Source organism: Pseudochaenichthys georgianus, chromosome 20, assembly GCF_902827115.2.
Source record: "Pseudochaenichthys georgianus chromosome 20, fPseGeo1.2, whole genome shotgun sequence".
NCBI lineage: Eukaryota > Metazoa > Chordata > Actinopteri > Perciformes > Channichthyidae > Pseudochaenichthys > Pseudochaenichthys georgianus.
Genome location: NC_047522.1, coordinates 7,153,754 through 7,730,469, shown reverse-complemented (window position 1 = coordinate 7,730,469; position 576,716 = coordinate 7,153,754). Strand labels below are relative to the sequence as shown.

The following is a 576,716-nucleotide window of genomic DNA, read 5'->3' as shown; positions in this document are numbered from 1 at the left end:
CTCTATCAGACGTCATCCTGTTCCACAAACACAAGCCAGAAGCAGTAACCACAGTCGCTGTAGCAAATCTGCTTCCTGGCAATCATCCAGTACCTTAACATGCACCACAAATGTTCCTGTGCTGCATTCATCTGCAGTTATTTAAGTGAAGATTGGTTTCTATGCATGCCCATTGGCTTTGAAGTGCTTTACATGCTTTAAATATGTCTGTGTTTTCCTGCAAGACAAATCCCCCTTCTAATTTCTGCGGCTGTGTGCAATTTTGGCGGACAGCCGTCAGATTTACATAGCGAAGTGGCCCACCTGCTCTGTGTTTGTCAGGCGGAGGGAGACAGATACAGAGTCTTTGTTTAAGATCGTAGATTTGATTAGAAGATTACTAATTCATCCTTACAAAGCTTGGGTTACCAGAGTGCTTTATGTTTTGGGATTTAGTAAGATCTTGAATTTCTATTCCCGCGCTGATGTAAGTAGATAGCCTTATGTAAATAAAGCTATCTGCAAAAGCTACAGTAGACTACTTGGGATAATGATTCAAGGAAGCACAAGACAAACACAGTAATAACTTTCCAATAAACATGCCTGGAGTTATGGAAAAGTCTCCATTAACTGAGGAATGTGCTCCTCCAGTGTCTGGCTCCCCAGCTTTGGAGAGCTGTTATTGTAACAAAAGTGAGGTCTTTATTCATAGTTCTTCATCTTAATTGCTGTTAGCATTTCCTGCTAAGAAAATACACCAACACCGGCTGATGTGTGTGCACGTGAAAAGCACACTCAAACAATCGCACACACTGAGCTCCTCTGGCTTTATGAAATCTTTCCCTGGAGGCTTAGTGACTGACAAAGTGTCATGTAGATCATTTTCTCATTTCTTCTTTTGAAGGAAGCTTATTTTGAGATCCGCCCCCATTCTCTCTGAACGCTGAGACTAAAATGACTGGAGTGAATGAAGACGCTCAACAGGATATCATAGCTGTCGAGGCGATATTACATTTTCTGAATTGTTTCTTGGACCATTGTTAAATTGAATTACACTGCTACCGAATGATCAACATCGTCTGCATAAAAATATGTATTCATATTATGCAGGGATTTCATATCTAAAGTTGCACCATTTCCTCGCTGGTAAAGTTTGAACGCAAATGTATACAGATGTCATTATTGATAGCGTCTACTGCCCCAACGCACTGTTTGAACTATATTCAAAGTCATAGCATTGAGATAATCATCCCAACTGTGAGCTGACCTATTCTCAATGAGGAAACCAATTCAGTCCTGCTTCTCAGATGTGTCATGTGAGTCCAGTCTGGCAGGGGATGGACAGGAATGAACGGAGCGATAAGGACGTCCAGTCCCAGACGCCCACTGCCCGTCGCAGAAAGGCAGACGTGTGACAGATCATGAAATTAACAGGCTGCTCTCTTTTTTTGACACATACAGAGAGACTGCACAAACAGACCTGCTGGCCAGAGATAGCCGGCAAGGCAATCACCACGAGAAACAGGGGGGATGGGGGTAGAGGAGATGAGGCAAGAGCAGGATGGAAAGACGAGCTACATGTCCTGCTTAGGAAGAAGTCCAGTTTCCAGACATCTTACTGAAAAAGGTGTTGTTTAAGGCCATTCCAAAATAAGTACAAAACAAATTTTGTTTTTCCAATCAAACTACAGCAGCATTGAACAACGGACCGCATGTTCAAACACAGTGTACAAGCAAATGCGTAAGAGTGCCAATTTTATTAGCACTAAACTCAAAGAACATGTCAGGATTTTTACAGGATTTTGATCGCAAAAAAAGAGAGCATAGGGTACATTTGAAATTTGACCTGATTATGGTCGTAGATTAAACATTGGGGGATCAGCAAAGTTAGTAGGATTTATCTTCTGGGGACCATGATTGTCTGTATACATTTCATAGCAGAACATATATCATTCTGGCCCAAAGTGATGACAAACCAACTGACTGCCCCCACCATGCTGGCCTGATGAATAAAAAGTGCACTTGTTAACTGTAAAGGATCTGTGAGGGATCGGAGCAGTGAAGATCGCTCGGGGTAACTGGACAGCAGCAGGGAGGTTTGTTGACATTCATCGAGGCAGCCAGAGGTGTCGTCTCCCAGATATAATTTAAAGATATCCATCAGCCACATCTACTCCACCTCTGAGCTGCTTTCCAGGCTGACCAACAGGCCTCAACCGTGGCCATCTCTGCTCCGGCTGATAACCTCTCACAAAGCAGAGCCCCATCGTCACCGCTGGCCAGAGCCGGGCAGTGTTTGGAGCACATTTTTCGCTTGGATGGATCCAATGTTTTTGCAATTCTATTGACTCTCGCTGCTGATCTGAGTAAGGAGAATAAAATGAAATGAGATGGCAGTGGGGAGATGTATAAACCTGCTTTCTGTGATGGAAGGTGAGATTGTGAGGACTTGGGAAGCAGGCAGGTTTAGGCTCCAGGGTGTACAACCTGTGTTTGTACTTTTGCCCTTACACCGCTGAAATGTCAAATGTGCTCTGTTCAAATGTTATTATTTTTATCACACAGTACAAGAGTACAAAAGGGGGATCAGAGGGTGTGTGCCAATTACAGAGGCATCACACTACTCAGCCTCCCCGGGAAAGTTTACTCCAAGGTACTCGAAAGGAGGGTCAGGCCGATTGTCGAACCTCAGATTGAGGAGGAACAATGCGGATTCCGTCCTGGTCGTGGAACGACGGATCAGCTTTTTACTCTCGCAAGGATCCTGGAGGGGGCCTGGGAGTACGCTTATCCGGTCTACATGTGTTTTGTAGACTTGGAGAAGGCGTATGACCGGGTTCCCAGGGAGTTACTGTGGGAGGTGCTGCGGGAGTATGGGGTGAGGGGGTCTCTACTCAGGGCCATCCAATCTCTGTACTCCCAAAGCGAGAGCTGTGTCCGGGTCCTCGGCAGTAAGTCGGACCCATTTCCGGTGAGGGTTGGCCTCCGCCAGGGCTGCGCTTTGTCACCAATCCTGTTTGTAATATACATGGATCGGATTTCGAGGCGTAGTCGTGGGGGGGGGGGTCTGCAGTTCGGTGGACTAAGGATTGCACCACTGCTTTTTGCAGATGATGTGGTTCTGATGGCTTCATCGGTCTGCGACCTTCAGCACTCACTGGATCGGTTCGCAACCGAGTGTGAAGCGGCTGGGATGAGGATCAGCACCTCCAAATCTGAGGCCATGGTTCTCAGCAGGAAACCGATGGACTGTCCACTCCAAGTAGGGAATGAGTCCTTACCCCAAGTGAAGGAGTTCAAGTATCTCGGGGTCTTGTTCTCGAGTGAGGGATCAATGGAGCGTGAGATGGGCCGGAGAATCGGAGCAGCGGGAGCGGTATTGCAGTCGCTTTACCGCACCGTTGTGACGAAAAGGGAGCTGAGCCGGAAGGCAAAGCTCTCTGTCTACCGGGCCATTTTCGTTCCTACCCTCACCTATGGTCATGAAGGATGGGTCATGACCGAAAGAACGAGATCGCGGATACAAGCGGCCGAGATGGGTTTCCTCCGCCGGGTGGCTGGTGTCTCCCTTAGAGATAAGGTGAGAAGTTCGGTCATCAGGGAGGGACTCGGAGTTGAGCCGCTCCTCCTTCGCGTCGAAAGAAGCCAGTTGAGGTGGTTCGGGCACCTAGTTAGGATGCCACCTGGGCGCCTCCCTAGGGAGGTGTTCCAGGCACGTCCAGCTGGGAAGAGACCAAGGGGTAGACCTAGGACCAGGTGGAGGGATTATATCTCTTCGCTGGCCTGGGAGCGCCTTGGGATCCCCCAGTCAGAGCTGGTTGATGTCGCCAGGGAAAAGAAAGTTTGGGGCTCTCTGCTGGAACTGCTACCCCCGCGACCCGACCACGGATAAGCGGGAGAAGATGGATGGATGGATGGATGGACACAGTACAAGCCCCAGTTGGTTGTCTGTCACTCACCTCCCTCAATCACATCCAATCATACCGTTTCTTATCTAGCTCCTGGCTTAAAGAATATTCCATTTTTATATACTTTAATGTCATTCTATATGCTGTAGTGCATTTGTTTCTTTTTTTGCGTTGATAGGAAATGGCGTAACAGTGAAATCTGCTTACTCTAAATACATTTTTTTATAAGTATTTTATTAGCAATGTAAGGTGCTAACTGCTTAGTGTCTGACCATACCATGATTATGTTTGTATGCCCACAGATTGTATGTGCTGCACATATTGTGTTACTGTAGCAGGTACACCAACGCATTGTCTCACAGCCCAGCATCGCTTTTGGGTATTTGACAATAGCTCTCTTAGCTATCTTTCATGCTACCTGTCTGCTTAGTTGCTAACAGGACAAATAATTTCATTAGCTTAGCACTAATAAGTGGTTTTCTACTGGTCAGCGTGTGTTAACTTGTCAAAGTTGAACTACAAGCAAAATATATGGATGGATTTACATTTAGCTCCAAACCTTTTCTTTCCGTGCAGATTTTAATGACTATGTGGCTAGAAATTGGTTTTTGAAATGACAACATTAATGTTGACATTCCAACAAAAGGTTGTTTCCAACGTCAATGCTGCAATGCCTGCATATTATTCAGAAAATATCATCTCCAAAGCACTGATTAATATGTATAACTCCTCAACCTCCCATACAGAGGGCTGCTCTCTCCACCAGAACCAGCACAGTAACAGTACCGTGAAGAGAGCCCGGTTATGAAATGCCACATTGAATTTGGGCATTATATTGAGACACTGAAGTATCCAGGCTCTGTGGGATTTAAAACGTAATGAAAAAAACAGCTCCTCTCCATGGCCTGTCTCATTTGGCCCTCATGTCCGTTTCCCATAATGCCGAGCTACAGGGAGTCAAGTGCACTGAATGGTCCTATCCCTTGGATCTAATATGTGCCCCACGCTGTTGTCAGAATGACTTAGCCATTACCTGGTGAGAGGTGCTAAGCGTCATTTAGGCTCACAACAGAAGGTGAGTGTGGTGGCTAAGCAAGCTGCTTTGCAGGGAAACGTCATGCCGAAGATGACACTTACAAAAACCGGTGCTTACTTTGTGGGTTGTGCAACAAAAAATACTTCATACATGCAGCCTTCCATCTGTGTTTCTTGTCCAAACCCTCTTCCATTTCTTGCCAGACATGCTCTCATACCCACATGCTTCGCTCTTGTTCCTGGGCCCGCTTCAGCCGTGCACCATCCTGACTGATGGCTCCCTCAGCAGCACTCTGAATGACTGTTCCCATAACCATTAGAAAATATGGAACATGAGCGCTAAGCTAGCATTGAGAAACATACACTGTCGATTAATCAGAGAGGGGGTCTTTCCCCTCTGATAGTGGCTGCTGTATTACATGGGCACAGGGGACAACTCAACACTGAGGAGGCCAATAAAACAGCACATTCTCTTGGAGAACTGGATGCTACCAAGCCATCTACCGTCGCAGGAGCCTGGTGATGTACTGTGTCATAAAAACACAGCGACACCCGATACCAGATGCCTGCAGGGGGCCACGGGTCTGGTCTCATCTCCGCTTTTCACAATCTCTCTCATTTCTAGGGAGGCTATCTATGTGCAGGGTTCAATTCTAATGAAGTCAGGAACATTTGCGTGAATATGCTGGAGATATGTAACTCTATATCCATATGGGTTTTTGTGGAACGCTGCAGCGAGCTAATTGCTTGAGGTAAAATGATATCGATTCAAATGAATTTAGAGAACCTTTTGCAGCTGTCAGCGCAACCCATCATGCATTGTGATGACCTGTTTTTGTGGGAATGGGCAGCCTTATTCACGGATAAAGTAAGCAACATGGCCCTTTGCCTAACTAGGAGTTTGGGGGGAGCAAGTAGAGTTGTGAACTAGAGTCTTGCACTGTTGAATTGATGTGTATTGCCAACAAATAGCCAGGCACAGACTATACCTTATCCTGCACATGAAAGCCTGGCCCGATTTCAAAGTTTCCAAAGAGAGCACAGTCTGAAAAACACCTGCGAGATAACACTCAGGCAGGATTAAACTGCCATTTGACTCTCTCTCTCTCTCTCTCCTTTTCTCACTCCACCTTATTCTCTCTCTCTCCTTTTTCATGTGTTGAGTCTCTTAAAGACTGCCTGTGGCATTCCTGCTAGCTCCAAAGGCCGACTCGCCGATATCATTCAGAAGAGAGCCCCTCGGATTTCTTTACTTAATCCAATATTTATGCTCTGAGTGTGTTAGCGAATGCAAAACAGTTTGTGCCTCCAACAAACAAGACACACGGTCCCCAGATAAATGCAAGAAAATACAGGAATGGTTGGAGAGGAAGAAAAAAAAAGGAAATGGGGAAAATAAGAGCATTACGGGAAATGTTTGAGGCTCACGATAAAGCAGATTGCCGGCCAACAGTGGAATAATCAAGACCAGGAAGTTAAATGTGCACAACCACCACACATCTCCACTGTTCATTTGTTCCACTGCTTGTTGACAGAGTAAAGCACAGGTCTGTTAAGAGCTTATTGAAATTGCAGTAGGAGTGTGTAAAATCACATTTAGCAAGCGTAAACTGATATGTCAACATCACATGACCAGATTTATATGTAAAAAGTAGTCCTGAAATTCCTCAAAGGAGGTTCATTATAAACATATTCATTATTATGATATAGCTGAGGATTGAGCGCAGAAACTACTCTAGCATTCAAAGGGTGATGCTGGAACCCTTTGAGGAAACTGTCCATCTGTAATATTCTGCATCCCTTTGATCTCATCAGATGTTCTCAGAGGGAGCTGTGTGTCTGATTGTCCCCGGCTCTGGCATATCCACGGCTAGCCATGATGTTCTCCCAGAGGGGGAGCATTGGGTTGTCTCCTATCTGCACCCTCCTTGTACAGATGAATTGGTCAAAGGCCTCATCTTCAGCTGATCTCCCCCCGGCCCACGCCTAGAAGACATTTACGGTCACGCTGCCTGGTTGGAAGCCTTGCGTGGCTCCAGAGAGGAAGAAGGACCCCTGCTATGGCTGTCAGTGATTCACCCCAGTATAGCTAACAAATGACTATTACCATTTGTTCCAAGCAAGAAAGCTTTTACTGGATTACTCCAGACTGTGCACAAAATATTGTTGCAACATTTCTTTAATAAAAACAACTCATCACATTTAACTAAGACAGTTTTTCTATAGATTCCACCGATGCTCCATACTGTACGTGTGAGTCTTTTCAGCAGCCATATACAGCAACAACAGATGAAGCTTGTCCTATACGGCACCACCCACTATGAACACAGATAAACACATGCACATGCACAGAAACACAGATCTGTTTGCAACATGTTGCATTGCATTTCTATTTATTGTATGCCCTGCATCACTTTAAGAAAAATATGCACGTAAATGTGAAACTTAAGGGCCTCATAAGTATAGTGTTGTGACGTTTTCTTTTAATTTGGGTTAAGCAACCCTTTACACATCCCTGCTCATTACCTTATATACATACAAAAAAGAGTCAATCCCTTAAACAGCTCTCTCACTTTTCTATGACCTCAGGCATGATGATGTGCACAATGAGGTAGAACGTCATGTAGACTTAAGCTAAATGAGTTGTGAGGGCATTATTTATCATCAAAGGGCTTTCTAATTACACTTGATAGTTTAACATCACCAAGAATATGAACTTTAGCAGTTATCGCCACTCTGTAGCGGAGGCAGAATTAAGGATTGGCCCTGCACATAATCACATGGCACAGGCAATTATCAAAATAATTAGAATATTAATTAGAATTTCTCATTAGTGCACCCTGTTGTTTCAGGAAATGAGTTGAAACCAAGGGAAAGCTTCAGGTCTTTATCCTGCCTAGCGGGGGCACAGTTTGCCCTGAGAGCAGGAGTCATGGCCTGGGGAAAGTGACAGAGCACATGGGGAATATCCTCAAGAGGAAGAAGAAAAGAGAAAATCAAACAGATGAGGTGGAGTCAATGTAGGATCAGGCAAAAAGAAGGATTAGGGAGTGGTAAGTGTGAGCTAGGGGGGGTATTTACATAGTTAATGTGTAACCTACATTTGTAAGCACGAAACTATGCCCACACCCTTTTCCCAGGCGACATAATGAAAAGACATATCATCTGGGGTCCATCTAAATCAGGGGATGATAATGCTTTTGTGAATTTCCCGCCAATAGCGACGCTTTCAGTGTCCTGCTCCAAAGCTTCTTTCTGCATGCTTTCTTTAATTTGGTTCTGGACTCTTATCTACCATATTTCATTTAGTCTGAGCCCATTCTGCATCCCTTAAGACATGGTGTTGTACATTCAGTTGGAGCTGGATCTTTCAATTAGCCTTGGCCTGTGATTGTCTATAGAATATGAATGCTACCCTCTATTCCCACCACCAGTTGCATCGTGTTGTTTTTCACCCCACAGCGTGTGGAAGCGGTAGACCCAATTCATTTGAAGGGAAGGTTAGTGAATAATCAGCAAAGGCCTTCCACTGGATTCCACTGGAGACTGGGCCAGGTGCTGCAGTTCACAAAGTTATTTATTAACCAAGATCAGCATTCAAATTGATTCTGCTGCCACAGCTGCCATTCCCACGGTCATCTCGCAGCCGCCGCATAGGCACCATGCATGTTTATCATCTCGCCGTCACTCAGTCTTTATCTCTCGTCGTCTCGCTTGTTCTCATTTGTTATTTTTCTTCCGCCTCTGACTCCCCGGTCTTCATTTGCGCAGATTGAAAGTCCCAAATAAACAAAAGTAGAGAAGTCTTGAATTCAAACAACAGTTCTGACACCGGATGACTTCACGAGACGCCATACATATTAAAAAGCTGTGTTGACAGCCACAGTCATGGGACGTGATGTCCTAGTTTTTAGGCAGCACGTCTCAATAAATAATTTGCCACCTAACCCTCAATTGTATTGTTAATTTAAAAATAAAGTCCCTGCCACACGTCTCATGATGTGCGTGCAGGCTGTCACTGCATTCGATAAGGCAAACTCCAAATACAACACCCCAGAATCCATATGGGTTATACTGCATATATTCACACTTGTCAGACTGCGCCTCTGGAACAGCTTTCTGTAACCTACATACAGTAACAAGCAGCACAATAACATGTCAGGCATCAAAGCAATCCCACTGGCTATCCAAAGAAACCCATTTCCCTTCAAATCAGCAGGCTCAAACATTTTACAAACCCTTCCATTTGACTCCCTTTGACAAATATATCATCATGTTTGACAAATAAACCCACATGGGTAAAAAAGGTGCACCCGTCCTATTGAGTGTGGTGATTGGCAATTTGCACGAGTGACTTGAGGTGTCTAAATAGTGAGGAAATAGAGCGCTGCCTATTATAGCATGCTATTGATATCGCTGCCTTGTGTGCCTCCTCTGAGTGCAAAGAAACGCCTTTCATCTTTTGTCAGGGCACACAATGCTGCGTGTATTGTGTTGTGGGGTTTTTTTTGCAGCAGGAAAGCTGAAATGATGAGATGTTCCAATGTGCCATTGTATGTGTTCCTATCAAGTTTCCATATGGTGCAGACAAATGACTGCAGAGGCCTACACAGCTGGAAGAGGCCGTTCTCTCGGCGCCGCAATTTCTCTTTTTACATATTCTAGAAACACATAATGATGCAAGAAACAATGATAATGCTCTTGCCTCGGGGCAGTGCGCTCTGCAGTATCACAGTGCACATCCCCGTCTATTCAGCAACTTCAACTGGGGAAACAAAGAGGCTGCAGCCAAAGAGAGGAGTGTCCATTTGCCTTTCACCACCTCTCCCACTAAATGACAGTTGAGATGGAACCATGGAAACCGGCAGGTACACAGTGATTATGGAGAATGGAGTCTCTGATGTGTCACGCTAACACTACCTATTTGTCTACACAGGCATTTATGCAAACTGAAGTTACTCACAGCTATGTATTCCACTTTAATTACTCTATATTGAGAGACATGGGACATTTACGCAAGGAGATATTTCATTGGAAAATAAATGTTGAATGTATAAATATTTGTAATATTACTGTTATTTTTGGCTTGTCGTTATGATGACTTTGTCACACCAGTTTACATTTTGTTATTGTCTGGCTAAACTGGAGACTGATTAAAAACCTGTATGAATTCTCATGCGTCTTGACGACCAAAACTACATTGTAGTAGAAACCAAAACGTCCCTTTTAAGACCAACAAAATTAGCACATTCCCTAAAGATTATTATGGTCAAAATCAATATCCAGGCCTCCCTTGTAGACACAGAAGTCGTCCACTTGAAAGCAACCTTTGAACCCTATTGTTTGAATAATGCACTACTTGACCGACCTCATGGTATCACATCACGCTGACCCTGTACGTCTAGGTGCTAACAGGTAAAGTGAAGGCTGTAAGCCCCCCCCCCTCCAGTCGCTCATAAACCACTTCCTCCAGTTTGTAACTGGAATTAGCTGTCTGCATGTCGACCTTGCCATGCTCCATTGATTTGGATACTCAAAGCTCAGGTTGTCTGCATTTATTAAGACAGGAAGCGGATTGGGGGGGTTGGTTAGAGTTGACGGGTCTGACACATGACACCAGGTACCTTCCCTCTGTGCTTTCAGGTCTTCTGACAAAGGTCTAATAGGCTGTGACAGGCTATCTGAATGGAAAATGTTAATGATTGAGTATGTTAGCGAGATGTTACTGGGGCTAGCTGATAGCATCAAAGGGTGTGGGGGGTGGGTGAGAAAGGAGAATGTGACTGGATAGTCAAGATCCATGATAGCTCAGGATGTGAAAAATGGAGCAGAAAAAAGGAAACACAATATGTGGGAGAAGAAAAGAGAAAGGCAAACATGTTTGTTTATTTGAAGCGGGTTTAACAATATGCAATTACCGGCTTTCAATGGGTGCATTTAGTCCATTTTAGATGGATTTTTATGTGAAGTAGCAATCAGGACATCAAATTCAGCAAAAACAGTGCAAGTTTGAAAAAGAAAAAAGGCTGATATTTCAGTTATTTTTGGTAGTAGAAAGAAATTCTTTAGCTGCATTTCTAATAGCTTTCAGGCATTCGTCATGAAGCTGCAGGTCAATTTTGCCAACAAAGAGGAGTTGCATTTAATGATTTCCTTAAAGAGCCTGTGACAGCATCCCAACAACTGTTGTGCAATGAAATATTGGGCTACTAGTAATCTCGAACCGTCAGTTTAAAAAAGAAAAAGCGATACCGTTCCGTTAAATATCAATAATTTCGAACATCGCGGGGAAATTCCTTCGACTCATTTTGAAGTTTTGGGGGAAGCCGGAAGTGACGTCAATGCGGGAACGCTTCGAGAGCCAAACACGGACAAAGTGTGTTGTCATGCGTAGAAATGGTGAATTACTGAGATTAGGCACGTTAATAACGTTTTAATGAAGTTGACTACAGTATATTCATATTTGTCAGTGCTTTCATGTCAATCCGGCGACATAAACATAGATGATTGTGGCGAAGATGATGATTACATTAGGATTAAAAATCGGGAGTGAGAGCTGCTGAATTTCCTCCCGTCGGATGTGATATAAAAACATATCGAATATTTTTGTGGTTGTAAACTCAAGTGGATGAAACTACATTTATTAGTGCTTTCATGTCAATTCGGCGAACATATGATACATTAAATGATCGTTTGTTTGAGCCGGTCTGCATTTCCTGATGAGAAAACAAACCGATGCTTTTTGTAGTTGTAGTACACCAACATGGATTAAACGTGTGTTTTTTTTACTACAATGTTGGGGAAATTAATGGATAAAATGCACGGATTATTATTATTATTCCCACTCCGATCGGGATACTAGGTCCACCGTTTCCCCGCAGCGAGGCTCCCCCCGTTGACAGTTTACGTGGGCTGGGTGCAGTGGTGGACTGGCCATCGGCGGGACGAATCCCGATGGGCCGGTACCGAAGTGGGCTGGTCGGATAAGTCACTAGCACATCCCCCATAGGCGGCGCGTGAGGCTCAGGTTTGAGAAGGCTAAATAACTTCTTTTACCTGACGCTGCCCGCCTCCGGCGTCTATAGAAAGTAGATGAACTCAGTGTGCGGAGTTTAAATCTCTCAAGTCATATTACAGGATAAAGGAAATACAGTTTAAACTGCCGTATGCAGAGAAGACGCCGACGTGTCGCACTTATCATTCATATTACATCATCAATCAGATCATCGATCATATAATATCATAATATATCATATATTTCCTTATCTGAGTCAGCTTCTCCAGCCTCATCTGGCCGTGCAACACTCACAGTGTCACAGACTGTATGCAGAAGTATTATTTAACACATTATGTTGACGAAACACTCGAGACAAATGTAATTAAAGTCAGATCCACTCGTGTCTTAGACGTGAACGCGCTCTCAGCTGGAGAGAGAAACCCTGGCTTGATTTACCGAGTTGATAACCAGCGTCGTCGGACCGCTTAGCGAGATCTCGTTTGTTAGTTTGTTGTTGTTAGTTTGTTTGTTACTCAAACATATCCAGGGTCTGTTGAACTGGCTTCGTAGTACAGGGCACAGGTGGCTAGCAGCGCTAATGTCAAAGACACAGACATTATACATTATATTTGTATTTTACCAGGATGCAGTGACACAAATATTTACATATTTACATTTACTATATACAGCACCTGCCGCCCCTGACATCCCCACTCCCCCCGTTGACAATTTACTAGCGGTACCGAAGTGGGCCGGTCGAGAGTCCCGGGATGATTTGTAGTCCCATTCCACCACTGGCTACATGACCATATGATCGCCCATATTCACGCACCTCATTCCTAAACTTCTAACAGATACAACATAAACCGATCCTTCAGCCTCATATGAGCTCTCAGACACGTTCAACATTAACCTGTCATCGCTGTCTGAGCTTGCTGCTGTGTGCGCCGTCGTGCGTTTACATCTGACTGTATATATATATATAAAGGTTTACATGCAGATGCTGGGATCCTGAACGGTGCAGCTGGAGCGCTGTGCCCGCAATGACGTCACCCATCATTTGGCGGGACTTGAAGAATCCGCGAGAAGATCCAGAGAATTGTCAACATTGAAGGCAGATTAATGGTTATCAAAGTACAAATATCCAAAATCAGTTCAGTAACGGTTTTCAAGGGGACAATATGTACTCAAATTGATGGGTTTGGATGATGGGGAAAACCGTGTCACAGGCTCTTTAAGTGACAAACCTTATTTAGAACATTCAACCTTGAAATTACAATGGTAAAAGCTCTAACTTCATAAAAACCAAAGATGTAATTAAAACATATAAAAACCAGATGACCCTTCTGTCGGCAGTCAGTTAAATGGTACAAAAAAAGTCAAGAAATTATATTTGTATACAAACACACACACACATTTTTTTTAAAAATAGCTACAAGAAAGATAAAACATATGTATATATATATATATATATATTGGAATGGCAAAACACATACTGTACAAGTGCTCAATACCCACTTACACTTACTCACACGGTTAGACTCATGAGGTGCCTCCCACCCCTCCAGCAACACACACACACACACACACACACACACACACACACACACACACACACACACACACACACACACACACACACACGCACACACACACACACACACACACACACACACACACACACACACACACACACACACACACACACACACACACACACACACACACACACACACACACACACACACACACACACACACACACACACAGCATGAGGTTTTATCCGTGCTTTCCACCTCACACTTCATTTACCCCTGTGCATAGTTTCAAGAATTTCCAAATGACCTCTGCACACAAAAAAGGGAGGCTATTACTTGAGTGTCTTTCTCATTTACAGCAGCATTATAGTCAAATTGAATTTTGTTCAAATGTGCGGTGAGGACTCTGAAATTGCCCTTGCTCTTGGCTTCTAAGAAGGTACAATGGAACATAGCAGGGACGCTGCTTTCTCCAGCCCTCAAAAGACCTTAACATATCTAACTGTAATTACTGCAACAGCATTCACAGCCATATTCAGCACATGCAGGGTGGTCATTTAAATCAATTTTCTAAAAGGCAGCTCCCCGCTGAGTAAGTAAGGTATAAGAGCTATATTTTTGTAGATGCAGGAAGGAGTCCACTTTTTCGGGCTATGAATGTTTGAAAATTAGTCTCAATTTATAAATGGTCAAAAGCTGGGGGGAAATTTGTGCAGGTGTTTTTTTTTTCTTTTACAGAAAGCCATTTTGTCAAAGCAGGTTAAGTTAGTGCTGCGATATAGATCACATATTCTGTCCCAAAATTGAAACCTGCGTCTGTTGAAGACTGTCCTCACCTGAAAACAATAGCTTTAGTTGTTAAGAACTAAGATCGAATTTCAATATTGCACTACAAATTGAATATCTTATGTAGATAGAGTCCCTTTGCCTCAAACTGCACTTTATGATTCCTACCAAGCGTCCACTTAGGATATCTTAACTTCAAATACAATCTTTAAAACGTTTATTAAGGTTTAAATTGCTAAAACTAAGAACTCACATTTACATGGGTATTTCTTTCATTGCCTTTTTGTATTTCCACACTCAAACAGAATTTTAGGTCAGTGGAAACTGAGAAAACAAACCAGTAAACTCAAGGACTTTCAGAAGGTCTCTTTTCAGTGATGACGTGTAGACATTTTTGATTTTGCGTGTGCACCCTTATACTTGAGCCATCACAGAGGAGACACCATTTCATTCCAAACGATTACCGCTTCCTAAGCCCAAAGCAGTAAATCTTAAGCAGTATCCTTTCCCATGTTCTATGCTGATGTCAGGCGAAGGCACCTGTTGAATCAGACGCTGCATGATTTGGACTTTTGAGTCACATAGGGCATGTTAACAGACAATATTGATGGTCCACAGAAACCAATTCTTTAAATCATATTCACCTAAATAAATTTTTATTAATTAAACTCTTGCATAAGAAATGATCACTATAGACTTTTAGAAGTTTGACACAGTTGCAGGGGATACAACATTAAAGGTCAAGGAAATGAACAGCTGCTGGAGTAAGAGATAGAGTAAAACACATATTTAAAACCTTTTTGAAGTAAAAACATCTTGATCAGACTGGTTCTATGCACTCTTGCTATGCTATTTCAGGAATTGTGTGTCCTTTTATCCATCTTACTCCAAATAATGAAGCCCTATTGATTTTCCCTTCAAACCTCTGTCCTATTAAAATGTTCTCATCAAATCTCTGATGGGGCCTATTTCCAAGATGAGATGGAGCAAACCATGCAACCATAACAACAGAACCCCTTTAATATAACCCTGAAAAGGTACCTACAAATGGATGGCAAAGGATGGAGGAAGTAAACGGGCCACAGGCTGAATGGAATTTACCATTACATCGAGGGTTTTTAATCATAACCAATGTTACTTCTAAATGCAATCAGTCTTATTTTTTCTAGGGGTTGTAGCAAATCAGGACGGACCCCATATTGCCACGGTAACTGATTTCAGCTGAGAGAACCAATAGAAGAGTTGGGGGGTTGATATGCAAGCAATCTTGACTACAATGGTACACCACATGCTTTATTGTAAAGACAAAGGGCCTTTTGTTGTTTTTGTTACGTCCTGTACATTATTATTGATGCGATCCAACAAGAAGTCTTACTCATTTTCGTATTTGAATCCTTTCTAAGGTTTGAGAGCAGACAATGACCAATTTCCATTTATGAAACCGTGAATATGAACCAGCCTGAATGCTAAAGCACTTTAATTATATTTTTCTAAGAAGGCATATTGGACAATAGGTTGGATAACATACTCAGAGCTAGGTAGAGTTAGGACATTAAAAAGCTCTGGTAACAATTGCCTTTTTAAACCTTTACAAACCAACGTCCTCTAAGCATTTAAAATGTATTTATTTTTTTGTGTCACCACTCTTGTACGTGCTTTACTTTAATAGTTTTAATATTTAATATGGCTCCTCTCCTTCCCTGGAAAAGAATATGAATGTGTTCATCTAAAAATAGATCATAATGTCACCAAGCTGAGGAGACAATTATCCTCGTCTTCCCGAAGGTTCTGGGAGTCAGACTGCGCAGCTCCACCTCTCACCCAGTCGTGTCCTACATGTGAACATGACTCCGCTAACTCAGCGACTGCAGGTTGAGAATGTCACCCAAAGCCATTTTGCATAAGGGAGGAAAAGACCTCACAGAGAATGAGGTCTATATCTGGGTGGTGAAAAGTGAAGGTTTTTAAGTGTTTGATTCCCTTTAAAAAGGCTATGGTAGCGCTTCTGTTAAAGTAAAGGGGATTGCTGATAAAAAGAGGAGGAGGGATGAGAGTGTGAAAGCATGAATCAAACGTGTGGGTTTGTTGGAACCTCTCAAACAGCTGTGCTGCGCCTCATAAACGCACCATAGAGACAGGTGCTCCTAACATGGAAATATAGCCACCATGCCAAAAGGAGAGGCCCCATTTCATGCAGAGCTGTGGGACGGGGTGGAGGAGATTCACGGTTCATCTCCGCTGACCCTTCTGTCCTTCAAAAAGATTAGCCAGAGCACATCAACCCGGAGCCAAAATGGAGGGTGGCCGTGGCTGTCTGGGTTCATCCCATTTCTGACGTTTGGAGGAGAACATGTAATCAGGGCTAAAAACACGGCGGAGGGAAGCAATACAAGAAGTACTGATGCGTAAAAGCGGCCTGCATGCTAAATGCTGAAGCCTTCAGCATTCTTAACAGCTCTTCAATCAAATGTATGCAATTGCCCTTTTAACAAACAGCTTGTGACAGGCCCCCGATCCCATGCCCTCCCCGCTTGCTCAAAGTGAAGTCTGATTTCAATATGAAAGTGAGGTTTGCACATAATCAAGCAGGAGGGGGTCCAGAATTGGACACAGCCGAGTGGTTTGGATGGAGAGCTTTTTTTCATCAGGATGTCCCAGATCAGTTTTTTTCTCTTGACTTCCTGTTTACCATACAGGAGCTGAGATAATGAGGTTTCAAACTAGTGTCAGCTGGACAGATACATACATGCTAATGCTGTAGCTAATGTAAATCTAGCGCGCTACAAAGGAAAACAGGTTTGGAAGTTTCACATGATTTGAACACAATTCGATATGAAGTGTAATACCAAGACGGGCATGTCTGCACTGATGGGGCTTTCTGACGCCTACACGGTGTTATAAAGCAATTTCATTTTGGCACAGCAAGAAAAAAGGGAGGAATGTTCTCTAAATATACACCACAAAACATGCTAAATCACAGCCTCTCTCCTTCTGTGTGATCTTATATTAGACGGAAGAGAGAAGATGGAGGACACACAAAGGCGGAGTCAGGCCAAGGCTTCAGAGATCTCTCAGCATCATGCTGCTGGGTTAGGGGGTTAGCAGGTTGGTACATGACATACATATTCTGCAAACTGATGCTATTCTGGTCTGGACATCTGTTTGGTGGCTGGTTGGAGTGGCAGACCCACAACACTTCAGTGCACCTGAGCTCTTCACAGGCGACAGTGGCTGGCATGCTAAAGTGGATTTTTAAAAGGGAACATTGACGCGCCCCCTGCTTGTCCCGCTATATGACTTGGAGTTCCTATTTAGAGTGTCTCAATGCTTCAGCTTTACAAAACAGACTTTTCAAAAATGATCATCTTGGTATAATTGGCAATACACAATTATGGACAGAACAGCCTTAATAGAGTATATTGGCAGGGTCTGATAGGGTTGTTGATCAATACCAATGACGTAATAAAGACTTCTGGCCTTCAAAATATACTTTTTGGCCCATGCTGCTTTTAGAGGAAAAATGTCACTGAGGCCAAAAAACAAATCACCAATCAATTCTCTCTCCAAGTGTTTGCAGCATGTAGATGTCACCCAGCACTAATAAGCTAGTGGATTCCTTCTTGTAATGAAGACAGTCACTTTCATTTGATCCTAATTACCTATTCCTTCAACGCTTCAAAAGGTCTAAATGATCAGAGTTTACTCAATACACCTTAAAAGGTGTAGAAATCAGGAATAATTGGTAACAAAAGCAACGTTTAAATGAAAAGGGATTCCTGACCTTGTTAATATGTTTGAATTACTTTCCTACTTTTGTCAGGCAAAAGACCATTGTTACACTTTGTTGTGATGAATAAAGCATGATGAAATGTCCACTTAATCTTATAGCTTTTGAACGAATGCTTACTTTTTAAATTGGAACTGATTAAGCGGCAAATTGGCTAAAAATATGTTTTTTAAATAAAGCAGTGTGAAAAATGGCATGTAATTCGGTATTAGAGTGAGGTGTGATCTCAGAAGTCATGAAAGTATTCCTGTGAAAAAACACTGTGTAATGACAACAGCCAATTGTTCATAAAAGCACTTAGAAATGTTTATACGTTTGCTCACATATACTTAAGCACAGGAAGCTCTCTCAGCTAAGCCATAGAGATGGTGCCATAAGGATGTCCTAATGGCGTCTGACTGACGTCTTCAGCATGTCACATAAACCTTCATTAGCAGTCCTGCAGTCTACATCCTGACGCTACGCTCGGCAGGTCAAAGCCATTACAACAAAGCACTGCCAAAGACAATAGCATGTGTAGAGGTAGCTTTGGCTAAAACCGCCCCTCTATTAGATTAGGAAGCCAATGAGAGGGAAAGGGGATACCTCATAATGATGTGTCGCTGCTGCCTGAAAAGGCATGGTCTGTGATGAATTGGAAGGTTTGGCCTCATAAATTATAATTATTTTGTGCCAGCACGGTTTGAGTAAGCCACTTAGCATCGCAGCATCTATCAGTCCCCCCATATGGCACAGAGATTAACGCTGGACATTCTTTACTCAGAAAAATGTCATTAGGTAGAGGAAAGAAAACAGAGTGATGTGGTTCATGGAGGAGCAAAGAGCCTGCAGTGCCCGTATAAAATCAGACCAATTGTAAAATTATCTTTGAAATGCAAGCACTTCCTTCGGACTACTGTAGACAATATTTGTACCTCCCTGCAACTACTCCACACTCCAACCCGAGACAGCCATGATTGGTGAGTCCCTTAAATAAATATGTTCCTAAACTCAGTGGCGGCTGGTGGAAATTATTTTAGGTGGGGCTATTGTAATGGTGAATAAACCGCACAGGGACAATTTTGAGAAATGACCCCTTAAATTATGACTTCTGGTGATGTTAGAGATATGAGAAGACTGATCAATACCTCCATAATCTTCAGTGTGGTTAGCTATGAATCTTCCAAAACCTCCAAATACCTTGTCCTGGACATATTTTCTACAGTAAACTGTGCAACAGTACCGTAGGCCCACACAAACTGCAGAACACCGGTTCTTTGGGAACACTCAAATGATTTAATTCCCATTTAAAATCAGGAGACTAAATACGAACATTATATGCAGATACAGACGTGGTTCAGAAACACAGAAATATTAGAAAACAGACCATTAAGGCAACAAATCTAGTTTGATGGATGCTGTCAAAACTCAACTATATACAATAATATGTGTGTGTGTGTGTGTGTGTGTGTGTGTGTGTGTGTGTGTGTGTGTGTGTGTGTGTGTGTGTGTGTGTGTGTGTGTGTGTGTGTGTGTGTGTGTGTGTGTGTGTGTGTGTGTGTGTGTGTGTGTGTGTGTGTGTGTGTGTGTGTGTGTGTTTATTTATCACAGGCACATAGTATCTGTCCTCGGCTGTTTGAAGAGCAAGCATGGGAAACAAAAGACAGCGTTTACCTGTTTGCATCCAGCTAGTCACACACAGTTACAATCACACTCCCTGTAATTTACATCATTAATAGATAGTTTACCTTCTCACCATCATTTGCTGTGGCCCACTGATGTTAACGATCGTAACTGAAAGGCTGCCTGTCAAACGTAAACATTCAGCCACGTGACTCGCAAACTCTCGCGAGAGTTTGACTCAAGACGGATCCTTTCTAGCCATAACCAGCGCGCTGGCCATAACCAACTCACAGACTGCATTGGGCGCTGAAATTGCCGCCCTTTGAGCATCAGATCTGACGACGCTGATTGGCTGAAATTATGTTTTGGCGGCATAGTTTACAGAGAGCAACCGTCAGCAATCTGTTGGATGCTGCTGGGGCTGAGTGAGGGCTCCTTTCTTAGCACCCAGATGAGAGAGGGTAATGATACATGCAGGAAACATGTGACTTATCAGTAACTTTAGACATCGTAACACAATTTTAAACAACATTTTATTTTAGATTATACATTTTACTGATACCAACTATCTAATATTTACCTTGTTCATTAAAAAAAAAAAAAAAAAAAAAAAAAAAAAAAAAAATGTTTAATATATTTTTTATTTGTATTATTAATGACAATCAAACATGTGGGAAGAGGGGGGGGCGGTACCCCTAGCCCCTATAGGCCGGCCACCACTGCCTAAACTAATGCTTGCTTTCACATATTGAAAGGGTTTAAAACCATTCCTGAGCTGCCGTAAGAAACACTGTTTTTGGCATTTCTATCCTTACAACTGTTTCTAGTTTTCCCCAACAGTAAAAATGTTATGATGTCAAAGTTTATTGAGATATTGATCTACACCGCCTAGCTTAAACAGTAGACTAAAGACAGGAAACCCTTTTCTTCTGGAAATAGCATTACACTAATCGTCAGAACTTTAGGTATTTGTGGCTCACTGAATTATTTTGTGGTTTGATTTCCAATCCACTGCCTGGCTGCTCCACATATAGAATACAAAATGGAAAACAGATACAATGCTTTGGTAATGTCTTTCGAGTAGAGTGACATGCTCAGACAGGCTTCTGGAACTTGCACTTGGTTTTGTAATTTCCAATTAGCATCCTAATTGGATTTTAACTAAACTTGTTTGCAAATCCATGCGGTAAGTCATGCTTTAGCTAAGACTTGCTTTCTAGACTTCTATGAAAAGAGTGAGTGAACGCATTACAGTTAGTTGCAATTGTTGTATAAAAACACCTTACATTTCTGCAGTAGAAAGAATAAAAGAGACACAGACAAAAGAAAAAAAGAGACGAAATCAGAAAATGACAGGACAGACCAAGAGAATAACAACAAGAAAAAAAGAAAAGAAACCTCTAAGGTCGATTTCTAACATCACAACCAAGGGAAATGCTGCTTCCTGTCTCAGTCTGGCGCCTGTCTAGCGGCTTATCCACGTCTTCCCTGATGTTTTTATGTGACCAGACAGCAGACCGTGGGGCACGAGTTGCTGTGATAGCAAGCCCTAACATCTCTTTGGTGTTTTTCTCTGACCCACCAGGCAGCCAGGCTGAGAGGGAACCTGTTGTTTGACGCGCCGTAGGAACTTTAGCCTCGGGAAAAGGTGGCTGTAGATTTGTTATCAGCAGTCAAGAGTGATTTCCAACCTTGCAATTATAGAATCAGCTTTTAATTGTGTGCATGTTTAGAATTGTGCTGGCTGCCAAATTGCTCTTGGTTGGCTGTGCATATAATAAGATCGTTTCTATATCTTGAGTACAAGTGATTTACCAACAATTATTTCAATGCACAAAAGCCCAGATGTCTACCTGCAGTGAAAAATATTTCTTTATGAATTATTAATGCCTGTACTCAGTGACACTTGTGTATAAAATCCCTGCCAGCACAGGCTAAATCATGACAATCCAAATCAGCTAATCTGGCAAGAAGTAGTAGCAGGAGAACCCATGGTTGGCACACAAGACGGCTATTCATAGTTTAGTAGCACCAATTTATGTCACTTTGAACAGAACCAGACTAAGTTGTTTCTGTTGCTTGCAATCAGTCACACATTGTGAGAAATGATCAATAACAAGTGCTGACATTTTGTTTTCAAGATATCCTTTGAAAGACAAAAACAATACGCGCTTTCACACCAAGTACTTTTCCCAGGAATTATTTCCTGGAACTATCTAGTAAGTCGCGTTCACACCGGAATAAGTCCCTGAGGGAGCCGCTGACGTCACTTCTTCTTCTTTTGCTCCCAGCAGCCTTCCGAGTAAATCGCCAGAAGCGCAGACACCTCCATCACTCCACGGCTCCCATGTTTTCTTTTGTGTTGCCATAAGTTAGACTCTCTCCATTGGTGTGCTGTGCTAATGCTAATAATGCTAATGCGAGGAAATAAAATGGCGGCTTCACAAAAACTTTTCAGAGTTTTACGGGGCGTGGTTTAAAATCCGCCCAGCCAATCAGAAATTGGAACCTTTTTCTCCCCAGGAAAGTCCCTGCTCTCTAGCAGGGACTAAAAAGGGGTGAAAAGGTTTGCAAAAAAAATTCTTGTTCCAGATCTTTTTGGCGTGAACGCAAAATCCCAGGAACTATCGGAACTATTCCTGAGAAAAGTACTCCGGGGTGAAAGTGCCTAATGTGTTAGTCAATTTTTCAGTTGGCTACATCCTGCTTCCCTACCTTATCTGACACTCAAACTCAACCCCCTTAGTTCCTACTTAGAATGTTAATATTTTCGAAAGGCTAACTGCAGTGTAGTTTCAATTCTTATAGGGGCCAAAGAGGAGCATTTATCTGGAGCTATTGTCAGCAGCAAATTTGGAACACTGGGAGGATTTGCTAGGAGCAGGAGAGTGTATGAGTAATTGACCCCCAATTGAACTACAGTCCCCACTCATGCTCAAGCACATCTCAAATTGTATAAATTGTTTGTATGTATGTGTATTAGCCTATATGTTAGTTGAACTACAAGCTATACATGAACTTTGACCTTACAAAAAAATGGAAACGCTACAAATGCTTTGCTATTCTAGTGGAAGGTAGTACATTATCTTTAAGTGCCTTACCAAATTAAAATTGCCCAAAAACATAATGATTTGCAGTCTAAAGATCGGAATCCAACTGCAACCATGTTTTTCATATCCTGGGGAAGTCCAATGACCAACCCGGCCTTTGTTTGTTTTCTCTTAGAGATCTCGGCAAACAGGGCTTTATAAGATGATGGTGCAGTACCTCTAGACATTGAAAGGTGCATTTATTGTCTGGCATAGATACGTTTGAGTTGTAGCGACTGATTAGTGATGCCCCGTAAATAGAATCCCTGGTTGAATATATCTACTGAGGCCTCTCCCTTATGAATGGGCTACTGTAAACAACTAGACAGTCTGTCCATGCATAATTGTGTCATGTGAGTATTGGTGCTAGGTAGAAGGTAAACAAGTTTTGCCCTGAAAATCCTGCAATATATAAGTGAGTTTCCTCTCTTCACGAGTGCACTTGCTGTGCGTCCTTGATGTAGAGAGGAATAATCAAACTGCTGTATCACATTCCACCGGGATATGAAATTAACATTACAAACAGTCCACATTCCATCCACAACACCTCCTCCCAACGCAGCATCTCTGCGGAGTTGGCAAGAAAAATAAGAACAGGCAACGACTAGAAACAAATGTTTCACCTTTGGGCTGTATGCTAATTTGAATGATCTAACTAGTATCTGATTTGAAAGTGCCTGCTGAAAGTGAGGAGAATGAAAGGGAGCTCTGGATCAGAGACGATGTGAGAATGACTCAGGGTGAGACAGACCTGATACGGACTCTAATTATCATAAGCCATATGCCTGCAGCCTGTGGAGTCGCTGCAAGGTAAATAAAGATGATGACAAATAACACTGCACATAGTACCAACACCGCCCCCTAACTCCTCTCCTTTCTCATCAGAACACGCAGGCTGCCAACCGAATTAGCATCAGCTGGCTGATACATTTGTAATCTATTCTGAGCATGGCAAACAATACAAATTGGATTTCTAATTTATCCCAACTCATTAATGCAAAGCAAGAGGAATGGAGTGCTGCCTTAGTAACGGCTTTGAAACTTTCATCACAGAGCTCAAAAGTACCTCTATCTTCAGTGTTCAACAGGAATTGGTATCAAAGTGAGGGCTTTTGTGAAATGAGTTTCAACATATTTAAATGTCAACAAACTCTCTGCTCCTTTTATATTGTACACACATCCACAGTCACACAGGTTTGAGTCGTGGCTGCAAATACTCACACCTTCTCTTACAAACACACAATAAAAACGACATGACTAGAAAGAGAACAAGTGATTCGGAGTCTTTGAACGCGCCTGAGGCATCACTCATTGATTGGCCAGATTAATTGCAGGATAGCTGGCAGACACTACCTTTCTGCAGCCAGGAAAATGAAAACAAAAATCTGCTCCTGAAGCAAATTCAGAACAGCAGAAAAAAAAGAAAAAGAGAACAGAAAATCGATGGCGAGGCCTCTCAATGCAAGCACAACCTGAACCCTCACTCTTTTGATTATCTAACTCCCAAAAACAACAAACCCAATTAATGATATCGCTTTCTGGCTCCACTGAACCATTTTCCCGTCCGAGATAACCTAGAGACACCAAACATGCTGATAAATGGGCCGTAAACTCCTATCCGCTAAAATAACAACACTGCCTATTGCCTAATGTGTCCACTAGAATGCTTATCACAATGTCATCATTATTGTGTTTGCACTGAGATTACGATGTTGGCCAAAGCTGTGTGTGGAGTATTATGTTCATTATTTAGCTTCGACTTGACATTGAAATCTTTTATGTGTTTTCCCTAAAGCCCCTGTCACACTGTCCCGAAATTGACACCCGATGGACACACGAATATGGAATTGTGAATTTCGCACGAAGATGGCCCCGAACCACACACGAAGGCAACATTTACATTACATTTAAGACATACAACTGCAATGAAAGTAACAAAAATAATTATGTTACAGTACTATGATACTGTACTTATATCTTCAGACTTTGTTCTTTACTTTATCCGTCTTTATATGTAGAAAATATTACGTTTTCTCCGTAATGTTGTTTCCATAGAAACAACAACTTCCTGTCAACTCTCCTTCAAAATAATATATTATATCCTTTTTAGTTTCACAGAACACAAATTGGGTTATTTACATAATATGTTTACATGATTTTGTTGTGCAATAAAACAACCCGATGGACACACGATAAAGGAAATGTTCAAATTCGGCTGTGATCGTAGCAACATCGGGCCATTCGTGAGGGCATCTTAAGCCATCGTATGATCGCTGGCGGAGTTTCTCAGGTTCCGGCAGCAACTTCGTGAGCGGAGGCAACATCTTTGGCATGCCAAAAAATAGCCGAAGGACCTTGTGAAGGTTCATTTTCATGTTGAATTCGTGTGTCAATTGTGCCCTTCGTAAGGCCATCGTTAGGGCATCTTGTTATCATCGGTGCCATCGGGCATTCGCCCCGATCAGAGTGAGGGTGAATGCACCGATGATAACACGAAGATGACACGATTTGACAAGATGCCCTCACGAGTGCCTTACGATGTTGCCGCTCACGAAGTTGATGCCGGAGCCTGAGAAACTCCACTGGCGGTCATACGATGGCTTAGATGCCCTCACGAATGGCCCGATGTTGCGACGATCACAGCCGAATTTGAACATTTCCTTTATCGTGTGTCCATCGGGTGTCAATTTCGGGACAGTGTGACAGGGGCTTAAAGCATTGTTCCAGCAGAATGAGTTCAGCAATGAATGAGGTGTAGGATCAGATTACTTTTGACAAAAATAAATCGTATCCACTCAAGTGGTGCTCCAGTGAGGCATGAGTCAAACGTCTAAATATAATGGTATATATATATATATTTTAAATCATAAAGTATAATGTATCTAGAGAGGGGAAGAAATGTGTTGGGGGTATTTTTGACAAGTTTGACTTAAATCTAAAAGTGGTAGTGTTAGAGTAGGTACTTTCAAGGTTATCAATTTGACTGTGATGTCTTTCATCATATCAAAATGGCTACACTTTAAGAGAGATGTACATGATTAGCATAAACACACAGTAATACTTGAGCAAACAATGAAAGTGTGACTTATTTGGTGTTGGGGGGGAGTTTGCTAAATGTATCAAGCTGGTTTGTATACTAAAACAGTAAGGGATTTGGAACAAAGAGTTCAGTTTGCATTCAATTGCAAGAAACTGCATAATGTTGTGCCTTAAACGTTGAATTCATCATCCCCAAAAGCTAATGAACTTTTGTGGTGTATGCTTAAGTCATGAACAGGCATTTTTCCAACGTAACCTGTAACATTACATAGAAATAAAATTAGGCAGATGACACAGCCCTTGCTCTAACTTTAGAGCAGATACACACACAGTTTAACAATAAGCTTTGTATTTTTGGCTTTAGAAAGGTAACAAAAAAACAGTACGCTTCAAACTCTTCAGATACAGAGTATTTGAATAGTATTTGAATAGTATTTGAATAGAACCGCATGTGCTTTGTTGCAAAATGTTGAGACACCCAAAGCTCAACAGGTCTGCCATGCAGAGTTACAGTTGCTAAGCTGTGATTTAAAATGCAATCCTACAAATACTTTTATTCAAACACAATGAGCCATGTGATTTCAGTGTGATACAGGTTGGAAACCTCACACGTCGGCAATGTTTACATGGAGTAAACACACGGGTTAGAGATAAAAGGCACAATAGAAGTCACCAGTCATTTTCCACTTCACCAAACATCTGAAATTGTCTAAACCTTCACCCCTGATTCAGACAAGTCAGGCAATTTACTCAGTTCCGTCTTTCCCCTTATCTCTGTCAACAAGACAAGATGAACGAAAATAAAGTGTAATTTGTGTAGCCTCTGACACTCCGCCATGATTTTTCATTAAAGCTGTGAGGCAGGGTAAATAACCGTAAAAGGAAATAAAAAGGTGAGTGTTTCCCCTGTTTGGAATTTGGGGAGATTATATTTAATTGTGAGGACATCCCATTCTCTGGGATTGAGCTGTTGTGGTGAGAAACACCGGTTGCCATGTTTCCTCCTGTACCTTCAATGTGTTATTGCTTCCACCTGTGGGACATACTGACATTGTCCTTCATGGTTCAGCGGGTTTAAGTAGATTTTTCACCCAGGCAGCTGTAAGCCCACTGTTTCCATTCAGGTTTTAGCTCGCCACAGATTGGTACTGTATGGTACAATAAACTGCACTGCCCCAGGATATCAAACACACATCATATTTTTCTCTGTACCAATTATTCATCTCCGACCCCATGAAATCATGGGGGTTTCATAACTGACAAGAACATAGCAACCTTTCTGCCAAATCCTCTTAGAGGGTTTCTTTCGGTTTCCCTCTCTGACCTGATCTCACTGAAATACAGCAAACACTCAGAATTGCATAAAGAGACTAAAAGAATTTGCCTCACGTGAAGCTTAGCAATAAAACGTTTGTGTTAGTCAAAGGCAATAGCTAAAAACTGTTTTTAAAACTTTCAAATGTGAAGTTCAATAGAGCACTTTGTAAAATAGAGCCAATATGCAACTTCCTTAATGCAGCTCTAGAAGTGAAAGTGGTTGGTTTGAAAAAGGACAAGGCTGACTACGGAAATGAAACCATAAGCCTTTGAGAAATGTGTATCAATCACATGGCAAATTCACTTCGTATAATAAAAAGGTATAAAAGACTAACCACGTTCAATCAAAAAGTTATAAACGACCTTGTTAAAGAAATAATCCTAATCCAAAAATCCTAATTTACGTAACTTTATGTGTTACTTCTTATTTTCACTTTTCCCTTTTTTTACACTGGCTTTAAGCAAACAGTTGTGTAGCTAAATGTACCTATCAATGTAATTAACTGCAAACAACGAGAGACAACCGTCAAATATCTTCCCTCCATGATAATGAAACACACCTGACTAGAGATGTCCCGATCCGATCACGTGATCGGGGATCGGAGCCGATCACGTGATTTTCAAAAGATCGGAATCGGCAGAAAAAAATCGGGGATCGGGAATTTTTTTTATTTTTTATAAAATATTTTTATTTTATTTAATGTTACAAAACAAAAATGACCATGTTCACGTCTTAAAGTCATCCTGAGGACTTAGTTTTGGTTTAAAATTACACAACATCATGTATGTGTTGCTTTCTTTGGGCTTGTTTTCAGACCTGGTTGCTTATTTCTCTGAAATCTGGCAACAGAGTGGGCAGGGCGCAGTGTCTAATAGCAGCAGTAAGCTAACGAGAGGCTACGTTCAGCTGGTGACTCGGGAGTCGGGACAGAGAAAATGTCAGGAGTTTGGAAGTATTATAAAATTGAAAGCGAAGGCAGTGTAACAGCCAGATGCAATGTTTGCAAGGCAGAGGTTCCGCGTGGTGGAAAGAACAGAGCTACGCTCAACACGACCAATCTTATACGCCACCTGAGAAACAAACACCAACAACAACACGACGAGTACACAGCGGCCACTCAGGTAACGGCACTGAAACAACCGACACTTTCAGAGACTTTTAGGAAAGAGAAACTGCCCCAGAACAGTGAAAAGGTCAAAAAACAGCCAAGATAGCTGAATTCATCGCGTTGGATGATCAGCCGTTATCTGTTACCTTTTTTTTCTCTTAATGCATTGCATAAAGATCGGATCGGGAAAAATCGGTATCGGCAGATTGTCAAAATCAAATGATCGGAATCGGATCGGGAGCAAAAAAAGGTGATCGGGACATCCCTACACCTGACTATTGGCTCATTTTCAAAGCTTCATCCTTGAAAATAGTACATGGTTTGTGTGTTTGATGACAGTTTGCCTTTACAGATATACGGTATATCAAGCACCTATTTCCGTGACCTTCTTGTGGCAAAGGTCATGGCTGACGCTCAGCGCAGTGCTTATTCATGGCATTTATCCTTTTTACTGTCAGTTAGGATCACACACACAATGCCATGATAGGTTATCCATACCATTAACGGAAGACACAGAGACGACAGGCGACAAAGACCAGGCTGTCTGAATTGTGAGATGGTAATGTGTTTACGAGGAAAAGAAGAAGAAATGGAGGGAGGGGATCATGAGATGACAGCAAGAGAATTGAAGCTCAGCCCTGGGATTTGTCTTACATTTTCCTGATCTTGTCCCCAAGCGCTCCCCATAATCACCCGATGTATTTCATTTTTATTTGGGCTCGAGCTGAATATGTATATATTCATTCGTGCCGCCACTGGTGTTTGAGAGGGGAGCCGTGAAGTGCATCACATTAACTGTATTGACATAAACAGCTCTTTGGGCGCATTGCCTCTGCCTTTGATGAGGGTTTAAGTAGGAAGCCATTGAGAGACTTATTGAGAAATGTTCCCACAGGATCAATAGATTACAGACCTTACTAATCTTAGTGAGCTAGATAGCAGAGCTCATAAGTAAAAATGACAGTCATATCAGCAACACATGGTGCAACATCACTCCTCTCTGCCCTCAAACTGTAATTATTCTTCACTTTATAGGTCATGAACGAGCAAGCACAAGCAGTAGTGTCTGTTGTCTTCCATGTGTTCAGTACTGTATTGCTTTGAGGCCCACATGTAGTAAAAGCATATGTAATGTGTCGTCATGACATCTTATTAGGTCTTTACTCAATTATTTTTGGTGCAGCTCATATAGAACAAAAAAATGGTCTGAAACTGACAAAGAAGAACAAAGCAGCAGAAATGATCTATACCAGGGGTCTCCGACACGTCGATCGGGCAGCTTTTCAGTAGCTCGCCGCTCGATTATCGATTATAGCGTAGTAACGTTGCTTCTTGATTTTTCGGCCACGGCCGGACAATAATGTGTTTTTATTTTAGAATTGTTTCTGTCACACGAATATCAAATGTGTCGGTGACGCAGAGATCAAGGAAGGAACAGACGTGACAGCGGCACAGCGACACCACACACGGAGCAGTCTGCTTTCTCCAGCAGCACCAGTCAGAACCAACGGCAGAATGACCCGCTCTGAATCAGGCCGCGTCGCTGCGGCTCAGAGACACACAGGGAGGGATTTGTGTTTTTGAAAAACACTCGTTATCGTAATTTCAAGTCTTGGATTGCAGAGTATGAATGTCCTCTTGCTATTTTCAGTTCATAAATACGTGTGTAAAGTTTGTGAAGGCAGGAAGAAAGCTTCCGCGATCACCGTCTCCTCTCCGTTCCTCCAAACCCCGCCCTGAAAATAATGAGTGACAGGCTGATAGTGACCTGATAGAAACTTTATTATTCACTTAATAACTGATTGAGATATAATGAAGCTAACTTAATCTCATACATTCATGGGATTCATGCAACAGTAAGACAGAGAATGTAAGTGTGCACCCACATGCACTATTTTTGTTTTTATAATGCTTAAATACTCCTGTTGTCTGCTGTGTTCAGACTCAAGTCATGTGTGTGATGCCTCATTCAAGACATTCAGTGTCCTTTTTTTAACAGAAGACCGTTGCTAGAAGCTGCAGCTAGACTGCAGAAGTGTTAGTTTTTTGTTTTTGAGGATGGAAAAATGTCACACAGATATAGGGAGGCTAGACCTATACAATTGATTTATTATAATTTCATGTCAACACGAAGAAGAAGAAAAGATGGCTGCACTGTTCAGTGTCAATCCTGTGGAGATGGAGGTTATAAATCTCCAAAATCATGTTCAGCTTAAGTCTCAGCAAAACTCACAACATTTCTGGAGCCTTAGACCCAGAAAACTATAAGAACATCACCAAGCAGCACTGAACATGTCTGCTTTATGTGGCTCTGTTCTACAGACCTTTGTGAAGCAGCTTTTTCTGGCATGAATGAAATCTAAATACAGAACAAGACCGACTGATGAACATTAAATGACTCCATTAGAGTGAACCTAAGTGGGTCCAGCATACATGTATGGTAGACATGCAGCGCCAGTCATCTCACTGACTGTACAAAAGAGTGAATGCACTTATTTTACACACGTGCCATAAGATGCTTGCAAGGTTATTAAGGCGATGTATTTACTATGTGGGCCATAATAAGAAGTGAAAACATTGTAATTTGCTCTTGGACATGTATGTGAATCTTCAGTGAAGTACTTACTATGTTGTCCATATTAATATGTGAGAAATTGTTGTTTTCTTGGACCTTGATGTGAAGTTAAGATTTTAGATAAGCTTTGGGTGTTGCAATTTCACACAAAAGTAGCTTAATTCAACTGATGAGTGCTATGTGAATAAATGTAAGCGATGCGATGCAAGTAGCTCTTGGCCACTTTCATTTTTTCAAAGTAGCTCTCAGGTGGAGAAAGGTTGGAGACCCCTGATCTATACATTCATAATCTTTGTCTGTAGTCTACACATTTCAAGGTTCATTTGTGAAAGGGAAGCTCCACACAATGTCTGAACCTGATTCTCTTGATAGTTGCCTGAAGTCATGGGAAAAAGAGTGTTGGATACAGGAACTACACAATAAAACATTCTAAACGACTGTCTTTCCCTGACCGAAGGTGCTTGTTACCTAAATGTTCCCAAACTCCCAACACGTTAGCACTCAGTTGTAGTGGTAAAGTTTCAGGTTTTGATAGCAGCAATTCAAAATATGTCATTTGCAGGAGAAAGGGTCGGTAGAATATGTGTCGGTTTCATTATTTCACAATATACAGTATGCACTCTGAATGGGTCCGAGCTACTGTAACCCTCTACCAGGTAGTCTAAGAATGTAATTGTGTCCCTATGTCCCTTGCCCTACCCAAGTTCTGTCCTATCTTGTCCCTCAGAGTGAAGTGAACAGTGGTTGTCAGATCAAGGTGAAGCACCCAGGACAGAGTCCCAATTAGAGCTCTCTGTGGGGGGAGAAATCCTTCACCATTCATCACACAATTTCAATTAAAGCCATCTAAGAAATGATTAAATAATCAGCTGCAGACTAATGGAGCCATATATCCTTGTTAAGGGAGGACATTGGTCATCGGCTTGGGAATGTCTGGCCAGAGCCAGATGTCATGCAGCTATGCCAAACGAGTAGGACAGATGACAGAAAGCTGGAGGAGAGTAATGAGAAACAAAGAAAAAGGACGCATGTGAGGCCGGGGATGGAATACAGATGTGAAATCATCGCAGGGCAAACTTCTCCATGGTCACATTGCTGAATGCGTCATGCCCATAAGCTCACTCTCATGTGAGCTTATGGGCGAAACGATGGGGTCAACTGTCCCCAACATGTATCAGCTGACAGCGAGGGGTGTGTCATGATTGTTTGTTTGTTCGCAGTAATGCAGAATCCTGTTCCTGTCAGTCTGCAAGCTACAGCTTCAGTGTACAGATATTCATCTGGACAGCAGGGTGGTGCTGGGAGATGGAGTCCTGGATGATGACGGACAGACTTTTTTCCCTCTCTGCACACAGGCTTTAAAATATCCATTTCAGTAGGTTTCATATTTTCCATCAGCATGGCTTTACTCATTTCTCTTTGGGCACATGATTCTCACAAGAGCCAAATATTCCACGATTAATCTTCACATGCAGACAGTTGATCGCAGAAACATTGCACACTAAACCCCAGTTAGACGGGTTGGGTTAAAAAGCCGTCTTTATCAGGCGCTTGCTGCAGAATGGAGGTGACCCTGAGCAGCGCTCCATCTTCCTGTTGTACGGCTGCACATTAATGGTTAATTAATGTCACAGGGGACTGCTGATCAAAGGCTTTCTAACCAGCCCCCTATTCAAGCATGCTCCACTGCTATTCTATTAGCAAGGCAGGCTTGTCAGACGGAGCTGGGAGCGTGGGGGGGGCGGGGTGGGTTGTTGTTCACGTCCCTCGCTTCTCTTCTCACTCATCTCCATACAAAACAGATCATCCCCCCCCTCCACACACCCCACCCTGCCCTCCTTCCTCCATGATAATTAGCCCCTGCCATATTCAGTCCATAGCACACAAATATACGCACACACACACACACACACACTGAGCTGCCACCGTATCTGGAGCTTAAAGTGCTAGTGTTCTGTCAGCCATCAGCAGAAATAGAGGCAAATCTTATTTACCTCGCTGGGTTTTGAATCTTTTCTCCCCCTTATCCCCCCACTCCATTTCCATATTTATGCAATTTTTATGATTTCTCTCCTCACTATTGTCTGTTTAACCAGATTTCCTGTCAGCAATCATGCTAATGCAGTTAGCAGTGGCCTTGTAGGTGCAATGATTGTTGTATTTGGAGTGATGGAGATTTGTCGGCAGTTCTCTGTCAATCAAAAGGGGTACAGCGAAGATGACATGTCATATTCCCGTCAGAGGAAAGAGGTGAGAACCCTGGTATTACAACCCACAATACCTCATCACTATGTAACGCTGCATTTCAGTTGCAGCCTTCATGCTAAGGCGCACTTGTGATTTTGTTTTTGAGTAGTACAATTAGTCCTATGTCAAGCTAATTATATGCGGTTGAGTTTAGAAGTTAGCTTTTTTGTGTGTGTGTTTATTTGGACATATCTCTTTGCAGCTCCATAGTCATAGTGAATAATAGGGAAGACAGGCCTAAAACTCTGCTGAAACAACTTCACCAACAAGAGGAACATCTGTGCACCTGGTACCCTGGGCAGACCGTCTCCTCCTGGACATTTCACCCAAAAAAGCAGAGCCGCTGCCACAACACGCAACACAGCGCAAGCACATGCACTAAGTAGGCTTTGTGAGGCTGTAATATTGTGAATTTGGCGGGCGGCCTGGAATAATTAGTGTTGCCCTGGGTCTGAGTTACTGTTTGCTGGGCTCGCAGAACATTCCCTCTTAGGCTCTTTGGCTGCCAATTAACTCACACACGCACAAATGATCTCGCATGAGCCCTGAGCTGTAATCTCATTACAGTCTGGAGTGTACATGCCTCATTTCTGTGCATCTTTAATGGCTCGCCTTCTGATTTCCATGATATTCCACAAACACAGATTTATCTCTGATTGTAGTGGCTGCAGGAGAAAGTGTAATGTCACACCTAAGGCAGATAATGGTGACTTTATTAAGTGAAGGGGAACCTTATAACACATCTGCACAACCATGCTTTGCCAGTGGATACAATCTACTCGCACACTTGTATTCGCTTCAACCAAACACAAAACTCCTGCAATATGTCAAGTGAATAAAAGGCACCTAATGTTTGATGCATCCGGGCCGCTGGTTTGAAGGCGTACTGCGCGCTGTGAGAGCGGGGCCAGCACAGCCAGTTATGCATCACAGAGGAAGCTGGATAAACGCATCATCCTCATCGCTCTCGCACAGCCATTTCCCAGTAGTAGGTCTACTTGATGAAGTGCCAGATCCCCTCCCTGTTATTCTCTGTGCGCCAGCCAAGTGTCCACATGCATGAGTGTATTCATCAGTCAGGTGGCACTCGCCTGGCTTTTTTTCTCTTCTCCTCTCTCTCGCTGTGCCCAGGTGTGAATGGGTATTGGGCTGATTTATCTCTTTTGTGCTGCTTATCAGTGAATTGTTGAGATATCCAAATGAACTCAGGTAATACAAAAACGTACACTCTGATTAAATATGTTGTTGGCATGCAATTATGTTCTGTATCACGTTTGCAGGGCATACAGTACTACAGAAAATAATACAGAGCATGCAATTATTTACATGATCAATGAGTCATCCAGGAAATCCTGGCCTATAATTGGTTTATGTGAAAACCAAGGGGGGGGGAAGGATAGAAAAACATTCATAGCATCAACTACAAGAGGATAAAAAATAATTGCAGTAATCAAAACAAAGCCTGGAGCCATTGGCAGATTAGCCCGACTTTTCTCCCTCTCTGACACCTGCAAAAGCCTTGCTGTTGCTTTGTGTCTTTTATTTGGGGGCCAAAATGATTAATGGCAACACAATCAGGTCTTCACATGCAGCATTCCATGATGATCATTTTGAACGCTCGGTTTTTTTATCCATACACATCTATACCTGTAATTACACACAATCCCCCAAACTGCAGAGGGGAGAAAACATGACATCCTGTCTCCACCCTCCATTAAAATACCTCACCTAACCTTACATCAACTCACAACACATTCATCTTGCCCCACTGTGAACCCAAAACACTGTCGAGTTCTCACATCACAACTCCTTTCATTCAACGGTTACTCACTAAGCCATCAAGGGTCGAAGTAATGAAAATGCCAGGATGAAGGGGCCCTCTGATGAGCAACCTTGGAGTTCTTCTCACAGCACTTCAAAGAAGAAATTAATAGAATTAGCTGGTCAATAGAGGGGGACTGACTGCAAATGGCAGATGGAGCTAATCATCTGCTAGAATAATATGTGCAGAGACAATGAGTCATTGCAAAAACTTTGGACTCAAAAGTGTTTCTCTGCCGGTGTGCCTTCACGGCCAGACGGCCTGACATCATCACTGGATGTTTTCATGATCACATGAGAATGTATTCTTTCGACAAAACACCACTTATACAGTACTGTTTGGCAATGTGCAGCATTTAACATCTAATGGTACAAAATAACAAGAACAGAATCTTACAGTATGCTAACCTGATGATTTGTGTGGCATTGAACACTTTAAGTCTACATTAACCATTACCAACTCCTATTGGATGTAAGAAAACTTGGCTCCATGAAGTATACACTGGCCCATATGTCTTATATGTTGCATTAAACCAACGTAGCTAGCCAATCACAGGCCACCCAAAAAATAAAGAGTAGTCTGGATAGAGTTAGTGTTTGACTTAATGTTCATTTTGCCCGGAGGTAGGGATGGGAATCTTGGGATTGTCACGCTATTCATATACTGTAGTTGCTGTGCTGTTATTACAGTTATGTCTCCAGCTGTTAGGGAACTCCCTCTGTGCTGCAGCAACAATACTTCCATTATTCAAGAATCAGTATGTAGTCTTACAGATGTTGGTGGGTTATTTACAGTAAAGAAAAAAAGATTCTTCCACAGGTCACCGAGTGGCACCACTCTGAAAGGCAATCAGGGTCACAGAGCAGCATTCAGACGATTCAGACCCTATAATTATTCATTCAAATTCCTACGTTGACATCAACACCAACACTGTGGATCTGCTGTTTCACTTATGTGCATTACATCTAGGGTAAGCAGTATTTTGCGTGTCATAAGACTTGAATTCCATAACATCTTTTCAGCATATTCAAGTGGTCGGAAGGGAAAACTCGACTTCTGCTTCAGAAAATCTAGAATGTGACTGCAGACTGTTGCAAATCAGAGGTCATTTTGGGCATGCACACACCATTATAAAAGGTGAAAGACTTCCAGTGTTGGCAACAAATGAAGTGAAACTCTTTGCCTGTATTTTAGCTAGAGCTTTGAATCCCAGAATGTCATTTGAAAAGGCTTTGAAGGCCCCAAGGTTGGCAACGAATAACAATTAATGAAGCAATTGCCCATGTCAGTCTGGTCGGAGTGGCTTCAGACTGAGATAGGAAAGATGTATGGATTTTAAAATGATATATTTGTTTGGCCTACCATTGAGAATTTTTTCCCAAGAAATGATTGAGCGTTACTCGTGCTACTCAAACAACAGCAGGACAAATAGATATGTTATGAGATATGGGTCAAAGTAGAAATGTTGTGTTCTTTCACACACATTGTTTGTCCAAACAAAAATGTCTCACATTTTGTTTGTTGTTAACTGGTCACCCTACATAGAAGTCATGAATATAACATCAGAGCAGGGAATGTACACTTGTAGTTAGGAGGCCATATTACCAACTCTTGTACTGTATTGTCTGCCTCTTGCAAGGCTTAATTAAATGTGATATCTTAATTTGCACACAGCTGTACCACAAAGTCATTATAGAGTATTTTCCAAAGACTAAGCAGAACATAGTGAAATCCCCCAACTGCCTGTTGACTGCTAGGGTAAAAATAGCTCATTTAAAAGCCAGTGGAAGGCTGTCTTCTTTGAGTAAGACTTCTAGTCTGGCCTCTTGGGATGAGGCTCACTGCAATTTATCACAGTCACTAATTATTCCTGTTATAAGCCACCCTCTCTTGCAGGAAGAAAAAAAAACAGTAAAATACAACAATGAAATCTCCACTTGCATGAGCGCTGACACAAGAGCAGAGCAATGAAAGCACCATATGTCTGGATTGTGTGCTGCTGGCTGATTATAAGACATGCGTCTCCTCCAGAGGGAAATGAAGACTTGTGCTATTTAAGTGGAATGTCTGCTTCCACGTCTCGTGTTGGAGAAAAGAAACGTGTGACTGTGTGATAACTGGTCCCTTTTAACCCATCATACTGTCCTTATTTGGAAATATCGGAAATTGTTTGCTTTACAAATGTTAAATCATTTCTTCAGATGACCCCAAATGTCTGACTAACAAAGAATACAATGATAAAAGAGCCAGACACAAGCAGAAAACATGATGTTATGCTCTTTTCTGTTCAACTCAGACATAAAAGAAGTTAGACCCTTAGAACGTACTTGAAATTCAGTGTCTTGGTAGTCTTTGAATGTGTTTTCGCCTTCATTATGTTGCAGCACAGTCACATTATTCTAGGTCAATGGCTCCATTGAAGATCTATCTAGCAGAGAGATCAGCACAGGAGCTAATTACACTAATAGGCTCTGGCAAAATGTTAGATACCAAACTACGAGCTACAATCTAACAGCTGATAGCAGACCACAAGCATTCATGTGTTTTATTTTGCTTTCATCTTTAACAATGGTTCCACACACTGCAGAGGCACATAGACCGGGAATCCCAAAGTCATTTTATGCAGATCTAGCACTTGGGAGGCACAGTTCTAGCTTTGAATAAAAGCTGCCTCTGATTAGGTTTACGTATCTACCTTATCAGTAAACAACAACACTGATATCTACTTGTGAGCTTATTATTGACAACCAGGCTAATACAGACAAGTGGCAACGACACGTAAACATTTCATCATGACAAAAAACTGTTGTTCCAGATCTCTCAGGTCTTCAGGGACTGGTCAGCTTTCTGTCCCCAGAGTCAGAACTAAACATGGAGAAGCAGCGTTCAGTTATTATGCTCCAAATATCTGGAACAAACTCCCAGAAACCTGCAGGTCCGCTGCAACTCTGACTACTTTTAAATCCAGGCTGAAGACTTTTCTTTTTGTCGCTGCTTTTAATTGAACTATTCATATCTTAGACTGCACTGTAACTTTTATCCATGTATTTTTTCTTTTAATGTTTTAAATTTAAACTTAATTAATTTCTCCATGACATTTATGAGAGGGACTGCTCGAAAGTAGGATATTTGGGATATCCGTCGTAGCCAGGGTTTACGATCAGTTTTTGGGTGATTTGTACTGAGGAACAAGTATCACAGCACCGACGGGTGAAAAATTGTGTTTTGGTAACACGGGGTGTTCAGGTAACACTTAAAGACTTTGTTATGGAACGCAAAGCAGAGTAGGGGGCTAGTACACCCTCCTGAGGGTCCGATTGTGGATGTCATGCGAGCATAACATGGTGAAAACAATCAACAATCGGGACGGAAATGTTCGGATTTCCAAAGGGAGGTTCTGTGAATAAATTAAAAATCAAGAACCGAAAGAATTGAACTATTCATATCTTAGACTGCACTGTAACTTTTATCTTTTAATGTTTATTTTATTAGCTTTTCTTTTTAATTACTGATTTTAAATGCCATTTTCTTAATGTCTTTCATTTTTTGTTTTTCTTTTAATGTTTCTTTTATTATCTTTTACTGTTTTTAAATGCCTTTGTCTGAATGTCTTTCATTTTTGTAAAGCACCTTGAATTGCCTGGTGCTGAAAGGTGCTATATAAATAAACTCGACTTGCCTTGTTTTTTTACACACGGCATCTATTGCACGTCTGTCCGTCCTGGGAGAGGGATCCCTCCTCTGTTGCTCTCCCTGAGGTTTCTCCCATTTTTCCCTTTAAACTGTGGGTTTTCTCCGGAAGTTTTTCCTTGTACGATGTGAGGGTCTAAGGACAGAGGGTGTCGTATTGTCATACTGATATTCTGTACAAACTGTGAATTCCACTGAGACAAATGTAACATTTGTGATATTGGGCAATATAAATAAACATTGATTGATTGATTGATTGATTGATTGATTGATTGATTGATTGATTGATTGATTGATTGATTGATTGATTGTTGAAAAAAGGTAACACTATACAACAAAAGACTGGGTGTGAGATACAGGATGATTACATTTATTTCAGAGGTGGGCTATGTGTATGGTTTGCCAGTTTGGGTGTTTGTATAAGGTATGCAAGTCAACACGGTATGACAGGGACACAGGCTGCAAAGTGGGTCAAATACATCATGTGTTCTTTTCTCAATAAAATTAATAACGTGTTTAAAAAATAATTGAACATATTAACTGGGTGTTGAGGGACTGTCATGGTTGACACGTCTCATCAACGTTGCGTGGAAGTCGGAAACGGTACCGAAGGAGTGGCAGACCGGGGTGGTGGTCCCCCTTTTCAAAATGGGGGATCAGAGGGTGTGTGCCAATTACAGAGGCATCACACTACTCAGCCTCCCCGGGAAAGTTTACTCCAAGGTACTCGAAAGGAGGGTCAGGCCGATTGTCGAACCTCAGATTGAGGAGGAACAATGCGGATTCCGTCCTGGTCGTGGAACGACGGATCAGCTTTTTACTCTCGCAAGGATCCTGGAGGGGGCCTGGGAGTACGCTTATCCGGTCTACATGTGTTTTGTAGACTTGGAGAAGGCGTATGACCGGGTTCCAAGGGAGTTACTGTGGGAGGTGCTGCGGGAGTATGGGGTGAGGGGGTGTCTACTCAGGGCCATCCAATCTCTGTACTCCCAAAGCGAGAGCTGTGTCCGGGTCCTCGGCAGTAAGTCGGACCCATTTCCGGTGAGGGTTGGCCTCCGCCAGGGCTGCGCTTTGTCACCAATCCTGTTTGTAATATACATGGATCGGATTTCGAGGCGTAGTCGTGGGGGGGGGGGTCTGCAGTTCGGTGGACTAAGGATTGCACCACTGCTTTTTGCAGATGATGTGGTTCTGATGGCTTCATCGGTCTGCGACCTTCAGCACTCACTGGATCGGTTCGCAACCGAGTGTGAAGCGGCTGGGATGAGGATCAGCACCTCCAAATCTGAGGCCATGGTTCTCAGCAGGAAACCGATGGACTGTCCACTCCAAGTAGGGAATGAGTCCTTACCCCAAGTGAAGGAGTTCAAGTATCTCGGGGTCTTGTTCTCGAGTGAGGGATCAATGGAGCGTGAGATGGGCCGGAGAATCGGAGCAGCGGGAGCGGTATTGCAGTCGCTTTACCGCACCGTTGTGACGAAAAGGGAGCTGAGCCGGAAGGCAAAGCTCTCTGTCTACCGGGCCATTTTCGTTCCTACCCTCACCTATGGTCATGAAGGATGGGTCATGACCGAAAGAACGAGATCGCGGATACAAGCGGCCGAGATGGGTTTCCTCCGCCGGGTGGCTGGTGTCTCCCTTAGAGATAAGGTGAGAAGTTCGGTCATCAGGGAGGGACTCGGAGTTGAGCCGCTCCTCCTTCGCGTCGAAAGAAGCCAGTTGAGGTGGTTCGGGCACCTAGTTAGGATGCCACCTGGGCGCCTCCCTAGGGAGGTGTTCCAGGCACGTCCAGCTGGGAAGAGACCAAGGGGTAGACCTAGGACCAGGTGGAGGGATTATATCTCTTCGCTGGCCTGGGAGCGCCTTGGGATCCCCCAGTCAGAGCTGGTTGATGTCGCCAGGGAAAAGAAAGTTTGGGGCTCTCTGCTGGAACTGCTACCCCCGCGACCCGACCACGGATAAGCGGGAGAAGATGGATGGATGGATGGATTAACTAAATACTGTACGCAAAGTCCTATTCAACAACCAGCTAAGGTATGTGGAAGTACCGTGTCCTTTTAACTAATGTAATACATATATCAAATCTTTTGATGGCAAAGCAATCCCTTCAGAAGTTGCTTTATCTTCCTTAATGTGTTGCACTAATAGGCAGCATGTTGCACTTCAGTGACGTTATGTTTCCTGAATTGTTGCGTCACTAAAATCTAAGCTGCTTTTCTAAAAACATGTAAACATGAACGTGTTGGCTTTTGATTGATATGGAGTTTGAGAATGAAATATGTGTAATGTCCAGTAGAAACAAATAAAGAATGAACATTAACAAATACAATTATGTACAAACAAAGATGGCTACTGCTCTCACCACAGAGAGAACTGGGAAGATAACAAATAAAAAATGCATTACAATGAAGACAATAGCATTACAGTGACAAAACATTGTTACGGTTTCTGCACTTAAAGTCTGGCCTACGGTGTTATCATGACCAAAAAACAATAAGCGTATTGTTTTGTTCCTGTTGAACAATATGCCTAACACTAGCTGTATTTCTTTCAGGTCATTTCAAGTGTTCAAATATTGCAGAATATGTATTATGAATGTGTATGGGATGTCCCAGGCCTCAATGTAGTTATTTCATATGCTTTGCCATTTTTGTATAGATACATTCAGTTATCTATTTAACTTTAGCATTTTTTAAGACTTGAGCAGAGCTGGAAAGGTAATCCATTTGACATGTTTTGTCACCAACCCTGTTTCAACCTAAATCTGTGTCTGGATCTATTTCAAAAGAAGGTGACATTACAGAATCATCCATTTCAGAATTATATTGAAAATTATTCCACAAGCACACAATGCCAAATTACATTAGCAGCATTCCAATAAAAGAAGAATTTGGATGGCATGCATTTTTTTCAATCAGTGTCACACTGGTTGCACATTGACAATTTTACCCCAAAAATGGGCTCCTTGAACGAAAATACAACCAGCAGGTTCGGTTTCATCAAAGCAAAATGCAATAACATTGTATTTCAAAAGAGAGTTGGGCCATACTGTAGGAACTCTTTGAACTGGGTAGTACTAGCACATGCTCTACATGCAAAATGCTATCCTTACATGTTTTCTCAACATTCTTGGAACAATATCTACACTGGGTTGGATATTGTTTTTCCACGCTACTTCCCTCGTGCCCAACAGTCAATAAATAAATGTCGCAGCACGCAGAAAAAGGCTTTATCCATCCCCTCTGTGCAGCATGCGTGGGAGTCCGTCTGTTCATTTCAATAGCAGACGTGAACGATTGCAGTGCTGGGATTATTGTGCACAGTGACATAGGAACTGCATTTCAAGCTTATCTTCCCAGTAGCCATTCATATTGCCTACTTGGCCAAGTATCCTGCTTCATACCCAAGTAAATGATTAACAAAGAGAGGCTCAATGATTACCAGCCAGCTTTAAACCCAATCTCACAGCTTGCAAACACACATCCAGTCAAATGTTGTCCACGAAGCTACTGTATACACAAGCATGGCTCCGAATTAAAATTCAGCAGTATCAACAACATTCATTCATCGAGTTTAACAATATGTCAACAATGACAATGTGGGATGATTCTGCTTGATAGGGCAGATATTCAATTATGATGGATTGAATGACGGCTTAGTGTGCATAATGCTGTCGCTCTTCCCTATTGGCTTGTATATTTTTGGCTTATTGTTTGCTGCCTGCAAGTAAATTGTTAAAGTGGTCTAATAAGCAAGTTGCTATTCTTCCCTAAGCTTAGAAAACACTCAAACGCTGTGTCTTCATACAGTTGAAATGTATCCAAGTGGGTGGATAATGGCTGAGAAACCCTTTCCTCACATATACTGTATGTTGAATCATGAACATGCAACCTAAGAAGCACATCCCTTGAGCCTTCGTGTATTGGTATGCCAAAGCAGGATTGAGAAGTAGAAAAACTGTCCATCAGGAAAGTGAGAAGGAAGTTGTTTAATGGAGGAGAGACATGAGGGAGTGGAGGGGTGAAATTGCATGCTAATGGCCTCTCTCCCCCAGCTGTGAGAGTTGCAGCTGTCTGGGGGTCCTGACTCCTGAGACAAATACAGGTGGCTCATGTGGGGACAGCACCATCCAAACAACAGCTCACATGTTTTCCTTGCACACTATTTGGCACATTTTTTTTAATTTGAGAGCGCTTGGGAAGGAACGAGATACAGCTGGGTGCTGGCTAACAAACATGTAATGTATTTTCAGTGTGCCGAAGCCTGCTCTGCTCTATCAAGGAGGTTTTGATTGAAAAAGTTGGGCGAGTTGAGTTGCTGCGGTTTAGGGATGGGAACGATTAATCGAATATTCGAATATTCGAAATGATTCAGGTATTCGAATAATTATTCATGTATTCGAATATGAGTTATGAATATATATATATATATTTTTTATTATTAATTTTTTTTTTTGGGAGTGATGCCTAAGTTGATTACATATTATCAAATTGAATAATTCAATGTATACGACAGTGCCATAGCTAAATGTGTTAGGTGACGTCTAAAGGTGTGTTTTGCTCCGCTCACCGGTCCCTCACAGCGGGCAGAGCTGCAGGTGCTGATCTCTCTCTTCACTCACGTTTATGTCCAAATCCATCAGATCTAGCTAGTTCTAACCAGAGCTATTTAATAGAAGAGTTACGACATCTCCGTTCACTCCAATGGACCACTTTTTTACAGCAATGGCGGATCGTGGAGCCTCTCAATCGTTCCCCGGAAGTTAGCGCCAAGGCTGGCAGAGCTGTGGAGTTGCAGCATAATAGACCGTTCGTGACGGACTTTTAAAGGTAAGAAGAAGTTTAAAGATTTATATTGCGGATATTATCAGTACATCTGATTCAAATGAACATGTGTATTAAAGGATGTCAGTGGATTATCCCTAAATTAGTAGATTTAGGGAACGTTTACAGATAACAGATTAAGCTAGCATACCGAAGCAAGTTAGCAACACACGTTGAACAGCCTTTTAATTGTAAGTTCCGTTCTCTTAATGTCATTTCGTCCAACATGTTGAATTAGAGAAGAGGGGCTTCTAAACGGGATTGTATGCGGGGGGGGTGGAGGGAGTTAAATATTAGATCAATATAACTTTGGTACGTGTAAGAGTGAGTGTTTTTAGCAGAGCCATATTGTGTCCTTGTGATTATGTTGATTATTACCTGTCTGTATAATGTTGCAGCTCAGCTGATTCTGGATTGGTGGCAAAGGGAGAGGGACTTAAGTGAGAGTGAAAACACAAAGTAAGTTTAATACTGTTTTATATAAGTAAACACCTTATCTCCCCAAGGCATTTCCCATCCAATAGGTGTGCTGTGTGTGTATAACCCTTTCTCCTGTCTGTTACTCCCTCTTTCAGCACAAGAACCAGAGGGGGGTTCAATGGAGCCTGAATACCTGCACTGAGACCCTCACCCTGCACCATGAGTCTCAACTCTCAGTGTTTTTCAAGCCTTTCCCTGTTTTTTTGTATTAAACAAAACATTAAGCTTTCCCAATGGTGTGGTTTTCGTTTTGTGAAAAAGTGAAAATGCAGTGTTTGTATATAATTACATCACATATTTTGTTGCTGTTGGTCGTGAAATTGCTCCTGCTGACTTGAGCCAGACATTTTTTCCTCTGCTCTGTGTCAGTGGGGAAGCCGTACATTCGTACTCCTTTTTCTGAGCGATTTGAGCATCCCCAGGCAGCACAGCAAACCATGGTGGCTACTAGGAGGCAGCACAGCAAACCAGGACAACACGGAGGAAAAGGCACCGACAAACTGCATGATATGCTATTCAATGTTTATTGAATTCCATGTATTTGCTAATGGATGTTCCTAAAACAACACATTTAACATCATCATTATCATCATATGCTGCTAGTCCTGCTGCTGCTGCTAGTCCTTTGATAGTCACCTGTCGGTCTCCTGTCCTTTCTGAAAGCCATAAAGATGACATTAGTCGTTTAGATAACTTGTGTCCTCAATTACCAGGGGATTACTGAAACTACCATGAATTTAAGAAAATGGTAGAAATGAATCTAATCTGAATTTTAAAGCATTACTTTAGATCCCCTCCCTCTAAATGTATCAATAAACATTAGAAAGTGATGCTCCTGACTACCATACAAGTTTAAGAAGATAATATTGGTTTGAAAGAATTCAAAGCTATAAATAAACAGCAACAGGCTCTTTAACAAGGCACTGTTAGTAACATGTAAACTAGTTGTTCACACTAATCCTAATATTATCACTTAATATTAGCAAATTCGATTTTATTTTTTAAAACATATTGATGTAAATACATACACATATCGATTTGTTGTATAAATATTGCAAATCAAAACCTTTATTCACTAATAATTAACAAAAATCGTAGTTCTATCTCCTGTTATCAATGCATTCACATTACCCGCCATGAACTTCCGGGGAACGATCCTCGTCTACATGAACCACGTGACGATAACCGTTTTTGGACTTCCGGTGTCGTAACTCTTCTATCTATATGGCGCTGGTTCTAACTAATGATATGGCTGCTGCTGCCCCTCCCTACACGCAGATCACGCAGACTCAAACCTCATCTTAGGCCCAAATGTGGCGCAAATGAGCTCCGCAGCCGTTGCGATGTTCCGGCGCTAACAGTTCATGAGCGTGCTCCCCCGCCCCCTATCAACACTCGCGACACATGAGACTGACCAGCCTAAACAACAATAAGCGCTGCTTGCGGCAACCGTGTGTGGCGGCAAAGTACATGGACATTTTGACTGGAGAGATTTAGTTTTGCCGGTATTCAACATATTTTACCAGTCATAGTCCGGTAATTATTTACACTCTGAGAAGAGTCCTACACAGACATGGCGTCAAAAAGGAGTAATGTGTGGAAATTAGGGCTGTCAAACGATTAACATTTTTAATCAGATTAATCACAGCTTAAAAATTAATTAATCATGATTAATCACCATTCGAACTATGTCCAAAATATGCCATTTATTTATGTATATTGTTGTAGGAATGGAAAAATAAATTAAAGAAGGCGCATATATCCATTTAACATACAGTATCTATGTTTATTATAACATTGTTCTGCGTGTCAAAATGAAAGAGAGCCCACACACCTATCAATCATCAAACCGTGGGGTCTTAATTCATTACGTGTTGATTTCTATCAACGGGGGAGTACTTCAGGAAAGTCGACAGAGGGGGGGGGGGCTAGTGGAGTACTTCGTGACCACAGAGTGTGAACGTTGTGATCAGCTGTTTTAGCGCAGTTCTCCAGTGAAAGGGGGGAGTCTCCCTCCGCAGCCGGTTGGCGTAGTGTTGGCACAGTTCCGTTGTACAGACCGACGTTAACAGCAGCCCTGTCTGTGCACACGGAGACCGACTCTGTCGTCCGGTGATCTAACCGCCTTCTGGAAAAGCTTCACAAGTACGTCGGTACGCAAATGCGCTTTGTGACACAAGTGACGGTACGCATTTAAGATTACGCACATAACCTGCGTACCAGTTATGTGCACCCCTGTACCAGAGCCATATTATTACTATTATATGGCTCTGCCCTGTACTACAGCAAAAGTATTATCCGTCGGGACTTCCTGCAACAACACCACGCCGTTATCAAAGATGTTCTATTGAGAAGACGATCACTACGTGACAAAAGTTTTCAAAACCGTGGCTACTGAAATCAATCTTACTAACTGCTGTCTGTGCAATTTACTCCGCGCGAGTTGGCAGACTTTATTTTGCTTACTTTAACATCATTTTTCATGTTGGGGCTAAGCCATTTCTTGGTATGGGTGTAGCCTACCCCAGCCATACCCTGGCGCTGCCACTGGTGGCACGTATGGGGCGGGCCATTCTGCACATGCGTTAAATGCGTTAAATATTTTAACGCAATTAATTCAAAAAAATTAATTACCGCCGTTAACGCGATAATTTTGACAGCACTAGTGGAAATATTTCGACCAGGTTAGTGAGTGCGGTGTAGAGGTCAAACTATGCCAAATTAAACTTATATACATGCTATACTTGCTATACCCGCAACCTCCAGCTGAGAGGGTCTTCTCTACAGCTGGCCTGATTGTGAATCGCCTTCACACATGAAAGCTGTAGGTTTATAGCTGTCAAACTGTGATCACCAGTTCAATACATTTGACAAATTCGACTTGGTTTCTACACTTATTTGAACATGTATGTATTTCTAAAAAATCATTGAAAAAAAAGTGGGTAAATATTCGAATATACATTTGCTTTCAAATTCCCATCCCTACGCGTTACAAGTGATTTGACGCAATGTGACCTATAAATGATGGCTGTGAGGGACAGAGGAGAGTGTGTGTGGATGATTGGGATGAAAATGATAACCAGTATCCGTGCTGGTTGAGAATCACTGCAAGATCATCAAAAGAAAAAGAAATAATCTGTAAATATCACTATCAGTAGTGTGGCCAACTCATACTTAAAGCCACAGTGCCTGGATTGAATTGAAAAAGACAGTGGAATAGGGCTCACTGGCACACAGATAAAATAATAGATGAATAGAGAGAAATCAACTTGGCAGACACTCCAGAGCCATTTCCAATTGAAGATTTACATTTAGTATCAGTGTGAAGTGGTCATGAGCCAAGTTTTGTTTTCTTTCTCACAGTAACTCTGGTCTTTCCTTAACCATAATGCGCCAAACTAACTTTGTAACTACGTCGCAACACTTCACGTCAACACCGCTAAGCTAACGGCAGATTTAGATGTGTAGTTGTTTTATGTTGTCACAACCACCTTTTTAAAAGACACGTTAAAGATTCAGACATTCACGAGTGGGGTATTTATTGATGTATTTTATGTCATGGAGCACAACGTTTAAATATCTTAAGCTTGTATTACCCAAAGACCTTGTTATAAAAATAGCATAGTTTTCAAGAACAGCAACATTCATGTGTAGCTTTTTGCTAAGGACAACAAGAGCATTACCCATTGATTAAGTAATAGAAAGGATGGGACCAAACCATGTGCTGCCAGTGGACAATGCTGTACCCTACAACTATCAACAACAAATGCAGTAAACAATAGTACAACATGGTTTCAAGCATTCTTATTGAGTATCTGCAAGAAACCTCCTTTTGCTACTAAACAATGCCACAAAAGAATAATCAACATACATGTGCAGATTCCTCCTGGATGTCACACACATGTTGTCACTTATCTGTGGTAAATCACAGCTGCTGAGTGCTGACTTCCATCTGAACTTATTCTCAGTGATGTTGTTTTCTGTTTGTTTCCTCCTGCAAAAACTATCAGTGTTTATTCACCAAAAGATAGTCTATGACCTAAATAAATGATGCTTCCTCTCATTTGGAAGCGGCGCTATATGAGCCAATAGATTATGACGGCCTTTGAACTATTCCTCCCAGACTGATGACTGGTTATTAATTCATCCATTCTTTTGAAAAGAGTGCCTCATTATCATCCCAATATCAACCCGTCCCGTGAGAAGTTGCCAAGCCAAGCCGTCAAGATTTTGCACTCCAGTTTCACAGGCTTGTCAAATTAAAAGGGTCTGCCAGTGACACTTTGAGGATGAATCTCCAAAAACAGAGGGAAAATGAATTATGTAAGATCTCTTTGAATATTGCATTGCAGAGGAGTGTGTCCCATATGCCCACCGTTTCCAGTCTCAGACAACACTTCAATGGGAATGTGCTAACACTAGCACAATACAGCGGAGGTAAACTCTTTTTCCATTCCCCGTTATCACTGTGAGCGCTGCACACTCGGCTGCTGTGGGTTTTTTAAGAGAAAGCTTTGGGAGATAAGGGGAGAGGAGACGATCACAGGGTGATTGAACGATATCTGCATTTGGAGAGTGGACTCGGATAACATCATGTTCTTGGAAGATGACCTGGGTTCTCGGAATGCTAAGAAAAATAAGACGGAGCTCCTATCTGTTTTTTTTAAACTTCTACTCCTCATCTTGAGAATAATCCAATATGTTTGATGAAAAACAAAAATGATGAATAAATCAGAGTCAGCACAGAGAAGTCTAAAGGAGAAATGGGAATTGTACAATGCGAGGATGTAAAATGCAGGGAAAACAGCAAGAAACTGCACTTTTGCATTAGGAGTGAAAAGAGATTGTTTCCAAAAGACACAAAGAAGAGAAATGCCCTAAAAACTCCCATTTCAGACGGAAACAAAGCAACTCAAATAGCTCCCTTAGTACCATATTCCACAATCTATTAGTTTTACTGCTAATCACTTTTCTCTTTCACGCTGTTGCTTTTATTGACCTTTTATCGTAGCAGCAGTCTCCTGCTATTTTACTGTGTGTTTCAAATCTATCTTCTCTGTTCATTCCCTGCAGCAAAACAAAGAGATAATTGAATTGCACCCAACAGGCCACCTGACAAGTCAATCTCATATTCAGAATTCCTGATAAAGTCTCACAGTATGGTCTGCATTCTTATGTTCTGCCCAGTAAGCCTAATTGTTATTATTATAATCACTGGAATGGTAACAATTGATTAGCAGGGGGGTATAAGAAAGGTTGTGCAGCTGTGTTTTAAACCATTTCAATAAACAGTGAGACACCTCAGTGGTGAATGGTGTCACTAATAGAGATCGTACCCCCAGACTGGAGCTGGAGAAGCAGAATTTTGGAGTTTACTTTATGAATTTGATTTCCTAATTATAGTAATTATTCCAATTTATTTTAATTATAACAATTGGGTACTGTGTGAAACTAAAGAGGTGTACACAAGTAAAGTGGAAGACCCTAACATCAAAGGAAAGCTGATGCATTGACATACATGGAAGTTAACCCTATAATTCGGATTGACTTTCTACCGTAATGTATTCAAATATATGGCGCCATAATCCTATAAGGAGTGTATAGTGGTAAAGAAGATAAAGGAAAACTGATTGCAGATCTTGAAATGCGGTGATGACAACCGCCAGCTATTTCAAATCATGCCTCTTCTTGAGTAAAGAGCTTAACTTGAGCCTTTGTTGTGGTTAAAAAAAATAAATGCTAAGTTAAATCTGAAAATAAGCTTTCTGGACGGGGAGTCGCCAAGACGGCTGTCATCCTGATTGCCTCGGAGAAGAAGACGGTCCCTCACCCTTCTCCTGCAAACCACAAGCCGGGTGTTTCAGATCTTTTCTTAATTGGGTGAGCCTCTCTAATCAACAGAGCAACTCGCTGCAGGATGAACAGTAATGGCATCCTGAGGTGAAGTGCATGCTGGGTTGCCAGGGGCAGGCACAAGTTACCAATAAATATGAAAAGCCTGGATATGCACTGAATCGTAGCGAGTTATAACCCCCTTTCTTTTAATACGTGCTGAACTCGTGACGATGAAGTCTTGAGTCATTACTCATAAAAAGGGTTTGCATGAGACTGTGAAACCAAGGGAAGAGACAGAGTTGTTGCACATGTCCACCATCTGTCGAGGATCCCTACGAGGCACGTTTAGACAGCGCCTGGCAGTTCCCGAGACACACATGGCAGTGGGCCTCTGCCGAGTGGTCATCAGCTTGTATAAAAACCCCTCTGGAAGTGCCCGCACTCTGTCGTTTGTTACATTTCTCCTGCGGTGCCAAGAGGAGGATAGAAGCTCTGAATGAGGCGGGCTGTGTGAGGCGCTGCACATGTAGGTATGCATTGTATGCCAATGACAATCATTTAGAGACGGCACAAACAAAATGAGGCCAATGCCAACACCAACTGATTTAATACTATAGTTAACAAACTGGCTATGAACTCTTAACCGTCTATGATAAATTAATGTTTAATGGACTGCATTTAAAATAGCCCTTCTAGTCTTAGCAGCCACTGAGAGTGCTTTACATCAAAGCAATCACCCATTCATACAGTGTTGGAGGAGGCTCGTTGCCATATGCTTATTACGAGCAATAAAAACACACACACGCATACATTTACACACCGATCAGAAGCAATTAAGGTTCAGTATCTTGCAAGCACAGCCACCCGATAGCCTCTTGGACGATATCGCATGTTCTTATATTTATTTAATTTTTATTTGGTGAGTACAAGCTTATCTTAACTAATGGCGAGTGGAAAAAAAAAAATAAAAATAAGAACAGAGTTATAATAAACTAGAGCTCTACTTTAACAACATTGTAGATTAAAATAACGAAGCCAGTTAAAACTATTATCTTGACTTGCATGTCATTTTCTCTGTGCCAATATTGACATACATAATTTGCATACAAGTAATCAGGTCACTGTCTTATTAGGATGATGTGCCAAACTGCCATGCTACTGCAAACAGAGCTGTGGCTGTGTTGTGTTTAATGGGGATCCAGACCTCTTTCATTTTGTTGTTCAGTAGCAATGCCCACAAGGAAATCAAGGGTGTAGCGAATCAGAGCTCACAGCATTAACACATTAAAGTAACAGTCAAAATTAAAGGTTTCAAAACAGATGGTCTCATTTTATGCAAATGTTATTATGCAAAACTAAGCCTGGAGGCTTGGCTATTTTCTCATCCCTTAATTGGCAGAGAAGAGAGAGAGGTGCCAGACGTTGCAGGTGGCAAGGTAGCCTCACTTTCTTTTGTCACATCCTCAGAGAGAATTTTCAGAGAATTTTATTTAGTGTTATTTCCACTTGGGCCTCGCCACAGCCATCTGTACGCTAAGAGGGGAGCCCATTTAGCTCTGTGTGATGCTGCAGCTTCTCAAAGCCTGGTGAACTGACAATGTAGCACGCATTTGCACGCAGCGGGGGCTGGCTCACCAAGGCAACGGCGGCTGAGAATAAACCTTCAGTTAAGAAGGTGTGCATTATCCACCATGCTCTTTTCCTTCCCCTCTTTTATGCCCCGAACACTCTCGACTGCTGATTAGCACCATGTAGTCTGGAATATGTCAGGATAATTAGGAAATATGATGTGAAGAGACCTTTGCCTGGAAAGGTCTGTTCAAGTCGCTTCCTTTTCAATTGGGTAATAAACATTTAGCTTCTGATGTTGCTGGACTCTAAAACAAAACGTTCAATTCAATTTTTATATTCCCGTAACAACTGAATTGAATGTGCCTTACAGACACGGTTTATGATAAACACACACAATAAAACACAGCATAAAAGCCCTTTGACACATGTTAGAAATTGCCACAACACATACCAGTGTAGACTGACATCAGCTGATAAAAGTTGATTAATAGGTTCAAAATACAGAGTTTTTGTACGGACAACAACACACTATATCATGTGATGTGCAAATTAAGTAATCCAATTAAATGGAGACTTGTGGGTTCTTTTATTTTTGTTTTGAAATCTGCAGAAGCAGCACACATGAGCATCCGCTCACTCCCCCAAGAGAGCCCTAGAAGACACAGGCCAAACCAATCAAGCAGCAGAATTACCTCAATCCCTCTTGATGAAATCCAGTTTTTTGGCCGCTGATCAGACATATAGGACTCTGAAATCCTTACAAAATAAAACCTAAAATATTAAGACAAATTATTTTGAAGTTGCCTGTCCTTCGCAAGATCAATCTATCTGAACATGTGCAACTCATCAGTGGAGTCTAGGATATTATGCGTTTCTTTTTCATATTCTCTAGAAAGTCTGCTGTTTGGGCATCAGTCATCTGCTCACCAGGGTCCTAGAATTACAGGAAATAGTGCGATTAACTGTTGGCGCGCACTATACTGTACACATAAAGAACATTATGTGAAACTGCTGTATCTGTAGTGGTGAACTCTTAAGAAGTGATAGCTCACCATTCAGACTTTGGCAGCATGAATATGCTTTTGGCAAATGCAGATGTAGTTTTGTTAAGTCTTGTTTCCAAACAATCAAATCCGACTCTCCAAACAAAACATTGTGAATTTGCACTTTACAAAGATGCTTGTCATTATCCAAAACTGACTTCCTAAAAAACCCACGTGCCTCATTCATTATGGGTGAGAGTGAAACAAAGCCTTCTCAGTGCTTGTAAAGGGTGACAAAGCATACATGAGGTAACACTAAATGCCATGATCCTACGGTGCCTTGACCTTTGGGGCACCGCGAACAGCTCAGCAACACCTCCGACTATAAATATGTAAAAGCCCTGGCATGTTCAGGGCCCCTGCTGAGCGCTGGGTCTCTGAATCATTCAGCCTGCCACCCCCCCCCCCCCACTCCTCCTGCCACAGTGCCCCTGCTTGGGGAAGAGTCAGAGTAAACAAGGTAAATAAGTCATGATGAGCAGGACTTGTCACACAACCTGCCTCAGTGTTGTTACATTCGGTGCAGCCCTGTGTCTAGGAGGCTGTGATCAGGTACAAGTTGTTGCTTGGCAATACAAGTGATTTGGTTTCCACTACAATTTTTGGTATTCCTTGCCAACCTCATGGCTAATTTGATAACATTGCTTAGTTTTAAAAAGAAGGAAAAAAAAGAAGAACATTCTGCAATTCATTACAATCGTTAAAGGATTTACCTCCTAATGTCTGTGAGGCATATTTGGTCAATTATAATGACTGCTGACGGGTGCTGGTGGAGCCCCGCAGATGGGGGTGCTACAGCCCACTCAGCATGCCCTCCCCCCCCCCTTCCCGCGTCCATTCGCGATGTCTCGCTGTCTCGCAGACCCCACGCAGCAAGCAGGAAATTAACCCAGCTCAAACTGTCCGCTCCTCGCAGCAGCGAGTCGTGCAACGTCCCGCCAAAGGTGTCGTACTTCTTATCTTTCTTACAGTGCATACGCTTTTCTGCTTGCTCTTGCCTCTGCTTACTTTTTATGCTGATTTTCCTATTCTTATTCTCTGAAAACTTCGAGCAGCGGCTCCTGGACATTAACTTATCACTGGGACAGTTCATCTTCGTAAATAGACGGAGGATTTCAGCCATATTTCAACATTTTAACGACGACCTCAGTCTTACAGTAGCGTGGCCTAGCAACAGCTAAAGCCTGGTAGGCTACTGCATGCTATTTAGCTTAAGCTAGTTGGTAGCAAAATGCCTCCATTCTCTACAGATGACTTCCACAAACTTCTACAGAAGATGGCTGTGTTGGAAATGAAAATGCAACGGTTGGAAGTTAACGTGGAAGTGAATGGACTATGTCGTGGGAATGACACCACTTTACCAGTGTTACAAAATAATGAAAAAGGGTATGCTATCTCACAGCTAGTTAGCAGCTCCAAGGATTCCAAGGAACAGGAGGGCTGTGTACCGGGTAATAAATCTACAAGTGGTAGTCCTCCCTGGAACTCTCTGGGTGCAAAGCCTAAGAGTAAATCATTTTCATGGGATTTGGGAGGACGGATAACAGGCAGAGCCCAGGGCTCAGAAATCTGTGATGCGATCGGCTGGCCTGCATTGTTATCACCCAGGAAGAGCGCCTCTTCAACCCCTAAACAGCCGTGGACAGCTGCTAAAGGGAGAACTACAAAAAATCCTCCTAAACCACCAAGTGTGCCAATCCAGAACAGATACGCTCCGCTGACCGAGAGCCGGAGATCTCTTTCTGATGACCTGGATAACCCGTCCTCTTCACATAGCAGGGTAAGGACCAATAGCTACTCCAAAAGTAAAAGGCTAGAGGGAAAGCTAACGACTGGGCCTGAAACTCTGATTGTGGGTGACTCTGCTGTAAGAGATGTAAAAGGTCTGTGTAATAAGAACAACACCAAAGTACTCTGTTTTCCCAAGGATGTGGTCTCTGACTTGGCTGAGAAGATCCTGCATATTGGGGCTGAACATCTGACTGTGAAGAATGTGGTACTACACATTGGAACAAATGATGTTGTGAAACAACAGTCAGAAGTGCTGAAAGAAGACTTTAAACTGTCAGTTCTCTAAATGCAGATGTGTTCATCAGTGGCCCTCTACCGCCAGTCAGAAGAGGAGTGGAGAGATTCAGCAGATTGTTTGCACTGAACACCTGGCTTTCAACTGTCTGTACTGACCATTCTGTTCATTTTATTGACAATTTTAACTTTTTCTGGGACCGCATACATCTTTTCAAGACAAATGGAGTTTGCCTGAACAAGTCAGGAGTGAAAATGTTTATCTCTAACATATTCAACAGCCTGCGTCATCAATCTGTTCCCTCTGCCAAGGACAAGCGGCAAGAGGAATCAAAACAGGAGAAAGACACAACACATCGCTCAGAAAACCCTGAAGAATTATCACTGCACCCGCCTGAGGAATGTTCTGATTATGGGAGACATATGAGACACACGGAGGAGTCTCCACCGCCCGTCACCCCCCCCCCCCTGTCAACGCCTTTGAGGATACTCCGTTCACCCTTTCACCCTCACCCACCCTCCTGGAGATCGCTGAACCCACAAAGGAGATACAGAGGGTTGGCACCGATTCCTTCCTGGAGTTCAAAGACCAAACTAAGGCGATACGCAGGGCTGGCACCATGTCCTTTACCCCCGCTCCTCAACGACGCCCACCAAAATCACTGCGGAGACGCGCACCATCTCCTCCATCTTCATCACCGCGCCTACATCAACCACCTCCCCACCCTGGCAGCATGTCCTCTACCCCCGCACCATCTCCCCCGTCTCCATCACCATGCCTACGTCAACCACCTCCCCTCCCTTCAAGAAAGCATCTGCAGTCTCCGAAGCCTGATAAGAATGTGTGTGTACAAAACACAACAAACTCTTACTGATATGTGTGGGGTCCAGGCTCAAGGGCATATGGCACTCTCATCTCTTTCCAGGACATGCCGGGGCCCTGCCTGCCAGTAGCTTTGCCGATATCTCTGTTGATAGGTAATAGATTAAGAGCGGTGAATCATCTTAGAAACAGGAAGCGCCCAAACGTTTGTGTGAGTTTATCTAATTTAGCAGTGATTCCATGTCAGCCACAGCTTGTTACAAAAACATGACTGATAGTGTGTTTAATAAACTTAAACTAGCTTTATTAAATGGCAGGTCTTTGGCAGGACAAACATTTTTAATCAATGATTTTATCACTGAGCACAATCTCGATTTTATGTTTTTAACTTGGATTGAACAAAATAACAGTGCAGCTGTTCTTATCGAATCAACCCCTCCCAACTTTAGTTTTATGAGTCAGGAAAGAATGCATAAGAAAGGGGGTGGAGTTGCTATTCTGTTCAATGATTCCCTTCAATGCAGGAAGACATCGTATGGAAACTTTGATTATTTTGAATATGTGGCCCTTCAGCTGAAATGCTCCTCTCGAGCTCTGTTCCTAAATATCTATAGACCACCCAAATACTGTGCAAGCTTTTTTGATGACTTTACTGAACTGCTGTCTATAGTGTGTATTGACTTTGACCGTCTAGTCATTGTTGGTGATTTTAACATCCATGTTGACAACCCCCAGGACAGAGGGGCTAAATAACTGTGTTGTGTTCTTGATAGCTATGGACTGACTCAGCATGTGACGGAGCCCACGCACAATAAGGGGCACACTCTGGACTTAATTATCTCAAAGGGTCTGAATATCTCTAAGGTTGTGGTGACTGATGTTGCACTGTCTGACCATTCATGTGTTTTCTTTGAGAGCTCTATTTCTGTTCACACAAATGTTCAAAAAGAGGTAACCACAAAGCGATATTTAACTGAAAATACTAGGGAAATGTTTACTCTACCACACTTGCCCCTGCTAACACCTCAGTAAATGAGCTAGTAGATCATTTTAATTCAAAAATTAAAAATGTTATAGATGCCATTGCTCCAATTAAGGTAAAGGAAGTGACTGGGAAGAAAATATCTCCATGGAGAAAGGCCATGACCGTGAAAACAGAAAAAAGAGAATGTCTAAAAGCTGAACGCAGGTGGCGAAAAACAAATCTCCAGGTTCACTTTGACATTTATAAAGAGAGACTTGGCCTTTATAATTTGGAATTGAAAAACGCACGACAATCGTTCTTCTCTGACATCATTACCAAAAACAAAAACAACGCACGTGCCTTGTTTGCTACCGTCGAAAGACTAACTAACCCCCCAGTGTCAGTAGCCTCTGAATTTCTATCCACCAGGGCGTGCAATGATTTTGCCTCCTTTTTCACTCACAAAATTCAGAAAATCAGACAAGCAGTCAGTGCCTCTGCATCAGGAACAGCAAATGTGTTGTCTCTGTGTCCACTTAACATCAATTCAGACATCATGACACAATTCCATCAGATTAATGATAAAAACCTAGAGGACATTATACAACTTCTGAAATCCTCCTCCTGCTGCCTTGATATTATTCCAACAGGATTTTTCAAAGATGTTTTGCCTTGCATGGCCTCAGAACTACTTCATATAGTAAACAAATCTCTTCACTCAGGTATTTTTCCACAGGCCCTGAAAACTGCAGTCATTAAACCGCTCTTAAAAAAGAATAATCTAGATGCTTCAGTAATGAACAATTACAGGCCGATATCAAATCTCCCATTTCTAGGTAAAATCATTGAAAAAGTTGTTTTTCAACAGTTGAGTAATTTCTTGCATTTAAATGACTGTTTTGATGTGTTCCAGTCAGGCTTTCGTCCAAACCACAGCACTGAGACTGCTCTTGTAAAGGTCTTTAATGACATCCACTTAAACACAGACAGTGGCAGAACTTCAGTGTTAGTATTATTAGATCTCAGTGCTGCGTTTGACACTGTTGACCACAGCATATTACTAGACCGACTGGAAAACTGGGTGGGACTTTCGGAAACAGTTCTAAATTGGTTTGAATCCTACTTAAAGGACAGAAACAACTTTGTTTCTATAGGTAAATACACATCTGAGTTGACAAATATGACATGTGGGGTTCCTCAAGGCTCCATCTTGGGGCCTCTTCTCTTTAACATCTACATGCTACCACTGGCTCAGATAATGAAGAACAACAAAATAAGTTACCATAGCTATGCAGATGACACACACATTTACGTAACAATTTCACCAGGAGACTTTGCTCCAATTCAAACACTGAGTAAGTGCATTGAACAAATTAATGACTGGATGTGTCAGAACTTTCTCCAATTAAACAAAGATAAAACTGAGGTAATGGTTTTTGGAGCCAAGTCAGAATGTATAAAAGTTAGCGCTGAGCTTCAGTGTGCAATGTTCAAAACAACAGATAAAGCCATAAATCTAGGTGTAGTCATGGACTCTGACCTGACTTTCAACAGTCACATTAAAACAGTTAATAAATCAGCCTACTATCGCCTAAAGAATAAATCTAGGATTAAAAGACTAATGTCACAGCAGGATTTGGAAAAACTTGTCCATGCCTTTATCTTCAGTAGACTCGACTACTGCAATGGTGTCTTCACAGGTCTCACTAAAAAATATATCAGAACGCCGCTGCTCGAGTCCTCACTAACACTAAGAAAGTGGATCACATCACTCCAGTTCTGAAGTCTTTACACTGGCTTCCTGTGTGTCAAAGAATAGATTTCAAAAATATTGCTGCTGGTTTATAAAGCAAATATATTACTGACCTCCTGCTAAATTATGAACCATCACGATCTCTCAGGTCTTCAGGGACTGGTCAGCTTTCTGTCCCCAGAGTCAGAACTAAACATGGTAAAGCAGCGTTCAGTTATTATGCTCCAAATATCTGGAACAAACTCCCAGAAACCTGCAGGTCCGCTGCAACTCTTACTACTTTTAAATCCAGGCTGAAGACTTTTCTTTTTGTCGCTGCTTTTAATTGAACTATTCATATGTTAAACTGCACTGTAACTTTTATCCATGTATTTTTCCTTTTAATGTTTATTTTATTAGCTTTTCTTTTTTAATGCTTAATGTCTTTCATTTTTTGTAAAGCACTTTGAATTGCCTTGTGTTGAAAAGTGCTATATAAATAAACTTGCCTTGCCAACACGCCACCCAGACCCCACACAACATTCTCACCCATTTGTCATTACTGGTGTCATTTCCTGGTTGCTAACGCCATTGTGACACATAATCACTGATGCTCCGCTGTAATGGTGGTGGACTCATCAGAACATAGTGGGCGAGCTGACCAATCAGAACACAGTGGGCTCACAGGGAGGGGGGGTTAGGAGCTCCAACAAGCAGTGTAGGACAGAAAGTGAATACACGTACTATACAGAGATGCTGTATGAGAAACCAATGTGAGTTTGGAAAATTGCACAATATAAATCTATTCTAGTATACCTCAATGGAATTATGATCAGTAGAAATGGCCATGACATGGGACCTTTAAGGTTGCAAGCAAGTTAGAGACAATCTGGGGCAAGCAAGCTAAAAACCATTTCCAAACACACTGGAGATGAGCAAATATCCACCAGGGTCTGTATGAAACCTGGCTGTAATTGATCAAGAATCTGATTCCTTCTTGTTGTATGCGTGTATCCATAATGTTTAATTTCCACATTTAGGCACACACGTTGACATATTTCCTCAGGGTTTGTTTATACAGTGAGGTTGGATGCTTGCCAATTATACAGCAGTCACTCAAGTGCAGCCAGATTTGAGCTTTGCTAAATAACTTGGCTTAATAAAAAGGATCTGGTGGAATAGCTTTTGCTTGATGGCAAAATACTTAAATAGGGCTGTACCCAATAGCTTGAAGCTTTGACAACTGCCAATTACATTCAATTACATCCTTCTTTGCTCAATGCTAACGTTTAAAAAAACATATTTTCCACTATTCAAACGTATGGTCTTTGATAAGGAAAACATTGTGGCACTGAGCATTGAAATTAGACATATTTTAAAGAGTATAATCGTCAAACGAGTACATAATTCTCAGGAACAATGGGCTTGTCTCGACCTCTCTTCAAAATGTGATTGGAGTAGTTGTACAGTACAATAATACATCAGTACATTGTTCTACCAACAATTGAATCTGATGATGATTTTATTATTGAATGAATGTAAATAACTAGAGCTAAAACATCCTTTAAAAAATGTTTAGGTAATGAGCATCTTTATTAGTAAATGGCTCTGTTTTTTGAATAACATTTGGCTTTTACGACTGGTTATCTTGGTTTGCTAATAAAAACACGATGTTTAATGCCAGGTCTACGAAGATGTATATAATTGGACCCAGAGCGAACATTTGACCGGACCTTGATTCCTCCCAATTTCATGCAAACCATCTTACAAATCTAATTGCATCTGTTCTTCAAAATGAAATAATTGTATCAAGGCGAATAACAGCTCTGTGCTCCAGAGAACCATTCTACTGTATGCCATGTTGCGTGTAATTGTTGATGGATTCCATGTATTCCAAGGTATTCAGAGCAGAGATTCATGTGCCATTATGAGTCAGGAAGGAAGAGAGATAGTTGAGAAGTTGTGGCAGAAGGTTTTTTTTTTTTCTGGTTGAGAAGAATGGTTTCTAAAGGAAATAAAAGCAGACATGTGAGGGAGATGATTAATAGAGAACTCCATTATTGAAAGACCTCACTCATAAGATGTTCTCATCTCCCTAGGGAGCCAGCACAGGACTGCAGGCTCGGTTCACACTGTTGTTTTTTTTCATTACTAGAAATGTCCTCATAACACCGTGGCAGAGAAAACAACACCCCCGGGAGCCTCAACGCAGGAAAACGGATGCTCTAAAACACCTATGAGGCCTGCAATTAATCCTGAGAGCATGTTACTGATTCTGTTTTTGTTCCCTTGATAAAGCGTTTCTGGCCTAAAAGCCGGGCACTGAGAATGGCGATGAAAGCTAATTGTATGGCCAAGTCGTTGCCCTGGTCATTCAGGTTTACAAAGCCGGTCAGGCACAATAACAGACTTTACGTATTGGAGTGCATCATTGTGCTGAAATTCTCTCTCTTTGTGGGTCAGTCAGCCAGTCAGACCTATTTCACCAGCAGCTAGTGCGAACATACATTTTTGTGTACAAGAAATGTATTGTTTGAGCAATACTGTTGTGCTATAATTTATCCAGATATTCTTTGCAGTAGGAATGTATTTTCCTATGTAGGTCTTTATTTGATTCTCATTCTTTGTAGCAGTTTGGTAAATGTTTGTTGTTTTTAAATGTTTTTTATAAATAGACTTGACTTAAAGTGGACCAATCATGCTATATTTGAAACACATATTGTAGGGCCATACCTATATAAAACATGTCTGTGAAGTTTTTTTTTCAAAATACTAAACAGATCATGCATTTTAGCCATGCCTCATTTCGCTCTATTTGCTCTATTCCAGCCCTGTCTTCACAAGGGCCGATTCTGCTTTTGTGGCAGACTACAGCGCCACTTACAGGCCTGGCATATGTACTACAGCGTCCCCAGCGCTTTCGAGCGGTCTCTCATTCCCCTGATAGGTGGAGAGTTACCCATATAGGCGGAGCACCCCTTTTCTGGCGTCAGAAAAATTCAAATAATAATCAGCTCCGTTGCAGCCCTGTTTTTAGAGATTTGGGTATGGAGGAAAAGAAAAGAGAGAGGGTTGTGTTTTCTGACACTTGGTGAGTACCCTGACACACCGGGGACACATATGCATGTATAAAAGACGTACATAAGGGCATTTTGCATGATAGGTCTCCCTTAACTTTTGACTGGTGTTCACTCATTCCAGTATTCATAATTTCAGCCATTTAAACCCTATCACCAAGTGAACTAGCCAACATATGTTTATTTCAATTGTTTAATCTGCATCAAAATTTAAATAGCTCTTTTTGAGAAGGACTATTGGCACTCTTATGAATAGGCTATTGGATAAGTAAAGTGCTCAAAGGACATTTGGAAAGCTTTTTGGAGCCAATAATGGACTGGGATGGATGTGGAGTGGACCTGAACATAGCTCATTTAACGCTGGCGTGAAAAGCTCTCGGCAGCCTCTCGACTGCATGGCTGAGCACTTCCAATCAGCTCCAGTGAACCACTGGCATGAAGCTCTGGTTAAAAGAGCTACTCCAGTCAAAGGTGTTTTGTTATGTTATTGTGTAGAATAACAAGTTAGCACCTGCCCCCGGGTCAGGGGAAACAGCAGTGGACATATCTAATGACAAATCACTGTCTTCACTAAGCTTAGAAAGAACCCTTTGTCTTGATCTACTCTTAGCTTAATACTGATGGACTGATTTCTTAAATTAGAGTCTCGATTATAAGTCAAGCCTATATGTAGACGTCTGAAATGTCTCCTTTAGGGCCCCAAAAGGAGACATTAGTCTTGTCTTAAAATGCCAAAATAATAATAATATAAGTACATTTGGCATTTAGCATCCATTGTAAAAACATTTATCCATAACTCATGTTCACTTCTGCTCCCGGTATTTTCTATCTGGCATAATGCGTGTGTGCAAACGCACCAAGACAAAAGACAGCTGGGTTTTATTTCAGTAACCTTTATGCCTCCCAGTTGGTCTTATTAACCACATACTTACAGGTTCCCACATGACTTGTTATCAGGGTTTGTATTAAAAATGAATTTGCAGGTTCTACTAGCTGATAATTCGTCATTAGGCTGTTGTAAGCCCTGCTTTATCACCCGTTTAATTCTTTATGCAGATTGCGGGGTCAGTGACCCTACAGGATGTGTGTGGCTGCGGTGAGCAAAAGTGACGCTCTTAGTAATTATTCTGTAAAGGGGCCAAGGTCAATTAGAGAGGAAATTCTCTGAGTGCAATTAAATTAATGTTAATATACATTCGTCGCTACCTTAATTAAGTGCCTCAGCTGTCAGATTATTCTGTTAGGGAGGTGTCAGTGTGGCTAAAGCAGGGCTCCTTCCACCTTTACAGAGTTAATGAACACTTCAGCTCAGCATCAGTCACTTAGCATTTTCTCTTGATTGCTCAAAAAGAAAACTGTTCCCTTCACAATCTGAGCTGACATTGTCTTTGTGGCTGCATTTTTAGCCTTTTAATATAAAAAAAGATCAAATTTGACCTAGATTTACTGCCAATAAGGGACAGATTCTAATGGGAAGCAGGAAATGGGCAGAAATAAAGAAGAGCATCAGTCAGCCACAGACAGATAAGTGAGGAGCAGGTAATGGGAAGGAGCCAGCGGCAGCTGGCATTGGTGGAGATATCTCTATGGAGCAGACGCGATGCTTGAGAGGATTTGGGATGCTGGCTGGCAGGAAGCGTCCTCACAGGAAGATAGATACTGTAGCTGTCTCAGCGGCTAACAAATGTCCAATGGAAGCAGTTTATAAGTGTTTGTAAATGAGACTGCTTCAGTCTTTTGAGCAATTTCATTCTATGTTGTCTTTGTCCACTTGACAATTGCCGCCTTAAGTGTTTTGAATGCAAACGATCTTACCACAATCCAATTTATAACAAATAACAATGCAGAAGATTCTAGAAAGCCAAAAAATATCACCTAGCCTTTCTTCAAGAGTGACTGCGACTGCCCTTTACCTGACAATGAGTCCCACATAAAGTGAATCCAAGCCCCAGACATAGGGAGGAAGAGCTGTCACTGGATCCCTTATCATCCGCCACAGCATTGTGGATGTCAGGACTCCTGCTCTTTTCATTTCTTCCACCCCTTTTTTCTTTTCCTCCCTCCCACCTTTTGCCGTTTCCCCCTGGTATTCAAGCAGTTTGAGCAATGCATATAATCTTCAACTACCCAGCCAGCCCTAAGCCTCAAACAGTCACCCAGATATGGACAGATGGAGGTGAGCTATCAGCTAACCTGTAACCGTGGGCCTAAGGCGATAATCATTTCAAAACTGCAGGGGGAAATGGTTTTAATAGCCCTGTAAAGGTAACGTTTGTCTGCCTTATCACACCTTGCAGATGCATCGCAGGGAGGGAAGGGGAAAAGGGAAACCGGAGAGGAGGGGGTGAAGAAAGAATCAGCTGATAACAGCCCCTCCCCAGGGAAGGATGAGTCTGGAATTAAAAAAGTGCTTCCTTCAGGAGAAAGTTTAGGGGATTAAGGTTAGTCGCTTTTCCTCCCTGTTCCACCTGCCTCACCTTACCTCATGCTTCATCTACCTGCCAGCTGTTAACCTCTGGAATGAGCTTTTATGAGCCGTGCAATATGTTTGACATACACCTTGCATTTTTTAGCCTCATGGTTACAACGTTGAACACTGTTTGTTTTCCTTATTTATTATTGTCCTCTGTGTTTTATTGACCAGTGGCATGGCGACAGTGCGTTAGTGACACTCCACTTTCCTCCATCTAAAACTCCTTTCATGTCGGAACAGTTTCCGTGAAGGCTGGCCTGAATTGAAACCATAAGGCACATTCACACCGCAGTACTTTTCCCACAAAGGTTCATGAGAACTTAGTTCATGAGAACTCTTTAGTTCATGAGAACTCTTTAGTTCATGAACTAAAGAGTTCATGAACTAAAGAGTCCCCGGAGTTGGGGACTGGCTTCAGTAGAAGCTACTGGGACTCCCAGCAGCTTCTACTGAAGCCTTCCGAGTAAATCGCCAGAACGCCGACACCTCCTCATCTCCACCGCTCCCATGTTTTATTTTGTGTTGCCATAAGTTAGTCTCTCTGCATTTCTGCGCTGGGCTAATGCTAATGCTAATAATGCTAATGCAAGGATAATAAAATGGCGGCTTCACAAAGCTTTTTGGGAGTTTTTGGTTTGCAATCCGCCCAGCCAATCAGAAATAGGAACCTTTTTCTCCCACGAAAGTCCCTGCTCTCTAGCAGGGACTGAAAAGGGGGTAAAAAGGTTCTCATGAACTAATTTTAGTACCGGCTCTTTTTGGTGTGAACGCGACAAAAGAGTTCTCATGAATTAAGTTCTCATGAACCTTTGTGGGAAAAGTACTGCGGTGTGAATGCGCCTATAGACTGTATATAAATGGATGTAGGGTCCGTGACGTCACCCATAGGATTCTGCAGAGTTGCAGAGAAGCCCATAGTAGGCGGAGTCGGCCACTAATGGCTCGACAGTGACGTCAAGGTCTAACTCCCGCCTGCTCCAGCCTGATCCAAATAAGGCCAAAGAGGCGGAGCCGAGGCGGGACCTGCTGCTGAAGCACAAGGCGGGGCTCCAAGCTCCCGAACTAGCTGGACTTACCAAGCTAGGCTAACATGCTCACTTAATAAGCCTTGTTCAACATAATTTCTTTAGCTAATACTACAGCGGGCTGCAGGCGAACCAAGTCCGCGTTTCGCTGCATTCCTTGACATACATGCCAACCTTTCCAAATCCAAAAGAGGTAGGTTTGCGCGGCAAATGTGCACGCCCAAATGAGGTAAACAGAAGAAATGGAACCCCAGTAATTACATGTATAAAACATATATTGCATACGTTTTTGTATTTTTCAGAAAAAGTGGTAGTTTGGTAAACAGTGACATCAACGACATGTCTGGTCTGTAAAATGCCGGGAAAGTTAAAGAATGGGAGATAAATATCCCAAAGTCTCCACATTTTATTATATTTGTAATGTGTTTCTGGTCCTCTTTCAGTTGAGAGTGAGACAGTGTAAATCAAGGATGTGTCAGGATGTAAAACTCTTGTGTGAACATTGGATACAGCCAGGTTCATATTCTTGTTTCATGTTGTTGACATATTAGAGTCAAAGGTTTGCACAGAGCGAAATATATTTGTGTTAGAAAGAATGACACACTTGTTAGCCTGTTCCATTCTTCTTTGTTTTCCGAAGCCGTGGCTTGGAAGTATACTTGCTTTGTTTCTGAAGGAAGTGACTTGGAAGTACGCGACTACCAAGCCAGCATCCTCGCGATTGAGAAACGGCCCCGGTCTGCACGTTGTTTCTCTTTCAGAAACACAGATGACAAACGGTGTCCGCCAAAAGTCGAGTCCAGTGTCTATATAGTGTCATTTTTATTTGTTATAGTTTGGGAAGATTGAAAATCGGTAGGGAAAGCCAGCTAAGTCGGTAGGCGGTAGAAACATGTAAAAAGCGGTAGACTACCGCCCAAATCGGTAGGGTTGGCAGGTACGCCTTGATCTCCAGTTATAACGCCGGACTCCGCCGCTGGAGCTAACAGAGCTAACGGAGCCGCAGTGGGCTAGCTAGCTCCCTGCGGCTCCGTTAGCTCCGGCCGGTGGACTCCGGCGGCCACCACTGGGATAATTGACTTTTAACATTTGCTTCCGTTTAGCATTATGGGCGTCATAGCCATAGACTATAAAAGTCTTACCCAAGGCTGAATCATAAACTAAACTATATATATATATATTCGGTAGTTGGTAGAGATGTCCCGATCCGATCACGTGATCGGGGATCGGAGCCGATCACGTGATTTTCAAAAGATCGGAATCGGGGGGGGGAAATCGGGGATCGGGAATTTTTATTTTTTTTATTTAATAATTTTTTTTAATTTATTTTATGTTACAAAATTAAAATGACCATGTTCACGTCTTAAAGTCATCCTGAGGCCTTAGTTTTGGTTTAAAATGACACAACATCATATATGTGTTGCTTCTTTTGGGCTTGTTTTCATTTGCTTATTTCTCTCAAATCTGGCAACAGAGTGGGCGCAGTGTCTAATAGTAGCAGTAAGCTAACGAGAGGCTACGTTTAGCTGGTGACTCGGGAGTTGGGACAGAGAAAATGTCAGGAGTTTGGAAGTATTATAAAATTGAAAGCGAAGGCAGTGTAACAGCCAGATGCAATGTTTGCAAGGTGGAGGTTCCGCGTGGTGGGAAGAACAGAGCTACGTTCAACACGACCAATCTAACATGCCGCCTGAGAAACAAACACCAACAACAACACGACAAGTACACAGCTGCCACTCAGGTAACGGCACTGACACAACCGACACTTTCAGAGACTTTTAAAAGGAAAGAGAAACTGCCCCAGAACAGTGAAAAGGCCAAAAAAACAACAGCCAAGATAGCTGAATTCATCGCGTTGGATGACCAGCCGTTATCTGTTACCTTTTTTTTCTCAAAAAAAATCGGTATCGGCAGATTGTCAAAATCAAATGATCGGAATCGGATCGGGAGCAAAAAAAGGTGATCGGGACATCCCTAGTAGTTAGTGTACAATTGTGGAATTCTCAACACAAGGATCTAAAGAATTGTATATGTATTTTTCAGTTAAAGAAGTTGTATAAATTAAGAAAGATGGGACTATATGAAGCAGAATGTGAATAAGTCTATGTACTCTGGTCCTTCATGTTTTTGATGTCTTTGATGTGATGTCTCCTCTGTATTTGCGGGTCCCATTGCCATTGTTATTGTTGTTATTGTTATTATTATCATCATGCGTCGCTTTCCACCTTCTTCTCAAGTAGGACTCAGATGAGGGTGTTTCACTTTTCTTTTCCTTATACATGTGATGTTTTGGTGTTGTTTTGTTTCTTTCCGTTAACCGTCAAGTGGGAAATAAGTATTTGTTTTGTGTGTTTCTCTTAGTATCCTAAGATACTGTTATGTTTGGCTGTGAAAAACAAAACAAAACAAAAAAATTATTATTATGAAGGACCTGCCCCTTTCTAAAAAAAACAAATACAAATAGATGGTCTATTTGTATTTGTTTTTTTTAGAAAGGGGCAGGTCACATAAGATTTTATTCTTCTCCCTGCTCCTTTTCGCTCAATGGTAGAATCATGTTTTGTGGCAATTATTGTACATTTGGTTTTGCATACCATGAGCGGGACAAATAAAAATGAAATGAAATGAAATATATATATATACACACACCCACACACACACACACACACACACACACACACACACACACACACACACACACACACACACACACACACACACACACACACACACACACACACACACACACACACACACACACACACACATATGTATAAAGGGTTACGTCCTTAGCTGGCTAATATGCTCAATAACAAGCTAAGCCAACAAGCACACAAACACCTGCTAACATGTATAATATTATTATTTTACTCAACGATAAAAGCTGAGAGTAGACTTCTTGGAAGTTCTGTTAGTACATTCAACCGCACAGCACAACATTTTAGTTGTCTGGTATTTGTAACAACATTCCCTAAAAAGGCACAATCACCACGAACACGGCTAAAGGGTCAAGTACAGTAACTACAACTAGCTAACGTTGTAGCCTAGCAGAGTGGACAAGTTGCTGTTACCTGTCCATCAAAGTGACCACGCCCCAATTTAAGCAACAACTTTAAGACCTAATATAAATAAAATGGTCACGTTATAAAACAATTCACTCAACAATTAATAATCATTAAGGTGGAATCTAACTATATCCCAAATAATTTTGTTTATTTCTGCTGTAAAGTTGGGCATTTTAACATGGGGGTCTATGGACATTCCTCCTTTCTGCAGTCATCGCCTATCGGCCAATAGATGAACTACAGATTGTGGCATTTCCTTATTGGCGTCCCGGCTCTGCCCCAGAGTTTTCCGCTTGATTGAAACACCAAACCTGCAGTTTCAAAGGCCCCTCGCTGCCGCTTTATACTTGACCTATCGGGTAAGTCATGGGTGATTCGGAAAGCTTCAATTGATGTTTTATGGGGAGCATGGTCCTCTGTGTTATGTTACAGCATAACTGTAATATTCCACTGTGGACAGACCTGGAATCAATCTCTGAGCTCTTGGCATTTGAAAGTATTTCTCTCGGGACTGTTTCAGTCTCTTACATCAGTGAGTGTGTGTGGTTTGGATTTATGTGCAACCTAAAATTGTTCACTTCTGCTTCAATGTTATACTTTTATGGAGTGGTTATGGAAAAGTGTATTGGTTTTGTTTATTGTTCCCAAAACAAGAGTGGAGTAGCTTTAGAGAGCACATAGTTTTGAAGGGACACGGCAAAAGTAAAGGCGAAGTTCGTTCTTAAGTGTAATCACATGTTTGTTTATTTTGATTAGGTCAATACATTTCTTCATCTAATACTTTTTGGTAAAGTAGAATGTTCAATCATAAATCAATAATCAAATTATCTCAGAATACAAAATGTATTATAGTAAACATTGTATGGCAACCATCTGCTTGATTAGTTTTTTTCATCACATCCCCTTCTTAAAAATGTAGTCTCCAATAGCCCATAGCTTACATTTGATGACGAGAAATGTGTTTATGATTTCAAATGAAGAACCAAATCAAAGTTTAAAATCCTAACCTAAGATGTGTTCCCAGAAGTGACCATAAAAACATAGGGGACCCTATAGGTGACATGAAGCCAAAAAGAGAAACTACAGGGGAGAGTACACAGGACATGCACAATGACCTCCAAACAGCGAGGTCTGTCAAAACCAGACATGACTCTCAATCATGTTGGAAGAGAACAACATGATTGGCTGATATCCAATATTCAATAAAAGACACTGCACAACAGAAACTCATATATATATAGGTCTAATCAAAAACCACATCCTTTCTTGCTATCACCTTGAGTCCAATTGGGCCAATGAGTCTCCTACCTATGATGACTGACTGTCAGCAGCCATGTACAGCTGACAGTGATTTCTCTTTAATGGCTGATTGAGCATGTCACCAGTCACAGTGTAACCTGCGGTTTGATATGCTGCAGGCCGGGCCGTTTGACAGCCATGACAGCTACTGTCACCCTCAGTCAAAGCAATAACGTCCCAGCAATCAACCGGAGATGGAGGAGCACCGGCTTCCTGTGCATCTTCACATGTAGAAAAAAAAGAAAGTATTGAAACTCTGCAACATCTGCTGGAGTTGGAACTAGAAAGAAAGAAGAGAAAGAGTGGAGGTGATCTATATCCATACTCGCATCCAGACGTAAAGTAGAGGTCGTTCCGCTGAGCGCCTCTCCCTGTACCAAATCGTACTTTTAAGTGTTTAGCTGTGTTTAACACTCCCATTGTGCTGCAGGGGAGAGATAACTTTCGACACACCGATCTCTCTTTTTCTCTTTCTTCTTCTCCATTTTCTTCTCTCAGAGGCATTGAGAGTGTTGCTATCTGCACCTTTAATGCGGTAATTAATTCTCTGACACCCTTTTCATCTCATAGTGTAAATTATCCTGCTGCGTGCCTCTAGGTATTAGCACTCTTTATTTAGTAAAGAAGTCAGGTGAAAATTAAAGCTCTTCTTAGCAAGACAAGCTTGTTTGTGTGAGGCAAGTGAGGCGTATGGAAGCTAAAGTTAGTTTCTAACCTCTGGCATTCAAATGCCTTCTAATTTGCTTGACTTTTTCTTGCAATATACATGTACAGAATATTACACTTGTTGCATGAGCAATCTCAGAAACATAACAGTAATGAGACGGGACATGCAGTAATCCAATAAAGAAAGATGAATTAGGACTACAGATGGAAAAACAATCCACTTTCTGAGGTGACCATTATAGTGATTCACAAACAAGAAGCATAGTCATGGATCATTTCCCGGATACACTTGGTTGAATTATAGAACAAGTTTGCTTTTGGCACCCAGAGGATTCAGGGCATGTGTTACATATTAAAATGAGACTAATCCTGCATGTTTGAGATGCCCTCTTTGCTGTTTCTCTTATGCCATAGGAAAGAATGGGTCAGTGTTCCGCATCGTGCTGCCCTGACACTAATACCCAGAGGTTGACAGAAATGTCTGGAAATTCAGAAAATCTCTTGTTAATTCCAAGAGGGCTGTCAGTCTGAAACTAAATTTAAAAAATTGGATTTTGTTCCCATGGCAGCATAGATTTTGAAATATTTTTTCGACAAAACATTAATTTTCTTAACAGACATCAAGAAGCTCCTGAGAGCCATATCCGAAAATGGACCCTGAATGTGAAGATACGACTATTTAAAAATTATATTATTTCTCCCTTTGCTGTGACCATGGAGATGGAGCCAAACGGATTGACAACTGAATGAGCTCAAGGTGATTTAAAAAATACATAAACAACCCGAAAGGGCCTGCCTTGAATGTACCTCCACGACACATTAATACAGAGGATATCAATAATTTCTCGAAGGAAAATTGAAATCTAAAGAAGTAAACATTACTCCTATAACTTTACTTTTTGAGAATGACATACTTTTGGGGGATTTGTGTTAAGTGAAAAGTTAAATGTGGGTCTTCTTCGTCCCACTCAAGCAGCAGCCAGGTGTTAGTGCCCAGCATCCAGTAGAAGACTGCTTACAGGCCTTGCTAAATCTCACTTGATAAGCCTTACTGCTCACTGTTTTTCCTTAATTCTCACCGTTTGGCTACCCCTCACCAGCATCCAAATCCATCTCCCTAATCCTGCCTCACTCCCCCTTACCGCCTCCCCCTCTGTCTCTCTCTCTTCTCTCCTTCTCAATGAGGCCGTCTTGTTGCTCTTCGACAGATCAAGTGTGGTGGAAGCTTTGCAGCAGCAGCTAGCCTTAAAGCCTCCACATGACTCCCAAGTCCGGATGAAATGGGGCTCAGCATCACTGGTGGAGGAGTTTTGGCTCTGGTGCCTCCCACGTTCAGCCTCACCCCGTCTGTCTCCCATGATTATAAGCATGATGGACTTTAATGTATTCTTTGCTATAATTCTGCTTTTCTGAAGAAATCGCTGAAATTGAGCATCAGTCTAGATTTTCCCTTATTTTGTAGTCCAAAAATGCGTAATTGCCATCTCAAATGTCAACAGCCACCTCGTTGGAATCATAAAAACGTGTTTTTGGTGGCTTCCTGTAGCTGCCTTTGAAATAACATCTCAATCATAACTACAGCAGGTTTTCTAGGGCCAAAATAAGTTTGCATTTCACAGATGTTGGTGCAGTTATTGACTGCCACATGCACAATCAAACTAAAGTAAAGGAGGAAATGCTTTAGAGTTTAGATAACCTGACCAGAATAAAATCAGGTGTGAAATTATTGCAAATTCTCATATTGCCTTCTATCTGTGCCACCAGCTCGATTTCTACCACTGACCTGTTTTAAAGTAAATACGGCCAACAGTATGGTGCCCAAATGAGGAGGTAAATCCTATGAGGATTGTTACTTCCTGCTGTCCAGAAAGCGAACTACCCATCCAGATGCTACCAACCAAGATGTGCTGCATGAAGCTAAAATGCTTAAACAGTTTATGTGAAGAAAAAGGAGAAGAGGATGATGCAAAGGAGAGCAGACAATGTTGCTTTTTTCTAGAAACAGGGAAAATATTTCCCCCATCAAAGACATAGGCTTAAAGAAAACTATTGTCTGGGTTTTTGCCTTGATCGAGCCAGGCTAAGGCGTGGTGGCTGCCACAGTATCATCCCATAGAGCTCCTGTTGTCAAGATATGGACTATCTAAAAATAGTGGAAAACCTACTGCCTGTCTGCACCTTAATCCCTTGCTTTTCATTCAAAACACATTGTCTACCATTAGTCATTCTTTAGACTTTTTTCTTCTAAAACAGCCCGCTAGTCAGTTCACTCACAGAATTCTCATAATTAAGCGTTTATATCATATCACATAATTTTCTAGATCTAATCTGTGACAATCAGGAATCAAGCAATTCGTTATATATCTAGAAATAACTAGAGAGTGACAGAACTTCTGAGGTCTAGTCTATTGAGACTTTGCATGTTTTCTTGGATATTTTTTCCAACATCTGCTTGACAGTGAAACTTGCCTACATGTATGTTGTGAATTATTCAGTTTTTATTCATTCCTTTTCTACCTGCATTCTCTCCGTTTTAATACTAGATGTTGTGGTCATGACAGCCTTCAGGGGTCTGCTTTTTCTGTAAGCAAGACAATTCCATCACTGAAGGCTAAGCAGTGAGAGTCTTGGTGTGAAATGAAAGCAGACAGCTGTAGCCTCCCACCAGTATCCAGACAAACCCTTTTCTTCATATGTCTTAGAAAATGTTTGTGTATACAGTATGTCTGCTTATCGGTGTACTGTCTGTCTACAGCCTGCTCTCTGATACATTCTGCTGTATAATGGGGAATAGCAGGTGGAGTGGCAGCCCACGCTTCTCGCTCTATGTTTAACCTGTGAGATTCAACACCCCCTGAGGTAGTGTGACACGTCTCTCCCAACGGGTGTCTGCTTGAGTAGAATTAAACTTTGGTTGAAACTAAACTTGTGTCAACAACTGCTGCCATCAGCGATATGACTGAAGTCAGCTTTTCTTGTTCTCTTGCTATCCTCTTGATAGTGTGGTGTGCCATTTTCCAACATTTGTGTTCCTTTTGTAACCTCTTCTTTGGCAAGTATTGTTGCTACAGCTTTATTTTGCCTTGGTTAGACAATTCAATAAAACGCTTCTTGCACATAAGTGCATCAGTATAAACAATCCATTAATGTATAAGAGCTACATTAATATTTGTGACATAATGTCGATAGGCTTAAAAAATGTTTGCATTTATTTTTTCTTGATTCTAGTGGGCTGTCCAACCCAAATTTGTTTAGAACGAGACTTTTTTTGTTGAGGTTGATATCCATCGGAGCATAACACTAATCATAATGCACTGATAGATTTGTATATCTCATTTGTTAAGGATTTAGGAGTTAATCATAGACTTAGCTCGATAACAAGGATCTTTAGCAGGGTATTTTTATGGCTCTTAAAGGGGAAAGGAAACACCAATTACAGCTATAATATTCCGGTAGTTTATTCATTTTACAATGGATATTGATCGTAATATTTATTGTATATGATATTACTCGCCAAAAGAAAATTAATTATCTGCCGGCCGGATGGGGAATTCCGGGACCAGGCCGCCGCCATTAGGGAAGTCCCAAATGGTGACGTCACTGGGTGGGTCTTCGCTCCGGGTATCCATACCGGAAGTCAACACAACGTAGCAGATATGGCAGCGATGGAGGAATTTTGCAATGAGATCGACGTTTTGAACGATGAATTTGACTATTCGTCGGGAGATGACATTGATGTGGAAGCATCTACAGTTACCAGGCATCCCATGGCCTATGCTTATGAACCGATTCGGTCGAATAGAGTGGCATACGATCCGGAATCCGCCGAAAGTACCGACGGTTCTGAACTCGCCGAGTGGATACCACCAGTTCCAGTACCGACTCGGTCTCAGAGGAAAAAGATGTTGCTCAAAACCCGGGACGAATGGACAACACAGATTGGTGTACATGTAACAATTGTGTGGTGATGCCATCGGAAAATGAAAAAATAAATAAAAATAAAAACATACTCCGTTATCCTCTTAGGCCCCACGGAACTGAAATCGCGTAATTTGCAGGAAACAACGTTTAAGGAACCTTAATATTTAATAAACTATGAATATTTTATATCCATATAACGGGGAAAAACTCATTTAACTGATCTTTTTCATTTATTTTTTCAAAAAAAACACACAATGCTAACAGTGAGCCTCTGAATTAGCCCGGAGCGAAAAATGCTAACCTATTACTGCACCGAAAATCACTCCTAGCTCCCTTATTACTTATCCTAGCTGCACATCCAACACATTGTTTATGATTGTAAAGACACAGAATCCGGTGCCCACCTCAACACTGAAAGATACAAACTCACGAGGTTATCAACAAAAACGTACATCAAAACAAGTGACGCTAGGTACTAACATGCGCTAGGCTAACGGCTTACCTTCCTCATTGTCTAGTCCAGGGGTCTGCAACCTTTTTGACCAAAAGAGCCATTTTGCTCCTTTTTCCAAAACATTTTTTTGTCTGGAGCCGCAAAACATATTTCATAGTTTTTTATTGTTATATCAGACAACAAAAACTACAGTTTTTTTGCATTTATTATGCTATTTATTACATGATATAAAACTGTTAACCTCTAATAAGAAACAAAGAACTCTTATAAGGAGAATTAAAAATAATACACAGGCCTACTTTAAAATAAATTAAACACAGCACTTGGGGAGTCCTCTGCACATTTGAAGGAAAACAAAATATTATTAAAATGGGCCCACTTTGAAATAAATAAAACATATAGCTGCACCCTAAAAAGAGTTAAAGGTAGGGTATGTAAGAATGGAGAAACCAGCTCGAGTGCGCTAGAATTTGAAAATACACAACCGGAAAAAATATGCCTCTTCCTTCAGACTTTCTTACAGAGTCCCTCCTCTAACACACACGAACGTGCACATGACCAATGAGGGCACGAGATAAATTTGTGCACAGATGGAAGGCTGACAGGCAGGTAGGCCATCCAGTTATTTTAGCCGGGCCGAGGCAGATGATTGGTCGTGCTTTTTACAGTGCTACAGCTTCCACAGATACATTTTTGTATCCTGTGTTCCTCCGGTACTTTTCTTTGATTTATCCATAGTTCGCTCATCGAGCCGGGGGTTATTCGCCTCCAAGAAAAGGCGCTCGCGCGGGACCGTAGCAGGATGTGACGCATATTTTAGTTGACCTAATTAAAACAGTTTTGTTTTTTATTTATGTGTCACAGTATCACCTCAAAATACAAGATACGAAACATTTTCAACCATGCAACAAAATATAAATAGTCCTACAAATACTTTTATTTTATTTCCTTCTTATTTTTGTCTAAGCCCAAGGGAGCCAGAGCAGAGTGCTTAAAGGGCCGCATGCGGCCCGTGGGCCGCGGGTTGCCGACCCCTGGTCTAGTCTAAACTGGTCTTCAATGGCATTACAACGATAAAAACGATGATGTAGTTAATCCATAGGTTAATATCCAATGGGGCTGTGTCCCCTTTGAAATGTTCTGATAATCTATAAGCAACACAACTGCAATTCCGTTATCTGCTGTCCGCACTGTGCTCCGTGCGCTCTGGGTCCTGCAATACCATCCATTGAACACCTAGTCCAGCAATACTAGCCTTTTTAGGGCTGTTTTCGACAGATGAGCGTGTGTATGCCAGTTTAATTAGTTGAGCTATAGAACACCCCCAATTCTCCATTGTACGTCATAATAACAGCTACCATTTAGTTTGGACGCGATTGCGTTAATTAATAAGGTCACACTGTGTCAGTAAATACATGTGTGAGCTAGTAATCTGGTAATGCTGCAATATTTACCTCTCTCTCGGCAGCTGAAGCAACTCGTTTGGTGGCTCGAACTTCACGTTTGTTGACACTGTCATTGTCTTGCACGGCCGACGTGCTGGGACGGTCGGTGTTCCCGACTGCATACGTTGAGAAATCGAATATTGTGGGAACAGATCCTGTCTTCAAATCCGATGTTTTGTATTGAACCAGGCATCCAGACTCATCAAACCTCATTTTGTGGACATAATTGTCATTTTTAAATGACGTGCGTACTGATTCAGCGGCGGATCGGACCGTTTCATGGAAATAACCCATGCTTTGAGCAGCTTCTCATCCGTTAGTGGCAGCCTATGGAAATGTACTTCTTCCTTCTTCGTATAAAATCCATTTGTGCAGCCTGGGGCAATACAATAAACTCCTGACAATGACCGTTTTCTTTTAATGTAAACTACTGGTGCATTGCACGCCATGTTGTTTGTTATTGAGCTTTGGCCCAGGAAGCCGTACCCACTCAGTGACGTCACTGGGAAAGTCCCGGAGCAATGGAAGTGCCCATGGTCATTAGGCACGTATTTCAAAAAATAAATGTGCGTATCTCGATCGTTTACATTGGAAATAGACTAGATCAGGGGTCTCCAACCTTTCTCCACCTGAGAGCTACTTTGAAAAAATTAAAGTGGCCAAAAGCTACTTGCATCGCATCGCTTACATTTATTCACATAGCACTCATCAGTTGAATTAAGCTACTTTTGTGTGAAATTGCAACACCCAAAGCTTATCTAAAATCTTAACTTCACATCAAGGTCCAAGAAAACGACAATTTCTCACATATTAATATGGACAACATAGTAAGTACTTCACTGAAGATTCACATACATGTCCAAGAGCAAATTACAATGTTTTCACTTCTTATTATGGCCCACATAGTAAATACATCGCCTTAATAACCTTGGAAGCATCTTATGGCACGTGTGTAAAATAAGTGCATTCACTCTTTTGTACAGTCAGTGAGATGACTGGTGCTGCATGGAGTCTACCATACATGTATGCTGGACCCACTTAGGTTCACTCTAATGGAGTCATTTAATGTTCATCAGTCGGTCTTGTTCTGTATTTAGATTTCATTCATGCCAGAAAAAGCTGCTTCACAAAGGTCTGTAGAACAGAGCCACATAAAGCAGACATGTTCAGTGCTGCTTGGTGATGTTCTTATAGTTTTCTGGGTCTAAGGCTCCAGAAATGTTGTGAGTTTTGCTGAGACTTAAGCTGAACATGATTTTGGAGATTTATAACCTCCATCTCCACAGGATTGACACTGAACAGTGCAGCCATCTTTTCTTCTTCTTCGTGTTGACATGAAATTATAATAAATGAATTGTATAGGTCTAGCCTCCCTATATCTGTGTGACATTTTTCCATCCTCAAAAACAAAAAACTAACACTTCTGCAGTCTAGCTGCAGCTTCTAGCAACGGTCTTCTGTTAAAAAAAGGACACTGAATGTCTTGAATGACACACATGACTTGAGTCTGAACACAGCAGACAACAGGAGTATTTAAGCATTATAAAAAAAAAGTGCATGTGGGTGCATGTGCATGCACGTGGGTGCACACTTACATTCTCTGTCTTACTGTTGCATGAATCCCATGAATGTATGAGATTAAGTTAGCTTCATTATATCTCAATCAGTGATTAAGTGAATAATAAAGTTTCTATCAGGTCACTATCAGCCTGTCACTCATTATTTTCAGGGAGGGGGCGGGGTTTGGAGGAACGGAGAGGAGACGGTGATCGCGGAAGCTTTCTTCCTGCCTTCACAAACTTTACACACGTATTTATGAACTGAAAATAGCAAGAGGACATTCATACTCTGCAATCCAAGACTTGACATGACGAAAACGAGTGTTTTTCAAAAACACAAATCCCTCCCTGTGTGTCTCTGAGCCGCAGCGACGCGGCCTGATTCAGAGCGGGTCATTCTGCCGTTGGTTCTGACTGGTGCTGCTGGAGAAAGCAGACTGCTCCGTGGGTGGTGTCGCTGTGCCGCTGTCACGTCTGTTCCTTCCTTGATCTCTGCGTCACCGACACATTTGATATTCGTGTGACAGAAACAATTCTAAAATAAAAACACTTTATTGTCCGGCCGCGGCCGAAAAATCAAGAAGCAACGTTACTACGCTATAATCGATAATCGAGCGGCGAGCTACTGAAAAGCTGCCCGCGAGCTACCGGTAGCTGGCGATCGACGTGTTGGAGACCCCTGGACTAGATAAATACATTTCCTAATGGGAATATTGTCGCATGGAAAGCAGTTTGAAAAGTGTTTCCATTTCCCTTTAATATCTTGTGACCTTGTGCATATCGACAAAGAGAGCTCATTGTTGTGTGTTTATGGTGCAGTTGTTTATGTTTAGGAAAAAGCCAATTAAGGGTTAGCGCAGTATACATAGGAAAAATGTAGCCGGGTGATCAACTTGGCAACCAGACAGAAAGAGATGACCACATTATTTATTATTTCACACAACGGCCTGGAAGGCCTGCATGAGCCATTTCCTTCCACCTCAATGGGGTTCCTTATGTCTGACTCAGTTATCTCTTTGGAATAGAGCCAAGAATGTCATCTATATTCCATTCATGAGACACTAGGGCTGTGCAATTAATCGTATTTTAATCGCGATTACGATTATGGCTTGCGACGATTATGAAAACAGCATAATTGACAAAATACGATTATTTAGCTGGGTGCGCTTTCGCCCCTTCCTAAAAGCCCACTCGGCCACGTGGGAGTGACATGTGTTGTGAGTGTTCAGCACGAGCGAAGATGTCAGAACAAGAGCAGCAACTCGTTAAAAAGAAGGGTAAAACTATTTCCACTATTTGCAAGTACTTTGCCATTACATTTCACATCGCTAAAGATATGTGCCCAGTTAGCACTGTTAGCAACCAGGGCTTTAAGCAACTTGTCAACACGTTGGACAAGCGTGACGCGATGCCGTCTCGGTATTATTTCAGCAGGCCTGCGCTGCCTGCACTATATGACAAATGCCGTGGGGAAGTTGAGAGAGATGTGGCTTCAGCTGACTACTTTGCTACCACAACAGACCTATGGTCTAGCCGAGGGGTGCCCAACCAGTCGATCGCGAGATGTGTCTAAAAATAGAACAACAATATTCTGTTTTATCGTTAATGTCCTGTAACATAATCTTCCTGTGCCAGAATAATGCACTTGAACGCATCAAAGCTTTGTGATTGGCCGGCGTCACCTCATGTGTCGGGGCGTGGCTGAGGGTCTTCAGTCCAGGTGGCAATATTGTCACCTGCCTGCGCTCATCTCTGAAACCAGACCATGTAAACAGGCTGGTGTTTCTTGCAAAAAAATGTTAAGAGATGACATGAGCAGCCCTACCAGCATTTACCATGGTGGCCTAAACATTTTTATTTGGCCTTAAATTGTAGTTCAACATAGGGCTGTGCAATTAATCGTATTTTAATCGCGATTACGATTATGGCTTGCGACGATTATGAAAACAGCATAATTGACAAAATACGATTATTTTGCTGGGTGCGCTTTCGCCCCTCCCTAAAAGCCCACTCGGCCACGTGGGAGTGACATGTGTTGTGAGTGTTCAGCGCGAGCGAAGATGTCAGAACAAGAGCAGCAACTCGTTAAAAAGAAGGGTAAAACTATTTCCACTATTTGCAAGTACTTTGCCATTACATTTCACATCGCTAAAGATATGTGCCCAGTTAGCACTGTTAGCAACCAGGGCTTTAAGCAACTTGTCAACACGTTGGACAAGCGTGACGCGATGCCGTCTCGGTATTATTTCAGCAGGCCTGCGCTGCCTGCACTATATGACAAATGCCGTGGGGAAGTTGAGAGAGATGTGGTTTCAGCTGACTACTTTGCTACCACAACAGACCTATGGTCTAGCCTAGGGGTGCCCAACCAGTCGATCGCGAGATGTGTCTAAAAATAGAACAACAATATTCTGTTTTATCGTTAATGTCCTGTAACATAATCTTCCTGTGCAATAAAGCACTTGAACGCATCAAAGCTTTGTGATTGGCCGGCGTCACCCCATGTGTCGGGGCGTGGCTGAGGGTCTTCAGTCCAGGTGGCAATATTGTCACCTGCCTGCGCTCATCTCTGACACCAGACCATGTAAACAGGCTGGTGTTTCTTGCAAAAAAATGTTAAGAGATGACATGAGCAGCCCTACCAGCATTTACCATGGTGGCCTAAACATTTTTATTTGGCCTTAAATTGTAGTTCAACATTTATTTCCTGTTACTTCTGGACCATGACGGTTGGCCAGCCTTCAACGTTTAACTGAGTGGAATATGTTGAATATGTTTTACAAAAATGTTGGCTATATGTTAAGGAGTTTTCAGTAGATTGTGACAGTGCACTGCATCATATATGATTTAATTTATTTTGGTCTAATTTATTTGTATTTATCATATTAATAATATATGTTTAGTATGGTTTTGGAAGTGCGCTCCAACATATTTGTTGATCTTGTTTATTGGTAAAATATTATTTGTTTTAAAGTTCAATAAATGGTAAATGAATAATCGTCAAAATAATCGTGATATCAATTATTGACCCAAATAATCGTGATTATGATTTTTGCCTTAATCTCACAGCCCTATGAGACACAATTCAAAACAGATTGTAGTTTATATTGTGCAGCAGCACATTCCCTCAGCATTTGGAGAAACAAGTCTGTGCATCTGTGTCCCGGTCTATGGATGCATACATGTTGTACCTAAGAAAACTTAAACGCAATCAATAAATCACATACCTCTGTCATATAACAACAAACTCACCAGACAGATCTGGTCAATACTCTCACATTCTGACAACTATAATCTCCTGGATCAAAATTCCTATGTTTATTAATTTCAATAACTCTCATGCTGAACACAAAGAATGCAATTAATCACTGAGAACTTTCGATTCTGTTCTCCAAATACTGATCTCACTTCATTTTCTGGAGTCAAATGCAACACTGTGTGGCCATGCAGCTGAGAAAACAGAGAAAAATAACGTTTTCAGACGTTTGAATTAAAGGCTGCAATCCCAACCCAGTCTCACGGCATTTCGTGTTCACCAACACGATTTTTAATCTATTGATTCGTGTTCACCAACACGATTTGCCCCTTTTTTTCGTGTTGCACAGTACGATTTTAAAAGCAATGTATTTCTACTGCCTGCAGCACGTCTTTTTCTCCGGTCGGGTCGTGGGAGACCGGAAGCTGTGTGGTTCATAAAAACATGTTCTTACTCAATATCAAGCCACAATTATTGCTTTTATTTTAAATCGTATAATTTCGGACTTTTGTTGCCGTCTGTGAGGAAAATAAATGGGGCTCAGACAATAAATGGGGCTCAGAGCCTCAGAATACGGAAATCTGTATTTTTAAATATTTTTTTCCTTCCAATTCGTTATTCTTTTCAAAATAACACACTGTTATTTACTCACCAATAACACACAATTATCCTTGCTTTTATTTATTGGTTTAATTCCATAATCTCGGGCTTTTTTGGCGTCCGTCAGGAACTGAATTTCAAAATAAAAATAACCGGAAACAGACGTAGGCCTATAAGGGACATTTCGAGCATCATTGCGATTGTCAACATTTCTGAGTTTAGGATGGCCGAAGACACTACACTACCCATAATCCCAAGCTATCGTTTAGGACTACAGTCCCCGTAAGGTTACGCAGAGCGTCAAACAGCTGTGTGAAATGGAACGAAACCACGCCAGACTATCCAAAACTGGAATCGAACGCCCCCCCAGAACTACACATGCTGGCTATTGTGTTTCGCAAAATGTTCTATGGGACGTCTCTACTGAACGTTTTCGTTTTTCCCACAATTAGAAGTTGCCAGTATTAAACACATTGGTGTTATCAAATGTAAAACATATAATTAATAAATGGGTGAAAATCGCTTGTGTCCATAATGCGCAGCATTAATATATACCCACATGACAGCTCATTGTTACTTTATAATTCTACTCCACGACAATTCAGAGGTTAACCTGGTATTTTTACTCCACTGCATTTATTTGAGTTACTTTGCAGATTCTGATTAATTATGTGAAATATAAACAACCCTTAAAGAGCCTGTGACACGAGTTTCCCCCATCATCCAAACCCATCAATTTGAGTAAATATTGTCCCCTTGAAAACCGTTACTGAACTGATTTTGGATATTTGTACTTTGATAACCATTAATCTGCCCTTCAATGTTGACCATTTTCTGGATCTTCTCTGGGATTCTTCAAGTCCCGCCAAATGATGTGTGACGTCATTGCGGGCACAGCGCTCCAGCTGCACCGTTCAGGATCCCAGCATCTGTATGTAAACCAGTCTATGATGTAAACGCACGATGGTGCACACAGCAGCAAGCTCAGACAGCAATTTTGAACGTGTCTGAGAGCTCATATGAGGCTGAATGATCGGTTTATGTTGTATCTGTTAGAAGTTTAGGAATTAGGTGCGTCAATATGGGCGATCATACGGTCATGTAGCCAGTGGTGGAATGGGACTAAAAATCATCCCGGGACTCTCGACCGGCCCACTTCGGTACCGCTAGTAAATTGTCAACGGGGGGAGTGGGGATGTCAGGGGCGGCAGGTGCTGTAGGCTAGGGAAGGCTAAGCCTTCCCAAATATTTGTGTCACTGCATCCTGGTAAAATACAAATATAATGTATAATGTCTGTGTCTTTGACATTAGCGCTGTTAGCCACCTATGCCCTGTACTATGAAGCCAGTTCAACATACCCTGGATATGTTTGAGTAGCAAACAAACTAACAACAACAAACTAACAAACGAGATCAAAGCCAGGGTTTCTCTCACCAGCTGAGAGCGCGTTCACACAAGTGTACTGACAGCGCAGCGTCATACTTCATTAATTAAAAGTAAACTAATATTAGACAAATATGAGCTTTAAACATCCATGACTAAAACATATAATCCAGGATACAAGCCACAGAGTTGCACCTGCAAGGTAAATACAGAACAACTGGTTAAAAAATAACTAAGCCTACCGAGTGTTTGAAAGCGTATAGTTTTATGATATCACTGCCCCATCTAAGACACGAGTGGATCTGACTTTAATTACATTTGACTCGTTAACATAATGTGTTGCTTAAAATAATACTTCTGCATACAGTATGTGACACTGTAAGCAGGCCCACCGTAACCTGCCATCAGGCCCTGGGGTTTTGTAGGCCCCCTATTTAAACAACAAATGAAAGTCATGTATAGCCTCGGCAGGCTCTGTGATCGCACTTCTCCACTCTGCTCTACGCGCGCCTGGTCCTCTCCTCCAGATGCGTGACGTATCGGGCCTCCCTCATGTATTTGTCCGGTTGCCGTTGGCTCCCCTCCACGTAGCAAGTCCTCGTCGTCCTCTCCATCTCCTCCAACATCCCTCCTGTCTGTTTTTCCTCTCCCGCTACTCCATCGCTATCAGAACCAGACGGCCTACTTGGCTCCGAGGCCCCGCGGCCGGCCCCGCGGCCGGCACCGCTACTGCTCGGTACAGAACTCATCTGTCCTTCCTCCTCATCCTGGCCTACAGGTTTAAAATAACCTGTAAGCTTCGGCATTTTTTGTAATAGCTGCTTGTCTCGAAACTCCTTTTCCCTCAACAATTTCCTTTCCCGAGCGCCACTCTCAAACATGTGAAACATATTCTCATTCTGATTGGCTGTTAAGTGGTGCCCAATGACTGTTTCGGAGTCATCATGTTTGAGAAAAATCTCTGGAATCCATCGATCTGATTGATTAGCAGAGCAAATTATCATAATACTACGGAGGGAAGATATTTTCGTTTGGATTACTGGTCTGGGGGAAGCTCGCGAGTGTGTGTGTTTGTGTATTTTTGCGTTTGTGTGTATTGTGTTTGTTTCCCGGGGAAAACACTCACGAGAAACACAGGCTGTTGTTATGCCTGCTGTGATGTCAAGTTACTCCGTTCTCCGCTTGTAATTATGCCGAAGCTTCAACGTTGTATTTATCATCTGAATTTGCCGAAACAATTTTAATATTCTGAAAGCCAAGACTTTGTTTATTTGAAACCAGATGAAAACAAACTGTAACGGACCCTGCCGTGTTATCTATGATTACTATACGCCTTACATTCATAATGTCAGCCGGAGGGAGGAGGAGTGAGTGGCGAGTGAGAGCTGTCATCTTCCCTTTACAAGCTTCAAAAATGCATTTATCATGTGATTTTGGAAATAAAAGTTTCATATTCTGAAAGCCAAGACTTTGTTTATTTAAATGTTTTTTAAAAACATCCGGGAAAAAAAAACCTTTTTTTTTTTAATACATTTGATACTCCTATCATACTCATGATAGGCCCCTGATCTCCGTAGGCCCCCCGGCTTCAGCCCAGGTCAGCCCGTGCATTAAGGCGGCCCTGACTGTAAGTGCTGCACGGCCAGATACGGCTGGAGAAGCTGACTCAGATAAGGAAATATATGATATATTATAATATTATATGATCGATGATCTGATTGATGATGTAATATGAATGATAAGTGCGACACGTCGGCGTCTTCTCTGCATACGGCAGTTTAAACTGTATTTCCTTTATCCTGTATTATGACTTGAGCCTCTCTGAAGAACCAGCACCTTACCGTGGTAGAGAGGTTTGTGTGCCCTGATGAACCTGGGGGCTGTGTTGTCTGGAACCTTGTGTTCCTGGTAGGGTCTCCCATGGCAAATTGGTCTCAGGCAAGGGGCCAGACTAAGATTGGTTCAAAAGACCTCATGAAAGACGACACAGGAAGTGAGGATACCCGGCCCGGAGGAAGCCCGGGGTCCCCTTCTGGAGCCAGGCCCAGAAGGAGGACTCGTCGGCGAGCGTCTGGTGGCCGGGCTTGCCACGGAGCCCGGCCGGGCCCAGCCCGAAAAGGCAACGTGGGCAACACCTCCGCTTCTCCGTCCCGCGGGCCCACCACCTACGGGAAACATCGATGGGGTCGGGTGCGCTGCCAGAAGGGTGGCAGTGAAAGCGGAGGGTCTCGACGGACCAGACCCGGGCGGCAGAAGCTGGCTTTGGGGACGTGGAACGTCACCTCTCTGGGGGGGAAGGAGCCGGAGCTTGTGCGGGAGGTGGAGCGGTACCAGTTGGATCTGGTTGGGCTCACCTCTACGCACAGCGTCGGCTCTGGAACCTTACTTCTGGATAGGGGTTGGACTCTATTCTTCTCCGGAGTTGCTCAAGGTGTGAGGCGCCGGGCGGGTGTGGGGATACTCACAAGTCCCCGGTTAGGTGCTTCGTTGTTGGAGTTTACCCCAGTGGACGAGAGGGTCGCCTCCCTACGCCTGCGGGTTATGGGGGGGAAAACTCTGACTGTTGTGTGTGCTTATGCACCCAACAGCAGTTCAGAGTATTCGGCCTTCTTGGAGACCCTGGAAAGAGTCCTGTATGGGGCTCCTGAAGGGGACTCCTTAGTCTTGCTGGGAGACTTCAACGCACATGTGGGCAATGATGGAGACACTTGGAGGGGCGTGATTGGGAGGAACGGCCCCCCTGATCTGAACCGGAGTGGTGGTTTGTTACTGGACTTCTGTGCTAGTCATGGATTGGCCATAACAAACACCATGTTCGAACATAAGGATGCTCATAAGTGTACGTGGTACCAGAGCACCCTAGGCAGAAGGTCCATGATCGATTTCGTTATCGTATCATCGGACCTGAGGCCGTATGTTTTGGACACTCGGGTAAAGAGAGGGGCGGAGTTGTCAACTGATCACCATCTGGTGGTGAGTTGGGTCGAGTGGCGGGGGAAGCCTCTGGATAGACCTGGTAAGCCCAAACGTGTAGTTCGGGTGAACTGGGAACGTCTGGAGGAGGCCCAAGTTCAGGAGGCCTTCAACTCACACCTCCGGCGGAGCTTTTCGGGCATTCCTGTGGAGGTTGGGGACATTGAACCAGAGTGGTCGGTGTTCAAAGCCTCTATTGCCGAAGCCGCGGCGGGGAGCTGTGGTCTCAAGGTCCTAGGTGCCTCAAGGGGCGGTAACCCTCGAACCTCCTGGTGGACACCGGTGGTCAGGGAAGCCGTCCGACTGAAGAAGGAGGCCTTCAGGGATTTGTTATCCCGGGGGACTCCCGAGGCAGTTGCAAGGTACCGACAGGCCCGAAGGGCAGCAGCCTCATCCGTGGCCGAGGCAAAGCAGCGGGTGTGGGAGAAATTCGGAGAAGACATGGAGAAGGACTTTCGGGCGGCACCAAAGTTGTTCTGGAAAACTGTCCGACACCTCAGGAGGGGGAAGCAGGGAACCATCCAAGCTGTGTACAGTAAGGATGGGACGTTGTTGACCTCAACTGATGGAGTGTTGGGACGTTGGAAGGAACACTTTGAGGAACTCCTGAACCCGACAACTCCGCCCTCTATGTTAGAGGCAGAGCTGGAGTATGACGGGGGATCAACGCCAATCTCCCGGGGGGAGGTCACTGAGGTCGTCAAACAACTCCACAGTGGCAAAGCCCCGGGGGTGGATGAGATCCGCCCGGAAATGCTGAAGGCTCTGGGTGTTGAGGGACTGTCATGGTTGACACGTCTCATCAACGTTGCGTGGAAGTCGGAAACAGTACCGAAGGAGTGGCAGACCGGGGTGGTGGTTCCCCTTTTCAAAAAGGGGGATCAGAGGGTGTGTGCCAATTACAGAGGCATCACACTACTCAGCCTCCCCGGGAAAGTTTACTCCAAGGTACTCGAAAGGAGGGTCAGGCCGATTGTCGAACCTCAGATTGAGGAGGAACAATGCGGATTCCGTCCTGGTCGTGGAACGGCGGATCAGCTTTTTACTCTCGCAAGGATCCTGGAGGGGGCCTGGGAGTACGCTTATCCGGTCTACATGTGTTTTGTAGACTTGGAGAAGGCGTATGACCGGGTTCCCAGGGAGTTACTGTGGGAGGTGCTGCGGGAGTATGGGGTGAGGGGGTCTCTACTCAGGGCCATCCAATCTCTGTACTCCCAAAGCGAGAGCTGTGTCCGGGTCCTCGGCAGTAAGTCGGACCCATTTCCGGTGAGGGTTGGCCTCCGCCAGGGCTGCGCTTTGTCACCAATCCTGTTTGTAATATACATGGATCGGATTTCGAGGCGTAGTCGTGGGGGGGGGGGTCTGCAGTTTGGTGGACTAAGGATTGCACCACTGCTTTTTGCAGATGATGTGGTTCTGATGGCTTCATCGGTCTGCGACCTTCAGCACTCACTGGATCGGTTCGCAACCGAGTGTGAAGCGGCTGGGATGAGGATCAGCACCTCCAAATCTGAGGCCATGGTTCTCAGCAGGAAACCGATGGACTGTCCACTCCAAGTAGGGAATGAGTCCTTACCCCAAGTGAAGGAGTTCAAGTATCTCGGGGTCCTGTTCTCGAGTGAGGGATCAATGGAGCGTGAGATGGGCCGGAGAATCGGAGCAGCGGGAGCGGTATTGCAGTCGCTTTACCGCACCATTGTGACGAAAAGGGAGCTGAGCCGGAAGGCAAAGCTCTCTGTCTACCGGGCCATTTTCGTTCCTACCCTCACCTATGGTCATGAAGGATGGGTCATGACCGAAAGAACGAGATCGCGGATACAAGCGGCCGAGATGGGTTTCCTCCGCCGGGTGGCTGGTGTCTCCCTTAGAGATAAGCTGAGAAGTTCGGTCATCAGGGAGGGACTCGGAGTTGAGCCGCTCCTCCTTCGCGTCGAAAGAAGCCAGTTGAGGTGGTTCGGGCACCTAGTTAGGATGCCACCTGGGCGCCTCCCTAGGGAGGTGTTCCAGGCACGTCCAGCTGGGAAGAGACCAAGGGGTAGACCTAGGACCAGGTGGAGGGATTATATCTCTTCGCTGGCCTGGGAGCGCCTTGGGATCCCCCAGTCAGAGCTGGTTGATGTCGCCAGGGAAAAGAAAGTTTGGGGCTCTCTGCTGGAACTGCTACCCCCGCGACCCGACCACGGATAAGCGGGAGAAGATGGATGGATGGATGACTTGAGAGATTTAGGCTGCGGCCCCACGAGGACAAAAACGGCTAAACGCATAGGATTAACGCAAACGCAATCGCAAACGGCTTCCGTCCACATGCAATAATTATCCGGATAGTGTTTGCCCACACGAGACCGCTCCGTTTAGCTCCAACCGCTGGAGAAGCTGCAGTACATATGCAGGAGCCTCTACGTGGCGCTGTAACTTCCTCCACAAAAGCAGCGAAGAAGCATGGTTGTCATGGTTGCCCTTCTGTTTATTCTCCGCGGTGGGGGCCGAGGGAACCGGGCAGAGTTTTTCGCCAGTCAGCGTGTATTAAAGTTGAAATCTTCCGGACACAATTATAAAAGTGCCGGTCAAAGGTCTTATTTGTTATTTATTGAGCTTTAAAACAAATGAATAACGACTCTATATAATATAATGATAAAATACACGGAGCCTCTCTTTTTCCTCCCTCTCTTCAGACAGCGTCAGTGTCTGTCTCATGCAGCAGCTCATCCAGTAATCAGTGACCCGGCCGACTGTAAAAATAAACATATTTATAACTAGTTTAGGGAGTTTGAGAGGTAATTAAAATAGCTAAGGGTGATGATCTGACTTGAAGTGTATGTTTTGCTGCAGCGGGAGGAGCTGCAGGTGAGCAGAGCTGCGTGTCTCCGTCCTGTCAGATTAGACTTCACTCGCGAGAGAAAGATAAATAATCTGAATTCAGGGTGCAGTTTACTTTGACGTGGGGGTGAGCAGCAGAGGTGGGGAGAGGCGGGGCTATTGCCTCATCATTATTGCTGTAGATGTTGCACAAACAACTGTAGCATGGTCAATAGCATCCGGAGCACGATAGCAACTCTGCGATCCGCCATTGTTGTTGTTGTTGGTGGCGAAACACTTCAGCACTGGCGCGGGATAAGCGGAGGTGAGCAGAAGAGGTGGGGAGAGGCGGGGATATTGCGCAATCACTATCAGTTATCTGAAAATGTCCGTATAGGGCGCACACACGGAGCCGTTTGACCCCCCAGAGAGTGGCGTATGCATTTCTATCCACCTTGGGACCCGTTGTCGTTTCCTCAGTCGTTTAGTGCCGTATTCGGTCGTCCTCGTGTGGCCGAACGGTCTATATGACACTAAACAGTAACGCAAACGACCTAATTCGTCCTCGTGGGGCCGCAGCCTGAAACTCCGCACACTGAGTTGATCTCTTTTCTATAGATGCCGGTGGCGGGCAGCGTCAGGTAATAAAAGTGATTTAGTAGTTATACTTATAGTATCTTCTTGATTTTTTATATTCTATATTTCTATCACAGACCTTCTATTTTCCCCCTATGAAAGTATGTACTCTTCCTATTTGTATTCAAATAATATTTGATGAAAAAAACATTAAGAGTACATTATTGTTTTTATGTGTTATATTATAACACATAAAAACAATAATTCAATAACGTGCTTTAACCACTCGGCGGTGCACACAAGATACACACAGCCATAATAACTTTGTATTATTAGTGTAGGACACATTTTATTCATGCTTTCACATAATTTTACAGCATATTGCTATACTATTTCAGACTCAGTATTTACATTCTTACATTCAAAGAAAATCAGTAATATCTTTAAAAACTACAGTCCTTTTATATCAGCTGTGCACCATTATGGTGTAAATATAACCTATCTGTGAATTAGATCAAATGTAAAAGTCAGCCGAATTAGTGTTGATACTGCAAGGAGACGTATTGTGTGAAGAGAAATTGAAGATGTTGTTTAATTGTTGAATATATTTATGATCCACGTCAAGTATTCAGTTTCGGCAGCATTTTCTCAGTTTTTCCAAAAGGTCTTCTCATCAGGGCTCTATAAATAAAGAACAACGGCAGATCTGTAATATACAATGCAGCCGAACCGTGTATTACAATGCCGTTATGTGATGACTTTCAAAGAGAAAAGCAAGAACACTCGGAATTAAGTATTATTTTATTCTTTTAAAATGTTTTCCGGATTTCATATCATATAAACACCAAATCCCAGCATGCATTGCGGCTAAAACATCCAATAAGCGAGCTTAAAAACATAGCTGAGGGTCTTGGGTAATCGCTCGAAATGCCTACGTCTGTTTCCGGTTATTTTTATTTTGAAATTCAGTTCCTGACGGACGCCAAAAAAGCCCGAGATTATGGAATTAAACCAAAAAATAAAAGCAAGGATAATTGAGTGTTATTGGTGAGTAAATAACAGTGTGTTATTTTGAAAAGAATAACAAATTAGAAGGAAAAAAAGATTTAAAACAATACAGATTTCAGTATCCTGAGGCTCTGAGCCCCATTTATTTTCCTCACAGACGGCAACAAAAGTCTGAAATTATACGATTTCAAATAAAAGCAATAACTGTGGCTTGATATTGAGTAAGAACATGTTTTTATGAACCACACAGCTTCCCACTTCATGGCGTATACTGCCGCCCAAAGTCCCCGGCCGGAAGTCCCCGGAGTTGGGGACTGGCTTCAGTAGAAGCTGCTGGGACTTCCAGCAGCTTCTACTGAAGCCTTCCGAGTAAATCGCCAGAACGCCGACACCTCCTCATCTCCACCGCTCCCATGTTTTATTTTGTGTTGCCATAAGTTAGTCTCTCTGCGTTTCTGCGCTGGGCTAATGCTAATAATGCTAATGCGAGGATAATAAAATGGCGGCTTCACAAAACTTTTTGGGAGTTTTACGGGGGGTGGTTTGCAATTCGCCCAGCCAATCAGGAATATAGCTCTTTTCTCAAAAAAGAGCCGCTCGAAAGTCCCTGCTTTCTAGCAGGGACTTTCGAGGGGGTAAAAAGGTTCGCATGAACTACTTTTAGTACCGGCTCTTTTTGGTGTGAACGCGATCATGAACTAAGTTCGCATGAACCTTTGTGGGAAAAGTACCGCAGTGTGAACGCGGCTAGTAGATTAAAAATCGTGTTGGTGAACACGAAATGCCGTGAGACTGGGTTGGCAATCCACATAAAATGACATGGCAGCTTCACGGAATATTGCTACTTAAAAGTAAATTATCACACGCAAGGTGGTGTTAATGTCTTAATGTTATTGGGCTATAAAACTTGTATTGGCCTCATTTATCTCAGCTTTCAGCAAGCCATTTAGAATATTACTCTGCTTTAAAATACTGTACCCAGGAAAAAAGGGAAAGACTGGCCATTAAAACAGCCCTCTTGAAAAAGATGTACCATCTGAGCCTCATTCCACAACATGCACTCATCCTCAGTGCTCCCCTTTTCACTTTCCATCTGATCTCCATTTCCTCTGGTCATTCCTAATGTTACCCTCCCTCGCTAAATGATTACAAGAGACCCGTCCTCACTTGTCAGGGCGGTCAGACCCTTCGTTGAGAGTATGACAGCCATCTTGTCCCCACACTCCTCTACTTCCATTAGTCGCCATGACTGCGGGCTCATTCCAGGGTCAGGGCCCTCTACTATGGGCTGTAATTGCAGCGGGTGGAGCACTCAGAAGCCGGTGCACCCACCTAATGAATTGTCACCCAGTTTAATATGAAATTACACCAGGGTGAATCGTAATAGATTAAAAGGGTTGAAAAGGTCACTCTCAAAAGATAATCCATTGTAAATTGCTGATTACCTGCCGAAAATTATTATAAGGAATTGGATTACAGAGCAGAGTGATACAATCTGATCACCCTCACCTATCACTGGATTACTCTGCACAAAGAGGTATGTTAATCCTTATCCTGCTTAAAAGTATTGGCCATTAGCTGGTTCTTAAAGTGGCTACAGAGGACACTAGAACTTTTTATCACGGTGATGGTAGTTTGATAATAATTCCAATCATCCAAGCCTAATAACTTAAATGTAACTCGTGTTTCATTTATGTAGTTATCTCATGCGCATCTAAAAGCTGTCTTCCCTAAGACAGTCCTAGCAGTTGGCACATTTAATAAAACCACAGCATTCGATCTCAGGCAGTAGCCACTTACAATTTTCCGTGAGATCAGGGAGCAGATATAAGATGGAAGTTTCCCTAACATGGCTTTGTATATAAAAATGTAACAGTGACTGAGCCTCCGTACAGTTAGTGAAAGCAAACCAGCCCTTGCATACAGGGTACAGTGATGGGTTAATGCTTTACAGTTTGTCACAAATCTTAGTGCACTGTGATACGCAGCATCTAACTTGACCAGGCAATTGGCAGGTGCATTAATATACATCAAATCACCATAGTCCAGCACAGGTAAAAAGGTCACAGTGACTAGCCTTTTCCTGGCCTCAAGTGAGAAACAGGACTTGTTCCTGTAGAAGAAACCTAGCCTAACCCTCAGCTTTTTAAGCAGGTTATTGACATGAAGTTTAAAAGTGAGACAATCATCAAGCCAGATACCAAGGTATTTGTAACAGGTAAGTTAACCACTTCAAGTTGTATTCCTTGCATAGTTACAATATCTAAAACAGGCTCTGGTGTCTTTTTAGCTTTAGAAAAGAGCATTACCTTAGTTTTCTCAACATTTAAAAGAAACTTTAGTTCAGAGAGCTGAGTCTGAATAATGTTAAAAACAGCCTGTAATTTAACACCAGCCTCCTTAATGGAGGGACCTGCACAGTACATCACGGTATCATCCGCATAAAAATGTAAAGTAGCTTCATCCACATTTTCACCTAAACTGTTGATGTAGATGGAGAATAAAAGTGGACCTAAAACAGAACCTTGAGGAACACCATTAGCAATGTTCAACCACTCAGAAGACAGCCCATCAAAATGAACACATTGGGACCTTTCAGAGAGGTAGTTTACAAACCACCCCACTGCATGGCCGGTAGGGGTGTTGAAAATAATCGTTTCTACGATGCATTGCGATGCGGACGTGGACGATTTGGTCTCGATGCAGTGACGGAAGATAATCGGTTATAGAGTAGTAACGTTGCTTCCTGATTTTCCGGCCGCGGCTTTACTATCACGTTTTTTTCTGTCACTTTAATATCAAACCGGTCGGTGACACAGAGATCAGGGAACAGACGTGACAGCGGCACAGCAACACGGAGCAGTCTGCTCTATCCACCAACACAAGACCACCAGTCCAGAACCAGCAGCAGAAGGACCCGCTCTGAATCACTCCGTGTCGCTGCGGCTCAGAGACCCAGACAGGGATTTATGTTTTTCAAAAAAATCGCGTTACAATCATGTCAGGTTTTTGGTGGATTTAATTAAGTCTTGGATGCAGAGTATGAATGTCCTCTAGCTATTTTCAGACGATATATACGTGTGTAAAGATTGTGAAGGCAGGAGGAAAAAAGCTTCCGCGATCACCGTCTCCTCTCCGTTCCTCCAAGCCCCGAGTGACAGGCTGATAGTGACCCGATAGAAACTTTGTTATTCACTTAATCACTGAGATATAATGAAGCTAACTTAGTCTCATACATTCATGGGATTTATGTAACAGTAAGACAGAGAATGTAAGTGAGCACCCACATGCACTATTTTAGTTTGTATATGCTGTTGTAAATACTCCTGTTGTCTGCTGTGTTCAGACTCAAGTCCTGTGTGTGATGCCACATTCAGGACATTCAGTGTCCTTTCTTTAACAGAAGGCTGTTGCTAGAAGCTGCAGCTAGACTGCAGAAGCATTATTTTTTGTTTTTGAGAATGGAACAACTTCACACACGGAGGCTAGACCTATACAATTCATTAATTTTGGTTTATAAATTAATGTCAAGACATTTATGTTATTGATTTCTGAAGCACTTTCTAAATAATAAAAAGAGAGTTCATATGTATTTACTGCATGTATGCATTGTTGAAAAATAAGCCATGTGCAGTAATATAGAAAATTGAGGATGCAACGCATTGGTATGAATCGTGATGCACCGGGATATCGAACCGAATCGAAGACAGGATAATCGTAATCGAATCGAATCGTGAGACCAGTGAAGATGCACAGCATGTTTAGACTAGGGATGCACGATAATTGTCGGCCCGATAATTATCGGTCCGATATTTGGAATTATGACGTCATCCCGATAAACCCGATACCAGTATTAATAGCCCCGATAATATACAATATATTTTTTGGGTAAAAAAAAAGAAAAAAATACTGCGGTGTGGGTGGATTTGGATGAGGGGCGCTTGTTTTTCACTCGGCTCCTCCCGTTTTGCCAGTACTGTGGTATTAGTGGTTTAGGAAGAGGGGAGTTCTTCACAAATCCAGCGCTCCCTAATACTTCGAACCTGATCAGTCACCTGAAACATCGCCATCGAAGCGTACGAAGACAATAATACAATACAAAGTGTGTGTGTGTGTGTGTGTGTGTGTGTGTGTGTGTGTGTGTGTGTGTGCGTGCGTGCGTGCGTGTGTGCGCGCGCGTGCGTTGGAGCTATGTGCAACTGAAGGCATATGCTCGAACCGGAGCTGCCTGGACGCTGCAATCATGTTGCTGAGTATGCTGACTTCTCGTACAATGTCCCACTGTCTGCTTCCTGCATAAAGTCAAGTGCTCGGCGCAGTTGTGGCGAAATGTCGCTCCTCTGTTTTCATTTAAACAGCTCCTTATATCCGTTAGCGCAGCTAGCTAGCACCAGATGCTAACAACAACAATGCACGTAAGGTCTCTCTCTCGCTCGCTCGGGCCACACACACACACACACACACACAAACACACACACACACACACACACCCTCCCGGTCCTCCAGATGGCCAGTCGGTGCCTGCCGGTGAGCGTGGAAGTGTGGTCTGCAGCAAGCGGGCGGCAGGAGCGGGGCTGTCAGCATCAGCGTGTAGATGGTATTTTAAACTCGATGCGCTCTGAAACTACGGGGCGGCCGAGGAAAGAAATGTGTTAAAATAATTAGTGGCGTACATTTTTTTAATTATCGGTTATCGGTATCGGTATCTGTCTTGAGAAGCAGGAAGTTATCGGTATCGGTTTCAAAAAACCAATATCGTGCATCCCTAGTTTAGACAGGATGTCATTTGTACATAAAAACACCTTGACCTGTTCACTCACTAAGCGTTCAAGAAACTTAGCCAGAACTGACAACTTAGAGATTGGCCTATAGTTATTTAATAAGGTGGCCTCCCCTCCTTTTAGCAAAGGCAGGACATACACTGACTTCCACAATGTTGGAATTGTGTTAGTGCTGAGGGAGAGGTTAAAAAGAGTAGTGAGAGGTGGAGCAATAAAATCTGCAGCTATCTTTAAAAAGAAAGGTTCTACGTTGTCCGGGCCAGCCGGTTACTTAGGATCTAGCTTGGTTAAAGCTTCACGAACAACATCAACAGTAAAAGGGGTAAAACTAAAAGGGTTTTCCAACACACGTTTTTCAGAGTCACATACTGTAGTGTTCACAGAAGCAGAGTTAGTGACAGAATCAAATAGAGAACCACAGGACACAAAATGCTCATTAAAGCAATTGAGCATAGTAGCCCTGTCCGATATAGTGCCAGATGCTGTGGTAATGCACGGAGGTAGCTCATTACGGATATCGCCGGTGGATAACGATTTAATGGCTTTCCAACATTTTCCAGGATTATTCATATTCTTTGTGGTTACTGACAGATAGTACTTTGATTGAGCACTTTTGATTTGCGATGTGAAGCTATTCCTTAGCTGCCTAAAACGCAGCCATTCTACCTCTGAGCCTGATTTCCTAGCCTTTGCCCAGGCCTTGTTTCTCTCATGAAGGAGACTGGACAGTTCAGCAGAAAACCAAGGATTGTCTCGTCCCTTTACTCTAAATTTACGCAGGGGTGCATGTCTATCAATGATCTCCATAAAACCAAGATAAAAATAAGACCATGCGGTTTCTACATCAGCACACAGATCGATTTTACCCCAATCAAAATCAAACAGATCATGCACAAAACCCTGCTCCACAAAATGTTTTTTGTCTCTCTTAATGATAATGCGAGGTTTAACCTTTTGGACCTTAGTGTCCCTAATTGTGGCTACAACACAGTAATCACTCAGATCATTTGCAAATACTCCCACAGATGAATATTTATGGGGAACATTAGTTAAAATGAGATCAATTAGGGAGGATTTATTAGGGGACTTCATGTTAGGGCGAGTAGGACTGTCCACAATCTGAGTAACATTTAAAGAGATACAAAGGTTTTTAAAATCCTCTGACACTGCAGTTAACCAGTCCCAGTTAAAATCTCCAAGTAGCACTATTTCCTTGTAGTCTAGCTGCGATAAAAGATTTGCTAGCGAAGACAAGGAGTCCTTGCCAGCTGAGGGGGGTCTGTAACAGCCCACCACCATGACCTGTTGACCCTTTGCCACTTCTATATTTAAGGCTAAAACATTCGAATTGCTTACTGATAGATTTGGAAACTAATGTGGTTACACTGAACTTATTCTTAACATAAATGGCAACGCCACCACCTTTATTAGGCCGGTCGGTACGATACACATTAAAACCATTTAAGGCAATGTCAGAGGCCAAAATAGATTTATTTAGCCATGTTTCTGATAAAACAATGACGTCAGCGTCAGTTGAGCTCGCCCAGATACGGACACAATCTAGTTTACCTAACAGACTGCGCACATTCAAGTGGATGAAACCCAACCCAGACCTAGCTTTAAAATCAGCAGGAGTAGCGATCTGACTACTACTACTGGGCGGACCAGGGTTAGGTTGTACATTTCCTGACAGTAATAACAACAACAAAAACAGGCATCTTTTCCTCTTAAACGACACACATACATTGTCATCTAATTTAGAAACACCGGAAAAGTCTGCGAGAGTATGATTAGAGCTTAAGAACCAGTCCTGAAGAACCATCATCGCAGGAAAACAAAAAAGACAAACATATTTTGTCGAGCAGATTGTCTGTGACAAGGCAACCGGTAATTGTTTGAGCAACACATCCGAACCTTTGCAGGGGATGCCCACTGCGGGTGGCAGAACAGACCTGAATCCAGTAGACTTCTCAGAATGACTCGAGATCTTCTCATAGTTCAAAACAGCTAACAGGCACAGCAGAATCCCGATATGGGCCATTTTCCCAGACCAGCACACAGTATCCGCGATGTTCCTGGAGCAAAAACAGCACAGCAGCAAAGGACAGGCGAAAACAGCAGCGTGGAAGCGCTCCGGTCCCTCCGTGGTATCCCCGGGGTGAAAGCAGGCCTCTGCAACAGCAGAACCACCTGCCTCAAGTTATAGCCAAATATTAGGGGTGTAACGGTTCACAAACATTTCGGTTCGGTACGTACCTCGGTTTTTAGGTCACAGTTCGGTTCGGTACGTTTTCGGTACAGCAGAAAAAATTATCACAAAACATAAAATATATATATATCTTTTTTATTATTATTATTAAACTGTGAATAATGTATTCACTCAAATAAATACAAAATATAATAAAATAACATTAAGGTGCAGCATTTCGATGAACTGAAATAATCTGTATTTGAACTTTACTGTACTAGTACTCACAAAACATAAACTATTAGTTTTGGATTTTTAATTATTATTAAACTGAATATTCACTCAAATAAATACAAAATATAATAAAATAAACATTAAGGTGCAGCATTTCGATGAACTTAAATAATCTGTATTTGAACTGTACTAGTACCTAAGCATACCTGACATAATGACTTGCTTGTCATTGTATTTTCTTGTGTTTTTAAAGAAAAAAAAAGTGCTGGATTGTGAGCTGGTACGGGGAGTTGTGTCCATCGGCGTGCGTCCCGCGTTGCCACTTGATGGGATAGATATGATTTTGGGCAACGCTGTCGCTGGTAGTGCTGTGTGGGCTGGTGTGCCACCGCCTGTGGTGGTTTCCAGGCCGGTGGCATGGGGGGGGTCAGATGAGAGTGGTTTGCAATTTCCAGGTGTGTCTCCAGTTTATAATATTGCACGTGTGCAGAGCCGTAGAATGTCCACTGACCTACCTGTTTCGGAGTCTGGAAAAAGTGGTCCAGCACGGTCCTTTGACTTTGAGATCGAGACAAAGAAGAAGGAGAAGACAGTCAAAGTGGGGAAGGAGAAGAAAGAGAGGACACCCCGCAAAGCGAAGGAGAGGAGGCCGAAGGAGAGGAGGCCGAAGAAGAGAAGGCCGAAGGAGGTCGGCGAGGCCGATGAGCGCTTACATGCTGTGGCTCAACGCCAGCCAACCCAAGGAGGAGTGGGACATAAAGGCAGTGGAGGCGAAGAAGCAGTACGAAGTCGCAGGGCTGGAGTTAAGAAGAAGGATGTTGGGTTGTCGTGGACCCCTTTGGGGCCCCGTCTTAAGGGGGGGGCTGTGATGCCCCTGTGGGTCCATCAGTAGAGAGGGTGTGGCTGTTCTGTCTGTGCTGCATTGGCTGCATTGATTGCACTGATTGCAGTAACTCAGGGCACCTGGGTCTGGTGCTCTGCAGCTATTTTAAAGCCTCTCTGCTCCTGTCTGTGCTCGGCTTCTCCCTGCAGGCACTCCGGTTTTGTTGAGTATACTATGAGTTTCTTCAGTTGCTTTACTTTGTGCACTTCAACACTCTCACACACACATGTCCATACAATCCTCACCCTGCATTTACATTACTGATACCACTGACATCCACACCTCATACTTTACTGGTTTTGACTTAATTTGATTTGTTTGTCCTAAATAAACATATTTTGTTAACCGTCAACATGGTGTGTCTCCTTTTTGTTGTGGCCTTTTGACCCGGGTCATAACAGATGTCCTTCAACATGGCGCGCTGAAATCCATTTCCGGGTCACTACCGGAGGACCGAGGAGTCGAGGAGGGGAAATTAGAGTATTGAGAAGCCTTCTATGTGTGGGAAACCCTGAGATAGCTCAAGTAAACCCTGGAGTCTAGCGTTAAGCCATCGAATCCACTTGTGTAGAAGAGTAAACCCAAGTGACCACATTCGGCATTCATGGATTTCCAAAATTGGTATCAAATGTAACCTTATGAAATTGCACCATTGTGACATAGACAACAATGCACATAGACACGACTGCAGCAGTGTCTTGCATGTTCTTAATATTCAAAAATGATATATCTGATACAGGCCACCACTGAATACTGGACTGGTCCTATCATCATGTATCAAAAACATTTCTCACACACTTTCCATACACTTGGGAGTATGTTAACGACTGTTTTTGTATTTAAAACAAAACAAAAGAATGGAGAAAGTCACACATTTAAAAGCAGACCATGTGGGTACTTCACAATTCACACAGGTCACTGGACAATCAACACATTATGCAAATAATTTAAAACCCTGCAAACTGTCCTTCTGACTGTCCATGTAGCAGAAAGGCATCACAGTAGCTTCAGTGTCCATGCAAACAACTGAGAAAGTAACGTAAATAAATATTAAAATATATAATCTCCATAACACCAACAACCACACTGCAAGCTGTTAGCAAAGAAAGACACAACGGAACATAGCCAGCAGCTAGCAAGAGACGGATCATTATAGAAGACAGATAGACAATGTATGACTTGCTTTTTTCTGATGTTGAAGCCAACCATTTACTTTCCTGCCATGGCGAAGAATTATCCATGTCATGTCCTTGTTCCACAGCAACGACGATAATGTGTTTGTGTGTCATTGATTTCCTGTAACAGTGCTAGCTTACTGCTCTAACTACATGCACGAGCTCATTAGCAACACTGAACAAACTGTAGTTAACTACGCAGTTGTTTTGTTGTTATAATTTAACATTATACTATTCGTTGTTCACAGTATTCCAGGCTTCACTATTTACCTTGTTGTCACAGGGCTCTCAAGTCTCACGCATTTGGCGTGAGACACACGCATTCCACTCCATTCACACGCTCACACGCCACACCTTGTATTTCTCACGCAGAGATTTCTTTCCAGGGTACCGCCCACCAAGTTGCGCCGCAATTTTGTAAACAAACTAGTACAGAATCACTGTAGCCACGCATCAACCAATCAAAAGAATGTAAGCTGTCGAACAGCCAATTAGAAAATAACATGGCTGTATCCGGGTAGGATTTAGACATTCTGCCCTATACTTTATAGACCGGTAAGGGTTTCAACATTTTCCAGGATTTCAATACTTTGATTGAATACATTAATCAGTTCTTTACACATGGTGCTCTTTTTAGATTTCAGGAACTACTACCTTTCCATGGGCCGGAGGAACAGGACAAGGTCAGTGTGCGAAAAAGTAGTATTTACAATATCGGACAAGTAGATCTTTCAATTGACTTGTCCGGCGGACAAGTGACGTTTTTCGACCTGATTTATTGACAAATGATTGATACATTCAGTTTACAAAAGGCAGAACTCATTCGCAAATTGTACGTGTCCGCCATTGTTCGTTTAGAAGTGTTAGGCCCAATCCCAAACCACTCCCTCGACCCTACCCCTCCGTGATGGAGTGAACTCCGTCTGTAGCCACACTCGCAGCTCAACGAGGCTCCCTCCTGTCAGATGGAGGGAGTAAATACAGCAGCAAGCTTTGGGACGGCCTCCCCTCTCTCCGGCAGAAACAGGAAATGCCATAACTATATGTAACAACGCTTTCAAAGCAGCATCTCTTAGACAAAAAGTTTAAATGAATAACTCAAATAAAACTCCAAACATCTTTCATTGTGTTTCAAAGCTCTTTTAGTTGTAAACCTGATGTTTATAAGCTTCTTAGTTTTTGCAACGGTCTGTAAATATACACAACTTTATAATAAAATGCACACATTTACCTTTTCTAGACTAAACACAGGTATGATCCTAAGTTAAAAACATATGAGGTTATCATGAGGTTGTTAACATCGCAATTTATCAGTGGATGTTTGCTGGAACTACTTGTAAACAGCGTGTTTCCTGACGGACACACACAGCGTGACTCCGGTCAGGTAGAGACCGGTCTCAAGTCTGCACCGCTGCAGACTCGCTGTTTGAGTGCTTGATAGCCCACTCCCCCTCCACACTCGTTGCTTTGGAACAGCCCTCAATATGGCGGACCCTCCGCGTGAACGCGCAAACGGAGGGGTAGGGTGTAGGGGGCGGTTTGGGAATGGGCCTTAGTTTCGGTTCTGCTTGTCGATTCCTAAGGAAATGCATCTCGCCGCTTTCTGTACAGTTAGACGGGGGCGGAGCGGGGCGGGAAGTGTAGCACAGTGGCAGGCTTGGGAAGCAACACTCGGTTCCGAGTAGGAACAAATAACAATTTTTCCGGTACCGGGATTAATAAGAGTTGTGAGGACAGGAGGCGATGCCGAGCCCCGCGGACTGCAGCTCTCTCTATGCTCTGTATCAGCTGATCGCTGCACGGTGCAGCTAGGGTGACCAGATGTCCCGCTTTGCGCGGGACTGCACAGCATTTTCACGACTTTTGGTGCGTCCCGCAAATTGAGACGATGTCCCGCATATTTCATTTTGATTGGCTAAAACGCTTTTCTTTAAAATCAGATTCATCCAATGGCTGTTGAGAAAGCAGGGAAGGCTATCATCAGGGGGCTGTGTTTGCTGTCAATCAAACTGTAACACACGGCGGGTGCTGGTCAAGTGTTAACCAATGAGAGTAACTCACTCACACACACCCCCCCACCCCGCCAAACAACAACAACGAACGCAGGCGACGCAGCAGGTTATGGAAAATGGAGGAAACTGAAACTACAGCTAAGAAGAAAAGAAGATGCACATACAACAAAGACTGGGAAGACACTTACCCGTGGGTGAAGCCAGTGCAGGGCGACTCTCAGAGAGTTTTTTGCAATCTTTGCAAGAGTAATTTTTAAATTTCACATGGCGGTGAATACGACGTCAAAAGACACAGAGAATGCGATTCTCACAAGAAACGTGTCGCTCAAAAAGAGACATCCCACTCTATGGAGACATTCCTACTCAAACAAAAAAACGATGGTCACTCAGACAAAGGTAACAGCAGCAGAAATAACCAGTGTTTACCATACAGTGCAACACTCCCATTCATACCGGTCAAATGACTGGTAACAAGCTAGCGCCGACCATGTTTCCAGACTCTGAGATAGTAAAGAAAATGTCAGGTGGTCGTACAAAAGCAGCGTCCATAATAACAGATGTGCTTGCCCCTGCCTCTGTGGAGAGTTGTTTGACAGAGTCAAAGACACCAGTGGTTCTAGGTGACAACATAGCCCACACACTGTGTGTGGGGGCCCACCTTCTGTTGCTGTGATGGACAAAACCGAAAGCTATTTTATTTTATGTATTATTATGTTTCTGTTCCCTCCTGGCCAGTGTTGGTTTTATTTTATCTATTAATGTATGTTGTGCCTACTTGTACAGGTAATACACTAGTTGAATTAAGAAGATGCATTTCTAAACACTTGAAGTGAATAATGCCTGCTGCCTTGGTTAGCCTTAGTTTACTTTTCTTTATTAAAAAACTGCATTTTGACTTCACTTTCTGCTCTGTTGTTATATATTTGTTACGTTTTTTTTTTCCGGGGGTTGAGAGGGTGTCCCACATTGTCCCACACAACCATACTCCTTGTCCCACATTTGGTTTGTTGGGATCTGGTCACCCTAGGTGCAGCTCAGCGTCTCTCTCTCTCTCTTTCTACACACAGCGGATCCGCTGCCCGTTTAACAGCCTTATCTTTGTCAAACTTTCTTATGTTCTTTCTCTAACACGTAATGAAGGTTATTAAGCGTTTTAACTCCTGTGTTGTTAATATTAACCACCTTTTCCTTTATGAAGTGAAGCAGCCTCCCTGTCTGTGTCCTCGCGCTGTACTCACATCCCCGGACCCCCAGACTCGGAGGAGCAGGATGTCAGTATTGTTTATGAAGCAGGGTATAGAAAGTACATTATGGAAATGAAAATACTATTTCTTTACTTTTACAAACAGTGAGCAGCTGCAGCATGTGTATTGCAGGACGTGTGTACGCGTGCAAGCGTCTTTGCGTTGTAGAAAAGCGCTAGGCCTATAGGCTATAAATATAATGTATTATTATTATTAGGTTATGTCCTATGTGTTGGACATGTGTGGTTGAACTCTGTCTCACAGGCCAATTGTACATTCTCAAACTGCACCACTTAGAACTAACTAAACAATGCAGAGATTATTTTTATATAATTGTATTCAATAACCGTAAGAAATTAAACAGTATGTGATTTGTAAATAGGAATACAGATTTGACTTAATGTTTTCATAAATATATTTTTCTCCCAGTTTGTCATGGGACTTATTTTTACCCTCTCAAAGAACCGGAACCGAAAATAACCGGAATCGAAAAGCAGAACCGGAATCGTTAAAATCCAAACGATACCCAACCCTATGTGTGATGCAGTAAAATCTCACTTCTCACTTACGTTAGCGGTGTCATAAAAACCGTGGGAAAATGTAATATACGATGACGAAGAAGAAGATTCCAGTGGCCCCAATTTTTGTGACAAGTGAAAAATGTATTCGGACAAGTACATTTCCAAACTCACTTGTCCATGGACAAGTAGGCCTACTCTCTAAAAACGTTTTCTCACACTGAAGGTGTGTGAGGAGTTCCTGGAATATCAGCTGATGGATATCCCCATGCCCCAAGATCCCACCACCTTTAATGTTGAGGAGTTTTGGGGGAGTATGTCCTCAATCAAGTGCAAGGTAAGAAATATTTGGCACCACATGACATACACATAATCAATTGAAATCAAAAGCAAAGCATTTGAGTAATAGAGTCTCTTGGTTCCTTTTTTTAAAGGTGACCGGTTTGAGCCAGTTTGGGAGGCTCACTAAAATAGCTCAACTTGTTCTAGTGCTCCCTCACTCTAATGCCGACGCGGAGAGGGTTGCCACCAACACCTACAACAAAACACACACACACACACATCCCTTCACTAAGAATGAAATAAATATGTTTTTATTTGTATGAATTTATGTGTCATTTATCAGATAAGACCACCGTCCCCACCCAAAGCCCCGCCGCTGCCAAAATCTCACTCTGAACTCTGTTCAAAACTTGAGAGCCCTGTTGTCAGTTCTTTTTTATTTTTGTTCTCTTGTCTTGTCTTTTCTTTCCATTCCCAGTCAATACAGTGGCATAGCATTGACGGTTTTATGACGATTTTTATAATAAAAACTGTCATAAAACCGTCAATGCTATGCCACCAGGGTTGCCAACTCTCACGCATCTGGCGTGTGACACACGCTTTCACTCTCAATCTCACGCTCTCACGCTGCCCAAACTATTCTCACGCCAAAAACAAGAATACCGAAGACTAGAAACGGTTTTGAAAACTTTTGTCACGTAGTGATCGTCTTCTCAATAGAACATCTTTGATAATGTCTTCTGACCAATCAGAATCACGATAACGACGTGGTGTTGTTGCAGGAAGTCCCGACGGAGAATACTTTTGCTGTATTACATCTCTATACATCGGTACAACATTACGTGTTGATTTCTATCAACACGTAATGAAATAAGACGCACGGTTTGATGATTGATAGCAAGCTGTGTGGGCTGTCTTTCATTTTGACACACAGAACAATGTGGGCTATCCACCCTTATCCACAATGTAAAGTAATTCACAGCCTCGCCTCTTGTCTCAGTGAGGAGCAGCAGGTTCAGCTTTCAGAACAAAGTAACAAAAAACTAAAATGGCATTCATTTTTTTAAATATGTAGTAATAGATGTATTTATTTTTCTTCTCAAGAGAGTACCAGAATGTGTATTTTATGTTAGTATTTCAAAAAATTTCCTGGGGGAGAATCTCCCCAGACCCCCCTGCAGGGCTTGGGTTTTCAGCATGTCAACTCTTTCACTTGTGGAGAAATTGCAGGATTGGCTCCAGGTCGCCCTTTTTATTTACTACATGACAAATGTGCCTTTTTATTTCATACAGTTCAATTTGGATTGAGGAAATAATCTAAACCTCACGCGTGGCGTTTCACTGTCAAGGGGAGCGTGTATGTGATTACATTGCAAATACTGATTTGAGCCCCACCGCTGTATGGGTTAGCCCTACCATAGATTACCCAACACAAATATTCCGTGGCCGCCACTGCCGCCCCGTATTGCGCATGCGCAGATTTAAGATCCAGTAGAAATGATAAAAAGTAAAAGTTTGCTGCTTATTGTTCAACTAGGCCAAAATAGAGTATATGAGAGTGAGAGTGTGTTAATTAATATATTTGGCAGTTTGGAGTAAGTCTGTAAATGTGTGTGTGTGTGTGTGTGTGTGTGCGTGCGTGCGTGCGTGTGTGTGTGTGTGTGTGTGTGTGTGTGTGTGTGTGTTTCATGTATAGGCCTCTCACGATAATTAATTTTGTTGGATACATTTTCCCGGAAATTATTGCGATAAACGATAATATTGTCGGCACCGTTGTATGACCATTTTAGACCACTGACATAATGATAATATATAATAATAATTCAAGTACATCCTTTCAAACTGCTAGTCACATCCTCATGTAAATGGCAATTTATCGAGTTCATTTTTATTTATCGTACGATAAGTCAACTAATTGCTTATCGCGACAGGCACACAATAAAACAGTGGAAACAAACATGTGTTTGACTTTCATTAGTGAATGAAACTGTGTGCCCTTTATAGTCTGTGTCCAATATTGTGTATTTGTATATATTGTATTGTATATATATGCTAAGGTCCCGCTACTGACACGATAGCAGTCATTTCGTGCTCATATGTGTAATCAAACCCATGATACCAAAATCTCACTCCAGCCAGGTACCCAAAGTTGGCAACCCTGTTATAACTTAACACATTGTAATCAGTGGACATCCAATGCACTTGTGCTACTTTGAAGACGTCATTAAGGTGCAATAGGGTGCATTACCGTGTCTGACCACAGGCATACATTGAAACCTAATTGCCTAGGTGGGGGCGCTGTATCGCTCATTTCAGGGAAAATCGATGGAAACTGGAGAAAATGGCTTGAACAATTAAACCAAATGTGTATTTTATGTGGCAAGTCTTTAAATAAAAGAATAGGCCACTCTTTTCTTGCTTCATTAAGTTTTTCTTTCACGCATTCAGTTCAGTCAAAATGTAAACAAATAAATTACATTGGTTGCTTTGCTTCCTCTTCATCATAGAGATACCACCATAAATAATTTGAAGTACGAAGGCTTATGTTTTCCCCCCTCACATCTGAATCAGCTGATGCATTTTTCATTGACCAGCAGCTCCATTAGACAAGCTGATTGATGTTTCTGACACTTGTGAAGCATATTTTCATACATCTTCACAGGGATGATTATTAACAGAGATAAGCAGGGTGAAATGACACACAATTACATTCTCTCCCCCACCCCCCTTTCTTTCTCTCCTTTCGCATCCCAGTTTTGACGGCAATCATCTAGCATTTCACACCTCAAGCCCAAGCAGACAGGCCAGCACTATCAGAAGAGCTGACCTAAAATCAGAGAAACATTTCGATATGAATAATATCAGGCGTAGTCACATTTCTGGCGACATAGCCAATCATTATTTATCCCCAGTAATTATAGGAAAAGAGCAGCAGTTTTCTTATAGTGACAGCCCCTTAGCTTGTTTATTCCTAATTTATCAAAAAAGTACAATCTTAAAGACTGTTATCTTTTGATTGATATCACGAGACGTAAGTCAAATAATTCAAAATACGTTTTAATAATTTAGTCTGTGAACAGCTAGATGTTTTTGCAGATACATCTTTTAAATGGCACCGCTATGACTGCATTTGTATCATCCCATTATGGCACCCGTTCAGTAAGTGCATGAAGAATGGACTAAGAGTTCATCATCATTACCCTCCACACATCATCACATCTTACCCCTTGCTCTTTGCCCCATGATGTTTACAAAAATGCATGAATGAACTCCACTTTAAAAGCCAATCCAAATAAATGGTTATATTGATCTGTTGTTTTGCCACATAATTATCTGAGAGGTGTAGCTCTTTGAATAGTTTTAATGGACCTTGGCCAAGCGTGCGGGCTTGTATTTACAGATGACAACATGATTGTGTAATTATTCCAGCACAATAAGTTGCAAAGCGCAGCACTCCCTGTTGCCAAGCGCAATGATCTCCACTGCAAGTGATCCTGTACATTTTTCAGCTGATGCGTTCCAATCGATTGTCTTTTCTACCTACAGCTTCATTTCTGTTATCTACAATGTAACATATTTCAGTTCACAACTCCCCTGTTATAAGCTGTATCTCCACTGCACTCAACCGGTTACATTCCACATCAGTTTTCCTGTTTATGTTCAGATCGACGCGGCGCAGACGCCAATCAAACGGTCCCTACCGGCTCTCAATCTCCCAGCCGTCCTGCCCCGGGCTCTGGAGATGGAGAAAGGCCGTCTTGGGGTCAAAATGCTCCGTGTTCTCATTCAGAGAAACCCCACTGCTGTTCTTTTTCTCATTACCCACGAGCCCCCCCCGTGTCTGTGCAAACCCCCTTCACAACAGCACGCCTCAGCCTCAGGTCAGAGGTCAGGTATTACTGAAGTTGTTTTAATTTATTTATTTCTCCACCACACTTGTATCATTGTTGCAGTAAATGTGGACATGTATAAATCCTTAACAATAACAGGAGTGGGAATTATTACATTTCTGATTTGTTTGCCCATCCTCTGAGGAAATGCATTCTGTTCTTATGACCCGTGACTGCTGGAGATAATGTATTATTTATTCAGAGAGAAAAAAACGTGTGCAGGAGGAGGGATTAATAGCAAAACCACAGAGGGGGAATGAATAGCCTTTTGTCTCCTCCTAAACCCCAGTCGACTAAAACATCTGCAGGAAAGAAGAAAAAGCTGCTGCAGCATTCTTAAATAACAAAATAGATGTTCCAAACATAAAAAAAACACGTATATTTTGTGACTATTAACTTGTTTCCACATGAAATATGAGATTGTTTTTCAAAAAGAAATTGAACAACTATAACTCATTAATCATTTCAGTAGCAGCGGTGCCAATATTAGCCAATACACGTATAGGCAGGTTTCACTATTTCCCTGAATCACTAGCAAATGGAGCCAACTGCAGTGAGTTTTATTTAGATCACACCCTGTGGGCATGACAATTGTAATCTCCAAACATGTTGAAACATGTCACCTGTCATTAGCTGCGTTACTCTCGCCAGCTACACAATATGAATACTTTGTTCAGAGGAAAACAGTCAAATCGTTACAAGCTAACTGAAAAATGATCTCACCCACACACAACCTTGATAAGTTAACTTGAACACTTTTGTTGATGATATGATAACCTAGAACAGGCTGGTTATTTGTTATAGTGTTGCTATCAGGGGAGATCAGTTTGTGCTCCTTTGCTTTCTCTTTTGTGTTAAATTAACAAACCTGATGAGGCCATGTGTTTGTGTGTGGTGATGCGCAAAGACTGAAAGCAAAGCGTGCACCGAGTTGCCAGCAACAGATACATGATTTATTTGTCGTATCAAAGCATTTGATTAATTAATCTAGGAGCTGTAGAGAATTTCAACAAATATAAAAAAACATTTGAAATAGATTAACTGACCTTGCAATTATTATTTTAATTGAAATTAAGTTTTGAAATGTTATTTAATCAGCCTGAACATTGTTAATAATTATTTCCAGAACAGCACAACAACAATGCCAAATTGCATACACCCACATTCCTAATGATAAAAGCAGTGGTAGCTTTGCAGGTCACACTAGTTAGTCTTATATTTTGGCCATAAAATGCTACATTCAATACTTTTGGCTGAAAGAGACCAGTGGGATTTAACCTAAGCCTTTAGAATAAACATTCATGTTCCTGAGGTTAAAGCTGATTTACCCTGTGTGGCAGTAAAGCCAAATACGCTCATATAGTTTTACTGTTTGATAGACAATAAAGAATATTTATTGGAGTGTATTTCATGCTAACCCTCTATTCTCCGATGAATACACAATGATTTAACAGAGGAAGTGTGAGGTGGACCAGCCTTGGGCGACGGGCCCCCCTCACAGCAGCTGTTGGTGCAGATGTAAGGTGACAGTAATCAATACTGATTATTAAAGTGGGAACACCATCTCTAGTGTGCGATTAATCTTCATTCCCCCATGTTTACAGAGCCTCTCCTGGCCTGTGCGCCTCAGAAGGGGAACGCTCCCCATTATCTATCCCCAGAGACAGGAAAAACAAAACAGCGTCACCATTAAAGATACTCACTGTCACTGTGGAGAAGGGAGGCCCACATGTGCTTTAGTATCAAAGCAAAGAGTCTGTAGCATAACGGAAGAGAAGTGTGTGATTGAAATCCAAAACATAGTTAAAGGAACAATCCGCCCTTGTGAATAAGCAGAGCGACTGCAAACAAAGTGCATGGAAAGGAAGGAATGCTAAATGAACTAGCGAAGTCAGGTAATGAAAATGTTTGACATTGTTCCGCTTCTAAACAATCCTAACTTGAGGGATATATGTGTGCGTTTATGACTCTACGTCAATAACACCAAACAGCACCTTGAGGAAATAAAGAGTAAAACGAAAAAAGTTTGAGTTCACTTTGGTGAGAAAAAACACCCATTTCCAAATTATTAGATTCTCGCCTCCTTTCTAATTTAATAAATCTTTAAATCAATCTTAATATTTCTCTGCTTGTGGCGATGTTATTAAGCTGTATTGCTGATCCACGATGCCATAGATATGCAAATATATTATCCATCAAATAACCTTGCTGTTAACTAACAACGTGTCTCCTGTACATTGTATCCAGTCGCTCTTTTCTAAAGTGAACTCCTGTAACCTTGCCGTATGGCAGCTACTGCGGAAGAAACAATTCATCATCCCTGCTCCACTGCATCCACAATCAAATTCAGATTAATGTATAAAACAAAAACAAAAGAAAAATCAAATTAGAGCCACTTATATATGGATTGTTTGGTTTGGGGGCATTTATGCTACCAGGTCAATTAAAGCAAGAATCAATAAAACAATAATGAAACAATAATGAAACTTTAACATGGAGGAGAAAATAAAACAGCCCGAGAGGATAATGCTAATCACTGAGAAACATCCAGCATGGAGCAGGTGAATCACGTGTTGTGTGTACAGTGGGACGCAGATGTGCGTTTGATATGCATCATCGGCACACCATTAACATTTTTGGACTGGGGTGAAGGCTCGCCTGTGACTGCAACAGATGGTCACCCCCTTTCTCCCAGACTCCACCCCCTCCTTGTGTACTCCCCCACAGGTGTCAGGCTCCCACCCCTCACCCCACCCGTCCTCCAACGTTAAATAATCGCCTCCCATCCCCCGGTTATCAAAAGGAACGCCTGCGCTCCTCTGTTTAATCCGCTCTTACTCCTCCTCTCCTCACTTCCCTCTCGACCCCCCCTCCCCTCCCCTCCCCTCCCAGGCTCCCATCACTCAGCACCTGTGAGGATCCCACCGAGAGCAGATAAGGCCTTCTCTCTCTGTGAGTGGGGTTGGGGGATGGGGGGGGGGGGTCAGGTAGAACAAAGAGGGAGAAAGCGCGTGGAGACATTGGGAATTCTCGACAGCTGTTTCATTCGGAAGGCAATCTCCTCTCCCCGGTGCCATATCTGAAAAAAGACGAAAGGGGAAGAAAGAAAACACAGAGTGGCTGCATTCTCAGGCAGAAAAAGGGAATAGACGATCTTTAGGAAAGTACAGAGGATTAATTTGCCACGAAGAAGAAGAAGAAGAAGAAGAAGAAGAAGAAGAAGAAGAAGAAGAAGAAGAAGAAGAAGAAGAAGAAGAAGAAGAAGAAGAAGAAGAAAAAAAATGCCTTCTTTGTCAGAGTAATTGCTCTCAGCCAGTCTAGTGTGCAAACTGGGGAGAGATTATAGGATTTATTTCCATGTAGATTTTCAACGGAGACGCTTTGCTGGAGCCATTCTGTTCCCTTCAGCAGAACGTGTGGCCCGGGATGTTCTGTATAAATCCATAAATCCATAAATACTGCCAGAGCCCCATGTCTTTTATTCTCCGGGACAGTGAGGCGGAGCAAGTGCACACGGATCAAATATGTGTTTGTCAGGGCTAACAAATGGAATGTCAACATAAATGACAGCACGGTATATATTCAGCGTACAGGAAACTGAATGGCAGCTGCAAACGGCCTGCTCATTGTTTTGCAGTTTGAAAACAAGGCGTAGTTCAGGGTCAGATGGCAGTAACTCTTTCACTGAATCATAATGGTTTCTACATTTAAAGGTGGATAAAGCTGAAGCAGAAACAGGGATGGAAGTCCTAATTATAGATGCTATCTCAGAAGTGTACAATAATTTATTTATTTGATGTGGAAAACACCAAAACCATCCCGAATTTAAGGGAAGAGATTATTATGAGATCAAAAAACCTCAGAGCATATTTGCATTTGCTGTGCTACTTTGTTTACCAGAATACTTCAAACAATGCATTACCATTTCAAAGCTGGTCAAGTACGTGTAATTCCTTGTCCACACATGAAAACAAGATGAAATTGTGTTTGTCGATTGGATTTCATTATATATTTACGTGCATGGCCGCCGATCGAGAATAAAAGTGCATTTGTAAAGCATCAGCTTATCTTAGCAGTGAACTTGGGCTGACTCTCTCATGACTTGCATAAAGTAATTGGAGTAAATAGCATTGGGTGCATGAGAAGATGCCTCATGCAGGACAGATGCCTCAAAGACATTTCTGAGGAATCAAAGGCTCCCTCTGTTAGAAAAGAGTCCTAATGTTTTATTCCACATATGTCGCTAATCAAAGGGCCCTCAGAGCACCTTCTGCTTTCAATCCGGCGCTTTGACGGGCTACTTTACATGAGCAAAGGCCCCGAATGTTGCTGGTGTGTGTTAGTGTGGCATAGAAACAGGTCCCATTACATTCAATGCAGCCCACAAGGGAATCATACACACGCACGCATGCTTCTGTTTCCAAACAAATCTCTAATGGTAGCCTCTTTATGTCGCCTTACTGCACAACAACATCATTTAATACAAACAAGAACAAACACTACTAGTTTGAACACGCCTAAATGATACCAGAGTCAAATAAACAGTTGCAAGTCTTCAGATAAAACATTTATTCTGTGTAATGAAGTTACATCATAACCAAAGCGGAACAACCAAAGAATGTTTCATGTACTTTGTTCCAGGTTCCACGGCGACCTCAAATCCCACTGGAGTGTACATAAACTGTTCAAGTAAAAAAAACTTCAAGGCCGAGCTTTCACACGGCGGTGACTCACAGCACATGTGTAGGCTTGTTATCTTGATTGTTTCTCCTCATTTGTGGGGAAGTCTTCTGCTGCCGTCGCCTTCAGGGCTGCAGCCGGTCCCAGGCGGTGTGTGACTCTCCATGGGTGGCAGGGTGGGGAAGGGCCTCGGGTTGAATTGGTTCAGGAAGAACAGGCCTGTCAGGGTCTACTGTAGCCTGGTTGGATGCTTTTGGGCCCGATGGGACCTCATTTTAAGGATTGGACTGGGGTCAGTGATATTGTGGTGTATCAGATGTTGAGCTATTACAGTATGACCTTCAATTTGATGATAACCATGTGCAACCAACCTGATCTCACCAGAATGCGTGACTCCACCACGACTCCTTAACACCGCATTGCGTGGTGGACTCACGCACTTTGTTACATTTATGTGTCTGCACCACGCAAACAACCCCAATGTACAGTGGATGAGGCTCTTTTGTCGTGGTGCACACACGCATTTCTACAACGTCCTGCAGTGAGCTTTTATTCTATAAAACGTTTTTAAAATCTACTTTATAGCTTGTAGTAACTCACGGGAGGCTTCTTTTATTTTATTTGTATTCATAATAATTTTAATATTTTGTCAGAATGTATTATGGTGCATTAGTTACGAATTTTTGTTCTCAAAAAACAGTGCATTGTGTGTAATACAACTGTGATTTTTATTACATTAGTTTGTTTTTAAGGAAGGCCAGAGCTTCAGCTGTGTCAAATAGATTGTTCCCTTTAGTTAACGTTTTTTAAAAGAACATTATATTCCGATTTGATCATGTCCCCTTTATTGTATTACGGAGAGCAATGTGAGCGTCCATTCCCATTGGATAACGGAGGATTTCACACCCGGAAGTAAGTATTCTCTTTACTGTCGATTGATTTTACAGTGATATCTGCACTACTCATCAACTCAAAAACACCAGATTATCCTTGTTTATTACACAACATTGATTGCTTTAAATTGTGTACAATGCTTTTGTAATTTTCCCCTTCGATTCGGAGAAACAAATATTTGTTCAGTTTAGGATGGCCGAAGACACTACACTACCCAGAATCCTCAGCTATCGTTTGGGACTACACCATGTGCTTTGCTTGACAAACCCCGTGGTTTGTCCTCAAGCTCTGTGATTGGATGTTGGATGTTGAAGTTTACCTGAGTGACAAACAGCATTTTGAAAGGGAATGAAACCCATCGACTGCACACTATTCAAAACAGGAATCGAACGTCTCCTACCCCCCCCCCCCCCCCCCCTCCAACAGTGCAACACAATACAACAGATAAACAGAAAAAATAGTGCAAGTCAATACAAAAATAAAAATAGTAAAATAGTAAAAAGTGAAATAGTGCAATAAGAGTCTATACAAGTGATTGGAATATATATCTTAGACAAATCATTTCTAAGTGGCAGCCAGATGAATGTTATGGATGTTATTTCAAAGTTCAGGTGTTTAATAGTCTTATGGCCTGTGGGATGAAACTGTCCCTGAGTCTGGTGGTTTTCGGATGTAAGATAAGATAAGATAAGATAAGATGGTACTTTAATGATCCCAATTTGAGACATTGTTTTTGTTGCAGCAGCATAAAAGACAAGGCATTTTACAATAAAACAAAACCACAAATAAACAAGAATAGAAAGAATAGAAAAGAAAATAGAAAATATACGTGTTGAAATAGAAAACATACATGTAGATATTATATATGCAAATACATAGTCAAAAATATATGACAATGGAATATGGAATATCAAATATTGAACAGTTTTTTGAGAACAAAAATTCGTAACTAATGCACCATAATACATTCTGACGAAAAAATAAAATTATTATGAATACAAATAAAATAAAAGAAGCCTCCCGCGAGTTACTACAAGCTATAAAGTAGATTTTAAAAACGTTTTATAGAATAAAAGCTCACTGCAGGATGTGGTAGAAATGCGTGTGTGCACCACGACAAAAGAGCCTCATTCACTGTACATTGGGGTTGTTTGCGTGGTGCAGACACGTAAATGTAACAAAGTTCGTGACTCCACCACGCATTGCGGTGTTAAGGAGTCGTGATGGAGTCACGCATTCTGGTGAGATCAGGTTGGTTTCAACACAGAAGACATTTTAAATATTCTGTAACTTGCTGGTGTTAAAATACAAATCTGACATTGGATTACATTTAAATGTAGTGCTAAGAAATCTTGGGCATAGTAGAAGAATTGATCCACAACCTGACCCTTTAATGTCACTAAAAACACACTTTAGATTTAGTCTTAAATATTGTGTATATCAATTTTTTTTTTCTTCAACCATTTATCGAAAATGAACAACATGAAAGACTAACCCATGAAATGGTTTCTTAAGAGATATAAGGGATATTATATGCAATTAAGATCTAACTTGGACAAAAACAACTTATCTAACATAAATGGTTCAGAAATGATTTATGATATATCCTGACATTCTAAAAAGGTTCTCTTTGCAATATACATTCTTTCTTCTTAGACCACTGATCCTACAGTTTGAAACCATTTGATAATAATGTCTTCTAGAACTATGTGAGATAGATAAATGACAACTTTACATCCATGTGCTCTGAATTCAAGTCCCTCATATTTATGTCAGTCTTTAAAGTCCTGTTAGCTCAGTTGTGGTAGATCCTTCAAACACCAAATCCATGAGTGCTATTAAAGTTCAACCATGGGGCCTTAATTGCCTAAAACATTTTCCTTTCTTTTTAAATAATAACTTGCTTTACAAAGTGTTTGGATTCCATCTGATCTGAGAGTGAGGGCTTCTTGGTAAACACGGTACGCTCTCTCTGTTCCTCATCTGGTAATCTTTTCAGTAAGCCAGTTCATCTCCGTTTCTCTTTCAAGCACAGAGCCATCGTCTAAAGAGTGAAAGCCCCTCCTCCCCTCCTCTACGCACACATTACAGAGAGCAGCCTCTCCTCTGACACACGCACTCACCAGATGTTTCCCAAAGCTATAGGGAAGAACCCCCAGGTATGTGCGTGTGCGCGTGTGTTCATGTCAGCTTCGCACAATTGGCTTTTCTTGCGCATCTGCCGAGATTTATGACCATCATTTTTCTTACAGTGTCTCTTCCTCTTTTGAAATCCCATTGGGACAAAGGATCAGGCATCGGAGAGGGAAGCAGGTTCTTCCACCCAAAACAGGTGACTCAGACTCACCCTGCTGAAAAGAGGGTTAAAAAAAACCTCCCTAATCCCTTGACACTCGCACGCTTTTTTATCTATAGGCGCTTCACACGAAACCCATCTGCTTCTCATATCAATGCACTTGCCAACAACTGGGGTCTCCTAGTCCGGCCTGCAGGGGTCAAGAGGACAACATGGAGTAATGAAATCAAACTGGCCGAAAGAAAAAGTCTGCTGTTGATCATTGTAGAAAAAGGGCTTTCATTATCCAGTATTATGATGGAGGGAATGCAAAAGGGGGATATTAAAGACTCAGCAGAGCTCTTTGGGTGTGAGTAATGATCGGACAGAGTGCAGCGAGAGACAGATTTACTGTTCCCCTCAGGCCTCAAAGTGTTAAGGGTGCAAGCTGATACAGCAGAGCACCCACTAGGTTACATGCTGCGTTGGATAACATGCTAGGATGAGACCTATTGTATTTTGATGGCTTTACATTACCTCCATAGATACATCTGCTGGACTTATGGCTGTAATGTCCGTTTTGTGGTGATGACATTACTGTACTGTATATGAGAATATCGCTCCTATACATATCCACAAATCACAATAGAAGTATGGCGACAGAAAGATCATTTTATTGTCTATAAAAGCTAATGTTTCTTCAGACCATATGGTCTCTGTTATCTTAAATGGTATTTCTAAACCTGCAGAGGACCATATTCTCTGTGCCCTATTACACTGGCAGCCACCCGTCCACTGTCGAAGTGAGGCTTGTACAGAAACGACCATAAATCATACTATATCCAATTATAATTCTCTTTCATGAGTTAAGTTTGAAGCTTGAGCCATATTCTTCTTACTGTATATGCTGCACAAAATGATATTGATTAGCCCATGCTATGAACAAAAGGATATCTTCTGCAAAGAATGAAATACAAGCTATTTCATACACTCAAGTCCTATAATTATGTTATTTGCAATATCAACCAAAAGGGATAAAACACAAAAGATATGTCTTGTGCAACCTCACAGGAAGAATTCTGTCTCCATATGCTTATTGCATGTTACCGAGGTGAAAGCTAAAACATTGCTGCTTCTCTACATTTGCTCTTTTGACACTCAATCAAAGGCAATATGGAAAGAAATGGACTTTTGTTCGAATAGAGTTAAACCTACTTCAGAGTCGGGGCTTTTTTTTATTCAGGGTTAAAGCTTCTCCAAATTCTTTCACAATCCGGGCTAATGTCCACATTTTCTCCTCTCCTGCCTCACCTTCATTTCACCTGTTGCGCATGTGTCACAGATGCATGTGCTTTCTAGAGACTATTTCCATTCTTACCAGACTGAGTCTTTCAAAGCCCCCCCCTTCCCCAGGATGCAGACAGAATTGGCAGGAGCTCTGTGATGCCGGGCCAAATGTAAGACCTGCCTTTCCCCTGGAGTTGAACATCATAAATTTGACTATTGTCTTTATCGCCATAGGAGTGATCACAGGATGTTATTAGAAGTTCAGCCAGCTCGAGGCAAAACATCCCGGCCAACCGTCACATTGCCCTATCAGGAATGGGAATAAAAGAGATGGAGAAACAGGGAGGAAGTGTTTTTATCAGACTTTTTCATTGCCACTTCAACAAATGTGGGAGCCACATTTTGAGTTTGCGCCAATGTACAGCTGTAGCAACTGCAGAGGTTAAACTTGTTTCCACATTCTTTCAGTTACGAGAGGAACTCAACATGTTTCTCTCTTAACTGTATTCTCTCTTTTAGCTGCTGAAAGAAGAAGGAAGAATCTGGCAACCAGATGACAAATAGAGTCCTTTTGTGTTTTATAGGTTATCTTAGATTAACTTTATACATCTGAAACTTATACACAAGATGGAATGGAAGCTTGCATTGCTTCTTACATCTCTCAAACCTTTTGTGATTGTTACAGCAGCACATTCAAGGGAAATTATTGTTACAAGAATTTGAATCTAGCCGCTATTTATTCACTGAAAAAGAATTTTATATTGTATGTACAGAGAATGGCAAAAACAGTTCTTAATGATACACCAATGTAAAAAGGAAAATTGCACTGTGTTTACATCTAAATCATTTGTTACCACCATAGTACCGTATTGTGGATAATAAAAGACAATGAAGGATGGTCATAAAAAAACACAATGAAACAATAACAATATGTTTCTAATTTCTCCCAGGATGAAAAAGAAAATCCCCCGAAACAATAGCTTTATGGGAAGAATCCATATGTCACAGAGGCGGCGCACAAACATTAATTACACAACAGAAATAATAAACGTGCATTATGGGATATTATTACATCTGCATATGAGGAGAGAAACTCATTAGATATCACAGGCACTTGAACCCCTCCCCAGTTCATAATGGAGACCTGTACAACATCAGTTATTACAGCTTGTTGGACCTCCACACACACACACACACACACACACACACACACACACACACACACACACACACACACACACACACACACACACACACACACACACACACACACACACACACACACACACACACACACACACACACACACACACACACACACACACACACACACACACACACACACACACACACACACACACACACACACACACACACACACACACACACACACACACACACACACACACACACACACACACACACACACACACACACACCATTCTGCAGTGGAAAAAGAAGCGTCTGAAACAGACGGAGAGATGAAGGAGGAGAAGAAAAGACAGCCAAAGTGAGCATGGCCTGGTGGGTAACCTCCTGTTTGTACCGCAGACTCCGAGCAATGTCTGTGATTACTCCATTGACTGAATCATCTGCGGGGTCAGGTCCTCCTATCTTCTATCCCTCCTACTCCTCTGCTCTTCTCCCACTCAGCAGCCAAGTGGTTCATACGGCTGCCAAGACATATTCATAGACATATTGGAGCATCTAGTTACTGGCAGCGTTTACAGACACTTAAACACATGTCCACCCACACACACTAGAACATTGGGAGGCCGACATGATAGTACTCTTTTCTACATCAATTGTATAATTAAGAACACTCTACTTGTGAGACCCATAGAGCCTTTAGGGCAATACCTTTAGATTCCTACCTATACTACCCATCGCATGGTTCATAGAAACCATGAACTCTTAACTTCTAGATGTACAAATTCAATGGATCTTTCAAATATGGCCTTGCATAGTTCGTAACTTCCTGTTCCTATTGTTTGTTAACATGCACTTACTTAAGAGGCCAGGTAACAGTTGTATTTTCCGGTGATTTTATGATCATAATGTAAACCAGAAACCTGTTTTTTGTAATCCGGGAAGAGGGATTACAGAAACCCGATTTACAAAACCAGATTTCTTGGCTATGTGTGCGTGTAACCAGGTTTTACATGTGAGCATTTGCATGACAAAGACTGCAGACAGAGAGAAGAGCAGGGACAGCTGTGCAGAGGGAGAGATCATTACATGTGGAAATGCATTCGTAGTCAACATGATTCTTTCCCAACTAAAACTGACACTAAGTAGCCGCTTGAAGTCGGTTTCTATGGCTAAACATTGATGGATTTGTAAAACAGAATCACATTCATCAAAAAGCATCATGTTGTATTACTAGAACAGTTAACAAAAAGTATGCTATGTTTAGGAATGATGTCAGGGGCAGGGAATACATCTGATTACTGACCTGCTGTTACCAGATTACTACAGCAACCAGGGTTTCTAAGGAAACCACATTTTACAGTTAGCTGTGTTACATGGTTTCCTAAGTGCATGTACGTGTACTGAAGAAATGAACCCAACACATATGTTAAAAAACCTAGTCAGGGTTGATCAATAATCAATTTTACATCTTATCTTAACCTTAACTAAACCTAACTGTAACTCAAAAGGAACCTTTGTTTTAGGAAACATCCTCAAAAAAAAATCAAAAAATCTCAATCTGTCAACCAAAGCTTGTTCTTACAGGGATGGAAATACGAAACACACACACCCATTCACAAACACAGTATCAAACACACTCACACACCACTAATTATTGATTGAACCACAGAAAGGCCCCAAAATGGTTTTCTACCAATGGACATAATCATGAAAAGAAAACAAAATCAGCTCCATTGTAGGGTGCAGATGGCTCTGAGGCCACCTACTGCAGTGCGCTGTGGTTCCCTCTGTAGCCACGCTGATGAAATATGCAGCGAGGAACAACTCAGACACCTAAAGGTTTCGGTTACACTGGCAAGGTCCCCGTTTCTTTATCTCGACATACATGACAACATAAACACACACAAAGGGGGGCCATTCATTTTTAATGAGGTACATTAATTAATACCCCAGACCCGACCCCACTCACACTACTGGTTTCCCTGGGTAGGAGTAAGGGGATTTAAAGCTGTTCCCTCCTCTGAGAGAACGTTTGGTGACAATGTGAAGGAGAAGAAACTGAGATAAAGAATCCAGGATTATCATATTGAATACGAGAGGGGGGTTGAAAGGAGGATACGCAGTCTGGGTAAGTCTCGCATCTGAAACCAAAGGGGACATTTCCCTGAACTGAGGTGGGGGTCATGCCCAAACCCCAAGCTCTGACTCTCACACAAGCTGCTTAACATCCACACTCTGTCACCACATGCAGACCCCAGCCAGCGCTCACACACACACACACACACACACACACACACACACACACACACACACACACACACACACACACACACACACACACACACACACACACACACACACACACACACACACACACACACACACACACACACACACACACACACACACACACACACACACACACACACACACACACACACACACACACACACACACACACACACACACACACACACACACACACACACACACACACACACTGTGTACACGCAGAAGCTATGCTCGTCGAAGTGACCTGAAAAAACCAGCCTCATTCACACAAGTGATGTATCGACTAAGACCCCCGCCAGCACGGGGAGGGGTGCAAAAACATGTCTCGTGCTCGGGGTTATTATGTTTGGGACGCACTGTTGTCACGATGGCCCAAACCAATTGCCTTCTGCCGCGGTGTCTGCTCTACTGAATCTTTCAGATGGATGGGTCAAATCTGCAGATCATGAGCCAGAGAAATGGGGCCGATGCCTGCGAAAGGGGAACAATCGACTGACGAGAAGGCACTTATGCACATAGTTAGATGACAGTAAAACATAGTAATTCATTTCTTTTTGACAGCTTAAAAGGATAATGGTTCGTATCATTAAAAACATCCTTTTTAAATATTAACATTTCCTATCAACAGTCCCATCAAAATCTTTGTTTCTCAGCATGTTCAAACACAAAGAAGACACTTTGCCCACTTTGTATATTTCCCTGTTAATGCTCTTTGGAATCAGTCCTAATCCCACCGTGTCACTGTCTCAAGAGTAGAACAGCCTCCCTTTCTCTGAGCCCTGCAGCCTGCTGAGCTTGGCGAGCTGAGAGGGCGACGGGGGTACGTCCTGTCTGTAGGGGCCCTTGGTCTGAGGAGCGGCCTGCATCGGGGCGGGGCCAGGGGCCTGAGTGTGTTCTCTGCTGTGGTCGTAGGTGATGCTGCTGGGGGTCTCCTGCATGGAGGCAGGCCTGGACTTGGCTTCCTGCTCTCTGCGCCTCTGCTCCTGCCTCAGCAGCTCCTGAGTCTCTAAGAGGGCACGAGCATTGAAGTTGGACGTCCCCAGGTATCCGTTACGTGACCCCTGGCCGGAGGGGTGGCGAGGGTTCTCCTTGGATGGCTGCAGTCCCTCTTCTGGCATGTACACCTTGTCCCACGAGTCCTGGGACTCCGTGCTGGGGGTCTTATGGGGTGGCCTAAACACACAAAGGCAGGTAAAGAGGTTAATCGCACCGTTGAGTGAGTCACCTTAAACAGAACCTGGATCTAAAGTGACCGGAGGAGGAGCTCCGAAAAAGATTGCTTTTTTTCCTGTAGCGGCCCCTGGGTCAGTGCTATTGAAGGGGAATTCAAAAGAAACTGCACTTCAGCAGACAATGTGTCCATTGTCACATTTTGTGACATTAAAAGGGGGATGTGGTGGTGTTAAAATACTAGAGGCAATATGAGTGGAGCAAAGAGGGATCTGTTATAGCCTGCTGAATGATTACACTGAATCCTGTTATTTGAAGACGGAGATATGAAAGAGACAGGAAACAAACGCGGGGAAGCCTGAAACGCCATCAGCACTATTAGTTCCACGTCGTAAACAAACACAAATGTTAAAACCACGCTGAGAAAAATGGCTGCTTTCATCCATTTAACTATTTTTTGGAGATGCAGACGGGTGCACTTACAGCACAGACAGAGTAATGGCAGGCCTTCTACTCTCCTTCAGTCTGCCTGCCGGGCTCTACACTGATACAAGGGCCCAACATGCACACATATTGTCTCTAATAGAAAAAAAGAAACTTCCAAGTATGCCTTCTGCCACACATGCTCCCTTTTCTGGAAATTGGCTATGGAAAGCTGTCAATACGACCCGCGGGGTCTTTGGACAAAGTGTTGAGTCTGCTCCTCCATTATTAGGATCCATTAGGGTAGAGACCTGTGACAGTGTCTTTTGCGTCAGAGGTGCTATGAGAAATCCCATTCACACCTCCCTGACCCGCAGTGTGCTTAAAAAGCTTTTGAGATCTCAGCACACACTGCTGCAGAGGGAGGCAGGGGCCCGGCATGCTTTTAGGCCAAAAAAGTCTGCATTTCTTATCTGACGAGGCTCATTGCAGAGAGACTGACTGGAACACAAAACAGAACAGGCTATTTTTTGGGCCAAAACACTTTCCTGACTAAATAAAGTGTGATAAAATAAAAAGATGTCACTTTTATACTGGAAGTCACACCTCACAATGGATATAATAGCGAGCAATTCTACCTTGACCTTTGGTTTCTTTTTCTCTGTGCTTCAATGTTGAATGGAAAAGAGAAAACAGTTTACAGAACCAAAAGTAAAAAAACATCCGCTCCCCAGGTTGGTTAATAGCTGAACACCAAGGATACGTTATCTACTTGTGTAGCATGTGACTTCTGACTCAACCACAGTAGTCTCCTATTCAGTAATCAGAAAAAATAAATCTAACGTTATAATAGTCAATGTAATGTCATTATAGTCTTTGACTTTAGGTACAAGCATACACGGCTGTCTCTCTGTACCACACAGTTAACTCATTTAGTGTGAATGTAATCTATTGCTGAACCAAGCTGACTATAATGACGTAGATATGTATGGCTGGACTGCCATTAAACCCCTTGGGTCAAGCCTAGATCCAGCTTAGGGATTTTAATAACAAATATTAATTCCTGTACTTTTTTCTTCTTTCTTGCCAGTTCATTCAACACTCCCTAAAACATATCTCCATGTGATTCCTCAAATCCAGTGTTACTCATGAAGACCTGTGTGGTCCACAATATCTAAGTGGAGGTGAAAAGATAAAGGACACGGCTCAAGGGTCAGTATCTGTAAGCTAAGGTCTATATGTACTATGCACCCAAAGACAATGTGCAGAGATGGCAAAAGTACACACATCCTTTACTCAAGTAGAAGTACAGATACTCGTGTTTAAAAATACTCTGGTAAAAGTACTGACTAAACTTCTTTACTCAAGTAAAAGTAAAGAAGTAACTACCAACTGTTTTAAAGAGTACCTGACCTCCCTTTATATTAATAGAACAATAATGTCATTGTTAGCTAATGAATGTTTCCATGCTGAACAACGGCAACATGACAACGATTTCATTGGTCCCTTTAGAGAAGACCAGGAAGTGATGGATACACGGATCGTGTTCAAATCAATAGGCACACAATGACTAAGTAATAATGATCACGCCACCAAACACACATTCAAACTAAAGTAACGACCCTTTTTTGAAAATGTAAGAAGTAGAAAGTACAGGAATTTGTGTTCAAAATGTAAGAAGTCAAAGTAAAAAGTCGTCAGAAAAATACGTAATGGAGTAAATTACTGATACCAGAAAAATGTACTTAAGTACAGTAACGAAATATTTGTACTCCACTACTTCCCACCTCTGCAAATGTGTATGCATTTATGTACCGTACTTTACAACACAAACACATTATCTGGTTCCGCTCCATATGTGTGTGCACGCATGTAGAGCCTGTGTAAGTATGAGGGTAATTGGCGGAGGGGCAGATGTAGGGACAGACTGCGGAGAGAGCCCCACCACATGCTTCATATCTGGGTCTTTCTGTCTGGGCGAGCCGCCATGCATTTACACCCCGTCTTGGCTTACAAAGCGGCCAGCGCCGCTCAGGAGGGAGCCGCGTATTAAGAAACCCAGGACGCCTGTTGCACGAGGCAGCAATCTGCGTTTCCAGAATGACCCTTTCGGTTTTCAAAGTCAAAAAAGGGAGATTTAGGGGGAAAGTCTTCGGTGGCGATAAGAGCAGAACAGAAATGGCATTGTTCCACAGGAATGTAATCGTGATTGATGTGTCAGGGGAGTCAGTTCTCTTATCACCTCGACTCCTTTGCCAGAATATGTCACAAAGTAGATTAGTTACATCTACAGAGGGAGGGGATGGGAAAATACATCATGCCAAAGACTGGGGTACATTTAGAATGACAGAACATAACAAACAAAGCCAGGAAGTTGGCTTGCAGGAGAATTTGTGGCCGCCGTGTGTTTCTTTAAAACAGCTGGGAAGAATCAGAGTTTATGAGAAGGAGGAGAAAGCACACACACACACATGCACAGACACACAATGATTAGGGGAAAAAACCCAAATGCGTGCAATGGGCAGTGGAACAATTGTAGCTATATTGTGCAAATAAATTGTCTACAAACCTGGAATAATGTTTTCTTTACAACGCGTTAGCGGAGGAATGCAAAGAGCTGCATAGAAAGAGGGAAGAGCTACTGGCAGTTCACACAGGCCACATTTAAGAACCTTATCTTGACCACATTCATGTGTGTGTGAGAGCGTCTCTTTCAGGCTAATCAGTTGTTTTCTCTTTCCTCCTAACTCACTCGTTCCTCTCCCGGCCCCCTCTCGCCCTCCACTGCCTGTCACCGCTAATCCTGTTCCGACAACAAGCCTTCATTAGTGCTCTTCCAATACTCACATCCCAGACAGCCAGCTAAGCCTGGCCGTCATCAGATAACCATGGTTTCTCCTGGAAGCTCTTTAGGAGGAAGGTTTTTTTTCTTTCTGCGGGAATGTCCCCTTTCGACTGAACGGCTGACTGCTCAGCTTCCTGTTTTGGAAGAGGAGGACAGGATGAAGGGGTTCCAAAGGAGAGGTGGTTGGAGTTAGAGGCAATTGTGGTTATTAATCTGGGGATGTGAGACTTTAGCTCTTTAATGAGGAGCTGTGCCGAGACACAATCTCTAGAAAGCTTTAGCCAGGGTCAAACGTCAAGCCTGAGCTCATGCGACTCTTCGCTAAAAGACGCTGTGAGATTATGAGCGGAATGCATATCAAAGGCCACCCTCGCCTGGCTCTTTGGCGGCCGGACCAACTTTCCCAAGAGAAGGAGCTCAGTGAGAGGGGAGGGCTGGAGGCAACTGTCACATCACATGAGATGCCAGCAGATAACACCTATGAAGTGAATGCACAGATCCCTCGGGATTATACAGGCCACATTGATTATGCGTCCACGTGGACCGCAAATCCATAGCCATTGACAGGAACATGTTTTAATCGACCTGCCGGTGACTGTTCAGAGACAGCACAGCTAAAAAAAATGATCTGTGCAGGGAGAGATACAATCACAAGAGAGCACAGTTACTCTGGCCAAGAAATTAAAAGACCACACACACACATACACACAATTTAAGTTCCGTCTTTGTTTAAACTGGCAAAGAAGTAGAACTCAAATAAATCACACTTCACTTTCAACATTTCAGAACATTTCACGATACAAAAAAACTCACATTGGATTGTTTTCAATGAGGGGATATTAAACAGGGAGAGGAAATGACGTGTTATTCATAACCGAACATCTCTGCGTCCCTTTATCAAAGTATAGAATGTAGGTCTTTGGTGACTTTCTTTCCAAAGATGTAGAACTTAAAATGCAGATATTCCTCAAGAAAATGGTTTGCAATTGGAATTGACTTAAGTGAGCTTCAGAGGATTGGATGAGTCACATACGGAAACGCAGGAAATGCAAATACCGATAGTAAACTCTGCCCCACCGCCTCGAGATGTAAGATATGGTAAGCTTTATTGGCATGTCTTTGAAATATATGCAAGAGTATTGAAACAGGAAGATGAAGAAGATGAAGGGCAGCGGTTGTAGCTCTGAACTCATGTTGTGTCGGCAGAGAGAGATTGCTAAGAAAATGATTCCACTAATTTCACCACTTCCACAGGGTCAACATTGACTTAATGAAAGTGGATATCAGTCAAATAACTCCAAGCGATCACATTAAATGATTTCCTTCAAAGAGTTGTGCAAAGAGTCATTCAAATGTCTGTAGGAGGCTTTGTGATTGACTTTGTAATCAAAGAAAGTGTAGAGAAAAAGGGTAAAGGCACAAAAATGAGGGAAAGAAATGGATAAAAGTCAAAAGGGCAGTAGGAATGTGATAAGCCTCAGAAAGGAGAGACAGATGGAACAAAGAAGGGAGAGGAGGTCTCACCGTGGCAGGGAGCTGAACTGTCTCTGTGCTTGTTGGAAGTCATCTTCTTGCGGCTGCTGCGAGTCAACGTTTACTGAATGGCGTCCGCTTAGTGGTTCCATCCCATTGCTCGACTGTAAAATCCACACAATGAAAAGATAGAGTTACTATAACATCTGGGCTGACATTTCTGTCTTTGGACACACATCTGGTAACAGATAACACACTCAAATACAAAAACACTTAGATGATGGAATATGTTTCCCTTAGCACAGCAGTTGGTGTGTCAGTGTGATGCCTCCTGTGTGTTAGGCAACACTCTGGGAACAGGTAGTTAGGAGGTGTGATTCCATGATGAAAATGACACTGCACAATGCACCTGTGATATTAATTACGTATCCTTGGTTGACTTACTAGAATGCCAGGCAGCACAGTTTGCACTAACATTTTTAATTCAGAAGAGACTTACAAAAGTGACAGCAGTATGACATTTAATAACAATACCGTGCAGATAATAAAGGGCTATTTTTCTTTCTGGAATGTCTACAAATGAAAGGGACTATTGTCCCATTTGTCATAACAGCAACACATACTGCGTTGTGAGAGAATGTCATGATGATTGACTTAAAAATACAGATGATTATAGCTTGTTGGTTCCAATATTCAAAAAGAGTATGTCCAGAAACAGCGGTAGGATTCTTCTTGTTAGTAGACGTATCATACAAGTCTCAGGTGTAGTCAAATAAATGTATAATTTAAAAAAAATGGCTGAAAAAACATTTACAATTTCTACATAAATAATGACTTTGGAGCTAAATACATGTTCCTTGTAGGATTTAAAATGAATGTGTTGTTACTGTACATTACACTCAAGATCAGTGCTAATGACATGATATGAAATGTAATATGATAGTGTAATATTGTGCTAAATGTGTGCAGTGTATTTCTGAAGTAGTAGTAAGCACTAGCATGCTGAAGACATTAAATATAGATGAGTTTCCCCGGTAACTGCTTCATTTCACAGATTTGCGTGTGACTTGACTACACACCACTAACCTGTACCGTGTGTGTGTTTGTTGTCTGATCGTCTGTGTGGTTGACATGGCGATATCATCTCCCTCAACACTAGCGCACTGCTAACGAGCTGGCTGATGAAAGAACACGACAAGCCAATTAAACAGAGACGAGCTGAGGAGCTGTGGCCTGACCGAGTGTCACTTTTCATAAGGCTCAGACGCTAATGTGGTAGGCAGGTGAGGGTGTGCATTCTGAGATTTAAATTGGAACAGAGCACTTACAGAATAAGTGTTTTTCTTTTGTCTGGGATGACACTTTTAGAGATTCTTAAAAGTGTTTGTGTTTGGGGGTGGTTGGAAGAAGACAGGTAGTCGTAGTGCATGACAGAACAGATTGATGGGGTAAAGGTATGTTTGCGATAGACAGAAAAAATGTCTTGGACACATCTTGTATTCTTGAAATGGCTGCTTTCCTCCTCACTTGGACAGCTGCAATAACAGCGCAATTACATTTCACTCAGCGTTAATAACAAGTCCTTTCTCAAGCCGTCCAATTCCTTAAAAATAACAGTATTCCACGTGGGTGAAGTGAATTGGACTCACGTGTTTTGGGTTTCACTGTAACAACACGTTCCGCCGGCTCAGAAGGTGCAGAGCACATAAACGAATATCAGATGAACAGTGAGGTGAAAGGATGAATTATTTAACTGCAGCCCAATGTGGTGGTGAGAAAATAATTAGTCACGCACACTAAAAGTTTTTAATGGGATTTGAAGGGGAAGTGGCGAGGAATCCGGAGGTGCTTGACACTTCGGTTTAAAACTGAAGGGTTGAGGTGCATGACGCCATGCCAAGAGAAATGTATGAGAAATAGCCAGGAGAGAAAATCAGTCAGTGTAATGGCATTATCAGGGAAGGAGAATCAGATTATTCCATGTCAGGCCCTGGAATACAATGCCATATAAAACATGACATTTGTTGAAATCGAATCAAAGAGACGTCCGTGTTCGTTTCGATCCAATATTGTGAAAAATGATGTCAATACAGCACGCTTTTATCCCTCTCCTTTTCTTGGTGGTGTGACAGACAAAGGAGGGAGGAAGGAAAAAAAGAAATCTCCACCTGTTCAAACATGAGAGCGTTCACAGACGGTGAGTCGGGGGGGACATAATTATGAAAATTATTTGCAGCTATCAAAAATCAGAGTCCAGGAAAGCAGCTGGGAAGGCGTTGAGCTTTAAGAGTTCCAAGGTGTAATATTTCTTGGTTCAGTCTTGGTCACAGACCTTTCAGATTTCAAAGCCGCTTGCTGAGATGGGTCAGCTCTAACATGTGGCTTTTCCGCCTACACTCCTCATGATGCTCTGTTTGTAGCCCTGCACATAGGGAACAGTTTTAAGAGAAGCCCTGCTGTACACAAACAGACATATGGAACACATTTAAGTTGCTAATGGGCAGAGAACAAGAAGAAAGTGAGAAAGTTGTGAAACACCACATCCTGACAAAAGCACAGTTGGATAATGATTCACTGTTAAAGTCCATGACCCAATTCTGCCAATGTATTAAGAGCAAACCAAGTCCATTTGTGGTCGCCGGGGTGTGTAGCTCCGGGGCGTAGTATCCATCTGAGGGCAAGCAGTGTGGTGCCGTCTCCCACTCGCTGGCCCAGGAGACCATGGTGAATGGAAGCGGTGGCTATCTCCAATATCACTCGACAGCATGCACAAATGGCAGAACAAAATGTTGGAGCCTTATCTTTTATTGTGAAGATATCTGTGTGTGGTAATAATACTGAAATGCATTATTATGTCGACACAAGAGAAGTGTAATCACTTTGTTCTCCTCGACTCCCTCTGTTTTTAGTCTTATCTGTGAACACACACACACACACACACACACAGTTTGATATCAAAGTATATGGAGTGCAATATAAAATGGGTGGGCCTGCATACATCTACAGTATGCACATTCACAGTGTGAGTGTGTGTGATGATCGGATGTGTTTGGAACAATGCATATTTGCCATAAATAAATTCATGTCATACCCACAGACAAGTTAAAGGACTCTAAGATTGTGAGTTGTTGTTCAAGTACGTTGGCAAGCCCTGTTGCTTATGGTTGTTGTAATCACAACATCAGTAAATCATGCTTGCTACATGCATTACATTGAACAGCAATATCCATAATTCAGCCATGCATGTTGGGTTAGCAAGCAATCTTGGAAGAAGCTCAACAAAAGATCGATCCAAATCACCATAATTGACATACAAATATACAGTCAGGTTGTCTTTGGGGATTGAAATAGTAGCGAATAGTACCATGACATAGTCCATGTGTCCACGATCAATCTTAAGGAGAGGGAGAATCGTCTCAGCACTATAAAAAGAAGCATCGCAGTTACAATCAAGAGTGGCTAAAGGATTTCCCTGCTGCTTTTTACAGTATGTTACGCTCCTCTTTTGCAAGGTCAGTGTGATCAAACTGTGAAAAACAGCATGTTGAGTCTACGGGCATTTGCTATGTAACAAAATGTGTGAGAAAGAGATTTTTTGAATCATCTACAGTAGGACCTAAACGCTCCACCATAAATGATGTGACTACTTACAGTACTACTCACACTGCTGTTGTCTTAACTCTAGCCTTTAGCCCATGTGAAGTCAACCGAACTGTGGAAACCCAATCAAACGCCCAGAAACCCAAGATTGCGCAAACACAACAGATGTTTAGAGGCGCATGTATCCTGGCAGCAGTAGATAGAAGGGTAATAAAATCAAAATCATTTCCATAAATAAGGGAGCTACAGGCTGCTGTTGGTGTGTTTGATCCAAGGTACCAGCATGGCGCTCACACTCCTCTGTGTGGTCATGCTCATTGGCGCTCCAAGCCAAACGCACAAATTGGTTTTATTGCCGCAGAGAGCGAGAGAGAAAAAGGCAACTCTTTGGAAAACACATCGCGCTTTATGATGAACATCTGGAAATCCCCTCTCACAGAGCAGCGGGGAGGGAGGGAGAGAAAACATGCCAGCTCTCATTGTGTGCGTTGGCTTGGGGGCTCCATGATGGACAGGGCTTCTCGTGCCCTGGTCATTATTCCATTAAGGAGGAGCCGGGGGTTCGAGGACTGACCCAAGCATTGTCATCACAGGCGTTCACAGCGGACATACCTGAGCGCCGTCTCAAACACCCCGGAGACAAGCCAGGGGTCAACCCAGAGAGGGAGCCTCACACCTCCCGCTGCTCCATGGGCTCCCTTGCAATCTGTTCCTCATTTTCATGATCATTATAATGTACTTTTGCTGTTTGTCCTCCAAATGTGAAAGATTTTTGAAGAGGTGATATATAACAGCTGTCTGCGCAGAGGAAGATATTTGGTAATAGTGAGTAATGACAAATAAATGAAATACCACTGAGTATCTGCAGTATTAACTTGCACTATGGCCTTTTTATGCTCACAATGTACGGATGAATGGACTGGCAAGACAACTACATCCTAACTAATGTTCACAAAAAGATAGTCTGGTTCGTTTGTTCAGCAAAGTATATTACAGCAGTATCAAAACTATAGCTTTAGCCACAACAAATTCAGATCTACATTTTCATAACATCTGGGTAAACTCTGTCTGAAGGTCTAAATGGACCTTGAGGTGAGATTGCTGTGTCTTACTTACTTTAATCATCCTTTTTGGATAAGTGAGGGAGAAAAGTGTTTGTTTTTATAGAAATATACGGCATAAATATAACAACCTGGCCATGCCTCTAGATGCTAGCAGCTGCTCCTGTTCTGGCATGCAGATCTGTGTGGAAGCCATTATGTTGTAACCTTGAGTACTCAGGGACAACTTGCTTCAAAGTGTAGCTTTGCCGACTCTGATTTGGTGCGCATTTAACTTTCTTCTTGGGCAGCTTGCCTTTTCATGGTTACATTCACTGAAGGCTTGGAGTGGAGGTCACAGAGGTTTCACTTTCATCATTGCGGACAAAATATAGCATTGACAGTGTGCAAAATCATTTAAAAAAAGAGAGATATATCAATTTCTGGACAAAAGGTAGCCTTTATAGGTCGGCACAGAACACAGTCACAAGGTTGTGTTTTTTAGAGTGGGTCAGTCTGATATATGGAAGCTGCGAGTGAAGAATGTAAGTGTATTTGACCTTCTAGCTCTACGTGTGTCTCTACATCTACATCCTTTTTCCAAAATGGCTAACATGTGTTTTTTCTTCTACAGTTCTCCTGGTTTTCATTTCACATCTTTGGCCCCTCTGCCTCAAATAAAGCATCCTGCTTTTTGGATGACACTAAGACAGGATTTCTCTCGAGTTCCACTAATCGGTGTCAACCCGTAGCATGGGCACGCCAGTATCTTCGCTAACAAGCCCTGCCTTTGTGAATCCTTGTTCACAGGACTATAATAACATGAAAGAGGACTAATAAAATCGACTTCAATACTCCAGGGCTGGCCCTATATCTTATTACCAGTGGAGTAGAGCGGGTAACTCAACAATGTCAACAATCACAAGCAATTAGGAGCTCAGAAGCTCAGAGAGACACACTGAGACTGCTTAGTGCTGAACAAACAGTTAGCATCCCACTTTGTGAGCCAGAATGGAAAGAGAGCGATTAAGAAAAAAGTGTGGAGAGATGTCGGCTTTCAGTGATTTTACACCATCAATAGGACTAACACTGACTGAAATCCAGAGCAAACAAAGTCTGCCTTTTTCTCTATAAACGTGGTGGGAAGTGTGCAGCTATGTCTACCAAACGCAGACAAAAGGAAAAACAGCTAAAGATCACTGCCACATTAGAACTCCACTCCAAACCAATTTCACTGACACACTGACATCGATAATTGGATGCCAAATATTTTAACTTTCAAGGTCTGACATTCTGACCTATCATTTAGAAAATAGCTCTGCCTGGTGTAACAATTAGCCCTCTTTCCTCTACCACCAGGTCAGAAAGGTCACAGAACAGAAAAAGCTATGTCTGTCTCAAAGCATTAAATCACAAAAAGATATACAAAATATTTGACCTCAAACTTGTTCCTGCTTTGGCTCAGTTTTGTTTGGTTATAGTTGAACATAAGGAGGACATTTGACCTTAAATAAAGTGTCAACCAATGAGTTATGTCTCTAACAAAGTTAGAAGAGGGATTTAAGTAAATATTGTTCCAGCATGTTAAGATAATCGGTGATATAATAGGGTGTGTGGAAAGATGAAAGTGTTTCTTTTTTACTTAAACTCTGGGCGCAGTTGCACAGTAGGGTGGAATCAGGTCTGAAGGAATTACCAAAGGAATGAACTTATTACATTTTTCCAATTATGAGGATTAAATCCCATTGTTGGTACAGATCAATCAGGAGAAAAAACTAACATTTTAATTTAAAACATGGTTAATTTAAAAATCCCTTAAATCAAGACTATTGGAAATGGAAATGAATAGTGTTGCTCACGGTCTTCAATTTTGTTCCCCTTACTTTGCCTTAAGTCTTAAAAATGTATTTATCATCGAACATTTCCCGTTTCCATCTTCTTCTTCCTGCCGTACTGCAAGTGTATCATATTTCCTCGACAGTGAAGTCGGATGTGAGTAATGAGCAATTAGATCTGGGTCAAAGGTCGGACCCGGGAATGAGAAATAAGTAAAATATATTTGGCAGAAGTTGGGGCTGAAGCCGAAAGTTTTAGTGACATCATTTGGCAGTGGTACAACACTGACGGTCCAAAAAGATGACAGTGTAAGATAATTGAGGCACTTCATGAAACCATTGACAGTTAATGTCGTGCCGGGGCTTCGTACTGTGAAACATCAACTTGAATTCCTTTCCCAAGTCATATTGTTATAATTTCGACATGGCATGCTGGGATTTATGACCCTACTTAATTGCAACGTGCAAATATTCAAAACAACATGTCTTCTTCAAGTATGATTGCTTGGAACAATTCATATGGATGCTCAGTGGGTTTTTGATTGGGTACATCTGTTGGAAAAAATGTAATGTAATATTTTGTATCTATTGTTTATTATTACACTTCTAATCTTTAAGAGGGACTACCAATATCGATATGTTCTGTTTGTAACATTGAATTACCTCCAAACAATGAAATGATTATGCTGTTTAACAGAGAAAGCAAACTCTTATCAAAGTAAAGTAATGTCACACGTAGATAGTCAAAGAAATACGATTCAGAATTAAACAATTTGAGTGAAATAAATCCAGCTGGTGGAGATAATCTTAGTCCAGCAGAGAGTCGGGGAGTCACTCTAAGAGCTCTGGGTTTAAGGGTGTTTTGGAGAATGTGTATCTGGGTGTGTGCAGCTCAGTGCCACACCAGTGGAGTGCAGATTCTATGGAACACTCACCCAGGACTGGTTGAAGCTGTAGGTGTGCCTGTGGTCGTCCACATCGTCCTCGTGCCTGGCATGCTGGAACTCGTTCCTCAGCCTCACTATCCGGTCGTGATTACTGGGAGCCATCTGGCTGCTGTGAGGGGGGGGAAAGAAGACGTGAGATAGTTGGACTAGATCAGGGGTGTCCAAACTTTTTTCACCGAGGGCCACATACAGAAACATATGCGAAGGGCTGGGCCACTCAGGTATATAGCCTCATACATTCAGTTATAAGTCAGCAAAATCAAATGAAGGTAAATGATGCTTGATACTTGGAAATGCCTTAAGAAAAAAACAGCCTCCATCACAGCTCCCCATAGGGTTTCATTTATTTTGTTACAAAAAGTGTTCAGCTCATCCCTTAAAACAGAAGCCTCAGATTGCTCATAATAAGGGGAAACATGGCTTTTTTCTTATCAACTTAGATTTGTTAGAAAAAATGTCCAACTTGAATTGACTGAATGTATTTGAAAAGTGGGCTTATTAACACATGAATACTACTGTGTAATATATGTGTACATATATCTTATGAAGTACAATATAAGACGAGCACAAGTTTCATTTGTGGGCCATATTCCATTATACTTTTTGAATTTGCTGAGGGCCGATTCAAAATGGTCCCCGCGCCGTAGTTTGGACACCCCCGGACTAGATGTTTCACAGCATGCTTAGCGGTTATCACCCTCACAAAGAAATATACCTGACACATTACTCTGCTTTTCTTGGTGCTTTATCATATCTGAATAATTCACTTGACCACCTTAACACCCCTGTAAATTGTCTTGAGGATCCCTTGATCTGACAGTCACGATTCCCTTTTGCATACCTATCTGACATCCCTATGTGCTTTTTCTTCCCATCCTCCCTTCTTCCAGCCTTTGCTCCTGAACATCCCTGTAACTGAAAGTATCTCTCGCGCACGATTGTGAGTGATCCATGTCCCTTTTAGACTGCAGGAGAATGTTGGCCTTTTATGGTACGTAGTCATTAAACACTGTGGAAAACCCTCATTTACATCCCCTTCATTAAAGGCCTTTGAGGGGCCTGTCAATAGGAATCAATAGCCTTCCTTCAGCTTAACCAGGCTCTCCTTTTATCTACAGCTACAGAGGCAGCACATGACAAAATGCATAATTATGGTGAGACAACTAGCTTGATAATGGGCCTGTATTGATGCATACCACAAGGATGAGAGTGACCAAAGGTTAGACATTTGTGTTGGGAGGGGATGGGAGCTCTGGGATGCAGGGAATGCGATGGATAGGTTGAATGAAGGAAAGGGAGATACAAGTAGAAGAGTGTTCTCTGGGTTGGCGCTGAGGGAAAAAGAGAAAGGTTAATCAAGAGCATGTGAGAGAAGGGGAAGAAAAGGAAGTGAGCCAAGACCTGTTACCCTGTCATTCTGCGTGTCCTCCTGAGGAGCACTTACAGGTGGCACGCCAGCCGTGGGAGTGATTGCTTATTTGGGCCCAGAGGATTCTGGGTGCAATTATGGTGATAATTGCAGATTAGAATGAGCACATCCTTCCGATGATAATGGGCACTAGGACATGCTGCCAATCAAGCTTCATTAAAAGCACAATAAATAGCAGCTCATAAAGGATGAACGGATCTTCTGTGCATGCCCCTGAGTAGCACTTGGCGAGACACGGTTATCATGTTATTCGTACTGCCTGATCAAAATCAATTGTATTAGTTATAGTCCATTTGATTCCTACAGCTTTATATGTGTTGGAGAGCAGCGAGCGTACATTAAAGCCTTTTATGTGGATGTGGCCAATTAAGTGGCTCATTGGGGTGTGAGGTGGCTTACTTGTGGGGTGATGGTGAAGCCCTTCTATTTATGTTCATTACAAAATCAATGTTGCTTTTATATTGGCATGTGGTTTCTTAAATAGCATATGTGATGTTAGAGAAATGTAATGACTTAATTGAATACTTTAAACTACAAAGCCACTTACATATATGGCACATACTAACAGAATGATAAAAGAACAAACATATTAGCTGTTTCTGTATGGCTACTATTGCAATTAACTCCATATGGACATTGAGTTCGTTAAAATTCATAACATGAATTAACACGGAATAATTCAAGGTTTCCCCAATGGCATGTGCTGAGAAAGTGTACATTGTACATACAGCATGTACTTGAGAAGAAAATGAAAAGACACATCTGCATTTCTGAATTAATGTTCATTGCATTTCTGAATTAATGTTCTTAACATATGCCTGCTAATACATTTGTTGAATTACATTACATGTCATCTTATATGCTTGAAAAAGAGTTTGACAAGACTTAATGGATGGGAAAAGACCAAACATAGATCTGGGAAGTCCAATACATGCAATTAGTTTAATCCCTGAGGCTGGTCAAAGAGAAGACTGGGCTGACTCCAAACAAACAGCATCGTAAATTGTTCTCTTTGACCCTCTAGGGAGGGTCAGTGCTAGCCTCAGCATCTCATACATGCACCACTGGGCGAGAGGAAGCAGAGGGGGCAGTGGGAACCAGCTGGGGATCCAGAAAGAGCCTTTATATTACTACATTTCTGCTCCAGTGTGTGATGGATGTAGTGACATGGGAGAAGATCAGCGAAGACAAGATCTCCGGCAAATCAAAGAACTAGCAGCAAGGCACTTTAATATATTTTTTTAAGTGCTACAAATGAAAATTGCATCGCGTAGGGACTGGGAGTGGGGGCGGGATTTAAGGAGGGCTGAATTTGTCATGGCAGTTCAAAGGAGGCCTGTGCAATATCTAGATTATCTGCAGGGGCTTCTCATCTTCGTCCTCCATCCTCCATGGGGGTACCAAGTTGATGGGTTTCTTGGAAAGCAATCCATGGCATTCTCCAGTGTAAATATATTTCAAAAAAAAAGGCTGGAAAGCTAAACAGTGGGGAAGAGCAGGAATGGAGCACGAAGAGCCACCAGTATCACTGTAACAGCTGGTAGCAGGCCTGTCATATATAAATATATATAAAGAAGATGGATTCAGCCGCCTTCCCTGAGAACTCCCTAGTGCTTGGGCACCTCAACGTGTAATTAGTCAGCATGATCGTTGCAGATGCATCAGGTTTCCCTGCTTATGTATTCCCCTGTGAATGCATCAACGACTGTAATGAACCTGCAGAAAACAATCTGTGAGAAAATGATTGTTGGGTGAGGTGGCACTTTACGGCTTAGACCACCTCAGCAATTAGGATGAATATGTCCCCCCAGCCAGCAATAGATGGGTGTTTGGGAATATGAATGAGCTGCTCATGGGTTTGCTATAAGCCACATGTTTGTGCATAAGGGGGAAAGGTCACAGGTTGTGTTTGAGTGTACTCAGGGGTACAGGCAGGCTGTCTGCATCATAATCGTATGAGTCCCAGAGCTGTTTTCGGAAAATGGGATTCCGCCCATGAAGTATTTTTAAAAAGCAGATTAAATATCCATACGCCACAGCCTTTTCACACTTAACATCTTCATTCTGTAGTGTTCACAAGCTAACATATCAGCATGAGGCCTCTCCCAAATGCATGAAAACTTAGCCCTGCAACGCATGGATGTAGAAAGAGAGGCACAAAGAAGCCGATGCACATTCTCCCTCTGCCAGTCTATCTTCTCCTCACTTCACACGCGCTTGTATTCTGTAAAGTCACACCGCTGCTGTATTTATAGCTTGGCTGATAGCATATTCTGAAGGCTTATTTCGAGAGGTGAACTTGAAATAACAGGCAGGCAGAGGGTCAAACTAAATGGATTCAGGTCCATCTGAACAACAAAACCCTCTGATCACTTCCTCCTGCTGCTAATCCTCTCCCTTATTAGGCAAGCATTAAGAAAGGGTAGGGAAATGCCAAGAAACACTTCATTCACAACACATACCAATTCATACTGGAGCAAATGTGTTAGTGCTTTTGTTTAATGAACCAATACAAGAGTCTATTTGCATGTGTGACCCACATCCCACCTGTGTTTTCCAACCTGACTTGTTGACAGGGGTCATGAGCCCTCTAGAGCTGCAGTTGGGGGTATGCGATGGCCTGTCTGTGTAATAGTCATCCTTTGATCCAGGAGGATTTGGCAGATGTCTCACACACCACAAGGCTTAGGCCAAGGATGCAAACTATGACACAGCCCCCCCCCCCCTTCTTGCTTCTGTTGGTGGATCAAAGCTGCGCGGAGTCTCGGCATGCTCTATAAACACTGCCACTGGCTAATAAAGGAGTAATCCAATCACTGAGAGTGTAACATGGGTCATGTGAGCATACCTAAGGTCAGGGGCCAGTGCCAGCCAATCAGAATGGTAGAACAGAGTGTTATAATCCTCGGGGTACAATTTCAACAGAAGTTTGACAGGAGTTCCGAGAATTGTCACAGACTTGTTCATCTCCTAGTTAAGGGAAAAAGGCTGCACCGTTGGGGCGTTGGTGTGCCTTCAAAATCAGACAGTCTGTTATTTCTTATCTGATCAATGCTGATTGAAATTCTATCAGATAATCTGGTTTCTTGCTCTGGCCCTAGTATCTCCACGCAGCAGATGATGGGGCAGGCTTCTTAACTTTGAGACCGTTGGCAATCTTATATCAAGTCAAAGGCTTAGCTCATATTTATTCCATCGCCCCATGGACTTTCATTTATTTCAAAGACAGAAAGATGAGGCATCTTGGGGAAGATGGACAGCCTTTGGGACCTACCGCGATGATAGAAGAGATTAGATCTGCATTACCGCTGGTCATCTTCAAAGGGGAAAGGGACAAAGATAAAGTTCTTCAGAGGAATCAGCATATATCGGCCAATCGTCCATGATCCACGCAATCAAAACGAAAGCATTTGAAGCATATAGCCCTATCTCGGTCTGTCTTTTCCTCTCCACTTTTCTTTCCTTCCCATCTTCATAACAATATCCTCCAGTTCTCCTCTTGCCTCATCTTTCTCCTTTCTTTATTTCCCGTATGTTTTATCTCTGAATGCCTCAATACTTCTCTTTGGTTACAGGGATAGGTCATGAATTCCCTTCTGTCCCCCTCATCCTCTCCCACTAGCCTGGTAAGTGACAGCTGCAGGCTGGACAAAGGCCTGATAATACCCTGGATTTGTCAGGCTCTGACTTCACCCATGTCCTCCTGTGACTGATGCACTGACAGTGGCGCCTTGCCAGCTAAAAACCCCATTGCTAGGTGGGGGCTGTTGCCGTTGTTCAACTGAGTGTGGATGTCTGTATGTGTATCCATGGTTTCTTTCAGACTCCAAAGCAGCCCATATGGGGTGCTTGGGGGTCCTAAGAGGCCATCATGTGGGCTGCCTGCCGAGGCCTTGGTGGTGGCGTGACTGGGAGTGTGGAGTTTGATTAGCAAGGGAAAGAGAAACGCCTGCAGAGCTCCAACAGACTGTCCAGCATGGCTTGCCCCTGGTGTACCCTTCATCTCCTGCTTCCCTAGTGTGAGACATTTACATCTCTGCCCCACAGGAAACCACAGAGGGCCCTCAACTAAGAAAACACGGTTTACAGAAAATGAAAATAAGTAGTTATTCTGCAATCTCTTTGTCCCTTTAAAAGCTAAACCGCTTTGTATTTCAAAAGCCCCATTTGCCTCAGCACACATGCAGACTGCCCGCCCTCCTGCCCCAACTTCACCCCAATTTTCTTTATTACCCCAAGGACACGCGCTACTACCACGCTTCTCTACATTTCAAACACTTCTTTATTTCTCTCCATTTCATTCTTCTGTTTAAGGGATTGCCAAAATACAGGTGCAAGTGAGGAATTGGCCTGGCAGCTGTCTACATTTCAGAGACACCGTCAATGCCTCCTGCCTAGCCTTTCCACTGGCAAGTTTTATGGCTTTAGTACCAATGAGAATTCACGGGAAATGATCAAAGGCACTTTTGTTGCTGCATGTTTTGCCGTGTGGATGTATTACTCGAAGGAAACAGGTGTGACCTTTTTCTACAAAAGAGGAACCTCAAGTGTTCTGAGTATGTTTTGAACTTCCAATACTGTATATGGTCTGTGCCCTCCATGGTAAAAGAGAAAAAGGCCAGTGAAATGGCTTGAGGCGTTGGTGTGGCAAACCCAGCTGGATGGCCAGAACATTGAAGTAAATAAAAGTTTGAAAAGCTGGGTGCTCAGGTGCAGTCCTTATAGGAATAAATGTTTCCACGGATCCTGTGCAGCTGCTCTAAGTTAGATCGAGGGATAGACAAGAGTCAAAAAGTAAGTTTTTACAAAAAAATTAACATTAGGAAGCCATGCTGTGCACTATGGTATGGGCAAAACGTGTAGATTGATGATAGACTCTCTGAGAACTTTCTTCACCCCAATTCCTGCCAACTTTTCTATAAGTTATTTTCTGTGAAGAAAGGAGCCTGGTAGCTTCTGACTGGCAGCTGCGTTCTCCGTGAAGAAAGAGATGAACTTTGAAGTTAAGGCCTGTAATCCCGATCCATTGATTCAGAGGCACTTGCTCACTCTGAGAGAGAGACTTGGAGAATGGTTGGGACTGCATAATGTATTCACACAGCCACAAACACACACTCCAATGGGCATGCGTACATCACAGTAAGTTCAGAGCAGTGGCACTTCGTAATGAGACAAAGCTGAGCTGCATGCTAATGTTTAAAGTGAATCACAACCAAAACATGCAAGCAGACAAAGATTATTCGCTGGATCATGCCCCTAGAATATACTACAGTAAATATTTTATTTCGAAATAAGCATATACACCGTATGAACACACATGTGTAACAGCCAAAGTCTCATAACAGGGTGTATAATTCCCATAAAATATGACATTTTCTTGTCTATCTCTGCACTGTGCGGCTGTTTCTGTTGAACAGATGCATGTGATGAGTCAACATTCCTCTTCAGAGTAGGAAGAGTGAAGTTTAAAGTCTTAAATAAGGTGTCAAGGCCATAGGCTGGAGTATCGATCTAAACAAGTTAGCTCAGCTTTTATGAGCCCATCAAGCCTTAAAGACAGCTTTTATGAGATATCAGCTAGCCTGACACAAAGAGGCCAGAGGAGAAGCGAGATGGCGTATAATATATGACTTTGGCTTCCAATATACTGTTTTATTGACCCTGACACCAAAATATTTAGTCTAAATATAGGTTGGCGCCGTGAAATATGAATTTGGTTGCTGTATTTTGCATTAGGTGACCTCAATTTATGTCCAGTGAGGCTGGTGTGCCGAAGCGACGAGTGACCTTTGCAGGTTTCTCTTCTAAGTAGCACTCCAAAACCCAGAGAGAGCTGGATAATTTGGTGGTAGCACAGGGTAGACGATCTTAAGCACTTAGACAAGAAGGAGCCGAGAGGATCTTGAGACGAGTTTGTCCAGCCAAGAGTGGAGGCCTCAAGTGTGTTGCGTAAAATAGATGCTACGCCTGAAGTTTCAAAAAACCTGTAAAAGTGAGTGAGGGAGAAAACTTCAAAACGTATTGGTTTCACAAATTGAAAACGATGTAGTATGAAAAAAGAAAAGGGGAAGCTGCCTTGTTCGGAGTTTTGTCAGTCTTGGTGAACTGCCACAGTCCTAGTCCAACTGAGCTCATCACAGCTGTGTGACCCTGCAGCCCCCTGCCAAACCCTCCTTCCCACTTGACTTACTTTATAACTTTGCATTCTGAAACAGTCTCATCCCTCGGCGTCTCTCATGTGCTGGAATGCCCACGGGGCAGCTTATTAGAGAGGAACACGTTTTTCAAGCACAGCGTACCACAGCCTCAGAACAGTAGCAGGAAAACAGACAGGCTGGAGGGGAACAAATCAAAGACGGGTCTTGGGGTGAGCCCCTGCTGAAAACCAGAGAATGGGATGGAATATTACTCACATGAAAAGACTTGGTGATGTAAGCTACTGTCAAACTTTATCCAGTATGCCATTCGAAATATTTCAGAATTCATGTGGCGCTAAACTGACCTTCACTGATTTGCTCATGTCTGCGACAGGGACCGCATGTACTAGATCAAAGAAATATCTTCCAAATACTGTGCTCACAGTGGAAGTCTGTCTATGGTCTGTTTTAAACAAGTTCCAGATAATTGGACTATTTTCCAGAGAATACCACAGTGATTCACATCTTCCTACCTGCATGCAAACATCTTGTATGCTGATTTTGGAACTCGCAGAAATAATTAGAAGGCAGCAGTTGACTTGTTGATGTCTGCACTTCTCACCACCCCTCGACATATCCACCCACAACATCTAAAAACTATCCTCACAAAAGTGTACTGCAACTTTGACTGAAATAGGGGGCGGCTGTGGCTCAGTGGATAGAGTGCTGGACTTCGAATCAGGGGGTAGCATGTTCGAGTCCCACTGCAGTCAGCATGTCGTTGTGTCCCTGGGCAAGACACTTCACCCCAAATTGTTCCTGTGGGGATTGTCCACAGTACTGAAGTCGCTCTGGATAAAAGCGTCTAACAAATGAGATGTAATGTAAAAAAATAAAGGCAAGAATGATGTTTACTGTGTGCTAACAGCATACTAGAGTTCACCATCTGGTCTCTGCAAGATTATTATTATCTCATTCTGTGATGAATGAAAGCCAATTTTTGCCTGGGGTTCTGGATAAAAAAACATACAAAAGAATCTATGGTATGCGTGTGAGTGTGTACAACTGTGCTAGATAGATTAAAGCACTTGTATGCACATTATTGCAAATATATGCAAACATATCCGCATGTGAATGAACAGATGCATCCACTCCAGATGCACATATTCACATCAAACTGACCCTTTCTCACCCACATGCTATTCAAACACATTGCCAGAGTGACACACACTCACTGGCTACCTATAATGAAAGGACAATATTAGATTCAAATGGGTTTAAGCAGCACTGGTGCATTGGCCATACATTACAAATGCATTTAGAAATGTATCATTTGACATCTGTGCATCATTTTCAGTGGGATTGGGATACTGCGGCTTTTTGGTGTTCACATGTTGATTATAATCCCCTGTAGCAACTAACAAGCCCAGCATCCTGTTTTATATTAGTTCACTGAGATCCCCCAGGTTCTTGGAAGGCCTGTAGAGTAAACTATTTACTCCAGTGTGGAATCAAACTGTGCTGAATGCAGACAATCGCTCCCTTTTTAAATGTCAGTGCCTGGCGCTCGGCAGGCGAGCCATGAGCCAACGGTAAATAATTTAGCCCAGCCCTCCATAGGTCTCCCTGCCGTCCCATACACAAGCAGCCCCCAAGTTTTTTTCTTCCAAGACCCCCTGTGCCGCCGCTACTTCCTCTATAAATAATTTACGAGAGAGGCGCGGTGGGACGCCCGTCAGTCAGAGCCGGCTAAAGCCAGGGCCACTTTAAACAATAACAATATTGATAGTGGGTGTAATAAAGCAGAATTAAAAAGATGGATTCCAGTGATTTTTTTGTGTTGCTCCTGGCGCAGCTGGTCTCAGCTCTAAGTGGTGAGGAGAGGAAGAGGGGTGGGGGCCAAGGGTTGGTGGTGCTTCTAGGGAATGGATGGAGGTCGGTGCAGGAAAAACAAATGGATGAGAATAGTAGGGAGAGAGGAGAAGAGCTGTGGCCCCTTCCCCCACCCCACTATCCCCTGGTGTCCTGTACTGGCTGCTCTCCTGTCTCCTCCATTACTGGATTAAGTCTCGCGCCCTCTTCTGAGAGCCAGAGAGACAGGGGAGAGAAGAGGTCAGGGGTCGTGACCTTAAGTAATGGCCACGCAGACAGACGAGCAAAAATAAAGAAAAAGATGGGGCTGGCAGTATCGTTTCAATTTAGGCTATCAATGTTGTGTAATAATCAATGTTGAGGGTCAAGGGGTTGGCAGATACTGACAGATGGGGAGACCAAAAACGTAGAATAAGGACAACAATGAGAATCAGAGCTAAAATAGACCAATCAATGTTCACATATAAACACAATGATGTGTCTCCTAACCCTAAACATGATGATAACATGGATAGTAAGCACCAACAAGTGATTATCATGACAAATAGTTAAAGCTGGAGTAGGCAATCTGTTTTTGGCATCATTGTCTAACAATGCCATATTACCCTTTCAGCGGGGGAGAGTAGCAGGATGAGGGCTGTGTTATCAAATTCTTCATTTTTTGTTTAACATTTTTCAAGAAAACAACATGCCCTGGCGTACCACTTGAAGAAGAATATGCTAAGAGGTTATTAGGAATTGTTGCCAATTGATGCCACTAATAAGTTACCTCCTCCTGGTTTAAAGTATATTTAAGGAACAGAAAATCCTGTACACTTTTTTTTCTGGTCAACAATAATTTGCAGGATGTCACTGTTGCTTTATTATTCTATCTTTTTTCTTATTTGAATGCATGTTAACAGATTTATATATAATCTTCCTTGTTCTGTGTGTTTTCCAATGTTGTAGTCCATAAAGTCACAAAGTCAAATCAGTCAGGGAGAAATTCTGCCATTACCGCTTTCTCCCATCAACCTCCAGGAGCCTTACATATGTTAATGCCCCTTCAACCTGTGACCCTCACATTCATGACATCATTATCAACCCAGCCAGACATAATGTTGGCCTGTCACCGCCATGATCAATGGCCACAGTGGCTCTCTGACTTAATGAAGCTGTAACGTTGCCTTAAACTGCTGAAGCCGCGACGGACCTCGGCGTGGCCGTCACTCGGCTTAATGTGAGTACGCATCCATCATCTCGCATCAGGCATCAATCAATCAGAAGCCCCTGTGACAGCTGGGAGCCCCCCACCCCCAATACACCGCTACGACCACCGTACCGTACACACAGTCATAAATTCATTGGCTGTGATTATGATCTCAATTATCATCATGACTGCGGGCCACCACTTCCCCAGTGACCGACATGCTAATCAGGAGCACTGGCTGTCAATAATCAAGGCATGGAAAAGGCCATCGGGGGCAGAACTGGTCAAGTATAATTATATATTTGAATGTCAATTCATTTAATTAATAGGCTTGGACTCCTGCAAGAAATTGATAAAGTTTGGAGATGAGCAAAAACAACATTCTACACTAAACAAGAACTGGCTTGAACACTTGTTCTTTTAAGAAAGTTTCTACTTATTTCAAATGTATTTTAGGACAAAGGAGATATATTAGTGTCTTTGTCTTCCCAAGAGAATTAGAGGGCCATAACTGTTGATGTTCAGCATAACAAAAAGCTATGAGTTTAGCTATGATACGCTTAGGTCTACAAGAAAGCTGCAGTGGCAGTGTTCCAAGTGCACACACATGCGTATGCACAAACAGCTCACACTCCCTCCCTTAGGAGGAGACACAGCAGCTAAAGCAAGTGTCAGTGGTCATTTATTTACGCTCCAATCAGTCCTGTCCAGTTGTTTCTTCTCAGCCTCTGGGATTTGAACCAGCGTAACTTAAGATGGGCTCTGAGCCTCAGCGAGCACACAGATATCTGATAATGTTTCGTCATGCCTTTCAACAAGCAGGCTAATAAGGATCACTCTGTCATGAGCCCAGATTGTTAGCATTTCACACAAAGAGGTTAGATGTTTTGTCTCTTTCTTTCTCTCTGCAGGTGACTGGAAGAGGCCTTCTCCAAATATGAGCTGTTATCACAAACCAGATCACAGTGTAATCTCTTCTAATCCTCAAACTAAACGGCCTCTGAGTCGGGGGAAACTGAGTCTGAGAAGAAAAGACTGGATTTGTACAGAAGCAGAGTCTGTGTCCTAAATAACAAAATAACATAATATGTATTCTTCCAATTTGAGAAAGTCCTGCCATGTAAAAGCCACAAAAGGAAACTGTAACTTCATTAAAATGAGCTTAGAGACACAGGGGCTGAGAAAAGAGAGATAGCAGTTCCCATGAAACTCCTGCTTTGTGTGCCTCTTATGTCAGAGCACAGTCCCTCCCTTTGGTTTCATAGATAATAACGATGTTAAATGAGACACAGCGAAATAACTCAGCCAATCCCCAGTAAGGGAACTATTCAGGCCTGTGTCGGTGTCCAACTAAAGTGTCTGGTTCACTTGAAGTGAAGGGAGACGTGAGGCACTGATGACAAAACACTGTCACCTTCAGGTGGTTTAGGGAATGGGTTATAGGGAGCCGCTTGTGATGGTACTCCCACAGCCCCAGACAAGCCACAGAGGATTAGCCCCCCCTGCTAATAAAAGAGACCAAGCGGTCATGGGTTCTCCCACAGATGGCCGATGGGGGGGCTGATGTGTGAATGAATGCACCAGTGAGTCGAAACCAAATTAAGACACTATGAGTGCATCTGCCTGCATACACACACAAGCTTACACACACACCCACGTACATAAAGTGCTCATTACCCCCAACCTTAAGAATGGGGGGGGGGGGGGGGCATGGGAACAAAAGCATTAAGTGGGAGTGAGCCCTTTAATTACAGGCCAGTGTTTAGAGAACTATCAACGGAGCTGAGAACAATGGAGGTCTTTGGTAAAGCTCACCCTGCTGAGTTAACACATATCCTCCAGGTAGGACAAAACACACACTCACACACAAAGCCAATGGCCAGGCCATGGAAATGAAGCAATAATTGCACCTTTGGTAACAGAGAACCAAGTGGTGAGTCCAATTAGGGTCAGGAATATTTGAAGCAGATTTAATTAGCTTTCTCTTTAGCTAATCCTATTTATTTGACCTTAATCTTTGGTCTCTAATCTAAAGCCACTATAGGTATAATACTTACATGAATATACATTAAAAAAACTAAATACATTTGATATACTATAGTGTAATAACTTAAGAAAAAGGAGACAATTGGAGACTAATTTATTATAGGTATTTGTTACCTTTAAATGTACCAGGGAGAGTTCTTGTGAATTGCTAAAGAACAAAAGCCACTTCCATTAAAACGATTATTTAATCGTTTTAATGGAAGTGGCTTTTGTTCTTTATAACACATTTTCCGAGTTATATGCTCTATAATAAGATGTAGTTAGCAGCTTAAATGGCAGGTAAGAGGTGATCCTAAATGAGTAAATTGGCCGTTATGAGCGCCCTAGTAGGGGTGAATGTGTAAAGGATGAGACCTATAAATAACTTGAGTGCTGATTGTGACCATATGACCGTATGAGAAGTGACAGCTTTCCCTGTCAGTGCATTTGACAGGCTTAAGGATAACTCCACATGCCTGGCAAATTGGATTGGAGCTCTGGTGGCTTTGCAAAGGAAAAAAAAAAACGCGACGAATCCCTCCCCACTCCTCCCCCTATCTTCTCTCCCTCTCACTTTCCCCCCACCTTTAGAATGAGTGATGAGCCGGTAGTAGGTAATAGTTTCCATTTCATGTTTTAAAGTCAGCGCAAGAGGCAGGCCAGGAGCTGATAAATCATCATTGGTGGAGATTAAAGACCATTATCACCTTTAAACAGTCATACCCCTCCCCCTATTCCATCAACGCATTGGCAAGGTGATCTTCTGAAGAAGTAGAGGAAAAGGACAAGAGAGCAGGCTTGGGAAACTTCTGACGACATGGAAGTGTGTGAAGAACACCAATGAGGTCAACTGGGGAATATATCATGAAACTTGAGACTCAAAACAAACATCTTCTGAGTGACGAGAGTTGTCTTTCACCAACAACACGTAACATCCCAAGAGACTGTCAGCTGCTTCTAAATCCAATCCATCACCATTAGTAGAGACTTAATGAGAACAAGAAGGAAATTAGCTCAACAAGTGATATCTGTGCTTTTGTTATAGTCTAATTAAAACCAAAGCGTTATCACAAATAGCTTTAACAGGCCTCAAAGACCAGTTAATATGGCAAAGCTTAACTTATGCCATACTCTGGGATCTTGTAAAGATTAATGACAGGGGAAAAGGGAGAGCAAGTAGATTGATATGTAAAAGAGAGGCAAAAACTTCAATGAGCAACAGCAGCTGGAAGCAGTAAACGGCGGTTGCCAATTGGCCCAAAATGCCAATCACCAAAAACTGGGAGTGGCAGCAATGTTACAAAAAAAAATAGATTTAGCCTTCCAAAGTCACTTTAACTTGGTTAACAGGAAGGACCGGGCTCATATAAAGTTTTGTTTTTACTTTTAAATCTGAGATTAGAACATTTTGTCTCAACTGGAATAACATGTTATATCTGCATGCAACCAAGAATGCATCGGCTTATATAAAAAGTCCAATAAATTAAAACAGCCGACTGACATTCTGCCATTAGCAGATTTGAGTTGACGAAATGTCAATGTTTATTTAGTAATCAATTGGTAGATCCAATCACATCTTTTAAAGCTAAGCCATAAAACTGTAACATGGATTTATTCCATTCCGCAGTTTTTATACGTGAATCTTTATGTGCTTTTATGTGTGTGGTCCAGCCTGAATTCTTCTTATGACAGCGAGATGAAGCAACGTTTTCAACTCTTATATGCTTGCTATGCTCATTGTAATTTCTCTTTCGGCTGTTTAAGAAGTGAATTCCAGTCCTTTCACTTCTGGCAGATTACTATAGTTCTCCTTAGCATACATCTATATTTTCACATGGCCATTACAATATTTCCCAAGCGGGTGATTTCCAAATTCATCATGCATGAATTGGCTATTGCGCCAGTAAGTCCAATATTCTCCACTGCTCGGGTTGTTTCATAAATGCCGGCTTCGCACGACAAGTTCTTATGTCTTGAAATGGCGATTTCACTATAGGCGCTTTTAGATTAACTTCCTGTGTTGAATGGGAATAGATACACGAGACAAGCCCCTTCCAGACAAGTCAGGTCCCTGTGTCTGGGATGTAAGTGGGCAAAGATTATGTGACAGCATTGGGAGTAATGAGAGCTCGCAACATGCTCTGGTCGCTGTTCCCCTTCAAGAGGAAAATCTCTGATAATGAACTCTCAAACTTTGAATTGCTCCTCAGCAGCCAAGACAAACGCAGAGAGAGAGAGAGAGAGAGAGAGAGAGAGAGAGTATAGAGTGGGTTATAAAACAACTCAAAATACATTTGTGTTACAAATATAAATATGCCACTGTTGTTGAAAGCATCTTACACCCTCCCCTCCCTATACATGTACACAGTCAGCTATGTGGGACACCATTCCAAAAATATATAATGCAGACATTATGTTTCGTAGAAAATACGTCAAATTAATATTATTTATTCTTCGTATACTTTTACATTTGATGTCTTTTTTGCTATCAAGGTTGTCTGTAACTGTGATTTTGTGTAGTTTATTCCGTTTATTCCGTAAGAAAAACCTTTTTTTTTTAAAGGGTTTTACTCAACTGAAGGGAGCGTCGAAAAAAGAATTGAATTTAGATATATGGCAATTGGCCCTTTCACACATTAAACACACAAACATAATGTGCTATCAAATACCCAGCCATCTGAAATGTATTCATCCCTACACTATAAAGATTAGATCCTTACACACCAAGTACACACTTGCCCTCAGAGGCAGACTCACAACTACCGGAGCCCAGCATCTGATTTCCCATGGCCATCTCATCGATCAAAGCTAATATACGTCTGGGATGGACAGCTGCTGTTGAGAGCCAAAGGTCCGTGCTGTTACAGAGCCATCTCATCCATTAACTTGCAGATCAATGCGACAGTTACTGAAATGGCCCTTATAGCTCTGTGCCATCCAACCCAGACGCTTTAACTGCTTTGGTTTAACACTAACTCCTCCCTCGCTCTCACCTGAGCCTGAGTCTGTCTCTCAGGGCCATCCTCTCTCACCTCAGCTGTTTGTTTGGGGGGATGAACTCTGAGACATGATAGCGATCCGCACCAATGGGTCATATTAAAGTTTTATGGCAGCGCTGGGAGTGGTTTTCGTTGGCTCAAGTTCTTCACAGTGTCGCTCTGATTAACAGGTCGCACAGAAACAAAAGGCACTTTATGAATATGTAATACATCTTCCTGGACACTGCCAAGTTCCCTTTTAATTCAATTAGGTCACTTTTAGAACATAACACAAAATGAGGGGAGAAAATGAACTCTTCATTTGAGCATGAAAAGGATGATGAATTTGGCGGAGACATCTCAAAGTCACCACACGAGTAAGGGGACACTTTGGAACTCAAACTGAAAGTAGTGCATCCAAGGGGTTCAAAAGGAGCCTTGGAGCCAACAATGCTTTTCTATAGGCCTTTTCTCAAGCCAGTGCACATGCATACAAACACACACATACAGACACCCTGAGATTCTTTTCACGATGGACTGACCACTGAAAGCCCTCCAAAGAGAAGGAATCAAATAAAGCCGTCAGTGGATGGAGATTAAAAGGAGTGCTACACAGTAAAAATCTGATTTATGAAGCTCCGGTCGAGTTGCTACGGGGTTTTTTGGTGCCATGGTAACCCAGTGAACGGTGAGGTCGAAGGGGCAGTTGAATAAGGAGCCGTAGAATGGGGAGGGAAGAAAGGAGACTTTTAACCTCTCGCTGTTCACATTTTTTTCATTAAGCCTCAAGCCTTTACCAGGCTAACATAAAGGTAGAGTTTCAATAGGGAGGTCAAAGTCCTCTTCATAAATTACAAAAACCTTTCTCATTGTCCAATTCAGGCCAGAAAATAGCTTTTTGTGTCCTGAAAGAGACACGGATTTAAAGGCAAGTCCATGCTTTTAACTTGAAATTGTACTTCTTCTGGCTTTCTTTCTGTTGCTCTCATTCCATTCCCTCCAACTCTCTCTGCCCCTTTCATTCTCCTATCTCACCACTGTCCTTTATAGTCAGTCCACCGCTGCGCAGCCCGTCATTCTGCCAGCCAGCCAGTGTGGCAGTTCTGAGACCCAGTGTGGCTTCTGCTGCAGTGTGTTGTTGTGTTTTGTCTGTGGAAGCTGTCCTGTGCCATGCTGCTGTGTCCGGGGCCAGGGCCCTTTCCTATTGTCTGCTGCCATATGGAAGCCAGCACCAACATGGAGATAAGCCTGTCCTCATGCTGTTTCCTGACCTTCTCAGGCACCCAGCTGGCACTAAATGCAGAAATAATTATTATCCCAATTACCCAGGCCAACTCCTGTCCCCTCTTTGTGTGCTGGGGGTGAAATGGGGTGGGGGGTCCTCCAAAGTGCTGGGGGAGATACTGTGGAGGGAGGTCCCACACAAAAGGGGACCACTAAGAGGTTGGTCTCATGCTGCCTCATACACTGTATATTAACTTGTCTGCCTCTGTAGAGGTAATATCTTACTGATGATTAAATACTGTGCTACTGATAAGTGTGTGTGTGGAAACCTTTGTTTGAACCTGGCACAAAAGCACAAATTATTTTAAAACATATCTCGTTAAAGTAAAAAGATGCAAAGCGATTGATGGGGTAATTATAATTAATTGTGAAGGCCACTTATTATTAAAATATTAAGATAATCCTAAAAACATTTGAATGGGAAACTCATCTATAGTATATAGATTTTTGAAAATATAATAATGTTCCACTGAGGCAAAAGTTGGGCCAGGTTCAACTTTTTGCCGAAAGACCCAGAGTTTTATCTTTTTTTACAGTCCTCTGTGTTGACGTGATGGCATTATTGAATAATTACAGGATTAATGCCTGTAGCGGCAATAACTCCCTATGAGTTAGCTGCTGAGAGGCTAAAAAATGCTCTTTGCTGTGACGCGTTCCATGTAAGAGTCCGTAGTCATTTGTAGTCCATGGTGTTTAATAAAACGAAAACAAACAATATACAACTCCAGACCTGACGCTCAACAGAAAGTATCGGAGCAAATTCACCCTCTTCATACATCTTCCAACCGGCATCCAACAGGTGACTAAATACCAATAAACCACACCCACGTGACCATTGCCGGAAGTGATAAACAATAAGAATTCAACGCGATGCAAACAGAAATACAAGATAATAATACAAATAATAAGTAAGGCAAAAACAAGCATTTTGGCTCCTACATTCCGGCCCCTAATTATTATATAACAATTTATAATAATTATTCAAAACCAATTACAATAAAGCACTGTATATTCTAATGATATGCAGATTATCATGTTTTAAATCCAGTATTCATATATCAGTATACAAGCAATCAAGTCTGCTGTGTGTATTGTGAGTGCAGGGTGCAAACATAGTCGCTGTACTGTATGCAGGGGGCAAGGAGCAAGGTGAACAATGGAAAATGATTTAGACATGGCAAAAGTTTCTCTGCCTCATGAAAAAGGCGTACTTGGCTGAGGGGTCTGTTCAGAAAGTCAATCTTTGTCTTCATCTAAATCCCAAGTACAAGTCCTTTTTTCCTTATCCTTTTCCAATCTAATGTGATTGGTCCTTCCAATAGTTTGGCAGATTTTAAGACTGGATCCCGGAACCGCTGATTTCCCATGGAAAGTCTCTGGATGTCTCTGCCACCTTCAGGATAGTGCATCTTAAATGGATGTTTCCACAGCATATCCACTTTCATTACAGATGTCCTGCTAGCACCCATCACTGACTCCGAGTTTGCAGTCCTCTTCACCGGCCCCGGTAAGGCCACTTGTATGCAAACAGGCTGGTTCTTTTCTGTACATCTTAGTTTCCTTTGTTTCTATGTCGTATTTAATTTGTCCCGCTTTCATGGTTGCAAATTTGCTTTCTACTGGATGAGGTTGTGACTCGAGTGTTATGGTAGATGTGATGATTTCAGTGTCAGCTCTGTCCATGGTTGTTATTGTTGATGTTTTTAGATTAGCTACACTGTGCTCTGGAATGATTGGTGCAGATGTATATATAACTTGTGGCTGGGGTACAAAAGGATCTGTTTTGATATGAAGGGTTTTCTTTTCCTTAAGTCCGTTTCCAAAATATGACTGCTTGCCATCAGATCCTGTAGTGCAGCTACTCGGAACACTGGATTTCTTTGATGCAGCAAGAACCTTAATTTTAGCCATGGTGGCGGCGATGTCTCCTTCTAGGTCCAGTTGTTCTCTTCTTCTCCTCAGCTCATGTTCCTGTTTTTCTAAAGCATGTTTCTTTTGAAGTAGATTTTGTAAAACCATCAGGGCGGCCACTTCCGCCTGAGCTTTTATATAAGCAGGTGCAGTTCTTGAAAGGCTTACTCTGGATCTTGAGCCATGAAAAGTAAATTTGCTAGTTCTGTTTCCAATATTTAACACACTGTCCACTCCCATCCTCATTTTTGTTGTTGTCATTCATTTTGCATGTTCCAATATGCACACAACAGTTCACTAATGTCAATCTTGTCTCTGACGTGGTGCCTGATCAGTGATCACAGCTGTGCACGTTACAAACAATTCCGGAAATCCAAACCTTCGCCGAAATCGGCATAACTAGCACGCACAGAACAGGCCAAATAACAGTCCGCAATGGACTAACGGCAGCACTTCCAAACTGTGTTCCAAAATAAAAAATACACAGAATGAACGCAATTGTGCCTACCGCCTCAACTGGCTGTGATGTGCTCCAGTCAATCAGTTTCCGCCTGCGGCCACGGTGAATTGTGGCTTTTCCTTTCCACTTCGCCGAGGGGGAAACTGTCTCAGTGTTCCAACTCCGTGATCCCGAACGTCCTGGCTTCGTCTGCTTAGGATCCGGTCCATTCCGTCGCGTCTTCGATGCGGCGATCCATTTTCTGTTGACTAACTGTAGCGGCAATAACTCCCTATGAGTTAGCTGCTGAGAGGCTAAAAAAATGCTCTTTGCTGTGACGCGTTCCATGTAAGAGTCCGTAGTCATTTGTAGTCCATGGTGTTTAATACAACGAAAACAAACAATATACAACTCCAGACCTGACGGTCAACAGAAAGTATCGGAGACAATTCACGCTTTTCCTACATCTTCCAACCGGCATCCAACAGGTGACTAAATACCAATAAACCAGACCCACGTGACCATTGCCGGAAGTGATAAACAATAAGAATTCAACGCGATGCAAACAGAAATACAAGATAATAATACAAATAATAAGTAAGGCAAAAACAAGCATTTTGGCTCCTACAATGCCAGTCTATTTCCACCTTCTTTACGTGGTGGTCTTTATCTGGTTGGACCATGTGTAATTTTCAGTGAGAGGAGAAGGGCAAGTTGTCAATGCGCAAGTTTTGAATGAGACATCCTGACCGCACATTGAGTTCCATAAATAAACATTGTTGACTTTAAATGTTTCTTTATTGATTTTTACAAAACATTTTAATTTAATTTAATTTTTAAAAACTTTTTTATCTCTTAAATGTTATCAGTGTCTTTGGTTGTGAAGCGATTCGGGATTTGTCTTGGCAGACGAGAAGCGCTATATAAATTAAATGTATTATTATTATTATGAAAGGGAAGCCCTTTAAGACCCCAAATAGACACAGGTTGAATAAAGTTGGCACCAGCCTTTAAAACCTGCTACTTTCACCTCCTCACCTTCCTCTAATCAGTTCCTGGTGCACACTGGAGTTGAGGACACTGGGGTCGAACAGGAACAGATGTTCCAGCCTCCCAACTGCTGGAGCATCTGTGTCATAAATGCTGTCGGACACGTTGAAAGATAGATGGATGGACAAGACAAGTGCAGATCTTCAAAGCCAAAGCAGGAAGAGGGGAAACGTCGGCAGATTTAGCTCTCTCACAATGGATGTGTTCACTTGATGTGGAAAAGCTCTGTGAGAAAGATGTCTTTGCTCTGAAGCCATGACTCAATCAAATCTGAGGTAGAAGGGGCGGACCCAAGACGCAAGAGAAAGTTAAGGAGCCCTCAGTGGCAAAGCAATGTATAGCATGTAGTGTGTTAAGATGTTAAAGGTAGACGTAGCGACCATAACATTCATATTTTGTTTATAGTCTTGGCCTCCAGTTTGGCATTTTGAAATAAAAGGGTGGAGCTTAGTACAAGCACATTTTAGGCGTCATAAACTGAAAACACACTGAAAGGGTCAAAGTTCTAAGACAACAATGTGGAAGACCACCAAACTGGACAATACTGCGGTAGAGACAAGTCAATCAAAAGGTAGATTGCAATAACGTACACCTTGCTTTAATGTCCATTTTACTTTGACTTTTTAACATATTACATTGCATATAAAGCTTTTCTTGCAAGCAAGCAACTATAGACATATTAAGCAGACACATTAACCCCCAGCAACAAACATGCAATATAAGTTGAATGAGATGGGAGGTGAAACATTCAACAAAAACATTGAAGGCATCATTAGTGCCAAAACTGTCTGCACCATCATCACATCTCTGCACCTTTATTGCGTTCTCTCCCTGCGGTGAAATGCTAAGGCTGCTGGGGATGTTGCTGATTCCTCCCCAAAGATTTGTATCCTGACTGAATGTCACGGGAGCTTTGGGCGATCAAATCACTTTAGAAAGCTGTATTTTATTGTGTCGCTTTGCTTCAGGGCTCATACTCCAAAGAATGAAGGGAAGGAAAAAGGAAATATCATATCCGTGCCAGAAGAAATTATCTCACTTATCTTCTGGAGATCTCGGTAACGTTTCCACTAGATAGATAAATAATGAGGTAATGCCACGACTGGAGAAAAAGTGAGGCAGGGTTATTATATAGCTCCGCCGACCAATAAACACCATCATGTCTTTATCGACTTTGGCTCTGTCAGAGCTTGTCCTTTATTTGTTACATAACAAAGTAGATCCACATCCCATACTTTAAAGCCTGAGGTGTTTTCATAGGGCGTAGCCAATTTTAGTGCTGAAACTGGTTCAAAATCATAGTTTTTTTAGATTGTGAAAATCAGATTTTTAGCATCAAAAAGAGTGACCTGAGAGTAAGAAAACAGTGCACCACCTTGGCAGAGTAATACAAGCAACGGAGGGTGGAATTAAAGAGATTAGCTTGCAAGCACTTAGATTTAAATGCCTCAATCTGGTATTTCTTCACTCCAATACATTCCAAATGTTAAGAAGCAAAGAAGGGACCAGCAGGGTTGATTAGAACATGGTTGGGATTAGACGAAGGCTCTTTGAGTTATTTACATCTGTCCTTTTGTCAAGGTACAAAGCCACGTCTGGAAGGCTGGCATCAGGATTTATTGAATAAAGTGAATAAAAAGGCCAGACATATAAAGAGGGCACTGCCCCTCCCTGCTGTTTGGCAGTGTTCATTAGCTCAGTGCTGTTCAAGTACTGGCTTCAGAACAAGTCGTGCTAGATTGGATTGTCCTGTGTTGGCAGGTGTTGTGGATGAAGCCGAGGCTACGTCCAACCGGGAGCACTGACAGAGTCCACTTTTAATTAGGGGCACCTCTGTGAGAGGTCATTTCAGTGATGAAGAGGTCGCATGGTGGAGAGGATTTGTGATACCAGTGATTTAATATCACCTTGAGAAAAGAAGAGAACACTGAGCTGCATACCATCACCACTGTTAATAAAAAACTGGCAATGGAAGCCACTATTTCAATCACATTTTCACATGAAACATTAAAGAGTCTTAAGAGTCTAGGCCTGTAGCTTCTCATGTACTCCTCCCTTAGAGACGGTACACTAGGTTTTTCTTGTGTCACTCTTGCCTTGTCAAGACTCTGATCCTTTCCCTCTGTGGTGTGTGTGTGTGTGTGTGGTGTGTGTGTGTGTGTGTGTGGTGTGTGTGTGTGTGTGTGTGTGTGTGTGTGTGTGTGTGTGTGTGTGTGTGTGTGTGTGTGGTGTGTGTGTGTTGGTGGTGTGTGGTGTGTGTGTTTGTGCCAATGAAAGACAAACTAGCATTGTCGCGAGAGACAATGGGAACACCGACCTTCCCTTTGCCATTACATCCTTCACAAAAGATGAGAATGGCTCTTGTGTTTCTGATAGTCACACTGTGTCATCAGTATATTCATGACGGATGGGGACATTCCGTCAGTGTGTGTGTGTGTGTGGTGTGTGTGTGTGTGTGTGTGTGTGTGTGGTGTGGTGTGTGTGTGTGTGTGTGTGTGTGTGTGTGTGTGTGTGTGTGTGTGTGTGTGTGTGTGTGTGTGTGTGTGAATGTACAAATGTAAGACAGAGAAAGGAGGTTACTTGGTTTCCCAGCAGGGGGACAGAGTCATCAAAGAGAATCTGAAAACCACTCAGTTCCCTCCGCTGACGAGACACTGTGCTCACACTGGCTAAAGCTCAGAAATGTGTGTGTGGATTTACTTGTGTGGGTGTGATCCTTTTCCTTCTAAAATCCATTGCATAAAATTACTTCACAGAGTGACCTCCGTCCGTCTGGAACTGCTGCTACCATATTTGTTGTTGTTCCATCTGCTTAGAATCAAAGACTGTGAGCCTGTTTAAATGGTTCGTCTTACAATAGGAAATGTGTAAGTAACGTTGTTTTGTTTGTGTGTAAGAGGGTTTGTGATTGTATGTCTAACACGGGGACAACATTCAGGACCTGATGTGACTCCCTGCACGCTGGCTGCCCCATTTTATATCCACCAAGACACACACAAACATATACACAAACACTGAAATATGCACACATCCTTTGTATCTTTGGCTGACGCACTATGAGCCCCTCACTTACCCATCAGGCAGTGCTCCAGTGTGTCTACCGTACATACAAACTCTCTAACTTGAGTGTCCAGGATGTGTATGTGAGTGTTTTGCTTCTGCCTTTGGGAGATATAGTTGAGATGTAGTATGTTGCTCTTCTGTTGTCATCCCATTTTCAAAACATCCACAAGTGCCAACAGTACTTTTGGGAAAACAGTGATCACCTCAAAGTACATGAATGACTGAGAACTTTACCAGACATTTTACGGTATCTATCAACCACATTGTTGAACAGTACACTGAATTAAATCAATGTGTACTTCTGATGTATCCAATTAAGTCGTTTTATCTTATCAATAATCATCCTGACATAAAAAGCAGCTGACCAATAATGACTTTCTAGAATTCATTGAAAAGTGTTTTGCACCCAGTGTAAATTCTGTTTCCATGGTATTTCATTTTCTACCTAGCCAATCTTCATTTCTAAAAATAAATAGATTATTTTTTCTTCTCCATAACATTTAACTTTCAAGTTGGGGGCGAAAGGAGTTTGGGTTAGACATATTAATTGTTGTTTTAGTTGCCCAACATTTTTGACCTCCTTATTGTCCGTCCAAAGCGAGGAAAGATTTAAGGGACTTTTCACATTTTAGCGTAACAGAGATGGCAGAAGCGCAAGACAGATGAGATCAAACTTAATGGCTTCTGGCAAGTGAAATGCTTTGAGTCAATTTCAAAGTCATCCGGCTTTTCTATCTGCCAAAATGTCAAATGACAAGCCCCAGCACACACATGCACACGCATCCTCTGTGTGAGGAACACTACATGACATTTTGCCCATCCTGACAGGGCCAGAGGGCAAAGAGATAAGCATGCTGGCCTCTGAGCGCAAAACAGATGATTTTCGATAGGAAGTCTACAACGAGGAAAGTTAATAATCTGTGCTGGGCGGCTTAACCAAGCAATTTTAGAACTTATTGTAGCTGTTGAAAGGTGTGCGCAGGGATGGATGTTTAGACAAAGTTTGAGTTCATAGGCTATACGCTGAAATAAGCTGCAAGGCATCTATACAAATCAGATATATAATAGTCTTTTTTATCATTGAATGTAAAGGAAATCCACAAATGTTTCTGTCTTCACCAGAACAAAAAACACCTCCAAAGATCTGTCATTCCCTATAGGTGAACAACCATGGGTCCATTGTTGTAGGTGTACAGAAGGTGTCATTAGAACTACACTAAGTGCAATTTCTTTCATTCAGCAATTACAATTGAAAGTCTTTAGCTGATTGCTTCGATTGATCGCACAGGGCGGTAAGGGAGTCGGTCACAGAACACCCACCCATTGACTCCCTGCACATGGGAGGGAAGGGGCCACATTGGTGGATATAAATCATGTGTTAAAATTATATTCTGATGTGGGGCCTTGAGTGCATATTGATTAGTAATTATTTGTACTAACAGTGGCGAGGGAGGGACAATGCCATCCATTACTGTGTGAAAATAGGCAGGGGGATCAATGCGAGTGGAACAAGGATTGTGGTGAAAAGCACGATAGCCATTCCCCTGTCAAAAGGGATCATTAGCCCCGGCAGAAGAGGAGAGCGCTTTCCGCCATGACCCACGGCTTGTCTTTACAAAGCCGACGGTGAATTACATTCCATTTACAGAGGAAACATTGACCTCACTGCTCTTGTGGTGGCACAAGCAGCTATGTAATAACAGTGTCTGTGAATCGGGGGCAATCATCCATTGCTTTCGGCTTTGTTTCCTATTTTCTCTGTCTTCTTCTGCGCCACTGATATCTTATCGCTTGAAATGTGAATTTGACACATCAAAGACAAATGTCGTGACAAACTGAGACAATAATAAGAGCAAGGAGTGAAGAAGTAGCTCCACACACGGTAGAATGAGGTGACGTCAAGATGGCCTCCATTAGGGTTGCAATGTCAAGGTAGAAATGATATAAATAAAAGGACACGCACAGAGCCAGAGACAAAAGATGTTCATGGTGGTCTGCACTATGTGATGTCAGTAGAAATATATGCAGTGTTTTGAATATGGAGATGACTCATTGTGTCAGGCTTGATGCGTGTTTTTTTCTGAAAAGACTGGATTCCTCATGATGTAGACTAAACAAAGACAGTGTGCTGCACAATGATCCACACGGGCAAAGGATGTCAAGGTAACGGAGAAGAAAATAGGTACAAATACCGAAGCAGATCCAGAAACAAAGCATCAGTTACTTTTTGAAGTTTATACTAATTTCAACAGGAAGTTCGAGAGTGAAAAACCAGCAAAACAACAAAGAAAAAATACATTTTCCACAGCAGGAAGATAGGAGAACAAATGTGAGCTATCTAAACACATTCATCCTAGCCTACAGGCCCGGGGAATATAAACCTGCTTAGCTACCCGCCATGTACACATTCTGCCACACATACACACACAAATGCACCAAGGAAAGGGAAGGCAATCTCAGCCTCCCATTATGATTTGATAGCTCAAATTGTAGCAATGATTCAAGTGTAGTCCTGTGGGTTTTGTGGATGAGCCCAGAACCTGTAATTTCACCACTGGGCACCAGGGGATGGAAAAGGATGCTATTGCAGGCAACAAAATGACCATTAAATCACAGGCTATGAAGCCACTCTGGACTGTGAAAAAGTATGCACCTCCTGTTGATGTGTCAGGAGCGTGTGTGGATATAGTGCTTTGCTATCTATGTGCATTGTTAACTACAGGACTGTGTTCAAACAAGAGGAAATTGTCCGAAAGAAAATGGTATGTACGCATGGTTGCGTTGCTAAAGTGCGCACGGTGACAGTGAAATTGCACCGAATAACCACTGAAGTGCAAATTGTGTGTATACAAAGCTGGTGAATGTGCAGCCAAAGGCTTTTTGTGTATCTCCTCCTGGAATGGTTGAGGTCATGCCCACAACACATTATCATATGACATATAGTGTGTTTACATGCTGTATAATAAGGTTGCAGATGGGTCAATGGATATGTGATGAAATGCATATGTTTACAATGTTTCTGTGGCAAGTCAATGCATAATATATGTTAGTATAGGTTATATAGTATAGGGTTAGTAATGTGTGTATACATTCGTAAGTGTGTATGACAACACCATTTTGTTTTTGTGTCACGCCTTGTAGAAGACAATTGAAGGAATCAAATGTTCTGCTGCCTGTGCAATGAGAACATAGGCACACATGTTTCTGTGTTCCTTTTTATGAAATGATTAATACTTTTGACATGCCAACAATGAAGTCTATTTTCTGACAATCATGAAAAGACGAAGGATGAGCTGTAGTCAAGGTGCATTGGATAATTACTTTTTTACCTGCGATTACAAGAATAACTTTGAGCAAAACCAGGGCATGCTGTATCTAAGATGTCCTGGAGTAGATTCATGCTCATTTCCTTGTTTGCCTCTGCCCTATTTGGTTCAGAAAACAGTCTGATTCAGTATTGAAAAGCGTGCTAATAGCAGCGTGCCTTGGCAAGTGTGTTCACAGGAATGAGCAAGATGATGCAGCTCTTTCATGATGGCCTGGTTTCTGCTGCCTGTGTACTGGGAGGTAAAAAGAAGCTCCAGCTGTGCAAAGGCCATGCCTCCCTCTGCTTCAGCCCCCGAACAGGAGCTACATGGGTTGTTTGTGGGAAGGAGGGTAGCTCTCTGGGGGATCAGACTGTGTTAGGTGAAGGTGGTTACCTTCACATTGTGCTTAGCACCCTGCTAGGAGATGACATATTGGGGTTTCAAGAGTTCCCGCCTTTGCTTGGCTGAACAGAGAAAACACAGCATTCTCCTCACACTCTATAAAACAGGAACAATGGTCTCATGTGATGTCAGTTGCTGCATTTGTGGACAAAGCTGCATTGTAGTAAAAGGGTCAAGTGTCAGGTTAAGACACCAACACATTTACAACTTATTTTAATTGTAGCAAGAGAACAAACAGATGTGAGGAGGCGAGCAAAAATACATCTTCTGAGAGCGGGAGTGGTTACAATCTACCACCTGTGACACTGATGAGCTACCAGAGGCAAAGCACTTCACACAGCAGACAAAAATACTTACATCCGCTGACAAGCCCCGAGTTCCCATAGAAACAACATGACGCAACAGCTTGCTCCAAGATATTTCTCTCTAAAAACAACTTGTGTTTTATTGCTTGTCGAAACATCTATGCGAGTGTCAAAGCATTTTATCAAACCATTCGGAGCATGTTCAGTTGCCCTGCATGATTCAGAGACTCAACTATCCACCACAGTTCTATTGAAGACATGAAGACTGCCTCAAGGTCGCTAGAGTCAAGTGACGGATATAACTGTATATTTATGAGGTGGCACAACAAAGGTTCACAATAGGACATCTTTGGATATATCAACCCCTTCCCTGCATTGGCCCAGTGCAAGGGAAAAAGGTAAGGGAGCACATGTGAGAAGGGGAAAAGAGAGGGAGAGCTTAGCCTTATCTCCTCCATGCCTGCCTACCTCCAGAGGTATCAGACTGGAAGGTTTCAAAGTGCCACAGTTTGGCCCTTGTTGCTGCATTACTGTGTTTCCAATAGACCTGCATGGGAGAGCTGAGGGAGAATGTGCGCCTGAACCTAGATGAGTCAACAGCTAAAGGGCTTCTTCAAAGTCAGTCCAATCAAAGATGTATTTTGTCTGATGGTCATAAATAAACGTATTGGGCTAAAAAAAGTTCTAAATGCAACACGTTTGAGTAAAGGAATGAAGGGACAAACAATCCCAAAAGGTAAAGTTAAGGAATAAAACAATGATCTGATAAAGACTCATAATCATCTTGCTCGGTACATACACGGCAGTTTGAGGCCCCTTGAGGTCCATATCGCAAAGGCAACAACAACGCTGCCATCACATTATTTTACACTCTTAACTTTCTTTCCCCCGGAGTCACGAGAAGACTTTTGGTTCACCTCAATCTCTTAAATCCCTGAGTGTTTACTCAGGAGAAAGAAGGCCTGTCTTTTAAAGTCCAGCTTTAAATGACATGTGTGTAAACAAGAAGACTTCTGGCTTTCCTCCAGCATGAGATGTGACGCCATAATTTCCCCTGACAAGCGGGGCTTCACTTTGGCATTTATCTTAACAGGCCGGGAAACAGCACTGCAGTGAAAGTGACACATGTTAAGACTCAGCATAACAGCGGCAGCAGAGCTGTGGGGGGGTTGACAAGTCAAAGGTCTCCCTCTGTGAGAGTTGACAGGGTAAGGATTAAAAAAGGAAAATTGCATTAGTTAAGTCATTATGTGCGGTTTGGTGTGTGACTTTTGACTTTTTGAAACGGGGGGTGAATGAGTCAGCAGCCCATATTAGGGAATGTTTATGTGTTAGCTTGTCAGGAAATAAGTACGACACAGGTGGGAGCCGTTCTGCTGGTTCAATTGTTTTGTCATTTGCTTGGATCAAATGTTACAGACATAATTTAATCTAAGTACAAGATGACAAGAAAGTCTACTTGTGGTTCGGGTTGATGAACGGAAAGAAAACAAACAATAGTTTAAGTGTACATTGTGAACAATGTAAAAGAAAAAGAATCCCCCTCAGAAAAGCAAACAAATACAGTTCACACTCTTTTGAAAAGTCAGACACTTGATTCCCCAGTAACCCTTGCTGAAACTATGCAGGAGACGTAATTCAAATGTCTGATTGTGTTCCTTTCACTGCCACCCATTCACATTTGAATTAATTCCCATAAATTAAAGCCCCTCAAGTTGGAATACATTTTCATTACAGAGATGAGAGGGAAAATAATAATCTTTGACTCACAGTTATAGCAAATGAAAGATGGTATCTCCTGGTGCCAATATTTTTCTTCACAGTTATTAAAATGAAAATGAATGCCTGTGTGTTGGAGAATACCAAACAGCTGTATTTTCTGTTGAGTGTGTGTGTGTGTGTGTGTGTGTGTGTGTGTGTGTGTGTGTGTGTGTGTGTGTGTGTGTGTGTGTGTGTGTTGTGTGTGTGTGTGTGTGTGTGTGTGTGTGTGTGTGTGTGTGTGTGTTACTACTATGATTGTCTTCAAAGGAATCCAGACAAAAACAACAATAGCCACAACAAATGGAAAGTGTATTATTCGTAATTGGGATAATCGCTTTTCTGGTAACAACAACCTTTATAAAGATGGCACATGTGATACATGATAAATTGCTAACATCATACATTAGACCAGACACTGTTTACTTATCCCTCTTTGTGCCCTTAAAGGGTTTTCTTTCTATGGAGAAACAACCACAAATCCGCCTGACCGCTCCCTAACTTGAAAGCACGTTGCTCCGCTTGCTAAGCAGTGATGAAGGGCGTGATGAATGCCCCCTTGACCAGACCTTTTTGTGCATCAGTCTGACTGTGCACATGGGGAAAGTGTGTGAATGTGTGTGCCCCTGGGTGCATGCTGCGTTCCTTTTCCCCAGGGAGTCGCCACAGCTGCATAAACCTGTCAACTCTCATGATCGGCAGGGCGTTGCATGGAGACGCACAGTGACAAGGCCCACCTAGATTCATTAGACCTCCTAAGGACCAGATCTACACTGCACTATGGTGTGTCACACACGTGCGTTTGCATCTCGCTCCTCGTCTCCAGTGGCAACAGAGAGCCTCGACACACACACACACACACACACACACACACACACACACACACACACACACACACACACACACACACACACACACACACACACACACACACACACACACACACACACACACACACACACACACACACACACACACACACACACACACACACACACACACACACACACACACACACACACACACACACACACACACACACACACACACACACACACACACACACACACACACACACACACACACACACACACACAATAATCATAGTTAAGCCAATGCTCTCGGTGGGTGAAAACATGGAAGAAGGCCTAAATCGATCGTGATACACAGCGAGACCACCAAACAGTCAATACCAGACGATTCATGTCAAGCAGCGCGACAGGTATTGTGTTTGACTTCTGGAACGTGGCTACAGTTGACATCATCAAAACTGATACAAGTTGATGTGAAAACACTAAAGCAAAATGGCCTACAATGGCTGCAGTAATGAATGTTCTGGAGGATAAAGCCAACTGCTGCAGAATGAGTATGTTAGCCCAGAGGGTAAAGAGGCATGCTGGTTAGAGACATCTGACTGCATGTGAACATTTGGTGATGAACATAGAAAGAAAACCAACACCAGGCCCATGCAAAACAACTACCTTCAAGATACCCTTCAGCTAAACACGTCAACTGTGACATTAGTAGTTATAGTACCAGTTCCAGGTATGCATGTACTATCTGACATGTATATGTTTGCTTGTAGAAATATGAAAGATTGAAAAAAACAAGCCTCCAAAATGATGTTGTGTTAAGATGGTGTGGTGGCATAAGTCTGTGTTGTGTTTATGTATGCTGGTTATCCAGGGCTGAGGCAGGAAGGGCCACAGAGCTGGCAGCCCCCCCCCCCCCCAACACCACTCTGTGTCTGCTCTGATTAGATGGGGCTTCTTACTACGGTGTGCCAGGAGCTCTGCCAGAGATAAAGACAAACTAACAGATGTTCCCCTTATCTCAGGACCAACCTCAAGCCCGTCAACCCCTTAACACACACATACGGACACACACATGCACACACATATTACGTCCAATACTGTGAGACCGGGTGCTCAAAAATACCTCTAACTTTCAATTTGGGGTACTAATTCATGTGACGGAAAGTCACACACACCCACAGCTGTACAAATGCACATCTTCAGGCCCCGGTAGCTTCATTTGACACGGAGAGGAAACATATTCAGCGGCTCCACCCCTCTGCCTTCCTCCAGCCGCATGCAGTTAGGCTAAATTGGAATGTTAAGGTGGCTTTGAAGAGGTGTCTGCTACCCGACACAACACACTTATTGTTCTCACCACGAACGGCTGATTATATTATCTCTCTCCTCCACACTCTGAGGAAGGAGAGAGTTTCAGAGATGGGGTGAGGTGTGGGTGGAGAAAAAGAGAGAAATGGAGACAGACAAAAGTAGCAAAGGGAGAAGGAAAAAAGAGTGGAGGAGGCTCTTAATCAGGAGACAGAGAGATCACGGCACAAAGACAAGAAGCAGAGCTCCGGGGCCCTCAGGGTTTTGGGGTCTATGTGTAGGCATAATGAGCGGAGCCAAACATATCTAGCCTCATTAATTTCAACTATCAAAGCCACCTTCTCCGTGCGCCACGCTTCCTGCTTCTTCTCACGTCTGCAAAAGCCCTCACTTGTCACCCAAGATCAAAACAAGCAAGACGGAGTGCTCGGTTAGTGGAAGTGGGTGCAGGAAAATACTTTTTTTTTGCATACAAGCATTGCAAAACAAAGATTTCTGATAGAACAACTTGCGATACGCAGCATAAGCAAGCAGAGTCTGGATTTAGATGCCTAAGAATATTTCCAAACACCTGGTGTGGAACGGGGAGTGTTGGCGTTGCGATGCCAGCGGTTAGACATCAATATTTATGAAGGGCATCTGCTTGTGATGGTAACAAGGAGATCCAGTTGAAGGAAACACCAAAGGCTCTCGAATGGAAAAGTGCTATCAGACTGGAAGAAATACCACCATCCTCCATGAAGTGAATAGTCAATATGCCAATTACTCTCTTTAATGAAAGCTAAAACACTTAAACGGTCCGCGCAGCAATAAACAGCTGGGAAGTAATAATCACTCAATGAATACATGAGAATCCAGTACAAAGAAAATATTAAACAGCATTTATTTGAGACAAAAATAAAACTTATTTTGAGATATGTCTCAAAAGGCCACAGCTAGTTCTCGATAACCGTGATATTTTGTAAACTACTTGGCTCTGTGTTGCTTATCTGTTCAAATGTGTGGTCTCTGTTTATGAAAACAGACTGGCACACCCCTCAGGGCATCTGCAGCTCAATTCTCTTCCCACAGTGTCCGGACAAGGTGGTCATTGTTACACTATCTGCAGCGTGTGCTGACGACAGGCCCGGGGACATCTCTAATCACACAAACCTCCAGACCTTGGCATTTCGTGGTCTCTCCTCATGTCCCCCGTTTGCGCTGAGCAAACAAAGCCTGCCTTGATTAAAAAAAAGATGGCCTCCACCGCTCTGATAATGTCGGGCGTTTCAGAATTGAAGCGCAGTCAGATGTTTCATAGCGTCAGGCACAGAGGCGGCTTTTGTGGTTTCCATTTAAACAAATAAACAGAATTTCCCAAAAGCAGAGGGAAGAATCTGAGCTGTTGTGTAGCAATCAATTACAGCACAATGGAGCCGCTGTTCATTTGATGCATAGTGTGTACCAGTAGATACGTTTCCCCATTAGAAGACTGTGCCAGAACAACATTTGTAAACACATGGAAAAGAGTCAGGGTTGTATGTCATCCAAGGACACTATCAGGGAGTCTTGCACCCCTGATCTTATCGCCAGGACTTTAAGTTCTGCGGTTGTAAAATGTCTCAGCAGATAATGTAGCGTATCTCTTCTTTCTCGTATTTCATGCTAAAAAATAAAGAACATTCACCCAGTGAGGGTGAAAAGTGGAATGGATGTCAAAGTGGCCAAGTTTGTGTCACGTCCTATATCTGGAAGGGCATTGTATCCCCCCTTAATCTGGACCCTCACCTGTGTGCCCCTTTCAAATGCCCATGTTTTTTTTCACACACAGGTAACTTATCATTTGTTTACAGTTAATGCAGTGAGGAAAGAGGAAACATTACATGACAATCTAGCCTGGACTGAGACACTGCTGATGGCAAAATCGAGTATGAATATGAAAAGCAAAAAGGCCACTTTGTTCTCTGCTTGTACAGTTTTATAAAGGTAGTGTGCTGAGTTCTTCAGAGGTTAAGTTTTTCACACCGTGGAGGCATGGAACAGGGAGTTCACAATGGGGGCTGCCAGATAGAGGAATGCCTGAGTGTGGGCGGTTAGGTAACTGAGGAAACTTGCCGTACTGAACTTTTATCTGCCCGTCATAGTTGATTCATTATAATGAATCAACTATGACGGGCTCCTATAAAGCCCCAATCACGCAACCCTGTTTTTTTGCTCAAGATTTACAAAGGGATCCAGGGTTACCTAGCAGGTCATTCATCTCTTTTGTTGAGCGGTCATTTTCAGTTAAAATGTGAGTCAGAAGGAGCTTTGAAAATTATATTTTATTGTAGTTATACGAGCTAACCACACGCCATTTTGGGAATGTGATCTTTGTTGCTCAAATGCCTTTTAAAGCCATTATATACAGCCCTGATATGATGGATGTTCCTGACAAAAGCTATACAGTTACATAAGCTTTTAACAACTGTAATTGGGTTTAATTCTATGATATAATGAACAATTTAAATATTCAGCCTTTTTGTAAAGTAACTCCTTGCTTTAAGCTAGTGATCTATCTGCATGCATATTTATTTTATTTTGAATAAGTGGGAAGGGTCACCTTGCCACAAAGAAGTGTTCAAATTGAAATGAAATGTTTCCTCACTCAAGGATATATACATTCTAATTACACTGCAGCTACAGTAATATGCATCATTTACATTTTTCTTGTATAAACATATTTGTTGAAACATTGTCTAACTTACACGCTGCACAGTGGCTGACATTTGAATTCTAGTCACTATCAAAATATTACTAAACACAAGTAAACTGCAATTTAAATGAAGCTTTTTTTTATATGGACCAACATATGTGGAGCCTTAATTTGTGCCCACATGTGAGTGTTTCTGCAGCCTTAAGGGTCATTCTAGACGCTCTCAGACACAGATCCGTCAGCAGGGCTTTAAGCCAGGGCAGGTCACCCTCAGCGCGGTCACTCATTGAGCCGTGGCCCCTCTACGCAGCCGTCACAGTGTGGCTAGTGACAGAAAGTGTCAGTGAGCCACTAATCCCTATTTAGGCCTGCAAAACAAAGACAAAGGCCTCTCCCTCACTCTCACTCACTTGTGTTATCCCTCCTGCTGCCAGTCCTTCTCCCCTGCACCCACTCAGCCAGCCGCCTCCCACTGCTTAGTAGCACACACACACACACACACACACACACACACACACACACACACACACACACCACACACCACACACACACACACACACACACACACACACACACCACACACACACACACACACACACACACACAACACACACACACACACACACACACACACACACACAACACACACACACACACACACACCACACACACACACCACACACACACACACACACACAACACCCACACAACACGGAGGAGCCTGGTTGTTTGCCATTGTCTCCCAGGTTATCTCCTCTCTCAGCACCTGGTAGGGGAGGAAGGATTAGTGCGCCTCCTAACCGCTTTAAGAATGCTCTCTACTCTTTGACTCTCTCGCGCCACACTTCCTGTTTTGTTCTCGTCCAGCCGTGGTCAAGCACCATATGTTTGTCTGAATGGGGCTTATCCGTGAGGGGCAGGCTTTACATGCGGCGCTGTTTAGCTCCACACTGGCATGTGTTGAGATGAACGGAGGAGGGGGCGAAGATGAATGGGCCTCAGGTTAAACTACTTGACATTCTCACACACGCAGAGCCAAATGGGGCACATGCACACTCGCCCTTTACATGCAAGTGTGCCAACACTGGCACACTTAGGCATGATAAGATTACACTGGGCTTGTTGACGGAGTGGCCAAAGTGATGTGACACTCATCATTGCAAGACAAACAACTAATTGTGACTTTAGAATGATGAGGTTCAATCTGACATTTTGAAAAAGTACTTAAGCAACAATTAATTTGTTTTTGAACAAGCGATTCAACTTTTTGTTTTCTTTCAACTATTACCATCTACATTTTTTAATTGGCTCTATAAGGTTACACATGAGACGCAAATCAGTAGCATCTCCTCCGCTGTGACTGTGCACCTTTGATCCTGTGAGATTTATTTAAAATAGCTGAATTCAGGGTAAAAATGAGATGTGTTTTGTGACCAAGGACGCCATCTCCTACACGCACAGAGGCCATTTATGATTCATTTGCTTTCTGATAAGAGGGACTGGTAAACAAACGCTATGGCATTTGTGTTAGTGAGGTGAAGTCAACAAGGTCTCCAGATAACCTTGTTTACTCCTCTGTATGTATGTCCCATATCATATGAAACCCTGCTGCCTTGACAACCTTGTGAGGATCAAAACAGCAAATTAAAGTTACCCTGTGTCCTTCGCCACAGGCTACTAGTCACTCCTTTTTAATCTACCCAAAAATCAGGAGCTTATTTGACAGAGTGCTATCTGTGCCGTGAATTACACAGGGGCGAAAGAAAAATCAATAATTAGTTGAATTGTGTTAGGCTAATGTGCAGGAGAGCCACGTACACGGGCAGGGAGGCAGATAACGGACAACGGCGCTGTTACACCTACGGGCTAATTATAAGCGATTCATCATGCAGATGCTGTGATGACAGTTAATTGATTTATAAATTAATATTCAGGGGTAAAATAATTCTGCCACCCAATGAGATTCTGGTGTCACGGTATGGCCAACGACGAGACACCCCACATGCTGCGGGGGTGCTTCCACGGATCACATTGATTTGCTTTATCTCATATCTGATTACTTTGCCTGGTACATAAAACATTTGGCGGCGGTTTAATGGCAAAATGTAATGCTGCTTCCACTCGAATTTTACCAATTGGCATCCCTAGAGCAGCACGATCACCCTTTTGCTAGCTGGCTGAGCTGTTTTCTGACACTTAAAGACAGGAACCGGTGGGCACCATGCAGAGTGCAATGTGGGAAAACAATTCGCTAAGGCCTCTTGTCAAGAACTCTTCTTTTCACCAGCTCCTCAGGGCGCTTGGAAGGGAAAAGAGAAAGATGAGGGAAAAAAAATGAACAAAGTGAGAGTTGGAAGCACGAGTGTATTTACAGGCAGCGGTGGGGCCATGGCCTGCAGGGAAACAGGGTTAGGCCAGTATGGTTTGTTAAAGGTTGTCCTGTTGTTACGGACAGGTATGGGGGATGGCGGCATGGGGGGCAGAAAGTTTACAAGGAGGTTAGGGGGTCATGGGGGATTGGAAATAATGAAGAGGAAAGCCTCATTCACTTCCTTGGTTTAGCCTTTGGCCTATAATGAGGGCTCCTGACACCGGGGAGCACACTGATATGACACATTTGGCAGCCTGGCAAATTGACCTGGGATCCTGACGGGTGAGTGACAGCGACTCCTCAGGGCGCCTGAGCTGACTGCATGGGAGTGTGTGTGTGTGAGACAAGGTGAAGGAGGGAGTAAGGAAAGACAGTGAGAAGAGAAAGAGGATAAGGTGAGAGGGGGCGCTGACGATGAAGTGGAAAAACACTCTAAAGCAGCCCTGGAAAGGTAATTGTGGGTAATTTAGTGCAGGACTAAATTAGGATGGTGGTTCAAACGTCAAAATGGTCTGGAGTGAAAGTGTTTACCAGACGGGGTAATTTGATATTGGGGAGGGCAGTGATGCATACTTGCTGTGTCTCAAGTTGTATTCCTCACTAGATTCTGACACCTGATAGATGTCTTTAAAAAAATCTAAAATATTAGCTACAATTCAAAGGGTTTTTATCTTTGCCAGAAACATTGATGAAGGTGGCATACAAAATAAAACATGTACCATATTTGCATTTCCACTTTGTTAACAAAGATGCTGTATTTTTTGTCGCAGTATCCTTATTTCCACTCAGTATGAAACTTTTTCCATCCAAATTTACTTTAGAAAACTTTAGATTCACGAAACATAGTTCCGATGGCTATTTCTGTAAAACAACACAATCAGAGTATTATTCTATATCATTTTGTAATCAAACAATGTTTTTTCTTTTTTTTTGTGGCAAGAGCGTTTTTTTATTGCAGGTTTTGTTATTTAAAACGTTTCAACTGATCAAAGGGAGGTACATCAAATGACCTTCTGTTTTCTGTGGAGATGTATGTAGATCTTTCCATGTGTATTGTTTTTTGATATAAACCTGAGAAAATGTGTTTCTCTTTTCAAAGTATTTCAATATTTGTATTGAATATGAATATGAAATATGAAAAAACCAAAAACATAGCTTAAACATAAAACCAGGCATTTAACATAATGTCCCTGTTTATAAATCTTCTCTTTTGCCCTAACCTCATTCTGTTCAGCATACATCAAACCTGCAGCCCATAACTCGGGTCATATCTGTGGAATGATGGGCAGTGATGTTTGACTGCTGGACAAAGATGAGCAGGAGAATGAGATCTTTATGTCTACCCTAACCGGGGGGGACATATATCACTCTGACTCAGGTGTAAAGAACAGTCGATTTATCTCAGCAGCCACAGAGACCCTGACCTCACTGCTACTCAGCTCGTAAAAGACACTCCCAAACCTGGAGGGGAGACTTGTACCTGATGTGCTGTGTTTAGATACTGTCAGGACACAGTACCCTGAATGAATCAACCATATTTCAGAGTGAAACATGACAGAGTTATTTAGAGCTTGGCGCTGTAGGCAGTCTTTAAACGGAGAAAATAAGTCCGTTTTATTCACATAACGGCACTAAAACAACGTGATTCTTTATGTGAGGTTAACTAGCTGGAAGTATCTAAGCAGAGCATGTGACAGATAGGAAAACATAAAGCTGTGATTATCTCTGTTGTTTTGCATCTCCTCATTCTAACTCTTAAACTCATCTGCACCAAGTTTACAAACACTTAAGCATGCTGCGAGGAAATGTTGGCATTTGTGGATGCTATAGGTACATCTGCCTTATTATAAGCAGCCACATTGTCTTAAAATTGTAAAAAAAAAAAGCCCTTGGTCCATAAATCTGAAGGGCCAATTAAATAAAATCAAGGCAATAACAACTCACGTTTACAATACAGTTTGTTGAGGTGATATTTCACTGTGGGTTTATCTGAAAAGAAACGTAAGTGTGGATGTTACATTGATTTTGATTGAATATATATATATTTTTTTATCATACATTTTTTATTGCAACATCTTCAATTTACAACACAGTACAGAAGACAATTCAGGTTGCACAACATTTTGGATTAATTCAATCCCATCCCTCTATCCTACATCCCCACCCACCTACCCACCCACTCCATAGCCCACCCCCCCCACCCACTCCATCGCCCCCCCCCCCACCACCAGGGCAACAATATCCCCTCAGGGATAGCATTCTTATTTGGTCAGGAGCTCCTTTAAGTTAGATATCAGATCTGTCCACATTAAAATTGTATCAGGTTTTGCATCGTTGTTTAAGTTAAAAGAGTAATTTAAGTGTTTATGTCTCTATTTACTAATTTGTGGAATTCAAACAAGACCATACAACACAGTTCATGATGTCCTCACTTGTTGTCCCTAATACGGGTCAACCAACATGAACATTCTACGTTTCCCATATCAATAGTGTCTTTTGTGGAAATGTCACAGTCAAATTAGTAAAGCAGTCTTGTGTGATGCTTCCAGCCTAATCCGTGATGACAATTATGAGGTTGTTTTTGATACTCTTTAAAGACATTAGTTAGTATGACAAGCAAAACTGATCAAGTATACCATTGGGGCTCTATTAAAAAAGTTGCCTGCTTACAAAATATGACTTACTCTCTTATACTTATAGTGATGAATTATGTTAGTAAAGGAACAATAAAGAATTGTGGCTATTCTTGGAAATGTAGTTTAAACAAACTAAATAAATGTCCCTCTGGTGCTCAGTCATGTTGACAGGCTAACTACTAAACACCAAAGTATCAAATGATAGATAATTAATATGTCAACATCAATGAGTGATGCAATGCTATGAGGGGTTGTGCAGATGACTCAGTGAACCTGCAGGGAACAAGTCGACACGTGAAGGCTCCTCCGCTGTGTACACTTGCTGTCAACACATTGCAGGCACACAGCCACATAATTAACATCTACGTCCTGTTAATGTGCCAATGTGTGTCCTTTTTAATTCTCCGTCAGATAGAGGGGAAACAAAGCAGAGTCACAACAAAGGGAAAGCGAAAGTACTTTGGCTGGAGGCATCAATCGCACTGCCATGATACCAACAAAGAATTATCAACAGAGGCTGTTGCCCAAAGCTGGCTAAAGAGAAATAAGTAAATACAAAAGAAAAGGATGGTCTCACATGAACGTGAGCAATAATGACACGGTGACAGCTGTAGTTTATATGGCTAATAACCATGTCACAGCATAATGGAGCCCGCCCGGTGAATTATAGCCCCTGTAGACTCTATTGCAGCCATTTTTCCTAAAGTCTCCCCGAGGAACAACACGATCCACATGTCTGCCACATTCTTCTCCCCCAGGCCTGCGGGGATGAGACTGGCAGATACGAGGAGAGTTACGCTGGCTGTGCTCATATCTCTTATCGATGTTTTAAAGACAGACTGATGGAAGTGAGCAGAGCGAGGCACAGAGAGGTGGTGTTTAAGGAGCGTCTCTCTGGAGAAGAGGGGCTGAGTTATGGAGTGTGGTGGAGACTGGAAACATCTTGCGCCGCTCCGCTATGTCCGGATGAATGATGGGATGGGAGGCTACAGCGGTGGCCTCGACAGGGCAGTGTGTGAGGGTGAAGAGCTCTTCACTGCAATCGCTCACGCTCTCTAAGGCGGAGGGCTGCCCACCTCCCCGTATTCTCTTCTTCTGGGTTCATCTTTTTGCCTACCTCTGTTTGGTTTCCTGCCTCTTTCTTCCATTGCTTTTTAGTTCTCTCACCTTCTGGTTGTTGTTTTTCTAACATTTCTCGCTCATTCATCAACTCTCTCTGTGTTTATATCCCTCCAGCTGTGTCTTCCCTGTGGTGTCTGCTCCTCATTTTGCATTGCTCTTGCTTTTATATGTGCAAATATAAAAGTAAAAAATACAATACCATATAAGCAGCTATAGCTTTCCAGAGCCTTTTGAACCTATTTGAAAGGATTTGCGGGTCCCCTTCCTCAACACATCAAACACATACTCACAGTACCAGTTACTCAAGTGATGGCAGTATATCTGGTGTTTGAAAGTAGTGGAATACATGTTATTAAACTAGTATTTTAAATGCATTTTGTAGGAGGTTGCTGGCAGTTCAACTCTATTCAAATTTGCATACTGACTCAAGACATTTAATAATTGTTTTGCTATTTATTTTGGGTTAACTACTGAAATTACAAACTATTTTAGATCATAACATCATTGAGTTTTTCCCATTGCTTTTCTCCTGTAATGTGACCCCTTTGATGCTGATATAACAAGTAATAAGATCAGCTGTTAATCAGAGCAGTTTCCAAGGTGGAAGTTGAAGACTGTTTACTTGGTAGGATTGTGAAAGTCAGATTTTACAAAATGTATAAAAGACAACAGACCCATCTTTTGTTAACCAGTACTCATAGTCCTAAAAGGTCCAGGTTGCAGACCACATGTGAGGATACAAGGCAACAACAAACAGGCAATTAAACATGTAGTGCCATTGGAATGCAAAAATGGCAGCCTAACTTATTCTGGAAGTAACACAATATGATAGCCCTGCTGTGGTTAAGCTGTGGTGACTATGAAACAGCCAGGCTGGTAAAGGTGGTTTAAGCTCTATGCCACAAATATGAGTTGGGTAAACTTTCAGCTTATTTACCTTCCACTTTAACATCCCGCTCGCTTTTGATGTCCATTTCCCTTCTTGTTCCTTCCTTCCTCCCTTTCTTTCATATCTCTCTCTCTCTCTCTCTCTCTCTCATTCCTCCCTCCTTGATTTCCAGCTTGTTGTGCTTTGCGGGGAAGTGATGATGACTCAGCGTGCCAGCCCGATTACAAGGTTAAAAGGCACAGACGACAGAGTCACACAAACAGTGGCAACACTAAAGTCTGCCTCTCTGAAAAAAATAAATGATGTCTGTCAGATGCTGCCCTAATCCAATTTATGATGTTTGTGCTGTCTGACTAATGCATTAGCTGGCCCAAAAGCATGCGCACACACGTCACAAACAATATGAAAGACATGCTGTCAACTATTTCAGTGAAAACATTTTGCTGTCTGTTTATATTTGCCACCTCTTGGTCAGCAGATTGAGTGATACAAGACATGGGTGGGTGTGTTTGATGGGTGGGTGGGGTACCGATCCTATCACTCTTCCCCCTAAATGATATGCTCACCCTCTGTGTGTGTGTGTGTGTGTGTGTGTGTGTGTGTGTGTGTGTGTGTGTGTGTGTGTGTGTGTGTGTGTGTGTGTGTGTGTGTGTGTGTGTGGTCTCCTTTCTCCAATGAGACACCTGCCCAATCATGAAGGAAACTTTCCCTTTTCTCTTTCCCTGCCATCCTCCTCTTTTTCCTCATCTCCATCCTTTTTAACTAAGCTGATTAAAAGGCAACCCCTCCCACCCACTCACCACCCACCCAACCCACAGCAGCACGGAACGGTGAGGGGCCCGAGTACTTTCTGCATGACTATTAAGTGCAGGATTTGTGTCCCGGGTTTGAAATTGGAAATCACAAGTTTGACTAATCAGCTTTGGAGGTTCCACATTCGGGGTTTGTGTGTGTGAGTCTCTGTGCGTTTGCATCTCGCTCCTCGTCTCCAGTGGCAACAGAGAGCCTCGACACACACACACACACACACACACACACACACACACACACACACACACACACACACACACACACACACACACACACACACACACACACACACACACACACACACACACACACACACACACACACACACACACACACACACACACACACACACACACACACACACACACACACACACACACACACACACACACACACACACACACACACACGATCCTGATTATTCCTTGCCTCAGTGGGGCCAAGTACACCCCCCTCCCACCCTCAACTCCCATTTAAAAAGGGACCCAGAAATAGCCTAAGAGGCTATTAGGAAAAATACAGCCAGAGGAGGAGGAAGCTGTAGGGGTTTACAGTCCAAAGCCATTCAAGGGTACACTCCAACGTCTCCCTCTCCCTCTCTTATTCTCCCTCCCCCTTGTCATCCATCCTTCTCCCTCTCTCTTGGCCTCTCTTTGTTCTGATGAATCATTGCTTTAGTGAACATGCTCATTATGGCTTTGATAGCTCGTTCAGTGTCTCTGGCATTGGTGGAAAATGGGGAAGAAAGACAGGAAGAAAGACGGGGATAAAGACGGAGAGAGAGATGGGAAATGGAAGGTGGGGAGTGAAAGAACGCAACAGGAAAATAGAGAAAAAGAATGAGAATGGATGTAGACTAAGCGAAAGGAGGATTAATGAAGCAGAGTAGAATAAGTGAGCTTCTATAGATTCCTCACAGCCCTAAGAAAAAGGACAGGTGAAATGAGGGGGAAAGACAAGTTGTAAAAGAACATTACAGGTTTCCACTTTATACAATTAATGTACACAATTCAGATTTTCTCCCTCTTTCTACTGACAGTCATAACCGTTTCTATATTCTGAGCACACCAACAGCATATTTGTCTTGTCCTATTTATTAAGGCATGTTATTTTCAAGAGACAAATGCATTGCAAGTGTCTTAAATCAATTTTCTAAATCACTTTTGCTCCAGGCTTGGAGCCGTTGCTATCAATTGATGGCGTTCTAGTTCTTGTGGAAAAGGTAAAGAGTTCTGTAAGAGAGGAAAATTATAGAGAACTTTCAGAGGTTTTTACTGATAATATCAATAATGGCAATTTTGTTTCATTTGGCAAATGTCATGCTGCTCAGTGAAGAACAGAATTGTCTTATTGAGTGGTTCTCCAAGTGCTGACAAACTATGATGGATTTTATGCACATTGAAAATAAGAGCTGAATGTCTTACTGACTTGATGAACAGCAATGTGCCATGGTAAAAAAGGTGCAAATTGTAAGGGTCTTAGGGCCATGACGAGATCTCTAACCTCTTCATCTCACCGTTTATGACCTCACAGGATTGGAGGAATCATTCCCATGTGATTTACGCTTTGACACTGTAGCACCTCTCTATATCCATGACTCAGGTTCTGCTGTGAAAGAGATGTCTGCTGAGATTTACGGTGATTACGTAGACACATATTGAGACATGGGCCGTGTCGAGAGTTTATACACGATCCTTGAACAAAATCATTTTCCTATGGATTCCAATGGGGCAAGATTTAGAACTGTGGTCACAGCAATAGTTGCAACAGTGTAAATTCAAATGGCTGTTTTATATTGTAAACATTTTTCATAAAACAATATAAACCTTAAGACATTTATAATAATTTATAATAATGTATACATATTTATATATATAAAAAAAGATATTTAATTCAGTAAAGCGTAGATGCTCAGATGTGTTGTCTCTTGTATAAACAGTGGATCATACAATTCCCAAAAAGCAACCCAATAGCTAGTTCTATTTTAACCTCACTGTCTACTAAATGCTCACATCTTTCACAGCCCAAGTACCTTTGAGTCTCCAAACAAAAGCCCTGAAATCACCAGGGCTATCTCCTCAGACTCCATAAAGCTCCAGAGCAACAGGAGACATCATAAAGTTGTTTGTAGCAGTAGCGCTTCTCGAAACAAGATAACTGATCGATGGAGTGCTCCTTTAAAAAGGCTTCTGAGCCGTTGCCAACTCTTAACTTTCTTGTTCTGGATCTTTGAATCCACCAATACAAAAAAAGTTTTAAAACAGTGCCTGCAACTAAATATGACAGGAACCAAACTGACATCAAAGGGATCAAATGCATGAATAGGCGAGCAAACACTTTTTAAGCATGCACAAAACATGGCTATGGTGGGAAATGTATCTCAGAAACGGTGCACTTTGGAAAGTTGGTCAGACACCAAGAATGTAAAGCAAAAGCTATTTTTATGAAGTAAAAAACGTACTTAACACTGCTTTTATCCTGTAAGTCATTGTTGTTGCTGTAGAGGTGTTGTTTTACAGCTGAACCTGACCTCCCTGTGCAGGGGTGCAACCGAAATACATTTTATTACACATAAAGCACGTTTTTCAAAAGAACATTACCTCATACACCAGGAAGTCATTCTATAGATGTAACCATACTCCCTCTGGAAGTTTTTATTTTGTTCCTGCTGCAGTCAGCTTCACCATCCGAGAACCACTCTGTTTCCAGTCAGAACTCAAAGCCCCACCATCAGACACTCTATTAAAGTCATCTGCGCCATCATTTTACAGTCAGTTGTGATACATTATTAATAAGTGACAGACACTGACACACACCGGAGAACGAATAGTAACACACGTCTGCTCTCTGACGTGGCTGTCCACTCACATACACTCACACCACAATACACTTACCAATACAATAATCCCGCCATAAACACGAAACCATAAACTGCTTTGAAATCACAATCTTTATCACCTTTTCAGACCTCACTGCCATGTAATGGATAAACCACAACTTTCTACAAAAGTCATAAAAGCAATGTGGATTTTAATTGACGTCCCTGACTACCACTAAAACATGGCCATTATCCCGAGTGAAGCTTACTGCAGGTCGGCTTGGCAGACGTGAGCCTTTAATGACGGCCATATAACTGCAGGATGGGGATTCTTCTTTATGTTTAATCACGGCAGAGAAGACAAGTGTTTCTGGGAAGACGTCTCTCATCGGGACACTTACAGACCATCAGCCTTAGAAGCTATGAAGCAAAAGTATGGTGGAGCGGAGAGTGGCTAATAGCCAACAACAACACAGATACAACACCTCCCACAGCATTGGAAAGTGTAAACAATGCCTTATTTAGTCAACTTTAATTTACGCTTGAATCTACTTTAAAATAGAAAGCAAATTGACAAAAAAATGTTAAAAGTCATTTTTTCATAGATTACTTAATATATGATATCTGATATCTGATTCTAACTGGTGCACCTCAATAGCATATATTCAAAACATTATTCTACATAAGAATTCCATGTTGGAAAAATAGACGAGGGCAAAAGAGAGGAAAATCAATTTTCCGAGACCTACAAACTAATTGGTCCAATTAGTGAATCAATTTAATTTGGCTGACTAGGTTAAAATGCCTTTGGTTATTAACTTCCCCAGTAATTTCTTCTGGCACAAACAAACCCCACCATTGACAGTCGATACCGAGGAAACTGAGAGATATTTGTCCATGTGATTCCATTGCATTTGCAATCTGCTTTTCTTTGAAAACAGGCCAGGGCCAAAGACCTTTAGTTCGATAATGATCCGTGATGACATCATGGGCCCATTACAGCAGACCGTCGCGGCCATGTGCTGCCATTACTGCAAGGGGCTAAGAAGATATGCTGATGGCATTAGAAACGTCTGCTGGACCCAACAGGGATTTATTATTTCTAACAGTGAGCTCAAACAGGTGACCTAACAAAGCACTTCCCATCATGCTACAGGGGACAGACAGCTGATTCCAGAACTCAACACTGACGATAGAAACACATAAAAAGCCCCCAGGCTACCCCATGTATTTTCTTCCTATTCAAGTCAACCCAACCTGTGTGTTATGATGGAGTAATAATATGAAGCCAGAGGTGTAACTGGAAAATATTAAAACCGATCATTTGTACACTTCACACTGAAAGGAGAATAACTCATGCTGCCACTAATGTCAAAAGTATTACTACACTAGCTAAGGTGTATTATACACAAAGCAATGTTATCAACAAGTTAAATTAGAACAAAATCTGATTATACCTGAAATAATTACGTTCCGGAATTTTGATGAAACATTACATTTTTCGTGACATGGTACTGACAATTTCTGTCCAAAACTTGAGAAGGAGGCTTAAGACAGATGGAATGTGTCGCTGGATGGTCTTGCGGATTTAGGACGTATTCACCCATTCAGCTCTCTGTAATTACAAAGGCTCTCAGATCCGATTTGCCGCTGGGAGCTTGTTCAAGGCACGGGGATTGGAACGACAATGGTGTAGTCTGACAAAGGAATATGGATACTGCTCTTAAAATAGAGAGAACTAATGCAGTTCTGTGTTGAGTGCACAGGCTTGCTGGCTTAGATGTGGCCATGGTACATTTAATTAAGTGCCATGTACACACTGGCTGACTTTCGATTAGGATGGACTAATTTCTTGATACAGTTGTACCCCAGCGGCCACTTAAAAAATAGAGTTCAGGACACAGGTGCCACTGGTCTTTTAGGACTCGATATATTCTGTTTATATTATTTAGTAGCCTGCTCAATTTTTAATAGTATGGATTTTTACTCTTTCTAACAGCAAATGTGTTTTGGTTAAACTTTAAAGTATGTAAGAATATAGTATACTGTAATATATTAGTTATTAAAGGTCTATTCGTGGATTTAGTCATATGATGTGTTTTGCTTTAGTTATCTGTTAAGCCAAATAAGTTATTAGCTTATAACCTTTTTTTTCTCTTAAAACTAATTGTGATTACTATATTTTCAAAATGAAACAGGCTCTAACTGATGTCCTGGTTATATTTCTTGCTAAAAAAAACATATATTTATATTTTATTGTGAATGTTTTCAAAGAATTTTGGTAGATGCAATTACATCGGACGTTTCTTTATCCTATTGAAATTAAGCTAATATTTGATTGGATGTTAACTTATCTTTTTTAGTAAGCGACTAACCTCCATCATCCTGACATCGGCAAAACTAGCTAATACACTACTAAAACTACAACACATATTTAATTTATACAATTACGAAATGTTTGATGTAATCCTTTTCATTTTTGTTCAATTGCTATTAAGTTGCATTTCCGTTCTTCTTTTGCCTGGATTCGTTCTCCTTCCACAAGTTATATTTACAGTCAGAGGGAAAGCCCCAAACACTCCCTAATGCCTCTATCAGCTTTCACTTCACAGTGGGCCATCCCTATCCCGGCCTCACTATTCTGGCAAACATCATCGCTCCGAAGAAAAATATGCAAGCGTCACTAGCTGACACTCTGAGCTCATTTTCCTGTGTATATGTATGTTTACACTCAGCGTAACTGAAGATGAAACCAACGTGTGGAGGATGAGAAAGCGCATCACAGTGCAAACCTATGCTCCGCAGTCACCTGCCTCTCAATCGCATTCCTCACCTGATCTATTTCTGGCGCGTCTGTGTGAGAGTGAGGCTATGTTAGTGGAGAGAATCCATGATTAGTTTATGACATTGGGTTATCTGTCATGTGAAAACCAGACTTTCTCACAAAGGAACCGCATTCACATAACAAGCCCACCACAGTGTGTGTTATTCAATCAAAATGGATTTCTCCGTGATTGAATTCAGAGAAAAGCACATCCCACATTTGCTAACAGCATGTTCTCCATGTGCTCTCTGCCAATTAGTTGCTGTGACATTTTCAAAACAAATCCTCATATTTACTTTCACTTGTATAGAAACAACTTGGTGTTTAGAGAAATGCTTGTCGATTTGGTTCATCTCTGTTCGGCGTGGCAAAGCCAGTTACGGTGTCAGGCTCCGGTGGCAGCCTTCAGGAGAGTTGAGGGGGGATTAACTGTATATTTGCAGCTGCTGATTGCCGCGGATGAGATGCCCTACGGTGCCGATCACCAAACAAGGCTTTGGCAGCCATCGGCCATATTTAAACCCCCCCCCCCCCCGATCTCCACTCCGCCATTTGTCTGCTGGGGCACGACTGCCCTAAATGGCACGCTCCCCTTCCTTTCATCTTCTTATGAGAATTCATTAGGTACTGTCGGCATGTCTTCCAGGCTTCCGATTTGAGCGATGTTGATAAAATACATATTGTACATGCAGCCCTAATCAACTTGATCCACTTGATAGAGTTGAAGGCGAGGCGGGTCTATCTATCTCTCCCTCTCTCTCTTCCTCCCTTCGCGCTCTCTCTCTCTCTCATTCTTGATCTGCTTTCAGGCTGTTTGCTTTCTTAAATGAACGTAATGGTACAAACGGAGGATAAATTGCCTTCTGTGTGCTCCATCTCATCACATGCATCCCACAGGGCCCTCTCCGGAACGGGAGGGAGAAAAAAAAATGAAAGCCGACCAAAAAATAATTAATTTGCTTTGCCTGCGAGATACACGTTTCCTATCTGTGTCGAACCCCTGCGATAAGGCTGATGTGCATTTGGTGCATTAGGCCTCCTGCACTATCGCCACAACACAGAGCAAGCTGGTAGGAAAGGGCAAAAGTCTGTGAGAGAATGTTTCTGTGTATTGGTGGGCCATCACTCTGTAACCTATATACAGGGTTTACATGGGGCTTTTCCAAAGATGTACAGGGGCTGAAGTATTCCCAAAAGGATGTCCTGCAGACCCTGATAACAACTGCTGACCCGAGAATATACCCAGGATCTCTCAACAGAAGCCAACATTACAAATGAACTCTTCTTAATACCACTGTGTCCCTTTTATATTCTTAATTAGAGCAGAAATGCACATGTTCACTGTGACACCCATTTCACAACCAACACACATAGCGAGTAATGGACAACACTGGTGGTTGTCAGAAGAAACCAAAAGGCAGCGCCAAAACATTCCCCAACAATAAAATGTAACATATTTGTTGTCAACCTAAAGTCGTGTTTAGCTTTGCAGCCTGGAGATGAAGGAACTGAATAAACACCTGAATAAACGCTCTGGAATAACAGAATTAAAGAGATTCCAATGAGTAAGTAAACTGTAATTAGTAACCACTAATGTACAAGATATTAATTTTGTTCCCTTGAGAACCATACGAAAATGCTATTAGAGACTTACGAGCCGTTATTAAAGTCTTCACGCAGATGCAGGGGTTGTAAAAGATGCTTTTGTTTACCAATGAATTATTGAGAGGTAGGATTTAATCAAAGCTACAGATGTTGCAGTCAGAAAGTGTTGTTAATCTCATTTTGATTGCATCTAAATGAAAGTATAGACTATAAAAATCACAGAGACTGATTGTTGATTGCGTAGTTAATTACAGAATCCAAATAAGAGACCGCAAACAATATAAAAAAGCGATTGCTTTGGATTGGTACAGTGATCATCTGATGATTCTGGAAGAACTCACTCTCCATCTGCATTACTTTAATCGAGCCATATAATGTTCCATTTCGAAACAAAACAGCAAAGAATAAACCGGATGATTATGCGTCCCCGTTGGAATGACACTGTAATGTTTTCTGTGATGGGGTCGATAAGAAACGCGACAAGATGAATTGTTCTCAGTGTTGATGATCCAATCGATACTAAGTATCACAACTCAATCAGACGGTGGGGGTTTAAGCAGCAGTGGACAGCGGTAAAAGACACTTCATCTGATGCGAAATGTCTCCCTTCAGATTAACATTTCCCGGGTAGATGTCCTTCGAGCCTTAGAGTGTCGAAGTGGTGAGAGCGATCCTTACAAACTTTCTCCAGAGATGAAAAGCCTGACCTTTTTATCAGCTGCGAAAAAAATGCATTAGCTACCACATAATCCAATTTGGAGACCATGCAGAGTGGAGGTTCTGACTGAATTGTAGTGTGGCGAGAGCAACAGAAAAACACCACAGTGAGTGTTTCTCTAGGTGAGAGCTCTTTGGACTCTTTTCCCCTCTCTGTTGCCTGCCTGCCAGCCTCTCTGGAGCGCCCAAGTTACAGAGGACTTCAAGGGCTTTGCACTGCTGAGCTCCATATCTTTTCCCCCTGCCTCTTCCTCTCTATGTCTCTCTGACTCTTCCTCGCCCATGCTCTAAGGAGCTTTAGAAACTCGTCTGGGTAATGGGAGCAGCAGTCAATCATATTGAGTTTTCAAAGGTGATGCTTTGTTTCACGCTCGCTTCCCACAAATCCCATCGAGCTTGGCACCTGTCAGGTTGTCGTTCTGAAGCGCGCGATCCAATGCCAGTCACCCAAAGCCCGCGGGTCCCCTGGCAGATGGAGAGGTTGACTTGTCGGTTGGATGTTGAGAAATGAGGTCATTCTATCATGCTGGGTCTAACTTTTTATTTTTAAAACAGTGGGAAAATAACACACTAGGTTAACGTCTGAATCGCTTTCATGTTAACTCCGTAATAGAGCCCAAGTCATGCGACAGGTTTTAGAGTGAAAATGATATTTACTTTGACTTTATATGAGGTTTTAACAAAACTGGACAAGAATAAATCCTGCATTTCTATTGGTGCCCTTCAGTTTTACAGAGTCTGACAGCATTGTCAAAACACCACTGGTGCTGCCAGCTCTAATAATGTTGAGGTTGGTAATAAATTGTCAAATGAGCTCTTGTTGTTCCATGATCCTGTAGAGGAACAGTAAAACCCGATATGGCTAAATGGCCAGGATCTCGACGCCCACAGCAACCAGGGGTCCTTGTATCTCCAAGCGTTTATAGGCTCAGGTCTGACTCATTCCAGCTTTACAGTCGCAGTGACCTTCCCATTAGGGCTTCATTACCGAAGGTCTATCAGAGAGAGAGGCGTATACCGGGATATTTATCCAGCTGCGGCCCCTTCATATTAACTGTAGTGGATAAACAACAGTGCAGCTTTGAAAGCATTGGCGAGCCAAAGGTGAATGTATTTATCATGGCACAAAATGCACATGTGTATAAATAGATGAAGCATAACAAGAGTATAAGATGCAAAAGCTATAAAGTAACTGGCAATTGCAAGCATTTAGACCCCACCTCACCTTAAAAGGAGCACCAACCCACATCAACCAAATGGCCCCTAAGTGTCTCTAATTAGTTGACTCGATCTAAAAAACCTTCTTCTCTATGACTGAACTGTTGTGGTGTAATGACAGCACACAGGGATGTCCAGTAAACAACATGATGAGAACTTAGACTCCAGGGTACGGCAGCATTGTCTGATGTTGTTCCAACTAAGCATATGTTTGACGAGGTGGCTTTTAGATGTAAGAAACTGATACAGTAAGTTTGAGTGTAGTCACCCTCTAACACTCACAGCATTCTGTGTATTTTTTCCAATGAAGACCCAGAAAATAAAGGAAGGCTCTCAGCTAATTTGAATTCAATTTTCTTTCACTTAGTTGGCCCCTGGAACCAATTTTACATGGTAAGATGATGTGTGCAGTTGAGCGATGCTTATAGAGGTCATATGATTATCAGGAGATGCGTCACGCCATGGTAATATCCTCATATAATATTATTATCTATGCTGTGGGAGATGTGGTGACTACCAGTGACAGGGTAATGGGTTTACCTGGTTCTCATGTTTTGTACACCAACAACAAAGAAATCAACAAATGTATATTTCCTGTATGGTATCTGGAATCTATTCTCAAAACCCCTTAAGAACTCTTGTGCCTAGTCATAAATCAGGTTTTAGGCATTAGCCTGTTCAACCCTGAGCCTGTTTTTCAGGTCTCAGGCTCGAAAATGACATTCCCAGAACAAATGACCATATCTTCCCTTCTAAAAAGGGTTAAATTAATAATCTTTGTTCTCAAAGTAATGATAAACCTGTGAGTTGGATGTAGAAAAGTCAGAATCAATAAAGATGTTTTTTTATTTTAAAGAAAATTCAGATTGAACATAGTAAAAAACTGTAAATTATAGTGTCCGTCCAAAAATTCTTTTTTACTTATAGTGACAACTACCCTTGGATGATGGGTTAGTAGACTAAAAGCTTTAGGAATCCAAAGTACAACATATAATAAATACCCTGTATCAAGATTGATGCAAAACAAGTGATATTTGACCTTTTTAGAGAGATTTAGCAAAAAAACCCCACTTCTGGGGTAATTTGGGTGGATTTTCCATATCTCTGGCTTGGTCGATTTTGACGAATGAAATCTCTTTATAACCGCTAGAGCCAATGGAATCAAGGGAAAGTTCTACACACACAAACACGTTACCAAATACGGAGTGAGAGTGACGCGTGGCCAAAACCGGAAGCTGCATACACTCTGTTGGCTACCATTAGCAGCTAACTTTTCTCCGATTTTTACATAAAAATTGAATTATGGATTATAAATACTTTTTTCAAAGCGACAGACACATTATTGACCTTTGGATTAACCAATTCAGCCGCGTCTTTTCTCGTTGTAATGCCATTGAACACGTCTTTTGATCAGATTGACAGCTACGATGAGACAATCTCTTGTAAAAGCTCCGTAAAGGTACATGTTGTCTGTGTTTGCTTCCCCTGTCGCGAGTTCGGATCGCTCAGTGATGATACTATACTTATATAATCTGTGGAGTCTCATCTTTAATTGGATATATTGTATGTGCAGTTACGATAAGTAATAAGGGTATCTTTATCTTGAGTTCTGTGCCAAAGTCAGTTTGCATTTCGCTCAGGGGTAATTTAGACGCTTCTTATGAGACTTGTGTTTTGGTAAAAATGGTTCATATCTTCAGTTAGCTGAGATTCTTCCCGTTAATCTGATGCTACACATTAATAGTTTCATAAATGTTAAGAAGCCAGTCTCGAAAAAAAAACGTTGGGGGGGGGGGCTCCAGGGCTTAACAGGTTAGGGAGTGTGACTTTATAAATTAATATAGTGCAGTTAGATTTTAGACTTGTAACAAGTTGCTGGCTGGCTGTCAGATGTGTTACTAGGAAATAAAACGTGAAATATCCCTTTAAAACAGGATCCTTAATCTGCCCCTTTGATCACAGTGTGTTTCTCCGGGGCCCACCTCAGATGCTGGTAACAGTATCCAGGTCAGGGTTAAACGCAACTCATTCTGCTCTTTCATACTAAAGACTGACTGACAGCCAGGAATGAGAAGCCTTCCTTACGCAAACCTCACTGACTTCCTTTTTCCTGATCTTCAAACAGGAAGTCATGCAGCTCGAAATATTAGGTTGCATAGCAGTGGCAGGATTAGAAAGTAAAGAAATTGTAAATCACACTGGATCTCTAAATGGCAAAACAAAAAGTTCTCTATCCAATTGTTCTGTCTTAATAGGCTACATGGTACATTCAGAAATGAATGCAAATTCTCTTTTGTTGGTGCTGTATTTGACAATGAAAGTTCCATTCATTTTAATTTAAAAATGCAAATGACTGTTTATGTTTATTATGGTAGGCAAGTGACAGGAATCTTGAATGTGAATGTGTTTCAAGCTCCTTTTCGCAAATGGTAAATAGAAAGCCTCTGAGCTAAATAAGAACCAGTGCATATTATTATTATATCTCAAAGGCAGCAAGACAAATATTACAGGCATACAGCCGGGCTGGCATACACAAGATATGCAAAGCAGTGAGAGGTGCAAAACAAAAATGCAGTGGTGAACATCGGCTTATATTTCAAATCAAATCACAACACTCGCAAAAAGCTAATCCTGTGCCTGCAAATAAAACTCCATACTGCACTATCAATTCTTAAAGCTCAGTTCTCCACTAAATATAAGCTTGTGTTTATAATTAACATGCAACACTAAGCTTTTTATGCAGAAATAGACCTGCGACGGTGAGCATTCTTTATTTCTAAGAAACTGCTGAAACAAGTAAGCAGAAAAGATAAGGACTTATTTGCTATTTGAACGCGATTTTTTTAGGGACTATCTAATGACCACTATGCGGTATCTGTTTTTCAATCTCAAAGATATTTTAAGATTCAAACACAACAGATATATAGAACAGCTGCCATATTGTAAGTGGACATCTAAATAAACCTTAGAATCCAAAACTATGTAAACAATCCTATTTAAGTTTGTGGGACGGGTGGCGCAGTGGTCTGTGCAACAGATCATCAGATCAAGAGGGAATGCTGGGGAACTCCAGTTCGAAACCCGCTCCTGCCGCCACTGCGTCAGGCCGTTGTGTCCTTGGGCAAGACACTTCACCCGGATTTGCTCCTGTGGGTATTGTCCACAGTACATGTATAATACCAATGTATACTTGTAAAAGCGATGACCTCGAGGCGTGAAGATGGACGGTGTGGCGCAGTGTGCTGTGCAATGATCATCAGATCAAGGGGTGAAACCCGCCGCTGCTGCGGTGGGTCCTTGGGCAAGACACTTCACCTGAACTTGCTCCTGTGGGTATTGTCCACAGTTTCTGACCATTGCATGTATAATATATGTGTAATATGTGTAAATATATGTAAAGCGCTTTGAGTCATTGAAAAAGCGCTATAATAAATGTAAGGAATTATTAATTATTATTAAGTGATAAGCCTCTGTTTACAATCAGACCCCTTGTGCAAAAGGTTCCTTGCCTAACATGTTTGTCTTTTAATTTCTCCATGGGAGCGATTAAGAAGATTGTTATTCATATTCCCTCCGGCAACGAAGGATAAAAAACAGACTAAGCACTCAAAGGATTTTATGTAAAGGCTTTTATACTGTATCCCTGCAAAGAGCTTATTGAGAATCAATAGCATCATGTCTATCACTGACCAACATCTTAAAGTCCTGTGATCTGAATACACAGGCTCATTTTCTACAAGTCAACCTCATTGTCTAGCTTTCAGGCTTCTTATTGAGCTCTGGTTTGGGAAGTGGGATGGTTTACAGTAGATCACTGTTATGACACAACAAGGCTATCCACAGGAAACATGTGGAGGTTACCTTCACTTTGGATATATGGATCAGTGGCCTTCACTAAACCCCGGATGTATTGGCACATGGATTGAGCTGGCTATCAGAGGGGCCAGATAACCTTTTCATATCTACTCCGATGGTCACGGGGGGGTGTTACAGGATGGAGACTCTAAATCCTCTTAAAAAAACAGACACACTGACTCACATAGAGAAGCACTGTCTTGGTAACATAATGCAACCCCGCCCCACCTGAGCCCAGCAGTGAAAGGTCACAAGCCCCCAGGTGACAGCTGTCAATCACAGGAGGTGGGTGTTATCAGATCCATTAATAACACCCTGAAAGGTTCTGGAGGACCATGGGAATAGAAATCTCATGACTCAGGAAACCTATGGCCCTCATGACAACTCTTAGTCAAATATGTGTATGATAGGATTGGATTTTCTAAATACGCATGCTTATCTTGTTATTGTTCATTTGTAAATTCAACATGTATATTTTCTACTTTCTTGTTTATATTTTGTCTTTTAATTTTTATTGTACAATGCCATGTCTTTTTATGCTGCTGCAACACAAAAATGTCCCAAATTGGGATCAATACAGTTCTATCTTATCTTATCTTAAGATATAGGAAGATTTAAGAGGAATGTGAGATTGGAGGGATTTAATTGAATCATTTAAAAATTCTGTGTTAATAAAAGTTTTGTAGAAGATATCAATGGCTATTCATCTGTTTGCTGTTTATCCCAACGTTGGATTGACATTGATTTTGTGGACTTTAGTTTGGACTTAAATACATAAATAAAAACATATGAGATAAGGCTTGAAAACATGAAAACAATAATATGAAACTAAAGCTCTGCATGGCGCTGTCATCACATCAAATACTCGTGTTGACACGGAGGTTATGAACGATACAACCTCCCAGTGGAAAAACAAGCTCCCATGCAGCGTGACTCTTTGAAAAAGGTGTGTGAGGGACCGGGGAGGATTACTTGTGATCCGAGGATAATGGAAAAAAAAGGATATTAAATTCTAGCACATGGAAAACGACTGATAGGCTCCTTCTGTTGTTTTACCTTGCCTTTGGATCCTGCCAGTTGCATGGGACAACACCTGTGGGACGAGGCAGCGATAATACCTTGTGTGAAATTCATTGTTGTTCTGTGCGGCGTGTGTCACCCATGACAAGTAAAAGTGAGCAAATACAATCACACCGCTGCTTATAAATTATGGATGAGCTGTAAATTAACTTCTTCCAAAGCACAAAAGTAGTTAGTGACGTGTGACTGAAGGAGAAAGGTAGTGAGTGATAAAGCTCACTGTTGATTCTGTAAGTGTATGGACATTTTCTTTGGGCGCTCCCTACCTGTCTGGAGCTGCAGGGCGTCCATTGCGTGGCTTGTTGACCTGGGCATACAGAGCCTCCAAGGGTGGCCCATTTTCCTGATGGCTGATGGGAAGGGGAGGACTCAGGGGACTCTGCGGGAGATGGTAGTGGTGGTTGTAAGGTTCCATGCTGCTGCTATCCATCGACGAGTCTAAAGATCCGATGCCAGCGTAGGTGGGCTCCTCATCTGAGCTGAATGTACCGCCAACAACATCTTGGATCTCAGCATATTCCCTCTCTTTCTCCTGCCTTTCACGAAGCTCCAGCTTTTTGGCCTGTATTCTGTGAGAAAAAAAATGAAGAGGATATAAATTATTTTTTATTTATGAATCATCTCACAAACCATTATGCTAGAAATGCCAACATTCAATATCATTTCCTCACTTAAAAGAAAGATTTCACACCCTCAAATTGCGAGAGTTTTTATTCTTAAGCCGTTAATTGAGTTTTTAGATGGTTTGAAATGTGTGTAAAATATTGCCAATTCATTTTATTTGCCAAACCATGTATTTGGCCAACTTATGCTAGTGCAAAAGAACCGTTTCAAATTCCTGAATTTTGAGTTTGTTTATTTTTATACTCAGGAAAGTTATATACGATTTGGTCCAGCTCTACTTATGTTGTTTTTTTGATAATTTTAAATGTTTCATAAGTTTTGAATGGGAACTCAGACAAAGATGCTTTCTTACAAATGTAAAATGTTTTTCTAATGAGGACTTAATTGACCTATATGTAGAAACGAGTGACACTTTATTGTATATGTATCATGCAACTCAATAGTTGCAAGTGCATAATAAATGAACAGGAAGGAGGCAACTCAGAGAGACTTCCAGACGTCTTCTCTTCAAACTTCTTAAGTATCATATTTTTTGTCCTGAGAAACAGAGAATGAGGACTGAAAAGAATGTCTTCCTCTGTAGCGTAAACGGATTAGGAGTATTATTTAAATGTGTGGCTTTCCAGAAAAGCCACACATTTTACCCCTCAGGTCTTTTAACAAGAGGAGGTAGGAGAGAGACATTCAGACCTCTTCTTCCTCCTTCCAGCCCCTTCCTCTCTCTCCGTGCCGTTCCTCTCACCGGGACCACTTCCACACAACAGGGCCTTTCACAGGGCCTTTCCTGTCTTAAAGAATGGTTCCATGTGAATGGCCATCTGTCCACAGCTAACAAGACTCAGTCATGGAGCTGCATGAGAGTGAGGAGTGCTGGCGTTGGAGGAGGGAGGAGGTGGACAGTGGGGAGTAAAAGAGGGGCTGAGGACAGGCAGAGGGGGAAATTGACCTCCCACTGCGGTGACCCTGGCCGCAGCCACCAGTCTGCTCAGTGGTTCCAGATGTTGTATCCCTGCTGTAGGGTAACACACACATTCACACACAACCATACAAGCACGCTACCTCCCACTGGTGCTAGACTTCCCTATTACCTCAGGTCATAACTGACCTTTGCACCCCCCCCCCACCGCTGCTGCTCACAGAAGATTGACAGGTTTGGAACAGACCTAGAATCCCCCATAGCCTAACACTCTCTCCCATGTCTGTGTATTTTAATAAAAGTAATCACATTTTAAACAATCATCCTTTTTCAATGCCAAATTCACCCAATTCCCACATCCTACCCATAGACTGCCTTGTTTATTTTTAGCCGTCCAAAATCCCATTTTCTCAGCATTATCTGCGGCGTGAGATTTTGATGGAGGCCTGATGCAATGTTGCATGATATGCAGTGATATTATGAAGTCTCTAAGCTGGTTAGATGTATTTTTCATTGTCACAGACCAGGTACATTATGGAAATGATCAACTCACAGCACGGTTGTGTTCGCTCGCTGTGCTCTCACTTTCGTTATCGGAAACAAAAAACAAGCCTCACAGGGAGCAAAACACTAATTCCCAGAAGCCCTTTCACCTGCCATCTGGCTAAAGTGATGTCAGATGTGTGCCAGGAAGCACCAGACAATGATGTTACCACAGGTTCACGGAAGTCCGCTGGGATCTCAGAACCCTGAGGCGTTTTATGGACTAATCAGATTAATAAAAACGGAAATATTGACATTTCGGAGAGATAATGGCCTTGGCTAGACTGGCGACAAGCTATAAGAGTGACTTCTCTTTGAGGCCTCGGGAGTCTGACATTGATAAAGCTAATAGGTGCATTTCAATAAAAGGATATTAACAATCACAAATACCAAATGAGATACTATGTGAGTCATGCTTTAGCCATTAACGTTATTACTGTCGGCTCCATTTTGTGTTTTAGTGTTTGACTTATTTATTCATAATTAAGCTTCTGGTTCAAATCGTCCAATCCAATATTTCAACTCAAAAACTACAATAGACCTATAACTTGGGAAGGTTAAGGAAAATATAGTATGGGTTCAAATAAGTGTGTTGGTGAAAAAAAGTTATGTAAGTAAGTAAAGCATGTTACGTGAATCAAAATAAGGTAACGTGTCGAGTTCTGTATTGAAACGGGACACACATCCACATTTGCTCTAATCAAATAAAACCATTGCAGGTTGGCATCCTCTTGTGGCGGTGATCCACCATTTTATCAGTTGATAATGGCTTTCTACACCTAAGTAGATGTAGCAGGCCCTTCCTATGCTATATTTATGAGGCTGATATCCTCTGAAAATCCCCATTCAACTGCCTGAAAACATTTGAAGCAGCTGTATTAATATATGCAAAGCTTCAGAAAAAACATCAAGCAAATTATATAAATATTGTCTAGGAAACCGGGGTTGTTCTGCTTTGTAATATGCTGATAAGCCCTAAAGCAAACATCCTCACCTGCTAACTGTTTTATTCTTGGGGAACCTGCAACTACTGCTTTCAACTCCTCCTCTCCCCACTTTCTCCTGAGACACCACCCCCGCGCTCTACCATATATACTCCATTAGCCAATTAATGGCCCAGCATGTTAACATAGAGGAAATTGCTGCCCACACTAAACACATTATTACTGAACAACCTCAATTACCAGCCCTCCTCTTGTCTTCTCCTCTTACCAGATAGTATGTTTGAAAGGAGAGGACACTGCAGCTTTTAATGCAACCAGCCCGGGGATATTTTATTTCAAAAAGGGGACCATTATCTGTAGTGCTTCATTGCAGCCCAACTGTGGATTTCCCTTTTCCCTTTTCATTTTAATTACTGATGACAGAATGGAACCAGTATTATATTACTAATTCCTCAGTTTCTTTTGTCTCTATTTAATGTCTTCACATTCTTTCTTTTTTTTTTAAATGCTGAATTTTCTTTTAAATATAATAAAATGCCTACTTGCTTGTCCTTCAAAACAGTAAAGTGGAAAGTCATTTCCTCCTGGCTAAAATAGAGTCTAGACAGACTAAATCAGAGCTTTTCAGGGCAGTTAAAGTTCAATCCCTCATCCACTGACTGACCATGTCTTAGTAAAAGTATGTACACCCAGCATCATCCTTTATTCAACCTATCCCCCTTCAAACTGTTGTTCTCCCTTTATGTTTTACTAGCCTTTCATTGTCATTACATTGAGGAAGAATTCCTTCACATCAACTGAAATGGAATTTGCAATGAAACTGTTGCAGCTTCATTTCAGAAGAAGAGTTGTGAAACGATAGCAACATGTAAGCTCACCTCAAGTTCTCCAAACTGAATACATCTCTCTGTTTATCCATCAAAGCCGGGTTTTTTTCCCAACAAATCCAACAGACTCCTTCTCCATATGTTTGTCAACGTGTAATCTACCCAAGGGAGGCGAGGGGAGACAAAGATGAAGGGGGTACGGGGGCTGTCTGTACTTTCAGACACACATTTTGAAGTCAACACTTAGAAGCTTGAAAACCTGCCTCTTTAATATGCATTGTTACCTTGGTAGATGAAACAGAATGCATTTGCTCATTCTCATTGAGCCGCCTTGAATGGATTTTTCTTTTAATACCCCATCACCAAAACATGTTCTATTGTTCTGGAGTGCAGATGGAGGACAGAATGTGTATGAATCGAATCAAAATGCATTAAATGAGCCTGCGTGCAGCTGTCTGTGCAGAATCGCAAACCACCGATAGCCCATCTTTTGTGTTGACACTTGGCCCATAACAGCATAATGTAATCACATAGATAATTGTCCAAGTTCCGTGGTGTTAATTCACAGTGTTAACAATCGCATTAACTTGCTGTAGATATCAATATAATTACAAGTATAATCACACTTCCCAATCAGTTCATTGGAGCCTTCTTTGAACTCATTATGCAAATGAAGCTCAAATAGGATACTGAAATAATGAGATGGTTTTACAAAGTGAAATGATAAAGATTGTACCACAATTACTGATTAAAAACACTGAAAAAGAAGGATCTGCCTTAGAGGATATTGCTTTATTTTATATAATAGTTAATGTAACCCGAACATGATGTAAGAGACACACTTCTCATCATCTGAATTGAAAATCAAATCTATCGAGACTAATCCAAGTTTTCTGTTCGTCAATATGAATTGTGCTGACGGACGCACTCGAGAATCACTGGTCAAGTTGTGTTTGTCCAGAGTCAGCAGGACATCAAACAACAAACAAGAGGAAGCAGGCCACTGTCGAGGATGAAAAAACAGTGATTTGCTGTGGTCTGGGAGTGGGTACAAGGAGAGCAGCAGTGGAGTGCTGGCCGCTGATTAGAAGCCAACCGGAGCCAAGCTGATAAGAGAGAATGGACATCATAATCAGCTGCCGCAGAGAAAGACAGAGTGAATGGAGTTCAGTTCAGGCGGAAAATGAAGAAGGAACATTGTCAGGTTGTTTTTGTGTACATCCCTCTTTGGCTGGGAAAATATAGTTTCAGGGCTAACGTGCAGAGATAAGTCAGAGACTGATACAAGCTCCACCAACACCACCCGCCCTGTGTTTCTTTCTTTCTCTTGTTTCCCCCATGGCTTGCATGAATAAAGGCCATAGCCACGGAAACGGCTGCGTTCCAAACTACCAAAGGTCCAATCACAGAGCTTGTTGTCTCCACAGTCCTCACAACATGAGCCAATCAGATAGGGGTAGCTTGGGTGCTGTCCACGGGCATAGAGACCAGCGGAAAGGCTGCCACCGCTGTGCTGAACAAAGATTTCGATCAGTCTAGTAACCACAGGTTCTAATGTCGCCTTGATGAGACATGAAACAGTCAATCACAGGAGCTCTGTAAAACCTTCCAAACGTTGGCAAAACAAATGCTGCTGATAACCGCTCTTCATCAAGTGGGTGCACTGCACTGTGCTCTGGCAAGGAAGTCAAACTTAATGTACTCTTCTCCATCATCTTCAATCCATAACAGGCTGACAAGATATCAATGGAGGATAACATTTTTAATCAAAATAAAGGAGGTTGTGTCTGCAAGGACCGCAAGCCAAACCATAAATTGCATGAATCATATCAAGGTCAGAGTTTTAAATATATAACCGTAGCGGCCTTATTGCAGGCTAAAAAGGGCAGGTTTTATGAATTAATCTGTCTCACCTCTGCGCTGACTCCTATTTTGAATCACTAAAAGCCCCTGTCAAAACCGTCTGCTTGAATTAATGATCGCTAATGTCAGCCACGCCGAGAGTTTGGCTCGGTCCCATCCCGGGCCGTGCTGACGATTGCCAGCGTCGGAAACCCGTTACGGTCCGATCCATAATTTCATAAAGGCAATCTGAAATGGTCCTGTCTCAGTGTCAGCATGGAAATCAATCAGAGCATGTGCCTTGAGCAGAGAACTAAGACAATCAAACGTAGCACCTTGGGAGTGCAAAACAGTAGTGATACCCAAAAAATACAAGAAGTAATGGATTTCTGAGCTGTCATCCTGCTGAACCCTAATGCTTTGAATATCGACTTGTCTTCACGGCAGGTTGGTTTATTATTACCCAGCACGATTTCCCTCAGGACACCCTTTCCATTAACTGAGGGACAATCCTGGCCTGGCTGAGTGATGGGATTTGGGAACAGGTACAAAAAGAAAGAATTAGGTTGCCCTCCTGCACCAGGAGCCAGGACCGGAGCTCACACATGCAGAACGGACACAAACAAGACAGGGAATGAGAACGTGCTGCAAGACCAAGTAGCAGACAAAGAAATTGGGTGACAGCAGGGAGAAAATAAGTTGGATTTAAATAGTGTGTGTGTGTTGGGGGGAGAGGCATGTACTCTACATATCTCATGCCCGCTGTGTGTCTGTGTTGATTCTGCTGCTCAGCTTGACAGGCGTTTGGGAGCTCCTCAAAGGGGACAGATCTGGATGGAGAGCCAGGCCCACCGGTCTCCAGGGTGCACTGAGGGAAATGTGTTGGGCCCTCAGCCAGAAGCGCTCGCACCCTCAGCACAGAGGACCATCATGGAAAGTCATAGTTGACTACCAAAAAGAAATGTGCTACAGCTTTTTGAGCAAGGCCTCCAGATGTTCCATTCAGCAAGGGAGAGGGCCTTTGTGAGCCTTTTTGTTGCGTGTGCACTTGTTTGTGTTTGTGTGCATTTGAGACAGCCATCCATCCTTCTCTCATCCATCCTTCTCTCCCTTTGTCGTAAGAGGGAGCGGTATCAAGCTCTATTGTTTCTATTCAATTAGCTGTCATTACCAATGGCAGTTTGATTACTGAGTTCATTTGGCTGCTTGAGAACAATGGAGGCAGCAAGCTGTCTTTTCATTCACCCTGCCACCAATATTGTCTTCGCTGCTGGAGAGAATTAAATGGGGCTCGTCTTTGAGGGATGAGGTGCACGCGGCAAAACCATTGCCTCGCCTTATTCTTCTGGACGTCATGATGTCGACGAACACCAGAGGACACAGAGCCAAGAGGGGCGGATTAGAAGGAAGGCGTATTCCAGAGCGATTAACAACCTGGTCGAGCTGCAGGAGAAGACAAATGCAGAGCTATATCGATTTCACTATTATAATGAGCACCACTCAATCATGCCAAATCCACAGGGGCCTACGAGCACCATTAAGAGGTCAGCGCCTCTGAATGGCACGGCCAACAACAATCCATACATGATCTATTTAATGTACTGATATAAAAGAAAGGGACATTTGACAAATTGACATCAGAGTACTTTCCCAGAACTTCCCAACCTTGCTCTGCCATTTTGCTAATTAGTTAGTTTGCTAATTTTCTGGTCAGCAGTGGGTTTTTTCTTAGTTCAGCTGGGTCCTAATTGTTTGAGCTTTAAGCGAGCCAAGACTCACCTCTCTTGTTCCAGCCTCATCCGCTGGGTCTCGTCCTCTGACGCCTGCATGTCCTCAGCTTTAGATTTACTGGAGCCCTTCCTCTCCATCTTGTCTCCTGGTCGCTGTTTTCCAAACCTGAGTTAAAGAGTCAGAGAAGATTTAATTGAGGCCCAGTTTTTAATAATTTCCAACCTAATATGGATATTTTTCTTTCCACAGCAGCATGTCTCTTCTTTGTCCGGGGAAATTCAGGTGAAATACTCGGTAGGAAATTAAAGTGTCAAACTGTCAAAATCTTCAGGTGGGGTTTACAGAGGGATGACAGCACAGGAGGAGTCTCCCCAGGCTCCCATTCGTTATTGAAAGAAAAAACATGGCCTTTTTCATATAAATGCAATCAAAATGCATCAAGCCATATCAAAAGATAACAGAATTCCCTCCCTGCCGATGCGCATGCAGGACAGCAGAACAATTCAGTGTGTCTGAAATGTAGAACATTTAAAAAAATTATTTTAAAAAGAGGATCAGCTCCACATTCCTCCCTGAGCTGTGGAGTTTACTTAGAATGATCGGAGCAGTGACAGCTCATGATTTAGTTTTCGAGGAGGGAACAAACTACCTGCAACCAGGCAGTATGTACTGTAAGTGGAGGAAACAGCCGAGCTCGCCGGCATCATTTGTAACTTTCTATGCAGTGTCGCAAACTTTTACATTTTAATGACGGGAGTGACAAACCAGTGGCAGTAAATCTGTTACAGCTTTACAGCGAGGTGAGAATTTAAGCCAATGATCGTAAATTCCTCTGGTCCACGTAGCCTGGTGCAGGGCTACCACACACACACGCGCACGCGCACACGCACACACGCACACACACACACACACACACACTTTATTACAACAACTTGACACATGTGCACAGAGTCTAGAAATAAAGGGTAAACTCTCTGATGAGACAGAACAGGAACGGCAATATCATAAAAGTATGATGTCATTTCCTGCCGCTCCACAATGTTGCCAGCTGTGCAGGAAGAGCGAAATGTCAGGATACAGAAGAAGGAAGTACTACAGACAGATATTTAGGCACATTATGGCCATGTTGCGCAGGGAGATGGAAGCCAATATGACACCATGTGCAGTATGTAGTGTTACGTATGTGCACGGTGTATATGGGGAATAACTATTGGAACACCATGTTTACAAGTATTATGATAAGCAAACAAATCCAGCATTTCTTTAGGTAACAGTTTGTCAGGTTGGCACCAACAAGGCAATGTATGAAAGTATATGTGCATGAGGGGACGAAATAAGAAAGTCAATAAATATAATCACGATAAAGGACTGGAATTGTATTGATTGTTTGTATTTCATAACGTGACTGGATGTTGTTGTATCGTACACACAGACATTGATTATGATGTTCCACGTGGGATTTCTGTGCGGCCCTTTTCAATTGTACACAGAGAAACAGGAGAAATCATTAAGCCCTGCATCAATCCTAGTTTATTTTTTACCTTCCTCATTGCAGAGCTTCATTTGACAGTTTAAAAACTTTCCCTGAAAGCTACAAATAAATACATCAGACAAGTCTGACTTTCGGCCGGAGGAAGTGAATATATTCATGAAATGGGAGAGTGTTTCCCTCATGGATGTTTATTATTCTACTTTACATTAAAAGCAGCCAGGACCTTTGTGTATATGCTTTCTCTTTGCAGTGGCTGATTTGGAATTGTAATTGTCTTGAATGTGCTGTGGCCTGGTAGGGGATCCTGCTCTGTGGTAGCACAGAGTGCCCATGAGAGGCCAAGAGAGATATGTGGGTGCTTTTGTAGCACAGATAGCATACATTACCTGATTAATTAATCAACAAATGGCTCTAGTAAGGCATACAACTCTAGGCTGGGGCTGGGAATGCTAATAATAGTAAGCCTGCTATCTATCACCAGGGCAGGTGACAGCTTCCCTTGCCACACTTCAAGGACTTTCATTAACTTCCTGAGGGAAATTCACCTTCCTCCTTTCCTCTTCCAATATTGTTCACAGTCTCTTCTTGACCGCGCCACCCGGAAAACAGAAAAGAACCTTAGGGGAGACAAACTGCTGCTCAACTTTTTTCTTCTTTTGAATCAACATCAATACGTTGAGGGGATTTGTCATAGTAAAACATATTGGCGGATTAGACTGAGCAGCATTTCCCATATGAAAGGCTATTCCCCCATCGCTGGTGGCCTTAGAAGGAGGGCCCACATCAAAGCAAAAGGCGGAGGAAAGGGACGATACTACCAGAGCTATGAGAAGGCTATCGGGACACTTGCTGATTCGAAACATGGCTCTGCCCTTCACATGAACAGCCTGAGCCCTGCCAGTGGGGACCGTGGTGGAACACAGGATTAGACACCAAACCTCCACTGTAACCCAAATGTAATATTACTACACTGAACATTTTCTCAGCGCGAACACACGGAAAGTCCCTGGCACCAGTCTGTGTGTACAAACTGCAAAGTGTATTGACTTTCATACCTGTCTCTGGAAGCTAAGTGTCTCATTTGAGAAACGAGTGGAATCCAATAAAAAAACAGTAATGAGTTTATGAGTGTCGAGGGGGGGGGGAAACTCGGCTGTTTGTGTAAAACTATTGAGCCAGTGTTGGCATCCTGGCATATATTGGCGCTGGCATCAGGATAGTTGTATCGAGTGTGAGGTTGATGAGGCTTAATAATAAGATATTGATTGGCAGCCACAACTCATGAGTAGAATGACAATGGAGTAACTACAGTACATCTTGCAATGTTGGAAAGGGAACTTGTTTGGGCCTAAAAGCTTCACCAATGTATTTGTAATATGGCTGGATTGTAGGATAATTACATTTTTAAATAGCTATAGGAGACATTGATTCTGGCCTTGAGAACAGTAAGAAGAGTCAATAGAAGGGCGAGAGTTACGTAGTGATGTCTCTATTTTACAGAAGAAAACAAAGGAGTAGAATCAAGTGTGTGAGAGAGAAACTCCCTATGGAGGGAACTTTGGGATTCTAACCTTTGAAAGAACAATAAAGGGAAACCCAAAACAACATAATAAGACCACTTTAAGCATTCACTTACTACACATTTTCTCTGCATCTTTCAATTAATATTATTCTGTGAAATAGCTCTTGATAATGACTTGTGATGGTCACTATTTGAGCTACAGCTGGACCTCAAATGTCTATTATATCCAGGTAAACAATGATATGCTATTTACATTCTCATAAAGCTCTAATCTTATTTTTCCATTTCAGTTCAACAGACCAAAGCTCTGTTTAATGATCCGTTCCTAAGCATTTATCTCACTGAGGCAAACCCCAGGTGAGGGTGATGAATACACAAATGCAGAGGGGCCTTCAAAAGGAAAATAACGATTGTGAGGAGAGATATAGATCGCACAACCACCTGGCCTGGGTGGACAGGCATTCAGTTAGGATTACAGGAGCACAAACACAAAAGCTGAGCAAGATGCAGATTTGATCGGTGGAATAGTGATTTTTAGACTAACATAATGCAGGGGATATTTATAACCTTTAGGTTGCATGATGCTCTGCGCATCCATCACAGTGTTGCCCTGATAATGTCTGAATTGGCCATCAAACCTCATTTGGGTGGTGTGTAATTTAACATGTGTCAGTCATATACAATATATGCTTTATTAATGTTATGATGGCCACTGATGCGATGAAACATTGAGAGGGAAATTGAAGTGTTCAATCAAAGTGTCATGCCTGCTGACAACATCTCATAAAAGCAAACGTTTGCAAATACCTCACATTAAGGGTATTACTAAGTAGCTGGCTTTGCTGTACTGTGTGTGTCTGTTTTCACTATAAAGGAAGTCAGTAAATAGGTGCTCCATTCATTTTGATACATCCTCATATATCACAGAAAACAGAAGGGTTTATACCACTAACAGTGGACGCCTCATACATCATCTTTATCGATTTACATGGTAATAATACTTCAAGGCTGCAGACCAACAGAGGAATAAAAAGTCAAAGACAGAATTTCCAAGGAGGGAGAAAAAGTAAATTATGCAAAGCCTCAAAGCCACTTTGATTGTTACAATCATTTAATCTGGGGAGTAGATTTGAGAGAAGTTAATCTGTTTTGACATTTCCTGAGGGGAATTTGTGGTTTGCTCTCGGGAAGTTGCTGACTTAGGGAGAGAGGACAGCAAAAACAGCTGACTATTCCTCCTCCTAAAATGTTGTGTATTTTTCAGAGCGAGTGCGGGGAAGTGATGGACCACCTGGTTTGACCTCCCACATGAAGCGGTAAATCTTTTGGCATTAGTCAAATCTGCAAATGGAACAGGTGAGCCAGAAAGAAAAAGTGACTGCATCTATCAATTTGAGTAAGCGATGAGAAGATAATTTCAAGGGCAGACAAAGAGAATCATTATGGTTTCTGCTCGGCCAACCTGAAAGTGAATCCAAATCTCCTAAGGCAAAGTCCTCCGCAGACGTCTGATGTTGAGTCGGAGCCCCTATCCCCCAAAACTGTATTGGTCGCAGTCGGGAAAAATAAATAACTATGCCTCCACCCACTGCATTTCATGGTGATATTCTTTAAAGCACCATAATATTTTTTCTTCTCTCAAAGAAGAATCAAGAGAAGTTATTATCCTTTTATTGATGGTAAAAGTACACAACAGAGAGTAAAGACTAGCACATACCCACACACAAACAAACACACCTTTCCCTGTACAATGCAAGGGCATGTCAATATTAAACATTGCATGATTCCTTCACATTGTTTCACCTCGGGCAAAACCATGACAGTTGCATGTCATTTTAATAGTGCATTGTTAGGAAGGTCAGGCTGTCATCCTTCTCTCTAGCTAAGTGCTGTTGCAGCTGTGGTGAGTAAACACTCTCTAACTGGGGTGAGACACACAGATGCCTTGTAAAAAAAGTAAATCCAATAAGACAGTCAGAGAAAGAAAAAGGGAGAGTATTTTCTTTCTTCCCTGGGAATCACATTCTGACCCAGCGATCGTTAACATGCATTAAAGGGGCATTTGTAATCATCGAGTGGCCTTAGTGGTTTCCAGGGACACCAGCCCCAGAGATGTACAGGAGGATGTTCTCCCGTCATCCACCCAGACTCCAGCTACCGGCAGCCGATTATCCCTCTCCCTGAGGAACTCATTATCCGCAACCTGTAATGTCACTGCGGCTAAACCAGACCTAAAACTACTATTTGATGCATCTTCAGAAAAGCCGTTTCCTTCAAAGTGTAAGGAACACTGGAACCAGAGATTCATCAATGAAAGTGTAGAGTAAGGTAGCACTACCTTTGGGTTTTCACCATCATGATCAAAATAACAAGCCTTAATGCAGTTTCACATTCCACTGCCTTTTACAAAGACTCTGCCACTTACAGGTCACAGCCAGATATGACATCTCTGCGCTTTCACCTCATTGGACAAGGGCTGGCGCACAGTGAACCAATCGATTTACTTTTAAAGAAAGGGGGGGGGGGGGGGGGGATTGGGCTGCTGTTGATTGGCTGCAGCTTTAGAGGGATGATAGGCCCGATTCCTCCAGCAATGGTGTGAAAACAGTGGGGAAGGGTACAGGAGGAGGGAGGATGGGAGTTGAAATGGTTCATGCCGGGTGGGAAAGCAGCGTGTCGCGCACCGCGGAGGCATGACATGCATTTATTCATGACATCAGGCCTCGGCCCAGCAGGGGGACTACAGGGAGAAATGATTCTCACCAGATACTTCTACGCATCTTAGGTCTACCAGCAGAGCAAAGGAGACGGGTTCAAGGATGTTCCGTTTCAGTGACGCTCAACATAGTCTTTGCAAAAATAATGGGAACAAAATTACATTTAAATGACAGTCTTTTTCCCAAACAATATGGCCTTTTCTCACCTGTTTACCATAAAAAGGTTATTGTATGGAAATCAAGATTTTCTGGCAGGAATATAGATGGATGGAAATTGATGCTTTTCTACCGGTCAGAATAGTTTTATTGTTAAATGTATATTTTCTGTTCCTAGCCATGTCAGTTATTATTTCCTGTTATTTCTGCAACTTTGACAGTCAGGTCTTTCATCTGCGTATTCTATTTTTCGCACGTCCTTATAAGGATTTCTCTTCATGGCTTGCTTTGTTTTTCTTTCAAGTTTTTCCACTTACCTGAGTCTATATGTGTGTCTAATGACCAGATCAACAACTGCATTCCACCGCTCGTATAGATGTTACGAGACATAAATAGCCAAACACAAACAAAGCCTCACCAACAAAACTCCAAAGGAAAGAGGAGTAAGACACAAAAGAGTGTTTAGTATTCAATCCTACATATATTTTATCGTAACATACTATGTTTGTTTATGTCATTATTTGTGAAAGTGTGTGTGAGTGGGAGGAAGGTACGACACATTTTCCAAATTCCAGCAACATACTTAATCCGCTTTTATTAAAAACGTTTTTTTTCTAGCCACAGAGAGAATTTAAACACATAGATCTGCGTCAAAGTGATTGGCTGAAGATGTTCTCTGCTTTTAAACTAACACTATAAGCATCGAAGTGATTGTTGAACTGAATAAGGGTATATGTGTGTGGGAAGAGAGTATGTCTGTCTACAACAAAAAGTGATTGCATGTGTGTGGGTGTGTGTGTTTGAAAGAAGAAAAAATAACAGCATTCATCTGTTTTCTGTGTGCCAATTATTCATATTTAAGCAATTGTAGGTAGTTCACACAAGCACCTGTGTGTGTGTGTGTGTGTGTGTGTGTGTGTGTGTGTGTGTGTGTGTGTGTGTGTGTGTGTGTGTGTGTGTGTGTGTGTGTGTGTGTGTGTGTGTGTGTGTGTGTGTGTGTGTGTGTGTGTGTGTGTGTGTGTGTGTGTGTGTGTGTGTATGTGTGTGTGTGTGTTTATTTGTGTGTGCCTGTATATCAAGGGACAACTTGGCTTTTCCATATTTCAAACAGCCTGTGCAATACAAAGGAGGAGGCCCAGCGCAACATGATTGCCTTTAATGTTTCACATAAATCACTGAGTTATGTGTGTGCATGGGTTTGTGTGTGGGAATAGGGGAGGGGTGCGTTCGCACTCGATCAGAGGAACGTTTCAAAGCCATGACACCCCTGATTAAAGCCTCTCATTACAACACAAATAAACAGTCCAAACACATTCATACAGCCATTTGTTAAAGCGTATGAGCGCAGTGAGGGGGGAGTCTCTGAAGGGCAATTTACATAGAAACACTTGAGAAGCTGCGAGGGAAGTTCAGGTGTTGGGTTTGGCATTGTGTGTGTGTGTATGCGAGTTGGTATTTATCACTTTTTGGGGACATACATCTGTTTACATAGCCACTTCATGGGGGCACATCGTGGTGGTAGTAGCACATTTTGATCAGGCATCTTGATCAGGCAAAGGCATCACCCTTCACACTTTATTTGTCTCCCTTTATGTTTAGACAAACTCATAATGAGTTGCCAAATGCCTGTGCTAGCCACAACCAATGCACGCCCAAACATAAACATGATCTCACAAGCTCATTTACATATAGCCAGTCACAGTTAGCTAATGCTTAACCAACTTAGCCCACAGACTCACAGGAATGGCAATGAGGAAACTGGGAGAGAGGGGAGGGAGGGGGCAGTGTTGTGGTTTCTCAGTGGAAGAGCTACAGTAGGTGGCTCAGGCTGTGACCTAGATTCAGTACGGCACACTGCATTCCTAATGGACCATTTTGATCAGTGCCACTCTCTGTATCCTCAGCTAGGCGGCTGCCACATGCCTCAAAGACAAAAAGTCAGCATTTTGCAAACACAGCATCTAAAGAATGCTCAGCTCTTTTAATGATGCCAACCGGAATTGTGGATGTGGAAGAACCACAGCAGGGAAACAGTGCAGGATTTTGGGATAGCTATACAAATACCACTTGTGTCAAAAAACATTCACTGATAATAGGTATGGCTATTTATTTACAGCTGATTTCCTTTTGTATAACTGAAAACCAGTAAGGTGGGAAGAAATAGTGTATTATTATTATTGTCGTCAAATATTATTCTACCTTCTCTCTTTTCTTCTAATTTGTGTTTTGATAACTCTTCGCTTCGCACACTTATTTCCCGTGTAATTTAAATACTGATAAGTTTGCAGACAGGTGTGTTTTGTGACGCCCCAAATGCCTGAATTCCAAGGTGCTCACCTAAAGAACAGGCGAGGGGGAAACGTGAGGCAGGTTTTCTGTCTGGTAAACGTCAGACTTTGAAATACAGGCATGGACACACACCGGGCCCAGCAGAGGCGCTGATCCGTGATATATATCCCTCCCAGCATTCAGAGGGAGACGAGAGAGGTCTTTCTGTCAATGCCACAATGAATCTCCAGGGCAGCTGGGAGGGAGGAGGGGTGAGGCATAGGGCGGATATATGGAAGAAGAGAGGGAGGGAGTGACAGTAATTGTGAGTAAAGTGAGGATGAGGGAGAATAGGAACCCCATGGATAGTGACTGTACATCACACAGAGGTTAAATAAATAACCCTCGACACTCCCCCTCAGTCTACTGTGGTATCAAACTGCTGGTTCTCCAAAGCAAATTCAATTATAAGCAGACCTACAGTATGTATGTCAAATTAAAAACATGCTATACAGTATGCAGCAAGTCAAGAAATCATTTATATAACCTTAGCACAATTACTGTAAACAAATGAGGCAGCGAGATCAATAAGATCATGTGCAGCCTCTACCCTTACTCCACAAGTCATTTTTGATTGCAGACACGCAGAAGGATATAGGTAATTTATAGCACGAACAAAAAGGATGGGTGTTTTGGGAAAAGATCACTTTCACACATTAAATAATCAAGTAAAGCAAGAAAGAAAACCTTATTGATCAAAGGAAAAACATCCTACTGCAGAGGGGCTTTTGGTATGAAACTCCATTCAACCATGACAAACTACCATTTTGAAGTTGATATACAACTGACACCAGACAATACAATAAGGGATCAATATTACGGACAACAGGGCCAATATTGGGACATTTTGGAAAACTCAAGATTAAATGCAGTGTATACAACATTCAATGCCAAATGTCATTGGACGCCCACTATGGACCTTAGTCCTATATAAAATATGCTGGATCTACAGTTAAAAATGTAAATGGCCAGAATTTACAAAGCACCTTTCTACCTTCACAAGACAAATTGCATTACAATTTGCCTCTCATTCACCGAAATCACTTTCATATTTTCCCATTTGGCATAGCTAAATGATCTATAGAGAATCCCTACTAGTTCCCTGGAGGAGCCGGGGATCAAATTGCCAACACTGTGATACAAAATGAGCCCAAAGGTGCCCAAGTTCAACTTATCAAGTGCTAAACCAGACTGTTGGATCTGCAGCTGGAAATATTACCTGCTATGTAATGTTGTGGACTGTTCAGTCCTTTATCACACATTCCTTCTCTCTCCCTCAGCTTTGCATTCACCTCCTTCCTGAATCACTAACTAGAGGAAGTTTACACATGTTGGTATGGCAGTGAGAGCCCAATTAAGATTCCTACATGACAAACATAGAGAGGAACGCAATCCTGATCCAGCCATGGAATAAATCTCCATTTCTCTGACACTTTCAACAAAGACAGAAAAGAAGATCAGACTGGGAACGACAGGGAGAAAGAGAGGGGAGGAAGAAATAGACAATTTCACTTTACATGCCGAACACATGTCGAGACGCTGACAGAACAAGAGGAATAAGATAAGATAAGATGGATATATATGGATAAGGAATACGGTTCCTGGCTTTAATTGGTTGCCTTTGATGGAAATCAGAAGTGTAATTCAACATCGATTGATATCACCTTTGTAATTCTAAAGCAATTTTCCATGTTTTATCTTCCTTGTCTTCACTGTGAGTGTTTCTCTCCCCATACCCATCCTCTCACTCACATGTTAAGGGGTGTGCACACATCAGCAGGTGGGAACTCCGTGGATGGGAAAGGTCATTTCAGCCAAAGGCCTCAATTTCATTACATGCTAAGCCTAGTGGATGGGTGAGCAGACTAGCAATGAGTTGTCCTGTAGCAGGCAGCCCACTTCATTTGCATAGCGCATAGGGGGAAATAAATAGGTTCTCCACTGTGTATTTCACACCTCTGTTTCTGTAATATCAAGCATGCTTTGAATCCCTAATTCAACGTATCCTTTTTCTCCCAAGAGCAAAACATACAGTTGATATGGTTTATTATTGGGGGTGTATTAGTGATTTATTTGTACTATTTAGAAAAAACTAAATGGGATTATGCCGTTGTCAGATCTTTGTCTGTGTCTTTAATGTTTTCTCATTATTTCTAAATCTGCCTGTCCTCGGAGAGTCGACTTGCATTGAAACAGTCTTTTTCTGATTGATCAAAGCGATCTGGGCCAGAGTGAAAAAATATCATCAAAGGGGAACCAAAGTATCTTAAAGTGTGAAATACAAATATCAAATGGAGAGGGAGGAAGTGAAGGCAAATCCGACAGTTTCAGTTTGGAACATCAGGGTTGATTAAAGACAATAAGGGGAGGGTAAGATGGAGACTAAAGTCAGAAAAATAGCTAAAGTGTTAAGAGAAAGGAGAACGTGTTGGAAGAAGAAATACTAGGAGCCTTGGGTTTCTATTGGTGGTTCTGGGTCCACTGGGGTTGGATCATTAGTAGTCAGTGGCCTGGAGTATGGAGGGGTGCACTGTTACACTTAATTTGAGCTCTTTAATAACACACTTTATGAATTCAGTCATATTTGCAGCCCTCTGCCTGAGACGCAGCGTGAGAGACATCGGTGTATCTCATTTCAGGCCGACAAGATTTCAGATTCAATTAATTCCATCGTGCTACAACACCGCGACACACACACACACACACACACACACACACACACACACACACACACACACACACACACACACACACACACACACACACACACACACACACACACACACACACACACACACACACACACACACACACACACACACACACACACACACACACACACACACACACACACACACACACACACCACACACACACACACACACACACACACACACACACACACACACACACACACACACACACACACACACACACACACACACACACACACACACACAGACAGAGAGAGAGTCTCCCCATGCTTCAAGGTCTATCTCGGAGCACTACATGATCATTCTAAACCTAATTACTTCAGAGCTGTCTGATGGAGGCCCAGTGCTGCCCAATCACATTTGCATCGAGTGGCCAAAAGCAGAGGAAGTGTGGCCGGACAGCCAGCCCCCCCCCCATGCATGAAACAACCATTTCTCGTGTGATGGCTGGCGTCGCAGATAATTCTCTTCTCCCCCTCCTTAATCATATCACTCGGCCTCTCCCTATATCTAAATGCTCCACCCTCCACCCTGACACCTCACACAAACCTGTACTTCTGTTAACCTGCCGTACATTAGAGTTCTGTTGTTTTAGTCTCTTTTAACATGGCGGCGCGTGCACAACGTGAGGCTCAGCGTCTCTCTAGAATTAGCAAAATAGTATTTATTTGTCTACTTTTATTAAGTTTGTTCACTCGGAACAGCCTTTCACTAACTTCATACAGCCGACAACAGCTCCTGGACATTGGACTACTATGCCACTCCAACTCTTTAACAGATGATCTCCGTATCATTCCGGAGATCGCCAGATCACCGGAGCCTGCTCAGTCTACTCTGCCGAGCGGAAGTGCCCACAGGCGGCGTAGAGACCGTAAACAAAGGCGGGGGAAGCGAAGAGGGCTAACGCCCATCTAATGGGGTGACGTAGAAGATTTTTAAACTTCGCCGAACTGCATTGTGGGGAGCATGGCATGGCTTTGCAAGCATCACGAGCATCTATCGGCATCAAAAGTTGAACAATGTTCAACTTTTGAGGCTTGATGCTTGGCATCAGTCAATCAAATCCCGCGTATGCAAATCTGACAGTACAAGCGCTAGCCAATCAAACCGCATGTATGCTGGGGGAGACTACGCAGGTAATTTCCTCATATTAAAAAAAATGGAGCGGTAGTGAATCACCCGGTGCTGTATGATCAGTCTCTGTTCACCTACCAGGATACAAACCGGAGGAGCGAGGCATGGAGGGAGGTGGCAGAGACAGTGGGTGAAACTGGTAGGTTTTCGCTGTTTGGGGAGTTTATATCCAGTTTACTTCGTTTTAACATTGCTATTGCTTTGTATGCCGGGGGCGGGCGGGAGATTCCTGATTGGTTGTTGGTCGCGAGAAATCGCCAAGCCTCAGACACGCCCAGCTTCAATATTTGTTGATGCCTGTAGTGTAGACGGACCGTAACGGTACGTCCACACAGCAGCTTTTCAAAAATCTTGAAAATCTTGGAGCTGGGCGTGTCTGACAGCTTGGGGATTTTTTGCGAGCAATGCGACCAACAACCAATCGCATGAATCTCCCGCCCCCGACATACAAAGCAAAAAACCCCAGGGATTTTATGCGAGCAATATATATATATATAAACTCCCCAAACAGGCGAAAACCTACCAGTTTCACCCACTCTCTCTGCCACCTCCCTCCATGCCTGGTTCCTCCGGTTTGTATCCCGTTAATAGTTCTGGTCGTAAAGAACCGGGTGATTTGCTACTGTAATTTCTCGTTTGGAATATGAGGAAATGAACTGCGGTCTGGTTCTCCCTGCTTACACGCAGTTTGATTGGCTAGCGCTTCTACTGTCAGATTTGCATAAACATGTTTGATTGGCTGACGCTTCCAGCTCAGCTTCAAAAGTTGAACATTGCTCAACTTTTGAATCCTGGAAATCCTGGAAATCTTCGCTTCGCTCCCCCACAATGCAGTTCGGCGAAAAGCGAGGCAAAGTGACGTCATCCACATTCAAAGTCAATGGGCAGAGAAGCGTTGGAAGCGTTGGAAGATTCGTCTAAAGCTGCTGTGTGGACGTACCGTAACGGCCCGTCTACACTACAGGCATCAAAAAATCTTGAAGCTGGGCGTGTCTGAGGCTTGGCGATTTCTCGCGCCCAAGGCGACCAACAACCAATCAGGAATCTCCCGCCCGCCCCCGGCATACAAAGCAATGTTAAAACGAAGTAAACTGGATATAAAATCCCCAAACAGGCGAAAACCTACCAGTTTCATCCACTGTCTCTGCCACCTCCTTCCATGCCTCGCTCCTCTGGTTTGTATCCCGGTAGATGAACAGAGACTGATCATACAGCACCGGGTGATTCACTACCGCTCCATTTTTTTGAATATGAGGAAATGACCTGCGTACTCTCTCCCAGCATACACGCGGTTTGATTGGCTAGCGCTTGTACTGTCAGATTTGCATACGCATGATTTGATTGGCTGATGCCAAGCATCGAGCCTCAAAAGTTGAACATTGCTCAACTTTTGATGCTCGCGATGCTTGCAAAGCCACGCTCCGCTCCCCACAATGCAGTTCGGCGAAGATTCAAAATCAACTACGTCACCCCATTCAAGTGAATGGGCCAAGCGTTGCCGCTTGGCAGTGGGCGTGTCTTGAGCTTGGGGAGTCAACGTGAGCAACACGACCAACAACCAATCACATGAATGTCCCGCCCCGGACATACAAAGCAAAGCATTCATGCTACATCCATGCTGGCTAAATATACCGTCTATGCTTGCTAGCTGTCCATTCAAACGAAGTACACTGGATATAAACTCCCCAAACAAGCAAAAACCTACCAGTTTCCCCCACTGTCTCTGCCACCTCTCCCCATGCCTGACTCCTCCGGTTTGTATCCCTGTATGTAAAGAGGGACTGGTCATAGAGTACCGGGTGATTCCCTACCGCCACGATAATTTTCTCCTCCATTTTTTGACATATGGGAAATAACTGCGGTCTGGCTCTCCCAACATACACGCGGTTTGATTGGCTAGTGCTTGTACTGTCAGATTTGCATACGAGGGATTTGATTGGCGGCAAAAGTAGAACATTGCTCTACTTTTGCAGCGAGCACCGCGAGAGAAGCTATGCTTTGCTCCCACAATGCAGTTCGGCGAATCGTGACGTCACCCCATTCAAAGTGAATGGGCAGAAGCGTTGAAGCGGCAACGCACGCCGCCGTGTGTAGGGGCCGTAAGAGCTAGACTGAAGCTAACACCGCATTGGCTCGCCCTACCCAGCATTTTCCTCGCCAATCTGCGGTCTATAATGAACAAAATGGATGAGATACGACTACGCATCGTCAACCACAAATGGATGATGGACTGCAACATCATGATCTTCACGGAAACATGGCTAAACAGCGGCTTTCCCAATAGCGCCGTTGAGCTAACTGGGTGTTACCTCTTCAGAACAGACAGATCAGCTGACGACTCCGGTAAGACCAGGGGAGGGTGACTGTGCATGTATGTAAACAAAGCATGGTGTACAGACTCTGCTATTGTCAGCAGTCACTGCTCAGCTCATCTGGAATATCTTTTTATTAAATGCAGACCCTTCTATCAACCCAGAGAGTTCACAGAAATCCTAGTAATAGCCGTATATGTAGCCCCGGATGCTAATGCTAAAATTGCAATGAAAGAACTACACACAGCCATTAGCCAACAACAAACTGCACACCTTGAGGCAGCTTTCATTGTTGCGGGTGATTTTTAATCACTCCAGTTTGAAGACTGTACTCCCCAAATTCCGACAACATGTCTCCTGCCCCACGAGAGGCAACAAAACATTAGATCATGTTTACACCAACATGGCCAATGCATACAATGCCATCCCCCTTCCCCACCTGGGTCAGTCTGACCACCTCTCACTGTTCCTTTACCCCACATACACACCACTCATCAAACGTGTGAAACCCACAGTGAGGACTGTCAAGGTATGGCCTGAGGAGGCAGACTTTATGCTACAGGACAAGTTTCAACACACAGCCTGGAGTGTGTTTGCCACCCAGGCCACCGTGGATTCCCATACAGACATTGACCACTACGCCTCCTCCGTACTGGACTACATCAGCACCACCACCAAGCAGATAACAACGTACCCAAACCAGAAGCCGTGTATGAATAAAGAAGTTCGCCAACTACTGAAAGCACGAAACATCGCCTTCAGATCAGGTGACGAACGGGCTTACAGTTTATCCAGGGCTCACCTAAAGAAGGGCATTAGGAAGGCCAAGCACTGCTACAAACTGAGGATTGAGGAGCACTTCAATAACTCCGACCCCCAAAGAATATGGCAGCGCATTCAGGCCAACACTGACTACAAACCCACTACCCCCTCTCTCCCGTCAAACGCCGTCTCCTTCCTCAACGAGTTGAATGATTTCTATGCTCGCTTCGACAGGGACAACCAGGAGACAGCCACTAAGGCTGTTCCCCCTGCAGACCATCAGCCCCTCACACTATCACCTTCTGACGTCTTCACCACACTGAGCAGGATTAATGCACGCAAGGCTGCTGGACCCGAGGGCATCCCAGGCCGTGTTCTCAGGGCCTGTGCTGGGCAACTGACTGAAGTGCTTCGAGAAGTTGGTCCTAGCACAGCTTAAATCCCGCCTATCACCGACACTGGACCCCCATCAATTTGCACGGATAGGAGCACGGAAGATGCTGTTTCCATAACACTTCACACCGTCCTCTCATATCTGGAATAAACCAACTCCTATGCAAGACTGCTGTTCATCGACTTCAGTTCAGCCTTCAACACCGTCATCCCCTCTAAACTAATCACAACACTCAATAACCTGGGCATCGACGCCCTCCTTTGTAATTGGATTTTAGATTTTCGAACCAACAGACCCCAGCATGTCAGGTTGGATAATTTCTCTTCCATGACCCTCAGCCTAAATACCAGTGTTCCACAAGGCTGCGTGCTGAGCCCCCTCCTCTACTCCATCTTCCCCCACGACTGTACCCCTGTACATGGTTCAAACACCATCATCAAGTATGCAGACGACACAACGTGATCGGCCTCATCCACAACAACGATGAGACGGCCTACAGGGAGGAGGTTCAGCATCTGACTGAGTGGTGTGCTGACAATAACCTGGGCCTTAACACAACAAAAACAAAATAACTCATTGTGGACTTCAGGAAATCGAAAGGCAACACACACACTCCCATCCACATACATGGAATGGCGGTGGAGCGTGTGTCTCGCTTCAAGTTCCTGGGAGTCCACATATCCGATGACCTCTCATGGTTCAACAATACCACCAGCATAGTAAAGAAGGCTCACCAGCGTCTCTTCTTCCTGAGGAGACTAAAGAAAGATCACCTCTCTCCTCAGATTCTGGTGAACTTTTATCGTTGCACCATTGAGAGCATCCTGACCAGCTGTATCACAGCCTGGTATGGGAACTGCACAATGCTCAATAGGAAGGCATTGGGTGACGAAAATCGCCCAACACATAATCGGTGTCCCACTCCCTGCCATCGAGATACGGATACGGTGTTTGCAGAGGGCGCACAACATCTTCAAAGACACCTCTCATCCTGCAAACTATCTGTTTGTCCTCCTACCCTCGGGTAGGAGGCCTCGTGAGCCTCCGGTTCAAGAACAGCAGGTTCAGGGTCAGTTTCTTCCCCAGGGCTGTTACCCTGCTGAACTCTGCCCGCTGATAGACTCAAGCCCATACCCACCACCCACCTGTTTATATATTTTACTGTCAATGCCGTTTACACTGTATATATTCATCTGTTTATGGCCTATTTATACTTATTCTATTTATAATAATTCCATGTATAATTATTCTCATTATGTAGACTCCTGCACTGCTTTTTTGCACTTCTGGTCAGATGCCTAAACTTACATTTCGTCACTAGTACATGTACTACGTAATGACAATAAAGTTGAAACAAAAAATGGCCACTTTAAAGTCCTTGCAATCATGCGCCAGCTTTAAGGACACAGGGGGAAAGTACTTCTGAAAAGAGGTTTCTTTCAAGGAAGTTGAAAAAGCTAACCCCCTCTCTGTAAAGTGCCCTTGGTGACATGATATTTCTTTTAACTTGGCAGTCATTTGAAGGTGATATTGAGGTATGACTTTGCACTTGCCAAATCTGCCAAAGTCCAATACTAAATTCTCTCTAAAACATGTATCTGTGACAAGGGAATTCTGTGAATCACTTTGCTTTAGCAAGCTCCATAAGAGGTCCAAGAGGTCAAGGTCAGCCTCCCAAAAGTGCCTCTGACAGGAAGTCACATTGTCACATATGAAAAAGCACTTCCATGTAGTTAATAATCTTCCACGATGAGACTTGACAAGCAACTTCTCTAATTATTGACCACCTTGCTGAGCTGAAGTTTATCCTTGCATCACCATCCAGACCATGATGTGTTATATTTCTTCTTGTTATTACCTTTTGCTGCCTGTCTCAGATTCCTCACTTAACTCCAGTCATCCACGTCAATGCTCCAGCTTGATGCTGTGCCCTGTGCCTGCATTAACAACCTCAGCTCAGACATTATGATGAGTGAGGAAGAGCAAAATAAGAACAATTATCATTTTCTCTTAGATTACACTCGGCAGATATCAGGGCCCACATGTGGAGGCAGCTAATTGCTGTCTCCAAATCCACTGTGCCATAATACTACAACCATATGTGAGCTATTCTGTGTGTGGCTGGGGAAGTTTGAGGCGGAGAGGGGTGCGTCATACAGAAAAAGAGTGTATGCTGTTACATCAGATACGCCCTTGGTTGTGTGTGTAAAGAAAAAAAAAGCCAGGCTAATGCATGTGTCATGTTGGTGTACTGATGAACGTACTCGCCATCAGCTGTTCACACCCACACGAGCAGAAATAATCATATGGTAAGAAGACACGGAGCGGAGCAGCAACACGTCAACTACCTACTCACATGCTACGCATAAGGCCATCGTGCTTTTGTGGCATGGTATTCATATTTTAGGCACACTCACACATGCATGCAACATACACATGAGTGTGCCAACCCCCCAACACTCTGGTGCTCCCAGCAGTTCCACAGTGCCCAAGAATAATAAAGATTGAAGGATAGAAAGCATCCCTCCACTCCAGCTTTCAATGCTTTCCTTTCCACTCCACACCCCTCTCTCCCGCATCTCTCCACGTAGCCTCGAGTGAGGCTGCATCTGCACGGAGGCAGACGAGGTCCCTGGGGTGATGGAGGATGGGGGGTGGGGGGGTGAGGAGAGGGGGGTGCACGGCTGTCACACTGAGCTCCAGTGTCGGCTGATGGCTCGGCGTGAGGCATGCCACTTATCAGATTGGTGGGGAGGGTAGGAGTCAGGGGGGGTGGGGGCAAGGGTAACTGTGTGCGCGGGTGAGGAATCACAGGGGAGAGAGGGTGAGGGTGATGCCAGAGCCCATTAACACATCTTTTGATCAGTACACACACAGGCAAACATGGATTGCACACACACATGCACATTTAAATGAACCTTGAACACACACACACACAGCAAAATTGCCAGAGATCCTCAATCCTCCCTACAGGCAGACGGTAGCCCAATGCCGTGACTGCCGCTGTGAAACGCCCCTTCTCCTCATTCCGTCTCTCCTTTTCATCCTCCTTTCCCACTCTCCCTTGGTGCCCCAGTTCACTCCAGTGCACACGCTCCCTCTCCCAATCGGCCCCTCCCCCCCACCTCTCTGGCCCCCATTCCCAGTCCCAACCATGCCTTCCATTTTTACGGCCTTCACTCGCTTGTCTCCTCCATGCAACTGTACTGGCAACAAGCATTTCCAGCGCTCTTGTGAAAAATACATTAACACCCTCATAAATGTATTGAGGTATATAAACATGAATGTGCACACACACAAACACACAAACTCAAGGCAAAAACGACCACCTCAGAATCAAATTAACTCAATAAAATGTAATGTTTTACTTTTTTTTGACAACTAATCACTGAACTCTATGATAAATGATGGGGAGTTTTTTTCCATGTGCCTAAACAACAGGGTCACGCACATGTAAACACATCAAGAGATGGAGATGAGGCTTTGATGGAAGAGGTCAGTCAGTCTCAGAGCAGAAAAACAACACCTCATTAGGCATGTTAAAGGGAGTCTGCAGGCCGGGCCGGGACATTGTTGTCTGCTACCATGCTAACAGAGCCCTGGGCAAAGCTTCAACATATAAACAAACCTGATAGGATCAGAAAGTAATGATCACATGTTATCCACTAGAAAGGACATGAATAATCCCATATAGCCCTGCACGCCCCTATATACCAATGGATGCAGACATGGACGCAGTGATACATGCTTGAGCATACATCCCTGAAATAACAGTGATGTCAGGATGCCCAGGGCTGGTTCTTTATCCTATGCATGCATACACATTGCTCTCCATTCATAAGATTATAAGCTATTCATTACTGGATGGTACTGCATACCAGTATTCATGCTATAGGCAGTACAGTATATTTCCTGAGAGGCAGGGGTTCTGCACTGACACGTCTTTACTTTGAGCTGTAGGCAGTCAATTTACTTTCCATCACGCACTCACACACTTTCAGTCGTTCTTGCACTCACAGTATTTATCTCACGGCCTCTCGCTCTATCTTCCCTCTCTCTCCTTATATTAGGCCATCCTCCTTTCCCCTGGCTCCGATGTTAATGCACTCCCAATCAGGCTGTCCATTAAGCAGACGTGCACTACACGTTCATCAGGCCGTCCAAAGGCCGCATGCAAATGAGCTCAAATTGCAGTGCGCTGCAAACTTCTTGAAATCTCCTTAGCGGAAGAACGTGAGTATAAGACATGCATTTGTGAGAAAATGCGGGAGAAATCGAGTGCCTGCTCGTCTATTTTATGCAAATGACAACCACGGAGACAAGTATTACAAAGGATTAACCCAACCAGGGTGTCTTTTTGATGTTTTCGATGCAATGACGAGACACTCATATGTGAAACTTGCTGATGTAAAATATATCCTTGATTCATAAGCCTGAGAGTGTTGAGTTTCTGTCAGCCAATCCCTTTCCTCATGCACAGTGAAACTTCTCCATTTTGAAACACTGTCAAAACTTTTGGTTTTTCACTAGCTTTTCCTCTCCTCCCTTTTTGACCGCTAGGCATTACACATCAGTACATTCTGTTCTTTACGAAAAAGTTTGTTATTGTATCCAGTGGGACGCATTTATTCTCACCTCAGTTCCTCGCAAACTGTAACTTTCTAAACCGGTACAGGGATAGAATAGAAAAGGGCTGTGTGGGGGCTGTTACAGATTTAAGTAGAAGAGTGTTTGATGTAAAAACAAGGAGTAGGAGAAAGAAGGAAGCGGAGAGACACTCTTGTTCAGAATGCTGCCTCTTTGCATTCAGGTGGCAAATGGCCTGGCGTTAAAGGCATGGAGCGGGGGGGTGTCAGCGAGGCCTGCCGCGTGCCAACTCCTAAGTGGCGGTGGCACTCAAAGATAATGAAGAACGATGATGAGGGCGAGGAGGGCATGCCGAGGGCTCACGTGCACATTTAAAAAAATCACCCAGCAGTCACCTATCAAGCTCCGCACACAGCCACTCAAAAAGGTTTGCCAACGGCGCTGATTGCATGTCACCGAGTGTCAAACCTGGGCTCAACTTTCCACTTTCCTTCAGTAATCCAGCCCACTTCTCTGCGTGTTCTCTGTGAACATACGTTACTCATGCCTGGTGTGAAAAAGAAGGTAAGTCATTATGCAGTCACACCACATGATGCGAAAAAATAAGGGTAACAGGAGAGTGAAAAGAATGGAAGATAAGCGAGTTCCCTGCATTCCTCCATCGTGACCTCGAAACACACTTGTCGTCTTTATTGTTCATTACCGAGCCGTGCGCCGCGATACGCTAACTAATCCCATTAAACTAATCCACATGAAAACAACTTACGGCACGATAACAGCTCGTACCGCCTCCACTGTTAATTTATGCCATATTCAAATATGCCATAAATTGAAATAATTAATGTGACTCCCCCACTAATTTTCTTGTGGCAGGGATACAGGATGGATACCCGCAGGATGTTTATTTTCATCCACATTCTTGTTGCCCACATTTCCTATTATTGTCCATGTACATGTCCAAGTCACGATCATTTTTTGCTAATAATGTTTTTGCCAATTAGTTAATTAAAGGCAGTGGAAATATATTTGTTCTCTGATTGGCATACATACAACCATTACATTTCCCCTCAGAGTTGCTTGGTTTGAAGCCACCCCTTAACACATGTTGTATGTAAGGTGTCAACATGACGTTGAAGACCTACAGCAGGTGACGTATCCCAGGATAGTCTAGCTCTAAAATCTTGTTACCGCGTGATGTGACAGCAATAACCAGCCACAGGCAACAATTCCTACCCACGATCGATTTTATTATCTTTAAAAGCTCTTTTATTCCAAGAACCAAATCACAGCTCCAACAATAGCACCCGTATGGGCCCGATACATTGCCTGCTGGTTAACAAATACTGAGTTTGTTTGGAAAGAAGAAGCGTCCACACGGTTAATGAATAAAACATGTTGCCCTTATTAAAAATAATCTGGCTCAAAAGAACCAGAGGCCCTTGAGGTCGATAACTCCCCCTCCCCTCCATCCCCTCCCTGCATCTCCCAGGGTTCAAGGAGAGAGGTCCCTGATTAGCAGTGGCAACATCCAGAGAATGCATTCAAATTCTGAATGATCAAGCGGTGAGTGTGTTGAGTGGAATTAAATAAAGCAGATAGCGTTTGGTGTTTGGGGCTACACAGGGGAGAGTTTAGTATTTTGAGATGAGCTGTCTTACCTGAACATCTCGCCCAGGCCCTTCAGCACGCCTTTCTTGGCTTTGCTCTTGTCTCTCTCCCTCTCTTTATCCCGTTCAGGTTTTTTCTTTTCCTTGCCTCCAACCTTGTCTTTTTGTCTGTCATCTTTGGAAAGGTTGCCGTTCATCCCTGGTCCCAAATTGAGGTCGCTGCTGGTGGACATCGACTCGCGACCTGATCTGGAGCTTTCCTCCATGTCCTCGTCCACTGGAGGGAACAGATAAGGGGGAAGGGAGAGGTGTTACACGTTGATATTGAGTGGAGGATAGTGCAGCACGCTCACAATAACACAGGGATAATAAGAACAAAGTATAACTTCCACTTGACTCCCTGTGGATCACAGAAACCCCATTTGAAAACAGCACATCAGAACCCCACTGTCTTTTTTATATAACAAAGACATAGTTCTTTCATCAGATAAACCGTTGGAAGAAAAACTGTGTCCCACAAGGTATGGCAGCTTTGAACAAAACGCACTGAATGCATGCGCCTCATTAGAGCAGAATATATTTACTTTGTACCCCCTTTGAGAAAAGAATTCAGTTGAACATATTTTCACAAATGTGTACATTTCACACAGCTCACAAGAGAACTTTCTTTTTTTTCCCCTTATCTGTTGAATTTCCTATAAAAATAATGTGCTGGAAAAATGGAAGCTCTAATGATAGTCATATGCATTTGGTTCTTAATTTACATCTCAACTAATTTCAACCCACACATCAAATTGAAAACCAAACTGATGCAGGGTTGATTAAACTCAAAGTTTCCATCACATCTAATCAGAACTGATGTGCAAAATGTAATTAATCTGTCAGTAATTATACATTTAAATAATCTTGAAAATGGCTCCCAGGGATCTTAATTGCAAATGTGGTGCACTTCACAGTCGTCATAGCTCCTGCCTACGCTGTGTCTCTGGATATGAGGCATGAGGTAGATGTCCTTCAGATTACAACTTATAGCAGTCTTGCCTTTAAGTTCTGCCTTTAATGGAAGAGAAATGAGTGATTATCATGAGGAAAGAAAAAGGAGGGAACCATGATGGGTTTGAGTTACACGGAATGAGACGGAGGGTGGAGCGGCTGGATTCACATTTCAAGGGACAGTTTTCTTCTCTTGTGATGTGTGGAGTTATCAGCCATTTATTTCAGCTGCCATCTTGATATGCCTTGAATGGAATCATGTGGCATCGTACAACAGGAATAGAAAGCGAAGCAGTGGTTTAAACCTGCTCAATTATGCAATTCATTGCTGTGAGGCCCCTCTCTTAGTTTTGTCCATGTCCACACATTTGGAAACAGGTTTGGTTTTAACAATCGACTCTATCTTCTGCCTGCTTATCATTCACTTAAGAGCAGCAGCAGCAAATAGCAGCTGGGAGCTGTATCTGGCTATTTAAATACCTGAGATTAGCAGGAGTCCTAATGTCGCTAATGATGCCGATAGAAGATAACATACTACCATTGTAATCTAGAATGTCCCAGAGGGAGGTGGCCATGTGTTTTTGTGACTCACAGGGAAGTATTTACATGTCCTCATAAAAAGGCCTTATTTTGAGTTACGTGGAAACCCAAATCAAATTAAATATGTAATTTAATCGCACTTTTTTCCTTTTGCATCTTTTAAATAAAGCGATATTTTCGATCACAACACAAGATGAAATACTTTAACACTGGATATCAAAACGAGAGGCCGTCAAACACAATTTTAGGAATGGAAAATGTCTTAGCTGACACAATGACAGCAGAAGCATTGATGAAAGTGTCAGGAGACAGAGACAGACAACCGCAGGAAACATTTAGTCACTTCTGTGAAACTTGCCAGCTTTAATAATCAAGGACATTTAAGCTGGCCTGTCGGTGAAGGTTATGACAGACATGTAAAATTTCCTGTCTTTTTCCAACACACAAAAGAAAGGATTTTCCTCAGCAGAGCAGATTTTTCTTTTTTCTTTTCTCAAACGTTGCAACTCAAAGTAGCACAAGAGAAAGTGCACTTTGCCTTGTAGGATATCTTGTGGGCACACATTTTTTTTAGGTGATGCCACATTCTTATTTTATGTAAATAAAAGTCTGGGAGCAGAGAAAAGCAGCGGCTTATCTCTCAACTTTGACTATTAACCTCAGTGACGAACACGGACTGGCTGCTTTTATCTAAATTGAAAAACAGAGTTATTTGTATATCATGGAGGAGAATGCAATATACCACGGCAGGGGAAATCTGTTGCTTTCCCCATTTTTCTTTGCAGAGATAAGACTGTATTTAGTGGCTTGCCGACAGAGCTTATGAGAACAAAGCGTTTCAGGAAAATAATTCCCTCTTTTTCAAATGTCCCCCAGCTCTTTTAATGTAATCTTTTAATGGGGAATGCAAATGTATATCTGGTGATTACTCTTGTGGTGTTGCAGGGTTATTACCTGTCGCAAAACGTAAAACGGCTGTCTTTCAATCCCAAACGCGTGTCTGTTTGTCATCAAACACCAAATAGGAATGGATATAATCACTCAAAGGAAAGGTGGCATGCCTTTCTTTTCTAATGCTGTCTTAATAGTTCAGATTAAAGGAATCAGGCACAGTGAAGAAAGAATGTGAGGGATCCTGGCAGTTATACAGTGGATCGTGCCAAAACTTTCTTGCACAGACTAGATAGAATAATTGTAAATGCAATTATGTTATATTAAGATATTATAACCACATATGATACAATAGGAGACTGACTTATGTGGGTAAACAGCGTAATATTTCCTAGCATGCACTCTGTTTGAAAACATGGCAATGCACTTTAAGAGTATGTAGGCTCATGGGGAAACATGCTGCCACAGTTTCTGACAATTCCACTCAACATGAATGATTTGAATATTAATGAGTGTGTAACCTAGATGCCTATTGCAGATGTGCTTTATCACACACACACACACACACACACACACACACACACACACACACACACACACACACACACACACACACACACACACACACACACACACACACACACACACACACACACACACACACACACACACACACACACACACACACACACACACACACACACACACACACACACACACACACACACACGTAGGGGAAAGCAATTTTGAGTTGGCCTATATTACACTGACTGCATTTCTTTATAATGATCTACTGATATCTTCTATTGTACTTTATAAAATGGCACATTTCTGAGTGCATTATTCTGGATCGCTACTATAAAAAAACTAACTTGGAAAAACAAAAGCACTGCATACATTACTTATATCACTCACATGTCTCCATGCTGTTTTCTTCCTCTGGTGTTGTGGTACCAGGTTTCTCGTATGATTTGTCAATGGCAGCTCTGAAGCTCTCGTTGCAGCCGCGGCCCCTGAGGATCCGTGAGCGGGGCCTGTTGACTTTGATCTCACCGTTCTGCGTCACCTCAGCAACAGCCGTCTGGAGGCTTTCCAGGGAACTTGACTTTTTCAGGCCCAGCGATGGTCCCACATCTTGTTCTTTAGAACCTATGGGAAGAAGAAATAGCTTCTTTTTTTTTGCTAGTTTTATATTGGAATGATCTCTAAGAAAGCCAAGATAAAATGTGGTTCTGGCAATTAACATGAAAAACAAATGATACCATTGCCTGGTCAATGAAGTGTGTGAAATGAGAACAGAGTATTATATCTTCCCTGAGACATTTCCCTGTTGAGAATTCTAATTCAACCTTTGTCCTTGTTAAATGACGAGACCGAGACATAATGCATATAAATTGGCCGATATCAAAGACAGCAATGTACCTTGGCACCAGAGTGATCATAGTGTTTTACTAAACTATTACAAGTTCACAAAAAGTATGAATGGAGTGTAAAAAAGAAAATGATTTCCATAGGTGGTCCTCTGATTGTTCTTTCTTTAGTAAAAGAGAAATAATGGAGAAAAGAGTCCACATATAGACAAAGCAAATCTACGTCCTTTCATTTCCAACACCATTCTCTTGTAATCAATCGAACATCTTGGCATTAAAAACACAGCACAGCTGCAATCCTTCGCTAAGGCCTCAGCAGGTGGATGGTAGATGGCAGGTAATAGCACACCATGAGGGCAGAACATTGCTCCGTTATCAGCCATATGTTGATTAGACTGGTGGGAGAAAAGCACCAAAGTTCTAATTTGCACATATGTATGAGCATGTAAATATGGTTCATGAGGAAATATGTATAACATAAACCAATGGTAGCCACTATATGTGTACACATGATATAAATGAATGACTGTGTGGCTTGAAATGTGTTCTAATTGGAGAAGCTTAGTATATCCTCAAACAGACCTACATGGTGCTAATGTGAAAGCTGCTAGAGCAGATGTGTAGGAAGGAAAGTGAATGTTGAACAGCAAACCTCTTCAACACTATTGCCACACCCTGGACAGCTGTAATGATGTTTCCAATGCTACCCTATGTTTGTTTAGGGTATGTAAGTGGAGCACAACTCAGGTATTGGTATTTCATTTTGTCAGGGAGCGTCAGTCAGTTCCCCGGAGCTCTTGCCTTACCCGCTGGATGGTAACCAAGTGGCCTGGTTGATTTACTGTCCCCTTTATTTTGCCTCGATTTAGCACAAAGCAATGTGCTGTCAAACGTAACGAGATGGATTTCTGAAAAAGTGCAAGTAAAGCCTTGTTAAATGTTAATGTTTTCGGAGGAAACTATTGGTAATAATGGATAAACTGTTGATTCAATTACTTCTGCAGCCTCACTGACTCTCTGAGGGCTAAGCATATGTCGATGGAGTCTGGACAGAGCAGCATTGTGTCTTTACGACTCCCTGTAGACCATATAGACCCTCCACATGTAGTGAGTGTGTGCTGCAGTTTCCTCTGTGGCTTCACGTGGTGTAAATAAACGTCTCCTACAGCTCTTCATGTTAGTTTTCATAGCAAATACCGCTATAAGGTCTTGTCTCTACCCCCACTGAACAGAACACACACATGCAAACACTAGGTGTATATGTTTGTATGTGTTAGGGTTAGACTCCATAATAGACACAAGAACAGAAACTCAGAGCACACACGTCTATATAAGCTATAATCAACAAGACCCTCGACATGTTTAAAGTGGCCTCAATGAGGCATGACCCACTGCTGCTGGGCGATCACAGTGGATCTTTACATGGAGGGTTGCACAGCCAAACACATAGTAGGCAAAGAAAACAAACCTCCATCATTGGAAGAAAACTATTTGTGACCGTTGTTTGGAGTACCCCCTCCAAAACACATTTGTTTTATCGTTTGAGAGATGGAGTCAGGATGAGAAGAAACATGGAGAACTGTGAATACACAAAGTTTGCAAAAGCAGGGTATGAATGAGCTTAGGAGAGAACAGGATCAACTAGCAGAGCTGTGCAGAAATGCATACAAGCTCTGCTCCTGTTATCATCATTGTACCAGTGGCAGCTTGTCTCTTTTGTTGTCTCAATCCCTTTGATATTCTCTTCTTGATCCCTTAACCAAGCAAACCTGCAGCAGCTCACTAGTGATTAGCTAGCTATCTGAGTTTAAAGGTTCAAACATGCACCATGTACAAAGCGACTTGCAGAGGACAAATGCAGGAGAGAGCTGGAGATGTATTTGTCCTATTTCCATCATCTTGACATGTTTTGAGGAAACTAAAAGTTGTCAAGCTACTTTCAAGAACCTTAAGGTCACAAGGGCATTCCTCTTTCTGCTGTGTTTGCTACCAATGCAGCCATACTGAGAGTGTGAGTGCTTCTCTGTCTTCCATGGCGTCTATAGATACGGTGTCAAAGAAGAAGTCAGATAGGCTAAAAGGTCATCTAGCCAGTGGTGTTGGGTTTCCAGACTGGTAAACGTTATGTCTTTAACACACCATTTCCTCCGCCTTTTTGTCAATGTTAATAAAAGTAGCCAATCCCCAGAGAACCTAAACTCAATCCTGAAAGCACCATTAAAAAAAAAAGGAACACCGATCCTATAATGTAGCATCGTTTTTAGTGGGAAGAGCTCATCGGTGTGTGTGCCCTCAGGCTGTATTGGAGAGTAAAATGTAACTTTACTGTGTGCTACAAATGTCCTGGGGTTAAAAGCAGAAGATTCATTTTACTGCTTTGTTCCTCCATTTCTGATTACTATGGCACATTTCAGTGCCAAGAAAGCATGGCCAGTCTTACAAGACCCAGCAAATGCAAGTAAAAATCATGTAATTCATTTTGTTGGAAAGGAGTAATGTCATCATGCAAAGGACAAGAGAGGACAATCTAAAGGACAGGAAACGAGCACAGATACAGCGCGGCAGGGAAATGCCGTCATTTGTCATACTTTGTGTATGAAACTCAATCAACCCAGTGCAAATGCCATGTAAATGTGGGTTTTCATGAAGCTTATAAGTAAAGCCTGCCAACAGAAGCCAGGGTGCATGTTCGGTGCATGTTCGACACAATGGGATTGCAAGTTAGAGCTGCGGAGGATGCAACAGTTCAAGGGAACACAAATGACATCTGCTTTCATCGGAAGCAGGGAATTATCCTCACACTCGGTATTCCGCACCACGATCCACTTGGCCATTGTTTCTAGTTAGTATAGCGAATGAGAGAAGCAGGGAGACAAAGAGAGGGGGAGCGTGAGGCAAAGAGAGGGAGTTTGCCCATAGACCCAGGCTGCCTCGAACCTGCCTTTGTTTTCATCAGAAGCAGTCGTGGCTCTCCTGGGAGAGTTTGACGGACAGCTCTCTGTATGCCAGTCTATTATGTGATTCCTATCACACAACAGAAGCCCCAGTGCTCTGCTCCTCATCTTCCTCTTATTCAGAGGGATGAAAATACATATTCCCCCATTGCATACAGACACGAGTTTGTCACTCCCCACACGTCTGGAGGACAAATGAAAATCATCAAAATGAAAAACACAAAAAGAAAAACAATCAAAGCAAATAGGGGGGAAGTGCACCTGGATTTTGTGACGGCGAAACACAAAAAAAGCCAGCGCGCTGTGTTTCTTTGCCAGATTAAGGACAAGGACAGTTAATTGGAAAAGATCCATTGCTATTAAACGTTAAAGAGGAGGTATGGCAAACTCCATGAATAAATCAGCAGTGGTTATTACAGGAACAGGAGACCATAGTATAATTAGAGCAACTAAAACTATGCTTCCCAGCCATTATTCACCATGGGCACTTGCATGTAAAGATCTGTGTACAGACAGGGGCTCCATTACACATAATTTATTCAGAGAGCCAGGGCTTTAAGCAGGGCGGTAAAAGGGTAATTATGTTAAAAATAGCCTCCAAGGTGGTCGGGCTAAGGCCGTGTCCAGGTATCCCATTGGAAGTGAGGCGTCCCTGGGTCGACCGGGCTACTATTTCTCCGAGAGTTGTGGATCATTAGCCCGACAGAGGACGTCCTCTGTACGCTGGGTCACAGAGGAATCATCATTAGCCCAACTGTTTCATATCTCAATCAAGGATGCTCAATACTGTCCTGCGGTTGTGCATTTAATCAGTCAAATGTTTGTTGAAAAGAAAAATGACAACTACTTTTTTATTGCTGCATAATTGAAATAACTTATACAGTGAGGTGAGGTGTAATATGTGATTTGCACAAGGCACTTTAATTAGTGCTCTGAAAAAGAGTCAAAAATATTCCCCTGTGTCTCAGTCATTAACTCATTATGTTTTAATTTCATAGAGGGTAAGCACTTTAAAATGCTCCAACCACAGCTCAAAACAGCCCGACTATGATGGATTAATTGCAAAGAGATGAAGAGGCCAAATGGCAATGAGTGTCTCTTTATTGCAAATGCCACTCCATCCAACCCTACACAACTCCTGAGTAATGAGTGTTTTTTCTTCACTCGTTTGCACTGCAGAACGAGCACAATGGCACAGGTTCACACGTTAGTTTCCAAGTCTCTATTCAACACCATGCGACTCCCTCTCAGCATTATGAAAACCCTCTTTTGATCATGCTGCAATTACCTCAAACAAGGCTCTCCTCCATATGGGACTAAAGGTGCCAAGATCACACGGCCAATAATGGTTGGTTATGAGTTGGTTATTGAGAAAGTGTGGGGCTGCGTTTCCAATCTCCGGTAATCACCCATGGAAACAGATGAACTATCATAGCATCCATTGTAATAACTGTGACAGTATTGGGTTGATTCAGGCATGGTTGCTTACCTTCATTTGTTCTTGTGCTGCAGTTAATCTCATCTGCTACTGTTAAAGAGCATAAACAAGTAAGATTGGTTAGTGCCATCTGTACCATGATGGCGAGAATATGCAAAGAAGAAAGAGACAGCATCAGTACGTGCAGGTTAGAAGCTGAATAGTGATGGAAGAACAGATATTAGACTCCATGGAAGGACTTGTCTATCATAAGGCTTACAAGGCAAAGTGGTTGAAATGTATTACTGCCAGCCGTGGCACCTCACATCTCTTTCTTCCCTTTTCTACCCTCACTCAATCTTGTTCCACATCTAAATGGGATTGAACAGGGGGGTGTCTGACCAGTTTAGCCTATTTCAACAATGATGGGCTTCAAAGTCATGAAATCCATCTGCTGATGTGATTTGCAAGCACCTGAAACATGATTAAAAGAAGGGGGGGGGAATCAAGTGACAGAATAAAATGAGAGTCTGTAGGGGAAAGCATTGTCGAGCATGTTAGTCCGTTCAGCTTTGAAAGCACAACAGATTTATTTAAGTGTTAATGGAAAGTAGGTATTCTTACACCTGCTCATGCACCTAACTACTTACGACAAACGGCAATGTCCAACAGTGTGCAATTGAAAAGGAATAAGGATATATTCTGGCCTCTTGATTTTCATTACATTTTCAATTATATTATACATAACCCATAGGCCATTTTTCATTGTGTGTCTTTGATGTAAAAACGTATTTAAAATATTCAACAGCAGTAGGTGCCTTTGAGATATATGGAACATTTGTGACATCGGATACAAATCATTAAATGTAGCTTTCATTTTGAACTCACACTAGAGCTTGTGTTCCATGTATTGACTGAAACATTTCTCCTCCAGGAACTCATGTCAGTTACTAGAGTTATTATATGAGCGGAACAAGTAGGTTATTTCCCTGCAACATTGGAACGCTGTGTTATTCTCTCTAATAGATTATGATTAGATATTGGCAAGGATTTCTGTCAGGAGGATATTCACATACTCAACTGGCACCTGCAGGTAGAGAAGGGGAATGTGAGTAATACGTTGGAAACACTGATCTTGAGAACTAAGACGACATCCAGTAACAGATAAATCATTTTGTAAAAAATCAATAACGTTAGTTATCCCATTGTCTTGAGTAAAACACACTGCTGTTTCTTAGAGCTAATCAAATTCACAAATACATGCTGATGCCAACTTGGAACAATTAAGTAGCTTTTTTGATTAAATGAATTGATAAAATATGCATTTGCAATGATGAGAACGCCATCATGGAGCGATCTTCGCATCCTGTACATTCTGCTCACTTACTGTCCTCAGTTATAGCCAATTATACTTGTACTCGATACTAAGAACATAATGGAAATGATTTTTATGCTGGACTAATTGCTCAGTGAAACCTTTAGGATGGCCTGCTGTTATCTTTCTTCTAAGCAGCACTTTCCACTGAAAGTTTGTGTTGTCTGGGTTCACTTTGTAGAAAAGTTTTGAGGGCGTACAAAGGGTAGTGCTAACACAGTGAAGGTGGATCCCACAGAGCTGAGTGCAGTGGCCTGAACCTGCACTGGTCTGTGGGAGAGTCAAAGATTCCTACAGTTCTCTGGGCTCCATGTGGAAAAGAGTAGACTGTTATCTGTTATGACTAGCCAATGATGCGAGAGAAAGCAGCTTCTGCTTCAGCCTCAGTGGGAGAGGCTCTGAACTCACACCATCTGCTTCTTTAGATGCAGACTGTGTGTTTGAGGGTGTGCCTGCACATGCAAGCATCTCACCGGCCTCCCCATCATTAGACAGTCACTAAAGCAGTCATTGTGTTCTTGCTTCTTGTGTTTTACCTATGCTCCACTGGACACAACACCATAGGGGATGGATGCCAAAGAGGAGAGGTGCTGGCTGGGCAGGAATACAGGACTGTGTGTATGTGTGTGTGTGTGTGTGTGTGTGTGTGTGTGTGTGTGTGTGTGTGTGTGTGTGTGTGTGTGTGTGTGTGTGTGTGTGTGTGTGTGTGTGTGTGTGTGTGTGTGTGTGTGTGTGTGTGTGTGTGTGTGTGTGTGTGTGTGTGTGTGTGTGTGTGTGTGTGTGTGTGTGTGTGTTTCTGCTTTGAAAGTGTGTTCAATCTCATAGTAATGTATCTTGCACTGACCCAGTCCTAAAGGGGAAGATACATTGAGGGCTTGAGGAGTCAAAGGTTACAGTAAGATCGATTTCATCAACACTTTGGGGTGGCCCACAGGAATGGTCAAAGAATCATACCAGCTCTTGTGAAAACACAGTTGACGTTGTCATTCAGCATAGGCTAACTTTGTAGTTAACCTCATTTATTATATTATTTATCTTTTCAAGCACACACTTTTCCCATGAATTGAGTGAATCTCAGGTGCATTTTACTTTGTTGTAGTGAAACGGCTAAGTACTTAGATCTCAAGATGAAGGCCAACAACTGAAAGTAACAACGACCTTAAAAGGAAATGTTCTGTTGGTAAATATGCTTATTCACTTTTTGATGAAAGGTAGATGAGAAGAATGAAACCACTAAAACTGCTGTGCCAAATAACTCATTATAGTACAAAGCTAGCTGTGCCCAAAGGTGAGAAAACAACACATCTATAGATCACATGTTTTATCTTATCTGTGTAATTTGTAGCATTAAAATGTACATGTTTGAACAATACTTTGCTATTCTACAGGTTGTTATCTCTCAAACTATTGTTGGGCCAGGACAAGTTGCCAGGCAACTAGCAGTGTGACTGATTAACAGTGAAGTACATAAGTAAGTGTTGATATTAAACTCTTGAACCCATACATGTGTGATTGTGCATGTGTAAAGTAGAACATATCATTTACCTAGATCCATACTCTTGGACTTGCGCGTCTTGACGATCTCCAACTCAGCAGCATTCTCAAACTGTTTGATGCGTTTTTCAGACATACTCTGGCGTCCGAAGCCCTCCCTCTGGAACGATGCGTCAGGGTTTGCGTCTGGACTGAGCGAGCTACAGTTCATGAGGAAGAATAGAAGTATGTTATCAAATATTGCAAAAGCAGGGTCATTCCAAAAGCAAACCCTTTAATCTGATGATTAATCCAATTAAATATATATTTCGTAATCATCTACATCAGTACATGCAGTATATTGCTAGGGGCCATCCTTATAATAAGACAGGGAAATACAATCTACTTATTAATATTCATACAGTGCCAATCCTGAGCCCAAACACACGCTCACCATCAGACAATGACCATCGACATGCAATACTCGCACACGCGTTAACAGTCAGTTTCAATCCTTCATTTCAATGACTATTCTAATCAAGGACACGTCCACCTCTGGCTGGGTGGTTCAGCACGTGTTACAATTGGGTAAAAGAGGCCTGGCGTAGATGTGTGATCCCCCATTGAGGTGAGGGTGTTCCGGGGTCATGGCCACTCAATAACCCCCCTCCCTCAATATGTCTGGAGCAGAGGCAGTGCCCGGCCCACCATAGTGCTCTCCCTTTGAGATCCTCTATCTCTGTCTGGATCTTAATTGAAAATCGGAGGGGAATGGGGAAAGGAGGGAGAGGGGGACACTGATATTTGCATACAGAAGAGTGCATTTACAATTAAGGTGAGACCATCCTGCCATTGGAGGAGAGAAAGAGGGGAGGAGATTCAGTGCTCATGGAGTCTAATAAATATGATATGGTTGAAAGAACACTGTCACTGTTTCCTTTGTTCTGATGATGATGATAAATGATAACCTTTCAAGGGTGTTTGTATTTAAACCTCTAGAGATCCTTTTTAGAGACTGCATCAGAAATTCCATCAGACGATCTGATCCCTGGTAAATAACAGTGGAAAGCTATTGTCCTGAAATGGGAGTTATAAACTGGTGTTTTTTGACAATTATTCCTATTGGAGCAGGTGCAACTTAAAGAACCCTTCCACTTTTGTAATATCACTTAACAGCATCTGCAGACCTGCTGGCACTTGTTTGCATGCAAACCATTCTGATTTGCATTGTCAACCCCACTTAACAAAAGAGCTGCTTCATGTGTCACAGAGGGACCGGCGTCAACGTGTCACTTTGCTGTCGACCATACCTGACAATCCCAACTAAGATCAGAGCGCCTCACAGGACCGACTCCAGCTGACACAGGAAGAGAGGGAGGTGGAGCAGGAAGAGAGGAATGACAGCACAGATGTATTATTCATCATCCCTCGCTATTCTCCTCTCATCGTTTCCGAGCCCGCCAAAAACAGTCTGCCCTCTCTTTTTCTGTCTCGACAAATGTCATCTGTCGGAGCGTGACTGAGACGGTGCGGGAGAGAAAGGACGTATTTTCAGCCTGAATTTAGATTTCATTCACTCGTGCCAGTATTGTGTTTTTGGGGCCAATTGAACACTCATACAATATGGACAAAGAAGACAATCGAGAGGGCAGCAGGTGGGATCATGCACAGCCCTGTCATTCAGGTAGAGAGAGCTGGCGAGTATATGACTGTTTGTGAGAGCAATTAGAGACACAGGCAGTTGGAATGAATCAGAATCCGGCCTGACAGAGCAACACATGGTGAGAAACCTGTGGGAAGTAACAGGGAAAGTCACTCGGTGAGCCTTAAGATGTGTTATTTCAAGCTGCTGCCGGTTTTAACACTGCCTAAATGCCTAAAGTAATGTAGACAATCATGTTGCTTGGCTCATTATTCAAGCCGGAGATACCTGCGGTCTCACGCCTAAGTTGGCAGTACACCACTTCACACCAGCAAACCCTTGTCACAGGTTGAACATCTCTTCCAATCGAAAACTTAAAAAATAAACGCAAACCAGGAAATATGTCTGGTATTAAATTAAGCATGTAAAAGTTGGAATTCATCTTCTATTCTACTTCAAGCTGACAAAGTTTCACAGCTACTACAGTCCATTAATAGAAATATGGCACCCAATTACAGATCTGGTATTCACTTTCTACTGGTTATTAATTTCCCCATAGAAATTCCTGTTGTAATGAGATACTGTTTGAAAGTGTCTTTAGCTCCAATGCAGTCTTGTGATGGAGGAAAATCCAATGAATATGTTGAGTCTATGAAGGTGAGACCCTTATTGGACTTGGATGACCAATCAATGCCGTATTTTGGTGGACATTGTATTGGATGGATGGAACAATTAAATAGCTTGTCCATGTGAACTCCCAGAGAAGTTAAATAATCTCCAAAGTGGCACCATTTCTTCTTCAGACCGTCCGTCCCTTCCATGCCTCTGGCCTATCTTTAATAGTGTGTCCAATCCATTTGGATAATACATTCCCTCATCTCTGCTTCTTTAAGCAGAGTTTAAAAGCAATTTTCACCATTCAGAGCAGATGCTGCTCCCCCCCCGCTCAAAGTCTTCCCATCATCTAAAATTAACTAGCGCTGAGGATTGCTCACAGGCAAATCCACAGCTTTAACTTGCATTTCACATCAACTTGTTCCTGTCTCCGTCTCCCTCTCAGAAAGTTAAATGTGTCAAAGCGAACATCGGCCTTGTAGCTAAGTGGTGTGTGCTAAAAGCCGTCTGTGCTCACACTTCACCCAGGTGAATTATGTATTTCTTTCTCTCAACTCCCAAACCTCCTTACCCTTATTTAAAAAACGACCCCAAAGAGGTAAATCGTAAAGAGTCCTTCTTCTTAGAAAGGTGCAGCTTGGTTTGATCGAGTAGCTGGGGGTGATGTGCATAAGTTGCTACTCCTCAGAGGGGGGCAAGAGGTGCAGAGCCCCGGTAAGGTGCTTCTGAAATGCTTCTTCTGAGGTTTGGAGGAGGCCGATTCAGCTGACCGCATGGATGCACAGCTGGGCCAGAGAGCTTGGAGCTGCCTTCAATCATTGAATACAGCCCTGCATGAGAAGTCAGTGCAGAACTCTGTCCTGCTGGCGTGTGCACCAGCAGACACTAGATCGTTCAAATCATTTATAGAAACAGTTGAACAGAAAGGGCTTCTCTCCATTTGAAACAATTGTCTCAAATATGAATGTACTGTAAAAACGATGGCTCTAATTACCACCTTTATTTTACTTGCTCAATTGCACCTATTAAACATTGGATTTAAATCTGGGTGTAAAGGCCCTTAAATATAATGTTCCCCGAGTGGAGCAACTGCGCATATGATTTGCGGTAATATCCTATTCATTATGATGAAGTTGCAGAGAGCGACAGAGAGGGAGAGAAAATGAAAGAGATCAATTAAGACCTCTTTGTCTGTTGGCTGACTCCTACGTAGACCTCATGCATTCCGTGCCTGGTATATCATGGGATCTTTACATGAACACATTTAAGTGAAAATAAATAAAGGCACGTATCACATGCTTGTAGCAATGGCGCACCATTGAGACACGGTTAATATGCATTAAGGTAGAGGAAAACATTTGCATTTAAGAAAAGAACAATGCCTGGAATTCATATGTATGTGTGTGTGTGTGTGTGTGTGTGTGTGTGTGTGTGTGTGTGTGTGTGTGTGTGTGTGTGTGTGTGTGTGTGTGTGTGTGTGTGTGTGTGTGTGTGTGTGTGTGTGTGTGTGTGTGTGTGTGTGTGTGTGTGTGTGTGTGTGTGTGTGTGTGTGTGTGTGTGTGTGTGTGTGTGTGTGTGTGTGTGTGTGTGTGTGTGTGTGTGTGTGTGTTTTGCCCAGAGTCACTTCCAACTTAAATGGACATCTGAGATTACTAAAATAGCGTGTGTACGCACTACAGGGCTGTTTGCATTTATATGTAGTTATGCTAAAAGCTTGATGGGAAAAACACATGTGCCTAATAGAGCACTTGTGATTCTTAGTTACATTACTGATGATAGAGACCATTATGGAGTCAACTGAAGTAGTCTGCCTGCAATGTTGGTTTGGAAGTTTGTTTGTTCATGTCTATGCGGACCTTTTCCACTTTATATGTTAATTTTGGAAATTGTTTACCAGCCAATGTGTATCTAAACACTCGTGAGACCGAGGGCGTCTGTGCTGTAATGTGTGTGTATGTTTGTCAGGAGTCCTTTTCCATCTCTGCTGGTTGACAGACTGTGTCAGAGCTGCCTAGGAAATTATGTTTCCACCTGTGACACAGTCTCTCTTTCTTCATCCCTGTCCCTCTCGCTGTCCATTTCTCTTCCCTCTCAACTTAATCAGAATTGACACCTCTCTTCCACTTTGTCAACTACATCCAGTTTGAGGTTTAAGACAAGGGGACAGGAGTAGTGGTGGTAAAGACAGATATGAAGAATGAAACTTAAGGGTTTTAAATAATGCATTATAGCCACACTATCAAATCAATCAACATAATGAGTGAAAGAATAGCACTGTATTACTCATATTTTGAGGGGGCTGATTTGAACTGAACATGCATTATATGTTCCTGCAGGTAATACCACTTATCTTAGGTGGTATGAAGAGCAGTGCTGATATGGACAGTAGTTGGTATGGTAGTTACAGTATCTTAGTTACTTGCTCAATGTGATGCATAACACTTCATAAACTTCAGACTAATGAGTAGGCTAGGGAAACACTCAGGCTTTTTACACACTTTAGAGCCAAATCAGAGTACTGCCCTCCTGCTCTTGCATGTGTTAGAATAATCTTTGTTCACTAGTTAAGAAGGTGCAAGTATTGTACTGTGGTTTTAAGACAAGGTGCTGAAAACAGCTCGGCCTTTGAGACTCACATTGTTAAAGCTGTCAAATGATTTCTACATTCCTACTGATAATAACAAAATACCATTTACAAAATCACAGTTCAAACATTCTTCACTTTTAATTAATTATATTGAAAAACTGCAACTTCTGTTCACACTCTAATGTTGCATTTTACTGGATTAGGTATTGTGTTATTACAAAGGCCACAACTGGTAGGCTTAATCTTTTTTTCAATGGTAAAAGTTGGACGTGAATTTTTAAATGACACCTCAGGGACGATTATATAAACCAAAGAGGGAGTATTTTAATCAAAGAAAAATGTCCCACTTATCTCATTGCAATGACATGCGTTACTCTCTAGAGACCTGAACAAGTAGGATGATGCAGCCAGCACCAAAACTGATTGAGCAACAAACATTTTTTTAAAACTATAATTTCTGAGAACAACAAGCTTATTATTTGAAACTAACTTTTCCAAATTGGAAGGATTACAATGGAACAGACAAACCCTGCAACTGCACTCCATCAACATCTGGTATGAAAACCAGGTGGAAACTATAAACACGTCTTTGCATTTCAGATGATTCTGCTTGAATTAGGAGCTGCCACGATTATACACTAAATTGTGGTTCTGACACTGCTCAACATTCCATTCCTGAGAGAAAAACCTTTTATCTTCTAATGTATCCAGATAATGCTGCAAAGTCCCGCTATCGTCCAGTGTGTGTTATCTGTTTTACTGTAAATCATTTAGACGTGGTTCTTCCTGTTTGGCTTTGGATTCAAACTAATGAAGGAGGAGGCAGACACTGCAAAGGGAATTCATGGGACAGGTCAGGACCCAATGCTCAATTGAACTTTGAGCAGATATGCAAAGTAATAACTTACAACCTTTATGTATACAGTGAAACCTGACAGAAAACACATGCTGGTTTTCACCAATTCCCTGGGTCACAACACACACACCTCAGCCTAATACATACATCTGGCTGAAAAGTAGCCAAATAATTGCAATGGATTTATTCTTAAAAGTATCTCAATAGAAGGTGTATATTTTTACTCTACTACCTCTAACAGTTTGAACCAGCAACTTCTATCCACAAACCACTTTCCACAATCTTAATACTACCACAAACCTCACTGATAAAACTGAGAAGGAGTATTAATAGCACAACTAATAAAACAGTCTGTAATAGAGCAGCAACCAATAAAAACGTGGATATGTGTACATTAGCATTTTAACAGAGATCTAAAAGCATGGAGCTGTAATATTTATAGCCCTATTAGTTTTATGATCATTTGAGGCCCGTAAAGAGGTGCTAGCATGACAGTTCATAACAACATGGCAGGTATACAGACAAGCACCTGCATTCAAGCAGTACAACTTGAGCCAACCAGAACAATATACACACAAACATGCAGCATAAACACTCATTAGGTGTTGGCTAGGGATGTCAAGAAAAAGAAGTAGGTCAATTATTGTGTCTTGTATGAGATGGGATTCTGCCTCCAAACAACCATTTATCTGAGGGGCCTACACATTAACCCACTAACACATGAGCGAGTATTCACTGGAAACCTGCTGAGGAGAGGACTGAGCAGAAAGGAAATATTGCAGAGGGAGAGATAAGTACGTACATTTACAAATGAAACTACAGAGAGGTGAGTCGATTATAAAAGAACAGGGTTGTTTTAATTGATTTTTGTTTACATTAGTCACTCTTTACTTTAGAATAACCACGAGCTTACCAGATGCTGAAAGGGCATTTTGATTACTGCTACATTAACAGAGTAAGGATTAAATTATTTTTTACAAGCCTGGCTATTCCATGTTTGAACAAAGTCACATACTGAACAGTGCTTCTGTAGACGAGAAAAAAGACATTAATAAAAGGGAAACAAGAGTAGAAAGAGAGCCTGGAAATCTGAGTTTGTTAAATTCCACCGGGTGAGAAAAAGACAGAAATACAGAGAGCCTGAATTACAATGATTTTACAATCCAACCAGCCACTTGTATTTTGTGTATGCACTGTATGTGTATAGCTGGGGCCATGAGGGAGGAAAGCTGCATAATACTGGAGGCCAGAGGTGAGACTTCCACTGCTCCCCACAATACATATTCAATACGTTCTGGGCCCTGGCTGCACTGTTGCGAGCGCTTAATTAAAAAGTAACAGTTCCAATACAGTGGAGTCTGGCTGACCCACATCCCCTGCTGGCTCAGTATGCCTGTAACACTGCGTGTGCGTGTGCGTGTGCGTGTGCGTGTGCGTGTGCGTGTGCGTGTGTGTGTGTGTGTGTGTGTGTGTGTGTGTGTGTGTGTGTGTGTGTGTGTGTGTGTGTGCGTGCGTGGGATGTTGGGAGCGCTTGAAAAGGAAAATGAGAAACAGTAAAAGTCTATTAGAAAAACGATACACACTTCACTTGTTACGTTTAAGCAGCCGTCTAGCAGCATCTAAATGGAAGAGATTGTGTGTTCATGTGTGTCTGTGTGGGTTTGTGGGTGTGTGTGTGTGTGTGTGTGTGTGTGTGTGTGTGTGTGTGTGTGTATGTGTGTGTGTGTGTGTGTGTGTGTGTGTGTGTGTGTGTGTGTGTGTGTGTGTGTGTGTGTGTGTGTGTGTGTATGTGTGTATGTGTGTATGTGTGTGTGTGTGTGTATGTGTGTATGTGTGCGTGCGTGGGATGTTGGGAGCGCTTGAAAAGGAAAATGAGAAACAGTAAAAGTCTATTAGAAAAACGATACACACTTCACTTGTTACGTTTAAGCAGCCGTCTAGCAGCATCTAAATGGAAGAGATTGTGTGTTCATGTGTGTCTTTGTGGGTTTGTGGGTGGGTGTGTGTGTGTGTGTGTGTGTGTGTGTGTGTGTGTGTGTGTGTGTGTGTGTGTGTGTGTGTGTGTATGTGTGTGTGTGTGTGTGTGTGTGTGTGTGTGTGTGTGTGTGTGTGTGTGTGTGTGTGTGTGTGTGTGTGTGTGTGTGTGTGTGTGTGTGTGTGTGAGAGTGACTTTAAGGACATGAATTATTCACAATAACCCTAGGCAGTAGTATATAGCACACTTCTGCCTAGCGTGTACACGTCACATGTGTGTGTGTAAGTCAATGTATTTGGGGAATTCTTATGCGTGTGTGTGGGAATGGTGTGTGAGAGAAGTTTGAGTGCGGTTCAGCCATATGCTGTGGACCTAATCCACTATGACAAACCTCTGACATCACATGAACAACAGGCATGCTGAGCACATCTACTCATTCATTATTAATGAGAGTGAGAGAGAGAGAAAGAGAGAGAGAGAGAGAGAGAGAGAGAGAGAGAGAGAGAGAGAGAGAGAGAGAGAGAGAGAGAGAGAGAGTAGAGTATCTGGGGGACAATAAATACAAATAATATAAAAAATAAACGGAGTGACTATTCATGGCAACCAGCATTTCATCTTGAAAAAGCACTCCTTTTCAAATATAAATATGACTCACCATAATAACTGAAAAGGTAGGAGTTTAAAACAAACTATGTTAAGAGAAAAAGCAGTCTGACTTCAAATGAAATAAAACGAGTATGAGGACATGATTTGACATAATGTCTTGTTTTTATATTTCCTGTACCTCTCCAATAAGGTCATACAGGAAATGCCATTTCTTTTCATTCAGTCATTTTTTTACACGAGTGATTCGTTTAAGGATGGACAGCTAGAACTTCCTGTGCCTAAAAGCAGCCTTTAAGTAATAACAATAAAAGAAAGACAAGCACTGAGCGGTGCTGCAGCGCTGAAATCACCGTTTGTCCCTAAAGAAACATAGTTATCTGACAAGGTTGATAAGACAGGGGGCTGAAATCCCAAGGCAGGTTGGAGTTGGGGACGTGGAGGCACTGAATGATTGTTTACCCAGTCTGATTGCTGCTGGGTCATTTCATATTTTATTTACACACAAACTCCTAAAGAGCCGCTCATGTAGGGACTTCCCATGAGTAGCACACCAACACCTTACAAATGTCCATATTTACCAAAAATGTGCAAATAATCTTGGATGGGAAATGCATCGGTGAAAAACTGTCTCATAACTTAGGATATGCTGTTCAGGCAAATAGTCTGGTTTGTGCCACTAAGGATAGTCATCAATATATGTAATAACTGTAGGCAATGATTTCAATAAAAAAGTAAGCATTTATAAAGATTCCTGTAAAATAACATATTTTCCACCAATCTATGGAGAATATTAAATAGATTCTCTGGTTTTCTAGATCCTTTCCGGTAATACAAACACCAGCAAAACAACACACACACAAAAACATCTTTTTCTGACCATCAAGTTATAAATAATTCAGCCAACTCCACGGCAATGTAAGTAAAACCCGCTGCTCACCATTCATCCTGACCGGGCAGCTCGTGGAGCCAGGTCACCGGGTTCTCTCCCACAAAGCCCATGTCATCGTGGGAACTGGAGGATGATTGGTCGGAAAGATGGGCAGGAAGCACGGGCGGCCTATCGTCTTCGATCATCACTATGTCGTCCTGCGGCATGTTCACTGTCGGAGACAGCTGGTGGTTACCTGAGAGAGAGGGATATAGATGAGTTTCTTCACACTTATTTAACACAACACTGCATCAATACTCAATATGTTTTGTTATCAGTGTCTGATAACAAGTTGACAAGTTAGACTGAGGAATTACGCGCACATGCTGAAGTAATTCATACACACACACACTCCTCCATAGCCGTGTTTGTGTAGCGCAACAATTATTTTCAGTAATTACCAAGACATACAGTACACACAGAGATAACTTTGGCCAAGATAATTGTATTATGGAGCTTTCATATCAGGACATGCCTGAAAGAAAACCTATAATAAATAATGGTGCTTATATGCTTCCATTTTGAAATGTTGCATACATACACAAATAATGTGTGACAAGACAATATCAGAACAATTGTAACACTTATACAGTTATACAAAAATAGACTACAAAGCTCTTAAAGAAAGGTAGTATAAATTGATATGTATATTATGCAAGAGTCTCGTCTCTTAATGTCACAGACACAAGTTGTAGCCCTGAGGAGTTTTATCCATTCTCTTTCACTCTTCTCCAAGGACAAATATGAGCAGGAGTAGAGCTCCCCTGATCTGTATTCTGGACTTCCGCACCCTTCCTGCTGAGGACTTCTTTGAATCGCTACTTTGCTGCTCCTCAGGAGACAAAGTCAATGGGGAATGTTCTGTCGTGGTTAGCACTCCGCACCAAGGGCAGGCGAAGGGTTGTTCAGCGGCATGGGAAGTGGCATTACAATACAGAGGAGGACGACGAGTCACTCTGCAGATTGATCTGTGCATGACTTACATATGAAAGCAGAGAAAGACAAGTGACTTTAACCACACACCTGCTAGCTGTTAGATATTGGTTTACAGAAATGCTGGACTTCCTGTGGCCCTTTGCTTTTGTTTCCATTATCGGAGAGCCATTTTGCAAATGTAATAGCTTAGGAACAATTGTGTGTAATCACTAACAGCAGACAACAACATTTACCCTGGCAGCGTACCAACATGAATCTGAGAAGCATTTCATTTCAATGGGGCCCGACGAATGATAAACGCATATTGTGGAAGGAAATCTGAGCACCAATCCACGTGGCAATGAAGTGAATAGTGTAGTCCAGTTATTTGCAGAGAGAAAAAAAAGATATATATAAAAAAAAAAGATAAAAAGCAGAACAGCTGTGCAGGCGAAGGAAACCAAGTTGGACAAATAACGTACCTCCCCCGCTTAAAAAAGCACAGGAACTATAAAATAATATATGATATTCTGTACACACTGTGAAGACCACTGAGACAAATGTAACATTTGTGATATTGGGCTATATAAATAAACATTGATTGATTGATTGATAAAATGTGTATAATCTGGGTTATTCTTCATAATGTGTCAGGAGTCTTATTATTCGCATGTGATGAAAGAGATGTATTATACCTTATGTGAATATGTTCCAACTAAAGGCTTCAAATACAGATCTCCAGGAGGCTCCTTTACAATATATTTTCTATATCTTAATATCCTTTTACTCCCTTGAAACAACATACAGGATAGGGAAAGTTGCTTTATTACAAAACTTTCAGAAAGTCTGCTTCTATCCACTACTTATCCATCTGTTCATTGATTCTTTTGGAAGGCTCATCCCTTTTGTCTATTGACTGCTCATCTAAACCAGTTAATATGTCTGCCAACACTGTACGGGTGGAATGAAGGCCATTTCTCACTCGGGCAGCTTGACAGAGGACCCTGGGTAATTGAATTCACCCTGTACTGTAAATTATCAGGACTGGATCATTGACAGTGATAAGCTTCAGGAAGTCGGCTAGACTAAGCTTGGCTATCACTTGCAAAGCAGGCAAACCCAGTAGAGAAATCCTGTTTGCAGCCTTTGATCGTTACTATGTATTTACAAATAATGTGTTAATTGTTTGAAGGATCTAAGTATATTCTAGCTATTTTGTCTTAATAACATAATGTTGTGTGGCTTATCCTTGATACAATAGCTCTGGTAAATCATCGGATTTCTCGCTCAACTCAACTAAGCCAGTTCTCAAACACTCTTCCATAGTCATCTTCTGTTTCTGTGTTACAGTCCTTTTAGCAAAAGTGCAGCAATGTCAAGAGGGAAATGCCCTGCGGCTGTGTGTTCTCCAGGTATTTCCTAAACCAAAGTTTACTCTCCCTTGGCTTTTGAGTAGAATTACCTCTTGGTTGCATCAGCAACACTGAGAATTGCACTTCAGTAGCCAGCTGGTACAGACGAATCATATAGTCGGGAAGAGCTGTTTTGTCAAAAGAAGCACGATAAAAGCGTTGGTGTGTGTTTCACATACACAACACATGAACACTTCTTGGCATTCCCAATGTGCACTCTAATCACCTTACATTCACTCATGTCAGCAGAGCACTTTGCTAACAGAGGACACAGTTTTAATTAGAAACTCGGCAGGCTCCCCTCTCCTGGCTTAATGAAATATTTCCAGTCAGGACCTCTCGACTCTGCAGATGAAGAGTTGTTAAAGTCATTCCACTTCTCCCTGGTGGACAGGTAAAGTTGGGGCCACGCTGATGACTGAACATAATTACAGCACTTGCTTTTCTGCAGGTGTCGGCATAATAAGCACAGAGGGAAATCACCCACGAACAAAATGTCAATGCAGTGCGCAACACTACTGTACATTTGATAAGACAAATACTAGTTTTGTTATGTGCGTAATGGCTGTTTGGTGACTGACAGATAATAGGCAAATGACAAGAGTGGAGAAATTAGGTGCATGCCCTCTTACTGTTTTACAACTAGTGTTTGACTTAGAACTAGGTGATGACTTGTTTATTATAAGAAGATGATTGTGAAAGCAAACAAGTGCTGATGTGTTCGTGAGTGGATTCATTCTCAAGGTCTTGCTTTTGTTTTTATGTTCTTTTGTGTCTGAGCTTATTTTGGAGTGACATTTACTTTTTCTTTCCCCTGCCTAATGGAACAATAACCACAGGCATCTAAACCTTTGAGTACTGTGAATGTAATTATTGTTTTACCCAAATCACAGAACCGCTATCTTGGCCACAATCAACACGCTGTTGTACGGTCTGTGATGACCTCGGCCAGCCTTAAAAACACTAGAGCCTTTCAGTTGATGCGTGCAATGAAAGCACAAAGAAAGAAAAAACAAACTGATATTACGATGCCATCACAAATTGACCAGCAGTCACAGACATATCTTAGAGACTTTTACATGGGGTCCAATGAGGATGAATATCATTGAAAAAATGGTTCACAGAAGTCAGCTCTTTCACAAAGGCTTGTTTGGCACTTGTTAAAGAGCTTCTTAATAATGCTAACCACTCATGCAGCTAGGGAAAGAGTTATCTGGCAACATGATTGTGCCACTGTGGTCTTTGTCACACTGTAATTAAATATAGCTTTTCACCAGTCACGCTTACAGAAGCTGACGCACACTACCCGACAGCTAAGAAACAACTCTTACATTCACCATCTATTCTGCTAAAAACAAACGCACAATGCTGGGAGGGGCTTTCATATGAGGCAGTCATATTTAATAAGGTTAAACAGGGTCAAAGTGTGATAACTGTGGCTGTTTATTTTAATGTCATTTGTTAGGCAGACATGTTGACTTGTCAGAGTAGCAAAAGGACTTATAACACTAACATGGCGTTGTTCTTTCATGTGTTCCAGTGAGAGTGACGGTTAGCCAATACTCACGATACCGGGAACCACACATTGAGGCAGCTCAAATGAATTTAGACACGATTCATTTAAATAATTACACTTGTGCTTTTCATACAGTGTCAAAATGTATTTTATGAAAAGGCTCATCGGGTCATGAAAAAACACGTTTAATTTGGTTTCAGTTTTGGTTGGTTTCAGAAGCACACGCAGCCCTCTGGCCAGCAAAGCTCGGCGTGTGGAAGCTGTCTCATGATATGGAAGCAGAGATGTTCTCCGTCCCTCTGGCAGAGAGGGGAGACAGAGACAGATGAGCTCTTTGGCTGAAGAGGCCACCTGGCTGCATCCATCCGAACGGATCAGAGCCTCTCTCTCCTCTCTCTCCTCTCTCTCTGCCCTCTGACCAAGCGTTGCCCGTTGAAACATTGAGCTGTGAGGTGAGAGGTCACACTAATAGCCCCACTCCATCTTCTTTTCTCTATGCAATTCCCTCCATTTCTGTCCATCAAACACTGTGACACTTCTTTTTCTCTCTCAAGCACCCTCCTTCAGTGACTCTATGGCCTATTGATCTGACTGGAGGAGAGATCATTAGTTGATCATCGCTGCCACTGCTATCAGGCCCATACATGTATTGCAGCAGCTCATTATACTAGCACCCAATTCGTACTGTATGCTCACCCGAGGACATTGGGGGCATTTTCATGAACTTTCATACTAAAGTTTGGTTCATTTGGGCCAGCTTTAACACCAGCCTTGAATTAACTAAATGGGCAACACACCAATAGTTTTAAAACCAACTAAAACAGTTCTAAATGTCCAATGAGTAAATGCAATTGATCAGAAAATGATGACATATTTTACTGGTATATGTGATCATTTGTAAAGCTTCAAATAATACCACTTGTTTGGCATGTTGAGGGGTTCAAACCTTTTTAAAGGTCAACCTACAGTATCAACAGTATATAAGGAAGATGTACCCTCCGCTGTTAGTTGTTAGAAACTTGCTATTCAATTAAAAGATACTTAAACATGTAATTATACAAATGGAATCTATTGTACAGTTTGTCCCTAAAGCAAAAAGGCAGTCTGGATCATTTGAAACCAAATACCTGCTGCATTGTACTGTGATCATGTGTGTGTGTTTCTTTCAAGCACAAACATGAATCTTTCTTATCACAACATTAGATCATTATATTTTAAATGTAGCCATGCTGAGCTGCACACCCACTCGGCTGTTTTTACTCTGGTTAATTACACTCCTGCTCATGTAGAGGTTGGGAGGAGCCATGCCGAAAAACATGTGAGGTCACCAAACTTCATGGAACAAGCAGAATGATGAAGGAGAAAGTTCTCTTAGCATAGCAGCTGCAAAATAAATCATGTGAAACCAATCAAGAAAATTCTGTGCACACCCACACAGTGCAGGGAAGAGGGCTAATTAGACAAGTGATAACCACTGTGTAGGTGGACCCATAAATAGTTGTCATGTTCAGAACTATACTTTACAAATGGTGCTATTATAATAGTGTTATCATTTACAGTAGACTTGAATGGTTATACAATTTGTATCATTTGTATTAGTTAGTTCTCGGTGTCCCTTACGGCATTAACTTTTTTTTGATGAAAAGCAGATTATATAAAATAAATTGTTGCTTCAGTTTCAAGCTATTGTGCTTTGCCCGACCGTGACACTCAATTATAAAAGAGTTACTACTAATGTTATGAGTCACAATTATGCATGTCATTTTATTTGGGACAATATGTTCAAATTGCTGCCTTAAGAAAGATTATAGGTGCTTTAAAAGTGTTTTGACATAATATTTTACAAAAGTGTGTGGCAAATACACCTTTTTTTTTGTTCAAACCACATCAGTGTCGGTGTCATTTTCTCCCCGGGGCACGCTTACAGCAAGCAGTCTGGACACCAAATTAAGTCCTGCACTGATGGCTGAGCATACAGAGAGGAAGAGTCTGCAGTCGGTGAAATACTGGAGTTTAGGGGACAGCAGGGTCAAGTCCGGGGAAGACGGTCCCACTTACACACCATAAGGGAAGACTCTGTGTCTGCCTGAGGACAGCCAGAGGTCAGTGTGTTCTTCTAAGTGTGTGTTTGCTCTGCCCTTTTAATAACTACATATTGTCATAATAATTGAACCAAGTGACTAACATCACGGAACTTTGCAGCCACAAACTTCTGTCAGTGATTCTTTTGGATGTGGGTCAATGTCTACAGGAATTTGCACACTGACCACCTACTTTCCTGTGTGAGAACAGCATGTGTCTGCCTGCATGGTTTTGCCACCTCCGGCCTCCCTATCCATCCCTCCCTCACTCCAGTGCCAGTCCAAGATATGCTTTCTAACTCATGCATCCGGCCAAACGTTCACAGAAAGCCTCAGTCCAAGGGCCTCAATTTTCACCCCAGCGTGTGAACCCCGCTCCCAGCTGCACTTTTCAATTAAACAGAACGGAAGGCGAAGCCGAGTGTGATGCTAATGACCTTTGCGTCAAACCTCAGCTGTCGCTGTCAAACTGTGCAGATGCATGCGAGTTCACTCCATATGTACTTCTCCTTTAATTCACCCTTTCTTTCTTTCTGTTTTTCCTCCTGTGAGAGAGAAATAATCTCTGCTGATTCACTGCTTTCACCCCAAGGGCAAAAGGTGGGTGGGAGTAGAATGAAGGCAGCACAAGAAAAGAAAAGTGTCAAGAACTCATTTTATTTGAGCGGGGAGTCAAGCAGAACGTACTGTATGTTCACCACCTGCTAGCTGTGGATTCAGCCTGTGGCCATGATGCTGTGATGCATGGTGTGTGCATGTGTGAAGTCGAAGCTGACAATATCACAGCATCGCATGGTCTACAGAGGCAAACGGGGAATAGGATTACCTCTGACTATTGATCAGCTGGATGTGTGTGCCCACGGACAAACACAAACGCACCGACACACAAACAACTTCTGAATTACAGCCTAAACACCACAGGGAAGATCAAGGCAAAGTGCCCTTACAATCAATGTAATGGTGCCATGCCAGCTTAATAGCACCTCTCTCCTTCCTGTGCCATTTGGTGCTTTTCTTTGCTGTAACCATGGTAATCATAGTTCCTATAATTCTTTGAATTGTACCTTACCCTCCATGGAGACCAAGTTATTCTTTCAGTTTTAGAAGGAAATTGTGACTGCTGGGAGTAAAACAAGCTGGTCCAGATTCTGATCAATACCTGGCTGAGTTGAGATAAGGCAGTAATAGAACTCTCCAGATGCTTTTAACAGAAAATAGAGAATGTAGCAATAACAATATTAGTTTGGCTGAACTATGTAGTTTACAATGCTGCTGTATTGACTTGCTTTCATCTGCTACAACTCACAATCAGAGTCAGATTTTATTCTTAAGCAGTACAAACCTTCCATCATAGTTACCTCTGAGCCTTTGTCAATTTAAAGCAGTACAGGCAGAATAATGGATCAATCGAGAGGAAGTGATTTAGTTAGAGAGTCCGACTCTCCGCTGTCTTTGGAGATGTAAAATGTCTCAGTTTTGTCAGTAATCAATATTTACTCTTAAGGAACAATGTATGGCTTGCATTAGTGGAAACAGGCTCTAACCGTATGGAGAAGTTGTACTTGAGAGTGCCAAGTATGTGGGTCGAGCTATATCTATATCCTCCCGTATCCCAAACCTCGCGTCTTACTTACCACTCGGTAATCCAGCAGGTCTAGATACACTCGGCATCCAGCTGCCAGTCAAGCCCTAGTGGCTGTGTGCTTCGTGACCTTGCCAAGCTGATCCCAGCATCTGTCCTCTAACCATTACTGTCACATCTCACACACCAGGCACTATGTCTGAGCACGTCTGAAATAACATATAGAAGAAGATAGAGAGTGTAAACAGCTACTGTCTATCAAGCCTGCAGAAAAGTAGTATCCACACATACAAATACATTTTAACTTATACTGAGTGAGGAGACGGCGAGATTATAATGTTACAATGTCTCCAAGTCTGATTATATATAACCTTATTTCAAACCAAAGTGGGTAGGTGTACTAGTACAAGAGAGGGAACGAATAAAAATCCACTTTTAATGAATATGAATGAGTAAGATATGCCAGGAATACTGACACGTTTAACTTTCAAAGTAAATTGTATGACATTTGATTAAGGTTAATTAAATCTCAGCTCTCTTTTGTCAATGAGATGCAAGGTCATTGCCACTCGCTTTTCTGCCAGAAAAATGGCAAAAAAAAGATCAGATACTCAGCAAAAGGCAAGAAGTGGCCAAACCCTCGGAAGCAGCATATAACTGAATCTCTTCCTCAGGTGCTGCATTGTACCTGAGTGCAGTGGTGTTGCTCTGATGAATATAAACTCAACTCCGACTGTATCGTACATTTAAATAACGGAATTGTGTCAAGACCTGTCACAGAATGTAGGCTCAGGTTAATGAAGGCACAACTCAGAGACAGCCTCTAGACAAAAAAAGGAAAGGAACTGACATTTTGTTGCCTCAAGACAAGTCAAAGATCTGAGACTCCGCTGAGCTTCAGCTGTGATAACTTACTGCTTCAGCACCCACTCCGCCCCAACCCACAAAACTTTTCCACTTGGCTCATTTGACTCCCACTCGGCAGGATGACATGAGTGTAGGGCGCCCTTGAAGTTTCAATGGTAAGAAACTTTTCCATCAGCGCGCCCACATTTGCCGCTTATGATCACAGCGACATTCTGAAAAGCCTGCGTCGGAAAATCCATTAGAATAAATAAGCCAAACTGAGGGGGAAACATTTGATATGAGACAGGATGAAAGGGTGAAGAAAAAGAAGGGGAGAGACAGACACAAAGGGGGAGAGAGTGTTAGGGGCAAGCCCTATTGATCTGGAGGCTTAATTAACCATCAGATGCCTCTGACACAGCCTCTGATCTCCTGCGATCAGCGGCAGAGTGGCACCGCTCTGGGGGAGATGGTGGGGGAAAAGGGAGAATGGATGGAAGAAGGGCAGAAAGTGTAGATCGTTGACAGATTACAAATCCACTCCATCCGAAAAGAGGAGGGTGGACAGGTGGGAGGTGAAAGAGGAGAGAGAGCGAGGGACTAGGAGATCATGAGACTGTGGAGAGAATAAAACGTGAAAGGAGGAGTTCAGAGAAAGAAACATATAGGAAATTAGGAGAAGGAGAGAAGGAGTGCACAAAGTCTACCGAGTGTTTCATGAAAATGGAATTTGTTTGACTACACTGCATCACCCTCCACAAACACACCCGCCCCCAACACCGATGCAATCATCCAGCCTCTGAGCGTATGCATATGTGAAGGGTCTGTCGATGTTGGGATGACAGCAGTGACTGACCGAGGATTGAATTGCCAATTCTAATACACCTGAAGAGAGGAGATCTTAGCACGCTGATGTCAACTTGGTGAAATGGAAATTGACCCGAGTGCGGGAGCGGAGTGAAGGCAGGGAGGATTGGGGTTGACGTTAATCCCTGATAGTGAAATAGTGCACCTCGAGATGCAGAGCAGTGAGGGGGGATGAGGGTTTGAAGGTGATGCTGGTTGGGGGTTTAGGGGAAGGAGATAGGAGAAGCACATACGGGCTGGGGTTGGATGTTAAAGTTGATCAGGAGATGTCAGTTTACAGACAGCCCCAATCCAGGGGAAATATATCCAATAAGCATGAGGTTAACAGGTCAAGTACACTCGCAATCAATGTGAATGGGGAGTGATTGGTCCAAAATGGGTAGAGTCGTTCTCTTTATTAGAGGTTGAAAGAGACAAAAGGGTGTTGAAAGGGAGGGTGACACAAGGTAGAGGACTCACCAATGCGTCCGATTGTATTAGCCTGCGGTTTGGTGTGGTTTTCCAAGCTGTCAATGCTTTCATACAGGGAGTTTGAAATCCGGCGCTCATGGTTGTCCAGTAGAGGGTTCACAGGATTCATTAAAACTGGAGGGCTTCCGGGGGCTTCCTACAGAAAACAGGAAAAAGTATAGTGTAAATGTATGTTCTTCTTAATCAAATATAAAGCAGTAATATTATATAGGGCTATTTTAATCAAAGACGTTTGAGATATAATACATTCATAACTTAATGGCTCAAGGACATCTCACATATTTGACGTCACTCTACTACTAAGACTACTACTACTAATGCTTTACTACAACTTACAGCAATAAGTAACATTTATTAACTCAAATGTAGATGTCTTGCATTATTCTGTACAGTATATTATAAACCCTGATAATTACTATTACATATGATTGATTGTGCCTTTTGAAATGAAATTTGTTTTTACTTTTTTGTATGCATGTAGTATATACACCCAAAACTTGCCAAAAGAAGGAATTGGTCTATATAAAATGTCTCCTAATGTGCTTCCATCAATACCCTAGAAACACGGAACCGGGGCCTCAGCATCCATCTCGGCTTACGTGGGTATTTTCTGGCTCAGCAGTGTGAAACGGCTCCTGAAGTAGACCGAGCTGGATAAAGCTCCATGGATTTCCCATAGGCCAATAGACAGCTGTCTCTAACAATGAACCCTAGTAAATGGACCAGTGACATTTGCCATGTGGTCGATATGCCTGCACTGCTGGATATTGAGCCCACTGTATACACTCAGTGCATGTGTCAGTCTTGGCAGGGGGGGACACAGTTAGCAGTTAGTCCTTGGGTCTGGAACCACTGGGCCCAGCTACTGTGTCCGGTCTTCATGAGCCAATAGTCTGTCAAATGTATTTTTAGGATAGAGACAATGGAGCGACTACAGTGTGAGTCAGGATGTAGAGAGGGAAACAGCCACGTGCAGAGAATTATAGAATAAAGCTTTGGTCTTGGCCTTATTTCTCATGATGCTTCATAGAAGCCTGTGGGCAGCCGGGGGAATGCACTGAAGAAGAACTCCCTGTTCAAGACCTTTTACAGATTGCCCCCTCACAGCTAGATCATTTTGCACGGTTCAACTTTGGACCTCCAGCCGGATTTAAAACCAGGAGGCGCTGGCTAATATTGATGTCTCACAACACTGCTGGCTCACGGCCAGGGGACTGAAAGATAGGACAACAACTGCAGCAGGAAGACAGGAGAGCAGGAGGAGGTGGTGGGGAGTTTTCAGTAAACAAATGAAAGGAATAACAAGGAAGAAAGAGGAGGGGTTGGAGCTGAAGCCCAAGTGCAGTGTGGGTGCTGCCAAGTGGCCTCCTCTTGGGGTAGCGTGCACTAGAAGACGCATAGCAGGGTAGAGGGACTTATCGGCTGTTTAATATAAATTAGAGGTTTAATGAGGTTGAGCTCGCCGGACTTTATCGGGACAGCGTGTTGATAAGAGCTCGGGGCGAGTAGGGAAAGTGTGTGTGTGTGTGTGTGTGTGTGTGTGTGTGTGTGTGTGTGTGTGTGTGTGTGTGTGTGTGTGTGTGTGTGTGTGTGTGTGTGTGTGTGTGTGTGTGTGTGTGTGTGTGTGTGTGTGTGTGTGTGTGTGTGTGTGTGTGTGTGTGTGTGTGTGTGTGTGTGTGTGTGTGTGTGTGTGTGTGAAAGGGGGGCTGGGTCAAACAATTACAATCAGAGCCACGGCCACAGGCAGCCTTATAATAAAAAGCATGTCCCTGGATGAATCAGAGTCAATAAAGCTCAAATTGCCGAAATAAAGATTTATTTTACTGGCCTCTCTTTAACTCAACCCCTCTCTGCTCTTTTTTTAATCTACTTCAGGTCTGTCATGAGTTGAATGGAAGTAAGATCGAGTGTTTCAGGTAAGAGGTAGGAAAATGTGTGTGGATGAGAGAGTGAGCAGCTGAAAATCAAATGATATGAAAACTATGTAGAGAATGTGTCAAGAGGAATAGATCTGACGGACCACTATGTAGCTGCCTACCTTTATCTCCGAGCGTAGAACAGACTCGTTTAAAAAGCATTACATTGCTCCTCTGGCAAATAGACTTTAGAATCAACTTCACATAGGCAAAATGGCAGCTATTTAATCTTTGTGTATCCAGTATTAATTAAGTGTGCCTCTGTGCATGCTAATGCGTTAGCACACTGTGCATGTTTACTGACTTGCAAATGTTTACTGACTAGTGCATGACAAGCAGGCATGTACAATCTTCGCTCCCTGCTTTCACCAGATGTTTCATTGTGATTCAACACTTTGATGCAGCAACATATGCATTTTGTCATAAATGCAGCAGAAGGCACATGCTAACAAAGTTAATTGGATAGTTATTATTATCAACCATCACATACGTCTCATACATCTTACACATCTTTGGTGTCTGTTTTGTGATTTTAGTTCTTTCTTACCACTGGTTCTCCTCACCTCATCATGTGTTTAACCTCTCTTAATCTAGTCATTTTCAGAGTGGATTATGCTGTTGATTGAGGGACAGAGCACTGTGACTTACACTGAGCACAGTCAAGATCATCTGCTGCTCATCTCCCCGTGGACTTACTAAACATGCCTGTGTCTGTGTGTTCAAGGTAATGCTGTTACTGAATGTAGTGGGAGAGTGTTTGTATGTGTGGATACCTGTATTCATGTGTTGTTGTTTATATGCTTTCGTGGTGAATGCAGACTCATGCACACATGTGTTTTTGCCCGTGCATCAGCATCTCCCTGACCTTGACTACTCTGTGAGAGAGAAGCAGCAGTGTGTTGACAGTTCTGGTCTTAATCTGTCAACTAAGGCTAATAATGTCGAGGCCATGGCCATTTCCTGGCCTTATATCTAGGTCTCAGCCTGTTGCCGTGGCCCTAATCCAGTCAACCTCCACCATAATGCTGTAATTACAGTCCTTAAGCTGCTGCATCCTGCCCCAGGCACAGCTCACCTATCTGCTGGCTAGATTCCCCACTTTCATTAGCTTCTCACATCCACCTAGTCCCTCATCTAATACCAGAGCCTCACAAAGTGAGTGCCCAGGTCTGTTAGGAGCTCTGAGCAAAACTTCACAACCAGCACAACCACATCAGCACAACCACATCAGCAGGGTTGGGAGGAAAACCTTAAGTCTGTTCTTCCAAATAAAGACATAAGTAACTTGCTACAGAGATTTAAAAAAAGAACCCAGTGACAATCCAAGGGAAAGTTAGGAAAACTCAACGTACAAATCCACTGACGCAATATGTCCGATCACCAAAAGTCCGTCTTCATTATTGTGATCCATCAAATAGTAATGGGAGATATCCCAGAAATGGTAACTGGTAAACCAACCAAATAATAATAATAACATTGCAATGGTTTGAGGTCGGCTGGTAGCATGGCTAACAATACAAATGCAATACAAATATTGAAATGTATGCCCAAAAACGTTATTAACATATAGAGCTCAACAATGTTTGGGGTTGTCTTTACCTCATTGTTGGCTATAAGGTTCACCACCTTTATTACATAGTAAGACAAATAAGACATAATGCATCATTGTCACAACTTATAGTATTGTTTTTTGTAAAAGGCTCCCATTTTAAATTCAAGTTACTCCAACAGCTCTTCTCTCTTCATGATGGTTCTGTATTTCAGTCATCTGTCCCTGTTAGCAAAGTTCAAGCAGAGTGCAACAGTAATATACAGCTATGAACACCACGTGAACTATGCTGCAAAGTGAAAGGAATGTCTGTGTGTGTGTGTGTGTGTGTGTGTGTGTGTGTGTGTGTGTGTGTGTGTGTGTGTGTGTGTGTGTGTGTGTGTGTGTGTGTGTGTGTGTGTGTGTGTGTGTGTGTGTGTGTGTGTGTGTGTGTGTGTGTGTGTGTGTGTGTGTGTGTGTGTGTGTGTGTGTGTGTGTGTGTGTGTGTGTGTGTGTGTGTGTGTGTGTGTGTGTGTGTGTATTCAAATACATGTGTATGTTGCTTAAAAACATTTCAGTCTTTAGTACACACTTCACATCCACTGCCCTCCACCATGCCCAAGCAGTACACTCAACCACCAGATTCAATATATTATCTTCTCAATTGGTGCTATTGAGTTTCCCCTGCTGCTCCTAAATGAGTTAGTCCTCAGAGAGCCGGCTGGGAATGAGGGCCCAGCAGCGCTGGAATTGCATTTCTGCTGCTCTGCGATCTACTTTCCTCAATTTAGTCACCCTTTCACTGCATTTCCCAGAGTGCACCGCAGTGTGCCCTAACTGTATCTACTTCCCTTGAATCACTATTTGCCATGACAGCAGGGGACCTGTAGTCCCTACAAGCCATGATCTAACCGGACTTCAATCACTCCCTATTAAGACAAGAGGTGGGGGTCCACAAAGATTTCCCTGCCTTTCTACGGCCTCGGATGTGGGCCAGCATCTCAATGTTTTAAGGTCCCTCACAGCAGAGGTTAGCTCAATACTAATAAAACCATAATTTACTAGGCCAAGCCTCTGATTGATAGCTCTCTCAGGGCTCTATCGATCAGCCACTCTCTCGTCCAAGTGAGCATCCTTTGTTAGGGCCAGCCACTTCCTTCCCCCTTGTCTCTTTGCATAAACGTTGTCTTTGTGACTAACAAGCAACTATTTTGGAATGGAAAACAAACGGGGTCATTGGCATGCTGAGGACACTTCTTCAGTGCTCCTTAATATACATACATCTGCTTATGTCCAGTTGCTTCACAGGGTTTAGTCATCTACTATGTCTGTTAGCTTCTATGATGCATCAATGCTAAGGTGAATACAGAGATAAAGTATCTTCTGCTTTGATCTTTTCCTGTCCTCCCTGCTACTGCTTATCATCAATAATAAAGCAGTACTTCAACCATAATCCCTCATAGTTAGTTGTAACATAGAAGAAAATTGTAAACTATGATCCCGATCAGATTGACTCTTTGAGAAAAGGTCCTTTGTTGGTGAAACCCTATCCTATGTCAATTGCATCATTTTGATTCCAATTACTGTCGTTTGTAATCTTGAATCATGTCATTATGTCAGCCTAAACATGTGGGTTAACCCACCGCCTCCCTATTCATGCTGTCCTGTCATTTGTATGCATCATGCTGTTATGAACATTCCTTCAATTTAAAGAACTGACGTTAATTAGCTGTCACGCATATCAGAAATCCTCAGTGGAGTATATGTCAGCATAGTGATTCGTTCTTTGAGGACAAGGCTGGACATTTCCATAAATGTGTTAATGTCAGTAATGATGTGTAATGTTTAATGTTAAATGTCAGTGCCTGAAGAAAATTAGAAAACAAGAATCAAGAAACAGGTTTCTCAGGTGACTAAATATGCTGGCAACTTTGCAGTGGTTTCTTATTCCACATGATATTTACATAATTGGGATTGCTGGACTGTGAAGTATTTTAAATGGTCAAAAGGGGGAATGCTTTACATAAAAGCTTTACATTTATATCTTAAGGGCGGTCATGAAAGAAAAACTGTGCTGAGATAAGCACAAAAAGAAAATGAAAGTTAAGAAAATCTGAAGCTAAAGGACTGAATCGTGGCTCCGCCTTCCTTAGGCTGAAGCTAAGTCTCGTGAATTATCATGAGAACTCTATGGCGGAGAACCACAATTTAAAAATAGTACACTGTGAAATGAACTCAATCCGTAGATGCGTGGTATCTCAAAGGAAGACAGGGAAGATGAGAAAGGTTTGGGGGGGAAACATCTCTGATTAATGCAGTGCTTCATTGGCAAGTTGCCGTAGCGCTGTCAAAAAGGACAACAAATACACCACAAGACAGCAAGTCTGTCAAAAATGGTGGATGTCTGCTGCAGCTCTTTGTCATAAATAACATCACAAATGCACAGAGACTCATGTGCGCGAGTCATGGGATGAATTCCAAATCAGAGAAATTAAACCCAGCCACAAGCATGCTTATCATCGACCTGTCTGCCTTTTGATGCTGGTGAGATAAATATCTTAGTAGTGTCATGAACTTCCAAGGCGGTTGCAACAGACAGAAACAAACATCCAGCGTTGTGTGAAAGTTCACAAACAGGATAAGAGTGAGAGGCGGGGGGGGGGGGGGGGGCTCAGACATAAGCTCAGACATAAAATCCATCTTTTATGCTCGGAAACTTTACATCTCATCATATTTGCTGTTTTGTATTCTTATAATCCTCTTTGTATTGAAATGAGTTCTGATGATTTTTAGATATAGCCATGGTAGAGATGAAGGCAACTGGTCACCTTGGGAGCTAAAGACTTAAGATATCTATAAACTGCTAATGAATGCGTTGTGTGTTACCTCACCAGAAGTTATACTGATCAATCTGCAGATGATCCAGCACACTTCCACCTCAGCCAACTACAGATTCTTAAATGTTTTTGGTGGTTCTTCTATTATATTTGAAGTTGTCTATGGTGAACAACAGGCATTCTTCCAAAAAGGCTGATAAATATGGGTTGGCAGCCAGAAAACATATAAATCATAAATATCAGGGGACACAAAAGGCACAGGGGCTCAAAGTTGAAAATGGAACACTGACTTCCGTTAACCAAACTACTGTAACAGATCTTCTTTGATTCAGTTGCAGCACTTTGGGTTTGTGACTCAAAGATTAGTCTCTGAACTAAAAATGTAGATGATTGAGAACATTCCAAAAATGTGGCCATAAAAAATGAACTTAAAATTACTTTTTCAAAATGTAATTGCTTAAACACATGTGACAATATATTAATAGAACCCAGATATAGACGAACAAATTATACAGCCTCTGAAGCAGCAATGCAATTACAATTTCAAACAAATTGGCAGTGACCAATCATATCGCCTGACTATCTGGGGCAGAGTGGTAGTTTTCAAACAAGGGAAAAAAGAACTGAAATGAACAGAAGTATGAGTAATTGTTTCCGATACAGAGTGTGTGGATATAAAGTGTGTGTGTATGTGTACTTAGCATAATTCAAATTATTCTTTTTCAGACTGCACCTTTATCTTCTGTCTGAGTGCATATCCATGGCATTCTTAATGGCTGGTTAGCAAGAGCAGTCGTAATCAACTGAAGACATTTTGTTACTTATTTAAGAAACTTCACTATTCTTCTACTCACTGTTATCCGGTGACCAGAGTCTTCCTTGACACATGCATGTTTAGGCTTGGAATTGAAGCAATAAAGGTCTCTACTTGTCAGATTTTTAATCAGGCTCATGGGGACCTTCCGGGGTTTGATCTCCATTAAAAATAGTCCTCTTACAGCGCAGTACATCGCTTTGTTAGACTCGAATACATCCTTAAATCATACTCAAGTACAGTATGCTTCTCTTTATTCCAAGGTCGGATCAAAAAAATCTAATTTCCACCCAAGGCAAAGGCCACTCATTGCCAATGCTTTAATTGCATCAGAAATAGACGAGGTACTCCACAGCAAACATGGAAGGAATTATCAGCAGAAGGAACCGGCATATTAAAACTTTGGGAGGATACGCCTAGATGGACATAGCCCCAAGTCCTGATGAAAGCAAATGGACTTCTGGAAGACCTAGGGCAATGTGTGGAAGTGTGTGTGAGGTTTTTGTTTTTTTGTTTGTTGGGTAGGGGGGTTATATAACATATTTAGTTACATCCCTTTGGAGAAAACGGATACCAACTCAGTGACTGGTGTATGGTTTTGCAAACACCCACCAAACCAAGCTTAACCTTAAAAGAAACATTACAATGTTCTCAAAGAAAATGTGACCAATGCTTAGCCAACAGGCCCTAGCGATGATGAAATCAAGGCAGTGGGGTGGCCTGGATACGCTGCCCCCCCCCCGATGCATTAGGCTGTGCTGCTCAGCTCCTCTCCCCTGCAGACAGTGATGGATCTGATTCATTTCAATGGTGGCCTCCAGTGCTCACTCCCAGTCGGCTGGGTGACAGTGGCAAACTGGCGCTGGCTCCCCACATATCTGCCTGGCCGACACAGGAGAAGGGGGGGGGGAGAAGAAATTGCCGGGAGCCTATGTCGACATTTAACTTTTCTTATTTCAGGGTTGCAACTGATCCTAAATTCTACATTTACCTTCTCATCTTTTCTCCACTATGAGTACATTAAAATCTCCTCCAGTGTTTTAATGGCACCTATTCAAACCATTAGGCCCTGAGAAAACACTGCACTCCAGCTCCGTACAGTGTTAATGGGAGTGTGATTTATGGAATCTAAAATGCACTGTTACATCTCAATCTCCTGCTATCTCATGGCAACTGATGTTGAAGTAAATGTCAAGTTATTAACATCGTTTCCATAAATGGATCAAAAATGTTTAACCTGAAAATATAATTATTCCACATACAAACGGTTGGTGTAATAATGACAGTAAAACATTTGAAGTTTCTGAAAAAGGGTTTGTGTGTGTGACCTTAACTGTCTGCTCACTGTCAGTGTGTCTACCTGTCTGCCTGCTGGTGAGGGATTAGGAGGACAGGAGAGTGACTGGACCGAAGTGATAGAACTCACTGAACCTTAGGGCTGAGCTCACCCCGCAGGGACATCTGTCCTCTCCTCCAGATTGGACAGGGTAGGGTCGAAGCTGTGTAGACTGAAACCAGCTCTGTGATTAAAAAAGGCATGGGGCTCCGTGTCGCTTTAGGTGCAGGTTAATCTATGAAATATGTCAGTCTTTTTAGATCCGTACATTTTAATGGTTGTAAAATGCATTTATAATAAATGGTATGTATTATAATTAAAAGGTGAACAGTAGAAGTATGAGGGTACATGGTAATCTTACCCTGAGGGGGACATCATATTTAATTTCAGCTAAAGTTAGGGCAGAGTTAAGTATTTTGTGAGACGATCCAGTGTTAGTTTTTCTTGCTTCAACAAAGTTAAATGAATGACACAGTAGAGTGTGTTTCCATGCAGTGCTGTTGTTTCTTCTGAGACCGGACAGAACAATTGGAGGGTTCATGGCGAGAGGATTTAACTTGGTGATGGTGGAAAACATAGCATGGCGAACCGCTCATAGGGTAATGCATTTTGCTGAGTAATGTTTTGTTTTTCACAGAATAACCACAAATCCCATTAAACCTGCTGCTTTCTTTTTAAGATAAATAGCAGTTACCTTCTCTGGTAGTGCACTGCATGCCTTTGTTTTGACAAAAAAGAAGAGGAATAAAATAAGGTCCTGTTTTTGTGCAATAAAGCAATCCAGCAGATGTAGGCAGAGATCTCCTTCAAAATGAAGAGGGATGAATCAAGAGGCAAAACTGTTATAGTAAACGTAATGCAGCAATGTATGAGTAATACCTGTGATAATTCAACTCCACTCCCTGGCTGTATTTATCCAATGTTCTACCTGTTAACTATGGAGCACCACATGTTGGGGGGTAAGGGAGGTGATAACGGACATTAAAACACGAAGAAAAACAAGCGCACAGAGCGTCGGGGGGGGTGCTCTGTAGTGAGACACAGAACACTCGAAGGCTTGCAGAGAGGGTGAAGGGCAGAAAAGGGGGGGAATGGGGCTATGTGTGGTACTCCAAACTGACACACAGCCACGGGACACAGGCTCCAATTAGAGTCACTGCAACACTAATCAAACCTGATCTACAACCTCTGGCTGCAGGGTGACTGATCGTGTGTGTGTGCGTGTGTATGCGTGCGAGTTGTATTCTAACATGTATCCCCAACACTGAAATAAACCGTGCTTAGTGTTTCATATTTAGTTAAATCAGGTTTGCATTCATTTAGGTTTCCAGTCCAGTATGTGTAAGAGTGTAGTTATAGAAAGGTAGGCTGGGATTAGCTCAATGTCACAATGGGCATTTCATGAAGTCGAAATCCCCTCACCTCAATATTCTTCACTGTTGTTGCCTTGTGACAAAAATCCACCAAGCTGCAATGCATATTCCGTTATCTGTCTATCCTACAGTGTTATTCCGCAGGCCTGTCAATCATAACCCAGTGAAGTGCTTCTTAGATATCATATCAAGGCCCACCGTGGGCAAAAAAAAGTCACATAGAATGGGGGGAAATTTGAGACGGTATCACCTATCTCACACAGGAAATAGGACTGTTTGAAGATTTGCATGATGGTCGCTTCCTAAAGGTCCTCCTCAAGCTATCTCAAAGCAACAATAACCTATAGCCAATGGCAATGTAGACGATAGCTACTCTCGTTTAGCATTCAGTGCTGGTGAAATGTGGCTATCAGTCTTCTTCATTTAACAGCATTTGAATTGGATCATGCATGTGTGTTTGTTGAGTTTTGATATACATTTTGTGTCTTGTGATGTGCACACATGAGGGAACTGAAATGTATGCTTCTTTGAGAAAAGGTAGCTCGTTCTAAATAGAATAAAGTAATCACAATCCGACTCCCTGTGATGCCTCTGAGCGTATTATTGTGACTCCTCCCTGAGAGTTACCCTTACCTCATTGTTTTTGGACACATGCCGGGCCACGATGAGCTGAATCATCCCTCGTATGTTGCCCTCAACAGACATGGATGTGCGCAGGGTTTCCATGGCGTCCTGGTTGGTCATACCATGCAGCGACTCCCCATTGATTGCAATGAGCTGGTCATTGACTCGTAGACGGCCATCCTGCAGACGAACCCCATCACAAAAAAGTTGGATCTGAGTCATAAAGTTCTTGCATTAACATCTTCTAAATAATGACTGTTTGTATTGATCATTGGAACAATTTGAACAAGAACTACATTTGGCAGCTGGGATAACATATACACCTTTTCCTAAAAAAAATCCCAATAAATACAGGAGTATGATCACTCGTTTCCCTATTTGTGTCTTGTTGGAAACATTTTGAATGTGTACATTATATGACAAACAATTCAAAACTATGACAACTCGAATTGAAAAGTGTATGGGTATAATACAATATATTATTCTTCAGGATAAGAAAATTCACAACATAGTAGTTAAGCCACTTAAACAGTGGGCTCCATGGAACTTGGTAGTCCACCTTATCCTTGTACTTATATGTAAGTAGGTCCTTAAGTTACACTAAATGCAATGACGGCAATTAATAAAGTGATGGTCGAATTGTAAGTGCGTGGGAGTAATGTAAATGGATGGGAGTGGTGACTTGCCTTGCTAGCAGCACCTCCATTAATTATGGATTTAACAAAGATGCCCAAGTCAGCGTGGTTCTCCTTGGACCGGTTCCCCTTGACGCTGACCCCCAGGCCTGCTGAGCCAGAGTCACTTAGAGGGATCTCAAAGGTCATGAACTCCTGTGTACCATCAGGGGTTAACACGATGTCGTCCTCTTCTGCCTGCTGTGGGTATTATTAAAGAGGGAGAGCGAGAAAGAGAGAACAATAAATAATTTGTTATGGCTTTGGAACATCTAAGAACAAGCAGTGGCAATGTAGTTGCTACATTGCCACTGTTGGATTCAAATATATGTGTGAAGTATACAACTCCAAATTTAACTTTGGTAAAAAACTGAAAGTTAAAAAATATATGTAAGAGAGAAAAAATCAACAGAAAATGAAATAACAGGGATGGTGAATGACAAGAAAATGAAAAAGCAGACGGGAGACAAGATAAAGAGAATAAAGATGAGGGGGGGGCAGGAGAAGAAAGCAAATGGATGGCAAGCATGTCACAAACCTCAGGGCTGTCAGCGTCAATTGGCCGTACTGTCTAGCCGAGCGTTGCTAATTCCTTTCTACTGTCATGAGCTCAGTGTAGGAGCAGTGGGGACAGCGAAGAACTTTGAAAGCGCCAGGTAGCAATTTGGTGCTCAAAAAAACATTGGGTTCCTTTGAACAACACCCCTTTGAAGGATAATTTGTGACACGTTAAGAACCCGACCCTCCTTCCCTGAGCGATCCATGGGCCTTTTGTTGAAAATTACCATAGTAGCGTTTTGTTGCAAGGCCTGTACTGCACATTTTCATGCCTGGTACACACACAACAAATGGTTCATTTCAGCTGCCAGAGAGGTGTGAGATAGAGTGTTGAGGGTCTAGCACCCAGCACGATCAATTCAGCTGGAAAACAGTCCATCAAACAACCACCACAGTCTGTTCTGACAATTTCCACTGGTATATAACAATGAGTATATTCAGCTAAACAAAAGTGGAGAATAGGTGTGAGAGACCTGAGGTATAACATACATGGTATTTACGTTTGTTGACTTCAGTAAAACCTAATCAAGATGTTAAAAATGTTTTAAAATTATTTTTGTTCAATTACTTTTGAGCCATGGTCGACATGCCTTGGCTGAGTCAATGTTTTAAAACCAAAAGTGTGTAGAATGAGTGGTTACTTTCCCTACAGATGTTCCTATACATGCCTGCTCAAAAGTTAGATCTGTAACACTGTGATTGGCCAGATTGTACAGTACATGTGTAGTTATTGCCAAGGCAGCCAAATACACACGAACAATGCTGGCGGTGAGCGCAATCAACCCCAGGAACCAACCGCAAGATCCTTTAAACAGACTCACATCGATACATGTGGGCACACACACACACACACACACAGCCAGATGGATGGCAGCCAGGTGTGTGCCCTTCACAGCTGATCGGATAAAGAGTAAAGCAGAAGAAAGAAAGGGAAAGATAGAGCATAGGGTGTTTCTCTTCTCTTTTTTTTCGGACACTGAAGAGTTATTAGGATGCAGCGGTGCGTTCAGGTGGAGGCTCTTTTCAACACCCTCTGACTGAGCCCCTATTCTCCAGACAGCCCTGCTGCCTGCCCCCTTTTCTCCTGCTTTTATTCTCCAGCTTTCAAAATAGCAGTACACCTGTCAGTACAACCTGTCAACTGGGCTTTGTGCGTGACTGGACCCACAGTCAATTCCGCCCGCTGGAATCCATTTAATCGCGCTGCATTTCAACACTTCGGTTTCTATTACAGAAATCACCGGCTCTTGTCAAGAAATGACCCGTTGCTTCCCCTCAGACGGCTGAATGAAGCAGATAGGGCATACGTGCATGTGTAAATATAATGCATCAGCAATACTTAACTTCTCATTCTTGTTTTTAGCATGCTTGAATTTTCGCTCCAAAAAGCAGTGATAGTCGTTATATTGAAGTAACTTTAACTCAACTTGTGTAATCAGTTGGTTACCAATGCAGGCCCATAGCAACGCAGCACAAACGGACTGTACTATTTCCATTTTGAAAAGAATGCTTGTGCATGAATGGCCATGTGTGCGTCATTGGCAGGGTCAGTCTTTATCTTTAATAAAGATGTTTTATCAAAAGAAAATAAATAAATAGTGGCTAAGAGTTATGTCCCTGGAGAGGCTTTTAGCCCAGCATTTGAACATAGTAATACATTGGAGGAAAAAAAATACTTTGGATGGACCCTGTCAGAGCATCTGTGTGTGTGTCTCTGTGTGTGTGTGTGTGTGTGTGTGTGTGTGTGTGTGTGTGTGTGTGTGTGTGTGTGTGGTGTGTGTGTGTGTGTGTGTGTGTGTGTGTGTGTGTGTGTGTGTGTGTGTGTGTGTGTGTGTGTGTGTGTGTGTGTGTGTCTCTGTGTCTCTGTGTCTCTGTGTGTGTGTGTGTGTGTGTGTGTGTGCGCGCGCGCGCGCGCGCGCCAGAGGTCACGTTAACCGAATATGTTCTGTTTTTTTTAACAATGACGGACAAATCTGAAAGCAGTCCGTCATTTTGACAGATTAGAACAAACTCGGAACAGCGCCAAAGTTTCCCCGCAGCGAGGCTTCGGTGTTATGCCGTGTTATGCATGCCCTCCAAAAAGGAAATCATACCGTTTCCAAACCCAACTGTGCCGTACAGATCATTGAAATGTCTGTGAGTTTTGGCTTTACGCTGTGCACGCTCCCGCGAGGTGCAGAAGCCATGCATGACATGGCGCATGTGAACTGTCCCCCCCCCCCCCCGTTGACAGTTCACGAGCATGCTCCCCCCCCTCCCCCGGCAGAGTTGTGTAAAGGTCGACGGGTAATTCTGGATTTTGACAGAAGTTTTACGATCCTGTCCGTCAAGAATGACGGGCAGCGACAAAGGCTAGCGCAACCTCTGGTGTGCGCTCTCCTCCAAAATGAAGACAGAATAACCACCCACTCAGAGCTGTGTTCCGGGAATAGCGGGCCGAGGCAGAGAATGAGAGAGCAGTGTAACATTTTCATCAGACAGGAACAAGCGCCGCTAGCCAAGAACGAGTTTGTCAGGCACTAGGCAGCTTGACAGGCCTCGTTGCGCCGACTCAGCTCAGGCAGAGCTGGATTTAACTACCTCTGAACAGGAGAGAAAGTCACCTCATTGTTCCAAGCTCAGCCCCGTGTATGCACCTGGGACAGAGGGAACACAAGTACTGACAATAGATGAACTGATGTAAAAGCACTGGAACGGTTGCATGCATAAATCAAAAAGCACCAGGATTCTTTTATTGATTTGAAATATGTCTGTTATCAGTGAAAAAGTCAAATACAGACTTATACATTTTCTCCAGAGGAAGCTGCACTTACTAATGATGGTTGAATGTCTCAAACGTCCCCCCTCCTACTTGCTGCAAAGTCATGAACAAACTACATCTGACTTTGAAGACATGTGTCCTTGAGTTCACAAGAGATTTCTGATATTTGATTGTCCCCTGTCAAATATCCAGCTCACATATCCCTTTTCCCTTCATAACGTAACGCTGTGTTCGTCGGCATCATTTAGGTTTATTTGCGGTATTCACGCCATGAAGGTGGAAGGGATTACTTTAATTGAGATACTAACGAATCTGTTTCATCAACAATGGATCAAATGAGCTACAGTTGCAAGAAAAAGTGAACCCTTTGGATTCTCCACACATAGCGTTGAGTGTTCCTTCCAAACAACTCAACTTTGGTTTCATCTGTCCACAGAACATGTTGCCAGTAGTGCTGTGGAACATCCAGGTGCTCTTTTGCAAACTTCAAACGTGCAGCAATGTTTTTTCTGCACAGCAGTGGCTTCCTCCGTGGTGTCCTCCCATGAACTCCATTCTTGTTCAGTGTTTTACGTATCGTAGATTCGTCAACAGAGATGTTAGCATGTGCCAGAGATTTCTTTAAGTCTCTCGCTGACACTCTAGGATTCTTCTTCACCTCATTGAGCATTCTGCGCTGTGCTCTTGCAGTCATCTTTACAGGACGGCCACTCCTAGGGAGAGTAGCAACAGTGCTGAACTTTCTCCATTTATAGACAACTTGTCTTACTGAACATCAAGGCTTTTAGAGATACTTTTGGAACCCTTTCCAGCTTTATGCAAGTCAACAATTCTTAATCGTAGGTCTTCTGAGAGCTCTTCTGTGCGAGGTATGGTTCACATCTGGCAATGCTTCTTAAGAATAGCAAATTCAAAACTGGTGTGTATGTTTTATAGGGCAGGGCAGCTTTAACCAACACCTCCAATCTCGTCTCATTGATTGGACTCCAGGTTGGCTGACTCCTGACTCCAATTAGCTCTTGAAGAAGTCTTTAGCCTAGGGGCTCACATACTTTTTCCACCCTGCACTGTGAATGTTTACATGGTGTGTTCAATAAAAACATGAAAACATATAATTGTTTGTGTGGTATTAGTTTAAGCAGACTGTGTTTGTCTATTGTTGTGACTTAGATGAAGATCAGAACACATTTTATGACCAACTTATGCAGAAATCCAGGTAATTCCAAAGGGTTCACAAGGGTTTCTTGCAACTGTATAATGCTGCAAACCAAACGTTAACCATCCTGTGTTTTGCTGTTAAGAGTCTCTAAAGTCTTATATTTGCTGTCATGGTCGAACCCCAATATATATTGTTGGTTAAAACTACGGTGCATAAAAGGTCCATGCTGTACCCAGGTACTATTCATTAAGGTCAAATATAATGTGAAACTATCTTAGGTAGTCAAGAGTGGTTATAATATAATTATTCATATTATCTGAATAACTCAAGTGACCACTCAAGTGACCACTTGGCCAGCTCGTCACAAAAGAAGCCAACGATGTTCTCTTTTTTTCCGCTCTGACACAGCTATGCAGTCACAGTCCATTATACGATTAAGACCTTTATTAATTAACACTGTGACAGGGTGGCAGCCATTAGTAATAATCTATTGTCCAGGCAGGGGGGGGGGGTGCAGAGAGGCAGCATTGGTGCAGAGAGGCAGCATTCGAGCAGAGAGACGAGCAGGTGAACAGAGGAGGCCAGGGAGAGAAGAACATTGCCTTTTTGTTTTGTTTCTACCTCGCTTAACTTGTCACCTACTAATAAGAAAGGTGTGTCAGAGTCACAGAGCTACAGAACAAGAGTAAGGTGCAAGGGAGAAAAGGGTACAGGAGAAGAGTGCAAATGAATCACACTTTCTTATATTCACACATAACTCGGAGTTCTCCGCACATCACTGCCTAAAACAATTAACACCGCTGCAAACGTCTTTCCACACTTGGCCTTTTTTGGCGACATAAAGGTCATTGGAAATGAATTTAAAAAGCGCTAAAAGAAATCAGCCAAGGGTGTAATTGCAAAAGTGGTGCATGGGTGATAAGTATTGTAACACAAATTTTCTCTGGCTGTGTTTTTCCCCGCAACATTTTCAGACAAAGGGGCAGAATATTAAATACCTCTAAGCCTAAAAACAAATCCAGTCTTTTTCAGGTACAATGAAGGGCTGAGAGGTGTTTCTGTTACAGAGCAGTGCTGGACATGACCCGCACTGCTAGCTGTGGCAGGATGTAAGTGTTTATAAACTAACTTAACACATTTTGACTTGGCTCTGACAAACTGGGTCTGTTATCCTTTGGGGAATTTCCAACGGGAAAGCTCATTTGGCTCATTAACAAAACAAAGTCAGTTTCTATGAGGGCATCTGAGGCCATATCTATCTTAATTGTGGCTACTGGCTTGTAATGAATGCACTGCTTGGATCTTAATGAAGCAACAAAACAATGACCTGTTTGCAGGCGTGAAACTAGATGTTTCTGCGTACGATTGAGGAAGCGATTATCTGTAATCAAAGATAGCATCAAGAATAAAAGTGTATTTCTAAGTGTACTTTGCAACTCGGAATGTTTGCAACTGTGTTTCAGTCGAACCACAGTATAGACGCACATCATGAAGCAGATGCCTCTCATTTCAATCTAATGGTCTATGAAAAGAGCTTTGCTATGTCCAACTGCACATGTACACTTCAACCGATTATGTGTTCTGGAAACAGACGCTGAATCCCCTTCAGAAGAGTGACTGTCGCCACAAGTGGCCTTTAACTACCTTGTGTATCGGCATTGCACAATGCTACGGTGCACCCTCTCTTTCTCCGCACTGACAGCAAGCATAATTATGGAAACAGCTGCTGAAAAGTGCTAAACGAAAACAGGTGGCGCCGACGAGACACGCTCGGAAATCGTTAACCAGGCTGGCATTGTCTTCCACCACGCTTGGCAGCATTTACTTTAATTATGACGGAGCACGTTTCTGAACTCTGCGCCTTGATCAGAGAATCTTTCTATAGGAGCCAAATTAATAATGTGGGAAAGACTCATCAGCATTCTTGAAAAAGGAAGGTGATAAACAAAAGAAAAGCACAAAGAGAACAGAGAAAAAAAGTGTAAAGTCTCTGTGTGTCTTTGCTTAAAATCAGGAAATAAGAGCCAAGAATGAACTTTACGAAGCTTTCAGTGAACACATGGATAAAGTGTCTCTACAAGAAGATGCTTTTTGGAGATGGTGAAGAGCTTTCTGGTGCCATGGTAACACACTGGAGCTCTTACCTACCAGATCATCATGCTCTGTAATTTTAAGACATTTTAAGCCATGAAGTGGTGGAAAAAGTGACCTTTGAAATGCATCCGCTGCTGCCAAACTGCTCTAAAGAGCTCTGCAAATGTATAAATGCCCTCAATAATTGCAGGTTGCGAAACCATGTCTCTACACTGCTCTTCCCGAAAGGTCTTTAGAGCAATTCCTTTAATTTAACTCCACCTGAGTTCCAACTGTATTTTTTAGAAAAGATTTACAAAGCAGGGGTCAGCTATTTCCGAACAGTTTTAATAGTGGAGCAATTTGCTGATTACACTCAATTATATTCGAGCAGCTGCTGTTTTTAAGTTTTATCATTGAGTATGACAGGGAATTCATCATGGAAGATGTGTGTGAATATCTGCGAAAAGGTCCCAGCACTTTAAATTATCAGCTCTACCAATGGGAAATGCCTCATCTCCTCAAGTTCTTTGCCATGTTTTGCTGGGGTGAAATATCTGTCTCTGTAACCTGCCGTTAATAAAAAATAAAGTCCTTAAAGACAGGCAAGAAAGCCTCTGTCTTTAGCACTTTATTAGGAAAAGTTGCAACATATTACATCATCCTTTCAGTGAAAAAGCACTCCAACAGACATCTAATTATATTAACACCAAAGATGTCATATGTTGGCATGGCTGTAGATGCTGCAAAACTCAAAACAGAAGCACTGTTTATCACCACTTCAGTGGAATAACCCTACAGGTTTATCATCATTTGAAAGCTGCGCTCTTCTAGCACATGCTTTGTGTTTGTTTGTGGAAGAAGATGTAAGCCAATGTGGAAGTTAAAAGTTGTTTCCGTCTAATCTCTTAAATGATTTATATATTTTGCATTTAAAAGCAAATTGATCATATTGATCAATTCTGTATTGTGTAAAATGGTCTTGCTCATCGTTAAGCACAAACTCACTAAAGAAATGTCTTGTTCTGTACGTGCAAACCCCCTTGGAAATAAAACCGTTAAATGGATTCAACATAAGTATAGACCGCAGGTGTAAGCTTAAAGATGCATCCATTGCCAGATAGTCTTGTTAGAATCACATTAAGGAACCCTTGTTGTCAGCTTGGATGTTATTTTTCCATAATCTACCTTTACAACATTTAACAAAACTCTCCTAGACTTAAGAAATAACAATAACAAAGTTAAATGATATGTTGAGAAGTAAATAAAAGACTGAGGAGGATGAACTTGGCTCTGCGTCAACAGATCTCTGTATCATATATTTGCCTCCAAAGACGGGATCATCTTTTTCTGTTTTGAATCAATTCATTTTTCCTCTACCCACTCGGTAAATGGATCTTGGCAGTGATGAAAACAATACAGCTTCACAAGTCTGTTCTTGTCTTCAACTTATAAACAGGGGGGTCATAAATGGTAACCTCAATGTAGTGCTGGCAGTACAACAAAAGCCAGTTGTGTAACACTGTTAGCGGAATGATCAACAAAAGGTACATAGATATCATCTGCTGTAAATTATTGCAAAGCAACACTCATGATGATTGCCTCGACTGGGAAAAGAAAAACAATGGTGAGCTTGTTTGGAAGTATGTTCAATGTCAGTGAACCCAATGCCTTTATTTCTAAGGGACTTATATAAATAGGATTTCAGCCAAAGCAATTGTGCAAACATATGGAGTACTCTTGAATGCCTCGATTACAGTCCAGTGGTAAAAACATGATATTGAGGATTTTAAACCAGGCCACCAGGGTTGGCACTTATAAAACAGGCCATTAGTCTGCTATAATTGTCAGCAATACTGTCATACTTCTTTCTACGGCACACCCCAGCATTCGCACGAGTCATACATTTTGCGGTCACATCAATCAGAGGCCTGAAATTAATTGTGCGATTAAGATTCTCATTGCTTGGCAGATATAGCTACTAATGGATCAGTGACAAGTGTGATATGATCGTAAAGAGGGGATTTTAATGTACTGTTTAATTGCTCTTATGTGGTCCACGGTGTTACAACAGCAGCTTCACGAGCCCATTTCTTCTCCACGGTCCATAGTCCCATTGGAAGTAAAAAACATACTGCTTATCTCGGGTCATGCAATGATGTTAGGGCAAGCATGGACAACGTTATTATGGCCCTCGAGCATATGCGACTAATGAAGCCCATACTGTGTGTCAGGTTTTACATTTTAAAGGTTTTATATTAGGCATGTGTGGTGTTTGAAATAGTTGTATGAACAGACAAATTATCCTACGTGTAGCAAGGGGTTTATAACTATATTTCTAGGTGCATTAATGTACATTTCCATCACTGGCAGGGAATGTTACCTAATTTCTTAAATTATTACCATTGCTCGTTGCACATTGAAGCGTGACATTTGACTTGGTTATTTCAGGAAAAAAGGGAGCTGAGAAACCATCTCTACTTCACAAAGCTGCTGGCTGTGGACTAAAGGCTCAACGTCGCTCAGATCTGTAAACACAAACAGTGCTGCACGCTGGGAGATAAATGCCAACAATAAAAAATATTCACTGGCAATGAGTGGGAAGTGCATGTGCCTTTCTTGCTTACATGTGCAAAGTTCAGTGATGTTTATTTTTTATGTGGCTGAGGATGCTTTACTATTGAGCCTTAATTTGGTCAGTGTTACCAGGCGACATAGAGGATATATCTGAGTCAAAATCAAACACTATTTCCTATCCATTCATGTTTAAATTGATGATCTTTTTCCATTAAAATGTCCCTTTTTATTTAACTTTTGCTGCTCTAACCCCTAAGTCTCTTTATGTCAGATGAACTCTTTCGGTTACTTTCACCTGTAACAGAAACCATTACAAAGGTGTGAAGACACAATCAATCAAAGATTATTCATTAAGTTTCCTAGAGATGACAACGCACTCCTATTCATACACCGAGGGATTCCTGACAAAGTCTTTCTCCCGCTGCAAAGCAACCTCCTTTTATGATGAAAATGACGAGTTAACCTCCAAACCCGTAGGGGGCAGCAATCCTTTTGACTTTCTCCCTTTAGTCTGCCTGAAAAACATTGATGCAAACTCCCCGAGCTGTCAAGTGAAGGAATAACACAGCATAAAGTGACTTTGTTCACAAAGCCATTGATCAGCGCTCCGACTTAGTCTGCAGGGTTTGAGCTGAACTTTTAGAAAGAACTCTGTCATCACTATACTCTTCTTTCTACTAATGCCTTATCACCTCAAGGTAACAGGGTCGTCCTATACAGTAGATCCAAACGTGTACAACACAACAGAGACAAAGAGTTTAAAATATCACTATTAGGAATTATTATAAATGTCTATTATGGTGGAGGGTAAAGGTTCAAGAGAGGGGAAAGAGGTATGAAAGGGCAAGCTTATTAGAGATGAATCCAGTGTTTGGTAAAGGTTAAAGCTGCTCTACTTCCCAGATACAACATACTGTATCCTCCTGAAAATGCCTATCGATATCCTTGGAGTAAAAAGCGAGAGGTAAGTAGACAGGCAAAGACGGGGGGAATCACAGAGACAACACCCCACTCTGCTTTATTGCCATTTAACCTTTTCTCTTTGCAGCGAGTACATATTTATTGAAAGCTATCGAAAGCTACTGCTATTGCTACTGAAAGCATGTCAAAATACACCCCAACCGTGGTAACTAAAGACTCTATGCAAACATGCTGGGAGGGTAAATGAATCCCTTTGGGGGTGCATGCAGTACGCACCGGCATACAATAAAACATCAAAACAAAAGAAGACGTGGAGGGATTTTTTGCGCTGACATTAAACATCGGCAGGCAAATGTCAACTAGACAAAAAAAATTCTCCTTGCTATTTTCATCTATACGACTAAATCTGATGCTAGTGTGTGTGTGTGTGTGTGTGTGTGTGTGTGTGTGTGTGTGTGTGTGTGTGTGTGTGTGTGTGTGTGTGTGTGTGTGTGTGTGTGTGTGTGTGTGTGTGTGTGTGTGTGTGTGTGTGTGTGTGTGTGTGTGTGTGTGTGTGTGTGTGTGTGTGTGTGTGTGTGTGTGTGTGTGTGTGTGTGTGTGTGTGTGTGTGTGTGTGTGTGTGTGGCTATACGTCTTTGACAGATGCCGGCAGCTCTGTGGCATGTCACATACGCTACAATTTAAAACATCAGCGCATTGTCATTGAAGGGAATTCAATGAATGACAGAGCGTAAATGATTGTCTATACTTGTGTGTCTGAGGTGTGTAGTATGTACACACGCACGCACCCACACTAACACTAATGCACCAATTCAGAGTGTGTGACAGAGGAGGCAATTACCAACCATGCTTTTCCTCCATGCTTTATTTGCAATAACTGTCACCGGCAGAGCCTTGGCTTCCTTATCTGATTTGTATGAACATACTCTTAGGGATTATTGAGATTTGTAAAAGCACTGCTGGGAAATGTCGAAAAAAGTACGGAGAGGATAAGAAAAAAGGAACAGTAAGTGAGTGAGTGGAAAGGGATGGTGATATGACGTGGAAAGCAATGCCATATCGAGTATAGCAGTATCTCATAGCTTGTAGAAGTTGATGAAACGAGAGAAAAAATACATAACCAGAGAGAGGTTATTAGACAGCGTTTCAATTATGGGCTTTTTCTGATTGCGTCATGCCTTAGGAGCTCAGGGAGTGTGGCCATCAAGCTCTCACAGCGCGCCTCTCGTGAGTCACAGCCCAGGGGGCAGCCGCACCACTAACACCACTTTCAGCATGATTCAACTTCTGTCTGGGCTGCCGACAAGAGGTATGAATCAGCTTGGTGCATCCCTCCACTTAGAATTTAGATTTTGCCGCAATGAATACAAAGCCTGCTGAGTCACCTGAAGGTCAGAGGTTCAAAGGCCGCAGCAGGAAATTAAATTGTGTACTTTAAAAAGGTCCCCTATTATACTGTTTTTCATCAATAGATTATAGGTCTCAGATATATACAAAACATTTCTCTGAAGGGTTTTGCTCCAAATACCAAACGGATCATTGCAGCGTCCCATAAACCCTTCTGTTTCAGCCCCGTTTCAAAAGTGCTGATTCTCTGTCTTTTACTTTAGATGAAAATAAGGTGCCACGCCCTTCTGCAAGATATTTGGTCTAAAAAACCCACAATGGTGCTCCAGGAGGAGATTCAGGTGATACGGTTGGGGGGGGGGTTACCTTGGTTGGTGATTGGCTAATGGTTACACAAGCCAAAAAACGTTATGACATCATAAAGTGGCCAAAAGACAGGTTTTGATATAAATTGATCAGGACAAAAAGAGAGTGAATCTTTTTTCCTGAAACTTTCAGAATCTCTTTAAACAGAGGGGAAAACACATGTTTATATATAAAGACATGAAAAAGTGGATTTTGCATAATAGGTGACCTTTAAGTTGCCTTTACACTTCATTTTAATGATTAATATTGTAAAAATGTAAATCTTTTTTTGTAAACTCCTTTAATACAAATATGAATATAATGTGAGCCCACTTGCCATGTTATAAATGTTACAAATAAATGTGACGTTGTAGTGGAGTAAAATGTGTCTCAGAGGGCAATTTCTCTACAGGTTGAACATCCTATGGCGGGGTTAACAGCCTGGGTGCCAGGCTGAGTACTATGTGCAGGAGTGAGGTTGGCATTAAGGGCCCCTGGACTGCCAAGGTGCTGCGCCGCCGGAGCCTGCTGTCAGAGGGACGGAGCGCAGGCTGGACGGGGGCAGTAGCCTCACCATCTGTTGCACGACAGCCAAAGTCACCCTGTATGTAGACTGTGTGTCTGAGAGCCTGCATAATCAATGTGTGCATGTTACTGTCCCTGTTCATGTGAGTGTCTGCATATGCTAAGAGCTGCAATTGTGCCTTGCTCAGATGACTTCCATTAATTGAAAGGGTTCAGAAATAAGTCTGTGTTTCAACGTGAGAGAAAGATTGGTAACTGAGTGTGTCTGGGATTGGTTAGGTTCACGTTTTTCCTTTTGAAACCATGTGTGTTCATGTGATTCTCAGCTCTCATTTTGTAGTGGTAAAATTGACAGCTTAACTACACATATACATTTTTAGGATAAGTATTTTTTAGCCTTAAATACTATACTGGTAGAGTAGCTATCAACTTATTTGAACAGATATGACACTGGTTTAATTAACAAAACATGATTAATTGCAAGGATAGACAAATAGAAGGGTTGATGGGTTGATTGAGCAGTTGAATGCACACAGGTGCAGCCACAGTGACGGTAAGTAAAGTAATTTCTGGATTATTTTAACTAATCCAAATTCCAATGGGTTGCCGATATTCTTTTTTTAGCAGCAGTTAAGTAAATAGGTCATAAAGTGAGGTAATACTGACCACTTCTCTGGGCAGCAGGGAGTCCTCTGGGCGAATCACCAACAGGTTCACAGTCCCTCCCATGGGCGTGGCTCGGAGCAGGGCCACCACCTCTTCCTGGCTCTTTCCATTCAGATCCACGCCACTTACCTGCACATCAAAACAAATACATGAAAATCATAAATATTCAAATGTGCACAATATACATGTCAAAGAAATGTACACATAAATTCAACAAAAAAGAAATCACAGAGCTCTGACTTTGACGAGGGGGGAATCTGTGTCCTCCACATAACCGTTATGCAGAATACCAACTGAGCTAGTTGCGGCTGGTATTAGAGTGAGCACCAGCTGATTTTCATGTCAGTCTTATTGAAGAATAATTAAAATATTGTAACATTTTCCTCAGTTATGAACTGGAGCTGAATGTGTGTAGCCAGAGGGAACAATGCATGTTTTAATCATTTCAACAAAAGCTCTGTAAGATTACATTTTGGAACAAACCCATATCAGCAACAGAGTAATTAATTCATTGTCTGAAATAATGTGCAATTCCACAGAGCGATGGTTAGAGGTTGCTAGAAAGTGCTGCCCCACCTCCAGCAGCCGGTCTCCAGCTTTCAATCGGCCATCTTGGATAGCGGCCCCTCGAGGAAGGATGTTTTTGACATAAATGGGAGCGCTGCCACCAATGGGGACGTCCCTGGATGTGATGCTGAAGCCAAGACCCTCAGGACCTAGAAATAATGAAAAGCAGATAGTTAGAAAGCTAAGGTGATAACTTACTCTCATTCAGAGGTTTCCTAACATCAGTCCTTGAGTTCACTTGCTGAAGGAGACTTTATCAAGTGTGTTTTGTAAAGCAGGTTTACATGAACATTGGCAGTACAATTGAAGGATTGTCACTCACATGCTCCCACACTGTGCAATCAAAGAATAATTATAGTGATATAACTGATTTACAACCTTGTGGAAGTGATATCAGTCTGAATAGAGAGAAATAAATTATGTGGTTTATGTCTGGTTAAGTGTTCCAGCACCTCAATAGGAGTTAATACATGTCAAGATGTGTTCCTTAAGGTAGATATAGTTTCAGATGTTCATGTTTTCATTTAAAAAGTCACTTACTTTTTTTAACATCTAATAAACAACAGTACCGCTTTGTAAATAATGGAATATAAGTGGATGTGTAGTTCCTTTGTATGCATTATAAAATAAATAATGTGTATCTCCTTGTTGTTATTTCTAATTAAAGTCAGAAGGAATGCAAAAATGCTGTACCAAACATCATAGCGCATTTTTAGTGACTATAAAAACTGGCCAGACTTTTTATACCATTTCTTAAAGAACCTTTTCATTATACACCACTGTAACATATGAAACCACTATGCAGGGATGAAATTATGGCTTTCCACCATGTGCTGAACGTATAGTTAATATAAACAGACTTACTTCCATCTTTCCCATCAGGGTGTGTCTCAAGCACGTTTCTTTTAGGGAAGTCCAGATGAAAATGTGTCCCTAACTCTAAATATAGTGTCAATGCTATGAACCAAAATTGAGTGTTTATGATAAGCGCATGTGGACTTATAACCGCTCTCGCAAATTGTGGTCGGATTAAAGACTGGCTGGGACCAGAATAAGCAGAGGAAAGTGAATGATTATGGATTGCAAAATGCATTAAAATGCTGTTCAATACACAGTCGTGCACTACATCTAAAAAAGCAAAAAGTACCATTAGCCAGATGTTTGAACCGAAAAACCCTTCATACTTCACGGTACAATGGCAGGGCAAGTCTGGGTCAGAGTAATCTTATACTATATATATAGAGACGGTTTGAAGTGGGCATAATGTAGAAAGCAGTGTTCAATTAGTGTTCATTAATAGCTTCCTACTAATGTATCAAAGAACACATCTAGTGCCTTTTTGGAGTGCAATGACTGGTAAGGCTACATGCAACAGCTGATGATGAGAAAGCACCTCATATAGCAGCTGTGAGAGTTATTTGATTTGGGTTTTAAGACTGACCTTTAATGTTTATCAAATGAATATGAATTGCTGCTCTTGAGGAAGTAAGTAAATAAAATAACAGATAAATAAAAGGGATCTCAGGCCTGACCTTTTCTGCTGACCAGACCTGAATTTGTCAAATAAAAGCCTGAAATGGTTTTAAATGTCAGCTCGGGAATGAGGTTAACCAAATAAATTGCGTTTGTCAGGTTAATCTTTGACAAACTATTACAAAATTCAACAACCTTGCTTCATAACACAATTAGATGAGTCATTAAATACAGTGTTCAAAGGGATACATTCCGCCATGCATAACCTAGCCGCTGGCGTTTCTAGCAGACACATAGAAAAGTTGCGCGATGTGGTTTCATAGGAGGCTTTTTTGATGCTAACAACAGAGATTAGTATTCATGTCAAAGTAGCTGCTCATTTCACAGAGCTGTCAGCACCTCGGATGGTTCATCATGACCTACTTTTCCCAGTCTCTGCAGCAGTCTGACAAACTCTCTGTCGTCTCGCTGACAGTGATGGCGTTGATGAACAAGAAAGACAAAGAGCGAGAAGCGCGGATGCTAACTTTTCTCGTGCCCTCCTCACACAAACAAACTTGCGGGAAAGGTGATGAAGGGGCTGCTTCTAAAGTCAAAAAGTTGAGCTGTTGAGGATAATGACGTGCAGTGATCTCTCCATCAATGCTGCATGATAACTAAGCAGATAGAAATAGCTGCCTTATGTGGAATGTTACATTTGCAGAGCTTGACTTCTTCAATGAAAAACTTTTATGACAAGGTCACACCGCAGCCATGGCAATCAGTAAGTTCATTTGCTATACTCAAAATTAAACTACAGAGACCAATAAAAGAAGACATATGTGAGTCCAGTCCTTTCTAAACGACTACATGGTCGGTGATATCCTACTGCACCTCTGTCTTATAGATTCAGATCTGATTAAGCTGCAGTTGGTGGTGCCCTTTTCAAAACCTCTACATCACTGTCTTTGTTCCCCTTTCCACTGTGACCCCCCTCCCATGTCGGTGCCTTTCCTCTCATCTGGCCTGCTCACGGCCTAATGAGCAGAATCAAACTCCTGCCCATTGTAAGATCCCGTCATTAACACTCTCCAATCAGGCAATTAAGAGAATGCATCTGTAGCCGGCCTGCAGTGATTAACCGCTGACGTCTTTATTTCGGGCAATGGAAGACAAGGATAAAAGTAAATGCATCCTTTAAGGATTAGTTGGAATCCTGGCTCCACAGTCCAATTAAACAGCGAACATGAGGAGAGGCTGAGGCACATTAGAATGACTTAATGGGGTGCGTATGTCCTTTTCGACTGCAGCATTTGTTTACAGCACTCTGGATAATTTGCCAGGCAAGATCTGCTCTTGCCACTTGGAACTCACTTAGGCCGAATCACAACAATTACAATGTGTCAATAACAAAAGTGCCGAAGCACATTACACAAAGTACATTAGTCTTGATAAAGTCTGTTAGTAATCAAATGGAATTGTCAAAATGGACTTCAGGGGAACACTTCCTTCAACTCTTTTGGATTTGAATGCTCAGTTAGGTTTCCAATTCAACAATATTTGGATAATATTTCATACCCATTTAGAGTTCACGAATGGCTTGAACAAGCGAGGCACATCCATTCCTGTAAGCCCCATTTAAATCATGAGCAATAATCTCAGAAACCATTTATGTCACTCGGGCATGAGCATACTTTTGAGAGTTATGGCCAGTGTTGAATGAAACCATGAAATGGCTAGTTAAAAATTAAATAAACTGCTGGCATCAGTCCTCTAGAGCTACTGAACCTCCACCAACATCGCCCCACAGCGGTTTCACTAGAAATGGGAGGCTTGTGTGCTGGAAAAAAAGACGTGATACATATAAACACAAAACTATAAATTGCATTGCCGTCCCACATGTATAAGGACTCTAAATCTCTGATAGAAGGGCTTGGGGAGCGCCGCCAAACATATTAGAGCGGCTGCATTTCCCCCGAGAGCGTTTCATTTAGCCTGCACTGCTGCCCTCACTTGCCGCACTATTCCCCCGTGCCAGCGTTTAACTTAACATCTGCTCCCTTCAACTGAGAAAAGGAGAAAGGAGCCAGAGACAAAGAGAAGTCTAGTCGCCTCAGCACTGGTTCATTTTACAACCGACTGCTTGTCAATCATATACAGATAGTGAGGTGATGAAAATGAGATGGAGTCTGGCAGTAAACCCAACACAATGGTTGGCTCAGATATGCTGCTCCAGTTTCAAAGGCCCGTCCAAGTCCACAAACAAACCAACCTCAGCTGGAAGCAGACTGATTGCTCAATCTTAATATTTCAACCACAACCGACCGTGGTGATGCAGCCTGAGTGCATCAAACCACAACCACTGTTTTGAAGAAGCGGTTGATCTGTGCTTTCTTTTGGCCTGCTCACTTAAACAAAGTCTCAAGGCATATTTGAGGTTGTCTGCCTCAACCAATTGCTTACATTTAAAAATGCATACAGATCACGAGACAGCCCTTTGTAATGAGGAGTTTAGACGGGTGACTGAGTGGAACATTGGTAATAGAGGCACAAATAGAAACAAGAGAGACAGGTGCTATATCCATCTGCTCTTCACTTGAAGGATGAACTGGTTTCAGCTGCTTGATGATCAAAATAGCAATTGAATGCTCCTGGAGTTGGGGATCAATAGATGTATTTTCAGCAGTCACATCACCAGTTTCATCGCTATAAAACAGGTTTGCCAATAAAAGTGACTCATGTGAGTAACTCAACACATTGACTTTTCCAGGAAGTTAGTTTTATTTAGTTTTGTTGTTGCTGCCTATCCGTAACATTCACTGTATGCATTTAAGAAAATCAACTGTTGACACTTTAAAGAAAAAAAGGTGTGCCCTACTTGCTCTTTGCTGGGCATCATGGTACCAAACAAATATAGAAAATATAAAGATATTTAAGGTCAGAAAAACCCCATACAGTTTGAGTGCTATTGGACTGGTCTCCATGCTAATATAGAAGTTGTTTAGTTTGAGTATTGTTTAGTCATAAAAATGCAGCAGCAAAAGTACTTTTCCAGACTCTTGTTCCTTACCTTTCTTTAGCTGGATGTTGAATCTGCGTCCTTTGTTCTTTACGTAGGTGCTGTTGGACGGGTTTGTGCTCACCCTGCGCTGCAGGGAGGGGGAGGGGGCAGAGGAGGTCCTGGAGACCAAGGTGTGCGGTAACGTGGCGCACCGTCGTCTCATCTCTGGGGTGCTTCCTGCCAGTGGCGGCGGGTGGCTACAGAGAAACACAGATCAAGGTTTAATACCTGAATCAAATAAACTGTAACTCAATGTGGTGGAATTCTAAGCATTTCCAGCATGCTGTTATAGGATTGTGTGTATATTTTATAAAAAAATAAGCACAAGTTTCAAGTATCAGTTTTGGGCCATTATTGAAAACAATGATATTGTCCTGACCCTGCTCGCTACCTGGATCACTCAGTTGGTTAAAATGCTCTTGTTCAGAAAATAACTTGATGCATACATTGCTTATGGGGTAAGGGTTGTTATCTTGTTAAAAACATGCAATGTCCTTTTAATTGTTAGCGTATAACACATACTGTTTTGAATGAAAAGTATTTATATATTGCCATCATCTTTCAGGTTCCAATAACTCAACATTACATAAGTAACTCTGTGCAGATACTGTATCTCTAGCTTCCTGGAATTAGGCCAAAGACATTACAGAAAGGAATAGTAACCACTGGCAGATCAATTGGGCTTTTAACAAGATGATCAGTGACGCAGACTTGGAGGTCTCAGGTATAAATTGCTAATAAACTGCTTGCTTTTCTTTTATTGTGAAGCTTTTAAACATTGATGGATTCACAGTGAACATAAAAAAGTCATTTACTGGTATGATTAAAATAGAATTGCATTTATTGGGAGCCTAAGACTGCTTAGCCTAATTATTTGCACAAGCATGAACTTTTGTTACTTTTCAAAGCAGAAAGACAACATTAATTTCATGGTGCTGTGTTTCTCACTTTCACCTGGCTTTCTAATTCTGTGTAGACAACATGTTTTCTGGATAGGATACACAAGATAACTTTTAAACATACTCATGGTCGAAGCCTGGTTGTGGTCCAGTTCTGGGTGTCATCCCCCCCACAAGACTAAGACTGGACCTGTCCATCGGCGGTTGAGAATCTTGGCTAAAGCGGACTCTGTTGGGATGGGGCGGGCTGAGCTCGCTCTGGATAAACAGTATCTCGTAATGTCTTTTGAAGGCCGCGGGGATGACATGGAAGAGGATAGACTGGCCACGCATCGCCTGCTTGAAAATGTTCTGGGCTCTGGAGGTGATACAGAGAAAGTGAAAGAGAGCGGTGAGGTCATGCAAACAGAAGTAAATTAGATTTAACATTATAAGATATACAAGTACAATAATGTACTATCATAGCTTGCCAGATATAGAAGGATAACAGAGGCTACGTGGTGCTGTATGTTGAGAGAAGATAAGGAGATATGAGGTTAGCATGGCTAATCACAGAGCTACTCACCGCATAGCAGTAAAGGACACAGATTACATTATCTATAATTACCAGCATCAAGGCAGCAATGAGGTAAGAAAGGTGAGTCATCAATGAGAAAATATAAATGATGTATTCAACATTATGCTACTGAAATGCTGGATGAGGGGCATTTAAGTGTCTTAATGGCATAGTAGTCTGTGGACATGAGTTGACTCCATAATCAGAACAGAAGTAATGAATCATGCATCAAGAAAGCTTTCCAGACAATGAGGTTCCAAAGTAAGCAGACACACACTTCTCTCCTTACAAACAAAAAAAACACAGCCAAAACACACACTCATTCTCATGTGACTTTTGGGGCCGAATAAGCCAAGACAAGAGCTCAACATGATTCCCAGACGCATGAATTGTTTAGTCTGGTTTGCCTGTAGCACTTAGCATATAGATAGGCTCGCCAGGAGCGAGCCATGCTGCAGCATAAGGGGCCAGAGATGCGGTGGATTTCTGGATTCCAACAATCCCACCTCCTGTTTCCAAACCCCCATTACCACGCCAGTAATACCATGCTGATTGTATCCAAATGACAGCGGCTAAGCTGCTTCTGCCACAACAGACAGCACTTCATTTGAGCAGAGTCACAGAGGCGAGGCGCGCACGCTGCACCAAGCCACTTCTGCAGGATTTGGCCTCTCCCATCTTTATTCTTATGGTAATTTACAAAAATCACTCTCATGTGCACACTGAGGAGCGATGACTGAGTGAGTAAGTGTGTGTGTGTGTGTGTGTGTGTGTGTGTGTGTGTGTGTGTGTGTGTGTGTATGCGTGTTTGTGTGCGCACCTGCACATATACAGTGCCATCACTTCAGTAATCAGCCTCCACGCAAGCCTGATTGAATAATAAATTACCCCATCAATGCATCATTACATTCAGTTAGATTAAGCGCCTCAAAATATTTACCCATGCAAAACAATCCAAGGAGATTAGACTATCACTTTAAATTGTCACTCTCTGCGAGGAACAATCAGAAAGGGGGGGGGCAGAAGTAATGATGGAGCGAGGGGGGCAGGGGGGAATAAAAGTTTAGCTACTTCTCCTCATTTTCATGCAGAATCACAAACATCATATGCATTTGGATGCCGGTGAGGAACGTGTGTTTGGCACGGTGGGGAGGTAAGTGCGGAACGCTACAAAACATCACTCCCTAGTAGATTTGGTTTGTAAGCCTCTTTCACAGTAGAAAGGTTTGGAAGGAAACCGGGATGTTTACTAATGACAATAGCATCGTTTTCAAAATAAAAAAAATCCTAAACCCTTAGTGGCTTTATACACAGTCAGATGAACACATTGACATAATGTTGTAAGGTAACCGTGATCATCGGGAGTTTCACAAGCTGCGGAGGGCTTCTCTAATCTTTGCCAAAGTTGGTTGTAACATTTTAGGGTATGTTTGCTTATAGAAAATACTGTTCTCTCTTTGTCTCTGACTCTACCTCTATAGAGGTGAAAACTTGGTTTCTGTCAATCATCAGCAGGTTAGAACTAAACCAAGGTGTTTTTTAATATCCATCCCAATCTGGGCCTTTGTGAGAGGTAATCCAGCTTTTCCACCAGAGTCTAGTGAGAATGAGAAGCAATCTGTTTATCTAGCGCGCACACACACACACACACACACACACACACACACACACACAAAGACAAGTGTAGGTAAGATGTTAAAGCTTATTCTAACTTTGTGTACGTGTCAGCACATGTGCAAGTATGTGTGAGATTGGGCACATTAAGGTGATGCGTGTGTGAGAGGGAGAAGGGTGGCTTTGGGTAAATGGGTGGAAAAGTCCCAGGTGAAATCTTCATTCCACTTTAAGGGATGAATGCGAGCGATGAATCGATATAAACAAATAGAGAGAGAAGTGTAGGGTTCCGAGGGCTGAAGGACTGTGACTCAGGGAAACCTATTACAAGAGGGTCAAGAAAGTCAGTCATATTTATGTTTTATTGTGCGGCTGAATGTTTGGCTCGAGTTATAGAAAGCAAGATTATATACTCCTATGTATGCCTAACACAGTGCTCTCAGTTTCAACCGTATTACTGAGACAGTGCACCAGGATAACACTGTATGTCTTGTATATTTTTGGAACTACTATAAGAAATTAAGTAAGATATATAATCATGAATAAAGGGTGTAATTCAGAGCTTACTGTTCAAAGCGTAGGTGGCGAATGTCTCCCTGGTTGATTTTGACAATACAGTCGTTCTCCTGGAAGAGTCGCTCCTGCTCGGCTTTTCCCCCTGGCTCCAGACGCTTAACCAGCAAGCCTTGCGTCCTGTGAAGGATCACACATCATGTTAGAGATAACACATCGTTGAGACACATACTGTAGTAGTTAGGAGACACAGTGACATATTAATATACTGAGCAGCAGGCAGCAAGTTGCAGGCTACATCCCCTGCATCCTCCTATTTAGAAAACAGGAGACCAGCAAAGAAAAAAGGAAGTGAATTAAGAAGATGAGCTAGGTGGTAAGCATAAGATGAGAAAATAAATGATTAGTTACCCAGAGTTGGTTGTTTTCAAACAACAGTGCAACAGAGCAAGTGTTTTTGTAGCCCCAACAGATGCTGAGGTAGCGTAATTAGGTCAAGAGAGTAACTTTAAGTTAATCATAATGTACTTTACTTCTGCACAATGCTGCACACAAAACATTGAACGTGGACATTTAGTTGTGGCCTAACAGATATGCATACATCTAAAAATGTCCTTGTCCATTATAGTAGCCGTAATAGGTGTCCAAACAGTTGGAATGAAAGTAATTAAATATTAGCGGCTAATGCATATCTGAAATAGGCATTGTTAAAAAGTATGGCAGCAGCAGTCCCTAATATCTAATAAAAGTATGTAATATGAAAGAGGATGGAATACAATATCCCTTAAAGAAGTTTCCTGTTGCTGTTCTTTTTTTAAAGTGGACCTATCATGCAAAATACACTTTTGTACATCTTTTTTACAGGAATATGTGTCCCCGGTGTGTCAGGGAACTCACCAAGTGTCAGAAAACACAACCCTCTCTCTTTTCCTCCGTACCCAAATCTCTAAAAATGGACTGATACAGATTTCAAAATTCTCTGACGTCAAGAACGAGGAGCTCCGCCTATATGGGCAACTCTCCACCTATCAGGAGGAGACAGCCACGACCATTGCCGTTTGAAAGCGCTGGAGACACTGTAGTACATATGCCAGGCCTGTAGGTGGTGCTGTAGTCTGCCACAAAAGCACTAAAGAAGACTTCTCAGATTCAGCCCTTGCAAAAACAGGGCTAAAAAAAAGAGTAAATAGAGCGAAATGAGACATGGCTAAAATGCATGATCTGTTTGGTATTTTGAAAAAACATGTTTTATATAAGTATGGGACTACAATATATTATTCAAATATAGCATGATAGGTCCACTTTAAGTTAACTTTCGAAACTTTGAGTTTAGATAAAGACTAACATTTTCCTGAGAACCACTGATTTACAACATTTTAAGCTGGTGTCCGTCCCTCTGTCCTCCACTCTATCTGCCTTTCTGTGGGCAGGTTTGAGAGAATGACAGGGCGGTTTGTCTGGGGTAATCCAGACCAGCAGCTAAGAGATCATCTCATGGCTGCAGAGGAAACGCTGCAGTTTCCTTCACTGGAGCTTAAAACGAGAGCCGGCAGTGTTATAATAAATACTCAGGCAGTTCCACAGCAGGGCCATCTCAGCAATCCCTTAAAAGAAGGCAACCTTTACCTTCAAATAAATACATCAGTGAGCTCCTTGGGGCTTTAGTTAGGCCCTGAGGATAACCACATGCAAAGAGATCTGATGTGCGCTCGCACAGCAGAACTACAAACTCCATCTGTCTCTAAGGCGCAAGATGCCTGAGGTAGCAGGCAGACTGACTGAGTGCAAACATTTGGTGTCCTTGCAATAACTGACAAAAAGTTTGGAAGCTTACTTTTGGGAAATTAAAAATAATGATGAAATATAACAGAGCCAAAACTATTCCGGAGCCAAAGATGTACTAGATACAGTCGCTTACAGGGCAGCTGACAGCTTATCCATGGCAAGGACATAAGCTGCCTGATTTTCATAATTTCCTGACACTTCCTGTTGTTTTACTGGACTCATAAACAACAGCACATTTCATTGTGACCCTGTTTACTGCAAACGTCAAGGGCAGATTCTTCCAGCCCTTTAGCATTTCAGCCAAACAGGGCCACTCTCTGAACATTGGTCTAATTGTCTTCTTAATGTGGACATCCACGCTCTCACCACAGACTCATCTCAGCTCGTCAATGGGGGGAAATGGCTCAGCATTAAGTTGAAATTAAAGATCACAGGAGGCCCTTCCCTCTTTCTCTGTGTCCGAGCCGGCGTTGCCAGGTCAGCTTAAGTGTGTTGAACAGAGAGTAATTGCGGGCCGCGTGGAAGCGGACATGATTGTGCTTTATCTCCATAAGTGTTGGCAGCTTGAAAACAAAGTATTGCGAACGGAGATTACATCATGGACACACTCTAATGACTCCTGATCTGCTAGCAGAGCAGAGACAGTAGATAAAGGAGTTTTGGTTGATCCCTGATCAGTATTCAAAGCAGCAACAGGGAGGATTAGGGGCAAAGAAGCATCTTTTAGAGATTTGAAGAAGATGATTTAGTAAAAGCACTATTATTGTGATGGCTGTAATGCACTTCCAACTCAATTCCTCCTCATCTCACCGATGGCTTTTTCTTGGTGGATAGTTTTCAAGCTCTTGGGCAAAAAGCAGGAGGGCTAAAGAAACATCTAAAAGGTCTTTTCCCACAGGCTGTTAGTCAGTGAATTAATTCTGTATTGGATATGAGCACATGGAGTTTGTAGTTACAAACATCAGGAAATTCATCTAGCCTGCTAAATGTCAGGGTTTCTAAAACATAAGACTCAGCATTGCACTACACTGCATGGCCTTACTCCATCTTGTGGCTGGGCAGCAGTGCTGACAACTGATTTGAAGGAGGCCACCTGCTCTCGTCTCCTGCCTCTAATCAAATAATAATCCAATCAGGATCTATTTATGCACGGCAATTATGTCCGCAGTTTGTTTACAATCGAAACTGGTCATGGAATGAGAAGTTCATTAAGCAAAGAATGCATCTGCGATGGGCGTGTGTATTTGAGCGTGCAGATGTGCAGTATATTTATGTGCGCCGCATTCAAGGCAGATCAGCACTGCTTAAAATACAGTTTGTGTAAGAAAAAGAAAGTGATCGCAAAAATCCTTTCGGGAACACACTGCTGGAGGTAAGTCCATACTCTTCACTGCATGGGTGTAAGGTATGTGCATTGGGTTGTGTTTGTGAGAGGTCGAGAGTCTCTAAGCTCTCTCCTGGAGCTGTCTGCCCCTCCTGCTTGGATCTAACTTGATGCCAGTACAGTGGAGCAGAATGCGATCAGGCGACGTTGGAGCGCCTGCAGTTCCTTGTTTGCCGTCTGCTTTCGCTGTCTGTCTGACCCCTGTGGCACTGGTCTAGACACTAATGACAGCCCGCTGAGGCTAATGCCTCCTGTCCTAGCGCACAGCATACAGGAAGGAGCTGGGCCGGGCCATTAGCATCATCCCACTGACCAGACGCTAAGTCTTATCATGTCTGAAGTTAATTGAAGGCTCTGATGGCTATTAGTGCCTACCTTAGCTGATGGAGAAGAAACCTACTCACAATGCAGCATTACCGCTCTATCTTGTAAGATGCAGTTGTGGGAAGAGCTTAAGGATGATAGCGTGCCTAATAAATGTTGGATTTGAACTTTATTTAAGCGATATTGCTGAGTGCGAGTCATCATGAATCATTATTTTGTTGCTCTGACTCAGGATATCTCATAGTGCCACAGCTTTTTAAAGGAGTCAATAGCACGAGGTCAGAGCTAAATATAGCTTCCTGACACTTGCTTATAAACAGCAATGGGATTAGTGTCCCAAAGAAATGACACGCAGCAGTCTTCAATGACAGCCAGCTTCTCTCCCTCAAATGTCATCCCATTCCATCACCTCACTTTGTCTGTTCACCTCACCCCCCCCCCTCCTCTTTCCCGGCGCTGAGTAGTCACATTCACCTTGGTGCTGTGCCAGTCCCTTGGCCTGCAGCGGGGATCTGTGTTATACACAAGCTTTTAGTTTGATTACATCTGGCTACTTCCTCTCTCCTTTATTTTTCTGGAACAATTGTAAAACTGGAATGTATGCTCCTCTTGTCCCCTTGTCATCGACACTACTCACATAAATAAATAATAAAAAGGCAAACGAAAGCAGTCTTAATCACCTTCAAGGCAGAGCAGACACCGTTGTGACTGAGGACATAGGTTGGAATAAAGTCAAAGAATAACAGTGCATGCAGTCAAGAGCAGAGCTGCTTTCATCTGTTTTTCTTCCCACTGGGGGCTTCTGGCCTTTCACATATGAGTATTGCTGGGTATGTGCGGAGTGTTTTGGAAACGGGACTCACAAAAACAAAAAGACGGCGAAAGAACAATCAGTCAGTGAAAAAAACCACCTGGAGTCAAATGTTAAAAGAGGTGAATAAGAAAGAACAGAGTGAGAAAAAGAAATATAAGAGGGAAATGATGAGTAAACGCAACAAGAAAGCAACATCCACAGGCCTTCAACACAAAGGAAGTAGGAGGCACATTGGATGGTGAAACTAACTAGCTATTGTTGCGCACTAAGCTGCTTTGATTCAAATGTTGCAAATCTCTTTTTTACCTGATATCGTGGGAACTGAGCGGCACTACGTGGATCCCCAGGGGCCCTCCTCCATTGGACACTTCGACTGGCTTGAGCAGGCTTCTGCAGGGCGATGATGGATGAGGCCGAGGGGGGGAGGCCGGGGGAGACAAGCATGAATACAAAACAACAGGAATGACAAGAAAATGTAGAAAAGCAGGATATAAAAGACGACACAGTCAACATGACACGATGTTGATGGGATGTATGGGATGGGGGTTGGTGCGGCCTTATTGGCGGTGGCTGCATTGTGTTGTCTACATAAAGTCATCCATTACAAAGTCAGGCTGGTGGACCTCAGGGTCGATTATGGACCCAAATGGAGACTTCAATTAAGTGATTAGGATCAGAGTGTTGTGCTAAAAGAGAACAGATTAATTGAAAAATGTGTTGGGGAACGGAGGAGGAGAAAGAGAAGGTTAATTTGTGTAGATAAAGACGTAAAGACAAATTAACACAAGCTACCGGTGATGCAGATGTGTGTGATGATGTTGATGGACGGGGGCGTGGTGTTTATGTACTCTATTGTCATTGTAATGTGGTAAAATGTGATGGCAATTTTCAACCTGTAAATACATTAAAAGGTCATTTCACCAACAATTACAACATGGATATATTGCTTTCTTACCTCTAACCCCAGGTTTTAAGATTTCCTCAGCCACCCCACCCCAATACAATGAATCAGAGTTGTGGTTAACATTAGAATCCTTAGAGCTACATGCTACCGCAAGCGTAAATGAACAATAACTTCCCATTATTTATACAGAACAAAATGGGCACTATTCTAAAGAAACTTTGCCAGGGTATCTTTGCAAAAAACAGCACTGCAAACTAAATAATTGTGTGGTGGCAGACAGATCAGAAAACGCAGATTTTAAATGGAAAAGTAAAACCAAAACTATAAAAGGTGGATACGAAATATTTGGTTTAGTACATGTGTGTATGTGTGGTCAGGGGGGTTGTTGGGATCACTTACTCTAGACTAAACCCAGGTGAATGTTCCAGTGAAGAATCAGCCCTCCCTACTGGCTCTATACGTTCAATCCTCCTTTCTTGTCTCCTTCGCTCTTCTTCCTCCTCCTCCTCCTCCTCCTAAAAAGAAAGAAACAAAAAGGGAAAAAAGGGAAGGGTAAATCATTAAAAGCCTGTTCCAGCAAAGTAAAACACTCATACTCTCAATGTCATCATTTATTATTTGGCTGGGCTTGCATCTCCCTCGGTTCTGCCTATATCTCTCCTCTGGCTTTTAATCCAATTACCTGCAGGAACAAGTAACGGCCTCAATTTTAAATCAAAAGAGACTTTCAGTAAAGTGAAGACGTCATCACTGAGGATGCTAGAGAAACATCCTTTTCGGAGCCAAAAACTTCAGTGACTGTAGAGACAAAGTGGCCGTGATCGATTGCTCCTTCCCGATCAATCAGGTCTGGTCCGGGGCGTGGCACCGCTGCCGGGGTTTTTGCGGTGATGCGATCGGGTCCAGAGTGAAGGAAAGTGGTCGCGCACACTGTCATTTGTTCCTCTCACTCTCTTCATTTCATTTACTCATCTTCCTGCAGGGCCATTAGGCAGCGGGGCCGGTAGGCGGTGGCTTCTACAGGGCAGCCAGACGTCTGAGGACTTAACTAGGCTCTGGAACGAGAGCGGCTTCATGCTCCCCTTAATGGGGGATAAAATCTTTATCTGAGCTCTCTTTACGGGGATGGTACAGATTGAGCAGAGCACTTACATGCAGTGCTGACATGCTGCATGTAGAATATGAGGGAGACAGATTTAATAACCTAAGGTTCCATTTCAACTATTCATGTGTTGAAGGTTAGACACATGGGAGGTTCATCAACAAGTGACAAGAACAGTGATCATCAACATTTCAAATTTAAAAAGGACAAGGTCATTTCAGAATTTCTTCTAGTCCTGTTAGGGACTGCTGCTCCGTGTGTGTGTGTGTGTGTGTGTGTGTGTGTGTGTGTGTGTGTGTGTGTGTGTGTGTGTGTGTGTGTGTGTGTGTGTGTGTGTGTGTGTGTGTGTGTGTGTGTGTGTGTGTGTGTGTGTGTGTGTGTGTGTGTGTGTGTGTGTGTGTGTGTGTGTGTGTGTGTGTGTGTGTGTGTGTGTGTGTGTGTGTGTGTGTGTGTGTGTGTGTGTGTGTGTGTGTGTGTGTGTGTGTGTGTGTGTGTGTGTGGTGTGTGTGTGTGTGTGTGTGTGTGTGTGTGTGTGTGTGTGTGTGTGTGTGTGTGTGTGTGTGTGTGTGTGTGTGTGTGTGTGTGTGTGTGTGTGTGTGTGTGTGTGTGAACCTGTCAGCCCCCGGGCAGTGCAACGTCTCCTGTGAGGGTCTGCTGAAACGCTTTGTTAGCCACCGCTATTTCCCCGCCCTCACCCTTCACCTCCCTTTTCTCTCCTCTTTGGCTGAAATGTCAAACACATCCAAATAGGTCCTGTGCCATTATGGTTTCTTTATGGAAATGGATTCAAACCCTTTCAGAGCCCCGGATATCTTTGGCGTGGCACAGAGGGACTCTCACCTATTTATTTATAAGCGTGGGGGGAGAATATTTTCCTCAGCAGTCTACCTTAGCTAAAGAGACCTCGACCTGTCTATTTCCTCTCTGTAACAACGCGGTATGAAAATGAACCAGTCCATCAGTCAGCCCTTTAATTACGTGTCAGCTGCGATCCCAGGTGCCTAGTGGGGCCCAGTATTCACAAAGGCTTTCATGAAAACCCCCCCAGGTGGGTTGGCTGATTTTCTTTTTTTAACATATATATGCTTTGCACAAAGGACCTGTCTACCTGTGGTCTCAATGAATAAAGACAGGAGAGCATGAAGTGGAGAAGACATGTGAAATTTGAAAGAAGAATAAATATTGTGCCATACTTTAAGTATATGCTTGACAAAGAAATATAAGGTATGTAAGCCAATAGAATGTTGACTTTAGAAATGTTCATACAGAATGAAGGAGGTGATGGTGCTCATGATCTTGTGTCTCATTAGACGAGTGAACTCAGTGTATCATCACAGAAAGTGACATGTAATTAACTTCAGTAGCTCTCAGCAACAATCTTCTGTCTGTGAGTTTGCTGGTGAAGATGATAAGTGGTTCCCTTAAAAATGTATTATATTTGATGTAATTAAGAAAAAGTAAAGGAAGAGAAAGACTATTTGCGAGTCAGTGCACAAAGGATGCTTCACTTGCACAAGGCCAAATGCAAAAAGTGCAAGCAGGTTACGTATGAATGTAAATTACCAAACTGTGGTACGAGCAGATGTCAGAGGAGCACTAAAGGGAGGTGATATTTCTATTTAGGTATATACCAGGTGACTGGTGTCAGAAACGAAGAGGAACTGTGAAAATAGCTGTAAAGGAAAGAGAAACTTGTGATAAAAAAAATGAAGAAGTTTCATGACAGAGAGAGCTCGAGGAGAGCATAAAGAAAAGGGCTCAGAAAAGATCATGTAGGGGGGAATTGCGTTTTAAAAAGTTTGCAGAGGCATATATTTATAAAAGTGGGAACCACTCCAGAAAGAAAGAGATTTTCATTTGTTTCAAAGACTTTTCATACAGTATAGCTGTATTCTTCTCACCTTATTCTCCAAACACAAAACGAAGTGGTCCACCTTACACACTCCTGTTTCAGACTTTGACTTTTCTCGCAAGGACATCTGTGGAACAGGTGAACTGCTTTAGATATGAAAGAGGAATCATTTCACTGCTTTGACAGGATTCATAATGCTTTTGTGAAAAATGTACCAATGTGTTGCAGCTCTAAAGTGAAACATATCGTCATAATCTAGCTGGAACAAAATACATGCCCGTCTTACACTCCTGGTTTTGTTTGTGCTAGTGTTCTGATGTAAGAGCACAGCTGTGGTAAGTGTTTTTATTATCATATTATAATGTGCAACATGCTTCCACTGCCTGTACATTTCCACCGTATCCAGAAATGCATGATTGACACTTTGACACTGGGTTAAGACGAGGCTATCCAACCAGCAAGGGCAGCGCCTCCACATTATAGTCTCAGGACAAAGACTGAGCTCTAACCAGACACACACTGGATATAATGAGGAATTACTTGAGATTGACATTTCAAGCAGTGAGGTCCTCAAAGATAGCTGCTAACTTCTTGCTATAGTAGTTGAGGCAGTGGTGTAGGGGTCAGTGTCTCCTTGTGACCAGGGGCAGAAGAAGAAGAAGAAGCCATCTCCCTTTGTATTCCCTGCCAGCCCACTTACTGTCTGTCCTTGAGTCAGAAACAAAGCCATGCACTGAGTGACAGTGGATGGTCAGAGGAGAGACACAGGCTAAATATACATCCATCTGTCCCGCCCTTCCATTATCCCTCTTTCTTTGTCTCTCCATCATTCTGAATCTATCCCTTCCCCAAACCAAAAAGAACCCTCCATTTCTTCCTCCCCTGAGTGCTTTAAGCACCCTGTTGATCCCTTGGTAACCAGCGGAGTGGGAAAGCAACAAGGCTTTTCAACTCTCCATGGCACTCATTTTTATCACTCTCTCTCTGCTTCATTCCTCCCTCCCCCTTCTCTCACCCTTGCTCCCATGCATTAGAGTGAGCCCGTAGCCCTGATCTGTTGCCAACAAATCTACCAGCTCCTTTAACCCTTGCTTTTTCTCTCCTTCATTGTTGGAGGTTTGGCCTTAGGACAGCTGCAGCATATGATTATTGAAACGCATATAGGAAAGGGAGAGAGGGAGAGGAACATGGAGAGGCAGAGAGGGAGAGCTGCAAAGTGCAGAGTCTTGTTACCTTCAAATGGACGGACAGGTTAGAATGGGAAGAGGACCAGGGAGAGAGGAGAGGAGTAGGAGCGAGGGAGGTTGGGAAGGGTAGGGAGGCAGCTGCTCATGAACGACACACACACACACACACACACACATATACACACACGTACACAAAAGCCCACTGCTTGAGGGTTTGGGCACAGGGTGTGTGTTGAGGAGCTGTCAACCTCCATCAACCGCTAAAGGACACCTACAGCAAGCAAGTGTGTGTGTGTGTGTGTGTGTGTGTGTGTGTGTGTGTGTGTGTGTGTGTGTGTGTGTGTGTGTGTGTGTGTGTGTGTGTGTGTGTGTGTGTGTGTGTGTGTGTGTGTGTGTGTGTGTGTGTGTGTGTGTGTGTGTGTGTGTGTGTGTGTGTGTGTGTGTGTGTGTGTGTGTGTGTGTGTGTGTGTGTGTGTGTGTGTGTGTGTGTGTGTGTCATTAGCATGGGCAAGTAACATGTAGCCGTTAGGCGAAGCGTGGTGGGGACTCCCTTCTGAGTCCACAAGGGCTTAGCAATGACAGGTTCAAAGGTCGCAGCGGATGGTGTGTTTGTGGCCACCATCCCTCCTTCAGGGCTGGGGTCCACATCTGTGCGACAGCTTCAAGGGTGGAACAGGCCTCCCTGTCAGACAATGTCACCCGTTTCCTTACAATAAGCCGTATGTGCCCAGCAGAACAAATGGAGGCCAAATAACAACGTATCTCAAAATGAATGTGGTATGTTGGCTATATTAAAACAATAAAGGAAACAATTAACTCAAAGCATTTAGCAATATGACTGTTGAAATATTTATTTTTGACCTAGCCAGCCGACATTTGAAACATGAATTGTTAAAGCTGACATACATGACGCCCCTTATGGAAACATTAAACCAGCCAAATGTAACAAACGATAGCAAAATGTGAAGGAAGGGTGAAAAAAACAACGGAGGCAGAGGCTTTTCTCTCTTTCTCATAAAGAGGTTAAGGAGCCATAGTTGTACCCTCATTACCTCCTGTCAATGCTAACAACTGTACACTAGAAAAGACCTGAAAGGACTTCACAGTACCGCTGCATAGCACAATGGCACTGACATACAGAAACAAGCTGCCGGTAATAACTCCTAATTGTGCTATTATAGTTCATTTGACCTCACAAAGCAATTATCAATACTTTTCCATCTTAACCAGAGCCTCGCTCTTTTCAATCAGCTGTTAAAATAAGTTTAAATGCATTTGGCACAATTATTTTTCACCTACATTTGAACCACAGATGATCCCAACTAGTGTACTTAAATTAGAGCAGCTGCCTCCACCAGCTGCTGATGGATGGCATGTGCAGTGTGTAGGATGACCTGTTCATGGCTGTGACAGAATTGACCACGGATTATTCTTCGTGTTACAGAAGGGCTTTTATCCTTCATATCCATCCCCTCAGAGGAAAGCGCCACCAGGGCCAAATGATGCCCCAAAACGGCCTCTGTGAATAGATTGGACATGACTGTTGCACCCAACGACCTAGCCCCACCCTCTCCCCCATCGTTAACCCTTCCTTCCCCACCAGCCCATCAGACTCCAACGCCATTAAAACTACCAATATGTCACAATGATACAAATTATGAGACACTTATTTACATTGATGTCGGGGATAAAGGAGTATTATAAAAGGCTAAGTGAAGAGTTAAACTGATTAGTGCATGATGAAGGGTCATAATGACCTCCTTCATCCTACCCACAAGTTCCCTAAATGGCACTTAATGGTTGTCAGCAGAGGCAAAATCCAGTTTCAGCAAACTGTCTTATCTTCTTGATATGGTTATGATCTCATGATGATGTAAGCTAATGGTGATTTCAATACGCAGAAATAAGGATGTATCGTGTTGATGTGAATTGAGTTGTAGGGTGGAGCGCTTACTGTTTAGGCCTCTGTCTCAGAGAATGCTGCTTTTTGTTTGGCGAACTATTAGCTCCCTGTTGGAGTGAACATTGAAAATCTGGATGAAAATCAAAGCAGTGTCACCCCGGTGCCTGCTATTACATCCTATGAATGGGTGAGTGAGAGAGAAAGAGAGAGGGAGGCTATGATACTACAGTCCTATGTTTGTGTGCCAAGGGGAGTTGCCGACGCGGCGGCTGTCCTCTGATGAGGACATGTGTTGTCTTTCATATTTCACACCCTGCACCCATGGGCTCCAGCCTTGTTCAAAGGAGAGCACTTGCATTCCAGATTAGATGTACTATTCCTTTTGATAAGGACGAGAGTGAGAGTCAAATGTGTGTTGTTGTGCTAGGTTAGGAATATGGGGTGTGAGGTTATAACGAGTATAACGAACCTGATCTGAATTGGAACCAAATAATCATGACACAAGTTTATTCATTTCAAAAAAGTTCAGAAATCAAGTCCAGTCAATCTTTGTTTTACCTGGACAAAGAATTTTCAGAATCGTCGTTTATGAATGCAGCAATCTTGATATAATTTCTATGTCCATTGGACCTCCCGAACGGCTACAGCTTGCTTTGTAGTGTTCAGGAAACATTTATGTTAAAATCTGTTTAAGAAGGGATTACTTTTTCTCACCCAAGTTATGTGACATCAAATAAACTAGAACTGTCTCAAATGTTCTAAGAATCCTAATCAATATCAATCATAATATTGTTGAAACCGAATGATGACCGATCCTCATGGGGACACAACGCTTTGTGTTTTTTCTTATCATTAAATCTCTATTCTTAATTATTTATTTCCCAGCCGATGATATCATCCCCAATTGACCACGTTTTATAGACCTGCATTATCCAAACAGCTACTTTTAATCAGCAACACAGCTTTTATCTAGCCTTTAAATCTGTCGCTCTTTGTTTTGGAAATACATGGCTTCTGGCTCATAAAAGTTCAGGCTCAGACGTGGATTTACTTGAAGCAAATTACAGGGACAGACAGGTTCCTAATGCTGTTAAGCAAATTAGATCAGAGATGTGAGGCTGCATTTGTCCACATCAGGACAGAGAGCGGCGAGATGTGCAGGGGTGGGGGTGAAAGTCGGACAGTGCCGTTTGTGGGCAGATATTTAGAAAAACAAATGCCTGCCCCTCTCTTTACTCCGGTCATTCTCCCTATTTGTCTCTTAACTACAATCTCTCCTTTTCCTTTGTCTCTGCACTCTATAATGAGACCTGCTTTGTGGGGATACATCATATGCCATGCCGGTTTCATATCAGGCCTGCACTGATCTATCAATGACACAGCTGCCTTTGCTTTTGTCCACTGTATCGTTAAATTGCACTTTAATTAAATTAGGCCTGCTAATTATGAGAGCTTAAATCAATCACCAGGTCAATAACAAAGGCCCAAAGCGGACGGAGAGACCCGAGACTTTTTCCATACCTCATCAATAACAAACGCAAAACGGAGCAGACCCCTCCTGTACCAGAGAGGTTCAAACGGGTAGGGATTACCGCAAAGTGAGTTATCGGCACCGGCTTTTGTCCAGAGCACTTATTACTCTTACAAGCTCAGTGAATAATGTTATTTGAATAAAGTAGAAGTGTTTCAAAGACTTTGATTATGCCAAGCATTTTGCTTTAGAATAGCACTTCAAAGGGGGTGTTTAAAGCAGTTTGAGAGTTTCTGGTGCATACAAAAATGGTTCAAAGGGGATATTATGACTTTCCAGACACCTGGCTTAGGTGAAGAGAGGTGATTGTGAACAGATAATCCGGGAGGTTGAGTGCGCAGCCCAGCTGAGCGGACGGTCCCAACTGAATCCCAGGTCTTTATCCATGCATTAAAAAGAGCTCTGTGGTGCTTTCCACAGATTAATCATCATTGTGAGCTTATTAAGTGGGAGGACAGTCTGCTTTCCACTGCTCAGAACGTTAAATCCATCTTTCAAACTGTGAAGGTCAGTGAGCGAATGTTACCCCCGTTGAAATAATAGCGGGTGTTTGAATTTCAATGAGAGCACCCATGGTTCAGATCTGGATTGCAATTAAATGCTTTTTCTTTTTTATTATTATTATGATTTTCAGTTGCCTCATCTGCAATTACGTGAGTCAGAATCACGCTGACTTATTGAGCAGCACGGTGGCTGCCAATAAGCTACTACCCCTGAGCGGCCAAATTGTCCTCCGAACTATCTAATACAACAGTTACTGTGATGCAAATGCTGTATCAGCAAGTAATAATGTCAGCATTGGAAAAAGGAAATATGCAGCGCAGCTATTCACAGAAGAACCTCATCCATTTACTAAAGGCTGTTTTAACACGCGGTGACCTCAAACTCTAAATACACCGAACATGAAGAAGGAGGAAATGAAAAAGAGGGAATGCGGGTGAATGATGTTGAACTATGAATAATTAAGTGTAAAGAAAAGCTTTGGTACACATTGCATTGAGTTATTAACGGTTAACGGTCTTTTCCACAGATCAGCCGTTGTTTGCTGCCTTGTTTGAGCAGGTGGGACAGGGGTGAGCGGGGGCTCATCTGAGACGTCATGGGAGCAATGTGGAGCTAGACGGGGGTGCTTTCCATTTCATTTTAATTGGAAGGTGAAGTTCTTGGATAAGGGAGAGAAAGAAAGCCATTTGGGCGAGTCCTCGCTTTTAGACAGGGCTAAATGAAGAGGGCCGTGTGGAGATGAGGGGCCTGTGGGGGGCCGGTAATGAAGAGAGGTCCCAAAAGACTCCGGCACAGCCACAGTAATCTAGCGGACCAAGGAAGGGGGGCAGGGTGTGGGTGTAGGGGTTTGAGGAAAGAAGAAGGATGTCGGACCACAATCAGAGTATCAGATTATAAAAACAAATAGATGTTTTTGTTTGCACATTATGGCTGTGAGTGCAATGAGCACATTATGCAAAAATATATTGATTGATCAAAGGAGTGTGCTAGTTAGAGTTGAAGACAAGTTACTTGCTAAATACGACAAGTGATTGCAATCACTGATGAGATAAGAGCACAGGAAAATCATCAGTGTCACAACAAACAAGACAGATCGAAGCTTGGATAGGCAATTTGCAGCATGTAAACAATGTGCATGTGTGTAAAATACACTACCCGAGCACACACAGGGTACCCATAGGCACACTTGCATATCAAGCTATCATATAACAACATCAGCAGGAGTCTCATATTCAAATCCAACAGACACACATGTACCCCAACAAGCAAAGCAATTGTTTCTGTGCTCCACTGTTTTCTAAAATGGAAAAGGCTGTCAGCATGGTTCTGGTGGAAATGATGATGACATGAGGGAATCCAGAGTATGTTGTGATGGAGCTCAGCAGGGGTGCGTTCTACACAACAACTCCCATGGCCTTTGTGTCTGAGACCGTAAAGAGGAGAGAATTCCGGTGGAAAAGCGTTCTGCAGGGAGAAGCACAGCTATTTTCAGAGATGCTCCTTGCCAGAATGACACCCTTCTGAGCCATTCAATATTCAATGTGGGCATCCAACCTTGACACACTCAAAGGATTATATCCGCGATTTTGCATGTTTTATGGCGGAAGATTTTCCAAAGTATTCATAAACTTTCGATTTTTCAATGTTTTTAGGAAGCCAATGTGTTCATTTGTTTCACTGAAATATGAGGATTTAAACGAGATGGAAATAGGTCATCTATCACTGCGACCATAATGGTACCTTGATGAAAGTTTCAGTGTGATTTTAGAGTAGGCTACTGCAGTCGAGCGTGATATCATTTGTCTTCTGGGTGGTGAATTAATGTGTTGTTGGGATGCTCCTATAAACAACATACAAGAATAAAAGATGATAGGAAATTCCTATCATTCTCACTTCTGTCTTCAAGTGTGAGTTTCTGGCCACAAGTTTAAAAAGCGATTGCTGCTGATATCTGAGATTCCTGTCAGAAGACATTTCAATAGAAATTGAATTTGCTTTGCTATTATTACATATGGTACAGTATGGCAAATGTAAAGTTCATCATCATACTCTAATCAGATGAATGAATCGTCCAATCGTGAATCTGTACTGTGTATCTGGCTTAGTTATATCGATTTTTTGGACAGGCATCTCTTTTCCAAAGTGGAATACAACAACTTACCTGATAAATAATGTTCAAGGACACTTTGACAGAGAAGAAAGGAATTTGATGGACATAAACACAAAGTGTACTCTTAATAATAACGCGTGACCTTTACAACCATCAGGCTGCCAGATGTCTTTTTATAAGTTAGGCTTCCTTTATCAACTGTTGATGAAAACTAGACAACAATAGTGCACAATCAAGAACAGAGCAATAGCTAAATGAATCCTAATAACACCACTCAGGGGTGCAGCTCAGCGTGGCTGGCTACCATGACTACATTTGTATGGGAGGAACAGAAATGGACTGATTTGGCCACTACTGTTTACCTTCTGCCCACACTCTCTCTTTAGAGGCTCTTTATTCCTCCATCAACTTGGCTCTGAAATGAAACCACCTCATTCCTGTCTGTTCACATCCAACTGTGACTGCTTTTGTTTTACAGCCCATGCAAATGAAACGGGTCTCTCTTCATGCGGGATGGTAAAGCAGCCTGGTCTCATGTTTCTCTGTGGCACAGAGATCTGGATGTTTACTGTAGGCTGGGGCCTTATTACATTCCTTCAGCAACTTAAAAGCATTGGCCCCCTAATGGGACCTATAAAACAGTGAGAAAAGCCTATTGTGACAATGGACCCTATTGTGTCAGAGTAGACTCATTTGGCACTCTGCAGAGAGTGGAACTGTGTGGCATATTAAAACAAGTGAGGGTGAGAAACTAGAAAGAAATCAAATAAATAGGAGTGAATGACTTTGCACTGTGGGAAATCTGGCACTGTCAATCATCAAAGTCCATCTAGAGCCATAGTGCTGGGCATAAAAAGAGCTGTGTATCCGTAGCTGTTTCACAATATACTTTCATTGGTGTCTATATCTTTGTTTTTCTCTTCTCTTTTTGAAGGACAATTTACCGACCAAAAGAGTATCAACATCATCTTGCCTGAATATTTGCCATGCTCCCAACTAAATATATAGAGCGCTTCCTTCCAAAGCAAAGAAATGTCTCCCTCTGAAGAAACTAATTGGATTCGACGGAATATGTACGAAGATAAGCACAAAATGATTTCACCTAAAAAAAACGGTGTTGAAAATGTGCATCGCCCTCGCCCCGCTTTGTTCTCTGCGGCCCAGGCTGGTTCGGCTCCACGCTGGCGGCCCCGTTTTATTCCCTGAAGTCATTATTGTCTTCAGCTAAGGTGCCCCTGCTCCCTGTGATTTGTGGGTAATGAGCTGGCACCCCCCTGCCCGTGTTCAATTATTCTCATTGAGAAAGTGATTTCTCACTCCACGGAGCAAATCGGAAAAGGGGAAAGTGTGAACTCTAATCAAGAATTAACACGTTCACAACCAGCAGTGCGGAGAGGGATAGCCACCCTGATACTGCAGAGAGGATGTAAGGGTGGACAGAATGAAGAGCGATAGGATAGACGAGGGGAGAAGGACAGACGAGTGACAGTATTCAACGTAAACTGATTTTTCACCTGTCCCTAGAAAACCCTGTTTACATCCGCTTGTCTTTATAGTTTTAAAGTGAGAATAAAAAAAGGATTGGAACTAAACTTGTCAAAAGAAAAGGTGATGTGTTTACAACCAAAGCACAGACAGCCTTGCTGAAGGGCTGTTCGCAATGATGGGGTGAACGTGCAAGAGGGAACGACATCTGAGCAGTAATTAGGCACGGAGAGAGGGAGCCGAAAGAGAAGGAAGCGAAAAAGACAAGTGCAAACTTTGGAGAGAAAAATCTAGACGAGGAGAGATGAAGAGCAACCGCCGCTCAGTGACTACTAATGACCTGACAGCAGGAACCAGCGAGCACAGAGAGAGAGACAGCTTCAGCACCAAAAGGAAAGACTCATACCTTACGTTAGACACTTTGCAGATACATTAAGATAAGTTTCCTAAGTTTCCTGAGATTCCTAAGCAATATATTTGATTTAGTTGGACATGTCTAAGCTTTTTCCGACGTGTTTCCCCCAAAAAATAACAATTTAAGTGTTTAATTCTGAGGGGATACGTTTTTGAATATAAATGGTCAAAATGTGAAAGATGACACAAAAAGCTCTCTGGAGCATCGGAAATATGTTCTACCAACCTCAAGCCTGAATCAGTTAAATTATAATCCAAACTTTCTCGTCACACACACACACACACACACACACACACACACACACACACACACAGCCTGCAGTGCAAGACAGGTTCAACATTTTCAGCTGATAGAGAAAGTTGGCAGCCTCCTAAAAATGTCTGCCGCATGCTGTTCATACAAGATAAGGGAGGAAACGTGATTTGCACAATCGTCAAGGAAGTAAGAAAGGCAGAGGAAGTAAGAAAAACCAAGAGGGGCAAGAACAAATCAAATATATCTTGCTAAGAGGGTAAAGAAAAGGCCAATGTGCTATGAAACTTTGTTATGAAACAAAAGACAATGATAGCTTTTTTTGTTCTTCTTCTTTGAAAATGGGCCGATTCCCGAATCTTAGCAGATCAACATTTGCTCACATGCTGTCCTTGGGAACTACATTTGTCTGCTGTGTTATGTGCTTGGGATTAAGCTGTGAAAGTTGTGTGTGTGTGTGTGTGTGTGTGTGTGTGTGTGTGTGTGTGTGTGTGTGTGTGTGTGTGTGTGTGTGTGTGTGTGTGTGTGTGTGTGTGTGTGTGTGTGTGTGTGTGTGTGTGTGTGTGTGTGTGTGTGTGTGTGTGTGTGTGTGTGTGTGTGTGTGTGTGTGTGTGTGTGTGTGTGTGTGTGTGTGTGTGTGTGTGTGTGTGTGTGTGTGTGTGTGTGCGTGAAGGTGAGAGGGGAGTCTGTCTGAATGCTAATAGGCACAAAAGGAACGCAAAGTGAGAAAAGCTTGTCGTGTACTCAATATAAATTACACAAACACACACACACACACTAACCGAACACACACACACACACACACACACACACACACTAAGGTTCATGGTGATTATCAAGGCTGTTAATTTCTTACAAAGATGTTAAGTTAATAATGAGATGTTAAATAGCATAATTTTATAATTGCTCATTTACAACAAATTTGCCCTGCTGTGGAATAAACTAAATGACACTACCAACTGTGCACATTGTGTGTGTGTGTGTGTATGTGTGTGTGTGTGTGTGTGTGTGTGTGTGTGTGTGTGTGTGTGTGTGTGTGTGTGTGTGTGTGTGTGTGTGTGTGTGTGTGTGTGTGTGTGTGTGTGTGTGTGTGTGTGTGTGTGTGTGTGTGTGTGTGTGTGTGTGTGTGTGTGTGTGTGTGTGTGTGTGTGTGTGTGTGTGTGTGTGTGTGTGTGTGTGAGATACCTGCCCTAAGAATCATATCAAATCTGTTATGTATTTCGCTGCTTCAGGCCCTGTTCATGAGTGAACGCGCAGCTTGTGGCTAAAATATATTACGGTAAGCCTTCTCTAAAACAAAGATAACTATTTTAGAAATAGCTGGAATTCTGATGTTGCTCCAACTAGGAGTTTAATAGCACAAATGTGGAATTCCCCATTATTACATGGTTCCGAAAGGTTGGGTATTCACTTTTAATCCCAAGACCAACAACATGTTGTGTAAATCAATAAACACAAATCAAATCAGTGCAATGCTGAAGGCTAACTGCCTAAGCCCACTTAAAGGTGAATGGAGGCGGTGACCAGTACTAAATGATGCTTGAAAAGCAGTGCAGGCCTTAGGAGGAATGTTAAGAGAGGAAAACCTGCTCTGGTTTGTCAGGGGTCAGAAAGTTGGGGCAGGGATTCAGCGGAGATGGCTAATTAATAGTGGGGAGGGCTACACTGTTCCCAGTCAGGACCCAGGCCCGACTGGAGCCCCTCTGGTGAGCTGCCATTTTCACAGGACTCACAGAGGAGGAAAAAGGGTCCACCATGTAATCATTTAAAACAATTTATAATATCACTGGTTTTATACTTTCTTTTTTGCAAAGTAGTAAGAGTGAGCAGGAAGGAAAATAAAATACACTGGAATTGTGCTACAAACAGATGATACTTAATAGGGGAAACAAATAATGTGAGTATTTTACTGGGCATGCCCACTGGACAGCAGTTTAAAAAGAGCATGACTGGCTTCCTATGTGTGTTTCAGGGGAAGTTACAAGAGAAGTCCTGGATAAGTGCAAGGTCCTCTCTGCAGACACAGGACACCACAACGATACTGTACTGCCCTGGAATGTGTGTTGCTTTCTTTTCCAGTGCACACAACAAAACCTCAGACCTGCTCTTTATCAAACATCAGCCTAGATGTATCTAACGCACACACGCACGCACGCTGAAGAACACATGACCCTGGAGAAAAGAACAAAAACGGTGAGTTCTCCAACCTTACCCATCCACTGTATGTGTCTCCAAGTCATTTGGAGAGACAAAAGAGAATGGGAGACAGGGCTGGGGGGTTAACGCTGTGTTTTCTCTCCAGGATCAACTGCTCTATTGCCCGCTCGCCTCAGGGTCTGCCGACTGTGAGGGCTTTATAAACAAACTAGCCAGGAGAGTAGACTAGGTTAAATCACCACAACAAAAATAAAGAATTGACCAACTAAAGAGTTGTCCAAAGTCTTCCTAGATGTTTGCCACTGTAATCACTGTTTGTATTATACAATGAGTGAACCAGAGCTACAATTTGGCTTGACAATTTAGAAGTATACTAACAATAAAACAAAGCTGTTACAATGTATGTCTTTGATTGTTAAAACTGGGTGTTTTCATATTTCTGTCCATTATGATTGTTGGCAATGATTAGCGTTTTTCTCACCACCGCTGTTGTAGAGATTTATGATGTTGATAAGGGCAGTGAAATAAAGCACACATTTTTACAAAACACTTCAGGTTTAAAGAAATAGCCTTATTTTTTAGTCAAATTGAAAATATACTTGTTGACCCTGTAGCTAGCAACATAGCATAGAAAATCCACTAAGCTCGACTGGCTGCTACACTACACAGTTAAAAAGAAATTGTTGTGAGATACTCATATTATTCTTACACCAAGTCCCATTTCGCCAAGGGTTTTGCCCATTTTACACAGAGTGAATGAATATATGAATATGAATGAATGTATTCTTCTGCGTTTTATTTTTACATCCATTAATTGTACAAAGGCCTAGCTGCAGAGTAAAACAACAGTTTGCTTCTAACTAATGTGAGAGATGGAGAAAATAATGTGAGAAAAATAACAGTCAGCAAATCAGTTCCCAAAAGCCAATCTGTGTTTGTTGGTGAGAAATCCTTTGTGCGAGAATATGAAAGGAAAGGAGTGTGTTCACACTGCTCTCCATCCGGCTTGAAGTTGCACAAACTCCTCTCCTTTTCACATGTTGGCTCTATGATTTAACTGGGCAGCTCGCCACTTTGGTTTCCTTTCAAACTTGCCAAACAAGGTGTCTCATTTAGACAACAAAGACAGGGAGGCACTCTGACAGTTGGAGGCTTTATCAAAGTTGTCTGATCAGAGCTGTTCCCACTCAGACATTTTTTACTCTGTTATGTAATGCTTTAGGGATTTGTTTCTGTTTTGAAACAGACTTCCAAAACGGTTTATGGAAAGCCAACCAAAAGAAACCTATAAACAAAGGCTGGTATCAAGCTGGATATTTGATTTGAAAATACTCTAAAAATAAAACATGATAATCAGTATTAATAGTTAAATGTCACTGTATTTGAACCATTCAACTCTGAACTTTTTGGGTATACTTCAAACATGTTTGACTTCTTACATGTGAGCCATTTTGATTGGGTAAAATCCCTCTATGATTGACAGCTGGTGTCCTTCCCGCCTCTGGTACAGCTCATAATAATAGCCTCTGGTCCATCATCAAGGCTGCGAAACAATACAGTGGAGAGGCACTCAGCCAGATCCCAATATGCTGAGCGGGAAGGACCATTAGCATTCATCAATGGGATAATAGGCCAACGTTAATGTCAGTTGCTTGTATAAAGAATAACTCTTAAGGCCTTGGCGTATTGGCTGATAGAGCAAGCTTTTCTCCACGCCACATTTGGCAGCCTAAGTGTGTGAAAGTGTGAAAGGGTGGCGAGCGATTGAAAGCGCCAAGTCTCAGATGGAATATTTGATACTAAAGTGAATTTATTGACTGGCTAGATAAACATAAGACAATGCAGGCGTACTTCCAGATATAACTGGAGGGGCGAGCAGCCTTGTGATCAGTGTGTATGCTGAACATCTGCATAGGAAAAGTATCATATCATATTTGATATTTCTTGTTTTTAAAGGTTCATAATAGAAATGAGGTTAAAGTGGAATTACCTAATGAACACAAACCTAAGCCTCACCAACAATAAGTCGGTTTGCATCGACACGTATTCAAGTTGTCTAAGGTAAGATAGAAGTGCCTACAAAACCACTCCTGCATCTGCAGTTCTGCATCCCCGCCTTAAATCCCTCACTGGGTTTATAACATCTGGGTTTCAGGAGGTGACGACAGAATCACAGCTTGTATAGTTAACGTCATCCAACTCAAACAACATCTTGGTATTTTAAGCACAGAAGTCCATGTCGTTCTAGTCTGCCTGGCTTCACATTCTTAATTTATAGCAGGGGGTCGGAAGGCCTGCTTAAATATAAATGGTTAAGTGAAGCACTTTATGAGTGTACGAAATGTGGCCAGGCACAAAAGCGCCGCTAACCTACATCAGCCATTAAAAGAAGAAGATTTGATGTTAGAAGAAATGCCTAAAAACCAAAGGTAGTGTACAGCATGAAGTTTAGGAAAGAGTTGCAGAGACTTATATACACATAAATATATATATATCAAGTAAAGAACGCATAAGTAGTTTTAATCTATCGTTGAGGGTGTGATCCCTTTTTCTTACTGTTCTTTGTTATTACTGTTATCTTCACTCATAAAGCGTAACAATAGTACAAGAGATTATCCCTGATAAACAAACAACTGCTAATTGGTGTGATTTTCCTAAAACCTTAGCGCGTGTGTGTGTGCGCGTGTGCGTGTGTGTGTGTGTGTGTGTGTGTGTGTGTGTGTGTGTGTGTGTGTGTGTCTTTGTGTGTGTGTATACTAATTATCTCCGCCTGCGCTTTAGGAGTGATCACAATTATTTTTTCATTAACCCACGCTGTGCATTTTTATCTTTCAATTCTATTATGCTTTGCTGCCGGTCCATCAAACAGACAAAGAAGACAAGATATGTAACGGTCATGTGTGGGAGGGGAAGGCAGCGATCAAGCCCGAGATGCAGTGAGTTAAAGGGAAAACAACTGGCTATCAAGGTGCGTCTGTGAAACCATCACTGTGTCACCTCTAATGAGCGGATTTGTGTTGTGTGAATCCTCTTTGTCATACAGCCGTCAGATTAGAAAGGCTCAGGTAGCAGAGAATTAGCCACCGCGTGGATGCTTACGCTCACACTGTGGCATTCCTGCTGTTATTCATTAAATGTTTACATACTGCTGTTGGTGACTCCTGCTGTTAAATAATATTCTCATCTTTAGCCGGGAAACCTTACAGTAATCTTTGAATTCATTTGTGTAAATGCCTGTTTTTGTTACTATACATCTTTTTTAGACTGAATAAACCATTTTGACTGCAACTAACAAAGCAATTAAATAAAACTGACATAGATACATCTAAATAGTATGTAGGTTGTAGGTTTACGACTGCAAGAACCCCCGTTACCTCTGGAAAAATTGTGATTAATGTACCCATAAAATATAATTTTTTAATTCAAACAGAGGGTTTTATCATCTTATCTAAATTAAATGTTTTCAAAATACAACAACTAATGTAGAGTATATCATTATGACATTTAACAATCGAAATTAATGTATTGATCTGATTTTTTTGCGACAAAGTATTACTACCATTTAGCAATATATACGTTAGCCTGTATCAAGGCTTAATTACATTTGAGGGGTGGATTTGATTTTAACTTCTGTATGTACAAGAATCCTATCCAAAATATATGTGGTGTCAGTTTGTGTTTTTTGTTTTATGGCTGGACACTCTATTCGATGACTACTGCAGTAGCTTCACATGACCCAAACATAGTGCTAAAATAACTTGTTTTCATTGGATTGCTTTTCCTTGAAAGACTGTCTAGCCAGATATAAATACTTTAAGAGTATGAAAATATTTCATCCAAGAAAAGTGGACTCCACATCAATGACACCCAACCTTGGTGAAGTTCCTTTTCAGTTACACTATGAGAAAGACAGACAAACCGCACGAAACCCACAGCATGGTTGGCCAGGCAGTCAGGTGAGAACCCTGGAAAGCTAATCCTCTTAACGCTCTCAACTCTTTTTTTATTCACTCAATAACTTGTGCATTTGCTTTACTCTTCTTTTCCGGATCTCATGTTTCTCACCCTTTGCTATTTCTTATAAACGGTATAAAGTAGGGATATATTAAACACCTCCTACGCAGGTCAGAGTAAGTATGTGTGGTAGACTGACAGACAAACTTGGAGAAAGCCTCTTCACGTCTAGCTCAGCGTGTCTGACACTCTCAAGGTCATCTCTGCTCTCCCAGCAGAGAGCCTCTGTCACTTTTAATAACTTTTAAAAGGGAACATTTGTTTCTCTCTCTGACAGTGCGAGGAGTACAGGGACCAGCTGAGAGGGAGACAATCACAAAGTGCCGACAGAGCCAGGAGGTGTGAAGTGAGGAGACAACCCTGCAATGACTAAAAGTGTACGCTGTTACTTTATGATAAGTATAGCATAGAACAAAAGTATGAAGACTGATGTCAATCACTTACTCTGTTTCAAGATGGCTGGGGCAGTGAGGAGTATGGTTGAACTCATTACCATTTTGTATCTGTCACTACTCTAATGCAAATGCTATAAACCTATTGCAGCAGTGTATGATTTTGACACAATGCAGCATGTGTTTGTCTGCAGAGAAAGTGAGAAGAACAGGGGCCAGCCATGCTAAGACATTACATCTAATCCTGCTACTCATGCTGTTTTACAGGATGTTTTTATGTTACTGACACTAGCTATATGACTTTTGGATTACCCTAACATCCTTATTAGCTAGGGTGTTCTTGTCTTTTAAACTTAAAAATAATCACCCTATATTTTTGTATAAAGTAAATCTCAATACCTGTTCCTGTCTGTCAAGCCACCTGTCCACCATCGGATGGTTTGCGCTTAGGGAGGATCGAGTCACTTCTCTCTGGAACTGAGCGGGCCAGCCACTCGTGTCACGAGGAAGACTCCGATAGGCATTGCCTCCTCTACCCTATGGAAAAGGAAGAGGTGGAGAGATTTAACATCACATCCTTTCTCCATACTTCTAGGTTTTAAACTGACTGTGTTTTCAGGTTCTGTGCTATCTATAGCAGCTGGATGACAGACGTTTTGTAGTGGATGTCAGTTAGTATATCTTGGACTGGTGCCACACACCAATGCAATGATTTCATCAAGTCTTACTCTATTCGACCCTCACCCCTAACCCTTCCCCACAGCTAAACCTGAGCTGCTACTAAGAGGCCTATTACAATAAGACGGCCAAAGCTGAGCTCTTCAATTACACAAAAAAGCACGTTCCAACATGCTACTGCCAAGGTAATGTCAAACACCCACAGATTTCAGCAGACTTATTACAACAGCCACAAGATAAAAAACTCACAAAAGCACATTAGATTACATTCTAGACATGCTAGCCTTGGCATCCAAATCACAGCAATTGAAGGACCTTGTGGCTATTTCAATAAATATGAAAGCAAATTAATATTAAAAACACAGCGGAGAGAATGACTCACCAGAATACACTAACAGAATAAGAATGATTAAAGGTCTAATGATTTACGAAACAGCAGTTGAGGAGTGAGACAGAAAGAAACAGAAGTTTTGATTTCCTTTAACGAGACATCACACGCCAAAAGAACAAGACAAAAGTTTAAAAAGAAGAACTCCCAAGTGGCATGTTGCAGGATTAGCGGGAGTATGACAGGCAGCTGAAAAGTTGAACAAAGACAAATGAAAACAAGAAGTGTTCAGCGGGTGATAAAATATCAGCAAACAATAATACATAAAAACAAGAGTAAAAGAGAACAGTGGAGATCCCTATCCCCTGAATGCTAAAACAAGCCATGTGTGTTTTAGTGCTGTTGAATGTGGCGTGACGGGGCCTGAGGAAGCACTGCAGACAGGACTGTAAAACTCAGCCGGACACATGGGCTCCACTGAGACGGCCCCTGATAGCCATCGTGGCTCGAGTCCCCGACATGCAACAGGGCGCGACAAAGGACCCCTTTCCACAAACTTTTACGACACATCAGATCGTAAAATGCGCAGAAACCCAGATACCAGAGAGGTAGCAGTAAATCAACAGGCTAATATCTACTACCTACTCCCTTTATTTGCTGTGCAAAGTGCAGAGAACCGAGAGTATGAAACGACATTTGGAGACGTGATGAGTTTACAGTGCTAGCTGATGACTTAGGGCTCCCGTTGGCTTATATTAAGGAGATATAGCAGAACTGCCTTACTTGGCCTTAACTGGACTCACAGGGAATTGGTCAAAATAAGGCCGGCTGTAGTGTATAAAGGAAATTACCCCAGACAATAGGAAGACGCTATAGTGTATGGCTTGAATCCATACAGTCTTTTGGCAATGCTAATCACTGATGTATGGTTACCCTTGAGAACAATGTTAGCGCCAAGACAGAAATGTATCAACGTCAATGCTGACTAATACTTTCTACATCTGTTGTTGATTGCATAAAATGACTTTATCTTGAACTGACGGTGAATATAGGACAGTGGGGTGAATGAGAAAGAGTCACTGAGGATTATGAGGATTAAGACTCCCTTTTTTATTGAAAAGAAAATAGCCCAGCCAAAAGCTGAATAAAAATGACAGTCTCCCAGTGCTAGCTTATTACTTTTCAAACAAGCCCTCAGTGACATTAAAATGACTTTAATTGATCTGATTTAGATAAATGATGGGAGATGGGATTTTCGGGACCCCCTTGAAAATGAGATGGTGCATCTAAAAGGGTTTATCCCAATGAATACAATTTCTATATATGGGAGGCCAGAGGTAAATGGGAAATGTAAGTTAACGGTGGGGTATGTAGTTTATTTCAGAAACACTCTGTTATATTCCATGGAATGCTCTTAACATCCCGATAGCAATGAATATGAAATGCTTTGACAATAAATACATAAAAAATGTTCATCTGTGGAAGCCGTGGCACTGTAAAAAGCACGACCAATCATCTGAGCCGGCCCGGCTAAAATAACTGGATGGCCTACCTGCCTGTCAGCCTTCCATCTGTGCACAAACTTATCTCGTGCCCTCATTGGTCATGTGCACGTTTGTGTGTGTGTTTGAGGAGGGGCTCTGTCAGGAAGTCTGAAGGAAGTGGCAGATTTTGTACTTTCAAATTCTAGCGCACTCGAGCCGGTTTCTCCAAAATGACATACCCCACCTTTAAGTTTTATTTTCAAACTTTATTCATGTTTGGATAACCATCTTTAAAATACATTTCTGACATCCCATTCAATCAGAAATCAACCAAACATGAGTATCTTTAAAACAAATGTAAACACACCTATTGAAGCTCTCTTTTGGAGCATTTAAAAAAATATATGTTTTACATCTTATCAGTGTTGTATTGTCATTTCTGATTTTAAAGTGTACAAATGTGCAATCACTTGTGTATATTCTAATGTTCACCTCGGTTATGTACATTTTACAACACAAACACTTCGTATCACATAGTAAAAAGAAACCAGCCACGAATATACTGAACACAGGGCAGGGCAGCACAAGGCGCAAAATGCACAGAAGATTCAGAAAAAGCATTTATCACAATCTCTGTTCTGCTTCTTTTATGTTTTCTTCATGTTTCTTTCTTTTTCTTTTTGAGCAAACAGACATACAATACTTGCACATATTTGCTCAGTATAGGCTGGACCAGAAGAAGAAGCGATCCTGACAAAATGAAATTCCACCTCTCCCTGCCCTCTGCTGTGGAGTGTGCCATTACATTGTTGAGGCTCTGACAACTAAAGTGTCTTAAATGGGATTATCAGACAATGCTTCCAGACACACTAATAATGTAAAGGTTTGCCGTGTCACGTTCCAAGCACTCAATCATCTCCCCTTTTTTAACCTTCCTGTTTCAATGGAAAACATATCTATTCCCCAGCAAGACGTAAAGGTCTGTCAGCACTGTGTGCAGGCAGCCATTTTGAGAAGTTAATTGGCTTCCCTTTTCTTTTGGAAGCCGCAGGGAGGATGTACCTGAGCTACGCTGTTTTCTACAGATTTATAGTCAGAGGCTTAAAAAGGCTCAGAAAGGTGAATTTTGAACAAAGGGAAAGTGTTTAACAATCTCAGCTTGTTTCTTTTGAAGACAAAGAAGGGTGTTATCAGAAGGAACTAGTTTCAGTTAAAGACTATATATGCCACTGCTGGATATCTTCAAGCAGGGCAGTGAAGATTTCATATCTAACGGTTATTTCTTTGATTTAGGGTGCAGAGGAGAGACGGAATAAAAATGAGGGAAGAAAGCAAGTTAAAAACAGAGAGACTGCTGGAGGTGGAAAGATGTCAGAGTACATCTCTCTGGCATTATATTTGATGCAGCCCCAGTATATCTGCAGGACTATAAAAAAAAGAACTTCTGGGAAATCATTTGTTTAAATTGGTATATAGTACTTTAAAGTGAAATATAGAATTCATGTTCTGTTGAGTTTTAATATACCCATGCCTTATTAACAAGATTTATGTTACCTTTCGTTCCAGACTGCCTGTGCCTGGGCCGGCGGTTACGTTTGGTTTGTGCTTGTGCTTTTGGAAACCAACCGTGGTGGACCATCGTGCTGGGTTCTTTCTGGACGGTTCCTCTGGACCAACCGGGACTTCGCCTGGAACTAGGTCAGCCAGAGAGGGATCACTGCTGCGACGGACATGGAGAGGCATGCCTGTGGAGGGGAGGGTGGAGTACAAGGAAGGTGGAAAGAAAAGGTAAGAGAATGTAAAATATAGAGGGCACAGTTAGGATAATAGAGTCACAGCAACACAACCACTTGCTGTTTTATTCACATATTGGGTAGATCACTTTCCACTACAGTGTTCCAACTGTGGCACATGTCTGGGCCCACAGTACTTTCTGGTAACCATAAGACCCCTAAAGTACATCAGCGACTACACTATACTGGATGTCCACTGAGACATGGGAAGTGGTGAATATAAATAGTTGTGTTACCATGTATGGTATATTGAACCTAAATGGAAACATTGTTGGCCTAGACATTAAGTCTGAGAGGTTTGCTTGGCTTGAGTCCTGCAATAGTGATATTAATATACTGCCTTATCATTTTAGCTGAAAAATGACTCAAACAGCTTTATAAAATGTAAATATGAGAGAAAAGTATATGAATAATTATCCAACCCCTTGCTCAGCCTGGCCATAAAAACAATTACAATCGTAATTGGAGCACCATTATTACTCATATGTCATGATCTGAATCTCAAGATAAGGGTCATTTTCACATACTGCACTTCTGAGTGGCAGTGGTTCTGGAAATTATCCTGGGATTGAAACAAGGTCTCACTACCAAAATGACCCAAGCCATCAAGCATCCAAAAGAAAGTGCTCAGGAAACACTTGCCCAAACTACAACTTCGTAATAAGGTTCTCACATGTAATCAAAGCTGCCAAAACAAGTAGAGGGAATGAAGTTACTCCACAGTCCACACTTCACACTCCTGCTAAAACATTCAGTGAGAAATCCTGTCTGTTACACCTTAAGTGTATCTGTGAGCTTGGGTATGAATCATCTGGATTTTCCCAGAAGACCATATGGATTTGTTTATGATGTTCGAACAGCCTGCACTTTACACCCATAATTATGCAAATAGTTGGGTAACCACCTGTCATCCGTCTGCGGATCATGGCAGAGAGCATATGCCGGTGCTAAGCTTCCATCTGATACACCAAAGACATGTCTTAGTGGTGGAAGCGTCGCATTTTAATCACGGCTTACGCTGTGTGCATATTTAATACTGTGACAAGACGAGGGAGATTTGAATGCAATTGAAAGTGTTTCTTACAACTGCCTGCAGGGTACACGGGAATGAAGAGATTATAATTATGTGACTGAAGCCTGATAAAAAGGGGATATCAACATATGTTTGCCACTGCCTTTATACTCCAGACTTCAATATTTTGTTAAACAATACTTTTTGGGAGAAATATCTCCACTGACCTATAATTTTTTTTTAAACAGCTAATACATTCTTCTGGGTGAACAGTCTCTGGAATAGAGTTGGCCACACCACTTGCTGACTTGTTGATGACACAATACATGTTTCTCTTTAAGATTTGAGGTAGTTTAAATATTGCAGGTCATTAAATTGAAACTGTGTGTTATAATTCCTTATTGTTGCCAGTTGTACTGCTTTGATAGTGTTTCAGGTTCACTTCTAAAACCCCTAGGATGGCTGAGTCCATTGGAAAATACTTTTGGGTCACCGTATGTCCAATTCACCACAGCCTCCTCCTCCCACTAGGTGCAGGATGATTGAATATGCAAATGGCTATATGACATCTCAAAACTTCTAGGAACTTTTCAAGTAGTAAAAAGTGTATTTCTCATGTAGGAGTCATCGCCGCAAGTGAAGTTACAGTACAGGTAGATTTTCAAACCACACTTTCACAGTCGCTTCACAACCCTGTGTTAGAAGTTTGATCTTCTTTCTACCCAAACCACTCTGCTGACAAAGTCCATGGCAACCAAACTCACCAGCAGCTTGCAATATGTATTGTTTGTCTCTGTTACAAATGTTTTTCATTTGCTTTGGCCGTTGTCTGTAGGTTTCATCAAAAAAGGTTTGGAATTGAGTAAAGAAATCCCAGCAGCAAGACGGCCAGTCATTGTGCGTTTACTCTTAAATTGGGTTGAAGATTCAATAATAGTTTAATAAACTTTGGCCCCTCTGAGTAACGGCTGGTTCACGGCCAGTTCAGGGCTCTAATGACGTTCGCCACAGACAACGGGGGTAATTACTTGCCCATGCTAATGGCATGACACACACACACACACACACACACACACACACACACACACACACACACACACACACACACACACACACACACACACACACACACACACACACACACACACACACACACACACACACACACACACACACACACACACACACACACACACACACACACACACACACACACACACACACACACACACACACACACACACACACACACACACACACACACACACACACACACACACACACACACACACACACACACACACCTCAAGGCTCAGCACTTACTGGACGTCTATATCTGGGTCTTTTGAAACCATGACAACATTGATCTTGCATTATGCAATGTGATTTTTTTTACCCATTGTTTGGGACTAACTATTTTATTCTCTAATTTAAAACCATGCTTGAACCAAACACCCACACTATCTGACTGCATGAAATATGCCTATAATATATGATGTAATGTTATATTTAAAAGATAATAGCTCATACCTTTAGGTTTTCTAATTTCATCAGATCCTCTCATTGTTCATGTTTTCCATTTTCAATTCCAAAACTGTCACATTGAGATACGCATGAGTGACATGTATAAAAGATTGACTTTGTGTGACCTTCTTTTCACTTTGAGTGTATGCGTACACGTTACCTAATCATGTCTGGATATGTTTTGATACCACTGGCATTTTAACATTGACAAGAATAGCTTTTTCCCATTAGTGAGGTCTTATCTTTAATAAAATGTTGATCCATAACAGGCACAAATCCTTACAGATTAACATATGATACGAGGGCTGTGAAGGAGTATGTGCTTGTTTGTGTGTACTCTGTTAGAAGGTCACTATATGAAGATTCTCTCCTTAATTTGTGATGGGATTATCCCAGCAGTCCGAAGGGTTTGGTTGGTCCCACGTTTAATAACCAGCGCTGCCACTTCAGACCGAGCCGGCCATCGATCCAGGCTGAAGATGGAGTGGGAGAGGGAGAGAGGGGGGGGTGGCTAATAAAACAAGGCCCTAATCCAGGCCCTGTAGTGAGGGATTATGGCCAGGGCGCAGGGTCATAGAGATGTACACACATTACAATTCACCACAGGGAGAGGTCAGACTCTCCAGGGGCTATTACCTCGTATTGCTTTGTCCTTTATTTATCTTTCACACTCACCTTGTTTGGAGGAGAAATATATTAGTTTCACAGAATTACCATGGATAAAGGCTCTGCTATATATTGACAGCATTTAAATCAATATCAAAGTCTTTTAATATTAGGAGAATATGAAATTCTAAATGCTGTAAGCTTACTCCAATTAAAGTGGACCTACGGTGTGTGCACAGCTACTGATTTTAACTTCTTAAATTGCCTCCAGCACAGTTTGATTGAATGGGAAGAAATACATGTTTAAAATGTGTAAGGGGACTTGCTTCAATTACAATAGTATGCCCACTTCACTGGCAGAAAGAACTAACATGAGCAATATAACAATATAAAAAAGGAATCAACTTCTTGATCAGAACCAGGTTTAGAACAGAAAACAGGATTCAATTTAAGGAATTCCAGGATGTTTCACTGCTCATCCAGCAGCACTGAGGACCAAACACTAGTGTCGACAACCACTGAGGATGATTTCAATACAGACCTGAAGGAAAATAGTTTCACACTCGTAGTCACAATGCAATAGATTATTGAATCATTTAGCAAGGGTTCCTCATGAAAGTCTTCTTAAGGGTATTGCACCCAATTCAATTCCATCTCTGCTGCTAGCCTGCTACTGCACTGAAACTGTACTTTGAAAAAAGTTCTTTTGCACAAAAAATACTTGCATTAATGTCAATTCATGTTCTGTGGACTATGTTTTTAAATATATTATTAACCAGCACTTATTAATAATATTACTTAGTTGTATACCCCGTTTATCTAGGCCCTTTTTGTATCTTGTTATATATGTCACACTGTGGGACTGCGGGAAACGGTATCTCGAGATGTCGGTATGTATAAACACATGTAGACATTTTGACAATAAAGCTGACTTTGACATTGAAAACCAAGATGTATAGATGTTCCAGATAAGGAATAAAAACAACATTCAAGATATCTTTTGTTTGTACAAATCCAAAGTAAACCTAAATAAAAGCAAACCCATTGGTGTGTTTGTCTAATTATGAGTAAAAAGGGTTTGTGTTGTTGCTCACTTTAAATAACGTAAATGTCAAACAAGTGTTTTGTCAGACAGAACATCAGGAAACGCCATCCTGTTCATGCAGCTCACTTTTCAAGATCAGCACTCATACAGCGCTGTTAGCTTAGAGCCCTTTGACATATTTTGTGTTGTTATAGTGTACCTGTAGATCTAGATGCTCTAGAAATGTTTTCCTTTTAGCTAATTTCAAGTGACATGCTTAACCTACATGTTTAACAGCCTGTTGTTAGAAGTAAAGAAGCCATTGGGATGGGTGGTACAACTTTACCAAAGTACATGGAAAGGTGTTCTGCCTTCTCAAGTCTTTATAGCTGGTTGCCTAAGATTAACTAGACAACAATCATTTCCGTAGTTTAAAGAATGGCGCATGGTGAGAACATGTCAAAAAGCCTAGTCTTCACACAAACATGTCTGTTAGTGGGCCATAAACAACATTGACCTGCTGTAGAGTTACATCAACCTCACTTCTCTTTCCCTTCAAGTGGCTCTAATAAAGCCGCAATATCAACTTCCTACTCAGTGGTCAAAGAGATGGAGGTCAGCGCTAATGTATTGGCTGTGGAAGTTTCCAATCACGGAAATGAGAGAGGGCCCTAACTATACAGTACCTGGAGAGAAAGAGTGGCTCTTCCCCCTGACTGGCTGCCAACTCAAGGTAATGGAGTTAATGCCTCAGCATACTGATAAGGTCGTAGAGAGGACAGACTGAGGAGGGACTTTGTATCTGTATGTATGCTTGTTCTCTTGTACCTCAAATTACCTTACACAGGGATAGAAACATTGTGAAAACCTTCCTGATCTCTACAAAGGACTCTTTTTTCTATATCATTTGTATTCTGATCAAAAAGTGACTGATGTATCTTGGACATTATTTAGTTAAAGTAAAAATCTGATGGTTATTTCATATTTCAACACAAGCTATGCTAGAAATAACTTCCTTTGTGTTCAAAAGCACAACATAATTCAAAGTTTAGAAGAAATATCAGTGCAACAACACTTAATTTCCTATGTGCCTAAATATGGATTAACCCATTAATCAGAACATGAAAGGGGGGTTTCAGGAAGAAAAGGAACACCGATATATTAGTGCATGACTACCGGAGTGAACATCGCAGATTCTATAATGTTTCCAAGGTCGGGAATGTTCCCATACAGCAGTGGTTCTCAAACATTTAGGGTTTCCCATTAATGTACCGGGCGCTACAATTGAATGTTCTACTGCAACAATCCCCATGCAAATACACAGTGTACCCGCGACTGTTACAATGAAGGCACGATAATCAGCTCACGGCATATAGGTGGGGTAAAGTGCTATTTTTACAGGTGGTGTGTGGACCTCACATACGGGGGTCCGGGGGCAAGCTCCCCCGGGAAGATGTATTTTTAAATATTGAAGTTAAAAGCATCAATCTGGTGCACTTTGAGAGCAACATGAAGAGATCTATGGATACCTCTCTCAACACCCATTTCAAACAGACCTGTTAACAGATTTACTTTTTCTTTATGGATATTTTACAAATCACCCTTTTAAACTTTATTCTTTTTTTACTGTCATATAGTATTTCATACCTGTTTTTCATTTATTCTCTTTTTTTTGTATAACTATAATGATCATATAAACGTGTGCCTCGGAAATAATTGTTTACATTAATGGTGACCAAAACGTTTGAGACCCACTGAGAGAGTCATTTAGTTCCCTGAGCCTCTCAGTCCGACAGGAGAGGACTCTCCTCCACTTTGTTGTTGAAAAAACTCCTTATATCTGTTAGCGTAGCTCGCTAGCATCAGAAGCTAACAACAACGATCTCCAGTACCGGTGCGCTCTCTCTCGCGCACACAAAATGGCTCGTTCCGCACACACACAGAGTCAAGCTTAAATGAAACACAGAGACCCAGACGTAATAGTACTGTATCATATTATTTTCGAATCAATTTTTCAAATTATGATCTTTTTTTTTTTTTTTATAACCATTTTTCCTCCTGGTCTCTCGCGCCCCCCTGGCATGCCTCTGCGCACCCCCCACTTTGAGAACCGCTGCCATACAGTAAGATGTGGGTGGGTGGTTACGGAATAAATAAAGCTGGGTCTTCACTAATATTAAATCAAAATAAGAGTACAGTCAGTATATGAACACAATCAGCCGAGGAGTGAGGGCTGTCTTGTGAATGAACTGGGTATTTTCTCTGGAGGCCCTCTGGCCCATTCGCAGAGTCCATGCTTTCACATTGAACTGATTTAAATATAAATGCCAAGCGACCATGGCTTCATGAAATGTCTAAAAGCAGTTTTTTTCCTGGGCTACTTTGAATACTTTAAGCCTGGGCCAGCTCAATGTCTGAATAAATTATGGCACTGAGCCATTTTAACTCTCCTCTCCAACCACTGACTACATATTGATGTCCCTTGTGTGCAGCAAAGGGGATTCTACTGAATACACCCTGACCTGAGTCATCCACGGGGGGACAAAAAAAACGTTTTTCCTGGGGAGAAAGACAGTTCTGAGGAGTGGGAACCATGACTGTGGAGAAGGAGATGAAAAATGTAGAAGATTTAAATAGGCCGCTGGTCAACCAGGGCGAAACAGGGTGGGAAACCCAACTTAGTGCTTCTGTGAAGTGTTCAGCAAACTGTAATCTGAAGATGTAATGTCAGATAATGAGATGGGACAAACTTTGAAAAAACTTCAACTGTTGACCTTTACCAAGAGCGGAAGATGAAATCAAATAGATGGATGGATGGAAAAGCACTTTAAAGCAAAGAGGCGCTTATGAAAACATAAACAGTGTGTGTGTGTGTGTGTGTGTGTGTGTGTGTGTGTGTGTGTGTGTGTGTGTGTGTGTGTGTGTGTGTGTGTGTGTGTGTGTGTGTGTGTGTGTGTGTGTGTGTGTGTGTGTGTGTGTGTGTGTGTGTGTGTGTGTGTGTGTGTCATGCCATTAGCATGGGCAAGTAACATGTAGCCGTTAGGCAAAGCGTGGTGGGGACTCCCTTCTGAGTCCACAAGGGCTTAACAAGGAGAGGTTCAAAGGTTGCAGTGGATGGTGTGTGTGTGTGTGTGCGGCCACCACCCCTCCTTCAGGGCTGGGGTCCACATCTGTGGGACAGCTTCAAGTGTGGAACAGGCCTCCCTGTCAGACAATGTCACCCGTTTCCTTACAATAAGCCGTATGTGAATAAATGGAGGCCAACGAACAACATATAGATGTATCTCAAAATGAACACAGTGGTATGTTGGCTATATTAAAACAATAAAGGAAACAATTAAGTCAAAGCATTTAGCAATATGACTGTTGAAATATTTACAAAGACTGCCCTTCCGTTTTGACCTGGCCAGCCTACATTTGAAACATGAATTGTGAAAGCTGACATACAGGACGCCCCTTATGGAAACATTAAACCAGCTGTGTGTGTGTGTGTGTGTGTGTGTGTGTGTGTGTGTGTGTGTGTGTGTGTGTGTGTGTGTGTGTGTGTGTGTGTGTGTGTGTGTGTGTGTGTGTGTGTGTGTGTGTGTGTGTGTGTGTGTGTGTGTGTGTGTGTGTGTGTGTGTGTGTGTGTGTGTGTGTGTGTGTGTGTGTGTGTGTGGGCCACATTAACATTATGGTTGCACTCAAAGGGCGAGTTGTAACTATATAAATATATAATATATATATAATGTATTATATTACATTATTGTCTCTGAATTGGATTATTATCGGATAGGATAATAACTTAGTAATTAACTACGTCTGAAAGCAGAAGTCCAGGGCAAATAATTGCAAGTCTCTTCAGTGCGCATGTCACAAAACGAGATGCATTGTGGGACATGTCGTGTACGGGCAACCTGCTTCTGTAAAGTGGCATGTAACGGAATAATAAACATATTATATTCTTTGCAAGCTCTTGCTGGCCACATGAAATGAAGTCGCAGGCCGGATTTGGCCCCCGGGCCTTGAGTTTGACACCCCTGCCCTAGGTTATATAATATCCAATACTATGTTTGTTACCGGAGCAACGCAAAACTGCAGGTTACAAAGGTGAAGTTCTTTACATGACAAAAGGATGCAAACTTGCCCAAAAGGACATACTCTGCACCTCTTTTGATGGTTGAAAGAACTAATGCATTTATGTGCCAGACAGGATTCCATGGATATCTCACGTTTCAAAATTAAATGTTTAAGACTTCGCAATTATAGTAATCTCATCAGTCTGCCGTTGCTTTATTTGGCATGAAGTGTCATATGAATGTGTAGTGGACTAGTGGTCCAAACAATAACATGTCTTATATGAACTGTAAATTGTGTATACATTGATGTTTCATTGGATTGCTTAACCATTAGGCACATAGACCTGCACCCACAAACTTGTATTCAGTTCCCTCCCCAATGACACGCTTCGTATGTCAATCATTTTAGTTCTGCTGTTGGGGATGATGTTCCCTCAAAGTCCCTGAGTCAAACACTACAGCAGGAGAGTGCGATATCCCCACAAGGTTGCTAAGTCAGCTGTCCTGTTTTCATTTTAAGCAAGAAATAAAGAGAGACAGAGACTGATGCTTTGCTCTTCTCCTCCTCACAAAAAGCCAATACAGACTATTTACTGGAGAGAAAGAGGAGAGGATGTCAGACTTCCTCGGGTCCTCAGAGGTGAGGCCTCCAGCAGCAGACACCTAGACACTTCAACAACAATAACACAAATGTGTGTCGATGTGCTTCTCTCAGACTGTTTCCCTAGACAATGAAGATTTCAGAGAGGAGGGGAGGAGTGGAGTTCACTCCCCAAATCAAAGCCGACTCATCTAGGTCGAGGCTCTGCTCATGCTGAGACTCCAGAGAGCAAGACAGCAAGTGTTTTTATGTTTGCATATCCACTGTTATGAATGAGTACAAACACATGCCATGAGAATTATTACTCCTTTATATACACATAGCAGCCACATTACTACGCCACAAAACCATCTCAAATTAGTCCAGACTCGTGGAGACTCCCCTCCACTCTCCGGCCCCCAGAGAGTTACTAATCAGCAAACCAAACAACCCAGAGACGGCCCAGAAACGGGTCCACAGCAGCACCTTCCATGTAAACACCATTTTGTGTGTTTTTCCATTAATGCCGGTCCGGAGGTACAGGCTCTCAGAGAAAAGAGGCCATAAATCTCACTCAGCCTGATATGTGTCCAAGTCGCTCATGATTAAAAACACCGCTTTGAAAATGTCATGAGCCAGCTAGGAGTGGTAAGCTAGAATCACTGCAAAAGCTAGCATGCTTGATACATTTTTGGGATTCAGTTTACTTGCCTTAAAAGCATTAGACTATACAGCAAATGACAAATACCTGAGAATTGCTGAGATAAATAAAGAGTTATTCCGGCCCTCTTCTCACCCAGGAAATGTCATATCAGTGTGGAAGTACTTCAACATCAGGGCTGAAATGAAACCTGCCTCTCTCTGCTTTAAAAAGCAAAGAAGCCACACTGAACAATTTAACTGATATGGCATAGAGTGGTGCTTCTGAGTGTCCAATAGTTTTATGAATGACGTTGCCACCCAGAATAAATCATAAAAACAATTGGAGAGGAAAGGCTGAACACAAATCTCCAACATGTTGACCATCAGTAGCTACAATACAAAACTTATTACAACAGTATATTTATCTATAACTGTAAAATGCTTTGAGTACATATGCACTAGTGGTGAGAGTACTTTAAATAGTTAGAGTTGCACTCATATCAAATTGTCAGACTCATGCAATGTGAACATAACTACAGTAATGAAGAGACATTACTACAAGTGAAACAGAGACTTACTGATAAGACTAGCAACTCCACCCTTTGCACAATCAGCTTTTACACTAGGTTATTTTTCACATTGGGAACCTGCGTTTGCAGAGAAGCTGCACAACGACTTTGTGGCATGAGAGTTGCTTCGTCCACATTTAAATATGTCTGCATTGTCACCAATGTAATTGTCACAGGCAGCCGATGTGTGACCACAAACTGGAGGCTGATGAGTGAGTGAACACATGTGAGTCTCTGGCAGGTCAGACAGCATATGATGCATGGGGCTCATTCCACCGCAGTTTCCAGACAGCACGTTCACAGAATCCATATCGCAAACATTTCAGCCACGAGAATAACTTCTTCTGATCAAAAACGGCCTCACTTCCGCAGCCTTTTTTTAGCAAAGATGACAGAAATGTAAACGTTCTCAAGACTCCCTGACTTGTTGCAGTCTATTATGATTTATTTCTGAAAACATAAAGTTATTTGGTGTGTTAGATGAGAGGAGTGCTGCTTGAGGAGCGATAAGGGCACTTGTTGTGTGAGGGCAGTGTGGTGCAATCGACATCTCTGGTTAAAAAAGCCTGCTTGGAGCATTGACTGGGCACATATGCTAATCGTAAAACAGCTCACACACTCATCTATTTCTGCTCAGATACACACACACGCGCACACACACACACACACACACACACATAAACAGCATGTATGAGAGAGAAGTTTAAATGCAACAAGTCAAAGCATATCAGAGAGGCGTACTTTCCATAACACAGAGCAGAGCAACAAAGGCAAAAACATCAGAAAAGATCTCAGAAACTCCATGCAGCTCTGTGTGAAGAACTTTTTTGTGGACTGTTTTACAAAAAATGAATCCAGGATGCCAGAAAACAGATGGTATTATGATGTGCAGACTGTTTTGGATATGCATCACTCTGATCAGTCACGGAGTATTATGAAAAGCACATGAGGTTTTCATAGAGACTCGAGACAGGGGACAATGAGACGGAAGCATGGGGTTTGAGAATCTAGCTTTTGATGTGAAGTGCCCTTCGCAGGAATAACACAGGTGGCATAGTGGTTAAGGAAACTTTTCCTTAGTCTCACCGATATTAAATAGTATTTTCCACAAAAAGTCACAGGGTGGCACAGCTTTCAAAGGTGCTTTATGTAGTACTTTAACATCAAAAAAGTATTATACAGTGACAGTCAGTCCATGCTGCTTTTCACAGAGCATTATCTGGATTGTATGCTATCAAAAGGAGATGTTAAAAAAGGACAGGAGTGATGGTCTTCCAATGCAAGCATAAGTTTCCAGAGTGTATTGCAGTTGTGGATGAAAGCAGTGAAAGGCCTTACCAAGGTCCAAAGATTCAATTGTTCAGTCATGGCACAACCTGACCCCAAAATACGATGTATAAATGATGAAATGTCCAAGTAACTTTTCAGCAAATGTCATAGCACTTGATGTACTGAAGCCCTCTGCACTCATGAGCTGAAAAGTATGATTTTCTTTCGAAAAGTTTCTTCTTTTGTCAGGACAGGACACACATATTTCTATTTAAAAAAACTATTGAAGATTGCATAAGGCTCTCTCAAATGGTACCGTCATGCTAAGAAAAAAGGTGTCTAACTTTTCCGTTTTATGACCGATATCATTTCTAGTCTTTGGCTTTTTTATTTATCTTGAACCTCCAAACATAACATACAGGCCAAATACGAAGTTCAAAGTGTCACACCCCAAGTGTAGGAGTATCTATTGTAAGCAGTATTCCTTGAGTGGGTAACATATTGCTAGATAAAGATTTTGAAGGAGAAATTATAAAATATGTTGGCATTGAACTTTTGACTGAATATATTGATACTGCCAGTTATAATGAGCATTACCTGGATCACTGTTTACTAGTCTATCATATACACTAGGGATGGGCATCTTTGATGGTGGTGGGGGCCACATCATTGATGTTCTGGCCACCAGGGGGCCGCAGATTCACTTGGAACACACGCACACAAAAATGTCATGTGTTGTATGTAATTATTAACAAATATACTAAGTCTGACATCTTCAATGACATTTTACAATCAAAGGGAACATCCCCAAAAAATGGGAACATCCTCTAATAAGCTCACTAAACAAATATCAGTTCACAGAAATGTTATTTCATTTTTACAAGTGGCATGTTTGTATTGAACAGGTTATTAAACAGTGGAATACAATTATTTTTAAACTATTGGAAAGCACGGAAAATGTGTGTGTATTGAGATTAACCATTAGATGACATACACATTAAGTCATGAACACTAACCCAGACATTAGTTGTCTAACTTGAACCTAAAACACTTGTAGCCAGTCTCTGCATTCCCCTTATTCGACACCTGTCAGACCGCACTCTGCTGTTCCTCAGCGCCACTCCCCCTCCCTCCCGCTGAAATTATGAATGAAAAGTGTAGTAATCATAGATAACACGGCAGGGTCCGTGACAGTTTGTTTTCATCTGATTTCAAATAAACAAAGTCTTGGTTTTAAGAATATTAAACTTGTTTCGCCAAATTCAGATGATAAATACAACTTGTAAGCTTGTAAAGGCATAATTAATTACAAGAGGCAACTTAACGTCACAGTAGGCATAACAACAGCCGGTGTTTCTTGTGAGGGTTTCCCCGGGAAACAAACACAATACACACAAATGCGTCACAGATTATTTTGCGGTATTTGAAATCGCGACGTAACTAGGAGTCTAGTGGACGGTATCAGTAGGCTACTACAAGTTATTAATTACGTTGTTTATAAATTAATCTGAGGGCCGCAAAAAGAGGAGGTGGGGGCCGCATGCGGCACCTTCCGCCGCCATTTGCCCATCCCTGATATACACTGAACAAAAATATAAATGCAACACTTTTGTTTTTGCTTCCATTTTTCATGAGATGAACTCAAAGATCTAAAACATTTTCTATATACACAAAATAACCATTTCTCTCAAATATTGTTCACAAATCTGAAAAAATCTGTGATAGTGAGCACTTCTCCTTTGCCGAGATAATCCATCCCACCTCACAGGTGTGGCATATCAAGATGCTGATTAGACCGCATGATTATTGCACAGGTGTGCCTTAGGCTGGCCACAATAAAAGGCCACTCTAAAATGTTCAGTTTTATCACACAGCACAATGCCGCAGATGTCGCAAGTTTTGAGGGAGCGTGCAATTGGCATGCTGACAGCAGGAATGTCCACCAGAGCTGTTGCCCGTGAATTGAATGTTCATTTCTCTACCATAAGCCGTCTCCAAAGGCATTTCAGAGAATTTGGCAGTACATCCAACCGGCCTCACAACCGCAAACCACATGTAACCACACCAGCCCAGGACCTCCACATCCAGCATGTTCACCTCCAAGATCGTCTGAGACCAGCCACTCGGACAGCTGCTGCAACAATCGGTTTGCATAACCAAAGAATGTCTGCACAAACTGCTCATCTGCATGCTCGTCGTCCTCATCGGGGTCTCGACCTGACTCCGGTTCGTCGTCGTAACCGACTTGAGTGGGCAAATGCTCACATTCGATGGCGTCTGGCACGTTGGAGAGGTGTTCTCTTCACGGATGAATCCCGGTTTTCACTGTTCAGGGCAGATGGCAGACAGCGTGTGTGGCGTCGTGTGGGTGAGCGGTGTTCTGATGTCCATGTTGTGAATCGAGTGGCCCACGGTGGTGGTGGGGTTATGGTATGGGCAGGCGTATGTTATGGACGACGAACACAGGTGCATTTTATTGATGGCATTGTGAATGCACAGAGATACCGTGACGAGATCCAGAGGCCCATTGTTGTGCCATTCATCCACCACCATCACCTCATGTTGCAGCATGATAATGCACGGCCCCATGTTGCAAGGATCTGTACACAATTCCTGGAGGCTGAAAACATCCCAGTTCTTGCATGGCCAGCATACTCACCGGACATGTCACCCATTGAGCATGTTTGGGATGCTCTGGATCGGCGTATACGACAGCGTGTTCCAGTTCCTGCCAATATCCAGCAACTTCGCACAGCCATTGAACAAATTTCAGTCACACAGTTTATAAATAATTACCATTATACGTTTTGTCCTTTCCATTGTGAATTTCTATATACTTGCTGCTAATGTTGATTTTATTATTATGTTATATTATTATAATTGTATTATGTCTGTCTTTTAAATATATTTGTTTAACTTGTGTAATGCTTGAAAACACTGCTGCTAGGACAACATCATTTCCCAATGTGGGGGAAAAAAAGTATCTATCTATCTTTCAAAAAAGTACATTTTCTTGAAACTCATTTTTTTTAAGTAAACTACATCCTGACAGGATATCCTCTATTCACACCAAGCCTTCTAAAAGAAGAGATGTATCTTATCCTCTACAGAATTTAAACTGCTAGCAGGATTGTAACAGCGATATCAGTTTCAAGGAACTAGAGTTTTTCTGAATCAAGAACTTTCCAGCAAGGTGTGACGTTGCTGACAGCACACCCTGAAAACAGTCTCCATTTGAAGAGTGGATCATGTCATCACCTTGCCATAAAAAGAGGGGGCACAAAGATTTAAGCTGGTGACCCACTGATCTGCAGTCAAATGCTCGAGCACTGAGCTGTACTTCCCGACACTATTCCCAAGCCTCACTAGGGGATATACTTTGAGTCCGTTGGTTGTGGTTGGGTTTGATCTCTGTTACTTGACTAAATTACACATGACAAAGACAATTTGGGGCAGCAGGCTTTAGGAAGTGGTCAGGAAATTCAACCCCTCCTGTCAAACTGCATCTGCTACAATAAGAAACCCAAAACCAAAGCAGCTCTAGGTTGTTTTTCTGAAACTGTACATGTATAAGTTATGGTAGTGTGTTCAAAATGAAAGAAGAGCTTCTTTATGAAAATCAATTAAGTGCTATTTGTAATACTAATGTGAGGACATGACAGAAGAAAAAAGACAGACTTCTCCTAAAGATTTGATTATTAGCCAGTGCAGTGGTGACTTTTGTCAGATTTTCTTTTTGTATTCATGTGTTTCTGCTGCTTCCTGCAGAGGGATACAAGCATCTCAACACATATGAATGATTATAGGTTAAATCCAAACAAAAAATAAGGAGTAGCTTATATTCAGGCATTCCAGACCCAGAACCTCGGTCAAATGTGGTTTATAAACATTTGCATAGCTAGCATAAAGGAAGCCTGTCCAGTAGTTTCTGCACAATGTCAAATGAATTTGCCCGTAACGTTCAAATGGCTGACAGAAACCATTCCATGAGCAAAAACAATAAATCAAGCCAAGTATGCGAAAATGTTTTGCTTTGATCAAAGCTGTGATTGTGAGCCAAAGAAAGCACTCTGAAACTGATCATGCTTGCGGGAAGATGGGAATGGGGTAGGGAGTGTTCTGGGATTCTCACAGAGCTTTGAGGGTGATTGTATCTTGAGGATCCGATGGAAAACAGGAGGAAGGAGGGTAGGGGGATGAGAGACATTCTTGAGTAGCTGTTGCTAAGATAATGCATGTTCATCTTCCACCCCACTCTTGCATAAGCAAGCTTTTGTAAATCATTATATCGAATCTAAATGTATTGGTGTGTGCGGTACTTTTAGTTTATCTATCACACCCAGTGAGATCATTTGAAATGATAACAGTGTAAATTAACTTGTTTCAATTGTCTTTTTTAAGTTAATATTATGGTAATTGTAAAGTGTAATGTAGGCCATAGTTTTGTAGACTCGTATGAATTTGTGAACACATCCCTGTTAGCCTGCATTAGGTGTGTGTGTAAGCCTACAGTATGTGTGTTTCCAGCCACATGTGGCTGCCTGCATGTGGCTGCACATGCCCCTGAGTGCTTCTCTCACATGTGCTTTGAAGCAGACAAACTTCACAGGTGACCTCCCAGTGGAAGACAATGAAACAGATGGGTGCAGGAGCAAAAGATGGCGGGGGCCTCCTACAAAGGGACTAATGAACAGGGTGGAGGAGTCGAGGGGTTGTTTTCAGGTCCACTGGGATGAAGAGTCTGGACACAAAGAGATGCTAAACACTCCCAACGCTTTGTGGACTTATCGTTGTGAGACCAGGAGGCATTGCCCTTGGCCAATTTGACCCCCTTTTGACATGTCATACACAATGTAAAAGAACCACAGAGGTGCTCACCGACTAATGAGAGACACAGAGAAGATGAGACATAAATTAAAGTTTAAAACAATTTCATCTTTAGTATCTGTACATGTATATGTATAGTATAGAGGTATAATCATTTTAAATGACTGCAAGTTATTAAACTGTTGTTCTTATTTTGTCACTTAGCAACACAAGTGCAGTGTGACATTTTCCGTTTTCACAATGTCAGAAAACAGAACTGTAGGCATCTGCACGGACAAGATGAAGAAAGGTTGGATCACTGTCAATTCTGCAATCAAATGTCCTGCTAACACCTCCAGTCTCTGCAAAGTTTCATCCCCAAGATTATCACTAAAAGCAGTGCCATCGTGAACAGGATTTATGTCAACTCTATAAATATGTTAGCATGTACATACTAGTGGATACACAAGCTGTACATTAAGAGTTCTCTGAGAAAAATAGGAGTGGAAGAGAATGCCGTATCTCAAACGGTGACAGGCAGACACATAATTCCTGATAAATGTCCCTCTGCTGAGTGTCTGAGATGACACCAGAGTCAGTGCAAACAAACAAGGGCTCTTTTCCCATGCTCCCCGTCATGGGGTTACGGCCAACCACCATTTGAGTCTATTTCCGCATGTCAGGAAGTGCAAATGACTTTGTTTTCCAATCAAGACTTCCCTGCTCCTGTGTTGCTTTAAGTGTGACACGAGAGACCTGCAGAACAGATCTCAGCCCAGCTCAGGATGTAATAAAGCAGTCATAAAACTCACATACACACCATCTCTTTCACACACAAACACACACACACACACCGGCTCCACATGATTCAGCTGTCTAGCTATGGCTTTATTGGGATCCTGGCAGAAGTAATAATAGGAATAGTACTGGTAGCACATTCCCAGCGGTGCTGAGTGGAGACTTTTACCACTCCAAGCACTTCACACCTCATTACCAAAACACTGTATTTGCCGTTTAACAGTACCAGCCGTTGTAATAATTAGCTATAATAAGCCCTGGATGTTATTATGATAGCATGAGTGTTTTTATGACTTATATTGCCAGTGACTTTGAACTGAACCCCCACTCCACATCAGTTTAAAGACCCACCCTGGGCACTCCCCCTCTCTCCCGCTACAATACGTGAGTATGATTAAGAGTTGACATAACTAATAGCCTCTCCACTAACTCAGGTAGAGGAAGGCAGTTCAGAGTCTCATGAGGGCCAGTGGGTTTAAAAGTGCTTTCAGATTTGCTAAATATGAGCTTGCTATCCCAACATCTTCACTGCTGAGTGTGTGCTCAACACTGAGGCTACTTTGAGAGGTGTGATGCACAGTTGAAGTGGATCGTTGTGGAGCTGAGAGTTGAGAGCTCAGTAGATCTATTGACATGTTTCAACAGCGTGTTATGGCTGTGCTCGACTGGACTCGACAGACTTTCGGTACCAGCCCCCGCATTGTAGCCTGGGTGATCAGCTTTTTCACTGTACTGACGGCATTAGAAATTGCCATGTGAAAGGGAAACTTGCTGAACTCTTTAATTGACAATAAAACCGAAGAACCTGTGCATTTCCTCATTTGTAGGCCATGGTGTAAGCTCAGCTGGCTCAAAAAAAGCTTTAACAAAAGCAGTACAGGGCACAACTTGGGCCTCGTTTACTGTACTGCACATTAAGGCTTCAATTGTTGTATCAAAGTGATGACTTTTCCAAATATTCCATGAACTTTAGGGGTAAGACAGAAAAGAGACGGATTGAGCTGATGTCAGATGGGTTCACCATCAGACAGAACCAATCTGCCAACGTTATCAACTGTGCAAGTCTTCAGATATCGACACCCTTAGATCACACTGCATCACCTGCTCACTGCTGAAGTGAGACATTGAAGAGGTAGTTCAGTACCAGAGAGAGTTATAGAGAGGGCAGATGAGAATGATAAGTATCAGTGCCTCCTATCAGACTTAGCTGCATGTGCTTTCAAACCTAAACTTGGTAGTTTATCTATAATTGACAATCACTGCCTTTGGAAGTCACCCAAACCCATGGGAAATCCCGGGAGGGAAAGGGCAGTCCACTTTTCATGCCTTAAATCTAAGATTAAGAGATTTTTTTAAAAAGCCAAAGGAATACTCACATACAATATCACTGACATTAATTATTGTGCTTACAAGAACGAATGTCTTCATTGAGCAGCATTGTGTATTTCAAATGTTTGGTGAGGCAGTCTTGCAAACTAACATGCAGGTACAATGTACAGTTATGTCGTGTCCTGTGATTGCGTCACTGTGCCTCTCCTGTAGTGACTTTGATATGGCCTTGGCTGGCAGCAAGGAGGCTCCTCAGTGGCAGACCACTAAGCCAAATTGATTAGATGAAGGCCCTCCTCTTCAAAGGTGTCCACACTCTCCCCCCCACAGGCAATCTCTCTAATGGCCCGCCAGCAACCCTGTCACCGAAGGCTTCAAGGACCAGCAGCGAATCAGGGACTGGAATGGACTACTCATCACAATTTTCTTGTGTTTGTTTTAGGTAAAGGTGAGCATCCCTGGGTATTTAAATGTGAAAGTAGTCATAGAGAAACTCTTTAAATAACAAGTTGTATGTAGATAGTCAAGTTTGATTCGTTCATCAGTGGGGAGTCAATCATGTAAGTATCATTGCAATCACTCTGTAAAGCCACTTCACATCAATGTCAGTGTGTTTTTAACCTCTGTCAATAGCACTTGAGCTTCTCCCATGTTCTGATTGTGTACACTGAGCAATTGCCATTGAGCGGATAAAAACCTAAAAATAACCCCCAACAGGGAAAGACTAATCAAATAAAAGTAGTCTATGAAAGTCAAGTTCAAGGAAGACACACCAATGCCAGAGTGAATGCCAAAAACTGTGTTTCTGTGAACTGTTTGGGGATATATGTTGGGTTTTACACATGATGTCATCAAAAGCTCTACTTTTAGCTATACTTACTAAATCCAAAAGTCACAGCTACTTCACACCACGATTGACATATGTTTTAAGGTATTTCTGCACTTTGCATGAAAACAACCAAGTTCATCAGTCTGTCAGTCTGTCTGAACATGTGCAGTACTTATCCCCATTTTTTAGGTTAGGGTTACTCTGTACATTCCTCTAAATCAATTACCACATAAACACCAGAGATCAGTTTCATTTGTTTCTCTGTGAGTCTCAATGTGGGAGACTTCCTAGTGGACACTATTATGGACATCAAATCATTTCAGCCGTATTACAACGTTTTGTTTCTGTCACCCACAGGCCTGTGTCCATACTTGAGAGACTTTAAGAAACACAATCTGAATGCCAGTAATACAAAGTCAAGGCTGGGTCAAATTGTAGGACCCCTATACAACTATTTGAGCAACAAAGAGCAGTACATTCCATTGTAAAGCTGCAAACATCATTAAGAGCCATTGTTAATTTAAAGTTTCAGAACATTTCTCTGACTTGAACGATTATAATTTAGTTGTGAGTAGAGGCAGAGGCAGCTCAGGCGTCTAACGTATAATTACGTGGAAATTACATTCATTATTGTAATTTACATCTCATTTCCAATCCAATTATTAGCAGTTTGACCTGCACGGCACATGTTAGCATGTACATCTAAAATGGGCTCCCAAGATGAAGGTAAAGGAGGGGTGGAGGACAGGAAGAAAGCAATAGGGTGAATTTGGGACTTTGGGAGTTGTAGCAGGGGGAAAAACAATCAATATGGCTCTAAAAGATGATGATTTTAAATAGGCATAATTATCTGCCTCAGAGCACAGCTGCCAAGGGCGCCGCTGCAACACTTTGATGTCTGATATGCAATACTGCTGCCAGTAATTTGCTCATCTGCATCTCTGGAGGGACTGTGGCCTGTCTGTCTTGTTCATCTGCCTGATAATGTGTTGCCAGTCAGTCTGTTGGTCTGTCCGGCTGTCTCTCCATCTTTAAAACTGTTATTCACTACACACGTATACATCTTCTCATGAACATTTCGAGAGGGGTGGAACTAGGAACTTTTAAGTGGGAAAGAGTCTCCAAAGAACAAACATATCCAGTAAACAATGCAATCCCTCTTGTATCTTGTTGATAATACTGCACTTATGTAAGCTACCACAAATCAAAACAGATTGTTGGCCCCTGACTGCCTGATCAGCTGTAGGTCTAGCTCTCTTTCCTAACAATCTTCTTCACTGTTATTTTCTCGGAAATTGCTATGGACATACCCATCACCGTGAGAGACGCAGTGTGTAGGAAGCAATAAGTTCTTTTGTTTTACTGCAATCTCGTCATTATATTTCTTGAATGCAAAACCTACAATTTGCAGGGCATGCACGGTACAGGCTTGAATTGTGTGTTTGTGGGTAAGACATCGTTTTCAAAAGCTCTCTATTGTGGTATCAAACGAAATATTGAACTTTAACTTACTTATTTTAATAATTATATGATCAATTAATAAAATAAATATGTTGGCTTTTGTTACATGCTACATAACCAAAAATAACCAAATAGTCATTTCTCCAGTTAATTATTTGTTGCCGTTTCTGTATAAATGAACTTTCTGCCAAGCCCTGCGGTTTCATTGCAAGTTGTGATCTTACTGTATATCTTCATAAATGGGTTCAATTGAACATATGCTGACTTTGTACAAGAAGCTGGCACAGTTAAAGGTGGGGCAGGTAATGTTGGAGAAACCAGCTCGAGTGCGCTAGAATTTGAAAATACACAGCCGTAAAAAATCTGCCACGTCCTTACAGAGCCCCTCCGCCAACACACACGAATGTGCACATGACCAATGAGGGCACGAGATAAGTCTGTGCACAGATGGAAGGCTGACAGGCAGGTAGGCCATCCAGTTATTTTAGAAGGGCGGGCTAAAATGATTGGTCGTGCTTTTTACAGTACGACGGCTTCACAGGTCTCACTGAAAAATCTATTAGAAAGCTGCAGCTGATTCAGAACGCCGCTGCTCGAGTCCTCACTAACACTAAGAAAGTGGATCACATCACTCCTGTTCTGAAGTCTTTACACTGGCTTCCTGTGTGTCAAAGAATAGATTTCAAAATACTGCTGCTGGTTTATAAAGCACTGAATGGTTTAGGCCCAAAATACATTTCTGATCTTCTGCTAAATTATGAACCATCCAGATCTCTCAGGTCTTCAGGGACTGGTCAGCTTTCTGTCCCCAGAGTCAGAACTAAACATGGAAAAGCAGCGTTTAGTTACTATGCTCCAAATATCTGGAACAAACTCCCAGAAACCTGCAGGTCCGCTACAACTCTGACTACTTTTAAATCCAGGCTGAAGACTTATCTTTTTGTTGCTGCTTTTAATTGAAACTGAGCCGTTGTGTTCATCAGTAAAGTGGAACTTCTGTGTGAACTATTCATATCTTAAACTGCACTGTAACTTTTTATTCATGTACTTTTTATTCATGTATTTTTTCTTTTAATGTTGCTTTTATTATCTTTTACTGTTTTTAAATGCCTTTGTCTGAATGTCTTTCATTTTTGTAAAGCACCTTGAATTGCCTTGTGTTGAAAGGTACTATATAAATAAACTTGCCTTGCCTTCCACAGATGACATGTTTTAATGGATTTTTTGTCAAAGCACTCAAGATATTCATTGCTATCGGGATGTTAATATAACAAAAAGTGTATCTTGAGCAGGTTTCTCAAACTTACCTACCCCACCTTTAAGTCCCTTTGAAATCTGTTCTGATTGATTTGGATGTTGGCGTTCCGACACATTTTAGGGTTGCACTGCATGTATGAAAGGGACTTTAGAAATGATTCAGCTATGCAACATCTTTGTCTGTGTGAGCGATGAAAGACACTTGCATATCTCCCAGGAAACCAAGTCAATGCTTCCCATTTAACCAAACTGTCTCTCACACTGAGCAACTGGTTGACTTTCAGAGTGCCCCATTGTCATGAACAATTTGTGTGTGTGTGTGTGTGTGTGTGTGTGTGTGTGTGTGTGTGTGTGTGTGTGTGTGTGTGTGTGTGTGTGTGTGTGTGTGTGTGTGTGTGTGTGTGTGTGTGTGTGTGTGTGTGTGTGTGTGTGTGTGTGTGTGTGTGTGTGTGTGTGTGTGTGTGTGTGTGTGTGTGTGTGTGTGTGTGTGTGTGTGTGTGTGTGTGTGTGTGTCCACCTTGCTCTGGCATGTGTGCTTTTGCTCATGCATGACTGAGTACCGAAAGGTGTCTCAATTCCTTCCGTTGTGTCGGCCTCTACCTGTCTATCCAAATGGGTACACTGCCATTCCACGGACACACTGCCCAGTATTGACAAACACTTGACTCCACACAACACCTGAAGCATGTCAAGTAAAAATGACGTTTGCCAGTGTTGTAAAGTTGACTTTGTTTTGATTTTAGTGCTGCTCTCAGGTCCCCAAGTCCAATTACAAGCAAGGCAAAGCTCACAAACATGCGTTTTGGTTACATGTAATCTCTGTCTCAATAATATAACTTTACCCAACTTTAATCAAATGTTATGTTTAGATTTAGCTTCTCCCAAGTTTCATAAACGTGTCACTTAACTTTCAGCGTTCCATTTTGAATTCCTGCTGGTTGCTTACATTACGTATTACCTCGCTCATTCTTTATTAATTTGGGTTTTTGATATTTACAATTTGACCATGTTATAGAGCCAAGTTATTATTCTTGTGCTCTGTACCATTCAGATGTACGTGATATTAATACTTGTATGGGACTTACTGGATCGCAGAGCGGACGGGGTGACCTCGATCTCACTGGTGGTTTGGTAGGGCTGAAAGACCGACGCCGAACTCATGCCACTGACGAAGGGTTCGGGACTCTGCGTACCGGTGGAGCTGGCACTGGTACCATCCCCTCCATTGTGAGGATCCTGCTCTTCATATACAGCTACCAGCTGGACAAAGAGGAAAAAACATGTTTGCTTGTGAATATTTAAACAGAGACACATAAATGTTATCAATCTTCATTAGAAGTAAATATGGGTTTGTATGAGGTATGTGTCCATACATGAATGGATGAGTGTTGTAGGTTTTGCAATTTCACATTCAGGCAACCAGCCCCAGCCCAAATTACTCTATCATGCTGTAAGTCGTGTAGCAACTTTCTCTTTCTCTACAGTCTAATCTTGCAGCATCTGCAGTCATGTAGCACTGTGTGTTCCGGATTGCCAGGTTTGGCTCCCAAAGCGAGCAGCTGCTCCATTCCGACAAAGGTGATACGTTGCCACGTTTCACCGGGCCAGATAGGGAGAACTCCCTACAGCATCCCGTAATGAACAGAGTCTAACACACGGCTCATCCACACAGCCAACTCCCCCACTTAACAAGAGGGCAAGGGAGAGACGGCAGCTTGGATTAGGGTTGTGTGAGAAACAGTAGACTCTTTTTCAGTGGGATAAAGAAAAGTAGTATACATCAGACATTGCTGATTGACTATATGTGAGTCAAGGCTTATTCTTATGCTCCTGTGACATACAGAGAAAAAGGGGGGGGGGGGGGGGGGGGGGGGACAATGAAACCACAACACCTAGAGTGCCAAGTGGTTTTCATTGCCAGCACAACCTGTTACTAAACCTCTCACAAGAAGATGAACCTCTTATTCCATCCAGACAGCGCGATCATTCGGCAGCAGCCTGATACACAACATGCTACACAGAACAATAGTACGTGTAATACAGACTTGAGATGGGCTCCTTTTTATGTCTTTGTGTTACCTGCAAATCTGTGTAATGAAAGGCCATGGATGTGGAGAGAGAAACCAACAAAGAAAGCATTAGTCGCCGCTGGGAGCAAACAGCTTTCGTATATTCCGCATCGTATTTGTCTGAAGATAAAAATAGCACAAGTGTTTTTCCATGTATTTGCTGTTTTTCATCACCCAGACGCAGGGAAATCTGCATATAAACAAGTTTAGAAGCCCCTGCTCCTCTATTTGATTTCATTCATATGCAGAAGATGATGCGTACAGTGTGTATGTGTTGGTGTAGAAGCGTCTGAATTGATGCCTTTCTGTGAGGATGCCCATGTGGTTTACTGATGCCGTAATTCACAGCAACATCTCTCATGCTGGCTTTGCACAATTAAAGCAAACATTTTTCTTAAAGATGTTTCCTGGGATCTTAGTGTCGTCTCCGAGAAGTACTTTATCAGTAAAGGCTTTCTTCCATTTCACTCTAATCCGGTTCCATTACGATCTTGAAATGACATTCCTCAGGTTGTAAGGGTTTGTCGCAAATTTGCTCAGTGCACCAGAGAGGCAATCGGAGAGAAAAGAGATCTGGTGCTACAAAACGAGAAGGCCTTGATATTAGAAATCAGACAGCTGAGGAGGTAATTTGCTGAAGGTTTGCTTGTTTGCAAATGTATAAATTCACATCTTAAGGCATTAAAGACACTTTGATGTATGTATACTTATATTGGGTAATCTGTCTTATTACCATCTTATATTTTGATATGTAACAAGATGTTAAAACTAATTCCAGGAGGTGAAGATTTTGTGTATGCGTTTGAAGGATGAAATAATGTTTTCGCTGGGAAATGTTGTGATACGGATTAAAGGAACAGCTATTTGAAGATGAGGTGGCGGCTGTGAACACAGACGAGAGTGAAGGGTTGTCCCCAGAGGTATTTATGCTACCCGAATGCGTGTGTCAGCCAATGAATCATTAGTGACAAAGTAATCAGGCCTCCCATTCATATGTTGCTGGGAGTATTTAGCAACCTGACAAGCCCCCTGCCTGCCAGCTGCCCATTTAGAGAAGTGGTGAATACTGTTGTTGGTGTCGCGGCGAAGTGTGATTCATTTTTAAATACATTCAAAATCCCTCTAATTAGGTCCACTTCGCTATGCCTTGGATCCTTTCACCAGACTCTGCAGAGTACTCTGTTGGTATCCGACATGTACAGCTAAACTCATTCACACACATCATAATCAAAGGAGTCTGCATTTATCCCGTATCCAATATTTATGTGCTCTTGAAACCCCTAAATCCAGGGAGAGAGATGAAAAAGGTCGTACTGCATCATGTTGTGTCTGTTCTTGATCTGTTCGCCTAGCGTTTACCTGACATGCGGGTTCAATGAATCCCTAATGAAAGCCTTCAACAAAATAGTATGGTAGCATTTAATTAAAAAAGTTTTGCATGCTAATTTGAACTATTATCTAGAGAGATATGGGCACCGTGTTACCATAATCCAATCATTTTTAAATCAAATCTTTAGCACTGATGCATATCATATTAGTATGAGTCAACCATGAGTATAATTCGTCAACTATATTTTTTAAGATTCTGCATTTTTGGATTCCGAACAAGTTTCTGCTTATCTAGCAAGTCCAGTTAGGACACTGATCTCCAGCAGTGCTTGTAGCCGGTTATTGGTGTTGTGCCCAAAACATACAGACGGGGATGGAAGAGGAAGTTGGAAAGAACATAAACATTGTGTCTTACTTATGATCAATACACTTCTGCAGACTATCTAAGGTACTTTATGGTCTGCCAGATTTTGAGAAGTATGCCATACTGCCTTCTTCATTCTCGTTCTATCGTCTTCATGTCCTCTTTACTGTGGAGAAGGGGGCACTCTTGGCTGGAGAGAAAACTGATGCAATTGTTGCTGTTGGCAGGACAGAGCTCAAGCTGCAATGCCACGGAAACCATTTCACAAAAAACGCTTTCCGCAGTCTGGGAATTGGTCACAGTCACTTTAGAACTGAGATGATTTTATGTTTAAACATTCTTATGCTCAGACTTCCCCCCCCCGGGCTACTGTGCAGCGGGTGGCGGGTAGTATTCAGAAGTTTTGCAAAAAGAGGAAAAAGTTTTAGCAAAGTAAAAATGGGAACGGCATGTCTAATTGTCAAGTGGCGTAAAGGCTGACGCTCAGGAGTCCAAGCAGAGGGAGAGGAGGGGAGTGAAGAGAATTAAAAAAAGAACCCCCAATAAGACGAAGCTACAACCTAGAATAAAAAACAGCTTATCCAAAGGTAGGAAAAGAGGAATGAGAGAAAGTAAAAGATGTAAGACGAAGAAATGTTCCAGTTTGCCGGATAAACTCTGGAGCCATTTGAAAAACCCATTTAGCTTCTGCCTGCTTGAGTTGAGAGAAGCAAGGAAAAGAGGAGAAGTGAGTCTTATTTCATGGGCCTCTTTCTCCTTCCAGCAGGGAGCTACAACATCGCTGCTGCCTTAAGCCCCTGGTGCAAGGCTGACACTCATCCACTCGCAGCCGGTTCCACTGACTGTCACAGCAACTGCCAATCAACCGCTATCTACCTGAAGCCTGAGGGCTGCAGGAGCAGAGGATGGAGAGAGATGATGATGATGAAGGGCTGAGGCGAGGTGGAGGAGAGGAAGAGAAGGAAAAGGAAAAGAGAAAGTCAGATGAGGTCGGGCATTCTCTGCAGCCTAGGTAAAGGCTGTATTTGGGATTCAGCATTTCCATATCTGCAACGGAGGGAGCAGGGAGACAGGGCACCGAAAAAGGGAATCTCAGGGATACCTTTCATGTCGGCCTCCTTTGATCTCCTCCCGGCTTTTGGCAGCAAGGGTGGAGTAGAAAAGGAGACGGAGAGGAAGCAGCTGAGGAGGGGATGAAGAGCTGTTTTGACAACCTCTCCCGTCTCTTTCTGTCTCATACAATCCCCCCCCCCCCCCCCTCCAGAACTCCTGATCCGTCAGGAAGCCCGGGCATTAGGATTGGCACCCGTACAAACAGCCGTCCCAGGAGTACAGCGAGAAAGGTTCAAAAGACACAAGACAACAGAGGATATTAGCAGTCACGGGGCAATGCTGGCAGTGCCACCAGAGACGTGTAATACCTGCCCCGCGATGCTCTGACGCTAATCCATATCTGCCAAAACATCTTTTTCACAGCCGAGTGGAAGGGACGGCTGACATGAGTCAACCCGCGGGAAAACCTGTCCGCTCAATCCACACCTTTAATTAAAAAGAGCACATCCAAAGGCGCGCCAGGCAACGTCCTGCTTTGAATATGTATGGCCGCGCAAAAGTTATCCCTTTGAGGCAAGATTTTAATGTTCATTCAAAGTCACGCCTTTTTTCTTCTCCCTTTCAATCCCAAAACAAAAATTCGGTATACTTGTATTTGTGTGTGAGAAGGACTTTGTGCTGTTATATTTGTTTAAAAGAAGGAATGAATAATACTTTGAAGTTGTTTTAAGTAAAGCACTGCCTTGGGTAACTTTGGTATACAGTCTCTGCTAGAACACACACATACCCTCACACACACACAAACAACATATGTTTCACCTCCCATCCCTATCATTCATCATCATTGTATTGCAAGGGCACCAGGGACGCACAGTTATTACAGGTACAGTAGTGTACTGAGAAAGCCACTCCACCAGAGACTCCATGAACTCTAAACTTGTTGAGTAATAGCCATGAGCTACCATCCCTCATCCTCACACCACCCATCCATCCATCCATTCATTCATCCCCCCCTTCGACACTCACCATATATCAGTCATGGAACCTTTAAGCATCCGTCAAAGAGAGAGATTTGATCGCTTTGCAAACAGATCCACAGTACAGCCTTGATACGATACATTCTTCACTATAATGACAGTGCATTATCTTTTCATTTCTCTCTAATAGAATGTGAGCTTTACTTGTAACTCTGTTATGACCTTAGGCAACATCACAATGGAGAGAACTTCCCCCTAGAGTTATCACAGAGTTTTTAATATTTCATCCCTTCCTCCCGTCCATTATTTCTCACACACTCCGAGTCGAGCAAAGCAACAAAGTGCTTAGTCCTGTATTTTTCCTGCTCATTAAGACCATCAAATATTCAGAGAATAGGTCTTGAGCACTCTGGCCTGCCATCACTAGCGTTCCAAATAACCCTCACATGGCACCCCCGCAGCGCCTCAGAAACATATGCATATTTCAGGTGCTGTCCCATGGGGTTGATGCAAGGGAAGAGCGCCCTGAAGGCTTGTGAATGCAAGACCTGGGATGATGACATGCACTGCAAAGCAAATGGAATGCGTAAAGATGCTGCGACACATGGAACACATCCTCCCGTTTATAACAGTGACGGTGTGCTAGGGCAGTGGGGGTAGTTTATACGCCGTAGAGCAGGAAGATGACAAGCTTAAAGAAATATAATCCCCAAACAAGCAAACGCAAGTCCTGAGAGTGGTTTACGCTGCTGTTCTCGCTAGAATATTAAGTCATCATTTCTTTCAATTTTTAGAAGCAAAGCAGCTCACAAGGTAGATTTACTGCTGAAAGAAGAGCAAAAAACAAGGTGGAAGAGGTGTTAAAAAAGAATGAGCGAAGAGACAGTGAGAAAATACACAGAGCAAGCAAAGTTAAACCAGATTAGAGACTCATCCTTTCAAATCCACTCGGCCAAGTTCTCGTCCCTGCCTTTGAAGTTTTCCTCCTGTGTTGGGGAAATTAATTCACACACATTGAGGCGCCCTGTGTGAGAGCTACCTACGCAGTGCTGACAGAAGGGGGAAAATCCTACTACGCCCGAGCAACGTTCTGCCTTGTATATTAATACCTTCTAACCCGTGGTCATATATTCGTGGTCAATTCATCTCTATTCAGCCCTGGGAAATAACTAACACTTTCTAAGGGCACATAAAAGACCGTGGCTGTCTGCAACTTTAGAGTGAAAAGAGAGGGGGAGAGGACGGAGCAGGAGAGGGGAAAATGATGACATATTCATGAGAGCAATTAGGGTGGGTGTCCATAACAAAGCAAGAAATATGATGAGCATCTTATGACCTCGATGGGCTAAATTAGTATCAATCACATGACACTAATTAACACCGCGCAGACACGTCAAATAATGCTGACCTAATCTTGTTCCATCAACACGTCTACATTTTAATCAGTAATCATCATAATTAACCTATTCCATTAAAGCGCTGCAGAAATGTTTTCATTTCATTTCAGTTGTTCTACTTTGATCCCAACTCACAATAATGTTGGTCAAATATGCTTCAGTTGTGTTGCTTTTGCGTTGCTTTTGGAGGATGTTGTTCTTTGAGGTTGAATGCATAGAGGCACGGGCTGTATAGAAAATAATTTGTGTAGTCTAGTCATTTGTTTGCGATCTATTGATTTTCATGCAACGCTCAGGTTGCTGATCCAATGGATGCGATGAACCTACCTGCTCCCCCAGTATTCATTCTATTCACCCCCAACCAATCTAATAATGCCATTCCTCTCTGCCCTGATTCACATGCAAAACAACAGGCAGTCAGTCTCGGGGGCCGCACTCGGAAACACATACACACACAGATATGACTATGTGAGCCCACGCACCCATCCATGCACTCTTAAACTGTATAGACACGCACAAAGGCACAAAAAGTCACAGTTTGTGTATTAGTATTCCTCTCCCAAAGCGATGGCATTAGAAAAACCCATATTCTAACAGTGCCTTTCAGAGGGAAATGCCCTTCAATCTTTCATTGGTTATGCACAAAGCCAGGAGAGAGTAATTAAAAGCTCCACATCCAGGGACCTCGGCACAGAGAGAGAGAGGGCCGAATGAAAAAAGAGAAAGCTTCAAACATGTCAGGCCTCCCTGATGGAAAGAGATGGAGGGAATGAGGAGCAGAAAGTGGAGCGGAGCAGACAGAGAGGGAAGGCCGTATCCTTGACAAGGCCGCGCAGATCAAAATCAGGTATTTTATACTTTAACAAGGCAAGACATGATTATTAACCAGAAGTATTTAAGCTTGTGTTCTTATACAAGCTGGACAAAATGACTTGAATATTATCTGTCTCATGGTGTTTGTGAAAGGATCTAGAGAAAAGCCCTCTTGTCTGTTTGTTAGAAGATGACTTTATACGTCTTTTATACATGAATATGTGTCCCCGGTGTGTCAGGGAACTCACCAAGTGTCAGAAGACACAACCCTCTCTCTTTTCCTCCATACTAGGGATGTGCATCTCCATCACTGAGGCCGATGCGATGCACATCTCGATACGTTGTCAACGATACGGTACATTAACGATACATTTGAAACACCAGGCGATGTGATACGATTCACCCCTGTTGCGATACAGTTCGATACGATTTGATTCAACATTATGCGATTCGGGGAGATACGATGCGATTCAACACGATGCAAAATAATGATACTTCAATATGGTACGACAGAGGATTTTTGTTTTATTCCTGATATGCAGCAAATCATACATTAACAAAAAAGTGCTTTACATATGTGGTTCTCTCCATTAGTACTGCGCATCCCATCATGCAGTTTCTTTTTTATCTTTTTTACCTTAAAATCTCTCCAGAGTAAAGTACAATTGTATAACACCTCACAGTTAAACAATGTAAGGATGCATTATGCATGATTAACAATGTGCAAATAACAACTACCATAGTGCAACGCCCATACAGCTGCCAGCCTGATGTGCTTAACACTCATCCATAGGCTAACTCACCAGTGAGCAGAAAGCAGTGGGTTCTATATGAACAATAAAGAATACAAATAACCTTTCACAAACAGGTATTTCATAACTGCTTACAGTGAGGAAGATATTTAAACTATTATTGGCAGTCACAGGCTGTTGTAAACTAAACACCACTTTCTCTGACATAACACCTCACTGAGTGATTTAACTCATATGTCTAAGGTTTTACTTTTCAGCCGCAGACCCCATGTCGCCTCTTTATGTGCGTCGCCAAGTTCCTCGTACTACTCGTGTACTTTAAAGCGGCACGGCATCGTTTACAATTTGCGAGCGATTTGTCAAGTTGACCGTCTTTCTTGAAAAATCTGAAGTGTTGCCAAACGTTTGATTTGTAGGTCTTTTTCGGTGCACTGTGTTTCTCTTTCTCCTCGACTTCCATGTGTGTTGATAACTGAGACTCTCGGCCTCCGTAGTGCGAAGCAAAGATCAAAGATCGTCTCTGCTGAGTGCTGACAGGATGAGAGGATATTATATGAATGAATCGGTTTTTTACCTATGCAAAGATGCTACAATCGATGCATCGCGAGTTCAACCCAAACTGTAGCCGATGTGCACTCTTTCAACCAGTGCACTAGCATCTTGAACATTTATGCCGGTGCACCGATGCGAATCGGTGAACCTTAACATCCCTACTCCATTCCCAAATCTCTAAAAATGGGGCTGCAACGGAGCTGATTATTATTTGAATTTTTCTGACGTCAGAAAAGGGGTGCTACACCTATATGGGCAACTCTCCACCTATCAGGGGAATGAGAGACCGCTCGAAAGCGCTGGAGACGCTGTAGTACATATGCCAGGCCTGTAAGTGGCGCTGTAGTCTGCCACAAAAGCAGAATCAGCCCTTGCAAAAACAGGGCTGGAATAGAGCAAATAGAGCGAAATGAGGCATGGCTAAAATGCATGATCTGTTTGGTATTTTGGAAAAAAAACTTCACAGACATGTTTTGTATAGGTATGGCCCTACAATATATGTTTCAAATATAGCATGATAGGACCACTTTAAGGGAGCTGAGACATTTGTTGAAAATATGAGACCACAAAACACCAAAACATACCTAGAAATACTTTCATTTCCTTTTGCATGTTATGTTGCATTCCTGAAGAATCAGCATCGGAGGATTGACATGAGTCTGCCAAACAACACTCTGCACTCGTATGTACAATTCAACATTTAGACAAGTGTATATCAAAACACTGTGCAAATATGATACCAGGGATTAGGATATACTTTCTGGCTTTGAGGTGCAGATATTGTTGCCAAATTACAATGTGGTGGTCTCCGTCCAGGGTGGCCTTTACCCTATCATCCGTGATAGCCCCAGGTTAGCTGCATGATAGCCCGAGGCCATGGACAACAACAGAGGCTCGATGGCTGCACAGACTACTAGAGAAGCACTTTTAACTTGTTAAGCAGACTTCAAAACAAATACTGACTGACAGGAACACCTGAATAAGAATGTCTTGCTGTGCATTTCAATTGTAAAACAATAATGACATTTGAAGGAACACTTTGCAACTATTTTACCCAAAAATAAAAGCTTAAAATCATGTTGATGCTTCATTAAATGGGAGTTTTTTCATATCTTTTGTGGTTCAGAATCAGCTTTTTCAAAGTCTGAGAAAATAGCCATGAGGTTGTCTAGGAACTACAGGTTTTAAAAAATGTGGGCATCTACTTGTCAATATGGGAAATACTTCTCTGAAGTGTCACTCAAATATATGCCTAACAATGTAACTCCAGGCACATTTCTAATAGTAAAGAAGAAATAGGTGTAATGAACTAAAATAAATCTTTGTACTTAAGAAGTGTATATATACACCCAATCCAGCAGTAAATTACAAGCAGGCACAGACTGAGGTGAAAGGGGTGCAAGAACACCTGATGTCAATCAGCCAAAAAGCACATCAGCAAACCATGAGTAAATTATCAAATTACAATATACTGAGTCAGTCAGTCAGGCAACTCAATATACAACCAATCAGTCTATGTATTAGCTAGTACATCAGCCACTGGATTAACACTCTGCCAATAAAATGCTCTGCCAGACAGCCAGTAAGCCAAACCAGTGTCCACGCCATACAGTCAGCCAACAAGACGATGGCCAAGTGGAGCTGAGCTAAACAACACACACACACACACACACACACACACACACACACACACACACACACACACACACACACACACACACACACACACACACACACACACACACACACACACACAACACACACACACACACACACACACACACACACACACACACACACACACACACACACACACACACACACACACACACACACACACACACACACACACACACACACACACACACACACACACACACACACACACACACACACACACACACACACACACACACACACACACACACACACACACACACACACACACACACACACAGCCAGTGGGGACAGCACTGTCATTATCTGCCATCTGCAGGCCTGAGTGGCCTTAGCCTGTAGGGAGGGGAAATGAAGAGGAGGGAAGAGAAGTAGGGAGAGAGGATGCTTGTCCTTGTGTGTATGTGTAGGTTGGGGGGGGCACCAACAATGTGAGAAGTGACACACTCTCACTAACACACCAAAATGCTCAAGAAGACAACAGAGCAGTAGCTTTGTGCCCAAAAAGGAACAGACATGTTTTTCTTTGTGAGAGAGAAGTGAAACCATTGTGTTAACCGTGTGCTCAAAGAGGACAACCTGACAGACGACATACAATTACAAGTGTGTGTCAGCGTGTAAAATGTGTGGCTGCTTCCAAGCACATAACTCATTCCACAGATGTTGCTGTTAATCACAACCGTCTAACAGTTGCTATGCGTTGATATATTTACTAAAGCGGCCTATTTGAGGTGTGAGTGGTTCATCAGTGTTAAAAAAAAGTCGTGCCTCTGATCTGAGCATGTACTGTACAAGGGCAGATTGTTAGTCTGAAATTCAACAATGTAGTTTTAGACTTTATAACAAGGACACAAGCTACTGAAATATTGAGTGTGTTTTCCTGCTGCTTCTTCCTCTCCATGCTGTTCATGTGGCTGCCATGGGTTGAAGTTAAGCACATCACTACACAGAGCTCTGCACCTATATTGCAGTCAAGTTTTTATTTTGTGTGTTGCAGTCGTTTTCATGTAGAGTAGGACTTTCTTCTGAAGTCTAAAAGAAGTCAGTCATGAAAAGCTGCAGTGATAGAGGGATGGTGAGTGTCGAGTTCCTGCAGTTGACCTTTTATTCTACGAGTGTGTCATAGGTGACTACTTCTCAGTTTGACTCTTTTTAAAAGTCAGAGAAACAGGTCGGCACACTATTTGTAAAAAATAAACAAATACTGACAGCTTCTTGCTTTTACACAAACACGTCCAGGAGAAAACATTGACAGCCGAGAATAAAATCAACTCAAATGTCAATGCTCCAAAAAAGCTGTGCACTGTGCAAGACACCCTGACAGTACAGCTGTCTCATGAATGACACAACTACTCACCATAGCTGCACACATACCTTTGGAACATTACAAAGAGTAAATGGGTTTCAATGTGTTCCTCATCACAAAGGTGAAACATATATTTCAGTTAACCATTTCTCTCTGCTCTCTACCTTGAGTTTCAACTCTCAGCTGTTCTTTCAAACTGGAGGTTGGTGTTTTAGAAAGGCAGCTTGTGCCCTCTAGTGCACGTCACACTCCAGGTACCTTGCAAGTAGATGTACTTTCTCCTGTTATACTACCATTTCTACGTTTTCTGAAAACAGATAAAGCAACAGGATGAAAGGTCTGTTAAATGTTAATCAGGTTTTACGCATACAGGGCCATTTAGATTTCTCTCCAAGTGCAGTTTATTCCACATCCAGAGTGTGTTTCCTAGGAGATGTAACAACAATATATCAAGACAGGCCAATAGTTTATGTTGATCTGTATTTTTAGCTCCACCAGATGAGCACTCTAATAATGCCATGACCGGATAATTACTAGTAAACTCTAAGACACCCAATGAAGGAGCGCTCTAATGTTAAAACGGTCACTAACTCAAACAAATGTATCTGTACACTCGGTGTGAGAGAAGGGGCACGAGGACACAGTGCGCCCCACCCTGTGCATAATGGGAGGTTACAAGACGATGTGGGGGTGTATGTCTGGGGAGTGCTGCTGAACTCCCGTAACCTCAATTATTCAGCATTAGGCCCTGCTATTGATTTCCTGTTGGATCGACTTACTGAGTCCCGAGCATTGGGACAGTGACATGCTATAGCCTTCCCTGGGAGGGATCTTTAAGAATGGATGGATAGATGGGAGTCTGTTAGGAAGGAGAGAGAAAAGAGATACAGATCCACGGGAGAGGAGGGTGTAATTAAAGATACCCCTTATCAAGGCTGTGATAGATGAAGATGTCACAGCCTCGTGGGCTAGTTTTCCTAGTTAGGTGAGGGGACTTGTTAGTTTGACTAGACGACCTTGGGGAGGAGGGTGACGTTAAGGGCAGAGGGTTCCCATGACTGGGGATCCTACTGAGCGAGGAACAATATTTATGTTAGAAAGGAAAGCAGAGGATGACTAATAGGGTGAGGATATGGGGTATTATTACTGATGTTCAGGTTTCGCGGGATTGGGCAATTTTCTTAAACGTCCATCAGTGCCTGAGCCAACCTCATTGAAAACAAATAACATGGCTATGCCAGGCAAAGTTAGCCTCAATATGTCTCGCACTTACAAGAGCCATTAGCTGTGAACACAAGTGATAACACTGCTGAGAAAACAAGAAAACAACACTAAACATTTGAATAACTCATTTCTGTTTCAACATCTATGTCCAAATCTGGTCATACTATGTATTTTCCTATACCTGGCTGCATGGTCAGAGATAGGTCAGGTTCCAAATAAAACAGATGGCAGTCGCTGCCTTTCTGCAGTTTCTCCTTGGCCCAACCTTGAGAAGCTGTGCGGGGCAGAGCAGAGCACTGATCTGGGCAGAGCTGGTTTGGAGGTTGAGGACCGGAGGGGGCTGATCTGAGGCCTGTAGCCTGACAGAGCGCACACTAATTTGAGGAGGCGGATGTGGATATGGGGTTTTGAGGTGTTGCGGAAGGTGAGAGAATGCTGGAGTGAGGAAGATAACTGTAGACTTTATCTTGTGTTGGATTCAAGTATTTCGAATTTGCACACAACTAACTGATTTAATAATGTTACTGAATCAGGAACATTTCAAAAGTTCCCAATTTTAAAGATAGTTTGAGGTAATTTATGTAATGTGTACAAAAGGTAAATCGGACTATTTGTGTGTGTGTGTGTGTGTGTGTGTGTGTGTGTGTGTGTGTGTGTGTGTGTGTGTGTGTGTGTGTGTGTGTGTGTGTGTGTGTGTGTGTGTGTGTGTGTGTGTGTGTGTGTGTGTGTGTGTGTGTGTGTGTGTGTGTGTGTGTGTGTGTGTGTGTGTGTGGTGTGTGTGTGTGTGTGTGTGTGTGTGTGTGTGTGTGTGTGTGTGTGTGTGTGTGTGTGTGTGTGTGTGTGTGTGTGTGTGTGTGTGTTGTGTGTGTGTGTGTGTGTGTGTGTGTGTGTGTGTGTGTGTGTGTGTGTGTGATGAGGTGAGGTGAGGGTGGGTTAGGGGTGAACAGGGCAAGGTTGGGGTCTTGGCCGTGAGTAGTGAGCTGTTGACGATTGGGCTCCACCCCCTCATCAACACTTAATTGGCAGTGGTGATGACAAGTCCGGGCCGTAGGGCAGACCACAGCCACTGTTTACGGCTGTCTCCTCTTTACTCTGCAAATGAAAGCAGTGTGCTAACCGTCTCCAGGCACTGAGATGTCTATGTATCAGAGTATGTACGTACAGTTTGTACACTCGTATGTGTCAGTGCTCGGAGGCCTAATTACCAACATCCTCTTTACAGTTACTGTGTTTGCTTAGTTTTCCCAACACAGGTCTTTCATAATGTATTGGTGCTTTACTGCACTTTTCAGTGAACACCACAGATTAGAAAAGCCCCATACCTACTAGATGTTGCCTCAGTAAGGTCAACACAGATACTACCTAACAAGACTTGGCACAGAGTTTAAAACTTATCAAATAGTTGTTATAGTCTGAAGGCAAAAGGTATGCTGATACACAACACATAAGTTAGGCAGAACTCGCTGCATTTTTTTTTTAAATCCAACAGTTCAAAGCTCGCCCAGAACGCAGAGGATTATTCTGAACACCAAAGAGATTTTCCGACGTGAGATGATGAGGGAGATAAAGACAGCTAGATGGAGAGGTAAAATAAAGACCTGCACTTCACAAGATGGCAGAGAGCTTCGTGCCGGCGTGCACAAGGTGGCTTGAATGTAAATCAGCTGCTGGATCATGCTGTCAGCCGCAGTCAGGGGTGGGGGGGGGAGGAGCTCTGCACCTCTCTCCAGTCCAGTTCTTTTACTGTCTGCTGAGTTGTACTGCCTAACCTATATATATATATATATATGCATGTGTCTGTTTCTTCACAAAATCATCATATAAAAGATCAAATATAAAAACGCCCTCCATCTCAGTTCTCTCCTACTCATCTTCACTCTTTTTCCTTATTCAAAACTCAACCTTCACTAAAGTCCTCATTCATATCCCAGTTCACTTATCATCTCAATATCTCTTTGCACAAATCATGTATATCAATTGGCCAATCTCAAGGGGGTTGACCTTTTTTTGTAGCTTCCAGTACTGGCAAAGTTCATCATCTGAATATGGAGATATAAATCAACTTTTGCAATGAAGCCGTGTAATGTAAATGAGTGTGAGGAAGTGATTAGAAGTTTGAGATGGTGTCTGTCAGCGTCATTGCTTCAGATACTTCTAACCTTGACATATGAAGTGAGGGCTATGTTACGGTTGTGAGACCCTTGAAATGTGAGATTCAGGAGGGTATGGGATAGGGACAAGTGGGAATTGAGCATTTGGGGCAAGTGTGAAAGTAACTTAAAAAACACATATGGAGAGCTTGACGCAGAAAGAGTGATTTTCATTCACAATCCATCCCTTCACAAGACAGAGGCAAGTGTTTCTGGCCAGTGCAAAAGCAGCCTGCCCTCTACCACCACCATGCCAACACCAGCTGCAGATGTAGCTTCCCTTCTGCTGTACACAGTTGCAAATCCTCTCATTCTCAAAGGCGCCTTTGGAAAGTAGGGCATGCGACAGGAGCCAAAATGTCAGCTCTTCTAGCAGGTGGACAGCTGATCTGCGTAGAAAAAAGGCCTTGGCAGACAGGAAACGCAGTATTGTCTTGAGGTGCCACAAAAAGCCTCCCTAGAGCGTAATCTCCCCGCTTCAGAAGATGTGTAAGCCACAGCTTTCAAGGGAAAGAATCAGCAGATTTCTCAGCAGGAAAGCAGCAGCTTCTGACACAGTGACACTTGTTAGGGGAGAGACTCCTGACACATTCTAAGTGCATGTGAAACCTGTCCATACAACACTGAAGCTGCAGAGCATCACTTCCGGGAAGGAATGATTTTTGAATGATGTTAAAGGAAAGCTACAGACACTGACGAAGCCAAGGTTTGTTTTTGTTCCGTTTTTCGTGCTGGTATTTCAGACACTGAGCTCCTTGACAAGAGAACTACATTTTCTTTAGATGGATGTTTGTGGGAGTAGTTATTGAAGAGGAACCAATATAATGTCATGTTTGGACAACATGGTCTTTGTCAAAGGTTTTAGTTCAGCTTAAGCTGTGGACTTAACGCAGGTTCATGACATCTAACAACATGCCCAAAATGTCACCTCACGAATTATTTCCGTGGCACTATATCTTAAGAGGTCATTTGGTGTGAAAGAGAAGATCTGGACATCTTTCTTTGACCATAAGCAGATATAAGCAGATGTGGCCAAATGTGAGCATTCTATGAGCTGTGTGACCATATTTCCAGCTCTAACTCATGTTTTATAGAAGACTTTATGAATTAATTGTGTGCCTATGGAAGGAAGTGACTATAAAAGCCATGGGTGAGTGAGCCTTTGGCACAAGGATGAAGTGTTCCTTTCCTAAGAGTGAGCTTTGTGTGGAAGATGAGTAAAGATACGCAACTGTCCACTGTACACGTTTTCCTGGTAAAACGTTGCTAATGAATGATTTAGAGTACTGACAAAGGACATTGACTTTTATTTTGACTTTAAAAGAAGATCAAGTAAAACACCAAAATGTGTGTGTCTTTGTGATCCATGATGTATGTGCATGTGAATGTCTTTACTCCAGGGCCACCTAATGGAAGAACATAAGCCAGAACCCCTCTAAACAAGGCATGACAGCACCCAGGCTGCACCGTGCTATTTATGGGCCACATGCACCGTCCTAATTCACCTTTCTCCTGTTTGTCTCCTGTTAGCAGTCCTTCAAACCAATTAACACCTAAAAAACCATTCAGGTCTGATTCCAAACGGCTGGAGGCAATTAGAAGAAGGAAACATGGCCACTTAAGGCAGGAAGGGGATTTAAGACACTGGGCTGGGAATTGAGGCTACTGTTGGTTAGCCTAATGATTGGAATAGCAGACAGTGGTAGCTGATAATGGTGAGTGGAAATCGAGGGTAAGGCAAATACAGAATGATTTCCTTCCCATATTTAAACTTGGTTAAATGGTTGGGTGTTATGAATTATGTGGATAAAGTTACACAAAAATTAATAAAAGTGGAGGTTTAGTGGTCTTGCATGCTGTTTCGTGATTTTTTTCTTCACTTTAAGGGTCCCATGGGAACCATAAGGAAAGGCGGCACTGTACTCTGATCACCCGAGGCTCCGCCCAAACCAGATTATCGCTATGCGGGACTGGCGCCAGCGGTTTCGGTTTGGCTCAGGTTCCCAGCATTGCCCCCTTCAGCGAGGTAGTGTTAGTCGGAAGTCATTAGCACGAAACAAAGACAAACCGCTGCGGGTCTGAATCACGACCGCCGACCAAGATCTGAAAATGTGGTGTGGAAATATTTACAGTAGGCTGCGCAGCACGACTCTTTGTGGAGGGCTTTGAAGGCAAGGTGCATTTTCACATGTGCGGCAAAGGTCTTTACCTCAAATGCATTCCAAGCTTTCGGGCCTTTTTCGTGCGATTTTTCCACACATAAACACAGTTGGATCGGATTGATCCCACGAGAGGTGATCGCTTCGCCCTAGAAAATACAGGTCTTATAAAGGCCACATGAACATGTCTTAAAGAAACTTTGCTACAAGTCAAGTGAAGTTTATTACTTAAAAAATATATTGAGAAAATCCAATAACGCAAATCAGAACAGGGCTTCGTCCCCTATCCCTAAACCATTGGTTCATAAGAATAGTTTCATTTCAAATTAAAGTTTCTAGCTTGGTACTTACAGTATGTCAAAAGTCTCCTAGATGCTGATAGGATATGATATGATGGTCAGATAGTATATAACATCAATATGTACAGCGCATAGAATTGCATGATAAATGTCAGTATTCTCATTTTTCTTTTTCAAGATGGCAACATGAGACATGTGACAGCACCCATGTGACTGGGCCAGCCTTCCCATTTCCCTTTGTGAGCTGTAAATTATTTATTCCAACCAGAGGCCCATATATACAGCTTAACTATATGATGGACTAATGAGGGCTATTGATCAAATAATTGATTGCTTTATGCATGGCCTAACTGACTGCACACTCATCCATTTGGGCAGCTCATTACTTAATATACATTATTCAGAGCTAACCACTAACCAGTGGAGACTCCAGTATCATCTGAGGAGTGAATGTCAACAAGAATATAATAGCAGAGTCAGGGTCACATTAAAGCCTCAATGACTCTTTCAGTGCACTGAATAATAAACACACTGCTGACGAGTGGTGCGGTAATAGCAAAAATACCACCATAAGGTTTGCTGACCAAGAAAAGTCTTATATGCCCTACCCTGTATTCAAACTATGACCTTCTGTAACTTCTCTTATTCCCTAGACCACTTGTATTTCTATGCTGTTTATCCACTTGCTTTACCCATCTCATACTATGTTGACCTTTTAACCCAATAAAGATTGACATATCCAGGAATACAAACCTTTAGTCTACAGAACTCTGCCTTTCAAGTAAGTGAACACAGAATGTCTGGCTTGCATCCTAGAGAAGCATGGAATAATGTGCTCTTTGAGTTGTTCCCACAGATCGTGAGGTGAACCACAACACAACCGTCTCCCTGTATCCTTGTATGGTAACAGAACCCAAGAAAAATCCCTCCAGAGAGTGCTTAACAAGAAGTGAATTACTAACGCCCACACACTGACTCCGACCTGTACTGGCTTTCTGGCTCAACTAGTAAGGCTTCGGTTGCAACCCAGCTGGCTGACCCACAATTAGAACTTTTGTGCTCACTAAGCATCCTTCCTGTGAGTGATAAGAAAGACTGGCAATAAACTGGGAATATTGCTCTTTTAGTGTAAATCTTTGATTACATCGGACAACAAAGCCATCTACTGTATAACTGAATAAAAAGCCAGGGTTAAAAGCCTGTTTTCCTATCCTTTTTCTATCTCTATTTGCTGTGTTGATATCAGACATGCTTTCATTCCAGTGTAAACCGTGTGCACTGACCATTTGACAGAAATGACAGGAGTGGGATGCCCTCCTGCTTTCCTGTTCAACAGCACTTTGAGGTCTCTCTTTTTCTAAGAACCATAGCTAGACAGGATGAAGAGGGAGGATGAGTAGGAGGGAGAAAAAGAGCAGGAGAAAACTGAAAATGCAACTGTGATGACATACTATGGAGAATAGAGGAGTCTCCAGAGTATTCTGAAGCAGCCAAATCGACTTCCTAGAAAAGCAACAGCAGTTGCGCGCACTTTATGTGGAATGGGTCAACAGGGGCTAACTAACCAGGTCGTCTTTGGGTCAACGCAGTGTGGGCAGTGCCTTGGCCTTATTCTTCCATTAAGCTAACTTGACTTTAGTTCTGTCTCACACCATGACTCACTGTAGCTGACGGCCTTTTTGTTGTCTGTGCAGTATGTCTTTGCAGAGAGTTCCAGTGTAAAGCAATAGCATGAGAGTGATGCTACAACATTGGGAAGAAAATGCTGTTTGTGGACCAACTATCATTGCATTTAGGCAGATTAGGAACCACAAATCTATATTTGCTAATAAACTGGGGAATTGTGTAAAGTGGTGCAAACAATGCTCTACTGCCAGGCTACCATTTATGCAGACAAACAGACACATGAACACACAAATAGTGTAGAAATTAAATAAATTGAAGTGATCCGGACTCTCAGCGATTTGAGCATTTTTGAGTTTAGGGATGATTTAACTCTTTAGATCTCCATATTTTGTCTCCTTATCAGTGGTTAATTCTGAGTGAACTTCTCTGTTTTTGTATCCCCAGAGCGGACCACCCCTCAGCCGCAGGCCAACTGGATCTCCTGCATCTGGGGACAACCTCACATTTCTGGGGTCATGGGAATGTGTTTGCTTGACCTTTGGTTAGATCCACTGGGATGAGCTAAACTTCCATGTTTATTGGTAATTTCAACAATTTCTTAAAGATATGAAGAATGCATTACACAATGCATTTAACAGTACTAATTGGGCTCATATAAAAATTTGGTCTTTGATCATATAGAAAAGTTATCCAACAAAAGGGCAGCACAAGAATAGCCAGAGCGAGTTCCTCCTGTCTCTTCCCCGTGGATTTAGGTTGAATTGTAGTTTACTGCCAGTCCCTTAACATTTCAGGCGACAGACATGGAAACAGACACACAGGACACTCACAACAAGCACCTGGAACCATTTCCCTGTACCAGCGTCCTTTATGAGCCAAGTTATTCACAGCCCTCCAGAGTCAGCTTGCACGCCAGGTCAGGGTTTGTCACTAATGGGGTTCTGTGAGTGCCAGGGTACCAGAGCTGTGAATCCCCCAGAGAGGCATCAGTCTGAAGGGCCCAAGCCTCTAATTGGGGGAGCCCATGTACATAAATGACAGATTATGACCTATAAATGAGAATTTATGTGACCATTAGACGTGCCGGGTGATCCCGGTAGAGATGGAGAAGGCGCTCATTAGCTATGCATTCAGAATGCCTGGCTTTGCCTAATTAGCCTGATGATATGCAGGCAACAGACATGTTCTTGTTTTCCACCCTCAAACCTTTCAGGCTTGTTATTTTTGGTGCTCCTTCAGGCGCCATTAGAAGGTGATCTGAATTGTTTGTTTTAACTGCATTTATGTGTGAGAAGAGCAAAAACAAGGCATTAAGTGCAGCGAGGAATCCATGCAAGGTGAGAAAACCGTTGCCAGTCATTATGGTGTGATAGCAAGCCACCTCCAAAGCTTCACGTGAAAAGCCTCCCTTGTCACCCTGAGAGTGGATGAAGAGAATATTTACCCTATACTAAATAAGCTTTGATTAGATATATCCTACTGTAGGGGGGTGGGATATTTCTAGAAAAAATCTAAAAATCAATGCACTTGTCCAAGGTTCTATCGTTAAACGGTAATATGTGGGAGATTGATCGGTGTGATTAGGGATTTGACGGCAGACTCAAATATTTGCAGATGAAGTGGCAGTATTAGTGCTGTAATATTGAGTGGTGGTAGAGGTGGTGGAGAGAAGGGGCTGTCATTGGAGGAGGAGATGAGGACAGCCTGGACAATGAGGGTGATAAAGGCAGAGTGATGGGGGAGTCAATGTGATTGTTTATTACGTGTTTATCAAACCAAACAATTAATGGTCATTAAAGTATATACAGTAAATTGGTAATTGTATACTAGAGTGCTTGCCATTCCATCATAAATAATGTATGATGAATTCATTAATACATGTTTTATTTAATGAATGACTGCTTTGGTCATATAGTAAAGTACATGGTGATGTTTGAGCGAGTGTGAAAAAGAGGGGGGAGAGAGAAGACAGAGTGTTTGATAACCCCTCTCTTTGCTCCCCACCTGCATCCCTTCATCTCTACTGCTTCTGCCTGTTTTCATCAAACAAAGCATCACACACTTTACACGATTAAATGGTGGTGACAGACAAAAGGTGCAGCAAACAGTCTTTTGAAAAACTATGTTATAGGGGAAAAAAGCTTCCATCTCCTATTTAACTTTTTGAACTTTGACGTTGCTTCCTTTGTGGCATGCCAAGTGATCACAAGTGTGACAATGCATTTTCAGTAAAATAACTCTCAAAGCACCAAAAGAGACACTCATCTAAATCAAGCAAGCCGCAATCTTGAACACTAACATGCTGGTCAAACATGAGTGATCATTGATATATGGGCAAGGTTCACTAATGGATGGGCACAATAAAAGAAAGCTCTGAGTACCACAGTGGCAATTTAATTTCAATACACACCAAAGGAGTGTTTGAATGGCAGTTTTGAATGTAATCCAGCATATATACAGGAGCAAGGCAACAGTTCTATTACCCTGTGTAGAGGGGGCATTTCCTCCTCTCCACCGCCCTTTCTTTGTCTCTGCCTCCTCGTGTTTCTGTCTTTCTTCAGCTAACAATGCCAGAGTGTTATTTCTCTTTGAGGAGGCTGCTTGAGTTCCCATCGGGCGCGAGGGTGGCGGGGTGGAGATGGAAGCCGTGGCCGTGCGAGACAGCGACATTGGGCTGGGCGAGCCTATTAGCACACTTCACAGCTGGTCCTCTCTGTCTCACACACACACACACACACACACACAAAATGGTCTTCAAGAGACCCATTGAAGGCTGCTAGTTTGAAGAAGAAGAGGGAAAGAAAGATGGCGCTGTCCTCTGAGCTCCCATTAAAAGCGTCTTAAAAGCTGCCAGAGAGGCTGGATGAGGGGTGAGAGACGGCATCCATCAATTAGAGGAAAATGAGATGGAATTAGAGGGCTGGAGAACGAGACAGTGTGTAGGTGTGTGTACCATGGTGTGTACTAGGAAATAGCAAAGTGAACCTAATTGGTTACAGAAAATAATAAGAAAGGCAATATTTGAGTTCAAGTTAGACCTGAAAACCCAGAACTCATGTTAACAATTACAATAGAGAGAACTGCTTAAACGGAAAAAAAAAATATTGTACATAGACCAAGGTGAAACAAAGACGATGTGCTTTTATCAAGTTGTAATAAACTACACTTCACCTTTCAGTTTTATTTTAGTCTCCAAGGTGCTGCTCTAATTTAGACAGAAATGTGCCACAGCTTTCAACCCCCTGGCAGGTACTTAAGGTGCCGATGACACTGAAATACTTTGAATATATTACAGTAGTGTTTTTTGTATTATTATTTGCACTTGTGTGATCATGTATTATCACCTTTTATTTTTTATGCTCTTTTTCTATTTTTCTTTTCTGAAAACTTCGAGCAGCGGCTCCTGGACATTAACCTATCACTGGGACAGTTATTCTTCGTAAATAGACGGAGGGTTTCAGGCATATTTCAATATTTTTACGACGACCTCAGTCTTACAGTAGCATGGCCTAGCAACAGCTAAAGCCTGGTACTGCATGCATATTTAGCTTAAGCTAGTTAGCAGCAAAATGCTTTCGTTCTCTACAGATGACTTCCACAAACTTCTACAGAAGATGGCCGTGTTGGAAATGAAAATGCAACGGTTGGAAGTTAATGTGGAAGTGAATGGACTAGGTTGGAATGACACCACTTTACCAGTGTTGCAAAAGAATGGACAAAGGCATGCTAACTCAAAGCTAGTTAGCAGCTACAAGGATTCCAAGGAACAGGAGGGCTGTGTACCGGGTAATAAATCTACAAGTGGTAGTCCTCCCTCGAACTCTCTGGGTGCAAGGCCGAAGAGTAAATCATTTCCATGGGATTTGGGCTCTGAAATCTGTGATGCGACCGGCTGGCCTGCATTGTTATCACCCAGGAAGAGCGCCTCTTCAACCCCTGTTCCTACTAGGAAACAGCCGTGGACAGCTGCTAAAGGGAGAACTAAAAAAAATCCTCCTAAACCACCGAGTGTGCCAATCCAGAACAGATACGCTCCGCTGACCGAGAACCGGAGATCTCTTTCTGATGACCTGGATAACCTGTCCTCTTCACATAGCAGGGTAAGGACCAATAGCTACTCCAAAAGTAAAAGGCTAGAGGGAAAGCTAACGACTGGGCCTGAAACTCTGATTGTGGGTGACTCTGCTGTAAGAGATGTAAAAAGTCTGTGTAGTAAGAACAATACAAAAGTACTCTGTTTTCCCAAGGATATGGTCTCTGACTTGGCTGAGAAGATCCTGCATATTGGGGCTGAACATCCGACTGTGAAGAATGTGGTACTACACATTGGAACAAATGATGTTGTGAAACAACAGTCAGAAGTGCTGAAAAAAGACTTTAAATGTCTGTTGGATACTGTCAGCTGGCCCTCTACCGCCAGTCAGAAGAGGAGTGGAGAGACTCAGCAGATTGTTTGCACTGAACACCCAAAGGAGATACAGAGGGTTGGCACCGATTCCTTCCTGGAGTTGAAAGATCAAACTAAGGCGATATGCAGGGTTGGCAGCATGTCCTTTACCCCCGCTCCTCAACGACGGCCACCAAAATCACTGCAGAGACGCACACCATCTCCCCCGTCTTCATCACCGTGCCTACGTCAACCACCTCCCCCCCCTGGCAGTATGTCCTCTACCCCCGCACCATCTCCTCCGTCTCCATCACCGTGCCTACGTCAACCACTTCCCCTCCCTTCAAGAAAGCATCTGCAGTCTCCGAAGCCTGATAAGGATGTGTGTGTACAAAACGCAACAAACTCTTACTGATATGTGCTGGGTCCAGGCTCAAGGGCGTATGGCACTCAACTCTTTCCAGGACATGCAGGGGCACTGCCTGCCTGTAGCTTTGCCGATTTCTGTGTTGATAGGTAATAGATTAAGAGCGGTGAATCAGCTTAGAAACAGGAAGTGCTCAAACGTTCGTGTGAGTTTATCAAATTTAGCAGTGATTCCATGTCAGCCACAGCTTGTCACAACAAATCTTACTGATAGTGTATCCAACAAACTTAAACTAGCTTTATTAAATGTCAGGTCTCTGGCAGGAAAAACATTTTTAATCAATGATTTTATCACTGAGCACAATCTTGATTTTATGTTTTAACAGTGCAGCTGTTCTTATCGAATCAACCCCTCCCAACTTTAGTTTTATGAGTCAGGAAAGAATGCATAATAAAGTGGGTGGAGTTGCTATTTTGTTCAATTATTCCATTCAATGCAGGAAGACATATTATGGGAACTTTGCTTCTTTTGAATATGTGGCCCTTCAACTGAAATGCTCCTCGCGAGCTCTGTTCCTAAATATCTATAGACCACCCAAATACTGTGCAAGCTTTTTTGATGATTTTACTGAACTGCTGTCTATAGTGTGTATTGACTTTGACCATCTAGTCATTGTTGGTGATTTTAACATCCATGTTGACAACCCCCAGGACAGAGGGGCTAAATAACTGTTTTGTGTTCTTGATACGCACAATAAGGGGCACACTCTGGACTTAATTGTCTCAAAGGGTCTGAATATCTCTAAGGTTGTGGTGACTGATGTTGCACTCTCTGATCATTCCTGTGTGTTCTTTGAGAGCTCTATTTCTGTTCACAAAAATGTTCAAAAAGAGGTAACCACAAAGCGATATTTAACTGAAAATACTAGGGAAATGTTTACTTAGAATTTTTCTTCCACACTTGCCCCTGCTAACATCTCCGTAAATGAGCTAGTAGATCATTTTAATTAAAAAATTAAAAATGTTATAGATACCATTGCTCCGACTAAGGTAAAGGAAGTGACTGGGAAGAAAATATCTCCATGGAGAAAGGCCATGACCGTGAAAACAGAAAAAAGAGAGTGTCGAAAAGCTGAACGTAGGTGGCGAAAAACAAATCTCCAGGTTCACTTTGAAATCTATAAAGAGAGACTTGGCCTTTATAATTTGGAATTGAAAAACGCACGACAGTCTTTCTTCTCTGACATCATTACCAAAAACAAAAACAATGCACATGCCTTGTTTGCTACCGTCGACAGACTAACTAACCCCCCAGTGTCAGTAGCCTCTGAATTTCTATCCACCAGGGCATGCAATGATTTTGCCTCCTTTTTCACTGACAAAATTCAGAAAATCAGACAAGCAGTCAGTGCCTCTGCATCAGGAACAGCAAATGTGTTGTCCCTATGTACACCTAATATCAATTCAAACACCATGACACAATTCCATCAGATTAATGATAAAAACCTAGAGGACATTATTCAACTTCTGAAATCCTCCTCCTGCTGCCTTGATATTATTCCAACAGGATTTTTCAAAGATGTTTTGCCTTGCATGGCCTCAGATCTACTTCATATAGTAAACAAATCTCTTCACTCAGGTATTTTTCCACAGGCCCTGAAAACTGCAGTCATTAAACCGCTCTAAAAAAGAATAATCTAGATGCTTCAGTAAAGAACAATTACAGGCCCATATCAAACCTGCCATTTCTAGGTAAAATCATTGAAAAAGTTGTTTTTCAACAGTTGAGTAATTTCTTGCATTTAAATAGTTGTTTCGATGTGTTCCAGTCAGGCTTTCGTCCAAACCACAGCACTGAGACTGCTCTTGTAAAGGTCTTCAATGACATCCACTTAAACACAGACAGTGGCAGAACTTCAGTGTTAGTATTATTAGATCTCAGTGCTGCGTTTGACAATGTTGACCACAACATATTACTCGACCGACTAGAAAACTGGTTGGGACTTTCGAAAACAGTTCTAAATTGGTTTGAATACTACTTAAAGGACAGAAACAACTGTTTCTATTGGTAAATACACATCTGAGTTGACAAATATGACATGTGGGGTACCTCAAGGCTCCATCTTGGGGCCTCTTCTCTTTAACATCTACATGCTACAACTGGCTCAGATAATGAAAAACAACAAAATAAGTTATCATAGCTATGCAGATGACACACACATTTACGTAACAATTTCACCAGGAGACTATGCTCCAATTCAAACACTGAGTAAGTGCATTGAACAAATCAATGACTGGATGTGTCAGAACTTTCTCCAATTAAACAAAGATAAAACTGAGGTAATGGTTTTTGGAGCCAAGGCAGAACGTATAAAAGTTAGCGCTGAGCTTCAGTCTGCAATGTTCAAAACAACAGATAAAGCCAGAAATCTAGGTGTAGTCATGGACTCTGACCTGAGTTTCAACAGTCACATTAAAACAGTTACTAAATCACCCTACTATCACCTAAAGAATATATCTAGGATTAAAGGGGAAAGGAAACACCAATTACAGCTATAATATTCCGGTAGTTTATTCATTTTAGAATGGATATTGATCGTAATATTTATTGTATATGATATTACTCGCCAAAAGAAAATTAATTATCCGCCGGCCGGGTGGGGAATTCCGGGACCAGGCCGCCGCCATTAGGGGAGTCCCAAATGGTGACGTCACTGGCTGTGTTTTCGCTCCACCGAAAGTCAACACAACGTAGCAGATATGGCAGCGATGGAGGAATTTTGCAATGAGATCGACGTTTTGAACGATGGATTTGACTATTCGTCGGGAGATGACATTGATGTGGAAGCATCTACAGTTACCAGGCATCCCATGGCCTATGCTTATGAACCGATTCGGTCGAATAGAGTGGCATACGATCCGGAATAAAAAAATTAAAAAAACACAATGCTAACAGTGAGCCTCTGAATTAGCCCCGAGCGAAAATGCTAACCTATTACTGCACCGAAAATCACTCCTAGCTCCCTTATTACTTATCCTAGCCGCACATCCAACACATCGTTTATGATCGCAAGGAGACAAAAGAGGCTTCTCAATACTCAAATTTCCCCTCCTCGACTCCCCTCCTCAAGACTTAGTCCCGCCCACAGGAGATGCGAGCGGAGGACCGAGGAGGGGAACCAAGGAGAGAGGAGAGGAAGCAGCAGACGTTTAAAGAAATGAGAACTCCTCTCCTCTGAGCGGTCATATTAAAGCGACGTCCGTTCATTATTACGTGGCAACAGCTGCATCAGCTGTCGAGTGTTTTGTCATATTTTATAATCTCTGTTAGATCATCTGAACATTGTTCCCCCACATATTTACCTTGAATTCATTGCAATCAGAGACTGGATATATCCCCCCCCCCCCCTCTCTCTGGTCGCTGAAATGGGGAATTGAAATTACGGGCCAAAAGTTGTATTTGCAAGTATTAAAAGTAAGTAGAGGACACCAAACCAACTAAGACCTGTCTGTCCGCCGCATCTGCGCACACACTGTACCACACACACACCTACACACTGTACAGGACACACCTACACACTGTACCACACACACACACCTACACACTGTACCACACACACCTACAGCTCCTAAAGCATAATCAGGCTACAGCCGTTGTGTATTTTATTATGTGAAGCACTAAATGGTTTTAGAAAAATATCGACTCTTTGTTTGTATATATCTACTAAACTAAAGCAAATAAAGAGAGTAGGTCTGTTATACTGAGTGATATTTATTTGACACACTGCTCTGCTTTCTGCAGGACCTCACAGCTGTTCTCACTGTAAACATCGCGTTGCGATGAGAGCAGTTTCTAAAATAATATCCAGGGGATGCATGCAGAGCTGTCATTGGCTGAGATAAGTCCGGCCGTGCGTCACGCCTCCACCGTTCCCGGAAATGCATCCGCGGAGGAGCCGTGGAGGAACCATCAGTGTATCCTCGGTTATAGCTCCTCCAGAGAGCCTCCTCGACGCTCGATCCTCGGTCCTCGGTGTGCATTTAGAGAAATGAGACGTCCTTCAAAATGGCGCGCTGAAATTCATTTCCGGGTCACTACCGGAGGACAGAGGAGTCGAGGAGTCGAGGAGGGGAAATTTGAGTATTGAGAAGCCTCTACAGAATCTAACGGTGCCCACCTCAACACTGAAAGATACAAACTCGCGAGGTTATCCACAAAAACGTACATCAAAACAAGTGGCGCTAGGTACTAACATACGCCAGGCTAACGGCTTACCTTCCTCATTGTCTGGTCTAAACTGGTCTTCAATGGCATTACAACGATAAAAACGATGATGTAGTTAATCCATAGGTTAATATCCAATGGGGCTGTGTCCCCTTTGAAATGTTCTGATAATCTATAAGCAATACAACTGCAATTCCGTTATCTGCTGTCCGCTCTGTGCTCCGTGCGCTCTGGGTCCTGCAATACTAGCCTTTTTAGGGCTGTTTTCGACAGATGAGCGTGTGTATGCCAGTTTAATTAGTTGAGCTATAGAACACCCCCAATTCTCTATTGTGCGTCATAATAATAGCTACCATTTAGTTTGGACGCGATTGCGTTAATTAATAAGGTCACACTGTGTCAGTAAATACATGTGTGAGCTAGTAATCTGGTAGTGCTGCAATATTTACCTCTCTCTCGGCAGCTGAAGCAACTCGTTTGGTGGCTCGAACTTCACGTTTGTTGACACTGTCATTGTCTTGCGCGGCCGACGTGCTGGGACGGTCGGTGTTCCCGACTGCATACGTTGAGAAATCGAATATTGTGGGAACAGATCCTGGCTTCAAATCCAATGTTTTGTATTGAACCAGGCATCCAGACTGGACTTTGAGCAGCTTCTCATCCTTTAGTGGCAGCCTATGGAAATGTACTTCTTCCTTCTTCGTATAAAATCCATTTGTGCAGCCTGGGGCAATACAATAAACTCCTGACGACGACCGTTTTCTTGTAATGTAAACTACTGGTGCATTGCACGCCATGTTGTTTGTTATTGAGCTTTGGCCCAGGAAGCCGTACCCAATCAGTGACGTCACTGGAAAAGTCCCGGAGCAATGGAAGCGCCCATGGTCATTAGGCACGTATTTCAAAAAGTAAATTTGCGTATCTCGATCGTTTACATTGGAAATAGACTAGATAAATACATTTCCTAATGGTAATATTGTCGCATGGAAAGCAGTTTGAAAAGTGTTTCCATTTCCCTTTAAAACAGTTACTAAATCAGCCTACTATCACCTAAAGAATATATCTAGGATTAAAAGACTAATGTCACAGCAGGATTTGGAAAAACTTGTCCATGCTTTTATCTTCAGCAGACTGGACTACTGCAATGGTGTCTTCACAGGTCTCACTAAAAAATCTATTAGAAAGCTGCAGCTAATTCAGAATGCTGCTGCTCGAGTCCTCACTAACACTAAGAAAGTGGATCACATCACTCCTGTTCTGAAGTCGTTACACTGGCTTCCTGTGTGTCAAAGAATAGATTTCAAAATACTGCTGCTGGTTTATAAAGCTTTGAATGGTTTAGGCCCAAAATACATTTCTGACCTACTGCTAATTTATGAACCATCCAGATTTCTCAGGTCTTCAGGGACTGGTCAGCTTTCTGTCCCCAGAGTCAGAACTAAACATGGTAAAGCAGCGTTCAGTTATTGTGCTCCAAATATCTGGAACAAACTCCCAGAAACCTGCAGGTCCGCTGCAACTCTGACTACTTTTAAATCCAGACTGAAGACTTTTCTTTTTGCCGCTGCTTTTAATTGAACTATTCACATCTTAAACTGCACTGTAACTTTTATCCATGTATTTTTTCTTTTAATGTTTATTTTATTATCTTTTCTTTTTAATGACTGATTTTAAATGCCATTTTGAATTGCACTTTGAATTGCCTTGTGTTGAAAGGTGCTATATAAATAAACTTGCCTTGCCTTGTAAGTGATGTAAAACAAAGTGATTGTAATGGAACATTGATTGATTGATTGATTGATTGATTGATTGATTTTTATTTGACTATGTTTGCTGGATACATTTGATCATGTCTCTATTGATTGCATTTGTGTGTACCTACGTATGTTGGTTGTGATTGGTGTTTTATATTGGCATAATTCTTTTTTTTTCTTCCAATACAGCCTGAGTATATATTTACTTTAAGACACAAAAGCAAATTACATAAAAAATGAATTTATGTTTAAGTGATGTATAGAGCATATGCCATCATCATGGTTAAATTGAAAAAAAGCACTTGCTGGGAGTTCATCACAAGGCTTTGTAGTGCCAGATTAAACCCACCAGACTTGTATTTGGACAGTGTTGTTTGGGCAGTGGTGTTAATGATCTGATATTACTTTGTGATTGTGATGCCTCTCAGCCCACCAAGCTGCTGCAAAATGTGATACAGCTGCTAATGTGGCCATTAACTGCTGGCCAACAGCAGCATCTCCAACAGCTTATGTGAGGTCCAGCATTACAAACGGATTATTAACTCAGACATTTTACTTCTAGCAGTTTGGCTTTAAATCATAAATCACTGTGTTGTGAACCAACATGTTGAATGTGATTTTTTTTAAGAAGATCAGGTTATTATCGTAGAGCAATTATTACAGAAATACAATTTTTTGATTAAACAATAAACCAACATCAAGATAATACAGTTGATCAATAAATACTGTAAACACAGCTGTGAACCAACTTCTTCTGAACATATTGTCTCCCGTAAAACATTAAAATAAGAGCCATTTTTGATACTTGTTCTGATATTTGCAAAATCCACTGTGTTTAAGACTGAAACAATAATTTACTTTCACTATTTTAATCTTGCTACCTGAAACCAAACTCAGTATCTTGGCATATCACATTATTTTAGCACAACATTTGGATTAATGCTATATTTATATGGTGTGTGTGAGTATTTCACTCACCAGTCTTTATTGTACGTATTGAGCGTGTGTGTGCTACTTAGCATATGTACATAGTAGACGTGTACAGCAAACATCTGTATACATGTACATGGCTGTGTATTTGCTCAACACACATGATGCATGAATGCAATTATGCATAGACTGTATATGAATATCATACATATATGTATGAATATGTATGTGGCACCTGTCACCTGCCGCTCATCTTAGCCTTTTTAACACACTACTCCCCCCGCCCCCTCCCTCTACATTGATTGCGGCCTCTCCCCTCGTCACCCCTCTGGGATCTCTGTCTTCATGGAATCCTATTAGACAAGCCCTGCTTCCATCTGGATCTAGCACTGACAGCCCATTCATCAACCCTGTTGTCTCACGCCAAGCACACAGGAGCACACACAGGGCCCTTCATTGTGGAAACGGGACAAACAAACATCCTATAATAATCACACAGGCAGTGCCATGAAGAAGGGATGAAATGATATATCCACAACAAGAGCCAGAGAGGATGCAAGGAGAAGATGGTGAAGAAAAGAGAAGAATTTGATCAAGGGGATGGAGTGTGTGTTGCCTGCCCTCTCTATGTTCATGGACATCGGGCTCATGGTTTGAACATTCTGATGAAAGAGTCTTCTGAGAGAAAGGAGCATGAAATAACTTACCTGGTGGATCAGAGACACACACACATCAGGCAGCAGCAGCAGCAGCAGCAGCAGCAGCAGCAGCAGCAGCAGCAAGGCACCGGGAAGAAAGACAAAGAGAGAAAGTAGAGTTAATATCAAGGTTTGAGTTTGACAGGCAAATACAAATCAAGGTTATGTGTGAAAAGGATTCATTGAACGGCGGGGAAGAGGTAAATAAAAAGGTGGATAAACTCAACAACCCAAACTAATCCAATCACACTATCAGACTAAACCACCCGTATTTTGTTCCCTCTTTGGATACACTCCATGTGGTGTTACATAGCTGTAAACCATATGAGTGTTTGTGTTACAGTATTACAGTTTGTGTGAGCCAAGAAAGTTTGATTAAGTTTACCCTATAATGTATCCCAGGATGCACCGTGTGTATGGACCAAGCCTAGACATACTGCATTCACAAATCAATTTTCAATCTTGACTGACTCTTGATCTTCAATATTTCATACAAGAGAGAGCAGAACAGAGCACAACCAGGAGTATTTATCTCTCACACACACACACGCACACACACACACACACAAAAGCACGCACATACACACACACACAAATCATCAGAAATACTATTGGTAGCAAAGCCATGAGAGGCTGATGGAGTGGTTGTCTTGGAAACAGAGACTGGCACGGGTTATTATGAAGGAAGAAAAGAAGGGTGAGTGGAGGGTGAAGGCCACAATGCAGTGTGTGTGTGTGTGTGTGTGTGTGTGTGTGTGTGTGTGTGTGTGTGTGTGTGTGTGTGTGTGTGTGTGTGTGTGTGTGTGTGTGTGTGTGTGTGTGTGTGTGTGTGTGTGTGTGTGTGTGTGTGTGTGTGTGTGTGTGTGTGTGTGTGTGTGTGTGTGTGTGTGTGTGTGTGTGTGTGTGTGTGTGTGTGTGTGTGTGTGTGTGTGTGTGTGTGTGTGTGTGTGTGTTTAAACGGACTGATAAAGAGAGAAATTGCTAAATAAAGTGGAATTGTAACAATGACAGATGGTAACAGAAAAACAGCTGCCATGAACCCCTCCGTTTACTCTCACGCCCTTTTTTCCTCCATCTGTACGGTCTTCGGTGGAGATTGTTGTTGTTGACCTCCTTCTTCCCTCTTTCCCCAAGCCTACCCCACTTTTACAGAAAGGAGAAAACAACAGCAATGTTTGCGAGAGAGGAAAGAAGAGGAGCACAAGTGGGGAGAAAACGCTTTGGTATTGAATTAAGAATACAGAGGAGATCCAGAGTAAGAGACTTGAATGAGTGAAAGATAGCCGATGAGATGTCCTGTACACTACTGGATATCGGTTAACAAAGAGAATATGTATCGCGTAAAAAAAAAAATAGGAAAAAAAGTAATGCATGATTTGTTAAAAATCACTGATACATTCAAAAAGGATGAGGTCATTCAAAGAAAGGAAATCAGCAAAATCACTTCAATATTGTCAAACTGGTACTTTTAAATAATTATTATAGCAGTATTGGTGCATTGATTAAAGATGATTTATGCTGTGTTTATGTCAGTGTGAACTTCTACACTTTGAATTGTTTTGCTTGAATAAATTGCCACATGATAGATTCAATTAATATCTCTCTGCAATAAAGATAATTGTGTGAGAATAATTTCTTTCATGAGTATATTCCATGCTCTACCCAAGACCTGCATTTGAACCTGATCTTAAAAGCAACCACAGTTAAAAGAGTTTGTGCAGCACCTCACTGCAGAGAACAGCCTCTTCCTCTCTGTTTACTTAATAAGCATATCTGAAGATGTTCAACTGGCAGTAAATATGTAAAAAATATATTAAAATATAAAGTAGAAAAAATACATTGCAAATTGGAAATTATGTTAATTTCGATGTGTCTCGAGGCATTATTGGTGTGTTTGCATGAGGGCAAGCTGCGCGACAGATAAGGTTCCGGAAAAAAGGGTTTTCCTCGGCTCTCTAAACCCCTCAAGATACAGAGAGATGGAAGGAGGGGAGGGGAGGGGGGGGGGGCGGCATAAAAACAGTGTTATTGTGTGATTGTTTACTTTCAACTGCCTTTCTTTAGTCAGCCAAGAAATTAAACTTTCATGTATTCGTTTTCAGTCACATTGGTGAAAGTACAGATCCCTGCATCCTAAATAAAGTTTTCTAATTGGGTGCAGCCCTTCCTTGAATATAAACATAATAGTTCAACAGTGGCAGACAGTAAGAAAGAGTGCATGTAAACAACAACTTTCAGCCTGCTGGTAATTCAATTTAAATATCCTTTTTGCAGGGGGTTGCATGCCAACACACACAAACACACACCCACTTGTCCGTGCCCTTATGACAGCATGGATGATATTTGATAGGGAAGCCTACAGAAGGACATGTGATCACTGTGAAATGGGACGAATGGGGTTCTGTGGGATATTGGCTGAGCATCTGTTACGGAGAAAGAGGAACATTCATTGGACCTGTTTCACACCTGGATCTTTGGGGATGACACCTTGCTCTAAACAATACTTTGACTTGGTGAGACCGTTGTTTTTAGCAGAGTTTGACAAAAGGACACAAATCAACAGCATGTCCGGATTCGGTGTGCAATCACAGTGAGCAATCAGTGGAGAGGCGCATTAAAGCCCTGTGGGGAGCAATCTGGGCCATTTTCAAGCAGCATCTCCCACAGCTGAGAGGTGAACGAAAAATGCTTTCCGCAGAGGAGCTGAGCTCATTTTGAACACATAATTGTCCTCTTCTTTCCTTACATCCTCATTACAGGACAATCTGATTACAGGGTGGAAAACAAAGGAAGATGATGGATGCAGGTCTGTTTGTATCTCTGCCAACTTCAGGCCTGACCCTCCCTTTCCCTGCTGAAAGTGGGTTTGACTTTAAGTGAGCCGGGGAAAATTACAACTCTATAAAACACAGTTTGTGTTCATTCCAGGTGAAATTGCATGTCACATCCGTTTGGTTTCACAATGTAAAAGCATACATTGTCATTGCTGGTGTCAGAGAAGTGTTGAGAACCTCACAGGGCCTAACTGTGACTGAAGTCAGCCCATTTTCTGTGTATGACAGCGGCAGAATGAGACTGTTTCGGCTCAGTTACCACGCCAACAATCGGGTCCCCTGCTCCCAATGAGCAGATCTCATTGGCCTCTATTACAGGGTCAGGGTGCATGTGGTGGTGGCTGTGTGTTTGACTAGGCAATAAGCCCAGTGTCACTGTCACTTTCATCAGAAGAAACTCTGTCTTTCTCTCACACCCTTCCTCTTGTCTTAGCTTTGTCTCACTTCTCACTCTCAAGGGCAGCCTGGGAACAAACAACCCTCGAGGAAGGAGGTAGGAACCAGACTGCACCAATAACAGAACAGAACAGAGGGCAAAACCAACTTGGGAGTTTCTCTTTTCAATGGAAATATGAACAACCAGAGTTTGTGTAAAACTTGAATACAATTCCACTTACATTCAAATGAACAAAATGCTTCAACAGCTCATTTATGAAGGGGTTGAAGTTGTGTGTAAAAAATCACATAGCATGAACAATTCATTTGACTATGTTTTATTTCTAGCAGTTTGCCAAAGGTATGTTTAAAGATAAAGATTATGACAAACCGGATTTTACAAATGATCATTGGTACAATACAAAGACCTAACTATAATAATAATAATAATAATAATAATAATAATAATAATAATAACTGAGATTTCTATAGCGCCTTTCAAGGGACCCAAGGTCGCTTTACAGGAATTGGGGCGAGCACACACAAAATAAAACAAAACAAAGGTCAGACAGACAAAACAACAGATCGATTTAAGGGCCGAAAGCCTTGATGAAAAGATGGGACTTGAGGGCCCTTTTGAAGGCGTCCAGTGTGGGGATGTTGCGAATCTCCGCAGGGAGAGCGTTCCAGAGGGTGGGGGCTGCCACACTGAAGGCTCTGTCCCCGAAGGTTCTCAGTTTGGTGCGGGGGGTGGTAAGCAGGCCAGAGTCTGAAGACCGCAGGTTCCGGGGTGGGGCATGCGGGTGGAGGATGTCCGATAGGTACTGGGGGGCAAGGGCATGGAGGGACTTGTAGGTCAGGAGGAGGACTTTATAGTTTATGCGGAACTTGACCGGCAACCAGTGGAGGTGGATGAGGGTGGGAGTGATGTGCTGCCACGGCTTCGTGTGTGTGAGGACCCGAGCTGCACAGTTTTGGACATACTGGAGCCTGTCCAGGGTTTTGTTGGGAACCCCGAACAGGACACCATTGCAATAGTCCAAGCGGGTGGTGACAAATGCATGCACCAGGGTCTCAGCAACCGACTCCGAGAGTGACGGTCGGAGTCTGGCAATGTTCCGCAGGTGGTAGAACGCCGATTTGGTCACTGATTTGACATGGGAATGGTAGGAAAGGGTGGAGTCGAGGATCACACCCAGGTTGCGGGCTTCAGGAGATGGGGAGATGGAGCAGCCGTCGACCTCAAGGACGAAGTCACCAACCTTCTGGAGCAGTGCCTTGGGTGCCACAACCATGAGCTCTGTTTTACCGCTGTTCAGCTTCAGATGAACTATATATTATTCAGTTTGAACCAGCCGATCATCAAATCCTAAATCCAAATTCAGAAGCCCTAAGTTCAAATAGAGAGCCAGATATGTTAGGTCGACCAGACTGCCGGACAAATGAGCCCACAGAACAACTTTCACATTCTGTTTAAGCTTTGCTGGTATGTATTGGCCAAATAAAGACATTCTACTCCAGATGCTCTCCTCTGAAGCGCTGGTCAAATAAACTCCACTTATCAATAAACAAACCTTCTGAAAGTATCCTTAAGCAACCCCTTGGAGTCGGGAATGTATTTCTTAAGATATCTAGCTCTGTCTGAGCTGTGTGAGAGTAAAATAAAATATCCTCCAGGGGATCCACATGTTGGGCTGATACACAGTACACAAGTGAAACTTACAGCATAAGGAAGTGTGCAAGACCTTGTGTGATCTTGAGAGAAAAGGTAAAGAGTGATTAAGAGGCTTGTGCTGCAAGTGTATGTGCACCCGTGTATGTGCACCCATGGCTGTGTGTAATGTATGTGCATACATGAACATTTATGAGCAGACAAGTGCAGTGCATCTAGAGTGTGTGCACATCAGGGATTTGAGTTGAATGAGTGGAGCAGTGCAGAAGTACTATGCAATCCCCACAGCTCTCGGTCACTGGAATACATATAATACACAGACAGAAAATACACAGATGTGTACACATACACACAGACTCGTATTTACACATGGCACCTATTACCCAGTCTAGACACCCTGAAAATAGTTGCTGGCCAACTCATCAACATAGATCTCATTACTCTCACCTTACAGGAAACCTGAGTAATACAATCTAACCGTTTTTTAACAGTCTCATTGTCATTTGGGTTTTAATATGCAAAACTGTCAAGTGCAGCCTTATCATTTATTTTAGGGTGTCACCAAAGTGCCATCAGCAGTAAGAATGCATCCAGGCAGACTGTCAGTCTAATAACCCCAGTTATTGCTTCCCTGCGCTCTAAATATGACAAACAGAGCTGAGGAGCTCAGCCTTTTCATTGTGCAAAATGTGCCACTTAAATAAACGAGCTGCAGTAATATTTCAAGCGCTTTCCTTATTCCATTCTATCCCCTCTGATCATCAGTCCTTGTCCAGCTCCATTAGAGCTGTTTCATATTGGAGAATAACAATATCTCAGTCGCTGTGCGGCTCACCGCGCTGCCGTAGAGCTAATCAATCCACGGCTCGTCTCTTCATAGGTGGACTGATCGGCTGGCATTAGTCTCCAGTCAATTACTTCCAGTGAGAGAGGCAGAGGGAACAATGACAATGGGCGCTGATGAATGCCACTCAGGGCTCAATTTAGCCGGCCGGGGCGCCGTCCCTAAGCTGGCGGTAAGACAATTGGGTCGTCTAATAGGTATTTATATGAGCTCCCCTCCAACCACCAGCTATTTGTTACAAAGAGAGGTTACTGCTGGATGGGCTGTTTACCTATGATGTGGTAGTTTGCATAATGACATAGTGAAAGGCCACAGTGTGCACAATGGATGCTTGTGCCTGTGCATGCATAGTGTTGATGCACATTAGTATTCCTAATCATTTCAAGTTATGTATTCATCTGTTGCCTTAAAGCAATACCAAGAGTCTACAGTAGTAATCAAATGACTGTGAATAGCTATGGCTTGAATCTGAACCGCCTCATTGAAACTCTCAGTGCACACAAGCAGGTAGTAATGGTTAAACAGCTGGTGGAGGTATTCAACACATCATTATGCCCTGTGCACGTGTGCTAGAGGGGAAAAGCAGGCCAAAACGGGAGTTGGCACAACAAATGATTATTTAGGGAATTGCAGGCTGCAGACACGCTCCACTGTCCTGCAGGATGATGACAAAAACATTGCAGCATCTTATACAAGGTCAAGTAAAAAGTCAGCAAAGGATAATGAAAGAGGCAACAGAAAAGTTCACATAGTACAGCAAGGAAGTGAGGCTTTTGGAAAATATAAACTGATGTCCAGAATTTTTGATCATATGTTTTGCAATACATGCTTTCTTTGTTTCATTGTAGTTTGATAAGTTAGGATAAACTGGTTTGGGGTTTAGAGCGGGAAAATCTTGATGGTAGTAAAACTGACTCCAGATCAGAAGGTTGCTTCCCCAATTCATGTCAGGCGCCAACCTGTGCTGAAAAAAAACAGCAAATAGAGCGGTTTCTCTACACAACGGCTGCATTTGCACTTTCAACGCCGCAAAAGAGCTTCTACAAACAGCTGGGTCATACTGAGACATGTTAAGTAAAGAATACAGTCAAACACACTGAATTTATTTTCCCACTCAAGCAATCTGAGGAGCTTTATCTTTCAGAGTTTAAAACCATCTGTCAACATTTGCGTCAATCACTCTTGAGTAAAAAAATCCAAAGCCACCATGCCACACTGAAAAAAGAACAAATGTCTGCATTTTTCTCCAGACGTCTCCTCTGTCTGTAACACAAGACTCTTTTGCGTGTCTTAACGCGCTAATCATTTCCACAGTCGTACCTACCTGGCACTAAGGTGTCTACTATCCTGTAACCCTAATAACAGATGGCCACAACTGTCCAGAGCAAGCCACTTCCATCCTACAAATTACTGCTTTAGGGAAATATTCTAGACGGGTTATTCTGTTACAAAATGAAAAATGTTAAGGAGGCTTTAAAAGGCGAGTTTCACGGCCATAAGCAGTGTTGAGTTACTGTAATTGAGCCTGACGAAATGTACGTGCCTTCGGACCGGACATTTTTTCTTTCAATTATAGCTAGCGGCTACTTATATTTTTCATCTCTTTATTTCCAATGAAGCACAAATTGTAGGGTAACAAATCTCTGTGCACTAATACACACAGAACCAGGATGAAAGAAACGTAAGAATTGTCCTCTTAGTACTTCCTCCTTTGTCCCCCGTTACATGTCCTTTCCCCCTCTCCAGCACCTACCCCTTAGAAAAGCCCCCAACCCTGGGGCCTAGGGTGATCACATACAGGATGTTAACCAATTGACCCCCTGAACCATTTAAGCACTTCCTGTGGTCCACTGCGGGGACATTTGGTTAAAACGTGGAAGAAAATACGAGGAAGTTAGCTGAAAAGTGTTTAGTCTTCTCATTGTGTGTGTGTGTGTGTGTGTGTGTGTGTGTGTGTGTGTGTGTGTGTGTGTGTGTGTGTGTGTGTGTGTGTGTGTGTGTGTGTGTGTGTGTGTGTGTGTGTGTGTGTGTGTGTGTGTGTGTGTGTGTGTGTGTGTGTGTGTGTGTGTGTGTGTGTGTGTGTGTGTGTGTGTGTGTGTGTGTGTGTGTGTGTGTGTGCGTGTGTGCGTGTGTGTGTCCAGCAGTGAAAAAACCATTACTGGAGTGTGGATAGAGCTCATTCACACAGCTGGGCCCCGTTCAGCGCTGCCCTGCCAAACACCCGTGGAGTGCCCTGAACAGAACCGCATCATGGGAAGTCTAAATTAAGCACAGGGCCGTGACACGGTCAGGGCCCGCTGTCGAACACTTGATGAGTTTGGACGAGTAAGTGAGAGGCAGACAGAACACGGCGATGAGGTAAGTGTGCTCTGCAGACACAATACGACCAAATTAAAACAGGAGCTGAGTGAATAAAAACATCAGGAGCGCAGTAATTAAACTTACTTAAATAATTTAACTCCTGCAAAACTGGCCTTAAATTGACTTGTGCATGAAACACTAACACTGCTTTCAGCTGTTAAGAGAGGCACTGATGCTGGTCAGTATGTAAACACAGAGGGAGGCCATTATAAAACCATAACATAATGCAAGGAAATGAAATTAATACCTCGTCCACTGTGATACTGCACAGCCATGTCCAGATGTGTTTTTCCAGCACGTTTCACTCTTGAAATTAATTCAATAAATCACCGGAAACTAATGAGAGAGGAAGAAAAGCATATTTCATGACACGTCCAAATAGTTCTGAGTCTGTGGAATAACAGGAGAGAGGGGAGGAAAGACGTTCCCAGAACAGAAAACTCCCCGATTCTGGAATACGGGGCGTTGATATTCTCTTAAGTAGGCCTCTGAGATGGCTTTTGAAACCATGCTTGATGTAGGATTTTATTTGGCTTGGAATAAAAGCCCTCCCCAGGGTGCTCCTCCTCCTATAGGCTGGTTAACCCTGACTAACGCGCACACACACTTAAACACGCACACACACAAAACGTTAAGTAGGTTATGATTCATTTTCTTTGTCATCGTCTGCCCATAAAACAAAGTCAATTGGAGCGAATGGGGGGTTCCCTCCACTCCTTTTAGACTGAACACTAAATCATTCATGGCTATTAAACATAACACGTGTGTATTTAAAATGTAACACTCAAATGTGAACGCACACACCGACATTTAGACCCACGCGGTCTGTTCACGGTATGCCATTCACAGTATAACCTGACATTTCCTCTATTGTTGCTTTTTAAATGGACCTGTAAATATCTGGGAGCATAATGAGGGGACGGCAACCGGACGGTTAATGAATTCAATTAGTCAACGTCGGGCGATTAAGAGGTTCTGAAAAGAAGCATTGTCACATCGGAGAGAGGAGTGTGTGTGTGTGTGTGTGTGTGTGTGTGTGTGTGTGTGTGTGTGTGTGTGTGTGTGTGTGTGTGTGTGTGTGTGTGTGTGTGTGTGTGTGTGTGTGTGTGTGTGTGTGTGTGTGTGTGTGTGTGTGTGTGTGTGTGTGTGTGTGTGTGTGTGTGTGTGTGTGTGTGTGTGTGTGTGTGTGTGTGTGTGTGTGTGTGTGTGTGTACGGTGTGTGTTGTATTTTGTATATTAGTGTATGTTCTTTGGCACTGTGTGTGTTTGCATACCATCCGCTAATTATAACTCTTTGTACCAACACACTGCAGATCTCAAAGCCGGTAACATCGCCTCTTATCTCAACAGCAGGCTGAGCGCTTTGAAAGTGTCAAAGGCCTCATAGATGCTTTCTCAATTAGGAGTAACCTTTATGCTGAAGGATTCACACCCCACAAAAGCGTCTTGTCTGCTCTTACACTATGTACGACAATAGCAATTGGAGGTGTGATAATTGTATCTGTCAGATGTTGAGTTCAAACAGTGCGGTTGTTTTTTCACGTGGGCCCAATAGGGAATCAACCTTTTCACTGAGACGTCTGACTAAACAAAAAAGCAAACAAAACTAAATGCCAAGCAAAACTCACAGTATTCACAAAGCTGGAGATGGTGCCAAAAGAATGCAAACAAAAGAGCTGCTCATGAAGCCTGCTATAGCTGACGTTGCCTCTTCATGAGGGGTCGCTAAAAACTAATGTGTGTGGAGAAATGGTGCCAAGCATGCAGGGAATATTATTTTAGTAAGGAATTATATTTGCTGATGGGACTTTACTTAACACACATGTTGGGAAATGGGGAGAGCTTTACGAGCTTAGCTCAGATATGAATACAGAGGAAAGTTTGCATGTGTGACTTGTGCAGAATTGAAAAGCCTCCTCTAACACCTTGTGAGGGAAGCAGGAATCTGTGTTAAAGATTCAGAGCTAATAAGGCTTTGTTATTTTCTGAGGGATGTGAAGCTGTCATGAGTCTAGCTGTCATGAGTCTAGCTGTCATGAGTCTACCTGTTTAACATTTCAACAGATAACATTTGTCAGTGTTTATTTCAATCAGACATTTGTTCCATGTCCTAATATAGAATAGATAGGAAGGATGTTTTTCTTTTGGTGCTCATGTATAGTGTAACCCACAAGTAACACTTTGTTACGTCTGGAACATAGGAACATGGTCAATCAGTCTGCTGAATATTTATCAATGAATTGTTTGATCTACAAAATGTAAGAAAATAGTCCAAATGTTCAGGCCCCCAAGTTAACGTCTTCAAATGACATGTTTGTTACTTTAGTCCTCCAACCAAAGTTATTCAATCACTATTATTAAGAGCTAGAAAACAGCAAATATTCCAACTTGAGAAATCTAAATCAGTGAATCTTACTGATATTGCATTTTAAAATGTTATAAGTGATTAACTAATTCTAAAAAAAGTTGCAGAATATTTTTCTGTGTATCAATCGTTCAACCAATCAAGTCAATCTGATGCTGCATACCCATGAGTTGTAACATTGTTGTAAAACATATTGTGTTTTGTAAAGCACAGAGGCTTGGACTTTAAATGAGAAGTGTGGAAGATCTCTCACAAAGGCTGAAACTGTGGTCTTCTCTGGCTTCAGCACTAAGGGGTTACAGAGAGCCTGTCAATTGTGACTTGAGAGCATCCATTGAAGGTTTCCTGAGAGAATGTTTGTGCTTTCATCTGCTGTCCATCCGCTCCGGTGACAGACGCTGCAGTTTGAACTGACGCTCAGAGATGCTCCTATTGACGGGTCAGCTTGCACGGGAGAGATGAATCAATTCTCTGTGAGTGGACACAGACATCAGACAGGAAGTGTGCACTTGCTCCAGCCTGAGGGCCCATCTGATGCTACACTATGTTTATCTCTATGATAGGCTTCTCCTTTCACCCCCACCTTATACACACACACACACACACACACACACACACACACACACACACACACACACACACACACACACACACACACACACACACACACACACACACACACACACACACACACACACACACACACACACACACACACACACACACACACACACACACACACACACACACACACACACACACACACACACACACACACACACACACACACACACACACACACACACACACACACAGGTCCCAACCCAATCCCTGATTGGATCTGGCTTGTCATCGTCAGTGTCCAGCTCGGCTACTCCGGGGCCCCTGCTGCCCTGATGGAGTAAAACAGGCTGGCCGTCCTCCATATACCCCGCCCCCCCATTCGCCCCTTCTCAGAACAAATTTAATTTGGAGGTGCAGAGGACTGATAAAACCAGGAGACAGCATAAGAGGCAGAGGGGGAAGGAGGTCATTTGATACCTCATCATGCCCCCTTTCACCTCTGATGTGTGCACACACACACACACACACACACACACACACACACACACACACACACACACACACACACACACACACACACACACACTTCCTCCTCTCCTTTTATTCCACCCTGCAGCCCCACCCCCTTCACTCCCATGCTCCCCAGACAAAGACATTCTTTTTTGCTATCTGCCATTTTTTTCTGTTATCAGACAGATGACAGGAGAAAAACGGAAGAGAGGAGGATGAGCAACAACACCATGCTTCTGATCTCAGATACATTACCTGTGGATATCTGTATCTCTGCTGAAGGAAAGCATGACACAAACACTGGCTTTTGAATATTCCCTAGTATAAGTCAAAATATAGATTACAGTTCTATAAATTCATAAAAGACTATCTGCTATGTTTAAAAGTATAAAGGCCTATTTTGGCAAATATTGCACTCCATTTTGCAAAAAAAGATGGTATTAACATTTAACATTACTATGATTGCTACATATTTGAAGTCTTTATCAAGCCAAATTGTACACATTTGCTGGTCATAGTTTCTCAAAAATGTGGGTTTGCTACCTTTCTCTGTGTTATGTCCTTATTTATAGAATATCGTTGGGTTTTGAACTGTTGGTTGGAGAACATTCTGAGTGAACACAGTAAAGATAACATACTGTAGCACTGCTGCCCGGTTAATGACTGCTTTTTCTTGCCCAAAACACAAGTGAAGCGGTAACTGACGTAAACTGTGGCCCTGAGGGCTCTGAGTGGGGCCAATAGGACGTGTGAGCGCCCACCAGATGTTGGCTACAGTCTATCTGAAAGAGCTTTATTGAATTAGCCCAGAGTGAACAGTCTGGAGCACGAGGTTTTCACAGGCCAGTGCTCCCCTCAAGCCCTGCAGCCATAGGGCCTCTGAGCCACCTGCAGCTGGGAGACATGGCTGATCCTCCGTGTGTGTGTGTGTGTGTGTGTGTGTGTGTGTGTGTGTGTGTGTGTGTGTGTGTGTGTGTGTGTGTGTGTGTGTGTGTGTGTGTGTGTGTGTGTGTGTGTGTGTGTGTGTGTGTGTGTGTGTGTGTGTGTGTGTGTGTGTGTGTGTGTGTGTGTGTGTGTGTGTGTGTGTGTGTGTGTGTGTGTGTGTGTGTGTGTGTGTGTGTGTGTGTGTGTGTGTGTGTGTGTGTGTATAATTATCATGGGTATCTTTTGCACACAAAGCTTAAGGGTTTTGAGGCACACATCTCCATACACAAAAACGCACACACACACTTTACAAAATCCCCAGTCCCACTGTGAAACCATAGTGCCCTTTTACCCCTAACTTCAGTCAGATCGTGTTACCATGCCAGCCCTACTCAGCGAGCTGGTGAGCGGGCACCAGCCCCCTGCGCACCGTACTCCCAGTGCCCCACTCATCTATTATTGAAGCTGACATAATTGCAATGGGGCATCATCCACCACCAATATCAAGACTCCCAATATAACAGACCTTTCAATAATTCAGGAAAGAGATGCCCACCTCGCTCTGGGGGAAGTGGGGGATTTCTCCCATGATGAGATCATGGTCCCTGAGACGCAGGAGGGCGTGGGGGCTTGTCAGTGTGTTCACATGTGTGTGTACGTATATGTGTGTTCATAACCATGTGTCAAATGGAGTCGTAAAAATGTAAGAAGTCAACCCAGTTCATTATGGGATGTGTCGCCGGGGGAAGTGACAGAGAGGTCGCCTCCCGCACAATTCACCCCCACTTTCTTAAACCACCTTCATTAATCAAGTGTGAGCGTGTGCGTGTGCGCGTGCGCGTGCGTGTGCGTGTGTGTGCATTTGTATATAAAACTAGGATAAAAAGTGAGGGGAGGGGCTCATTTGTATTCAAGTAAACTTTAAGCATCAGCGTATACTGTGATTATTGGTTAGACAAATTGCTTAGCGTGATTGATTGTGTCTCATTGTTGAGATAATGTGTGATCTGTGACCGATTGATTAGGTCTCGCTGCACTGAATGGCTCATTTGAATATTAACGAGCCACTACTTGTGTTGCAGTGAAGTGTCATCAAATTGTTCCTAATTTTGAGATGCAAATTATACACAAGAAGTAGTTTAAGCCTCATCAGTGCCACATAATGAGTGAGACGACACCTACATTTATATATCCCAAGTAATAGTTTTACCATACCAAAACAGCCATTTCGATAAACATTTATTTTGTTGCTCAAAGTCTCCCCCCTTCTGGTGGTGGATTAAGATTGTACATTCATCTATTTGTAGATGTTTTCCTTAACTAAATGGTAACAATTTGTACGGAACAAAAATCATTAGCTTTTAGTTTTCAAGACATAATCTGACATGCATTATATAATGATTCATATTGTTACAATGTTATCATTTCTTAATTATAATTGATGTTTCTACATTCAACACTTAAAGGGGCCCTCTTTCATTTCTATAATAAACGCAGAACAAATGAATTTCCACATTCTGTGTAAAAGGAGCTCTTGAGGGTAGCACATTCATTCTAACACAGCTTTGGAGATGGCAGATGTGCAGTTCTGAATGATTGTGAGCTTTTTGTGTGTGCAGTATTTGTGAGAGCAAGGATAAACACAGACAGCACGACAATCTATTTTGGTCCAGAGCAGACTAAACACAAGAGTCGGAAATTTGACAGCTCCAGTCTGCACATTTTTAGCATTGATGGAGATATCAGGGCTCATTTTCCACCCTTCAGGGGAAGCAATTCACTGCCATTCATTCCTGAGCTGTATGATAAACAACGTTCACAGTGCAAGACAATCCATCACAACAACTATTCAGCTTGCATTTGCTCCGTTTCGTTGTTATCTCAGTGTGCTCAGTTGAGTATTTGTATATCATTTTGCACATTACATTAAGGTTGGTTTGTCGATCACTTGACAGGGGAGGGATGGTACCATACGTACTTACCTAACATATTCATTTCTACGCTACACTTACTTTACCAGGGAAGGAGTCCATTTCCTAGCATTTAACACGGCCTTAAACATCAGTCATTTCAAAACTGCTTTGGGATATCAGATACAAATACAAATAAATAGGATTTACATTTAAATAAAACCTGTATTATCTAGACCGCTGTAAGCCTTCTTCAGCATTCATTGAGTAAAAGGAAAGTAATCACCCTAAAAGTACCCAACTTCAGTTTATATGAGCTGCTAATATGTTTACTATATTACAAATTCGAATTATTGATTGCCTCAAAGCCAAAATATGTTGTATTTCTTCCAACACGCGTTGTTGGTTCTTTATAGTGCAGCGAATCAACATGTTGTCAAAATGTCCGTGTAAATATAGCTGTGTGCTTGCTCGTGTATACGCTGTTACACAGTGTTCGGACAAACAGCGATTACGTAACGGTAATAGAGGTTTCAGCCAAAAATGTCCAGTGTAATTGTTAACACGGAAGCTAACCTGAGATCATTAACCAGTAGGGTTTCCTTTTGTAGCAGTATGACAAAAATAGGATGCATCGCTGCTCACTAGTGTTTAAATGACAATAAGACCATAGCAATATCACACAAACTATCAAACACAGACAGAGGTGTAAAGTCAGCTGCACGTCCAAACAACCAAACTTTAGCAGGCTCCTACAGGGCCCATCAGGGGAAATCAGCATCCCTTAGCTAATAAACAATAATGACCTGCTTCTCGACATGTCTCGGAGCCTCCCTTCGTGTCGGCGTGGTGATGAGGACAAAACAGCAAAGCAAGCAGAAAGACGCTGCGCCTGGGGTGGCCTGGTAATTACTGTTAATTAGTTTAACATGGGGATGGATGGAAAAAGGGATGAGAGAAGGGTGGAAGGAAGGATAGAGTTCTCCCTCCAAGCCTTGTCTAGTGCTCGCTTGATGTGAGAGGGCGTGTTATCGCAGCTCTCTATCAGCAGCATGAGCTAATGTAGAAGAGTGGGGAGGAGAGGTTGGATATGCAGGGCAGCGAGTACATAAGTAGAGGCGTTGGCTCGTACCTGCACACACTTACATGCGTGCAAAAACATATGACTTAAGCAGACATGTCATTGGTGCATACGTTCAATGAGAACTGGAGTATGATGAAGAGAAAATGAAGCTATGGAAAGGATACTAAACTAAAACTAAATATTGTACACACCACTGTAAAACACACACACACACTCAGATTACACAGAGCCTGAGGGGAGCCGCTCACCCAGATAAGACAGAGCCATTTACCGCCATTTGATGCATACGAGTCTCCTATCAGAGGCTGTGTGGGCTCAGAAATGAGGTGTGGAGTATTCCCTATTCAGCTCTGTGCTAATACCCTGACCATAACCTCATCAACAACCTCTGGACATCTACATAGTGCTGCACTGTAATCCTCCAAAGCGGTGAGAGACAAAGCACAACAGATTTTAGGGGAAGATGAAAGAGACACTTTGTGCCGAAGGTTCTAGCGTGGGTTTGTAGATAAAAACAAATACAAACAAAATAGAATGAATACATGAGGAAGGACTGTGACCCATAAGTTACCCACAAGGCTTTCTTCTGAATTGTGTTATATAAGGTACACAGTTGTAACTCAAACTGAGATCTGCATTGAAAATATGGAAAATGATTGGGGGTTTTTTCCCTCTCAATCGTAGCGGTCCTTTTGAATGCCGCTATTCACAATGTGTCTATTTTCTTATAGAACAATACTCTCATCTTTTGTTAATGTATTTGCAGTGAGAGTTCATGTTTTGTGTTAGACACAAAAAGTTGAACTCCCAGTGTGAGCACAGCAGAGGGTTGTGAAAGCTTCGCCCCTGATGTGATTTGAGCATTTGTTGTTGTAACGTGTCACAACATCATCACAGATAGACAGCCAACTCTAGCTTGTGAGAACACAAAAAGGTGTAATCTGCTGTGTCTTTGCAACACCATAACATCGTATTCTTCCCCTTCTCTCTTGTGCTCTGCTGCATTTCAGAGTGGGGCCAGTATAAGGGAGAAAACGTAAAGATACCTTGAAAACAAACAAAGTTATGATCTGTCACCAAAATAAATGGTGTATCATAGGGCTGCTCGATTATGGCCAAAATCATAATCTCGATTATTTGGGTCAATAATTGATATCACGATTATTAAAAAGAAAATGTTACTTTGAAAACATCAATTTATTAAAAAAAAAAAAATGGAACAGTATGTTTTTAATAGTTGATTACCCTGAACTTTAAGTTTATTTCGATTATGTTGTTTTCATAATCGTTGCAAGCCAAAATCGTAATTGCGATTAAAATATGATTAATTGAGCAGCCCTAGTGTATCATTGCGGTGTTGCATTTCCTTCCTTCTGACACTTATTTACATGCAGGTTTTAAGATGATTTCTTTATTTCTCTGCTTTTGTTAATTAGTATAATGGCATGAATTCCATAGCCCAGTTTTGAAGTAAATGCCAATTTAATTTAACACAATTTGGGGGCAATTTGATATGCAGACTTGGCTAGCAACTGATAAGATGTTTCCTGATGAGGTCATATTCAGTAACGTTAAATGAGATTACCTGTACAGTTTGAATACAATAAAATAAAAATAGCATCAGGAAGTGTGCATTTTTCTTTCAAGTCAATCACTAGGTGTGATTCAGTCTTTCCAATCTAAAACAAAAAATATATGTTTTAATATTCACCTACTGGTAGTTACTTTGTACTTCCTACATCTATGTGGTGGTTGTAAACATAAGTGCATGTTAATATTCTCCTACATAAACTAGTGTATGGGCTCGTACACATGATACACAGCAGTTATAATATTTGTGGTTGTGGTTACACACAATTTCCCAAAGCCACTGTGCAATGGGAATGAGACCAACCCACAAGGCTATCTATTCATTCAACAAGTGCTGTTATGATGCACAACAGAAGATGAATGATATAACCAGCCCTCTGTGATGCATACTGCATTGTCAGAAGAGAGAGAAAACAAATGGACATGGATCTGAGCTACCATCTCACACCACACCAGGTTAAAAAGAGTTCTGACTGCTGTCCATCAGTGCACTCACACACCAGAGTCCTTTTTCTGAGGGACACGGGTTGTAAGCATGGCCACCACTGACACCATAAAGACAAGTCTCCTCTACTTAGTTTTTACGACGACTCCAAAACACGCAATCAGCCGTAAAATTCACCCCAACACAAAAAGTGCCCTTGTTGAGGCCAAGGGCAGAAAACAACTGCTTCTCCTCAAGTCGATTTATGTCCCAGCCTCTCTGGTTGTGTGATGGGGGGGGGGGGGGGGGACAACAATGCAATGTTTCTTTTTGGGGACATCCAAGTCATCTAGGGAATGAGGGCCATCGCAATGAGTAGCGGTGAAATCAGCTGCTGTAAAACATGATGGCAGGCTCATCGGTAAATAGGCCTGTCTGTCAACTGCACATTTAAAGGGATGGCCATAAAACAGCAGATAGCAGACACTTTGCTGGGTGCTGTCACAGGTATAACTTCTTTCATGCTGTGCAAAGAAAAAGCAACCTCTTAATCCAGATATCTCACCATGACTCGCGCATGCATGCACGTGCACGGTTGTGGCATGACCACCAAAACAGAAAGATATGGACACAAGATGTGTGCAAATGTATTTAGTTTCCTATCCATGTGAATATGATTTAAGTGTGTGTGGGGGGGGACCTATCCTCCTCTAGGGGGGTCCGGCGGGCATGCTCCCCCGTGAAGATTTTTTTTTAAATGTTGAAGTTAAAAGCATCAATCTGGTGCACTTTGAGAGCTATGGAAACATCTCTCAACACCCAGATGAAACAGAACTGTAAACAGATTTACTTTTTCTTTATGGATATTTTACAAATCACTCCCCTTTCAAACTGTATTCTTGTTTATTAATAACAACATTTTTTTACTGTCATATAGTATTTTATACCTGTTTACTTTATTCTCTTATTTTTTTATAACTATAATGTTCATATAAAGATGTGCCTTTACCTCACTGGTTGTAGAAAAGGCTTCTTATATTCGTTAGCATAGCTAGCTAACCAGATGCTAATAACAATAAAGTTATTGACTGCATGATCAGTATGACAGATCGCCACTGGGCTTTCAACTAAAGACACAGCCACGCAAACACTGCGGCATGTGTACGGCTCCTTATGGGTACTGCAGTTTCTGAAGTGCCGAGCCACGTTCTGGTGCTCTCCGTCAGTACTGCCCCCCTGTCAGACGAGACATATACCACGTGATGACACGTTAGGCTCGTGTTGTGTTCAAGGACCCTGACCGTGGCCAGGAAAAACAGGCACTCGCTTGTTTAATTTTTTTGCGGTCTAGATTTCTTTTGTTTTTTTGTTTTTTGCGTGTGTTTAGAAATTACCTCGAGGGCCGTACCAAATTGTCTCGCGGGCCGTATACGGCCCGGGGGCCGGAGGTTCCCCACCCCTGGTTTAGCAGCTCTCAGGCTGTATATGAGCATAAAGTAAATCTCTGTACGACCGGAGATCATGAAGCTGTATCTTGTGTGAAGTTGGATTTATATGACTGCCCTTAATCGGGACAGCTTTAAGAAGTCTCACTCTCAAGTCAACTGAAATGATCTCCTGTTCTACGTCTTGTTGCCACTCACTGACTGATGCTAAGGTGCAGTCAACTGAGTGTCGGTCGGGGTTTACGTGACTGTAAGTAACCCTGAGTGACACTGTGGAGGTGAATACATTATAAATCCTGCTGTGAAGATTTGTTTTAATCTGCTTGATACTGTCAATGCACATGTGTCTCTCAAGTTCAGTTTTTAGCTTCGACTTAGATGCCTATTAACAGGTTTTTCCCAAGTCCTCCATCCAGCTTCCCTCCCCCCCCCCTATCTATTGACAATCCTCACTCTCCTCATCTCTAAACCACACCAGCACAATGCAGGTTTTAGTCAGGATGAGAGACAGTAGTGATGACTGCTTGAGTTCACCAACAAGGGTATAAGTCTGAAAGTTAACCAGGGCTGCTGGGCCTTTAGGCTTTCCGTGCGTAAGCTCTCAGAGCTGCCAATGAGCGATGCTTCAACGATGTGCATGCTGGGAGTCGTGAGGCAGAAGGCTTAGGGCTTTATAGTAGTGCAGTTGTGGGGAAGTTTTATAAAGTACGTCGAGTCAAGATTCCTCGCAGAGGGAGGGAGACAGTCTTACAGGAGAAGGGATGAGTTGAAGGACTAATGTGTAAACCATCTGCGGGACTGATCAAAGTGATTTGTGCTCACATCCATGTCTTCCAAAAGTCTATGAACAGCATTCGCTCATAAAAAAAGAGCAGTCCGATGGGACGCTTTTGATCCGTCAGGGAGGAACTGAAAACTTTTTGAGTTTCAGAAATGTGACATTGCAATTCCTCTAATATCCAGTTGCACAATTCCTGGCTGAGAATGGGGATTAATGTGAACATTGATTTGCACACTCAGAGAAACAGTTGAGGTGATCTCTGTGGGTATGTATTCGGCCGCCCTGCTGTTAGATACATCAGTGTGGTTGCTACAGAGCAGGGTGAATCAGTACAGCCTGTATGCTCCCATAGAGACCAACCTTAATGTAAAGCATAACAGCAGCACTGCCAATAGACAAAGGGAATCCATTTGGAGCCATTTCACGCATGGTCTAAGCCAGGGATGGGCAACTTTGATGGTGGTGGGGGCCACATAATTGATGTACTGGCCACCAGGGGGCCGCAGATTCACTTGGAACACACACAAATTCCATGTGTTGTATGTAATTATTAACAAATATACTAAGTCTGACATCTTCATTGACATTTTACAATCAAAGGGAACATCCCCAATAAATGGGAACATCCTCTAATAAGCTCACTAAACAAATATCAGTTCACAGAAATGTTATTTCATTTGTACAAGTGGCATGTTTGTATTGAACAGGTTATTAAACAGTGGAATAAAGCTATTTTAAACTATCGGAAAGCACGGAAATTGTGTGTATTGAGATTAACCCAGACATTAGTTGTCTAACTTGAACCTAAAACACTTGTAGCCAGTCTCTGCATTCTCCTTATTCCACAATAAGGGGAATGTCAACACGCCCGCACTTTGCTGTTCCTCAGCGTCACTCCCCCTCCCTCCCGCTGAAATTATGAATGAAAAGCGTAGTAATCATAGATAACACGGCAGGGTCCGTGACAGTTTGTTTTCATCTGATTTCAAATAAACAAAGTCTTTTTAAGAATATTAAACTTTTTTCACCAAATTCAGATGATGAATACAACTTTTAAGATTGTAAAGGCATAATTACAAGAGGCAATTTAACGTCACAGCAGGCATAACAACAGCCGGTGTTTCTTGTGAGGGTTTCCCCGGGAAACAAACACAATACACACAAATGCATCACAGATTATTTTGTGGCATTTGAAATCATGTACGCAGCTCGCGACGTAACTAGGAGTCTAGTGGACGGTATCAGTACTACAAGTAAAACAAATGAAATAAAAATAATATTTTTTTTAATTTTTTTTTTTTAAATTAATTACGTTGTTTATAAATTAATATGAGGGCCGCAAAAAGAGGAGGTGGGGGCCGCATGCGGCCCGCGGGCCGCCATTTGCCCATCCCTGGTCTAAGCCAACTAGCTAAGGAAGAGGAGAAGGAGGACACTGGATAATAAATGGGAAAATCTCCCTCACTGTCTGCCTCTGGAGAAACAGTCTTCCCACTCTTTCCGCAGGTGACGACAGCCGAGAGCGAGCAAAGTATGCTATTCATCTTAATGTCTGTTATTCTATTTTTGATAATAGCATGCTTATGACTTTAGCACTTTAAAGGCTTTCTGAGAAAATGTCACATTCCCTGCAAGTTTTTTTAACATTGCAAATGCAGTGTCCGTGTGAAACCAGAGCCAGTCTGAAGAAGAGATGGAGGAGTTTTCAGTAACTCCTGCTGTGATGAGAAGTCCCTCAACTTGGCTTCAAAAGGAATCTCTGATCATCTTCAAAGCATAAAGATCTCCTGATATGGACTGGTGCTGCTGAATGCAACATGTCTTCAACGTGCTCCTGATCACACACAGGCCTGATTCAACAGCAGCGTAATGTGATATTCCCAAAATGTGGAGAAGCAAAGAACAGCGTTTTGATCCATGATTCTTGCTTAACAAAAACCTTCTTACCTAACGTAGGTTAACAGAATCCCCTAACAACTGTGGATCTAGGATCTAAAAATGTCCTTGGCCAAATGGATACAATCTATGATATAACCATAAGTTGCAGATGATTTTTTAAAGTTAATTCTGTGAGTGACTTGGCAATGCGTTGTACAATATCTCCGGCTCAGAGGAATTTGACCCGTTCCCCCAGACTCCACAGCCCCCAACAGTGACACCACAGCGCCCCCTGCAGCAGCTGGATGAAAGGACAATCTGAGGGGAGCAATAAGTCTTCAATGCACCACAAGCTCCTATTTCAGCTACTGGATCATTCTGACACCCAGGAGGGGTGATATACTTCTTCTGATGTATGCCATCATTACATGCTCCTGCCTCAGTGGACTGAGTCACTGTGGAATAAAGAGATGTTTGGTATAGATCATGAATTCCCTGATGTCCTTTCAATGTAATGTGCTTTCGTTGAGTGCACTCAATGAGTAGACCATGACACAAACAAGTTGTAAGCTTGGACTCGCATTTGCCCCAACATAAGAAGGCGACGTGTTTAAGATAAAAGTTAAATATCATATATGTATATGTGAGACTGACCGTTGAGCGGCCCAGACCAAGCAAGGAGGCAGAACGTCCAAAAATATAACCCGACGTGGGCATTTATTAAAATCATGTGCACAAAGTTCACAGCCTCAATCCTGCTGTTCTCCTTGCACACATCCTGCAGCCACAAGGATCTCACACACGCAGTTACAAGGAAACAGCACCTAAATACACACATACTAACAACAACAAGACACAGGTGAGGGGGGAGGAGACAACACAGGACACCAGGTGCACACAATCATCAGCCACAGACAACATATTATTTGCACCCCGATTACTCTCAACCGCTGTCATCCTTACACCAGCATAACTACTCTCGGCGCTCTCGCAAACTCCCCTATCTTTTCAGGCGGAGCCGAGGACCCGACCAGCACCTGCCAGACGACATTCCAATAAATACGGTTTAATCAGTTAAAAAAATACTACTTCAATAATTAGTACAAATTATGTGCAAATATGTAATGTCAACTGTACTGTGCAATCACGCTAATAAAGTGCAATATTACCCGGCCTGAAGCCGTCAGTCCATAGTGACGAAGTTACCTTCGTCACAGTATAGCTTGCTTAAACAACTTTAGCATAGATTTTTATTTTAATTGTTGTAACAAATACCTGTTTCTTTTTCTTAAAGGCCTATAAGCTTTGTGTCATTAGCTCATGAGTAGACATCTAGAGTTTGGACCAAACATCACAGCCCATTGTAGTTCACTGTAAACTCATTGGTAGGTACTAGTACACATTGTTACATTCAGAATCCCACAAAGTATGCTGCATAGATGCCTACCATCATCCACAAATAAACTGACTAGAATACACAAAAAGAAACTGTGCCCCTACACACGCAAACAAACCCAATCCAATACCAATGGAGAGGCATACACACACACACACACATCAGAAAAGACCACCTATCAGTGTGTGTAGAGCGCCACAGGCAGCATTGTCTGCTTGTGGTAAAAAACATGTTTTGATATTCACATCAGCTCTATCAATCCAATCAAATAAATCTGACTCGTCTGTTTTTACCTCCCTCCCAGACAAATAATGAAAAAGGTGGAGTGTATACATCTAGCAGTGCAGGGGAGGTGTTTGATCTAGAGCAAACACAGCAGACTTTTTGGAAATGTGCAAACTGCAAAACATGGAAGAGGGTAAAAAACACACTGAACAAATTGACAGAAAGTTGGAACGCAGAGGACATGGAATGGCATGGAATGAGACGCACCGTTTTAAAGTAATGCACCAATGAACACAATAGGGATGGGGGTGGAGACCGAAAGGGCACTTGGCCAAATAATGGGAGGGGGCCCGATGCCCCCCCCCCCCCCCAGCCGATAACAATCCCCCACCTTAACCATGATCAACAACTCAAACAGAAAGAAGGACTCAAGTAATTAAATGAAGGGGGGAAAATACATGAAATAGGCAGAGCATCAGCATAAAAATACATTACTTATAGCTATTGTTTGTTTCATGCAATTAAACAACTACATTTCTAGCATATGTTTAAGGTAACTCCACATGTCTTTGGAATAAACTCAAGAACTTCCTTCAGAAAACATCCCTAACAACATGAGAATGTATTGAAAAGGCAACTCAGCAACCCTCAAAAAAGCTGATTTGCATAGAAGAAAGTGGGCTTGTCAAGTCAGAGTAAATCTAGATGTATGTTTTGGCTAGCCACTACCCTCCCTGTTCTGCCTCAGCCTTGTTTAACACAGATGTAGCGTTCACAGAGCTAACTGGTGATATTGCACTTTATTTCTCTGTGTGGGGAAAATGTGTCATCACTTTACGGCCCTCTCCTTATATGAAACACTGCTGCCAAGGTAAATGCAATTTATTCTGCCGCCCAAGTAGTGTGTGGCTGAAATGTTACTCTGTACTTCCTCACTGCAGCAAAACTCATTTTACAGCCACATGACAAAATATTACCATAGGCTTCAGAATGAAATGTCACAATGAGTTATTTGTCAAACTAAAGCAGGGGCGAGTTCTCCTGATGCAGGGTGAGGAGATGCTGCATCAGGGGGAAACGCCTTGGTCTCAGGTGATACACCTGTGCTAATTGGACTTCTAATTGGAGCGTGGCACTATGAGAGCACATACACTCAGAAAACAAACACGCATGCAGATAAAGCCAAGCACACACCAAGAAGTATGCTTCACTAAAGTTTTGGGAGACTTTGTGAGGAAAATATTTTTGAGAATATTTAACATTAACATATTAATCATAAAAGATGAATGGAACCAGGAAATGTTGGGTCTTTTGATTTGACAAAAATGCCAAAGCTTTGTGGCATTTTAATACATTTTCTTTATTTAACCTTTTTCTCTTTAATAAGCATGAGGCAACATGTTGAATAAAATATCAGCGCGTGTTGTTGCCGCAGCAACCTGGTTTTGGATCTACAAGTATGTGTGTGTGTGTGTGTGTGTGTGTGTGTGTGTGTGTGTGTGTGTGTGTGTGTGTGTGTGTGTGTGTGTGTGTGTGTGTGTGTGTGTGTGTGTGTGTGTGTGTGTGTGTGTGTGTGTGTGTGTGTGTGTGTGTGTGTGTGTGTGTGTGTGTGTGTGTGTGTGTGTGTGTGTGTGTGTGTGTGTGTGTGTGTCAACACAACCAGGAACATTCACTTAACAATCTGTCACCATATAGTATTTCACCATGTGTCATGATCAGAAACACAAACTAGAACATGCTATGAACATTACACTCCCCAATTCTGTAAATCTCATAATACATATCATGTCCTCAACCTTTGTCCAATAACATCTTGATCTTAAAAACACACACAAACATACTTTCTACTGCCTTTCCATTTCACATGGAAAACATGTTGTTGCTAAAAAACCTGCCTCCCATGTGCACTCCCACAGAAGAAGAAAGAAGCGAGGTGCATGATGACAACACAACAGAAAAGAGGGTTCCTTTTGGTTGTCGGAGATGGGGGTGTGTTCCACATTTGTTGTTCAAAGAGCCTTGTTTGAATTTGAGTAGGTGGCACATCTGTCGGCTATTTCTTTCTGTCATGAATTATTAACATCTTGTCATTGCTGGCAGCAACAGTCATCATTATTTCACATATGAATAGAAATAATGACAAAACTATGTTCACAGTTGTGCTCACGCAGTGTTTGTGGTGTTGACACATTTTTATAACAAATGTAAAAACAAAATGATCAGCAGAAGCTATGTAGTGTTTTGTAGTTAAAGTGTGCACATCATAGTGAATTCCTAGCAACATATAATAAGTGGTCAAAATATATAGTGTATTTATCCTGAGCGTTCCCTTCCACACATTGCTCAATAATAGTGTATTGGCCTTATTGATGCCTGAACCAGGTCTTGTGCTTAAAATGAGACAGTCAGATCATTATACAAATAACAAGAGGCTATTCAAAAATTCAATGCATTTCAATTAAAAAAAAAGAAAAGAGTCTGCATGGCTAATGTGGGGCTTAGACTCACTCCACCTTCCACTTTCCACATACTAACAGGCTGTGTTTAGGCAGACAAGTTTTCTTAAATATGACCTCTGGTGTAAATGGGTGTGTGTATTTGTATGTGTGGGTATTGCAGTGATCAATAGAGTCAGTTGGTGAGTCCATGTGCAGTTCATTCACTGCCTGATGATCAATATGGGATTAGAGAGGAAAGCAAGGGCTGTCTCTCGTCTTCTCTTTCATCTCACAGACTGTTTAAGGGCCCTTGAGGACGAGGAAGGGAGAGGAGAATAAACAGCAGAATGAAGAGCGTAAACAGAAGTGAATGATTCTGTTAGGGGTTCAGACGAGGCTTGGAAGGAATACTGCACAGATACTTCTCATTCTTCGAACATTGCGAGGAGAAAGTTTAAGGTGGACACACATGTATGCAGATGGAAAGATAAAAAAACTAAAAATGCAGACACACACATAGTATATACTATAAAACATATTATTGAACTTTAATCAGGGCAGTATATTCTGTAAAGTTGCATTTATTCCCTTAAATTATAAACATATGGCTATGTTTTCAAGCATTTGGGTGCCCAGATGGCAGCGTCCGGTAACTTCCATTACCTTAAGTACAGCACCATGTAACATTATGTTAGGTAACTGCACACAGCTTGGCCAGTTTGATGGTGCTTTAAAGCCACAAAATAGGATGGAAAAAGCCTGTTTTTGGCACTATTTTTGATGTGTCTATCCCTGCATGCTGTCAAGCCCCACCACCAGTGAACAGAGAGTGTTTTCTTAGTCAGGTCAAGTCCATTATTATATCTAAAGTTAACCTTCATATTGACAAGCCTTACTGCAACCTCACCCAAATGTATCTTTATCTAGTTGTCAACAAAACATCCACACAGGTTATGTTAAGCTCTTACAGGAGACACGCAGCTCGTAGTGGAGTACCATGAGTAGGTGAGGCCTCACACAGTGTCAGTGGGTGAATCAGGGCTTTATAGTGTAATGGCCTTTCAACAAGGAAGCCAGAGAGAGTTGGTGACAGGGGACAAGGCAGCAAGTCACATGAGTTCTCCTTCTTCTGTGTAAAAACAGACATTTACACTAATGCATGTATACAGGACAGTGCTTCTGGCACAACAGAGCAATAATATCACAAACCATCGTACGTGTGTGCATGTGTGTGCGCACTGTGCACGCTGATGGATGAGTGTCTTCAGAGATAAATGGGTGCCTATTATTTGTGCCTTTTATAGGCAAACTCCCTGCTGACTTCCAAATGGGAATAGCATGCAGTCTTCTCACGCACGCGCGCATGCACACACGTATACACACACACACACTTTCCCATAACGAGCTACAACTGAGGGGCCCTAGGCTCTGGCACATCTGTTGTAGAGGAGACATAAGGCATTCATGCAGGGACTCTCAAGATTCTCCATGTAATGCCACATACACGGACTGTGTACACGTGCACACACACACACACTGCATGTGATGAATGAGCACAAAGGAAGAAGGAAGGCATAGTGGTGGAGGGGTCTTATGATAGTTTTTGCTAAAAAATCCCTTCTGGATAAAACCATGGCTGCACACAAAGACACACTGAGACACATTCTCTTAAATTGGCCCACTGACCTTCAGATACCCTCTATAATACATGCAGCTTTTAGTATTCTTGGCTTCTAGTGCAGAGAGACAGAGGACAAAAGGATGGAGACAGAGTCATTTTGCATATTAAGGACAGAGAAGACCTTTTATATACACAGCTATGAGTCATTGGGGTCTACTTCTGATGTGATTTGATTTTTAGAAAATCAAAACTTTAAGCTGAAGTATTTACTGAATATATATTGTTTATTCATGATGTAGTTTATAATCTGCATTCAGTCTAGGGTAGCAGGATAGAAGAAATAATGTACTTGTTATTTTAATGCTATAAGAACAAATGTGGTGCACTTTGAGAGATATTAAGGCTAGATCTATTGTCAAGTTTGTGCTCTAGTATATCATTAAATTAGGGCTGTCAAACGATTACAATTTTTCATTAGATTAATCACAGCTTAAAAATTAATTAATCATGATTAATCACCATTCGAACTATGTCCAAAATATGTCATTTCTTTATGTATATTGTTGTGGGAATGGAAAGATAAATGAAAGAAGGCGGATATATCCATTTAACATACAGTATGTTTATTGTAACATTTGTATGCGTGTCAAAATGAAAGAGAGCACCTATCAATCATCAAACCGTGGGGTCTTAATTCATTACGTGTTGATTTCTATCAACGGGGGAGTACTTCAGGAAAGTCGACGGTAGGGCTGCACGATTTTGGGAAAAAATCGAATTGCGATTTTTCTGACAAATATTGCGATTGCGATTTGCGATATTTATTTTTAAGCGACCCAACGGAAGTTTAGTGTAAAATGCGTCCATAACTCCGGCTAGGAAGGTCGTATCAACGTACTCCCGTCTCTAGCACCCCCGCAGCCTGAGCTACGAGTGAAAGAACTAAACTTACATGAAACTTCCGTTGGGTTGCTTTAAAGTCAAGCTTCAGTTTAAGATTCACCCTGTAATAGAAACATGTGATGAAGCATTACTAACCTGACTCAGATGGTTCACCAAACCATCTAGGAAAGCTCCATTGGAAGCCATTTGGAAAGGGCAGGCACTTTCAAAAATACTTGGCAGGTGATTGGATCAATCTGTCTATCACCTTCTATCATGGGCCACTTCTGATTGATTAACAATGGCTGGTACAAGTGGAGCACAGCACTTCTGATTGGTGTGGATGACTGACACACAAGAAGAAAAAGAAAAAAAATTGTAAAAAAAAAGAGTTAAAAAAAATCGCAGGCTTTGCGATTTAATAATCGCATCATTTAAAATCACGATTTCGATTTAAAATCGATTCATCGTTCAGCATTTCAGATTACGCACATAACCTGCGTCCCAGTTATATGTTACCTGTACTACAGCAAAAGTATTCTCCGTCGGGACTTCCTGCAACAACACCACGCCATTATCTTGATTCTGATTGACCAGAAGACATTATCAAAGATGTTCTATTGAGAAGACGATCACTACGTGACAAAAGTTTTCAAAACTGTTTCTGGTCTTCGGTGTTTCCAGACAAGCAGTGGCGGTTCTAGACCAATTTGACTGGGGGGGCCACTGGGGGGCCAGTTATTTTCATAGGGGGGCACAATAAATGCAGGACGAAAAAGAGAACTAGACAGTATGAAGTAATTGTGCATAAGAAAACAATGCAATACAGTTATTGGTATTTGTTTCAGTACATTTATTTATTTCAGATAGATCTTATAGTTATTACTGTTAGCTTCAGCTTAAGTTATAGTGCAATGTTTGCACCAACACCATATTTATATAAAAATAAAGGCAATGAACAGTTACATCTCTACTTTACATAAGGGTGTCTGCACAATCTCACATTACAGCAACAAAATCCTGCGGTTTTTGGCAAACCGAGTACCAGAAAATATACATTTCAAAAAAAAAAATTCATTGTTAGGGGGGCCACAGGGGGGCCAGAGGTCAGTGTTAGGGGGGCACTGGCCCCCCCCCCCCTGGCCCCCACTAGAACCGCCACTGCAGACAAGTGGCTACTGAAATCAATCTTACTAACTGCTGTCTGTGCAATTCTCGGCGCGAGTTGGCGGACTTTATTTTGCTTCCTTTAACATCATTTTTCATGGTGGGGCAAAGCCATTTCTTGGTATGGGTGTAGCCTACCCCAGCCATACCCTGGCGCTGCCACTGGTGGGATGTATGGGGCGAGCCATTCTGCACATGCAATAAATATTTTAATGCAATTAATTACCGCCGTTAACGCGATAATTTTGACAGCATTACATTAAATCATTGGTTTGATGGATGTTAATGGTGATGAGAGATACTGAAGAAAAGTCACTTCCACAAAGCGGTGTTTGTGATTTGAGTCAGGAACATTGCCGACATTGTCCCTGACCCCTAGCACTGAGAGCAGTTGCACAATCATACATAAATCTGAAGACTCTTTCCTGGATTCATTGTTAAATCATTTGGTCTACAAAATGCTCTAAAATATAAAAAACATAATAAAACATAAAACATAATGCCCCTCACCATCCAAGGTGGCATGTGTTTTTGCTTTATAAAAGCCAAAGATAATATCAAATGTGCAAAACAAAAGCAGAAAATCATTCAATTTAATCAGCATAGATGGTTTTAAAAAGGACATGGTCGTGGCCGTGGTTCCGCCCGACGCGAAGCCCCAACTGTATACAGTTTCTCTCAGACGCGGAGGGATACCGACTTGTTGTGAAAAGTAACTACAATTCTACCCGTGGTATACGCTGATTATATCACGGCTAAGAACCAATCAGATTGCTTGATTTGACGTGTCCGTTTTATAAATATTTGATATACCATTTGACTTAGCCAAGACGCAATGACACTGACTTGCAGTTGTACAAAGGAAGAAGCCTTTCAGCATGTGTGTAAGCCTCCAGTGTTTTAGCAGAGCATGGACATAAAGTGAAGAGGCACCAAGAGCACACAGCCGTGGTGTTACAGGGGATCCAGTCCTCTGTCTGCTACAATATGCTGCCTAAAGCTCTCCAAACCAGGCTTAGCTTCCCGGCCTGGCACCACCTCCCTGTCTCCCTGTGCCAGAGTCAACTTCAGCTCAGTTCAGCGCCAGCAGCCAACGCCAGACTCCGCTTAGGTTGTAATGCCTGCTCTCCACTCAGGCTGTTTCCTCTCTCCTCACCACATTGCTTCCTTTTCCTTTTAGGTTGGATGTTTATTTTATTGTTGTCTCTTCTTGTGTTTATTGTTCTTCTCCTTTTCACTTTCTCAGGTTGTCTGCTCATGTGTTGCAGAGGTGCATGACACCATACTCATAGTTATACTAATACCTACATTATTCAAAATGACAAAATGCTCAAAATCCCAACAAGCTGGTTTATATCACATTACCTTTAATAAACCAACCCAGTCTAAAACAGAGCTTTCTCTTTCAAAGTCTATTTAAGAGGCAGTTTTTTAGACATAACCTTGGAGTGACTTCTGTTCTGTGAGGATGATTATATATGGTTGTGAGAGAAGTAGTCAAGTGTTGAAAACGGCCGCTCGTGGTCTGGGGACTCTTGAGACAAAAGCTACAGAGGGTTACTTGTCATGCAGAGGAGACACTCGCTTGGTTTAACAAGGAGCTGAGAGGCAGTGGGGTGAGAGAGAAATAGGTCTATTTCCAAAAGAATAAGCAATTGATGGAAGATTGGAGGTTTTTGTTTAAGATTGCAGTTTCTGTTAAACAGGCTCTGACTTTGTATAAGTAATTTCTTCTGAGGACAATTGTGCTGTAGGGCGGCATGGAGAATGCACTGTTGCCTCCATGAGGCGAGGTGAAAAAGACCCAAATGCGGAAAAGATGACTTCCTCTGAAATGGGCCAAACTAACTGTAGCCACATAATGAGACACTAAGGATAAATAACAAATATATCTTATCCAATTCAAAAGCTAGAAACCAGGACAATTTATCTTTGCCTGGATCCCTGTCTGATGCCAGTGGGCCATGTGGGTCCTTTGTTATCTTAGTGCTCCTACAGTAGGTACACCCTCCGGGGGTCTTTGATAGGACGTCAGGATCGCAGGAGGGGGGCTGTATCTGTCACCTCAGTTTAGGGCCTGTCTCATGGCGGCTGACCCAAATCAGCTCCCTGGGGCCATACCGAGCCCCTCCTTAGGACTTCACTGCTGCAGATAATAGGCTCGTATGGCAAGTATCCAGACACTGGAACCAAAGCAGCCCTGACAGCTGTCAACCAGGACAAACAGCCTCTTGCCTGACACGCACGCACTATGAAAGCATGCTAGTGTGTGTTGCTATGTGTGTGTTTGGTCGAGACATGCACGATTGGTTTTCTACATGTGTGTATTTTATTGTCTGTGCGAGTCCCTCCACTTTTCTTTTACCGTTTTGGCACTGCCTATCCATAGCTCTGGTAAACACCCTGGCGTTTCCAGACAGCATTCAGGCGAGCCGACGCCATGTCAGAAGCAATTTGGCACATCGCCAGAAATCTCTTCCTGTTGGGGAGCTGTCATGGAAGGGAAATCAAAGACACCTACATGACTAGCTGGGTTGCCTGCAAGCTGAAAAGAAAACTTGGCAACATGACCTGATTTCGCCTATTTTACAGAAAACCATAGAAGAAGATGGAGTAGTTGCCTGCTGCTCTGCAATATGGAGTAATATCATTCTCACCCCAGGCACAGGGGTAGTGTATGTCATACTGCATATGCTATACAGCTGAAGCAGTAGTTTTGTCAACAAGAATAAACCAATGTTATCTATGCTGCTGGTGGCTTGGCAAATCCCTATCAGCAGGTTCAGCAGGCTGTCAGTAATGCTTAAGGTTCAAGACCGATCAACACACACTCAAACGCACATGCTCACATTTAACATATATGGTTACAAAAATAAAGTTTGCCAATTGCCATTTTGGCTAATACTCGTGCCAAAAACAGGTGATCCTGATTTCAAGAGACTATCCTGGTAAATAGAACAAAGTCTAAAGGCAGAGTTCAAAGATGGGTGTGTTCTGAGCAATGGGGGTAGAAAGTGGGTAAGGGAACATTGGCTCCCCCACTCGATGCCCCTGGCCCTATTTTCAGTGATTTGGAGTGATACCAATAGGGTCTCTAGTTGTTATTCGCCATTAGAATATTGGCACTGCCACTTTGTTTATCACATTGCACAAAAGAAAGTTCAACTGCAGTGAATAAAGACTGCATGTTAGACAATATCTATGGTGAGGCCTGTGGTTCAGCTCCCAGTGGATGGGGAAATAAGAAAGGTATCTCCCCTCTGTGAGGGATTATAACTGCATAAGTGGAAAACAGGGAGTCGCTGAAAAAAGAACATTGCTCAACAAATCTAAGTGAAGTTCAAAAACTAAGGACCTAATAAACAAGCAACAACAGACAATAAATCCAAATCCCCAGAGAGAAATTAAATGAAAAACTGCTTGCTTCCACCCACGAGCCTCTGAGCAGAGCAGCGCAGATGAGGATAAATTCCGCTACCACACTGGGTCTATCAGAGCTGACTCTGGTCCTTACAGGCTAATTACAGCCAACCACAGGAGGCTGTATGTATGTGTGACTCTGTCAGAATGTGGGCCTATTTCAGTATTGTGTTCTTCTGTGATGATGTGTGATGTCTCATTTGTCTTAGTGTTCTTTCTTTGTGTCGCCGTGATGACATTTACATTCTCTGGCCAGGAGAAGTCCAAGTCTGATACTGTCATACATTACATTACATATTGACAGGAATGGAGGCAGCTATTCAAAATGTTCTTTCAAAGAGCTTTCAGATCTCAAATGCCATTGATGTGTACATTTAATAACCTGAGTTAAAAAGTTGGGGCTCAGGCATGGGTATTCAACCTCAGTCAGGGTCCTTATAATTATAAAGCTACATCAATGTGCACTCTAGACCAGCGGTTCCCAACCTTTTTCAACTCGGGGCCCACTTAAGAATGAAAAAAATGCAGCCCACATTCAACCATAAACAATACGGAGGCTAAATAAAGTTCTGATTGGTCAATTCGGAACATGTGACTAGGGATGCTCCGATCGAGATCGGCCGATACTCACTCTCTACCGATCGATCGGTGCTCTCTAAACATGCCGATCGCGAGAGCCGATCGCATGACGTAAAATTAGGGCTGTGCAATTAATCGTATTTTAATTGATTACGATTATGGCTTGCGACGATTATGAAAACAGCATAATTGACAAAATACGATTATTTTGCTGGGTGCGCTTTCGCCCCTCCCTAAAAGCCCACTCGGCCACGTGGGAGTGACATGTGTTGTGAGTGTTCAGCGCGAGCGAAGATGTCAGAACAAGAGCAGCAACTCGTTAAAAAGAAGGGTAAAACTATTTCCACTATTTGCAAGTACTTTGCCATTACATTTCACATCGCTAAAGATATGTGCCCAGTTAGCACTGTTAGCAACCAGGGCTTTAAGCAACTTGTCAACACGTTGGACAAGCGTGACGCGATGCCGTCTCGGTATTATTTCAGCAGGCCTGCGCTGCCTGCACTATATGACAAATGCCGTGGGGAAGTTGAGAGAGATGTGGCTTCAGCTGACTACTTTGCTACCACAACAGACCTATGGTCTAGCCGAGGGGTGCTCAACCAGTCGATCGCGAGATGTGTCTAAAAATAGAACAACAATATTCTGTTTTATCGTTAATGTCCTGTAACATAATCTTCCTGTGCCAGAATAATGCACTTGAACGCATCAAAGCTTTGTGATTGGCCGGCGTCACCCCATGTGTCGGGGCGTGGCTGAGGGTCTTCAGTACAGGTGGCAATATTGTCACCTGCCTGCGCTCATCTCTGAAACCAGACCATGTAAACAGGCTGGTGTTTCTGGCAAAAAATCTTTAAGAGATTACATGAGCAGCCCTACCAGCATTTGCCATGGTAGCCTAAACATTTTTATTTGGTCTTAAATTGTAGTTCAACATTTATTTCCTGTTACTTCTGGACCATGACGGTTGGCCAGCCTTCAACGTTTAACTGAGTGGAATATGTTGAATATGTTTTACCAAAATGTTGGCTATATGTTAAGGAGTTTTCAGTAGGTTTTGACAGTGCACTGCATTATATTTGATTTAATTTATTTTGGTCTAATTTATTTTTATTTATCATATTAATAATATATGTTTAGTATGGTTTTAGAAGTGCGCTCCAACATATTTGTTGTTCTTGTTTATTGGTAAAATATTATTTGTTTTAAAGTTCAATAAATGGTCAATGAATAATCGTCAAAATAATCGTGATATCAATTATTAACCCAAATAATCGTGATTATGATTTTTGCCATAATCGCACAGCCCTACGTAAAATACATGACACTTTTCTCTGTGTGCGGCAAAACAAGCTCGCCAAAATGGCTTCACCGGTCTGGCATTATTTTAAGGTGTCCGAAAAAGACAGTAAAATAGCGGTATGCAACGTGTGTGAAGCAGAAACCCTGCAGCTCCGCCCGCCGGACCGGTAAGCGGAGCGATACACACAAGAGTTAGACCTAACACACTTAGCTATGTTATCTACCTCTGGAACAAGCTAAACTAGTCATTATAAATATATGTATTCTTCACTGTCGGGTCACTCATTACTGGATCAGTGAGTTGCATGAGATACTGACAGGCTGTCAGGAGAGGGAGAGAGGGGGAGAGAGAGAGAGGGAGAGAGGAAAAGAGAGCGCTTCCGCTCATTTCTCCCGTGTTATTATCCAAAGTGAATGTAAACTTGAATAATGTACATCATTTGAATGTAATAATTAAGTTGATTGTTGTTTGTAGAAGCTCCAGTGAATGAGCCCCATTAACTGAATTTTAAACATCACTTTAAATGGAAGATTTAAATTGATGTTTAAATCTTCCATTTAGGCCCCGCCCACTCGATCGGATCGGCGATCGGCCAATACTGATTCCGGCGATCGGCGACAAAATTGGCGATCGGAGCATCCCTACATGTGACACGTTGTAAATCCAGTAGAACAGACTGCTGTCAAGGACTGTAATGGCCGTTACTAAGGAGGATCAAGAAAGAGAAAGGATAAGAGGTTCAAACAAAAATGAACAAAAACAAAAAATGTTAATAATGAAAATGTTTCCACACAAATCATAATGTTTTGCAAATTATTTGGCGGCAAATATTGAATTTACATTTACACCCTTTAAGACCGCACACAGTTAATAAATACAACTATTCTTCTGGCTAAAATACATATTTTTAAAAGTCAATCAAGGAGTAATCTTAATTTAAGGTATTTGAAAAGTAGATTAAAAATACAATTTATTTTGGAAAAGATTATAAAAATCAAAGGCTCATATCACGCCATGAAATGGGAAATAATTAGCTCTAACGAAGAGTGGGATTAAAGGAACAATAAATATGCTTGCCATGTTGTGTTCTTGGTGGTTTTTGGTTGTCAACCTATTTCTGTTTGTGAAATGTTGAACTGACTGTATCTTTATTTCTTCTGTTTTTGTTTTGTTGTTGTCTGAGATGGGAATGTCATCTCCTATATGCTATTGGTATGTCCATGTTTGTGTCTTAAGCCTGTACAAAGAAAAAAAAGGAAATTCAAAGTTAAAAAAAAGGAAATTATTTGGCGGCCCACTTGCAATGCCTTCGCAGACCACTAGGGGACCGCGGCCCACAGGTTGGGAACCGCTGCTCAAGACCTCCACTGATCATACTCGTTTGCCACCAGAGGGCAGCACCTGAGTTATAACCGGTTATAACACAATAATGACAGCATACCTTGTAGAAATTAGACTAGCCTAAGATTAATGTTTGTACTCTCTTTGTGTTTCTCCACCTTCATAAAACCTCACCATACTGTTCTGCAAAAAATGGATACACTTATATGTATCATACTAAGATGGAAAGATAAGTAGGCCGAGTAAATACTGTATAGCTAGAATAAATAATGCTACTTTTCAATGGCTGAGGTGAATGTATTACACTGTCTGGGAGATGTTGGTGAGAGACAGCCAACCAGACACAATAGTCTTCAACCTGTGCCAAAATTGGCTACAGTCACTCCCAAACACACAAACAAACAAACAAACACAGACACACACTAGCATACACACACCAGAGACAACCAGAGTAATTAGTCTTTGATTTCCCCCGGCAGTGTTCTGGTACCAGGGGGCAGCTGCTGGGACCCTGCTTTAGCCTTGGCTAATTTCACTCACGGCTTGATCTCGACCCAGCACAGGTGCCCACTTGGCACCCAACCGCCGTTGCCATGGCAATGCCAACTTCAGGGGCCAAGAAAACACCAATTGTCCAAAGAGTTAAACCACAGGAGCCATGGATGTGGTTCTCATTATAAACAGGCGGCATTAGCACAAAAAGAGGTACAGTCAAATGTGGACAGTTTAGTTTTATTAAGCTTTCTCTTTATTTACTTCCTATTTGGTTTTGACCTTTTTCTTTTTCTCCAAAGAGAAGCATTTGTTAATCATTTAATGTTCATAAACAATAGATATGTAGCCTACACAGATTCTGTTCAGCAGAAGGTTTACACACAATACCGTAAACTGTTTTTACATGACTGCTTTTACTTGGGCTTGAGTGCCCCTTAGTGGTCTACAATTGTAACTACAATGTCCATCAGGCAGCAGGTCTACGCCTGCATGCACCTGCTGTTAAATGTATTAAACTGAACCGCTGATTCAGGTGCTCTAACAAGTGTTTTCAGTAAATTTCCCATGATGATTCACCCCTCGCCCCTGCACTCATTAAGCCCACGGGACAGGCTTGCTTTGACTCATCTCTGTTTAGGTCGATCCAGACAACACACACTAAAGGGACCCACTCCTCAAAACATGTTATCAAGCTCTTTTTAGATTAAATATCTAGATGGCAACATGCACACTAAGCAAGCTAACAATTTGGATGAGGCTGAGTCTAATATAAAGGGTTTAAGATGTTGGGAGAGAAAAAAACAGTGCACTAAAAAAGAATGGTTAGTTAGTCACAACTCATTACCCTTACTCTAAATGTAATCCTGTATTTACCTTATATCACATCTGAATCCATGAAAGAGGGCTGTATGTTGCACAGGAAAAATATGAAGTAGAAAAGTATTCACATTTGTTTCAGACAATGAGTTTGTCTTGCACAACAATAACAGTTTTGAAGTTTTATATACTGTTTTAAATGCTAATGCAAGAGCCCAATTTCCCTGCAATGACCATTAAAGTTGAATCTAATTTGATCTAATTGGCACTACCAGACCCATTTCATTCCTTTATAAGCTCATTTCAGCAGACCCATATTGTGAATATCTTACCTCAGGCCATCTCCTAACCAGGAGTCATTTTAATTGCCACGTTGCCATCTGGTGTATGGATGAAGTGTCTGTATCAAAGCCATTCCCACCACACTAAATGTATTTCACAAGTCTTACCTAAGGCTCTTGGGCTAGAATAAAGTTTACAGTTCCTTTCCTCTTTTGACTGACTGTATGAGGTTGAGTCTTTGGCTAGAGGCTTATTCAGGCCTGCTGATAGTATCATTTAAAATGATCATGTGTGTGTCTAAAGCTGTCTGTATATGAAACTAGACAGGAAGTGCATTCTCTACTGTTCTGTAAAATACTTCATTTATTACATTGTATTCATGTGGCTTTGTTAGGAAAAAAACATTAAGGTCCAAAACTTGACATGGCATCCTGGTGTACTTATTATGAAAAGCCAAAACCTTTATTCAAAGCATCATTGTGTTGCTATTCAAGTAACACCCTATAGTCTATAATATCTGTTCTATCAGTAAAATAATATACATAGTATATATACTATAAATATAGTACATAGCTAGTGTTTTTGTATTGTTATCCCTGACCCTGACAATGACATGCTATTTCACACAGTGCCATTACCTGCGAGACACCAATATGGACGACATTAGGGTACATTCACACCCAATAGTCAATTTTCTGGTGCGCACCAGACGACAGTTTGTTACATTGTTTCATTTTTCAGAAGGTTCGGTTTGCGTTCACACTTTAAAACACAAGTCATGTGCACGGGAATGCTGTTCAACCATTGGTCAGACATTAAGGGGGTAAAAACGCAAGTCCCGGCCATTTCTACCGGAGCCTCCGCCATGGAGCATCGGCACTTTCGGCAGGTTATTCTGACGGCCCGTCCACACTACAGCGTCGACAACTCCAATCTGCCCATTCACTTTCAATGGGGTGACGTCACGTTGCCTCGCTTTTTCGCCGAACTGAATTGTGGGTAGCATAGCGGTCCGTCTCCGCCGTCTCCGCCGTCTCCGGCGTAGCCAGCGCCAGCCAATCAAATCCCGTTTCGGAAAATCTGACAGCTCAAGCCGTAGCCAATCAAACCGCGTCTAAACTGGGAGAGATATCCCGCCGTTCATTTCTATATTTCAAAAAAAGTTGGAGGAGAAACTAATTATCGCTGTAGCAAATCACCCGGTTTTGTATGACCAGACCCTCTTCACCTACTGGGATACAAACCGGAGGAACCAGGCATGGAGGGAGGTGGCAGAGACAGTGGGTGAAACTGGTAGGTTTTCGCCTGTTTGGGGAGTTTATATATATATATATTGCTCCCATAAAATCCCCGGGGGTTTTTGCTTTGTATGTCGGGGGCGGGAGATTCATGTGATTGGTTGTTGGTCACGTTGCTTGAATAAAATCCCCAAGCTACAGACACGCCCAGCTCCAAGCTTTTTTTGAAGCTGTAGTGTGGACGCTCCGTTATGCTGCTGTTAATCTGGAGATCAACAGACACTAGCGACCCGCGCATATGATTATATAATCAGACAACGTCCGTTAAAAAACATTATAACCTAATGAGAGACGTTCTGCAGTAAGGAGGAGGTTTCACAGACGACAGGTGTTCTTACTTTTATGTAGCTGACGGAGAATTTTTACTTTACACAACACTGTTCAACACTTCATTCTGCTTCACTCTTTAAATTAACAACCGCGGATGTCTTGAAAGACTCTTTCGCTAAAGATTTTTGAAGACATTCTTTCACATACAGTGACGTCACGAGCTACCCACAATGCAACATGCGCCATAGATATATATATAAATACGCCATTTTCCTGGAGGTGCTAATATCCTGGTGGTGCTAATATAAACAGCTAGCTAACATAGCCAGGCAGAGCGCACTAGGTTTTTTTTCTGAATTAACGACCGAAGAAATCGCTGCATGTCTTCGGATTACATCTCTGGACTTGAGGGGTGTGCTCTAGGTCGTTACCAGCGTAAACTAGAGCTGTGTGGGTTGTCCGATTGCCCTTACAGACTGCCTGCAGATGTATGGAAAAACGACTCTCGAAAGTGGCCTTCGGTCGATTTTGGCAGCATCTACGTCTATCTTCTGGAAACACCAGGTGAATACCCCACTTGTCACAATAATATTATCATGCCAATGCATATATGTGGTATTTTAGAGTTGACTATATTGATTAAGGCAATAGTCTATGATATTCTGCACCTCGCGTGAAATGGCGCATACCAGAAGTACGGTGTCGCCCTCGGCCCAAAACCCGTATGTGTGTGAAAGAATCCGCGTTCCTGTGACACGTAAATACTACGCTTCCTATGTTTTGATGCGGACTGCGTTCACACCAGCAATGAACCGCTCCAGAGTTCGCAAGCAAGCGTTCCGAGACCACCTATTTTAGCGGACCAGAGTCCGGTTGTTTAGTTCACTTCAGAGGTCTCGGACTGCGTTCACACCGACCCAAATGAACTGCACCAAGCGGCTAAACACACCAGGGTTCGATTCAACCGGACTATACAAGGCAGGTGTGAACGCACTGATTTTTAAACCCAATAATTTGTCTTCACCGGAAAACATTTGATCCTGATGTAATTCGAAGACATATCCATCAGATCACCAAGGTCCCTATAAAGCTCTGTTTAGCATTAGCATGTGTATAGCAAAGAGAAAAGGTCACAGAAAAGTATTTGAAATTGGAGTATAATATAATTGGCTCTCATAACCGATTTAACAATGTAACCCGTGGATTAAGGCTTAAATAGTCAAGCAGACTATGTTTCTATACAATCAACTGGTCTAGCTTAGAAATATATATTCTTTCTTAGTTTTACTTCACTGTTTAGTCCAAAGGGTGGCAGTAGCAAGCCAAAAAGCCAGTGTGGCAAGGTAATATCAGGACATTATACTCAATCTATCTAAATACGGCAGCTCAGAGAAACAACTGCATCTCCAAGACTGTTGTGATCTGAGCCAATATGTGACCAGCATTCATCAATATCTATACAAGGAAATAAATGTAGGCTATATACATATAGCCCACTTTTACAATAACAAACATTATAATGGCAGAAAGCAACATTTCTGCAACACAAAACAAAAACTAGCCTGCTGTACAAACACACCCCGTATAATATTCCACAAGCATGTGAATCACAATGACATCTTCAATGTGAAGATCTGTGGAGCAGAGACAGACAGGCTGCAGCATGCCGCTCTATGACTGCATATGAATCACAGCATGATAATCAAACTGCTGAACCTGAGCCAGACATTTCACATACCTTATGCACACACATTCACACACATACACGGACACGCACGCTTGGCTTTGGTGCTCCCAACGGTAGATTGACTGAAATTTGTAAAGTGACAACAGCAGATTCTACATTAACTCCCCTCTGCTTGTTTTTCTCATATGTGTACTCTATTAAATTCACACATGGGGAAAATAATCGTTTATTTGATTGAAAAATAAACTTTTCATCAATTGAATGGTGGAAATGGCAGTTTACCAGCACAAACCTACAACTCAGTTGAAATGATATTATTTGAAATGGTTGCAAGTGTAAATGATATAAAATGAACTTCTGACCAACCTATGGTAGGTTTTGTTTGCCTGAAAGCTGCCAAAAACAACTACTGTATGTCCGTGCTGCACACCTGTAGCTGCAAGGCCCACATTGACAGTAGAAACAGTGTTTGCAAAGTGTGCAGGTTCTGTGATTGTCATGGGGCCCGAGTCCTGTCTTACACCCCAGTCTGAACTGTAGGCGGACAGTAAGAGGACCGGAATGAAACTGCAACAATTTAGTTCTGTACACCACCAGTCAACTCGGGTAAGAGACTAAGGTCAAATCTAGGGTAGGCCAAGGTCAGATGCAGGACCTCGTGGCGCAACGGTAGCGCGTCTGACTCCAGATCAGAAGGTTGCGTGTTCAAATCACGTCGAGGTCAAATTATTTTAAGGACTGCATATATTCCACTAAGTGTGTGCTATTATCTGTTAGAAGAAATTACACAAAAGTTTAAGAAAATAACTGTTCAGCTCTGCTATCAAAATACAGAAAGCAGGATACGCAAGTGATTATGAATAACTTGGAAAAAGATTGCATAGCTTGAGTACACAAAATGTAATGCATAAATTGCCAATGTCAATTTGAAATGACTATATTTATAGTTGACAGCTCTAACTTCGGCATGTAAATGGATTCTTTGTTTTATGATCATTGTAAACTCTTATAACATTGAGGGTAAAGTGTTATCACCAGGCTCAAGTCAGGCAACAAAATGTGGAACAAAAATAAATCAAAAACACAAATGTTCATAGATTTCCAAAAGCAGCAGACCAACAACAATCTTGTCGCAGCACACCCCAGGAAGCATGTGAAAGTACTACATCCATAATAAAAACAACAGTTGTGTCATGAAGGGGTTACAATAGACATCCTAACTGTGTTCCTGCTTGCAGTAGAGTTTGACAGGGCCAGAGAAAATAGCTCATGGAAAGAACTGGACGGACTGGATGTACTACTAATAAAGAAGCAAACACCCACACACACTGCGATAACATCATAGGTGTACACACACACACACAGGCAGACGGTGATTCCACTAGTGTAAAGTTAGTTGTCTCGGCACAGATCCAGCTAAGCTAACCACTCTGTGTCATTTAAGTGAACTACAAACTGTGTTAGTATGTCATGACTGTATAATGACTATGATTTAAGGCTGTCTGATATTGGCAAGTGTTTGACACTATAATACAGATAGAGCTGTAAGATAACCTTTATAGTATCACTGTAAAACATTCTCATGAGAGTCATTTACAAGTATTAACAAATCAGCTGTTATTGTAATTGTTTGGTTAGGCTAATATTTCAGCATCCAATGGTATCGGTGGGATGTAAGGAGGCCAGACAACCACCAGGGGGAGCAAATATGTACAGTATCAGACTATTGGAAGATAGTGATAGGGAGAAAAACATACTTATATGGTAGGTGGTTTTCAGCTCAATTCCTAAAATGTCTTTCTGTTTTTCTTTCTACTACAGGAGTTGGATGAGGACAGGAGAGGACAAAACAGGAGAAGGAAGAAAAGGGGTGTTTTAGACAGCAGGTGCAAAACAGCTGCTCCCACCAATGATCCCATCTGATGTGTAACCATGGCACCTACCACATATTCATTATAAGCCCATGCACTATACTCTTCTTTTCTCTCATACACATCATTTTGTATTCATGCACAAATGGACACAAACAGTCAAACAAAGAGCACCTGCATATCAAACAGATCCAACTATTCTGAAAAATGCACAGCTCACTGAACTTTAAAACTTAGACATCAAATATGGGAAATCTAATGCACAACATGACGCGGCATGATTTACTGTATTTCCAGATTTCACAAGACAGCAGTGGTTTCAAGACATAAAAGTCACCCTGAGAAAAGTGATAGGAATCAAAGATAAGAACTTCAATAGAAACTCACATGTTTCATCACTTTTAGAGAAATACATCTTAATGCACTACACCGGGTTACTTTGTGTTATTAATAGTAAACAACTATCCTTATGTGACACATGTGATATGTATCATTAACTCCTTTCCCACTCACAAAGACACACAAAGGGGTTACAGCTCACTAACTGGCCTAACATCAAAGCTAAAGGCTAGTGACTCAGGTGTAGTCAGCACTGTTCCCATGGGAAGGATGCAGTGGGATTGTGGGTAATCATTTGCAGTTGGTCTAGTAGTGGGTGGGGTGGGTAGTGTGATATCATGCTGCTTTTGACATAGATTTGGCCCACACACTCTCATACTTGAAAATATAGTAATACACACACTCTCACATCAAAGTGGAGCCTTGATGCAACACAGAAGAAAACGCTGTATCATTCAACCCTCCATGTAGGAAAACAAAGGAGGGCTTTCAGGAGGTGGGAATGATTAAACAGAGAAAAATGGTGGTTTGCAGTAGTTAAGTGTTCTGTAATGTCATGAGTAATGATGAGAGCATAAAAGCATACAGGTGCACATGTTGGAGAAACTATCTCTAGTACTGCCAAAGCTTTATGCAAGTATTCAGCTTCCAGATGTAACCAAAGCTAGTTGTACAAAAGAAAGAGGAGAATGGACATGTGAAGAGGTGGCAAAAAGGACAGTTTGGGGAGATATACAAATAAATTAAATATGCAAACACACTCAATTCCAATGCACCCACTCCATTGACTCACCCTATCTTTGTCATCCACCACATCGCAGAGCATGTCATCCAGGTCCAAAATGCCTCCATCTCCATGCTCCAACCTGTGTACCTGGATCCAGTAGCTGGGGTCCTGGAAGACAACAAAAGAAACTATTAGCTCTGTCATCATAAGATCAACTTTATTTACACAATACAGACTTAGGATGTGAAGCCTTATGTAAGTAAAGCCATACAACATGTTGTATGCCAGGCCAAAGAAATAAGAAGCTTGCGTCTCCTTGGGAATCAGCTGATCCGATCACCACAGGGTTCGTATAATGATCCAGTTAGCTGGCACACAGAGGCTCTGACGTTGATATGGATTGACATCATCAAAGCAGTTATAAAATAGGAAATATTTTAATCCCCAAACTGGATTGCCTGCAAAGTAAGCATATGGCTTGTACATTTTGGGAGTATAAAAGCAACATTTGATAAAAGGGACAACAGGAGAAGTTCCATTTATCAGTTCTTATACAATGTAGGCTATACAAGGTGACACGCCTCCACCCGCCCCTGCTCAGTTCAAAAACTGTCCGTCTCGTTTTTGCATCAGCATATGAATATCATTCATGCAAACTTGATGCATTCAGGTACAGCATGTAGCACAAGTAGAATCAACTCAGTGAGTCAAGTCTAATATGTTGCTGAGCTAGTTATGCTAGTTTGAACAATTATGCAGAGTTGCCTTAATAGAGAAGTATAGTTTTGAATAGAACAGTTACATAAGCAATGTGTAATTTGGATGTTAGATATTAAGAAATAAAACCCTTTTCCTTTGCCATGTAAAGAACGTAACTCCCCACTCGTTTGTCTGTATTGAGTTTTCACTCTATATTCCTCCTTTCTCTTTTCCTCCAAGCTGAGCCGTCTTGGGGTTTGTGGTTACATGCCTTCGTGCATGGCTCTGTTGTGGAGAACTGCAATGTGGTTCACCAGGCAAAATGGTCTTAATCATGAGGGGATTCACGGTTTGGTATTTCCTTCCTCCCGAGGTTATTAGGAATTAAAAGATGGCAAGTTTATCTGGGACGTTTTCAAGACAAGCCATTTGGAAGCAGAAAGAACAATTACCCATTTCCCATGTTAGTAAATAAGAAAAAATGACACTACAATTGATATATGATTTACTACCGCAAACTGACCCTCAGCATTAAACAGGGGAACAAATCTTTAAATGTACAAATGTTAACACGCCCCATGTAGATTTGGCTTGGTCCTCATCCCGACTTGTTCCTCGAATGGATTATGAGAAACAAATATGAGTCTGAGAGAGACTAAGCCCCATAACTTAATCCCAGAATTTCACTGGGGATGGAAGGAAAGTTCGACATTGAATGTTTAGATTTGCCTTGGTTAAAATGTTGTTGTTTTTGGCCTCCAGCGAGCCAAGAATGATCAGTTCAAGGACTCTTCATCATGAGAGTATCAGCGAAGCATTCTGGTATTGGGTTGTAGTAGGGCTGAATGCTTTTGTGTATACTGTAAATACCAAAGTCTTAACTTGCATACAAATATTAAGAATTGTTCATCCCCTCATTTGAACCCCACCCTATTAAACCTAGAATGTATTTAGAAAGATATCCAACTATTTATAGTGGACTATTTGTAATATAAAGAATAATCTGAAGCACATTTTTGCTCAAATGGAAAATCTTTGAGTTTTTTAGTAGGTAAAGAGGACCAAAAAGTGACAGCTAACCTATGTAGCTTTCTAGCTTTGAAATCTGTATTTCTCTAACTACAGAAATATATATATTTGAATACATTGATCTTTGCACAAAACCCACATCAGATCTACAAACAGCTTCCATAGGGTTGATAATCTCAAGTGCAACCACGTGTCACCTGAGAGAAAGGGCTTTACCGACCCTGACCACATCAACACCCCATCACTATTCAAGTCCTGGAAGTACCCCCCTTTCATGCAAGCACTGCAATCCTGAAATGATATAGACACTGCCCGTAACAGCTGTATCTGAAAACACAAATGTCTGAATATTTCTGATGTCATTAAGCTGGCAAGCTCCCTAGTACAAAGCATGTGTTATATAGGGGCTCATTTATGAATAAGTCTGCTAATTGGTGGAACATTTACTGTGCGTTTCTGATATTTCTATCGCAGCTGGAATTCAACCGTAAGAATACAAACATCTGAGGAACTTCAGTCTGTTAGGGCTGAAGACCAAATGACGAACCTGCTTTGTGACCATCTGCATCAGACACTACCACCTGGACACTTTACACAGGCTTCGCCCCTCGCCTGAACCAAAATAAGGATTCCCAGAGGGGGGGCGGGGACGCATTTGACACCAACAGGCTCCTGTTATATCCAGACCTGATTTTCTTGTAATTGCCTTGAGTTGATAAAACGGCTTTAAGATGTTTAATCAAAAGCTAAGAGGATATGAGGCCAGCACTGAATAATTTGATTCACAAATGTACAGCTTTGATAGACAATCTACAATACATACAAAAGACTTTGTATGAATATATGTAGGGTGTGCCAGTGTGTATTGTCTTCCAGTCAGCTTTACTCATTCATTCATGAATTGTGGAACGCCACCCTTGTCTGATCAGGTATCACTTATCTGATCTACTGTGGAAGGTGAGGGATAACAGAGAGGTTGTTCTCTGTGTCACAGACATACACACACACACTTCTGACATAAGCCCAGACAATAGCTTACCCTATTATCTGTGTCTCTGTACCACAGTGGTTTGCCTGTTCCTGTCAAAGACAACACAAAGACGTTTGCCCTCGAGGAAACTGGGGAAGTGTGAGAAAGTGTGTGTGAGAAAGAGAGAACATGTGCCTGTGTGTTTTATGATTGTTTTCAGCTCCTACGAGTGCTACAATTTCCACAGGGGGAATATGATTGGCGAGATTTTGTTCTCAAATGTCAGCTTTCAGCAGGACCTCGTGGCGCAACGGTAGCGCGTCTGACTCCAGATCAGAAGGTTGCGTGTTCAAATCACGTCGGGGTCAGGACCTTTTAAAGGCTGACAAATCATGCTGCATATATGCAGTCGGGACACTAAACATGCTTGGAAAGTGGAATCAGAATCAATGAAGAGAGATGCCAGGCAACATGGAGGGCTTTAGTAAAGATAACCCCCAGACTTGTCTTTCATTACCATTAAGAAATGTTGAGCATTTGGAGATGATCCATTAGAGATGCAGTTTCACAAATCAAAATGTAGAAATGTACGGGCCAGATCTAATCGATTAAAGACGGCATCAAAAACCTCTGCTCTGTAAATGGAGAAAGAGGGAGAAGTGGGAAGTATGCAAGCATCCAACAACAAGAGTCACAAGAAGAAGAAGACATGTGAATAGAATAAAACATTGTCAAATTTGGTCAGTTGTTAGTTCAATTCATCAAATGCAATATTTCACACAAAATAACAAGTTATGATATGAAGAACTTGTTTCAGATGAGGGGTTTTTGTAACATGTTGACCTTAAAATGGAAAGGCCCACTGGCTTCCCAAACATATTTGTTGAAGATCTTCCTAAAGAAAGCACTAAGAATACTTTGCACTTGAACATGCTTGCTGTGTGGCTAACTTCAGGAGAAAGATGCGTCACTGTAAATTAGAGCATAGATATTGCAAATGAGCCATACTCAATAATGTCATAATTGCCTTTCTATAGGACCGAACCCCCTTAAAATAGGTTTCGACTGGAGGATTGCATGATCAGTTTAATTTAAAGACTGTGCACAAATAGTTTATTATTATAATGCATAACTTAATTTCACCTTGCCAAACAACCAAAATGATGATCTCATTAAGTGAGGACTGCACCATCTCCAGACTTTCACTGTCTGAACAAAGAGCTTACGCACAACTATTAGGATTTCACCTCTGACCTCCGGAGTGTGACAGACCTCGCTGTGATTCACCCGTTCAAATCAGCAGTTCAACCTCTCAACCTCCTACTTTAAAGTTTGCACTCAGCAGCACAATAACCGCGCCTGTGATGTATGGAGTGTATGCTCACCCCGTGAGTTCATAAACACTAGTGTCACAAGCGTTCTGCCTCTCTTGTTCCCTCTCACACACAGGATAGGACACACCTCCCTAACTCCTTATCCTCGCCAAATACATTCACCTCTGGAGTGAAAGTATTTGCAAAATAGAGGACAGAAGAAAGAATCAGCATAGTGCTGCTAATACTACTACAAGGCCACATGTAGTGCAGCTTACGTTTTTTCTATGTATTTTTTTAGGAAGATAAAAATAACTTCATATCAAATCTCACCAAGAAAAAATGCTGTCATAAATGTATATACACACTAATTTGATTTTCAACATTTGCAAAGGTTTGAATTCATCCTGCTAGTTCCTGTGCTTGAAAATTCACAAAAATAGGCTTCACAAAAACACACACACACTATATAGCTTTTGAAATATACTCTAATACAAAAAATGACTCACTCCTACAGTATGACCAAACTAAAATGTCTGTTGAGCAAAAAATGTACATTTTAATCTCGTCAGTTAGATTAAAATAGTTGATTATGTAGTTTGGATTAGCTTACAATGTTGACTGTAGTTCTCTTTTAAAGACAGAATGTCCCTTAGGGGCATAACAACTGCTTCCACAAGGACAATGGCAGTCCCAAACGGTGGTCTAAATCCAGCCTGTCTGTGAGTAGGCCCATAGTAATGAGCTAGTGTAGTGAATGAAGCCTTACACTGATATTCCTCTGAGACAAAGTCACCTCTAGGGTCTCTGCATTATTGATGCTCTGCCTGCCCAAAGGACAGACTGCAGACCTGCAGACTACAACTCTAAAAGATATAGGACACCTCACTGCACATGGCATGCAGCTCTGCATCCACTGGGGTACTGCTGCATGTTATCATCCATAGAAGCACGTCTATAATTCACAGCATGATGCATAGAAACAGTACAAATCAATTACTGAATACTTTCACAGATTGTAAGGAGTTTTAAATACTGAAATTGGACATGCATGAAACTTTATAACTTTGTTTATGAGGAAGGAAATGCATCTACCCCATCCTGACAGAGGGAGGACTTTAAATGAAAAAGCATATCAGTTGAGTTTTAAAAATACAAGGTGGGCATTCAGGACAGCCTACATTGCCAAATGTCTACAACATTTGCTCGTCTATTTTAATTGGCCAGCTTCAAATGTAAAAAGTCTGGAACTTCCCTGCTCATTTGTCCAATAAACATAATACTTCATGATAGGGGTGGGCGATATTGAAAAATATGTTATCACGATATTTTCAGGCAGTATCACGATAGACGATATATATCACGATATTTTTTCATGTCGGTTATTATGGTTATTTTTCAAGTTACTTAACAGTACAAGCACCTACAAGGTAACAGAAACTAAAACAAAAAAGAAGGAGTAACAGACCAGAATAGCATTTCAAGCTGGTTTTATTTCAGAAATGAATCCCTGAATGAACAAGTGAGCAGTGAACATCAATAAACATGAAAAGGAGGGTAAAACATAAAACATCAATGAGGAAAAGTCAGTGCCAAACAATTAAAATGTAAACTTTAGAGTAGACTTGAAGTGTAATAAAAGACTTTAGCATAACTGAAGGGAAAAACATAAAACGCCACAGCGTCAGTTATGTCTTTCCACCGTTTGCTAGTCTTTTCATAAGGAGCCCCTTTATGAAATGCCTGACCTATGGTTGCTCGCTGCAAAGAAAGGGGGCGGGGACTTTGGGAGCGTGTCAAACAACTCGGACTGAACGAAAGCAGAGGTGCGCTGACATTATGAAATCGATCGGGCTTGATATATGGTGAAATTAAAATCAGTAGGTGAGGCTGGGGGAGCGGGAGGGGAAGAGGCTCTCCGTCCGCTGTCATAGCCCCCTGCGCCGCGCACGGAGAGCCTCTTCCCCTCCCGCTATTTTTTTTTTTTTTTTTTTATCACGATAGGACGATATCTCTGAAAAAGCATATCGTGGAGACCTAATATCGTCACGACGATATATATCGTCATATCGCCCACCCCTACTTCATGATAATTCATTTAGCACATTCAACAGTTGAATCAACAATATATGGGTCAGTGGCCCAGTTACATTAAACAATATTTTATATTTAGAAAAAGAAAAAATTGCTCACAAAGCTGAAAAGAACCAAGTCTGTTAGCAAATCATTCTTCCACCATACTTCTTTTTTGAATGGAAACACAAGTTCAAGTTTCCCAACCAACTAGCAGAAATGTTCACTTGTCTAAAGAAACATACATTTAAAAAAGGATTAATGTTAATTGTTTGCAAGATGGATATGATTGTAGTGCGTACGCATATTAAAGGCTAAAAAAGAAATATGTATATTTCTTTTGGCAAAGGGTTAACATCCCCCTACTCATTGAGTGGCAGTAATAGTGCCAAAAAGCTTAGAAAAGGATCAAGCTGGTAACACAGGCCAGCCTACCAAACACAGAGCCAAATCCTTCAGCCTCTCAACTCAGAGACCCTCCAAATATCTGCCACACCCTGCTGTGTGGTTTGCCTGAGTAAGGGATTTGTAGTTCCTAAATCTTGTTTCTCTGGGACTACAACTGCACCTCACCCCTGATGGTGATAAGCACAACGTGGAAAGCTGAGCATCTGGTCTGGATAAAAAAAAACAGGTCTGGTCTCTCTCTCTGTGTGTGCGTGCATGTGTGTACAGGCCAGACATGCTGCCTCATGGCTCAGCATGAGCTGGAGCTGCTGCTGCGATGAAGGTTTCACTAACAAATTAAAACAGACATTATCACACGAGGATTGCATTGAGTACTTTCATTATGATACATCATTAAGCCAATTAAAGAGTGAACCATCAGACAGGATGTGCCAATGATTAAGAGCAGGGTTTCCCACACATAGACTATACTTGGGCGGGCCGCCCAGGTATATTAACGGCCGCCCAAGTATATTTCTCGACCCATGTAGGTTTTCTTTTTTTTTTAATAATCTTTTTTTTTTATTCGTCCGTGACCACGACGCCATCTGTGATCGATTAACTTGTGGACAATGATCCCTCGCTCTCTTGCTCTGATCTCGCCTCCTTCTGGCCTGTTAAGTGGCCTGCCTCACACAGGGTGACTGGCTGTCCACATGATGTGGCCTGCCGACATGGCCACTGTCATACAGATCATAAATCAAAGCCCTTGATTGGTCTCTGTGTGTCATTCAAGCTCGGGATAACCTCAGCTCATGTGAGGTAAAGGACTCTGAGTGTTTAGAAAGTTAACTTAGTCTAAGTTCTCAGTGGATCTCAAACGGTGTGGTCACCATTATGTAAACACATATTTCCATTTGAGAGGGTAGTGATTGGTCTAATGCAGTGGTTCCCAACCTGTAAGGCAATACATGATTGTCACTAAAGCCTTGTCTCTACATTACAATAAAATATAAAAAATAATTGATTAATTAATTTTAATAAAAATTCAAGTTAGTATTAAAGGCATAAAAGAAAGAAATGTATAATTTTCATTTGGGGGGGCTCTTGGGAAAAAAGGTTGGAACCCATGGTCTAATGGATAGTGAGGTGGGCTGAAGATCGGAAGGCTGTGAGTTCAAATCCCGCCAGGAACACCACCACTAGTGTGCCCTTGAGTAAGGCACTTAGAATGTCCCTGTCAGTCATTATAAGTCGCTTTGGATAAAAGCGTCAGCTAAATTAAATGTAATGTGATTAGTAAAATATGCATGAATAAATAAATAAAAAGTTAACTAGGGGAAAAAAGGTAAGATACACTTTTAAAAACTTGTTGAGAGAAAACTAGTCTTTGCTGCTGCCTCAAAGAGGAGCATGGGGAGAGGAGGGAGACAGGAGAGGCTGATTCAGGAGCACAGACACACTCACACTATAAATGAAACAAAATAAATTAATAAACAAGTTTCAGTGTTTTTTTCATATTGGAAAAGGTATGTTATTGGTTATGGCCATGATTTTATAATTATTGAAATGTATACAGTTCCGTTTAATGTAGGTGTTTCCATAGATCTAGTCTCTTTATTTTCCCCTCAAAATGCACCAGATTGATGCATTTAACTCCAAAATTAAAATTAAAATCTTACCGGGGGGGCATGCCCCTGGACCCCCTAGAGGATTTGAGGTCGACCCCACTAAAAATCACATGGATAGGTTCCTAAATACATTTATTTTTTTAAATAGTAACCCATTTCCATATGTTCATGTGTGGGTAGTAGATTTAAACTATAGGGCTACTCATTATGGGGCCCTGCCTGTACCCGTTCGCTCTGCCATCGCGTGAAGGGTCTGCTAACAAGCGACCAACAGAAAGGGTAATGTTAATGTTGCACATCACCTCAATGTGCACATTAACTTTTTATTAGCAACGTGTCTGGAGGGCCAGGACAGGTAGCCTGTTGGGCCGCTCGCCAGTTTCATCCCACTCTGAGACAAGTGGTCATTAGCAACAGCCGGGAGGGATTTAAACACCGACATGCATGCACCACAGCTTACACACATTTACTGTCTTGGGCATCAAAGACTTCCGAGAACACGAGGAATGCATAAGTAACATGCTGGGTGCACTTTAGAGAGATTTACGTCTAATTCTACGTTCAATTATAGACATGAATGTGTTTGCTACCACAAATGTAAAAAAGAACATGAAGGGCAGGTATACACATAGTTATAATTAGGGATGCACGATAATTATCGGTCCGATATTAGGAATTATGACGTCATCCCGATAAACCCGATACCAGTATTAATAGCCCAGATAATATACAATATATTTTTTGGGTAAAAAAAAATAGAAAAATACTTGCGGTGTGGGTGGATTGGGATGAGGGGCGCTTGTTTTTCCCTCGGCTCCTCCCGTTTTGCCAGTACCGTGGTATTAGTGGTTTAGGAAGAGGGGAGTTCTTCACAAATCCAGCGCTCCCTAATACTTCGAACCTGATCAGTCACCTGAAACATCGCCATCGCTACGATGGTGTGTTAAAAGCGTACGAAAACAATATGACAATACGGTGTGTGTGTGTGTGTGTGTGGTGTATGTATGTATGTATGTATGTATGTATGTGTGTGTGTGTGTGTGCGTTCGTTGGAGCTATGTGTAACTCAAGGCATATGCTCGAACCGGAGCTGCCTGGACGCTGCAATCATGTTCACTATCCGTGCTGAGTGTGCTGACTTTTCGTACAATGTCCCACTGTCTGGCTCCCTGCATACAGTCAAGTGCTCGGCGCAGTTGTGGCGAAATGTCGCTCCTCTGTTTTCATTTAAACAGCTCCTTATATCCGTTAGCGCAGCTAGCTAGCAACCAGATGCTAACATAGTTGACAGCTCTAACTTCGGCATGTAAATGGATTCTTTGTTTTATGATCATTGTAAACTCTTATAACATTGAGGGTAAAGTGTTATCACCAGGCTCAAGTCAGGCAACAAAATGTGGAACAAAATAAATCAAAAACACAAATGTTCATAGATTTCCAAAAGCAGCAGACCAACAACAATCTTGTCGGCAGCACACCCAGGAAGCATGTGAAAGTACTACATCCATAATAAACAACAGTTGTGTCATGAAGGGGTTACAATAGACATCCTAACTGTGTTCCTGCTTGCAGTAGAGTTTGACAGGGCCAGAGAAAATAGCTCATGGAAAGAACTGGACGGACTGGATGTACTACTAATAAAGAAGCAAACACCCACACACACTGCGATAACATCATAGGTGTACACACACACACACAGGCAGACGGTGATTCCACTAGTGTAAAGTTAGTTGTCTCGGCACAGATCCAGCTAAGCTAACCACTCGTGTCATTTAAGTGAACTACAAACTGTGTTAGTATGTCATGACTGTATAATGACTATGATTTAAGGCTGTCTGATATTGGCAAGTGTTTGACACTATAATACAGATAGAGCTGTAAGATAACCTTTATAGTATCACTGTAAAACATTCTCATGAGAGTCATTTACAAGTATTAACAAATCAGCTGTTATTGTAATTGTTGGTTAGGCTAATATTTCAGCATCCAATGGTATCGGTGGGATGTAAGGAGGCCAGACAACCACCAGGGGGAGCAAATATGTACAGTATCAGACTATTGGAAGATAGTGATAGGGAGAAAAACATACTTATATGGTAGGTGGTTTTCAGCTCAATTCCTAAATGTCTTTCTGTTTTCTTTCTACTACAGGAGTTGGATGAGGACAGGAGAGGACAAAACAGGAGAAGGAAGAAAAGGGGTGTTTTAGACAGCAGGTGCAAAACAGCTGCTCCCACCAATGATCCCATCTGATGTGTAACCATGGCACCTACCACATATTCATTATAAGCCCATGCACTATACTCTTCTTTTCTCTCATACACATCATTTTGTATTCATGCACAAATGGACACAAACAGTCAAACAAAGAGCACCTGCATATCAAACAGATCCAACTATTCTGAAAAATGCACAGCTCACTGAACTTTAAAACTTAGACATCAAATATGGGAAATCTAATGCACAACATGACGCGGCATGATTTACTGTATTTCCAGATTTCACAAGACAGCAGTGGTTTCAAGACATAAAAGTCACCCTGAGAAAAGTGATAGGAATCAAAGATAAGAACTTCAATAGAAACTCACATGTTTCATCACTTTAGAGAAATACATCTTAATGCACTACACCGGGTTACTTTGTGTTATTAATAGTAAACAACTATCCTTATGTGACACATGTGATATGTATCATTAACTCCTTTCCCACTCACAAAGACACACAAAGGGGTTACAGCTCACTAACTGGCCTAACATCAAAGCTAAAGGCTAGTGACTCAGGTGTAGTCAGCACTGTTCCCATGGGAAGGATGCAGTGGGATTGTGGGTAATCATTTGCAGTTGGTCTAGTAGTGGGTGGGGTGGGTAGTGTGATATCATGCTGCTTTTGACATAGATTTGGCCCACACACTCTCATACTTGAAAATATAGTAATACACACACTCTCACATCAAAGTGGAGCCTTGATGCAACACAGAAGAAAACGCTGTATCATTCAACCCTCCATGTAGGAAAACAAAGGAGGGCTTTCAGGAGGTGGGAATGATTAAACAGAGAAAAATGGTGGTTTGCAGTAGTTAAGTGTTCTGTAATGTCATGAGTAATGATGAGAGCATAAAAGCATACAGGTGCACATGTGGAGAAACTATCTCTAGTACTGCCAAAGCTTTATGCAAGTATTCAGCTTCCAGATGTAACCAAAGCTAGTTGTACAAAAGAAAGAGGAGAATGGACATGTGAAGAGGTGGCAAAAAGGACAGTTTGGGAGATATACAAATAAATTAAATATGCAAACACACTCAATTCCAATGCACCCACTCCATTGACTCACCCTATCTTTGTCATCCACCACATCGCAGAGCATGTCATCCAGGTCCAAAATGCCTCCATCTCCATGCTCCAACCTGTGTACCTGGATCCAGTAGCTGGGGTCCTGGAAGACAACAAAAGAAACTATTAGCTCTGTCATCATAAGATCAACTTTATTTACAAATACAGACTTAGGATGTGAAGCCTTATGTAAGTAAAGCCATACAACATGTTGTATGCCAGGCCAAAGAAATAAGAAGCTTGCGTCTCCTTGGGAATCAGCTGATCCGATCACCACAGGGTTCGTATAATGATCCAGTTAGCTGGCACACAGAGGCTCTGACGTTGATATGGATTGACATCATCAAAGCAGTTATAAAATAGGAAATATTTTAATCCCCAACTGGATTGCCTGCAAAGTAAGCATATGGCTTGTACATTTTGGGAGTAAAAGCAACATTTGATAAAGGGACAACAGGAGAAGTTCCATTATCAGTTCTTATACAATGTAGGCTATACAAGGTGACACGCCTCCACCCGCCCCTGCTTCAGTTCAAAAACTGTCCGTCTCGTTTTTGCATCAGCATATGAATATCATTCATGCAAACTTGATGCATTCAGGTACAGCATGTAGCACAAGTAGAATCAACTCAGTGAGTCAAGTCTAATATGTTGCTGAGCTAGTTATGCTAGTTTGAACAATTATGCAGAGTTGCCTTAATAGAGAAGTATAGTTTTGAATAGAACAGTTACATAAGCAATGTGTAATTTGGATGTTAGATATTAAGAAATAAAACCCTTTTCCTTTGCCATGTAAAGAACGTAACTCCCCACTCGTTTGTCTGTATTGAGTTTTCACTCTATATTCCTCCTTTCTCTTTTCCTCCAAGCTGAGCCGTCTTGGGGTTTGTGGTTACATGCCTTCGTGCATGGCTTCTGTTGTGGAGAACTGCAATGTGGTTCACCAGGCAAAATGGTCTTAATCATGAGGGGATTCACGGTTTGGTATTTCCTTCCTCCCGAGGTTATTAGGAATTAAAGATGGCCAAGTTTATCTGGGACGTTTTCAAGACAAGCCATTTGGAAGCAAGAAAGAACAATTACCCATTTCCCATGTTAGTAAATAAGAAAAAATGACACTACAATTGATATATGATTTACTACCGCAAACTGACCCTCAGCATTAAACAGGGGAACAAATCTTTAAATGTACAAATGTTAACACGCCCCATGTAGATTTGGCTTGGTCCTCATCCCGACTTGTTCCTCGAATGGATTATGAGAAACAAATATGAGTCTGAGAGAGACTAAGCCCCATAACTTAATCCCAGAATTTCACTGGGGATGGAAGGAAAGTTCGACATGAATGTTTAGATTTGCCTTGGTTAAAATGTTGTTGTTTTTGGCCTCCAGCGAGCCAAGAATGATCAGTTCAAGGACTCTTCATCATGAGAGTATCAGCGAAGCATTCTGGTATTGGGTTGTAGTAGGGCTGAATGCTTTTGTGTATACTGTAAATACCAAAGTCTTAACTTGCATACAAATATTAAGAATTGTTCATCCCCTCATTTGAACCCCACCCTATTAAACCTAGAATGTATTTAGAAAGATATCCAACTATTTATAGTGGACTATTTGTAATATAAAGAATAATCTGAAGCACATTTTTGCTCAAATGGAAAATCTTTGAGTTTTTTAGTAGGTAAAGAGGACCAAAAAGTGACAGTAACCTATGTAGCTTTCTAGCTTTGAAATCTGTATTTCTCTAACTACAGAAATATATATATTTGAATACATTGATCTTTGCACAAAACCCACATCAGATCTACAAACAGCTTCCATAGGGTTGATAATCTCAAGTGCAACCACGTGTCACCTGAGAGAAAGGGCTTTACCGACCCTGACCACATCAACACCCCATCACTATTCAAGTCCTGGAAGTACCCCCTTTCATGCAAGCACTGCAATCCTGAAATGATATAGACACTGCCCGTAACAGCTGTATCTGAAAACACAAATGTCTGAATATTTCTGATGTCATTAAGCTGCAAGCTCCCTAGTACAAAGCATGTGTTATATAGGGGCTCATTTATGAATAAGTCTGCTAATTGGTGGAACATTTACTGTGCGTTTCTGATATTTCTATCGCAGCTGGAATTCAACCGTAAGAATACAAACATCTGAGGAACTTCAGTCTGTTAGGGCTGAAGACCAAATGACGAACCTGCTTTGTGACCATCTGCATCAGACACTACCACCTGGACACTTTACACAGGCTTCGCCCCTCGCCTGAACCAAAATAAGGATTCCCAGAGGGGGGGCGGGGACGCATTTGACACCAACAGGCTCCTGTTATATCCAGACCTGATTTTCTTGTAATTGCCTTGAGTTGATAAAACGGCTTTAAGATGTTTAATCAAAAGCTAAGAGGATATGAGGCAGCACTGAATAATTTGATTCACAAATGTACAGCTTTGATAGACAATCTACAATACATACAAAAGACTTTGTATGAATATATGTAGGGTGTGCCAGTGTGTATTGTCTTCCAGTCAGCTTTACTCATTCATTCATGAATTGTGGAACGCCACCCTTGTCTGATCAGGTATCAACTTATCTGATCTACTGTGGAAGGTGAGGGATAACAGAGAGGTTGTTCTCTGTGTCACAGACATACACACACACACTTCTGACATAAGCCCAGACAATAGCTTACCCTATTATCTGTGTCTCTGTACCACAGTGGTTTGCCTGTTCCTGTCAAAGACAACACAAAGACGTTTGCCCTCGAGGAAACTGGGGAAGTGTGAGAAAGTGTGTGTGAGAAAGAGAGAACATGTGCCTGTGTGTTTTATGATTGTTTTCAGCTCCTACGAGTGCTACAATTTCCACAGGGGGAATATGATTGGCGAGATTTTGTTCTCAAATGTCAGCTTTCAGCAGGACCTCGTGGCGCAACGGTAGCGCGTCTGACTCCAGATCAGAAGGTTGCGTGTTCAAATCACGTCGGGGTCAGGACCTTTTAAGGCTGACAAATCATGCTGCATATATGCAGTCGGGACACTAACATGCTTGGAAAGTGGAATCAGAATCAATGAAGAGAGATGCCAGGCAACATGGAGGGCTTTAGTAAAGATAACCCCCAGACTTGTCTTTCATTACCATTAAGAAATGTTGAGCATTTGGAGATGATCCATTAGAGATGCAGTTTCACAAATCAAAATGTAGAAATGTACGGGCCAGATCTAATCGATTAAAGACGGCATCAAAAACCTCTGCTCTGTAAATGGAGAAAGAGGGAGAAGTGGGAAGTATGCAAGCATCCAACAACAAGAGTCACAAGAAGAAGAAGACATGTGAATAGAATAAAACATTGTCAAATTTGGTCAGTTGTTAGTTCAATTCATCAAATGCAATATTTCACACAAAATAACAAGTTATGATATGAAGAACTTGTTTCAGATGAGGGGTTTTTGTAACATGTTGACCTTAAAATGGAAAGGCCCACTGGCTTCCCAAACATATTTGTTGAAGATCTTCCTAAAGAAAGCACTAAGAATACTTTGCACTTGAACATGCTTGCTGTGTGCTAACTTCAGGAGAAAGATGCGTCACTGTAAATTAGAGCATAGATATTGCAAATGAGCCATCTCAATAATGTCATAATTGCCTTTCTATAGACCGAACCCCCTTAAAATAGGTTTCGACTGGAGGATTGCATGATCAGTTTAATTTAAAGACTGTGCACAAATAGTTTATTATTATAATGCATAACTTAATTTCACCTTGCCAAACAACCAAAATGATGATCTCATTAAGTGAGGACTGCACCATCTCCAGACTTTCACTGTCTGAACAAAGAGCTTACGCACAACTATTAGGATTTCACCTCTGACCTCCGGAGTGTACAGACCTCGCTGTGATTCACCCGTTCAAATCAGCAGTTCAACCTCTCAACCTCCTACTTTAAAAGTTTGCACTCAGCAGCACAATAACCGCGCCTGTGATGTATGGAGTGTATGCTCACCCCGTGAGTCATAAACACTAGTGTCACAAGCGTTCTGCCTCTCTTGTTCCCTCTCACACACACGGATAGACACACCTCCCTAACTCCTTATCCTCGCCAAATACATTCACTCTGGAGTGAAAGTATTTGCAAAATAGAGGACAGAAGAAAGAATCAGCATAGTGCTGCTAATACTACTACAAGGCCACATGTAGTGCAGCTTACGTTTTTCTATGTATTTTTTTAGGAAGATAAAAATAACTTCATATCAAATCTCACCAAGAAAAAATGCTGTCATAAATGTATATACACACTAATTTGATTTCAACATTTGCAAAGGTTTGAATTCATCCTGCTAGTTCCTGTGCTTGAAAATTCACAAAAATAGGCTTCACAAAAACACACACACACTATATGCTTTTGAAATATACTCTAATACAAAAAATGACTCACTCCTACAGTATGACCAAACTAAAATGTCTGTTGAGCAAAAAATGTACATTTTAATCTCGTCAGTTAGATAAAATAGTTGATTATGTAGTTTGGATTAGCTTACAATGTTGACTGTAGTTCTCTTTTAAAGACAGAATGTCCCTTAGGGGCATAACAACTGCTTCCACAAGGACAATGGCAGTCCCAAACGGTGGTCTAAATCCAGCCTGTCTGTGAGTAGGCCCATAGTAATGAGCTAGTGTAGTGAATGAAGCCTTACACTGATATTCCTCTGAGACAAAGTCACCTCTAGGGTCTCTGCATTATTGATGCTCTGCCTGCCCAAAGGACAGACTGCAGACCTGCAGACTACAACTCTAAAAGATATAGGACACCTCACTGCACATGCATGCAGCTCTGCATCCACTGGGGTACTGCTGCATGTTATCATCCATAGAAGCACGTCTATAATTCACAGCATGATGCATAGAAACAGTACAAATCAATTACTGAATACTTTCACAGATTGTAAGGAGTTTTAAATACTGAAATTGGACATGCATGAAACTTTATAACTTTGTTTATGAGGAAAATGCATCTACCCCATCCTGACAGAGGGAGGACTTTAAATGAAAAAGCATATCAGTTGAGTTTTAAAAATACAAGGTGGGCATTCAGGACAGCCTACATTGCCAAATGTCTACAACATTTGCTCGTCTATTTTAATTGGCCAGCTTCAAATGTAAAAAGTCTGGAACTTCCCTGCTCATTTGTCCAATAAACATAATACTTCATGATAGGGGTGGGCGATATTGAAAAATATGTTATCACGATATTTTCAGGCAGTATCACGATAGACGATATATATCACGATATTTTTTCATGTCGGTTATTATGGTTATTTTTCAAGTTACTTAACAGTACAAGCACCTACAAGGTAACAGAAACTAAAACAAAAAGGAGTAACAGACCAAAATAGCATTTCAAGCTGGTTTTATTTCAGAAATGAAACCCTGAATGAACAAGTGAGCAGTGAACATCAATAAACATGAAAAGGAGGGTAAAACATAAAACATCAATGAGGAAAAGTCAGTGCCAAACAATTAAAATGTAAACTTTAGAGTAGACTTGAAGTGTAATAAAAGACTTTAGCATAACTGAAGGGAAAAACATAAAACGCCACAGCGTCAGTTATGTCTTTCCACCGTTTGCTAGTCTTTTCATAAGGAGCCCCTTTATGAAATGCCTGCCCTATGGTTGCTCGCTGCAAAGAAAGGGGGCGGGGACTTTGGGAGCGTGTCAAACAACTCGGACTGAACGAAAGCAGAGGTGCGCTGACATTATGAAATCGATCGGGCTTGATATATGGTGAAATTAAAATCAGTAGGTGAGGCTGGGGGAGCGGGAGGGGAAGAGGCTCTCCGTCCGCTGTCATAGCCCCCTGCGCCGCGCACGGAGAGCCTCTTCCCCTCCCGCAATTTTTTTTTTTTTTTTTTTTTTATCACGATAGGACGATATCTCTGAAAAAGCATATCGTGGAGACCTAATATCGTCACGACGATATATATCGTCATATCGCCCACCCCTACTTCATGATAATTCATTTAGCACATTCAACAGTTGAATCAACAATATATGGGTCAGTGGCCCAGTTACATTAAACAATATTTTATATTTAGAAAAAGAAAAAATTGCTCACAAAGCTGAAAAGAACCAAGTCTGTTAGCAAATCATTCTTCCACCATACTTCTTTTTTGAATGGAAACACAAGTTCAAGTTTCCCAACCAACTAGCAGAAATGTTCACTTGTCTAAAGAAACATACATTTAAAAAAGGATTAATGTTAATTGTTTGCAAGATGGATATGATTGTAGTGCGTACGCATATTAAAGGCTAAAAAAGAAATATGTATATTTCTTTTGGCAAAGGGTTAACATCCCCCTACTCATTGAGTGGCAGTAATAGTGCCAAAAAGCTTAGAAAAGGATCAAGCTGGTAACACAGGCCAGCCTACCAAACACAGAGCCAAATCCTTCAGCCTCTCAACTCAGAGACCCTCCAAATATCTGCCACACCCTGCTGTGTGGTTTGCCTGAGTAAGGGATTTGTAGTTCCTAAATCTTGTTTCTCTGGGACTACAACTGCACCTCACCCCTGATGGTGATAAGCACAACGTGGAAAGCTGAGCATCTGGTCTGGATAAAAAAAAACAGGTCTGTCTCTCTCTCTGTGTGTGCGTGCATGTGTGTACAGGCCAGACATGCTGCCTCATGGCTCAGCATGAGCTGGAGCTGCTGCTGCGATGAAGGTTTCACTAACAAATTAAAACAGACATTATCACACGAGGATTGCATTGAGTACTTTCATTATGATACATCATTAAGCCAATTAAAGAGTGAACCATCAGACAGGATGTGCCAATGATTAAGAGCAGGGTTTCCCACACAGACTATACTTGGGCGGGCCGCCCAGGTATATTAACGGCCGCCCAAGTATATTTCTCGACCCATGTAGGTTTTCTTTTTTTTTTAATAATCTTTTTTTTTTATTCGTCCGTGACCACGACGCCATCTGTGATCGATTAACTTGTGGACAATGATCCCTCGCTCTCTTGCTCTGATCTCGCCTCCTTCTGGCCTGTTAAGTGGCCTGCCTCACACAGGGTGACTGGCTGTCCACATGATGTGGCCTGCCGACATGGCCACTGTCATACAGATCATAAATCAAAGCCCTTGATTGGTCTCTGTGTGTCATTCAAGCTCGGGATAACCTCAGCTCATGTGAGGTAAAGGACTCTGAGTGTTTAGAAAGTTAACTTAGTCTAAGTTCTCAGTGGATCTCAAACGGTGTGGTCACCATTTATGTAAACACATATTTCCATTTGAGAGGGTAGTGATTGGTCTAATGCAGTGGTTCCCAACCTGTAAGGCAATACATGATTGTCACTAAAGCCTTGTCTCTACATTACAATAAAATATAAAAAATAATTGATTAATTAATTTTAATAAAAATTCAAGTTAGTATTAAAGGCATAAAAAGAAAGAAATGTATAATTTTCATTTGGGGGGGCTCTTGGGAAAAAAGGTTGGGAACCCATGGTCTAATGGATAGTGAGGTGGGCTGAAGATCGGAAGGCTGTGAGTTCAAATCCCGCCAGGAACACCACCACTAGTGTGCCCTTGAGTAAGGCACTTAGAATGTCCCTGTCAGTCATTATAAGTCGCTTTGGATAAAAGCGTCAGCTAAATTAAATGTAATGTGATTAGTAAAATATGCATGAATAAATAAATAAAAAGTTAACTAGGGGAAAAAAGGTAAGATACACTTTTAAAACTTGTTGAGAGAAAACTAGTCTTTGCTGCTGCCTCAAAGAGGAGCATGGGGAGAGGAGGGAGACAGGAGAGGCTGATTCAGGAGCACAGACACACTCACAACTATAAATGAAACAAAAATAAATTAATAAACAAGTTTCAGTGTTTTTTTCATATTGGAAAAGGTATGTTATTGGTTATGGCCATGATTTTATAATTATTGAAATGTATACAGTTCCGTTTAATGTAGGTGTTTCCATAGATCTAGTCTCTTTATTTTCCCCTCAAAATGCACCAGATTGATGCATTTAACTCCAAAATTAAAATTAAAATCTTACCGGGGGGGCATGCCCCTGGACCCCCTAGAGGATTTGAGGTCGACCCCACTAAAAATCACATGGATAGGTTCCTAAATACATTTATTTTTTTAAATAGTAACCCATTTCCATATGTTCATGTGTGGGTAGTAGATTTAAACTATAGGGCTATCATTATGGGCCCTGCCTGTACCCGTTCGCTCTGCCATCGCGTGAAGGGTCTGCTAACAAGCGACCAACAGAAAGGGTAATGTTAATGTTGCACATCACCTCAATGTGCAACATTAACTTTTTATTAGCAACGTGTCTGGAGGGCCAGGACAGGTAGCCTGTTGGGCCGCTCGCCAGTTTCATCCCATCTGAGACAAGTGGTCATTAGCAACAGCGGGAGGGATTTAAACACACATGCATGCACACACAGCTTACACACATTTACTGTCTTGGGCATCAAAGACTTCCGAGAACACGAGGAATGCATAAGTAACATGCTGGGTGCACTTTAGAGAGATTTACGTCTAATTCTACGTTCAATTATAGACATGAATGTGTTTGCTACCACAAATGTAAAAAAGAACATGAAGGGCAGGTATACACATAGTTATAATTAGGGATGCACGATAATTATCGGTCCGATATTAGGAATTATGACGTCATCCCGATAAACCCGATACCAGTATTAATAGCCCAGATAATATACAATATATTTTTTGGGTAAAAAAAAATAGAAAAATACTGCGGTGTGGGTGGATTGGGATGAGGGGCGCTTGTTTTTCCCTCGGCTCCTCCCGTTTTGCCAGTACCGTGGTATTAGTGGTTTAGGAAGAGGGGAGTTCTTCACAAATCCAGCGCTCCCTAATACTTCGAACCTGATCAGTCACCTGAAACATCGCCATCGCTACGATGGTGTGTTAAAAGCGTACGAAAACAATATGACAATACGGTGTGTGTGTGTGTGTGTGTGTGTGTGTGTATGTATGTATGTATGTATGTATGTATGTGTGTGTGTGTGTGTGTGCGTTCGTTGGAGCTATGTGTAACTCAAGGCATATGCTCGAACCGGAGCTGCCTGGACGCTGCAATCATGTTCACTATCCGTGCTGAGTGTGCTGACTTTTCGTATAATGTCCCACTGTCTGGCTCCCTGCATACAGTCAAGTGCTCGGCGCAGTTGTGGCGAAATGTCGCTCCTCTGTTTTCATTTAAACAGCTCCTTATATCCGTTAGCGCAGCTAGCTAGCACCAGATGCTAACAACAACAATGCACGTAAGGTCTCTCTCTCGCTTGCTCGGGCCACACATACACACACCCTCCCGGTCCTCCAGATGGCCAGTCGGTGCCTGCTGGTGAGCGTGGAAGTGTGGCGGCAGGAGCGGGGCTGTCAGCATCAGCTTGTAGATGGTATTTTAAACTCGATGCGCTCTGAAACTACGGGGCGGCCAAGGGAAAAAAATACACATGCGTTAATCGTGTTAAAATAATTAGTGGCGTAAATCTTTTTTTATTATCGGTTATCGGTATCGGTCTTGAGAAGCAGGAAGTTATCGGTATCGGTTTCAAAAACCCAATATCGTGCATCCCTAGTTATAATATCAAATAATATGGCTAAATGGCTAACGCCTTATGGATTGATGAACAGGGAGGCTACACAAGGCAATGGGGCAGTAGAAGCGCCATTATTCTGTCTTAGCTGGCCTACTGAAGTGTCCTTAGCAAAACACAGAATTCTTAGACTAACAGCAGGACACCGTTATCTATGTGACCCTGACCTCTGACCTCCATGTGAATGGGAAGAAGCAAAAGAACAATGTCCTTAAGGGGTCGATAAAGATTCTGTCAGTTTCAAATGCTTATCAGCAATTAACCAACAGAAGCAGAGGGTGAGGGTCTCATGTTACTAAGAGGACATTTTATTCTCAGACCCTGAGGGAGAAGTCCCATCCAGGCCATCTGCTCAGCTTTGGACTAAAAAGAGGAACAGTCAGATTTGGTGCGTATGAACATTTTATAAGCGCCATACCAATATTCACAATAGCTGAAATGAATACTAAATCTCGGTCATTTTAAACTCGTCTAATATTTGACTGCAAGATGATGCTAATGGCCCTGGGAATTGATGCAGTGCCGATAAGTTGAGTAAAACTAGTTGAGCACTGCACAACTCTTCGTCTACTTATAGAAGCAGCAGTCAGCACAATGTCAGCACACTTGTGTTTATCATTTCATAAGCACAGAGGTTATGCTTGCCAGATGGGACCTGCGAATGAGCCAAAAGAAACACAGACCACAGAGTGAATCACCAAGAACAGACAACCCACAGTGGGGAGATGTCACGACACACAGCTCTTTCACAGGCTGCAGATGTGGAACACAGAGAGAGGTCACAGGGGGTTTTAGGATGTGTGTGTCAGGGTTTCCGCTAGGATTTTTTCTCGCCGGTCAAATGTCCGGGCAGAATTTATTTTACCGGACAAATTTGAAACTTACCGGTCATATTTCAATAATAAGAGTTGTGTAGCAGAGTTTCCGTTCGCAGGTAATTACCGGACTATGAGCAGATATGCTTCAGTTTAAAACTCAGTTCACAGGGCTCATTTTTATATTGCTTCAGTTTATAATCGTAACAGATCGAAAAATTCAGATTCATTTTTCAATAAATGATTCCACAAACAACAAACAACATAATTATTACATTCAAACAAACTACTTGTAGTAGATAACGTACATTATTCAGAAGTTTACATTAACTTTGAATAATAACACGGGAGAAACGGATCCTCTCTTTTCCCCTCTCCCTCCCTCTCTCTCCTGACAGCCCGTCAGTTTCTCATGCAGCTCCTGCAGCTCGCTAAACAGAGGGCGGGGCTTCAGGTGATTATGCAGAGCTGCGTGTCTCGGTCAGACTCAGCAGCTGATCTGATCTCTCTCTCTCTCGTCCGGTTACACTTCACTCGCGTTTATGTCCATATCGATCAGATCCAGCTCTCCTGATCGGCCTTTATAGAGAGCACCGATCAAACTATTAAGAGGGAATATCGGCCGATAATGACCGATCTATCGGAGCATCCATAATTATTACCAGACATTTTGACCGGCAGGTATTGAATTTACCGGTTTTTAATACATTTTACCAGCTAAAAACCGGCTAACGGAAACCCTGTGTGTGTGTGTGTGTGTGTGTGTGTGTGTGTGTGTGTGTGTGTGTGTGTGTGTGTGTGTGTGTGTGTGTGTGTGTGTGTGTGTGTGTGTGTGTGTGTGTGTGTGTGTGTGTGTGTGTGTGTGTGTGTGTGTGTGTGTGTGTGTGCAGGAGGAGGAGCCTGGTCTCTTAATGTGAAACAAACATCATTAGGTAGACTACTTCTTGTTCTGTTCGAGAAGAAACATAATGCAAAGGGGTCATCTTCAGAACTGGTCAAACTGCAACTGAAATCCAATTAGCAGCTATCGAAAACAATGAACTCTGGAGATGTAGCAGCTCTTCCTGTCATCCTATCTGTGGATGGGGAGAATGCAGGATCAAGTGTTCAATGTCACATTTCTTTATGTAAAATATGAGACGAGGCTATTCATCTGCTTTTTGCCAAGCAGGGAAAATACAAATCCAATGTCATTGTGTCGATATAGTTTAATACCGACATATATCTTGGCCATGGATGACCTAAAGTGCCTTAATATCTTAATATCACTAAATGTCCATAGTGGCAATATTTGAGATTCATATTAACGTCACTTTAATGTGATCTCACAGAACACGGCCAGTCCAAAAACCCTGACGTGTACAAAGGAGTGTGCTGGTCGTGGTTTGTGAAGAATCAACTGTCCATGATCATAAAACCCTATTATTGGCAACTTTGGAGATCAATCTAAAAATCAACACATCCTACTGTGCATGTACTTCTGAGTTTATTATATTTACACTGAACAGAGTATGCTGTAAATAATTAGTTAGGTCAGCTCTGTTTCAACTTGTCACACTATGCATGTCTGTCAAGGAAGAAAAGAGAGTTTACAGCTCCTCTGTGGAAACATAAACACAGATATCGGAGCAGCCGGTGTAAATGGCAACATGAATGAACATGACACTAACCCTCATTATCTCCTTTACCGGACAAATGCCGTTTTTTGGTTTTCTGTTGAACTCCTAGGCTTCTGAACACTAAAGGCCTTGAAAACAACTGACCCTGACATGATTTGAACACGCAACCTTCTGATCTGGAGTCAGACGCGCTACCGTTGCGCCACAAGGTCTAGATATCCATGGCAACAACTTTCATTTGGACAAGTCAATGAAGTCATAAAGTGGAGGCAAGGAGAAAACGATGAAAGCTCCTTTATAAAGGATCACTGGCAAAAAAATATTGACGTCTGAAACTCTGAGCGGGTTACAGTGAAGTGATGGAGTCAAAAATACATGAGATGTAAACAATGAGAAAGAAAGCTGTCTAAAGAGAAAGACTAGACAGTCCAGATGTGTGTCTGTGAGGAGTGTGTGTTGCTGTGTACCCTGAGGCTATATCTTTCCATTCTCAAGCAGAGCTCTGTTCACCAAAAACATCTAATAGCTGGTGATAATAAGTGATTGCTTTGACAAGAACTGACAAAGTGGAAGTGGAAGCATTGTGCCATAAGGGCTATCATATTTCAATTCCAGCCTAGATGCGACAGCTCTCTTTACAGTAATGACTCTCTGGAGGATCTGGGTCTTTTGTGTATGTTCTCATGACTGCTGGACAAAAAGGAATGAAGCGCACTTAGAAAGTGTTTATTTGTTAGTAAAGGTACATTTTGCTAAACATACTATCCAAAACTAATCATCTTCAAGGCATGCATGCTTTTCCCACATTGTTCTTATCATAACTGGAAAACTGTCTGATCATAGTTGCACACTAGATGAAAGGACATTTTAAGGAAAAAGATAGTTTGATGATAATTGATAGCATCAGTACACTGTCTTATAGCTAATTGTGTACACAATATTACTTTACAGCAGTGGCCCTCTTCAGTCCCATGTTTTCAATTTAGTTTTCCGTAGAGAAGCCTGCATCATGTAATTTGAGAAGCTTTCTACATTAGGTGAGCCCAGTGCTTCACACAACAGAGAACTGTCATTATAAGCACAATGACCTCTGACTCTGGCATTTAAAAACAGCTTAACCTGTCTAGTCAATGAAGAAAAGCAAGCCAGAGAATAATAGACCGAGCTGGAGAATCCCTTCAGGTGAGAAAGTAAGTTCTCCTTTTTTAAAGAGTTATATAATTGAGATGGATGGAGAGAAAAAAAAGCAAGAAAGGAAAACATAGAAAGTGCAGTCCATCACCTTGCAGCCATATGCGGTCATATCTGATTTGACATCTGTGAGTTGTATTCAAACAAAGTAAGGGGAATTCAATGCTCTCAAACAGATCCAGGTGAAGGGTTTAACAAATAAAAACAGTATGTATCACTATCCTGTATGCACTACATGCACAGAATGTAATGACAGGAAATTGACGAGACTTGGCCGAAAAATACACTGCAGCACTTCCAAAACCAAAAAACACATATTTGTCTATAGCTTGACTTTTGGGTTTGATTTATTTTTTGTCAAGAACATTTCAGAGCTTCTTTCCTGGACATGAAGACGCTGAGCTAAAACCCCCAGAAATGTAAACATGCCAGATCAGATTGAACATGAATCTATATTCTATGTATATCACTCTGTATCAGCCAAACGATGCGTCTCTATTAAACATACACTATTATATTTAAACATAGTTCAAACTGATAGGAGTTACAATTTCAGGAAAGTGCTGTGATGCAGCAGTGGCATGCGACTCATTTCAAAAAGGGCTGTATGTTCAAATAATGTTCAGGTGAGTGAGCTGCAGCAAAGCCGTAAAAGATCAAAGCTATAAACCTAAACAACCTTCTCATCTGATTCTTACGGCCCCTACACACGGCGGCGTGCATTGCCGCTTCAACGCTTCTGCCCATTCACTTTGAATGGGGTGACGTCACGAATCGCCGAACTGCATTGTGGGAGCAAAGCGTAGCTTCTCTCGCGGTGCTCGCTGCAAAAGTAGAGCAATGTTCTACTTTTGCCGCCTCTACGGAGGCGTCAGCCAATCAAATCCCTCGTATGAAAATCTGACAGTACAAGCACTAGCCAATCAAACCGCGTGTATGTTGGGAGAGCCAGACCGCAGTTATTTCCCATATGTCAAAAAATGGAGGAGAAAAATATCGAGGCGGTAGGGAATCACCCGGTACTCTATGACCAGTCTCTCTTTACATACAGGGATACAAACCGGAGGAGCCAGGCATGGGGGGAGGTGGCAGAGACAGTGGGTGAAACTGGTAGGTTTTCGCTTGTTTGGGGAGTTTATATCCAGTGTACTTCGTTTGAATGGACAGCTAGCAAGCATAGACAGTATATTTAGCCAGCATGGATGTAGCATGAATGCTTTGCTTTGTATATCCGGGGCGGGACATTCATGTGATTGGTTGTTGGTCGTGTTGCTCGCGTTGACTCCCCAAGCTCAAGACACGCCCACCGCCAAGCGGCAACGCACGCCGCCGTGTGTAGGGGCCGTTACAGTTGCAAGAAAAAAGTATGTGAACCCTTTGGATTCTCCCCACATAGTGTTGTGTGTTCCTTCCAAACAACTCAACTTTGGTTTCATCTGTCCACAGAATATTTTGCCAGTAGTGCTGTTGAACATCCAGGTGCTCTTTTGCAAACTTCAAACGTGCAGCAATGTTTTTTCTGCACAGCAGTGGCTTCCTCCCATGAACTCCATTCTTGTTCAGTGTTTTACGTATCGTAGATTCGTCAACAGAGATGTTAACATGTGCCAGAGATTTCTTTAAGTCTCTAGCTGACACTCTAGGACTCTTCTTCACCTCATTGAGCATTCTGCGCTGTACTCTTGCAGTCATCTTTACAGGACGGCCACTCCTAGGGAGAGTAGCAACAGTGCTGAACTTTCTCCATTTATAGACAATTTGTCTTCCCGTGGACTGATGAACATCAAGGCTTTTAGAGATACTTTTGGAACCCTTTCCAGCTTTATGCAAGTCAACAATTCTTAATCGTAGGTCTTCTGAGAGCTCTTTTGTGCGAGGTATGGTTCACATCTGGCAATGCTTCTTAAGAATAGCAAATTCAAAACTGGTGTGTATTTTTTATAGGGCAGGGCAGCTTTAACCAACACCTCCAATCTCGTCTCATTGATTGGACTCCAGGTTGGCTGACTCCTGACTCCAATTAGCTCTTGAAGAAGTCTTTAGCCTAGGGGCTCACATACTTTTTCCACCCTGCACTGTGAATGTTTACATGGTGTGTTCAATAAAAACATGAAAACATATAATTGTTTGTGTGGTATTAGTTTAAGCAGACTGTGTTTGTCTATTGTTGTGACTTAGATGAAGATCAGAACACATTTTATGACCAACTTGTGCAGAAATCCAGGTAATTGCAAAGGGTTCACATACTTTTTCTTGCAACTGTATAAGCATAAGACAGCCAAATGATGTGTCATGCAAACACAGATAAAAGCATGACGTTATCTAGATCAATAACTTGAAATCCAGGTCAGGATTATCACCACATAATGGCGTGTGTCCCTTGGTTTTTTATCCTGGGTTAATGTGCTTCCTAATGTGTCAATAGTCCATGTTATTGTGCGTTTAATCTGCTTGAGCATTTATCATGTTAAGTATCAAAGTATTATCCTATAGTGCTGTCTACTGTCATATGATAATGAATATGCTTACATTTACTATGCAAACATTGCATAGAATTTGTATCCATCATTAATCCAGACATAGGTTTGCTGAGCATGTCACTTCTGCATTCTGAAAATCATTCACAAGTGGCTGAGCATATTGCAAATTTGTATTATCCAAGCCCAATTCCTCATGATTATGATTTCATTATGTTAGAATTCTGACATACGAATCTCAATACATCTGGGTAGAGATTAGGGCTGTGCAATTTAATCGATCTTGCGATATATATCGATATTTAGTTTTCCGAGAAAGTATCGATATTTCAGCCGCGGGTATCGATACATTAAGTCTGATAACTGTGTTCGTTATACTCGCGTCCAGGAGAGAAGCTTTAAAAAGGTGACTAATTGAGTCTCCGAGAATGTTCAAATGTATACTTTAATTAATAAAAAGCGCGGTAATGTTACAAGCAGAAGATGATTTAGTCAGAAAAACAGCTGTGTTCTGGCTCTCGTGAGCGAAGGGAAGAGAGCGAGCTCCACCTTTCCAGCTGTTAAATATCCTCTGCTGTGGGCCGGTTGGTGCTGCTGGGGATCGGCCCTCCACGTCTCCAATATTCGTTGTTGCGCATTACAGAGGATTCAGACATTGCACATTAAATATATAACTAAACACGCATTTTCTCCTCCTTATCTCTTTCATGACTTTTCATTTAATACATTTTAAACGCTGTAATCAATACTCCAAAAATACCTCACGGCTGGTTTCATTTCCGGTAGTTCCGAATGTTGTGTCATGCTACCCACGTCTGTAAACAAACGTATTCAAATAAACTGTACCTTCATTTAATATTCAGCAATAATAATATCTCGACGTCTATAGTTGTAGTGTTGAAATCAGTAGGTGTCGGTGTGCAACACTCCGTGTCATATCGCTACTAAATTCACCTCTATAGGAAATTGTATATTAGCCGCATGCTAAATGCTAACCGGAGATGAAGGATTTTCAGAATAAAAGCTCAACAACTAGTTGTGCACAACAACTTCTGGTTTTTCAGTATAAAACAGCATTTAAACTGACGGTATGTTTATGGTACTTTATGCCATCAAAACATTGATTTTAATTTCTAACAAGTCCCATTCAAATCCCCCGTGTTCCGCCACCTGCTGCACCTTTTAATTCTCCATTGTCCATTGTGATACTGCACTTTACAGCTAGAGTTTGCACTGTTTCAATAAATGAAACAAATTTTCTCACCACATCTTTTGATTCATTTTGTCCAGCATTTGCAAGCTGGAGACGCTCTGTCAGAGCCATATATTGTATAATTGATGCTTTCAGTTTTCAGTTGAATTAATTCAATCCAAGTCAATGGAACACTCACAAGATGTCACCAAAATCCCACTGTCCCTTTAAAATCTTTCAGAAAATGATATAAGTGTATCGAATTATATCGAATCGTATCGAAACGTTGGCTGAATATCGTGATATATATCGTATCGTTGGCTGAATATCGTGATATATATCGTATCGTTGGCTGAATATCGTGTATCGTATCGTATCGTGAGATTAGTGTATCGCCACAGCCCTAGTAGAGATGAGGGCCAACATGACACAGCAACTTCATTCAATCCAGTTTCACTTCAGGCTTGGTTTGAGATGTCAGGAAGTCAAACAGATTGAATGTGATCATTAAGAATGATGGGATAATTATCTTTGAGTCATGACCATTTTTCCCAAAATCATGAGAAAATAAGTCACTGCTTTTTAGTAACAGGCAGTTATTATTTGATTTCAAATGAGTGCAATCTGCTGCTTCTGCAACTTAGTGTGTCAACTCTAAGAGCAGCATCAGAAAGAAACACACATGGCCACTTAGCCGTTTTTCTGTTCACTATATTGAAGCTTGGCAGCAACTGCATTCACAGCCAAGAGCCATCAGAAACGCAAGGCTCACACACACAGTCAGCAGCCTGCTAGTGCATGTGTGCAGGCGCATTTCTTTGCATAGGGTCTTGGAAAAAGACTTCCTGCATTATGGATTCATTGTAATTGTGTAGAAATGCTGGAATACAGCATTATTTAAGATCATGACCTTCTGAGTCTATACAGGCAGAAAACTGGAGACATGATTTGTCTCCAGGATGAAAGAACAGCGGCACACTTTTGCTGCAAACACAAAGGGCCATTCCGTAAATCACGGTCACAGAGTCTATTTATCAACCAACAAAACACTTGGTTTTTGAAAATCTTAATCATTCCAGACACCACCAATACAAAAGAAAACCTTCACCAAAAACCTTTAACCCAGTATTCCAAATAGAATAAAGAAGTGTAACTTTCAGTCTACCCACACACAGCAGACATACTGTGCTCCTGCTGGTTTCATCACTTCTCCACAGGAGCACCAGCAGGAACATATTAAGTTGAAGACACTGGACAATATTGAGCATGTAATCTCTTGTGAATACTCTAACACTTACTACGAAAACACTGCTTTCTCCTGTCTGCCAATACACTAACCATGCAACATTTAAAACCTCAGAATGTTTGCACCACATCATTTTCATGCCTTAACAGGATCCATCATGTTATTTGCATGTATCTCAAATGATCTACCAAATAACAAGAAGAAGAAGAAAACAAAAAGGATAAAAGCAGGGAAGAGAGGAGAAAACTAATTACAGGAAACAAGAGGGAGTCTAAAAAAAGAGATGGAGAGAAGGAGGGGGGATTAAAAGAGCAAGACAACAAAGGAAGGGGAAGAGAGGAAAAGTAGTTTAAGAGAGAATCAAAAAGATGTTGAGAGAAAGCACCGGAGGCTGTGCTGCAAGGTTAAATGTAATGAGCTCAGTGTTTATCGACGAGTGAATTAGGGACACAATTACACCAGGGAGAGAGGACATTTTCTCACACACACACGGTAATTTCAGAACTTGCTGATACCTGAAACAAGACTGTAACGTAATGCAACCTCAATACATCTCATTCTCTCTGCTGTGCATGAAGAAAAGGTGCCACTAAGATAACCAGGAGGGCCGATTCAAACAAGCTTAGAGCTTCAAGTGTGAAGAATGGAGAAATGTTTCAATCACAGCACTTTTCTCCATGCTGTTGTTCCTGCACTATTTTTTATTCCATATTTTTATTTTGGTGTTTGTCTCCTCTCTATGATGTGTCATCATGACATGAGGCAGCAAAAACAAACAAATGGCAATAAATGAATATTCACTATCCTATCAGTTCTCCGACATCACTGTGGTTCAGGCTTAGATGCAAGGTGTTGTAAAGTGGCATTGTATCTCTTTGACTGCCCCTCCTTTCCCTCGGTCCAATACCGTTACTGAGGCTGTTCTCATTAAAGTCAGAGAGTGATGGAGTAGAGCCCATCAATCTTACTTTAGGACCACCACAGTTGAAGGCTTGTGGTACGAGTGAAAAGGAGGGGGGCTAGGGTGCAGCATGTGGTCTGTTAGTGAGGATGAAGGGGTGCAGACCCCAGTAGTGTCTGGTTTTCAAATCACCCCAAGGTTAGGAGATTTCAATCAACACGTCATTGCTTAAAATTTGACGCGGGTTTGGGAAAGTAAGCTGATGAAAGCACAGGGTTGCCAAAGCCTATTCTGAAACGATTTGTTATACAATCTGACGGACATAAAGTTGAATATGCAGGCTTTTATGCTCTTTGACTCGTACGATCAGCATAAGAAGGCAGATTTGGACAAACAATAAATAACTAAGGAATAATTAGAATGTTGCACTTGATCAACTCTGACCAATCATGTAGGATAATTTCAAGGGTAAACCGGGGAAACAGACTGAAAAGAGGTGATGAAAGTTTAAGTGCCTAGGGCATTGGCACAGAGGAGGGTTCCTGGGAAATCTGTTAGGATGAAAGACACTGAGAGTAAGGAACCGGCTCAACCAGATCATTCACCTAAACCTGCACATACACGGAAACATAGGTACACTTCACACACACACACACACACTCTGCAGCACGCCATTAACACGTTACAGAACAACATGAATTTGTAAAAAGGTTACCATGTACAGTATGACGGCTGTAAAATGAGGATGTTTACATAGCCTTGGCCTGTGAAAGTATTCAAATGCATTCGTATACACAAACCTCTCTGAGGTCTTGCTCTATCAGAGGTACAACAGCCAGCAGACTCTATGGTGTAATGTGATCTAAGATACCCAACACCCATTGCAAGACAGCCTGCAAAGAAAACCTACTGAGTTCTGACAATACCAGTCACTTCCTTTCTTTGATAACAAGAATGTAAAACAAAAACCCATTGCACTCTCCAGTAAATCTCTGTACAGATGCTTACAGTAAACTTTGAACTATTTCAAGAGTTATGCCAGGTAGGTCTAGACAACAGCAAATACATAAAAGCGGGATGCACAATAATCAAAGACATTCTCCTCAGAGAAATGTAAGCATTTAGAAATAGCACTCTTCTATAATGCCAGTAAAAAATAAACATAATTCTAATTAAATGCAGTCAAATGCATTTCCATTCATTCATCTTAATCATATCTGGCACATGCTTTGGAGAAGTGAGGATCTGCTTGCAGGAAGCATATGCTATTTGCAGTCTCCTAGCCTCATAGGATCATAAAGATCCCTAATCATAGGTTGTGAGATGGCTGGCCTTTCAGTAGTAAGTCACCATCTTCACAGCCTCAGAAAACAAAGAAGGAGCAGAATTCAAATCAAATCAAGTGTTATTTTTTATATAGCACATTTATAAACGATTGTTGCTCGAGCCAAAGTGCTGTACATATAATAAAATTAGCCTACAGTAGAGACACTTTACAGCAAATACAACAGCACAGATTGTTCAGAATATCAGTATGAGAAAAAAACGACACCCTCTATGCTAGAATTCCATCTGCTATCAATGTACTGTAACTCATACCATAGCAAGAGAAGAAGGAACCCATGATAACTTCATGTCAGCCTGACGTTTCTCTCGTTTGTTTTGGGGGAGAGGAAATGACAGTACTTTTGCTTCTCATTGTAAAAATTGTAATAAGACATATGTCTGAGTCAATATCCCGAAGAAACTTGCTTAGGAATACAAGAAGCAGTTATACCGTAATGACAGGTCTGCAGTGCATCTATTAATTATTTGTTAAAGAAATATATATAAAGAACTGTGACCACACAGTAAGGTCAGAACAAACATAGAATGCACTGTGACTGACCCCAATAACATTGAAATAGTTCCCATGTCATGTCATCATTAGTCTGGACTGAATGACCCCATTTCAGGATCCAAGCACTAATCATACCGCAACATGTTCTGAGACAAGAACATGACAGTCTAGGACTTCTGGGCAAAGATTAATCAGTAACTTTACATATTTATCAGTCAAATCTCCATGTTGTCAACAGAACCAGATGAGATGAGTTTACAAGTCATTTGCAGGCAGCAAATTACACAGTGTCAAACTAAGAAAATGAAAATGTGTATATAGTGTGCTCCAAGCTTAGTGATTTGGGATAACATTGTGGTGCATCTATTTAAACACCAACCTGCACATTTCTGAACACCATTGATTATATCAGTCTATTCAAATGAATATACAAAGGCAGGGAATGCCAGTTTATATATACAGAGTATAAAAAGGAAACATTTTAATTTTCAAATGAAATGTGCCAAAAAGAACTAAAAGCATGTACCTGCTGCCGTGACATGTTTGTACTTTTGCATGCTTTCATCTCGCAAACATAAAAGTATAAAACCAACACACCAAAACATCATCAAACAACTTGAAATCACTAGTATTATAAATCTTTCAGATCACCAAGACTGCAGTCAGATATCAGCCTTTCCAGAGGTGCCATCCGTGCAGCAAAGCAGTGTCAGGAGGAGGCTGTTTCTTTGAGTTTGATGTGGCTCTACTGAGGTGTCCATGAGACAAACAACAAACCATTCATCATGCTATTGCTCCTCTGGGTGCTTGTCAAATCAAATCAAAGGCATCTCCATCAGCATGACAAAAAGACTGAGTCATCTCGGAATTATTTCTTGTGAAAAACTCTGTAGCCTTGGGCTGCAATCACTTCAGTGTCCTTTTGGAAGAGCAATAAAGGACTAGTTCACTTACTCAATAAGCCATGCATGCACAATGAAGATACAGCCAAGGTTGAATAGCAGTACATAAAGTTAGAGCAAAACAAAAAAGACAAACGGCATCAGCAAACTGAAACTAGATGTGTGCATGTCTAGAAAATGAGCAGAGAAAGAGTGGTTTAGCAATTGTCAGCTAGTTTTCCAAAGTGAGAAGTGAACATATTCAATATCACCAATATTCATAATTGATAGGTATGCGGAATTGGAACACCGGCAACAACCAATTTCAGGCCTCAACTGTTTTAATATTTCGAAGCTAAAATATAATTACTTAGGGTTAAACCACACTAACTCCTGACTACACTCGTACACTTCCACTAACGCACATTTGAAACAGTGCCCTGAGAACTATTAAGAGAGAATTCCCAGAAAGGGAAGTCCTAGCTTTGATTTTGAATACTTTAAGCTCCAGATCACAAAACCTGTCGAAATCTTTCCGTTGAGTTCATCAACTTCACAAAGACAGGAATCCACTTTAGCAAAGCAAACTTGTGTATCACTTTTATCATCACTTTGTAGTTAAGTAATTATTAAGACAAATAAGGCAAAAATGGAAATTAAAGGAAGATTATCTATCACAGGAAGGAGAGATTACGCGGTTATTTAGCAAAGGAAATTAAAAAATTGCCCTCAGCTTGACAGAAGAACAACAATTTAAATTGACAACATAATAGATTCCAGACCGGTAGGGAATGGGTAATTATAGAAGATCAATACATGTGTGCTTTAAAGGACAATAGCCACGTCTTTTTGACACAATGCTATTTTTGAATATTGGTAAATTAATCAGGATGAATTATATTTCCGGGAACTGCTGTTTCTACTGATAATGAATACCGAATAAAAAATGAATGTTGTAATGTCCTAAAGTCAAACCTACTTTAAAGTTAAAATCAGGGTTGAAAAATATCTTGGAATAAGATGTTTTCCTTCCCTTACTCTAGTTTGTGAGTCTCAACACACATAATAAAAAACGTATTAGGTCCTGATGTAGCCTGGATCATTGATATGGTCAGATCACTCGTTAGTATTTTAGTGTACTGCAAGTATACTTGTATATTGGAGATTAGGACCAAATTACCATGATGCTACACAGACACTGAATTAGTAAAGGCTCTTTAAATGTAGTCCATCCTTCAAGCTCATCTAATGAAATCAAAATGTAGGTTGAACAGTGTTTGATAAAAGCTTAGTGCAGCTACAGACTATACACAACCATGCTTATTTACTTTATCCATTGAAAGAAAAGACTTTGTGTGTTCATGTGCTGGATGGTTCAATGACCCAGAGTGCATTAGTAGGATCAAAAGCCAATGACAGACAAAGCCGCAGGACCATTTTGATATTGTATATGCTTTTTCAACTCTTACATTGCACAATCAAGTCATTATAATCCTTCCAAAAAAAGAATAGAACCCCACATAAATCATTTAACAACTAATTATCGTTTGTATTATCCTACCTAGTGTGTGGTAGTAGCACTGTACTTCTTCTCAAGCTCTGTTTTTCCAAACATTTGACCCACTTAAGTATTTTCTTAGCAAGGCACTAAATTCATAAAGGGCTACTACAGTTTATGAAGAAGCCCACATCCACATTTGTCAGGCTTTTCATGTTTAGACGATATAATGTATATGTATAAACTAGCCAACCGATAATTGGGAATATACACAGAATCATTATGCTTTGTTGTGAGCCCCTCACAGTCAAAGACAATTCATTTTGATTTACATAAAACTGTTCATGGGGTTAAAAACCACAATAGATTTAAGAGGATTCAGAAAGACAAATTTTACATAAACATGGAAATACTCACTTTTTGACCTTTTCTACAGAGGAGAAGGTTGTCATGCAGACACAAATTATATTATGAAAAAGAAGATAAAAGACAAAACAGAAAAGAGAAAATGTGTTGTCCAAGTGGTTAAATAGACCTGCAGCAACAGCGTGTGAAGTAGCCTTAGAAGTGAAACAGTCTCTGTAACAAAGGCTTAGCTAATACAGAAAGTGTTTTGTTGTTCAAATGTTATAAATAAATAAAAAGTTATTATGTGGAGTGTGTAAAAGGTGGTTTACAGTGTAAAACACATGAAGAGTTATCCCCGAACTAAGACTCAGAGTAGCATTAGCTTTTTAGCTCATTAACAGGCAGCTAGTTTACAGCTAAAACGTTAGCATTTAGGTTAGCTAGCTATGGAAGAAAGTCAACACTTAGCAAAGAGTCAGATAGCCTGCAGATAAAACCGTATCTGTATCTAAGAAAAATTAAATGATAGACTTACATTTATATGCTGGCCAGTAACACAAAAAATAAAATATATATATATTCCTTTTTGCAGCAAGAAACATGATATGTCGAGGCAGGAAACTCACAGGTGTAGGTATTTGTCTAAATGAGTGGGCTGCATCCCGTTTAGGTGTATCCTACTCCTTATCGGCCTGGTCTGGCCTGGTCCCATGCATGGTCCTCTGTCATGGTCCCCTGAAAGAGCTAAATGGTATGGGGCCATCGTTAAAGTTATTAGTGCCACCTGTGCCATTCTTGCCATGAAAGAAAAAGATAATTTAAAAATAATTTAATTTTAATGTCTAATTTTAAAAAGGAATACAAAAAATATATGTGGAGTAATAAGCTTTTCGAATGAATTTTTTATTTTATTTGTCCTCATTAAATCACTTAATGTTCCCCATTCACAATGTCTCTTACAAAACGGAAATATTTAATATAGGCCCTTTATACCTACACACAAGTACAATGAACTGTGCTTATATCTGACCAGCTAACGGAAGATCCAATAATTATTAGCGATTTATTACCATACATTCACATTTTTTAATGTGTCACTTTTCTTTGTACAGACACAGCCATTAACAATAATTTAAGATGTAATAATAGAGTATAGCAGCAACAAAGAAATAAATTGTGGTAAAACCCACATAGCTACTCATAACACATCATAACAGGAAAGGGTCTTTGCAGAACATCTCCCCATTCATGCATGATGGGGAAAAAAGCCTACATAAGACATGCATCAGGTGATTCCTCTGAAAGACAATCTTTTAAAGGTCTTATCTTAATCTTTGACAAGCACCCCATGCTTGTGCTTCAGTAATGAGTTTGACTGCAATCTTCGTGGTGGCCACCGAAATAAGCTGTTGACAAAACAGCGAATCACACCCAAGAGAGCCTGGCGTGGCCCGCATGTCGAAACACCGCAAACCACATAGTTGGCCTTTGCTACAACTTGCTCACAGTTGGATATAGCTGGAGGCAGGAATTGTCATTTCACTGAGAGGTGGGATGAGAAAAACAAGATGAGCAACCCAAGGCTCTCCAGAAGGCTACTGTACTCAAAACAAAACAAACTCTGATTAAGTCTTATACAAATTATTGAATTAAATAAATCCACATATTGTCCTTGTCAATTACCCAACTATGTTAATATTTGGACAAATACTTATTAATGGATAAGTGAAACACATGTGTACAACACTCAACACCATACAGAAAGAAGCATTTGGGTTGTTAATGGCAACCCAACCACTTCCTTGACACAGTGATCAATCAAGCATGTCATATGAACCATCAAACCATTGTCCTATAGCTCTTAAAACAAGGGTAAGTTGGAGTGTGTTTTTTCTTCAAACAGGCAAACTGCTGTGAGGGCAGAAATATTCTTGGTTGTTGAGTTAGATGTTGATGAAGAGTGTTATTTATTTTCTAGCAGAGAATAATTAAAGCCAAACTGACCAGTTACCCTAACTGACCCTATACAAAAATATTCTTATTTTCCCATACCATTTAAGTTTGCCAGACAACAAAGCTGTGTTTCCTTGGCTGCCTTCTCCTATTGAAGTTGAAGTAAACCGATTGGATTAATTCTGCCTCTGAGAAAAGATTGTATAATTCTAACTTTAATCTATAAAAGCTTGGGAAAAGCTTCTCCGATTCACAAAGCAAAGTTTGGGAAGCTTGTCCTGAGAAAAAGTGGAGTTACAGCAGCCTACTGTATACCATAATTGAATGGGCAAGTAATTTATGTGTGTATTTTAAGAGCAGAAACAGGGCGGCCCCATGTTAAGACGTGCAAAGTGTAGACAGTGGAAGCTGTCAGGACAGCTTTTAAGAACGTGTTCGGGTGGTTGAAAGTGCTTTTCCATCTTAGCAGCATTAGCAAGCATAATTTTGTTGGCCCTTTCTGCTTGAAATACATTTCTTTTAACAGCTTGTCACCTTGCTCATACTTTCCATTTGACTATATCTACAAAAACAATATAGGTTATGTAGTCCATCTTCCAACTAAATCCAATGGTAACAGAAGCTAAACAATGTGTAAATGTTTCTTTATGAAGGTATATTGCCAATGCAAACACATCAGAATGTAGAGAGGGTGGTTCGACAGTACTGAGAGAAGTGGATTTATATTTTCTCAGCTTTCCATTAACAGTCCTGCAGCAACTTGCCCGACAAAATATTTAAAAAAATGTATTATCTTTTCGAATGCAGCAATGCAATAGAAATATGGCCAAAGAAACAACGCCTCTGATGAGCAGCTTCTCTAAAACCATAAACTGCAGGAGGGTTTCGTGTAACAAAAGACTACCACCCTTTCTGCCATGTTCTACTGTGTCTCATTGGCTGTGGTGAAACTAATTCCTCCCAAATGTGACCCATCAGCTACCAGCCAGGTCACCAGAATTACATGAAAGGAGCTTAATGCTAACCTTTCCCAAAGCAAACCCATTATCTTCTGATGACTAATCTGTGATAACAAACGGAAGCGTTAGAGCTACGACTGCGACCATGTGGCACAATGTGTGAGTGTGCGTGCGTGCGTGTGTGTGTGTCTGCCTTCAGATCAGAAGTGTGGGGGTTGAAATCATGTTGGGCTCAATATGAACAGACTTTTCTTTTGTCAATGATAAGTAGGCAGCTGCAACAATCATTGGCACACCAACAGTTATTGAATACACATATGAAAAAGCAAGGGCATTTTGGAACCTCTCAATACCATCTCTAAGTCTAACATTCCTGAATCTATAAAGACAAGCCTTACAACACAAAAGCAGGGCTAAGTCATGCGACATCAAGTGCAGTAAATTGCTGCCATTGTTTTGCTTCTAACGGTTCAGGCTAATGATTAGCCGGATTATCTTAACCAGTGGGTTAAGATAACAAAAAGGACCATTCAGAAGGCTGTGGCTGGGATAGAAGAAACACAAACTAGATGCTATCTGGACCTTGTGTTTGATATGTCAGCATGGTCGAACCAACAAGAACTATGTCTGAAGGGAGCCACGTTATCTCATTATGAAAGAAAAAACAATCAATCATGCCTAAATACATACTAATTAACCATGAACTTATTGCCCAATGGTGTATTATCCCTGCTTAATATGTAGACGGTTTGACAACAAGAGGAATTGCTATTATTTAGCTCCAAGGGCAGTGGATAAACACAGCATACCAAAAAATCAACTACAAAAAACACATCAGCAGTGACAACAGAAACTGACCCTGAATGACCCAACACTGCTATATGTTGCTGGGAAACTGATCACGCAATGGCTTGGCATGGCTATGACATAGTCAGACTTTGGCTGTTACCATAATGGCATGTGGCCGGCTTGCAATGCTGTGTTTAGCCAGCAAAGACACACACTGGCTCAATGCTTTCAGTTCAGCATCCAGAGTATAGCGGATGTTTTGATCTCTGTAGTCACAAGTCCTTGTATGCAAACATACCATATATCAGCACCTGTGTGTACACACCTGAGATGAAAGCTAGCCAGCAGGGAAGCACTAAAGTCATCTGTTTGAGAAAGATAAGAACCTCAGTGTGGTGTCATTGTCCTTGGGGCTGTCCATGTGAGTAGGAAAGCTCGCCAGACGGTCGTTCAGCCAGACAGGTTGTACAGAAATGCTTTCAAATCCACCTCTACATTGACCCAAAGTAAAACCATTCATGTGTGTCGACCTAAGTCTGAAGAACCAAACCAAGCCACTTTCAGCTTTAATTAAGGCATTTATTTGTCTCAATACATGGTAAGTTACATGAGACGGGCGTTACATGTAAACAATTTTGGTAAATATTGCCCAAAATTCGAATTGGATAATGAAACACACTTTAAAACAATGTCATATTTGGTTACAAGTCCTTTGCAGAGACAACCCACAGATATCAGACACTTGATATCTTGCTCTGTCGGGCCTGCACTGCGGCCAGAACTACTTATTGCTTATTTAGAGGTCAAGTGGCTTACTTTAACAGTCAAGAATATCTCAATATCTGGCCATTTAACACATCCCCTTTACTATATGTTTATGATCATTGTTAGGGATGTCCCGATCACCTTTTTTTGCTCCCGATCCGATTCCGATCATTTGATTTTGACAATCTGCCGATACCGATTTTTCCCGATCCGATCTTTATGCAATGCATTAAGATAAAAAAAAAGGTAACAGATAACGGCTGGTCATCCAACGCGATGAATTCAGCTATCTTGGCTGTTATTTGTTTGGCCTTTTCACTGTTCTGGGGCAGTTTCTCTTTCCTTTTAAAAGTCTCTGAAAGTGTCGGTTGTTTCAGTGCCGTTACCTGAGTGGCCGCTGTGTACTCGCCGTGTTGTTGTTGGTGTTTGTTTCTCAGGTGGCGTATTAGATTGGTCGTGTTGAACGTAGCTCTGTTCTTTCCACCACGCGGAACCTCTGCCTTGCAAACATTGCATCTGGCTGTTACACTGCCTTCGCTTTCAATTTTATAATACTTCCAAACTCCTGACATTTTCTCTGTCCCGACTCCCGAGTCACCAGCTGAACGTAGCCTCTCGTTAGCTTACTGCTACTATTAGACACTGCGCCCACTCTGTTGCCAGATTTCAGAGAAATAAGCAACCAGGTCTATGAAAACAAGCCCAAAGAAAGCAACACATACATGATGTTGTGTAATTTTAAACCAAAACTATGTCCTCAGGATGACTTTAAGACGTGAACATGGTCATTTTTGTTTTGTAACATTAAATAAAAAAAATATATTTTATAAAAAAAAAAAAAAATCCCGATCCCCGATTTTTTGAAAATCACGTGATCGGCTCCGATCCCCGATCACGTGATCGGATCGGGACATCTCTAATCATTGTGCTTCACTGTCCAACAGCCCTTCTCTTTTTATCCAACATGAATGAAAATACTGTGATCCAAAAACCAGTCAGGCCACTTCCACCTCATAGTCTCTGTATATTTGCTTCGTCGAGCATTAAAATAACAAAAAGATACACGTCCCTGTTCGGCTACTTATAGACTGTGCTGCATATTTTTCTCCAATGTTGAACTATACTTATTTTGAATTAGAACTTCAAGATCTCTTTTAGATCAGTATTTAACTACCAGTCTGCTCCTCTATTTACTGTCACCACTGTACTACAATAAACAGGCTGTTAGCAGCCTCTATGTGAAATGACAGGCTATTTGCATTGTATAATCTCTATCATGCGAACAGTACAGTACATGTTGCTGCAGATTTTTGACATTGCATAAAGCACATACATTTGGATTTCGAACATGCTAGTTTTAAAGAACATGCTAAAGGTTGAGTAAACCACTGTCTTTGATCTCAGTAGACACATTGAAGGGGGTACCGTGCAGGCCAGGAGTACTAAATACATTTTCCGGCTGCTTGGGCAAACTTCAACTCGTGATATTGGAGGGTGTGAGATGTTTAAGTCATAGACTGGCTGGCAACAATTCCCCTGGAAGGAGTTAGCACGAAACAAGGACACTGCCCAGTCGGCTGGAAGAAGAAAGGAAGAAAGAAAGATGAATATACAAGAGGCGGAAAAAAACAAAGGATAGGAAACTGAAGGAAAGCCAGTGGAGATCACAACAAGAGAGGTTATTGAGTCCACATTATTCTTTCTCTACTTTGTTCCCGGCTGTGGTAGAGATGAGCTCTTAAAAAATCTCTGCTGCTTGACCACAGATGAACCGACCTACTCCTGCTCAGTTAACATCAATCACAATACATCCCATCATCCTACAGAAGATATACAGCTCCGCCTTGTACTCTCCACTCACATGATAATACCCCAATTACCTTCAACTACTGTAATAATCCTGCTCATATACAGCAGCTCCTCTCCATTACATAAGCACTGAGCCACTGAGTGTAGTGAGCTAATGAGCAGTGACAACCCTTTCATTGCCACTTCCCTCTTTCTCTTTGTGTTGTGGATCAGTGCAGCAAAGATGGCTGTTGGTCTGAGCATAGATGAAGATTCAAAACTATAGTTTTAGTGCAGGCAGAGGAGAGAAGTGGTGTTTTATTTGGAAGCAATTCACTATTTTGGACAGTTAAAACAGTCTACATGGCAACATTATTCCTTTTGTAAAAATGCAAATATATGTTGGAGGGTGTCCTATTTTTCACTCAATCAACAACACTTTGGTGCTTGTGTCCCACACAAATGCTGAGTTGTATAATGTTGCCCTGCAGCAGAAGAGCGTATATCCTGAGTTCTCAAACATTGCTAAAGGCTCTGAATTTCCAACACTGTGTTTGTTTCTCATCAGCAGAACTAAAAGTAACTCAACAGCCAATTTGCCTTGATCTGACAAGGAGCCTTGGGAAATGGGTCAGCAACAGACAACCTGCTAGGTGTCAAGTCAGTGTGTTCATGTTGTCGTTCCAAGAAGCCGTACAAAAACATTTACTGATTAGTTATTGGTCAACACCCCTCAGCTAATAAATCAATTCCTGTTGTGTATGATGCTGCCATCTGGTTCTCATAAGGGCTCAAAACATTTGACAGTAACACTCTCTATGGCACCCATGACTATAATGCATGATTAACATACTTAAATTGCATTTTAATCTGTTTAAGCTCTGTATAAATCCAGTCATACTCACTTGTAAATAGATAATGCCTCATAACAATCATAAGATATTATAAGAACATATTCATCAACCCATTTCTACATGGAATCCAAGTGGATGTTTGATCAATATATGTATTCATGGTAAATCAAATAATACCTACTTTATGTTAACAGTTATTGCCAATATTTCCACAGTGGACAAAGTCACTTTAGGTCAACCACTAGCCTTTCACCATGTTTTCCTTGATGTCACATGCATCTGTTTGTGCTATAAAGATAAAAACATCATTACATCAGAGACTTCAATCAATCAATGTTTATTTATATAGCCCAATATCACAAATGTTACATTTATCTCAGTGAACTTCACAGTTTGTACAGAATATCAGTATGACAATACGACACCCTCTGTCCTTGGACCCTCAAATCGTACAAGGAAAAACTTCCGGAGAAAACCCACAGTTTAAAGGGAAACATGGGAGAAACCTCAGGGAGAGCAACAGAGGAGGGATCCCTCTCCCAGGACGGACAGACGTGCAATAGATGCCGTGTGTAAATTGAAAAGATAATACATTTACAACATAGGTAGTCCAAATGTTTGGAAATGCATGTGTGTATAATAGGGCTGTGCATCTTCACTGGTCTCACGATTCGATTACGATTATCCTGTCAACGATTCGATTCGGTTCGATATCCCGGTGCATCACGGTGCATCACGATTCATACCAATGCGTTGCATCCTCAATTTTCTATATTACTGCACATGGCTTATTTTGCATCAATGCATACATGCAGTAAATACATATGAACTCTCTTTTTATTATTTAGAAAGTGCTTCAGAAATCAATAACATAAATGTCTTGACATTAATTTATAAACCAAAATAAATGAATTGTATAGGTCTAGCCTCCGTGTGTGAAGTTGTTCCATCCTCAAAAACAAAAAGCTAATGCTTCTGCAGTCGAGCTGCAGCTTCTAGCCACGGTCTTCTGTTAAGAAAGGACACTGAATGTCCTGAATGTGGCATCACACACAGGACTTGAGTCTGAACACAGCAGACAACAGGAGTATTTACAACAGCATATACAAACAAAAATACTGCATGTGGGTGCACACTTACATTCTCTGTCTTACTGTTACATGAATCCCATGAATGTATGAGATTAAATTAGCTTCATTATATCTCAGTGATTAAGTGAATAATAACATTTCTATCGAGTCACTATCAGCATGTCACTCATTATTTTCAGGGAGGGGGCGGGGCTTGGAGTAACGGAGAGGAGACGGTGATCGCGGAAGCTTTTTTCCTCCTGCCTTCACAAACTTTACAGACGTATATATCGTCTGAAAATTGCTAGAGGACATTCATACTTTGCAATCCAAGACTTAATTAAATCCACCAAAAACCTGACATGATTGTAACGCGATTATTTTTGAAAAACATAAATCCCTGTCTGTGTCTCTGAGCCGCAGCGACACAGAGTGATTCGGAGCGGGTCCTTCTGCTGTGGGTTCTGGACTGGTGTTCTTGTGTTGGTGGATAAAGCAGACTGCTCGGTGTTCGGTGTTGCTGTGCCGCTGTCACGTATGTTCCCTGATCTCTGCGTCACCGACCGATTTGATATTAAAGTGACAGAAAAAACGTTATAGTAAAGCCGCGGCCGGAAAATCAGGAAGCAACGTTACTACTCTATAACCGATTATCTTCCGTCACTGCATCGAGACCGAATCGTCCACGTCCGCATCGCAATGCATCGTAGAAACGATTATTTTCAACACCCCTAGTGTATAATAAGAAGAGGAATCCACGAGGATATCAGACTTGTCTTTGTACATCCTTGAACCACAGGACACATGCTCATCATATGCTGCAGTTAGCCTATATGAAGCATATCATTAAAAAGGAGCAGTATAGAAATATGGGACTTTGTTTTTGTTTAGCCATCTCCCCTAAGGATATTCTGCAACTGTTTATTTGAATAACTTGACTTTGCTATGACATGTCTGCAATCCTGAATTTGTGGAATTCTTTGAGGAAAAAAGGCTAATTATGTGCTTTAAGGCCTAAGCCTCCATTTAGGTGGAGTAACTGTGGGAAAGTATAGGAGACAAATAAGATCTAGAGATGCAGCTCTTCAAAGAGCCACAAATTATGGATCCAGAGACAGAATGTTTGAGTATTCTTTAGTTGTATGTCTCCGAAAGGTGTGCCAGATGTGAAACCAGACAGTTAGAGGATCAGTTTAGATCTGAACCTCCCTGTCTCATATGTGTGTTGTTTTGTATGCCAAAGGGAAAGCACACAAAATAACATCCTCATATTGGTTTAGCTTACATGGCTGAAAATGTGGTAAACACTTGACTGGCAATGTGCAGAAAACAACAGTCTTGGGAGCAGCAAATCAGGAGGAGAAGCTTGAAAAGCAATTTAGCATTAATCCTTCATGACTGTGCACACTGTAGACCAGATTGACTCTAGAGTTAATGGTGCTTGAGTGGCTAATTGATGTGTGCTTCCTGGCCCCACTCAGACTGTGACTAAAGGCCTCAGCGTCCCCAGAGGAGATCAGGTACACCGGCACAGCTGATTCAGAGCAGACAATACTTCTAATGTCACAGATCACTGATATTACAGCCAACTAAGTATCACATAATTGCCACATCAATACATGCAACATATATCTTTGATGATTCATACATAATGAAGGGATAGATAAGGACATAAGCACCAGGCAGAATGTACTCAGAGGCCAGTATGGAGTGCCACAGTGATGCGTCCTAAAACACGGAAGCAAGCTGTGCATGGGTTCCTTCGACAAACAAGCAATGCAATTTCTCCATAGGACTTTGGAAAATAGCTCGAAATAAGGTCTGTGGTTGACACACATTTAAGAGACGGATCACGTTTTGTTCAGTCGGATAATCTCCACATGTCTACCCTACTTTTATAATTTTCGAATCATAAATCTAAATCTATAGATTTATGATCGATAGGTTTATTTAAGTCACTGTGGCACTCTGTAGAGGAGAAAGGTAAAGAAGAGGCGGACATGAAGTATTTTTTGAAGAGGTAATGTAAAGCAGGAAGTGTGGGAAGTGTTTCTCTCAACAGTTTTTCTCATAAATCAAGACATAATTGCGATGTCATGACAGCAACAAAAGAGATTCATCCTGATTTCCTCTCCAATTGCTTTTACAGCTAACCTGTTTGATGCGGTTCAACTGAACTGTGGTGGACTTTGGTTAGGTTTGAAAAATGTAACTCAGGTGCAGACACAAAACATGGTCCTTCCCTTATTAAAACAATCTAAGAACATAAGCTGCATTCAACAAGGCCTTCAGATCTCCATAGCAATTCTATCCTGCCACCAATTTCCCACACATGCACCAGTACTGCCTACACTTCTGTGTGCCACTTGTTCTGAAGCACTCTTCAGTTGCAGAATGGGCTTTTGCAATCAAAGGCTTCTGAAAATGTGACAGATGCCTCTTTCTCTTTTCATGTGATCCTCTGTCCTTCATGCTAAAGCTGAATCAACCAACCTTACTGCTGTCTTGGATGAATTATGCATGTTTTATGTTCTGTTTTTATGGCAAAAGTACACAACGCTTGTGATTTGTGTTGCATTGTAAAAGCAGCCATAGTTAAGTGTCAAAGCAATGCTGTGTTGCTGTCAGCTGCAGGAAGATTATACAACTGAAGTGACCCATGTGCGATTGCATCTTCATGTAGTCCAAAGGTCTCGGCTGGTCTGTGTTACAGTTATTGTTGACCCAGCGCCAAGTGTTCTCCAGAGGGGAAGACTACACATCTACATTTACAGTGCCACTGCATGGATCAATGGGCCAGTCGCCTCCATTCTGCTGAACCAAGGGAAATCATCAAGCACTGGTAAACAGAGGAGCAAGTGTGTGTGTGTGTGTGTGTGTGTGTGTGTGTGTGTGTGTGTGTGTGTGTGTGTGTGTGTGTGTGTGTGTGTGTGTGTGTGTGTGTGTGTGTGTGTGTGTGTGTGTGTGTGTGTGTGTGTGTGTGTGTTTCATAGTGTGTATGGGAGGAAGTGCTCTTTAAGAATGGGTGTTGATGTTGACCTACTTCGTCACTGTTTGCCATCAGTTGTGAAATCTACTACCGAGGCCATCCAGGAAGTTGAAAGTATTTCATCTGTCACTGTGGAGCTGAGTGTACAGGTGTGACGTGACGTAGTAGACAGTTAACTATGTGTTAAACATATAGTATTTATGTTTTGTGTGGTTGCACACACGCCTTTACTGTGCCATTCTAAAAAGCAGTTGGACTGCTTTCACTTTGGCACACTTACATACAAACCGCGGGTTATTTTGGTTCCATTCCATCCTCATTGCTCCACTGTATGAACTCACTTCCCTGCCAACACAACTAAAGGGAACAGTTCCATTGTTTCCTGAACGTTTTGGATGGCCAACCAAACAGACACACAAGAGACCAGAAGGAGAGCTCTTTAGCTTCACAACTGTTTGATTCCTTGTGGAGGAAACAGTGAACTACCACGAATAAAGTAATCACGATTTGTCATCTCCTTTGTGATAACAATGACAAGCTTCCCACTTTGTTTCCACAAGGGCCCCCCTGGGGGTCCCAACTGGCTCCGATTCTAAGGGGACAGCCGCTGGCTCTCCTCTGCCCACCTTCTGTCTCTTCCTTAGCCCGTGGAAAGCGCCATGTTGAGGCTCCGGTGTGGATACAGCGTGCTACAACAGCACACCGGGGCAGGGCTGTGTGGGAAGGGAGCTTACCTTTGCGATCGCCTTCTTATACCTCATAGCCGCTTGTTCGATAAGGCTTTCGACTTTTATATTCCCATCTCCACACGGAACGACCACCCGGGTCCTCCCGAAACACACCGTCACTTTCATTTTCCGCTGCGATTAATTCCAATGAGGAAAAAGCAGCGTAAAGACGACAATAAACATCCCCGGTGCGCGAAAACTAGATCCACAGTTGTCGAGAAGAAGTCGAAAAGTAGTTGTCTTTGTGTCCTCCGAGGAGAAGCCCAGCAGTAGATCCAGCGGCGGGGCTGGGTGGCGTCCTCCCTGTGTGCCGTGTTGACTCACTTGCACAAAGTTCCCAACAATCCAGCCAGAGCGCACCACTGCACTGACACTCCGAGCGCGCGCCCACATGTCAGAGCAGGCTAAGAATGTTTCCAGCAGCAGCCAACACAATGCAGGTTGGAGGCAAACCCATCGAAAGTCCAATTACTTGCTTTCTTATCATAGACGGTTGCGTAACACTTGGATTTGCAATATTTTCTTCCCACTGGTATAATATGGAAATCGTATACAATAGAGAGATTAGGAACATATTGTTGTTGATTTCATGATTAATAGCCACTGTGACTGCATTAAACCACCTTTTTATTTCTAGTTGTGTTGGTGACTTTAATTCATATGTGAGAGCCAGAGAATGCAACTTTATGGGGTCCTTAAAAATTAATGTGGCTAGGGCTGGATTAACCTGCAAAAGGGTCCCCTAACACACATTTCTCCAACCCATGTTGTGCCAAAAAGACAAGTAGTGTTAGTAGTGTTCCTTTGCGTTGCTATATTACAGTGAGTTTGAAATCATGTTTTAGAAAAAAATTCCAACCTGGGGTCATTGGGATCTGTAAGGGACCGGGGCCCTTGGGCAAGTTGCATGCTTAGTTGGTATAGCCTACTATCAAAGCATATGACACTATAAAAGACAGATTCAGTCCTGATGCTTATATCTACCTTTTATAAAAGCATTTCATTTGTGATTCCTGTGGTGTCAAACACTATCTTATCAGATGGAGATCTGTGAGTTTATGGTTAGGTAAATATTGGAAAACCTTTGGGCTCCAACTCAGAGCAATTACTGCAGATCTATTGCAACAAGTATTACGCTTGTTGTTACCACACTTCGTTTTGATCTATCTGTGCTGCCTGGGTGTTGGACATACACACTGATGTTGAGTTTGAATGAATGAGACAGAGCAAATGAGCTTAACTCTCTAGCAGAATAAGTTATAGGAGTCATATTCTCAGATGAAGCTGCTGAGACCTGCACTTATGCCACTGATAGCAAAGCATATATTACTGTTATGACTAAATTATTGAACTGCAGTGCAAAAGCAGAGATAAGCCTAAGGCTGGATCTACAATATGACCCAATTCACGGATAAAAGCTGCAACCTTTCTGCGCTTCACTCATTCCCTGCAGCTCTTGCTCTTTATGTTCTCATGTAGTCCAATTGAGTGAACATGAACACCAGTGCAATAGGGACAACCTCTTTTCAAAACTATATTATCACTGCTCAAAATCTGTCTGCATTAATACCCTCGCTTCTTGCTCTCAAGCTAACACATATAACCTAATGATGTATCTTCATATTGATTTGTTATCCCAGGAGTCACTGCTGGATACAAAAATTGGATGCAAAATGCCACTTCGTCCATCATCCTGACTCTGTGGCGCAACGGTAGCGCGTCTGACTCCAGATCAGAAGGTTGCGTGTTCAAATCACGTCAGGGTCAAGCAATAGGAATTTATTGGTGTATTACCCCAGGAAGGCAAAGGTGAATAAATATCCTTTTAGGTCATCAAAATCTCCATTTTTGCTCTTTATGGTGAGTGTTTTTCTTATTTTTGTCAGTAGAGGGAGTATGATACAAATGTGCAAGGGAAGGGAGGGGTTGTCAACATGGAGTGACACCAGTGACACATACAGTATATCAGGTTGAAAGAGTTCCTCTTTTTGAGGCTTACCAGTGATATCATACTTCACTCCTGGTGACTGCCATTTTATATTCATATTACTATCAATGTGTGATTTTTGTTAAAACCAACACACAAACCCTCAGTGTTTTTTATGTTAACTCAAATAAATGGTAAGATACCAGTTGCTGAATGAATCTGATATATTTGAGAGTTTCTTATATAGGAAAATAATAAGTTTCCTAAATTAACAATTCAGTTATTTATCCGAAACTGCTACGGTTAAATGATTCCCGGGCCTGCATTGTAGTTTGTCCACTGCACATCAGGAATGCATGGAGGAGGAGACAATGGTGGAAATGAAGAGCTTCACTGGGGCCCAGGACCCGCTGTGAAGGTTGTTTTGAATTTAAATATGTAATTCATAGTACTGGATGAAAGAGAGGTAAAAGAAGAGCCATGTGATTTTCTCTGCAGTTGTTAGGAAATGATAAGCAGATCTGAAATTAAGTGAAGTATGTCATGGCAAAGATGTGAGCCTGTTTACTGGTTGAAGGAATTACAGAAATGTAACAAGGAAAGTAACTTACATTCCTAGTAACTTTTTGATCCAAAAAGAAATTGCACCATGCCATGGTAGTAGTGTGAGCCTTGTTATTGGCTCAAACAATTACTTACTTTATAACACTAGGTGGAAATCGTTTTCTAAGAGTTTTACAATAAACAGAACTATTTGTCCATTCCTTGGAGTATTTTAACATACAATGTGATTGACGTTTTGTGGAAGTTTTATTTAATACCTACACAGTGGCAAATATCATCTTAGTATTGAGCGATACCTAACTTCATCTTCTCCATATTTACAGAATTGTCCTATGCAGAGAGGAAAGCATCAGCACATAAAGTAAACAATGCGTTTCTGTGTGCATGTGTGTGTGTTTGTATGCTGTATTTGTCAGCTGACAGTGAGGGTGTGACTTCCTCAGCATACATGCTCCAACCTGATCCTGAGAGTGATGGAGAACATTCCAGACACATCACTCCATCATCATCACCACCAAAACATTCAGCTATCACAATGTACACACAGAGGTGTAATTTACTACATCCTTCCTCTACCTCTATCAGGGCCTTCTAACTCCACCTTCCACCTTTTATTGATAAATGTAAAATGAGTGAATGTGGGGACTTGGCTATAAACTGAGAGGAAGATATTCTTTTTAAGGACAGTCACATGTATTGTGTATCATGGCTCCTCCCCATTACCTGCTTCATGTGATGCAATAACCTGCATGTCAAGGAAATGTACAAGAGAGAACATAAAGTACAAATAAGAGTAGTAGTAGTTGCACAGAACTTTGACTAATAATAGAGATATCATCTAAGTCATCATCACAGCCTGAAATCAGAATTACTGTTCACTTTAATTATCCTTTTTAAGGCCAGGTTTTATCATCAAATACATTAACGGTACTTTTTGTCTTTGAAGGAAAAGCAGGTTGATTTTGGTTTTCAGGAGCATGATACTGTGTTAAATTAACATTACATTGCAAAAATAAACCTACAGATTAAGACAAACTACTCAATCCCACTGTATCCATTACATTTTTTCCCATCTTTTAACTAATGTTAGTGTGTTTTTAAGTTGTTTTCCCACTTTGCAAACTAGCCATGTCTGTCAAATCATGATTTGATGCTTCTGAGAAGGCTAAATCCAGTGTTTTGTTTTCTATCTCCTCACCATTATTGCATCAGTCATTGTTTAATTGTTGCACAACTCCTCAGCAGACGGCTCCATGTGAGTCTGCACATGAAGATGCAGTTATTAGTTTATGTTGGCTTCAGTTCATGCCAATTGACTTGAAAGACAGCCTAAAACACTACAGATGTGTGATAAAACTCACAGTAAACAGTGTCTAACATTACTTAAATCACATTTCTGCCATCATTGCAGTCTGATGCAAGCTAAGGCATGTATTTTCTCCTGAAAAGTTTCCCTGATAACACACATTAGCAACTACTACCAAAGCACCTTCAATTGATATTACATTGCTTATAGCTCAAAGCAATATATAACCCTATGTTATGCAGAACATTTGACTAAGACCTTAAGCTACTAACCCTCAACATAAACATCAGGGTCTTTTAAAGTAGTTTCACTGCTGAACCGTACGGTAAATGTGCCCCCTCTGCAGGCTCTTCAAAGTAATACACCTTGTCTTCTCTCCAGGAATCTTCTTTGTTTGGATTAAGTGTAAAGCCTGTAATTGCAGTGTTTATGGGGATTGGGCCTCGAGTACACTGTGAACACACAGAATGTTGTTAGCTCTCTGATTTCCTGGATTTGCAAACTCTGCCTGCTGCTGTTTTGCATACACTTTCTGTATTGCAACTTTTTGATCACCCATGTAGCCCAACAACAAGTGTGATTAACATGAAAATTTATAGGTTTGCATATGATATTTGATCTCTACGTATTATATAAATAATCCCAACTGAAATCTAAGACTCTATATATAACTATGCGTTTTGCAGAAGTGTTTCTATGCGTTCCGTATAGCCTGATGAAAATGCTAAATGTTGGATTCTGTGATTCTGATTATTTAAAGAAATCTACAAATTTCAACTTTTGCTTTAAGTACTTCAAAATGATACTTAATTGATTTAAGGCTGATTTTAGTGGCAATAATCTGACATTTTACTAAATATTCACAAACAGGCAAATATAAAACCTTGGGCCTTGTAGTGGATACATCCTTCCGTACATGAATGCATATTTTTGCTCTAAACTAACAACTGTGAGTTTCACAAGAGACCAAAAAATAAGCTTTGTATGACCTTGTGGCGCAACGGTAGCGTGTCTGACTCCAGATCAGAAGGCTGCGTGTTCAAATCACGTCAGGGTCAATGGAAATAACCTTTAATTTGTGAGATGTGACAATGACAGTCTGGTCCCTTCCAGCTATGATCAGATGCAGAAAATACATGTATATCTGACAGGTTACGTGCTTTGTTGGATGCATTGGAAAAAACATGTAGTAAATCCTACACTTCATGTTGTATCATGCAACCTAAATATTAAGAAATCAATCAAAAGTTTTGAATGGTGAGAACATCCACCTACCTCCCGGATGAGCGGTAGTGTTGGGCCTTCATGATTCTCACTATAGCTGCTTGTAAATACATGTGCTCCTCATCTGCTCCATCTCCTAATGATCAGACAGATAGTTAGATTTATTAACATAGGAAAGGATAACGATAATGCATCAAAAACACATTCCCAAATACAAAACCTGGGGCCTTGTAGTGGATACATCCTGCCATACCTGTATGCTGTTTGCCTTTTGCTTTTTTTATCTCATCATTCTTCACACTCACACTCATGTCACAGAGTCAGTGTGGATTGTGCAGTGCTCTAACTTTAACAACTGTGACTTTCCCAGGACACCAAATATACAACTTTGTATGACCTTGTGGCGCAACGGTAGCGCGTCTGACTCCAGATCAGAAGGCTGCGTGTTCAAATCACGTCAGGGTCAGAGGAACTGTCCTTTATTCATAAAAACTGAGACATGACAATCACATTCTCTGGCATGTTCAGTTTCTGTACATCTATAGATCAGATCCTGTGCTTTGTTAGATGCATTGTTAATGTCAACACGTAATATGATATGCAACCTAATTCAAATGACATTATGACAGACTAAAAAATAAGTAAGCTATTAAATTATTTCAATTAAAAACCCTTTGAGAATGTACATCATACGATCTTTTGATATGCTTTTATGTTACTGCGAGTATCTAAGTTCTTGTTGCACTGCCTTATCAGGATCAATCTGGTGGTCCTTACATTCAGGATACTGTGGATGAAAAGGACTGACCTCGACGTGATTTGAACACGCAACCTTCTGATCTGGAGTCAGACGCGCTACCGTTGCGCCACGAGGTCCTGCCGCCCATTTCAGCCATATTAAAACAATATAAATTAAGACAAACATAGACAAGGATGTATTTTTACATTTCCATATTTGAATTGACAAAATATTAATATATTTCATATAGCAAATATGCAACACATGTAAGCCATAATTCATAAAGCTACCTTCTAGTACTGTGGATAACAAAACAATGGTTTGTGTTATTAATTATTGTTTATTATTCTTTCCTGATAAAAAGCTTTACTGACTGCCTTTCGGCTGCGTCAGCACCATGGACAGCTGTCAGCTCAACAGCTGGCTTACTCCGCACGTGCTGACGTAGTCGTGACGCACTTTTATTTAGCAGTCATTTACACGAATACGTTACGCTAATAGCTGAGCATCTTCTAATGACAGTACTGTACTATGCACATTGAAGAGATGAATGCTGGGAAAAGTGGCTGCAATTAAAAAAGCCTCTTCTCTGGGACACAAACAACTGTGCTGGGTTCGGTTGTAGTTTAGTAGTTCCTTGTAAACAGATTTATTGCTGGATGTTCTTGAGCAAACTGCTGTTTGCATATGAAAAGCATTCCACTGCTTGGTATTCTCAAAGCAAATGCATAACATCTCCATTGTTGTTAGGAGTTTCAATGAGCTCCTTTGTTTTCACCAAACAGACCGGAGCCACAGTGACTTCTCATCTTCTTCCCTAGTCGGGACTGCAGTAAAGTCAATTATTTTCTTACATTTGATTAATCAAAAGGAACATCACTCCCTGAAGCAGCTTCACAGGAAAAGCCTGGTGCTGCTAAAATGCCAGTATCACATTCACAGCACACATTGACAAACACCACCAGAAATGAATGACATATGGATACACTTGACAAATGTTTACATAAAACCTTTCAGTGTTTTTATTCATTTATTTGACAAGCAGCAGGATCATGTTTGTCACCTCATTTTTTCTTTACATTTGAAAGTAGATACAATAGTCAGTATACCAGTTTTATTACAATATGTTTTCCTAACTTCAGTACATTTAACAAAGAAAAAAATAAAATAAACACACAACTGCAAACGTGAGAAAAGAAAGCATGTTTTTTCTAATGTGTAGCCAACAAAGTCTCATTGATGTCACAACTCTTCCTCCGGGTTTCTTTTTTTCCCTTATTTTCGGTCGTCTAGTATGTTGATCATCTCTTTCCTCTCAAACAGCGATAGGCATTTTCTTTTTGTCGTTTGACGCACAGGTGCGCGGCACTGGTGATGTTGTAAACAGCTTAAAATCAGAAGGTGGGCGGGTTTGGAGGAGGGTCTTGAGGGTGGTTGTGTTAGCTGGCTGTCCGAACGTGACTCGATGACCTTTTCTCGTGTTCAAAGATGGAGGCACCAGTCCTGCTTTTTAGTCACCGCACATAATCACAGCAGACAGCTACAGTCCAAAACCTAAATGGATGAATGAGTCTGTTTTGTTATTAATTTTGCGTTTTAAACCTGCATCTGCCGGTCAGTCACACAGGCAAGTGTTTGTGTGGAAGCGCTCCCTCTACGCCACGTAGCTGTACTCGTCTGCCGAGGTCTGGCTTCGCTCGATGTACTGCTTGTCGATGAGCACCTCGATGCACTTCTTGATCATGCTGATACTTGGGTTGAACCTGGCTTTGGACTGATTGATGACCTGCGCACAGAGACATTTAGAAAAATGTGATTGGACAGTTTTTGTAATGTTAAAAACAGGGTTGCAACATACTGCTATAGATACATGATTTTGAAATGTGTTATGTAAATGTTTTTCTAAATTATATCTATATTATGATCTCTTTGTGTGTGCATGTACTGTAAGTATATATAATATGTTGGACTACAATACTGTATTTGTTTAGTGAATCTGTGAATATGTGCAGGCTTAGTGTAACTTGTTTAATAACCAAAAGCTAAAAGAAAGATACTGTAAACACAAATATTAGGATTTTGTATGAAGAGAACTTCCACCCACCTCCTGGATGAGGGCGTTGTGTCGGAGCACCTTTCGAGCTTTCATGATTCTGACTATAGCAGCTTGTAAATACATTTTGCGGTCCTCGTCTACAGCGCTCCTCGTTTGCTCCATCTCCTAAAGATCAGACAGATATAATGTTGTTAGAATGATCAACATAACAGGACAGGATTACAGCAAAGCATATTTAGAATGAAGGATAACCATTTGTCTGACCTGTGGTGTGTCTTTCTGCATTGATGTTGTGATCTTGAACTTTGTCCTTTTACTGGTGAAGCTCATATTTAATGAAAACGTGGACTCGGTTTCAATCTCCTCCTGTAAGCAAAGAGGAAATTATTTATTTATTCAAATCTATAAGGACTTCACACAAAATGTGGTACCATCGGTAACGACAAACACCATCCCTGGTTATGGGATGTGCATCAAATTGCACTCGGACCTTTTGTGAGTCGTGGTTGAGCATCTTGACGTCAAGCAGGGACCTGATGGTCTTCTGGAGCTCCTTCTCGTTCATCTGGGTTCCGTCCTGCAGCTCCTTGTAGGTCACCGTCAGGCTGTTGTTGAAGGCCAGCAGCACAGCCATCTGGTAGGTGGTCACCATGGCAACGTAGGGCTTGGACAGGTAGTTCATCTTCACCTCACCTGAGATGAGCAAATGCGGATGAAACATACGATCGAAACAACTACATGTTTTTCAAGAATAGAATTATCCCATTCAAATTCAGGGATCTTCATATATTTGCTCATATATATGCACTTTTATATTAAAATCTAGCAAAAGTTAGCTTTAAATGGTGTATGTGTGCGTTACCTGTGCAGAGATAGTGCAGCCAGGTCAGCTTCCTCCCACTGAAGTGCTGATTATAGAACAACTCAAACTGTAAAAGAAGATAAAGACAGAATGTATTATTTCATCTGCTCCTTTATTTAATTGGAACTAAAAACTGACAATCAATCTGAGCTTCAAACTCACCATCTGCACACTCTTCTCTAGTTCTTGAGGGATGGCGAATGTGGAGGAGGGGACGTGTGTGAGGGGCCATGCTCCAGCCTGAAATCAGATAGCATTTATCACAACATTACACATTTTGAAGTCTTAATTATATATCTAACCATGTCAATGACTCTCTTAGATGTTAATCCCATGATTGTGAATAGGAGTGAGTCCTCCTCACCTGTAATACATAGATCTGGAAGCTGATGCCCAGGTCCACCACCGTCTCCTGTGTCTTGATGAAATTGTTGAACTTGTTGTTGAGGTCGGCGCTCACGCTCATGTCGGTGTACATTCTGTGCAGTTTGCTCGTGAACTCGTAGCCACAGGCTTGCTGTAGGGATAAAGAGGAGAGAGGATGTGTGTGAGCAGAGCACAGTCAGAAAAAAAATAAGTCTTAATATTTAGTTTTTGCATTTACCTTTAGTTTGTTGATCATGGCTTCTTCAGAGTCCATTGACAATGATAAACCGTGTATTAACCGCTTTGCTAGCATTCTGGCGTAAAACTGTGGAAAACGAAGAAAATCATTACATCAGAGCGCTGTAGTTCATCTGAATGTCACAAGGTTTTCGAAAGAAAAATAATGTGCTTTTCTTATTTTCCAGCATAAGAGGAATTGTGCTCACCTTTTGAAAGATGTCCTTGTCGTCTATGTACTTGAACACTGTGATGAAGCTCGTCAGCTTGTCCTCCACCTCGTTCTCCGTCATTCCCTTCGCAGACTTCTTCAGGAGGTTGTCGCAGTATTTCGCCAGCTGCACAAAGACACAGGGAGGGGACATGACCTGGTCAAGGCAGTGTGTATAATACAGTGTGTACGCCTGTGTGTGTGTGTGTGTGTGTGTGTGTGTGTGTGTGTGTGTGTGTGTGTGTGTGTGTGTGTGTGTGTGTGTGTGTGTGTGCACCCACCAGTTCAGGGGCTTTACAGATGGACTTGGGCTCTCTGAAGTTCACCACAGACGTCAAAGCCTGAGGACGAGAAATCCAATAAACACGTTCAATACAATAGTTGATCATGGATGAAGCTTTTAAAGGGGACCCTGGGCTTCAGAAACTCAATGCATTCTGGGAAATGTAGGCACTTTCGACAGGAGAACTTTCGACAGGAGAACTTTCGACAGGAGAACTTTCGACAGGAGAACTTTCGACAGGAGAACTTTCGACAGGAGAACTTTCTCCGACAATATAGCATACACTGAGGAATTATTGCTTGAAATTGTCTTCATTTACCATGGTGACACAAAGTGACACATGTTCCCTTTAAACATGCACCTAATTGTACATAGAATTAACACATAACTGCTGTTTGCCGTAAAAAAAGAGTAACTCAGTTTTGATATCTAGCAACTGCAATAAATATGTTTAATAAGGCGGAAGCTATTCTGGGAGTTTAGAGTCTGGGGTTTATTACCTTATCGAGTGCACTCATGAAGTGCTGATCTCCATTTAGAACTGTGTTTATGAGTTGAACGAATTTACTGTGGACCTCCAGCACTGACTCCACAAACAGGGTTGGCATCTAGAGAGGTCAGAAAAGAGAGAGAACAAAAAAGAAAAGTTGTATCAAAAGACAAATCTTCAAGTTTACACACTAAAATTACTTTTTTTAGAGCAGATGAAATAATCGATCTCAGTCTATCTATTTTACCGTACTGGGACCACACGGACAAAAAAAAGCATTTTTTCCAGGTCTCTATGCTATAAATTAAATGGTTGTATCGATATTACTTCAAAAAACAAACAATTCTATCCACAACACTGAACAAGAAAAAAGCCATAATTGAACTTGTAACTTTTTTTTTCCTTTTAAAGCTTCCACAGTTATTTTCCAAAAAAGAACGGCATCTTGAAAACCCACTATTCTGCATTTGCAGGTATGTGGTACTAACGTTTTCCTGAGAGAGGTTACTGGTGCCTCGGATGCCCTCGTTGTGGATGTGGACCTGCAGCTCCTGGATCATGTGGGGCAGCCCGCTGGCCACGGCCCGCAGCAGGGTGTACATGTTGGCCATGTCTACACAAAACAACACATAAAGTTTAATTCCAATGCTGCAACTCAATGTGTGACTGTAATTTTCCTAACCCGGACTGACCTTCTCTCTTCTCCTGCCGGATGATGCTCTGGCACTCCCCGTGCAGGAACTGCAGGTGATCGGCCACCATCCTCTGCTGGCATTCATGGATGACTTTGGCATAGGAGCTGGGGTGCAGGTACTTCCGACATCTCATCTCTTCGTCTTTCAACCGGCCCAAAACCTTGAGGAAAAATAGATCGAAAGGAGAAAGAGAATAGGTTCAGTTTCTCAAATCCAACAGAAATCCAACAAATTCAATGTTCATATCAATGTGTCTTGAAATTTGGCAAAAATATCCAATTATTAATATAGAAAGAAAGTTTAACATGATAACATCGGACAACTTTTAAATGATATAATAAAAACAGTCTTAAAATGAAATTGTGTGCACTGTACTGTAATACAGTGCTGCTCATTACAGGAGTATCACATAATGCGCCAATGCCTGGATAAGCTTTAATGATGATCCTGTTTACAGGCTTGAGGGATAAATCTGATTATTGCGGGAATAAATGAATAAGCGTTAGAGAGGAGAGCGATGGAGAGGTCATGGCAGCTGAATTTGCTCAGGGGTGGTGAGTTAATGGTGGAGATAATACTCAGATTTAAGCTCTTATGTCACCAGACAGACATGACCTGACAGTTCAAACACACACAGGCCCGGGTTGAGTATAAATGGATGTGATGGATGCTGGTGAACACAAGATGCAGGGTTAGTCATCCTCAAATCAAGCTGCGTCTTTGACTTTATACAGAACACCATCAGCTTTATAATAAGGGTATAACTGTGATACAGCAGCTCAGAGGCTCAGATGGCAGCTTGAAGATACCTAGTGTTGTAGAGACTATAATTTAGCTGCTGAAACGAAATGATTAACAAGTGCAGGTGATTTTAATAACCCCGGGACAGACACATCTCCAAACATCCCACGCTCACAATAAACAAAGTGACAACCCAACTGCATTCCTTGCCCCTCCCCCAGCATCCACATACTTGCATTATCTTTCCATCAATCCTACCTTCTCCATGTACTGTGAGCAGTTGGATTCTTGCAGTAGATTGGAGGCTTCTTGTTTGTAGTACTCTCCCGTTTTTGACAGAAATGGCCCCTCGAATATTTCCTGATAAAACTGTGAATACAGTAGGAGAATGTGGCGCGCATAGAATTTACTGTACATGTATACAAAACATGGTCTTACATGAGTCTACTGTACACACAAATATATAAAAAAGAGATTTAGCAGCACAACAAAACAGTTTTTGCAAGACATCTACGTATAAATTATTTGATATAAAAATGCAGATTTTTTTTAATACTGTGTGTCATTATTTGTTGTCTTACCTTTAGTGGAAACTTCTTCTTGTACTGTTCAACATGAACAAAGGAGTTGATGACCCCGTGGATTACCTTCTGGTTGGGGTTCTCACCACAACGATCACTGTAAAATGAGAATAGAATTAGAGCTAAATTCGATGTTTGTTTTGTGGTTTTATTGTGATCACTGAAATTATTAGAAATGTTGGAAAACCTGTTGGGTGTAGGTTAAAGACGGCTACACATCCAGTCATAAACAGTGAGAAAGAATGGAAATCTGGCATTGTAAAAATATTAATTCTAGAGTATCATGACGTAATAGGCTATCCCTGTTTTCTCCAACATTGCTGAAAGCCTGAAACATTCATCTTAGACAACAAAAAGCACTCTTGTGGTTCAGTTAGTGTGAAAAACATACTTTTTGATTTCATTCAGCAACATCCTGATCAGGACAGCCTCAAGGGGCTCGATCATTAGCTTCCTCCACATATCTAGCGCCAACTGCAACGACAAATGAAAAGACAGCAGTTAACAAAAGTGTAAACAGATATACGAGTAGGTCATCGAATGAAAGTTAAAATCTTGACATGAGCACTGGACTCATAGAAGTTGAATCACACTAATCTCTTAATAAAGTGGATTTTTTTGTATACCAGTACAAGAAACAGTCAGTACCTCTCCAATCTCCATGAGCGGCTCGTTCATGTCCACCCCCCCGTAGCCGTACTGTAGGTCTGCTTCTGTTAGTTTGTTCTTCTTGATGAACTGAGTGTTGAGATACCTGAACAGAATGGGGGGGAGGTCAACATGTTAAAATATCAGATGTTTGAGAATCATTTCAGGAGAAACTTATACCACCTGCTGACACTCATGAAGTGACACATAAAATAATTTGTGAATATCAAATGGGAAATGCCAGTTTTTCCAGGGTTCCTACAGTTTAAAGGTCCCATGTCATGCTTTTCCGGTTATTACCCGTCCCCTTGTGTGTTATGAAGGTTTTTATGCATGTAAACGGTCTGCAGAGTCACAAACCCTCAAAGTACACCCTGTAGCGAGTACAACTCTAACACAGAAAAGACCTGTCTATGCTGCCCCAGAACGCCTCGTTGGAGATTTCTCTTTTTACATTGTTTACTTCCTGGGTATGGTGACATGCCCATACCCAAATGGACCAATCCGTGGAGCTACACACACACACACACACACACACACACACACACACACACACACACACACACACACACACACACACACACACACACACACACACACACACACACACACACACACACACACACACACACACACACACACACACACACACACACACACACACACACACACACACACACACACACACACACACACACACACACACACACACACACACACACACACACACACACACACACACACACACACACACACACACACACACACACACACACACTCTCAGCGGCTACACTGTAGGTGCGCCGCGTTTGGGGGTGCGGGGGAGCCTCGCAGATGGGGGTGCTGCAGCACCCCCAGCACCCACCCCCCCCTTCCTGCGTCCATTCGTGATGTCTCGCAGACCCCACGCAGCAAGCAGGAAATGAACCCAGCTCACACTGTCCGCTCCTCGCAGCAGCGAGCCGCGCAACGTCCCGCCAACACGCCACCCAGACCCCACGCAGCATTCTCACCTGTTTGTTATTACTGGTGTCATTTTCTGGTTGCCAACGCCATTGTGACACATAATCACTGATGTTCCGCTGTAACGGTGGTAGACTCATCAGAACAGAGTGAGCGAGCTGACCAATCAGAGCACAGTGGGCTCATAGGGAGGGGGGGGAGCTCCAACAAGCCGTGTAGGACAGAGAGTGAATGCACATACTATACAGAGATGCTGTATGAGAAACAGAATTTAATTGGGAGGGATGAAACCCTGTTTTAATGGTCACACATGCAGAGCACACAGTGAAATTTGGCCTCTGTATTTAACCCATCCTAGTACCAGGAGTCTAGTACTAGGAGCAGTGGGCAGCTAGTGGGCAGCTAGTGTACAGCGAGGGGGGAAGGGGGGTGTCCGGTGCTTTGCTCAAGGGCACCACGGCAGAACCTCTCCAAGTAGCAGTCCACACTCCATATTTTTTAAGGTCTGGTCAGGGACTTGAACCGGCGACCCTACAGCTCCCAGTCCAAGCCCTTACTGACTGAGCCACTGCCGGGCAAACCTATGTGAGTTTGGAAAATTGCACAATATAAATCTATTCTAGTAGACCTCAACAATGGAATTATGATCAGTAGAAATGGCCATGACATGGGACCTTTAATGAAAGTTATAGTTAAGGCTTTTTAACACCACACCAAGACCAGTTTTAAGGGAGTTTTTCCCATTATCCGGATCAACATAAGTGAAACCTTTGGTAAATTATTCAAATGTAAACAATATACATAATTTGCAATGTCAGAAAAAAATATGAATAAAACCCAATTTAAATGTATTAAATACCAATAAGACCTTGACTTTTGTTTAAGAAAATGCAATGCCTTTAAGCCTTTAAGACAGCTAAAAGGGCCGCTACTTTTAGGGGCAATGTTCTGTACAGAGTATAAGTGGTTTCATTTTGTGTAACAAGCAATAAACCAATCCACTGCAGTTTATGGATGTAGCATTCCTTTCTGCCAACTTCATGGTTTCAGTGACACAGAATCCCTATAGTCATAGATACACTGTGTAACAGCTGGGTTGAATTCTTGTTTTTAACCTGAGTCCATTAACTAGCCAGAACATAGGTTATACATTGATATGTTAGTGAAAGAAAACAGCTTGATATTATTCAGATAATTTTACCAGGAATCAATAGGTTTGACATATTATTAACTATGAAGCATATTACAATTGTCTTATGTGAAAGGATCGAAGTACTAAAATAAACCAAGTCTGCAGCTCTACAGAGTATTTTAACACATTGTTTGGGTTTTACAGCCCACACATTTGTGGTTGTGTCTCGCTCCTTATTAACCCTCTGTAGGCAGCACTTTGTGGCAAAAAGCTGTGATAATATCAGGGTGCCCTACCTGCCCAGAACAAAACAGCAGACTTACATAAAAGTCATTGTTAGTCAGACACTTTGACTTACAGGAGGAAAAGCTCAGGTGTAGTTCATTACACTAACAATGGCTCATAATTTACACCTGTGTGAAGAGTCAAAAAGTCTTCTGTGACAACGGAGTAAAAGTTGGGTTTCTGTCTGCACATGGTAGTAGGAAATGAGAAAGATTCATTTAATTCTGGTGTCACTAATCACAGATACTATGATGTTGAAATACATACACCAGTATTGTTTCGAAATTTCATAAAGGACGCAAGTTAGCAGAAGGAAGGCTACCACACAGGCTGACACAGTTTTTGATAGCTTTCATAACGCAGATCCATGATGTTTAATTCAGTCCACCTTAAATGATGTGAAGTTTTCACAGCTGTGCCTCAGTTAGGGTTAGCCGCTAACCCAGCACAGCAATCACCCTTAGCCTGATTTTCTTCCAACAGTCAAGTATAAAACACCAGCATCAAGGGTTATACGACTGCTAATACAACTGCTAGTGTTGAGTAATACTAACCATCAAACCTAAGAAGCAGAATTATAATTTCAGGTGTTTGTTTTGATTCAGTTGGCACTTTAATCTAACCTCGATTACAGGATAATTTGAGGTTGAAAGCAGGCTTGTATGTTTCCCAGACTTCAGGTGAGGATATTAGGTGACCCTCTTCTATATTAAGAACTGAACACATTCACCACTAAAGCCAAGAGCCTCTCTCTCTCTCTCTCTCTCTCACTCACTCACAGGGACAAAATTAATTACAAAGGCATATGTATGCACAGACGGTCTGGTGGGAAGTTCATAAAAATAGATCTGAGGGAGTATTGATTTAGAATGGATAAGGACACATCAAATGCACAATGGCACTTCGAACTTGAGGTAATATTTAAAGTGTACAAAAACGTTATGCTAGCTTGTGGATGAATGAGTACACTCTGCACCGAAGGACATTGACACAAAAATGTTTGCTTAATCTCCAATTGGAAAACCTTGAAGATACAACAAATTATAATTAAGATGGAGAAGAAGAAAGGACATCTCTTAACGGCGTGTTAGCATACTGACTCGATGATATGAAATACAGTCAATTATAAACAAAGAAAATGAAAGGCAGCAATGTTACCTGTACAAGCAGTCCATGTAGTCAGCTCCTTTGCTGTACTCGTCCCAGTATCTGTGGTACATCACTAACACCTTCTCCTCTGATTCCAGGACTTTCTAAAATGCACACACACAAAATGTACATGCGTTATATAAAGATGCGCAACACAGAAATAAAATGCTAGCAGAAGGGTTTTCTTTGCCAGCTGTTAAAAAGCTCTTGAGAATGCTTACCTTGTACAACTGCCGAACATGATTCTCAAGAAACACCTTGGTCTCTGTGTATAATCTCTCACCCAAAGGCTCTGGGTATGCAACGCACAAGGCATAAATGTCACTGGTCCCCGAATGAAGGATAATAACTTAGTTTCGATATCATGGTTTCATTATGAATAGATGCAAATATAGTTAACAAAGATGTACCAGATATAGATTTTGCTATAATAAATGAATAGTTGCTTTGCCTCTGTCTAAAGAAACATCTTGTTTAACACTTACAGCATACAGTATCAACTATAAACTATTACAGATTTTATAAAAAAGAAAATTGGCTAATTTATAAAAACTAAATTAACCAAATCTTTGACTTCATGTCCATAAACACTATTCTAAAACTTTGCAGACATCTTTGTAATCTTGTACTAATATAAATCTGGAGCAAGTTTGCATAGGATACGAGAATCGATCATTCCACGTGGTTCTCTCCACATAGTCAAGCATCACCACAGCCTTGATTGTCGTCAGTAGCTTGTTCCATGTCTCGTCAAAATCCACCACCCGCGGCTTTAAGGACATTGTAACGCTACTCTTTGACCCCTGATAGAAAGAAAAGAGAAACAAGAATGCAGAAGTCAGTAAATAAATTAAAACTGAACACATACATTTGTAGACTCTTCCAGTTTTACAATGTTAATGTAATGTTATCTTTCCCTTCACGCAGTTTATTATAGTATATTAATGTTCTCTAAATGAATAGATTTTTACTTTAGGAATAAACCAGGCAGCAACTGAAAGTAAAACAAATGTATCCTTAGCAACGTGACAAAATGAACATAATGTTGGGCACACTTTTCAATTCATTTTATTAAGCTCATTACACTAAATATTTGAATATTTAATAATTAATTGTCATTTCTAAAGATAACAGGTCATAAAAATGTATTTAATCAAGAGTAATTACATAACACAGATGATAGAATATAGGGCAAATTGAACATGCATGTCAACAGAAATGAGTCTAATGATAGTCTGCTACAAAACAGCTACTTCTATGATAGCAACAGATGAGATAAACATTGTGTTCCAAGTTCATGGAAGTAATACTAACGTTCAACAATAGTGAAAGAAAACACAACATTTTAGTAGCTTCGTAACTTACCAGACGACACTTGCGCATGTATAATATATAAACTACTGTATGTGCCAAAGACAAATCAAAGATAACCTGGAAGTTGGGGAAACTAGGCCCTGTGTTGTTTCTCGTCATTCATACCAGTTGATTTCACGTCAGTGAAAACATTGCAACATCATCATAGTTTTTCTTGCTATCCAATTCACGTAAACTGATATCCGTCTATCAAAAGATAGTTATAATATTACTAAATAAACAGCCATCTTGCAGTCATGATAAAGGCAGCCAAGTAAAGGTTACTAGCTAGCGGAATGCCAATCCCAAAATAGGATAGCTAGCTAAAAGGCTAGTTAGCTTCTAGCTCGCATGCTACTTCTTCCTGCTCAAGTCCCAGCAGTTCTGATGGATCGGCTAGCAGCTAGCTGTTAGTCAGCTAGCAGAAAGCTAGCAACAGCTAGCTCAGCTATCGCTAGCAAATGCTCATCTTCTCTGCAATTACCCCACATTTGTACTGACAGCTCAGGAAAACATGTTGCTGTTGTGAAACGAAACATCTGAAAGAGGTCAAGCGTTGACTTCTGAATAATACGTACCTCTGTTTAGTATTTATTTGTTATAAAACTCAAGTTTCTCCGCTGTCACAGGCTTGATTTGTCTCACTTACAGGTCTTCCCTACCTCTGAGATTATACCATTGTATTCGACGGGGGTGTATTATGAACAAGCGTAATTGTTCGTTACGATTTTTTGCTTTTTACCATGGTAACGTGTCTTTGAGATTGTTTATATTTGAAATAAAAAATTATATATATTTACACACTGATACGAATAGCATCAAACACAAAGGGATACAATCCATAAGAACACCTATCATCATGGTATCGCCTAAAACTACGGAATCCTCTTAGGACTTGAGTATTACAAATATAACCACAGGGATTCTTTAAGTTATAATGTATTGTATCTCAGTTGTTATAAGAAAGGGTAACGTTAAGTGTGTTTGCCTCAGCGTAAGTTATAAACTTCGCATATATCTCATTAACTACGTTACAGCTGTTTTCCAGGCAGCTGTTGAAGTTTTCCATGCACACTGATATTAACTGTAAAATAATTCTCCCACATAAATGTATTCAAACATGACATTTGGAAAATAAATATCACAAACAACATTTGCAAATAATGGTCTGTGGAGTGTTGAAAGCATGTTGAAAGCATAGACTTTATTGAAAGCCATTTTTAACCATATGAGCTGAACAATCTCTGTGAATGCATTGTATCAGTGTAATAGTAATAATAGAAGGAAAACCCACCAATCAGAAACGCCAAAAAAACTGCCTGACGTTCCGTGAAGTTAGCTAACATTTCAAATAATGCTAAGTTTTACAACACATAACTTTTTTCAGCAATATATAAGTATTTTATAGATAAAGCTTCGTTTTGTTGTGATCGTGGTTCAAGCTCATCAGGTACATACAACAGGTTCACCGTCATATAATGTAAGTACTGTATGTCGATAAAGAAAGTCAACTTTTTATCAACTAGTTATTAAATGCTAGTTAGCTAACGTTAGATATGACAGTATTAAGAATTAAACAGCAGCTAGCTAAATTAAAGAGGAAAATAGATAAAATATCCGTTTTAGATTGTGTGAACAATTTCATCCATTATTTATGTGATTGTTGTATTCATTATTTTATAGCAATATTTGCATCAATAAACAATGGTTGCCGTTGTAATATGAACCTTTAATGTTTTTCACCTTCTCATAAACAAGAAAGACAATATTTATTAGCCAGTTACTTGACTGAACCAGCAGAGAGAGCCATTCAAAGCCAGTGCACTTTCCTCAAACAGTATATGACAAATTCAATGTTAACAGCCCCATAACAAATTCAATGTATGATACTGATGATGATCAGTACTGGCTGATTGCAAACTAAATCCCCCTCTCATCCTTTTTTAACTATTTAAGACAGAGAACATACTGACTCAAAATGGGATACTGATCCACAACATTATGTGTAAACAATCAAACTAGTATTTGACTAACATAAAATAGAAGGATAGACCTCTTAGACATAATGATTAAGATGTGGCATAGCAGATAAGATAAGATGGACTTTTATTAATAGATATTGACAGCCCAGAAGCAACATTTATTGATTTGTCTTACTGTACACATGAAAACCCTGTCTCTGACCTTCTCTAATCCCCAAGGTATCACAGTGAACACCCTGATCAGCAGCACCAGTCATTACCTGTCAGAATGAACAAAGTGAAAAATGAAGGGACATATCAGCCAGGTGCAACCATGCCTTTTCATCCTACACCCAAATACCAGAACACCAACTACAACCAGCTCTGTAAGCATAACTGAAAACAGGTTTTTATGTTATGTATTTAGCTAAATGTACCATATTGCTAAGCTCTATACTGCTACAAAAACTGCTACAATTATGACATAAAAAACATTTAAACAGATCTGTACTCTTTAATGTCTGAAAAGCACATTTGACCCGACTCAGCTAAAGTTGTTAAGCAGTTTTTGCAATGGTGATGTAGTCCTCACACCTTTCATTTGTTCATAATTTGTTTATTTAGGCTTGATACACATTCATTTATTGTTACATTAAGAAAGTAGGTTTGATTTAATCACAGAGTTACTGTACATTTTGTAATCTATGATTATTTACTAAGCATTTTCACAATTGTTGCCCTCCCAGCTGGATATTACCAAGGAACTCCCATCAATTTCTATCAAGAGACGACACAGGACCGGCTGTTTGTGGCCATGCCCAGCGCACAAATACCACACACTCAATCCAGTACCTTCCAATACTACCGGGAGCCGCTGAATTGCCAGAGAGATTACGGTTTTTCCTCACTACCACTTAACTCTTGTTAACCATGTGTATTCTAGTGTTTGTATAATTAAAGTGAGGAGAAAGGTTATGGTTGCCATTATCCCATTTTTGTTGTGTCAAAAAGAAAACCTGATCCATTATTAGATCATTGATAACCTTACTTTTTGTGTCTTCCCAGTTGGATTTTCTCAAGGAGATCAAGTCACATTTCCGCTTCATGGGATGGAGAGCCTGCCATCTGCGGCCAAGAGCAACACAAACACACCAAGGATGCTTGAGTACTCCAAGAACACATTTTATGGCCAGCAGGAAAATAGTAAGGAGGAGGAGTTTGAGTACAAATTGTCAGGTAGCTCAAGATTTCCAGACTGCTGCTACTCAAAAAAGAGGATGGGTAGCAAACAAATGATCATCATCTCTGTAAATGTCAAAGGGAATTGTTACAACAGACCAAAACAAACAAGCGCTGAGCACTTTTAATTTTTAAGTCCATTTGAGCCCTAATACTTAACTGTACTTCTAGTATTTAAAAGTGTGGTATTGCAGCTAATACTTAAGTTAAGTCTCTTAAAAGGTCTTCAATCACTGTTTCACATTCTCCTTAAATGGTATCTCGGAAAATTCCAAAACAAACATTATTCCAAAACATAGGATGTTGTCATATTTCCTTAAAATATGTTGGGTCCTCTATTTCCCTCTGTAATGCCTGCAGAGGGAGCCAGCCCCCTTAGCTATGAAATGAATCATCTGAGCGATTATGAGCAACCTGGCTTAACCTGGATAACAGCAAAAAGAATACATGTTATTTCCTGCCCACACTATATGTTCTTACAGTAAAAAAAGGTTTGAGATTTAAAAGTCTGACTATCCATGTTCAACAAGCTGCAGTGCTCAGTGTTGTGCTGGGGGGGGGGGGAGCAAACTATACTGTTGACATCAGGAGGCCAGTGATGTCATGGTGATGTCAATGCCTCTAGTTGTAAATTGCACACATAGCCTCGCAGTTGGCTGTGGTAACATTTCAGTCAGAGGGAACACTCAGAAGGAGGCAGTTTGTCTGCAGGAAGATATACATGATGGCTGTAACTGGGGATGAGACAGAAACAGGTAGGTTTGCTTTCTCTTTTACTGGCAAATCTAAATCATAGGGCTTTTTTTGCACTACTTTTTAGTCAAGATACTCATTGAGGAATATCTCAAAATATAGCAAGTTGTTAGTAATGTCAACTGGCAGAATTCACAGGTAATGTGTCAGTTTTGGAATTGAACAAAAAAGTCCAGGTTATGGTTATTGTGATATTGCAATGGGGCATTTGTTTATATATTTTAGCATTTTTTTCTTCAACCCACTATTAGAAAGTTCAATATTTTTTTACATAACACTTTAAATAGGCTCCTCTTAAACAGTAGAAAAGGAATGTTTAAATATAAGTCTGATTTTCCCCAGTCAGCAACAAAACAAGCTCCCCTGATAAGAAATATTTTCACAGGGCTTGCTTCTCTCCACATTCATGCTCTCTCTCCCTGTTTCTCTCTCCCTGTTTCTCTCCCTCTCTCTGTGAATGTCTCGGCCCACTCAGAGCACATAGCAGCAGTAACTGACGTCACTGCTTTTCCTGGAACAGGCCCCCAGCAGCCATATTTAAATGTGAACCAGCGTTTGAGATATACTTGACGTCAGTCACCAGCCACGCTGTGATTATATGCAGTTCCTTGTGTCATTCCAACATTTCAAATAATTCATTATTAGTATTTTACGCGATAAGGGCTGCAGGGAATTCTACAGGCACTGAGCGTACAATGAACAGAAGAAGATAAGAATGGTGTGTTTCTTTTTCAGCGACAAACTTCCATTTTATATGAAATGTGGAATTCAGTCACTTATAGTCTCTTATTATATCCATTTATCACATACTCAACATACATGTGATAAATACAACTTTTGAAATCACGAAAATGCTGAAGAGGTTCTAGTTTGGAAAAACAAAATGAGTGAACATTTTTGATTTGTCGGAGGATCTATTTTAAATGTGACTGAAAATAATAGACATACATCAGATATGTCTTACCGAGTACATTTGAACTTAACATAGAGATTCATGGTTTCCTTTAATTTATTATCGGTGTTGCAACTAACGATTGTATTGATTAATCTGTTGATTGTTTCATTGATCGATTGATTCAGTTTTAGATCTATAAAATGTCAGCAAATGGTGAAAAAAGTCAATCAGTGTGTTAAAAAGCCCAGGATGAAGTCCTCAAATGTTTGAATTGAATGAGTTTACTGTCATAGAGTGAAGAAACAAGAACATTGGAGAAGCTGAAATCAGAGAATTTACCACTTTGTTCTTTAGGAATTACTCAAACCGATTGATCGATAATCATAGTTGGTTATTGATCTATTTTGCAGTTCTGTAACAGCTCGTTATTCTATAAAGACCTACCTGTTATATATTGAAATGCACCATTGGGAATTATTGTTTTATTAAGAAACCAATTACAGAAGTTGCTTCAAGCTAAGACATTTCTCAGGTTTTTTTTGTCTTTGAAACATAGTTATTTGGGAAGGATATTTCCACCCAAGCCATGAAATGGATATACGAATAACTGGTGCAACCCAATCCTATTGACTGACATATTGTTTTTCTGTCTCCACAGGCACCTCAGGTGACTTGACTGCCTGCCAGTTGCAGAACACCGGCTCCAGCCTCCCACAGGGGGGAGCCGAGACCAGCACTCAAGGGTTCGTGAAATCTGCGAACCCCTCACAAAAGAGAGAGCAGCGCTTGATGAAGAACAGGTAGATAGCACCATTCACACTCATCATCCTCCACATTTGACTGATCGATAAAGTAGCCATGGCGATATTAACAGCCAAAATGAACTGTATAATATAACTGAGTGGCTATATCGTAACTCATGATTAAGATGAAACTACTGTAGACTTAGAGAGATTCCAGCACTTGTTGAGACCAATAAAAGCTACATTTTTATGTTTTAATCAAATTCTAGTAAGGTTTGACCCTGGAGCGATTTGATTGGGCAGTTGTTAACGCAGTAATCGTACTCTGGTGTCGACCAAATCTACCAGTCCATAACATAAAGCAAACAAAATGCAGGAAGTGAACCAAAACGTAATGGTTAGTGGCTGCTTGCTTGGACATTTGTGATGGACAGATATTAATGGCAGGTTAACATGAGTAGAGAGGACTGGTTTGGACTCCTGCAGAAATCTGATGTTTACTTGACATCTGGGCCCAAGAGAACATACACAACATGCTCCATATAGTCCCATTTTAAACTGGAGGAGAAGGGATTTGCCCTTCCATGTTAAGGTTTTTGTTAACGCTTCTTCATCACAACCCATTTATTGGTTCTACCTTAATTTGTGCACTGTGAAGCCAAACTACGCCAAGTAAAAAACATACCAAACAAACCAATAGCATACATTTTGCTGATTTGTTAAAAGCCAAAGAGACTATGCCTTGTGAAAGCGCTCATAGATGTATGTCAATGCAATTGGCAAAAATGTTGGGGAATGCACGCATCAACTTTCACGCGCAGAGTGAGAGGAAGAAAAATGTATGCCCCCTTCCATTATAGTACACTGCATATTAAGCTACAGCCAACAGCTGATAATCTTAGTTTAGCAAAGATACTGAAACAGGTGTAATGCACCAACTGTGCCAGCACCTCCAAAGCTCCAGATTTCCAACAGTGAGTACTGACAACAAGATGGATTTCTGTATTGCAAAATGTATTTCAAAATACACTCAAATGTGAATATTGATATTGGCCTTAGACACGTCACTTTGACCCCATTCACTCTTTCTGCTGTGCCTACCATGTAATACACAAACACCTAGCAAATACAAAATGACAACGTAGGAAAATGACTGCGTGTAATCATACCATCCACAAGCCTGTCATCATTCCACCGCATGATTCTCCTCCATCCTGGGTGTTTAGCTGCTAACTCTTAAGTTGTCTGACTCCCCATTATCTGCACTGTTACGCATGTTTGGAGTAAACAGAAAGTTGGATGACCGACTTGTGTTTGTAAGTGAGTCAGTTAGTCTTGTTTGCTGGTTTGCAAAATTGATTACCTCGTGTTATAACATGCTTTTTGCTCGCTGTCCGAACCTTGAGCTTACTGTGTGTTTTCTGTAAACAGCCTTGTGTCACCATTGGCAATGACTCACACCTTCCTTGTTTGCATGTTCCCTGCCATCCCATAATTCGTCATTAGTAAATCTTCTTGGATGCTTTTTTTTATTGTTGTTGTGACATTCTCCTCTTTTGATTGGTTCTCGTACTATCCCGAAGGCATCCCATACATGGTCATAGTTATTGTTGACCAAACTTTCTGTACCCTCTTGAAGAAACCTTTTGTAAGTTTTCGAATGTTTTCTCCTTGGTGTAAACTGATTCCTGGCTAGAAGGACGTCTCTGTTGTATCTTGGAGGGAAGCCAAGATGTCATGGCGTCTTTTTCACGTTTACTGTTGTTGTTGCTTCCAGGGAAGCCGCCCGGGAGTGTCGGCGAAAGAAGAAGGAATATGTGAAATGCCTTGAAAATCGCGTGGCCGTGCTTGAAAATCAAAACAAGACTCTGATCGATGAACTTAGTTCCTTAAAAGATATTTACCGACACAAAGTCGAGTGATATTTCTGATCGTGTTTGTCTGCTTCTTGGTGGTGTCTTGAGGACTGTGGTTTTGCTTATACAGACACAGATGCACACTCAAACAAAACGCTCCTTGTCCTTGCTGTAAAATGTGTTTACACGATGATGTCAATGTTTTCAGGCTCTGAATTATTCAATGTGCCACCACCAGCAAAAACAAGAACATTCAGGGTTTTCAGTGAGTATTATGAGGAGCCTGTGTCCCTTTGAACAGGGATGCTGCCAAAAGATACAGGGGAAGAAAGAAGGACTATATTGAAATACTGCTGGATCGCATTGACTATCTAGAGGAGAAGAATGAGAAGCAGAGTGCCGAGCTGCAGCGCCTGAAGAACGACACTGCAATTAACATTCCTCTATGATGATTTTTTACCAATTTGCTCTATTAAAATACTATAGTAATCGCTAGTCTTTGTGATGGTCTGTTTTGCTATTGCAGTTTGTTCAGGAAATGCTGCCATCAAATCTAATGTTCAAAGAGCACAATTTGTGTCTTATTCTACTTTAGAAATCCAGATGCAAGCAGGATTTTACATCCACTATACCCATCTTCTTTGTTAGAAACCTCCCAGGATCTGTTGTGCATCTCCATGCTTCTGCTTACATGTGGCGTTAATATTTATTTGTGCAGATGTACCCTGTAGTTGTTATAGTTTCAAATACCGGTGCATTGTTGTACCAAAAAACTGAATATTTGGTTTAGAAATACATCAATCTGGAATTGTGTAAATTAGCTGTTTAAACTTAAATGTTTTTGTTGCTTAATCTAAGTATACATGGCTGAATGTTAAGGTTATTTATGTAACCATCTTTTAAATGTTTTGATCACAAAGGTCTTACAGACATGTTTAATGTATTTGCTTTAATAAAGTTCTTGCTCTGTATCTCTGTGTTTTTCCACACATATTAAATATAAGACATCCATAAAGGACACAGTACAATTTCTATCTAAGGCTTTTATTGCCATGTGAGTCTCAACCTTGGGCTTCTGCTCAGAACATGACATGCTGTCCTTTTTCGCGATGACTCAACTTGATTTATTCAACTATCGACGAGAAGCAAAGCAATTTTCCCTCTTTTACATCTTCTGTTGCCTTTTGAAGCATGTACACATGCCTAAACAGTGTATTCTTAATGAAGGATTGAGTACTTAAAAACATATTCCATTAATCCCCTTCAGAGGAATGTGGGAATGCTAACTGAAAGGAGAGATTATCCCTGTTTTAAGTAATGCCATTCTCTGCATTAGTGGATACAATACCCAATCATTTGTTGCCATGAAGAAAAACTGGTTTTAAAAGGCAGATAATGGCCAATTTATAATAAGAACCAAAACAAATCCTAATATTAATGTTAAGAATATCAGGAAGAATAGTTGCTATAATGGGAATGGAATTTCATTTTACATAGAGCACCTACATTGAAGATGTATACATTCTTTTTATTTTGTGCTACATCTTAACTGTCTTATGTCCGCTTGCAGTGATTGTGTTTCCTGTTCTGTAACTTCTCATGTGTCAATATATTGGAGAGGAATTTGTATTATCACTGCACCTGGGCCCATTGTGAAACCTTATTCCTGTCCAGTCTATGACACAACAACTTGGAATGCAAAGGTAAGGAAAAGGAAATACCAGCTGATTGCCATGGATTTAATGCATTACTAAAGGCATAGGGAATGCAACAGCAGCAACAAGTTATCTCGTGACATCAATGATTATCACACTAATGTAAAATGCTGGACACTCAGCACATGTTTCAGTCTGTGATCCAGCTCGAACAGTAGCCTGGATTTGAAGACTGCTCTCCTGTTAGAGGTGCAAAAACATCTTTTAAATCCTGAAGCAGTAACCTGTATTGTGGGTGTATTCTCTCACTAAATGCAATGCAGTTGCCATGCCAGCAGGCTGCACTGCAGCACCGGGCCTGATTAGGTAAACCAATGTAATCCTGTAAAATGTCTGAGGCATCAATGTGTTAAATATTGTCTCACATGTCTTATAAAACATCTTAAAGGATTACGCTATTCCTTAATACCTCACTTTGTTTACGTTTACCTCAGAGCCGGCCCGACCCATTAAGCGACATAAGCGGCCGCTTAGGGCCCCGCAGCCACTAAGGGGCCCCTAGCAAAAAATGAAAAAATAAATAAATCTCAGTACAGCATCGCCGTGATAAGTATGTTTAATTAATTGTGTTAATGTGCCTAGATTGCCTACTCTCAACGTCATGTATTATATTATTGAGTCAATAATATAATACATTAACCGTGCTTTACCTGAACCTCATCATTACACTAGAGAGGACGACAGGAATGTAATTTCCCGTGTTCAGTGAATGCAACAGAGGCAAGAAACCAGACCAACCAGAGAGTTGAATGGAAATAAACATCTGTCTTATTGGCTAACAGGTACCTATCCTGTGAGCTGTGATAATGTTTAAAATAAACTGTCAGTCGGACTCTGAGTTTTTGAAGATGGACATAAGAAACATTTTTCTTAAAAACGACGACAATTCTCAAGTGGTGGCTCACACAACAACCCCAGAGCCAGCACTTGAGCCAGGTAAACAAGGTATGTAAATGTCAGTAAACTTCCAAGTTATGCGAACATGTAAGCAAAGCATAAATTACAGCTACGTTGACGTTACTTTGAATAAATAAAGGGTAAGCTAGACCGTTAGCAAGTAGCTATAGCTGCCAGATATTAAAGGGGACCTATCATGCAAAATGCACTTTTGTACGTCTTTTATACATGTCTTTTATACATGTGTTCCCGGTGTTCCAGGGAATTCACCAAGTGTCAGAAAACACAACCCTCTCTCTTTTCCTCCATACCCAAATCTCAAAAAAAGGGGCTGTAACGGATCTGATACAGACTGATACAGATTTGAATTATTTTCTACGTCACAGAAGTGGTGCTCCGCTTAGTAGTCAATTCTCCATCTATCAGGGGAATGTGGGGTTGGGCCACTGCTGGCCATTGCCACTCGAAAGTGCTGGAGACGCTGTAGTACATATGCCAGGCCTGTAAGTGGCGCTGTAGTCTGCCACAAAAGCAGCGAAGAAGACTTCCCGTGCATGGTTGCCATGGTTGCCATGGTTGTTCTTCTGTTTATTCTCCGCTGTGGCTCTTTTTCTCCCTCCCCGAGGCAAGCGTTTGCTCCTGTAATTCAATGCAATCCCTCCTCGTCAAGGCAAGCACTGTAATTCTCTCCGGTTAGTCCACCAGCAGATGACAAACACCCACCTCTCCGCCTCTTCCGTGCGGCAGAGTTTCAGTTGGATTTTTTCCCCTGGTCAACATGTCCGTTAAAGTTTAAATCTTCTTTGTTATTTATTGAGCTTTAAAACAAATGAATAATGACTATATAATCATATATAAGAATAAAACACAGAGGAAGGAGATCTCTTTTTGTCCCCCTCTTCTCCCCGCTGCAGCCTAGCAGCTGATCTCAACGCATGCTCCCCTCTCCTGCAGGGGGGCGTGGTCAGCTGCAGCTCACAAAATCAGCCCCCTACAAAAACAGGGCTGGAAAGATTAAATAGAGCGAAATGAGGCAAAAGGCTAAAATGCAGGATCTGTTTGGTATTTTGAAAAAAACCTATATATACTTTATATAGGTATGGCCCTACAATATATTGTTCAAATATAGCATGATATGTCCCCTTTAAATAAACAGCCAAAGCTCGCTTAGGGCCCCCATAAGTCTAGGGCCGGCCCTGGTTCACCTCAACTAATATCACTTAATCCTGCAGAGAGGTTGAGTATAAGAAATCATTTCACTGTCATAGGCAAAGCACTCATGGATTTGTCAGTCATTAGTCAGATCAACAAATGTACTAGAACTCATATGTTGGATCCTTAACATGTCATAACCATAAACCCAGGGATACAGCTAAAGCTTTATATTGCTATGTATTCTTAGCGTATTGTCTGTTATAGTAACTGTAAAGAAATATTGGTGGATTGGAACCAGTCATTGGTGGACTTAAGGAACACACATGAACACAGCAGATTGTCTTATTCTATTCCCAAGAGACATTATTGTCCATCTATTAGACACCGATTTGAACCGGAACCCTTCACATCACAGCCACAGTGCTGTACGTTTTAAAGATATATTTACGTGCTGCCGGAAATATCGTAAGTTCTAACTACATGTAGCCTCCGGACCTTCTCCCGCTATTTGGTGAGGGAAATAATAAATACGAAAAGCAGGAATAAAGACTAACACATGGTGAAAGTAATGCACATTGCAACTGCACGTTTTGATTTGAAAAGTGTTTCCAAACTTGAACAACGCACTGTGTCTCCTTTTATCGTTATCATTACTGTTTTCTTCAGGTTTTAATGGGTTAAAAAACACCATGTGGGATGCATTTGAAAGTGCGACTGCGAAGGGCTATGCCATTTCTTAACCTAATTGTCAAAAATCCGCTTTTACGAAGAGCACCTGAAAGCTACTAGGCAGCGGATGTAGCAGTAGCAGCAGCAGCAGTCTACAGTACAGAGGCAACCATGTAGCGCTGAGAGCATACATATTTTCATCTGACTGACTTAACAATATGTCCTCATGCATTCTTGTTTTATAAACTAGCAGCGTATCAATATGTCTTGGTGAAAAGAAAACGGACGCTCAGACGGAAATACAAGGCGAGGGAGTCCAGTGTGAAACCGAAGCCAGAGCACTCGCTTGGACGTTTGGAAGCTGCGTTGGGCTACTCTAATACTTTTTTTTATCCAACATAGGCGTTTTATCAACCTTTTAAATGATTGCATTTATCGGGCTACGCATACTGTATACTCGGGGGAAGGGCGTGTAACGCTAACGGATACCGGGGTTTGTAGTTCGCACAGGGTCTGTCTATCCGCGTTACCGCCCCGTTTTTCTCCCCTGTAGGTTAACAGCACGGCCAGAATAAGGCTAAAAACGCCGTTTTAGGTTTGGACTATTCCCCAAAAGCTGCTTGCATCATGGGGAATACAACCTCCTGCTGCGTGTCGTCGAGCCCTAAACACCGGAGGAACAACCACTCCAGACTCGAGCCCTACCGGCCTGAGCCGGAGCTGAGCAGGGAGGACACGAGCTGCAACCTCCAGCACATCAGCGACAGAGAGAATCTAGACGGTAAGATGCTATGCTGCTACCCCCCTTCATTTACGTATCTGAACCACATTTATATACTATATGAAAAAAGCAAACCCATTATTATTAGTGCTAGGGACAGTAGTCTTGTTTATTGCCCTGCAAACACCCACACATTTAACAGATAATGAGCGCTTGCAACATCTGTGCAAAGGACCCACCCACCCGTTACACCGATAACTAGCCTACAGTACGGCAAGCTTCCCTTTCATTGGACTTCCAATATGTTGTGAATCAGTTTGCCTTCCAAACTAAGATGCAAGAGTACCAAGTTTCCTTTGACCACCAGTCTCAGGGACAGTTTTATCCCACGCAATACGATGGTTAAATTCCTGAGCTCTGTGAAGTGTCATCACATTCATCTGTTTATAGAACATACATCATTATACAATCTGCCTATTGATATAGTATTACAATAAGCAGTACTTAATGCAGGTATCTTACTCTATTATGCCTAGTTTACTTGCTTTTTACATTCAACATTGTGTCATTTACACAATTTTCTTGCATGCCTATAATATATAGTGTGCTCCCTTATTGGAAGAGCCTGGTCATTGCCAACAACTTCTATGTAGATATTGTGCTTATACAACAACAAAGCCTTTGAATATTTAGCTGGGGGAAGTAAATGTCTTCTAGTTTCACTTTTTTCTTGAACACACTGATTTAAAATGGATCCAGTTTGGTGCCTGGTTTAGTTGTTGGTCTGAGCCCTGAGTTTGCATCATCATCACCATGTGTCTGTGTGTGAAAGGGTGTGTAATGCTGGGACAGCGTGTTGAAGGGTGGGTGTGAATTTGTGTTCCAGTGGGAAGTGATGTGATTATGATGGACAGTGTTTACGGCGGGGTGTCCATCCACTTCCTGCAGTGAGCTGAATGGGCAATGACGCAGCCACACATCTCAACGCTTATTAAAACCAGCATTGTCACTCTCTACTGTACATTTCAGATATAATGGCTGAAGAGACTATCGGGAGGTCTTTGTGTATCATACACACCCAAAAACAGGTCAAAAATGTCACTTTGACTTGTGTATTTTTCAATTTCTCTGTCATGGCAGGTTTCTTCCCAAAGCTTTGTTGCTTAGTCTAAGTCATGTGCTGTGAAAAAGGTCAGTCAACCTCACTGTACTCCTCCCTGTGAGTAGTGGGCTCCCTGGAGTGTGTAGTCAGTGAAGCCTTAAGCTCAGATGTGCCCTTTTCAACATCTTTGTAACTTAAGAATCCCAAAGCATTCCTAGGCTATCCTATGAGACTTCTGAGTCAAATGCCTGCAAGGTGACATCTTCAAATGCATTGTGCTTTCTGACCAAAAATCCAAACCCTCCAGATACTCCGTTTACGATCATATAAAACGGAGAAAAGCAGTAAATCCCAACATTTGAAAAGCTGGTACCACATGAGTTTAGCATTTGAGATCGGAAAAATAAAAAAGGACAAGAAGAATAGTTGATAGAATAGCCTAGTTATCGTCAGTTGAAAGACTCATCGATTAAACCACAGCATTTTTTTAGCTCTAATTTGACTTCACTTTAATAATAATTAGTTGCAAGTACATTGGTTGGAAGCTACTTATGCCAGGGTGAGGCTGCTGCTGTCATTTTAAACAGTCATTGGACATGAGGAAATTACCAACACATCCAAATCCAAAGCTTGGCATTGTGCCTCCTAAAGTAAACGTGATGATGGAAGGAAGGAGAGAAAAATAACTGGTTTCAAACTGGTTTTGGGTGTTTGTCCTGTTTACACAAGTCTTTAGTTAATGACCCTTTGACCACTGGACCTCCAACAGCATTCCACAGCCAGAGGAATCCTGTACTTATCCTGGGGAGGAATACTGCTTGGGTCCAGCAAATGAATACATTGGATAGTCACATAGGGGCCAAAACCTGATTTTATATAAAATCTGTATCATAAAAAAATTAGGAAATAGTTGTTTTAGTGCAAGGCAGTTTGATATTAATCTTTGTTCTATTTGATTTGTTTGTCCCTAAACAAATACTTGATTTTGTTTGCATAGTAGTTCATCTGTTTCTTGTATGATCTCGACTTCATCATCATGTGATCATAAAAAGGTCAGCCATGTGAACTGCTGACAGTGGTGACGACACACACACACACACACACACACACACACACACACACACACACACACACACACACACACACACACACACACACACACACACACACACACACACACACACACACACACACACACACACACACACACACACACACACACACACACACACACACACACACACACACACACACACACACACACACACACACACACACACACACACACACACACACACACACACACACACACACACACACACACACACACAGTGCTCATTGAACAGTCGCGTCACAAGTATGATATGGTCTTTAAAGTGGCCCCTTCCACAATTACACTGTGTAATCTAATTTGCCTGAGCAATGGCTCCCTCTCTATAGCCTCCACAGCAGTCAGAGAAAGAGGCTGGAGGTTCATACTTCCCCAGATTATTCATCTCTATTTATGACTGTGTTCAGTCTGTCATGCGTTATGGTTGTACTTCATAAATCTGCTTCTTGGGACAATAACATGGCACAGGTCTCTCATTGCCAAGCCCATTACTTGTCTTAGACTGTGATAAGAACATGTTGACAACCACAGACATAAAGGGATGTTAAGTGTTATGGTTGCTATCAAAACAAAGGCTAAATAATTGATTCCCGAGGGGAATAAATTCATTGGAAATATCCCAATTTTTTTTCGAGTTGTGTGAGCATTCTAGTATTAAATATAAAAAATGCATAGGTAATGAGGATGTTTGTAAATGGCTATTTGGAAACTGGCTGTTGTTTGCTGGCAGCAGTGATGTTGATTGTAAGGCTTTAAAAGAAATCGGAATAATAGTTTCTTAAATTCTTCGATTCGGTTTGATATATTATGCCTAAAGGCCCTGACACACCAAGCAGTCACCAGAGAACTCGCTGACGCCGACTGTTGCGTCGCCGTGTTCTCCTGCGTCTTGGCCCTGTGTCACACTGGAACACACCGCAAAGACTTCAGCCGAGCACCTACGAACTGCACATGCGTGAGTGGCAATAACTCTCCTTACCAGCAGACGGCGGTAGTGTGTATTCGTCATTCAAAAGAGGCAACAACTGGAAGACAGAAGAAGAACAGAGTACGTGATTATAAACAAACAACAAATAGCGTGTGCGTTCCATTTTCACTCTCGTCCTTCGTGCAGTACTGGAGCTATACTGAAGACATTCTCAAGCAACCGTTTCGCTTCTCATGCACTGATTCGCTAGCTGAACAGCCAATCTTTGTCCGACTGCCTGTGGCCGACGCACGGCGGCCATGAAAGGCCAAATAAGGCGTGTCACGGCCGACTGTGCGGGACACACCAAATTGAGTTTGGGCGACAGGGCACGCTTCGCTATTTTTAGTCTACTTGAATCAAGAACGCTGTATGCTGTAGCACTAAGCAAAGGTAAACCGAGGCCACTTATGATGTCTCAGAAATAAGAGAGAACAGAAAGCGAGATGAAAGATGAAACAGATGGAATTCTCACCCTGTTTGGGTTTTTACTTAACATAGACAACTGTAAATGAGCAATAGCTCCAAGCCCAGCATCCGTCTCTGTCTCATCAGTGTTAAAGTTGGTTATTTCTGGAACACACACACACACACACACACACACACACACACACACACACACACACACACACACACACACACACACACACACACACACACACACACACACACACACACACACACACACACACACACACACACACACACACACACACACACACACACACACACACACACACACACACACACACACACACACACACACACACACACACACACACACACATATATATATATTGATGAGTTTTGCTTGCAGGCTAATTGAAATCTGGACATGGATTATTCATGCCTGGTTGATGAGCCTGGGGAGTCTCCTAGCTGTGAATTCCAGACGAGTTGACCTATATGTACGGTGTATGATATGGTTTTGTTTTTTCTTTCTGATGAAGGATGATGGAGATCCCATGTAAAATACACACGTTTCTATTAACTTAGACAATTTTCCTTTTCCCCATATGAATCAAAGCCAGTGCAGTGAAAACATAACAAAAATGTTTACGGTCAGTATGATCATAAACAGCGTTTCCACCAGGGGGGCGTCTTGCCGTCATTTGACGCCCTTATTCAGCTCGGGACGCTCTGAACGCGAGCCGAGGGCGTCCAAAAATATTAATAATTCGAGAAAATATCGAGTTTTTATCGCTTGAAATGACGAAAAAGGACAAGGACATCCCACTGTTGGAGGGGCAAAGGAGTCTGGTGGGATTCTTTTCGGAGTATTGAAGATCGTTTCCCCGACATCGAAGGTGCCTGCTACAGGACAACACGGTACATGCGCGATTTGGACGGGTTTTAGTGGAGCACGCGCGTGAGCTGCGAGCACCGGAGCCTCGCAGCGGCGAAACTGAGGCTCCGTGGTAAACTGTGGTAACATGAAGAGCCGTTTGGGAGCCGTTTGGGAGCCGAAACAGCCGGCGCTTTAAGAGAGCCGAGCCAAATGATCCGGCTCACTAACGTAAAAAGACAGTATCTATAAGGGACGGCTCAAGTCAAAATTCAAAACACCCCCCCCCCCCCCCCGCTCTCGGGGTGGAAGTCCTCTCAGCCCTGGTCTGGCGGAAACACTGATCATAAACATACAAATTAATTGGTATATAATAATTTGGTCTTTTCACCCCTAACTACACTCTGATGAGCTAGAAAAAATTGCAGCAAATGTCACATTTTGGTGTCAGCCTCTCAGAGTTGAAATCTTTTGTATACATGCAGAGTTTTACCCAGGGATTCAATATTATTCCGGGTAAAATCTATCATTAAAAAGAGGTAGCAGGAACTGTTTGCGTTTGATGGGGTGGGATTCCCACTCATTTTGTCAAACTTGCTCTTTTTAACACAGTAGAGGCTTCTCAATACTCAAATTTCCCCTCCTCGACTCCCCTCCTCGAGACTTAGACCCGCCCACAGGAGATGCGAGCGGAGGACCGAGGAGGGGAACCGAGGAAAGAGGAGGGGAAGCAGCAGACGTTTAAAGAAATGAGAACTCCTCTCCTCTGAGCGGTCATATTAAAGCGACGTCCGTTCATTATTACGTGGCAACAGCTGCATCAGCTGTCGAGTGTTTTGTCATATTTTATAATCTCTGTTAGATCAGCTGAACATTGTTCCCCCACATATTTACTTTGAATTCATTGAGAGTGCGGTATAATGAGACCATACCAGGCTACAGATGCGGACACACACACACAAATATATTTATATAAATATATGCAATTTAAAGTATGACAGCACTCTCATAATAACGTAACACAATCAGAGACTGGATATATCCCCCCCCCCCCTCTCTGGTAGCTGAAATGGGGAATTGAAATTACGGGCCAAAAGTTGTATTTGCAAGTATTAAAAGTAAGGACATCAAACCAACTGAGACCCGTCTGTCCGCGGCATCTGCGCACTGTACAACACACACCTACACACTGTACAACACACACCTACAGCTGCTAAAGCATAATCAGGCTACAGCCGTTGTGTATTTTATTATGTGAAGCACTAAATGGTTTTAGAAAAATATGGACTCTTTGTAGATATCTACTAAACTAAAGCAAATAAAGAGAGTAGGCCTGTTATACTGAGTGATATATATTTTACACACTGCTCTGCTTTCTGCAGGACCTCACAGCTGTTCTCACTGTAAACATCGCGTTGCGATGAGAGCAGGTTCTCAAATAATATCCAGGGGATGCATGCAGAGCTGTCATTGGCTGAGATAAGTCCGGCCGTGCGTCACGCCTCCACCGTTCCCGGAAATGCATCCGCGGAGGAGCCGTGGAGGAACCATCAGTGTATCCTCGGTTATAGCTCCTCCAGAGAGCCTCCTCAATGCTCGATCCTCGGTCCTCGGTGTGCATTTAGAGAAATGAGACGTCCTTCAAAATGGCGCGCCGAAATTCATTTCCGGGTCACTACCGGAGGACCGAGGAGTCGAGGAGGGGACATTTGAGTATTGAGAAGCCTCTAGTGTCACCAATGCTGTCACTAACTCATGCTCATGGATACCCTCAATTGGTTGGTCACAGGCATTTTGAATAATGGAAATGGAATGTTGGTCAGATAAAACTTTTATTTCAAAAATATTACATTTGTCTCTTGGAAATGATAGATTATTGTGTTTTTCAAGTTATCATTTTTTTGTACCTCTTATTCAAATTTTACAGATAAAAGACTAATGGAATAATCAAGAAAATAAAAAGCAGATTCATCAACAATGGAAATATGTTAGTTGTACCCTTAATCAGTCAGTCAGAGGGAGCTAGGATTTCATTAAATAAACAGTTGGTTGAAATACAGTATGTCTGCCACTCACCACTCACAGTCCTTGCTAAAACAACTCATCTACCTGACCACTTTTTTTATTTTTGCTCACGAAATCCTGCAATTTCCTACGAGGAACAGATCGTTTCACAGAGAATGGTTTCCATTTCAAAAACAAATTTAACCGATTCACAGTGTTAATGAAAGCTCAATTGCCTGTGACAATCTCATTCCCGTGTCTCGTTTGACTCGACTCGGCCCACGCATCTATAATCTATACTGCCCACAAATTACCTGTTTGCGTGTTCTCTCATAGTGCCGCTGTCTCCGGAGAAATGTAACATTGTAATGGTCTTCTGCCTATTCTGAAATAGAGAAAAAAGAGACAGCCCGCTGGATCACTGATCAGGAACACATTAAATAAGAAAAAGGTTCTGACAGAAATGCATTGTTTTCCAATGTTATTGAGTTGTAACGCCATCACACCTTTTTAACGGACTTGGTTTTACAATGTGCTCATCAGAATCACTTTAGATTACTTTATTTATCCCATCAAGAAATGTGGTTTCCATTTCAGATTAAATAAATGCAAATAAAAAGACTGAAAATGTATTGATATATATCCATAAACATATAGAAGTTAGTAGGAATTGCAATAAGATAATTAAAGATGTTTATAGAAACATAAGAAGTTTAAGAAACATGTCCAATAAAATATTATAATTAAATTGTTAAAATTAAAGTAGAAATGTGAACATTGTACTACAATTTATAACATGTATATGACAATTTGTACAATGCTGTATTTATTAATTATGCTAAATTCCACAGTTTAAAAGGATACTCTCATATCTATTTACTCTATTTACTAGAAATAGGATAAAGCATTATGTAAAACACATTTGTATCAAGTTGTAAAGGTGAATTAACCTGTGGCTAAAAATGTCCTCCTTAGCTAACGTACAAAGATGACACTGTAGAAATGAAATGGTAAGATTTATAGGGCAGAAGACCTGGTTAATAGTCAAAGTCCAGCCATGCCCACGCAGAGCTATTAATAGCTGTGTTTGAAGGAATCACTAATTTTGCCCTGAGACTAAAGGGGGCTTGAAAAAGGGGGTCCCCTCATGTTCTTTCTCTGAATCTTTTCCCCTCTGATGGCCAGAGCAGGTTAAAACTTCTAAACAGATGGAGAAAAAGGATTTGTGCAATAACCTCTGTTTGTTTTGGAAGTACTGTCAAAAAGTGTTAAGCTCAGGCTTTGCGAGACAGCTGTGTAGTGAAGCGTGGGAAGCCAATAGCCTTCAGCCCTCATCATTTTGAGTGTTCTTCCCAAATCCAACTTGTCAAGGAGAGTGTGTGAAGTGGTGCATTCAACTACATGCACACTTAGGTACTCTATGGCAATTAGATGTGGTGTTCGGGAACTCAAGAGATCATTTGGGCACAGCTGTCAACAGTGACTGTCTGTCTCATTTATGGTGAAAAATAAGAGTTTGTCCTGCACAGAGCCTAGTGGACAGTCACAGGGCATACATATTTCTAAAGACAGATTACGTTTTCTGGTGCTTTGCTACCAAGTCTTATTGAGCTTAAAAATAGGGTTAAAATAAAGTATCCTCTTACACTCTACCTGCCTGTTTGTGAAAAATACAGCCAAACACTACTTCACAGATAAGACAATAGTTGTATTGGGCTTAGTATTATTAAAGCAGTGGTTTACAGAAGAACAAGTGAAAGTTCTAATTGCATTGATGGTGAAGTTTTTTTTTTTTTTTAAATCAATTGTATGATAATGCTTAATCTTTTGTAATTAGTCGCTTTCACACCAAGTTCACACTTAGTACTTAGTTCCCAGTACTTAGTCCCGCCGAACTCTTTAGTCCCGGAACTGTCCTAGATCGCGTTCACACCGGAATAAGTCCCTGAGGGAGGATTACGCAAATGAAGCCGCTGACGTCACTTCTTCTTCTTCTGCTTTGGGTTTACTGGCAGGCCTCAAACAACTTCACGGCGTATACTGGTTCGCATGAACTAGGTTCTAGTTCCAGACCTTTTTGGTGTGAAACCAAAATCCCAAGAACTATCGGCCTAGTTCTTGTGAAAAGTTCTCCTGTGTGAAAGCGCCTATTGATAACATCAAAATAGTTTTTTCACGTTTATACTTGTCCATAAATAAGCTATAGATAGGACAGTCTGATTTACATCATTTCAAAACATATTGTGTGTGCATTGGAGAAATTCCAAATGAAACTACTATTTAAACTTCAGAAATAAAAATAAACGTAGTTTTTTTACTTTCTTCTGATTTACGGTGCTGTGCTGACGGATTTGCACAAATTCAAACATCCATTCTTATAACATTGCATCAGCCCTAGAGCCGCTGCTGTTGGATTTGATGCATACTCTGCTACGATGTGGATGTAGCAAGCATCATGTACTTTTTCCCTAGAAAGATTGATATTCTATCAATATAAAGGCAAACGCAGCAATAGCAGCACTGTCTGATGTCTGTAATGCATTCGGGCAAATTAATGCATTGCTTCCTTTAATATTGAACACATCTACATATTTCTACCAGCATGTGCTTTGAATCCACATGTGACTTCACTGTAAGGGACATTGCTGGAGCACCACATGATGATCGTTACTATAGAAAAAGCCATGTTTGAATAGATCACATCTGCTGTTTGTGCATATTGTAGTGGAGCCATGGCTGAATCAGACACATACTTGAGCATACAGCCATCCGATGGGACTACTGGAGTTGCTGCAGTTTGGTGAGCAGGTGTGGAGGTAATTACCTGCTTCTGATTGGCTGTTGGAAGTCCACCTAGTCTGCCAGCATGGCAACACCTGACAAGTCCTGCAGTGATTTCTTCAGTCTGATTATGGTGCAATGTGCCATCTGTTCATTTTCAACACAAAGAACAATGTTTATTCCAAGTATCATATATTGTAAGTTACCAAACTTCAGACAGGTTGATACACATCCAAAGACCATCAATTTTTGCATTTGTCTGATACATTTACACCAGATTTCAGATACAATTTTAGTCTGTGTGTCTTTACCTCAGACTAGTCTAGCACAAAACACATTATGTTGCTAATCTGTCAGCTACTTAACTATAAACAGTATGTGTGTGCAACACTAAACAAACACCAGGTTTATTGTGGTGTGTTTGCTTTAGTTTAATGTTGATTTATGGCTTTTTGCTCATGCCTGTATTGGGTCATTTGTGCATGCCAACGTATGCACGTGTGGAAAATGTCAACAAGGACAGTATGACAGAGTTTGGCACAGATGGCCTTCCTGTCATCGTTGCCTCCTTCCACAGCTTGATACTGGATGAAAGTCAGAGATAGAGGCAGTGGTTTGGATTAAATGCATCGGAACTGAACAGCCTTCATCGACTAACACACACATGGACAACAGGATGTGTGTGCTTTGCTGTGCTGGATAGCTGCTGGATTGTTTGTATCCTGGTTAAATTCCTACATTGCGAATTGCATTGAAATAATTGCTTCTGGTGCCAGAATATTTGCAGACTTTTTTTTTTAACCCAATGTACGTAGTTGTTAGGTTGTAGATCCCTACTTATGGTGCATGGATCATGTTCACCAGGGACATATGGTCATGGAAGGAGAGGAACTTGAGCGGTCACTTTGTCCTTCGAATCATTACGTGTTGGCTATTTAGAAACATCTGTTTTTACATCTCAGTTTCCTACCTGGAGCATGATCTACTAATAACTTCTAAAATAGGATTGTAATATAGTAGCGAATGTGTTATGCACATGTCATAAAGCCCAAAGGAGCAACTTTACTCGTTTAAATTATTTTCGGAATGTTCTAATTGGCCATCTCTTTTCCATGTGTCAGCACACGTAGCACCCTTGTGCTTTCCACCCAGCTGCCCCTTTGTAGCCTACCATAATGGCTGTCACCCAATCTGTATAATGATTGATGACATGGCAGTGCTTTGCCACAGTCCCACCTCTGTTTCACAGGCTTAATGTCTGAAATGTCAATGATTTTAAAAGGACAACAAAGCGAGTAAATCCACCTTTTACCACACAACTGGACCAGGCAGACACAACAATGTTTATCCTTGCAACCAGAAAGGGATCATTCCTTCACGGTTTGTTATTTCCCTGTTATCCTAGGAGCACGCTCTTCTTTAGGCACAAAGTAAATACATCTAGACACAGAGCAACTTGCAAGTATACTCTGGGTCAGATACAGTGGCGAGCCGTGACTTTTATACCTAGGCCCTCTGACCCCCCTTCCCTCGAAAAAAAAAGAAGAGATATTACGTCACAGCCATAGACTGTATATATAAACACACACACACAGTCACAGGTCACAGCGTATACTTCAGCGGAATATCAAAACAGCGGCCCGGGGTGCAAAACGCATCAATGACAGCGACCCTCTATCTATCACACAGAACAACACCATATACACACCTATCATGACAGGGCACCCACAGCCAAGTAACAATTACAAATGAATTAAGTCGGCAAGGCGGCCCACATTGAAAATGACTTAGGCCTACCTTTGATGATCAAATCACTGAAACACAAAGTCCATCCTCCTGTCCTTTTGGATGAAGCACTTGCGAGTCATGCAGCTGATCCTTTGCCACTCCAGTTTATCATTGTAACTCAATCTTGAAAATGACTCTGTTAATCATTTCGCAACTATGTCATCACTATCACTGAAGTGAGCCATCATGAACGAACTTATGCTAATTAGAAATATATCGATCATAAATCTATCGAAAATAATAAATGTAGGGTAGACATGTGGATATTATCTCTCTGAACAAAACGTGCATTTATCTAACAGGTTCATTTCCCACAGACCTTATTTCGAGCTATTTTCCAAAACCCTATGGAGAAATCCCACTGCTTTCTGTCGAGGGAATCCGAGCGAAGCTTACTTCCGGGTTTTAGGACCTTTAGGACGCGTCACTGCACCACTTGCATAGACCTCACAGCGGGCAGAACTTGTCATAAAGTCCGCGAAAATAAAGCCCGCCCATTTAGAGAGAAGATATGATTGGTCAATTGTACTGTCATTTGACATTACTCTCTCGTTGAGTTACTATAGCGGGCCCTCTGTGAATGTAGAGAGGGACCAACAAGCCCTCCCGTCTTCACACAACTCGCAGCTAGCATTTAACCCTTCACATTCCAACAGAAACTGAACAGGCAGATTCGAAGGATTTATTTCTTTGGAAATATTATTTTAAATACAATTAAATCAAGTTATTTTGGTAAAACTAATGAAAAATGTAACAACAAAAACATGTAAAAAAAATGTTTTAAAAAAAAATGTTTTTTTTTTTAATGTTTTCAAATATTCTTTTTTAGAATATCTTAGGCCCTCACAGAGGGCCCTGACGGCTCGCCACTGGTCAGATAATACCAGCATAAAAACAACTGACAAACAAACATCGCTCTCTATAATAAAAAGCCAAAGTCATGCAAATAACTTTTTTTGTCTGTAAAGCTATTAACCTTAACCTTGTTTCTCAAATTCAACACTCGCACACAATAGTTTACCATCAGACCTTTTAAAACGGCTTCTTCTTTTTGAAATGTGCAAAACATTTGGAAAACATTGAATTTATCGCCATTCTGAAACAGTTTTGAGATGTTTGGTTTGTAACCATTGTAGTTGGAAAGGATGACTTCCTGTCTCTGTTTGCCAGACTGTGATAAAAAGTGTGCAATGGATTCTGAAGTGTTCTGTGTTGTATCATAACACAATACAACTCATCTGCAATTAGTACTGTGTATTAGCAGGTGAGAGCGAGAGAGCGATAGAGGAAGAAATACACAGTGAGGGAGAACGTCTGTCTGTCTCTTCCTTTGATGGGCCTGCCTCCACCTTCTGAATCGTTTCAAGCCGACGTTGCCTAGTTACAACGAGCAGAGGATGCAGGGATGGGAGGGGAGAGAGATAGAGGGGTGGTGGGTTTATGGCTCTCAGTTGGGTGCAGTGTAAATGAGTCCTCTACTGCCCTTGGACTCTTCAACACCTAACAGTACCTGCTTCTGCTCAATCTCTCTTTATAAATGCACATACAAATAACAATACCATTTCCCTATTTCCTCTACTTTTGAAGAAGTCTTCACAAAAATAAACCAGATGAAAACCTGATGGTGTAACATTTAATTTACATTCAATAAAACTATTTGTCAATTTTAAAGTTACAGCTAAATCTGCACCAATTATTCTATTCAATAATTAGTTTATAGGCACAGGTAACTATTTCGATGATAGGATGACCAATTTAGTCATTATTTTTCCAACAAAAATGATACATATTCAATATTTTTAGCTTCTCAAACATTTGTGTGACATGATGGTAAACAGAATGTTGCTCAGACAAAACGGGAACAAACTGCAAGAACGTTTTTATCAAAGCGACATGTGATTAGTACCTTCATAATTATGCATTGTTGTGAAAGAGGGGTACTTTTTTGTCATGCACTTCGCAGAAAGGACTTGTTAATTATACAGTGTTTCTACCACTGTGGTATCTTTTGCATTAGCAGTCCTGATGGTGTTTTTTTGTCTTTGCTCTGATTTCATTTGTCTCGTCTTCACCCATTGTGCCTATCTCCGCTCCTACTAACTAGGGCTGCAACAAACGACTAATTTGATAATCGATTAATCTATCGATTAATGAAACGATTAATCGATTATTCGGATCGTTAAGGTTTTAACTGTACTACTACTTATATCGATACTGCTTATCGATCCGGTCCTTTTAACGATAGTATTAACGGTTCTTTTGACAAGAAATAAGGTAAACTAACTAAACAAATTGTGAACAAAACTAACATCGCTTTTTATTTTAATTAAATGCATAATATTTCACATCAAAAGAAACAACAATGTTTTAACAAATCATATTAAATAATGTGATGACAGAACTGTAAACAGAATAGCTGAAACTTTAACAAAATAAATAACTCCGTTACCTCTAATCATTAACCTATGTTTTTATAACTGAGTTAACTCTGTGTGTTTCTGCTAGCATACATAACACCTGACGTGGAAACGTTACTCGTGGACGGGGCTATAGAGCTGCTAGAAAGACAGTCGAACCCGGTGCATTTCTCCGTCTGGATCTGGAGCACTTTTGCTAAATGTTTAGACAAATTGCTCGTGTTACCGCCCTTACATGATAAACTGTTATTGCACTTTTGGTAACGAGCATTGTCCACATCGAGATGGCTAAAGTTTAACCACACCTCGGAGCGCGTTCTCTCCGCCATCTCCTCCGTGTGTGTTTGTTGCATGCATGTAGCAGCTGCGTGTGTGTGTGTGTGTGTGTGTGTGTGTGTGTAAACTGCCCCGCCCCCTCGCAAGCAGGCGGGGGATAGATCTCTCGTCTGAATTGGGAAGATCGAAAATACATTATAGACGCATTTTGTAGTCATATTGCATATTAGAAACGGAGTTGGCGACACTAAGACTGCGATATAATGTTTATGTAGCAATAATACATATGACATATGTTTTAAATGTCTCCTGTACCGATAAAAAAGAGCGATAACGTTGGAGCTTAACGGGGTGTAGAACACATGGGATGACGTCACCAACGAATCGATGACTGAATTAGTATTTAGATTTTAATCGATTAAGTCGATTAGTTATGGAACCCCTACTACTAACTTACCATCACTTTTTACAAAGAGGATAGATTCAAAAGGAGAAAATATCTGAATCATTATTGAAGCTAAACAACTTTTAGTCTCACTGTCATCGATGTTAGCCTCAACAAGCAGATGGAAGGTATAATAGCTGATGTTGCAATGCCATTATATTTAACTACACTGATAAGTGCCTGTAAAAAATACGAGCTTAATATCGATAACAAGTAGCCACTCTCCCTTGCCCCTTCCAACATCTCCATCTTTCATTTACTGCTGCTTCCTTTGTCACATTGGGATACCAACGTGAACATCATGTATAATGTATGCTATTTTCTAGGGATGCACCGAATATTCGGCCACCGAAAATTATCGGCCGAAAATGGTTAAAAAGGCCCTTTTCGGCTTTCGGCCGTTTTAGCACAGAAAAAATATCACCGAATGTCAGAGAACAGGGTTACGTTGGTAACCTAAAGTGTTGTTGTGATGACGTAATCAAAACGCGGCGACAAGCACGGGGCGCGACCATGCTCGCGGCTGGCTCACAGCCAACATATCTGCCGCTTGGAGATATTTCAAAATATCAGAGAAAGAGGCGCGGATTGCGATTTGTAAATAGTTACATTCAAGTGGATTTATCCAGTTTGCACATTTGTATGTATGCAGTTATAGGTGCATTTGTTGTTGTTGAAGGCCTGGCTGTTACAGTCTTTATTTACACTATTTAGTTGTAGGCCTACTGGCCTAGATGTGTATGCAGTTTTAAAGCACCTTGGCTTTGTTCTGAATGCACTTTGTTGTAGTTATCCTACAGAGAAAAGAAAATGCACTTGACTTGGAATTAATGTACTGTATGCATTCAAAAGTGCTGAATAAATGTTTTATGGACCCATAATTAGAGATGTCCCGATCCGATCACGTGATTGGGGATTGGAGCCGATCACGTGATTTTCAAAAGATCGGAATCGGGAGAAAAAAATTGGGGGTCGGGATTTCTTTTTTAAAATTTTTTTTTAATTTAATGTTACAAAACAAAAATGACCATGTTCACGTCTTAAAGTCATCCTGAGGACTTAGTTTTGGTTTAAAATTACACAACATCATGTATGTGTTGCTTTCTTTGGGCTTGTTTTCATAGACCTGGTTGCTTATTTCTCTGAAATCTGGCAACAGAGTGGGCGCAATGTCTAATAGTAGCAGTAAGCTAACGAGAGGCTACGTTCAGCTGGTGACTCGGGAGTCGGGACAGAGAAAATGTCAGGAGTTTGGAAGTATTATAAAATTGAGTGTAACAGCCAGATGCAATGTTTGCAAGGCGGAGGTTCTGCGTGGTGGAAAGAACAGAGCTACGTTCACCACGACCAATCTAATACGCTACCTTAGAAACAAACACCAACAACACGACGAGTACACAGCGGCCACTCAGGTAACGGCACTGAAACAACCGACACTTTCAGAGACTTTTAAAAGGAAAGAGAAACTGCCCCAGAACAGCGAAAAGGCCAAAAAAATAACAGCCAAGATAGCTGAATTCATCGCGTTGGATGACCAGCCGTTATCTGTTACCTTTTTTTTTTCTGTTAATGCATTGCATAAAGATCGGATCGGGAAAAATCGGTATCTGCAGATTGTCAAAATCAAATGATCGGAATTGGATCGGGAGCAAAAAAAGGTGATCGGGACATCCCTACCCATAATAGTGATTATTATTTAAGTTAAGTTTTGCCATAATCATGTCTTTTTCCATAATCAGGTAGCTGAACAACATTGGTAAAAAATGTATACATTATATATATATATATTTTTTTGTATTAATCATTTTCGGCATTGGGTTTTCGGCCAACCGTTTCCTATTTTCGGTTTCAGCCAAGAATTTCCCATTTGGTGCACCCCTATTTTCTTTCTTTGGGAAAACGTTTTCTTTGCTTTTCGACTCTTACCTTCACCTAATTACAGCCATCAGTCAAGTGTAAAAGTAAACGGGTCCACTACAAACACATCAGTATATCGCCCCAGCCAGGCAACGCCACATAGCACATCACTGTGATGGATTGTAAGAGTTTTTAGGCCGGTTGGATGCTTTAATGTAGTCCTGTCAACACAGAGCTGTAAGGCTTAATATTGATAAAATGATTAATACAAAAATCCCACAACTTTTCATAGCATTGGAACATTTTTAGTTTGTATAGCAAGCCATTTCAACAACTTTTGGATGGATGCTAAATTGTTTTTTTTCACCAATCCTTTTACTCAAGAGTCACAGCAACACTTCCTACTATTGTTGTCAGGCCGATGTTGTAATTGTTTGACAATATTGAAGTGTTTGGAACAAATCAACTCCTGCTTTCTACCAACTGAATTGATCGAAACTTAAGTTTTATGATGTGTGGATATGATGCTCAAAATCAGCAAAGCACATACCAAGCGATTTTATGACAACCAGTTGTGCTGCAGTCATCAGAAAGAATGTTTTCTGGTAGAAATTCACCCTACACATTCCCCTCCATCCTCATGTCCCTGTTGGCTTTCCTTTGATAAAAGCTCAGCTCTTTTCCTCTGAAGATGAGTGTGTAACAACGCGCTGAGTTTGGCAGCCGTTGCCGATCGATGACGGGAGCTCTGGGGTGGTTTAAGCTGTTAGGAAGAGCTGCTGCTGGCAGTTTGTTTGATTGTTGTGTGTGTGTTTTCATGTCCGTGTGTGTAGATGAAAGCTAAAAGGAGGATGAGTCATTGGGCATTAGCCTTTCATTCACTTGTTTTCCCATATCCTCCCTTTACCCTGCCTTCACTCTCTCTCAAGTTTTAGAGTCCAGAATTCAAGTGATGGTAAATGCATCAATCAGAATAAATGTGTGGCAATGATTTAAGGTGAACAAAAGGGCAGTTTGTTGAATGATCTTTTCCTCCATACAGATAAGATTTCCTGACTATAACCACTAAAAGCAGATGGTGTATTGCTATTAAGGCTTAACAATAAAAACCTTATCAGTGCAACTATAACTCTGGCCCGTTCCTTCTGTTGAAATGAAAACACAGCAGCTGTATTAAGCGATACAGAAGTGAATTCCATAACAAAGATAACATGCTTTTACAAGGGTCCATAACTCAAGTGGTTTGTTATCCAAGGTGAAAAGCTACTTAACAGTTAATATATGCCCTCTGTCGCACATTCACAGCCCTGTACCCTATTCACCAACTCTCACTTTCTTTCGCACATTACACACACACTTACAGAGGTGTGTTATCAGGGCCAAGTCATACAGTTTGTGCTGCGATAAGTATTGGATGGGGCGTGCTTATTGCATTCTAGAGGCTGTTTCTCACAAGAAAGCAGAGGGATGGAATTCAAAATGAAACGGAACTCAAACAAACCGTTTTTGTAATATTTCAAATAGCTAAATTGGAGTTATCAAAAATAGTATTCAGTGTCTATGCCACTGTTTCTATTTTCAAACAGATACATCTTGTGCTCTTGTATCAAAGGCTCTATTACAAGATTTGCTTACGAGCTTAACCTTGTGGGCGTATTGTTTGATAGCGTGCCATTGAAAGGCCGGGTGGTACCGTGCTGTGCCATCTGGATTCCCTCTGGCTGGCGGCTCAGTAGGTCAGCCAAAAACCCAGAGAAGGGTCTTCCTCTCTGGGCTGATGTTGCACCCCCATGCCCCCCCGCCCCCCATGACAGGCTTCCAGGGCAGGCAGGCAGAGTGCCAACAGCTCACCACAGATACATAAATATTCCTGTAACTTGGTGGTATATAGACATCAGTTTCCTCTTGTTCTGCAGGTGGTTGCAGCTGCTTTTTCAAAATAAGGTTTGAGTTAAGTTGGCAACTGTGATTCTTTTAATGGGAAAAAAACTAGGTTTACCATTGTACAATCTTATAGTTTATTCTATAAGATTCACACTGTCTGAACGCACTTTGCTTATAGAGCAGGAAAGACGGATCTCTCTGATGTTGGCTATAAATTAGTTCAAGTGTTTATTTTGTGGTATTAATATTAAATGTGATTTAATAAAATGTTTGTGAAATCAACCAAGTTCATGGATATTGGCTCGAGGGAAAACAAACAAATGAAAGTACTTCATCACATTGAGGAAATACTGGAACGGGCCTCGGGCGTGCATAGGGAAGCATGCATGAGTGATTTATTTTTTGAGGAGAAAAATAAGAGAAATGCTAAAGTGTCCATAAAATATGTCTTGCTTAAATCCACACACTGACCTATTCTCTTTACTCTTTGTTCAGTCTACCTCCCTAACAATGTGTAACCGTCACCCCTTACTTCATTTCCTCTCCGCTTCCTGGAACGCAGGAAGTCGGGTGATTTTGTCTACCTCAGGTTGTAGAAAGTTGGGAGGGAGGAACCTCGCCAAAGGGCACTGACACCAGACATGTAGAGGGGCACTCCCTGGGTCACTCAGCTTCCTGTGTTAAAAAGTGACATCACCACAAGTTAAAGGGCCAGGGTGTTGTATCAAGGGGCACCATTAACAGAATTATAATTTGATATATTGATGTTTTCCTTCGTGTTTAATTATGATGAGCAAATTATATCAGAGCCTTCTATGTTGCATTGCCATGTTTATTTTACAGTAGCTCAGAAAGGGCTTCTCGCACCCATGCCAAATCCTACACACACTGTCCCTTTAAGAAAAACAGCCTTGCTCTCTAAAATGAGAACTTTACTTGTGATTTAAAGTTTTTTGTGACTGATGTGTTTCAAAGGCATATGTGAGTGCGCTATGCGTGCACTGCATACGTCACTAGCAGTTAAGGTGTGTGTGTGTGTGTGTGTGTGTGTGTGTGTGTGTGTGTGTGTGTGTGTGTGTGTGTGTGTGTGTGTGTGTGTGTGTGTGTGTGTGTGTGTGTGTGTGTGTGTGTGTGTGTGTGTGTGTGTGTGTGTGTGTGTGTGTGTGTGTGTGTGTGTGTGTGTGTGTGTGTGTGTGTGTGTGTGTGTGTGTGTGTGTGTGTGTGTGTGTGTGTGTGTGGCATAATTTATCCACATTCAGCTCTCCTGCACTGCTCTTTGCTTCTTCCCACACACCCATCTTTAATTCAGCACCATGTATCACTTCCTCCTACAACATAGCAGTGTGAGTGTCCTTTGAGGCCCTTCAAGTGTCCTTCAAACACAAAAAGACAGTAGTTCAAAAGAGTTTGGACACAATAGCAGTGGCTCACCGACAGACGCTGTATGCTGATGCCCTGTAGTCATCATTATGTGTTTTTTAAAAGGCTGATTAGTTTGACATCATCCATGCTCATTTCCACAAGCTTGTTGACCTTTTTTACTTCCTCCTTCTACTCACTTTTTTCGCTCAGTTCTATTTCTCTCTCTCTGTCATTTGTTCTATCATTATCTCGCCTTGCAGCCCCTGCTGTCTTCTCTCTCCTGTCAATCAAATTACAAATCTGTCACTCTCACACTTTTCACATTTTCAGCTCTCTTGCCCTGTTCTCCCTCATTACCAGTTTGTCACTCTCCTTCTGTCCCCCATCTCTTGGCTTCTGCTGTCCTTGCTCTCCATTAGTCCTTCTGGGTGTTGGTCCCTTTCTGACCCTTCCTGTTTTACTGACATCATCCAAGACACCAGGAAGCTGCTGATTGGGACAACGCCCCTAAAAACACACCCTTGTTGTGTGTGTCTTAATTGAGTTTACTTTCCTGGATTGAAATAGAGTTACAGTTTTTAGTTCATGATTAACCTAGACCGAATAATGATAGTAACCACATGTCAACAAATGTTTCATCTAAGGTTTTTCAGGATATGAAATCCCTCCTCCAGTCTTCCATAAAATGCAAGCAGCTGTGGAGATATAATACCAATCTACTGTTCAAACAACAGTGGTTCTTTGTTTTAAACTAGGCAGCCATAGCTGTAAACACCAGGCTGCAGGCTTACATCATAGTCCATGAATCCTTCAAATACCAACTCTTTTATGTACATTTCTTGTTTATATTTGAATAATAAAAACTCTTGTTTCTGCCTGTGGGATTTAGGATTTTGGGCTTTGGAACTAGGACACAAAATTGATAGTAATATATTCAGTGGTTTTAAATAGCACCAATCTGCCAGGCAACTGTTCCTATAACTGCATCTGGTTTAGCACATGCACATCAGACAAGGGGAACATGGCATGTGTAACACAAATGTAAAAACCTACTGAGAAATTGGACACTTTTATACTGTAAAAAGTATCTATTAAACAATGTCCCCCCCATCATCTTCCAAAAGTCAATGTTCTTAAAATAGTAATAAATGCAGAATTTCAGTTATAAATGTGGTTTTAATTGTCCTATTTTCTTGTTTTTATTTACTTATTTGTACATTTAGCTAAAGACATATCTCAGACCCCTAATGACAGCGAGCCCCTGGTGACTGTATCTGCAGGATAGACGCTGTCGGAGTACACCAGTTTATCAAATGCTCAAAGATTTTTATCTTGTCATTTATTGCCGGTTCTATTGCCAGCTACTGTCTAATCTGGTAGAGGTTCTAGGTGGTAGCCAGTGTGTGTGTACAGACAATGATGTAAAACAAATCTATAGCTTTCTAGTGTGTTTGCTTAGCACATCGATATACAAACGGCCGTTTACACAGCGCTGCTGCTGCAGCAAATTGACAGATTGTTTTTCCATTTAGTTCAGTCTATTGCAAGAGAGGTGGTTAACCCCTAAAGCTAATCCCACTCATCCATCCTCAGAATGAAAGGTTTTAGTCATCATAGCCGTACCTTAATTGCCTGCTATTCTTAATAATTACTGTATTTGTGAATGAATATCATTTCGTCACAAGAAATCTTAAGAATTAGTTCAGCTACTCACCAAACAGTATGCAATCTCTAAACTGAATTTAAATCACTGGTCTAATTTTTATTGTTGCCTGTAACACTTATGTTTTGTTTCCTTTGTTCTTTCAGATTTGCCCATGGAGTACAATCCCTCGGATCATCCTCGGGCCAGCACCATCTTCCTCAGCAAGTCTCAGACTGACGGTGAGCTTTTTCTTCCACCTTTAATTTCTTTGTAAATTCGCTTTTAAAGTAGGCCCAGAAAATGTCTAGGGAGGGTTGGTGAGTGTGTCTGGGGGGTACTAACGGCCAGTGTTAAATATGTCTGAGTCTGTAATTGTATCAGGCACACACAGGACCTGCTTAGATGAGGTAGATGGAGTGTAAAATGTCGTTCTTTCTTTACTCAGAAACATAGTGCAAGACTGAAAGTGTGTACTAATCACTAATTTAATGGGTAATTCTTTCAAGAAGACTCATGCAAAAACTTTTCTTGCTCTATTTGCATTCTATCTGAAGACTGTAGTTTGAAGATTGTCTCTTGGAATGTTAAAGCACTGTGAAATAATTCATGCCTCCTCTAGTACCTTGATATAATCCCATGCAACATGCACCAGTCCATAAAAAAAAATAGGAAAGCACATCATACTGCTTGTATACAATTCCACCCAGCTTTATGTTTGATCATAAAACCTATAGCATACATTTACATCAATAGAATGCATCTTTTCTTACACGTCTTTCCCTATCATCCCTTAAGACCACCCTTCGACCATTCATGTTGTTCTTAGAAGTGTCTTTTTAAAAAAACAGGGTTGCCATATGTGGCAGATTGCACATGAAGCGAGGATGCATCCTGGTTAAAAAGTATTCATGAAAGTCAGACAATGGCTTATGCCACCCGCTGTTGCATTGATGCAGGGATTTTCAAATGTAGAGCTATACAGAAGCACTGTTCTTTCATCTACCAAAAAGGCTCCAGGCAGGCTCCCGTGGAAACGTTATACCAGCTGCCATTGCGTCTGATTTTAAGGCACATTTAGGTGTTTTGATCATCTCTACGAGACAGAGACTGATCCTGGACCCTTCAGAGCCTTCAGAGTGAAAGTAACGCATTTTAATCAACTGAAATGTGATGAAGTCTGTCTCTGAGATTCACTTCAGCTATAATCTCTTTACTTTGATGATAAGAGGCTTCATATTGAGAAAATAGTGTGTAGCCCGAAGGCGGACATATTGATCTGATATCTGGTCCTGATGCTCTTTTATTTTTCTAGCCCTTGTGTGTTATCTCAACATATTGTATAAAGCAAGACATAGCGACAACATGGACTTTGTATTTTTTCAGTTGGTGTGCCAGGCAAAAGAGGTAAGCACTTATATGACGGGTAGTACTATGCTTACTGTGTGTGGTCTAAGCTTTACTGTATTCTTGTCTCGTTTGCGGGTGACGTGCCTTCTCTGCTAACCGCTGATTTCATATTACGTGTGTGTGTTTGTACCCATGTGTATGTTGGTCTTGATGCAACAGTATGAAAAGGCCTGCTCTGGGATGCAAAAATAAGCATTTTAATTTCTAAAATGACATATAAACCCTTTATTTTCCTCACCAGCAGTGCTGAGGAAGTTTTGACTTGTGAATAAAATAAAAGTTGGCATTAAACTGCTCTATGAAATTGTGCTTTAACATGAGCGTCATCATGTGTAGAAACCATGATAGGCTTTTTCCTTCTTATTATTGTCTCAGAAATCACTGCAGTAAGGATGTTATTATTTAAATAAAAATAATACAGGCCTAATCATAACGCAAGTTGCTTGTTGCTAGAAAGCAGTGCTCACAGTCACGTATGCCTAGAGGAGAAAAAACATTTGCATTAGTGTGTGTGTGTGTGTGTGTGTGTGTGTGTGTGTGTGTGTGTGTGTGTGTGTGTGTGTGTGTGTGTGTGTGTGTGTGTGTGTGTGTGTGTGTGTGTGTGTGTGTGTGTGTGTGTGTGTGTGTGTGTGTGTGTGTGTGTGTGTGTGTGTGTGTGTGTGTGTGTGTGTGTGTGTGTGTGTGTGTGTGTGTGTGTGTGTGTGTGTGTGTGTGTGTGTGTGTGTGTGTGTGTCGGAGTGGCTCTCTAGGTCCCTGTATGTGTGTTGCTGCGCTCTGCATCTGGTCTAGTTTGCTTTTCTGGCGATCTCTTTTTTTCTTCCCTTGTGTGTGTGCTCCTACATCAGAGCCATCCTACTAACATATACACAAACAGACCCAAGTGCTGTGTGTGTGTTGTGGTTATAGTGCTGCCGTGCACTCAGTGAAGTGAGCTCTTTAAAACTAACAAACCCTCACGTCCATTAAGCAGATTTAGCATTTGTATGAACAGAAATAAATAAAAAGTAGCTCCGTGGCAATCCACTCTTGAATAAAGCAGCACTATGCTTAATTTGATATGGACTCATCAAATAATGTATTCATATTCAATTTAGCACGTTAAAACACTTTCAAATGTTTGTTTTTCACATTAAAAAGGTGGCCACTAAACTGCCATGCTTCGTTTAATATAGTAGGTATAACTAGAGAAAAAAGCTTCTGTTTTGTTTTTTTATGATAGGGAATTTAACGCTAGATAAATGCTGCTCCCTGTCTGTGAGGGTTGTGTACTGCACTTGTTGAGTTTTAAGTGTGTGTTGCTGTTCATACTGTTGACACTTCTCTCATCTTCCTTTCCAGTTCGAGAAAAGCGGAAGAGCCTTTACATCAACCATGTAAGTACGATACAGGAAAGTGTGTGTGTTAAATCAAAAAGGGAAGTAGTGGAAGTTGCACTAAGGCTTAAGAACAAGATTGTATCATTTGACAGTACATTATTTGGTAGTGTAATACTATTGTGAATGTTATAATGGTGCAATTGGTGATTTTATGTCTTGTATTTTTTGCAAGTTCACACACATTTCGGAGAACAAGGTAAAGTCCTCAAAATGACCCTCAAAATGATCGTACCCTTGTTAGTATTCCCTCCCTTTCAAACCCCTAAGATTGAATTTCTAGTTACTGTAGATGTGTGTTATGAGCTTAAATATGTAGTTAAATGTCATCATGTATACACAACACATCACATTATGGTGGAGTTCATCTTTTCATAATTCTTACCGTCCCAAGTTCAGCAATTGTTAAAATATGTATGTTTTATGAGTTAGTGACTCTCTAACATTCTTTTGATTTTGATCAACAAATTGAATAACCCAATTCGCATGATAAAGCTCTGGTTCAGTATGTGCCAGGAGCAAATGAGTTCAAATACAAATGTGTTGAAAGTCACCAGTTCAAGTCCCGGCAAGACCAAGTGCTACCGAGGTGTCCCTGAGCAAGGCACCGTTCCCCACACTGCTCCCCGGGCGCCGTTCAAAATGGCAGCACACTGCTCCTAACACTAGGATGGGTCAAATGCAGAGAAACAATTTCCCCACGGGGAATAATAAAGTATATCAAAATAAAAATCAGTAATTGGATGCTTTCTTGAAGGTGAACTCCGCCATAAATTCCATTCCCGCATGACAGAATGAGTTTGTGGGCACACAGGTGCTCTACTTTCAATGTCTGTTAGCAAAGTTTTTGGCTGGTCTGAGAAATAGAGTTTGACAATCATGTGTGTATCTGTCTTTTTGTATGTATGTGGGTGAACTCCAGCATAATCCAGGGCTGGTGAGACGGAAGTACAGCTCATGTTCCACCATATTCCTCGATGACAGCACTGTCAGTCAGCCCAACCTCAAATACACCATCAAATGGTAACTGCATAAAATAACTCATCTATTCAATCTCTGTCCACACTGATTACAAATATGTTGGCTTATTGTCTTCTAATCGTGGTTTTAGTTTTCAATTAATTGTCCTTTTCTATTTTCTTAACAGTGTCGCCCTCGCAATATACTACCACATAAAAAACAGGTATGAGTGTTTTCATTCCTTAAATGAGTACTTGCCTCTTGATCTGTAGTCCATTTCTAAATTCTACATCATATATCAGCAGCAAAGGTTAGCAGACCAAGATAAACCTTGGCAGAAAAACATGGCGCCTTTTCAAAGCTTATGTTGAAAGTGTGATTAAATTGTTTTCCTTCGGTGATAAAATATAGCGGGTGTAGAGATATAGTGTTCTTTGTCTCTATTCACTATAATTGGTAGGAATCCCGAGTAGTGCAGCTGTTAGAAAAGCACATGCCCTCGAATGGCTATTTGACAGGCAATAAGACATCCTTGAGGGTGGAATTCATATTTTAAATGAAATGAGCCTCAAGCCATCTGCCCTTAATTTCTATCCTTTCTGATGTTCCCTCTATCTGTTTCTCATTCCAGAGAAGTAGACGGAAGAATGGTGATAGACATTTTCGATGAGAAACTGCACCCGCTCACGGTAAGGCCTTAACAACACATACGTTTCCATTATGTGAAGGCTGTAGGGCTGTCAGGACACAACACACAAGCTGATGAAGAATAAATACCCACATGGGGAAGGCTGTCTCCTCCATTTTGGTAAACAATAACATCAGATGCTGTGAACAGAGTGAATCATTCATTTTCATTTTGTGTGTTTTCTTTGTGCTGTAGAAGTCTGAAATTCCTCCTGATTATGAAAAACACGACCCTGAGCAGAAGCAGATCTACCGTTTTGTCAGGACGCTGTTCAGCGCCGCACAGCTCACAGCCGAGTGTGCCATTGTCACGTTGGTAAGTGTGTGTGTGTGGGGGTGTATTTTAGTTCTGACACCAGGAGGGAGTGTTGCTTTCTGATTCTCCTTTTTCCTCCCAAGTGTCAAAAGTCCTGTCTTCCTTTTCCTTACACTCTTTTTTCTCATTTATTTTTGGACCTCATTTATTTTTTCCTAACATCCGTTTAAGTGCTTTATAAATCCCTCCAGAGGTTGTGTCCCCAAAACAAGTTGAAAACTCCTCTAATCCTCGCAGGTGAGACGAGGAAATTGGAAGGTTACACAAGAGTTGTTACAGAATGGTTTGATCGGTGCAATTTCCTTTTAGAATGACTAAGGTGTGAAGAAAGTCTGTGCCTGTAGCAAGAATATAATTGGCGCTTTATTGTACAGCAGGTTCTCTCCCAAAGACTTGTGTCCTGTTTTAAAAACACGAAAAAAGGACAGCTTTACTCCCGCTTGTATTTAATGATTTCCTTAACTCTCCTCCAGACTGTTTATTTTTACAGCCTTCCAGTGTGTGCTTTCTTTTAATGATGTAATACTACAATTTATTTAGTGGAGTTATTTGTGTTTTATGTAATCATAAGCAATGTTATAATGGTAATATCTACACCTACATTGATACCTAAGCTTCATTTACATCTGCAGTTTTCTCTATACTTCTGTTGTATTGCTTTACCCAGATTTTGGCAGCAACATTAAGTTGGAAATGAATTCTCTCTGCCTCCCCGCTCATCTTCCCAGAAATATCTCTTTCCACACTTTGTCACTATGGCCAACACGTGTGTCCCCAGAGGCCTGGAGAGTGCAGGGTTAATATGGCCGGCCTGGTGGCCTCGTATTAAGTCGCTCTACTTCCTGACAGATGCGCAACGGATGACGGAGGCACAAAACAGCGAGGCGTAGTGTCTCTTCATTTTGTCTGTAACAAAGATGTGACAGACTTAACTAAAACACACACACTCTCTGGCATATGTGGCCTGCTTCTGCCAGTCCCCCAGAGTGCAGACTGGCAGGTCATCAGTAATTGAATAGAGCTGTTGGCTGGCAGTTATTGGGTTAGCTTAGCAGATAGAGCTAACTTAAGAAAGGAGTCTTCATTTGCAGTCCTCACATCATTGGGTAGCAAAGGAAAGGCTTCTCCAGCAGATGGAGATGACCGAGATCAGGAAAATCACCACAAAGGAAACACATTGCACTTAGTAACATGTGAAGCTACAGCTCCACAGCTCAAAGCTATTTTCAAGCTTATTTATTTGTGTCTCAGATAAACTATTGGTGTGAAAAAAGTGAATTATTGTAGCACTAGCACACTTAAAGACATTTAATAACAGACTGATGTGTTTAAATGGATAATCCTGCTCTTATTATTGAAAGATCCCAGCTTCGTAAAGTCAGAGGCGATGCATTGTGGTTAAACAGGGTTACAGATTGCCAACCACACTGCCTCTGGGTTGTTTGTTGTGCTTATTATTATGGTTTTACTCCCTGTGCAGTTGCATTCATATCACTCAGCGTGTGGCCTGGCTCTCATTTCATGCGGGCTTTCTTCTATGGCTGCTGGCTGCCAGTAGGTGTATATGTGGTGTCTGTTGGCAGGCCACATCGCCACAATAGGTTAGCATAGCTGGCGGGCACAAAGCCAAACCCAGCATGACGTGTCCAATTAGCCACCGGAGCTGTCTAGTAGGCGATTTAAACCAGGCTGCAAAATATAATTAACGCTATATTTTCTTGCATCTTTCACAACCTTTCCTTTCTCTTTTCAGTCCAAACCACAAGGTACTAATTGCATGTCCAACAATAGGACATAAATAGGCACGCTCTCACAAATGATCGTCCCCCGAACAACAGTCTTTTAGGATTCTGTTTAGAATATAAGTTACAGTTCTGCCACATTGCAGCTCTGACAGAACTATAATAAATTGAATGCACAGTATATTCCACTCTGCTATAGAAAATACAGCATTGCCACAGAAAATACATTTCTGTCAGACTTGTCATGACAGATTTCAAAGCTGCGACTGGTTTGAATTCAGTTGAGCCTGCAGCACATTTTATTTTTAGAAAATAAGGAATGTAGTTCCTAGTGAGCCAGGGGAAAAAAAATGCTGTTTCAAGAATCTGATTTATTGTTTGTATTATGTTATCGCTGTTAGCAAGTTACTAGTTCAAAGTATCAGTAGTATGCTGAAGTTACATATTTTTTTAATTACTGAATAGTACCAAATCCACATTGAACATTTGAAGATAATATAGATTTAAATAAAGGAAGGAGGAAAAATATCAAAAAACGTTAAATACTATTAGATGACAAGGATATGTTTGCACACTTATTACATAGAGGCATATTATTTCTAAGTGTATAATGAGAGATGCATGAGCTTAAAAAAGAAACCTGTAAGCTATTCTGAAGCTTCCATTATCACTGCAGCTCTCATGCTCGACAACGGCTTTCTAACAAAATGATGATCAGAGGAATCAGTTCCTGTACATGTATTCCTTCTGGTAAGGAACAGGTGCCCGCAGGCACAGTGTGCTTTGTGATCTGCAGTCTGTGGGAACGCTGACTACTGAACAAGAGAGGGAAATGGGGAGAGAGCCAGTGTTTCGATCCACATGGATATGTTTTAATGAGCGAGCTCCAGGGGAAAGCTGGATTTGAATCATTTTCTGACATCTTGTTATTGTGGCTTTCACCTGGAGTAGGAGTAATACAAAAAAACAGACTAGCAGCAAACTAACTCTGAAGTGATCATAGACAGGGAGAGCAGAGGCCAAATGCAATGTAATGTAATTAATCACAGAGAATTACATACATAGGTAATTAGTATATAGAGAATGCATTTATACAAGCTTCTGCAACAAAAGTCAGCATTTACAGGGATGTATGTGAAGGATTTTGTCTATTCGTAGAGTAGAAAAGTCCGTATTAATGAGATGTTAACATGTGACATGTCTTCATCCAAGGTGTATTTGGAGAGGCTCCTGACCTATGCTGAAATCGACATCTGCCCTGTCAACTGGAAGCGCATCGTGCTAGGAGCCATCCTCCTGGCATCCAAAGTGTGGGACGACCAGGCGGTGTGGAACGTCGACTACTGCCAGATCCTCAAGGATATCACAGTGGAGGACATGTGAGTTGCTCCACACACCCAAAATATTGCGTTTTAGTGATATGGGGGAAGTCAAAAGTGCAAATACAATGCACACACAACAGAAAGGCCTTTAGACGGGTTGGTTATTGCAGCTAAATTATAGCAGCTGCTATCAGTGTTCTCTTGTGTTTAGTGTATGAAATGTAAAAAATGGTAGAGGATAATGACCCTCAGAAGATTTTTTACATCTGTTCAGTAAAACTGCTGTGATTAATACGTTTTCTAGTTGTTAACTTATTGAATCGTCAACTCCTTGAAAACGTGCTGTTGATCTGACTTTGTATACAGCAGTTGTTATTCACCATTCCTCTTAACAACTGTGCCTGTCTTCACCAACATTTAGTCACCATTCAGGGTCTTCCTTTGCTCATAATAGTCTGTCTTTGGGGGGGGGGGGGGGTCAGCCTGGGGTCAAAAGGTCACCTCATGTATGTTGTTTTGTCATAGTTTAGGCCAGTTGTTGAGCTTGGATTACTCAAACAGCGATACAATAAGTTGGCTCCTTTATTTAAAAATCAGCCTTATGATTACATTTTATCCCCTAATAAAATGTAATCTACCTTTTGTCAGAGCAAGATTCATGTATATAGGCTTGTAAAAACTTTGCACTGATAGAACTAGGGCACATTTAGTTATTTGTTCACCTTTCCCAATGAATACATATTATAAACCCACATCCTATCATGTCACCAAGCTTGGAAACAGGATAGTTTTATTAGCTTCTAACAAGCTGACAATAAGACACACATGGCTTTTACTGAAGAAGCATCTTGAGCATGATCACCCACCCTGTGCATCACATCCGTCTTAAATCCACAGGAATCTGGAAGCTGGATTATTTTGAGAGGTAACACGATGCTGCAGACGTGTTGCCACCGCTCTGACCCCGAACTCTGATGCATTCACGCTCGTCTCCGCCTGTATATTCTCGTCCTTAGGCTCCGAGTTTACAGAGCAATGACTGCCGTCCACCTGTTTGTACTCTTTCCAGTGAGAGTGTGTTCCCATATGGCAATTAACCGCCAGCAAACACACGCTTGACTGTGAAATAACTGCAGGGGAGTCTGGCAAGAACTGAGGAACACACAAAGAAATAGATGAAAATAGGTGCCACAGCCAGATAAAAAGGAAGCAGCATTATTAGGCAGAGTTTGGCTACAGAGGAGTCTAAATGTAGCCCGTCTGTTGCCGCATGCCTGTGATCACGCGTGGGTGGGAAAGAAAAGCGAGGAGGAGGAGGAAGAAGAAGAAGAGGAGGATACTGCTTCTTATTAAGGTTACAATGAGAAATGAATAAGCCATGACTGAAGTCAGCACATGAAAGCGAAGGGATCACAGAGCTGTGTCGCATGAGGCAATGCAGGACAATAGCATTTTCAAGATGGGGGATTAATATTCTTTTGTACACATCATGCTCGGAGCGCTTTGCTGAGAGATCACTCCTTTCAGTTTGAGGAAAGGCTTATGTTCTGGGGATTTACTTGGTGTGTGTGTGTTGGTGGTGCACATGTGAAAAAACACCACCTGTCTTTTTAAGACTATGGATTCATGAGCACTAACACTATATACTCTCTACACAGACTCTATTTGTCATTTTAAAGATCTAACTTAACTTATTTCAATTTCACCTAGCCATGGTTGCTAGCTTAATATCTGATTATTTTTAGCTCACACATCCTCTCTTTCTCTCTCAAAAGGAATGAGCTGGAGCGTCAGTTTCTGGAGCTGCTGCAGTTCAACATCAACGTGCCATCCAGCGTCTACGCCAAGTATTACTTTGACCTGCGCTCCATGGCAGAGGCCAACAACCTCAGCTTCCCCCTGGAGCCCCTCAACAGAGAGAAGGCCCAGAAACTGGAGGTGAGTAGATGACATCTTAAATCCAAACCCAATTTGTTGTGGCCTGAGGATGTGGTAAACAATGCACAAAGGCTATCCTGCTAATTAAGCCTCTGCTTAACACACATGCTCACAGAACAGACTAGATCATCTGGGTGAAGGACAGGTTGGAGGACTGTGTTGCTGTGTAATTAGCTCCACTGCCTCCTCATCTGTCTCTCCCTCCTTTGCTTTACTGCAGTGAGCATTTAAAACAACAGCCATGATGTTAATGCTGGCAGATGCATCATTATATGCTTTTTTACTCTGTCCAAAAGACTCTATTTGACCAAAATAGATCTAAGAGAAATACATCGACTTTCTTACCTTTTTATTTTATGTTTTATGTTTTTAAAGTTACAATAATAGTAGAATGAAAATAGCAATACTCTTCACAATAAAATAGAAAAAATAAATATAAATAAAAAACTATAACAATATATATAAGAGTGAGAGACAGTGATCTGTCCCTATGAAAAAATATATTAAGATAAATTAATTAAATAGAAATAGGGGTGTAGCGACATAGATTATTTTCTGTCTAAAAGTAGCATTTCATTGGGCTGTGACCATGCTTCTTAACTATTATTTGTGATAGTAATTAGAAACTGTGACCTCTATTTCTCTTAAATAACAGACTTTTAAATATCAGTAAAAAAACATCTTAATACTTTGAGCCATTCATCTCAAAAGTTAGGAGAAACCTGATTGTCGTCTCTCATATTGTACACACACTGATGTTTTGTGTTGTCTTTCAGGCCATCTCTCGGTTGTGTGATGACGTATACAAGGACTTGAGGAAAAAAGCAAAGAAGCGGTCAGTGAGCGCAGACAACCTGTCGGTGGTGCGGTGGTGTCCGGCCATCATTTCCTAACACTGGGATAGTCCTGTCGCACATACTGTACTTCTGCCTGGTGAACCAGGTGGGCAGCAGCCCTGTGGATTAGTACACACACATACACACAATATGGCACTTTTTTACAAATGTGATGGCACCCTCTCTGGCTGTTGTACATAAAAGAAGTTCCACTGGCTGCCTGCACTGAACCAAACAGAGCTGAGCTGAACCAAACTGAGGTGTGTGAGTGATTGGGAGGAGGACCTCGAGTGCCGAAGAGGAGGCCAAACATAAATACAAATGGCAATATATGAGAGGCTACCTGATAGTGAAAATAGGATCAGGCGTAAGGCGAGAAACAACAGGCGACAACAGCGTTCCATAAATTCCCTCTGAGGCTCCATGGGCTTGTGATTGAGGAAGACCCTGTACATTCCTTTCTTTTTAATCTGGTTCTGTCACTTCCTTCCTTACATGAAGACTTTTTGACAGTTTACAGGCACATTGAAACGGTTAATTCCTCTTTTTTTTGTCGTATATCCGTTTTTTTTGTATTCCCCATCTTGCAGAAACTCCTCCGAGCAGAACATATACATATAACATGTACATTCCACTGTTACCTTGTCGATAAATGTGACTGGACTACATATTGTATTTATTTACATAGTAGCCATTTATTAAAGTTCTAGGAATTCAACTACCACAGTTAGTTTCTCTTACAGCAAGGCAATATTTTAGATAAAGCTATAACTAAGAGCAATATCCATGCATTGCTTTGTTGTTGTGATTAAATGAGATTAAGCATGCATACTTTGGAAACGACTGATTGGAAGACAGCGGTCCACCACTGTCAGTCAGACGTGAGACATACTGTAGAGCTTATGTTATTCACTGCCATTGTCCTGACCTGTGGTGCCTGTAATAAGCTAGTAATCCCCTTTCTACTGCAGGAATAGAACAAATAACTGAAGTATTTTTTTTGTTAACGTTTTGTACCGTTCTTCCAGCTAACAAAGAAACAGCACAAGTGAAATATTGACATTTAGGAGCCACAAAATGCATGACTTTTCAGGGTGGTTCTGGTGAGTACCCAAATGAATGAAAAACATTATCCAAACATTGCTTACAAAAAGATAGATTGTATACATTTTGCTATATCGTCTCTGTACAGTGTAAATACAGCGCCGGTGTGCATAATCTGTAGGCTGAGGTTGTACTGTTAAACAAAAAACAGAATGATGTTGGAATATATATTAGATCAGTTTTACTGTACATGAGGGGGATAGTAAATATGTTTGATTCCTTGTTCATATGAAAAAAATCAATTAAAAACTAAAGTGAAGTATTCAGATATAAATGGGAGATACCACTTGAGATTTTTGGTCAGTTTTATTGTTACAATGCAGAAAATGCCATGATTTCATGTTGGATGATGTATACGAGTCAATTCAGTCTTATTTAGTTATTTCTTCAACATTTGTTTTAACCCAAGTCTGTGGAAACATTGCCATATCTATTTCCTTTAGCGATGATGCTTGTTTGTTATTGACACAATGAATTAAAAGGTTATCACTTTAGTCAAAATACAGTATGACTAAATACATTAAGTGCAAATTTAAAGCTGAATAATATTAGTATTAATGTATTCAGTAATGTCTTTGACTTTGCTGATAACCTTTTATAATTTACTGTCAGTTTTTTTGGAAATAAGTGAAACTGTCGATCTTAATTTTTTTTCATGGACAAATCACTTCCTGGTTTTCTTGACCTTTTCTTGAAATTTGAAAATGTACAGGTATCTAATAAAGGTTAAAACCTTAAGATAGTTTAATTTATTTTAATTCTAGTTTGGACACTTCAATGGGTCAAAAGTAATGCTTCTATTATATACACTTCATTACAATTACATTATGACCAATGGACTCCAATTTTCCTGAGAAGATAGTAAACTGACTGGAAAGGTGTGAAAACAGCTCAAAAAGCTTTTTTAAAGAATGAAGTTCCACATTAATTTGTGACATCAGCACATAGCTTCCTAAACATCTCTAGCTTATTTTGTGCGTTTCATCTGCAATTTTCACATCTGATACAAGTTATATTGTGTGTCAAGCTACTAAAGATTCAGTCAGGCTGCCAGGTCAGCGACATTTAGACAGCAGGTGTGAGAAAAACCATACCAAAGTCGCGGAGAAATGAAGGACGATCCTATTGGACGTCTTGCTCTGACCCAGCTCACTTGGAATACATAAAAAGGTGTTGGGTCCTGGAAAGAGAACTGTTGTTTTGCATGGTGCTTTGAACGAGTGCAAAATGTGTCTTTAGGAAAGTAAGGTAATCGGAGTTGCTGTTGTGAGTTCAAACTGTTAGAGGTATTCGAAGATTGTATATCCTTTTTATTGTATGTGTTTGCATACAGCCCAGTCTGGTGTTTTGTAGACCCAGAAGTGAGTCCTGAAGTGAAAAATGTACTCCGACAGTAAGACCCTGTCGGCTGGTTAATAGGTGTGTGTCATAGCCTTGTGCACTGAACTCTACCTCTGCATTGAGTTTTACTTTTCTCTCCATTTGTATTCCTCTCTTCAACGACAACTCTAGGATTCCACAAATTCAGCTTTGATCATGAGTTGATCAGTTAGCTGTGACTCTTTTTTTTCATTGATATTTTCCACATCTTGTGTTATTATCGTGTAATATTTTCTTTTCCATGGCCATTCTGTTCCTGTTTTCATTTTGCCAACTTCTCTCTTTTTCTCTCTGTGTTCAACTATGATTTAAACAAATCTCTTCTCAAGCAATGTTTAGTAAAACCTGTGCAAGGAATAAACTTTAAAACCTTGCAATAAACCCAGTGTATGTCTCTTTATTAATCTAAAAACAGTTATAATGACTCCAGCTGAATAATAATTTCATACCAAGGTATCACAAGTGCTTTCCGGGTAGCTGTCACAATTTCGATGACTGTATTGTACTCGGCAGGGTTTCATCTGTCAGAAAACATGATTTGAATGGTTTAGACTCTTAGAGTGAATGATAATCCAGAGATTACACTCTGCTACTTTGTCACTGAGGGACACATTTAATCCTCCCTGTTAGCGTTGATTTGCATTTAAATTGCTGCTCTGGTAATTGCTCTACAAGTCGATTCAAAGAGATGAGGTTCTGTGAGATTTAGTGGGAACGATTGCCAAACGTCTCTTATGAACATGAACATGTGCATTAAAAAATATTGTCGGTGGACCCATCCTTGGAACCACATATCTTGGGTTAAAGAACAAATACAGCTCTTGTTTAGTTTGACTAAACTAAATGACTTGGGTTCTGAAAGCATGGTTAAAGAGCCATGGTAGCCATCTCTAGACTGCCATTCTTCAATACTAAACAATTAATGTAAGAGTTTGATCTCTAGCCAAAGTCATTCCTTTAGTGATGGTAAATATGCAATAGGGTTGGTTAAAGTTTGTGTCAAGCCAATCTTTTACACATCCAAATGACCTAGAGAAACATTTGCATTCATTTTTGAGCTTTTTGGCAACAAGGCTAAGCCCTGTTTTTGTATCTTTGTACAAAAAGCTCCACAAAGATCAACAGATCATTGCTAACTTGTTTCTCTCCTGTTTGGTGTTGTGCATGTAATGTACAGATAAACGTATTCCGGCTGTTGTTGCTAACACGATTAATGAGAGCGATGAGATTAAACCTAAAAGGTGAAATTGTGAGCCTAAAACAATATGCGTAAAGACGCTTAAGTGCACTGTTGAGCTAAAGGGTGCTGCTATGACGAGTATTGGAACATGCATGTTTTAGGAATCCGAATGACTCCTAACACAAGCACATGGTCATTTTTCATCCAGTGTTTATCCAATGATAAAACCAGGTCAGATTCCTTAAGACTATAGCATTACAGTGTTCAATGTTGTTTGTGGGCTTTTGAAAGCCTTTCGATATTCTGAGGGGATGTTTGAGTCACCCTATGTGCCTTGATAATGCATAGGCTTTTCAGGCACAACAGAGAAATACCCCGCCCCACCATCTCCCTCACTGCTAATGGACAAATGTGGACCAGCTGCGGGATCTGGGGGGTATACTGCGAAGCAGGATTTTCGCTTAGCCGGCTAAATTCAGGGAAAACTCCGGCTTTCCGGTCATCCGAAGCTGGTTCTCTTTTTAGCAGGCTAGATCTCCATGGTAATATATGCTAAGCAGCTAACCTGGTCGGGACCAGGGGCCTATGCTACGAAGCTGGTTCAACCTAACCTGGATATGTTTGAGTTAGCCGGTTGGCCTAATCCAAAACATACGCGCTCTCGCTAAACTGTACGACGCTGGTTATCAAGTGGATCGCTCAAGCCAGCCGTGTCCTATCTAGTTTGGTGCGCGTTCACATGAAAGGGGTGGTATTTGGAGCATTCGACCAATCACAAACATGGAGAAGCGCACTGACAGCGCAGCGTCATACTTCCTGAATGAAAAGTGAACTTTAATACTAGTCAAAAATGAAGAAGTTAAACTTTAAACATCCATGAATTAAACACTTGATCCACCAGGATCAAAGCCACAGAGCTGCACCTGCAAGGTGAATACAGCTGGTAAAAGAAAAAGTGTTTGAATGCGTACATTAACAGGTTTATGATATCACTGCCCCGTCTAAAACACGATCTGACTTTAATTACATTTGTCTCGAGTGTTTCGTCAACTTAATGTGTTGCTTAAAATAATACTTCTGCATACAGTATGTGACACTGTGAGTGTTGCACGGCCAGATACGGCTCAGCTGACTCAGATCAGGAGATATATGATACATTATGAAGTGATATGCCGCGGACTGTACTTAATGTTACTCTGATCCGGTTAGCCTACTTATGTTGTGGCCGATATTTAATTAAGCTTTCTTAACGCTAATGTTATAATAGTCAGATTGCTCTGAAGATGGGAGGTGATATTCTATTAATGTTCACGTTCACACAGTCGGTGATTTTTGCCGGCCGTCTTTCCTGCAACGGCAGCTTTTCTGTATTTCCTTTCTCCTGTAATATGACTTGATCGCTTTAAACTCCGCACACTGAGCTCTGATTGGTCAGCAGGCAGTGCTTTCACTGAGTTGATCTCTTAGCCTGCAACCTAACCTGGTCCCGACCAGGTTAGCTGCTTAGCATATATTACCATGGAGATCTAGCCTGCTAAAAAGAGAACCAGCTTCGGATGACCGGAAAGCCGGAGTTTGCCCTGAATTTTGCCGGCTAAGCGAAAATCCTGCTTCGCAGTATACCCCCCAGGTTAGGTTGCAGGCTAACGGCCCGTCTACACTACAGCGTCGACAGCGTCGAAAGCTCCAAGCTGCTCCAAGCTGCCCATTCACTTTCAATGGGGTGACGTCACGTAGCCGTGCTTTTTCGCCGAACTGAATTGTGGGTAGCAGAGCGAGGCGTTTCAGGCGACCCAGGCGACCAGAAGTTGAACATTGTTCAACTTCTGGTCGCCTGGACGCCGGAGTAGCCAGCGCCAGCCAATCAAATCCCGTTTCCCAAAATCTGACAGCTGAAGCGCTAGCCAATCAAACCGCGTCTAAGCTGGGAGAGATATCCCGCCGTTCATTTCTATATTTCAAAAAAAGTCGGAGGAGAAACTAACTATCGCCGTAGCGAATCACCCGGTTTTGTATGACCAGACCCTCTTCACCTCCCGGGATACAAACCGGAGGAACCAGGCATGGAGGGAGGTGGCAGAGACAGTGGGGGAAACTGGTAGGTTTTCGCCTGTTTGGGGAGTTTATATATATATTGCTCGCATAAAATCCCCGGGGGTTTTTGCTTTGTATGTCGGGGGCGGGAGATTCATGTGATTGGTTGTTGGTCGTGTTGCTTGAATAAAATCCCCAAGCTCCAGACACGCCCAGCTCCAAGCTATTTTTGGAGCTGTAGTGTGGACGCTCTGTAAAGGCCCTGACACACCAACCCGATTTTGGGAGTCAGAGGCCGTCAGAGGCTGTCGGGCATTCGCGGCGCCGTAGTCAGGTTGGTGTGTCCCGCACCGTCGACCGTGACACGCCTTATTTGGACTGCCAGACCCGATGCATGGCCGATTCAACATGTTGAATCGGCCATGCATCGGGTCTGGCAGTCGGACCAAATAATCACTCTGATTGGCTGTTCAGCTAGCAAATCAGTGCATGAGAAGCGAAGCGGAAGTGAGGGACGTAAACAAACGATTTAAGAAGGCACACACAGACTGCTATTCATTTTCATCTCATCATGGCGATCTGGAATGATGCAAACGAAGACCTGCTCATCACCTTGATCCAGGAGAGGCCAGCTCTGTATGATATTACGGAGAAAAGATACTCTTCTTCTTCTCTGTCTTCCGGTTGTTGCCTCTTTTGAATGACGAATACACACTACCGCCGCCTGCTGGTAAGGAGAGTTATTGCCACTCACGCACTGAAGTCGGTGCGGTGTGTTCCCGTGCGACACATGGCCAAAACGCAGGAGAACACGGCCAGGCAACAGCCGACTTCAGCGTCGGCTAGTCCTCTGGTGACTGCTTGGTGTGTCAGGGCCTTAAGAGCTCAACTCAGTGAAAGCACCGCCTGCTGACCAATCAGAGCTCAGTGTGCGGAGTTTAAAGCGATCAAGTCATATTACAGGAGAAAGGAAATACAGAAAAACTGCCGTCGCAGGAAAGACGGCCGGCAAAAATCACCGACTGTGTGAACGTGAACATGAATAGAATATCACCTCCATCTTCAGAGCAATCTGACTATTATAACATTAGCGTTAAGAAAGCTTACTTAAATATCGGCCACAACATAAGTAACCGGATCAGAGTACATTAAGTACAGTCCGCGGCATATCACTTCATAATGTATCATATATCTCCTTATCTGAGTCAGCTGAGCCGTATCTGGCCGTGCAACACTCACAGTGTCACATACTGTATGCAGAAGTATTATTTTAAGCAACACATACGTTGACGAAACACTCGAGACAAATGTAATTGAAGTCAGATCGTGTTTTAGACGGGGCAGTGATATCATAAACCTGTTAATGTACGCATTCAAACACTTTTTCTTTTTCCAGCTGTATTCACCTTGCAGGTGCAGCTATGTGGCTTTTATCCTGGATAAAGTGTTTAAGTCATGGATGTTTAAAGTTTAACTTCTTCATTTTTGACTAGTATTAAAGTTCACTTTCATTCAGGAAGTATGACGCTGTGCTGTCAGTGCGCTTCTCCATGTTTGTGATTGGTCGAATGCTCCAAATACCACCCCTTTCATGTGAACGCGCACCTAACTAGATAGGACACGGCTGGCTTGAGCGATCCACTTGATAACCAGCGTCGTAGTACAGTTTAGCGAGAGCGCGTATGTTTTGGATTAGGCCAACCGGCTAACTCAAACATATCCAGGTTAGGTTGAACCAGGTTCGTAGTATAGGCCCCAGGTAATGACCCGAAGAGCAGCCGCTGGACTGGATAGTATGCTTGGAAGGGACACAAATTGATCAAGTTCTTATATTGCCAATATGGCGTCAAAGACTTGAAGGGCATTCACACTCTAGAACAAAAGACAACATAATACAGAATAACCCAAGGCATGGGTGCTCTATTAGCCTATTAGTGTGAATGCTGTGCAACAGCATTACTGTGGTTATGATTTACTCCATCATAATATTGTTTCAATCTAATAAATGTCTAGTGAATCACAATAGAAAATGTGTGTTCTGTAGTTAGCTGAGGGCATCTATTAACATCGGGAAAACAAACATGTTTACAAAGAGCTGATTCAGTTAAAAATAAATACACCATCTATCTTCATCATTACAAACACAATAGCTTAACAAAAGCTCAACATATGGGGAAATATAAAATGTGCTGCTGCAGGTCATCTGCTCAATCAGTGAAAGTGAAAACAGGTGTGCCTAATTATCCATAAGAAGCAGTAACTTGGCAATTCCAAGTAGTGGAGGAAAGGGGGAAACCTTTTCATTTGGTGACAGTGTATCAACGTGTGTGCACTTGTGTGTGAGCTTTTGTATGCCAATTGACAACTTAACATGTTGATATTACTGTGACTAAATATATTGAAGTCATTTATTTCTTATTGAGTCATTTATTTTTTTACCTCTTCAGCTCACCCTATGTTTACCTGAGCAGATGGTATGTTCCAGTTTAAATAAGGAGGTCGGAGTGGATCTCCTCTGTATGTGTGCATGTGGCAACGAGAGTGTGCTGTGGATTTGTTTTGGTGGTTTTTACTTTGCTTTTACTTGCAATTCTTGGGTTTTAGAGACAAATCCCCCTCCCCTCTTTCCCAATGTTCAGACATCGACGGCTCTTTATATGCAAAGTCAGCCCCACAGACTGAAGTCAGTTTAAAGGTCACCTATGCACAATCCACTTTTTCATGTCTTTTATACATAAACATGTGTCCCCTCTGTGTAAAGAGATTCTGAAAGTTTCAGGAAAAAAGATTTGCTCACTTTTTGTCCTGATCCATTTATATAAAAACCTGTCTGAAAATGAGCTGATCAGATTTTGGCCACTTTATGATGTCATAACGATTTTTTTGGCTTGTGTAACCATTAGCCAATAACCAACCCACATTATTACCTGAATCTCCTCCTAGAGCACCTTGTGTTATTTTTAACCAAATATCTCTCAGAGGGGTGTGGGGAGGGGCTCCTTATTTTCATCTAAAGTAACAGACAGAGATCAGTACTTTTGAAACAGGGCTGAAACAGAGGGGTTTATGGCATGCTACAATGCATGATCTGTTTGGTATTTGGAGCCAAGAATGGAGGGGCTAATGACCGTTGATCTGTAGTGATTATGAGTCAAGCCATGTGTCCCACCAGAGACCTTGTCTATGAGCAAAGTGGATGAAGCGAAATAAACTAATGCCCAGTGTAAAACCATTTTATGAGGGAGAAATACCTGATGAGCATGTCATGGCATTTATTTTAAATTTGGAAATAATCTCAGAGAAAAGATAATAGTTTAAATGTGAAAGAAACGTTAACAACCTACTTGCATTTGAATAAATCCACAGTCTGCATATCTAAATGATACCTTCACTTGTCATTGGAAGACACAGCAGTTAGTGTATTTATTTGTTTAAGCTGACAGAACATGCTTGCCATTGTGCTTGAGAACTTAATACAGCAATTTGCAGTGAGTACGCCTGGAGGCTTGTTACTCTCCTGTAAGGATGACCAGTGGCACCAAAATATCTCTGCAATGCCAGGACGGCAACATGCCTTTGCAAGTGTGTTAAGAATAGACCCACAATAGGGCTCACTCCCGTCTTCTGTTGTCTTAGGACAGACTGTGGTCTGCAGGGGACAGAGGTAGATGTGAGACAGAATATTTACATGGGTCTTTAAGAGGATTTGGTGACTCAAATGGATCACTTTGTATTTATCCTACCAGGACCTGGCACATAGTCCTACCAGAGAGGGAGTGTGTCATACTTCTGAGTCACCGTGGAGGTTAATGTGCTACTGGAAGCCACTTTGGTGAAAGGTTAGGGAAGATAGGAAGTGAGGTGCTGACTCAAGGCTTTACCCTTACGCCTGGAACTGGAAAATAGAGAGGATTTTGGAGAGCCTTAAGCGCGGCAAGCATGACAGAATCAAGTGCCTCTGAGGTCATCTTCATCTCTGTCAATCACAACCTCACCTTGATGGGTGAGTTGACTTCCCTGACACGTTTCTGCATTATGTTTGTTGGAAGTGAAAACCTATAGCTCAGTTTTGATCCAAATGTGCTTACTTTTCAGGGAAGGTGTGGTTCATTGTGATGATCTTCCTCCGTGTCCTGATCCTCCTCTTCGCTGGTTATCCTCTCTACCAGGATGAGCAGGAGCGATTTGTGTGCAACACCCTTCAGCCCGGCTGTGCCAACGTGTGCTATGATCTGTTTTCTCCCGTCTCTCTCTTCCGCTTCTGGCTGGTGCAGCTCATCACCTTGTCTGTGCCCTACTTCATTTTTATCATCTACGTAGTCCATAAGGTCTCGAATGGCCTCACTGTGGACCTGATCTCCTCGGGTCACATCAAAGCTTTGCCGTTGTTCAAGAACCACCAGGAGTCCTTCAGCAAGACATCTGTAAACAAGATGGCTGAGCAAGCGTGGGCCAGGCGCTACACAGGAGCATATATCCTCCAACTGTTGTTCAGAACATTGCTGGAAGCAGGGTTTGGGGCAGCTCACTACTACCTGTTTGGTTTCTACATCCCCAGGAGGTTCCTGTGCCAACAGTCACCGTGCACCACCCAGGTGGACTGCTACATCTCCAGGCCCACTGAGAAGACTGTGATGCTCAACTTCATGCTCGGTGTGGCTGCTCTTTCCCTTTTCCTAAACGTGCTGGATTTCATCTGCGCCATCAAACGCTCCGTGCGGCAGAAGATCAAGAGAAAAATGATTGTGGAGAAGATTTATGAAGAAGAGCAGTGTTTCCTTTCAGGCAGTGGAGCCACTAGAGTTATAGACCCAAACGCCTCCCTGGCTCAGCAGGATCAAGAGTCTGAGGCTGGTCCCACAGGGAGTTTCCGAAAGAGGGGAGACAGCAAGGGATCCTGCGCAGGGGGGGTGCTTGCTTTGGGTCAGGAACCCGCCTGCCTGGAGCGTGCCTCTCTTTCACACTACCCAGGCTGCAACACCAACGGAAACAACGGCTACTTTGTTACCCAGGAGGAGGCTCTGGAAAGGAACGGCAGTGAGGTGGCTCTATGCCCCCCAGAGCCACTGGGGACACCTAGATCCATTCGTGTTAGCAAACGCAACCGATTAAAACCGCCACCTCCACCAAGAAGAGATTTTGGGTCAGCAAGGCCCTTTGGGGACGTTTCCACAGCCACAGAAATTTGTACCAGAAGGATGGGTCAGTACACGCTGGTTGCGCTGGCTAGCGGCACAGAGCTACAGACCAATGATGATGGGCAAGAGAAAAGATCAGAGTGGGTGTGAGGGTTGGATTGCTTTATTTCCAGGTTATTTTGGAACATAAGGATGGGACAAATACATCTGTGAGAAACAGACAGAGATAGTCCACGGCTCACACAATGGTAACAACTGTTGGATCTGCCATCCTGCCATGCTCTCTACCTCTTTTCAAAATGCAGACTGCACTACCTACACTTGAGGAAAATCCAAACCGGCTATGCATCCATCTTAGACTCACAAGGTATAAGATGTGCGTCTGTTGTATCAAATAATCAGATCACATTTCCTTTGAGGAGCGCTAGCTGACTGATGACCAGAATTCAAGTCGGGAATAGGACCCCCTTAACAAAACAAGTCAAGAATAACAGGACACCCTAGCCTTAAGCGTCCTTGTACAAACCCCAACCTTGAGAAAATCTAAAAGAGTGCGGTCCACCTGTTTCTTCCCTTGTTGGCTTTCACCCCACAATGTCCATAAACAAAGACATGCCTTGACCTGTCCTCCAACCCCACCTCCAACCACAGACTATATGATACCACCATCTCCTTTGTGTTTGGGTCACTTAGGTCAAAGAACAAGGGTAGCCTTGTGCTTGGGGGTTTGGATGACCTTTTGGAATAAAATGGTCAGGCCAAATATAAGGCAATAATCCGATAAAGACGGTGTTCTTGAGTTTATAGAATTCTTCCGTCAGAAGTGAAGGACACTATGAAGGCAGACATGGGCTCACAAAGCAATTATGTTACCCCATAGGGGCTCTGTATTTATGGAGACGGCTTGTCACTCTATTTCAGGGCCTCACAGAGCTTAGGCGGAATACAAGCCTTAGCATACACTGTCACTCAAAATAGAGCACAGCGGAGCGCTGTAATGGAGCGGTGTTGCCTGTTGCCCTTCAGGATAAACGCTCTCTGTCGTCGTGGCTTTGGTTTCACCTTGATCAAAGCTCCGATTCATTTTGGTATGACAGCAGCTCCCACAGTGACACATCCACCTTAGACAGTATACCGAATACAGTGGAGCTGCTGTGCATTTAATTGACTTGTTCCTTTGCTCAAATGTTTTTAGCAGCCATTTCCAGTTGAAATCCCTGGACTACCTTACACAGGTGATTGTAAGGAGACTCCCACAGTTAATCATCATAGTTGCACCTGCCTCTCTATAGCCGAGGGGCCGGTCTCTGTGTAAACAGCTTTTGATGTTCATCCTCTTGTGGTTTCTTTGTAGGTGACAACAAAAGCTCCCCTCCCTCATATCTAACCTATCTTTTGAGGGCTGCACCCTGAGTGTCATGAGAGTGACCACGTGGGATGTTCATGAGACTCAGCGGGTCTGAAGATGCCGCATCTCCTCCATACACTCATTGTTTAGTGTAAAAGTGTAAAAAAATATATTTTAAAGCCTGTTTGATCTCTTATCTTTCTATGTTTCATTGATTCTTGAATATTACAATGATGATGATGTAACTTTTCAAAGCACTTTATTTTTGTTTGATCCAGTACATTGTGCTGCGGTTGCTTCACCAATACTGTGGTGAAAGGATGCTGCCCTCCAGTGACGTACAATGTGAAATGCTGCTTTATATTTTATCCAACACTTGAAATCATATGGAGGCAGTGGGTAATATGGCTAATAAATTGGTTCCTTTAATATTGTGTACAACAATATTCCCTAAAATCGTCATATACAGGATACTGCTACGATATTATATTCAGCTAATCCAAATAATAGCCTGTAGTAAGGCTCAAACACATGTTATTATCAGATAACTAACACTATCTGAGTGCTACCTGCATTATTGTTGGTAAGTAAGCACATATAATTACCATGACAAACAAAATAACTATTGATAGTTGCTCAAATATCAGCCGTCCCTATCCTGAGCCTTGCCCACCACCTATATACCCTCTGGCATTGTGATGACACATTTGTACATGTGAATATTTGTTCAGAAATATTTTGGTTGTGAAACTTTTCTTCAATAAATCATGTAGAAAAAAAGAGAAATTCCTTAAATACCTGTGTTTTTTCGAAACAGTTATTCACGTTGCCATTACTGACAAGAAGAAATGCAATGTCACTAGTTGTTCTATAAAGCGGCATCTTTTTTTGTGGAATTCAAGGGCCTGTGTTTTCTTCTTAATTCTCTGTCTCAAATATCAGAGACCCAAGAATTTCCCTCGAGGACAACTCCATTAACAGCATGTGGTGTGTAGTGCAATCACGTAGCGCTGGTTAAGAAACGTGTTGTTGACTCACGAGCTGCATCTATACCAGGGGTGTCAAACTCAATTTCATCACGGGCGACATCAGCATTATGGTTGCACTCAAAGGGCCGGTTGTAAATTTAAGACTATATAAAAATATATATAAAAATATATCATATATATAAAATAATGTATTATATTACATTATTTCCTCTGCATTGGATTATTATCAGATAGGTTAATAACTTAATAATTAACTACGTCTGAAAGCAGAAGTCTAGGGCAAATAATTGCAAGTCTCTTCAGTGAGAATGTCACAAAATGATTTAAAAAGAGAAGCGAAATTCTGGAGTAAAAATATTTTTGAAATAAAAAGTAGCATTTTCAAAAAAAAATCAAATTCTGAGAAAAAGGAATTCTAAGAAAAATGCATATTTTGAAGAAAAAAAGGCAAATTCTGAGAAAAAAGTCTAATTTGAGATGCATTGTGGGACATGTAGTTTATGGGCAACGTGTAAACGTGTAAAGTAGCATGTAACCGTATAATAAACATATTATATTCTTTGCACGCTCTTGTGGGGCCACAGAAAATGAAGTCGCGGGCCGGATGTGGCCCCCGGGCCTTGAGTTTGACACCCCTGATCTATACTGTCAGTTAGTAACTCAAGCTTAACGAAGACTTCTGAAGTTCTGTCACGTGCTGTGTGTGTAGGGATGTAGCTAGCAGGATGTATTGCAGGATTTATATTGTTGCATAGACTGTTTGTTTCTAGCATAGAAACTAAGTGTGTCTCTGCATTACCATCGTTTAAGCTCACAGCGACAGTATTTAGGACATCCAGACATACTAGTTTGCACTTTTTGTAACGTTGTGTGTAACGCTGAACCATTAGTAACCAGCATTTCAAATATGTAACGGTATAGCTTATTAGCCCGGCATCCTGAATTTTGTCTTTCTTCATCCCAGTAATCTATTACATATTACTGTTATTTGTTAAATGGAACTTCATTAGCACCTGTGGCTCCTGTGCTTCATTGTTGGTGCATACAATTGCTGTTTTAAACAAAATAACGTACTCTGTGCTGTTTAATATTACCCCATGGCATTGAAACAACATTTATTTGACACCTGCTGTGTGCATAGGGGTGTAGCTAGCAGGATGTATAAGCAGGATGAATATTCGTGCATGTTTGTTTCTTGGAATATAACTAAGTGTGTCTCTGCATTACCTTCATTTAAGCACACAGCAACAGTATTTAGGACATCCACATATACTAGTTTGCACTTTTTGTAATTAACGTTGTTTCATTTGTTCATGTAAATTCATGTAATGTGTTGTGTTTGCATAAGCTGTTACATATTAGTCTTAATATTATTGTTTGTTACGTCAAAATTGATTGGCACCTGCCACCTTCAGGGGGCTGGGTTATTTCGTTTATTTCTTCAATAAACTAAATAATGTCTTCTGGGGTGTATAAAACAAGTATGATGGTTGCAAAAACCTGTTTTCAAAAGGCACACAAACAGGTTAAGGCACCTCTGCAGACATTTGTATAAACAAACTCCCTTTGGTGTCCTGGTCTTAGCATTTTCAATATTAAACTCCAATCTTTGACTTAACTTAACTAAGTCATTGTGTCCCTAAACCATCATTTATTATACAGTTCTTTATTAGCACCAGTAAGTCTTATTGGAGATATTTGAATTTTTTTCTTAAATGAACATACAGTTTGCAGGCCTCTTTCAGTGGTCCGTCCTTTGCAATCATAATCAAATTATTTTGTTCAGGTCCATGTAAAATGTAAAGCAGAGAAATCTGGCATACCTGTTTTTGTTGCTGTGTCACATGCTGTTAAATATGCAGGCTGAAAGTAACAGAGCTTCAGTTTGGAGGGTTTTGGGCATCAATATAAAATCCAGAACTTGCTCTGTCTTGTCTTTGTTTGTGTTTTAACTGAGTAGTCTGTTGTTGTCGTTTTATATTTGAGCACCCAGAAGAAGCAGGGCTTGAAATGCGGGCCTAAGCCACCCATACAGCCTACTTTTTTAAAACTACTTCCATTCCACTATGTTTGCTTATTTCATCCTACCATGGATCTGTGTTTTCTTCTTTATTCTCCGTCTCAAATTTCGGAGACCCAAGAATTTTCCTCCAGGTCCTACTCCATTACCCATACTGGGGAACCTTTTGAACCTCAGCGTGCACAACCCCATGAGAGACTTGGAGACAAGTAGTAGTAGTAGTCACTTTTTATGGGTGTGAATTAAAAGCATTACTTTTTTAGAGCTTTCAACTGTGCTTTACCCTAGCTGAGGAAGTCCTATGGAAACGTCTACAGTCTCAGAGTCTGAGAAGTTGTAGTTTTTAAAGAAGCGCTCTTTGTTGTGAGTAAAAAGTGAAAAGTTAATTTCACGAGCAACAAAACAAACCCTTGTTTAATTCAGTACGATCGGCGGTTGTGTTGCTACTGCTTTACTTGTTCAGACATGACCAGTAGCTAATGTCAGCTAACGCTGACATGGCTGTGTAACTGGACAGTCTGTCTGCTGCCTTTCATTTTAATTATTATAATGTACATACTTGCATTTAGCATCTTGTGATTGTCATTTGTGGCTGCTGTTTAGCAAAATAAAAATGACCTTTTTAAGATTCTGATCTTAAAAACACCATGTGCGCATATCCACGCCTGTTATAGGACTAGTTCTGGCGGACTACGGTCCTAGCTGGAAGGAGCAGCGTCATTTTGCTGTGACGACGTTGTGGAATTTGGGCCTTGGGACAGAGTCGATGGAGCAAAGGATTCTACGAGAGCTGCATTTCACAATGGAAACACTGGAAAAGAGCATCGGTATGCTATCTATTAGCACACTATTCATCTTTGCTACTGATGAACTGACCTTGCTGAGTTGTCATTGTTGCATCCATCACAGGTTCAACGATGAATCCTCAATTTTTGGTTTCTAATCTGGCCTCCAACATCATCAGCCTCATTGTGTTTCAAATCAAATCAAGTTTTATTTATATAGCACATTTATAAACGATTTTTGGTCGAGCCAAAGTGCTGTACATATAATAAAAATAGCCTACAATAGAGACACTTTACAGCAAATACAACAGCACAGATTGTTCAGAATATCAGTATGAGAAAAAAAATTACACCCTCTGTCCTTAGACCCTCACATCGTACAAGGAAAAACTTCCGGAGAAAAACCCACAGTTTAAAGGGAAACATGGGAGAAACCTCAGGGAGAGCAACAGAGGAGGGATCCCTCTCCCAGGACGGACAGACGTGCAATAGATGCCGTGTGTAAATCGAAGAGATAAAACATTTTACAGCATAGGTAGTCCAAATGTTAGGAAATGCATGTGTCTGTAATAAGAAGATGAATCTACGAAGATGTCAACTACAGTCCTGTGGGAGCCTTCAGGGAGGCAGCAAGACGAGACCCAGGCAGGACCGCAGGACAGGTTTAGCCACGACCCGAAGTCCACGACTTAATCCAGAACTCAGGATAGAGGATCCAGGACACAGGACTACAGCAAGAGGATCAGCCTCGACTCCGGATCCCGGCGTAGATATAGACACAAAACAAGAAAAAATGTGGCTGGGTTAATCGGAACAAGAGAATACACAGACACAGACAGACAGACAGAAGAACAAGCACTCCCTTAGAATAGGTTGAGGGCAAAGGGTAGCAAGTAAGAGAGTAAGAAACATAGGTGGAGAGGCACACTCAGGGAACAAGGTCCCCACTGGAGCCTTAGTTGGAAATTGATGAGAGATAGGGAGGTTAGGTACGCTGTGTCTACGAATCGTAACACTCCCCAGCCTGTCTAAGCCACTCTGCAAACAGTTTCCCTCTAATAAAACTTGAGAGGTTAGAGAGGGAAAAGGTCTTGGATAAAGGTTATTCTTAATAAGAGAAGCCTAGACGGCCAGAGAGAAAAGGTGAGTTTTAAGTGTTGATTTAAAAAACCCCAGGGTCTGGGCTGACCTCACATGGAGGGGAGAAATGTTCCAGGGCCTGGGGCCCGCTGCTGAGAATGCTCGGTACCCTCGGGTTTTGAGCCTGGTTTTAGGCACTATCAGCAGCAGCTGATCAGCCGACCTTAAGGCTCTGCCTGGGGTGTAGCGATGGAGGAGTTCGGCTACATAGGCCGGAGCCAGCCCATTTAGGGCTTTGAAAACAAATAAAAGGATTTTAAAATCTATTCTGAACCGAACTGGAAGCCAGTGCAATGAGGCCAGAATTGGGGTGATGTGGTCACGCTTTTTATGGCCAGTGAGAAGACGTGCAGCTGCGTTCTGCACTAGCTGCAGGCGTCTAATTGAGGCCTGGTCCATACCCACATACAGAGCATTGCAGTAATCCAGTCTCGAGGTAACAAAGGCGTTAATAACCCTTTCTAGGTCTTTAAAAGATAAAAACGACTTGGCCAATAGTCATATTTAAAAAAAGCAGGTCTGGTGCTGACCTGCTTATCACATTTAAAAGCGCTATTGAAGGTCACTCCAAGGTTCATGACAGAGGGGAGGATGTTTTTATTGAGGGAGCCCAGAATATCAACCGGAGAGGCTGGAGGTCGGGGTCCAAAAAAGATGACCTCGGTCTTGCTCTCGTTGAGGGTGAGGAAGTTTTGGCTTCCTAGCCTTTGGATTGCTGATACTAACTGCTCCTTTTGTATCATCATATTATATAAAGCAAGTTATGTTTCTACTCAGGGTACTGTGGTTATCCCGAACATGAAGTCAGTACTGAACGAGGAAGGACAGTGGAAATTTCCTCATGAATTCAACCCTGAAAACTTCCTAAATGACGAGGGAGAGTTTGTCCAGCCAGAGGCCTTCATGCCTTTCTGTGCTGGTAAGAATACCCACCTGTCATCCTCTGCTGTTTAAAAGAAAAGAAAATAACATGACTGATTTAAAATGTCCCAGGTCCTCGCATGTGTCCTGGAGAGCGTCTGGCTCAGATGAAGTTCTTCTTCATCATTGTGACCCTGCTGAGGAAGTTTAAGTTCATCTGGCCTGAAGATGCAGGAGAGCCAGACTACACCCCCGTGATGGGAGTCACTCTGTCTCCTCACCCATACCGCATAAAGGTCCAACTCAGGACTACGCAGTACATTATCTTTGTTCACACAGCAGGAGACACTGTAAAGAGTTATCTGGAACAACTCAAGAAGTACTCTAAAAGCACGTTTTTGAAAGATTCACGTCTTCATAGGAATGACATGTATTATGGTTTAGTCAATTATAGTGTCCAATCAGAGCTGGAGCGAGAATACAACATCCGACTTAATGGCTCCCTCAAGTGGACAGAATTAGGTATTGGGTTTAATAGTTTTATTTCTGAGTGAGAACAGCAAGGCTGTAAATAGTTCTAAAGTTTGTAATGGTAACCCGCTTTGTTATTCTAGACCTAAAGGTGGAATGTGTGCAATATGGGGTATGTACTGTAAATGGAATACATATTTAATATCTTGGCATTATTTAAATATTGTCAAAATGGTTGAATGCATAGTTGAGGCCTTTGACCTTCGAGGCTCATATTACAAATACATATAAATGGTTTGTCTTCTAAAACAATACAACAAGTGACTAGCACTTCATCTACGTGAATAATGAACATTTGTAGTACTTGTGAAAATAGATGTGACCTATTGAAATGGCCGGTAGCTAACTACTGATCATTCATATTGTCAAGCTAAAATTATTTTAAATAAAAAATGGTGAAACTAATAAATAATGTCTGGATTTTAATTCCCTTTACACACATTGAACATTGTCACAGTTTGGTCATCACCCTTTTTTGTATATATACAGCTCATTCTCTGATAATTCTGCTACTATTTATCTATCTATTAACTAGGGCTGTCAAGTTAACGCGTTAATAACGCGTTAATAACGCGTTAACGCAAAAAAAAATTAACGCCACTAATTATTTTAACGCGATTAACGCATGTGTATTTTTTTCCTCGGCCGCCCCGTAGTTTCAGAGCGCATCGAGTTTATAATACCATCTACAAGCTGATGCTGCTGACAGCCCCGCTCCTGCCGCCCGCTTGTGGCAGACCACACTTCCACGCTCACCGGCAGGCACCGACTGGCCATCGGGAGGACCGGGAGGGTGTGTGTGGCCCAAGCGAGCGAGAGAGAGAATTTACGTGCATTACCGTACCGCAGTGTGAACGCGGCTATTGTTGTTGTTAGCATCTGGTGCTAGCTAGCTGCGCTAACGGATATAAGGAGCTGTTTAAATGAAAACAGCTAGAGGAGCGCTCTATCCACACAACTGCGCCGAGCACTTGACTTTAAGCAGGCAGCCAGACAGCGGGACATTGTAGGAGAAGTCAGCACACTCATGATTGCAGCAACATGATTGCAGCAACATGATTGCAGCTCCCGTTCGAGCATATGCCTTGAGTTGCACATAGCTCCAACGATCACACACACACACACACACACACACACACACACACACACACACACACACACACACACACACACACACACACACACACACACACACACACACACACACACACACACACACACACACACACACACACACACACACACACACACACACACACACACACACACACACACACACACACACACACACACACACACACACACACACACACACACACACACACACACACACACACACCATTTGTATTGTATGAGAGAGGTTCCAGGTTGAATTGAGGCGAATATTTGTAATATTCAGAGGTTGTTGTGTTTAATATGCATGAGAATATTTGTCATTGTTCAAATGATAATAAACATTAGCATAAAGCATATTTGTCCACTCATATGTTGATAAGAGTATTAAAAACTTGAAAAATATTCCTCTAAGGTACATTTAGAACAGATAAAAAATGTGCGATTAATCGCGATTAACTATGGACAATCATGCGATTAATCGCGATTAAATATTTTAATCGACTGACAGCCCTACTATTAACAGAACAGTGACATCACACCCATTTTTATTGACGAATGTGGGCCTGTTTCTGGACTCAAGACCCCCCCCCGATGTGACCGTGCCCAGAGTGAATCTGGCCGAACACTCAGCGCTTCAGATGAAAGAGGTTTTCCTTTTGTGACGATGTCAGTCAGTCAGAGAGAGACTGAGGGAACACAGTGTTCAGTCGCTGTGCGTGTGTGTGTGTGTGTGTGTGTGTGTGTGTGCGTGTGTGTGTGTGTGGGGGGGGGTGTCCTCGGATTGGAAAAGGCAGCAGGGGTGCACTGTAAGGACTACTAAACCCCAGAGGCATTGTTACCGTGCCAACGGGGTTCCTGCCATTTATGCTGATATCTTTGTGAAGCCCAGTCATAGTGCAAAAGTGAAGCATGTATTGGTTAAAAACTGCACGACTGACACATTTATTTTCCATTTTATTTTCCCAAGCACCTTCATTAAACTCACCTTTTGAAATGTGCAAAGCAAACGGAAACAGCTTCGGTGAAGTCCAAGTCCCTTAGCAGCTATAACCATGAAGCCTGAGGGCCGAACCTCTTATTTTTCCAACATCTGCCATCTCAAATGGCCAGCTGGGAATAATGTGCCTGAGCTGGAGGTCAGGAGCGCCAACATTAATCTAAATGGGTCACAGAAACCCCAGGTCGCTGTTCTGCTTTATGCTTGGAAGAATACATTCATGGAAACTGCTTGGTTTTAGTGCCATTGTTCATCTTCCACTGTCAAGTTTTAATCCGGAAAATATAATACATGATACTAACTGGCATATTTTACGAAATCTCATATGGAGGTACAATGTTACCGTACAAACTATATTGGGAGTCCAGAGGTACAGAAAAGCTGTAAAAGAGGCATATAGATTTGGCACATTTTATTCTCAATAGCATTATCAAGGCATTTCTTAGATGTTTTAGGATAAGGATCAATAGTATTGAAAAGTAAAGACTGCTATTTACTGTGAAACCAATATTCTTCCTGGCTCCACAACTGAAGATTTAACACCTGTATACCGTGCATCATTGGAGAAAAGAAAATAGATGATCAGCTGCCTTGACTACCATCTCCTGAATTTGTGTGCGGATCGATTTATTTATTACCAGATATGTTGCCATTGGTTACACCTCTGCAGCTCAGTGACACCACTTAACAATGTCTGTTAAAGGCTGTGGGGTAGCATCCGTGAACAAGCCCTGACAAGATTAAACAAAGGCATGTCCATAAAACACTTGCTAATAAAAGTAATGTCCTTTTTGACCTGGACAATTGCCAGTTATTACCAGACAATTCAGAGAGCCCTGCCCTGTCTGTGTGAAGGTTTACCTCATTACACTATCAGACTTTCTCCTGTTCACAGCACTGTGTTTGGCTGGTGACCCCTGTGGAGGAAACAGGCTGTTACATGTTAATTACAATGTGTGCATAACGGCCAAGCTGGGACATGCTGCTTTAGTGCCTGCACAGTTGTTTTGTGGAGGCCTCGGTGGAAGATGGGTAAAAGCAATGTGTTGAGCAGTGAGGGTCAGTTTTAAAGTATCTCGTAAATGGTCATAAGAGTGGAGACTAAACTTTGATTTATGTCTCATCAAATCCCAGTTAAGTTTAATTGTAAGTGTATTTATTCAGTTTCATCAGAGATGACTGGGAAGTGTTGGGAAAATAGAGGAGCAAAATCACAATTTCGCAGAATGTAATCATTACAATATTGAAATATGCAATTTGGGACACTATTCGTAACAATATTGCATTAGACATTTTGAGTGATACTCACCTGTTGAGGCCTTATAGTTAATTGTTCCTATGTGAATCAAATACAAATTAAGATATCATTTTTTCTATCTACCGGTTGTTTTTCCTGATTAATAGTTTTTTCTATAAATTGTGAAAAAAGTCCATCATAACTTCCAACAACTCCACTTCACGTTTCGAATGTCTTTTCTGTAAAACAGTCCAACAATATTCAGGTTATTATACTACAAAAAAAGAGAATGTTTCTCATTAATTTGGTATTTTTGCATGACAAAAGGCTTAAACAAATAATAGAGAATTAAAAAAAATGTGTTAGGACTACCCATTTTGTCATCTCCATGTTTTGTTAATCACTCTTTCACAACTACATTTGTATACTGAATCCATCGTGCTGTAAACGTTTACATGCTATAAATACTTATTATTGGGAAATACCGTCTTTCTTCAATTTATCACCACACAGTTCTGTGTAACGTTCTCCACTGCTGAAATAATGTAAGAGCTCTAACCACCTCAAAAAACGGTGAGATTTATGTTTGCCACTCAAAACTACATTATTCTTAGAATATTGACACACCACAGCTCTTGTGGCACGTGGAGGTGTAATGCTCTGCTTCTACCACTAGGTGGGGCTGCACATTAACGCTAGGAGGCTGGCAGTGAGAGCTGGAGCTGGACATTGAGATTTCTTTAGGAAACTCAAGAAAAACCAGCTGCAAGACTGAAAGCAACCATGGCTATTTGATAGAAATATAACAGCAAATCATCCAAGAGCATGGACTTGAATGCAAGATATTTACCTAGCAGAAAGCAGTACATTATTGCATTTTTCAAGGAAGATTTAAACTCCCAAAGTTGATCTTTAGAAACTTTACAAAACACTAAAACCCAGAACAGTTGAAGAGCTTTGTGGCAGCACTGATTCTTAGTTTAAATGGCTGATTTACACTCCGAACAGATGCATGTCTACATTGAAAAGGAGCTTTCGGGGAGCAACATCTACAGTCTAAGCGTAGAGAAATAAAGAAGGAATAAAGCAGTGACTACAAAGCAGACTGTCACAATTGTCCAGCAAATCAAAGGCATTTCTACGCTGGGTTACAGTGTATCATCTGATGCCAGCGCATTGGGTTAATTGGGACTAAACCAGATACATTTGTAGCAAAAAAAAAATGCCTCGATTAGGGGGCCCTAAGATGTGAGATCATGTGAACAGACCACCTGTGGGGCTTTCATTGGTATTTCAATATCATTCATGTCAAGGCCCCTGCACTCGCTGACACAGCTTGAGCCGAGGGAGAAGATGTTTCAATTCAGGCTCTGCGAAAAAACCAAACACAAGACACAGGGGCTCTGGCAGGTTTCAGGTCTGACAAGCCCAGAAAAGCGAGGGGTTCCAAAATGCTCTTTCAATTGTGGGACGTCCATCAAAGCATCCAAATGGGGACGTTTAGGGGGAACCTTGGCACATCAGACAGACACTCCTAATACACACCACCTTTATTCTAGGCCGTTAAAAAAGAAAGATCAAAGTTTCCGCAGATGAAAAGGGACTGTTCCCTGCATTTATACCCCCATTCACCCACTCCCTCTTTTACTAAATTAAGAAAGCGGGCTTCGGCAGGCATGTGAAGAGGACTTCAACAATTATGGAGATGGTCCAACTCAACCCCTGCCTCTAATTACCGGTCTCTGATGGTTAAAAGGGCTTCCTTTTTAGCCGGGACTCTCAAAAGCTGCTATTGCTGCTGCTATCCTCAACAAGGAACCACAAAATATGCCTGCACAGGCTCGAAAACACAACAGCCTCTTTTAGGATTGGGAAAACAGCGCAGTTACACAGATGTGTTTGATTTATCAAATGTTTTATTGTCAAAATAAAGTTCATATTTGTGTTCTCACAAAAAGAGACATCTACACTTTGTACAAATTTACAATAGCTTATAAAGTTTTCTTTTATACACAAATGTACACATTTTTACATATCTTTTATATAAATACATTTGAAAATTACAAAAATGAACGACCAGTAAAATACTTGGGCACTATTAAGGCTTAATTTAAACCATCTTTGATTGAATTATACAATGTTATCTGGCACTATATAGATAAAATGGCAAATGCTCTTTGTGTGAAGCTAGTTAGGAACAAAACTTTCTCTCTCCCTTCAAGAAGTAATGCCCAGGTTGCGTAAAAGCCTCAGTCTGTACCTCTTATACATAAAAACATGGAGGAATTAACCTGTGTGAATGTCAGGTACTTTGTTTCAACCAACTCTCCCCACAGAGGTGTGTGAGTTTGAGAGAATGAGGGGGAAGGATACCTCAGCAGCAGTTCATTACTATGCAAATTGCTTAAGACAGGGACTGATGGGTTATCTCCCAAACAATTAGCAGTCCTCATAAGCTGCTTTTTCTCTCATTCAAACCTGGGACAATGGCATCTGCTTGGGGCAAGACACAGAGCTGGCCGTGCCTGACCTCCACGTTAGTCCGGTGCTCACGTCACTGTACATGGAGCCGCTAGTGCCTTTACTGCCCCAGCAGCATCTGGTGCAAAAAGTCCTCCAAGAGTCCAACGTTTTCCCAGACCAGATCCACACCCCGGACGTGATGCCCACTAAAAGGCACATAAAGTACTTTAACATAAAAACGGCATAGTCCGGGCTCCTGCGGTCCCTCTCCAGTAAACAGTTGGAGCAGTTGTGTGTGATCTCCCAGCTCTGCCTGTTGTGTTGTTCATAAAAGTAACAGGCTACTATGATAGTGGCTGGCACCGTGTAAAGCACAGTGAAGATGCCAATTCTTATCATCAGCTTCTCCAGTTTGTCTGTTTTGGTGCCACCCTGTTTGATGACGCTGCGGATCCTGAACAGAGACACAAATCCGGCCAGGAGGAACATAGTGCCTATGAATAAATAAATCACCAAAGGGGCTAGAACGAAGCCTCGCAAGTTGTCCAAGTTCTGGTTCCCCACGTAGCAGATGCCAGCCACGGAGTCTCCGTCCACGGAGCTCAGCGCCAGCACCGCGATGGATTTCATGCTGGGGATGAGCCAGGCCGCCAGGTGGAAGTACTGGGAGTAACTGGCGATCGCCTCGTTACCCCACTTCATCCCGGCTGCGAGGAACCAGGTCAGAGACAGGATGACCCACCAGATGGAGCTGGCCATGCCGAAAAAATAAATAAGCAGGAAGACCACGGTGCACAGTGCGGGGCCGGTGGTCTCATAGTGGATGTGCTCCAGGTCAAACTCCCGGTTACACGCCACTTTCTCATGTCCCGCGATCAGTCTCACAATGTAGCCCACTGACACGAACATGTAGCACGCTGAGAGGAAGATGATGGGTCTCTCTGGATATTTGAACCTCTCCATGTCGATGAGGAAAGTGGCTACTGTGGCAAAAGTTGACACGAAACACAACACGGACCAAAGTCCTATCCAAAAAGCGGTGAATGCTCTCTCGTCGTGCGTAAAGTAGGGATTGTGGCAAGGCATGGCACAGTTTGTGATCTGACCTGTTTTGACCCGGTTGTAGAGCGGGTGACGGTCCGTGTTCACAGGCACCATGGGCTCCAAACACTTGCACCCCGGCTCACAGGGGGCGGCAGGCGGCTTGTATTTCCCAGACGCGCCGGGTCGGCTGGGCTTATTTTTAGGAGGATTGTAACCCTTACCGGGGTGGTTGGTTGGTTTGGAGAGGACAGGGGAAACTGTGGTGGAGTCGGTTCTGTTGTAGTCCATGCACAGAGTGTCGGGGTTGCCTTGCACCGGCAGCAGGTCACACTTCATCCTGTCTGGCCAGGGGAAGCCGTACTGCCGCATGAGAGGCGCACAGCCAGCCCGGGCTCTCTCACACACGCTCCGGCACGGGGGCAGAGGTTTCTTATAGTCATCCAGACAGATCGGGGTGTACATGCTGCACAGGAAGAACTTCAGGTCCGGGGAACACTGGATCTCAACCAGAGGCCAGAACTGGTGCACCTCCAGTCCAGCCTCGTCCTGCGTGTCGTGGTTAAACTGGTTAGGCATGTAGGTGTAGTTGTAGCCGATCCCTTTGCACAGGGGCACGGCTATCTCCTGGCAGGTGATCTCCTTGGCCGTGGTGCAGCTGGATCGGGGCAGGAGAGCGAGGGAGAGGAGCAGGTAAATCCCAAACAGATCCATCACTCCGGCGCGTCGTGTTACCCTCTGGTACCGACAGCAGTAGATCCCCTCAGCCGTCTGCTTCTGCCTCTGCTCCGGTTAGATGTTGCGCGGCGAGCCCATCTCGCTTCTCTCGGGGGTCTTGCACGGAGTTGCAAGCAATGTGCAAGCCGTGTTTACTTTCAGCTGGGGAGGAGGAGGAGAGAAAGCAGCCTTCAGGGCGACGAGCAGCAGTCAAGATGGCTGAGAGGAGAATCCCCCTTCTCCTGGAAACAGTATCCTCACACAATCTGTTATTAAAAAAACAAGTGCTGCTATCAAATCGCACAAAACGAGAAAAATGTGGCCCTCCTTTCTTTATTTCTTTCTTCAAAATACAGCGACTACATTCAGTCGGCTCGTCCCACTTTAGTCCTGGTTCCCATACAAATCAACGGCTGGGGGACGAAGCGGTGCCGATATATACCAGAGCCTCCCAGGCCACACCCCCAGAGCCTCTTCTCCAATCACAGAGCAGTAGAGGCGGTTCGATACAGCAGTCAATCATGTGTTTCACCAAAATATGTTTTGTTATGATAACGAAATGATGATCGTGGTAGTTGTGTCAGTGTCTTTGGCACCGACATACAGTATTGGAGAACAATATGGAACACAAATATTACCTGCATGCTTCAATGATGACCATAAATTAAACTGCCACATATTGACATAAAGTAAGTACTTTTATCAATTTATCATTCACATTCCCACTTTTCACAAGAGCGCAGACGTCTTATATAAATGGAATCAAGCCCAATACACGTTAAGAACCCTATAATGAATCCCTAATTCTTACTTATAAGACAGACAGTATAATTAAAATAATATTAAAGTAGTTTTACATTTTGAAGTAGACGCGCTGTTTGTAAGAATAATAACCTACTATTTTCATAATCTTCCTCAGCGAATTAACTTTCTGTGCACCGTCTTGTAACTTCCTTTAACACTTAAATAGTGTCACAACAAAAGTAGCATGCACAGCAGCTCCATATGATTGTTTCTGTGTGTGTGTTTGAGAGAGAGGGAACAGTTTGGTAAATTGGCTAATTTGCGCATGATAAGACTACCCATGGAGCTGTCTGTCCTTGTGAAAAGCTGTTTTATTTTTTAAATGAGGTGCTAATGTTCCGTTTAAGGCTTGCATAGAGCTCCGCGGGAGGCGTAATTGCGCGAGGCAAAGACCAACAGAACAGCACACAGAGACAGAGGCACAGTTTATATCAACGTTAACATGCTTACATAGGTTTGTGTGTCTCGGGATCTTGTTAGTTATTTCACAGCAGAGTTATGGTGGTAAATGTCTTTTATTGTCTCATAACTTCGGAATAAAGACGTGTGCCTTTGCTTATGGCATCTCCTGTAGCTTGATCACATGATCAATATTATCATATACTTTTGCATTGATATGCATTGGTGTAAAGAAACTAAGTGCATTTACTCAAGCACTGTACTTAAGGACAATTATGCTTTCCCCAATTGTATAGAATATAAAACAGCTATATTTGACAGATTCAATTTGACATAAAATATGTATACATTGCATCACATGGAAAGTGTATAAAGTATTAAAACAAAAATATCTCTGCGAATAACAAAATGTAACACTTAATTTGTCCTTATGATTAATATTAAATGTACATGATAAATAACATGCATACACGATTTGTACTTGTGTGGTATTGCTAATTTTTTTGCACGTTAACTGAATACTTTCCTTTAAAATATGTTACAGAAATGCTAAAGTGCTTTCATATATTCTGTTACATGCTCCCCCCCCTCACTCTCCTCTCTTTTTTTGCACCAGTGCTCCTGATCTGTGCTCGGCTCCACCTTTCCTCAGGTGTTCCTCATCTGCCATGACTCCCGATATTTAAGGACGTTTGGAGAAGATGCTCTGTCTGCCTGGCTGAGCAGTCCTGAGTGGACTTTGGTTCAAGATGTTTTGCTCTTTGTTTGCTTTTTGTTTCCTTTTGAGTCTGGAGAATCTGGTAGTCCAGTTTTCGCGGCTTTGTTTCTCAGTTTGGTTTATGCATTTGCCTTTTAGTTTAGGGGGGGAGTTCTGGTTCCGATGGCCCCATGTGTGGCTGGCCCAGGCTTCCTCCATCTTTTTGTTCTTTTTGGCCAGTCCTCCAGATTCCAATAGTTTGCTTTAGTTTGATTTATTCTGAGCAAAATTATTTGTAACAGTCTCTCAGGTTTGGCGTCTCAAATATGTGTTGCAGGTCACACATTGAGCCACACATGCTTTCTTGTGGTCGTCACACAACATAACTTCAACGTTTTCATTATTAAAGATTAATACAAATATTGCAAATTTGATTTACCTCAAGTTAATCTTATGAGTTATTGACACTTCATACTGATCATTTGCACATATAAATCTTCTCTCTGATGATAACGCAGTGATTTTAACTCACAAAGGATGTATAATTGATATTTAATTATTGTGAAAATCAGAAAATCACAGACTGTTAGAGGATATATGCAGCTTCTGTTAAAATGAGGCACGAGAAGCCAACCATGTGATCAGCACATCTGTTCGAAACTTGATATTCATTTCACCAACGAGAGGAACGTGTTTTTGAATAGACATTTTGTCCTCCGCTGTGCACATGTGTGGAGTTTGGGTGCTCTGAGGCCAATGTATGGTAACAGTGTGAGTGTTTAAAAAAGCATCTATCTCCCAGTTTGTCCTCCAAGCATGATCTTGTGTGCTGGTGTTTAGAGTTTAAGTTTAGTGGTATTTAGTTTGGAGTGCAGCCAGGACTTTATCATGTGAGGCAGATTTATTTTCAGCATGGACCCACAGAAAGAATGAAACAAACTGCATTTCACGGATTGATTAAGTGACTCACCAGTTTCAGATAACGTGGAAGGAGCTCTGTTAATGGCTGTTTGCTTTTGATTAGGAAACAAGAGTTCGGCTGGCCAGTGAGTGTATGTTTGTGCACACGATGGAAGGCGTGATATTCTCTCAATAATAAACCCTGGTGTTTCGGGTGAGTGAAAACGGACACATAATGAAAAGGGAGTGAGGATAAGATGGTGGGAGATTGATGAAGGGAGGGTAGACGAGGGCAAGAGAGGGCGTCAAGCCTGTTCCGTGTAGAGATAATGATTGACTCCGAGGAAATCCACTCACCTCCAGTGTGCAACGCAGGACTGCACACTGTGAGAAAACATCCCCCTAGACCAAAGCCTTGAGGAAACACTCTGTGACCAATGAATAAAATCCAGAATCACATCGAGATCCCAAGTTAATGTGTCAGAATCAAGTGCTCTGGCTGAAGAAAAGAAACCCATCAAGTGTGACCGCTTGCCAGATCCTGGACTTACCTCAGAGATGGTGAGACTGAGATATGCTAATGCAACTTTATCTTGTAAAGGAAAGCTTCGAGGAGATTTAGCCAATCTGCTGGACACAATTCCAAGAGCCTCGGTGGCATTTAGCAGGCTCACGCTAACCCGGGGCTGCTTGTTAAGACTTCATTAGCTGTGTTTGTTCAGGCCTCTCCCCTCCAAAGAGGTGGAGGAGGGCTCCCCAGGCCCAAGCTTCAGCCCCACTATAGACACTCCATATGGGGCTTGTTTGCTCATGGCTGGCCTGGTAATCACTTTCAGGTGGAGCTGGAGGAGACGACACAAGGCTGAGGGGATTTTGGGGAGAGCTGGAAACCTTCCCCCCCTCTAGCCCCCCAACCCCCGCCGACAACCTCCTTTTCCACCGGGGTACTCCTGAGGTGACAGAGTGTGGAGCGTGTACCCTGTGAATTAGCTCACCTAGGGCCCATTACCTTAACAAACACAGCCAGCCCCTCCAATCAGCCTACTGCTGGGATGACAGGCGGCCCCTGTAAATCCTTCCTTACAGCCACTGTCCCACTCTGTGAGACTAAGGAGGACTTGTGTGTGTGTGTTTGCATGTAGAGTAAGGACTATAAACCCAAGTGTAGTAAAGGCATTGTCTTGAAGCAGCCAATTGCAGCTTTAATGGTTGCAAGAGTTAGTTACTTTCGAAAGTTGAACTTTACTACCCAGATGTTTTAGGACTTATCCTCAGTCTGAGACGCAACACACAAAAGAGACAAAAGGATTTACAGATGTAGTTCCTTTAAAAAAAAAAAATGAAATTAATTGATGCTTTGAATACCACAAACAAATGAATGTACTGCTTTCTACTAAGGGACTATTTATATGACTAGAACTTGCAACAAGTGGCTCTGTAAATGGTCAATAAACCATTTAGTGGTCTATAAATAACTCACAAGCCATCAATGAACACAGTTTATCATTCAGACTAGCTGGTTTAGGCCCCGTCCACATGGAGACGATATCAGTTGAATCCGCTATCGTATAGATGGTTCGTCCACACGAGGCCGAAACGGAAACACGGATTCGGAGCCCGAATCCGATACACTTTGATAACGGCTACTAAAGTGGGTAGGTCTGAGGACGAAACGCTTGCGGCTCCGTGTGTACGCCCTATACGATAATTTCCTGAAAACGATGATGCCATAGCCCCGCCTCTCCCCGCCTCTCCTGCTCACCCCCGCGTCATTGCTGATGCGTTTCGCCTACAACAACAATGGCGGATCACAGGGTTGCGTTCGTGCTCCAGACACAAAATCTACAGCTCCTCTACCACAACCATCAGCAACAATAATAATATAATATAATAATAATCGTCATCGGTTTTATTTGCTGCTTTTGGTGTATTTTGTGGCAGAAGTACAGCGCCACTTACATGCCCAGCATATGTACTACAGCGTCTCGAGCGTTTTCGTGTGGACGGACACGTTTGTGGAGCCGTTTCCGTGTGGACGGAAGACTTTTTTGAAAACGACTTAGGTTCGTTTTCGTCTCCGTGTGGGCCTTAGACACACCCAATTATATTCTAGTTTATTTTTACATTTTTTGTAAGGAAACTGAAGGCTAATTGGTTAGGAAATGTTCTTCTTAAACACAATAACCTATTTAATCCCATTGGATCTCCTAAAAAATGCCCGTTGCAAAGCTAGCACATGGCTGCTCTTAGCTCACACAATTCACGTTTTCCGAGAAGCATGGCTTTCACAGGATGGTCACGATAAAACAAAAAAGTTCAAAAGTCCCCAAACTTCCATTGAATTTTATTGTGTTGGCCGGTATACTATCTGCATCTCTAGACAAAACCAGAACAAAGCGAGGATATTCAGTGAATTGCCCATGTAAATGCCATGTTTAGTGCAGCGTTAATTCTGTGTCATGATAGCCAATTTAGTTTATAAACTGCACTTTATTCTTCTCACATAAACAGCGAAACTCATCACATAATGTCACGAACATCTGTAGGGTGGGTTACAGCAAAAATCTTGAGAAAATCTGATTCCACTTCTCGCTTACACAACTAATTAAAAAACAACATTGCCTCCATGAGGAGAATCTCTACCAGTGTCCTGCAGCCAACCGTCAAGAACTGACAACAGCGTTCCAAGAAATGGTGTTATCGTGTGATTGTTTGGATCCGATGCCACAAGAATCTGGCCAGCCAGCAGAGGTCTGCTTTTGGCTGCTATGATGCCTGCTACTTGACACTCCCGTCGGATTGATCTCCCCTCTTGTAAAACAGCATGCGACTTGTTCTCTCCGTCCAGAAAGGTAAGTGAGCCCACAGAGATTTCTCAAACTCAGGAAACACACACTAGCCCATATAATAGCGGGAGCTGATTTTTGTAACCCCTCCGTGTAACCGGAGCAGGCCAGCATGCCTGGAACGACACATGGACGGCACTTAAGCAGGTAGACTTGCCATCTGGTTCCAACACACGGGGTGGAACACTTGTTTTTTGGACCCTGAAGGTGGCAATACATTTTTCCGTGATCTGCTCCTTGCGGTTGTTGTAGCACAAAGCGCTTGGATTCTGTGGTGAGGTCGGCCTGGCTGATTTTGTACTGGTTCTGACCAGACTGGGAATGCTTGGTGTCAGCATTTATTTTTGCCAGGAGGAACAGGAAGCCAATCCCGCTAATTAACTCATCTCATTATTTCATGCAGGCTTTGATACCTCGTATACCTGTGCCCCTTTAACCTAATGTCTCTCCATGTCAACTGCTATCAGCTAAAAAGCACCTTGTATAGATATTGCATTGTCAGCTCAAACTCTTGGGATGTTCATTCAGTTCTTCTTCTTAGTAATATTGAGTTTTAAATACCGCTTTCTTAAACTCATAATTTCAATGTTTCACGGACAGTTTTTGTTGGAAACTTTGTTCAAGTGCAAGCGAGATTGAAACAAGTTAAGAAGGCTTCATGATTAAGCAGTATTGGAAATGTTAATAGTAATAGTACATGTGCAATGTCCCCAAACTATGGGAATTAAGGGGAAATAAAAATGTTGTTTCGTTTGTTGAGACAGGCATGAAACAGACGCATACATTCAATCAACAGCTCCACCACAAACAGTTATTTGAAACTGTTTACCTTTAAACAGAGCCAGGCCAGTTTTCCCACCATTCAAGCCTTGGAGACATAAAGGGTGTATTTTCCGAAATGTTACACCATATATTTGAATTTGTCCAGAATTAATAAAGATGGTACAAATATTAGTCTTTCTGTAACATATACCCCAGATATTTTAGAAATGTTCATTGTCCATGGAATCATGTACTGTATATCTTTCATGTTTTCCTTCCCCACTTATCTTCTCTTTGGCACCTTCTCCCTCCTTACCTCCCTCCGTCTCTGTGTGTGGCGTACTGTGGAACAGATGGCGAGGGCAAGGATGACCGCCAGACAGCCGGTGCGAGAGAGCGAGAGGCAGAAAACGACATGGTGGGGAAGTGGCAAACCGTTTCCAGAGGGTGAGGGACACAGAAGCATGAGGTAGCAGATGTGTAAAACACAAACGACCTTGTGGAGTTTGCGTCTCGTTCTTGGCGGGCTCCGATCAAACTCCTTACTCTCTCACTGTGCACATCAGAAGCTGAGGGACGCCCCTCTCGAGCCACCCTGGGCATCCTATAGTGCTCATTAGCAGTCCCACTAATACATGTTTATTTATGTAAACACGGGCAATATTTGCAGTATTAATCTAGCATTCACACTAAGTTTAGACCATTGACAGACTTGATTTAGAGAGCAGTTCCAGGCGTACAGAATATCTTTTTTAGAAGGAGCCTCTTGGGTGTGTGTGTGTGTGTGTAAAACTCACCCTCCCTAAGGCCAGATAGTGGGACACTGATGACCTTATCTGTTACATGCTTCCTGCTCCCCCACATCTCTCTACGGACTAGACCGCCTTCGTATCTTGTCAAGCTTTTTCAACCTCTTTATATAAACACTGACAGCCGTGCTGTTTCCAGCTCAATAATTAATATGAATATAAATATTTTGAATTCACAATGAATGTCATAGTTACCCGTGATGCTTATACATATCCTTATACTGTAATGTCATAAAAGCTACACAGCAAATAGCAAAGTGTTAAAGTCCCAGAGTACTGATGACCAGGGTAGAAATGTTTACACTTTGGAGTAGAATGGACATAAAGTACACTTCTCAGAGTGCACCAGAACCTCTCTTTGGTGTTGTTTCTTTGTGTGGTGTTCGTGTTGACTAGTGTTTATTCTGGGATGGTGGACTCCCTCAGAGTATATCTTTGCATTGAGTCTGTCTGGTCGAGAAGCCCCTCACTGCAGTGCGCAGTACCTCAAGATGGGCGGGAGCGCAACATGGGCGGAGCCTCAACGCCCCTCCTTCTCAACCTTTGAGGCACATGACGGGACGGCCCCACCTTCTCAACCTTTGAGGCACGTGACGAGCTTCACAGATGACGCGTTGCATCCTTTTTCCGGGGTAGCAGTTCTGTTATGTTAATCATAGCGTCAGAGTAAAATGGAGGTAAGTAATCCCTGAATAAATTAACTATTTGTTTTTGCTGCAGTTTAAAATGTGTTGATTTTAAGTCTCACTTATTTGCTGTCAAATGTGCGCTGTCACTACTAGGACGTGCATGTCCTAGTGATGCAGAAACTAACTACATTTAATAACTATTCATTATAACTACAAACTACATGTGTGTTGCTTCAAAATAGTAGGATTGCTGTATAAGCAAAGTCCTGAAAACTTTAGGAAAGTTTTAATATTATTTTTGCACTACTTGAGAAATACTAATAACTATACTAACCTATATTTCAATTCGATTTTTACAAAATAAATGTATATGCAGCTTATTTTATTCCTGCCTATTGCCTAACTATTTTGTTTGTGTTTATTTTCTTTGACCAGAAACACATCACACACTGATGAAAGGGATGTTCTCAGAAGGATAGAGCTTGTGCCAGAGCTGGCGGGGCGCATAAACAGTCAATGTGCGGAACAACTGTTCTCAGGAATGAGGAAAAACAATTACTTTTTGAACATGACAACACCCTTAACACACATATTTCTGCAAATAAATATACTACACCACTACAATGTGACAACAAACAACAAAGCTAAAGAGCAATACAGATCATCTGAAAAGTATCATCCCAGCAGATATGGAAATACAGCTTGATGTCAATGGGAGGATATCATTAGGTGAAGCATTTCTTAGAATCATTATGTTCTTGTTCTTTTATGTGGTTATCTGGAGAACTAATATTATTTAATTTCAACAGCTCCTCCTTCACAAGTTGGAATGGCCACTGCATTTTCAGAACACCACAGAGATGGTCAGGAGCAACAGGAGTGTAAGTTATCTGCTTGATATTGACAACTTGTATTCATACAAGTTGTACTGTATAAAGACATACATTTTGTGTTGTTGATTTGTTATCAAGTGAATGATGCCAAGGACCAGGGAGACTTTACTAGTATCAACACAGTTATGGCAAGCAAAGGTTGCTGGGGACAGGAACTTCAAGAGGTAAAGTGAACTAGTCAGCAGTTCAAAATATTGTATGTATGCTAAATATTACTTAAAATGCCGGTTTTCATTTACTTTTTTCTTCCTTTAGCTGGCACAGGTTCTGGACAAGACCCAAAGTCCAAACACACATCTAGCCTTTGTGAGCAAGATGGCTCTCACGCGGTCAGATTTTTGGAGTTTGGGTTTGGCTAATGACATGGATGGGATGGTAATCAGAGTGATCACGCTCTTTGTTTCTTGTACTCTTTCTAACTGATTTTGTATTAATTGTTGGCATGTTTCATGTACTCTGTATTTTACTGACTGTGTGTTTGTATTCTGCCAGATCCTGAACAGCTGTCTTACAGTTATTGAGAAGGTATTGAAGCTGTTCTAAAATATGTAAATATATGTATAAAACATACTATATTATATCAAACAATTATAAGATATTACATTATGAAACTACATCTGTTACAGAGAGTAGATGGCGTGTTTGCTGCCAACAGCCATGTTATAGCTGCCTGGTTTCCACCATCTACCACCATCAATCCGATGCAACACCTGCCGGTATTTTGATCATGATTATCCATGTTGCTGCTCCATATTCTTGTACCAACTCATCATTACTGAAGTCACATCAACACAACTGTTTTTTTTGCTTTTCCAGGAAAATGCAGCAAATCTCCAACGGCTTCTCCTTCCAGTGTGGGAACCTGGACACTCTGTGTAAGTACATGTAGTTCAGTCTTTGCTATTGTTTGTTTACTGTACAATGCAGTTTGCCATGCCGCACAACCATAATCAACTCTAGTCTGCAGGCACCGTTTGAAATAATGAGACCGTTAACGTTAGCAGCTGTTAGCTTAGCTACCGCCAATTTACGTTCCTCATGTAGATTGAATGATTTCGAAGCTCTCGCCTCCCGCCTGATATAATGCTGTTAACAGTTAAGTCTAACTTTGCACTACATTTGGTACTGTACATATGCAATAGAACAATTCCAGTTTTGGAGGAAGTTTTCATATGATTTAAGTTAAGTAAAAGTACAATACCACCCTGTGAAAATAGCCTGTAAAAGGCCTGCACTTAAAACCTGATTTAAGTAAAAGTATGCGAGTATAATCAGCTACATGTACTTTAAAGGGAACCTATCATGCCAAATGCACTTTGTGATGTCTTTTATACATATGTGTCCCCGGTGCGTCGGGGAACTCACGCAGCGTCAGAAAATAAAACCCTCTCTTTTCCTCCGTACCAAAATCTTTTGAAAACGGGTGTACAACGAGCGGATACAGATTCCATCCGAACTGACGTCAAATCGGCAGCGGACCCACAGAAAGTTGCTATCAGAAACAATGCCTGACGTGTTTTGGACGTAATCTCGTCTTTGTTTACATTAGCAAGCCTCGCTAACACTCAGAGCTAACCTGTACTGTGTAGAGCACATGTGTTTAAAAAGCAGGAAATAAAAAAAGAACTCACCTTGTTATAAACCTGCAAGAGAATAAGCATTTGAGCTCCATACTATTTCAGAAATAATCCTTGACGTGGTTTAAACAGGATGGCGTTTTATCACAGCAGAATTTAACTTTATCTCTGGTAGAATTCTGATCAAGCTAAGGACCCAAGATCTCTAACAGGGCTTCAAAAGAGGGGTTTGAGCAGTATGAGGGATGGCTACAATGGGTGAACTGTTTGGTATTTTGAAAAAAAACTTCACAGACATGTTTTGTATAGGTATGGCCCAACAATATATGTTTCAAATATAGCATGATAGGTCCACTTTAAGTATAAGTAAAATCACTCATTGTGCAGTGAAATTGTCCCTGTCAGTGTTTTACTATTTTTGGGATGATTTTAGGTTTTATATTACTGCTGCATTAATGTGTATGTTGCATTTGACTTCTGTTCATGGTAATGGCAGAGCTGATCTGATTTGCTATCAAAAGGTTTTTGTCAGTGTGACCCATCCATCAAAATATGATGTACAGTGTAGTTATATATTTGTGTTTATTGTTATCTTACAGTCATCTCCAGCCTTCAGGAGTACTCTGGTCCAGTGGAGGCAACCCTACATCCTAGCAGTTTGGACCACAAGAAACAGCTCCATGAGTACTACATTGCGTTGGATGGTGAGCTCCTTCCCTGCAAGGCCAAGTCTTCCCTGTCAGTTTTGATGAACTTTTTAAAGCAGGGGTTCCCAACCCCCGGTCCGCGGACCGGTACCGGGCAGAAATAGCTGTGAGTTTATCGTAATATTTGCAGAATTATAAATATATAAAAATATGTTATCATAATTGTAGTGGAAACTTCTGTGTAGCAATGTTCGAGGAGTCACCGACTCAGGAAGGAGACAAGGTAGAGCAGGAGTTTTGATGTCAGAGCACTGATGATTTATTAAGAGGTACGGCCGGAGAATTCACATCACAAGTCACAGCAGTCACGGTCTGACTGCACGGGTGGTTGCCACGTCAATTCTGGAGCGCCTCTCTCTTGTCAGCCCATTTAACTGGTTTCAGAGAGAGTCGTCAACATGTTTTGATAAGATAGCTTTAGACAGTTGGGCACACTGAGTCACTTGCTTCCGCCACTTATGGCCTCGAAGATGTCATACCTTGGAGTCCACAAACAACAAAGAAGGAAGTGTCCCAGTGCATCCACAACAAAGACCATCTGTGGCCTAGTATTGACCGGTCACAGAATGGGAACAATAACATTATTGGCTGAAGCAGCCTGTGTCCTTAAAGGACAGGAACAATAACATTATTGGCTGAAACAGCCTGTGTCCTTAAAGGACAGGAACAATAGACGTCAAGGTTGGTCCTGTATGTCACATCTAGGAGTCTGAGATAATTATTTCCCTAACAGTTCCTTTCTTTTTATCATTTATGATAACCTAAAACATTAGTCTAATAATAATTTGGTCAATAATTAACTCAATAGGCGTCTCCAGATTCGAGTGTGGTCTCACCTTACATTATTTACATCACAAAGTAGAATACGATTGAAACATTCAATCACAATGATTGATACAGCCAATCATAATAGGAAAAATCATCTCTCATCAGTGTTTGATCATCTTTTGTCAAAAGCATAATAATGAACACACATAATAACACAGATGCATAAATAGCAAAAATACTTGTTTTAAACTAATATATTTTATCATTTACAATTAGTTAATTTCATTTATCAAACTATAAAATCAAAACCAGCTTGCCGCTTTAAAGATTTACTCCAAGGCAATCACTAGTCAAAAGCATTTTAAAACTTAGGATCGAAAGAGATCCAGCTAAAAATTCACAGTTAGGGTATAACATTCACAATGGTGATTTGATCAATCTGTAATCTGCAAAAGTGCAGTGTCCTCAATTTTAGAATTACTTTTACTTAAATACGCTTTAGTCAAGAGTAAGGCACTTAGTCAAATCAATACATTAATTTCAGTCAAGTACATTGTTCAAAATCTGAAAAGGAAAAGTTAGGCAAATATTCAAAGACTTTTGTAAAAACCTGGAAAGGAAGGATTAAACGTTCTTAAAACTTGAATTATTACATTTGTGAATGCTACCACTGATCTGTACCAAATTAAGTCTATCAATTATTTCTATTAGCCATACTTACCTGAGCATCTACTTATGGTACTTGGAAAGGATTCTTCTGTGTTTATCTAATGTTGAATATAGAATATCAATTTCTTTAAATTATATTTCTCTAATTTGAGGATCAAATATGCTACATAATTGTTTATATGAAATATTATAAATATTTGTTTTGGGCCAAAACTGAAATTAATCCAGTACTTGAAACATCATTGTAGGTCTTTCTGTGCATGGATAATACTTTAAAGAGTAGTGTTGTTAAGCTTGATTGCTGGACGATTAAGGACATTAACATTATCTGTGATAATAGTATAAATATCTTATTATTCAATCTGAAAATATTAATTAATTAATTTTGTTTAGTGCGAAAGTGTAATCTGATCCGGCAAAATATATTAATCACCACTATTCAACACATGTCTGGTCATTGGAAATATAAAGACAGTCATTAATTGTACATCTGTAAACATCCAAGATATAAAATCAATTCAAAGTTCATCTTTGTACGGGAGCTGGAAGAACGTGTCCTTCAGTCTTTCTGACTCGTTCTCCTCCTCTCTTTATGACAAAGAGTGTGTGGTGTGTGTAAAAGCATCCTGATACTGTAGATTAGCACTGAGGTGCTGATTGGCTCAAACTCTTCTTCATCAGAGCGCCATATTTAAACCCCCCAATTGCTCTGCTTTTTTGTGTGGCTCATTCAGTGAGCACTGTAGTTGATCCCCCCAGTGAAACGGAGGCTCATCTGCCTGCATTCCTTCTGCTATCTGCTAGAGAGCAGTGCCAGACAAAACTGCGTATTCTAAGTGGCGCATCCAGGTCTCCCCCCGTGATGGGAGAGGTTAGGAAGACATCTTGTATGAAGCCTCTGAAGTCCTCGCTCGTCCCGCAGGGTTGTCTGCCTAAGCCCACCGAACAGAATGGTGAAGAAGCATCCCATCTCCTCAGATAGTTGAAGATTAGAATCCTCTCATCTCGAACGACCTCGTGCCTCCTTGCCCGTGGTGCCCTCTGCAGCCGGAGAGCATGACCCTCTCTCTCTGACCCTTGGCCTTCAGAGCTGTCCTAGTTATTGGGTTAACACTTGATAGGGATGTTTTCCTGAGTGCAGACAACTCAAAGTAATGGATTAGCACATTATCATTTAATTACAAAAATAGGATAGGCCCCTCAGAATTATTTGGGAGCCTTCCTGACACATGCACATGCATAAATGTAAGGTTTGTGTTAGTCATTTAACATGCAAGAATCATATACTCATCAGTCCAAAGCAGAGAAATGTTATTGTAATTTAAAGGTGAGCTAGTCCCTGTGGATATAACCCTTTCTCAATTATTCTAAATGTTATATTAATTCACCATTTGATAAAATATTAGTTTATCAGAAATATATATTTTCTCCTCTTCCATAAAACAGGTTTGAGAAATAAATGTTCCATTATAAAATTAATTACTCAATATAATTGACTCTTCCCTCCCTTTTCTTACATATGTCACATATGAAATAATAACTTAGGAGTCTATTTAAGCATGGTGTAATCTATTACTCGAGAAGACTCAGTATCACCTGTGTGCAGTTTGCAACAAAAACAATTGTGAGAAACATATATTATGCAGGAAATGTATACCTTTGTTGAAAAACAAAGCATCTCTGATTTGGGAGGAAAAGCTTCATCCCCCCTAACATCTGAGTTATTACTGATGGCATAGCATAGCATGAATGGAATGTGGTGTCTGAGGGTGTTATTACTGAGAAATGTCAAACAAATTCAAAACCTTACATTTGAAAACAGGTTTGCATTCCTCCACTTAAGGTGACGTTATCATTGGAAACAATAAAAGCTATTTGTTTTGATGTAGAATCTGTCAATTGAATCGTTAGATCAGAACAGAATGGTCGTATTGTAGCCTGCGTACCGTGCAGCCTTTAGTTTTACCAGGTGCAAACATGGTCATATAATGTGAATACATGTAGAACTAAGAGGCCCCTGATATTAGGCCTATTTTAAAAATAGTAGGGGCTTTTAACAGCTTGCCAACTTTACAGGCATCCTCTGCATAGCAGTATGAATAGCCTTAAAACAACCCACTCTACGGTAACGAGAGTCATATTTCTGAACCAAATGCCCTAAGTTAAGCCGTTAGTCCCATCTGACTGACCCAAGGGTTTGGTGCTGGTGTGACCGGGAGGCTTCCAGGTGTTCAAAGCAGATGTCATGTTCATGGGGGGAGTGGCCCACGTGAGACAGTATCAGTTTGAGGAGCATTGTCTCTGGGAGCAGGGAATGGTGTCCATTCTCGGACCAGACCATTAATGTCATTTCATGTAGAGCAGCCATAGCATCTCTGTGACTGCACTCAGCCGGGCGGTAGCAGGGTAGAACTGGGTGACTCTTGAAGCCGTCCAAGGCCATAGACCAAATAGAACCACGTACCAACAAAGGGACACAAGGTCATCAATGTCTCTCTTTACCATTGGCCTAATTGCACAATAAATGAGTGGGGGAAAAATGTGGAAGACTAATCCATCATGTGAAATGTTGAGTTAATCTAAATAATTACTTATGGGTTGAAATCAAATTAACATTAGCATTTAGAACTAAAGTCAGTCCAAATTGGACTTGCACGGATCAGAATCTAAGCAATACACCATTTTCCCAGCTCTGTAATGAAAAGGATAACAAGATTAGGTATACAGGAGTGTTCAAAACACCCAAACATGCACACTTATCTTATTCTAGTAGAGATTAGAGGACAAGGTCTAATGTTGTGAACAAAATGATCAAGTCAAAGTTATTTTATTTATTCTAATGTTATGTACCACATTTAATTTAATGATTAATCTTGAGTTACTAATAACTTTAAAGAAGGCAACAATTTACAATTTGGATAAAGTGAAAACTCATCCTGTGTGTGGGTGTGTGTGTGTGTGTGTGTGTGTGTGTTTGTCTTCCCAAGGTTTAAAACATTTGGGACAGCACAGCAGTGAGAATGTTATGAGAACCAATATGTTGTTTACACTAAACTCGAAGGAAGCTAGACTGGAACACTTTAAATAAATCAAAACGCTTGCACATTAATTCAATACATTTAACATTTAGCTCGAGCTGGGTTCAATACTTTTCTTTATGGTATTTAAAATTGGGCTCGAGTAGAACCCCTGAATTTGGCTTGCAACACAAAGTGATACTGATCTCTGTTGGACTTGGTCATGTTATGATTCAAAGCGTGGGCCTGTGAAAGATGCCCTTGGAAAACAACATCTATTTTTTAACTGTAATTACTTATTTTAAAGAGATTGCAACATTATACTTTTTAAAGTATTGCTCAATTAATTTAACACATTTTATTATGCACACAATAAAAAAACTTCAACGAATATATTGATCCTGGCTTAACCAGCGACCTTCACTCTGTTGTTCATAAGCTCGGTTTCAGAAAACTTGTCAGTAGTTTAACAACTATTTTAATTTTTAGTAATGTCTATGGAGACCAATTGGTTGATACGAGAAATAATTTGAAGCAGTTTAATAAAGAATGTTAGACTATTTTTAAAACTGTAATTGAACTTCAACTTATATTAATTATCTGATTCCAGTGGCCAGTTGGAACAGACAATCAATAAAGTTTCCATTTTGCAGCAACAGCACAAAAGGTTTCAACAACAATTAATGAAACAAATAATACAACATTGACCTACAAAAACAGATTTTGCAACCCTGATCTCCTCAGGCAGCTCTCTGAGGGTCTTGGGGCACAGGACGGGGCATAGGGTTTATACAAGGTCACAAACATATCTTAACATATCAGCAATACCATTTAAGAATGGATTCTTAAAGCAATATAATCTTCTTTTCTTCTTACACCTACAGCGCACACCCTGAACAGTGTGCTTCTTGTTTACATTTTCCTCTGCACACTGAGAGGCAGGACTTAAAAACACTCTTTTTTCTATTTATTTTCATTTTGCAGCACATTTATACGACCAGAGTTTTGCTTTACATCTTTATATTATTTATTTTCTCAAGTCATTTACTTTTGGTGAGATAACTAAAGTTTATTTCATTTTACCCTGGCTGTGGACTGATTATTACCCATTTTGTTTATGGTTAGTTATAAAATCAACACTGCAATTTGGACAAACAAACATGTACTCTCAACAAATACCAGCGTCCCAGCAAAACTGACTCTGCTCAATTTAGTCCGAATTTAGGAGTTTTCAGAGGGGGCAGAAAATGTATATGGGGCACCTGCGCGCGCCCCACCCTTGTACAAGTTGCTAAGATCGTATCGTCCAAAAGCAATAGCTAGTGTATGCCTCCCGGACCGCCACCGACTTGCTCCAACCAGCTGGGTAGAGCGCCGTGACGCGTCACAGCACTACCCGCACCTCGTGATTGTCCCAATTTTTAGCCAGTAATGTAGGAGGAAATTGTTTACAAATCGCGAGGGCTTTTAACCTATCCTCTTGCAACACTACCCATTTCCTGATAGCGCTATTTTCCCCCGACCAAGGGAAACATAGACTTTTCTTCTTTTCTGCCCTTTCTCTCCCAAGAACAGCAGCTCAACAGTAGTCCTACTCGACCAGCTCTATACACCTGACGCCGTGTTAAACACAGTGTCGTTCTACACTTCCTATCACTGCCCACCTGTGATCAATTAGCCTATAATTTAGTGTATGCCTCCCGGACCGCCACCGACTTGCTCCAACCAGCTGGGTAGAGCGCTGTGACGCGTCACAGCACTACACGCACCTCGTGATTGTCCCAATCTTTAGCCAGTAATGTAGGAGGAAATTGTTTACAAATCGCGAGGGCTTTTAAACCATCCCGTTTTTTAATGGGATGGTGGTGACGTGAGTGAAAGATATAGACAAGACTGTGATTTTAGGCTGAGGTGTATCTCTAAGCTGCTTATGTTAAACCGACTGTTTTGGACCGCTAAAAACCCCAGAATTCGGCGATTTGTTCAATACAAATCTCTACATTGCTGTTATACAGAAATTCCACTTTGCTGAGGTGTGTCTTTAAGGCTATTCTCCAAACATGAGTAACCAAAACGAAACACAACTGCTCAGTTTCACAGGTAATTTTAGGACACCGTAAATCACAGATTCTGGCAAGGCAATGTTCAAACGTAGATTTGAAAATCACTTACCAGCTCTGCCGATTTGTTGGTGTCCTTTTTTGTTCGTGACGCCAATTTGTAGTGGAAACTTCTGTGTAGCAATGTTCGAGGAGTCACCGACTCAGGAAGGAGACAAGGTAGAGCAGGAGTTTTGATGTCAGAGCACTGATGATTTATTAAGAGGTACGGCCGGAGAATTCACATCACAAGTCACAGCAGTCACGGTCTGACTGCACGGGTGGTTGCCACGTCAATTCTGGAGCGCCTCTCTCTTGTCAGCCCATTTAACTGGTTTCAGAGAGAGTCGTCAACATGTTTTGATAAGATAGCTTTAGACAGTTGGGCACACTGAGTCACTTGCTTCCGCCACTTATGGCCTCGAAGATGTCATACCTTGGAGTCCACAAACAACAAAGAAGGAAGTGTCCCAGTGCATCCACAACAAAGACCACCTGTGACCTAGTATTGACCGGTCACAGAATGGGAACAATAACATTATTGGCTGAAGCAGCCTGTGTCCTTAAAGGACAGGAACAATAACATTATTGGCTGAAGCAGCCTGTGTCCTTAAAGGACAGGAACAATAACATTATTGGCTGAAGCAGCCTGTGTCCTTAAAGGACAGGAACAATAGACGTCAAGGTTGGTCCTGTATGTCACATCTAGGAGTCTGAGATAATTATTTCCCTAACAGTCAGTATTTTTTTAAGTGTGTCTAAGTAGAAACAAACACACAAATAATGCACTTATAATAAATAATTATATATTTTATATTAATAAAGACAGAAAAGACATGTGTGCTTACAAAGAAGCATGTGACTTTGACTCAAAACAACATCAGGAACAATTAAAACAAATTAAATGTTTGCATTGTGTAACTGTAAAGACCTTAAAGCACAACATTCATTCTGCCTATAAAGTCATAAAGTGGGACAAATTAATTGCATTTTACTACGAAATCACATGTGACCTTAATGGAATCACATGTGACCTTAATGGAATCACATGTGACCTTAACGGAATCACATGTGACCTTAATGGAATGACATATTCACAGTTGAGAGTACGCGATGACCTCATCACATGACATCACAGATGAGAGTAGAATCGATGACCTCATCATGACATCACAGATGGCCTTCAAGTTGACGAGGCGAGAGCTCTGAAGTGCAGGCATTCTTCAGTTCTTCAGTTCAGAGCGGCGAGTGGTACACGTATTCAGTCAGAGCAAACTAACTTCACAGTTTCCCAGACAAAACACGTATCACGTAGACACAGAGATTTCTATTCCTACGCACAACACAAGTCCACAGACAGCGCCATGGATAGAACAAAGTCAGACCAGAGCAGCAAGGAGACATCCCACAGCCAGCACGATGAGAGTCTGCTGCAGTTTGACGCAGAGACCGTCAAACTGCTCGTGATGAGAGGAGACGAACTCTTTGAGTGTGTGACAGTCTGTGAGGAAAGATACGGCGCTCTGGAGGGAAGATACGGCGCTCTGGAGGAAAGATACGGCGCTCTGGAGGAGGAGATGGAAGCTAATGAGGCTCGCCACAAGCAGCAGCTGGACGAGAACCTGGTGACCATAAACCTGCTGAAAAGAAGAGAGGAAGAACTCCTTCAGAGCCAGGAGAAGTCCACCAAGGACCTGGCTGAGAAACAACAGAGCTGGGAGAGTGGAAAACAAGGCATGAAGCATGTAGTGGACGAGAACAACCACCAGGCCGCTAGAAACCACACCTTGGAGACGGAAAAACAAAAGCTGGAATGGAAAGTGAAAGGGGTGATGAAGCACAACAGTCAGCAGACCTTTAGAATCCACACCTTGGAGAAGGAAGTCCACCAGCTGGTGCTCCAGTTGGAAAAGCAGGGAGAAAAGAACTCTGAAGACCAACAACCGATGGAGGCCAAGCTAAAAGAGGTGGAGAAGGAAAAGGACGACCTGGCTAAGAAGTACCTGAGCTGCGAGACTGAGCTCAAACAGGTGGAGGCCAAGCTAAAAGAGGTGGAGAAGGAAAAGGACGACCTGGCTAAGAAGAACCTGAGCTGCGAGACTGAGCTCAAACAGGTGGAGGCCACACTAAAAGAGGTGGAGAAGGAGAACGAGGATCTGGCTAAGAAGTACCTGAGCTGCGAGACTGAGCTCAAACAGGTGGAGGCCACACTAAAAGAGGTGGAGAAGGAGAACGAGGATCTGGCAAAGAAGAACACAAGCTGGGAGACGGATGTCAAACAGCTGAAAGACCAGATGAGAGAGAAGGAGGAAAAGTTCTCCAAAGACCTCGCCGAAAACCAGCTGAGCTGGGAGAGTGAGAAACATCAGCTGGAGGGCGAGAGGAGAGAGATGGAGACGACATTAAAACAGGTGGAGGAATCCAAGAAGAAGCTGGCTGAGGAGAACCGCAGCTTGGAGATGGACGTCACACTGAATGTCAGGCTGGTGAAGCAGTTTGAGAAGGACATGGAGGTGCAGCGGGAAGAGTTCTCCGAACGACACCAGAGCTGGGAGACCAAGGCCAGTTCCATGGAGACCGAAATAAAAGAGGTCACTCAGGAGAAGGAAGACCTGGCTCAGACACTTCAGAGCCAGGCGACTGAATTCAAAGACATTCATGAGAGCCACCTGAGCTGGGAGACAAAAGTCCAGCAGCTTGAGGAGGAGATGAAGGAGCAGAAGGAGAAGTGCTCCAAAGACCTGAGCCAGAAACACCAGAGCTGGGAGACCACGGTTCATCTGATGGAGACTCGACTGAAGGAGGCGAAGGAGGAGAGGGACGACCTCGCTCAGACGCGACTGAGCTGGGAGACTAAAGAGATGAAAATGGAGGACGAGAAGACACTTCTGGAGGACCTGTGTCTTCACATGAAGAATAAGAGCAGAGGATTCTTCGCTCACAGGAGGGCGACTGAGGAAAGGGACGTCGTGTTGCAGAAAATGCTACGCAAGATGCAAGAGAAGGAGATGAGAAAGAAAGCAAAGGGGGAGAAAGAGGAGAAGGAGGAGGCCGGACGTCAGTAGCTGCCTTTTCCTCTCCTCTTTCCCTCCTCTCACCTCCTTCCTCCTACCTCACCCCCTCCTGCCTTCCCATTTTCATACTCAGGGTTTTCTCCTGGAGCTCAGGTTTTCCCGCAATCTGTATAATGGATGTAAAAAAACTCACTTTAAGCCCCTCCCCCTTTAACTGTACCTACTTCCTGCTACCTCACCCTCTCTCACCTTACTCCATCCTTTACCTCCTTCCTCCATACTCCCCCTCCCTTCACCCCAAACTCTCTCCTCCATGTCCCTCACCTCTTCCTTCCTACATCACCCTCTCTTCCCATTTTCATATTTAGTGTTTTTTAGTTGTATTTAGACTTGATTTTAAAATAAAATGTTAATTAAATGTATTCTGTGTGTGCCTCACTGTGTAAACGTATACAGTATATATTAATTACTGTAGACATGTTGGTTACTAAAGTACCGCTATCTGTTCTGTTTGTGATTTAAACAACTTTGAATTGAATAAATACAACAACAATAGAATATGTTTGTGTAGATTGTTCTTTTATTTTGGGGTTCAATTACATTGTTTTGTTTTTTAAAAATGTGTTGATTTCATATGAGCTGTTAAAGTGCTCAAAGCTCAGGGTTATTTAAAGGTCCCCTATTATACTGTTTGTCAGGTCTCAGAGACAGAACATGTCTTGTAATGATACAGAAACAGGAAGCGTCTGTTGAAGACTCAGGAGAACATTGAGGAAGTTGGTCAGGAGACTGAGTCTGCAGTCGGATAATCCAAAAATCAGCTCCTAAATTCTAACCCTATCGTCTATTCCTTGACCTCTGAGTGAAACGTCACGGGGTTAAGGGATAGTGGATAGGAGAATTCAAAAGGACTTAGGAGAAGAGACTGCGGTACTTTAGAGAATCCGAATGCACTTTCACTATCCGACGTGTTTATGATGCGCCAGCGGACGTCATTGTGTGCGTCTGCTGCTGTGGGGAACCATGGAAACCACAGTTTTCTATACAGCGGACTACAACATGGATGTTTAATAAGAACGACGGACTCATCTAGAGACTCTGCACCGTGCTCTGATGCTGCTGCTTTGCTTTATGAACGGGGACAACAGAGAAACATATTCTTCATGACCAAAGTTGGAATTGAAATAAAAAAGGAAAGTGAAACTTATGCTCGTCACCCTCTCCCTCCGGTCCACATTAATACCAATGATCCCAATACGTATGATTGTATGAACTAAAGATCTTAAAATCAATACAGATGTATTTATTATAAACGTTAGTCCTTAACATCTATCACTGTGTATATCACCATTCAAGCATCTTTTAAAAGTTGAACAAACCCCACACAGCTCAGTAAAGACTGTGAAATGTTGACTTTATTTGATAATTTCAGTGAAAACTAACGTTCATATTTCTATTTTTGATTATAATACTGATGAACGTTCAAAACAAAGCACTTTGACAACTTACCACCTATGTTTTAAAATGCTTAATAAGCACCGTAACTTTCATGATATCATTTCTCGGTCATAATCGGTTGTTTCCGTGAACGGCCGACTGTTGAGTGACGGCAAATGCTGCGGCTGCAAGGCATTGTGGGGCAGCATTTTCGCTTCTCCTGTCAGTTAGGGAGGTCCAGTGGTTCCTAAGCTAAAGGAGGTTATAAAGGAAGTTTGAAACCTCCTTTCCTATCATTCTCATCATTCTAGAGAATTCGAACGGCACTTATCATGGCTGCCACTGAGGGACTTCCGGGTCATTTCACTCCTTTAGGAAGGTTCCTAAGCTAAATGGACTATTCGACTGCAGCCTGAGTCTGAACAGGGAGTTGAGGAGACACCAGACTTGCAACATAGTGAGCCTCCTTCGCCGTCCCCAGTAACTGAAGCACCTGATCTGAGGAAATCCACAAGACATAGAAAACCGCCTGACAGACTTATAGAACAATAAACTGTTGACATGCAGTTATAAGTGACTTTAAGAAAAGAGCATAATTGATATTTGTGTCATAAGTTTTGTTCACAATAGATCTTTAATTTTGAGTAAATAGCAAGTTAGAAACTGCTATACTTTCTTTACAGTATGTTTAGACATTTTGAATGTTTAAAATGTTTACATTTGAAGACTGTACGTTCCAGAAGCTTTATAATTAAGAAATGTGTTATACTGAGCTGTTTGGAAAGGGGATGTAATGATAGGTGTTTATGCCTCGTTGCAAAGCATATATGTTACCACTATTATACTGTTTTTCATCAATATATCACAGGTCTCAGATATATACAGAGCCTGTCTCTGATTGGTTGAAACACCAAACAGATCATTGCAGCATTACCCATAATCCCCTCTGTTTCAGCCCTGTTTCCAAAGTGCTGATCCTCTGTCTGTTACTTTAGATGAAAATAAGGAGCCCCTCCCCACGCCCCTCTGAGAGACATTTGGTTACAAACAGTGGTGTAGTGGGGATTTTTTTACTGGGGGGACGCTATTTTAAATTAGGTCATCCCAAACAATGCCAAACAAGTGCGCACGCGCGCAGTGCACTCACAAAACGGGCAGACAGGTCCACAGAAACTACCGGTATGCTTAGTCCTACTTTACTTACTGTACTGCAAAAAGCAGACAGCGCTGTGCTCAACAGACACACACAGACTCAAAACCATGGACACACTGGCACATACGTTACATAAACAATGTATAGGCCTAAATTGCATAAACTACAGTATTGCAACTAAGCAGACAGCGCTGCTTTTCTCTCTCTCTCTATCTCCACTTTCAAAATCTATTTAAAACTCATAACAAACAAACAAAATTCCCAAAGTTGTCCTGAAATTAACTTATTAAATAAACAAAACGAAAAATATATATAGCCTACTAATGCAAACATTGAATCTGGACTGGAAATTATTCTGATTAGGCCTAGCCTACATTGCAAATAAGCAGACAGCGCTGCTTTTTCTCACACACACACACACACACACACACACACACACACACACACACACACACACACACACACACACACACACACACACACACACACACACACACACACACACACACACACACACACACACACACACACACACACACACACACACACACACACACCACACACACACACACACCTTGCGTTTTGAAGACTGATACATCAGATATGGATGAACAAACTTTGCAGCCCAGTTTCCCAGCTTTGCAGTCTATCCACGGGTATGTCTCTTGTTTCCTCCGCCACATCTCCTCCGTCCATACCTCTGGGAAAGGTGAGCTTGAGCTAGCCAGGGGAACGTTGCTAGCGCAGCTAACGTGCACGTTAGCTAGCATTATCCACGTCTTTAGGCGGCTCTTCTGATGATGTACTATAGTACTAGTAGCAGCTTCACTTGTAGCTTCGGTGCTGCTAGACTCTTTCTTCTTGTGAATTATATTCTTTTTAGAAAAGAAGTCAAGTAAAAAATGTTTGCCTGCCATTATAGAGCTTTTTCGTTAGCGTTCTTGAGGGAAAGAGCTGCCGCAAAATCGGCGGGCGGTAAACTGGCCGTGGGTGTGTCACTGACACACCCCCAGCTCGCCGCGGGGTCACGAGCCTGATGACTAATCATAATTCTTTAAGGAAATCGTTTTTATTTTTTATTATAATTACTGTGAAATGTATTATGTTTTTGTCATTATTACAACAAATACACACTTGCAACTGATAAGACTGGCAATAATTGTATATGTATTAGACTATTAAGCTCCAAATAAGTGGGGGTACGGCGTACCCCCGCGTCCAACGCCCACTACATCACTGGTTGATGTAGAAGAGACATGAAGAAGAGGGGACACATGTTGATGTAGAAGAGACATGAAGAAGAGGGGACACATGTTGATGTAGAAGAGACATGAAGAAGAGGGGACACATGTTGATGTAGAAGAGACATGAAGAAGAGGGGACACGTGTTGATGTAGAAGAGACATGATGAAGAGGGGACACGTGTTGATGTAGAAGAGACATGAAGAAGAGGGGACACGTGTTGATGTAGAAGAGACATGAAGAAGAGGGGACACGTGTTGATGTAGAAGAGACATGAAGAAGAGGGGACACATGCTGATGTAGAAGAGACATGAAGAAGAGGGGACACATGTTGATGTAGAGGAGACATGAAGAAGAGGGGACACATGTTGATGTAGAAGAGACATGAAGAAGAGGGGACACATGTTGATGTAGAGGAGACATGAAGAAGAGGGGACACATGTTGATGTAGAAGAGACATGAAGAAGAGGGGACACATGTTGATGTAGAAGAGACATGAAGAAGAGAGGACACATGTTGATGTAGAAGAGACATGAAGAAGGGGGGACACATGTTGATGTAGAGGAGACATGAAGAAGAGGGGACACATGTTGATGTAGAAGAGACATGAAGAAGAGGGGACACATGTTGATGTAGAAGAGACATGAAGAAGAGAGGACACATGTTGATGTAGAAGAGACATGAAGAAGAGGGGACACATGTTGACGTAGAGGAGACATGAAGAAGAGGGGACACATGTTGATGTATAAGAGACATGAAGAAGAGGGGACACATGTTGATGTAGAGGAAACATGAAGAAGAGGGGACACATGTTGATGTAGAAGAGACGTGAAGAAGAGGGGACACATGTTGATGGCAGAAGACACTACACTACCCAGAATCCCCAGCTATCGTTTGGACTACACCATGTGCTCTGTTTGACAAACCCCGTTTTTTTTTCACCATTCATTCCAATGGCTGGCGTCCATGTCACGTGATCTTCAAATGTCTCCCTGCAGAAAAAGAAAACATGGCCGAAATTCGTTTTATTCTTGGTGTAAAATGTCTATTTTAAAGTTAGTTTGCCCATTAAAATGCGTTTTGATGTCATTTTATGCGAGAAATATGAGTTGTTATTTTAGATTATGTGTGCAGTGGATGTACATGATCTTTAGTTTGCTAGTTATTACGAAGATTACTTCAGGAAATCGCGACGTTTTCATTGTTACCAAGGTGGTTGCTAGGGACGCTGCTATCGATATTATTTCTGTTATGTTGTGTAACTGTTTAATGGTGTTATCTTTATTGCTACCCCCTTCCCCGTCAATGTATAGTGTTGGTCCACAGCGCAAACATATTAGTTTAACAAAATCTGCATCTAAAGATAGCCTACGTTATTTCCCCCTGTGCAATTCCAGTCTCACATCTCACAGCACATCGTCATTAACAAATACCGGAAACAGACCGAAAACATTTAAAAAAAAAATGATAATACTTTATTCCGAGTGTGCTTGCTTTTCTCTTTGAAAGTCATTACATAACGGCATTGTAATACACGGTTCGGCTGCATTAAATATTACATATCTGCCGTAGTTCTGTATTTATAGAGCCCTGATGAGAAGAATTCTAGACAAACATGAGGAACTGAAAACGTGACGTGGATCATAAATATATCAGCCATTAAACAACATCTTACATTTCTTTTCACACAATACGTCTCCTTGCAGTATCAACACTAATTCGGCTGACTTTTATATTTGATCCAATTGGTAGATAGGCTGTATTTACACCATAAAGGTGCACAGCTGATATAAAGGGACACCTAGTGGTTAAAGCATGTTATTGCATTTCATTATTTTTATTATTAGATATTAATAGAATCCCTATAAAATATATTCATTACTCGTTATTCTCTACAAATAGTTAATTAAAGACTGTATATAATGACTATTTTGCACATCCCGTTCAAGATTACAATATTTTCTAAGGTTTATTGACATATCATATAGGCCTACACAACTATGGTGTAGTTTTTTGTAGTCCCATCTGACTGACCCAAGGGTTTGGTGCTGGTGTGACCGGGAGGCTTCCAGGTGTTCAAAGCAGATGTCAAGCTTTCAGTTCATGGCTTGGTGGGGGGAGTGGCCCACGTGAGACAGTATCAGTTTGAGGAGCATTGTCTCTGGGAGCAGGGAATGGTGTCCATTCTCGGACCAGACCATTAATGTCATTTCATGTAGAGCAGCCATAGCATCTCTGTGACTGCACTCAGCCGGGCGGTAGCAGGTAGCAGGGTAGAACTGGGTGACTCTTGAAGCCGTCCAAGGCCATAGACCAAATAGAACCACGTACCAACAAAGGGACACAAGGTCATCAATGTCTCTCTTTACCATTGGCCTAATTGCACAATAAATGAGTGGGGGAAAAATGTGGAAGACTAATCCATCATGTGAAATGTTGAGTTAATCTAAATAATTACTTATGGGTTGAAATCAAATTAACATTAACATTTAGAACTAAAGTCAGTCCAAATTGGACTTGCACGGATCAGAATCTAAGCAATACACCATTTTCCCAGCTCTGTAATGAAAAGGATAACAAGATTAGGTATACAGGAGTGTTCAAAACACCCAAACATGCACACTTATCTTATTCTAGTAGAGATTAGAGGACAAGGTCTAATGTTGTGAACAAAATGATCAAGTCAACCTAGTGGTTAAAGCATGTTATTGAATTTCATTATTTTTATTATTAGATATTAATAGGATCCCTATAAAGTATATTCATTACTCGTTATTCTCTGCTAATAGTTAATTAAAGACTGTATATAATGACTATTTTGCACATCCCTTTCAAGATTTCAAGATTTTCTAAGGTTTATTGACATATCATATAGGCCTACACAACTATGGTGTAGTTCTGCATTGACAACACACTCTCACTCCCTAAGCGTCCAATAGCGACGTTTGGTCAGTGTCCGTGGCGTCCAATTGTGACGCTCCTAGGCTCCTTCAGCGTCATAAAGAGACGCAAATAGCTTTCAACTGATTGCAATGTATTCCCATCTGCGTCGGGATTTGACGCTCATGGAAGCACGGCATTCGTTTATGTCGGCTGCCCTTAAAGGTAATGTGAGCGTCCATTCCCAGGAGTAAAGGATGGCAGAAGACACTACACTACCCAGAATCCCCAGCTATCGTTTGGACTACACCATGTGCTCTTGACAAACCCCGTGATAGTCCTCAAGCTCTGTGATTGGAGGGTGTGCTCCGAGGGTTAAGCCGATTCTCGAACAGCACTTGAAATGGGATGGAACCACGGCAGACTGTCCAAAACTGGATTTGAACGGGTCCACCGCGTCCCCCCTCCCCCACCCCGTCCCCAGAACTACACATGCTGGCTATTCTGTTTCGCAACATGTTCTCTATGGCACGTCTCTACTGGGAGTTGTAGTTTTAAAAGACGTTTTCGTATTTCCCATAATAAGAAGTTGCCAGTATTAAACTGTGTACATCCCTGGAGGTTTAGGGGAAAGGAAACACTCACATTTAAAACATATAATTAATAAATGGGTGAAAATTGCTTGTGCCCATTATGGGCAGTATTACTATATATACCCACATGCCAGCTAAGGTCAGAAGAGCTTTATTTAACAGCTGGTCTTATGTGTGTGACCCCTGTGATAACATTACATTACATTAATTGATAAGCCTGAAACATGCACTTGTCAAGGTTCAGAGGCACATTTTGCAAATATGGCAGTAGCCATCGATCAGCTTAAGATAAGATATACTTTATTGATCCCAAGTTGGAACATTTGCGTTACATCAGCATGTGTAACAGTTAAATATGCTGTTGTGTTTATTTGAAAATCATTTAGTATAATCACATAAATTCTGTGTTTTATATTCAACAACTCTGTGTTCTTTATTTATTGATTGTTCAATACCTGACAAGGCCGGAGATGAAATATCTACATACATCTATAAGAGTATAATACATTATGTATAATATCAGTTAAAATAAGTGCTTCAACATAGTTAACATTGCTGGAGGTATGCACAAATATTGATAGATGTCTTGTAATGCACTATTGAGGAACCTGCAACCCAAGTTTTTCATTCAGTGCAGAACTACACCACAGTTGTGTAGGCCTATATGATATGTCAATAAACCTTAGAAAATCATGAAATCTTGAAAGGGATGTGCAAAATAGTCATTACATACAGTCTTTAATTAACAATTAGTAGAGAATAACGAGTAATGAATATACTTTATAGGGATCGTATTAATATCTAATAATAAAAATATTGAAATTCAATAACATGCTTTAACCACCAGGTGTCCCTTGATATCAGCTGTGCACCTTTATGGTGTAAATACAGCCTATCTACCAATTGGATCAAATATAAAAGTGAGCCGAATTAGTGTTGATACTGCAAGGAGACGCATTGTGTGAAAAGAAATGTAAGATGTTGTTTAATGGCTGATATATTTATGATCCACGTCACGTTTTCAGTTCCTCATGTTTGTCTTCTCATCAGGGCTCTATAAATACAGAACTACGGCAGATATGTAATATGTAATGCAGCCGAACCGTGTATTACAATGCCGTTATGTGATGACTTTCAAAGAGAAAAGCAAGCACACTCGGAATAAGGTATTATTATTATTTCGGTCTGTTTCCGGTATTTGTTAATGACGGTGTGCTCTGAGATGTGAGACTGGAATTGCACAGGGGGGAAATAACGTAGGCTATCTTTAGATGCGGATTTTGTTAAACTAATATGTTTAGGCTGTGGACCAACACTATACATTGACGGGGAAGGGGGTAGCAATAAAGATAACACCATTAAACAGTTACACAACATAAGAGAAATAATATCGATAGCAGCGTCCCTAGCAACCACCTTGGTAACAATGAAAACGTCTCGATTTCCTGAAGTAATCTTCGTAATAACTAGCAAACTAAAGATCATGTACATCCACTGCACACATAATCTGAAATAACAACTCATATCTCTCGCATCAAATTACATCAAAACGCATTTTAATGGCCAAATTAACTTTAAAATAGGCATTTTACACCTAGAATAAAACGAAGTTCGGCCATGTTTTCTTTTTCTGCAGGGAGACATTTGAAGATCACGTGACATAGACGCCAGCCATCGGAATGAATGGTGAAAAAAACGGGGTTTGTCAAACAGAGCACATGGTGTAGGCCAAACGATAGCTGGGGATTCTGGGTAGTGTAGTGTCTTCTGCCATCCCTTACTCAGAAAACATATTTGTTTCTCCGAATCGAAGGGGAAAAATACAAAAGCATTGTACACAATTTAAACCAATCAATGTTGTGTAATTAACAAGGATAATCTGGTGTTAAAATTCTCCGTTATCCAACATTGCCTTTAAGGGCAGCCGGCATAAACGAATGCCGTGCTTCCATGAGCGTCAAATCCCGATGCAGATGGGAATACATTGCAATCAGTTGAAAGCTATTTGCGTCCCTTTATGACGCTGAAGGAGCCTAGGAGCGTCACAATTGGACGCCACGGACACTGACCAAACGTCGCTATTGGACGCTTAGGGAGTGAGAGTGTGTTGGCATTGAATGAAAAACTTGGGTCGCAGGTTCCTCAATAGTGCATTACAAGACATCTATCAATATTTGTGCATACCTCCAGCAATGTTAACTATGTTGAAGCACTTATTTTAACTGATATTATACATAATGTATTATACTCTTATAAGATGTATGTAGATATTTCATCTCCGGCCTTGTCAGGTATTGAACAATCAATAAATAAAGAACACAGAATTGTTAAATATAAAACACAGAATTTGTGTAATTATACTAAATGATTTACAAATAAACACCACTGCATATTTACAACTGTTACACATGCTGATGTAACGCAAATGTTCCAACTTGGGATCAATAAAGTATATCTTATCTTAAGCTGATCGATGGCTCCTGCCATATTTGCAAAATTTGCCTCTGAACCAGGCTTATCAATTAATGTAATGTAATGTTATCAATTAACAACAGGGGTCACAAACATAAGACCAGCTGTTAAATAAAGCTCTTCTGACCTTAGCTGGCATGTGGGTATATATATTAATGCTGCCCATTATGGGCACAAGCAATTTTCACCCATTTATTAATTATATGTTTTAAATTTGAGTGTTTCCTATCCCCTAAACCTCCAGGGATGTACACAGTTTAATACTGGCAACTTCTTATTATGGGAAATACGAAAACATCTTTTAAAACTACAACTCCCAGTAGAGACGTGCCATAGATAGAGAACATGTTGCGAAACAGAATAGCCAGCATGTGTAGTTCTGGGGACGGGGTGGGGGAGGGGGGTGGGGGAACAAAAACATTTGTTTCTCCGAATCGAAGGGGAAAAATACAAAAGCATTGCACACAATTTAAACCAATCAATGTTGTGTAATTAACAAGGATAATCTGGTGTTTTTTAGTCGATGAGTAGTGCAGATATCACTGTAAAATCAATCGACAGTAAGGGGAACAATTCTACAATTCTCCGTTATCCAATGAGAATGGACGCTCACATTGCCTTTAAGGGCAGCTGACACAAACGAATGCCGTGCATCCATGAGCGTCAAATCCCGCCGCAGATGGGAATACATTGCCATCAGCTGAAAGCTATTTGCGTCCCTTTATGAAGCTGAAGGAGCCTAGGAGCGTCACAACTGCACGCCACGGACACTGAACAAACGTCGCTCCTGGACGATTATGGAGTGAGAGTGTGTTGTCCTCTCCAGCATCTGTAATTGGATCAATGTAAGGCTCCGTTTACACGGAGACGGAACGGGTGTTCTCTGCTACAGTTCTCTATCATATGGACGGTTCGTTCACAGGAGGCCGTAACGGAACCGCGTAAACGGAGCCCTCAAACGAGAACGGATCCCAAGTAGGGGTGCAACAACTAATCGACCAAATTACCAAATTAGTTGCCAACTAATTCAGTCGTCGATTCGTTGGTGACGTCATCACGTGTGTTTTACGCGCAGTTAAGCTCCAACGTTATTGGTCTTTTTATCGGTGCTGGAGACATTTAAAAAATATATGTCATGTATTATTGCTACATAAGCATTATATCGCAGTCTTAGTGTCGCCAACTCGTTTCTAATATGCAAAAAGACAAACAAATGCGTCTATGATATATTTTAGATCTTTCCAATCCAGAAGAGAGATCTTTCTCCCCCGTCTGTGTGCGAGGGGGCGGGGCACTTTACACACAGGCGGCCGCTACATGCAGCAACACACTGCGGAGATGGTGGAGAGAACCCGCTCCGAGGTGTGGTTAAACTTTACCCGTCTCGATGTCGACAGTGCTCGTTACCAAAAGTGCAATAAGAGTTTAGCATGTAAGGGCGGTAACACGAGCAATTTGTCTAAACATTTAGCAAAAGTGCTCCACATTCAGACGGAGAAATGCACCGGGTTCGACTGTCTTTCTAGTAGCTCTGTAGCCCCCCCATCCACGAGTAACGTTTCCACGTCAGGTGTTATGTATGCTAGCAGCAACACACAGAGTTAACTACATTATACAAACATGGGTTAATGATTTGAGGTAACTGAGTTACTCTTTATTTTGTTAAAGTTTCAGCTATTCTGTTTACAGTTCTGTCATCAGATTATTTAATACGATTTGTTAAAACACTGTTGTTTCTTTTGATGTGAAATATTATTTATTTACTTTAAATAAAAAGCAATGTTAATTTTGTTCAAAATGTGTTTAGTTAATTTAATAATATATGCATTTTTGAATCAAGTATTCATCTTTATTGTCTTCATTGTTAGTTTCCACATGCCTAAAAGAACCTCAAGCTACATCTAAAAGTTGAGAAATTATGCAAGGCATAATAGTCCGAATAGTCGATTAATCGATTATTAATTAGTCGTTTGTTGCAGCCCTAGTCCCAAGGTGGATAGATCTGCGGACGGAACGCTCTGGGGGGTCAAACGACTCCCTGTGTACGCCCGATACGCCATAGCCCCGCCTCTCCCCACCTCTCGCCACCTCTCCTGCTCACCCCGGTCATTGCTGATGTGTTTCGCCAACAACAACAGTGTTCCGAGTGTTTCGAGCGGGTCCCGGTATCTCGCAGGACAGTGCACCCAGCAGGAACCTCCAGCAGACCCCCCGCACGGTTCCCTCGTTCTTTGGAAGAGGGTGGGTGTTTTTCATCTGCTGGTGGACTATTGGGGAGAACGTCCTGCTCGGGAGCCAGGCTCAGAGTTAGTGGCAGTGGGTGCGGTGCACCTGCCTTTTACAGCAGGAGCACACGCTCGCCTCGGGGAGGGAGAAAAAGAGGCTGCTGAAACAGCCAGAGCCCTGCCTCTCCCCAACTCTGCTGCTCACCCCCGCGTCACCGCTGAATCCAACTCGGAGAATAAACAGAAGGGCAACCAGACAACCATGCTCGGAAGGTCTTATTTGCTGCTTTTGGTGTATTTTGTGGCGGAAGTACAGCGCCACTTACAGGCCCGGCATATGTACTACAGCATCTCCAGCGGGCCGAGCGGTCGTGTGGACGGACTTGGCTGGGCTCCTTTGAGGGCACTTTGTTTTATTTTCCCTGGTAAGGCACAGCGTAATAATGCTTCGACTCTCCAGCTGGTGATGTTATCTCCCCCCATGTAGACTGAGGACGTCTTTATCAGCCAATGACACCATTAAGATGGGAATCTTCAGACAATGCTAGTGTGCTTAGTAGGCTGCTAAACTAATTGTGCAATCAGTGAGGATAAATGTTAGGGTTGTGACCACATTATTATTGAGCCTTTAAGCTTAAAGTAGTATTGCCTCACAGCTTGGTTTGTGCGACTTGTTAGTTAGCATTTCGCCATACAGCCATTGCCAAAGCCAACACAGCAGGGAATGATATTGCCATTGAATACTATATGGAAAGAGTCTGGTATAACACTTCAGATGGGTGTTAAGGGTAGTTTTAGGCCACGTAGCGCAACTCAAAATAACATCTGAATGAAAACAGTAATGAATACCCCCTGAATAAATTCAACACATTTGAAAATAAAAAAATTAGACACAGTACAACTCTGGATGTATTTTTGAATGTGCCGGGAAAGACGTCTAAAGGTGAAAAGAGCACCAGAGGTTGAGGAGAAGGGGCACTGCACTGGAGTGGAGACCCTCCCCTGAGCTACGCCGTATGATGTCTGATTGACAGGCAACACGCTAAGCTCACCTGAGCCTCTGACCTCTCTTTTTACATCTCTCGGTCGCTCTTCCTCTCCCTCCAATTCTCTTTTTCAATTTTTCAGAGAGCGGGGAAACCTGAGGAGGGCCAGATCCAGGGTGGAATGGCTTCAGGCTGCGACCTGCTCTAAGGGGGGTCACGGAGAAACAAAGGCTATTCAGGTAAACCACTCTGAGCAGGCCTGAGACAGGCAGGCTCACAGAGCAGATAACACTGAGGCTAATGTACTAGCCTTTGCACAGTCAACGCCACCAGACCCAACCACAGTGAGTGATCAGGGCGGGTGAGGTGTGTGGGTTGTTTCAATCAGTGAAAGAAAAGGGAAAACAGACTGACAGGTGAGTAAACACAATGCTCTGAAAGCCCCACGAAACATTCCTGAAATGACTACACCAGTGTTGAAAATATTCCATAGAAAAGTAGTAATCCTCTTTATGGAAGCTAATCTTGGGCAAATTCAGAACTTACAAACCAACATAAGAGGACTTGAAAAGCTCTCCCCACACTCGCTCACTCCAAACTGCATTTGTAGACCCGTCTACTCTCTGCGAGCAATCAATATGCTTTGTGTTTGATTAGTAACTCTTCAGCAAAGTGCGGCAGACGGAATGTTGATGAGTGACTGAGACGGCCATGTTAATTGCAGCAAGAACTTTTCAACCTTATCTCATCCACCTTACTGGTCCACTCTTGTTCAGGGACTGAATAGCTTCAGCAGATAGTTATATTTACAGAGCTGATGACAGTGGCTAGCACTGCTGTCTCATAGAAGCAGGTCCTGGGCTCAAACACCACCGGGGCAAACTTAGGGTCTTTGGGACTTCTAATAGCATGTTCTCCTTGTATTTATGTGCTTTTTTACTGTTTCCTTTTACCCCAAAAGGCACGAGTGTTGGGTATTTGGAATACTCCTGCCAGTACGCTTGACTAAGGCCCTAAGAAGTATTGGAAGAAGTTTGCCTTAAATAGTTAGGTTGAGTCAAATGGAGTATACTTTTTATGCTCAAATAATGCTCAACTTGTTAGTCAATTGTAGTATAGGCAAACATGGGTGTAAATGTAATGATTTGGTAGACTAACAAGGTTGTTGAACAAAAGACGACGGGGAATGGACCGAAAATTGTAACTCAGCTAAAATAGCAAAAGGATATCCAGACTGCTTCAAATGCCCCTTTCACACCAATGCGGTTCCAGGGCCGGTTCGGAGCTAGAGCCTGATAAGCACCGTTTTTTCCTGTTCACACTGCAGCGGAGCCGGCTCTTTTCCACGAAAACCGGTTCTTACCAAGCTCCACATTTTTTTTGGTCTACAAGCAAGAACCGCTTACGTCGGAGGCGGGGGCAGGGGCGGAATCAACCTGAGCAACAGTTTATGGCGCTTACGGCAAATAAAAGTTGTAACAAGCAATAGCGCTGAGCAAAGTGACTAGAACGCAACCACACACTTTATAAAGTCAGGCAACACTAACCAGGCTTTGTGTGATTCTGTTTATTTGTACCATACTTTGAACATCCGTTCGCTGTTATTGATCATTGTGGAGAGCAGGCAGACGTTTTGTTTTGTATTATAGCAGCTATCGGATGGAATCAATACATCGGCTGCACAGGTTGTCATGTCCGACTATCACAAGTAGAATCATAATGAAAAATACGCCGGTAAAATGTGCCTGTAGAAAACGGCTTATGCACAATAGGATAGCAACAAGTAGTCAAGATAGTCAGTTTAGCTTCGGTTGCTATGCTAACATCACCCATTTTATACCAAAGACATTTTCATAACAGCGTTGTGATGCCAAACAGCGGGCAGCACTGCAGCGGTCAGTAAATGCAGCTGAAACACATTAATAAACAATGAACCGCGGCACTCTGGATAAAAGTATAAGGCTTGAGAAGTAGTTATTTTATTTAATCTGGCTTCGTATGATT

General features: G+C 41.9%; 8 protein-coding genes, 1 long non-coding RNA gene and 8 other non-coding genes across 24 annotated transcripts; 12 read left to right on the top strand and 5 right to left on the bottom strand.

Annotated features, from left to right (window-relative positions):
• Positions 1–43,215: 43,215 nt before the first annotated feature.
• LOC139435908 (uncharacterized) lies at positions 43,216–44,052 on the top strand. Its single transcript, XR_011645120.1, has 3 exons — positions 43,216–43,349; positions 43,742–43,802; positions 43,919–44,052. It is a non-coding gene; the product is annotated as an uncharacterized lncRNA (long non-coding RNA).
• Positions 44,053–119,371: 75,319 nt separating this feature from the next.
• On the bottom strand, positions 119,372–414,496 carry pard3aa (par-3 family cell polarity regulator alpha, a). The gene is made up of 27 exons (XM_071206980.1): positions 414,481–414,496; positions 412,911–412,973; positions 408,921–409,000; positions 406,220–406,321; positions 331,414–331,588; positions 308,326–308,516; positions 304,681–304,818; positions 285,777–285,892; positions 284,780–284,863; positions 280,221–280,346; positions 277,608–277,841; positions 276,594–276,781; positions 272,081–272,220; positions 271,505–271,633; positions 258,585–258,773; positions 257,908–258,078; positions 247,459–247,606; positions 237,790–237,976; positions 228,644–228,792; positions 225,796–225,834; positions 220,898–221,131; positions 217,610–217,835; positions 195,882–195,998; positions 188,673–188,975; positions 132,503–132,623; positions 125,144–125,256; positions 119,372–120,354 (listed from the first exon to the last, which is right to left on the bottom strand). The coding sequence occupies exons 1-27, from the start codon at positions 414,494–414,496 to the stop codon at positions 119,928–119,930; spliced, it is 4,206 nt and encodes a 1,401-aa protein (XP_071063081.1). The 3' UTR covers positions 119,372–119,927.
• trnaw-cca (transfer RNA tryptophan (anticodon CCA)) lies at positions 403,869–403,940 on the top strand. Its single transcript has one exon. It is a non-coding gene; the product is annotated as a tRNA-Trp (tRNA).
• trnaw-cca (transfer RNA tryptophan (anticodon CCA)) lies at positions 409,148–409,219 on the top strand. The gene has a single exon. It is a non-coding gene; the product is annotated as a tRNA-Trp (tRNA).
• A 6,010-nt stretch (positions 414,497–420,506) lies between the features above and the next one.
• On the top strand, positions 420,507–420,578 carry trnaw-cca (transfer RNA tryptophan (anticodon CCA)). The gene has a single exon. It is a non-coding gene; the product is annotated as a tRNA-Trp (tRNA).
• A 9,225-nt stretch (positions 420,579–429,803) lies between these two features.
• On the bottom strand, positions 429,804–429,875 carry trnaw-cca (transfer RNA tryptophan (anticodon CCA)). Its single transcript has one exon. It is a non-coding gene; the product is annotated as a tRNA-Trp (tRNA).
• Positions 429,876–454,827: 24,952 nt separating this feature from the next.
• Positions 454,828–454,899, top strand: trnaw-cca (transfer RNA tryptophan (anticodon CCA)). Its single transcript has one exon. It is a non-coding gene; the product is annotated as a tRNA-Trp (tRNA).
• Positions 454,900–457,915: 3,016 nt separating this feature from the next.
• trnaw-cca (transfer RNA tryptophan (anticodon CCA)) lies at positions 457,916–457,987 on the top strand. Its single transcript has one exon. It is a non-coding gene; the product is annotated as a tRNA-Trp (tRNA).
• Positions 457,988–458,547: 560 nt separating this feature from the next.
• Positions 458,548–458,619, top strand: trnaw-cca (transfer RNA tryptophan (anticodon CCA)). The gene has a single exon. It is a non-coding gene; the product is annotated as a tRNA-Trp (tRNA).
• Positions 458,620–458,957: 338 nt separating this feature from the next.
• On the bottom strand, positions 458,958–459,029 carry trnaw-cca (transfer RNA tryptophan (anticodon CCA)). Its single transcript has one exon. It is a non-coding gene; the product is annotated as a tRNA-Trp (tRNA).
• Positions 459,030–459,903: 874 nt separating this feature from the next.
• Positions 459,904–471,632, bottom strand: cul2 (cullin 2). Of its 2 annotated transcripts, none has more exons than XM_034108910.2 (21): positions 471,523–471,632; positions 470,255–470,394; positions 469,813–469,915; positions 469,601–469,695; positions 466,063–466,168; positions 465,806–465,888; positions 465,415–465,511; positions 465,092–465,202; positions 464,090–464,252; positions 463,886–464,010; positions 463,408–463,515; positions 462,906–462,965; positions 462,623–462,751; positions 462,415–462,501; positions 462,175–462,327; positions 461,973–462,050; positions 461,811–461,877; positions 461,439–461,641; positions 461,213–461,314; positions 460,997–461,113; positions 459,904–460,678 (listed from the first exon to the last, which is right to left on the bottom strand). In XM_034108910.2, exons 2-21 carry the CDS (start codon positions 470,371–470,373, stop codon positions 460,547–460,549), a joined length of 2,238 nt encoding a protein of 745 aa, XP_033964801.1. In that variant the 5' UTR covers positions 470,374–470,394; positions 471,523–471,632; the 3' UTR covers positions 459,904–460,546. The 2 variants fall into 2 exon arrangements, with proteins under 2 accessions (XP_033964801.1, XP_071063035.1); XM_071206934.1 differs by having other exon boundaries at positions 465,092–465,212; positions 465,416–465,511.
• Positions 471,633–471,780: 148 nt separating this feature from the next.
• On the top strand, positions 471,781–479,362 carry LOC117465521 (cyclic AMP-dependent transcription factor ATF-1-like). Of its 3 annotated transcripts, none has more exons than XM_034108359.2 (6): positions 471,781–471,938; positions 473,146–473,291; positions 473,652–473,801; positions 473,971–474,108; positions 476,451–476,592; positions 478,693–479,362. In XM_034108359.2, exons 2-6 carry the CDS (start codon positions 473,195–473,197, stop codon positions 478,838–478,840), a joined length of 675 nt encoding a protein of 224 aa, XP_033964250.1. In that variant the 5' UTR covers positions 471,781–471,938; positions 473,146–473,194; the 3' UTR covers positions 478,841–479,362. The 3 variants fall into 3 exon arrangements, with proteins under 3 accessions (XP_033964250.1, XP_033964248.1, XP_033964247.1); XM_034108357.2 differs by lacking the exons at positions 471,781–471,938; positions 478,693–479,362 and adding exons at positions 471,995–472,424; positions 478,313–478,461; XM_034108356.2 differs by lacking the exon at positions 471,781–471,938 and adding an exon at positions 472,240–472,424.
• Positions 479,363–482,930: 3,568 nt separating this feature from the next.
• On the top strand, positions 482,931–517,918 carry ccny (cyclin Y). Of its 4 annotated transcripts, XM_034108502.1 has the most exons (12): positions 482,931–483,608; positions 504,637–504,711; positions 505,856–505,876; positions 507,218–507,252; positions 507,428–507,451; positions 508,175–508,275; positions 508,400–508,435; positions 508,844–508,901; positions 509,096–509,215; positions 512,170–512,336; positions 514,055–514,217; positions 514,994–517,918. In XM_034108502.1, the coding sequence occupies exons 1-12, from the start codon at positions 483,455–483,457 to the stop codon at positions 515,108–515,110; spliced, it is 1,071 nt and encodes a 356-aa protein (XP_033964393.1). In that variant the 5' UTR covers positions 482,931–483,454; the 3' UTR covers positions 515,111–517,918. The 4 variants fall into 4 exon arrangements, with proteins under 4 accessions (XP_033964393.1, XP_033964394.1, XP_033964395.1 ...); XM_034108503.1 differs by lacking the exon at positions 505,856–505,876; XM_034108504.1 differs by lacking the exon at positions 507,428–507,451.
• A 6,772-nt stretch (positions 517,919–524,690) lies between these two features.
• gjd4 (gap junction protein delta 4) lies at positions 524,691–526,078 on the top strand. The gene is made up of 2 exons (XM_034108354.1): positions 524,691–524,754; positions 524,847–526,078. The coding sequence occupies exons 1-2, from the start codon at positions 524,691–524,693 to the stop codon at positions 526,037–526,039; spliced, it is 1,257 nt and encodes a 418-aa protein (XP_033964245.1). The 3' UTR covers positions 526,040–526,078.
• A 4,214-nt stretch (positions 526,079–530,292) lies between these two features.
• On the top strand, positions 530,293–533,652 carry LOC117466035 (cytochrome P450 2U1-like). Its single transcript, XM_034109162.1, has 5 exons — positions 530,293–530,455; positions 530,921–531,073; positions 532,929–533,090; positions 533,165–533,382; positions 533,647–533,652. Exons 1-5 carry the CDS (start codon positions 530,293–530,295, stop codon positions 533,650–533,652), a joined length of 702 nt encoding a protein of 233 aa, XP_033965053.1.
• Positions 533,653–538,880: 5,228 nt separating this feature from the next.
• fzd8a (frizzled class receptor 8a) lies at positions 538,881–541,522 on the bottom strand. The gene has a single exon (XM_034108298.1). It carries the CDS (start codon positions 541,129–541,131, stop codon positions 539,386–539,388), a length of 1,746 nt encoding a protein of 581 aa, XP_033964189.1. The 5' UTR covers positions 541,132–541,522; the 3' UTR covers positions 538,881–539,385.
• An 18,286-nt stretch (positions 541,523–559,808) lies between these two features.
• LOC117465964 (golgin subfamily A member 6-like protein 22) lies at positions 559,809–562,146 on the top strand. Of its 2 annotated transcripts, XM_071206911.1 has the most exons (2): positions 559,811–560,677; positions 560,846–562,146. In XM_071206911.1, the coding sequence occupies exons 1-2, from the start codon at positions 560,075–560,077 to the stop codon at positions 561,773–561,775; spliced, it is 1,533 nt and encodes a 510-aa protein (XP_071063012.1). In that variant the 5' UTR covers positions 559,811–560,074; the 3' UTR covers positions 561,776–562,146. The 2 variants fall into 2 exon arrangements, with proteins under 2 accessions (XP_071063011.1, XP_071063012.1); XM_071206910.1 differs by having other exon boundaries at positions 559,809–562,146.
• The last annotated feature ends 14,570 nt before the right edge of the window (positions 562,147–576,716 follow it).

Excerpts from the sequence above, each read along its gene's own strand:
- pard3aa (XM_071206980.1), bottom strand. Across the intron at positions 409,001-412,910 it reads TGAGGCAGCATGTCTGGCCT|TTTCCTCGAGGGCAAACGTC; the intron begins GTACACACATGC and ends ACACTTCCCCAG. Across the intron at positions 120,355-125,143 it reads CAGTTCAGCTCCCTGCCACG|GCCACCCCATAAGACCCCCA; the intron begins GTGAGACCTCCT and ends TTGTGTGTTTAG.
- cul2 (XM_071206934.1), bottom strand. The coding sequence starts at position 470,373 with ATGTCCTTAAAGCCGCGGGTGGTGGATTTTGACGAGACATGGAACAAG. Across the intron at positions 466,169-469,600 it reads TACATGGACTGCTTGTACAG|GTATCTCAACACTCAGTTCA; the intron begins GTAACATTGCTG and ends CATTCTGTTCAG. Across the intron at positions 461,114-461,212 it reads TGCAGAAAGACACACCACAG|GAGATGGAGCAAACGAGGAG; the intron begins GTCAGACAAATG and ends TCTGATCTTTAG.
- LOC117465521 (XM_034108356.2), top strand. Across the intron at positions 473,802-473,970 it reads GAATTGCCAGAGAGATTACG|TTGGATTTTCTCAAGGAGAT; the intron begins GTTTTTCCTCAC and ends GTGTCTTCCCAG. Across the intron at positions 474,109-476,450 it reads TTATGGCCAGCAGGAAAATA|GCACCTCAGGTGACTTGACT; the intron begins GTAAGGAGGAGG and ends CTGTCTCCACAG.
- ccny (XM_034108502.1), top strand. The coding sequence starts at position 483,455 with ATGGGGAATACAACCTCCTGCTGCGTGTCGTCGAGCCCTAAACACCGG. Across the intron at positions 504,712-505,855 it reads CAGCAAGTCTCAGACTGACG|TTGGTGTGCCAGGCAAAAGA; the intron begins GTGAGCTTTTTC and ends GTATTTTTTCAG. Across the intron at positions 508,436-508,843 it reads TACTACCACATAAAAAACAG|AGAAGTAGACGGAAGAATGG; the intron begins GTATGAGTGTTT and ends TTCTCATTCCAG.
- gjd4 (XM_034108354.1), top strand. The coding sequence starts at position 524,691 with ATGACAGAATCAAGTGCCTCTGAGGTCATCTTCATCTCTGTCAATCAC. Across the intron at positions 524,755-524,846 it reads TCACAACCTCACCTTGATGG|GGAAGGTGTGGTTCATTGTG; the intron begins GTGAGTTGACTT and ends CTTACTTTTCAG.
- LOC117466035 (XM_034109162.1), top strand. The coding sequence starts at position 530,293 with ATGTTTGCTTATTTCATCCTACCATGGATCTGTGTTTTCTTCTTTATT. Across the intron at positions 530,456-530,920 it reads CATGAGAGACTTGGAGACAA|GACTAGTTCTGGCGGACTAC; the intron begins GTAGTAGTAGTA and ends CGCCTGTTATAG. Across the intron at positions 533,091-533,164 it reads CTTCATGCCTTTCTGTGCTG|GTCCTCGCATGTGTCCTGGA; the intron begins GTAAGAATACCC and ends AAAATGTCCCAG.
- fzd8a (XM_034108298.1), bottom strand. The coding sequence starts at position 541,131 with ATGGATCTGTTTGGGATTTACCTGCTCCTCTCCCTCGCTCTCCTGCCC.
- LOC117465964 (XM_071206910.1), top strand. The coding sequence starts at position 560,075 with ATGGATAGAACAAAGTCAGACCAGAGCAGCAAGGAGACATCCCACAGC.